Source organism: Pristis pectinata, chromosome 6 (genome assembly GCF_009764475.1).
Source record: "Pristis pectinata isolate sPriPec2 chromosome 6, sPriPec2.1.pri, whole genome shotgun sequence".
In the NCBI taxonomy this organism is placed as follows: Eukaryota; Metazoa; Chordata; class Chondrichthyes; order Rhinopristiformes; family Pristidae; genus Pristis; species Pristis pectinata.
In genome coordinates this window covers 71,311,303-71,887,189 of record NC_067410.1, presented here as the reverse complement: position 1 = coordinate 71,887,189, position 575,887 = coordinate 71,311,303, and the positions used below count along the sequence as shown (strand labels likewise).

General features: G+C 39.9%; 2 protein-coding genes across 2 annotated transcripts; one reads left to right on the top strand and one right to left on the bottom strand.

Annotated features, from left to right (window-relative positions):
* Positions 1-1,028: 1,028 nt before the first annotated feature.
* rbp1.1 (retinol binding protein 1, cellular, tandem duplicate 1) lies at positions 1,029-49,832 on the bottom strand. Its single transcript, XM_052017956.1, has 4 exons — positions 49,711-49,832; positions 16,061-16,239; positions 8,461-8,562; positions 1,029-2,522 (listed from the first exon to the last, which is right to left on the bottom strand). The coding sequence occupies exons 1-4, from the start codon at positions 49,715-49,717 to the stop codon at positions 2,469-2,471; spliced, it is 342 nt and encodes a 113-aa protein (XP_051873916.1). The 5' UTR covers positions 49,718-49,832; the 3' UTR covers positions 1,029-2,468.
* An 81,941-nt stretch (positions 49,833-131,773) lies between these two features.
* LOC127571531 (calsyntenin-2-like) lies at positions 131,774-554,630 on the top strand. Its single transcript, XM_052017987.1, is given in 19 exon segments — positions 131,774-132,228; positions 266,087-266,122; positions 346,480-346,602; positions 464,225-464,420; positions 466,084-466,132; positions 466,134-466,293; positions 468,057-468,206; positions 470,641-470,826; positions 477,440-477,697; positions 480,348-480,469; positions 504,710-504,872; positions 525,132-525,298; positions 525,700-525,848; positions 529,199-529,407; positions 533,242-533,412; positions 533,914-534,059; positions 534,254-534,386; positions 539,548-539,732; positions 543,239-554,630. Coding segments are annotated over 19 exon segments (2,886 nt in total). The 5' UTR covers positions 131,774-132,146; the 3' UTR covers positions 543,440-554,630.
* The last annotated feature ends 21,257 nt before the right edge of the window (positions 554,631-575,887 follow it).

Here is a 575,887-nt window from a genome sequence, read left to right as displayed (position 1 = left end):
ACCTTCCTATTTTTATGTTTAATTCTCCTTGCAATAAACAATAAAATTCTATTGGCTTTCCTAATTATTTGCTGTAACTGAAAGTGGCACTTTGCAATACCGTTTCAAAGGGAGGCTGCCTGTGTGGTACTCATATTACTATAAAATCTATTTTGCAGATTTCTGCATGTAAGATCATTGTTAATCTTCTAACTACAATATAGAGAAGGATATAGTTTTGCAAAATAGAAGGTAATATCTAGTTACTGGAAAAACTTTGGGTCATCAAAAGAAAAGAAACTGAGGCAGTTTCCAGTGCCTGTTACCTGTATCAATTTGGATTCAGTGGGGATGTGGGGAGTGTCGAACCAAAAAGAAAATATAGAGTCTCCCTTGGTTTGAATTACTTTGATCATTGCTGACCAAAGGTGAGAAATTTTGACATAGCGACATTGCCAGCAGTAGCAAGCTTCAGAATTGTTTTGCTGCATCTAACTTTGTAAATGGTTGGCTGAAGAAAGCCAAAGCCAGATTTCAACTAAGCAAAAATCACTGCAGTTTATATATAATTTCCATGGACCTTAACCCAAGGAATATGTAGTTCTGCCCTTAATCCCTGCATAAATTACAAATAAATAATTTGCCATAGTTTTGAACAGGGTTTTAAAGTAAGAGACCTCATTAAATTAAAATTGCACTAAGATTGCACTAAGACAATTGCTTGTCATATGGGAACTCTACAAACCTGTCATAATTGATCAGATCCATCAAAACACTTAATCAAGTCATTTAATATGGATTATTGCTTTCCAAAAGTGATTATCAAGTAGGAATAATAGATAAATGTGCATATCTTGTTTAAGCATGAAATGTCAATGCACTAAACCAGTACCGTCATTATACACAATTCCCACTTGAGACAGAATACTTCAATATGCAATTCCAATCAAGGAATAAAGTTATTCACACTTTCAGATTTTAATTGACTAGAACCAGGTTTATCATTTCTGCACATCAGATCAAGATTTAATTTTACTTCTCCTGTCAATAGTTGGGCCCCTGCAGTACAAAAAAATGCATTCCATTCAAAAGGTTCAATCTGGATTTTAGTGCTACTGCAAGATAGTTTCATTCAGATTTAATCTTCTACCAGTAGACTTCAATTTGCTTCAATGCATTACTGAACATTTTCACAGTGTTGTTTCAGGTTTACCAGCAATCTTGGAAAGCAAACAATTCCAAACAACTATTAATTCTTTCTTGGGTTGACATGATGTGATGTTGCTGCAAGTAAGATTTTCATGACACTTGTGCATACATGTACTTGTGCAAATGACAATAAACTCGACCTTGACTTTGACAAAATGAAGGCCAGGTATTGTTTCTGCCCTGGATTTACTTCTACTGGAATGCAACAATTTAGAATGTTCATTTGAAAAGACTAAAGCATGTATCACATTGAAAGTTTGTTACCAACATCTTTCCTGCAATGCTGGTGACATTTTGTTCTACCCTCAGTTCCTTCCATAGATGTGCATAATACAATACAATAACCTTGCTTTTCCCTCCGAGAGCACAATTAACATAATGTTTTGTGGTGGATTATAAGCATGAGTGGCATGAAGCATTTTCAACAGTGATCACAAAAGGCAAATATAATGAAGGACTCGGAAGAGCTATTTATATAAGGATGAAATTTTCCAATTCACTTGAAATCAAATGGATCAAGGTACTATCCCATTTATTAGTTGTCCATAAACAACTAATAATAATTCTGAACAAAGCTTCATTGAAATGAACTGTAACAGCATTCAATAAGTTCAACACTGAAGTGCTGAACTAACGCTATTGAAATATGCCGACCAATAACATACTTAATTACAAAGCATTTACCTTGTAAGGTTAAAGTCATAAAAACAGGGGAAAGTGCAGCTCTAAGGATAAAGTGCACCACGTTGGCACATGGGAGTGAAGATCATGTTTCCCAATAACGCAATTCTAATAAATGATTCCCTGACCTACATTTACTGGAGGGGAGTGAGGAAAACCCTACTGAGGTGTAGGAAGAAGTATTGAAAGAAAGATGTAAAGGAAGGATAGAAAAAAGTGATACAAATCCAGAAAAGAAGATAAAAGAAAGTAACAAAGGAACCCACAGCACAGAAAGAGAGCTGCAAGTACAAACATATTGAGCTGAATGCTGGTTGGTGAACCATTAGTTATAGAAAGACAAAATTAGATTCAAAATATATGAGGTGATAAGTCATCCATCACAGAGAAATACAACAGTAACAGTCACTACTAATAAAAAAATTCATTTAAATGATTTGTACTCAATGTCTCATTTCTTGTAACATTTGAAAAGGTGACCATGTTATTGTTTCCACTGATATCATCAATGGATTTAGCCTTCAGAATTTAGAAGCTGTTGAGGCTGTCTCTCGCTTTAGTCAACATCTCTCCTTTTACTTTGCCTCTGGTCATGTTCTTCATTCCACTTTCTTAAAGACTTGTTTACTTTTGACATCTTCAACCCGTAGCTCCTGGAAGGGAGGGAAAACAAAGCAGGAGAGAAAATAAAACAGTTAATGGAGACACAAGGGACCACAGATGTTGGAATCTGGAGCAACACACAAAATGCTGGAGGAACTCAGCAGGTCAGACAACATCTGTGGAGGGAAATGGACAGTCGACATTTCGGGTCAAGACTGAAAGTATCAGTTCAGATGAAGAGTCTCGACCCGAAACATCGACTGACCATTTCCCTCCACAGATGCTGCCTGACCTGTTGAGTTCCTCCAGCAATTTGTGTGTTGCTGCAGCTAAATTAATTAACTTCTTTGCAAATTTATAAAGCATATTTGGAAGATCTTTCTATTTAGAATATTACAAATGTTTTTTAATGACATTATTTTGGGCTGTTTCATAATTGCCCAAGAGAATAAATTCACTGCTCGATGTCTATAGAGCCATGGAGTCATAGAGCAATACAGCACGGATACAGGCCCTTCGGCCCAACGAGTCCATGCCGACCATGGTGCCCATCCATCTAGTCCCAATTTCCTGCTTTCGGCCCATATCCCTCTAAGCTCTGCCCCTGCATGCACCTATCCAAGTGCTTCTTAAATAATACCATTGTACCTGCCTCAATCATTTCCTCTTGCAGCTTGTTCCACATACTCACTGCCCTCTGCATGAAAAAGTTGCACCTCATGTCCCTTTCAAATCTTTCCCCTCTCACCCGAAATCTATGGCCCCTAGTTTTGGACTCCCCTACCCTGGGGAAAAGACTGCTACCATCCACCTTATCTATGCCCCTCATGAATATATAAATCTCTATCAGATCACCCCTCATTCTCCTACACTCCAAGGAATAAAGACCCAGCCTGGCCAACCTCTCAGGCCCTCTTGTCCTGGCAACATCCTCGTAAATCTTTTCTGCACTCTTTCCAGTTTAACCATGTCTTTCCTATAACAGGGTGACCAAATCTGTACACAGTACTCCAAGTGTGGCATCACCAACGACTTATACAACTGCAACATGATGTCCCGACTCCTATACTCAGTGCCTTGACTAATGAAGGCCAGCATGGTAAACGCCCTTTTTACCACCCTGTCTACCTGTGACGCCACTTTTAAGGAACTATGCACTTGTACTCTTTGGCCCCTCTGTTCCATTACACTCCCTAATCCCCTACCATTCATAGTACAAGTCCTACGTTGGTTTGCCTTTCCAAAGTGCATCAGCTCACACTTATCTGTATTGAAATCCATTTGCCATTCCTTGGCCTACTTCCCTAACTGATCAAGATCCCTCTGAAATCTACAATAACCTTCTTCACTATCAACAACACTTCCTAATTTCGTATCATCCGCAAACTTACTGATCAAGCCTTGTGCATTCGCATCCAAATCATTTATATAAATAACAAATAACAAGGGTCCCAACACCAACCCCTGTGTCACACCACTAGTCACTGACCTCCATTCTGAAAAACAACCTTCAACTACACCTTCTGCTTCCTACCTTTGAGCCAATTTGCCAATCCACCTGAATAGTTCTCCCTGGATTCCATGGGACCTAACCTTCTAGACCAGCCTACCATGCAGGACCTTGTCGAAGGCCTTGCTAAAGTCCAAATACTTGACACCCACTGCCCTAAACTCATCTACATTTTTGGTTACCTCTTCAAAAAACTCCAAAAGGTCTGTCAAGCACGGTTTTCCACACACAAAGCCACGATGACTCCTCCTAATCAGACTCTATCCAAACGCTGGTAGATCCTGTCCCTCAGAATTCTCTCTTGTAACTTCCCCACTACCGACATCAGGCTGACCAGCCTATGGTACCTTGGCTTGTCTTTGCTGCCTTTCTTAAACAATGGGACAACTTTAGCCACCTTCCAGTCTTTGGAAACTTCACTAGTGGCTAACAATGAAGTAAATATCTCCGCAAGGGCCTCCGCAATTTCTCCCCTAGCCTCCGACAAAGTCCGAGGATGCACTTGGTCAGGCCCTGGTAATACAAATGACCTCTAAAACATCTCCACTAGTATCCCTTATTGCTTGAGCATCCATGATTTTCTCCTGAGTAAACGCAGAGGAGAAGTATTCATTAAAAATCCCACCCAGCTCCTGCGGCTCAAGACCTAGGCAGCCCTGCTGATCTCTAAGGGGACCTACTCTCTCCCTAGCCACCCCTTTATTCTTAATATAGCTATGGAGCCTCTTGGGATTTTTCTTAACCTTTCCCACCAGATACCCTCTCTTTGCCCTCCTGATTTCCCTTTTCAGAGTATTCTTAATCTTTTTGTAGTCATCAAGGGATTCACTCATCCCCGACTTCCTAAATCCAATGCATGCTTCCTTCTTTTTCTTGACCAGAGTCTCGATATCTCTCATCAGCCAAGGTTCCCTCAATTTGCCGGGTTTGCCCTTCACTCTAACAGGAACACACTGCCCCTGGACTTTTGATATCACACTCTTATAACCCTCCCACTATATGAGGGAGTCTACATGAGGAGAATTCAGGATCCAGGATTTGTGCAGCATTGAAATCCATTGTTAGTAGCAAATGGAGTACTGAAAATGGAAACTACATGAGTTGGGGCTTGCACAAATGACATAATGAGATAACAATAGATTCTGATATTATTCAGACAGTTCAAGTGGGTCATAGCTTTGTTCCCAGCTCTCTGCTTAATAATTTAATTACAATAAGCCTCATTTCCCTTAGATGAGATGAGGAAAGAGAAAGAAAATATAGTGAGGCACTGTACTTGCTCCTAATCTGAATCCAGTTATTCTTGGATACTACATCTATAGATATTGTGGGGACAAAGGTTTAGTCTCAAATCATGTAAATAGTCTGCCAACAACCTTGAAACTAATTAACAACCCTTCGATACGTCATCAAAGTGATGTCAGGATTATTTGCTGGCATTAGGGAGAGCGGAGGAAAATAGAACATTGTAAAATGTATTTTGAAATATCAAATATCAAACATGAAGGTCAACAAAATGTTTATGGGTACAGATTGTAAAACTGGTATCTCTGGCTCCAGTTTTAACTTCAGACATGATTTGGATAAATGGACAATGAGGTGAATTGGATACCCATCTGCTCCTCCAGAAATAACATCTGACCTCATTCAGGATCCATTGGCTGAGCTTACTTCCAAAACAGGCGAAAAATGCTGAGAAATCACATTGGTCAGCAGGAAACCACTGACATCCTGCTGTCACATTTTAAGAGGAGACCCAGTCTTCCCTGTCCTCTTAAACAAAATATAAACACTCAACTTTTTTATATTAATTTTCAGCATCTGAACACTGCTGGCAAGGCCAGTATTTATTGTCCATCCCTAATTGCCTTTGAGAAGGTGAGGGTCTTGAACCAGTGCAGTCTTTCTGCTTGAAGTACTCCCAGAGTACTGCTGGGGGGATGGGGGTGGAATTGTCCAGGATTTAGACTCAGTGATAATGAAGGACTGAGTATGTGCCTTGGAGGAAACTACAAGGTGGTGGTGTTCCCATGCCCTTGTTGTCCTTGACCTACTTCGTGGCATTGGTTGCAGATTTGGGAGGTACTGTCAGAGCAAGTAGCTGCTGTGCATTTTGCAAATGGTGCACATGGCATCAACTGTGTAACGGTGGTGGAGGGAATGAATGCTTCAAGTGGTTGCTGAAGTGCCACTCAAGTAGGGTGCTTTGTCCTACTTTGTGTTGAGCTTCCTGAGAGCTGCTGGTCTGCACGCATCCATATCCGTGAAGAGATTTCCATCATGCTCCTGATTTGTGTTTGTAGGTGGTGGAAATGCTTTGGGGTGTCAGGAAGTGAGTACCTCACCCCAGCATACCCAGCCTCTCACCTGCTCTTGTCGCCATGGTATTTTTGTGGCTGGTCTAGATGAGTTTCTGTTCAATGGTAACCCACACAGGATACTGATGATGGCAGACTCAGCAATGGCAATGCCATTGAATATTGAGGGTAGGTGGTTAGATTCTCTTTTGTTGGAAGTGGCATGAAAATTACATGCATCTTATTAGCCCATGTTTGCATGGGTTGTAGAGGAATCATGAATAGAATTGAACATGGTATGATTAGTAAATATCTAAACATCCCCACTTCTGAGCTTATGATGAAAGGAAGGTCGTGGATGAAGCAGATGAAGATGGTTGAGCAGAAGACTCTGCCCCAAGGAAGTCCTGAGTGATGTCCCTGGCAGGGATGATTGATCTCTTACAACCACAACCATCTTTCCAGCCATTGGAGTGCTTTTCCCTTTGATGTCTATTGACCTATTTGTGTTCCTTCATCACTATTCCACCTGCCTATTACACCATCCTGTGTATTTTTTTGGTCTTGAAAGCTGCTGTGGTTTCTCCAGTCAGGCAAACATAATATTGTAGATGTGTCTTAATAAGAGACCTAACATACAGATGTAAAGAAGGAGCATTCCAGCTTTGGATAAGTGACCTTGCTCCTTACTAATAGCTGGTTAAAATTCAGAAGTGTGAATTGCTGGAGGTTTTCCCACTTGGAATTAATGGTCAATTTTAACCACTGATTTATCTAGTTTCTCACAAGTGGGCATAATTAAAACTGCCCTTCATGTTTTCTTTCAGGGTTCCATTAACCTCATGGTCTTTTAACTAAGTAATGTTTCAGATCACAATTTGATCAAAAAACACTTAACTGTCTGTTTACAAATATCACCAGTTTTACCATTGCCAGACCTAAGACTTTTCTCTTGGATTTACTAAGGATGAAGATAAAAATGCATATTTTCTACATCATGAACAGCAATTATGATTTATTAATGGGATTCTGTATCCAGCTTAAATTACTATCTTTGTTTGGCCAATTGAAATATTTTAAAAAATGGGTTTACATGTAACAGTGTTGACAGACAAGACACCCTTTCCCCTTTACTAAAGCCACTTTCGGGTTAGCAACCAAGAATGCAGGTTAATTCATGTAATAACTGTTACTCTCTAAACATAAAAGGGAAAATGATCTTTCCATGTGATTAAAGAGAAATAACACAGTACTTTAACTGAATAACACATTTTTGTCAGGTTCTTAATTAATTTTGCATGAAGCAAGATAACTGTAGGATTTCCTTCTGCAACCTGCAATAGCAGAAATTAGGCTCTGTTGGAAAAGCAGTAGGATGAGATTTGACTTCTAAATAAAACCTTATCAGATTCATACATCACTATTCCATGCAAATGGAAAGAGAATAAAAATTTATCTATAACTGATAACATTAGTTCAAATAAAGGTTAATCACAAACCAGCAATTGCTGTTTTGGGTGAACTGCTGTTGACTCGATTGATTACAAAATATTCTTGTAATCATTGGCATTGTGCTTCTTTGAATCATTTAATAGCTTAAGTCTTCAGTGACTGCATATAATTTGTATTTTCTTCTGCATTTTATGCAAGGAAGTAACTAAAACTCATTTCTGGATTCTAAAACACTTTATAACCCTCCCTGCCATCGAGGACATCTTCAAGAGGTGGTGCCTCAAGAAGGTGGCATCCATTATTAAGGACCCTCACCACCTGGGACACGCCCTCTTCATGTTACTACCATTGGGGAGGAGGTACAGGAGCCTGAAGACCCACACATATCGTTTCAGGTACAGCTTCTTCACCATTAGATTTCTGAACAGTCCATGAACCCATTTGCACTATTTATTTATTTTTGTAACTTATAGTAATTTTTATGTCTTTATGTCTTGCACTGTACAGCTGCTGCAAAACAACAAATTGCATGACATATGTCAGTGATAATAAACCTAATTCTGATATCTGCAAGAGGTTTACTGAGAATACTTTCACCTCAAAATATTTTAGCACAGCTCCAAATATTAATAAGGTTATTTTATATATTAAGTGTGCTAAACTTAAAATGGTAAAATTTCAATCACTCTGAAAATACAAATAGTCTACAAATATCAATAAATTGCATACCAGGTGTAGCTCATCACCCTCTATCCAGTGAGTCCAACCGCGGCCTTGTTTCTCTCCTTTTTGTACACACACAAGTCTATCTCCATCCCAATTCACCGTAGTCTAAGACAGCAAAAAAAAAACAAACACATGGAATAAAAATAAAACTCAAGGTAGGTTTCCTATTGAGAAGATTTAATGGCTGACCATAATGGAGTCATTTTTCTCACTATTAATTTATTCCAAGAACACATAATAGATTCTGCATGCATTTATATCACTAATTACAAAATCACGAACCACTCTCACATAATCTGCCAAAATACCCAATATTTTAATTCAGCTAATAATCAAGCAACATTTTCACAATGTTAAGACAGCAAAAGTGGAGCTCCAGTGAATGAATTAAACATGAGTTGCAAATTACATGGATTTGAAAAATTAATTAGGTACTTAAATACTCCCTCTGTTGCAAGCAGTCATTTGTAAATATTTTCTGTATTTTCTCAATTTTATCTGGAACTTCTTCATCTATATTCCAACAAAAAGGGGCTTTTTAAAAGATATTTAAAACAATCATTATCATGAAACGCAATATTCTGAAGATTGTATTGATAATAAATGATTACTAATATATTATTGAAGTCTGATTTTAACACAATTAACTCAGACGTTTGTTTATAATTGTAAGAAAATACATAGACAAAGGATTTGTACCCAACCATATGATCTTAGAACTTGGGACCAGCTTTATCATATAAGAGGCAGCCTATCAAAAAGTTTCAAAAAAGGGATATGGTTGATGCAATGAACAAAGGTAATATCTTTACAACCTGGTGGCTGCAGATATATCTGTCAGATGGTCTAACAAAAGGTCAACAACCTGAAATGTTAACTTGGTTTCTCACTTCACAGACACCGCCTAGATGCTGAATATTTTAGAAATGTTTAGTATTTCTGATATCCTTTGATGTTTTTTCCAGACTTTCAAGTCCTTTTTGAGTACTTGAAGTGTTCCGGAGGGAGGGAAGGGAAGCTCAGACTTCAAAAGAGTTAAAAATCTAAAATTAAATGGATTCTCTGGCAAGACACAAGGAGGACTAGAATAAGAATAGAAAATTAATGCAGGTGCAGTAAAGAGGTATTCTTCTATGATGGAGTCACAGTTCCTTGGGGGAACTTCTTCTGTGTACAGTATGTAACTGTAGAATACGTCTGACTTCAGCACAAATTCACTGAACCCGAGAGTTTTCAGCCTGATGTTGACTGACCTCTGGAAACAAAAAGAGTATAAAGTCATATGTGCTAGAAGTATAACTCATTAGTATTGTTTATGTGTTGAATTCATCTCCTAAAATTCATTATAATCAATGGAACGAAATTTCAGAAGCTTGGGTACAACATGTATACATTACCATACTGCACACTGATCACATATTGAGGGCAAATTACAGCCCCTGGTTGTTTCACTGCCCAACATTCTTCACCTTAATGAGAATCAGCATTACCACAGAATACAAATCAATTTTGAAATAAAGCTGAATTAAAGGTATTACACAGTACTTTCACCCATAGCAACTCCAACAGCAGTAACTGATATTAGTTGATAAGTTATAAAGCTAGTGAAATGATTCAGGCTTGATTCAGGCATGGTTCAGCCACACACCTACAGTTGCAACTGCAACCACTGGTTTAACAGGAGCTTGTATGAAAATCAAAAATACTGCAGATGCTGGAAGTGTGGAACAAAAGCAAAAAATGCTGGATATACTTAGCAGATCAGGCGACAAAAGAAACAGAGATGATGTTTCAGGTTGAAAACCCTTCGGCAGAATTACATTGTGCCTTTCACAATCTCACTGATTCAAATACTTGATAACAGTCACTTCTGGAGTCACTTTTGTAATATGGAGAAAGATTGCAACCAATTTTTGTATAGCAAGTTTCCCCAAACAGCAATGAAATAAATAATCAATTGAACTGCTGTAATTGTATCAGTTAAATGCAGACCAGGACATTGGCCTTTGAAAACTGCCAGTGGACCTTTTAAGTACACACATGTGAGAAGATTTGGTTTCAGATGCCAGTGATACTCCCTCGGATAGTACAGTACACAGACACATTCAGAACTACACAGAAGTGCCAGATGGTATTATATACTTAAGCTTTGGAATAGGGATTTCTACCCTTCAGCTTTAAACAACTTTATGCACAATTTTTCTGAAAGTTTCTGATAACAGCACACTACGAGAAACAGGGCATCTAAGACCTGAATGTGCAGGAAATAAAACTGGGTGGCTCCATAAATAAGGAAGAATTGGGAAAAAAAAACAACTGAAGTACTAAGAAGAGTGAACTGAAGGCATATATTCAATTACAAATTGGGTACTAAGAGAAAATAAAGAGACAGAAGTAGATTTTATATTGAGAAAATGAAAAAATTAAAAAACTAAATATGCAAATTTCTTTTTAAAATTTGACATTTCCAAAATTTCCTGGAACAAGCTACCAGAGGAAGTGGTTGAGGCAGGTACAATAGTATCATTTAAGAAGCATTCGGATAGGTACATGCAGGGGTGGGGCTCAGAGGGATATGGGTTGAACACAGGAAATTGGGATGAGCTAGGTGGTCACCATGGTCGGCATGGACTCGTTGGGCCGAAGGGCCTGTATCCGTGCTGCATTGCTCTATGACTCTATGAAAATTTGCAAACTGAATGACTGAAACTCAGTACTCAAATTCCAATGCCAAAGGTGTAGATTGGCATGCATTAACACCAATCATGGTGTTAAAAGAGTAGATAAAGATGCTATTACTAATCCTCAATCATTACATTGGATCTTGTACATATCTATCAAACAAATAAAATTGTCCCATAATTCCAAACATGTCTAGTGAAGTAGTTAGCAAAATGGCACTTGTTAACAGTGGAAAGCCACAAATGATGCAGACTTTTTTGGATATTGCCATTTAACTGGGCATCTGCCCTTGTCTGAAATGTCAGTACCATTTGCACATTATGACAAGTGCCAAAACTCAGAAGCATAAACAGAAACCAAAAGAAAAAGAAAAAATGCTGGAAACAGTTAACAGGTCATGCAGCATCCGTGGAAGGATGAACAGTTAATGTCTTGGGACCAGGAACCTTTGTCAAACCTTTATGAACTTCCCTCAATATGTAGAGAAACAAAGGACTGCAGATGCTGGAACCTGGATGAAAAACACTATGATGCTGGAGGAACTCAGCAGGCCAGGCAGCATCCGTGGAGAAAAGTAGGCGATCAACGTTTCGGGTCAGGACCCTTCTTCAGGACTGTAGGTAGGAAAAGGGGAAGCCCAATATATAGGAGGGAAAAACAGAGCAGTAATAGGCGGACAAAAGAGGGATGGTGAGGTGGGCACTAGGTGGCGATAGTTAGATGCAGGTAAGAGATAGTGATAGGCAGGTGCGGGGGATGAGGGGAGAGCAGATCCACCAGGGAATGTGTAAAAGGTAAGAAGAGAGAGGGGGAAAAAGGCTAGGAAAGGGAAGAAGAGAAGAAGCATGGTGGTGGGGGGGGGGGGGGGGGGGGGGTTTGTGGGGAACAGGAGTGGGGATTACCTAAAGTGGGAGAATACAATATTCATGCTGTTAGGCTGCAAGGTTCCAAGATGGAAAATGAGGTGCTGTTCCTCCAGTTTGCGCTTGGAATTCTCCTGGCAGTGGAGGAGGCCGAGGACTGTCATATGTGATAGTGTGGGAGGAGGAGTTGAAGAGACTGGCAACAGGAAGATGCAGGTCGCAGTTACGGACAGAGCGCAGGTGTTCTACAAAACGGTGATACAAAGGCTGGTGGGATGAAATGTAAGGACAAGGGGGACCCTATCCCTGTTGGGTCTGGGAGGGATGGGGGTGAGAGGGGAGGTGCAGGAAATGGCAGAGATACGGTTGCAAGCTCTGTCAACTAGATATGTAGGCTGGTGGAATGAAATGTTTTGCAGAACACCTGCGCTATGTCCATAACCACGACTGCATCTTCCCATTCCAGTCACTTTAACTCCTCCTCCCAACACTATCACTGATATGTCAGTCCTCGGCCTCTTCCACTGCCAGGAGAATTCCAAGCACAAACTGGAGGAACAGCACCTCATTTTCTGTCTTGGAAACCTGCAGCCTAATGGCATGAACATTGAATTCTCCCACTTTAGGTAATCCCCACCCCACTTCTCCACACACCCCCCTACCATGCTTCTTCTCTTCTTCCCTTTCCTAGCCTTTTTCCCCCTCTCTCTTCTTACCTTTGGCAATGTAATCCCCCGGTGGATCTACTCTCCCCTCCTCCCCCGCATCTGCCTATCACTATCTCTTACTTGCATCTACCTATCACCACCCTGTGCCCACCCTGCCTCCCCTCTTTTGTCCACCTATCACTGCTCTGTTTTCCCTCCTATATATTGGACTTCCCCTTTCCCTATCTTCAGTCCTGAAGAAGGGTCCTGACCCGAAACGTTGACCACCTGCTTTTCTCCATGGATGCTGCCTGGCCTGCTGAGTTCCTCCAGCATCATCGTGTTTTTCATCCCTCAATATGTAGCATGCTTTGATCATGACTTTCTAAATTTCAAGGAATAAAGCCCTAGATGATGCAATATCATACTTTGTCTCTTGGAGTCCAGGATCCATCATCCTGTTCTCTCTTCAATGTATCCTTTCTATGATATGACGCCTTCTATTCTAAAGTACTTTTAAAAAAGTAATGGATGTACTTTTCCATAATATTTTCATGATCTTGTAGCTTGTTCCTTCCCTTTATTTGGAAGGGTGCTGTTTTTAGTTTTTCATTAGTTAGAGAGTTATCTGATCTATCATTCATTTTTGTGGATGAACTCAATGTCTGTTCCCCCAATTAAAATCCACTTTCTACAGTTTTGCCCATTCATTTAATATATCTTTACAATGTCATGCTTCCATCGTCTTTCAGTGATGTCTCTCTTGTATCATTAGCAAACTTAGCACCTTATTTCATCATCTGAATTATTACCAGATGAGGTGATCCCTCAGCTCCGATTTGAAGACCTATCCATTTTACTACTTTCTACTTCCTACGCTCAGCTAATTTCGTAATAAGATCAATTGGCCCTTAAGTCCAAATGCTTTCAATTTACTTGAGCCTTTATTGACATCATTGAATTCCTTCTGGAAATCCATGAAAATAGTACCCATAAAAATACCTTCTTCATGATCTTAGTTACATCTCAAAAATTTCTATCCAAGCATGACTTACTCTTCATGAATCTATGCTGCATTTCTCTGATCAGATGATCAGATACCCTTAATTACAGACACTCTTATTTTTCAAACAGCAGATGCTAAGCTAACAGTTCTATAATTCCTGTGTTACCCTCTCTCATCTTTGTTAAATAGTAGAGGGACAAGCAATTTCCAATCTAAAGGCCTGATTACTGATTTGATACAATATTTAAGGATTTAGTTAAGACATCTGCAATGTTCAAACCTATTTCTTTAAAATCTTGGGATGAAAACTATTTGACCTTGGGGACTTGTCATCCTTTAGTGATTCTACTTTCTTCATTACTATTATTTGCTTTTATTATATAGTGATATATTATATTTACATAATATATCACTATATGTTATATATGTTACATATATTGCTTATATTATATAATACATAGTGAGGCCTCATCTTTGATTCCTGATTCAATATTAATTTCTCTTTCTTCTTCTATAAATAAAAATGCAAAGATACTCAACATGCCCCCTATTTGCTTATTTTCAATACAATATTATCATCATTTTTTTGCATTATATATGATTTTAATTTTAGTTTTAAGTAATCATCTTTGGTTGTTTATGTGCAAGTTAAAGTTCTGCTCCTCAGGGATCTAATTTGGTTCTGTACTACATAAAATTCTTTTGAGAACTCCCACTGATCTGTCAAATTACCCATCAACAATTTTTCCCAGTTTACAGCAGGTCATCTCTGTCTCATCTGGTTGAAGTCAGCTCTGCCTAAAACTTACGTTAGCTAATACTTTACCTTTTTGTCTTTTGAATGCAATATGGAATCTGATCATATTACTCTTTGATAAATGGGTTTGCTTCATTAACTTGTTAACAGTATTTGGCTCATTATTCACTGTTAAATCAAATATTGCCTGTCACTCGACCTGCTTTTACAGAAAATTATGCTGAACATGTGCCGACTCTCCAGCATTAGCTACTCAGCACATCCCAATCCATGTGAAGGTTTCAGTCCTCAACTATAACCATTCCAGCTTGCTATATGCACCTCTAATTTCTACATTAATACATCCTGCCACTTCAAATCTTCTGTCTTGATCCCATCAGGCAGAAGATACAGGAGCCTGAGGGCACATACCACCAGGCTCAAGGACAGCTTCTATCCCACTGTGATGAGACTATTGAACGGTTCCCTTACACGATGAGATGGACTCTTGACCTCACAATCTACCTTGTTATGACCTTGCACCTTATTGTCTACCTGCAACGCACTTCCCTGTAGCTGTGACACTTTATTCTGTATTCTGTTATTGCTTTTACCCTGTACTACCTTAATGCACTGTGTAATGAATTGATCTGTACGAACGGTATGCAAGACAAGTTTTTCACTGTACTTCAGTACAAGTGACAATAATAAACCAATACCAATACCAATAACAACTCTCACTACAGTCTTGAATTCTTTTCTATTTCTTACTTGTACCCATACAATCACCACTGTATGCTGACCCCTCAGTATATCTTCTTTTCTGTTGAAGTAAAAGGTATCTTTAATCACTAAACTACTCATCATTCCTCTATCAGTTTCCCTTTCCTTCTTGCACATCTTATGTTGTCTCCCAGTCCTGACCTACTTTTAGCAGTGTCTTGATAAAAGCCACAATGCCATACACACCAAGTTAAATATATGCTTGCAATTCATTTTTTAAAAAAAATATACACACATCCCTTTCTAATATTTTCCTCTCACATATTTATGATTTTTCCTTATTTAGTTCCCTTAAAGATTCCCCTCATTTAATGATGTACATGGGGATGGGATTGTGGGTGGGCAGCTTGCTCATGTAATAGTTCGTGCTGCTGTCTCACAGCTCCAAAGACCCAGGTTTGAATTTAACCTCAGCTTTTGTTGTTGCATGTTCTCTCCATGATTGCATGGGTTACTGTCAGATGCTCCAGTTCCCTCCTACATCCCAAGCAGGTGCAAGCAGGTTATTTTGCTGCTATATATAACCCCTTGGTGAAGATTGAAGGTATAAAGAATCAAAGGGGTGTTGATGGGTATGTGCAAGATAGAGCAAGGGATACAGGGAAATAAGGAGAAGGAATGGAATTAATGAGATTGTTCCCCTGGGAGACATCATGGATACAATGGGCCAAGAGGCCTCTCCTATGTCAAAAACATCTTTCAGTTTTCCCTTTTTCTCTAGAGATTCAAACAAAATGCCATTGTCTACATGCCACTAATTGGCCAGTGCTTAATTCTGGCAACTTTTCCAATATTCATTTACAATAGTTATGTGCAAATCCATCCTGATCAGAAGCTTAACAGGATCCTCTTAGACCATGTGATACAATGACTGCACAATGCTTACCATACATTTGCGATCGTCAATTCCAGATAAGTCCTCAGGAAACTCCTTGCCAATATCGAATTCCATGACATAATTACGGAGGCTGCTGATGGTTTTAATGACCATGTGGTCTCCCTTGTGAGTAATGTCTTTGTCTGCTTTCAGCAGGACTGCAATTTTCCTCAAAGCAATGTTTACATCTGTAGCAAAAGAAAACATTGTTTCTATTGAACCAGAACAAGATGCAACACCGAATTTCAACTCTGCCCATTCATAGTGCAAGATAAAAATGAATTCAACATTAAAAGATTAATTAATTCCCAATTATTATTCTCACATACAAATTATATTTTACCTGCAAAGTCAATTGTATTCGTTGACTTTACACCATATCTGGCCAGCAGTATAATAATGACATTGGGAGACTGAAATATACAGTATACTCAGATAAACATCGGGATCTAAGTTCCTGCATTGTTATAAATTTAAGCTTCTGCAATCCTTTGCTAGTTGTCATCCTTGAATTAATTAAAGGTTTGCAGTAACATTGTAATTTCACTACCTTGGCATGTTTTAAAACACTCTGCAAACAATGAAGTATTTTTAAGTGCTTTAAGAAAATTTTTAATAAATACAATCAAAAATTTCCTTTTAAAGTGTAAACCTCACTTAAGATGGCATCTCTATAAAAGTACACACATTATGAATAGGACAGCACATTATTGAAAAATTACAATGATATCAAATGGATCACATTATTAATTCCCAAATGATCAGTTGCGACCACCGAGTATAAAACTACAAAGTTCTGGCTTAAATCGTCCTACAAGTTTTACCTAGTGCTTTCAAGTACTCTTCAAAGTTCTCATTGGTCATCATTTTCCAGTATCCACTGAAATCTATTGACATTTCCAAGTCTTCAGAAACAGAGAGCAAGCTGAGTTGGACTTCACTTTGCAGGCTTGTCTTCTCTGAGTTTAAAAACTTGCAGCGACTGTTGTCCACTGACCTATATTAGCCTGTTTAACAATGAGAGCCGTTTGATCCGATTATTTGGAGAATGCTGCAATGAATGTTCAGGTCAAGCTAAGAAATCCCTTTAGCTGAAATCAATCGTATTTATTAAATAACTGCTTATTACGGTCTTCAATATATCAGAACAAGCTGAGTTCATGCTTTGATTACCTACCTCTACTCCCCTTGAAAGTAGAAGGTTTACAATGTTGTTTAATTAAGGATTCCAAATGGCCTGCAAAATCATAAAAGTGCGGTGCAACAACACCAAAACAAGATGAGAGCCGAGCTCAGATGTTTCTTTTGGGATGGCAGGCTTTTCCACCCTACTGTCAATAAGTCTAATTTGAATATATTTCATTTAATTTACATGTTAATTTCTGATGGTAATGTTCATAGAGAACAAAGGAGATTTGAACAATTTGTCCTATTTACTCACAGTTCTGATTGCAAAGTTAACAAACCTGAAATGAAGCCCAGATTGTAAATTAGCAAATTACAAAAAGTGTTGCCCAATTTGCATACTTTAATTTATGATTTTCTTTCTAAAGTATGCAAATTATGGCAATATTATGGAAACAGGTTTTGTTTTGTTTGACTTATGAAAAGCCTTCATCATTTTAAAACCTCTAATATATCTCTTGATATTGTCTTTCTGATGGAAAATATTGTCAATTTTTTTTCTCTTAATGTCTCAAGCCTCATTCATCATATCTTGGTAAATCTTTCTTGTATTCTTTACATATTGTTCCTATTTAGAAGCCCCACTATGAACAAAGCAACACAGAAATTAGAAGCAGTCGTTTGACCCCTTGAGGTTGTCCTGCCTTTGAAGATCATAGACAATCAGTAACAGTAACTCCATCTATCCATAATCCTCAAAATCATTAAATATCTATGAATTCCAGTTTTAGTATTTTCAACATAACATTTTCCATGAACATAGCATCACACACAATATACATATAGATATTCACATTTTGTTATTAGGCTTACAGATTGACAATGGGGGCAAAATTTAATCAGAACAATTGGGGATTTTGATTATTATGTCATTGTGAAAACCATTTTTAAAAATTTGCTCTCCAATGTCTTGATCTGTTTTGTCCATCTCATTTTCAGTCTTATCTGAGGTACCTTATTCAGATGGATTCGGAACAGGCCATCGGTGCAAAAGATCTTGACCTATCTGTTGAATGGAATTTCACAAGCAGTTGGTTTTGCTTAAGTTTCCATTCAAAACATTCACAGTCAAAATAAGCATTTCCAAAAGACATTTCCAAGAATGTCTGCACATTCTTGGAGACTTTCTTCCTTTCCATCAAAGTTTCTGTTCCACAGGATTGAGAGGCTCTATGGTCCTTCTCGTCATATCTACTTTGTTGTCAGCCTCAATGTCCAAAAGGCAAGTTACAGAACTCTTCTCCTCCCTGTTGACCTGGAAGGAGGGAAGTGTGGTATCTTATCCTGCAGCTATGCTTCTAGCTATTGTGCAATTACGCTACAGGGCCATGTTTGCATAGGACTCAGCCCAGAAAGTTCAATCATTGTGGGTAAGGCCATACATGCTTTTGTTATTGGATGACCTTCTCTGCAAAAGCAGTGATTTACACAGACAACCCTCCATCTTCTATGCTTTCAAAGTGGTTTTGGTCAATGAATATTCACTGTTAGCAGCAGGACAATGGGGAGCCCCATCTTACTATGCTCAACACAACATGAAAAACAATTATTGCAATTATCCAGACCAAAATTCCAGAGGTTGCAATCCTTAAAAGAGTCAAAGCTACCCCTGTCAATTTCTTGCAGGGAGTGAGTAGAGCAGAGATAACTGGAAACAATCAAGTCTGGACCCGCACAAATGGCAGCTGGAGAAGCAGGGATGAGGGCAAACTCTCCCTCATGTAGGAGTTGAAGGAAGAGAGAGAAAAGGGCTCTGAGCAGAGGGGTCTGGCCCACAAGAGTCTTCTAGGAACCGCATTCCTACATCTGCCTGTTCAAAGAGTAGGTGTCATCTCCTCCAGCCAGTGTATAGCCACACACAGCAGTAGAGGTGAAGGCATCATGTTTTATCCAAGAGATCATTTGAGGTGGCAGTGACTAATCTCATCATAGTTGGAACTTACAGCTGGATACACTGCTTCTCATTGAGCAGAAAGCAGCAGGTACCACAAACTTGCAGATCTGGCCTGACTGTTGACTTGACAAAAGATGTGTGAGTGATAGATTGCACCCTCATCATGCTCACAGCTTCAATGTTAGCCAGTGATCTTTAGTCAATTGAAAAAGGCATCATTCCCTTAACATGTAGACACTGTGCTAGCATCGTCGTGGTCAACGCTATGCATGTGGAACCTCTCATGACTCTTTCATTCTAAGACCTTTTGGTGTAGTTGCAATATTGCTGCTAACTACAAAATGCTGCTTTATAGGGGGACTTGGGTGTCCTTGCCCAGGCAGAATTAGCATAGAAACAAATTATTAAGAAGGCAAAAGGAATGTTTGCCCTTTTTAGAAGAACTAAATACGAAAGTGGTGAAAACAAATAAAACTATAGCTGCTGGAATATGAAACTAAAACAGAAAATGCTGGAAGAACCCAGCCAGACAAGTGGCATCTGTGGAAAGTGAAACCAGTTAATGCTTAGGGTCAGGAATCCTTCCTCGGAGCTCAAATGGGGAAGTCTTGGTACAATTGTACATGGCTTTGATGAAACCATACTTGGGCATCATTAACTGCTACAGTTTTAGTTTCTTATTTAGGGAGGGGTATACGTTGCCTTGAAGGTAGTTCAGAAAAGGTTCACTGAATTGGTTCCTGGAATATTGGTTGCGCTGTGTGAAAAGGTTGCTCAGTTGGGCCAATACTCTAAATATAAACTTCTGAGAGACTTGATAGAACAGATACTGAGAGATTGTTCTGTCTTGTGAAGGAATCTAGGACTTAGGGGTGCATGTTTAGAATAAAGACTGCCCATTCAGGAGAAATTTCTTCTCTCAGAGGGTTATGAATCTTTGGAATTCTCTGCCCCAGGGAGTTTGGAGGCTGAATAATTAAATATATTCAAGGCCACAATAGGCAGATTTTTGGATCGGGGATTCAACGTTTATGGAAAATAGGCAATAAAGTGAAACTGCAACCGAGATAGGACCAACCATGCTCTTATTGAATAGGAGACCAAGTTCAACAGATCATTTGTCCTGCTCCTGCTATTCTGATGTCATACTCTTTCTTTTTCAATCTTTTTATTAGTTTTCAAATTACTACAGATTAATATATCAATGTTTATACATGTAATACAGAGATCAGGAGAACAATCATGACATGGATAATCATAAAGAACAATAGAGTATAAAAAAATCTGTAGATCCAATGATCTGTTAGTGAATGAATATAATATAAAAGAAAAAGATTTATTATAAAATATAAAAAAAGAAAAAGAACCCAAAACAATAAGAAAAATTATAAACAATATATCAAACCAAACTAAGCTAAAGAAAAAGAAATAAAAATAACAGAAAAAAAACTGGACTAAAATGTCTCAATAGAAACAGAGCAATATTATGTCATCAACTCCGTTCCTCTAAATTGAAAGGTTATTATAAGGGGATCTATATCATGTGAAAATATTGAAATGGACTCCAAACTTCCTCAAATTTAAGTGAAGGATCAACAGTACCACTCCTAATTTTTTCCAAGTTTAAACATGATATAGTTTGAGAGAACCATTGTAAAGTAGTAGGGGGTATTGGATCCTTCCATTTAAGCAAAATGGATTGTTTGGCCATTAATGTAACAAAGGCAATTATACGGTTAGCGGAGGCAGATAAATGGCCAGATTCTGTCCTTGGTAAACCAAAAATTGCAGTGATAGGATGAGGTTGTAAATCAATCTTCAATACATTTGAAATAATGTTAAAAGTATCTTTCCAATATTTTTCCAAAAGAGGACAGAACCAAAACATATGTGTCAAAGAAGCCACATTCGATTTACATCTGTCACAATATTCTTATATTTTTACATTTCAATAATGCACAGGGTGGGGGGGGGGAGGTTTGTATGTGTGGAGAGGTGGAAGATTATTTCCTCAATTCAATGGTCCTGACTCATTTGAACACCTGGTAACATAGGGGAGCAGAATTACAATCACAACTATGGGGTCAGGAGGAGCAGGATGTTTTGGAATTCTTGGAATAACTTGGAACGATCAGGAAATACTCAAGCACACAATGGGTGGTAGATGTTTGGAAAGTCTTCCTCCAAGTGGCAATTGATAAGTCAGATTTTAATTTTAAGTTTGAGATGATAGGTTTGTGTGAGAAAGTGATTATAGAATGTGGGAAAAGATGAGCGGATGGGGTAAGCCATTGCTTAGCTATGAGCAAATTTAATATAATAGGCTTCAGGGGCTAATATCCTATCCTTGTTCCTGTTGCCAAACTGATATTGGCAAAATTGAAAATTTCACTTTTACAGTGAAATTGTTTTCAAGTTTTCTATATTTAAAATAATTTGAATGCAGTATTTTTATTAGACTACTAGTAACAGTAAGCATATGGCTCATAGTGAAACTCTACTGAATAATGTATGAATAAAAATATACTTTTTATAAGATCCCGACAGTATTTTGCTATCAAACAAAATGTTGCTTTGCAGAGGTAATATAATTTTTGACAACTTTATAAATCGACACAAAGTTGGATATAAAGGTACATAAATAATTGAAATATAAATCTGAAAAAAAGTACAGATGATTCTAATAAATTCTGCCAATCTGAAATTATTTGCTTAACTTGCGATAACATTAAACTACATACAAAATATAAATTACAAGGTCTTGTGCAACAGTCCAACTATCAACACTTTTTAAATAATGTAACAAAAATGACTCAACGGGTATTTAAAAGGAGTTTCATCAAACAAAAAAAATACATATGCAAATACTGAAATATTTGCATAAATGTTATATTGTTAATACATGCAGTTATAAAATATAATCAAAAGTATACTGATTTTTCTGGGTAAAAATAAACAGACATTTGATGATATTCAATTTGCCATAATCTAAGAAGTTAGGGAAAGGATTATTATTTTAAGTTGATCGGAATTTCACCAGTACTTTCCTTTATAACCCCAGAATGAGTAGGATTGTGAAGTTTCAGGAAGTTTCATTTTCTTATGGTGAGGAATATATTTGAACAACCTGCACCAGATTAGACTCCAGGGGTAAAGACAGCTTCTTATTCATTTCAGAGAGGGCAGTGTATATGCAGAAGAATAACAAGCCTTGTAATAGATAATATCAATCTTATTTTTTAAGTCTAGGTTTATTCAAAATGCTTTTGTGTTTTTGCTCTTTATAATTAAAAGTTTTAAAAAATAGTTTTCATACATTTCTGAATGTAACAAACATTTAGAAATGTTCTACATTTTCAATAGATCTGACAATCAGCGAAGCTGGTGTGGTGAGCTGGCTGTGAAAGCTCTTGCTTTCAGCTGTTCTCTGGGTGGGGTTTGTGCTGCCCTCCTCCCCATAATGCTATCACATCAAGGCTTAGTCACTGTGCATGTATTGTTCTTGACAGATGGCTGTAACTTCTCTACACAATGTTAAAAAGGATCTTGAGCAATCAAAAGCAAGCGTAGGTGGCTCACCACTAACCATAAATCCTTTAGCAGTTGGAAATTCTCTCTGAGTGCAGAGTACTTATAGTTGCACACAAATAGGAAGTTTAGTAGTGTAATTGACAGAAGACAACATATTTCTGAATCTCACCATCAAATCCTTATTGCAAGTAACTTTGTATTTTCCAGTCTCACCGATCCATAGCCTGTAGGAGTCTAGAATTTAGACTAGCATAGGATGGTTGCATCAACATTTGCTCTGCTGATATTCTTTCTCTTCATTTGTCTGCAGTCAGTATTGAGAAAAGACCCACTAATTGGACCCAATGGATCTTAATTGATTTTCCAGGTAAAAATAGAAAAGAAATTTGAATTAAAATGCAACATAGTTTCTTCAACACCTTCATGACATTTTTAAGCAGCTGCTTCTTATCATGAATTACAATGTGTTTGTTGACCTCACAAATTAAATTATTTTGTGATAATCATCTCTTTCATCATTTAGAATTTACTATCATGTTGCTCTGGGATTTTAGTAGCTGTAAGATTTAATTAATATTCTACCGCCTTTCTGCAGTACAAATATTGTGTTGTTCAATGTAGTCAATGACATTTTCTGGCAGCAGATGTTTCACACTATTTCCTCTGCACAAAGCACGGCGTATGTGAGTGGCACTTATATCATTCAGTACCCACTCCCTCACTGTGTGAATGTTGTGTTTATGTTTAAAGAGGATATTAGATTCATAAATAAATCTCTGTAGATCTACATCCCCGCGGCTAATACAAACCAGACCAAATTTCTCAATAATGTCTTCAATGTGTTCGTCCTTCCACAGATTAGGAATGTGAAACGTTTTCAAAACATCTGCTTCACAAAGTAATCTTAACCTTGGTACAACTACAGGGAGATAAACACAAAATTCAACCCATCGATGAATGTGTCAAATGTGTGAGATAAAAATCTTTATCTGGAAGCCAATCTGTTTAAGACTGATAAGCAGAATGTGCTTCAGCAGATTCAATTATAACACAATATACAATACAGCACTGTGAAGCAAATGAGAACAATGACTAACGTATGTGGTTAATATATTCACCAAGGCTTCCCGGGAGCTGACATATCACACTGTTCTCAATGTGTAAGAAATTATTCCATTCCCCAAGAGATCAGTTAACGAAGAGCTTGACAAGATTTTTCGAGCGGGTTATTTAGCTTATGGAGTGGGTCAAATCTACAGAAGTGTCTCCCCAGTCTACCTGTTCTCCTCAGCTGATTTTGGGCCTTTCCACTGAAAATATCAGGGTTAAACAGTGGGTCCACCCATATTTTGTCTGGCACATTGCAAATGAAGTGAATAAACCATTTAACCTATCTTCCATCAATTGAGCCAGAAAAGCAGTTAGCGTGTGGAATTTTTGACCACTGGCAGCATCTCACAGGACAACAGAAGGGCCACTTAAGTTTTAATAGGCCAGAAACCTTTAGAGGACCAATGACTGGATTCACTTGGGAACCTTTTACTTTCAATTCTACCTGAAGAATCTTTGCCAGGCAGCAGAGAAGCTGCTAGTCAAAGTACACTATAGCAGACCACTGCTCCCCCAGATGTCATCCAACAGAAATTGCACTGGCTCTGTAATCTGCTGGGGTTCATGGAGTTCCTGCAACTCTGAAGATTCCCACAGAAAATACGAGCTCATGCACGATTGAGCTAGACAGGTCAAAAGATGCCAGGATTAATTCATTCAGTGTTGGATAATTGAGTTAGATGAAGTAGTCCATTCAGCCAATTCAGCTTGTGCCATCATCCAAAGAGATCGTGGGTAACTTGTTATCTAACTCCACATACCTGCCTTGACCTATATCCCCTAATAGATTGGTTTATAGACACATCAGCAACAACCAGTGTATGTAGAAGACATTTATAGATGTGTGGAAGTGTTCTTCACTTTTGGAAGCTTGCAGAAATCACAGTGGAAGTCTTTAAACTTCTGAAAATTTAAATATACTGAAGTCCCAACCAAAGAATCACTTCATTCGAGAAAAGAATAAGACATTGAAGACCTCAAGCTTCTTTCTCAAAGTGTTAGAAATGACAGACTTTTGTATATAGAACTAAGATACTTGTATTAGTCTCTGCAATGTGTTCATTTGATTCAGCATTGATTAAAAAGACAGACACTATCTGGACTGTGGCTGGTGAGTCCATTTCCAAAATCCATTTTCTTCCTATACCTCTCACTGCCTTGGTGTAGCAGCCAGCATAATCAAAGACCACACCCACCCAGGTCATTCTCTCTTCTCTTCTCTCCCATCAGGCAGAAGATACAGGAGCCTGAGGGCACGTACCACCAGGCTCAAGGACAGCTTCTATCTCACAGTGACAAGACTGTTGAATGGTTCCCTTATACGATGAGATGGACTTGTTCAACCTTGCACCTTATTGTCTACCTGTAATGCACTTTCCTGTAGCTGTGACACTTTACTCTGTATTCTGTTATTGTTTTTACCCTGTACTACCTCAATGCACTGTGTGATGAATTCATCTGTACAAATGGTATGCAAAACAAATTTTTCGCTGTACCTCGGTACAAGTGACAATAATAAACGAATACCAATACCAAGGTAGATTTCTTCTTTAAATGTCAATCATTACTGATTGAACCCCATGTTCTACATCACTTATATCCTCAGCAAAAGCCTTTTAATTTCATCCATCAACTGCCTGATTCTCCCTCCACCCTGGAATATCGGAACCTTATCCTCCTGTGCTCCCACCAAGCATTTCCTTGTCCTCCCATAGCCCATGATCCTTTCCCCAACTCACTTCCTGACTGACGTCCATACTCCAAGCACAAGATTCAGGAACAATGGTCTTTTATACCACATGGGCCTCATGCATGGTAAGCTATCAGAGCCTGTTGTTCTGGAGTGCACCCCTTCACCATGTCCATGTCAAGAGTTGATGTGGGCCAGGCCTTGGTTTGGGTGCTCCTGCTCTAATCCTTCTTCCTTTGCCACTTTCAATATTCAAATTTTTAACCCCTTCCCCCCTTCCTCTCCCCCACTGTGCATTTTTGAATGATACTTCATCGTCAAAACCTTGAAACTCATTACAAAAATACTCACCAAGAAACAAATGCCACTAACCTAAGAGATGTCTAAAATTAATCCCTCTCTTTTTTTCCACTCCCTTAAAAAAGTAGCCAACCTTCCTTATTCTTCAAGGTTTAGCATTTATAAAAGCAGTGACTAAAAATTAATACCATTCCTCTTGCCTCCTGACTATCATTTTAAAGATCAAACTCATTCTACCAAAATACTTCCAGAAACAATTACTTTAAATGAATGCCAACCAGGAAAACAAACTTTTCATGGTTCAGCTGAGAGTAGAACATAAAATGGCAGAGAAAGTACTGCACAGAAAATGTTCTTCAGCCCAAGCAGCCCAAACTAGTATTTATATCCAATTCAAGTCTCACCCATATTTTCTTATTACATTTATCAATATAATCCCCCATTCCAGTCTGACCTTTTACTTATCCAGCCTCCTTTTAAATGTATCTATGCTATTTGCCACAAGCACCACCTGTACATCTGCAAAATGAAGCTATTCTCTTCACAAAGGAATTTTAAGGAAATGACATTCAAATGCACTGGACATGATTGGGCATAACTAGGCATGAGCAAGCATCTTTATTTGTCAGCATGCCATACTCTAGGAGGACCCTGAAGCAATATGGTGATCTTCACAACCTGCGTTTTAAGTATTGATGGCTTTCTGATAAAATTTTAACATGTAGCACACAGATACTATATGTTATGTGATGGATTAGGCATAAAGAGAGACTTAGAAATTTAATCAAAACCTTTCATAATGTCATATATATCTATTACATCACCATCTGCTATTTTTTTCTTTTCAAGAGAAAAGCATCCCAACCTGATTATCCGTTCCTAAAAAGTTATAACCTCACATTTCCTGTATCATCCAAGTAAATCTTCTTTACATCCTCTCCAACAGATTGAAGGAACTGAATCATATTGTTACTTAAGAACTGCTTGTGTAGAAAATTTCTAATAAGAGAACAGCTTGTGTAGAAATTTTCAATGAGAGAAATAATTACAGGATATTCTAATATAAAATCGATCTTTGAAATTTTCTTCTCTCTCTTAGGTTGCAGTCAAAATTGACTGTGTGAAGTTATGTGAGTCAAGGAAATGGAACTATCAAGCCATGCAGTGTAATGGTAATTAGCTCTTAACAACAGCCTCAAAATTGTAGAGCTAAAATAATAATTGTTTGCAAAACACTTTACCTTAACAATGTCTCAAACATTTTACAAACAAAATTATGGTTTGGATGCAATAGCTATTCATTATGCGGCATTCTGCACAAGCAATACACGTGCAAAATGAATAAGCAGCTCAAGAAGGAGAACAGTGCAGGGCCAAAGCTTATTCTTCTTCAGATAATGTTACAAAATCACGAATGTCCACTTGATCCAGTACATTAAGCACATTTCTCCTGGATTTAAGAACCCATCAAAAGGAGAGAGCACTTTACAGTATAGCACTGGAAAGGCAGCTAAACATATAAACATAGGCTCTAGTGTGATAAGTAAACACAGAAAATGCTGGAAACTGTTAGCAGGTCAGGCAGCATGTGACAAAGGGTCTTAGACGTGGAATGTTAAATCTGTTTCTCTTTCCACAGATTCTGCCTGACTTGCTGGGTGTTTAAATATCCCCTGATTTTATTTCAAACTTCCAGCATCTGCAGATGTTCCTGATTTTGGTGGGGGAGGGAGCTTGAGAGAGAGAAAAGAGGAGAATCCTACTTAATGATCAAGCAAGGTATTTCTCCGGAGGTAAGGAAAGAGAACTGGAGAGCAGGACACTCTACTTATCCCTTGAAAGCTACCCACAGAGCAACATTAATAAAATTCTGACAGCAAACACACATCTACTGCTTCAGACAGAAACTTACATTAAAGGTGCTTACTGTGCAGGAAAGGAGAAGTTATAGAAGATACCACTGGCACAAAAGGGGCACGTTTGAGACTTCAAACCTAGGAAGTCCTATAGTTAAGGTACAATTGTAAAATAAGTTGGAAAGGATGTATCAACAAACAATCTGCTGAAGGAGCACAGCAGGTCAAGCAGCAACTGTGGGAGGAAAGGAATTGTCGATGTTTCGGGTTGAAACCCTGCATCAGGATTGAGAGTAGAGAGACAAGATGGCCACAACTTCACCCTTGCTCCTCTCCCCTACCTGGCACAACCTTCTTGTCATCTTACACCCCTCCTCAGTCCACCAATCAGCTCGGACTCCTTTCTCACCACACTCCTTCTCCTCTTTCTTCTGGCCGTCTCTCCTCTCCATACTCAGTCCTGATGCAGGGTTTCAACCTAAAACATCAATAATTCCTTTCCTCCCATGTATGCTGCTTGACCCACTGAGCTCCTCGAGCAGATTGTTTGGTTCTCTGGATTTTCTGGAACATTTTACCATACAAGTAACATATAAATAAACTCTGAGGCAATATATAGTTTGAATGTGATGCTAGTTAAACAAAGAAAGGTTTGGGAAATTACATCATATCTCACATGCATAGTCCATCCCATGATACTTTACAGTCAAAGAACACTTTTCTAGTATAGCACTATTGTACTGTTGGAAATTCAATAGCTGATTTGGGCATAGCCTTCTCCCACAAACAGATGGAAGAATGAGCAGATAATCTGAGGATATGGTATTGGCTGAAGGATAAATATCAACCACAGGTCTCTCACTTTCCTAGGGCCTTTTATGTCCACCCAAGAGGGCAGACAGGGTCTTGGTTTGGAAGATATTACCTCTGACTCTTGCAATACACTACTGCATTGCACTGCAGTATCAGCCTAGGTTTGTGTGCTATGGCTCTGGAGTGGAATTTAACCATCCAATCTTCTGAGTCAGAAGGAAGAATGTGAGCAAAAGGTAACATGCAAGTGGATTTGATGAGTTAGCTTCAATTTATAAGGCTCTCATCTCTTTGCTAATCTCAATGTTTAGCAGTCAAGGTAAATGTGATTTTACCAAAGAGCAGTGCACATTTAAAGTCTTTGAATTGCTGAAGGTTAGATCGCTATTGAGGAAATCTACTCTGGTGGTTTTCTCATGGACCGTTCTAATAAGATATAATAACAAGCCCTGCACTGAATTTATTTAACTGCCCTGCAATATGATTAGTTCACTATTTGTCTTCATTGAAAATATATATGTAAGATAATTAAGTAGAAGTTATGGTTGCTACCTATGCTTCATCAAGTGGTAATTGGTGGTGTTATAGATAGCAAGGAGGGTTGTCTAAGGCTACAGCATGATATAAATTGCATTTATTTTAATGCAATAAGTCTGAGAGGTAAGGCAAAGGATCTCAGGGCATAGATTGGTACGTGGGACTGCGATATTACATCCATAACAGAAACATGGTTGAGGGAGGGGCAGGACTGTCAGCTCAATGTTCCAGCGTACAGATGCTACAGGCATTATAGAGGTGGAAGTAAGAGAGGAGGGGGAGTTGCATTTTTGTTCAGGGAGAACATCACAGCAGTACTTAGGAAGGATATTTTTGGCAGATTGTCCAATGAGGCCATGTGGGTGGAACTTAGAAATAAGAAGGGGATGATTACTTTGATGGGACTGTATTATAGGCCTCCTAATCATCTGCGGGAATTAGAGGAAGGAATATGTAGGGCGGTTGCAGATAGTTGTAAGAATAATAGGATTGTAGTAGGAGATGATTTCCACTTCCCTCATATTGACTGGGACTGCCATAGTGCAAAGGACTTGGATGGGGCAGAATTTGTAAAATGTGTCCTGGAAAGTTCTCTCAAACAATATGTAGATTGCCTTAGTAAAGAGGAGACAACAGTGGATGTCCTTTTGGGAAACAAGGCAAGGCAAGTGACTGGAGTGTCAGTTGAAAAGCACTTTGGGACCGATGACCATATTAATTTTAAAATAGTTACGGAAAAAGATAGGACTGGTCCGCAAAGTCCTAAATTAGGGCAAGGCAAATTTTGAAGGAACTTCCAAACGTTGATTGGGGGAGGCTGTAAGCAGGTAAAGGGACATCTAGCAAGTGGGAGGCTTTTACAAGTGAGAGTTCAGGGCCAATGTGTCCTTGCTAGAATAAAGGGCAAGGCTGGCAGGGTTAGGAAACCCTGGATGATGAGGGATATTGAGGTAGTGGTCAAGAAAGAAGCAGATGTCAGGTATATGCAACTGGGATCAAACAAATCCCTTGAAGAATATAAGCTTTGGCAGATAAGGTAAAGGAAAATCCTGAGAAACTCTGCAAGTATATTAAGAGCAAAAGGATCCTCTTAAGGATCAATGTGGTCATCATTGTGTGGAGTTGCAGGAGATGGATGAGTTGTTAAATAATTATATCTTCTCTGAATTTACCACGGGGAAGGTCATGAAGGCTCAGGAATTGGGGGAAATGAATAGTGATGTATTGGAATATATCCACATAACAAAAGAAGAGGTGCTGGTGGTCTTAAGGCATATTAAGGTGGATAAATCCCCTGAGCCTGATCGTATATCCTAGGACATTGTGGGAAACAAGGGAAGAAACTGCAGGGGCCCTGGCGAGGAATATTTGCATCTTTAGCCATGAGTGAGGTACCGGTAGACTGGAGAGTGAGTAATGCTGTGCCTTTATTTAAGGAGGGCTGTAAGGACAAGCCAGGGAACTACAGGCCAGTGAGCCTAACATCAGTGGTGGGAAAGTTACTGGAGGGGATCCTTCAGGGATAAGATATACCAGTATTTGGAAAGGAAGGAATGATTAGTGATAGTCAGCATGGCTTTGTGCATGGGAAATCATGTCTCACAAATTTGATTGAGGTTTTTTGAAGAGGGCAGGGCGGTTGACATTGCCTGTATGGACTTTCGCAAGAGCTTTGACAAGGTCCCACCTGATCAGAAGGTTAGATCACATGGGATCCAGAGTGAGCTAGCCAATTGGATACAAACTTGGCTTAGTGGAAGGAGTCAGAGGATGGTAGTGGAGGGCTGTTATTCAGATTGTGATCAGTGATATCAGGCAGGGATTGGCGCTGGGTCCACTGCTGCCATCTGTATTAACAATTTGGATGACAATGTTGTTATCATGGTTAGTAAGTTGATGGTGCAGTGGAAAGTGAAGAAAATGATCGGAGATTACAACAGGATCTAGGTGAATCGGAGAAGTGGGCCAAGGAATGTAACTCAGACAAGTACGAGGTGTTGCACTTTATTCAGTTAAACCAGGGCAGGACTTACACAGTAAATGATAGAAGCCATTGGTGAGACCACACTTGATGGAGACAAATACTCTTGCCACATTTAGGAAGCATTTAGATAAGAACTTGAATCACCAGGCCTAGAAGGTTATGGACCTAATATGGAAATATGGGAGTGGTATTGATAGGTGCATTGATCGGCGTGGAGGAGATGGACCAAAGATCCTATTTATGTACCGTATGACTCTGTGACTCTATTTCAACCTGCATATTATACAAGCTGCTAATGCTGAGAAATGTCATTTTCAGATTACATTGCATTTTCTGACTTCATGTGCAAAAACATCTTTCATTCTAATTTCACAATGTTGACTTATTGCGTCATGAGACCAGTCTTTGCCTATCCTTCATTTTATCCCAGATGTAGAAGTCCCCAATTAGCAAGGAGGCCTCAGAGACACTATTGAGATAATTTTAACTCATTGTAATAAATGGAAACTATTTATAGTGGTCAGCATCAAAAAGCAGAGCTGACTTGAATGACTGAGAGACCTGCTCTTGCCCCTATTTTCTCTAAAATTGAAAACATTTTAAAAGTAAAAGTAAAATAAAGTAAAATCAGTCAAGCACTGAGCTGCACTTTAAATACTTTCCATGGGGTTGCTGTCCTACACCTGCCCTGGTGTAAAGCAACTGGCTGGACACAAGGTGCACCTGTACTGTATCCTTGCACATCATTGCTCTACTGCTGGACTTGTTGACAAGCCTAGCAACAAAGTTGCCAGCATATGACCTCCAGCACCTCTTAGATATAGATGGACATTGGCAGGCACCAATGGCTGTTAGTTCCCTTTGGAACCATAGGCCATTCGTTAACACAACTTGGGCCTAGATAGTATAGTCACAAAACAAGTGAAGCTCACGTCAATGAAATGATGGATCTAGCTGCTGGCTCGGTCCCCTGTTCAGAAAATTTAATTTTCCTTTCCAAAACTGCAGACAGCTAAGACAGCTGACTGTTGAAATTGATTTGCTAATATTGTGCAGTAAATACAGAAAGTAATCTCTGGCAGATGCTGGCAATTCAACATGATCTTTTTCTCAGTTATGAATGAAGTAGAGAAAATAAGCATAGAAATCAAAGCACGAATGCAGAAATATGTGACCTGGAAAGTAATTTACTCCTCACACAGCCATGCTTTGCTCAGTAGATTAAACATATTCTCAAGACCCACATCTGTTGTGTGGCATGCCCTCAACCTAGTTCATCCTGATCAGTTCAAAATATGTTAATTAGATTCACAGACGTAGAGTAAGAATTGAAGAATCCATTCCTTGTTTCCTCCCACACAAAGCCTTATTTCCAGTGACATAATCTAACCTTCTAGAGTCACAACAAATCAAATTCTCTGCCCTAACACCCAACAGTTATGCGTTGCCATTTCTGGATTATACCAGTAAATCATCATTCTCTTGTCCTACTCCAATTTAGTTCAAAAGTTTTTTAAATGGATATTTCAACATATTTTTATAATTTTATGTTAATGCATTTGAATTACGTTTCTGAGCTTTCCTTAAGTAATAGGAAAGAAATCACTACAGACAGCTATAACTTGCACTCGAACTAAAGGCTAAGAATTCACATGCATATGGATTAAAAGACTTCAGACTTGTTAAAATTTGGAAGTACTAAACCTCTCAATTCCCACTCAAAAATAACACAAGTAAAAAGAGCAAATATACGAAGAAAAAGAGCAAAAGTATTAAACCTATCAAAAGCGTAACAAAATAAGAACCATGATAATTGGTTATAACCTAATTATATACATGATAACAAGCAACATGACAACTGAATCAAAGATAGTCAAACTCTAACAGTAAGGCAAAACTGGTATTTTATCAACATAATGAAATGAATGCATCATTGATTAGAGATAGAGTGTCAAGGACAGAAAAACAGAAAGGAAAGAAATATAAATGCATTACACTGGCCTGTCATGGAATGCTGTTAATCATAGTCAAACCATTGAAGCTCTGATAAGTGTGGTTGCTATGAGGTATTCTTAGGAATAAGAATGAAACAAAATGGGAGAAATTGATTCAGGCATAAATGAAATGAAAACTGTAATTATTTTCTGAGACAGATATTCAAATAAGAAATGGTCCAACAATCTGCCTTTTAATATTCAAGCTAAATACATCAAAACTACTGCAAAATTCAACCCAGCCAGAGCAGTACTTTTCTTTATGTCAATTACTCTTATGAACTAGGCATGAATTCTGCGGTAAGAATAATGGTAAGATTATCACTGTGCACCTTTATTGAGTAAATTGGAAAGCAACATCTGGCTTCTATGTGCGTCCAATTAATCAGAAATTAGGAAGTTAGATATCTTTGTTTGGATGGTTTCTGCTTAAAAATTCAATTGCAAAATTCTGGTTTTTTTCACCACTATATAACTGGTAATCATTTTATTTTTGGTAAATAGAATGCAATAATGACTATTTTTGGATCATTTTGTATCATTCTAGAAAATTTACCAGGTACTGCTAGATTCAAATCATCCTTATGCCTTGGCCCAATTTCCTGATCAGGATGCAGAGAAAGACATAATTTCCTGCACAATGCTCCTTTCTGTGAAGCACTGCAGGGGGAATTTGGACCATGCTGCCCAAGGTTTGACTATTTTTAGGCATTCCTTGGACAACTTGGCCTTCCATTGCAGCACAGAAATATCTGGCAGGAAAGTTAACAACTAACCTGCAAAATTATGGCATCCCAGCACAGCAAATGGACACCTCCTCCCCACCCTACCAATACACCACCAAATTCTAGCCCACCTCACCAATCACACAGATCCCAGGCCCCAAATCCCCAATCTCATGTTTTTATGTCCCAGACCTGACATTGCTACCGTCCATTGCTCATCTGGCCTGTGAGCTCCAGCCACCACAAGGAATACCAGCCCACCACATGGTGCTGAAGTGAGCATTGCCTGTTCAAGGATTTTGGCTTTGGGTGGTATTACAGTTTCCAATAAAGGGCTAGAGACCAAAACAATCATTGGTTCCCTGCTGATGGGCCCATTGAACACATCCTTTATGAACTTCCATTTGTAAGAACCATTAATGTTAATTGATTGAGGATGCAAGTTGCTGCCGTCCCTGTTATCACAGGTCCCAAATACAGAACATCACAGAGAGTGCTGGTCTGCTTTGACTGATGACTACCATTCAAAGATATTAGGTCAAATTTAGTTCAAAGAAGCACTCAGTTTTAAGACTGGCTTTTTCCCTGCAAGGAGAGTGCAGCAGTTACTTCTAATGACACTGTCATGAACACAAGCATCTGCGACAGGTAGACTAGTGAAAGCAATGGCTCACTCACCACCTGCTGAAATCCAGTCTGACAGCTTTGTCATTCAGGCTCAGGTAGCTTGGTCACTGCTAAGGTCATGCTCAATCAAAGATATTAAGTATGGCAGCATAACCATTAAGCTACTGGACCAGTCTGCAGAGGTTTAGATAATTAAGACATGAGTTTGAATCCCACCAATAGCAATAACATATCAACAATCTATTTTTATATTCTTCTCCCATTGACTTCAGTGATTTGATCATGGTCAATTATCTCCAATGCTCTGCTGATCCCTGCCCCTGTAATCACCTCCAGCTATACAACCCTCCCCAGGTTCTCTATTCCTTGCAGCACAGGCTTTTGTGCCCCACATTTCCTCATTTCACTAAAGACAGCCGTTCATTTGAACCTCTGTCCCCAAGCTCTAAAATTCCTCCATAATCATCTTCATCCCTCTCCATCCTCAAGGCATCCATTAAAATCCATTTTTCTGATCTAGCTGTTGGGCACATGCCTCCCATTTTGTACAGAGGCTTAATATCAATTCAGGTCTAAACTTGCTCCTGCGAAGCACTTTGGTGATAGCTTCGCGAAAATGTACCCAGGATTTATCCCATCATTAATAATCCAATTAGATACCAGAGTGCTTTTACAGTTTTTCTGGGGACTTGCATGCTTTGGCATTTGCCACAGGCAAATTTCCTTGGTTGCATCCTTATTTGCTAAGTGGCGAGTATTCGACTTATCACTTCTCCTTCTGCTGATGACTGAGCCCAAGGCACAACTTATTTTGCTCAACAACTTGTGGACAAGTACTGCTCACAAACCAAAAATAAATGCTTCCTTCAACAGCAGCTCTGTTTTAAAATGTTGTAATTTCATATGCTAATTGTGTGATAAATCTTGAGAAGTGTTGATTATCGTTTCAAATGAAAAGTAAAACATTTCCTTGAGCAGGAGTCTGTGCAGTCAATATGAAATACACTAAGCTCATGTACATATGGAACGCAAATTAACTGAAAGGTAAGTGATAGGCCACTAATTGTTGAGCGCACAGTGTAAAAATCCACTGTATGGTAAGCTCAGACTCAGTAAAACAGTAGACTGACTAAAACAGGAGAAAGATTAGTCTGTTTTAAATTATTTATTATTCATCATTATTTATTGAAAAATTTATTCCTCAGTGAAAAACCACTCTGTAAATGGGCTACATATGTCTTTGGGATTGGGTTTGAAGACAGGATCAGCACTGCTGGTTATTTGAGTAGACAAAGTAATTCAAAACACTTGGGAAGTAAGTAATATTTTAGCAGCTAGGATTATCATGAAATGGAAAAAGGAGAGATAGAAATGGAATTAATTTCAGATATTAGTAACTTTTATGTTTTAACTGAATTTCAGACTACCACAATGCATCTTACATTATTAACTAGACTGCATATGGTTAGAAAGGCACTAAAGTATAGATGAAAATTTAAAAATAGGCTGGAAAATTGAACAAGCAGTAAAACTAGAACATAGCTTAAATAATTAAAGTCCGAGCATAGTGTGGTTGTTTACTGAAGTTTGTCATCTGTGCTGGAAGGAACATTGGCCTGCTCTAGGAATTTATTCAAGTTATCTGAAGTTTCAGCGCAAGTGAAACCAAAAGACAAAAACTGCAAAACTTTTCTCCACGAAGTCCATTTCTTGGTACCACGAAGAACCAATTGCTGCACAATGGTGTACTTGTAAGTACAATTAGCATCATTCCACATTGGGAATGACAGAAAAGGTAACAGTAGTGCATGCCAGAAGCATGCAGACTTTCATGTCAACATTAGGCAACAATGATTTAACACCAAGGGTAGGTGCAACATGGACCTCAACATTGCAGTGCATGCCACCTGTTCCACTTCTACAAGGAGCCCATTGTTTAGCAGCAGCAAAGGGACCGCCACCATCACTCGCCAGCTTATTCATGATTGATTTACAGAGCTCCAGTTGGAGTAAAGTATAAGTTAGTCTTTTTCTGGCCATTGGCTGTTCTGGTGGTCCAAACTGGTGGATTTTTCAGAAAGAGTCCATGTGAGTATTGATCCTGACCTCAGGTACTGTCTGTGTAGAATTTGTATGTTCTCCCCGTGCTCACGTGAGTTTCCTCGAGGTGTTCCAGTTTTCTCCCACATCCCAAAGCCCTGCGGGTTGGTAGGTTAATTGGCTTCTGTAAATAGCTCCTAGTGTGTGTGGGTGAGTGGTAGAATCTGTGGGAAGTTGATCAGAACATGGGGAGAATGGCCTGCTTCTCTGCTTAGTGTCTCAACGACTTGAAGCTTCAATTGTGCCAGATTGATATGGAGAATGAGGAAAGTGCAAGCAGAGCTGGGTAATATCCCAGATAATTGAATAAAAGGGTGAGAAAAGTACTCAGCAGGGCTGCGATCCAGCATGGGGATTTAGAGAGCACTTATGTCTTCCATTCAACTCAGCATGGTGCCATGGATGAGGAGATGATACTTCACTATGGAAGTGCTGATGGGGTCATGCCAAATGCTGCTGTCACAGACGCTGCCGCAGACCTAGGCTTGAGCTGCATTGGCAATGACCGCAGAGGTCATAATCGCTGTCATGACAGTGCAAGAGCATCTATTGCATTTTGCTGGGTTGCAGCACACTGTTGCATGGAATGGCGTGGTTGGGGGTGGTGACAAATGCTTGGCACAGTGAAAATGAGAAATTCATCATTTTCTGCCTTGGATTATGCAGGTAGTTTGCTCGTCTTTTGTTGCACAGTGTTGTTGATTGCACTCACATTGTGCTCATTTGAACACACATCTTCAAACAGGTGCAAGGGCTTCCACTCCTGAATGTGGAGATGGTCAACAACATACCCACAATATTACAACGGTCACTGTCCAGTACCCTAGCAAAAGTAACAATGTTGTATCTTGCACCAATCCAAGGTGTCCTTCATCTTTGAGCCACCACACCAGGCCCAAGGGATGGTTACTGGCAGACAAAGGCTATACTCTGTCCTCCTGCTCTCCTCTCCAGTGAAAAATCCACATATAAAAGCAGCGTGTGGCTACAGCAAAAGCAACACCACCATTAGCATCCACATAGAGTAGACCACTGTCGTTCTTAAGCAAAACTTTCATTGCCCGGATTAGCGGTGCCTTGAAGGAGTGAATGTTTAATTTTCATGATCTCCTTTTGCAAGCTGACAAGAGTGGGGATTCAACTCAGGAACATCACAGCTGAAGATGGAGGGTAGAAAGGAACTGGAGGCAGTGGGTGAGGCGGGTTGCTAGGATTGGAGGAAGGGGAAGGAAGTATGACGAAGGAAACGAAGAAGCGAGGAGGCAACGTTGGGATCCTCTTTTTGGCCAGGCTGTCACTGACTGACAGATTGGACTGCAGTTTCAGGGATCAATCAGTTACCTTACCTTTCCTCTGCTGATGATCATTTTGATATCCATGCCCACAATGGAAGAATAAAAACCAAATCTACATTCTAATTCATGTGAAATGTCAACCATCTACTGGTGTGCCAGTTTTGTGCACGTCACTATCTATTCTACTCTTTCTTCTCAGATCTTCTCTGAACAAACGACATGGGAAAGTTTTTGACTGGGGGAGGGCTAATTATAATGGTATTAGGCAGGAACTTGCAAGCGTAAACTGGGAACAGATGTTCTCAGGGAAATGCACAGCAGAAATGTGGAGGCTGCTTAGGGGACACTTGCATGGGGTTCTGGATAGGTTTGTCCCACTGAAACAGGGAAAGAATGGTAGGGTAAAGGAACCATGGTTGAAAAGTGAGGTGGAACATTTCGTCAAGAGGAAGAAGGAAGCATACTTAAAGTTTAGGAAGCAAAAATCAGGCAGGGCTCTTGAGAATTATAAGGTAGCCAGGAAGGAGCTTAAGAAGGGACTTAGGAGAACTAGAAGGGGACATGAGAAAGCCTTGGCAAGTAGAATTAAGGAAAACTCCAAGGGGTTCTACACATATGTATAGAACAGAAGGATGACGAGAGTGAGGGTAGGTCCGCTCAGGGATAAAGGTGGAAACATGTGCCTGGAGGCAGAGGAGGTAGAGGAGGTCCTTAATGAACACTTTGATTCAGTGTTCACTAAGGAGAAGGACTTTTACAAATGTGAGGTCAGCGTATAACAGGCTAATGTGCTGCAGCATGTTAAGGTTAAGAAGGAGGCAGTGTTGGAGCTTCTGAAAAACATTTGGATAGATAAGTTCCCGGAGCCAGACAGGATATACCACAGGTTACTACAGGAGGAGGTGAGGGAAGCGATTGCTGGGGCGTTGGCGATGATATTTGCATCCTCCCTGGCCACAGGAGTGATATCAGAGGATTGGAGGATGGCAAATGTTGTTCTGTTGTTCAATAAAGGTAATAGGGATAATCCTGGGAATTATAGACCAGTGAGGCTTATGTCAGTGGTGGGCAAGCTATTGGAGAGGATTTTTAGGGACAGGATTTATTTGGAGAAGCATAGTCTTATTAAAGATAGTCAGCATGGCTTTGTGAGGGGCAGGACATGCCTCATGAGCCTAATTGAGTTTTTCAAGGAGGTTACAAAACAAATTGATGAAGGTAGAGTGGTGGATGTGGTGTATATGGACTTTAGTAAGGCATTTGGCAAGGTTCTCCATGGTAGGCTCATCCAGAAAGTCATGAGGCATGGGATCCATGGAGACTTGGTTGTGTGGATTTGGAATTGGCTTGCCCACAGAAGGCAGAGGGTGGTAGTTCATGGAAATTATCCTGCCTGGAAGTTGGTGACTAGTGGTGTTCCACAGGGATCTGTTCTGGGACCCCTGTTCTTCATGATTTTTATAAATGACTTGGATGAGGAAGTGAAGGGATGGGTTGGTAAGTTTTCAGATGACAAAAAAGTTGGAGGTGTTATGGATAGTGTAGAAGATTGTCATAAGTTACAATGGGATATAGATAGGATGCAGAGTTGGGCAGATAAGTGGCAGATGGAGTTCAATGTGGAAAAGTGTGAAGTGATACACTTTGGAAGAACAAACTTGAAAGCAGAGTACAAGGTAATGGCAGGATTCTTAGCAGTGTGGAAGAACAGAGGGATCTTGGGGTCCAAGTCCATAGATACCTCAGAGTTGCCACGCAAATTAATAGGATGGTTAAGAAGGTGCATGGTGTGCTGGTCTTCACTAGTTGGGGGATTGAGTTCAAGAGCCACGTTGCAGCTCTATAGAACTCTGGTTAGACCACACTTAGAGTATTCTGTTCAGGTCTGATCACGTTATTATAAGAAGGATGTGGAAGCTTTAGAGAGGTTGCAGAGGAGATTTGCCAGGATGCTGCCTAGATTAGAGAACATGTCTTATGAGGAAAGGTTGAACAAGCTAGGGCTTTTCTCTTTGGAACGACACAGAATGAGAGGCAACTTGATAGAGGTGTATAAGATTATGAGGGGCATAGATAGAGTGGACAGCCAGCACCTTTTCCCAAGGGCAGCAACGGCCAATACCAGAGGATATCATTTTAAGGTGAGAGGAGGAAAGTTCAGGGAAGATGTCAGAGGTACATTTTTTTACACAAAGAGTGGTGGGTGCCTGGAATGTATTGCTGGTGGTGGTGGTAGTGGCTAATACAACAGGGACACTTAAAAGTCTCTTAGATAGGCACATGCATTTAAGGTGAGAGGGGGTAGGCTCAGAACAGACATGAGGGGTACATTTTTTACTGAGAGAGTGGTGGATCCCTGGAATGCGTTGCCTGATAGGGTGGTGGAGGCAAATTCATTGGGGGCTTTTAAGAGGGGCTTGGATGGGCACATGAATGAGGGGAAAACAGAGGGATATGGGCATTCTGTTAGTAGGAGGGAATAGCTATGTCGGCACAACATTGTTCTGTACTGTACTGTTCTATGTTCTATGTTCTATCTGCTGCAGTGGTTGCAGCATGGCTTTTGGGAGCCAGCTGACTTTTCGTTGAGGAGATTACACCTAGTTCTGGAGAATTACCCAAGACAACACAGGGCTTAGAAGTGCAGTTTTGTCACAAACACTTGGGCTGTTTAGCTGAGATAAGATTATTAGTCACACGTACATCGAAACACACAGTGAAATACATCTTTTGTGTAGAACGTTCTGCGGGCAGCCCACAAGTGTCGCCATGCCTCCGGCATCAACATAGCATGCCCACAACTTCCTAATCCGCACGCCTTTGGAATGTGGGAGGAAACCGGAGCACCCGAGGAAACCTGCGCAGACACGGGGAAAATGTACAAACTCCTTACAGACAGCGGCTGGAATTGAACCCGGGTTGCTGACACTGTAATAATGTTACACTAACTGCTACACTACCGGACCTGCCTCTAAAATCATGTTCCTGCCCAGGATCAAGCTGGGGACTTGTTACGTGTGAGACAAACGTGATAACCGCTACACTACAGAAACCACACAACAGTGAGGACACTCCCACAGTGTTAGTGATAATTCTGAGAGAGGATAGCTAATTTGTCCTCCATGGAATCATTGCCATTCCCTTGGAGAGCACCTTAGCAATGCTACTAATCTTCATAGGCCAGATTGCTGGAGTGATGTTAATCTCTGAAAGCCATTTTGAACACTGGCATTCAGAAGCATGATGGACAGTAGTCAGAGTTTGTGCAGCTGTGGGGTGACCTTGCATCAAAGACTTGGGAGTACTAATATATACATTAGAATGTGGTAGGGCATAGACTGGGGCAAGTCCTGATTGATAGAGATTATTGATAGGTGAGTTTTAGGGTTGTGGGTGATAGAACAGTGTATGAGGTTAGTGGTGCAGTTGATATGAGATGGCATTTGAATAAATATTTAGTGACCGTGAACATTTGCAAGAGGTCATTGCACTTGTTGCAGCAATGCATCCACATCTTGGGATCTGGCTGTGTAAACTGATCTTAACTGCTACCTCCTCTCATAACTGTTTACCTGAAAGGTTTCCTGGTCCCTGAGAGTATAGGAACTCTTTCCTCCTCACCACATTGTCCACTAAGGGTTCCAGTTCTGCATCAGAAATCTGGATGGGCACCCTCAGCCATAATCAGCCACAAGTTCCCAAAGTTCCCAAGACCGTGCTAATGAATTCTAGCACAGACTTGAGCTAGGAAGTATCTCCTCAAGTGTAGCAGGCAGACATCATTCAGTGCTGTATAACTTCAGTTGCTGCCAGCCAGACATTAAAACTGACCCCATGCAAGAATCTGAGGCAACAGAGTTAGTATTGGCAGATTACTTAAATCAGAGTCACGACTAGTTAGGACAAATATTGTGTGCATCCTGCGCCAGATCAGACAGATATTGAGTAACCCTACATTGCAAACTTAGCATTCAGTTTCCAGTACTGTCCAATTTAACGGTACTCACTTATACTCATGTGGAAATAGTCCAGCAATCTGAAATGAATAAGAGGTGCTCACAAATTACTATCTCCAAGTTGCTGGAGAATTTGCAGCACTCCATTATTAGCATTGGAAAAATGACTGCTCATCCCTGTGAGGTTCATGAATATGTTATTGTTATTAATTAACTGTATATCTTTTCAATAAGGACATTAATGCTCCTGCAATGTCTCACATTCTCAGGTCTGGATAGGGAACAATTTTCACTTGGGAATCTCCTTCTCAGAAGTTGCAAATACATTCACTTTTCACAAAGATTTATGAAATTAAACATTTTTAATTTTACGTTTTCCCTTTTCCTTTAAAAATAATACTCATATTCCAATCTTCCTTCCTCATTTATTTCTATTTATGTTCTCTTGTTTTCCTTTCCCTAATCTTTAAATCTCCAAGTCTCTTTGCTCACCCAGATACCAGATGCCCTATTATCATTACCAGCTTGGACTTTTATCATCTTGTGCTTTGATACCTTTTTGATTTGAAAAAGAAGGGAAATGATCTAAATGATAAAGCAAGCTAAGGCAAACTTGGTCTCATGTTTGCTCGGAAAAAAGAATATCAATGTTCCATTTAAAAAGTATTATGTGTGGTTCTATTATGTTGAGTTATTTAAATAAGTTTTCTCAGAAATCTGTGGTACTTCCTGGCACTTGGATCTTATTTGTGTTTTCATCCATTTTAATCTCAAATACTGAACCAACCCTTCATAGTGTGAGTGAAGGGAACTGATTTAATGTTTGGCTGTCCTGGGCTCTGCAAAATGTTACTGATAATTGGGAACTTCTCCATATTTAACCACGTCCACCTTTCTTCATATTAATGGCCAAGAATTCACAAAGCGAATAGATGGACCATTCAGACAAGGTGCTCCTTAGTTTAACCCTTCAACTTTGCTTAGCCAGCTGATGTTATCTGGGATGGAATCTGAGAACAATAATCAGTATTACATAGTGTTAGACTCTTTAGACAAGAGGAGAGAAAAGTTGGCCAGATTTCTCACTCTCTTTCCCTGTCGAAAATGCTCTTGTTTGTTGGATGGGGGAGCAATGATCCTGGCTGCGATACCTCAGCAAGGGAATAGCCTCCAGATACTCATCAGCAACACCTGCAAACTATTAGTGGGTGTTCAAGTGAAATCTCCATGGGAGTTTAATGGCTGAAGATCCATAATTCAAAAAGGATCAATAGCTTTGAAAAGAGGAGTGGGTAAGATGAGAAAATCTGATAGGAATTTAAAAAGCACACAGAATTCACAAACGCTGAGAAAAGGCCTAGGGAAATCAAATATTCCCTCATGCATGCACTGGCTGAATCTCGTTGATGTTCCTATTTCACTGTTTTTGTGTTTTCCTGTGTTATTCCATTCATAATTTGTTGCTGGCGAAGCAACACATTGTAATGGTGCCTGCAAAAAAAGAAAGGGTTACAGCAGGGACCTCTGTTTATGATAATCCTATCAAAGATGCATAAGGAGATTTGTTCCTACTTTTAATTAATACCATAATCCTAGCAAAGAACACAAGGGATCACTTCAGATTTTAGTTAGTCTTTTCCTGGCTTCAGTACATGCTTACTGGTTAAATGGGAAATTTTACATGAAAGCGTCAACATATTTTCTCTCCTGTTTCTGGATGCAGACTGTTATCTTGATCTCTAAGTACAGTAAGCTGTTCAGAAGCAGGCATCCTTGTGAGAAACATTTTTTTATGCCGTATGACAATGCAAAAAAATCCACAAGACTTAACCTTGTTTATAGTCAGAGTGATCACTGGACGTTGGATGCACCTCGTTCTGCCTTTGATTTTAATTTTTTTTAAATTTTATTTACAGCGTGGTAACAGGCCCTTCCAGCCCAACGAGTCCGCGCCGCCCATTTTAAACCCAAATTAACCTATCCGTACGTCTTTGCAATGTGGGAGGAAACCGGAGCACCCGGAGGAAACCCACGCAGACACGGGAGAACGTACAAACTCCTTACAGACAGCGACGGGAATCGAACCCCGATCACTGGTGCCGTAATAGCGTTGCGCTAACCGCTACGCTACTGTGCCGCCCCTAATTTTTGAGGATATGTTTCATAGAACAGATAAGGGGGATGTGGTGTATTTAGATTTTAGGCTTTTACAAGGTTGCACGCTGCAGGATAGTCAATAAGGTTACAGTATCTGAATTGGGGGTAATATATTGGTAAGGACTGAGAATTAGTTAACAGACAGAAAGCAAAGAGTGGGAATAAATAGATACTTGTCAGGATGGAAGTCTGTGAAGAGTTGGGTTCTACAGGGATTGTGACCTTGGTTCCAGTTGTTCACAATCAATATCAACTAATTGTCATATTTCCAAGTTCACTGAGTGAGTGACAACATGGCGGATGGAATGTAATCAGGAAAATTGTGAGGTCATCCATTTCAGTGCATTAAACAGAAAAGCAGAGTCATTTCTAAGTCTTGGCATACTGCGAAATGTTGATGTTCAAGGGGACCTGAATGCCTTTGTACACAACACACAGTGAGTGCTGCAAACAGGGTAGCGGGCAAATGTTATGTTGACCTTTATCACAAGAGTTTCTTCTTATATTTATTTTTGGGATCTGGGTATCACCATCAAGACCAGGCAGTCCTGATGCAGGGTCTGGACCAAAACCTCAGCTATCCCTTTTCCTCTCCAGATGCTGCCTGGCCTCGCTGAGTTCCTCCAGCAACTTGTTTTTGCTCTAGATCCCAGCATATGCAGTCTCTTGTGTTGCCATCAAGACCAGCATTTATTGCCAAACAATGCAATAAATCACTTCACATGTGGATGGTAGATTGGGGAAAGCCATTGGGGTGCTGACAGTTGACAGATTACTTGTGGGATGTCCAGCCTCAAACTGCTCTCGTAGCCAGGCTATTACCCGATATAGGTAGTGCTGAAAGTGAGGATGGTGAGGAAATTGGTCAAAGCTGCATTGATGTCAAAGGCTCTCACCTCACCTTAGGAATTTAATCCTCTTGTTTACATTTGGGCTAACATTGTAATTAAGTCTGGACCTCAGCGGTCCTAGTGGAACCTAAATTGAGAATCAGTGAGCAGAAATCTTTAATGATGAATCGGTGCAACTTGATAGTAATGTTAATAACTCCTTTGTCATGTTACTTGGAGTAGATTGATAGGGAGGCAGTTGGCTTGCTCTTTGCTTGTCAGAAATAGTTGGGCAATTCCCCATGTTCAGGTGGATGCCAGACTTGGAGCCATACCTGGGCAATTTGGTTAGAGATGTGGCTAGTTCCCTGGCACTACCCCCAGGATGTTTTCATGAACTGCAGGCAATGGTTCATCTGGTGCATAGAACTATTTCCTGATATTGCATAAATTGAGCCTGAAGACCCACACTCAACATTTCAGGAACAGCTTCTTTCCCTCTGCCATCAGACTTCTGAGCAGTCCATGAACCCATGAACGCTACCTCATTATTCCTCTTTTGCACTATTTATTTATGTTTGGAACTTACAGTAATTTTTATGTCTTTATTTCTTGTACTGTACTGCTACCACAGAACAACAAGTTTCACGACATATGTCAGCGATAATAAACCTGATTCTGATTCTGACCATCACCTGCAAGTTCCCCTCCAAGTAGCACACTGTTCGAACTTGGAAATGCATCACAATTCCTTCATTGCTGCTGCATCTACATTCTAGAACTCCCTATCCAGCAGCACTGCAGGGAGGACCTTCACCAGAAGGACTGCAGTGGTTCAAGAAGGTGGCTCACCACCAGATGAACCATTGCCTGCAGTTCATGAAAACATCCTGGGGGTAGTGCCAGGGAACTAGCCACATCTCTAACCAAATTGCCCAGGTATGGCTCCAAGTCTGGCATCCACCTGAACATGGGGAATTGCCCAACTATTTCTGACAAGCAAAGAGCAAGCCAACTGCCTCCCTATCAATCTACTCCAAGTAACATGACAAAGGAGTTATTAACATTACTATCAAGTTGCACCGATTCATCATTAAAGATTTCTGCTCACTGATTCTCAATTTAGGTTCCACTAGGACCGCTGAGGTCCAGACTTAATTACAATGTTAGCCCAAATGTAAACAAGAGGATTAAATTCCTAAGGTGAGGTGAGAGCCTTTGACATCAATGCAGCTTTGACCAATTTCCTCACCATCCTCACTTTCAGCACTACCTATATCGGGTAATAGCCTGGCTACGAGAGCAGTTTGAGGCTGGACATCCCACAAGTAATCTGTCAACTGTCAGCACCCCAATGGCTTTCCCCAATCTACCATCCACATGTGAAGTGTAGGACGCAATACTCACCATTTGCCTAAATGAATGAAGGTGTAACGACATGAATCTCAACTGGGACTTATTCTGGCCAGAGGTCCGTGACTGGTGGTATTCCAGAGGGATCTGTACTGGGACTTCTGCTGTTTGTGATATATATAAATGATGTAAATATGGATGGGTAGGTTAGTAAGTTTGCAGATGATACAAAGGTTGGTGGCATTGTGGATAGTGTAGAAGATTGCCAAAGGATACAGATCAGTTGCAGATATGGGCAGAGAAATGGCAGATGGAGTTTAATCCGGCCCAGTGTGAAGTGTTGCACTTTGGGGGGAAAATGTAAAGGGACAGTACACTGTTCGTGGCAAGACCCTTGATGTACAAAGGGATCTTGGGTTCCCAAGTCCATAGCTCCTTGAAAGTGGCTGCACAGGTTGATAGGGTGGTAACAAAGGCATATGGCATTAGTCGAGGCATTGAGTTCAAGGGTCGGGAAGTTATGCTGCAGCTTTATAAACCTCTGGTTAGGCTGCATCTGGAGTATTGCATTCAGTTCCACTTGCCCCATTGCAGGAAGGATGTGGAGGTTTTGGAGAGGATGCAGAAGAGGTTTACCAGGATGCTACCTGGACTAAAGTACATGTGCTATGAGGAGAGGATGGACAAACTTGGGCTGTTTTCTCTGGAGTGCAGGAGGCTGATGGGAGATCTGATGGAAGTTTATAAGATTATGCGAGTCATAGACAGAGTAGACAGCCAGCATCTTTTTCCCAGGGTTGAAATGTCTAATACTAGAGGGCATGCATTGAAGGTGAGAGGGGGAAAATTCAAAGGAGATGTGCAGAGCAAGTTTTTTTTTACACAGAGAATGGTGGGTGCCTTCCAGGGGCGGTGGTGGAGGCAAATATGATAGTGTTTAAGAGGCTCTTTGACAGGTATGTGAATATGCAGAGAATGGAGAGATATGGAGATTGTGTAGGAAGTGTAAGATTGTGCAGGGATTAGTTTAGTCAGGTGTTTAATTACTTGCTAGGTCTTTAATTACCAATTGAATTAGTTCGGCACAACATTGTGGGCCAAAGGGCCTGTTCCTGTGCTGTACTGTATGTTCTAATTTTGGATGGGCAGTAAGAGTTGGCCTCTTCAGAAATGCCCACATCTTATTAACTAACAAAAAAACAATTTAAAACAAGGAACACCTAAAACAATCATTTTACACCCAAATGTGAATCTAGCAATACAGCAAGCTAGCAGAATAACATAAAGATACTGAAGATACAAATTTCATGGTGCAAAATTAAAGAGGTTATTATTAACGTTGAAGAGACAGATCACCATAAATTTTTAGCTTATTGAAGAAAGCCAGTGAAGAGATGTCACCCCAACAACCCTCACAAAATTGTCTTAAGCAGTGACTAAAACAATGTGCTTGAGGGAATGTCTTTGGATATTACTTATGTGGTCATCACAAAGATTCTAATGAGAAACCATGCATTAAAGTTTTTGCTGTTGGCATTAATGGCAGAATGTTAACTTGCTTAGATTGGCTGAGCAACAGGAAGAGAGTGGCCATATAACTCTAAATGACAGAATGTGAACTAATGGGATCAATGTGGGAACTGAACTCTTCATCATTTTGATGACATTGATAACAGGATAGAAAGCTGCTTGTCCAAGTACGCTGACAATGCATGGATAGGCAGTGTTGTAAACAGGACAGACGAAAACATAAAATTATAATGGAACTAATAAATTAAGCGGCAAATAGATTTTAATGTATGCAAATTGGCTATGAGGTTATCTTCTTTGGGCCTACTTTCTAAAAAAACTTGACTCTCTAGAAGTCCAAAGAGATCAGGAGTCCAGGTTCATGTAAAATGTAATGGGCAGGTATAGAAAAGGCAAATTAAATGCAGGCTTTTACATCTAGAGAACTAGGGTACAAAGGGATATACATTATGATGCAGCTAAATAAAACCTTGAGTAGACATCACTTTGAGCACTTTGTTTAGTTCTGACCCCACACCTTTAGGACTTTTTTTTTGGCCTTGGAGGAAGTCCAACACAGACTTATTAGAATAATAAAAATATGAAGAGAAACTACAACAATTAAGTTTGATTTCTCAGGAATGTCGGAAATTACAGGGCAGTTTTACTGGTGAGATGGAGGGAAACCATTTACCTGATAGGGAGAATACAGTAGTAGAAAACTTAACTGACTGTTACAGTCAGGTCTTGCACCAGTGAATTTAGGAAACACTTCAATACGAAAAGGGAGGTGCATGTCCCTACTTCTCTTCCAGTAACATCGGCTAATGCTTGGTCAATCACTAATTTTGACATCTGATATGGATAGCTTTCCTTTCACCAAAGATACCAAGTGACATGGTGCAAAGTACGTGCATGTAGAATTAGGTCACAAATCAGCCATAAAAACATGGAATGGCAGTCCATGATGGGCTCAATGACCTCCATCTGTGTTCCATTCATGTAAATCTGATCTGAAAAGTGTAAATCATGATCAATTCTTCAGTGTATGGTTAAGCTGTTTAACTATTAATAGCTCCAATCATTGACTCAGATGGATCTATGTAAGATACCAGTGATTGATAGATAAAAATTCCACATAATTTCCATTCAAAAATGAGATAATTAACAAGTAGCAGAAAATGGGGAAGAAAACTCTGAATGTCTTTAGAAAACTGATTCTGTTCTGGTTTCTAGTGGAAGTTTTAACACCTTTCTCTCTGAACATGGCTTTCTCTAGTTCTTTCACTCACTCCAAATGCTTGATGCCCTCTGGTGGTAATCACATCTGAATAACTTTGCAACATAACATATTAGTTACTATACTGAAACCTCAGCCAGTTGGGGATTTACTTTTTTGTGTTTGGTTCAGCAAGGGGGTGCCCTTATAGCTTTTATTTGTGATTGGCAAAATCACATACTTTGTTAAAACTTCACTCAAGAGATGCATCAACTTCCAGTTTCTACAAAATGTCAACTAAACCAACAGAGGTAATAAGAACAATAACAGACTGGTTCAGGCTTTACTTCCATTATTTCTGAAATGGCATACTTCATTTCCTTCACATAATTTTGAGCATCTTTTGTTTTATATACCCCATTTCTTATTTATTTTTACCAGTTTTAACCAAAAAAAATCAAGCCTACTTATTAACTTGACATTCCCTCAAATTACCTTTATTTCCATGTGAGAATGTTAGTGGAAACAAAACCAATTTACTGTCCTGTATTTCACTAATTACAACAAAAGCCTGGATTTTATGACCAGAGGCCCATTGCCCATATACTTGCCCACTGCAGTACCACTCATCCAAACGTAGTTCGGCACAACATTGTGGGCTGAAGGGCTTGTGCTATACTGTTCTATGTTTTACACTTCAACTGAATCTGGAAAGCCTATCTTGCTTAAGCAGACAGTCTCTCTACTCTTTGGCAAATACCTCAGTTGCAGCAGGGCCTGGGAAGACATAATGGAGTGACAGCCCAGAATAAACCACGTCCACAGAACACCTCAGGAAGCCTTTTAACAGCTGGCAAAGCCCAGCTTCAACTCTGACATTGAGAAACATTTAAGAATGATTACAAACAAATGAAATAAAAATTAAAAGTAAAAAAACAGTTCTTGAAAAATTAAAAGCATCAAATTATTCAGAAATAATTAAAATGGAACTTACTTTCCATCAATCCCCAATGGAATCAATGGCTTGCTGATCCTACACCAGGCCCAACCCAGCAGAGGATCAGAGCATAGATTTCACAGCGTCATTGCTGGGAATCACAGCAAGATCCAGCTCTGCTTCACAGGGAGTGCAGCATTGGAGTGCAGGTGGTACGTGAACTGCTGACAGTCAGCCAGAACATTTGGAACTTACTTTTGTGCAGGAATGATGAAACTTACTGGCACTTAAGCCAAGACATATTTGTCAGCAAAACCCAAACCAATATGTCATATTATCTTTCCAAAATGAACTTAGAACATATAACAGTACAGCACAGGAACAGGCCCTTTGGCCCACAATATCTGTGCCAAATACGATGCCAAATTAAACTAAATCTCTTCTGTCTGCACATTATCCATATCCCTCCATTCCCTGCATATTTATGTGTCTATCTAAAAGCCTCTTAAATGCCTCTATTGTATCTGTTTCCACTACTACCCCTGGCAACCAGTTCCAGGCACTTACCACTCTGGCAAAAAAAACTTGCCCTGCACATCTTCCTTGGACTCCCCTCCCCCTCACCTTAAATGCATGTCCTCAAGACTAACTTACCAACTCTCCTTCCATCCATCCAAAAGTCGTCTTATTTCCTTTAATAACATTTAGAATTTCTAGCTTAAAAAACAATTATTTCATGATTAATTTAGTTCATTGGGGAAAATGTCTTTTTATTTACCCTGTACCATCCTATTGAGAAGCAGAAAATATTTATGTGAAAAAACAACAGTAACATACATTTACATAGCACTTTCAACATAGTAAATCATTCCCAAGCCACCAAACTGGAAAAATATGCAACGTAATTGGCATCAACCCACATAAAGAGAAACCTGGGCAGGTGACCAAAGGATTGGCCCATGAGGGATTTAATGGAATGTCGTAAAGGAGGGGAGAGAAGCATAGGGAGAGAATTTCAGAGCTCAAGTCATGGACTCGACTCGTGGAGTGATTAAAATATTCAGGAGCATTATCAGATTATGTTTGATGCTGTCAGTATTCCAGTTTTCTGATGACGGATAGGGGATTACATTAATGATAACTCTAATGCTCTCTTTTGTTTGCAAACAGTGCCACCAGTTAAACAAAACGATCAGGCCTTTGGCTAATTATGGAAGCAACTTTATTTCTGTTCGCCTCTGAAGAATTCTTTTCTAAGTGGCTTGTTCTTTCGGTGCACTGCCAAAGTAAAGCATCCGAGGGATATCTCAAGGCTGCATATGATTGATTATTCACACCTTCAGTTGCACTGCTCCTGTCACTACTTTTCTGCATTTCACCATGTGCCATAGAGACTAGAATAAGCCTGCCCCAAAGCTTTCCTGCTTAGCACTAATTCAGAAATTCTTTGAACCCCTGAACCAATAAAACTTTAATTTGCATTTGGATCAAAAATTGGTTCTGCAGCTCCAGTTTTCTCATTCGAATGAAAAAGCAGCTCATACAATATAATCACTAGACACAAGCGATTGCATTTATCAGCTCGTTCAAAGGGCAGGATTCCAATCTAATGTCTGAACCAGCACCACAATGAGGAAAAAAAAAGTTTGCTAGGCTTATCAGTACATTGCCTAATAGTCAGAAATTCAACAAACAAATCGTTAAACATTTGAATTCTAGCTCCAGATGGAACACCACGTTTATCCTATGTGCAGGGTAGATTCATTGTGGTATCACAGTTGGAATTTAACTGTCAGTGTTAAAACAGTAGTGCAGCAATGCTGGAAATGTTCATTTACTGTAGGAAGAATGCTCTCTCTTGATTGTAGTTAGGTCTAGCTACATTACAACAGCCACAGTTCTGTTCTATTGTGGTACAGTTTTGATACAGAACCAAGAGCATTCCAATTACATGAGTGCTCATTACTGAACATAATTAATTGTCCCTTCTGAAAAAAGCATCAGCTCGGTCTTAAGGTCTCCTTGTGGAATGTTGTTTTTGCAATGAGTCGTGGCGGTCAATATTCTTCCAGAATTATAATTTTCTGCCATATTTAGATGGTGAGTTTCTCATGCTGCTAGACTGTGCAGAGGAAAAGAAAGGCTCTGAATTCATATAAAACCTTTCACAACCTTGGAACATTCAAACCACTTCACCAGCCCATGAATGAGGAATGCAGAGCAGAGCTTCGACTTCATCTTCCACTTGAAAAAACTGAAGATAAAATAAAAGGGTGATTTGAGTGAATTGTTTAAAGTCTCATTACAGGCTATGACCAGGGCTTCACACACCAGGAGAAGGGACACAACATACAAAGAATGAAAAATAAGGGATGAGCTTCAAAAATAAATCTGAATTTTCTCCCCTCCTATCATAGAAATTGGTGATCCTCAGTGCTAATATTTTCAAGGACAACAAGTACGCTGTCCAAATTGGCAGCTGAAGCCAACTGTTATATCTATACTAACAGAACAATGATCAAATTTATAATGCTGCATTTTATATTTCCTGATCACCAATTCCACCTTTCTCTCCCTAAACCATCTGTGGCTGAACCAGATCCTTCACAACCTTGGTATTATATGTTATATAGTGATGAGCTCCAACTTCATGTCTGCTCCATCACCAAGACCACCTCCTTCATGACATAACCCAAGCTCACACACCTTAGCATCACTGCTATTGAAAGCCTTAGCCATGACTTTGTCATCCCTTGGGTTATTCCACCAGTCACTCTCTTGCCTTCATACTTAATTTTTCTTTCTCATTAACTTGAGCTCACCCAAAGTTCTCCTTCCCATACTCTGTGTTTCTCACACCAAATCCCATTCATTCATCATTATTTTGCTTTCTGACCTACAGTGACTCCCTGTATAGCAACTCAAAAATTTTAAATTCTCCTTCTTGTTTTCAATTCCTTTCGTAGGGCTGTCCCCCAATTCTGTAACCAGCAATCCTCCATGATCTCTGTTCTCTTCCTATTCTGTTTTTTTAAACCCACCCACCCTGACTTTAATGAGTCTATTATAAGGGATTGTGTTTTCCTGATGAAGCATAAACCATTCCATAATTCCCTTCCCATACATGTCCTCTCTCTAAGTCTCTCACCTACTTTCAGACATTTTTTAAACCTTCCTCTTTGCCCAGATATCTGCTCATTTTTCCTAATAACTCTTGATGCATATAGTGTCAAACTAAATCACATTCCTGTGAAAAGACTTGGAACATTTTAGTACATAGAAAGCACTGTATATACTAGTGCAGGTCATTATACTGTCTAAGGCACAAATGCAAGGAAGTGAAGTTACGGGCATGTGAGAGAGAATAGGAAATAGGTAGGGGAATGGGACTGATAAGAATGCTTTGAGAGCTGCCATAGACTTAATGGGCCAAATGCCCTCCTTCTATTTTGTAAGAAAACATGAGGATATGAAGAAGTATGAGACTGAATTTCCACAAGCCATTAATTAGGTCAACACTTGGGGATTGCTTCCATTTCTGAGTGCAAAGGAAGGATATTGGAGTTTTGAAAAGATGTGATACAGAGAACCAGAGATAGATTTGAAGATAAGCTAAAATAATTGGACCTTTTTACACTGAAGCATGGGGGATTGAGGGGGGAGTCCAATAAACTCAGGGTCATCACTTTAAGAACAGAGCAAGTTGTTAGGCTAACTTCTTCCTCACAATTAGAACATATATTGCAATAACACCAGTGACTACTTGGAAAGTTTAAAACAGCATTGCATTAGTATTTGATAAAAACATCATAGTTCCAAGAGCTGTGTTGAGGATACATGGGTGGACAGAATTAGTATTAACAGATTGTAGTCATAGTCATTCAGCACAGAAACAGGCCTTTTGGCCCAGCATGTCCATGCCAACCATCGAGCACCCACATACGCAGATCCCATTTTTCCTCTTGCATCCTCATCAACTTTACACGTACATGAAAACACGCACACACACACACACACACACACACACACACAGATTCACAACACTGGGGAATGGTTTGCAGTAGCCAATTAACCGAACAACCAGCTCGTCTTTGGCACGTAGGAGGAATCCGGAGCACCCCGGGTAAACCCACTTGTTCACAGAGAGAATGTGCAAACTCCAGACAGGCAGCACCTTACAGCACCAGCAACCCAGGTTCAATTCCCACTGCTGTCTGTAAGGAGTTTGTATGTTCTCCCTGTGTCTGCGTGGGTTTCCTCCGAGTGCTCCGGTTTCCTCTCACATTCCAAAGATGTACAGGTTAGGTAGTTGTGGGCATGCTGTGTTGGTGCCAGAAGCATGGCAACACTTGTGGGCTGCCCCCGGAACACTCTACGCAAAGATGCATTTCACTGTGTGTTTCGATGTACATGTGACTAATAAAGAAATCTTATCTTATCTTACCCAAGGTCAGGATCAAACCCAGTTCTCTGGACTGGTGAGGTAGCAGCACTAACTGCTATGCCACTGTGCTGCCCACACTGTCACCTCTATGATTCTATGGTCTGAATGGATTCATAGTATGTGACACATTGCAAATACCAATGAAGACCTTGAAGAAACTAGTTTCTGGAACAGGTTACTCCATTGTTATTAAGTATTAATATTTCATATTTATTGTAACTTAAAGTTTAGATTTTGCATTATGTACAACAGAAAAACTCAGAAAGTTTCAAAATAGCTCCTGCTTAACCTTCAATCACTGCAACAGATATAGATATAGATATTTATTTATTAGTCACAAATACATCAAAACACACAGTGAAATGCAACTTTTTGCATTACTGAGAATGTGCTGGGGGCAGCCTGCAAGTGTTGCCACTGTTCCGGCGCCAACATAGCATGCCCACGGCTCCCAACCTGTACGTCTTTTTGGAATGTGGGAGGAAACCGGAGCACCCAAAGGAAACCTACCAGACACACTGGGAGAACATACAAACTCCTTTACACTGCAGTAACTATTACAAGTGTCAGCAATGTGTGCTTCAATCCAATACATACATTGCATTAGAGTGAGCACACTATTATATGTTCAGATCTATGTAAAATTGCTATTCAGATACTGCCAGGTGGTTTCTACTCAGTATCAGACTTACAGGTCTGAATATCAATATTGGGTTGATAAATTTCAGAGTCTTGTCACTTTCTTGAGTTTGTTTTTTCCATCATAAAAATTAAGCCTTCATGCTAAATTTTGGTGTTTCATTTATGAGGATATTTTGGATCCCTCCATACTATGGTACCCTGTGGCCTCCCTCCCATTTAAACTATATTTCACTGTTCTATTCTTTTAAAGTCGATGACCTCTTATTTCTTCATTGTGTATTTCATTTGCCAAACTTTTGCCCACTCACTTATCTACATATATCCCTTTGCAGTTCTCACAACTTGCTTTGTTACTAATCTTTGTATTGGGAGCAAATTTGGCTATAATACATTTGGTCCTTTCATCTAAATCATTCAGGTAGATTGTAAATACTTGCAGCCCCATCACTGATCCTTGTGGCATACCACAAGTTAAAGCTAGCCAACCTGAAAATGAGGCATTCATCCTGACCCTCTCCTGTTATTTAGCCAATTATTTTACCTTGCTAATGTGTTGCTGCATCTCGCCACCAGCATTACAAAAGCAAATATCCTGTTGTCCACTCCCTTGCCTGGATGAGTGCAATTTGAACAACACTTGGGAAGCTTGACACTATCCTGGACAAAGCAGAGAGCTTGATTGGCACTCCATCTGCTTCTCCAAACATTCATTGCCTCCAGTGCTGCTGGCCTGTGGCTGCAGTGTGTATCACCTACAAAATGCACTACAGTCACTCAGCCAGGCTACAGAGTTGCTCAAACCTGTGACCTTGTACAGTGGCAGCTGGCATATGGGGACAGCACACCTTGCTGTCACTTGCTGGCCTATGGGGACAGCACACCTTGCCAATACTTCATCATTGCTGGGTGTAAATACTCAAACTCCCTACCTAACAGCACTTGGGGAGTAAATTCACCTGAAGGAGAGCATCATTCAAGAAGGTAGCTCGCTACCTCCTTCTCAAGAGCAATTAGGGATGGGCAATAAATATTGGCTAAAGTCAGAAAGTGAATTTAAAAAATCATTTCCCGGCCTTGGTCCATACCTTGCAACCACACCACTAATGTCTATCAAATCATGCCCATTTATTTACATTTATATCTATATTATCAACTCATTATCTTGTTACAAGTGCAGCATGCATTCAGACAAGGAATTTTTTTAAAAACTATTTTTCTCCTGCTGTGACTTTACTGCGCTATCCCATCCTGATGCACTCTGGGTACCATTACCCATTTCCATATCCTGCACTAAAAGCAGTAAATGCTAGAAACACTCAGCAGGTCAGGGAGCATCTGTGAAAAAAAACAAAGATAAAGGATCTGATAAAGAGTCTTCAGCCTGATATATTAACCCTGTTTTTCATTCCAAAGATGTTGCCTGACCTGCTGAATGTTTCCAGCATTTTGTTTTATTTTAGATTTCTAGCATCTGCACTTTTTAATTTTTCTTTATCTTGCACTATCCTTTACCTTGAGGTTAAAAGAAATGTGTACTGTTACCAGCTTTGTTCACAATGAGAGCAGATTTTAAGAGATAGGATTTATGAGTATTTAGAGAATCATGGACTGATTAGGGGCAGCCAGCATGGCTTTGTGAAGGGAAGATCTTGCCTCACAAGCCTGATAGGGTTCTTTGAGGAGGTGACCAGGAAGATTGATGAGGATAGTGCAGTAGATGTGGTCTGCATGGATTTTAGTAAGGCGTTTGAGGAGGTTCCACGTGGTAGGCTTCTTCAGAAGGTCAGAGGGCAAGGGATCCAGGGAGGCTTAGCCATGTGAATTCAGAATTGGCTTGCCTGTAGAAAGCAGAGGGTTGTGGTGGAGGGAGTGCATTTGGATTGGAGGGCTGTGACTAGTGGTGTCCCACAGGGATTGGTTCTGGGATATTTATTAATGACTTAGATGAGGGGGTGGAAGGGTGGGTTAGAAAGTTTGCAGATGACACAAAGATCGGTGGTATTGTGGATAGTGTGGAGGGCTGTCGAAGCTTACAGAGAGATATCGATAGGATGCAGAGCTGGGCTGAGAAGTGGCAGATGGAGTTCAATCCGTAGAAGTATGAGGTGGTACACTTTGGAAGGACTAACTCCAAGGTGGAGTACAAGGTTAATGGCAGGATTCTGGGTAGTGTAAAGGAGCAGAGGGATCGGGGGGTTCATATCCACAGATCTCTGAAAGTTGCCTCACAGGCGGATAGGGTAGTTAAGAAAGCTTATGGGATGTTAGCTTTCATAAGTCGGGGGATCGAGTTTAAGAGCCGTGAAGTAATAATGCAGCTTTACGAAACTCTGGTTAGACCACCCTTAGAGTACTGTGTCAAATTCTGGTCGCCTCATTAGAGGAAGGATGTGGAGGCATTGGAAAGGGTACAGAGGAGATTTACCAGGATGCTGCCTGGATTAGAGAGTATGGATTATGAGGAGAGACTAAAAGAGCTAGGGCTTTACTCATTGGAGAGGAGGAGGATGAGAGGAGACATGATGGAGGTATACAGGAAGTCCCTGGATTACGAACAAGTTCCATTTTTGAGTCTGTTCGTAGATCGAATTTGTATGTAAGTTGGAACAGTTACGTACAGTTCACATCTAGCGTCAATTAGTCAAATGTTTGTCTTAGTATATAGTATATATTTTGCCTAAAACATCATAATCTGTCACTCGCTACCTGGTGGGAATGACAGCAGTCGATCTCCTGGTCGTTATCTCAGGTCCCGGATTGGTATTAATTGGTTCCATTTATTTCTCCGATTCTTTCCTTAGCATCACTCCTATTTGTTGTCTCACTGGATTTCTGGTCAAGGCAAGCATCGCAGTCTCTGCATGGCTGATAGTCGTTTTCAGCTTTGAGCGATTTGTGGCCATTTCTTGTGAGAAACTGAAAACGAAATATTGCACCGAGAGAACGACAGCTGCGGTTATAAGGACAGTAAGTGTGCTGGGCTGTTCAGAGAGTGTCCCCTGGCACTTTAAATATGAACCCAGATACATAATTGACAATATTACCTGGGTTTGTGCTGTTCGACGAAGTTTCTAAACGTCCTGTCCATGGATTGCATTCAACCTGTTTCACCTTGTTTTAACCCCCTGTGTGCCGTTCTTTCTGATTTTGATGTTCAATGTACTGACGGTCAGACGTATATTAGCGGCTAGTAGAGTCCGCACGGGTCAGCAATGGAGAGAATGACATGAACCCAGAGACTAAAAACCGAAGGAAATCCATCGTTTTACTCTTCAGCATATCCAGCAGTTTCATATGGTTGTGGGTGACCCACATTGAGTATAACATAGTCACTGAATTATAAAATAAGAGGGAAATATTTGTCCAAAAAGGGGGCGAGATGTTGTTAGACGGAAGGTTGTAGATTATGTGGATCTCCCCGTTAAGAATGAAGGAAACAGTTGAATGGATAGTTGAATAGAGACCGTAACTGAGGAGAGGTGTTCCCTCCGGAAAAGACTAGTGCCAGCAAAGTTCGTCATGACTTCATGCTTGCAGTTTGTTGTGATTCTGTAATTGGCAATAATGTGAAACGTTTGGCTCAGTGACACAATGAGATCAGAAGACATTGTTAAACGAGCATAAAGGAGAACAACGTTTCTTGTGGGTCCAATGTCATTTGTGGGGAAAGGTCAACTGCGTAATAAACCAGGGGTGCGGGGGGGGGCAGGTGGGGTGTGGAGAAGTTACCGCATGTCCTGAAAGTGACATGGAATTATTTCACGTAGAATACGAAGCTATGAAATACATAGTTCTCCCTAGGGCCGACGAACCGCTTAAAATGAGCAGTGTTTCGAGCGTCGCACAAAGTAGTCTGACCGTTTATTAATACGAACCATTGTGTGTAACTCGATTTTTTAAAATAATAGGCTTTACGGAGGTCAGTTCATAAGTACGGGCATTCGTAATCCGGGGACTTCCTGTACAAAATATTAAGAGGAATAGATAGAGCGGACAGCTGGCGCCTCTTTCCCAGGGCACCAGTGCTCAATACAAGAGGGGATGGCTTTAAGGTAATGGGTGGGAAGTTCAAGGGAGATGTCAGAGGGAGGTTTTTCACCCAGAGAGTGGTTGGTGCATGGGAATGCACTGCCTGGGGTGGTGGTGGAGGCTGATACATTGGTCAAGTTCAAGAGATTATTAGATAAGCATATGGAGGAATTTAAAATAGAGGGATATGTGGGAGGAAAGGGTTAGATAGTCTTAGGCGTGGTTTGAAGGTCGGCACAACATGGTGGGCCGAAGGGCCTGTATTGTGCTGTATTGTTGTATGGTTCTATGGTTCTATCATAATGCATACAAAGTAATCTGAAACAGCCAAAATATATACTGGAAAGTGGCAATTATTGTGAAGTTATTGATAAATTAAATTATGAAGAATAGCTGTCACTTTCTGAGATCACAGGCATCAATTTCCTGTACTCTTTTATTGTAGATTGATCAGTAACTCAACCTGCACAGTTCCAATATGAAAGAGGGCAGCAATGCCTTATGTCTGTTTCAGATGAAGTATGCATTTTACCTCAGCACCATAACAGTCTCCACCCACAATGTTCCTTCTGACCCTCCCAAGGATCTACTATTATCCAATCAGAAGTCTCCAGAGCATGCTAAACCATAGCAACATGATGGTTTGCTCCCACCAATCCTTTCTTCCCATATCTGTCATTTACTGGAGAAATTGTGCCCTTAATGACTTTGTAGAGTCCTATAAAAAAGTAAATACAGGAAATTGAATATGTGCCATGTATTGAATTTGTCCCCAAAATTCAGCATCAGTTAGCTTTTAGCTGATTAATTCTGTGAGTGTGCCTTATGGTGAGGCAAGTTTTCAGATTTTAATTTCATTCATCCCATCCATCTTTAGCGCAGTCTGAAAGAGTAAACATTATTTTCTGCCAATTTAGCATTTCTGAAGTTCTTCTGAAAAGAATTATTGAAAAAGACCATAACTTTGCGGTAAGCAAATCACAAATGGGACGCATGCACCAACTTAGCTTAGACATCCAAAATCCAGCTCTGAAATCATAACCTTTTTGAAAATTTTCCATTTGATAAGCAATTAATTAAAATCTGTACATTGTCCAAACAACTAGAAAATTTGGCTAGACACTGGTTCCCTGTTTCGTGCCAGACTAGCTATCAGTTTCACTGCTTTGAATAAGGTGGTGCAATAGTCTAGTTCCCACATTTGCAGTTGACCCAAATAATCCTTGCCCATGGTACCTGACCTCTGCCACGTCAGCAGTTTCCTTCTGTGTTTTCCCATCGCAATTATATCAAAATGGCCATCAGATACCATAGATAACATCGCAAAAAGGAAACATAACTTGTTGCCCAATTGGTGAGTTCAAAACCATGATTTTTTTTCCAAAATCTTTCTATACATTGTACAAAATGGAGGAAAATCCAAAATGCAGCACAACCTTGGTCTCAACTGTGCTGGATATTGGGCATGGGACCTGTAAGAGAATTACGTTATTTGTAATCTCTCGTACTATGCTTAAGCGTTTACGTGCAATATTCCTTTTCTTGACTAAGAGGAAAGGCAAATGATTCTGCATGTCTCCCTAAATTCAGCTGCACAGCATGGTTCAGGGAATTTGCTCATTTATTCTCCATAGCCTTCACTTCAGAATTTTATTGATAAATTGCAAGCACGCTCCTGCTTTCCAGCATCCATCCCCTATCAGTTTGCTCACACATCTCGAATGAGACCGTAGATCTGACATACAAGGAAGGTGTCTACAAACTGACATGCCAGCACAAACACAGCTTGTAGACAAGAACACCCCCGAAAAATCTATCCTAGTTAATGCTGTGTTTTCTCTTCTGTGTCAGAGCACCATTATAAAAATGTGCATCCATATGGGCGAATGTGCAAATGTATCTATTTAGTGTATCTAAACTAAACCTAGCTCATTCAAAACACAAATAAATCACACCTGTATTTGAACAAAATTCCCCCTATATTAGGACTGAAAAATGTCTGTTCCAAATCAATATCAATTATCATATTTGAGACTTGGAACATAATAATGTGTCAAAAAGGACAAATTTAAAAATTATACTTTAAAATTTATTCATCCCGCACTGTTGAGTGTTGCCATAAAATGTATATATCACAACATGATTGTTTTACCTTTTGGAGAGGAGCAGCATTGCATAATGACTCCATTTATTGAAATTGGACAACCAACCAAGTGTAAATTTGCCATTAACTGTAAAAACAAAACAATCAAAAAATCAGAAAAATATCAAAACAGCAAAAAAATCAACTATCACCCCACTAGCAATACATACTTAAAGCAAAATCAAATAATCAAATGGTGAAGTATGAGGGAAGAAGTCCATTAGCACTACAAGTTTCTCTTTTCCTCACATTTTGCTTTCAACATGATCCTGCAGGTAAAGCAGAATAGCCTGATGTTCAAGACATACCCCAACTGCTGCATTGCAGAAAAAAAGCCTCTGGATTGTCTCATGATGCTCTATAGAAGGAAAAAAGTGCTGGAAGCAAGAATAAAAGCAGAAAATGCTGGAAATTCACAGCGGTCTGCAGCTATAAAGGAAAAAAAATCAGTCAATATTTTGTATATAACATCATCTTCTTCTCCCCACCTTTTTATCCAATCCTACTGGAAAAAATCTTATCATTCAGTTTTGAGTTCTGACAAAGTGTTAGACCTAACTCATCTCTCTGTTTCTTATCTCTATAGATGTTCACTGACCCGCTGTGCATTTATTACACTTTTTGCTTTCATGAAATGTAGATGGCCAGTTCATAGAAAAGTCATTTTTATCCATCACTGAATTCACTGACCTAACTCATGTTGCAGTATATGAACCAGACAGCTCCCCACTGCTGATCACTTAGTTATGGATTGCACACTTAAGTAAAGTAATTTGTTAAAATTGGTTGGCAAGTGCTTAGGGCCGGAAATTATCAGTGAAATATAATACATGTACAACTTGTACCTCTGGCTTCACATCAGTTTATCTGCAAAATACCGTTTCACTGCCTTTATGTACCACAGCATTAGATAACAGTTTGTCAAGTGGCCTTGGCTTTGGCAACTGCAGACAGTTTGACCGTTATGTTGTAATGACGAATATTGCAGACTAGTAAGTTATGCTTGATGTTATATTTTGCCTTTACATTTATGATCATGCTCATGTTGTAATGCTGTACAATTGAAGCATTCAAAGGACAAACATTGCAAAAACTATTTTTCTCAGGAGGTTACAAGATGTAACCAGGAAGAGGCTGGCTACATTGAAGGATTCTCATGGGAAAAAAAGGAAGAGTTGATTAAAAAAACCTAACTATGGATGATTCGCAAGGACCTTAAAGATATACCCCAATTCTCCTTATTGCAAGTTTGCCCTGAAAGCAATACTCCATCACAAAACAAATTCAATACTCTTTTCCAGGCATCCTGTCACGAACAACCAAGGTTATCTGAAGTTTCTCATCTGCATTATCAATGCACAGACAAAAAATAGTGGCTTTGTGCTTCCTTGATTACGAAAATTGTGATAATATTGTTGTCATCAATGCGGACATCACAAAACAGAACATAGAACAGTACAGCACAGTACGGCCCCTTCGGCCCATGATGTTGTGTAGACCCACATAAACCTTATCCACATTCAACCTATCCCCCTCTCTACTTCACCTCCCATAACCCTCGATTCTTCTTTCATCCGTGTGTCTATCTATTAGTCTCTTAAATTACCCTATCGTCTTGGTCCCTATCACCAACCCCGGCAATGCATTCCAGGCACCCACTATTCTCTGTGTAAAAAAACTACCTCTGACATCTTCCCTAAAATTTCCTCCATCCACCTTAAATGTGTTACCTCCAGTATTGGCCATTGTCACCCTGGGGAAATGGTGTTAAGCTGTGCAATCTGTCCATGCCTCTCATCATCTTATACACCTCTATTGTCGCCTCTCATCCTGCATCACTCCAAAGAGAAGAGCCCTAACTCGCTCAACCTCTCCTCATAAGATGTGTCCTCCAATCCAGGCAACATCCTGGTAAATCTCCTCTGTACCCTCTCCAAAGCTTCCGCATTCTTCCTATAATGTGGCAACCAGAAATAAACACAATACTCCAAGTGTAGTCTAACCAGAGTCTTATAGAGTTACAACATTACCTCTCGGCTCTTGAATTCAATCTCTCTTCTTAATCACCCTATCAACTTGAGCGACAACTTAGAGGGATCTATGTACTTGGACCCCAAGATCTCTCTGTTCCTCCACACTGCTAAGAATCCTGCCATTAACCATGTACTCTTGCCTTCAAGTTCAATCTTCCAAAGTGTATCACTTCACACTCCCTGGTGAACACTGAAGCGAAGAATTCATTCAGGACCTCTCCTACCTCCTTCACCTCCAGACAGTTACTCCCCCTTTTCCCTGACTGGTCCTACTCTCACCCTAGTCATCCTCTTGTTCCTCACATACATGTAGAACACCTTAGGGCTTTACTTAACCCTACTTGCCAAGGCCTTCTCATGTCTCCTTCTAGCTCTCCTAAGTCCCTTCTTAAGCTCCTTCCTGGCTACCCTGTAACTTTTAAGAGCCCTATCTGATTTTTGCTTCCTAAACCTTAAATATGCTTCCTTCTTCCTCTTGACTAAACCTTACACCTCTCTTGTTAACCATGGTTCCTTCACCCTACCATCCTTTCCTTGTCTCAGTGGGACAAACCTATCTAGAACCCCATGCAAGTGGTCTCTAAACAACTTCCACATTTCTGTGGTGCATTTACCAGAGAATATCTGTTCCCAGTTTATGCTCCCAAGTTTCTGCCTAATACCATTGTAATTTGCCATCCCCCAATTAAGTACTTTACAATAATGTCTGCTCCAATCCTTGTCCATGGCTATGCTAAAGTTCAGCGAGCTGTGTCACTATCCCCAGAATGCTCACCTACTGAGAGGTCTGTCACCTGACCAGGTTCATTGCCTTGTACCAGATCCAGTATGGCCTCTCCTCTAGTTGGCATGTCCACATACTGTGTCAGGAATCCTTCCTGTACACACCTAACAAATTCTACCCCTTCCAAACCTTTTGCACTTAGGAGATGCCAATCAATATTAGTGAAATTGAAGTTACCCATGGTAACAACCTTGTTATTTTTGCAGCTTTCCAAAATCTGCTTACTTATCTGCTCCTCAGTGTCCCGGTGGCTATTTGGGGGCCTATAGAATACTCCCGAGAGAGTGATTGCTCCCTTCCTGTTTCTGATTTCCATCCACACTGACTCAATAGACAATCCTTCTATTATGTCCTCCCTTCCTACAGCTGTGATGCAATCTCTGATTAGCAATACCACCCCTCCACCACTTCACCTTCCTCCCTATCCCCTTTGAAACATCTAAACCCCAGAACGTCAAGCAGCCACTCTTGCCCTTGTGATAGCCAAGTCTCTGTAATGGCCACAACATCATAATTCCATTTACTGATCCATACTTTAAGTTCATTACCTTTATTCTTAACACTTCTCGCACTGAAGTAAACACATTTCAACCCATCTAACTGACTGCATTTATGCCCTATCCCCTGCCTATTCTTCCTCACATTCTCTTGTGCACATTGCATCTACTTCTACACCAACTGCTCCATCTTCTAACCTAACACTCTGATTCCCATCCCCCTGCCAACCTAGTTTAAACCCTCCCCAACAGCTCGAGCAAACCTGCCCACAAGGACATTGGTCCCTCTCGAGTTTAGGTGTAACTTGTCCCTTTTGTACAGGTCATATCTACTTCAGAAGAGATCCTAATGATCCACGAATCTGAACCCCTGCCCCCTGCCCCCTGCACCAACTCTTTAGCCACTCATTACTCTGCCGTATCTTCCTATTCTTTCCCTCCCTGGCATGTGGCACGCAGCAATCCAGAGGTTACTACCCTTGAGGTCCTACTTTTTAGCTTCCTTCTTAACTCACAATACTCGCTCTTCAGGACCTCATCCCTTATCTTACCTCTGTCGTTGGTGTCAATGTGTACCATGACTTCTGCAGGCCAGACGGCATCCATGGAGAAAATCAGGCAGTCATTATTTTGGGTCAGGACCCTTCTTCAGGACTGAAGATAGGAAAAGGGGAAGCCCAATATATAAGAAGGAAAAGCAGAGCAGTGATAGGTGGACAAAAGAGGGGAAGTTGGGTGGGCACAAGGTGGTGATAGGTAGATGCAAGTAAGAGATAGTGATAGGCAGGTGCGGGGGAGGAGGGGAGAGCAGATCCACCAGGGGATGGGTCGAGGGTAAGGAGGAAAAAAGAGAGATAGGCTAGGAAAGGGAAGAAAAGAAGAGGCATGGTTGGGGGTGGGTGTAGGGTGGTAGTGTGGGGATTACTTAAAGTGGGAGAATTCAACGTTCATGCCATTAGGCTGCAAGGTTCCAAGATGGAAAATAAGGTGTTGCATTTGGTCTGCACCACCTCCATCACCTCCATCCAGGGACTCAAACAGTCCTTTCAGGTGAAACAGAGATTCACCTGCACCTCCCTTAATATCATCTACTGCATTCGGAGCTCCAAATGTGGCCTCCTCTACATTGGTGAGACCAAACACAGACTAGGTGACTGTTTTGCAGAACACCTGCGCTCTGTCCATAACTGTGATCTGCATCTCCCCATTGTCAGTCACTTCAAATCCCCCTCCTACACTATCACTGATACGTCAGTTCTTGGCCTCCTCCACTGCCAGGAGAATTCTCACACTTTAAGTAATCCCCACCCGCACCCCCCCACACCCACCCCCAACTGTGCCTCTTCTTTTCTTCATTTCCTAGCCTACCTCTCTTTTTCTACCCCTCTTTTTTCCTCATTATCTTTGACCCATCCCCTGGTGGATCTGCTCTCCCCTCCCTCACACCTATGCCTATCACTATCTCTTACCTGCATCTACCTATCTTGTGCCCATCCCACCTCCCCTCTGTTGTCCACCTATCACTGCTCTGCTTTTCCCTCCTATATATTGGGCTTCCCCTTTGCCTATCTTCAATCCAGAAGAAGGGTCCTGAACCGAAACATTAACTGCCTGCTTTTCTCCACGGATGCTGCCTGGCCTGCTGAGTTCCTCCAGCATCATTGTGTTTTTCATCTAGATTCCAGCACCTGAAGTCCTTTATTTCTCCTATACCACGACTTCTGGCTGCTAACCCTCCCCCTTAAGAATGCTGTGCACTTGATCTGAGACTTCTCTGACCCTGGCACCTGGGAGGCAACATACCATCCGGGAGTCTCGTACTTGCCCACAGAGTCTCCTGTCTGTTACCCGAACCAACGAATCCCCTGTCACTATTGCACACCTCATCCGCCCCCTCCTCCTTCCTTTCTGAGCCACAGAGCCAGACTCCACGCCAGAGACCCAGCTGCTGTGGCTCTCCACCGATGATTCATTCCCCCCAACAGCATCCAAAATGATATGCTTGTTATCGAGGGAAACAGTCACTGGGGTATCCTGTACTGACTGCCTATTCTTTCCCTCCCCTAACGGTCACCCAGCTACCTACATCGTGCACCCTAAATGTAACTGCCTCCTGGTAACTCTTATCATCTCCTCAGCTTCCCAAATGATCCAGAGTTCATCCAGCTGCAGCTCCAGTTCCCTAACACGGTCTGTAATGCACTTCCTACAGGTGTGGTCATCAGGGACACTGGATGTCTCCCTGACTTCCCACATCCTACAGGAGGAGCAGACTTCTGCCCTGACTGCCATTCCCACTGTTCTATACAAAGAAAATTACAAATAATAAAGAAAGAGAACCTACCAGAAGCCTCCGCTCACCTACTCTGCCTTTTCACACTGCAGCCTCTTGAACCAAAGCCTCATCTCCCCACTCTTCTCTATTTCCATATAACTGTCCAAAGAACTGTAAGATGTTATCAGGTAGTGAACACTAAAATTACCTTTACAAATAAATCATAGTTCAGATTCTGAGAAATCAGTAGAATTTTCTTTAGCATCCAACCAGAACTCCTGGGGCCATAGTCACACCTTCAATGCATTGGGATAACCTAACAACATGAAAAGCACCATATAATTGCACCTTTTTTTCCAAAATCATGGCTGAAATCATTGATCATGAAACAGCAGTTGAAGTTCTTCTCTAGCTATAAATATTTGCATTCCCCAGTAGTTATTGAACTGCAGACATTACAACAATGATAATGATTCTGAAGATAGTGATGCTTTTTATTTTGCAGATCCTCATACAGTATAATAGAATATAATATTAAAGGTATAGTCAGAGGCCTGTATTCTGTGGGTGCAATAGTGGCAAAACATCTCCATCGTTACCATCATTAGACCAGAAACCAAATAGCAATTTGCAGAGTTTGCATGTGCTTAATTGGACATTAAAATCCAGAAGCTGCTATCGCAGGGCGCACCATTGAAGTCCTCACAAAAGGAAATCAATGAACATTTTGAGCTGTGTTTGTTGTAAACCTTCTAAATACAAGTGCTTTTGAATGAAGCACAAGTGAAATTTTTACAGTGTATTTAGCCATTGTTACAGCTGACCGTCTCGCTAGCCCTCAAAAGCTGATCTTATAGAGTCCAGAGAAACCTTGTACCCACCCCTCCTGCCTTCTTTTGTCCACCTATCCCTGTTCTGCTTTTCCCTCCTATATATTGGGCTCCCCTTTTCCTATCTTCAGTCCTGAAGAAAGGTCCTGACCTGAAACATTGACCACCTGCTTTTCTCCATGGATGCTGCCTGGCCTGCTGAGTTCCTCCAGCATCATCGTGTTTTTCATCTTATGGAGTCTATTTGCCTGAGGATAAATATTTCAAAGTTTCTGTTGAAAATAATTGAAACTAATTTTTATTTTCTTTTAGTCAATGACTTTTCAGTTTCAACCTTAATCTCTTGTGTGTGGCTCCATGTTATTAAAATTCCTGTTTAAATAATTAAAGGGCAGAGGTTTTCACTTCTTAGTTGTGGGAATTTTTCGGTATGACTAATGCTTAACCTGATTGACAACATCACTGTTGTTGGATGCTGACTCTAATGAATGGAAAATCTAGGGCAGAGATTGGCAAGTGCCATCATTTTGCCAGTGAGCGCAATGTCAGGGTCAAAAGCTTCCTGAATACTTCAATGAAAATAACTCTCGTTGAGTTTTTGTTTTCATTTTCCCCTGTTTTCGGGTCATTTCAGCGAAATTTGGACTTCGGAGCAGCTAAGTTTTTTTTTCTCTAATCGGGAATAGTGGGGCAGGACTGCGCAGGCATGTGACAGAAGTGGGTAGCGTGCAAGCAGTTTAAAAAGAAGACCGCCATAACCAGTGGGCAGTGTTCAGAGCGGGCAGCGGAGTGAGAGGGAGCAGAATGAATGGGCTTTGGCTCAATGGGCTTAGGCGTAAAGGGGTGAGGCAGGTGAGTAGCTGGTAAGTAAAGGTAAGGTTTAACTGTTATTGTTATAAATTTTAAGTAGATTAAAGCTAGGTAGGGAAAGAATAATTCAGATGGAGGACATGGTGATGTGCAGTAGCTGCTTGATGTGGGAGCTAGTGGACCCTACTGGGGTGCACAGTGACCACTTCTGCAGTAAGTGCTGGAGGCTGGAGGAACTTCGGCTCAGAATTGATGAGCTGGGGTCACAGCTTCAAACACTGCGAAGCATCAGGGAGGAAGAGAGTTATGTAGATGCTGTGCATCGGGAGACAGTCACCCACCACCCCCCCACCCCCCGCACCCCCCCCTCCTTTAAGCAGGTACTTCTAGGGTCCAGGAAGCAGATAGAAGGGTGACTATCAGGGGAGAGAAAAAGAAAGGGAACAGGCAGACAGTGCAGAGGACCCCGGAGGCTGTTCCCCTCAGTAACAGGTTTTCCGCTTTGGATGCTGTTGAGGGGGATGACCTGTAGGGATCAAGCAGCAGTAGCCAGGTCTCTGGCACTGGGACTGGTCCTGCTGCTCAGAAGCGAAGGGAGGAGAAGAAGAGGGCAATAGTGAGAGGGAACTCTATAGTCAGGGAAACACTCAGGAGGTTCCGTGGCAGTGAGCATGAATCCCAGATGGTATGTTGCCTCCCAGGTGCCAGGGTCCGTGATGTCTCTGATTGGGTCCACAGCATTCTTGAGTGGGAGGGAGAACAGCCAGAAGTCGTGGTACATGTTGGTACCAACGACATAGGTAGGAAGAGGGATGAGGTCCTGAAAAGTGAGTTTAGGGAGCTAGGCAGAAGGCTAAAGAACGGGACCTTAAGGTAGCAATCTCAGGATTGCTGCCAGTGCCACGTGATAGTGAAGGTAAGAATAGGAGGATAGGGCAGATGAATGTGTGGCTGAGGAGTTGGTGCAGGAGGGAAGGTTTTAGATTTTTGGATCATTGGGATCTCTTCTGGGGAAGGTGGGACCTGTACAGAGAGGACGGGTTACACCTGAACCCGAGGGGGACCAATATCCTTGCAGGCAGGTTTGCTAGGGTGGTTCGGGAGGGTTTAAACTAGTTTGCGAGGCGGATGGGGTAGGTCAGAGGAAGAAGTGGATGGGGAAAAGTCAGATCTAACATGTAGAGAGGCTTTGAGGAAGGAGAAGCAGAGTTTTAAATGCAAACTAGTTTAAACCCTCCCGAACCACCCTAGCAAACCTGCCTGCAAGGATATTGGTCCCCCTCAGGTTCAGATATAACCCGTCCTCTCTGTACAGGTCCCACCTTCCCCAGAAGAGATCCCAATGATCCAAAAATCTAAAACCTTCCCTCCTGCACCAACTCCTCAGCCACGCATTCATCTGTCGTATCCTCCTATTCTTACCTTATAGGGTATAAAAGTAGAAAGGTGGATAGGCTAAAGTGCATTTACTTAAATGTAAGAAGTATCAGGAATAAGGGTGATGAGCTGAGAGCTTGGATAAATACATGGGACTATGATATTGTGGCTCTTGCAGAGACTTGGCTGTCACCAGGGCAGGAATGGATATTGAATATTCCTAGATTTCAGTGTTTTAAAAGGAATAGGGAGGGGGGAGAAGAGGAGGAGGGGTGGCGTTACTGGTCAGGGACACTATTACAGCTGCAGAAAGGGTGGATAATGTAGAAGGATCCTCTCTAGAGTCAGTATGGGTGGAAGTTAGGAACAAGAAAGGAGCAGTTACTCTACTTTGAGTCTTCTGTAGGCCCCCAGGTAGCAGCAGGGATACTGAGGAGCAGATTGGGAGGCAGATTTCGGAAAGGTGCAAGAATAACAGCGTTGTTATCATGGGAGACTTCAACTTCCCAAATATTGATTGGCACCTGCTTAGTACCAAAGGTTTAGATGGGGCAGAGTTTATTAAGTGTGTCCAGGATGGATCCCTGTCACAGTATGTTGACAGGCCAACTAGAAGGAATGCCATATTAGATCTAGTATTAGGTAATGAACTGGGTCAGGTGACAGATCTCTCGGTGGGTGAGCATTTGGGGGACAGTGACCACCACTCCCTAAGCTTTGGCATTGTCATGGAAAAGGATAGGAGCAGAGAGGATGGGAAGATATTTAATTAGGGAAGGGAAAATTATGAAGCTATAAGGCTAGAACTTGCAAGAGTAAATTGGGATGACATTTTTGAAAGGAAATGTACTATGGGGATGTGGTCATTGTTCAGGGATCTCTTTCAGGATGTTAGGGATAAGTTTTTTCCGGTGAGGCAGAGTAAGAATGGCAGGGTGAAGAAACCATGGGTGACAAAGGAGGTGGAACAACTAGTTAGGAGGAAGAAGGCAGCATACATAAAGTGTAGGCAGCAAGGATCAGATAGGGCTCATGAGGAATATAGGGTAGCAAGGAAGGAACTTAAGAAGGGGCTGAGGAGAGCAAGAAGGGGACATGAAAAGGCCTTGGTGAGTAGGGTTAAGGAAAATCCCAAGGCTTTTCTCACATGTGAAGAGCAGAAGGATGACGAGAGTGAAGGTAGAACCAATTAGAGACAAAGGTGGGAAGATGTGCCTGGAAGTTGTGGAAGTGGGTGAGGTTCTCAATGAATACTTCTCTTCAGTATTCACCAAGGAGAGGGGCCTAGATGACGCTGAGGATAGTGTTGGTAAGGTTAATGTTCTGGACAATGTAGATGTCAAGAGAGAGGATGTGTTGGAGCTGTTAGAAAATATTAGGACAGATAAGTCCCCGGGGCCTGATGTAACATTCCCCAGGCTGCTCCGCGAGGTGAGGGAGGAGATTGCTGAACCATTGGCTAGGATTTTTGAGTCCCCGTTGTCCATGGGAATGGTACTGGAGGATTGGAAGGTGGCAAATGTTGTCCCCTTATTCAAAAAAGGTAATAGGGATAGTCCAGGGTGTTACAGCCAGTAAGCCTTACGTCTGTGATGGGCAAGCTGTTGGAAAGGTTTCTAAGAGATAGGATCTATGAGCATTTAGAGAATCATGGACTGATTAGGGACAGCCAGCATGGCTTTGTGAAGGGAAGGTCATGTCTCACAAGCCTGATAGGATTCTTTGAGGAGGTGACCAGGCAGATTGACGAGGGTAGTGCAACAGATGTGGTCTACATGGATTTTAGTAAGGCGTTTGACAAGGTTCCACATGATAGGCTTCTTCAGAAGGTCAGAGGGCACGGGATCCAGGGATGCTTGGCCGTGTGGATTCAGAAATGGCTTGCCTGTAAAAAGCAGAGGGTTGTGGTGGAGGGAGTGCATTCAGATTGGAGGGCTGTGACTAGCGGTGTCCCACAAGGATCGGTGCTGGGACCTCTACTTTTCGTAATATCTATTAATGACTTGGATGGGGGGGTAGAAAGGTGGGTTAGCAAGTTTGCCGATTACACAAAGGTCAGTGGTGTTGTGGATAGTGTAGAGGACTGTCAATTACAGGGGGATATTGATAGAATGCAGAGCTGGGCTGAGAAGTGGCAGATGGAGTTCAATCCGGAGAAGTGTGAGGTGGTACACTTTGGAAGGACAAACTCCAAGGTGAAGTACAAGGTTAATGGCAGGATTCTGGGTAGTGTGGAGGAGCAGAGGGGTCTGGGGATTCATATCCACAGATCACTGGAAGTTGCCTCACAGGTGGATAGGGTAGTTAAGAAAGCTTATGGGATGTTAGCTTTCATAAGTCGTGGGATCAAGTTTAAGAGCAGTGAGGTAATGATGCAGCTCTACAAAACTCTGGTTAGACCACACTTGGAGTACTGTGTCCAGTTCTGGTCGCCTCATTAGAGGAAGGATGTGGAAGCGTTGGAAAGGGTGCAGAGGAGATTTACCAGGATGCTGCCTGGTTTGGAGAGTATGGATTAAGAGAAGAGACTAAGGGAGCTAGGGCTTTACTCTTTGGAGAGAAGGAGGATGAGGGGAGACATGATGGAGGTATACAAAATATTAAGAGGAATAGATAGAGAAGACAGCCAGCGCCTCTTTCCCAGGGCACCAATGCTCAATACAAGAGGCATGGCTTTAAAGTAATGGGTGGGAAGTTGAAAGGAGATATCACAGGGAGGTTTTTTACCCAGAGAGTGGTTGGTGCATGGAGTGTGCTGCCTGGGGTGGTGGTGGAGGCTGCTACGTTGGTCAAGTTCAAGAGATTGTTAGATAAGCACATGGAGGAATTTAAAATAGGAGGATATGTGGGAGGAAAGGGTTAGATAGTCTTAGGTGTGGTTCGAAGGGCAGCACAACATGGTGGGCTGAAGGCCCTGTATTGTGCTGTATTATTCTATGGTTCTATGGTATAAATGAACTAATTGGGTAGAGATTGTATCAGGATGAGAAGTGGAAAAGTTTCAATGTTGCCATATTCTAAATTTCATATTATTTTATAACTGGACTTAAATATTTGGATATGAACTCATATCTCTGGATTGTTAGCTCATCCCACATTTAGTACCTTAACCAATGCAGAACTGCTGTGACACATGTAATACAATCGCCATCAGACTCCATCTTAGTGCTGTATATCACCCAGGCACTTCCTTACTTCTGTCATCTCATTCTCATCAGTCCCCATCCCAACTGACACCTCCCTTCATGCCTTCACCTTTTCAAATTCCAATTCTCCAAGACTGGCCTCACCGGCCCCTTGAAATTCCCCTGGAAAAAAAAACAACTCATCTGAGATGCCACTGTCAGATCTTATCTCATCTTCCCACTCTGCTCCCCCCCCCCCACCAATCACAACTGCTTTGAATATTGGTATTGATTTATTATTGTCACGTACCAAGGTACAGTGAAAAACTTGTCTTGCATACCATTCATACAGATCAATTCATTACGCAGTGCTGATACATTGAAGTAGTACAGAGTGCATTGGGGTAAAAACAATAACAGAATACAGAGTAAAGTGTCACAGCTACAGGGAAGTGCATTGCAGGTAGACAATACGGTGCAAGGTCAAACAAGGTAGATTATGAGGTCAAGAGTCTATCTCATCGTATAAGGGAACTGTTCAATAGTCTTAACACTGTGGGATAGAAGCTGTCCTTGAGCCTGGTGGTATGTGCCCTCAGGCTCCTGTATCTTCTGCCTGATGGGAGAGGAGAGAAGAGAGAATGACCCGGGTGGTGGGGTCTCTGATTATGCTGGCTGCTTCACCAAGGCAGCGAGAGGTATGGACCGAGTCCATGGAGAGGTGACTGGTTTCTGTAATGCGCTGGGCTGTGTCCAGAACTCTCTGAAGTTTCTTGCAGTCCTGGGCAGAGCAGTTGCCATACCAAGCCATGATGCATCCAGATAGGATGCTTTCTATGGTGCATTGATAAAAATAGTGAGTGTCAAAGGGGACATGCCAAATTTCTTTAGCCTCCTGAGTAAGTAGAGGCACTGGTGAGTTTTCTTGGCCATGGTGTCTACATAGTCGGACCAGGACAGGCTATTGGTGATGTTCACTCCTGGGAACTTGAAGCTCTCAACACTCTCAATCTCAGCACCCTTGACGTAGACAGGTGCATGTACACCGCCCTCTTTCTTGAAGTCAATGACCAGCTCTTTTGCTTTGACATTTAGGGAAAGGTTGTTGTCATGACACCATGTTATTAAGCTCTCTATCTCCTTCCTGTACTCCAACTCATCGTAATTTCAGATACGGCCTACTATGGTGGTATCATCTGCAAACTTGCAGATGGAGTTAGAGCAGAATCTGGCCACACAGTCATGAGTGTATAGGGAGTAGAGTAGAGGGCTGAGGATGCAGCCTCGTGGAGCACATTGTGGAAAGGCAATTTAACTTTTTAATGGAGCTTCACTGTTTGATGTCAATACTTCAGGCAACTTCAAGCAAAATCAACCAACACTACAAAAAGTAAATAAACTAGTCCAATCTGTCCTCCACAGAGTCTGAAATCTTTATTCCAAATTTATGATAAGAAGCATTACATGAGAAGCAAAGAACCATTTGCTGAGGGAAAATAGGTTGACATAATGGTATCAGTCTCCCACTTATAAATGATTCAGAAGTTGGTCAATGCACAAAATAGCACCATTCTTTAACATTATGGTGACATTTTCACTTTATGTCCAGCATGTACAACCCCACAACTTACAAATCTACGCTAAGTTACCAGTGCACAAAGGGTGCAGAATGAAAATGGATTTTAGCTGCATCCATGTCAAATGGTAACCATGGGAATCAGATGTATATTTATGCTGGTGGTGTGAATTAACAATGTTGCATTAAACATGTTGGAATGCCCCAAGGGGAATCACTTTCTTTTACAGAAAAATAATTTATCATATATTCTAGACACTGCTTCCATGGAACTCCAGGGTTCACTACTGTGAGGCATCTCCATTCCTTATTTTTTTCAGGAGGAAAAAAACAACTGCCTAAAGTTAGCATTAGCAATGACTAAAAAAAAATAGGGATTAGGAAATTTGGAAAGGCAATGATTCAAGTGCAGACAGAAGATAGTCAGGAATAGTTTAATCCATCTACTAGAAATATTAGCTCACCAGGAATCTGAAGAGTAGAAACATGAATAGACACTAGTGGTTGTGATTTAGAACTTTGTAGGCTTCAAGATAAATTTCCGAGGGATGACACTGATCAGTCCGTACTTCCCAAAAATAAACAATGTTACATTATTATGAAACACTATTTTGCAAATTGCTTTATGTTAATTCTCAAGATTTTCAGGTTTTATCTTCTCTTGAATTGGCTAAAATTAGCCTTTTCAAATAAAAATATTTTAAAAATGCCCATAAACAGAAAACCTGAGTAAGTTTAACAAAACATCAAAGCACTGGGAAGGACAAAAAGATAAATATCCATAGGGAATAAATACAATCACCTTACCAAAGTATAATGCTAATAGTTGACATATCATCAGCAAAATACACCTGGAAGATTATTCAGCTGTCCACTGAATGTCCAATGGCATTAAAAGAAAAAGACGCTTGTTTTACATCAAACAGATAAAGTGGTTGAGTGTACTATATCAGAATCATTACAACAAACACAGAACTGAGAGGTTATACTTATCAGGAAAGTTGGAGCACCTTTTCTCAATCACTGAGGGATAATTCAATAGAGATTTGTAAGATCATGAGAGGTTTAAAACAAGGTAGTAACATAGAATCGTACAACACAGATACAAAACCTTTCAACTCATCTTGTCCATGCCAACCACGACACCTATCCGTGCTAATCACCTGCAATAGACCCATATCCCTCTACACTTGTCCTATCCAAGTACCTATCCAAATGCCTTTTAAACATTGTAACTGCATCTGCCTCCGCCACCTCCTACAGCAGTTTATTCCAGATATTCATCATCCTCTGTGTAATAAACCTTCCCCTCAGATCTTCCTCATATATACATGTTGTTTCCATTTAAACACAGAATCAAGGTCCACAGATATAAAACTGTCACTGATAAATCCAATAGGGAGTTCACGTGAAACTCATTTACCTGGAGACTAACCAGAATGTAGAACTTTCTATCACAAGAAACAGTTCAACAAATAGCAAAGGTTCATTTATTGTAAAATTGGCTAAACACAATGAAAGTAAACATTGAAGATCTTAGAGAAAGGAAGGGAGCTCATGTGGACCTTAAACTTTAGCACAAATTAATTGGGTCAAATGTTTGTACTCAAGCATTGGATCTGATAGGGTTTAAACCCCTTCATCTTTCAAGGGATTAATTGGCAGCTGAACACCTTAAAGTTGGCAATTAGAACTGCGACATTATTCTTTTAAATAGTTTAAGTCTGAGAAAAAGTTGGCTGGTTTAGAAATGATGTTAGGAGGAATATTAATGGAAACATGACAAAACTGAAGGGGGGAAACGGAAGGCACTTAAGTGCAGTGTGTCTGAATATTTATCACATCTGATCACTGATAAAATTCCATTGATTTCCCACACATAAAATGTCAAAACTGATTATCATTTTTTGAGAAAACTCCCCACAATTTTCTGAGGAGTGGTGAGGGATGGATAGTAAATGTTTCCTTTGCTAGTCAGCTTAGACTTAATTCAATTGCTACCGACCATTTGCAATCATGGTTTTGGTCTTGAGCCTGAAACCACTATCATTTGACCACAGTGGTATAATTAATACTTTACATAACTCTGACAACAAGCTCCTATGAATTCCTATTCAGTTCAAAAGAATTTGTTAATTAAACTTCTTCAGCTGATAAGTTAGCATTGTCGTAAGTGCATGGAACTCAGTCTCATGACAGCTAATGAGATCTTTCCATGAAAATTGGCCTTGGGGATTAATACATATACCTGCTCAGTTTATGTACTTTCAGTCATTCGTAGGTTATTAATTGTTTCATTATTTCCTTTTAAGTTAAATTCATTGTAGGCCACCTGATCTGAAATTCAATGAGGACCAGTATTTTGAACTGGGCAGCCAAATGCCACAACATTACAGAGCAAAAAATAACTTCCAGTTACCATCATTTCTTGCCATCTATATATCATACATTGGTGGGATATTTACAGTTTATTAAGAGTTTTTGGTAGTATTTCATGATGTGAGACAATAGTCACAGATCAGGACAGCAAGCTGCCTTTCCTGAAGAACGTAAGTCAATAAATTGGATTACAAAAATTTAAAACTTGATTTTGTTCTTGGCTTCTACACACTAATGACCTGGTTTATTGAATTTTTTTTCCCCCACAACTGGTCATTATGGGATTCAAACCCACTGCCACTGACTGTGCAAATCCCAGACCCTAACTACTCACTGACATATCTAAATGTGTAGGGTAGTTTCAGGGTGTCCAAGACTGGAGCAGATCTTGGAAATGAAGCTGAAATCATGCCATTGCCCTTGTTTAAAGGTCCAGTGTGAGATGACGCCATTTCAAATAAAGGAAAGATGTGGATTTGCCACATAAAACAGCTCCACACCATGATTAATTAATTATCCCAGAGCAGCTGGAGTAGCCATGTTCCTTTGACATGGCAGCAACGGCACATTAATAGAGGAATGTGAAGAGACCTTCACTCTACATCCATCCTGTGCTGTCTTCAAACTGAGAAAGACTGATATTTTGCATACAAAATGCAGTGCAACATTACTCTCTTCAGTGCTGACATCTCTCATCCTGACAAATATAAACTTATAATAAGTCATGAAATAATCAGTCAATTGCCATCTACTCAACAGCCTCTGATTAAGGAGCACTCTCATTCTGTTTTTACAAATCCACATTCATTTTAAAAAGCACCATCACTTTCAATTGAATCTCCTTGGAATGACAGAAGATAGTTTCAATATTTCATTTTGCCTTGTGGCCATTTTAAAACTACATCTATTACAGTATCACTTAAAGCTGCAACAACAGTTACCTGTTTGATGAAGATGATCTCTGGCAAGCTCGAACATATGCATGTGCATATTTGTGATGGGGTTGAAGGAGCCACAGGTTAGCAATGCAACTGGAATTCTGTTAATCATTTTAGCAAACAAAGGTATAGTGGATCCCCCAACATCAAAATTAAACCTTAAAGGAAAGAAAATACAATAACTGAATTCTCTATAATGGCATTAACAGGATGTACTTAATCTCAATAGGTGCTCAAGAATTGGAATTGCGATTGGTTTGTTAGTGTCACTTGCACTGAGGTGCAGTGAAAAGTTGGTCTTGCATATTGTTCATACAGATCAATTCATTGCACAGTGCATTGAGGTAGTACAATATCAGAATGAGAACTAAGGTGTAACGGCTACAGAGAAAGTGCAGTGAAGGTAGACAATAAGGTGCAAGGTCATAACAAGGTAGATTGTGAAGTCAGGAGTTCATCTTGTCATACTAGGGAACCGTTCAAAGGTCTTATAGCAGTGGGATAGAAGCTGTCCTTGAGCCTGGTAGTATGTGCTTTCAGGCTTTGTATCTTCTGCCCAATGGGAAAGGGGAGAAGAGAGAATGTCTGGGGTGGGTGGGGTCTTTAATTATGCTGGCTGCTTTACTGAGGCATCAGGAAGTATAGACAGAGTCCATGGAGGGGAGGCTGATTTCCATGATGTGCTGAGCTGTGACCACATTCTCTGTAATTTCTTGCAGTCACGGGCAGAGCAGTTGCCATACCAAGCTGTGATACATCCAGATAGGATGCTTTCTATGGTGCATCGATAAAAATTGGTGAGGGTCAAAGAGGACATGCCAAATTTCTTTAGCCTCCTTTGGAAGTAGAGGTGTTGGTGAGCTTTCTTGGCCATGGTGTCTACATGGTCAGACCAGGACTTGCTATTGATGATGTTCACTCCTAGGAACTTGAAGCTCTCAACCCTCTCAACCTCAGCACCAATAATGTAGACATGAGCATGTGCATCGCCCCCCCCCCCCTTCCTGAAGTCAATGACCAGCTCTTTTGTTCTGTTGACATTGAAGGAAGGGTTGTTGTCATAACACCATGTTATTAAGCTCTCTATCTCCTTTCTGTACTCCGATTCATCGTTATTTGAGATACAGCCCACTACAACAGTATCATCTGCAAACTTGTAGATAGAGTTAGAGCAGAACCTGGTCATGCAGTCATGAGTGTATAGAGAGTAGAGAAGGGGGCTGAGGACGCAGCCTTGTGGAGCACCAGTATTGAGAATAATCATGGCGGAGGTGTCGTTGTGTATTCTCACTGATTGTGGTCTGTTGGTCAGAAAGTCAAGGATCCAGTTACAGAGTGAGGTGTTGAATCCCAAGTCTCAAAGTTTGGTGATGAGTTTGCTTGGAATTGTAGTATTGAAGATGGATCTGTAGTCAATAAACAATAATCTAACATAGATGTCTTTACTGTCCACATGCTCCAGAAATGAGTGTAGGGGCAGGGAGATGGCATCCGCCGTAGACCTGGTTCAGAATATGAAATGTGACATGGGGAGACCTGCAAAATGAGAAAAAAAATACAATATATTTAGGATAAAATTGAAAATATCCACAGATGGTGTGGTGGGAAAGTAAAACCAGGGAAAGCAGTTTAGGACGTAGTGCCTTATAATGATTGAGCCTGTAGTAGTGATGGGTATTGGAGATGCTATAGTTTTTTGTGTGCTTTTAAATTCTGCAGGAATCAAAGGCTTGATTTACAACTGAATAATTCAGGTTGTACACTGATGAACTATTCATTATTTTAAATTAGTCATCAAATCTTGTTTTAAGCATGCAATAGTGTGCTTTCCTTTCACCTTTCCACAGCCAAGATACCCAAGGTCATTATAGGCACCCTGCCTAAAGTCTTCCCATCTACCCCAACCTAGGATGTGATGCTCAATTTATGCAGCTCAAATAGAAATCTAAATGAAATATGCTCATGTTCAAAGTGAAAGACCCTCTGGCTCCCAGTCCTCTTGCATCTGAGCTACCAGGGTTAGTTACAAATAAAACAGAAAAGTAGCTGTAAAACCTTTGAGAATAGTTGTAATTTCTCAAGTTTCAATAAATATAAGCTTTGAAATAATCCTGTAGGAAAGCAAATGTACATTTAATGATTCCATTTGGAGGTTCATACTACAATGTTAGCTCAAATGTCAATCAGTTTAAAATAAATGGGTTTGTTAAATTATTGGAGCAAAGGATTTCAGAGGGGTGTTTGCAATTATCCTTTCATGGCCTTTCAAGGCCTTAATTTCTTTCTTATTGCCATTGTGTATGTCTGATACTGTAATAACAGTAAACTGAACTGGGAGCTCAACTGAATTAGGCAGCTTATTAAATGCAGTGCAGAACAGGACTCTCATCGGGGAGGCAAACTGGAAATCTAATCTCACCTACAGATCACATTCAATCACTTGTGTGTGGATGTCTGTATAGAGAAAAATTAACCTTGAAACAGCTTAACTATTTCCTTTGTTGTAGGTTAAGGATTCTTGCCTTGGACCAGAACTTGGATATGTCATTTGGGATGGCTTTGTTGGACAAGATGATCCACAGGGTCTTCTTGACATGGTCTGGGTGATCCAGTAGTAATTCCAGGTGACTATCTGAAGAAGGACAGTCAATTCTCCAAGTGTCACAATTAACATTGCTCCCTTAATCAAAACTATTAAACAGTAATTAACTGGTCATTCTCCTTGCTGTCACTGTCATCTTGCTGTATGAAAAATGTCTGATTGCACATCCCTAAAATAATTACTACACTTCAAATATGTGACCTGTCTTTCTGCCTCTCCTATTCCCAAAATTCCTTACCATGTCGAAGGCCATTCTGCCAATTGAGTTTATGCCAGCTCGGAGAAATCCCATTTCCCCACTAACGTTCCCTATGACTTATCCTCTCAAAGTCCCCATCAACTCCCCACAGAATCTACCACCTACCCATACACTAGGGACAATTTAAAGTGGCTAATTACCTTACAAATACACATGTCTTTGAGATGTAGGAGAAAACTGGATTATCCAGAGGAAACCTATGTGCTCACAGGGAGAACACATGCACACAGACAGCACAAGAGACCACGATTAAACTCAGGACACTGGCACTGTGACACAGCAGCTCTTCTGGTTGCAGCACTGTGCCACCTATGTAGTTGCTTGTGCAGCTTTTAGATCTTTTCCCAGAATATTAATGCTGGTACAATATTTGGTATTATTTTCAGAAAGTATTTTTATCCCATCTCAGTATTTCTATCCTCCTTTCTTGAAAAGATTTGCAATCCTTCTACAAGGATTGACCAGCAGATATAAGCATCAGCACTGAAAGCAAAGCTAGTATGCTGTTGGCCTTTATAAGGGGGCTAAAGTACAAAGAGAACTTGTGCTTACATTTATACAGAACTTTTATCCTAAAGGAGGATTAGGAGATTAATTGGCCACTATTAGTTGCTCCATGTATGTAGGTGAGTGGTAGAATGTGGAGAGTGTTGAGGGGAACATGGGGAGAATAAAATGGGATTAAAGTGGAATTAGTGCAGATGGTTGTTTGATGATCAGCATGGTCTCAATGGGCCAAAGAGCCTGTATCTGTGCTGTATGACTCTCTGACTATGACCATCTGAAGAAATATGCTCAGTTTCTGCACAATGAATCTACAAAAAGATACATTGGCCTTGTTGGGTATATAGGGTAAATTCCACTGCCCTACCCTCATCAATTGCCTTTGTCACCTCCTCAAAAAACTCAATCAAGTTTGTAAGATTATGATATTTATTTATTTATTACTCACATGTACATCGAAACACACAGTGAAATGTGTCTTTTTGTGTTACTGAGAAGGTGCTGAGGGCAGCCCGCGAGTGTCACCACTCTTTTGGCGCCAACATAGCATGTCCACAACTTCCTAACCTGTATGTCTTTGGAATGTGGGAGGAAGCCAGAGCACCCGGAGGAAACTCACGCAGACACGGGGAGAACGTACAAACTCCTTACAAACAGCAGCAGGAATTGAACCCGGGTCACTTGCGCTGTAATAGCATTACACTAACCACTACACTACCGTGCTGCCCAGCTGACCGTAAGAAAGCCATGCTGACTGGCCCCAATCAGGCCATGCCTTTCCAAATGTGAGTAAATCCTATCCCTAAACATCCTCTCCTACAGTTTCCCTACCACTGTGGTGAGGCTCACCAGCCTATAATTTCCTGAGTTATCCCTATTTCCCTTCTTGAACAAAGGAACAGCACTGGCTACTCTCCAGTCCTCTGGAACCTTGCCTGTTGCGAGTGAAGGCTTCGTCAAGAGCTTCGTCAAGGCCTCAGCAATCTCCTCTCTTGCCTCTTACAGTAATCTTGTACATATCCCATCAGGCCCTGGGGATTTATCCACCTTAATGCTCTTTAAGAGAGCCAGCACCATCTCCTTCTTGATCTCAAAATGTCTCACACTGCTCCCAAATCTGTTCTCAATTTACACTCCCAAGTTCCTGCCTAATATCATCGTAATTAGCCCCCCCCCAATTAAAAACTTTCCCAGCGTGAAATTTGTTGTTTTGTGGCAGGAGTACAGTGCAAGACATGAAGCCATAAAAATTACTATAAATTCAAAAATAAATAAATGGTGCTAAAGAGGAATAATGAGGCTTCATGGACCGTTCAGAAATCTGATGGTGGAGGGGAAGAAGTTGTTCCTGAAACATTGAGTGCGGGTCTTTAGGCTCCAGTACCTCCTCCCCGATGGTAGTAACGTGAAAAGGGCATGTCCCGGGTGGTGAGGGTCCTTAGTGATGGATGCCACAAAAAAAATCACACCTCAGTACTAATAAACAAGCTTCTAAACCTGGGCCTCTGTACCTCCCTCTGCAACTGGATCCTCGACTTACCTATCGGAAGACCACAGTCAGTGTGGATCCATAGTAACTTCTGCTCCTCGCTGCCAACCAACACAGACGCACCTCAAGGATACATGCTTAGCCCACTGCTCTACTCCCTCTACACTCATGACTATGTGGCTAGGCACAGCTCAAATGCCATCTATAAATTTGCTGATGACACCACTGTTGTTGGCAGAATCTCAGATGGCAATGAGGAGGCGTACAGGAGTGAGATAGATCGGCTGGTTGAGTGATGTCACAACAACAACCTCACCCTCAATGTCAGCAAGACCAAGGAATTGATCATGGACTTCAGGGAGGGGAAGTCGGGAGAACACATACCAGTCTTCATTGAGGGGTCAGTGGTGGAAAGGGTGAGCAGCTTCAAGCTCCTGGGTGTCAAAATTTCAGAGGATCTATCCTGGGCCCAACACATTGATGCAATCATGCAGAAGGCATGCCAGTGGCTCTACTTCATTAGGAGTTTGAGGAGATTTGGTATGTCACCAAAGACTCTTGTAAATTTCTACAGATGTATGGTGGAGAGCATTCTGACGGGTTGCATCACCGCCTAGTATGGAGGCTCCAATGCACAGGATCAAAAGAGGCTGCAGAGGGTTGTAGACTCAGCCAGCTCCATCACAGGCACAACCATCCCCACCATCGAGGACAACTTCAGGAGGTGGTGCCTCAAGAAGGTGGCATCCATCATTAAGGACCCTCACCACTCAGGATATGTCCACTTCACGTTACTACCATCAGGGAGGAGGTACAGAAGCCTAAAGACCCACACTCAATGCTGCAGGAACTACTTCTTCCCCTCCACCATCAGATTTCTGAATGGTCCATGAACCCATGAACACTACCTCGTTATTCCTCTTTTGCAATATTTATTTATTTTTATAACTTGTAGTAATTTTTATGTCTTTATGTCTTGCATGGTATTGCTGTCGCAAAACAACATATTTCACAACATATGTCAGTGATAATAAACCTGATTCTGATTGTGATATTGTCTACTCCTCCCTTTGTCCATGGCTATGCTAAAGGTCAAGAAGTTGTGGTCACAATCTCCGAAATGCTCACTCACCATGAGGTCTGTCACCTGACCAGGTTCATTCCCCTGCCCTCCCCCACCCCTTTCCCTCCCCATTCCCCTCCTCCTCTCCCCTTCCCTGCCCCCACCCCCTCCCCCTCCCCTTTCCCCTCTCCCCTTTACATCCTCTCCCCTTCCCTGCCCCCACCCCCTCCCCCTCCCCTTTCCCCTCTCCCCTTTACATCCTCTCCCCTTCCCCATTCCCCTTCCCCTCCCCTCCCCACCCCCTTTCCCTTTCCCCTCTTCCCCCCTTCTCTTCTCCCCTTCTCCTCCCCTCCCCTCTCTCCCTTCCCCTCCCCTCTCCTCCTTTCCCTCCCCTTCTCCTTCTTTCCCCTCCCCACCTCCTTCCCCCTCCATTCCCCTCCTCCTTCCCCTCCCCCCTACACCTCCTTCCTCTCCATCTCCCATCTTAGGAGCAGCTCCACTCTCAACCTGGTACAGAGTAGGAGGAGGGTCTCACTCCCCTGCACCTTTGGGGTCTCACAGATGGCAACATCAATTTCCTCAGCTGGCTCCAAGATAGAAAACAGTTTGGCAAATTACTTAATCCATTTGAAAATAGGTATGTCAGTGGTAAATGGGGATAGTTGGCAAAAATTATTTTATTTGTGTGAAACAGGTTTAAAAATAGATAAGTCAATGAGCAGTGTTGTCCCAGTCCTCACCTCCCCAAGTCCTCTTTCCAAGTTATTGTTTGCCACTGATGTGACTATTCTCTTGGAAAAAATGTTGAAATGTTGAGAATCGAGGTTCCATGGTCTTCTACCACAATTCCCACATGCAGCAATGCTGATCAGTGTGTGATGAAAATGTACATCTATGTTAAAAGTGTTACAATGTGGTCGGTAACAAGGTTTTAAGAAACACCATGTATTGTAAATAAAAACTGCAGATGCTGAACATCTAAAATTAAAACAGAAAATGCTGGAAATGCTCAGTAGGTCAGGCCATGTTCTTTGACACTTTAATATTGATGAATACTTATATACATTCCCAAAGTAATCATTACTGAAAGTCTAATTCTTCCTCTTTCCAGTTTCAGGTCTGCCTTGAATATTCTCTGTATGGCGTTCATCCCTGTAACTAGGTAATTGTCTTATAATTAGGGGCATACTCATGCTGCCCAATATGTAATTACAAAATAATGCAAGGGTTTACTAATGGCCCTTTAAATGAATCAGAGAATGGCTGCAAAATGGAAGGAGGCCATTTGGCCCATCAAGTCCATACCAGTTCTATGTAAAAGCAATTCAGCTATCCACTCCCCTGACCACACCTCATAGCCCAGTAAATTATAAATTGAAGTGACTAGCAATGGGGAGCTCAGATCACGGTTATGGACGGAGTGCAGGTGTTCTGCGAAACGGTCACCTAGCCTGCGTTTAGTCTCACCAATGTAGAAGAGGCCACACTTGGAGCACCGACTGGCAACGGGGAGATGCAGATCGTGGTTCTGGACGGAGCGCAAGTGTTCCCCGTTGTCAGTCACTTCAACTCCCCCTCCCACTCCATCACAGATATGTCAGTCCTCGGCCTCCTCCACTGCCAGGAGAATTCCAAGCGCAAACTGGAGGAACAGCACCTCATTTTCCATCTTTGAACCTTGCAGCCTAACGGCATGAACATTGAATTCTCCCACTTTAAGTAACCCCTACCCTTTCCACACCCACCATACCTTTTCTTTTCTTCCCTTTCCTAGCCTATCTCTCTTTTTTTACCCCCCCCCCGCCCTTTATTTCCTCCTTACCTTTGACCCATCCCTCGGTGGATCTGCTCTCCCCTCCTCCCCCGCACTTGCCTATTACTGTCTCTTACCTGCATCTACCTATCACCACCTTGTGCCCACCTCTCCTCTTTTGTCCACCTATCACTGCTCTGCTTTTCCCTCCTATATATTGGGCTTCGCCTTTTCCTATCTTCAGTCCTGAAGAGGGGTCCTGACCTGAAACGTTGACCGCCTGCTTTTCTCCACAGATGCTGCCCGGCCCGCTGAGTTCCTCCAGTATCATAGTGTTTTTCATCTAGACTCCAGCATCTGCAGTCCTTTGTTTCGCTAATGGGCATCCCATACCTTGAAAGAATTCCAGAGATGGAGGAAGTGCCATCAGCTGGAAGAGCTCAGGCTCTGGGCTTTGGAGCTTAAGAAGCAGCTGGTGTTACTGTGGTCCATCTGTGAGACCGAGTGATGTGTGGACAGGATGTTGTTGCTTTGCATTTCAAGAGAGTGCAGGCAGAGAAGGAGCATGTGACCAGACTGGCAAAGAAGAACTGGCAGGTAGTTCAGGAGACCTTTACGGGCACCTTGCTGTTTAACCAGTATTCAGTTATGGGTATTGATGAGGAAATGCAGCCAGAGTTGAGACCATAGCACTACAGTTGTCTCAGTTGTACGGGGGAAAGGAGAAAGGTCATGGAGAGCAATATTTATGGGAGATTCCATTGTTAGAGGAAGAGACCGGGGTTTCTGTGCTTGTATACTGCCTTCCTGGTGCCCCACGGTTAAGAGTATCACTAAGAAGCTGCTGAAAACTTTGGAGTAGGAGATGAGCCAGGGGATATTCTAAATACTAGAAGCAATGACAAAGATAGAAAAAGGGATCAGATCTTGCAGACTGATTTTAAAAAGTTAGAAAAGAGAATAAGAAGCAGGATCTTACCACATTACTCACTCTGTCATGCTACTGTGAGTGTATATATAATGAGGATAAAACAGATAATACATGGCTGCAGAAATGCCGCAGAATTCCTGGGACGTAGGGACCATCTCTGGGGCAGGTGGGAGCTGTGCAGTCTGGATGCATTGTACTCCAATAGAATTGGCATCTATATTCTGGTTGGGAGGTTTGCTAGTATTGTTGTGGGGGGGGGGGCGTAGTGGAGTTTGAACTAATTTGGTGGAGGGATAGGGAGAGGAAGATAGAACTGAAAAGGAGAGAGAGGCATGAAAAGAATTGGGAGAGATAAATAGCACCAGAATGTTTTTTAGATAGGACTCAGCTAAGAGAGAGCATAGGAAATCTATTAAAGGTTTACTGTAAATGTATTTAAATCCAAGAAACGTATTAAACATATTAAACTGAAGGTCCAATTAACTACCTGGGATTATTATGTTGTGGTAGTAACAGAGACCAGGCTAAAAAAATGGGCTGGAATGTGTTTTAAGCATTCTTGGACACAGATGCTCAGAAAAGAGAGGAAATGAGAGGGATGGTGGTAATGATTAAAAGGAATATTGCAGTGCTGAAACAAGGGGATTTCCTGAAAAGATCAAGGACAAAATCTGCTAGAATGGAGGAAAATAGAGGTGTTATTATACAACTGGGACTACTCTGTCAAGTGCTTAGTAGTGGGAAGGATATTGAGGAACAATTTTGCAGAGAAATTATGGAGATGTGCAAAAGGTCGTATCATGATAATGGGGGACTTCAACCATCCAAAAACTGACTTGGACAGCAATAACATGAAGGGCATAGAGGGATGAGAGTTTGTGGTGCGTTTAGGAGTGCATTTCTGGCATGACCAGGATGGTGGCATTGCTGGAAATGAGCCTGGGCAAGTGGTTCTGACAACAGGTCATGGACCCGAAACATTGGCTGTTTCTCTTTCCACAGATACTGCCTGACCTGTTGAGATTTTCCAGCTTTTTATTTTTATGTTTCAGGTTTCCAGCATCTGCAGTATTTTTTATATTTCAAAAGATATTATGGAACTGGTCCCCATCATATTTAGGTCCCTATAATATCCTGCGCTTGCTACAGGGTGGATGGCAAAAGCAGAAGTGAAATTACTTAGACACAGGCATCATTCAGCATCAATTTTTAGCTATTATAACACCATGATTCATTTTTCTTTTTGATGTGCAATAATTCCTCATTTCTACATTATATTTCAATTCCAATTATGCAGCCGGCTAACTGTTTAACCCATTCTTTAGTTTCTCAGTGGCCCATTTTTGATTTCACTGCACCTGTAGTTCGGTATAATTTGGACGTTTAAATTTCCATCACCTCCAGAATCTAAATTATGTATAAATTAAAAACAGTGGAGATTTTAACCCTGGGGCAGCCAACTGGGTATTTGCACCAAATCATGACATTGTTCCTCTAACCAGGGTGCCTGTTTTTCTATTCTTTACTCATTTTTTTATTCATACCATGGCCTTGAGTCCCTACAGTTTAATTAGTAATCATTCATGTGGAACTTTATTAAATGGCTTTTGAAAGTCTGAATGTTGACTGCTGTTAACTAGATTGTTGTACAGATAAGCCTCAGGTTTATTTTAATCAGTGCAATTTTAGTAAAACCAATTGATATGTGGAAACCTGTTTCTCCTCTGTCATTTTTTTTAAGTATACCAACCCAGCAGCCTACATCTAATCTGATGCCATTGTCCATTGACTCATTATTGTCAGTGCCCTTGCAATTCTCCTTCTTAATCTCTCACTAGACTCTGGAAGTAAAAACAACCACTTCCGGGAGTTTATTGGTATTAAACCCCATTTTGACTGCCAAGAATGTCCTTGAGTTTTATTATAGCCCTGAATTTAAAAATGGTGTTTTGGGGATCCTCATGCGCTTGCAACCTCCCCAGTGAGTACTTTGAAAATATTTAAAGCATATAATACCTTGTATTAATCCCCAGGTTCAAAATGGTTTTATTTTCAAGTCTCTCATGGCCTTTGATTGCATGTTCTTGCAAAGAATTATAGAATACCACTGCACAGACCTATCTTGCCTATGCTGGCTCTTTGCTTGAATAATTTGCTCTATCCCTAAATCTATGCAAATTCTTCACCACCACCTTCCCTTTTGAAAGTTACCATTGGAGGTCCTTCCACTACCTTCAAGTAGCACATTCCGAGCTGTGTAATAATTGTTTCCTCGCGTTTCCTCTGATTCCTTTGTGAATCATCTTGAATCTGTGGTTACACATCTTTCTACCACTGGAGACAGTTTCTATTTATTTATGCTATTAAAATCCTTCTTGATTTTGAATACCTCTCTCAAATCTTTTCTTAATCTACTCTGCTTTCAAAACATCAACCCAGCTTCTCCAGTCACTCCACGTAACTCATCTCAGGTACCATTCTAATAAGTCACTTCTTGCACTTTCCCAATAATGTCTCTAAATGTTTCCCACCACCGTTGTTCTGATATAAAACCACTATGTTTATCCCTCTCCCCTTTCTTTGAACTGGAGTGTAACATTTGCAATCCTCAGTCCTCCATAACTATGCCACTATCTGAGGATGATCCCAAGATTCCTTCCAGAACCTCCATAATTTCCACCTTTGCTTCTGCAGAGTACCTAGTTTGTAACTCATCTAGACTAGGTTACGTTTCCACATGACACGCTTTTCAGTACCACCTCTGTATTCATCCATTAAAATATCCATCCCATCCCGCTACAGTGTTCTTCTAGGCTTCTGATCACTACTATCCCCCCACTACCCACCAATCCTACAGCTACTGCTGTTGCAAATGCTGTGGAACCCAGATTGGTCTAAGAACATTGGCACTTCCCATCATCATAGAAGGGCATATTTTTGACACTGAAAGTATGCATTGCCTTTTGGATCGCTTTGAATTCACAAGGCTGTCAGTGCTACCCAATATTAAGATGATGACTTAACCATTGTTTACTATTATAACAGCATCCTCCAACATGTGGGCGTTAATCTATTAATAGGCTAAATTATGTTATCTGTGGCTGACAATTCCATATTCAGGAAGGGTCAAGCCATTTGCCCCACCAGTCCATGACAGCATTCATGCTCGACTCAAGCCTTCTTCTGTCTTTACTCAGCTAAATCTATCAGCCTAACCCTCTATTCCTTTCTCCACTATAAACTTGCCCAGATTTTGCTTAAGTGCATGTACACTCTTCACTTCAACTACTCCCTGTGACAGCAAATTCCAAATTCTTTGGGTAATCATTCCCAACTAGAGCTCATAGCAACCTTCTTATATTGATGACCTCAGGAAACATTCTCCCTATATTAAGTCCAAACTGTATCTTCCAAAAGAAGTTCAGCGCGCCCAGATAAGACCCAGATTTATGTGTACCTCTTATCAGCCCAGGAAGTGCAGAGGAACAATTTGTCACTCTTTTCTGCTGCTAGACACCAGGTAGAGTTTAGCAGCAGATCTTGGTCATGATGGGATTCCTCATCATTTTGCTATTAAATGTATTTCACTAATCCCATGACAATCAACCTGGGTTTGGGCATTTGTCATAATTATCTTCATTACTGTTATTTTGCCGGTGATAAATTGGGTGAGTCCATATTCTCGATGAGGATTCCTAGCCTAGATATTAGGATGGAAAAGGTCGTTGCCTTTTACCTACTTTATTTTAATATTTTGTTACTTCCTAGTGTTTTGTGATTTTAATTTCTTTACTTAGTTTTGAATTACTTAAAGCAATTTTAGTCATTTTTAAAAGTCACTGAACATCAGACATGTAAAAACTGTAAATAAAGACGACTCTTACTGGGCTTTCCTGCCATTGACTGTCAGGGTATTCCAGGCAGGACCTCAGCAATATGCTGCTTGAGGTCTATTCACAACTGAAGCTTTGCTGCCTATGCCTGGACATCTCTAGGTGTGGGGGATCTCTCAATTAACCCTCCACATCCAGTCCAGGTCAGGTAGTGGACCAAATAAAGTTCAATTTAGCCCAATATCTCTTTGTAATTTTATGCATCTACCTCACTGCTTTAGATGCTGCCTATCTTTATGCAAGGAGCAAACTTGGATATGTGGCTTTCCATTCCATCATTTTAACTATAAATAATTGAGGAAGTAATTAGATCTTTCCAAGACACTACTAGTCACATCCTGCCAGTTTGTCCATTATCCCTTCTCTTTATCTAGAACTCTCAACCAGGTAAATAACTGAATTCAGTTCTATGAGATTCAATAACTTATGATGGGTCTTATTGAATATCTCCTCAATCCACACAAACAGAATCCTTGTGTATTACACCCTACATAATTCAATCATATATCACTATGCCTTTTTAAACTGATACTGATTTTCTGTTATTAACCAAAACATTTCACATAGTTCTATCCTTAAATATTGACTCTGGTAATTTCCCAGAATAGGCATCAAGCTAACTGATCCATAAATCTCTGATTTTCATCTCTTACATTTCTTAAGTAGCCGTAAAACATTCACAATCTCTTAAGTAGCAGTAAAACATTCATAGTGGAATGAATTTCATAGACAGAGGATAATGTGTTGCCACCACTAAATAACCTGTTTAATAACACAAACTGGAAATTCATTTCTACACATTTATGTATTGCATGTACCAACTCTTACTTTGAGCCACTTGGCTTTTCCCTATTTATGTTAGGTTGAGTAGATTGAAATCTGTCCTTTAAATAAATTTCCTTTCCTCTTGCATTCTTTAAAATACTTTTGCTCTCTGCCTTGTGTTTATATCATGGTTGATATTTATCTCGAGAGTATTACATTGGATAACCTTCTAAAACAGCCACAGGGATCACAGCCTGCCCTATTGATTAAAATGCAGTAAAGTCACTAACTTTTAGTTGGCTTCTCATTTCAATGATTGCTGCAGACAATTATTGCTTTCTGTGCTGTTTATTTTCTGCACGCATCAGTGCACTAAATATTATGAGTGACTATATCTACTTAAAACTAACTGGACTTCTTAAAGGGCAGGTGTAATGTGGAGAGAAATTCTGTCGACCATAAAGTTCCAGAGACATTCTAGACACACATGCAGAAGACATGAAGAGACAGCAAGTAAAATTAATGTCAGGAATGTAGTACTAAGAACCTGGATAGAATGTGGCTATGGTTCTTCATGAATGGTCAAGGTCTTTATATCTCAAGTGCCACATCTTATGAATAAAGTCACCAATCTCAAACACTGCACAATTCTCTGCACACAAATCACGTACCTACCCAGAATCTCTGTTAATTGAGGTTATACCCAATATTCATGAACCTTGCTTCTTTACACTGTTGCACGACACACATCAACATCTCAAAACACAACAGGCATATCATCCAAATGTACTGCATGCACAGCACTTATTAGCACAATTACCACCTAAAGGAGAAGCAGGTACACAATAGGATGAAGCAGGAATTAATGGGAGGGGGGAAGAATAAGCCTGAATGCTTTTAACCTTAGATGCCTCAGCACCTGGCATAGGGGGAAGGACATTTCTGACATAAGTATGCAATTATGAAGAATTGTGACAAAAGCCAGGAGAAATGCTTCAGGATCAAACGTACAAATAGTTGTCACTGTCTTTAAATAACATTGGTTAGGAGTCTTCATGCACTTAATGTTGGCTGTGCAAGGTTAAGGGGAGGGGGGTACAGGGTGGAACATGTAGTTCACTCTTTTTGACCCTGCATTCCATTTTGTCTGTGATCATCTTTCTTTCTCCTATCTTCCCCCATGTATCTTGTTTCACTGATTTACGATTGCTATTTTAATGATCATCACAAGCCTTTTTACTTGATTGAGGACCTGAACCATCATTATTTTTCTGATAATGCTCCCTGTTATTAATATCATTTTGACAGCTGAATACCAGCTATTTAATAAGATCTATAATTTAATCACTGAACTCCTCATTTCACAAATGTTAGAAACACTGGTAATATTTGTATTTCTAGCCCTTGAGATTTGATGCAGTGTGATTTTTAAGGCAGGAATCCTAAATCACTGACTCGTACATGAACATCAAGCAATGTTTTCTCCCTGTCCTTCCTTCATTTACTTCATGGTATCTGCTTTAGCATCAGTTCAACATTCTTTGCTGGTCTTTCCAGCCTGTACATTATCCTGAGCAAGAATCCTCTGCAGCCATCATTTCCCTGTGACCTACATACTGTGAACAAGCTGTTCCCTCTGGCATTCCGGCTCATTTGTTTCTTTCAGAATCTTGTTTCTTTCTGTGGCATTAAACAGTGACTGGAATCAATTTGTTGCAAGGATCTCATGGATATTCTTTAAGCTTTCCTTATTAATCTATATTTCTGCAATATATAATATGTACTATCTGTACAATAACCCTTGTTTTCTCTCTACAAAGAGTTTAAACTATACCTGATTATGGTGCACCCGGCCTTCTTTCCCCAGTCACTCTCAAAGTCTACAGCTTATTGACCTATCATTGCTAATTTATCACATACGCAAACATCTCCCGCAAACTGATCCATATTCTCGGATTTAGTAAGTTCCTTTATTTAATGCCAAATGCATTATTTCAAACCATGTCCTTGGTGCTATGTTCCTGGCATTAATTTCACCTGCTGACTCTTTCATATGTGTCTAAAATGCCTCTGGAACTTCATAGTCTACAGAATATCTTTTCAATAAAGCATTTTATTTTAAATTGCATCTGCATAGCAAAGTTAAGATTATAAAACATACAGGTGAGGAAACTGAAAGGTGAAAGACTTCAGGAATGGCCTGGATTGGTGGATGGCTAACCCCTTGGAGGGGCTGCATGCAAATGAGCAATGGGGAAGGGCCAAGGATAGATACTTGGTGATGGGTAGGGTGGGCACCAGAGCTTACGGTGTGGGAGGAAGAAGAGGACCATTGCAGGAGAACCTCTTTCTACAACTAAGATTCCACCGCCAGACACATCTTCTCCCCTTTCAGCATTTCGAAAGGGACCGTTCCCTTCATGATTCCCTGGTCTGCTCTTCTGTCCCCACTAACCTCTCCCCATCTGACGGCACTTTCCTATGCAACTGCACGAGATGCAGCACCTGTCATTTCACCTCTTCCCTTCCCACCATCCAGGGACTCTAAACAATCTTTCCAGGTGAAACAGCAATTCACGCGCCCTTCTTCCAATCTTGGGTACTGCATTCAGTGTTCACAATGTGGTTTATTCTACACTGGAGAAACCGACCTCAAATTGGGCCACCGTTTTGAAAACCACCCATGTTCAGTCTGCAGGGGCCACTCTTCCTGCAGCTTACTGTTGCCTGCCACTTTAATTCTGCATCCCATTCCCGCTCTGACCGATCTGCCTGCTGCCTCCTGCGCTGTTATAATAAGGCCCAAGGCAAGCTGGAGGAACAGCACCTCATCTTCCTTCTGGGCATGTTACAGATTTCTGAACTCAATATGGAACTCTACAATTTCAGATAACTCACTTTCTCTCTCAGTATCAAAACTAGCTCTTTCTGCTGTATGTTATCCATATGTTATACTGGCTTAGTTCTTCTCTCTATTATCACAGCCTGATCTGCTGTGAATGTTCGACAGCCCTGCATTTCACAGTATTTTACACCTCATTGTCTGGATCATCACTCTGTGAATGATGCCATCAACTACAAGTTACTCCCACACCAATCCTGGTCTCACCCTTTCACAGATATTCCCTGTGTCCTATCCATCCCTCCCCCTACCTTCTCTGCAGCTATCTTGTTTTCCACTTCTGATGAAAGATATTTGACCAGAAATGTTGGAGGGTGGGAGGAACTGGAATGCTTCCCTCTAGATCCCCAAACCACCCAGTGACAGGCACCCATCCTCTGTGGGATCAATGCAGTCTTTATAATCATGACTTTCGACGCAAAGATCTCAGGCTCTCTCCCCACAGTATTCTGCTCCCCTTTTGTGTCCTGTCCTTCTCTGCAGCCTTCTGTATGTAACAGGGAGCCAATACAATCAATCAGGCTGGCTTTTGAGTTGGGAGCCTGTTTAAAGTAAAACAGGCACCTGGAGCTTGAACCCCATGATGTGTCTGGAAATCCTTCCCTAGCTTGGAAGTTCCAGTCCTGTAAATAGCAGGGCCAGTTTTCTCCAGTTAAAGATTTTCTATGGTATTATGTCATTGTCTGTGCTGCTTAGTTTTCTACTTTCCTGCCTCAACTAAATATTCAAACATGGAAAGGTGCATTTCAATCAAAAAGTTACCACCACATTTATAATAAATGTTACTCATGGAGCAAGATTGGCAGACTAGAAAAAATGTTTAGGTTGCAGAATGTCAATATCAGTTCATTCACTTATTAATCTCTCAAAGGAAGACTGTTGCATTTGATTGACTGCCTGTGTGCAGATCACTTTTTCCTGTATGCAACCAAAGAATTTTGATTTCACAGGTGATTGAATCAATAGCAGTTTAATGATTTCTGGTTTGAAGCAAATGTACAGATTCTCTCTGAAGAAACGAAGGGCCAGAAGTTGTAACATGCCTGAAATAACATATTAAATCAGTGCTGAGCAGGGGACCAGCTCCAGTTTTTTGCAAGTTCACTGACAGCAATATTCTATCTTGTGCAAGGTCTGAGGTGAAGTGTGCACTTGAACAAGGCTTGCATACCTAAACATCTGCAGCTCCTGCCATTAGAAAGATTGGAGCTGGCTCGGTGGTGAGAAGATGAAGAGAGAAAAGATTGAGGGGGAGACAGAGGATGAAGTTGAGAGATGGATGAGGAATGAAGTTGGGAGGTGGGGATGAGAAATTAAAGGGAGGGAGGGAGGGAGAATTAGGGGAAGCAGAGAGAGAGGATTCAAGGAGAGAGAAGGGGAGGATTCAGGGAGAGACAAAGAGGGAGTAATGAGAGAAAAAGTGACTGAGAGGAAAAGGAGTGGGAAGGGGAATATTGCGGAGAAAGAGGAGTGAAAGGATTGATGGGGAGGGAGAGGATTGAGGGGATAGATAGAGGGAAGGAGGATCAAGGGCTAGTGTGTGAGATGACCATGGTGGGGGCAGTATCAGGGATCAATCAGTGATGGAGAAGGTGGCCATTAGGGAACATTTGATTGAGGGTAGAATTAGGACTGAAGGAAGTCAGGAAGAGGGTCTGCTGAGAAGTGATCAAGGTGCCTGAGGAAGTCTGCAGTGAGGAAGTGGTGGAAGTAATCACTAAGGAAAACACTCAGAGAAGAAGTTGGATAACCAGGCTGCCAGCAGCAACTCAGGCAAGATCAAGCATCAGGCTTGAATGACATGAAGGCAGCTCTCAGATCTCTGGTTCAGGCCTGCTTCATGGTGGGAGGGCTGTGCTTTTTACACATCTCAACTGGATAGTAAGTTTTTGTGGATGATGTTATAACAAGCACTGGAAGGCACTTGCCATCCCTGTGTTCTCTCAGCAGACTCCACTGGTATCCTCATCAAGTCCATGGAGAGCCCCAGACAAAAACCCAGCATGCTCAGAACCAATAGGGATTTTGATAAAATTCTATCCAGTAGTGCACAAAAGAGTTGAGCAACATCTTAGAATTTCTAGGCCAGATAATTTGAATAACACTCCATCTTGAGTATTATTTCAGATTAAACAAATACAACAGGCCTGAATGGATGTGAATGTGAATTGTGCAAATATAACTGGGGATGAAATTTTGTACCAATGGACATCAGAGAACTGATACTCTTTGCAATGTTGTGTATAGTGTATGCAAGGAAGCTTGTACTTCCACAGCTCTTTGGTAATTTTCTAGTTAAATCCATCCCAATCTGCTGTTGTATTTCAGCTATCCTCAGGCAAAGTCTTTGATGTGTTTTTAGTTTCTGTGATTTAGCTGCACATATTTTATTGCTTCCTATTAATTTCCAAGGAAAGATGAAATAAAATGGAAATGAAACAAGCAGAAATAAAAGAAATGGATTATATATGGTATATATAAAAGAAGTATATATGGTGTTGATGATACAAGAGACTAAACTTGATAATACATTAACTTGTACTTTCATCAAGATCAAGGCACAATTTTAAAGAAACATGTAAACTCAACGAATTTCCATATGTAATTATAAGGTAAAGCAAGTTTCATGCACCAGAGGAATAAGTTAACAAAATAAGAAACATATCCAGGATTGGCAGAACAAACTGGTTCAAGCATCAAAAGGTGAGTCTTTTTATAGGGTTTTGTGGACTCTAAGTGTTACTACTCTCCTTCAGAGAGAAGGAATGTTGGGGAAGGAGAAGACCCAGAGTTATGAACACAGAACTAGGGATTTTTGGGTGAATCATCTAAACAGAGCTGGATTTACTACAGGGTGTATGGAAGGATCAGGATTTCTTGGAGTGTCTGTTCCAGGAAATGCTCACCAGCCGTTACGGAGAAATCAGGCAAATAATATGGATTTGACTGTTTGCTCAGATAGGAAGAGGCAAATGGGGTAGAAATTCTCCAAGAATTTGCTGAATAGAAACGTTATTTTGAAAGCTGTAGTGTACCTTGGTTAGATCACACTTCATACATTAATAGTAAATTCAATCCTGGCTATCATATTACAAAAGGGATGTAGAAGTGTTGGAGAGGGTGCAGAGAAAATTTGCAAGGAGTGCCAGAAATGTGAGATTGGGTCTCTAATTTTTCTTGAAGAAAGAAAACTAAGGTCTTTACAATTATGTTCTTGATGGAGTGCATGCAAAGAGAATGTTTCCACTTGTGGGGAAGAGCATTATTAGAACCACTGAGAAATCCAAAAGGGAATTCAGAAGATGAACCTTTATGCAAAGAATGGTGAGAATGTGAAATTTCTATCAAGGGAATTGGTGAAGCAAAGAGCATAGATACATTTTAAGGACAGATTGGAGGCAAATGAGAGAGAAAGGAATAGAGGATTATGCTGATAGAATTAAATGAGGAATGACAGTAGGAGGCAATGTAAATACTGGTGTTGACTAGTTAGTTTCTGCAAGTGCCAGTAAAGTAACACTCCATCAATCCTCTGTTCAATTGTTCAGAAATCCTGATGGTTCTGCATTTGCCTCACTGGATGCAGATTCCACACTCCTTTTAACACACTGGTGCCCTGGTTCCTGTGTTTTCTTTAAACTCACTGGGGCTCACATTCCCTTTGAGCTCAGTGGGTCTGCTGGAAAATTGCATAACAGCTAAAAAATGTTGACTATTAATTGGAATATATTCAATAGTCTGGAAAATGTGTCTGTCCAGCACCACTAAAAGTCCTGAGCATGCCAGTTTAACAGAGTTTTATTTTGTCCATAGAGAATTTTGATTTGATGGAAATAAAAGAGATCTTGCTCAAACAATGGATGGAATGGACAATATTTTTAGCTGCAATGTATTCAAGAAAGGAGAAAAAGAGACAGTATGATCAAGGATACTTTTATCTTGCTAAAAAGGGATGATGTAATGGAAGGTTAAAGGACACAATCTGTAGGTTGGGTGTGTAAGACATGGCTCATAGCCCACACTCCTCCATTCATCTACATCAGTGGAGAGGGCTGACCTTGTTGGATCTGCACACTCTGGAGTCATGTAGCAAGGTTACAATGGCAGCTAGGCCTCAGTTACTGTCGTGCAGAGATCCTCTCCAGTGGACTGCTTCTGAAAGCTTCTGACAGAAGTCAAAGCTGCAGATCTTTGTCTGTTATCAAAACTGACTAATGTTTTTGAGTACCTCTCATAATCAGGTCTGAGCTGGTGTTAGGAACAAAGCAGCAATCCTGGACTCTGCTCCACTTTTGCACTCTATTTCAAGTCCAGTATTGGAAAATAGTGATATATGCAGTACCATCTATCCCCTGGTAATCCTTCAAGTCTGAGACTCGGTTGGCAACCGCAGGTCATTGTGGGTGGGGAAACATTCAGAGTTACTTATTTGGAATAAAAATAATTGGCATACGGCAAAATGTAGATACTTGGACAAAAAGTAGTTTGACTAACTTGATTGAGCTCTTTGAAATAAAGGAGAAGATAACTCAGGATGAGGCAATGTGTATTGTGTGCATTGACATGCAAAATATGTTGCTAAAGTGCTATATAATAAATGTTGCAAAGTTGAACCTCAATCAGATTAAACCAGCAATTTCTTTATGGATACAAAAACCAAATGGCAGGCAAAAAGATTGGACCGAAGGGAAATGTGTAGAGGTTTCCCTCAAGGCTTAATGTTGGGATCATTGCTCCTTTTGATATTAATGAACTGGCCTTGAATTTGAAAATAACACAAAATTTGTAATTATAGGAAATATTGGGAAAGTTAGTGAAAACCTTTAGTAGGACATATGATCTTGTGAAATAGCAGATTATATCAGATGAAACTGTGAGTAAAACGAAGAGATTTATTTTCATAGGAAATCAGAAGCATTACAATAAATGATATTATTTTGAAAGATATTTTTCTTTCTTTCTATCTATCTATCCATCCATCCATCCATCCATCCATCCATTTTTATTAGTCACATGTACATCGAAACACACAGTGAATGCATCTTTTACGTAGAGTGTTTTGGGGCAGCCCGCAAGTGTCACCACAGTTCTGGCGCCAACATAGCATGCCCACAACTTCCTAACCCATTCGTCTTTGGAATGTGGGAGGAAACTGGAGCATCCAGAGGAAACCCATGCAGACACAGGGAGAACATACAAACTCCTTACAGACAGTGGCCAGAATTGAACCCGGGTCGTTGGCGCTGTAATAGCATTACGCTAACTGCTACACTATCATGCCTGCACACGAACAGAGATCAGCGGGTGCAATATACACTGTTTTGTGTGCCAAGCCATATTCAGAATATCAATGGATCCTTTGCCTTTATCAATAGAGGTAAAGAATACAGAAAGCATTCACATTACCTCTGCAATATAACTACAGTTTGGTGGCCAGTCCTGGATACCGTACATTGACAAGGCTTAGCATGGTAATACAGCACTTAGCATTGTCGCCTCATAGCTCTAAGGACTTCTGACCTTGGGACTTCTGTCAGTAAGGAGTTTGCATGTGACCATGTGGGTTTCTGCTGGGTGCTCTGATCTCCTCCCATATCCCAAAGATGCTGGTAAGTTAATTGGTGACTGTGAATTGCTCCTTGGTGTAGAAAACTGTCGAAAAGAAACAAAAGAGAAAGTAGGCGGGCAGGTGAGAAAGGACAAGATGCAGGCCCACAGGGGAATAAGAGGAGGGGAGAATTGGACTGATGGCATTGCTCTACTTGGAGCCAGCATGCACTTAATAGGCTGAATGGCCTTTTTCAGTATCATGATAAGTATGTGGAATGTGATACCTCAGGGCCTGAGCAAAGGTGCAGCAGAGGTTATCAGAAAAGTACCAACAATGAGAACCTTTATTAATGTGGAGAAACTACAGGAATTGGGGTTGTTCTTGAAGAAGGGAAGGGGTGCTTAAGATAGTGGAGTTCAAAATCTTGAAGTGGTTTGATAGAGTATTGAAGGTGCAAGTGTTACCCGTGGTAAAAGGTTTATTGAAGCAGTGATTGAACAGTTATTGAAACAGTGATCCAAAGTAATTGGTAAATGAATCAGAGCCATCATGAGGGAATAAATAATGCATCACATTGCTGTGATCTGGAATGTATAAAAGGGTGGTAGAAGCAGATTCAAGAATAACTAATTGAAAAAAACAAGGCTATGGAAAACAGCAGGAGAGTTGAACAATGGATATTCAAAGAACTAGAACCAGCATAATGGACCTAATGTCCTCCTCCTGCACTCAATCATACTTGAGCATACAATCAATACAAAAGTAATGGTATCTTCCAGTGAAGAGTAGATGAGGCAGCCAGTATCAGATATTATTGATGCCTACAGGTGAATAACATTTGCCTTGACTTAATTATGTAGATGTTATCTAGCTTAGGACATTATCTAAATGAGCAGCGATTCAAGCTGTTTAGATAGAATCACCTGCAGCAGAATCTCCATCCAAGCTTGTAGTTGACTTAATCATTCGATATACTTAACACCAGTTTAAGTCCTCAACCAACTGTTTACTTCACAAGAAACAGTTGTTATTTGTGTACTTCTGGCAGGAAACCACTGGATTCAGTGAGTTTCCTGTGCACCTGTGGCAGTCTGAAGCCACAGCCATTCAGCTGGGCCTCATTCCCATGATATTGGCCCACTTCCTGTTGAGAACAGGTAGAAAGGAGACAGGAAGTGGCTGCTGAAATCTGGAATATCAGGTGATTCTAAGGAAAATGTGGGAAAGGAGGTTCCCAGGGTGGCTCTTGTGGTAGAAAAGGAGGTGAAAGGAACAATGGGACAGAATTTTCCTTAAGGAGATTGAATGAACATACACTGCTCAATCGAAAGATAAAATCACTATCACGTTCAATATTGGACCTAAATGAACATTCATGACCATATAATCTTTTATATATTCATTTTTGGCAGCATTAGTTGCTTATCCCTAACTGCCCTTGAGAAAGTGGTGGTGCATTTCCTTATTGCAGCATTTATTGCAGTTCCTTTGGGTAGGGACTCCCACGGTACTTTTGTGCAGGAAGGTCAAGGATTTTGACCCAGGAACAACTGGCGATGCCTTTCTAAGTCAGAGTGATGTGTGACTTGGAGGGGAACCTGTAGGTGGTGATGTTGCCATGTGCCTGCTGCCTTTGTCCTGAACTGGTGGTAGAATTCATAGGTTTTGGAGATGATATTGGAATAGCTAGGGTGAGTTAATGCATTGCATGTTATAGATGGTATAGCGTCCAGCCACTGTGCCCCAGGATTGGAGAGAATGAACAGTTATCTTGATTGATGGGGTGCCTATCAAGCCAACTACTTTGTGCGGGATGGTGTCCAGCTTCTTGAGAGTTGGTGGTGCTGCATTCATCCTGGCAAGTGGAGAGTATTCCTTCACGCCTCAGATTTCAGCATTGTAAATGGTGGAGAGGCCTTGGTGTGTGAGAAGGTTAGTCACTTGTTACAGGATACCCAGCCTCTGACCTGTACTTGTCGCCACAGTATTTATGTGTCCGATCCAATTGAGTTTCTACTTGATGTTGACCCCCACAATATTGATGGTGTGGGACTTGACAACGGTAGTGCCATTAAATATCAGTGGTAGGTGGTTATATTCTCTCTTGCTGGAGATATCATTGCTTGGCAATTGTGTGGTACAAAGTTTCTTTCTACTTATCGGTATATGCCCGAATGTTATCTAGGTTAAGTACTTTATTTGCTGAGGAATTTTGAATAGAACATTGTGCAATTATAGGAAAAATTTCCCCACTCCCAATCTTATGATGGGAGGGAAGTCATTGCTGTTGCAGTTGAAGCTGGTTAGGCCTAGGACACTGCCCTGAAGAATGGTAGGCACGGTAGTGTAGTGGTTAGCGTAATGCTTTACAGCGCCAGCAACCCGGGTTCAATTCCTGCTGCTGTCAGTAAGGAGTTTGTACATTCTCCCTGTGTCTGCGTGGGTTTCCTCCAGGTGCTCCGGTTTCCTCCCACATTCCAAAGACGTACAGGTTAGGAAGTTGTGGGCATGCTATGTTGGTGCCGGAAGCGTGGTGACACTTGTGGGCTGCCCCCCAGAACACTACGCAAAAAATGCATTTCACTGTGTGTTTCGATGTACATGTGACTGATAAAGATCTTATTATTAAAAACACCTGCAGTGATCTCCTGAAGCTGGAATAATTGATTTCTGACTACTACAACCATTTTCCTTTGCACGAGCTATGACTCCGGTCACTGGAGTGTTTTCCCTTTGATGCCTATTGACATGAATTTATTGGGATTCTTTGATGCCACACTTGGTCAAATGCTACCTTAACATCAAGGGCAGTTACTCTCACCTCACCACTAGAATTCAGCACATTGGTCCACATTTTGACCAAGGCTGTGATGAGGTCTGGAGCCAAGTAGTCCTGTTAAAACCCAAACTGGGCAACAGTGAGTGGGTTACTGGTAAGTGCCACTTGATAGCACTGTCTAAGGCAGATTCCATCACTTAGCTGATGACTGAGAATAGACTGATTGAATTTTTCTTGCTGCTTGTAAATAGGACCAATGTGACAATTTCCCACGTTGTCAGATAGATGCCAATACTGAAACAACTTGAATAGAGGTGCAGCTAGTTTTGAACTATAGCTGGGATGTTGTCTAGTCCTGTAGCCTTTGCAGTATCCAGTGCTCTCAGCTATTTCTTGATATCATGTGGAGTGAATTGAAATGGCTGGAGACTGGCAGCTGCGATGGTGGGATCATCCATTCAGCAATTTGGGCTGAACATGGGTGTCAACATCATAGAGTCATAGACTTATAGAGTTATACAGCATGGAAACAGGTCCTTCAGCCCAACTTGTCCATGCCAATTAAGGTGTCTTCCTGAGTTAGTCCCATTTGCCTGCATTTGGCCCATATCCCTCCAAACCTTTCCTATCCCTGCACCTGTCCAAATGTCTTTTAAATGTTATAATTGTTCCCACCTTTACCACTTCCTCTGGCAGCTCGTTCCACCTACTCACCAACCTCTGTGTGAATGCTTCAGCCTTTTCTTTCACACTCACATGCAGGGACCTGCCCTAATTGAGGATAGGCATGTTCTTGGAGCCTCCTGCCATTAACTGTTTAAATGTTCATCGCCACTGACCACTAGTTGTGGTAGGACTGTAGAGGTTTGAACTAATCCGTTGGTTGTGAGATCACTTAGCTCACTCCTTTGCATGTTGTACTGCAGGCAGGCACGATAGTGTAGCAATTAGCGTAATGCTATTACAGCGCCAGCAACCCGGGTTCAATTCCAGCTGTTGTCTGTAAGGAGTTTGTACGTCCTCCCCATGTCTGTGTGGGTTTCTTCCAGGTGCTCCGGTCCTCCCACATTCCAAAGACATATGGGTTAGGAAGTTGTGGGCATGCTATGTTGGCGCCGGAAGCATGGTGACACTTGCGGGCTGCCCTACGCAAAAGATGCATTTCATTGTGTGTTTCGATGTACATGTGGCTAATAAAGATATCTTATCTTATCTCAATTTTAGGTTTGTCCAGTGCTTTGTCCCAGCAAGCTCTTCTCCAACCCTTATGGTGGAGGGAGGGATTTGCTGGTACACGTGGTTACACAATGCAGTGGTTTACATTGCTGCCGTTCCTGGTAGTCCACAGTCCTCACTGATGCCCAGTTTTCAGCTGCCATCTCTGTCCTGGGTCTGTCCCATTTAGTACATTTTCAGTGTCACACTTCACATTGGAGGGTGTCATCAGTGTGAAAACAAGACTTTGTCTCCACAAGGTCAGCATAGGCATGGTGGGCCAAAGGGCCTGTTTCTTTGCTGTATGACAAGGACTTTGCAGTGGTCACTTCTACCGAAGCTCTTGTGGACAAATGCATCTGTCACAGGTAGATTGGTGAGGATAAGGACAAGTAATTAAAATCAGAACAAAGAAGATTCAGGCACTTTTTGGCAAGTAACCAGGCATTGTAACCATCCACAGTCATAGTTTCTGTTGTGCAGGCATGGTTAAACCTCCTTCCTTCCACCAACCCACAATGACACCCCAACATAAGAACTGGACAACTTGAATTTGACCAAACCACATGTAGCTCTCATAGTTTGAGCCCAGCTTGAATAACAGTGGCTGTAGAACTTGGTCCCAGCCTAAACTCATGGAGTCATAGAGAGATACAACCCTTGGCCACCAAGTCCACGCCAACCATCAACAATTATTTACACTAAATCCCATTTTATATTCTTCCACATTCTCATCACCTTCCCCCAGATTCTACCAATAACCAAGCAATAGGGACAAGTTGCAGTAGCCTATTAATCTACCAACCCGCACGTCTTTGGGATGTGGGAGGAAACCAGAGCACTTGGAGGAAACCCACATAGTCATCGGGAGAAAGTAAAAACTGCATAGAGACAAACACCTGAGGTCAGGATTGAACCTGGGTTCTCTGGCACTGTGAAACAATGGCCCTACTAGCTGTACCACTGTGCTGTCTTGGTTTGAGCAAAAGCTTTCTGAGATTAAAAAAAACTTTTTTGCTGTTTAACCAAACAATTTTTTCAAGTGGGTAGAATGCTGTTCTGATTGTGGGTAATGTTATAGCTGAGACACATCAGAGCTTCAGCTTACTGGCATTGTTACCTGTGCAATGCCTCCCAAATACTTGATAACCCTGGGAAAAATAAATTGGGGGCTTTCCATACAAATGTGAATCCAACAGTTGTAGAAATGTAAGCAGGAACACCAGCATCTCCATCCACAGACTATTATCAATCAAAAGCAATAAAAATTTTCTTTGTTCAAGATCATCAGCAGAGGTATAGAGAACCAGGAAAGAACAGCTTGAATAAAGTCAAATGAACACTTAATTAAAATTAATGTGCCTCACACATACTTTTGTCTAGTCACCATATTACAACAGAAATATATATTTATTTTGCTGAGATAGGACTTTCAGTCTCAAGTAATAATTTGTGATTTAATGAAAGTTGACTCAAGACCTACTACTGAAATAAGAACAAAGCTGATTTTGAAAAATAACTGGAATTATAATAAGTATTAACAACCCAATTAATTTAAAAATATCACAAGCCTGATAATGAAACTGGATGTTTCATTTTAATAGAGGAAATAATGTAAAACACTGCTGGACCATATCTTATTTCCTGCACCTTTGGAGCATCTGCAATCACAGCATGAATATTTAGTTTAGCAGGCTAATTGCCCAAGGAGAAAATTTATCCTTGGAACTTAACCGTTATCCCATGGATAGGTGGTCAAGGACACATTAGGTCACCAAGATACAGCTGATGAAAAATTGGCTTCAGTACTATCCATTTTTGAGTGTTATATTTGCCTTAAGTGCTCCAAAATTTAGTCCAGAGCACACATGCATATTTCTGGGATAAAATGCACCAGATATTATATTGGTGAGGATGGTTTTAGGAAGGAGGAGTGGGAGCAGTGTAGATATTTGTCAGAAATATGCAGAGCATGGTAATGAGATCAATCAGCATACGTGGATGATTTAAGACAAATGCTGACTTTTTGTAGATCAGTATTCCACTATTGCCCTCACTTGAACTCGCATGGGAGAACTCACACTAAGCAGCAGAAAGGAATCACCCATCAATGATATTTCAAAGCAGTCAAGAATCGCTTTGGGGAGTTGCTGGTTGATTCCTTCTGTTGTTGGCACAATTTTATAAGTGCTTCCAGAGTTCTTTGAAGTCGCTAAAATCTACAGGGAGGCAATAATGAAAGGACTTTTTGCTGACTTTTAAGGCTTTGAAACAAGCCATTGCTGCCTGATATTAGGGCATAGGTAGCAACAGTTGGGAATACAGCACGAATGGAAGAACAGACAAAGGCTTCACAAAAAGGGTCAAGTTGTTGGAAATGACAAGTTGACAGTGAGAAAGAAACACAGCAGAAGACAACATCTGCCAAGGGATCTCAGGAAGCTATTGTCCTACTTCAATCTTAATAAGGAACAATGGACTAGATTATACTCAATGTGACCCACCCCCTGTGTTTGCCCCCTGTTCTAGCCCCATGCCCACATTACCTTTCATGTGGCCCTGAAGCTCCCAATGACCCCATGGCCACAGTTGCACAAGTTTTGTATGAACAGACAATGCATCCTGAGGTTCTACCTCCAGCACTTCCCTGGAGGTCTTTGACAGATTTACTTATCAGTGGCATTTAAATTGATTCAATTGAAAAAATAGAAAAGCTGGCAAAATAGATACATTAAAAACACACTAAATTACTGTAGCTTAATTAAGAATACAAATCTACAGAGAAATAAACAAAACTTTGCCAAAATTACATTTTTAATAAAGGTCAACAACACCATTTAAATGAATGTAGCCTCACTTGATGCAGTTGTATCTGGCCCCTCAGCTCTGAATATTCCAGAATGTCCCTGGACTCAACTGTGAGTCTTGGGACAGAGTGAGAAGTCAACTACACAATCTGGCCCAATGTATGAGATGCCTGCCTTCAGTAAGAAAGCATCCTCAATAATAACTGCTGTCTGCTGCACCCACAACAGCAACTTCAGAATAGGGCAAGGACTGTCAAGAAGATTGTGGCAATGAACCTCTATATACCTTGCTCAATCTAGGCTGGAAGGGAAAGATTTAAAGGGACCTTAGGGGTAAGTTTTCCACACAGAAGGTGGTGGGTATACGGAACAAGCTGTCAGAGGAAATGGTAGAAGCGGGTCCAATTATGTATGGAGCCAGAGGAAGTGGGCAAGGTACTAAACAAGAACTTTGTATCAGTATTTGCTAAGGAGAAGAACATGGAAGATAGTGAGATGAGGGAGGAGTATGCTGATATTCTAGGGCATGTTAAATTAAATTTTAAATTTTAAATTCTATTTACAGCGTGGTAACAGGCCCTTTCGGGCCATCGAGTCCACATCGCCCATTTTAAACCCAAATTAACCTACCCGTACATCTTTCAATGTGGGAGGAAACCGGAGCACCCGGAGGAAACCCACACAGACACGGAAGAACGTACAAACTCCTTACAGACAGTGACGGGAATCGAACCCCAATCGCTGGCGTTGTAATAGCACCGTGCTAACCTGATATCAAGGAGGAGGTATTGGGTCCCTTGAAGAAGGTGGAGATGTACAAGTCCCAGGACCCAGTGGAATCTATCCCAAGTTATTGAGAGAGGCAAGAGAGGAGATTGTTGGTGCCTTGACAAGAGACCGTTATATCCTCTTTAGCCACAGGCAAAGTCCCAGAGGACTGGACAATAGACAATGTTGTTCCTCTATTAATGAAGGGCAATAGGGATAAACCAGGAGATTATTGGCTGGTGAGCTTTACATAAATGATACAGAAATTATTGCAGAAGATTCTTAGGAATAAGATCTACTTGCATCTGGAAAAGCATAGACTTATTACAGATAGTCAACATGACTTTGTACAGGGGAGATCATGTCCTACAAACTTGATTGAGTTTCTTGAGAAGGTGACAAAGATGATGATGAGGGTAGGGCAGTGGATGTTGAGTGCATGGACTTTACTAAAACATAACAAGGTCCCTCATGGTAGGCTGATCCAGAAGATTAAGTTTCATGGGACCCTTGGAGACATTGTAGATTGGATTCAAAATTGCCTTGGGCGAAGTAAACAGAGGGTAGTGGTGGAGGGGTGTTCCATAAGGATCAGTGCTGGTACCTCAGCTGTTTGTGACATATATAAATGTTTTGGATGAAAATATTGGTGGGTGGATTAGTAAATTGGAAGATTGTGGAGTTGTGGCTACTGAGGAAGGTTGTCAAAGGATTCAACAGGATATTGACCAGTCGAAAATGTGGGCAGGGAAATGGCAAATGGAGTTTAATCTGAGGAAGAGTGAGGTGTTGCACTCTGGAAGGTCAAATGTAAGAGAAAAGTACACAGTAAATAGCAGGATGTTAGGAGCATTGATGTACAGAGGGATCTTGGGGTGCAAGTCCGTAGGCTCCCTGAATGTGGCAACACAAGTAGAAAGGGTTGTAAAGGAGGTGGATGGCATGCTTACCTCTACTTGTGGGGTGTCATGTTACAGCTGTATAGCACTTTGGGTTGGCCACATTTGGAGTACTGCATGCATTTCTGGTCACCATACCACAGGGAAGGATATGGAGGCTTTGCAGAGGGTGCAAAAGAGGTTCACTAGGGTACTGCCTGGATTGGAATATATAAGCTATAAGGAGAGGTTGAACAAACATGGATTGTTTTCTCTGGACCATGATGAGAGAATTACTGTTCTATATTCTACGTTCTATATTCTAATTACAACATTTAGAAGATATTTGGACAGGTACACGATAGGAAGCGTTTAGAGGGATAGGGCCAAATGCAGGCAAATGGGATTAACTCAGGTAGGCCACCTGACTCTATAACTCTATGACATATAACTCTATGACTTTATGAGTGGGAGCTATTTATAATATCATACAGCTCCTGCCTGCTGTTGTGCAAGATTTATAATGATCATAGAGCAGTACAGCACAGGAACAGGCCCTTCGGCCCATGATGTCTGTGCCGACCATGATGTCAATTTAAACTAATCCCATCTGCCTGCATATAGTCCATATCCCTCCATTCCCTGCCTGTCCTTGTGTCTGTCTAAATGCCTCTTAAATGTTGCTATTGTATCTGCTTCCACCACCTCCCCTGGCAGCACATTCCAGGCACCTAATGCTCTCTGTGTAAAATAAAACATAACTCATAAATCTTCTTTGAACTTTTTGCCTCTCACCTTAAACCTATGCCCTCTAGTATTTGGCATTTCCACCCTGGGGAACAAGACTCTATCTGCCCTACGGATGTCTCTCATAATTTTACACACATCTATCAGGTCGCCCCTCAGCTTTCGATGCTCCAGAGATAACAATCTTATTACTGAGTATCTTACTGGAACTTGCATTTCATTCTCCATAGCAAAACACTGTCAGGTGGTGAAAACATTTGACTTTACGCTGATTCAAGGTTTTCTCATGGTGCAAGGTACCATGTACTTCATTTTGTTGGCATTGCACATCAGCTCAGTCCAATGTAGGAACTGAAAGAATTTCCAATCCTTCAATATCCAGCTGGTGAATGAGCTGAGGCAGTGAATCATGTAGATCTGTGCCCAGTATGTAGGTTGCCATTATGATTTCTTCATTCTGCAGTATCTGTTATGTCAGCTTCATTTCAGCTCCCGGGGCAAACCTAAGGCTGGCTACCAGGTGACGAAAATTTTATTCCAGTAACTTAACCACCATGTTACTATACCCCAAGTTCTTCCAACAAGCATCTTCACTGACCAAACTAGCCAAATCCTGAAGGAGATACCCACTAGACTGGATCTTCAAAAGAAGAGAAATATAGCACTGCAGATGCTAGAATCTAGATGAAAAACACGATGATGCTGGAGGAACTCAGCAGGCCAGGCAGCATCCGTGGGGAAAAGCAGGCGGTCAACATTTTGGGTCAGGTCCTGAAGAAGGGTCCTGACCCGAAACATTGACCACCTGCTTTCCTCCACAGATGCTGCCTGGCCTGCTGAGTTCCTCCAGCATCATCGTGGATCTTCATAATACAGTGAGAGAGCTAACACATGGAAAGACCTAGTTGACCTCATCCTCACCAATTTATCTTTTGCAGTTTCTTTGGTCCAGGAACTTACTGGTATGTGTTCTCAAGAAGACAAAATCTTATTTTCATATTGATGACACCCTCATCATGTTGTGTAGTATGATTACTGTGCTAAATGGGATACAGTCAGAACAGACTTATCAACTCAAAACAGCTCCATTGGCAGCATCAGACTTATACATAAATATAACCTGTGTTGGCAGTTCACTCACTCCATTATTACCATTGAGCCAGAGGGTCAATCTCATAAGTGTAGAAGAACATGTCAACAAATGCACCAGGCATACATAAGAATGAGGTGTCAATGTGACAAAGATAAGCAGCATGCATTTGACAGAGTTAAGTGACCTGGCAACCAACAGATCAAATCAAAGATCGGCAGTCTAGTCCTGAATAGTGATGGACAGATATACAGTTAAAGGGAAGATATGTCTCAAAAACATCCCTATCCTCAGTGATGGTGGAGCTCAGCATATAAAAGGCAAAGACAAGGGTGAAGCAGTTATAATTATCTTCAGCTAGAAATACTGAGTGGATGATCTAGCTCAACCTCTTCCGAAAATCCCCTCTTTCACAGAAATCAATCTTCCAGTTCATTTGACTCACTGTGATTACAGAAATAATGGAGAGTACTAGATATAGCAAAAGCTATGGAAACTGACAACATCCTGGCTGTAGTGCTGAAAACTTGTGCAGCAGAACTAAGCCACACCTTCAACCAAGCTGTTGTAGTGCAGTTATAACTAGCATTGGCATCTACCCAACAATATGGAAGACTGCCCAGGTATCTACCATTCACAAGCAATACACATCCAATTGCCACCTGTCAGTGTACTCTCAATCATCAGCAAAATAATGACAGTGCTATCAATTATTCACTTATTCACCAATAATGTGCTCACTGGTGTACAGTTTGGATTTTGCCAGGGTCACATGACTTTCAACCTCATTACAGTCTTCATCCAAACATGAACCAAAGAGCTGAATTTTAGAGGTGAGGTAAGAAGTGGTGACGTATGCTGATGATTGCACAATATTTAATTGTTTAATCTGCAGATAATGAAAAAGTCTTGCATTCAGCAAAATCTGGTCAACAATCTGGCACAATCTAATAAGTGGTAAGTAATATTTGCATAACACAAGTGCCAATAAACAATTATATCCAATTCTCTTTGGTATTCCACAGCATTAAAATATGATTCCTTAATATCTTGAGGATTATCATTGACTAGAAACACAACTGCTGTAGCCACATAGACACTGTGGCTACAGAAATGAGTCAGAGCCTGGGTATCAACTCCTAACACCCAAAAACCTTTCCACCAAGTATAAGGAATAAATTAGGAGTGTGATGGAATAATCTCCATTTTCCTGGATGAGTGTCATTCCAACAATATTCAAGGCACTTGAGATCATCCTGGGAAAAGCAGTGCATTTGTTTGACACCCAATCTGCAATGATGCACATTTACTCCTTCCACCAGTGGTACAATGATGCTGCAGTGTGCACCATCCACAATTATGAATGGCAGTTACTTGTTCAGGCTACTCTGACAGCACTTCTCAAACTTGTGATCTCTGCTACCAACAAGCCAAAAGCAGCAGGCAAGTGGGAACATTTCCATTTGCAAGCTTCCCTCCAAGTCACCCACCATTTTGGCTTGAAATCTCTGCTGATTCTAAATTTTGGAACTCACTGCCCAACAGCACTGCAGAAGTGTTATCATTTCACAATCGGCAGCTTTCATAAAAGGTGGCCCTTTAAAAGGTACACTGCCCCTTTGTTAAAATCTTCTTTCTGATGGCTGGCACAGGCTCAATCTTAATTATAAATGTGCGATTGAATTTCAGTGGGGACGCTCCTTCTCAACAACAATTACGGTTGGGTAATACGTGCTGGCTTTACTGCTGCTAACACCTAATAAATGCATAACAAAATTGTTCAGTTTTGTTTCCAGCTCTCACACTGAAATATTATTGATTTTATAGTAATAAACTAATTTGCTCGTCAGGAAGGATTTTCCTCCTGCAAAATTATCCTTAAAATGCTCAATTAAAAAAGCAAACTCACAATTTTACATAATACTACATATATTTTATAAATGCAACACAATATTAACATTAACATTTGTGTTGTCTGTGAGATCTATCAAAGCAATATTGATTTTCTAACTTGATTGGAGTATCCGAAAGAGTGCAAATGATTCTGCATTAAGAGTAGAAAATAATGGAAACACTCAGCTGGTCAGGCAGCATCTGAGGAAATGGAAATAACTGTTTCAGATCAAAGACCCTTAATCAGAACTGGGAAAGAGAAAAATAAATTACTTTTGAATTGCAGAGGGGGTGGGGGTTGGAATGGGAAGGACAAGAGAATGTCTTCAATAGGGTGAGACAGAGGTTGCCATACCGATAAGCTGTTGAAGTCATGGGTTGATAAGTCAACAAGGATGGTTAGAGAGAGTGAACACAAATGAAGGAACACATAAAAGCTGTGAAACGCAGAGATGCAAGGATTGCCCAGCAGGTCAGGCTAGGCTAATAAAGAGAGAAATATTGAGTCAATAATCTAAATGGATGCCCTAGAGCAGAACTAGCCAGTTATTATAATGCTACATCCTAGTTTTTTTTGTATTTTGCGAAATGTAAAATACCATATTCCTATCTCTTTATGTTGCTATTGATATTGTGCCATTTGTTGGTACTGTTGCTCTTTAACATGTTGCTACTTCCACGCTATTCCCATATCTGCCTATGCTTGTATAGTCTTAAGAACATAGGCTCTTAGTTCTTATTTCACGTAATCAATACATTACTGAATAGTCAACTAAAACTATAACTTTTAACTGGTTTCAAAATCAATGCCTTCTTAATGAACCTCCATTCATTAGTATTTTGGATTACCTAACACATTTTTAACAATGCCCCCAGTTTCAAAAATAGAACATTGTTTTGCCAATTCAGGAACCACTGAAGAATTTAAAGGTTAGTGCTAATTGTTCAGCACTGCTTTTCTGTATTAACTTCCAGTTTTAAGCATATAATACTTAATTGATTTTATGACTTGAATTTGAAGTAATTTATATACAAAACAGAAGAGTTGCTTCAAATAATTGTAATTGGGTAATGACTCTAATAATTCTTGTTCAAGCCCTAAATTACTTAATGATGATAAAGGATCCTTTTAAAAAAAGGTTGGAAATTGGGAATAGCAAATTGTAATTGGCTGCAATTGCACATTTAGTAAATTTGAATAGACTTTGCAATCAGCGTACATCAAGTGAGAAAGAAACAACATATGTCTTCCCTCATGTTCATGGTATTCTTCAATGCCAAATATTTTGCAAAAAACTATATTTAAATTAATGTTTAGAGTGATCTCGTCAACTGCTTTAAGTGATCATCAGTTTGTTTAAATACTGACTTTTTATTTTAAGAACTTATATCCTGTTAGATTATGGTTCATAGAGAGTACAAACTATAACATATTTCTCAGAGTTTGTGGAGAAGGTTGAGATTTTACATTTTTATACATTATGTTGAAGGATGGTTGGTGATGAGGCTGTACAGAATGTCTTGGGGTCTGATGGGGTCATTTGCAAAGCCTTTATGTGTACCTTGCCCAGGTCCTCTTGTGCCACTGAATAGAGCTTGCACAATTAAGGCCTCTTCTTGGCAATGTTCTGCCCTCAATATAATTAATTTTCATTTGCTCTGCATCAGCAAATGAAAGAAATTGGATATATTGAGGGCAGATGATTGAGAGTGAGAAAGAGCCGGGGTGGAGAGAGGGTCAAGTGCCTCAGTGGCAAGCGTTAGTGTATTAGCATACATAGTTGTTGGTCTGAGATGGGAATTGGTGGTGGGGAGTGATGGGTTATAGTACGTTGGGGACTTATTGGGTTTGGAGATTGGAGGGGTGGGGGTATGTTGGGTGAGGATCATGAGACTGAGGAAAGAAGATTCAGATAAGAAAACTAGTTAAAGGAGACCTACATGAATGGGATTTGCAATGCACAGAATCTACTCATGAATGTCCCATTTAAAGTGCACAGAAAATCCTGTAAGTGGTGTCCAGAAATGCATTGTACATTATTAGGCACCCTTGTGCATGGCTGGAATCCTCTGTGCAAAAGACTGATGGAGGTCCTTGAATAAAAATCAGAAGCTTTGTGCAGCTTACTCAAAGTCCCTAACTTTTATTAGTGTTTTATTTTTCATTGAAATAATACTGCATTACGTGCAAAACAACATAGTTTCTAGGCCTTTGATAGGATGAAGTTTACTTCTCTCCTGAGGCAAAATATTTTGGGAGAGCCTTATTCCTAAGCAATGGTCCCCTGGTTATGGTTTCCTGTTTGCAACACCAATAACTTGGGAGACTTATCACATCTTGTATTTTCAGTTGGAGCCAACTACGTATTCTGAGCCATCTTCCTGACAGAGAGAGCTGGTAATATCTTGTCAAAGCCACAGAGTATGTGATAATGGGGCTGTGAATGGGCAGCATCTGAAACACATTGAGGTGGGAGGTTTGGAATATATTTATTTTTCACTGTTGGTAAGAAAAAAAAGTAGTAAAGTACTGGTACTGAATAATTAGTGAATACAAGTTTAGACAGAATCTTATCTTCCTATTGCTAAAGTGTACATATCCTTTAACTAATTTACTTAAGAGTTTGATCCAGTTATGCAATGCCTTTTTATTTGGTCTCCCAGTTTTCATCTCTGCTTCTTTACAGTTTTATAAATGTTGTTAGTTCTCTGCCAAAGATGATCATGAGATATTCAATCACAGAGGTTATAGCAGCAAGTAACAACCTTGGCCTCCATCACCAGCAGACTCTATGCCAGACCTGAGGAGATACAAGGAATATTGTCCCATTGTTTCAATCTAAGGTAACAGCTGTGAAAACCTCAGAAGTCTAGACATCTTAAAAAAAGTTTTAGGTCAGCCATTAGTTTGACATATTCTTAAATCTTTCTAAGATTTTCTTTAAATTACAAAAGCTTATTAATTTAGATGTTTTAAAGACTTTAGAGATGTTATAATATTTTAACATGTTTTAGCTTATTTAAGTTTTTATTTTTTAATGTGTATGAATGTCTTAGTAACATTTAGAAATATTCAGAAAATTTTAATAAGTTTTAAAACTTTGGTATTTCTGGCTAAGTCTGGGGGCATGTCTTAGACAAATGCAAAACTCATTTTGTAGAAATAAATAGTCTGAGCCACCTGACAAACTGTTCCTTACAACACTGAAGGGCCTTGAAATGAGAAACGTGGAGAATCCACTTGGTATTTCCATGGGTTTCCATGGGAGGATTGCAAATAGTAAAGACGTATTTGTTTTTCATAGGTGAATGCCATCAGTTCACTGTTGCCTGCAAAAGCTGCCCATTAATTTTCTGGTCATTATAATACATCATAACTTAAAATCAAAATGGTTCATGCCAGTGATTTTCAGAGGAAACATTATCCAACATGAACCCATCTGCAAAAACGAATCTGGTTAGTGACAAAACACTTGTAATAATATACCTTGTAATAATACTTTTCCAGTAGTTGAAGTCCAGTGAACTGTAATTGGTGAGTGTTTCATTCCTCCATCTGTGTCGAATCATAGTGTCATTATAGCACAGAGGGAAGCCATTTGGCCCATCATGACTGCTCCAGTTCTCTACCCAATGGCTCTTTCTCTGTTGCCTTATAGAACTTTCATAGAACATTACAGCACCGTACAGGCCCTTCGGCCCACAATGTTGTGCCGACATTTTATCCTGCCAAGATCTATCTAACCCTTCCCTCCCACATAGCCCCCTATTTCTCTATCATTCATGTGCCTATCTAAGTCTCTTCAATGTCCCTAATGTATCTGCCCCACATCACTCCTATAATGTGGTGACTAGAATTGAACACAATACTCCTGTTGAGGCCAAACCACATTTTTTATATAAAGATTCAGCGTAACTTCCCTTCTTTTGTACTTGATGCCTCTATTGATAAAGCCCACTATAGTGAATGTTTAACTGCTTCCTCATTTTACCTTGGAACTTTCAATGATTTATGTGTCAATACTCCCAGGCTCTTCTGCTCAAGCACTCCTGTTAGGACAGTTTTCTTTAATGCTATATTGTCTGTCCTCATTCTTCCTACCAAACTGCATTTCCTCACATTTCTCAACATTGAGCTTTATTTGTTGCTTATTCCACCAATTTGTACAAATAATCCATTAAGACAATAGTTCATGGAGGTTTTGATTAAGCTCTTTACAACAATTCTTTGGACCACGAGTGCATAAATCTGTGTGGACAGGTGTACTGAAACAATATCCGAATGAGAGAAAAACACCTTGGAATTGGAACTTGTTTATTATTGTCACATGTACTGAGGTACAGTGAAAAAATTGTCTTGCATACTGTTCATACAGATCAATTCGTAACACAGTGCATTGAGGTAGTACAAGGTAAAACAATAACAGAATGCAGAATAAAGTGCAGCAGCTACCCAGAAAGTGCAGTGCAGGTAAACATTAAGGTGCAAGGTCAAAATGAGGTAGAGTGTGAGGTCAAGAGTCTATCTTATCGTACTGGTGAACTGTACAATAGTCTTATAACAGTGGGATTGAAGCTGTCCTTGAGCCTGGTGGTATGTGCTTTCAGGCTTTTGTACCTTCTGCCTGATGGGAGAGGGGAGAAGAGAGAATATCCAGGGTGGGTGGGGTCTTTGATTATGTTGGCTGCTTTACAGAGGCAGCAAGAAGTATGGACAGAGTCAATGGAGGGGAGGCTGGTTTCCATGATGTGCTGAGCTGTGTCCACAAGTCACGGGCAGAGCAGTTGCCATACCAAGCTGTGGTGCATCCGGATAGGATGCTTTCTATGGTGCATTGATAAAAATTGGTAAGGTCCGACGGGGAAGCGCCAGATTTCTTTAGCCTCCTGAGGAAGTGGAGGTGCTGGTGAGCTTTCTTGGCCGTGGCGTCTACGTGGTTGGACCAGGACTGGCTCTTGGTAATACTCACTCCGAGGAACTTGAAGCTCTCAATCCTCTCGACCTTAGCACTGTTGATGTAGACAGGAGCATGTGCACTGCCCCATTTCCGGAAGCCAATGACCAGCTCTTCTGTTTTGCTGACATTGAAGGAAAAGTCGTTGTCATGACACTGTGTCACTAAGCTCTCCATCTCCTTCCTGTACTTTGACTCATCATTATTTGAGATATGGCATACTACGGTGGTATCATCTGCAAACTTGTAGATGGAGTTAGAGTTGAATCTGGCCACACAGTCATGAGTGTATAGGGAGTAGATTAGGGGGTTGAGGACGCAGCCTTGTGGGAGACCAGTGTTGAGAATAATCGTGGTGTAGGTGTTGCTGCTCATCTTTACTGATTACAGTCTGTTGGTCAAGAAATCAAGGATCCAGTTGCAAAGGGAGTTGTTGAGTCCCAGGTCTTAGACTTTCATGATGAGTTTGTTTGGAATTATAGCATTGAAGGCGGAGCTGTAGTCAATAAACAAGTGTAATGTAGGTGTCTTTACTGTCCAGATGCTCCAGAGATGAGTGTAGGGCCAAGGAGATGGCATCCACCATAGACCTGTTTCAGTGGTAGGCGAATTGCAGTGGGTTCAGATTGTCTAGGAGGCTGGAGTTAATGCGTGCCATGACCAGCCTCTTGAAGCACTTGAGGGTAGACGTCAGTTACCGGGCGGTTGTCATTAAGGCATGTTACCTCGTATTTCTTAGGTACCAGGATCTTTTTAAAGCAGATGGGAACCTCAGATTGAAGCAAGGAGAGGCTAAAAATGTCTGAAAATACCCCCGCCAGCTCTAAGATCTAAGGACACAGCTCGGGACACCATCCGGGCCAGATGCTTTCCGCAGGTTCACTCTCCAGAAGACTGATCTTGTATCCATCGGGGATGTATCTACAATTTTGGGAATGGAACTTTGGCTTTTCATAGCATTCCCAACTTAGTATTAAAAATATAAGGATTTGAATGCCATTGAGCAGGTGGAGACCAGAGTCCGGTTTCTGAGTTAGAGCATAAAATTGCAGATACTGGTAACCAGCTATTATTTGTTCTTCTATTGGGAATTTCAGTTCCAATTTGTTCCTCCGTTCCTAGCTGCAAGAAGGCTTTGGTCTGATTCAAGATGTTCTTTCTGTTCTCTCCACCACTCACACTTTCTGAAACTTAAACACACTTGTTTCCTCATTTTTCCAAGACTGACGAAAGGTCATTGACCTGAAACATTGACTCTGTTTCTCTCTCAGTGGATGCTGCCTGATCTGCTGAATTCCCCCAGTACTTTTTTTTGTTTTTGTTATGGTCTCTTAATTCTGTATTGAAATTCATCAGAGGACTCATGCCCAGGTGAAGTGACTGCTTATTCAATGGTACTATTCCCGTCTCTTAGAAAGGTCTTTAAGAAGCAGAACTGGCAGATGGAGGTAAAATCCAAATCAGCTGCGATTGAATTGAATGGTGGACTGAATGGCCTCCTTTTGTTCTTATGTTCCAAATACCTCCTGTGAAACCAGGCCAAATCATCAGCTCTGAAAATTAGGCTGACATCCAGTAGGGTACTCAGTTCATTGACTTCATATAGCATTTGATCCATCATAAAAATGGCTGTAGGCTCCTTATCCTCTTTTACAGAACCTCTTCAACTGAAAAAAAAGATTAAAAAAAACATAAAGAAGGCAATAAGAAACCATTCAGCTATTTGAATATAGTTCAAGGATCAATGATACATGTTACTTAGAAGGATCTTAAGGCAGAACATGTGGACGGATGGATGCAGTGATCCAATGATGAAGGGAGAGACCTAGAAATTTAACCAAACAAGTTTGTGCCTGAAATGGTCATTTTAACCTCCTCCCAACACTTATACTGGTGACAATCCCATGGAAAGTCATCTTTATTTTTTTAGTTGGTTATGATGATGATTTGGTACTTCTGATAATGTGGAATAAACTGACACAGGTAGGTAGTCATTCCAAAAAATTTTATAGATACCTTGCTTATTGGTAGATAAATGCATTTTAAACAATTTGGCAGGATATGATTTTAGTACATCTTAAGAAAATTTGTAGCCTGTGTTCACTTCTTCATTTTTCTCCTTTCACTTTCTGTAGTGATTTTGTCTCAGTGTTTTCTTTAAGTGGTTTAGGATCAATGCACAGGCGCAGCTATTCTTTTTCTTTCAACATGAACATGATTGTATCAGTGGAAGTATTTTCCAAGAAGTGGTGATGTTCCTCTTCAGTTTGAAATAGCATTTTTGTTGATACTGCTAAAGAAGCATCTTAGGATCAATTTGTAGATGAAATCACCTTCCAATTGTGTGTTTTGGTTAAACAAACTGGTTTTGTCTGCACTGTTCAGGAAAGATATAATGGATCTGGAAGGTTGCAAATTTACAAAAGCAATTCCTGGATTTAAATGGTTAACTTAGGAGGACAAGTTACATCAGCCTGCTTGACTGTTCTTGAATATGGATGATCAAAGGTGATGTGGTTGATGTGTATAAAATGGTAAATGGGATCAGTATTCTTCACACAGAGAAAGAATATCTTCTGATGGGGATATCAAGAAGGAGGGTAGAAAATCTTAATGTTTGAGATAGGGCAGCCATGAAGCAGAACAGGAAGAATTGCTACACACAAAAGCTTATTAGAGAAATAGAAGTTTCTTTTCCAGAAAAAAGTTGTGGAAGCAGGAACAATTGGAACTTACAAAACAAAAATTGATGGATTTTTCTTAGGGAAAGGTATCAAGGGAAATGGAGTGAAGGCAGATAAATGTGACTAAGTGTAGATCAGTCATGATCTAATTGAATGGCACAGCAAGCTCAGGGCCTCAATAGCTATCCTCAGTGTCTGAATCCCTTCAGATATTCAAGAGATTTCTTGACATTAAGGTACTTTGGACAGCTTAATTCTCTCACTGGATGAACACAGTTTAAACCCACCAACAAATCTGCCTTGAAATATTTTGCACTACCACTTATATAAGTCAGGTTTTTAAAATATATTTTTTATTCATTTTTTTAAGGGTGTGTCACAGGCATGGTTAGCATTTGCTGCCCAACCCTCATTATCCTTGAGAAAGTGATGGAGAGCTTAAAATATACCAATTTCCTTAATCTGTTTATGATGATGAAGCAGGGAGTAAAATTTAGGGATGGAAGCTCTGTTGAAGCCTAATGTGGGATTACATTGCCCAAGGACAATGATATCCTATAATTTCTACCTGAACATAGAACTAAAGACAAACAGCACCTGTGGCTGAAAAAGGATGTAGGAATAAGATTACTTTTGCATGCTGTGTACAGATAATTATCAACAAATTTATAAAGGTTTATGGTTATGTTACACATAATGCACCAAGAAAATATTTTCCATCTTATTTTACTTCATCTTAAGCTTCAGCTGCCCCTCAAAACCTACTTCTGCTGCCAAGGTGTCTCTTCACATAGCTCAGTGACAAATTTTACTTGATTGTGTTCCTATAACAAGGAGTGCTTTACGATGTTAAATGAAAAGTTAAATACAACATGTTTTTGTTGTTAAATTAAGGGGAACTTCTTTGAAAACAAAGGCACCAAATTGAGATACTGTGTCCAAAAGCAGCTGCTTATAGTAATTATGCTGGAGTTCCAGTGTCAATGTGAAGGGTCCTTGTCAGAATATGACAGGAGGCACAAGCACAACTTGGAGAAATTCACAGTTGTCTGCCTATCCTGTAAGTCGTCTCAGTTCCAAAAGAAATCTCAGCCTTGTTGCTAAATCTGTTCAGTTAACCCCCATTAAATCATGCATTAGCTCCCTAACCAAGAGAGAATTACCTGACTGAATTTAAAAATATTGCTGAATGGTTCCAGATCACACACATCCATGATCAAGAGAACTCAGCTAATAGAATTCCTATCTCTATCCTGATGTTTGTCTAATGACATGTGAATAGAAATACCATTCCTTACTTCACACAAGAGAAACCCCTAGGAACAGCGAAGGTCCAGTGAAAATTAATCTCCGTATTTCGAGCGTTTTGCTGATCCACTGCAAGACTCACAATGGGAATGCAACAAAACTTCCAAGAAGTTTAGTCCACTCAATTTCAAGACTTTCCATTTGATGTCTATAGCACACACTTCACAAAGAATGACAATAACCTACATTCTTATTACAGGTGCAGAATCAAATAAATTTCAAGGATAAAGGTTCTGGCAATTTATGCTTGTAATATTAAAGCAACTTAGGAGGTGTCAGTCCAACCAGAATAAAAGAGTTGGGAATTTTAAACAAAAGTCCAAATCCCTCTTTTCAGAATTTTCTCAAACCTTTATGCTGGTTGAACTTTCAACCCATCAGAATCACAAAACTGTCAGCTGCAAAATCCCAAGCTTCTGCTGACTGAGCTAGTTAGGAAAGTTCTTCATAATGTGAATTGCCACAATTTTTGAGATTTAATTATATCGAAAAGGGTGGGTGACCTCATTAAGACATACAAAATACTTACAGAACTTAACAGGATAGATTTGGGGAGTCTCTATGTTAGGGATAGCCCATTACGGATATAGATGAGGAGAAGTTTGTTCACTCAGAGCATGGTGCACTCTTGGAATTCTCTAATGTGCCATGGAGGCTTAACTTTTGAGTGTACTCAAAACAGAGGTTGATAGGATTCTTGATTTATTTCCCATTACCATGTCTAGTTGTGCTGGATTATTGAGGATTTTGAATTTGTGATTTTTAGTATAACTTGAAGTGTAGTGGGCTGGATTGTCCTGGATTTGGCTTTTTACCGAAACTTGACACCTTCAATACCCACCCACATGCAATAACCTATTCCAGCTACGGAGGGCCAATCGAACCTCTGTACCAGAGAGTTGTCCCGTGAAGATGAATACACTGTGAGTGGTGTAAAGGCCATAAACTCACTGCCGTCAAAAGCTTTTGAAATATTCATAATGCAAAAAAGAACTGCTTACATAGATTTAAATAATAAAAATGATCCAGATACTGATTTCAAATCCAACATGGTGGCTTTGAAGTTTAAATTCAGTTCATCTTTGGGGAAGATAGAAACCGTCTTGGTCAGTATGACCAGAAAATCTAGTGAACGAATTGTAAAAGTCTATCTGGGTCACTAATGTTCTACATCAATGGTGCTAAGGTCAAGAGGGTTGACAGCTTCAAGTTTCTGGGAGTGAACATCACCAACAACCTGTCCTGGACAAACCACGTGGATGCCATGGCCAAGAAAGCTCACCAGTGCCTCTACTTCCTCAGGAGGCTAAAGAAATTTGGTTTGTCCCCTTTGACTCTCACCAACTTTTACCGATGCACCATAGAAAGCATCCTATCAGGATGTATCACGGCTTGGTATGGCAACTGCTCTGCCCAAGACCGCAAGAAGCTGCAGAGAGTTGTGGACACAGCCTACCACATCACGGACGCCAGTCTCCCCTCCTTGAACTTTGTCTTTACCTCTCGTTGTCTTGGTGAAGCAGTTAGCATAATCAAAGACCCCACCCACCCGAGACATTCTCTCTTCTCTACTCTTCCATCGGGTAGAAGATAGAGGTGCCTGAGGGCACATACCACCAGACTTAAGGACAGCTTCTACCCCACTGTGATAAGACAATTGAATGGTTCCCTTATACAATGAGATGGACTATGACCTATGACCTCATGACTTCACGATCTACCTTGTTGTGGCCTTGCACCTTATTGCACTGCACTTTCTCTGTAGCTGTGACACTTTACTCTGTACTGTTATTTTTTTTACCTGTACTACATCAATGCACTCTGTACTAACTTGATGTAACTGCACTGTGTAATGAATTGACCTGTAAGATCAGTTTGTAAGACAAATTTTTCACTGTACCTCGGTACAAGTGACAATAATAAACCAATACCAATACCAATATCTTTTAAGGGGGGAAATCTGCCATCATTACCAAGTCAGGCCAATATGTGACTCTAGACTCTCCCTTTGCAGTTTAAAAAAAATGCCCCCTGAAATGGTTGTCACCACCACCTTCTCCATGGGGAATAAAATAAATGCTGTCCTTGTCAGTGATGCACAGACACTGAAAAATCAATAAAAATGAGTCATGCTAATCAAGGTGAGTGAAGTCATTGCCAGCGAGTTCTACACTTCTCCACTGTTCACTCCAGTTGTAACTATCAAAGTACCTCTGAACCCAGAAGTGGATAAACTAAAGTCAGCATCACAAAAGCAATTCCTTTATTTCTAAATTTTGATCAGTTTTGCAAAATTATAAGTAAGCTTCTGTTGTGACTCTTTTCTGACTGGAAATTTCATGTAGACTACGGGTGATTATTTTACCTAGTAGACATGAGTTAGATTCAAACCAGTCAAGTGGCACGTGCTATCCTGTTCCACCAACATTTTATCTTTTTCAAGAACAAACTATTCTTGAGACTGCACTGGTGGAACAAGGAACTCATGTTGTGGCCTTGTTACTGATGAAAGTGAGTTTCTTGTTGTCTTAGTGAGGAACATTGCTTAAGACATTGCACAATAACCTTAATTAATTTGCTGATTATTTTACAGTTTAAACACTCCTCTCTTCCATTATATTTCAAACTGAAATAGATGATGTACACAAAATTATCTGTATGTTACCGTAAATTATATTGTTAGATCAACTGCTATACTGAATGTTACTCAGGTTATTAATCTGGCAATCATGATATTTGCATTTATTTGCATGCAACTGAGTTTTATCACACTCCTTGCAAATTAAATAAAACATAACAAAAATATAATTATTCCTTGAATAATATAATTAGCTGGCTAAAATATGTAGTTTAAGTTACCAATAAAATATATACTCTGACAATATGTACACAAAAATTACATTTAATTTAATTTAATCTTTAACAACCAACTGAAAAGAAAATCTCAGCAATGTATCTCAAAACAGATCTGGAAAATATCTCATCAATTTTTAATGGGGTAAATTAAAATTAGGTCTCGTTTGGGCTATGGAGGGCCTTCTATGGGGGGTTTAGAAAAATTAGGAGTGTAGTGGACATCTTTATGCTAAACCTAATTTTTATGCAAAATTTCAGATTTCTGGGTTGTTTCTTTACTGAGCTATGTACGGAACACATGGACTCCTATTTTATATCTTTAGATTATGGATATATGTCAGAATAGGACTAGGCCACTTGGTTCTTCATATTGCTTCACTGTTTAATGAGATTATAGCTGACCTTCTGTTTCAACTCTCCTGACTACATTATCCCCATTCTTTGATTCACTTTCCTTTGTTTCTCTTATTATCCAAAATTCATCAGGCTTCACCTAGGTTACGCTCAATAACCTAATATTCACAACGCTCTGGGGGACAGAATTCCAAAGATTCACAATGCTTTGAGTGAAAGTACTTCTTATTTCAGTCCTGCAAGGCTAGCCTTTTTTTCTAAGCCCTAGTTCCAGATTTCGCAGTCTGTAGAATCATCTTCCTTGCAGGCATGCCTTGGAAATGTAACCCTAGTTGACTCAATGTTTCTTTGTAGGAGAATATCCTAATTCCCCAGAATCAGCCTAGTGCACCTTTAAGGCAAGTATATCCTTGTTTAAACTATACTCTAGAGGTGGTTTCACTTAGACTCAATCTAATTGCTAGTGGAACAGCTTTTGAAAAGTTAAATAAAGGATAAATTTGCTTCTCCATGTGAATCACCATAAAGCATTTAGCTTGGTTACAGGTTCATCAAAAATGTAATTGCATGGTATTGTCTGATGAGACAGTTAAAATTAGCTCAAGAATGCAACAACAGCTCTGAAAATATAACACTGGCATTAGCAAACTAGATACTTGCCACCAAGACCACTTCTTGCTTATTTGTAGCTCGCAAGTTAATTGCAGCTGTGTTCATACAATTTCAAAGATGTTGAGACACATAACACTGACTTATTGGCATTTGGCCAGATGTTCCCAGCCTTCCCTACAGGTGACCAGTTAATGTTCACTTTTTGTATTTGGTTCCTGATTCAAAATTAGTTTCAAAGTATTATAAATGCAGATGAAATCCACATGCATGATTACTGATGGATGACTGATGTCTTGCTCATTGATGTTTGTGGTCTCTATATAATCATTTATTAATGAAATGACATTTCAGAGAAGATAAATCTGATGTAGTATAAAAATTCACTGTTGTGACAATGAGAAGTTATTTGTCATTGTCAACAATTTGGGATTGTTACTCTGTTACATACAGATGGTGGAAACCTATTCAACATTTGCAACAGAAGCTAGCAGTCTGTAATCTGACAATTTTTAAAATATATTTTGACAAGCTCTTACAACACAACAACTGACAGGTAGACCAGTGTTTGAAGAAGACTTTAAAAAGTTCTATCAGATTCATACATATATCTATATTGATGTTATTGAGCAAGGATGTGTGAGAAGGTTCTGAAAAGGCCTTCAGTAGAGAAGCAAGCAATTTCCCAAGCAAAGCCTATAATTTCATGGGAAATTGTACAAGGAAAGAGAATGCAAAAGAATTAATGATCCAAAGAACTGCAACTTTTGATTAATGAATATAACTTAATCAAATGAGACAAGCAGAGATGGTAGGACAGATATTAATTTTGCCCTAACAAGCAAGAAAGGGTGCATGTTGGGTTTAAAGATGTGCATTCACTTGTGAGAAAATCTTTGGGAAAATAGATGAGCCTTAAAATTCCATTTTGAGACAACCTGCTACGCCAATGTCATTTTGCAAATTGATCCAGTCATGAGACAAAAAGGACTAAATTTTGCTCATAGTGTAAGGAAAATGAACAAGAAGAGACAAGTGCTTCACAATTACACTTGCCTAGAAATTGTACTTTACATCTTGGGTGCCCTAATAAATGTTAACAGTTGTATCAGTGTCAAATTGAGTCCCATCATATATGATGAAGTTAGCAGTAATCAATAATGATACAATGTTAGCATGATATTCACCCAGAAAGACGTGTTATGTTATGACCTGCTGATAATATAATTATAATCTCCTAATTTATCGCAGCTGCTGCCACTTTGCTGTGACGCAATGATTGAAAGGCATGAGCCAGTAGAGGCAGATCTATCATGGTAGCCATGCATCAACAACATACATTATGAGAGACAGAGATACTAGAGAGGTCATGGAGAGAGCACTGAAGTGCTGATGAATGAGGTACATGCTAATGGGGAGAGCCCACATACAATGGAGCAATACCAGAAAAAAAAATCATGACATCATTAGATACATTAAGGTGGCTTCTGCAGCATTTTTAAAAATTATTCTTCAGTGCTCACTAGCAGAAATACAGACACAGGCACTTATGTTCCCTCTTCTTTATCTTCTCCAAAAATTGTTAACTTGAGCATGGTATGGCCACTTTGGAGGGTGTGAGCATCTTTAGTGAGTTTTTGACCTTGTGAATTGTCCCAATGAGCCAGGTAACACACTAAATAGAATCTAGATGGAGCACATAGCAGGTTGTGCTCCATTTTTTTGTGACTTCCTGTTTATGTGTTGTACATTAACATTATTAGGTGCATGTCTGATACTAGGAAAAGGTCAGTGGAGGTAGTGTGTACCTTAACCAGGAGTATCCAGACCAATTTAATGATTAGTGCAATTCCATTTGGAAATGATTACAAACATGATTTATACGGGGTTATATGGATATTGAAATACATAACTCAAGAAAATCAATGCCATGCAATTCAATTTTGAGCAACCATGTCTAAAATAATAAAAATTTAGAAAAATGAAATGTTGCAGATCTTCCACTGATTGGTTAGCTACTAGTACTTATTAGTTGTCTGCCCTTAAACAAGACTTTTCTTCCAGCATGCTCCAGGGTGCAGGCATCCTCAGGGAGTTGGTTTTAGGTCGATCTGCAAAACCCAATATCCTGGGAAGACTGATCCTCCATTCTTGCTGCCTGTCAAACTCCTGATTTAACCTAAATCTTTATTAAAGTTTTTATCATTGACAAATGCTTATAAGCACTCAGGAAACAACAAAATTATTAACTTCTTAAAATTAAAACACTAAACAAACACTCTCAAACACTCACACAGAAAGAACCATTCATTACATTTAAACCAAGCAAATTAAACTTGGATGCAACTACCATTCTCTGGACAGCTGTTTCTTCCATTGTAAAATATTCCCAAAATGCAAAACTCCTAAAAGTGGGTTAGGTGAAAATGGTGCAGCATCAATCAGATGGCAATATTTCCATTGAGATTTACTTTGGAAAGCCATGGATAACAGAGAGCTGACAAAAATCACCTTTATTCCATTCATTTCTCATCGACAAGCTAAGTAAATAAGATGGTTTGGTATCATACCATCTGTGTTTGAAATAATAAACCTTACACAAGCTGTTCCACATATGCCCAAGATGAAAATCAGTGAGCAATTCTTTTGGTATGATTTTAGTATCCAATGGGTAGTTTTAAATTAACTTTTAAAAACAGTATTTTTAATATTACCAAAACTGTTTAAATAAATGAAATAGAAACCAAGAATTAAAAGCTTGTGAAGTTTAATCAGTTTGGAGGTAATTTATCTGTCCCTTGTTTTAAGATATTTACCCATTAGGTATTGTGGGAAAATGTTGTTGTCTTAGTTGTTTTATGAGGATGCTGCCTACACCTAAATCCTGAAGATCCAACAATCTACTGAAGGAATCGTGCAAATTCATGAATATGTGCTAGCCTTCTGAAATTCCAACTGGCTAAGAGAAAATATTTAGACATTATCTTCATGGAGACAGACATGTGGCTGCCAGCTGAATGAAAACTGTCACTTTCTAGTCTTATAGTGAATGATATCCTTCATAACGCACCCCACTACCCTTTAGAAAAAGTGCCTTCAGACCATTATTAATATAAACCTTCATTTGGTCACAGAATGTACATCCCTCAAGATCAGACTGACAAATAATATTGCTGCAGCCTGATTTAATGGGGTGACATTTTTAAATGTTCTTGGAGGCCATTTCTGATACATTTATGATTACTTGCTTTTCTCTTTAGTGCTTTATGATTAACAGTCATGGAATCAGATCATTCATTATCCCATTAAAGTTAAAGGAGCCCTGAGAACTTTTCCTATGGACTAATTCTACTTGAAAAATTTCCCCCCCTCTCTGCGAATATAGAGAGTATTTTATTATCATGGAAACATTACAGTATATGCAAAATAGTTTCTGCTGTGAAAAATGTTGCAGCAGGATCTTTGACATTTTTTAAGTATCTGGAATACCTGTGACTTGAACTTTCAGAAGATTAGCTCTAAGTATAGAAAAGGACAAAGTAAACATGGTTAACAGCTGATCTTAATTCCCTTCTCAACCCATTTCCCCTCCACGCTTGCTTCATTGTATTTTATCCAATGACAGCTTTTGCCTTTGTAATGCCTTGTCTTAATAATATTTTTAAACTGTTGGTAAATCCTGAGTAAGGCACCTCATGAGATTAATTATGACCTGGAGGAGTGTAGTTTCTGATGTTTACTGATGCAGTCCCACACAACCAGTTATTTACCCAAAGTCTTCATATAGTCTGTTGCTTCAGTAAATTTGCTAACACGTTTGATGCAATAAAGTATATAAGCTCATGTGTAATAATTTGTTGTTAAAGAATGATGATGATCAAGGCAAGCCAGAGGTAATTCAGTAACATATAAGCAGAAGCACTGTATCATGTTGCATACAATGTATGGTCCTGGATTTTGCTGTAAATGAGGTGTTTCTGAGAGATTATATAGTCAGAGGGGAGATCTGGGCTTTGTTCCATTAGCATGAGGCAGTGTGGCCCACAATTGGCAGCAGAATTGTTTTCCTTGATGACCTGTCACCTCATAATTAAGGCTTGAATTTTTCAAGTTCTATTTTTGCTTCAGTTCGAGGGAGTTTTTCCAGTTTTTATTTATGTTTAAAGTGCTTTTGGTTCTTGAAAAATTTTCACTCAAGATATGCATCATAGAGTTGCGCAGCATAGAAACAGGCCCTTCAGCTTACCATGTCTGATGCCAACCATCATGCCTATCTATACTGTCCACGTGTCTGTATTAATTCCATATCTCCTGTTTTGCTCATTCAAGTACCTGTCAAGATGCCTCTTAAATGTTGTTGTTGTTCCTGCTTCTACCAGCTCATTCCAAATACCAGCTACTCTCTCTGCAAAAATTTTACCCCTCAGATCTCCTTAAAGCCTCCTCCCTCTCACCTTAACCCTTTGCCCTCTAGTTTTAGATATGGAAAGACATGGGAAACAGACACTTGCTTTTGACCCTATCTATACCTCTCATTATTTTATATACCTTTATCATATCAGCTTTCAGCCTCCTTCTCTCCCCAGGGAAAAAAAAGACCTCGCCTCTCCTGATAATTCAAGCCCTTAAATCCAGGTAACATCCTTGTGAATCTTTTATGCAGCCCCTCTAGCTTAATCACGTCCCTCCTACAGTGTGGTGACCAGAACTGCACAAAATACTCCAAGTGCAGCCTAACCAATGTTTTGTATAACTGTAACATAATGCCCCAACTCTTGTACTCAGTGCCTTGGCCAATGAAGTCAAGCATGCCATACACCTTCCTCACCAACCCATCTACCCATGTTCCCATTTTCAGGGATTTATGTACTTGTATGCCAAGGTCTCTCTGTTCAACAACATTCCCCCGGCCCCTGCCTTTCAACTTTTAGTCTCTATACAGTACAGCTAAATCAAAACAAATAGCAACTACAGATTAGTTCAGGCTGCACCTTAATTATGTTTTCAAAAAAAAATTGTTGTTTTCCTTCATGTAATTGCAAACAGTTTTTTTTTGTTCCAGTCCATCTGTGCCTGCTCTTTACTGTTCTGGCTTTCTATATTAAAATCATACCACTGAAATTATGCATGACAAATATTTGTCAGCACAGAAGTTTATTGGTTGTAAAATGTATGATTTTCCAAGCAAATCTTATGTCCCTTTTTTAATTGGTTAGAACCAAAACATTCAACTCAACACAACTCGTATTCCTCATTCTTCTAATATTATCAAGCCAAGAAACCAAGCCTAGTTCAAGAGGCTTATAGAAGCCCATGTCAGGAGCAGCACAATGCCTCCTTAAAATGATGTGCCAACCTGCAAGATAGAACTACAGGCATGTCCAGCAGTCAGAGCTGAGGCATCCCACAGAAAATGCATCAGATCTAATCTCTGCTTATCCACCACATCCATTGTTGAGTGCTGGTGGACAATTAAATAGAAAACAGCGTTTTCAAAAGTGAAAACAAACCGAGTCAACTCAGTCCTGATGCAATATTTGTCTCCAAATGTTGATACTTCCTCCTTTTCTCCCCACCCCCCCACCCATGCTGCTCTGGCCATTGAGATCTTTCAGCAGATTGTTTGTTGCTAGTCAACCTAATCTCTCATCATACATCAATGCCATTCCAGAATCAGTCTGGTGAATGTTTGTCATACTCCTTTTATGACAAGTATAATTTATGTAAGGAGGCTTAAACTGTGAGACAATGTGGTCTCACCAAGGTCCTAAATAATTGTAGCAAGGCATCCTTGCTTATCTACTCAAATCCTCTTGCTGTGAAGGTCAACATACAATATCTTTTTAACTGCTTATTATACCCGATCGTTTGTTTTCAGTGACTGGTGTACAAGGACACCCAAGTATCTTTGTACATCAACACTTCCAAATCTAATGCCATGTAAATAACATACTGCCTCTCTGTTCATCCTAACTTTAGATTTATCCATGTTATTACTGCATCTACCATGTGTTTGCCCACCTGCTCAATCAAAGTATCCTTGAAGCCTCTATGCATCCTTGTCACAATTCATAATCTCATCTGAAAACTTTGAAATATTACATCTGGTTCCTTCACCCAATTGATTTATATTATGAACAGCCAAGGTCAAAGTACGAGCACTCAATAACTTCTACCTCACATCCCAACAAAGATCCATTTATTCCTACTCTTTGTTTCCTATCAATCAACCAATTTTCAATCCAAGCACACATTACCCACAAGGCTCTGTGCTTAAAATTTGCATTCTAACCTTTTATGTGGGTATTTATCAAATGTTTTCTGATAATCAACGTACACTACATCTACTGGTTCACCCTTATCTATTCTACTATCCTAAGAAAAAGAACTCCAGTAGTTTTGTCAAACATGATCTCCTTTCCAGACTTAAATTATAAAACTTACCCAGCCGATATGCAATGAGACCTGAACAACATTCAGGTTTGGCCTGGTTAGTGACAATTAACACTGGTATCACACAAGCAGAATAACCATTATCAACAAGAGTCTAAACACCATACGTTAACGTTTCCATTGGCTAAGTTCCCAACATCAACATCCTGATGAAAAGGAGTCTGAATGGCGTGACTGGTGTCACCACTGACCAGAAGTTTAATCAGATCAGACGTAAATACTTTAGCTGCAAGATCAAGTCAGACGCTGGATATTCTGCGGCAAAGTGATACATCACTTAACTCTCCAAAGCCAAGGGACAAGTCAGGAATGTGCATGAAAAACTATTACCTGCTTGTCTAAATGAATACAACTCCAATACCAAACAATTCCTCACCAGAGAGTTAAAAAAAACAATCTGTTTAATCACCTGCCTCTCTAATCATTCATTTCCTTCACCTGCGGGACAACACAACTACAATCTATAGCCCCGATACAATGAACTGCAGCAGTCAATCAAGGCTTTTTCAACAGAATATCCCAAACCACTACCAAGGGGAGCATGCACTTGGGAACGCCACCACTCGCGTGTTCCCCTCCTAATAATGCACCAACCTGACATACAAATACAACGTCGACCCTTCATTACTGCCAAAAATCTGGAACGCAGTAATCGACAAAATTATGTACCTCCAACTCACAGACTGCAACGGTTCAAGATGGTAGCTCACCTTCTTCCCAAAGATAATTGGGAATTAGCAATAAATGCTGACTTTGAAAGCCCCTGAATGAAAAAAAATAATCTAGAACCCATTGGGAATTTTAGTCAGTCCTAAACCTTCGTTGGTCAGGAGGTATTTTATTACTAGGTTGCATTCTTCTGAAGCCTTTGCAATGGTTTCGTGTAAATATAAATTGTTGTAGCCTAGTCTTTAAAAACGTCAACTTTCCTCTGTTTTGATTTCTTCACGTTATTAAGTAGAAATACTGCTCCCAAAAATATTGTAATTACATTCTCTCGGTTAGAACAGATTAATATCTAGCGTCGGAGATGCAGTGCAACAAATCTACGTCCCAGTGCTCTCCAACTTCAAACTTGAAATCTGTGCAGAAAAGAGTCTGCGTGATAAGGAGAAGAAGATTAGTTCAGGTTTGATTCTGAATTATTACAGAGTTCAAGGCGAAGGAAATAACATAGGGCACATTTGAATGAAGAAGGAATGCAGTAAATAAGGATACACCGACTGCCCTGTAACTGGGAGTGACAGGAGTTGGGAACTTGATGTTAACAATGAATATGTATGAATCTCCAGCTCTCCTCTCCGTGACGTCGCTGTGGTCCCGGGCTGCGCTGAGCTGTGCTTCGCTCTGCCTTTAATGCAGCGGGTACTGGCCGGTTTTTAACATTGGCCGGTGCTGAGTTCCTGGCGATAACGTTAAAACGGCGTCCGTTTTCATATCGATACGGTGCCAGATAAGGATCTCGGGGAAAAAGGAAAAAAAAAGTATCAACGCGTGGCCGTCATGCAGCTGAGAATATCGTGCGCCCAGAAAAGCTCGTTTATTTTAGTGATCGCCTGGCTTTGCAGCGTCCTTGCAACCAGAGGTGGGTTAACAGAACTCCCGGTCAGCGGGCACCGGTGGTGACCCTCGGTCGTACCGGTATAGCCAAGACAACTCGGCGCGACAGAATGCACCGTAACATTGCAAATATTGATTTGCACAGTTAGATTTTTCTTTAGAAACAATTGTGGTTTGTCGATAATAGTAGCGATAGTATCCGGGACGAGTGGTGGACATACTTCCGTGTAATTCTAGGATTTCCAAGTCCCCGCTGAGAAACTCTATGGGTGATATTTTATTGTAAGATTTGCCACCCGGAAACGTTCAAATTTACGTAATGCGCGTTATTGTATGTTACATTCTGACATGATGGACTAATCAGTCCCTTCCCGTGAACTCCTGCACAGACGGGGATTATGAATATAAGCACATTTCAGGTTGCTGCATTATCGACAAAGGGCGCTTGTCGGTTTCCCGGGACCAGATGAGCTGCCTCCCACCCCCAGTAACTTAAAATGCATAAACCGCCTCGCAAGCCCCTTCCTTCTTCCAAGAAGTAGAACAGCGGGTTATTTGGAGAGTCAATAGTTAAGGCGTTAGCCGCGATGAAAATCTGTGCAAAGATAACCCGTCAAGAGAAATTTTGAGCTTGTGTTAACTTATGAGATTGGTGATGCGCTGGAAACAAAATGAGGCAGTGGATCTTGCGCCCGTAATTCTGGATAATGAATCTTCCCCCTCGGATCTTGATTATTTTCTCAGGCTACTGAGATACCTGTGGGGCTAACCGAATGAGGGGAGATAGTTTCTTGTCACACGTGCTATCGTTACATTATTCCTCCCCATTTTCTCTTCCCCCAGCCCCATCACTATACCTGATAATAACAAAACAGTGAACGTTGTGTAGAGACTTGTAAGAATTTGTCAGAGTTTAGATCTGTGTACGCCAAGAATTGCCTGGCTAATACTTAAAGTGAAGTAATATGCGGGCATTTAAATGCTAAGGATAGCGTCCATGTGAAAATGAGAAATTGATAGGTTAATTGGCGCATTTCCCGCTCCACTCATCGCTAACTTTGGCCAGCAGTGTGCTACAGGTAGGCACGAATGTTCGCTTCAGCTGTGCAACTTAACCTGTAATAGGATGTGCAAAATGCTAACAATCTGTTGAGTGAGAAATAACAAGCGTAAATGGGAAATGTTGGGGAAATTAGTAAAATCGGGTGGGCAGATCTAGCGCCGCCACGACCCGTTTGTACTGAGCTGTGCACTTTCGTGTAGAAAATGCCAGAATAGGATTTTAAAGCGGCAAGGGTTGTCTTAAATTGCTGTAGACTCGTCAGCTTTCTATCTCCCCTTACAAAGGAAGGACTATAAGCCAGCTCGACTAACGGGTTTCGTCCATTGAGTCATTTAGATTTGGTATGAATTAACAAAATGTGGTACTTGGGTGTTCTGGACTGATTTCAGCGCCCTTCTGAGAGCTATGAGGACATTCTTGCGCCAGAACCGTGGCCATAGGTGCCGTGTTAGGGAGAATATTGGGAAACCAGGTTAGCTTTTGGAATTGGATCTATCAAAAATTCAACTCACTTACCCACAGTTTGATTTATTTTATATTCAAAGTTAGCCGTTTTTAAAAGGATAATTATCCCACAGACTTTGCCATGTGTGCGCGCACACCTGAGAGTGCCCTGATGCAATTTCTCCACAATTTGTTTAAAATATTTTAATTACTTCAAGGATTGTATTTGAACCTTGAGAAAGTTCTGCTTAATAACAGTAATTCTGTATTACATCGATTTGCATGAATATCTGATTGGCGTGGTGAGGTGGCAGATGTGAAGTTTAACAGACGAACAGCAGCAAGAGGATGAGTTGAACCAGCACACAATTAGGATTACAATGGGCAACGTCAAGATGACCACAAAACCAAGTCTTACGGTTGGGATAACAGCTGTAAAGTATCATGCTGCTTCAGTCAATTTAATGGGGCATGATTTATGTACAGCCTTTGAAAACTGCTGCACAGTCGAAAAATAGGTGCATAAATCCTACCTAAGAGAGCGCAGTCATACAATGCGGCTTTAATGGTCGAAATACAATGGACCATTCGGTTTTATGTTTCGAAGTTTTATTTTTACTTCGCTTTAAACGGGCCAGATTGGGGGCGTTATATTAAAAAAAAACTGCAGCTCGGCTGAATTTTTCCTTTAAGTTTCCCATTCTTTTGCTGAAGAACTGCAACGTGGTCGTAAATCAGAAACAAGGCAGAATTCATCGCACGGGCTATTAAGCTCCGATGGTAGAGAGAGAGAGAATCTGTGCAGAATCACCCTGGGTTACGGGACTCGACTCTCGCAGCAGTCAGTACTTGATGAGATGCAGGTATACTGCCATCTAAGATGCCATTCTTTTGGATTTAACAATGGGATATTTTGGCAAAAGTTTAAACATTCGCCAGCTTCGCTAAGATATCAGTCTCAGAGTTTATTGCAGCGAAGATTTCTGTATTGTATTTCGGGTTATAATTATCAATGACCTTCCACCGTGAGGTAGATGGCGCACGTCCTTTCTGGGGACTATGTCTTGAGCGAAAAAGGACGCGAAAAAGCTAACCTGAAATTCTAACACAAACTGTATAGTCTGAGCCAAATTAACTCGCAAGCTGATGAAAAATCTCTCAGTTGGATATCCCGAAAGCTACGGGGCAATGAACGTGAACGGCGGCCTGGGAAATAGTTTGTTTTATGTTGAATCCATGTGGATGATTAAAGACCCTGTGATATTTCGAATTCCACCCCCTACTCCGGCTTCTCCTGTCTCCCGCGGTGATCATTGCCGCCAGCTGCGTTGTAAATAACAGCCTTGGGCTTGTACGTTATTTTATCAAAGCGTCTAAGAGGAGGCTGTTCCACGTGGCTCACCCTTGTTTCAGGTTAAGGAGAACAGCATATGTGATCTTCTGTAATACTTTTCCCCATTGCAATAGGTCCAGAGGGGCCTCTCTGCTGTCTGCACGGGGAAACTCGTCACTCGGCCCTTCCTCATTCAGATGAAGGGTGTCGACCCGAAGGGTGTCGACTGTCCGTTTCCCTCCATAGATGCTGCCTGACCTGCTGAGGTCCTCCAGCATCTTGTGTGTTGCTCCTCCTCATCCACTGGCCAGGAAGCTGGTCTCCAGATCACAATATGCCTCCTGTCCATCCAGAGGACATGATCCCCACCAAGAGTCACCTCCAGGGACCTCAAAAGCCATTGACTCGAAAACAGAATGAACTTGGAAGATCCTTCTCAGATCTGACCTCCATCAAAATAAAAAGTCTCCAGCTTACTACATGCAAGCTCTGAGTTAAGCCAACAAGTCCATAGCAGACCAGTTCTCAGTGCCAACTGGTGTCAAGCAAGGCTCAATTGTTGTCCTAATCCTTCTCTCAATCTTTCACTTAATCCTTTAGCAATCTCCCCATTAGAGTAGAACTAATATACAGGAGAAATGGGAAACTGTTCAACCTATGTCACCCCCATGTTATACCTAAGCTATCAAGCTGCTGTTATGTAGATGAGGTTTGCATATGTACATGTTCAGAGGCTGAGCTCTGAGTTATTGTCCATTTATTCTATGAAGCATACTAGATGGGCCTTGTACTCAATGGCCCTCTACCAACCTTCACACAACTTACCTGCCACCCCCCTCCGCCCCCCCCCAAAAAAGTTACAATGAATCCCTGGAAAATTTTTCGGGATCCACCTTTCAACAAAGGCAGGCATGGATGATGAAATTCATATTGCCTCCAGTGCTCCAAATAAGCTTTTGGCTCTCTGAGCAAAAGTGTTTGACAATAAAGACCTCAATTCAGGCACAAAACTCATGATCCACTGGGCGGCAGTGACCCCCACCCTCCTGCATGCTTCTGAGACTTGGACTACCTACAGTGGGCACCTTCAACTGGAGGAGTATCACCAATGCCACCTCTGCAAAACACTCCAAAAATTTACTGGGAAGATGAACAATCCAATGTCAGTGTCCTCTTCCTAGGTCAATGACCTCAGCACTGAGGCCCTAATCAGCTTTGGACAGGCCATGTCATTTGTATGAAAAACACTGTGATGCTGGAGGAACTCAGCAGGCCAGGCAGCATCTGTGGAGAAAAGCAGATGGTCAATGTTACAGGTCAGGACTGAAGATAGGAAAAGGGGAAGCCCAATATATAGGAGGGAAAATCAGGGCAGTGATAAGTGGAAAAAAGAGGGGAGGTGGGGTGGGCACAAGGTGGTGATAGGTAGATGCAGAAAATGAAGTTCCCTCCTATATATTGGGCTTCCCCTTTTCCTACCTTCAGTCCTGAAGAAGGGTCCTGACCTGAAACGTTGACCGCCTGTTTTTCTCCAAGGATGCTGCCTGGCCTGCTGAGTTCCTCCAGCATCGTCATGTTTTTCATCTAGATTCCAGCATCTGCAGTCCTTTGTTTCTCATGTCATTTGCATGCCCAATATCAGTCTCCTGAAACAGACCCTATGTTCCAAATTCTGTCATGGAAAGAGATTACCAGTTTGCCAAGGAAAAGATTCAAGATTGTTCTTAAAGTCCTTTTGGAAAAAGTTGAACATTCCACCAATTGATGGAAATCCCTGGGCTAGGGTCCCTCAAAAGAGAGAGACTTGACTCCATTCATCAGGAACACACAGAGGCTTAGCATAAATAATGGAAGTAGTTTTAAGTACACATGCACCTGCTCCCTTGTGCATCTTTGCCATACTGGTGACAGAGATTGTAGGTCTTGCATTGGTCTCATTAGATTTGCCAGAACCCCCAAAACCAGAGTGGAGATAATTCATCCTCAAGTCCAAAGGACTGCCTCAGAGGAAGAATCCACGTTATGCAAAATGATAAGGCTGTTTTGATTTCATTATGCATTGACAAGTGACATTGCAAGCCATTGGGAATGTTTCAGTAAGTGAATGGCAATTGTCACCCAATCAATATTTTAATCAAACTTTTAACCATATCTTTGGATTTCAGAGTCTTATTAGGGAATGCTTCACTTATTTTTAGTTTCCTTGCCTCCAGGTTGTAATAATGTGATATACCAATTAGACTGTTTCAAAGTGCTTGATGCTAATCAGCTCTGAGGATAGCTCTCTGAGGTATCTACCAACAACAATAACTTGCTGAATAGCAGCAATAGATATTGAATACAAAATACTGCAGATGTTTGACATCTGAAATAATAACAGAAAATGCTGGAAAACTTGACAGGTCAGACATTATCGGTTTAAAAAATTAACAGGGTAATAATCCAGATCAAAGCTCATTCATTGGAATCAAGAAAATAATAGTAGGTAAACACATACTCCTACTGGAGCTTTGTAAATGGCTTATAGCACTGCTTTGCTTGTAAACCTGAGGCTAGATATAAGCCTAAATGTTTCAGTAATCTGGCTCTTGAAGTAATTCAGTTCAATTACCTTCACACCTCTCTGCCGAACAGCATTTGACCTGAAACGTGAATTGTTTCTTTTTCCACATATGTTGCCTGACCTGCTGAGTGTTTTGGCATTTAGGCAATAGTAAATTGTATTTACCTAGTGCACACAACAGCAAGCTGTCCCCAAGAGTTTGACCTGAGTGTGCACAAACAAAACTTGAGTCAGACAAGGAAAAATGAAGGTAGTTGACCATAAGCTTGATTAACGTATGTCTTGAAGACAGGTGGGTGGAGAGATTTTGGGAGGGAATTCAAGAACTCGGGATTAGCACCCAGAGGCACAACTGCCAGTTGAAAGTCAAGATGGTTACTAGGGTGGAATTAGAGAAGGACAAAATTAGAGGGTTGTAGAACTGGAGGAAAATACAACAATAAGCAGGGGTGAGGCTAGTGAGAGATTTGAAAATAAGGATGCAGAATCCTTAAGCCAATATAGATCAGCAAGCACCACATAAGAAATTCAAGTAAACTTAACATTTTTTGTTAGGTCTTATTATATTCTTCCAGAGCTGAATCATTTGGCTAAAATAAGCAAATGACTCTATTTCTATGAGTTAACAGAATTAAACAAAATATGCAACTAAGCGTGCAACAGAATTAATGTACTCTCCCAACTGCTTAGTAAAGGTAGTAATGAGTAAATGATAGAAAACGGGCCTGTGAAACCTGGAGAAAAGGACCGTAGCAGGCACACTTGTCCCATCCCAAAGTGGCCAAATTTAAATTCCTGAATTGGCCCTCCTGGTAAGCCATGTTTGATTTCTGCAGGTATGTGTAGAATGCCATAAATCAGGCACATCCAACTATCTTACCTTGGCTCTCTAGTTTTGTACTGTAGAGCCTCAGTCGGTTCATTTAAGGAATGGATAATTGAATTACTATCACCCGAGTTACATAATCACCCAAGGTCAAAATAAACCCAATAGACCTTAAATGGGCATTTCCATTACTTTCTATGCTGCTGATAGTAAGAGATCTTAGATGAATCACACAGCACAAACCATCAGTAATAACAGCTAAAGAACAGTCATTTCCAAACCTCCAAGACCAAGCGAGATAGACCAGCAATTGCTCTGAATTACTTTCAAGTGCAGGGCCAGATTATCAGGGCAATGTTGCGTTTGGGTCTTGGTTCACAAGCTGAACAACCCTAGGATAACCAACTCCTGTTGAAGTAGCTATTTAGCTACTATTATTTGATTCTTTTAGTGTGCTATTAGTAATGTCTCATGTTATCAATTGCTTAGACAAGTTGTAAATAAACTTGGCTTTTTATGTAAGATGGCTGTGGCTGTACAGTAAAATAATTATTGCAGAGATAAGCTTAATGAGTTTCTCTAACGTCATATGAACAATTCCCTCTGCATACCATGAGCTTTTGCATTCTTTTTGAAGATTTGACCTCATGAAAGAAGTCTACATTCATACAAAATTAATGGAAATCCTAGAGTCCACCAGGGCAGACATCTGGTTGTTGAAACTCAAGGCACAGTTCAGTTGCATATTTTTAATTTTGTTAAGGCATAGACATATAACCTTGTGCTCATTGTAGCTTAATTATTAAGCTTTGGAAGAATAATAATATATTGAGGAGACACTTGTAACACCAAACAGAAATATAGATTCCTCTCTGCTTTTTATCCCTCTTTCAGTACACTCGTTAAAACTGATGTTGTCCAGCAGGTGTTTGGTCACCTGCCCTTCTATTTTCTCATGTGGCACTGTATCATTTGTTCTTTGAGAATGCTCTTGTGAAACACTTTGTTTTGCTACGTAGAAGACTCTATGTAAATGAAAGATATTGTAAATATTTGAGAAGGATATTTTCTGAATTAGTAGTCATGTAGACTTATACAGGTATGAGATGATAATGTCCTTGAGAATATGCTCAGTAGAGTTAAAATTAATATATGATTGAATGAAGAGAAATAAAGGACTGCAGATGCTGGAATCTAGCCCATCTCAACGAATTCCAAGCCCAGCACGATGCCGAGCTCTTTATCTGCCACCTCTGCCTCCATGCCTCCTCCTTTGGTAAGAAGTTCTCTCCCTCTTCTAATGACCCTTTCTCCTGTCTCCAGCCCTCTTCTTCCACCTGGACTCCCCCACTGGGCCTGTTACCTTCCTTGGACCTATTCATAGCCACCTGTCAGCGTGACGTCATCTGTCTTGACTTTTCAGCTCCCCTCACCCACTCCAACCCCTTCTGAACGCTTTTCTCTCCACTCCCTCCACACCAACCTTGACCTTGTCATCAAACCAGCCAACAAAGGTGGTGCTGTGGTAGTCTGGCATACTGACCTCTACCTTGCAGAGGCCAGACACCAACTCTCGGACATTTACTCCTACCTACCCCTGAACCATGGCCCTACCAAGGTCCACCAGGACATTATCTCCAGCTCCTCCAACCATGCCTCTTCTTCCCTTTCCTAGCCTCTCTTTTTTTTTCTACCCCCGTTTTCATCTCTCTTTACCTTTGACCTATCCCCTCCTCCCCACACCTGCCTATCACTATCTCTTACTTGCATCTACCTATCACCACCTTGTAACCACCCCTCCTCCCTTCTTTTGTCCACCTATCACTGCTGTGCTTTTCCCTCCTATATATTGGGCGTCCCCTTTTCCTATCTTCAGTCCTGAAGGAGGGTCCTGCTTTTCTCTATGGATGCTGCCTGGCCTGCTGAGTTCCTCCAGATCATAGTGTTTTTCATCTATGATTGAATGAACTTTTATATTTACTGTGGCGGATAGGAAACAGTTTAAACATTTGAAATATTAATGCATTTGCACTCATTCTTCCCAGCTCCTCACTCCACAATTAAAATCTTATGTAGTAATTCATAACACATGTAGACAAGTATTCATTATTTTCATCTTGGGACTATCAATACACTTGTTTTAAAAGAAGCATTAGCTCCTCTAATTTATGAAGTTATATACAAGTTTGGGTGTTGCATATTTACCTGAAAGTTCTGAGTTTCAGATCTACGTGAAGAAAAAAGTATGAGGAATAGATTCAAACATGATTTTGAAGTAGACAAGGTGATTCAGCATTTACTTCTGAGAGTTGAATTAAGTAGATCCAATAGGTAAAATGAGTATTGCTAGATCATAATACTGATGCTTGGCGTCTTTAATAGAATGTGAGCTGTAATGTGATCCCAAGTGTTTAAAGTATACATCGGTCTTCCCTATCCTGGTATTCTTCTGCTGTAAACCTGCCAGATGGAGCCAGATGGGAAGCAGACATTTTATGATTATACTTATACTTCAGTGACAGCAGGAGTTGTGAGGAGAAGGTAATTCCCCTGTTAATCAGATCAGAAAACTGGATCTTCGCAATCTTACTAAAGGGTGAGTCATCTACAAAATATGTGTTTGCTTGGTTACCTCTGTTGACAACTCAAGAATGCCAAACAACCTTGATGCTTCCTCTCTCCCACCCACTGTTTTTTGCTGCAGTGCAGGTTTATATTAAATATTTACTATTCAATTATATTTATTACATCATAAAATAGTTTTAATTATGAGAACAAATTATAAAGACTATTAAGCAGAGTAAGGACCATCTGTTCACTAAGTACTTTGATATACTATAAAGCTCCCCTATGGAGGTCACGGAAATGTCATGGCCTGAAGTCCCTTTGCAGAGGCCACAAAAGCAGCAGGACTTCCAAGTTCAGCTACAAGGCTGTGTTCAGCTTGGTTTATTCAAATGATAACAGAAGGCCTTTTACCCCTTTGCAGAAAGATTGGAAAGACTTACCCAGATTGTTGTGATCTGGTGGTATCAGTGCATTTTTGGGCTCATCGTGCTATTTTTCCACCCTGTGCAAAAATTGTGTGCTCACTTACTTTTACAAATGACACTAGGTGATTGACAATCATTAACCCATACAAATTGCTGTTCTTTACCATGTCACTAACGAGCAGCCAATTAAAGGAAAACGAACCTGTGAACTAGTGCAGGTGATAGTCAAATGATTACTGCCAAAGATTACATGTGTGCATTGTGTGCGCCATTGTTATTTTTCTTACCAACCTTCCCCATTCTTTCCAACAACTGCAGGTAACATCCATCGCTGTTCACATAAATGAATCTCTCTTAATCTGTTGAATCCTCCAAGGCTGTGCTTTGCAGCTCGATACTCATCTCTGTCAAACCTCTGGGAAAAGCCATTCATCTTATCTCTTCATCATTTTCTCAAAGCATCAAAAAAGTTATTTTTTTTTAAATCAAGCTGTAAGGCCAGAAAGAAAATTCAGAGCACCTTATTGATGGTTCTTTATTTTTAGATATTTTTAAGTATATGATTTCCTGAATTTGATAATGACTAACTAAGCAGAACGGTATATATAAAAGACAACTTTTCAGAATAAAGGAGTTGGTTTGAACTGGCTGCCAAAGAGCTCATACTTTTGTTGGGCAAAGCAACCAGTTTAAGCTCCCACACTTGGGAAGGGCTGCCAAACACCTTGGTAACATTGATGGCATGTGTGTGTGTGTGTGTGTGTGTGTGTGTGTGTGTGTGTGTGTGTGTGTGTACAAGCAGGAATGGTGCTTTAGGTACAGTTGGCAAGGCTCAAAAAGGACTGGTATTAGTGGAAGGGCTATAACGTCCTGGATAATTTGGAAAATGTAAGACACAGTGAAGCCCAAACTAATAACCTGTGTCCCATCACTTATGAGCTACCCAAGTTGCCCCTCTTGATGTTCTTTTCATCCTGGATATGATGGATTTCAAATAGAGCAGGGTAGAAAAATGGAGTGACCAAAAATCAACAATTGTAAAGCTAGATTGGAGAAGTTTGGGTTGTTCCGTCTGGAGGAAATAAGGTTGCAAGATTATTTGAGGTATCATCAAAAGGGAATTCAATTGGCACTTGAGCGAGAATAATCTGCAGGTTATGGACTAAGAGCAGGGGAATGAGATTGACGGGATTGCTCTACTCAGAGTGAGCATGGCCTTGATGGATCAAACATCTACCCTCTATGCTATACCCTTGTGTCAAGGCAATCCCACCTGAGCACAGTAACATTGTGATGAAGGATTGCCAGAATGGTGACATTCCTGATTCACTCTGGACACTAGCTAGAAAATGGGGCATGAGAACCTTTTTCTGTTCAAGAACTTCCACTGTTGGTTTACATGTACAGTGGAGACTATAGGGTGACCATGATAAGCTTGCTTGAATTCAACTAGTGGGGTTTTGGCTTTGAGATGGGTGGAAGGGTGGTGTGGGTGGCATGGGGGGGAGGAGACTGGGAAATCTCATTGTCATAGGAGCAGTGGTTGTGGGTGTAATGGAACATCTGAAGTTGGCACTTCTAAGAAAACCTAGAAAGATTGTTTTGGAGACAAATGGTTCTAAAACATTAGTAAGCAAAGAAGCCATTTTACAGATTTCAACTACAGTCAGATTTGCCAGGCTGGCCTTTGTTGTTGAAAGAATAAAAAAGGATCTCGATTGTAGGATTCAAGTTGTTGAGTTTATTGTCATATTGCACAAGTAGGTGCAATGAAAAGCTTACTTGCAGCAGCAATATAGACACGCAGTATTAGAGGCACAACATTCAGAAGAAAAACATAAATGATGCAAGAAAAGAACGCAATCAGAACAAAAAAAACAAAGCTCCTCGTAGTGCAAAGTGGTCATAGTGCAACTATTCTGAGGTAGTGATTAGGGTTGTGTAGGTTGGTTCAAGATTCGAATGGTTGAAGGAAAGTAACTATGCTTGAACCTGGTGGTGTGGGAAACAATAATAGACATAATTATACTATTTGTACTTATTGTGCCACATCACTCACTACTGCACTTGTGCTCTGTGGAAAATATGTGTTGCATCTCTCAGCAGCATGTGGCCTGTACTCTGAAAAGAAACATGATGTAAGGCACAGATTTGAATCTTAGAGGCTAATTTAATAATAGTGGTGGAAACAACAAGATATAATCTAGTGGTAGTGGTCTGGGGAGTGAAATTCTCTACCACATGATTGATGTGCTAAATTTGACTCTTCAAATGAAAGGAACACTAACCTGTGGTGATTACATGTATGGAGAGTGTGAGATAGCTGTGATGATTGCCTGGTCGACAGTCATTCAATGGTTTTCTGAAAGACACAGTGATGAAGGGGAGGGCAGCTGCGTAGTTTTCTGGAAGGAAGAATAAAACTGGGTATTTTCAATGGCTGCAAAATAAGAGAGCCAGAGAATAAAAGTTCTGACAAGATCTTTGGAAAAATTCATCTCGCTTCTGGATCCATAGATAGGGGTTGCAAAGCCTGAGGCAGGAGCCAGGCAAGTCTGTTGAAAATTTCCTTGCAAGGCTTAGAAACACAGCTGGTAAATGCAAATTCAAGTAAATGGATGAAAGGTTAGGTGACTATCCTCTTCTGAGAGACGGGCAGAAAGCTTTGATTGGGAAGGAGGAGTTCATGATAGCACAGGCTCTAGATATAGCCAGAATACAGGAAGGCACAAGTAGACTGATTAAGACATGGACTACCTAACTACTCTCACAGCCAACCTCCAGGGAATGGAATCAGGTTTGATGCAGTTAGACAACAAAAACAAAAGAATGAAAACCTGACTGAAAGAAAACTATTCCGCATCTGCCAGTAATCACCAGTTCTGGATCCAGATCAAACTGCAGATTACTGTATGTGGCAAGCTCAATCAATTGGAGAAGATATTGAAATCAAAAGTGTAAATATGTAGAGGAAATGCTCAAAGGTGGAGTAAAAGGATGAATAAAAAGAAACAAATCGGAACCCTCCCCTGCTGAGCATTTGGAGACATGCTGGAGATTGGAACAATATATTTTCATGGGGTGACTAGATGTGACAGCTCCTAGAGAAATAAAGTTCTCAGCAAAACAAACCCACTATCGTCAATCTCAAGCTAATACTGGATAAGGGAGCACAAAGTAACAGCATACCACTCAGACTATCCCAAAAGATGTTTCCTGAAAAGAGATGAGTATTGATTTGCTAACTAAACCAGGAGATTGAAGGCAACATGCTAATTGAGGTGCCTCTAATAAGAAGCAGAACGGAGCTAATTCAAATGGACCCAGAATGTTCTGTTGAAACATTTGAATGCTTTGAGAATTTTAAATATCACTTTACTGTGGACCTCCAGGTAAAATCAGTGAATGCACCCACTGTATAAAGTACTAATGCCATTGAAGAGAAAGCTCCAAAAGGATGACATATAACAGATTGTTTGTACAATACATATTTTTTAACACCTATCTTTTGGTTTTGGGGTAAGCCAGTACATGTTTCAGTGAAAGTAAACAACATGTAGAATGTATGGGGAGCATAGACATAACAGGCAATGTCCACATTTATGGAATGGATGGCAGCCCACAACTGTCATCTCCATGAGTTGATGGACAAAAACCAGAAAGGTTGGGCTCAAGCTAAATGCTGGGAAATGCATTATTAAGGGGAAAGAACAGAGTTAAGCCAAGCCCAGAAATAGTCAAGGCTATTGATGAGATGGAAGCACCAAAGAACAAGAACCTACGGCAGACCTGAGAGAACTAATGAAAGAAGATGCCAAGTACCAGTAGACACCATGTTATGCTGTGAGTTTAAACAAACTTGAGGTGATGTGCACTGAGACAAGCCTACAGGTAGAAGTCTCTATTAAAGGCAGACAGCACCTAGATGGCATGCTGATACCTTTGCATCCAAAGCACTCACACCACCAGAAATAAGATTTGCCAACATTAAAAGGGAACTATGAGAAGTTCTGCACATATCACTACGGAAGGAAATTTTGTAGTAGAAAGTGATCACTAACCTCTGGAGCAAATCCAGAAGAAAAACCTACATAGCATACCAGCAAAACTGCAGATATTACTCTTGGAGCTTAGAGTTGTGATTACTCTGCAATACAAACCAGGAAACTAAATGGAGTTACCACTACCTTGTCTGTCACCACAGGAGATGTATGAGATGAGAGATCTTGATGTGAACATATTATCTAGTGAAAGTGAGTAAGAAGAGACTGACAAAGATGAGGAGATAGAGACGCTTTCTTAGCAAGTGACTCAACGCTGTGCCAAAAAGAAACAAACACAGCAGCAATATATTATTGGTTAATCATAGATTATAGACTGGAAGTCCAAGCTCCCATTCTATGATGACTTCTCAGTGGAAAATGGTTCTACTTGCTGCACCCAGAGTCATCATTCCCAAGGAGAATTGCTGCAGAAGAAACATGAAAGGCAATCTGAGAGCTGGATCAGTTGCATCTTGGGTTGACATCTACTGAGCAAGAATGTTGTCAATATGTTGTGTGTGTCAGAAGTACAGAAATACACAGCAGAAAGATGAGATGGTGGCTGCTGAACTACCATGGCATACAGCGGGTGCTGATTTGTATCTCATAGTTGCAGACTACTACTGCAAGCTCACATTCGTTGGATAGTTGAAAGATTTGAGAGCTGCAACAATTACAAAAGTAGTTTGAATTTTGCTTCCAGAACAAGGGACTCCCAAGAAACTTGTGTGTGAAAATGGAATGCAAATTGCTTCTCGAGAACTTGGACAGAGGGGAGAGGCAATATGGTTTCATAGACAGATGTGTCCAAACAGTTAAGAGGACTCTTATGTAATTAAGGGAGATGAAGGAGAATTCAAACTTTACATTATTTTCACTCTGGTCTATATTAAGACCATATCACCAGCTGAGCTATTGTACGGCAAAAATATAAGCCAGCTTTGCCAAACAAAATATAACCTCCACAAGACCAAGAAATAAGGCACTGACAATCTGGCCAACAAATAAATGAAAGTCCAACAACTATGCTAGATCATTACTAGAGTTGTTGGAAGGCCTATTAAGGTACATACAAGCTCCAGTTATGAAAACCAGGAACCAACTTACTGATCAAGTTGATAACCCAAATCATTGTGACCAATGGGAAGTCAGCAGATAAGAGAGAACAGAATCTATTCTGGCCTGTAATAGAACTGATAAAATAGAGGTGTCAGCAGCAGCACCATCAACATTGCTGCAAAAGGAGTGACAAGCAGTGCATCACCAACACAACACACCAATTCATCACACAGAGAAAGATGACTATATCCATTCATAGAATGCAGATGCAACATATTACTACCTAAGCAATAATAATGTTGACAAGTAATAATATATCTTACATTCAAAATACATATCCAAGTTAAGTTTTAAGGAAACAAGACAAAAAAATGAAAGTGATGTTATATTATTGGACAAGCATTGGACAAAGTCATCTGAAATTTGAGCATTAAGCTGCAACTCGCTCTGGGAACTCTGTATCAGAGTCATTGATTGTCAAGCTGGTGATCAGTAGATAAAAGACCTTATCAGTTTTAGCCTTAATTGGGTCATCTGGATTTGGTTGGGAGATCATATTGCTTTACACTGAGACTGACATCATTCTAACCAACAAGAATTCTGAGAATGTCCCAAATTTACACAGCATACTTTTTCGGATGTGAGCTCCTTCACTGAAGCTTGAATTACCTGAACATCCATTGAAGAGGTCCAGAAGCTTTGGTGTGACTTGGCCCACAGAAGGGTGGGCACTCTTCAACGTGGCCTGCTTTTCACTTGAATGTCAGCACCCATGTTATATACCTGCAGCCTAACCCACAGAAGCAGATAAATAGTATTTGGCTCTTAATTTTGCAAAAATAAAGTCAATTCTGAATTCAGTGAGAAGATGGTGAGGAAGTTAGCAGAAATCAGTATTTTATATAATTTCCCCAGGGATGATTCAATCCCTAATTGTGCAATAGCAGAATCATTCACCATTTCCACACCCAAAGTCTGATGGCTTTTGCTTTTTCCTTCTACTTCAGAGTATTATGATTTCGGTCTCAATTTTCTGATTTGGAATCTATCCTCATTCATAGGTCAGAATGTCAGAATCCCTTGGCTGCTCACTCAACTTGTGAAGTTCCCCTGTGGTGACCATGAAAACTGTGACCTAGAATTACTCTTCATACCTGAAACCTTATTTGCAAATGAGGAATAGCCAATTATGATACATAACAATAACTTGGCTGCTCATTCACTGAAGCATGCTGTTTTGTTCCTCTTGTAATTAAATATCCCTGAATAATAATCACAAATCATATTTCATCTGCTTCTCTGATTATTATTTAATGGGAATTATTATTTCATAATAAAATCAGGGCTATTGTAATAGCAAATTAAGTATCCATAAAGCTGAAGGTGCTCATACGTGAAGGAGATGATAGTATCCACTGAGAATAAGACAGCTATATTTATTTGTGAATGTATCTTCTGAAGTATGTGGCCTTTATAGCCCATTTGTGTTTCACTGGTGCTTTTCATGAATATAGTGTTACACTTTGGAGATGTTGGTGCTACTACCACTGTGACTTCCTATTCCCTAAAAAAAAATTACTTTTTAAATAACATGTTGTATTGTTTTCTCTCTGATAGATTAAATTATGGCCAGGAAATAGTTAAATTACAAAAATTGATTTGAACAGCACAAAGATACCTGAATGCACTTTCCTCTATTTTACATGGCTCAATTCACAATGATTTTTTTAAATGGGCAGTAGAATAATAACTTAAGACAGAATATGTCATCCATCACAATCTTGCCCTATCCCAAAGTGCCCTGCAGACAGTGAAGTATCTTTGAAGCCTAATGCAGGGCACCATGGCAGGCATCTTCAGTAAGCTTAATATCACAAGTAGCAACATAAAAATCACATGATCTGTTCTTGTACCATCTGACAGACAAGCTTTGCCTTGGACATGGAAAAATCCCCTGATGTCCTTTGACTAACATCGTGAGATCTTTTGAGCCCACAAAGGCAAATAAGGAGCAGGTGGTTCATCTGAAAGACAGCAATTCAGATAATGTGGCATTCTGTCATAACTGCATTCATATTAATGTAGATTATATGTTGGAGTCCTGTAATGGGGCTTGAACTCATTACATTCAGATTCAAGAGAGAGATTGAGGCAATGTGGCCAAAGCTTCAGGAGTTCTGATTGTACTTTCTGTTTACCATGCACATTAAAAAGCTTGCTCTTTTCATTCCTTCCTCTTGTTTTTCTTTGAATCTAAACATTTCAGCTTTCTTAACTTTTCCTTAATGTGTCTTGTTTAATATTCTTTGAATCTATGTTAATATCTATTACCAATGTTAATATTTATTTTTCTGCTTTGAAAATATGCACCATGTTCCAAAAATAAAAATGGAAAATGCTGGAAATACTCAGCAGGTGAAGAGTTAATATTTTGGGTTGATAAATTCATCAGAATAGTTTAAAGATTGTTTCCTGGTATGTTAACTCTGTTTCTGTCTTCCCAGATGCTGCCTTATCTATTGGGTGTTTCCAACGCTTTTCTATTTTTATTGCAGATTTTGATTGAATTCTTAATCCAAATAATTTCAGTGATTTTATTTTTTCACATTCTATTTGAAACATGAGATATTTTGCCATTCTTGTCATTAAGAACTATTGTAACTTAATCAAGTGAGGAACAAACTGTCTGAGTGAGTGAACTATTGGGCATGATTTGATAGTCCTGTAAATGTGTTTGAAATCTTTTATTTAATGGTCCTATCAGCACTGCACTTAAATTATCTTAAATAATGAGCAGAGTTCCACCACCAAAACTGACTTACTCTCAAAGAATGATATGTGTGGCAGTCTGAGTTCATGCCTCTTGTGTTCAATGATAAAAGGCGGAGAGAATTACTTGTGTGTAAAGATTATTTTCATTAAATGCAGAATGATTTTTTAAAAATTACAATCCTGAAACCTACAAATAATTGGAAAATATTTGAGTGAAAAATTGAAATAATTTTTAAAAAAAATTAGAAATACATCACCTCAAAAACCATTCTGGAAATTTAAATTGCTTTTGGAATCCCATTCCTCCTCTATTTTCTGCATTGTTCATTTATGTTAAGACCAAATGTGTTGGTACTGCAGTTAAACTCAGAGGCATATTCCAACCGACCAGATCTGACAACTGAATTGGTACCAATTTTGCTGCTACAAGTCAATGGTAGTATGATTTGTGTTCCTGCATTCAAAGCACTGTTTTTAATATTATATATCTTTTAATACATTTGTATTCCATTTTGTATGTTTCAGCATTTTCAACCTCCACCAAGACCCAGTCAACCTATTACTTTGTGGTTCCTTATCTACATTTGTTCCAACAATGCCTCAATTTTAACATGCATTATTCTCGTTTTTAAATCAATCCATGGTTCCCTATCACAGTAACCTTTTGCAGTCCTCCAAGAACATTATGGCCTCCTGAACATTCCCAGTTTCTTTCACTTCATCACAGTGCTTTAACTACTTAGAGAGTAAAGCCTGAAAATTCATCCCTAAACCACTTTGCCTCTCTTAATTTTCTCTATTGAATTGGACCTTAAAATCTACATCTTTGAATAAACTTAGGTTGTGTCCTAATATTTACTGAGGTGGCACAGCATCACTTAGTTTGGCAATGCTCATGTGCAAAGCCTTGAGCTATAATAGTACTTTCCAAGGTGCCACTGGTGGTAAGGTGAACCTTGAGGATGGGCAAATAATCAGTATTAGAACCAAAAGCATTTTTGGAATGAACAAGAAAACAAAATTTGCTGTTAACTGACTTTTTTTCAACTAGAAAATGTTGAGTAACTCTTTTTAAAATAGTGCTCAGAATGCATCTCTCAATACTACCTCTTAAAACATTTCACAGTTACCTGTAATACAGATTTAGATTCTGATTCAGATTAGTTTACACCAGGGTGCAATGAAACTTCTTGCTCACGTGATGCTCACAGAATAAACAGTGTACATGGTAATAATATACAGTAGTGAGCACAAGAACAATGACAGAATGGTGCAAAGAACTATAGTAGTGAAACTGAAGTAGTGCAAAAAATGCTAAAATGACAATAAGAGGAGTGGTAGAATTAAAGGTTGAAAAATATGGCAGCACCACTGGGAAAGGGATGTCTGTGTGGGTTTCCTCCGGGTGCTCCGGTTTCCTTTCACATTCCAAAGACCTACGGGTTAGGAAGTTATGGGCATGTTATGTTGGCGCCGGAAGCATGGCGACACCTACGGGCGGCCCCCAAAAATCACTATGCAAAAGATGTATTTCACTGTGTGTTTCGATGTACATGTGACTAATAAAGATCTTATCTTGAAAGAGGTGATTGGTTCAGAAGTCTAACAGCAGTGGGGAAGAAGCTGTTCTTGAGTCTGGTCATCTGGGCTTTTGAGCTCTTGTATCTTTCCGAGAAGAGAGAATATGGAATGGCCAGTGTGTATTAATGCAGAGTAGCCTATGTGCATGTACACACACACAGACACACACACTAATTAGGAGCACTGCAATATAAAATGTACCCCTGAAGAATAGGAGAGGTTCTGTGATAATTTTACAGTGGCAACACCTTGCCCTTGACCAATATTTAAAACTGCACCAAACCGATGGATAATTCAACATTCTTCCCTCTGTTGAGTATTACACCAAAACTAATTCAACTAATTGAGTACTCAATACAATTAATTCAATGTGCTTCTTTTGATTTAGATAATTAATCAGCTGGAATCCATACCTCTTAATTTTAAACCGATGTCAAATATGACCCCCTGATGTTTGCTCTTGACAACTGATGTGACTAGCCTGTGTTATTATTAAATTACAGCTGGTGTAAGTGAGTTTTACTAATTTAAAATCTCATTCAATCATTGCATTTTGTATTTTCTAACCATCTGGATGACAAACAAAGAGACAGAGCCATGTATAATATGGTTCAGTACCTGTTGAGTTTGTGGTCATTTGGTAGAGCATCTGTTCAGTATATTTACAAGTATTCCATTGCCACTAACTAGCTATATGACAAATACTTGTAATTTTTCTGAGTTAAATTAAACATAAATTTTGTCTTGCAAATATACCAATGACTCCATTTGAATCAAGGCCTGACACTGTAAATTAAGTAGCACTGAGGGCTAAAAGCTAAGAGGAAGGACTCCGGTGATACTGAAATGAAGTCACACACCTTTGTTCTTGATAATGTGCCCTTTGCAACCAAGATCTGCAGGACTTTGAGAGGGCAGAGAGCAGAAGGGGAGAGAGGGCCAGAGGCCAGGAGTAAAGGACAGGAGATGGTGTTCTGCAAGTGAGGTTGGAGTCGGGAGGTGAGGGAGTAATGGTGATTAAGTAAGTGGCTGGCGGCTGGTGGGGTAATGTGAAAATTGCGGTTTCCATCAGGGTCCTGAGCCTTAGATTTGGAGTGGGGGTAGGAAGTGAGATTGGGGGGGTTGATGCCTGGACAGCCAGGAGTGGATGGGTCAGTGCCTTGTGATGGGAGAGGCTTGAAAGTCTCATCTCAGAGTGGTTCTATTTCCAGTGCTGATTAGTGTCAAGTGTGCAAATGTGACTCTCACCCAAAACAGCCCATGGAATGAGATGAGATATGACCAGAAATGTTTGTAATTCCTTTTCTTTCTGGGATAAACTGATTTCTGTCATTTAACACTTTAATAAAAAAATGAACTCTCAGGCATTCAATACATACTTAACTAAGGAGGAAAGCCATCTTTGTTAATCCAAATTAGCAGCTTGGGTGGATATATAGGGAATCATTTCAAAGTTTGTGGATGACATAAATTTTGTGAATGCAGTAAGTGGTGGGGATGGTAACTGACTTCAGGAGAACATAGACCACAGGATTGAACAGACATGTCTAGAAGAGAACTTCAGTGGTATGAGAAACTATATGAGGAGTTTGAAGTTGTTCTTTTTAAAGCAGAGGGGATTTTGATAAAAGTGTTTCAGATCATGAAGGGGTTTGTTAGGGTAAAAAAAAGAAACAGAAGATGAGTAACCAGATGACACAGTTTTAAAAGGAGATGAGATTTATCGTACGTTTCTTTACCTGAAATTTTGGACAAAGTAGATTTTTAGAGATGCCTTCAGAGGGCAACTGGAAGGAAATCTTGCAGGGCCATGCGATAGAGCAAGGAAGTAATGATAACGATCAGTCTACTGAAGAGCATGCAGAGGCAAAATGGACATGTTGCATTCTTCTCTGCTACATCATTCGGTGGTTCCATGATAATGGTGAGGGCATTTGGAATTCTGTGAATATTTGCAAATGTTTGTTTGGGGATAATAAGCCCCAACTGGCATGCATACTTGGAGATAATAAGCCCTCATGATTATCAAATTCCCTCCATTTCATCTGCCTGTGAGTGATTATGAGCTTGAAATCTAATTAAAAGGGCTATATGATGTTCAAAAGCTGGCTAAGTTCACAAATTTAATTTGTATCTCATGATTCAATTGCTACATTGAAATTGCTACCAAATATGTTTGAGGTTATAACGTGTGTAGGTATTTTAAGTGAGTAATTCTGTTTATTTTTGGAACTTCTTGCTGACAACCATCCATCAGTGGAGGAAGTAATTATCACAAATTTCATGCCTTTGGTGGCTGATATCCATACTTAAGCTTTAACAAGAAGAAATATACTGCTGATGGCAGGCATGTTCAATGTTGTTCCACAATACAAGATTATTATACCACGTTAAGGTAAAGGCAGTCTTCAGTGGATGGAAATTGATTGCAATTTATTTTACAAATAAAGATGATCAAAATTGTTTTGGTGACTACTGAATGATATATACAGTATTTCATTGTCACAATAAAGGTGAGCATTTGAAGATGAGCTTTAATTTTTTGTATTTGAGAAAGGTACAATATACATGGGGAGGTTGCATAACGTTTGGAGAATAAATCTAAAAGGGACAGGGGAGAAAGGAGATCCACAGGTATAGATTCACAAATCATTAGTAGGAAGAAAAGCAGGGAGAGTTTGTTCAATATAATCAAACCTTAGTTTAATCACACTTAAAGGTGTGCAGCACAGTTATAGACTCTGGCCTAAGGAAGACAGAACTGCACACAGTACTCCAGCTGACCAATGTCTTATAAAGTTGGGGCACAACCTCCCTGCTCTTGTATTCAATGCTTCAGATAATGAAGGCAGGTATCCTATATGTCACCTTAGGCATGGAGGTTGGGGAACAAAGAAGCACTTATATGGTTGGTTCAATTGAGTTTCTGGTCAATGTTGACTCACTAAATGTTGATAATAGGATACTTGGTGATGGCAAAGTCATTAAGTATCAAGGGTAGCTGGAAGAAAATTCTGCCTTGTCAGAAATGGTCGTGGCCTGTCACTTTTGTGGCGCAAATGTTGTTTGCCACTTATCAATTCATGCCCAAATATTCTTTAGGTATTGCTGCATGAAGGCATGGACTGCTTCATTTTCCTATATATGTTTTGGATTTATTTTCATTTAAATTTAGAAATGGTGATACCCTTTCTTGGAGACACTAAAAGTAGCATTTGCAAATATAAATGAGTCACAAATAAACCCATTGGAAATTCATAAGAAACTTCTTTATCTAGACAATAATTAAAATCTGGAACCACTTCTTATAGAGTAGTTGAGGTGAAAAGCATGGATGTATTCAAAGGAACGTAAATAAATTCATGAGAAAGAAAAGAAAGCTATGCTTGATAAATTTGGGTAAACAATGGTGAGAGGAAGTAGATATTCAGGATGAACACCGTCACAAAACATGTTTCTATACTCCAGGTGATCCTGTGTAAATTATTGATGGTGCTTAAGTATCCAAAGGTGTTTAATTCTCTTCTCATCAACAAATAGTGAATGAGGAATGAACCATCCCATTCACCTTTGTTAATCTTTGTATGAAAAGATATGTTGCTCAAAATAAGTAATGTTGATAAGTGAAGCATTTCTCTGTGCTGTGCAGGCTGCATTGACAACATGCACAGCATGTGGTACAAACCAAGAAAAGTACTTTTTAGTTTGTCTAACAATATTCCTTAAACCTAAGTTTTCATGGAGCACATTATACCGGGGTAGTCAGATTGATTCATTGGCAAAGTGGCAAGGAGTCATTTGATGCAGGTGTCCAATCTCCTCCCCTTTGGACAGATTAGTAGCTCATCCAGTCAGGATAGAATTGACCTGTTTCATTCCAGAGACAAAGCATCTTTATCCTGATCAGATTTTTCAATTGTTAAACCATGTTCCTCTGAGATATTTTTGGTCGCTCTTCTCTACTTCCAGATGAACATTTCTAATTAAGCAGACTAACTGCATATTGAAAAGAGATGGATGAGTAGCAATTAAAAATTGAATAATGAGGATTACCTTTTAGCCTTCATACTTAATTACAATGATTGCACAATCTTCAGAACTACAAGGAGTAAATTAACGAACTTTCTAGATAGTTTTGTTTAATATTTCAACAGTCTAGATAGTAAAGAAAAAACTGTTAGCTAAAGGAATATGTTAATGACACTATGAATAATCCTGCTTGCTATTAACATTAGTGGATATCCCCTGAGATAAATGTATTTCAACACTGGCCTGTTGTGACAGAACAGAAAGATGCTGTCTCCTCGTTCATTTGAAGGAGATGGTTCAGAAAGGAGGGTGCTTTGCAAATAAATAATTTAACAAGGGTAAGCTTTTCCAGTCTGTTCTGCCTTTGAAAAAGATTGTGGGTGATTTTCACTTTTCCCACATACTGTATCTATATTCACTTAATGACCCAGAATCCGTTGACTTCAGCCTCGTATGTATGAAACAAGTGAGTACTCTGAGCTCACAAGTAGAGAATTTAAGGTACACAAACTTTTGAGTGAAGAAAAAAGAATCGCCTTGCCTCAGATGGAAATGGATGACCCCTTTATTTTGAGAGGTTAGTCATTTAGGACCCCCATTTCAAATAGAAAAACAAGAGTTTTGCTTGTGTATCCTGAATATTTGCTCCGTGATTTCATGAAAAGATATTTAGAAATGTTTAATATTTTGCTAATTAAATTGATACTTGTATTCTTAAATTGCTTGGGGTATTATGATATACTGTGTTGTACTGAAACTTTAAATGGTCAGAATAAGACCATATTGCCCCTTGAGGCTGCTTCATTGTTTAATACTATGGCTGGTCTGGTTGTTGGTTTCAACATCATTCTGTATGATTACTATAACCCTCAATTCCCCTGTTGTCCAAAAAATCTTATCAGTCTTGGCTTTGAATGTAATGATTCAGCCTTCACAGTTCTCTGGACTGGAGAATTCCAAAGATTCACAACTTTCTAAGAGAAAGAAGTCCTCCTCATCTCAATCTCTTAGTATTACAATGCCCTCCAGGGAAACATTCTGAGAGCATCTCACCTGTTAAGCCTCCTCAGAATTTTATGTGTGTCAATAAAATCATTTCTCATTCTTTTGAACTCCAGAGAGTAGAGGCCCAATTGACTCAAATCTTTCCTCATAAAACATCCCAGGAGTAAATCTGATCAACTTTCTGTGTTGTTTCCAAGGCAACTGTAAATTCCTTTAAGTGAAGGAACTAAGACTGTAACATTGCTGCAGGTGTGGTCTTTCCTTTGTAGTTGCAATTCTTCCCTACTTTTGTGTGCTATCCTTACAATAAAAACAGACATTCCATTTGCCTTTCTAATTACTTCCTGTACCTGCACAGCCACTTTCTGGTTTTGTGAAGCCATCCAGAACGCTTTGATCACCAACATTTAAATAATATTCTGCTAAGCAATTCCTCCTACCAAAGTGGATAACCTTATCTGTTATCATGTTAACTTTGGTTTATTATTGTCATGTGATCATTCCAAGATACAATGGAAAAGGTTTTGTTTGTGTGCCATCCAGGCAGATCATGCCGTGCACGAGTACATTGAGGTAGTAAAAAGAAAATAGAATGCAGAAGATAGTGTAACAGCCACAGAGAAAATGCAGTGCAGGTAGACAAATAAAATGCAAAGGCCACAAGATAGATTGAGAGATCAAGAATTCATCTTTAGTGTATGATGAAGTAACCTGCCTGTTTTCCTTTGCAGACTTCTTAGGACTTCCTCACAATTTACTTTCTGCCTATCTTTCTACTCTAATATCACATGGAGTAATAAACATATGTCCTCTTTATTCTTGAATTTAAACCAGATAGTTGAACCTCTGCAATGTATTCAGAAATTATGTGCATATATTTTTATCTTTATGTTTGGGCGAGTTTACCTAAGCAATTAACTGTACCAGAATGTACAGTATCTGCCTGCAAGGAGTATTTAAGTTTGGAATTATTTTGAATATGCTCATGATATCAAGTATACTGGGAGTCATGTTTGTCTCTTGTCATTTTTACAAGAACTGGATCATTTCATATATTTGGTTCAGTCATGGAAATTCTACCAAAATTAATTTCATTCTTAATATCACTGACTGTAGTCATAGCTGCATACATTAGTTGATTAAAATCCAGAATGACCTTGCTCACCAGTCAATATTGTTTTTAATCAGAAATGATCTTCCCTAGTCCATACCATGTGCTCTGTGTGTGTGTCTATCTGTGTGCACATATTTGCTACTGCGCATAAATCTGCAGGTTAAAAATAAGCATAGATTATGGATTTGTTTTTAAAAATGTCATTCACTAAGTCTTGCAAATTGAAATTGTAGATCTGTATCTATTTAATTCTCCTTGGTGTCTGATCTGAGTATGTATCATTTTATTTTAATCCAAACATTGTGACATTCAACTTGCCCTCTTATAAATTAGCAGTTTTACTTAAAGGCAGTGACACTGGACAAGAGATCATTTTAGGTCTATGTTTAAGATGAGAGAAAATACCAAGAATGCCTATTCTCTATGGTGCTCATCAACAAAGAAACATTCTATTGCATCTGCTAGAATTTAATCAAAACTCATGGAAATAACTGGGGATAGAATTTGAAGAAATGTAACAAAAGAATGGTAAGTGCAATGATGCAAGTTTTTTCATGTAATATTTTTAGATCACAAATCCACAAAGGTTGGCTTTCATTTTTCAGTAACCTAGCACTGGAATTTCTTTGAATATTAATAATTCTGTATTGATAGAAGCCTGTAATCTTTTGAATTGCTTATTAAGGAACACTATATGGTAGTGTCTCTCAATTTTTCACAGAGTATGGATGGCAGCAAAAATAATGTTTATTACTGATGGCATCACTCTTGCTTTTAGACTAATTTGATTGCATGATTTATGTTTGCGTGATCTGTTAGAGGGCCCTGATAAAAACAGCTCCAAGCTTGATGCACTGGAAGCAAAAAAAAAATCCCATTTTGCCAGAACTTCTCAATTTCTGTTGTTAGTAGCTTGTGGCGACTCACCGTCTAGTCGGGCGAACCGGCTCGGCAGTCGGGTCGCGCGGTGTCGGAGCGACGAGGCCCAAGATGGCGGCGGGCCTCGTCTTTCCGAGCGACGGGGAGAACCCGCGCGCGGGAAAGTCCTGATGACGTAGGACTTACGTCATTGCCGGTTTTTTGGGCGGGAGTTTTCTCCCTTAAAGGGCCCGCGCAAGGCGGGAAAATAAACCAGTTCTGTTTGGCAATCCTCCGAGTGAGTCTTGTTTTATTCCGCGGTAGCAACCGCTACAAGCTAATTATTTCTCATTAGAGAGTAGAAAGCAAATTTGTGACTCTGTAATGCTGTAAGTATATTATTAAGTGAATTTTTTTTGCTCCTTTAGAATATGTATTATTCTGCATTGTTATTTGGTAAACTATTTGTTAATCCATTTGCTTATCTGAATATTTAAAAAAAAATGTAGCTAATGACCATGGCTGAGTGATCCTCTCCCACCCCACTAACTTCTGGCTACTTACATGAAAATTGGTCAACTCAAATGTGACAGTGGTGTTGAGAGTTACATTGCAAAAAGTAACTAATATGAAACCAATTTGCCAGAAGATGATGCCAAATATTGAAATACAGCCATTTAATCTGTATCCTCTTGCTCTTGTTAACCTCTTGCTGTTGAACCAGTATTTCCTTTTGATACAGGAGTTATCAATGACAATATCTGGATCTGTAGCACCAGTTAGTAAAACTTCAATAATCTGGCACAGTCAAGACTTTAGTGCCAGACTGGCAGATGTTCTGAACTCTTGGATGTTACCCAACCCACCTTTGCCGTCATAGAGAGATATAGCACAGAAACAGGCCTGCATCAACCACTCATTTTTACATTAATCCCATGTTAACCTATTTTATATGATATCTTTATTAGTCACATGTGCGTTGAAACACATAGTGAAATGCACCTTTTGTGTCGAGTGTTCTGGGGGCAGCCAGCGAGTGTCGCCACGCTTCCGGTGCCAACATAGCATGCCCACAACTTCCTAACCTGTACATCTTTGGAATGTGGGAGGAAGCCGGAGCACCTGGAGGAAACACACGCAGACACGGGGAGAACGTACAAACTCCTTACAGACAGCAGCTGGAATTGAACCCGGGTTGCTGGCGCTGTAATAGCGTTATGCTAACCGCTACACTACCGTGCCTGCCCTTCCCATATGCACACATATTTTCCCCATATTGACATCAACTCCCCAGCAGATTTACCATTCACCTAGACATTAGGGGCGACTTACAGTGACTAATTAACCTACCAGCACACACATTTTTAGGATGTGGGAGGAAATTGGAGTACCCAAAGGAACTCCATGCAGTCACGAAGTATGCGTGAATGCCACACAGACAGCACTGAGGTCAGGATTAAACCCAGGCCACTGGACCTGTGAAGCAGCAGCAAAACCAGCTGCACCATTCTGCTACCCAAATTCACTTATTTTTTGAAGATGTTACAAAGTATTAATTTTCCTGTGAACCCGATGATTTGGTTTGTCTCCTTTGACTCTCACCAACTTTTACTGATGCACCATAGAAAGCATCCTACCTGGATGTATCACGGCTTGGTACAGCAACTGCTCTGCCCAGGACCGCAAGAAACTGCAGAGAGTTGTGGACACAGCCCAGCGCATCACAGACACCAGCCTCCCCTCCTTGGACTCTGTCTTTACCTCTCGCTGTCTTGGTGAAGCAGCCAGCATGGTCAAAGACCCCACCCACCCGGGACATTCTCTCTTCTCTCCTATCGGGTAGAAGATACAGGAGCCTGAAGGCACGTACCACCAGACTTAAGGACAGCTTCTACCCCACTGTGATAAGACTATTGACCTCACAATCTACCTTGTTGTGACTTTGCACCTTATTGCACTGCACTTTCTCTGTAGCTGTGACACTTTACTCTGTACTGTTACTGTTTTTTCCTGTACTACATCAATGCACTCTGTACTAACTCAGTGTATCTGCACTGTGTAATGAATTGACCTGTACGATCGGTTTGTAAGACAAGTTTTTCACAGTACCTTGGTACAAGTGACAATAATAAACCAATACCAATACAAATATCACCTGGTGAGCCAGATGCTAAACCATCAGGATTTCTGAATCATTGGACAGTAGATTATCAGAATTCTACTGTATCTGATTTTCTACAATTATTATTGATTTTGAATTTTGTGTTGTGATGACTACATACAAACTTGTGGTGTAACTCGCACCATCTGCCATATAGGAAAGGGTGATGGCATGTGTCACAGAATGTACTGATTGGGATGTTAATCAGTGCACAATGTTGTGTTAATGCCAGTGTTGGCAAATTGGACCATACCCTAAATTTTTCTGGAGAACCCAGTCACCAGTGGCAGGAAGCTTAGCCCATATCCTCCACCAACACCTTCTGCCTCACATCCACAACCTGGGATCAACTTCACTTGTGGGTTTATTGGCGAGTGATTTGTAGGAGAATCAGTTATAGAACATAGAACAGTACAGCACAGGAACAGGCCCACAATGTTGTGCTGATCCAATTACATTAGTAATAGAATGCCCAACTAAACTAATCTCTTCTACCTATACAATATCCATATCCCACCATTTCCCTCACATTCACGTGCCTATCTAAGAGCTTCTTTGAACACCCCTATCGTATTTGCCTCCGCCACCACCCCAGGCAGTGCATTCCAGGCACCCGCCAATCTCTGTGTAAAAAAAAACTTGCCCTGCACATCTCCTTTGAACTTGCCCCCCTATCACCTTAAATGCATGCCCTCTTGTTATTAGACATTTCAACCCTGGGGAAAAGATACTGGCTGCCTACTCTGTCTGTGCCTTTCGTAATCTTATAGACCTCCATCAGATCTCCCCCCAGCCTCTGCTGCTCCAGAGAGAACAACACAAGTTTGTCCAATCTATTCTTCATAGCACATGCCCTCTAATTCAGGCAGCATCTTGGTAAACTTCTTCCGTGCCCTCCCCAAGGCCTCAGCAGCGTTCCTATAATTGGGTGACTAGAACTGAATGTCGTATTCCAGATGGGCCTAACTGAAGTTTTATAAAGCTGCAGCATAACTTCCTGACCCTTGAACTCAATGCCTCAACGAATGAAGGCAAGCATGCCATATGCCTTCTTTACCGCCCTATCAACCTGTGTAGCCACTTTCAGGGAGCTATGAACTTGACCCCAAGATCCCTCTGCTCATCAACACTGTTAATGGTCTTGCCATTAACAGTGTACTGTCTCTTTACATTTGATCCCAAGGTGCAACACTTCACATTTGGCCAGGTTGAACTCCCATCTGCTATTTCTCCGCCCATATCTGCAACTGATCTATATCCTGCTGTATCCTTTGCCAGTCTTCTACGCTATCCACAACACCACCAATCTTTGCATCATCTGCAAACTTACTAACCCACCCATTTACATTTTCATCCAGGTCATTTATATACATCATAAACAGCAGAGGTCCCAGTAAAGATCACTGAGGAACATCACCAGTCACAGACTTCCAGCTAGAATAACTCCCATTGAACACTACCCTCTGTCTTCTATGGGCAAGCCGGTTACTGAATCCAAATGGCCAATTCACCGTGGATCCCAAGCATCTTAATCTTCTGGGTGAGCCTCCCATGAGGGGCCTTGTCAAATGCCTTATTAAAATCCATGTAGACAACATCCACAGCTCTACCTTTATCAATCCCTGTTATTAGACAATAGACGATAGGAGCAGAAGTAGACCATTCGGCCCTTCGAGTCTGCACCGCCATTTTGAGATCATGGCTGATCCTCAACAATCAATATCCTGTTCCTGCCTTGTCTCTGTATCCCTTGATTCCCCTATCTATAAGAAACCTATCTAGCTCCTTCTTGAAAGTGCCCAGAGAATTGGCCTCCACTGCCCTCTGAGGCAGTGCATTCCACAAATTCACAACCCTCTGGGAGAAGAAGTTTTTCCTCACCTCTATCCTAAATGGCCTCGCCCTTATTCTTAAATCATGTCCCCTGGTCCTGGACTTCCCCAACATCTGGAACATATTTTCTGTCTCTATCTTGTCCAATCCCTTAATAATCCTCTATGTTTCAATCAGATCCTCTCTCAATCTTCTCAATTCCAGCGTGTACAATCCCAGTCTCTCCAACCTCTCAGCATAAGACAGTCCCGACATCCCCAGAATTAACCTCGTAAACCTACGCTGCACGCCCTCTATAGCCAGGATATCCTTCCTTAACCCTGGAGACCAAAACTGTACACAATACTCCAGGAGTGGTCTCACCAGGGCCCTGTACAAATGCAAAAGAATCTCTTTGCTTTTGTACTCAATTCCTCGTCAAAAAAACTCAATCAAATTAGTAAGGCACAACTTGACCTGCACAAAGCCATGCTGACTGTCCCCAATTAGGCTATGGTTTTCCAAATGTTCATAAATCCTATCCCTAAGAATCCTCTCCAGTAACTTCCCTACCACTAGTGTGAGACTCGCTGGTCTATAGTTACCAGAATTATCCCTGTTTCCCTTCTTGAATAATAGCTACTCCAATCCTCCGGGACCTCGCCTGTGGCTAGAGAGGACACTAAGATATTGGTCAAGGCCCCAGCAATCTCATCTCTTGCCTCTCTCAATAACCTGGGGTATATCCCATCAGGCCCTGGGGACTTATCCACCTTAATGCTCTTTATGAGACCCAACACTACCTCCTCTTTTAGCTCGAAATGCCCTGGCATATTAGTATGTTCCACACTGATCCCCCTATCCTCCACGTCCTTCTCCTTGGTAAATACTGATGCCCACATCTTCCGCTTCTAAGCACATGTTCCCTCCTTCATCCTTGAGTGGTCTTACCCTCTCCCTAGTTATCCTCTTGCTCTTGATATATGTATAGAATGCCTTGGGATTCTTTTTAATCCTAATTGTCAAGGTCTTTTCATGGCCTCTCCTGGCTTTCCTAATTCCGTTCTTGAGTTCTTTTCTGGCTTCTTTATAATCCTCAAGTGCTCTGTGTGATCCTAGCTTCCTAAGCTCTACATACTTTTCCTTTTTCTTCTTGACTAAATTCACCAACTCTCTTTAACATCCAAAGTTCTCTTCCCCTGCCATCCTCGTCCTTCCTTCTTATAGGAACATACTTGTCCTGTACTCTGTGCAATTGGTCTTTCAGCACCTTCCACATGTCAGATGTGGACTTGCCCAAAAACAGCTATTCCCAATTAGTTTTCTCTAGTTCCTGCCTGATGTTCTCGTAATTTGCTCTGCTCCAATTTAATACTCTCCCACAGGGTCCATACTTCTCCTTCTCTATAGCTATCTTAAAACTTGATGAGTTGTGATTAGTGTTCCCTAACTGTTCTCCCACTGAAAGGTCCGTCACCTGGTCAAGCTCGTTACCCAACACCAGGTCCAGTACGGCCCCTCCTCTTGTTGGACGATCTACATACTGTGGCATGCAAAAGTTTGGGCACCCCGGTTAAAATTTCTGTTACTGTGAATAGCTAAGCGAGTAAAAGATGACCTGATTTCCAAAAGGCATAAAGTTAAAGATGACACATTTCTTTAATATTTTAAGCAAGATTACTTTTTTATTTCCATCTTTTACCTTTTCAAAACAACAAAAAAGGAAAAGAGCCCGAAGCAAAAGTTTGGGCACCCTGCATGTTCAGTACTTAGTAACACCCCCTTTGGCAAGTATCACAGTTTGTAAACGCTTTCTGTAGCAGCTAAGAGTCTTTCAATTCTTGTTTGGGGGATTTTTGTCCATTCTTCCTTGCAAAAGGCTTCTAGTTCTGTGAGATTCTTGGGCTGTCTTGCATGCACTGCTCTTTTGAGGTCTATCCACAGATTTTTGATGATGTTTAGGTCGGGGGACTGTGAGGGCCATGGAAAAACCTTCAGCTTCTGCCTCTTGAGGTAGTCCATTGTGGATTTTGAGATGTGTTTAGGATCGTTATCCTGTTGTAGAAGTCATCCTCTTTTCATATTCAGCTTTTTTTTACAGACGGTGTGATGTTTGCTTCCAGAATTTGCTGGTATTTAATTGAATTCATTCTTCCCTCTACTACCAGTGACATGTTCCCTGTGCCACTGGCTGCAACACAAGCCCAAAGCATGATCGATCCACTCCTGTGCTTAACAGTTGGAGAGGTGTTCTTTTCATGAAATTCTGCACCCTTTTTTCTCCAAACATACCTTTGCTCACTGCGGCCAAAAAGTTCTATTTTAACTTCATCAGTCCTCAGGACTTGCTTCCAAAATGCATCAGGCTTGTTTAGATGTTCCTTTGCAAACTTCTGATGCTGAATTTTGTGGTGAGGATGCAGGAAAGTTTAGAGAAAACAGGGTTCAGAATTTCATGAAAAGAACACCTCTTCAAATGTTAAGCACGGGGGTGGATTGATCATGTTTTGGGCTTGTGTTGCAGCCAGTGGCACGGGGAACATTTCACTGGTAGAGGGAAGGATGAATTCAATTAAATACCAGCAAATTCTGGAAGCAAACATCGCACCGTCTGTAAAAAAAAAAGCTGAGGATGAAAAGAGGATGGCTTCTACAACAGGATAACGATCCTAAACACATCTCAAAATCCACAATGGACTACCTCAAGTGGCACAAGCCGAAGGTTTTTCCATGGCCCTCACAGTCCCACAACCTAAACATCATCAAAAATCTCTGGATAGACCTCAAAAGAGCAGTGCATGCAAGACAGCCCAAGCATCTCACAGAACTAGAAACCTTTTGCAAGGAAGAATGGGCGAAAATCCCTCAAACAAGAACTGAAAGACTCTTAGCTGGCTACAGAAAGCGCTTACAAACTGTGATACTTGCCAAAGGGGGTGTTATTAAGTACTGACCATGCAGGGTGCCCAAACTTTTGCTTCGGGATCTTTTCCATTTTTGTTACTTTGAAGCCGTGAAAGATGGAAATAAAAAAGTAATCTTGCTTAACATATTAAAGAAAAGTGTCATCTTTAACTTTATGCCCTTTGGAAATCAGGTCATCTTTTACTCGCTTAGCTATTCACAATAACAGAAATTTTAATCAGGGGTGCCCAAACTTTTGCATGCCACTGTATTGATTTAAGAAACCCCCCTGGATGCACCTAACAAATAAGAAGCAATGGTTTGTGCTGTTGCAGCCTGAAGTCTAAGGAGACTGGTATGGCAAAAGTAGCAATCGTGCCCCAGCTTTAAGCTTGAGCCAGACTTGTTTGCTCTTGGACATGTAGAGCCACCTCTTGGTATGTAGAATGATAAGAAAAATGAGGAATGGCCACATGGGTGATCAATTAGAAGAGGGATGAATGGTGAGTAAAGGGCACCCAGCAAGAGGGCCAACCTACCAAGGGAGCAGTGTTGCTCAGTGAGCTGAGTAATACTTTCATTTTGCTTCTCTAAAAGGGTACTGACAGATATTTTCCATGGCTGCAGAGATAGTGTAGGGCCAGAACTGCTCTGGGAGTTGCTGAAAGGTCATGTGGCCATCAATTTCTATGCCTCTTTCCAGGGACAGTGGATATCAGCAGCAAATTATGAGGAAGACCACAGACGCTCTGTACCATAGGAGAGTGGAATTTATCATCTTTCTTGAGATAAAGTACAGTAGTCAGCAAGTGCATGTAGATTTGGCAGGATTTTGAGTTTCCTGATTGGTTCAGGGTGTCTTTGACTGCACCAATCACACTTGAATCCTGAGATCTTCGGAATCCTCAGTAGCTTTCAGTTGCAGGATGTACAGGTGGTCTGCACCCAGAGCTTCATTGTGATCATTGCCTGATACTCGGGTAGAGATCAAAGCTCTTCCCTTTGTATCAGTCTGCTGTACCCTCCAACTTTGAGTCAATGGATGGCTACTTGGATGGAAGAGCTGAATATCGATTCCAGTTCAAAACCCATCTAGAAGAAAAGAATGTGCCTACAGTGAGAGCCATGACATCACTGAGGCGACCGTCATGAAATGTTACTGATGCCTGGATCACTGCAGAGAAGCCTGGCAGTGTAAGACAAAGCAACACTCATTATGGTCATCGGCTGGGTGACCTGCAATTGTGTGGCTCAGTCTTTGCAGCAGCTGTGGTAGAGTAAGGAAGCAGGTAATGTCCTTTTTGGTTGTGCTTTCTGTGACTGACTGGTTGGATTGTGACTTTAGTGGTCACAGTCTCCGTTCCCCTAAACACCACATTTCCTGCCACAGTTTCCATGTGTTGCTGATAATCACAGTGTCTATGTGACCACAATGGAGAAATAAAAACCAGCACAAAATCATTCTTCCATATTGCCAGTCATCTGTGTGTCTCTGCAGTGCTTCCATGCTCTGATCCACCTGTAGCCACACCATGGCTGATAGGTTGTTGCTTATGTTCCATGAGGAGATGCTGATGGGCTTGGAAGATGGTTTGTGAAGCTCTATGCCCCAAATGGCCAATTTCGTGCTGTATTGTCTTGCCATGAATTGTCTGGGTACCTGGGTGACAGGCAACAACAGGGGTCCTGGCAGAATGGCAGTGATGGAAGCACAAATGATGATATCCTGAAAGAGGGCAGCATATCTATGCTCTTGGGTATTCAACCAATGTAGGAATGCTTGGGGGTTTTCCCACACTAATACTAGTAATCTATTGGAAGATAAATTTCTTGGATACTGTGATATATTCAAAACTCCTCTCAATACTGGTAGTGAGAACCATGATGACAGTGGTCTGAACTTGGACGGGAGTTATTAGATCATCCTCTGGAGCACTCGGGCTTTGGGCAACTTCTGATTATGCCGTGCTGCAAGTTAAAACATTGGCCAGCAGGTGCTGCTTGATGGTTTGGTCAACGTGTGTTGAAATGGAAGTGCTTTTCTCTTCCTTTGGCTCTTAGTTCTGCACAAATTTCTGTGTAAGGTTGGAGTGAATATTTCACTCATGCTTTCTGGCAATCCAACCGATACACCAATAATTTTGTTGGGCTCTCCCATTGCCTTTATTCAATAACATCTCCAATCAAGGTTCTCATTGACCTTAACGGCTGTACTTTAGCATCTGCTTGGCTTTCTGGGTCCTGTGGATAGAGGACCACCCGACTCTTGGCAGTCACTCTTGCCTGTTTTCAGCAAGATCTGAAGATAGGTGGAATGACTTTCAACACGAATTCTATCCATGAAACACACCTTCCCTTTTAGAGGTGAGTAGTGGCTTTAATCAGCATTGGGTACCTTGAACTGGTGCTTGCTGCTTATGAAGTTGTGGTGATTCACAAAACTACATGGTTGGTGCTAAAATTGGAGCAGGCTGCTTGAATTTTTTATGCCATCTGCCTTGGTCCAAAGGGACATGGTCTAATGACACATCATTGTACCAATATCATTGTTCTAGCTTTTGTGGAAGGATTTGGGACCACATAATACCCAGTACCAGCACCACCGTGGACAATGTGAATAAACAATAAATGCCCACATCTCAAAAAATAAATTTAAAATTATCATAGAAACATACAGTTGTATATGTCCATTTTACCACCATGCCAATGCCAGTTAAAGCAGAGCTAACCACCCTAATTTCACATCCTAGGACTTGGACTGTAACAGTTCAAATGTATATTCAAGTTTTTTTTTAAATACTATATTCTGCTGTCATAAGACTCTTGAATTGACTCTTGTGTATGTTGAAGATGAACTCCTGACCTCACAGTCTACCTTGTCATGGCTCTTGCACTTTATTTGTCTACCTGCACTGCACTTTCTCTGTAACTGTAATACTATATTCTGCATTCTATTACTGCTTTTCCCTTGTACTACCTCAATGTACTTATGTTTTTGAAATTATCTGTATGGATAGCTTGCAAAACTAATTTTTTTACTACATCTTGGTACTTGTGACAATAATAAACTAATAATCTTAATTATTATCTAATCTGAAACTAATTATAATAATCTTTTCTGCCTCAGTCACCCATTTCGGCATTGAGTTCCTGACTCTCACCACCCAGGGGGTTAAAAAAAAATCTGTTCATTTCCTTTCTAATCCTTTCAACCAATTAACTTAAATGAATGTTCCTTGATTATTGAAAGGGAAGAATCTTTCCTACAAAGTCTGTATAGGCTCCTCATAATCTTATATACCCAAGTGTAATTTCTCCATATCTCTTGTCTTCCAAAGAAAATAACCCCAACCCATCCAGTCTTTCTTCATATCTAACCTTGGCAGCATCTTTGTAACTCCCCTCTGTACATCTCAACTGCAATCACATCCTGCAATGCTGTGATCAGAACTGTAGATAGTTCTTAAATATAGTCCAGAATTTTGCATAATTCTAACAAATTCTCCCTGCTCTTGTATAATATGCTTTGATAAATGGAAGTATCTTGCATGCTTTCATAACCAGTTGATCTACAAAAATTGCTTCAAATAATTTTGACATTTTAAGCATTAAACATTTTCCTAATGTTATGTAAGCACTTTTTGTCTTGCTCCATAAACCCAGTAACTAAACTGTGAGAAGATAAAGTTTTGAGGTACATTTTCTGTGAAGTCAATGTTGCTCCTAGGTTATTAAGTTTCAAGAAAAATTTGGAGTGATGTATTTTTGTCCATGGAATGACGAAATTCACCATCTACACTGCCTTCCCCCATCTCCACCACAAACCCCCGACATCTCCCAATCTATTTTGTGCTACTTGAAATTGTATAAGGAGAGAACTTTATATTTCAGGAGTTTCAATTTATGTAAATTGGAAACATTCCAAACATTGGAATCTTTCAGATTACTTCAGATAAAAAGAATGAATTGAGGATATTGTTGATTTTAGGCAGAATTAGGTTAAATCTGCAACTGGCAGGTTCATTTTTATAACAGAAAAGCCTGATGTTTGTTACTATCCTTGTTATGGTAAGTATTTTAAATATTTGTTTCTTTCAGCTGGCAGAATATGAAGTGTGGATGTGCCACCCACCAACAAGCCACCTCCACCATTTATATTCAGTTGAATTGAAGCCATCTCTTTATTTTTAACTTTGCTTTAATAGTCTTCAGCGCCGTCTCCCTAGCGACAGAAGATTAGAAATTTTGGTTGTCAGCTTTCATGCTCCATTGCTGAACATGATGTGGTGCAGTTTTTAATGCATGTGTTCATCTATTTATTTTAAATGGGATAATATATGTGTGAGCATAAGGTAATCTTGTTCAGCAATTATGCATGAGATCCACCAGCTGAAAATTATGGTACAACTATAGGTTTCCTTCCATGGAGTTTCAACAGTTGTTTTTAGTATCTGGGATAAAATTAAATCATCTGTCTACAAAACATTTGGAGATAACAATTTTTTTTTTGCCAATTTTTGCTGCAGTACATTTTAAGTCTACTATCAAAATAATTACAGTCTCTAGACATGAGGCAGCTCTGTGGGACTTCCCTTTCATTCCAGCCATCTATCTCTCTTCCCTTTCTTCTAGCCTCCTACAACTTCCGCAGCAGCCTTTGCCCTTCAACCTTCCATCCTTCTCTCATCAACATTCTCTACCTTCCAACCTTTAGTTCCCCCACTCCCCAACCTTCTATACCTCTCTTGGCCTTCAGCCTCCCATCTTTACTTCCCTCCAACCTTCCCTTCCCTCTAATCTTCCCTTCCTTCCAGTCTTCTTGTCTTCCTACCTCCAACCGTCAGCTCCACCTTTACATAATTAGGGCGGAAATTACTTCAGGAGAGAGCAAAAGAAGTCCTTTACATGAAATGCATGTCAAGAAAGAGGTCTTTTGCGCAGGGGAGGACAAGTGGACCTGCCAGGCCCACCATTGGAAGCGCCTGCCAGGAGGCAGTTAGAGTTGTTCTCTCTAGGAGTGGGGAACTCTGCATGATGGAGCAATGTAGAATTTCATGATCTCGCAAGGTTTGCCTTATTGATCTGTATACACTTCTCTCTTGTACAGTAAAAGTACACTTATAAACACATGCACATGCATACACTCACAGATAGGCGCACATACACTCACAGATAGGCGCGCGCACACACGGTTAATCATACAAACCATCCGAACACCCCATCCTCTCCTTTACCACCTCCCATTCTGTTTACTCTAACATTAAAATTTTACTTCCTACATCTTCATACAAATGAGCCCACCAAGGTCAGGACAATGAAAAGTTTGGTCATTTCTTCCACTTAGTCAAGGACAGTAGCAAGTTGGAGGGAGGAACTACATGGGGGAGAGGAGGGAGGTCTCTTGTGAATTCAGCTGCTCACCAGTTTGGGGATGACCATCCTCCTCCAAGTGGGTAGAGGGCCACAATGGCCCAAACTCCTTCTCAGGCAGAGGTTGTCTCGCAATAATGCTCACCACAATGCTTACAAATAATGTTTCATTGTGACTTCTACACTCCCCTTTTATCAACAGTCGCCACTTTTATTACCATCTGTGCTGCTGTAACACCTCAAAGGTGTTTTGCTAACAGTTACAAGAGCGACTATCTTCTGTTTTGTTTCCTCATGCCATCTCTACAATTCACAATTTGCTGCTTGCCATGCATCAGAGAGTCACATCCTACTAGCAAATAAATATGCCCTCTTTCTTTTTGCTTAAGGTGAGGAGGAAGTGTAGTTCCAGCACCAGGCACTGACTGCAATGCTGACTTCCCATGAGTGCACGCAGTCATTGACTTCAATCATCGGCCTACATGGGCTCCATTTAAAAACCTGGACCTTTTCGTTGCTGCAGTTTCACCCAGAAATGATTGCTAACGCATCTGCTCTGGGTAAAATTGAAATTGGATTGCATGGCACTGGGAAAGGAAAATGCTACATGATCCAGTTTCTAGGCCAATCTCTTTTATTTCTCTGATCTCTCTCATAAACCTTCCCACTGTCACTCTGCTACTGAACCACCTTTTGTTTGCACTAAAAACATTTTAGGACATTCTGTTTCTTTTCATTGTGCTTAGTACTTGCCACTCCCTTCCTTTTACCTTGTACCTCCTTAAGTGCTGTGTCTTTGTAATATCTCCCAGTTTCAACAAAGGAATTACCCTAGGCACATTAATTCTTTTGATGTCTCTACATTAATTACTCTGAGTTTCCAGCACTTTACCTTCTACTTCGTGTTTAGAGCTTCCTGCTTTTTGCTTGTATTGTCTCCCGTGGTCAGCTTGCCCGGTGTGACTGGGGGCCTTGTGAGAGTGGTGGTCGGAACTTGCAGGTACAGAAGGTAACTTTGCATCTCCTTATTGCTGGTGAAACTGCTACCTGTGATGTTAAATCACAGTTGAGACTAAATAGGCTTTTTGGAAGTTTAATTTTCCCATTTTCTCTCTCTGCTGATTTTTCATGCTCAGTCAGCACTAGATCAGCAAGTGCAAGTTGAGCACCAGTTGAAATACCAAAACAAAAATCAATGATTACGGTTCACCACTTTGCTTCTGATGAAGAAATGGGCATGTTTGAAAGATTATCTGTAAAGCAATCACAAATCAATGTAGTTAACATGATTTACAAAAGCTGTGCTCCTTCTAGAGACTTTATCTTCTATAAATACTTCGCTAATTTTTCCAGTGGCAATACTTTTTACAATAGTTCTACCGAACACATTTACCATGCATCACTCAAGCGTGATACCAAAATTTGCTAACTATGTGATACTGCTTTCCAATTTAACCAAATGTCTGTGTGTTCAGCTGTTGTATTGGGCTGTGTCATATCTTTCAGTACCTGTTGTGTGATAAAATGATGCAAGTTCCATTTAGCTCTACTAGTACTTGCATGTGATTCTGCATAAAAACAATAGATTGGCAGAGACTTGACTTTAAACTGGTAAACAATTTACATTTTTTTTCCCAGTACATACACTAATTTGTGTAATCTGCTATGTTTTAGCAACAAAGTTGTAAAGAAAATCATTAGGTCAAATTTCTACCAATTTGTTAATTAGACTGTGTCAAAGCTCACAGTCTAGTTCAGACTGAGAAAATGATGGTTCATTAACTCATCACAGAATTATTAAGTTGAACTTGTTCCCCATTCATTTGGGGAATGTTTCTTGAAAGTTGCATCTCAAGAAGAAGTGGGAGGTAAATTGATATTTAGGGATTTAATGGTGGATTGTGGTATGAGGAAGAATTCAGAGCCACAGGCCTCCAATTTATCAAGAACATGAAGGACAAAGGAACTAAGGAACAGGCAGAAAGGTACTGATTGCAGTTGGAAAGGGAGATAGCCTTGTTATGGAAAGTGCACTGACCAAACTAGAGCCGCTCGGGGTTAGACAGGAATGTGAAGGGAATCTCTTAATTGGAATTGTGTGGCATTTTGTGCTTTGACACCAGATTTGCTTACAGGTATTATTCTCCATGTTTACTTATCATATTTAAATAAAAACAATTCGTATGTGCCCTTCCCTCTCAAACATATTTCAGCTCATCCACTGGAAGATTGGAGAAACCCATATGAGAGTATAATTGAAAGTCACTGCAACTAGTTCAGATCATTAGGGATGCATATTCTTGATAACACAATTGTATGATCAGATAATGACTGATGTCTGTAAGTACTATGCTCAGAGTTTTTGTGTGCCCATTGTAACCAAGAAGAATATTTAAGGCAAACCTGAAGTTAAACACGGTTCTTTAGCTTTGCCTGTGAGGAGAAATCCTTAATCTGCCAGTTGAATGTGAAATGTTCTGTGAATTATTGATGGTTTTGTTTATGCTTTCAGGTACTCGGCTAAAACCATTCAAACATGTTTAGTCAACTGGAGGAGGTGTGAAGAGATAGAAGGCATGTCTGTGATAGGATGCAAACCAGAGTTGTCCAGATAACAGTTTTGAAAACAGCAGTTAGAGGCAGGGGAAAAAGAATCAAATTGAAACAGAAAGATAAAAACTCCTCTCTGGTGAGAAGAAAAAGGGTCATTGGCTGAAATTTTTAAGTTCAGTATTCAATCTTAGGAGCTGAAATATGCTCAGACGGGATGAGGTGCTTACTTTGAGAATTGTTGGAGCAGTTTGGTACATCATATTTGGTGCCCACAGTGTGGTCTCCTCCACGTTGGAGAAAACAAATGTAGGTTTGGGTAGCCATTTTGTAGATCATCTCTGTTCAGTCTGCATTGACCCTGGGCTTTCAGTCACCTGTCGCTTTAGTTCTCTGTCCCACTCCCACTCTGTCCTCTCAATCTTGGTCCTCCTACAAAGCTATAGCTTGAGCAACAGCACCACATTTTCTGTCCAAGCATGTTGCCGCCTTCAAGATATTGTATTGAATTTAACAATTTCAAGTAATCAACCCTTTGTCTCTCTGCACAGATGTGGCTGGACCTCTCTGTTTTAATTTGTTTCTTTTCTGTCTCTAGCTGCTGGTTTTTAAGGTAACAGTCATCTGACAACATCAGTCCTCACTGTATCACAGACATTCGCTCTGTTCTTTCCTTGGCAATCCCCTCTTGAACTTAAGATAAGCTTGTTCAAATGAAGGGTCCTTGCCCTGCAATATTGTCCATCTCTGTTTCTCTCCCCACTGATACGACTTGACATTTTGAGTGCTTGCAGCATTTTCTGCTTTTGTTAAAGGCTTTCCACGTGGCATATTTAATTCACAAGTGAAGCTCAAATAAAAAGAAGCAGAACAGGAAATATAATTGGATTCATTTCTGATATGTTGTAGACTAACTCAATGTTCGCCCTTGTATTTTACAAATAAACCATAAAGCAATGCATCCTTTCATTTTGTATAGTGGCTGAAATAGCATTTTAGACAGCTTAGTATTTGCCTGACCATATTAAGACAGTCAAGATCATTCTCTTCCACATTGCTGGGAAACTTACAAATCTATACAAAAGCAATAGATTCAAGATGTGATTGAAGTTGACATGAATGCCCAGATGCATACATCTGATAACGGTTCAGGGTCAGAACATAATGGTTATTGCATTGCCTCTCTAGTCTTTCATAGCTTATTATTGTTTGTACATGAAGTACTACAGCTGCAAAATTTTGTTTCGGAGGATAATTTGCTACAAAATACCAGATGACACTTAAGAGAAATGTGTTGCTGGCCATAATCATCTTGGCCTGTTGAGATTCAGAGATTATTAAATGAATGGAGAGTACTCTTTGCCTCTTCATTGTATTGACAGCTGCTTGACTTGTGATGCTGATGATGCAAATAGGTATTGTGAGCTGAGTTAAGTTATTCTGCTGCAATAGGCCAACAGAGAACTATCAATTGATGCTGAGTACAACATTGTGTATAACCTTGCTTAAGAAAACATGACTGGCAGTATCATACTCACTGCAAGGTGCAAATTTAGCCACGACAGAACTTTAGCTAAGGTGACTGAGACTCAGATTTTCCAAAGTAATGATTTTTGACTTTCTGTTTTTATTCTTGGTGCTTGCAGTATGCATTTTATAATAAAGGAGAAAGAACACTGATAATGCACTGTCACAGGGCAGGATTTGGACCAACGAGTCCACTCAGAGTGAAGTTGTGATCGCTGCTGCAGAGATGAACAGCTGAGTTGCCCAATGTGCAAAAGCAAATAATGCCAATACCCAAGGTATATGTCAGGCAGCATAAAACTTCTCACAGGCAAGGAGAATAGATGAAGAATGGAAGTAAATATTCAAGGAGTAAAAGGAATCAGCCTTTCCAACTGGAAAGCATTTTGTGAGGTAACTGGTGTTCATTTTGCACCTTGTGCAGGGCTGCTTTAATTACATCAACATTTTGAGATTGGTTTTCAGAAAGGATGCCGGAATCTCCTTGATAATTCATCAGTTATTTTTTTGAAATGGAATTGTTTGGCATGAGAAGCTGACATTTCTTCTTCACAGCTTGGTAAACCATTTATTTATTTTTCACTCTTGCACTGATAGTTCTTTGCTTTCCTCATTCCTATGATATATTATTAATCCTTGTGAAGGAATAACCATTCAACTCCCAAGTAAAACAGTTATCCTCCAATCAACTCTATTTTTCTCCCCGCTGATCCTACTTGACCTGCAGAGCGCTTCAAGCATTTTCTGTTTTGTTTTGGATTTCCAATGTCTGCAGTTTTTGTTTTTCATCCTATATCCTCTAGTCGTACTTGTTAGTTGTAAGGGGTCTGTAGCAATTCTCCTTGGGATGCGTTCATTCTCAGTGGAGGCACCGAGAACTGTGTGTATCAATTACTTTAGGCTACTCTTGCATTCATTTTCTAACCAATGCATGTAAATCTGGGAAGAGCCTTTATGTTATCAGCTGCGCCAGATCTATGATTTACAAAAACATACAAAACCTCAGAAACATCAAAGAATATGATAACAGTATTAATCACTGTTATTATCATTGCAGAAGATAAGATCTGCAATTTTTTGAATACAAAACTAACCTTTTTCTTAATTTTCCTATCCATTTCAGAAATGTTCTCTCAATACAGACACTGTATCTACAAGGTCAACCTCTTCCAGTTTTTAATCCATTGCTTTTTCTATTTCACAAAGCCAGTCTGAACTGATTTGGGTTTAAAATCATGGATGATCTAGGTCAATAAAGAGCTTGGCTGAGCTCAAGAATGTGGAGCATTCATTACTTCAAACATGCCGTATTGACAGTTAAGCATGTGCATCCCACAAAGTCCAGTACCCTAGTTAATTTCGATTTTTGTTCGACTGGATTATCCCTCTTCCTTCATTATGCAATAACATGACAAGTTGGCTTAGTCACTTGATAGTAATTTTTTAAAAAAAGTTAATATCACTGTTGTTACAATCATAAGTGTGTGCTGGTTAATAATGAGTAACAGTCATTTGGATGCTGTTTGAAATAATGTTTTGATTTGCTCAGACATTGGCATTTTATAAAGTGATTTTATAAAGTCTTCTTACAGATTTGTTTCCTTGAATTCTGCACATAATTAAAATGTGCCCAATATTCATCATATATTAAGAATGAAACCATGTAAAAGCTGGAAGTTGTGGAGATGAGAAAGGGAAGAGGGTAATGTTGGGTCTTGGTGACAGTGTAGAACAGGCAGTAAAAGAATAGCAGTCTCTTCCAGTTTTTGCTTCCATCAAGTCAATAGAAAAAAAATTTAGGACATGTCTATCAGTGGCTTACAGCTATTATCTGATATGTACTATTGTCATAATTTGAGTCATACAGTGTAGAAACAGGCTCCACAGCCCACCATGTCCATTCCACCAATCAATCACCCATCTAAGCTAAACCCATTCCAGCACTTGGTCCATAACCTTCTGTGCCTTGGCAATTCTAGTACTTGTCCACTTACTTGTGAAGTATTCTCGGGCAGTGTTCTAGATTGCAATCTCTGGCTGAAAAAATCCTCCCTAACCCTCTTACTCTTCACCTTAAATCTGTGCCATTTGGTTTTAGATCTTTCTGTTATGGGGAGAAGTCTCTCACTATCCAGACCGTCTATGCCCCTCGTAATTTTGTAAACCTCCATCAGGTCCCCCTTCAGCCGCCTCCTCTCTCAAGGAAAACAAACCCAGCCTATTCACTCTCTCCTCATAACTGAAATGTTCCATCACAGGCAACATTGTGATAAATCTCCTTGCATCCTCTCCAGTGCAATCACATTCTTCCTATAGTGTAGTGACCAGATCCGCTTCAGCGGTGGCCTAACCAAAGTTTTATAATGTTGTACCATGACTTCTATGCTCTTATATTCTGTGCCCTGGCTAATGAAGGCCAGCATTCTGTATGCTGCCTTCACCATCTTAGCTGCCTTTGCTGCCATCTTTAGGGATCTGTGGACTTGTACACTGTGGTGCCTCCTGTTCTTCAGTGCTCTCTCGGGCTCTACCATTCATGACGTATGTTACACTTATTAGACCTCACAAGATGCATCTCCTAAAAACTTCTCCCCTTCACCCCATATTCCCTATTTTCTTTCTTGCAAACTTTAGTAAAGCTATTTCTTATGGTTATGTACTTTTGTTGCTTCGGTAAGCTGTAGTTTGACAAGTATAGAGCTTGTGACACACCAGAATGCTCAAATCAAAATTAACCAGTGTATTGAAGGACACAACAACTCATTTTCTTATAAGAGAATTTGAAATGCTGGGAATACTCAGCAGGTCAAACAGTATCTGTAGAAAGAGAAACAAACTTATTGTTTCAGGTTGGTGACATTACATCAAAACTTAAAAAAAAATAAGAAGTTAGCTGTGTTGTAGAGAGGTAGTGGGGTGGAAAGAACAAAAAGAATGTCTGCAAAAGAGTGGGGACCAAATTTGTCCAGGTGGTGGAAATATTGTTCTGCCTTCGAAGAGAAGGTGATAAAAATGTGTTAATCTTAGCTGGTCTGTCTGGAGCAGTGTAAACAGAGAGAGATGAATGAAGACAGTAGAGAGAAAAACAAATGCACGTTGGAACTGTACGATGCAGAGTACAGCAAATCTAACGTAAATTGCTGGAAATACTCCGTAGATCAAGTAGCATCCATGGAGAGAGAAACACTGAGTTAATATAGCACGCAATGTACCTAGATGGAAGATGAGGTGGTGTTCTTCGAGCTTAGCAAAGTAGGGGGCCAAAGACTACGAGGTCATAATTGGGCTGTCAAAGTCGAGTTTATTGTCATATGCACAAGTATGTGTATGCACAGGTGCAATGAAAAACTTGCTTGCAGCAGCATCACAGGCACATAGCATCATACAAACAGCATTCACAAGAAAAACGTACATTAACCATAGATTATACACAATTTTACAATAGTTCACAATTATACACAAAGCACAATTAGAACAAAAAAATCTCAATTTTAGAGCAAAGTAATCAAAGTGGTCACAGTGTTGCTAAACTGTAGTGGTCAGGGTTTTGCTGGTTGGTTCAAGAACCAAGTGGTTGAAGGAAAGTAACTGTTCTTAAACTGGTGGTGTGGAATCTCATGCTTCTGTACCTCCTGCCCGATGGTAGCTGTGAGGAGATGACATGGCCCGGATGGTGGGAATCCTTGACGATGGATGTTGCCTTCTTGAGGCAGCGCCTCTTGTAGATACTGCCGATGGTGGGGAGGGATGTGCCCGTGACGTATTAGGCAGAGTGCACTACTCTCTGCAGCTTCTAACGTTTCTGTGCATTCAAAATGCTGTACCAGACCATGATGCAACCAGTGCAATAGACTGGGACAGAGAAGCTCAGGGGTCAACCCCCGAGGACTGAAAGGAAGTGCTCTGCAAAGTGGTCACCCAATCTGTTTTTAGGTTCTCAAATGGATGGTGCACCAAATGCAGTACAGTAAATTGGGAGAAGTGCAAGTGAATTGCTGCTTCACCTGGAGGAACTGTGGCATTCCTGGGTGGTGGGAAGGGATGAGGGAAAAGGGCAGGTGTTGAATATGCTCCTGATGCATGGGCAAATGTTGTAAGAAAGAAGGTGATTGATGGAGATGGAGTAGTGAACTCAAAACTTGCAGAGGAACTATTCAGAATGCTGAGTGGCGAGTGGACGGGAAGATGTGTCAGGTGGTAGAATCTCATTGAAGATGACAGTATATATAGAGGATAATCCATTGCAGGTGGAGGCTGGAAGGAGCAGACAAAAGGAAGTCTATCCTGGCTCTCACTAGGAGGAAGGAGTGTGAGAACAGAAGAGCAGGAAACTAATCTCGTCATCAGAACAGATCCAATGGATGCAGAGAAAGTTGGGAGCATGGAATGGCATCCTGGCAGTAAGCAGGGTGGGAGAAGGTGTAGTCAAGATACAATTAGCAGTGGATATTGGTCACTCATCTTACCCCGAGATGAAGGTAGAGAAATCAAGAAAGGGAAGAGTCAGAAATGGATTGTGTGAAAGGGAAAGTTGAGTGGAAATTGGTGCAAAGGTAATGAATTTATCAAGTTCTGTACTAGTGAAGAGAACCACTGATACAGTTGTCAATGTATCTGATAATGACTTGAGGAAGGAGCTTGAGTAGTACTTAAACAAACAGTTTAGCAGAGACAGGAAAAGCTTTGGGCACATCTAGGTTCCCATAGCTACACCTTTGATTTGGAGAAAGTGATTGGGTTATTTAAAAAAAAAGTTGTTCAGTGTAAGAATGAGATCAGCCAGGTGAGTGAGACTGGTAGCGGAGGGGTGTGGTTGGGCTTGTTCAAGGAAGAAGCAAAAAGCCAGTGGTGTGGGATGGATGTGTCGAGTGATTGGATGTCCATAGTGCAGATAAGAAGCTTGGGATCAGGAAGCTGGAGACTGACAAAGTGGTGGATGAGATCATAGATGTTAATTTTTCTCAGGTTAACTGTGTTCCCTTCTCCATAGATTTTGCAACAGTGGGCCAAAGGATCTGTTTCCGTGTTGCATCTCTCTATGTCCCTGAGACCATTTCAGCCCGTTAAGTCTTTGCCAGCTCATGGAACAATCCCATTTCCCCTTTCCCTGCCCTCCAATTTTCACTGTAACCTTTTCTCCCTGTAATGCATCAACTTCTCCCAGATTGTGCCACTCACCTACACACTTGGGGTAATTTACAGTGGCCAATCAACCAACCAACCTGCACTTGTTTAGAATGTGGGCGGAAACTGGAGCACCAGGGAGAAAGCCATGTAGTTACAGGGAGAACGTGCAAACTCCACACAGTCTGCACCGGAGGTCAGGAATGAACCTGAACCACTGGAGCTGTTTTCTTCTAAATGCAATTTTATTTGTACAGGTACTTGTATTAAGTAGGTTCCCCTTTTCAATACCTAACAGTGGTGGAATTGGCAGGTTATTCTGCAACTGTAAAACAGCCCTTTGTGTAACCAAACAATGGGCATGAGTGAGTTATGATTTAAATTTTTGCAGGCATGAAGCCTAAATGTAACTAATCTAAATTCTCGTGAATGTTCGCATCCAGCTGGAAACTTCACTATATTGTTCAAATGAATCACAGAATGCTGTCTGCTGCTGTCACTAGTGAAGAATTTGCAGTCTTTGGATGAGCAGTTTTAATTTTTTGCTTTGAGAAATGTTACACAAAAATATATATGGCTGAAATGGAGAATCTCTTGTGCTGATCAGTGTCGAGATGCTTTCATTGAAGACCTTTTAAAATGAATATTTGAATACCTTTTTTAATCATGATTTATATGATTTGCAAGATGCTGTATAGCACAGCAAAAAATAACTGTTGGAATCTTGTTTTGAGATAATCTTATCTTTGCTCTCTATCCGCAAAGAAAGTGTTTTTCACACATTTTCAGGACATTCCATGATGCTTTGTTCTTACTTCTAATTGTGACCTACCGCTGTAAGCTCAGCTGACCCCTGAGGTCCTGGTGCACCCCCAGCTCTAAATGATGATTCCATTCCTTCAGATACTCACTTCCCTACACCAACCCCTCCCCCCCCCAAACATGAGGCCAATTGTGCAAAGAACAGAAAGCCTTTGAATGTGTAAGGCATGTTCAGTTGCACGCATGCCTTAGAACTAATGCACAATAGAATTTTGCTACAGTGAGTCCTTGCAAAAATGCCTACGTTGTGTACTATGCATTTAACATACTGTTTATGGCACTGAAGAATTTATAGTTCTCTGTAGCTCTGAATAATTAGTTTGTTGTTCCTTGTGGAATGAGAAAATGTTTCTAAGGCTATGCCTTACGAGCATGACAAAGATAGTCAGATGTAGGACATAGTTTGAATTTACAAATCAGGAGGTAGATGAAGGTGGGCCAGGGTCTGATTGAACACTGGAGAGTGGAGGTCCGACAGACCAGTCAAGATAAAACTGATTACAGTCAGCAAATAAAATGAAGCAGTGGTGGGTTTTTCTTTCAAAAGATCATTAAAATAGGATTTGAGGAGAGAAGTGAGATACATTGATTGGCTTTCTTTTAAAAAAGCCAAATATCAATAGGGATACAAAGTAAATGTCATGGCGGTTATTATGTTGGCCTTTAAAATGAGTCCAGAAAGAGTAGCTGTTTGGGCTAGGAAGACTACAGTTGAAGCCCTCCTTGAATAATGTTGCAATTAAAGTTCTGACTGACAAAAGTTAAGAGCAGAGATAAAGTTAGCTCAGAATATTTCAGAATGATTAGAGTAATGAGCATCACTGGCAGGACTTTCGCTAAAGCCACTAGCATGAAAAACATGATCAGTCCAAGTGGCATCAATCACGTTCTACGGAAGGGCTAGCTGAGGGCTAAAACACAGATAATTTCATTGGCAAGGGAAGAAGGCTCAGAATTGTGCATCATGGAAACATGGTGAAGGAAGACAGAATTTTCATTTATCTAACACCCTTGCATAATTTCGCAATGTACTAAAATGCTTTACAGCTAATAATTTTTTTTAATCATTGATCATTGTTATAATGTGGGGTAATCAGCTTGTCAGTTGGTCACAGAATGTGATTGACTGGTTAGAAGCATTCAGCAACGAAGGAGCCCACGTGGTCATTTATTTGTAGACTGGCTTTTTGGTACTGCTTTCCAATCAGTCCTATTACCCCTTTCTTGCTCTACAGCATGACAGTAATTTGTTTTCCTTCAGAAATTTATTCAATTCTCTTTGAAAGTCACTGCTGGGTTCACATCCACCAAATTTCCAGGCAGTAGATTCCAGATCAGAACTACTTGCTGATTGTGTATATGTTTAAGTTAGTGTCCTCTGCTTACTGACTCGCTGAAGCTGGAAGTAGTTTCTCCCGACTTACTGTTAACCTTTCTCTGCACCATGGAGGACAACCTCAGACCCTCATCACCCCTCCTTGCATCCTTCATCCGAAGTCACCTTCCAGTGATCATCTCCTGCACTTTCCAAGTCCTAGCCTCTCCTAAAGATAACTACTCGGAATTAAACACAATACTCAATTGGACCAGAACAGAGTTTTATAAAGGTTTAAAATAACTTCATTGCTTATGCATACTTTTCCCTCTGTTAAAAAGCTAAGGAGCTTGTATGTTACCTTCACAGTTTTCTCAATTTCTTTTGCCGTCTTTAAAGACTAGGGTACATAAGCCTTCAGGTCTCCCTATACCTGTAAGGCACTGTAAAATATCTAATTAAGTTTATACAGTCTCTCCTTGGACTTCTCAACTAATTGTGGTATACAGAAAGACATTTTAATAGGATATGTGCAGAATAGTAGATATTACTTAAAGCAGAAATCCTGAAAGATAATTAAAAAAACAAATTATGATTTTTAAAAAACCTATTAGTTATCCTCCAGATAGGTTCACTCTGTGTGACACACTCCAGATGGGCAGAGTATTGCCTGAACTTTTGACATGTACAAGGGTAACTGCATATTTACCATGGATTATCTGGGTTGTACTGTGCATGCTAATTGTTGAATTCGATCATGGATAATGAGCTCTGTAGGTTCTCATGATTTTTTTTTTGAGTTTTCTGAAATATTTTTGCACAATTTCCATTTACCAAGAACCTATACTGTGGGATCTGTTAAAATGGAGGAGTAAACTTTGGTAAACACTGTCCAAAGATCAGGCAGACCTATTGCTCCACCAATTTTTGCCCAGATGCTGAAGATGAAAATCTCAATCAAAGCTCTTGGCTTGCTCTTCCGCTGTTCTGAGATGGTTGTCTACCTGACATTGGGCTGTGATGGTTCTCGGTTGTGATCCTGGGTGCAGTCTTCTGCTGGAAGGCTAGATCCTAGCACATTGGTGTGGTGTAATCCAGTGTAGGGGCTTTTACAGCATAAGCAGAGAGCTGCACATGCACTTTGGCCTTGACAGCTGGTGAGATTCTCCAGCTATCAAGCAGTCGCTGAAGTTGAAGGTTTGTGAATATCTTTTGCTTTTGCATACGTTCAAATATTTGGGAACCATTAGAAATGAAATAAAAAATGTTATTTTTATTAGCTCATTATAAAACTCAGACATGTACTCAAAGGCAATTAAGAACTCCTTTTGTACCAGATTTCACTGATTTAATAGGACTACTGTACTTGCACTAGGAGACCTGGAAACTCTACAGAAATTCATGCTGCCCTGTTGGACTCCCATGGGGAATCTATCTGTGCATGTTCGGGCAGCTAACACGACAGGCAACAAGGCAGAATATGCAGGTGCTGCCTTAAGCCCACCCCAGAGGTGACATTGGGACTTCCACAGAGAAAAGCAGGTGAATTCTGATGGAGCATTGTTATCAGTGTTGAAGATCTGCCCTGTTGATCTCTGTCTTCTTTTGTTATTATTCCTCTCTAGTTCTGCATTCTTTGGTTTTGCATTTGCTGTCTTGTCTTTACTCCCTTTCCTGCTGGTTGTTTCCAATTCCTCCTTGTTTCTCTATCTGTCACAATTTTACTTAACTTTGTCTCTGAACAACAGCCAACTCAAAACAAAAAGAATTCTGCTTTCAGGCACTGTTAAGTATCTTTGAGAAAATTGAATAGGAAGAATATTTTAGTGAAGCATTTTCCGAGCCATTAGCTGTCACACGATACACCATTTCAAATGTACAATCATATGTTAGTCTTTGAAAATTTTCTTGATTACTTTCTGAATTCAAACCACCTTGCACATTTTTTAAAATGGTAAAATCTCACAATCCTTCAGTTTCCCATTTCCTTGTTTGCAGAAGTATGAGATTTTGGTCATCTTAATAACTACAGAAATTGCTGTTGATATGGAGCTACTTTTAAGTATGCAATAAATTTAGAATTCATTTCCTGCTTCAGCTTGTGGCAGTCATAGCTTTTGCTTAGCTCTTGTTAATAGAGTACACTGTCACAAAAAAAACATCAATTATTGACTCTTTGTCTATTTTGTCCCAATCTCTTCATTACTCAGCTATTTCTTTTTAAACTGCAATTACCTTTTCTTGGGATCTGTTACCATCTTCCTAAACAAAAATATTTTCAGGAATGTAGAGTTAGCACATTTTGTACTGTTTATCAGCTTCAGGGATTATGAGGTCCTTCTCCATGAGCAAGTTGCCACAGGAACCAGAGAAAGTCTCTGCATATAAAAGTAACCAGTGAAAGAAACCATGTCAAACTGCACTGAAGTCATTTCTTCCCTTTTCTTCCTTGGGGCTCTGCTTAATGGGAATTGATAGGGATCTGTTTAACAAAAACTCAGCATTTTTTCCAGTTTTCCGTGATAAAATGTACAGCAAAAGTGCTTTTGTAGCGGCTAGCTACACACTACCAAATCAAGACACAGAGTCACTGGTTTTGAAATCGAAGGTCTAATGCCAACCGGGGCACGGTGCACCTTTAATAGCTGAGCAATTCCCGCGCTACAGTTCCCACGCTGACGTCACGTGCATGTCACCCGACTTTCCCGCGCGCGGGCTTTCCCAGCCCAATGCTGGGGAAGAAGGAGGGCCCCGCGCCATCTTGGATCGGGGCCTCCGATGACGTCGCGATGTCGGGAGCCGGTTCGATGCCGGTGCGGTGAGTCGCTACATAACTCCCCCCAGGACCGGCAATACCGTCGCAAAAACCAGAATTAAAGAAACTATGACTTGGGTGGCCTTCCCCTGCGCCGCGCTCACTGTACCACCACGGGCTGGTCCGAGTCTAAATGAGCCGGCTTCAGCCGGTCAACTGTAAACACCTCCTCACGCCCCCCAATGTCCAGCACGAACGTAGATCCATTGTTCCTGATGACCCAGAATGGTCCTTTGTATGGCCGTTGCAGCGGTGATCGGGGCGCACCCCTCCTGATGAAGACAAACCTACAGTCTTGGAGGGAAGTTGGCATATGGGCTGGGACCTGTCTGTGCTGCGAGGTGGGAATCGGGACCAGGCTTCCAAGCCGCTCGCGCAGCCGGTCGAGCGCCGCAGTAGGTCCTTCCTCTGGCCCCCGAGGGGCTGGTAGGAACTCGCCCGGGACGACTAAGGGCGTTCCGTAGACCATCTCCGTGGACGAGGCATGCAGGTCCTCCTTTGGCGTGGTGCGTATCCCCAGCAGGACCCAGGGGAGTTCGTCTACCCAGTTGGGCCCCTTAAGGCGGGCCATGAGTGCTGACTTCAGGTGGCGATGGAACCTCTCCACCAGCCCATTGGATTGCGGGTGATAGGCGGTGGTGAGGTGGATCTGGGAACCCCACAAGTCGGCGACGGCAGACCACAGGCCAGAGATGAATTGAGCTCCCCTGTCGGAAATGATATGTGCCGGGACACCGAAACGGGCCACCCAAGTTGACAAAAGGGCCCGTGCGCAGGACTGGGCAGAGGTATCTGCGAGGGGAATGGCTTCAGGCCAGCGGGTAAAACGGTCGACGATTGTGAGGAGGTACCGCGCTCCTCGGGAGACTGGGAGGGGGCCGACCAAGTTGACATGGATATGGTCGAACCTCCAGCGGGTAGGCTGAAAATCCTGCAAGGGGGCCTTGACGTGCTGCTGTACTTTTGAGGTCTGGCAGTGAGTGCAGGACCGTGCCCATTCGGAACCCTGTTTACACAGGCCATGCCAGATGAACTTGTCTGACACCATCCGGACAGTAGTCCGGATGGATGGGTGTGCAAGGCCGTGGATGGCATCAAACACCTGTCTGCGCCAGGCAGCTGGCACGATGGGGTGGGGTCTACCTGTGGAGATATCGCAGAGCAGGGTGCGTTCACCGGGGCCTACCAGTAGGTCTTGCAGTTGTAGGCCTGAGACTGCGGTGCGATAGCTAGGCATCTCCATGTCTGTTCGCTGTGCCTCTGCTAAGGCGCCGAAGTCCACCCCCTGGGATAAAACTTGGATGGTGGGCCATGACAGTGCATCCGCAACCATGTTCCTTTTCCCCAACAGATGGTGGATGTCAGTGGTGAACTCCGAGATGTACGACAAGTGCCGCTGTTGCCACGCTGACCAGGGGTCTGAGACCTTGTGGAAGGCGAAGGTCAATGGCTAGTGGTCGGTGAAAGCTGTAAACGGCCTGCCCTCCAAGAAATAACGGAAGTGTCTGATGGCCAGGTACAATGCCAACAGCTCGCGGTCGAAGGCGCTATATTTGAGCTCTGGTGGTCGAAGGTGCCTGCTGAAAAATGCCAGCGGTTGCCAATGCCCTTCGATAAGCTGTTCTAGCATGCCTCCTACCGCTGTGCTGGAGGTGTCGACCTTGAGGGCAGTCAGGATGTCCATGCGAAGATGCACCAACGTGACCGCGTTCGCCAAGGCCTGCTTGGTTTCGACGAACGCGGTGTGAGCCTCTTCCGACCAGACAATGTCCTTGCTTCCGCCTGATAGGAGAGCAAACAACGGGCGCATGATGCGGGCCGTGGATGGTATGCACCGGTGATAAAAGTTTACCATACCGAGGAATTCTTGCAGGCCCTCGATGGAAGTGGGTCTGGCGAAATGGCAGATGGCGTCGACCTTTGCAGGCAGGGGCGAGACACCGTGTTTGTCGATCCAATGACCCAGGAAATCGATTGTCTCCAGCCCGAATTGGCATTTGGCTGGGTTGACGGTCAGGCCGAAATCCCTCAGGTGAGAAAAGAGTTGGCGGAGGTGCGTGAAATGTTCCTGGCGGCTGTTGCTGGCGATCAAGATGTCGTCGAGGTATATGAAGGCGAAGTCAAGGTCACTCCCGACTGCGTCCATGAGTCATTGGAAGGACTGAGTAGCGTTCTTGAGACCAAAGGGCATCCAGACGAATTCAAAGAGGCCGAAAGGTGTGATCAGCGCCGTCTTCGGAATGTCGGCAGAATGCACCGGGATCTGGTGATACCCACGGACAAGGTCGACTTGGAAAAAATGGACCGTCCATGTTGGTTGGCAGCAAAGTCCTGAATGTGCGGCACGGCGTACCGGTCCGGGGTAGTGATGTCGTTGAGGCATCAGTAATCGCCACAGGGCCGCCAGCCTCCGGCTGCCTTGGGGACCATGTGTAGAGGAGAGGCCCATGGGCTGTCCGACCTGCGGATGATCCCCAGCTCCTCCATTTTTCTGAATTCTTCCTTCGCGAGGCGGAGCTTGTCTGGGGGTAGCCGTCGGGTGCGGGCGTGGAGGGGAGGTCCCTGGGTGGGGATGTGGTGCTGGACGCCATGCTTGGGCAAGGTGGTGGAGAACTGGGGCGTTAATATGGACAGGAACCCTGCCAGGACCCTGGCAAACTCGTTGGTCGATGTGGTGACGGAGTCGAGGTTGGGGCCAGTAGCTTGGCCTCACCCAACGAGAACGTTTGGAAGGTCCTGGTGTGTACCAAATGCTTACCCTGCAGGTCAACCAGCAGACTGTTGGCTGAAAGGAAGTCAGCCCCAAGGAGTGGTTGCACGACGGCAGCCAGGATGAACCTCCAAGTAAGGGTGCAGGTGCCGAACCGGAGGTGTACCAACCGGGTGCCAAAGGTCCGAATGGCGCTGCCGTTGGCTCTGAGGGTGGGTCCTGGTGTACAGTTGCGAGTCTCACGGCCGCTGGGAGGCACGATGCTGACTTCAGCTCCAGTGTCCACTAGGAACCGATGTCCGGAACGCCTGTCCCACACATGCAAGAGGCTATCCGGGTGGCCAGCCGCTGTAGCTATCAGCGGCGGCTGGCCCTGGCGTTTCCTGGAAACCGGCATCTGCGGGCATCTGCAGGCGTCAGCACCCCACCGCCGGTGGTAGAAACACCATTGGTCGGTCGGTGCCTCAGACCTGGTGGCGGGTGGGGGGCGTTTGATCGCCGGGTCTGGCCTGCTGGGCCGCTGGGTACGTGGCGTGGCAACGTGCTCGACGGACGGCCCGCTCTCCTTTATCGCCCTCCAAAGGACATCCGCTCGGGTGGCCACCTTCCGGGGTTCACTGAAATCGGCATCCGCCAGGAGCAGGTGGATGTCGTCGGGTAACTGCTCCAGGAAGATCTGCTCAAACAGCAGGCAGGGTTTATGCCCGTCTGCCAGGGCCAACATCTCATTCATGAGCGCGGAGGGGGGCCTGTTGCCCAACCCATCGAGGTGGAGGAGGCGGGAGGCTCGCTCACGTTGGGAAAGGCCGAAGGTCTCGAGGAGGAGAGTCTTGAACTTATTGTACTTCTCCGGGGGCGCCTGGATGAAATCCTTGACCTGGGTGGTGGTGTCTTGGTCAAGGGCGCCCACCACGTAATAGTACTTGGTGTCGTCCCTGGTGATCTGGTGAACCTGGAACTGGGCCTCGGCCTGGTCAAACCAGACACTGGGCCGGAGGGTCCAGAAGGTGCGCAGTTTAAGGGCTACTGCCTGTACCTCTTGCTGTGCAGACATCGTGGGTCCAAAAACGTTTGGGCCTGTCAGGGTCACCAACGTAGCGGCTAGCTACACACTACCAAATCAAGATACAGAGTCGCTGGTTTAGAAATCGAAGGTCTAATGCTGACTGGGGCGCGGTGCGCCTTTAATAGCTGAGCAATTCCCGCGCTACAGTTCCTGTGCTGACGTCACGCACATGTCACCTGACCTTCCCGCGCGCAGGCTTTCCCAGCCCAATGCTGGGGAAGAAGGAGGGCCCTGCGACATCTTGGATCGGGGCCTCCGACGACGTCGCGATGTCGGGAGCCGGTTCAATGCCGGTGCGGTGAGTCGCTACACTTTCATAATTAATTTTCAGTAACTAGGTAATATTATTATGATTTGTGAAGAACACAGTGATAAGAGGAATGCAAGAATCTACTACAGAGAAGTTATGATATCCTTTGTAGTTTTATAATGACTTTGAAATGAGTTTGTTGTTTGAACAATCATTGTGCACGTGAAAACACTTATTATGTACTTAATTTACTGAATAATACTCATTATTTAATGAGTGCTGTGGGTGGGCTGAAGATCAGAGGTTTATAGTTTAATGCAAATAACATTAATCTGCCACAAATAACATCAGCCCAAGATAATGTTAAATGAGATTTTTTTATTTGTTTCTATTTTGTCGGCATTGTGAATGAGACTACATTTATTAACAATCACTGATTTTCCTAACTTATTGGTAATTGGTTTATTATTGTCACATGTACCAAGATACAGTGAAAAGCTTTGTTTGCATGCCATCCAGACAGGTCATTCCATACAAAAGTACATCGAAGTAGTACAAACGATTTTAAAAAAAGGATGCAGAAAATTGTGATACAGTTACAGAGAAAGTGCAGTGCAGATAGACAAATAAAGTGCAAGCACCATTACGAGGTAGATTGAGAGATAAATAGTTTGATTTTTTTTCTATATGAGGTCCATTCAAGAGTTCTGTAACAGTGGAATAGAAGCCGTTCTTGAGCCTGATGGTATGTGTTCTCAAGCTTTTGTATCTTCTCCCCCATGGGAGGGCGGAGAAGAGAGAATGACCAGTGTGGGAGGGGTCCTTGGTTACCTTGGCTCCTCTCCCAGGCAGCAGGAAGTGTAGAGAGAGTCAATGGATGGGAGCCTGTTTTTCGTGATAGACTGGGCTATGTTCACAACTCTCTGCGATTTCTTGTGGTATTTGGTACAGCAGTTGCCATTACCAAGTGGTGATGCACCCAGATAGGATGCCTTCTGTGGTGCATCTGTATAAATTGGTGACAGTCATCAGGGACATGTTGAATTTACTGTGGGCTTTCCTGTAAAACTGTTGCAGTTCTTGAGTTAATGGTGCTCTCTAAGGTACGAAATTCCAGAATTTTGGCCCAGCACTGATGGACAAAACAGTGGTATGCTTCCAGGTCAGGGCATTTCTAATATAGAGATGAGGCTGTAGTTAATGGTGTTCCTGCATATTGGTGTATTTATCTATCTTGCTCTAATAGGCTATAAGTTACCATTGGTAATTTACGTGAAGATTTAATCCATGTATATTGCATTGTTCCATTTTCTGTTTTAGGTGTAACATTGAATCAATGTATGGGAATGGATGAATGCCACTATTAAATTACTAGACAGTACATGCATTAGAAATATGCTGGTAATTGTTTATTAATGTTGTAGTATTAGTTTCCAGCCTTGTAAGGCAAACAGTGCTTCCTGGAACAGACTGAATCTTCAGTACACCATCTTATCTCGGGCTTCAGCTAATGCAGTAATCCATCAGCCAGGTCTGTAGCCTTTTCACCGGCAGCTCACTGTGAAGGGGCTTTGATTGAAGTTAATAACTGTATTAGTGCATGAAATTTCCATTTCTTTTGAAAGAAAATCTTTTGAAGAAAGTGCAAAGTCTAGAAGCACATGTATTTTTGCAGATACTTTAATGAATAATCCACAATGATAACATTGAATGAACTGGAAAATTGATAACTTAGAGAGTCAATAGCAGATGGCTTCTCTCATCTTTCCTTCCTCTTCATAATTTCCAACAATTTTTAAAAGATAGTTGTGAACACTACGTGGATAGGAAAGGCTTAGAAGGATATGGGCCAAACGCAGGCAAGTGGGACTGGCTTGGATGGACATCTTGGTCAGTATGGACCAGTTGGGCTGAAGGGCCTGTTTCCATTCTCTATGATAACCTTACTACTCAAACTTGTTGTTCCTTGAATAAGGGTACAGTAATATTGATACAACTGGTAATAGAAAGGAAACAGGGCAAGAGGTTAATTTTTTATTGCAGACTTTTCACTGCAATATTAAATGCAGTGCTGATAGGAATTATCCATAGTATGTTGTACTGTATAATCAACAACTGAACATCCAGTAACTTGGAAAGAAAATGCCACAAGAAAATAGAACTGGGAGTTCAAAGCTGTGATACAGGCTTATGGTTGACTAGGATAAACTTGAAGTATTTACAGGAAGACTGTCAGCTGTTGAGGAGATTAGATCATTGTGATTAAAACCAAGTGGGATGGTCTATTTCCTGAGTTTCCAGTTCTGGTACTGTCTCTGGTTTAGTACTTGATTTTCTTTTTCCCCCTCATTGAAAACAGATTGCAGTTATCTTAGGTGTAATAATAGTTTGAACTGTTCCTGTTTTCTGGTGTGTCAGTTCTTTTGAACAATAATAGCAGACTGGTATGGTCCATCTGAGATAAATATGACTGAGGAATAATCTGAAACAGACAGAGATTTATATTCATTGTGGTTTAGAGAAGAGTTTCCTTTAAAAGCTTGAACCTAGCAGATTTGTAAGTGAGATGTGCCAAATTTGCACTCTAGCACAGACTGAAGCTTTAAATGCCTCTTCCATTTAATTTGCTTTGAGTTTTATTGATATATTCAATTGGGAAGACTGAATTGTATTAACTTCAATTGAGCCTTGTGCTGTCATTGCAAACAGCTCTCCAGCATTGCTAAGATCTCTAGAATTTAATTTCTGTGCATTAGACACTTTGGGCGCTATGCATCAAAATAAGACTGCCATCAGCAAATTAAGTTTTAACTTGTTTTAAATTGTGTAAAGAAGGCATGGTAATTAACTTAGACAATAATTGCAGTGAGAGAGTTGAAATTATGTTATTGCCAGGAGTGATGAAGATATGTTGGTCACAATATAAATTTGAATCTGTTGTAAAAATCCACAGTTCAGATAAAAGCTAATATCCCTATTCAATTAACTTTCTTTCTTCAGGCCTTCATTTTGTGTTACTCAGTGGTAAAATTATTGTCTCCTGTTTAGATGTCTGAGTGCTTCTTCCAAAAATGTTGTTGATCTCTTTGCAAGGAAATACAGATGTCACCCAAGAGATTTCAGCGCAGCCAGCAAGGTGCTCAAGATGGGCGTTGGAGCAGGATTCCAACATTCATTTCATTTGTGAGCCCAACTGCAAATTTCTGTAGCAGTTTTGGGTGCTATTACAAGATTGTTGTACATTTATATAATGTAAAATGTCCTGGATTGAGACTGGGTCTGGATGTTCATGGGGGAGATGGGTGGAGGGGACGACGAGAGGAGGAGAAGGCCTGTGAATGCAGATGAGGGCCAGATTGGCAAGGAAGATAAGAGGTGATGGGTTTTGGAGGGTGCATATCTTCCACAATGATTAGGTTTAGGATTGGGGAATGGGATTTGGAGGTAGTGATCAGATTAGACAGTGGGGTTGCTGTGAGGTATATGTGGGATGACAATTAGGCCTTCATCACAGAATTGGTGGGTCAGCATGTCAGAGATTGGATGAAGTGAAGGGTAAAGGTTCAGCACTAATAGGACTTGAGGTTGGAAGAACTGAGCAGTCAGAGGGTTGTGACTATTCATTCCACGCCCAACCTCCACCCACTCTGCCTTCCTTCGCTTCTGTACTTGATTAAACCTGTTCCATCTAAAACATTCCAGTGTGGATGAAAGATTATCAAACTGAAATGTTAGCTTTATCTCTTCACAGCTGCTACCTGACCTGCTGAATATTTCCAGCATCTTCATTCCCTAACACTAATTCACTAACTTACTTTGATCCTATCTGTTTTATGCATTTGAATTTCAATAAATTTTATTCACATTTTTAATGCTGTCAATATGCAAGAAAATATTTCCACAACTTAAGAATTCTTGACAGTGACTGTTTTACACAGCAAGTTTCTTATTCGGGCTGCAGTGAGCAGAAATTGAAGTCCAGAATGCGTCACCACACAGACCCCAACAGCCAGCAGTATCCCATGGAACCACTGGCCAACTATCCACACAATATGGTCTGTTTTCTCTATGCAGATACTGACTGAGACTCCAGAATACTTCTGGTATTTTGCTTGGGTTTTACTTTTCCATTATGCAAAGTAATTTTTTTTTGATTGAGAGCTGTAGTCTGTTTTCACAACTAAACTCCAGAGTCCGTTAATTCCTGATATTTATTGGATGATGCTAAGAAAGTTCGTAAATGGTGAAGAGGAACCTCCCACACAGAGTGAGGAGGAATAAACCTCTTTCACTCAGGGTGAGCGCAACTTACCCTAGATGTCTGGTGCAATTTAGTTTAAAGATGTCAGCTTGAATCACGATGGTTGTCTGGGGGTGATATGAGGCATTGGAAGTTAAAGAGAGGAAGAAAAATAATTTGAAAGAGAGCAGAGGAAAAATATTACAGTGTTATTAACATGAAGATCAATGCATGCTCTCCTACTGAAAACAAAAACCTCGATCTGAAATCCAATAAAGATGTGAACTATTTAATACGTGCAGGATTAGAGAGGTGACTGGTTTCAGTTGGAGATGAGAGTTGACAGGAGGGTAAATTGCATTTTAATGAAAAGACTTTGTGCAATGAAAATGATAAATCCACCTATAATATGCAATATGCTGCTGAGAGGGCAACCTGAAGTCACCAGAGCCTGGCTGTGCTGTGTCTGTTGTATATTCCATTATGGCACAGCTGTTGTGTTTGGATAAACCACACATAGTTATCCATGGGCAAGTTAAAGCAGCAAAATTTGGGTCATAAAGCAATGGGATCTTAAAGGTATAAAACTCTTCATGGATATTAACCAAATGCTGGAGAAATTGCCAAATATATTTAATTATCAGGCTAATATGTCAAGAGGTTTGGTTGTGATGCTGCTGCTTGTAAGTGACTTTAGTGCTGCAGATATGATTGTAATATAAATTAGATAATGTTGCAGTATTGATGCAAAGTATGTTACTGGAAAGTAAATGAGCATGCATTTGTATCAGTAGTGTATGTTTTTGGGGCTTCATTTGCCTTTGAAATGGTATCTGGAGTGAGTGTGTACAGATTGTGTTGATGTCACGCTAGTGTGGATACTTGTGAATGTCCACTAGAAGTATGTAGGACAGGCATCCCATGATGTTAATCAGAATGCAGCGCTGATTTGAAGCCAGTGTTGTCATTACGGAGCTCAAACATTAAGATAAAGTCCCCTTTTTAGCCTTGTATAGCTGAACACAAACTAAGTATCAGAAATGATTCCTCTTCAGGAAACTTCACAGAAATCATCAGCACTTATAGGTTCGTTGCTGGTAGATTTCTTCTGGCTGTTGGCACAATCCTACAAGTGTTTACTATTTACTATAATTGCTTCAAACAGCTGAAGTTTTCAGGGAACAGTATGGCTGACGCTGAAGGACTTATTTGCTCACTTCAAGGCTTCTGCGCAAACAAGTTGCTCCTAGATGTGTGTGCATTTGTAGATGTTCCAGGCAACCTGGCTGGGAGAAAAAGGAGAGAGCATGTGGAGAAGGTCAGGTTGCTGGAATTGAGAAGAGAAGGCCATGTCCACACAGGGTGTCCTGGAATAATTTTCCCACTCAAACCTCCAGGAGGAGTAATGAGACATCTGCACTTCAAAAAGCACCATCAATGAACTTTGCACTTGCTGTAGCCAAAATGACAAAATCTGAGTTGGCTGGAGCAGGGGCTATGGTTGGTGGGTGAATGGTGGTGACGTCAAGCCTCCATTGCATGATGACAGTAACCATGAACCTTCCAGGCTGGAGCTGAAGATGTTTGCAACAGCCACCATCCCATGAGGGAGGTCACTGTTCAAAGAATCATAAAGTCATACAGCATGAAAGCAGGACCTTCGCCTCACTGAGTCCAGCAACTCTTGATTACTAATCTGACACTAATCTTATTTTTATTCTCTCCACATTCCCATCAATCTCCTCCAGATTCTACTGCTCACCTTCATACTAAGGGATGTGGGAGTAAACCCATATGGTCACAGGGAGAATGCTCAAACTCCACACAGGCAGTACCCGCAGACAGGATGGAGCCCAGGTTGGTGGAGCTGTGAGGCAGCAGCTCTATCAGCTGTGTCTCAGTGCCGCCCCAAAGAATTGATTACATTTGCCTTCACTTACCAGATCCAGAATCTGCAGCCCTTTATTGGCTCTACTTATCCCCTTCCACCCTCTGTCTCTACCTCCACCTCACCTCCCCCCACCTGGCTCCAAATGCCCATCATCACACTCCTTACCTGGTTCGACCTGTCATCTGCTAGCTCCCGCCTCATCCCTCCCTCTCCTATTTACACTGGCGATCTCCCCTCTCCACTCTCAGACCTGTTGCTGGGTCTTGGCCCGAAATGTCGACTATCCCTCTGCCACCACGGATGCCGCCTGACCTGCTGAGTTCCTCCAGCAGTTTATTTTTGCTTCTGATGACATTCGGCTTTTGTTGCTGGAGAACAGAAGGTGGAGAGACTGCATGGTTTTGAAAGGGTTGCCGTCTTCTCCAGCGTGCAGTTGGCTGCATATTCCTCGCTCTTCCTTATACCCAAGACACAAGGGATTCTACTTCAGGTTTTGTGCAACCACGGTAAGTATCTTGTCAGCAGTCATGCTGCTTTCACACCATGACAATCAGATGTACTCTCTATCCTGCTGTTATAAGACTATTGAACAGATCTATTGCATGAGAAGATGGACTCTTGACCTCACAATCTACCTTCTTCTGGCCTTGCACCTTTACTGTCTGCCTGCAGTGCACTTTCTCTGTAACTGTAACACTATATTCTGCATTCTGTTATTGCTTTTCCCTTGTACTACCTCGATGCACTGATGTGATGAAATGATCTGTAAGGATGGCATGCAAAACAGTTTTTTCACTGTACCTCGGTACATGTGACGATAGTAAACCAATAAACTATCTGACCCTGTCCCAGCCCATCAAGCCAAAAGCAAGGCCTATCCACTGACAACGTGGCTCTCAAATCTATTGGGGAACCGATACATGTTTCAGTAACAGTGGGCATGCAGTGCTCAAAATGTGAAAGAGCAGACCATTGGCAACCTCAAAACTCTATTCTGTTGCCTGGAAGGAGTCCTTCAGGACTTGGCAGAGTGTCCATCAAACTTCCTGTTGGTTACTTGTGTGTGTACAACTTCACAATCATTGGGTATTTATTATCCCTTGCTACCAGCCATATACTGAACTGAAGAAGAGGGAGGAAAGGAAGTGAAACTTGGCCAGTTCCTTTCCGTGGTCAAGTTGTTGACTGTGCTCTCAGTCAATACAACCCCTGTTTCCTATTACAGTTTCCAGCATATCCTGTAAGTGAGAGCTGAACAATGTGCTTGGAATGATGTGGTTGCCTTGGTTGAACAGCTGGCAGAAGCTGAGTTGTGGCTGTAATGCTTTTAACAATCCATGTGTGCAGTTGCATACATGAATGTATGGTGCAAGTCCTGACTGATAGAGGTGTAATGATATGTTGAGTGACAGAGTTATGCATTTGGTAGGAAATAGTATTTGAAATTACATTCGCTGACCCTGACCAATTGTGCAAGCTCTTTGAACTTCTTGCAATACAACATACAAGTCTTTGTGTTTTGTCTCCTGGCATTGACCACCAGAACTTTCCTCCTCTCACTGCCTCTGACAGAATATCTGGAGAGCACAGACACCTTGCGAATATTGGATACTTCTCGACGTCTCCACCTCCCTCATTCATGTAGTGCAGTGTCCAAAAACAGTGAACCTTGTGCGCTCCCATCTTGTGCCCCGAGTCCTTTGGCTGGACACAACCACCTTTGTGATGACTATTTTCCTTTAAGATTTGCAGTCCAGTTTTAAACAGTGCAGCTACCCTAATCTGATTCTAACTGCTCTTTAAATTGGTCTCCTTGCCCACTGGCATTTAAGTACCTGATCAATTCAGATAGCAATATGTGGATGCTGATATTTTTATAACAAGCAGATAATTGCCTGTGGTCATGCATTGCAATTTTTGCATTTCTTTTCTGAGATTATCAAATTTACCCCCTTCTATTTTAACTAATTGTTGCAAATGACACTGGGGCAAAGCAAAACTCCTTGCATTATCTTCAGAGTTGTAATGGAAAGTTGCAATGGATTTGACAGGATAAACAACTGACAGGAAATTTGTGGCAATTTTATATATTTTTAAGATATTCATGGTCCCTGGAGAGGTGAAATTCAACCTGTAGCATTTCTTTGGATGAAGCGTCTTTGTCAATGTTTCAATTCTGAACTATATAGTGGTCAGGTTTATGACATTTTTTTAATGCATACTTTCTATAATATCTTAAATTGAACCGTGTATGGGTTAACTATAATTTTAACAAGATTATTAGAAAGTCAAATGAAAAGCTGTCAGTGGAACCTAATGGAAGATTAAATCTGATTTGGACTGGTCATAAATTGAACGTGGGAAATTGTCATATAGCACATATCCCTGATTGAACATCAGTTGTCAGGCATTTATGGGCATTGTGCTAGTCTAAAAGAGCAATCTTCTACAGGGAAATAAATTGACCTTGTGAAAATGGATGGAAGCACTCAATTGACCTGTATGAAGGCATCCTTCAGCCTTTTTCCTGCAGTTATCAATTATATTGGAACATTGTGAGTGTATTGATGAGAATTTAATAGTGTGTTTGTTTATTGGTAAAGTTGTAAGAAAACCTGAATAGGGTACAGAAAAGATAAATAAGCAATGTTGGATGGGGTTGAGCCATGCAGGTGGTTGGCATTTTAACTTTGAGTCTGCTTAGCTAGCTAATTTCTTACAAGGTGCTGATGAGAGAAATTAACTCAATCTATTGTTTTTGGGAGAAGTATCTTTAACGCCCAGAAATTGGACAGGGTGGTGGCATGTTTTTCTGCATCATTCAATACAGTGCTGGTGTAAAAAAAATCCACCTCAAATGAAAATTGTGTACTTCGTGCAAGTTTCATGTAACTTGTGATTTTTTTTCCTCACTTTTCCCTTTCTTGGGTCCTCTGTGTTTAATGCTCTACCTAATGCATGATATGTAAATTGGCATCCAAAGGAGAACAATGCATGGCTTGATGTCAGTTACAAACATAAAAAACACACAGTCATACGAATTAAGAGTAGGCCACATGACCTCTCAAACTCACTCTGCCATTCAATTTTATTGGGACTGGTCTGATTATAATCCCAACTCTGTAATCCTGCCAGTACCCCAGCAACCTTTCACCCTATGCTTATCAAGAATCTATCTATCTCTGCTTAAAACAATTCAAAGACTTTGCCTCCACTTCCCTTTCAAGGAAGATAAGTTCCAAAGACTCTCAACCCTCCACAGAAGAAATTTTGCCTCTTATTTGTCTTAATTTTAAACAGTGGTCCCTCAATCTAAATTCTCCCACAACATCCTCTCCATATCTAAGATTTCTCTATTAGTCGCATGTACATCGAAACACACAGTGAAATGCATCTTTTTGCGTAGACTGCCCTGGGGGCAGCCTGCAAGTGTCACCTCACTTCCAGCGCCAACATAACATGCCCACAACTTCCTAACCTGTATGTCTTTGGAATGTGAGAGGAAACCGGAGCACCCAGAGGAAACCCACGCAGTCACAGGGAGAACGTACAAACTACTTACAGACAGCAGCGGGAATTGAATTCTGGTCACTGGCGTTGTAATAGTGTTACGCTAACCGCTACACTGCCATGCCTGCCACATTAAGACTCCTTGTACGTTCCAATCAAATGGCTTTTCACCAAGCCTGACCTGTCCAATCTCTCTCTCTCTTCTCGAGGCCATGTGCCCATTCCAGATTAAGTGATCTATTTGACCTGCAGATCGTGTGAATCTGTCATACAGAAGTAGGCCTTCACTGTATTTGTGAGGACCCCAAGGATTCGTATTAAAGATAATGAGACAAAGCCTTGGAGGCTGCTTTTGGCAATGCAGTTCAGGTTCTCGAAGTGAAATACTTGCCAAGCTCTCCCTTAGGCCAACTAGTTGAAATCTCGCCCACCCCTCACTGGCCCAATGCCCTCTAACAGTTTGCTACCTGCATTTCCCATCACCTGCTACCCACACACAGACACACACATCTCCTCTATCTCCTCCACCTTCATCAATTTACCACCTAGCTACAAACCTGCTGCCTGTCAATCTCCCCTCCATCCCAAGCCCTCCCAATTGCCAATGATATTGGCTGACCCTTGCTGCTCTGATGTTCCTTTCAGCCTCATGCCTTTCCTAGCAGGCCTTATATGAGCACACAGAAGAAAGTAATTTTCCTGTTTGGGCTACATAATTATGTCCAATGCCTCAGGCTTAGCATGTTGCTTTATTTTGCAGCAGACCCTCGACAGAATGTCTGTAAGCCAACTGGTAAACTTGTCCTTTAATTTACCTTCAGAAGCATCATTCAGTTCTTAGGCATTAGATTTGTGCACTTCTTGGATGAGTCCAAAAATGCTGTTATATTTTGTTTTCTTTTGTCCTCAGTCCAATAGGATGCTAACTCTCACTGTCCTACAGCAGAAGCCCCAAGAACAGCAACCACACAAGATACTGGCAGGCTTCCATTGCCAATGCACTAAATGGCAGCATGAATTATCCCCTTCCGTAAACAAAGACATTCTGATTATACATTACCCTCGCTCTTCTTTTGAGCTTAATTAGTCTATGCATGACAATTATTTCATCTTTATAAGATTAGTGCTTCTTTATCTCTTGAAGCAGTCCAAATGCAGCATGTTGAATATGTAACTGGCATCTGGATAATTCCCGCTTCTAGTTCTATAATAAACTTGCTGTACGTGACTGGATATGCTATTAGCAGACTTCTAAATTAAGGATCTTCTAAATTGACCTGCCCATTTTGTATGCATGACTTCACTTTTTTTTCCAAATTGTATTTAGCTCTTTTGCTTTTAGTAAACTTTTGTGCACGACATAGTGAGGAATATCTATCCTGGAAAAAGGATGAACAGATTTCCTTTTTTAGTACTCAATGCTAAGAGATAAACTCCCAAACTGAGCTGGTGAATAGACCACTGAGCTTTCTCCCTTCCCAAATAGTAAATTGCCCTTCACTGCCAATGATGTTCAGGCAGTTAGTTTCCCTGTCAGATTAAACCAGGGCTGATTATCAGAATGGTGTGGTTTCCTGAAGGTGACATCTAGCAAGGATCTGATGGAAACATCAGGAAAAATCTGACCTGATTGTCAATGTCAGCACTGGAGGTGGGCATGTGAGGACTGGTGGGTTATTGGAGAGTGAGGGTGAAGGATGCCTCTCTGAATTGAGGATGCGAGGAGCAACAGTGGAAAAGAGGGCAAGTTATTAAGCAAATGAAAATCAAAAGAGCTGCAGACGCTGGGTACCTGAAATAAAAACAGAAAATGCTGGAAGCTCTCAGCAGGTCAGGCAGCATCTATAGAAAGCAAAACAGTTAACATTTCAGGTCCAAGACCCTTCGTCAGAACTGGGAGAGGGAGGAAAAACAAGGTTTTTTCGGTTACCTTCTCTGCTGCTGAAAACAGCGGAGAACTCCTTCACAGTTCTGACGAAGAAGCTTGGACCTGAAACATTATCTGTTTCTCTTTCCATGATGTTGCATAAGCTGCTGAATGTTTTCATCACTCTTTGTTTTTCTCTTAAGCTTTAAGCAAATGTGGAGATACAAGTAAGATGCTCATCAATGTACCCTGCCATACTCATGACCTCTTGAAAATTAATATGGTATTAAAGCAATTAAATAACAACATGGAGACTCAACTAATAATCCAGTGAAACAGCTTCATCTATACATATTTGTTATCTCTCTTAGCCTCATTACTCTTCCCAGCAGATTTACCACCTCCTTTCTTCTGCTGATACAATCATAATGATAATTTAGATTAAAGTATATATTTCAACAAATCAATAGGCATTAAACAGAGCTATTTATAGCTACAAGTTCTGTTCTGTTCATGTAAGGAAGATTATGTGCTATTTCACAATGACATTCCATTATACCAAGGAACAAGCAGTGTAGTAATCTGCTGCTGAAATGCAATTATAACTTATTTCATAGTCAGCATTCTAATCGAGTTTACTTTTTATTAAATAAATAATTTTGTAGCCAGGATTTTCTGGTCGACAGCAAAGTGATAGCTGTCTCAATTGACCTTGATGAAAGAGCCCATGCAACAAAGATTTTTTTTCCTCACATGACATCCAATCAGGTGCCGGCAATGAAAGATTTGTATTGTACAACAAGTGATGTCAGCAAGCAGATTGAGCAGCCAATCAGGTTAAAGACTTTTGTCAGATAGCAAATCAGGAAGTAAAAGTACTAAATTAATTTCATGTTTTAATTATTGTACAGAAAGTGAAACATAAATTGGGGATATAAGCAGAAATATCATGAGCAAAACTGAAATAAAATAAAGACCATCATCTGAAAAATCAACAGAGTTTTAATTAGGGTTTAAAGGCCAAATATGTTACTCAGCAATTGCTATGAGTTGGTATGCAATTTAAAATTTCTTGCACTTCATTCAACATCTTTAAATGTTTAAATTGAAGATCTTGTCAAATCATTGTTTCTCTGTTGATTGCATTTGTGTATTTGACATTGGCTTAATAATTTAGCATGTACTATTCATGTGCCAGGCATCCCTAACATAAAAATGTCTTACACTTGACATTAAACAGCATGACCATTCCTGAGTCCCTCACTGTCAATATTGTGGGAGTCACTGCTGACTGAAAATTAACTGGATCCGTCACAGAAATACTGAAGCTGTAAGAGTAGTCAGAGGCTGAGTGTCCTGTCACTCATCATATGACTCTGCTGACATTCTGTACGATCCATATTCACACAAATTAGAAGTGTAATGAGATCCTCTTCACTTAGTTGACCAAGTACAGTTTCAACAGCACTTGGGAGGTTTGGTGCCATGCAGGGCCAAACAGTTGACTTACTTAGCACGCTATTTCCCACCCTGGGCATTCATTTTCTCTACTACTGGCCTAAATCACGAAGGTTTCTTCAGTTTGATCTCCTGAACCCATGACCTTTCGCACCTCGAAGGACAATAATAACGCATGCATAAGAACATTACCACCTGCTGGTTTCCCTCTGAGCCACAGAGTATCTGGGTTTAAATAAAGTTGCATCCTTCCACATCATTGGTGCTAAATCCTGAAATGCATTGCGTAACTGCTGATAATTTTACCCCATGGAATGCATAGAAGGCAGCTCCCCACCATGTACTAAAGGGCAATTTGAGCTACTCATTAAGTGCTGGGCTTTGTCAGCATTTCTGTTGACTGAAGGAAAAGGCAGTGCAGTCCATGGAGAAGCAGGCTATCACCAAGAGTAGGCACTGGTTTTTCATGTTTGCAGATGGCAGGAGTTGTTGTTAATATTATTGTGGTAGTGAAGGCTGAAAGTTTTGGCATCATTACAATTTCAAAGAGACTTGTGTTGACTCAAACATAGAAACCCTCCTTGTTTTTAAAACTTGTCATCGTGTGATCGTTTAATTGGTGTAGTTGAGACAACTCTTCAGATTGCCAGGTCTCTAAATTTTGACCTCCTTATTAAATCATAAACTTTCTTCCCCAAAACCCATTTGAAAGGAAGTGTAGCAAGTGTTGCATTCATCTAGTATTTTTAATAACCTCCAAAAAGTATTTTTGAAGAGTGAATTCTGTTGAAATGTACGAAACACAGCAGTCAGTTTTCATTTAACTCCCACATGCCCAATGTGATATTGGCCAGACAAACTGTTTTAGGAAGGCTGGCAGAAACACAACCATTGGTCAGAACACCTGAAAATATAACTCAGACCTTAGGATATTTTTATGTTCATTTTACAGAGCATGTCTGGGCTTGGCTTAATGTCTCATTGGGAAGTCTGGACCTTCAATCTCTCCTTTAGTTCATTGGAGATTTTGTTGCTTCAGTGTCTGGAGTTGGACTAGAACCCTCAATCTTCTAACTCTGGAGTAAGAACTACCAACCACACTATGGTACACATGCTGTTTATCTAAGATCGAAATAGCTGAATTTCTTTTATTTTAATATACTTGATCATTTGGCAATGATAGTGCAATAAAACCCAGCAAATTTTATGTAGGGTTTTTGAAATGGTTGCCATTTAAACTGGGGTGAGGCAAAACTCAGTGTTGTAAAACCTGCCACTCAGTTCTGACCTCAGATGTGTTGCTTTGAAGATGTGGTATGTTGGAGTATGTTTTCTCCAGAGTTATCTAGAGAATGAGCCATCAGTAGGCTGTCTCACTCATGTTTTTTAAACAACTAGATCAGAAAAACATAGCTAGATACTTAGAAAAAGTTATTTAAATTCTCATATCATTGAAAGGTAGTCTTTTTGCTGCTTGTTTATATATGTGGGAATTCTTCAAATAAAGGGAGCTGGCCTTTTTTTAAACAGAGCTGATAAAGGACTTCAAATGTGCACATGAACTGCAAAAGCAGAATGAAATTACTTTGAACCACTAAACATTTTTCAATAATATCCTAAACTTTATTGATCCCTTTCAAGTTTTGAATATTCAGGAAACTACATTAAAATTACACTGCTGTGTGTTTAACTGATAAAGTCCTGAAGCATAAGACATTAAGAGGTTTAAAATGGAAAGTGAGATTCTGTTGGGCTTTTGCTGTAAATCTCAATTTTGCATGCTCTTAAAAGAACAGGGTTGTAGCTTGAAGGTAATTGATAACTCAAGTGTTTGTAAATGCTCAGAATAGAAATGGAACTATCATTTGAGATAAAAATAGATTTTTCAGCTCTACCTTTAGCTTCCACGATAAATGTGTGTGCTTGAAAGATGCCTCTACAGAGAATTTGCTGTTATGTTGCAGTGCAGTTGGTCAGAAAACAAGCTTTTTTGCATTTCTAGTATGTAACTTTAGACTTTGAGAAATGAATGAGATACAGTTAGCTGCTGGTGGAAAGATAGCTGCAAGACTCATACTTTCATGAAGATTAGGGATAAATTAAACTGTGTCTGCAGAAAAGTGATTATTATATGCTCTATAAGTTCTGTTTTAGTATTTGTGAAGGAAACTCATTTTAAAAAGAGATCACACTTGGATTGTTTCTGAAATTTTTTTTTGCAATGATAGTGCATTTATCATGTTGCATAAAACGAGAAGGATTGGAACTTAGAGATGGGAAAGTAAAATGTCTGTGATAGAGATGTTAAAGCAAAACATTGACTGATCCTTGCATCACTTTTATGGAGGATCACTGTTTCGTGTCAGCAAAATTGCTAGCTGTTGGGAGGAATAGCTGGTGATTATTGACATTGATCTTTGGTTAGGGTAGGGGAAAACAGTTAAGCAGCTGAGGATGAAGACACTGGGCTGACCTGGTAGTTTGTGTGAAGTCTGAAAGGTTGAAAAATGTAATAGAAAATGCTGTGTTTAACTAGGATTTGTTATTTTTCAGTTTGGGCCAAGAATTTAATCGATGTAATTGCCTGTGGTTTATTATATTTATGTAATTACTTAAGTGAAAAACATCATCATTGAGCAACCATGTATTGGACTACAAAGTAGTTACATAAATAATATCAAAGGTTCACCTTTTGAACTTTATATTAATTTTAAGTGGCCTTGATATTAATTTTAAGTGAACACAGATCAAAGATTACTTTCATCATAGGCGAAGGCCTTTAATTAGATTATATGATGATAAAAAAATCTGAGGCAGTTACCACACATTATAGTCGGAAAAGTAGCCCCTTGTTTGCAAAAGCAATGGAAATACAACAGTCTGATTCAGGGAAAGGTGGCTGTTTCCCAATTAGCCATAGAGAAAAATCACTTTGGATGGGCATAATCAAAGGTTGTGATGATGTACTTCATTCAGCATTTGTATCATTGTTGTTTGCAGGTGCAGTAGCTTTACCTACTGTTTAATAGCCCGCATTCTTCTCATTGGTTATAGATGATCTGGAACTCGTATTTTCTTACGACATAGGTGGCCATCTATCTATGCCAGCTGCCAGAGTAATCCCATCAATGTTATTACCCCTCTTATTTCCCTGTAACACCTCTCTCTCACATGCGCATCAGTTTCCCTCTGTTTCTCCTAACACCCACCTGCAATATGAGTAATTTACAGTAGACGAGTAGCCTAACATCCTGCACATCTTTGGAAAGTGGGAGGAAATTGGAGGAAACCCACGGCGAGAATGTGCAAACCCCTCAGACAGCGCAGGTGGTCAAGGTTGAACCAGGGTTGCTGGAACTACCAGCTACACTACCATGCTGCTGCTTTCATATGGGGCACTGATGTGGGGCACAGAGGAATGTAGTCACAACAGTTTTGGCCATGAACTGAGGTTTGTGATGTAAAACTTTAGTTGAACTGAATGATACCATTGGACAATTGAATTTCAACACAAATGACTGATTTTCATAGAATTTGAAATAAATTCTCTCGTTAGCTCTGTGAAGTCTCTTTAAGCATTGAGTTTGGTTTCAGTTATGGTATAACTCAAATATTGTAGTAGGTAGCTGTAGTGACTGAATATGCACTTAGGGCCTGATGCTGCAGTGTGAGGCAAAATTGTATGTTAAGTTTTTAGATTTGTGGCCCAAAGCATCTTAAACCAATGATAAATTCTTCTAGAGGGTTAAATTGGAATTGGTCACATGTACTAAGTGAAAAACTTGTCTTGCACACTGTTTACACAGATCAATTCATTGCATAGTGCATCGAGATAGTACATGGTAAAACAATAACAGAATGCAGAATAAAGTGTAACAGTTACAGAGAAAGTGCAGTGCAGGTAGACGATAAGGTGCAAGGTCATAACGAGGTAGATTGTGAGGTCAAGGGTCCATCTTATCATACTAGAGAACTATTTAATAGTCTTATAATAATGGGATAGAAGCTGTCCTTGAGCCTGGTGGTACGTACTTTCAGGCTTTTGTATCTTCTGCCTGATGGGAGGGGGAAAAGAGAGAATGTCCCGGGTGGGTGGGGTCTTTGATTATGGTTGTTACTTTACTGAGGCAGTGAAAAGTATAGACGGAGTCCATGGAGGGGAGGCTGGTTTCCATGATGTGCTTGGCTGTGTCCACAACTCTACACTTTCTTATGGTCACGGGCAGAGCAGTTGTGATACCAAGCCATGATGCATCCAATCTACTGTAATAGTAGATAATACTACATATTGCCTACTATAATATTTGAGTTATACTATAAGTGAGACCATTCTCAATGCAAAAAGAGATTTCACTGAGCTAATCAGAGAATTTATTTCAAATTCTATGAAAATCGGTCGTTTGTTTTGAAAGTCAAATTTAGAGCTTGCGAGCATCTATCCATACATCAAGAATACTAAAATACCCATAATTAGGTTGACTGCTGTGAGAAATGGAAGCAAGAAGTGCAAAGATTCCCAGAAGGCATTTGATAAAGTGCAACGTCAAAAGTTATTGCGGAAAATCAAAGCTCATGGTGTCGGAAGTAACATTTTGGCATAGATAGAAAATTGACTGGTGAGCAAGAAACAGAGTAGGCACAAATGGGTCTTTTATATGGCAGGAAATCTGTAACAAGTGTTGTACCATAATGTGAGGTCCTCATCTCTATAAATGATGGATGAACTAAACATATGATTGCTCAATTTGTTCATGACACAAAGAAAGGTAGTCAAGTAAATATGAAGAGAACATAATTGTGTAGAGCGATATAGATGGGTGAAGTGAGTGGGCAAAGATCTGGCAAATGCGGAATAATAGAGATGATTAATGTAGTAAACTGGATCAGCAAATTTGTGGATGACACCAAGATTGGGTACACATTGGCAGCAGGGAAAGCTATCAAAGCTTGCAGTGTGATCTTGACCAGCTGGGAAAATGGGCTGAAAAATGGCAGTTGGAATTTAATGCAGACAAGTGTGAGGTGTTGCACTTTGGGAGGACAAACCAGGGTAAGACTTGCACAGTGAATGGTAGGGCACTGAGGTGTGCGGTAGAACAAAGAGACCTGAGAATACTGATCCATAGTTCCTTGAAAGAAGTATCACAGGTAGATAGGGTCATAAAGAGAGATTTTGGTACTTTGGCCTTCATAAATCAGGGCATTGAGTATAGGAGTTGGGATGTTATGTTGAAGTTGTTAAAAACGTTGGTGAGGCCAAATTTGGAGTATTGTGTGCAGTTCTGGTCACCTACCTACAGGAAAAATATCAATAAGTTTAAAAGAGTGCAGAGAACATTTACAAGGATGTTGCTGGGACTTGAGGACCTGAGTTACAGAAAGATTGAATTGGTTAGGACTTTATTCCCTGGAGTGCAAGAGAATGAAGGGAGATCTTATAGAGGTATACAGAATTAAGAGGGGTATAGGTAGGGTGAATGCATGCAGGCTTTTTCCCCTCAGGTTGGGTGAGACTAGAACTGGAGGTCATAGTCAAAGGTGAAATATTTAAGGGGAATCTGATCGAAAGAGGTTGCAGAGGGTTGTAGACTCTGCCAGCTCTATCACGGGCACAACCCTCCCCGCCATCGAGGATATCTTCAATAGGCAGTGCCTCAAGAAGGTGGCATCCATCATTAAGGACCCTCACCACCCGGGACACGCCCTCTTCACGTTACTACCATAGGGGAGGAGGTACAGGAGCCTGAAGACCCACGTTTTTTTCAACGTTTCCGGAACAGCTTCTTCCTCTCTGCCATCAGATTTCTGAACAATCCATGAACCCATGAATACTGCTTCATTATTCCTCTTTTGCACTATTTATTTAGTTTTGTAACTTATAGCAATTTTTTTGTCTTTATTTCTTGCACTGTACTGCTGCCATAAAACAACAAATTTCATGACATATGTCAGTGATAATAAACCTGATTCTGATTCACTCAGAGGGTGGTGTGAGCGTGGAACAGAAGTGGCAGATGCGGCTTCAGTTGTAACATTTTAAGAGAGGTTTAGATATGTACATGGAGGGGAGGGCTTTGGAGGGATATGGTCTGGATGCAGGTAGATGGCACTCGGCAGAAGATCAGGTCGGCATGGATTAGATGGGCCAAAGGGCCTGTTTCTGTGCTGTAGTACTCTATGACTCTAATATGGGAATGTGAAATTGTCCATTTTGGCAGGAAAATAAAATACAGTAGCATTTGAATGGTGAGAGTGCGGAGCTTTGAGATGCAGAGGAATTTGTGTGTTCTAGTGCATGATTTGTGAAAAAAGCAAGTAATTAGGAAAGCTAACAGAATGTTATTTATTGCAAAGGGAATTGAATACAAAAATTAGAAGGTTATGCTTCATTTATAGAGGGCATTGGTGAGAACATCTGGAGCACTGTGCACAATGTTGTCTCCTTATTTAAGGAAAGATGTTAATGTGTTGGAATCAGTTCAGATAAGGTTTATGAGACTAAAGCTTCCTTTATATTTCTTTCCCAAAGAGGTTATGGAGGTAAGTACATAATTTTGCTCCAGAAATCAAAAGGAAATGAGCTGTAGTAGATACCACAGCCCTTTCTTCTTCTTACAATAGTAGGCCATGGCAGAAACACATATGTTAATGGTATATTTTATTTTCTTTGATATTTTCAATTAACAGCACAGGGGATAACAGTCTATCCAATATTACTTTATTGAAAGTAATGAAAATGTAACTATTGTTTCAAGCAAACTTAGATTTGTTTTCATTTATACAATTGTTTCAAATGGGTGGTAATTGTTTTTTTTGATAAAGGATAAACTAAGACAAATATAAGTTGTTGTTTAATAAAAAAAAAGCTGAGCTATTCTATATCAACATGATTGTGAATTAGTATATGTTTGCCATTCTGAATATAAAAACCGGTTTCAAGACCAGATTTGTGGAATGGCTAAGGTAATTATGCTGCGTTTCTAAATACGGAGTCATTATGTGGTGAAATACATTTACCTATAAAGTTAGCATCCAATACCATTCTCCTGGACGGATTTAGATACCTTTTATTAGTCACATGTACATCGAAACACAGAGTGAAATACGTCTTTTGCGTAGAGTATTCTGGGGGCAACCCACAAGTGTCGCCACGTTTCCGGCGCCAACATAGCATGCCCACTACTTCCTAACCCTGATATTTTATGTCTTTGGAATGTGGGAGGAAACCAGAGCATCTGGAGGAAACCTACGCAGACACAGGGAGAACGTAAAAACTCCTCACAGACAGCGGTGGGAATTGAACCTGGGTTGCTGGCATTGTAATAGCGTTACATTAACTGTTACATTACTGTGCCTGCCCTGGTTTTGACAGGTGTCAATAGACACTGGCAGATGATGACATAGACAGTAAGTGGAAAAATTGATTTAACACTAAAGAAGCAAATTAACTTAATCAAAGGAGTCAAATAGTCCAGGTATTTTAATTATAACCGTAATTGAGTTTTAGAAATTATTTCGGGTATTACTTTACACAGCTGAAGCTACGTATTTGGCAGACTGCATTTTTAAATTATTTTTATCCTGCTGCTCTAGATACCACCTTGTTTATATGGCCGGCTGGTTTAACAGTAGCTGCAACAGCAAAAACATGCCAACTATGTTTCTGCAAACTGTTGGGTTTGTTTCTTGGAACATCAAAAGGCAAATCTCTTGTTTAATTATTTGGTCTTTTGCCAATATTGACATGGTGTGATGTAAATGGAGTGGGGCCAGTAAACTCAAATCCCCACTTAATGTTTAGGTAAAAAATTGGTAACCTGCTGCTAAATTTGATCCTCCTTTTCCTGAGCAGAATATGGGGCACTCACTCAACTGTCTGAATCTGCTAGATGCCACTATTTCCACCATGTACACATTATATGTTTGCCACTGATTTTATTGTTGAGCCAGACACTAAACATTTCCCAGTGAACTGTGTAAAGCTCCTAACACCAATGCCTGGATTCTCTAGATTATTATGGTATAGCTAATAATAGAGGTCGTGGAGTCATACGGCGCAGAAAGATGTGCTTCAACATGTCGAGTTCACACCAACCATACAACATAGTAATTCCATTTTATTACCACCATGTTCCCTTTAACTCCCCCTAGACTCTATCACTTGCCTACATACTAGGGGCAATTTACAGTGACCAGTGAATCAACCTGTAGTAGGTGCGTGGAGTGAGTTACCAGTGGTAGTAGTAGAAGCAGGCAGTTTAAAGTTTGAGGTTTTTAGATGGATAGATGTTTATTTAGTCTCATGTACATTGAAACACACGGTGAAATGTGTCTTTTTGCGTTACTGAGAAGGTGCTGAGGGCAGCCCGCGAGTGTCACCACTCTTCCAGTGTCAACATAGCGTGCCCACAAAGTCTAACCTGTACGTCTTTGGAATGTGGGAGGAAACCGGAGCACCCGCAGGAATTAGACACATGACTATGAAGGGAATAGAGGGATATAGATGTTGCACAGGAGGAGGACATTTAGTATAAATTGGCATCAGCCTGCCCAGTTCTGTGTTCTATGTTTTGTGTTCTACCTATCTGCATATCTTTTGGATGTGGGAGGAAACTGGAGCACCTGGAGAATGCAGTCACAGAGATGACATGAAAACTCCACACACACAGCACCGGAGGTCAGATTTGAACTCGGGTACGAGAGCTGTGAGGCAGCGGCTCTACCAACTATGCCACTGTGCCATCCAAATCTCTAAAAATGGAAATTGGGATTTGGTATTTTATTAAGCAACTGTGCTAGCAATAACCATTGTGGTCTCGCTCTCACCTCATTCAGTTTACTTGGATTTTTCTCTTTTCTAAATAGTCATCATTGTAGCTCTGGTAGCCTTCTGTTCCTTCACTCATCATAATAGCTCATTTAATGAAGATTAACTAAAATTGGCTAGAAAACTCCAGGGGCACAGTTAAGAAACTGCTGAAGTGCACCATATAATAGATTTTATTGTCGATAATTACATTGTAGATAATTATTAAGATTAAGCAGTTGTATCCTTACTAGTATATTGTTCTAGACTAGTATTTAATCAATAGCCCGACAGTATTCATTAGTTTAATTTGGAATTGATTTCTTCTACTTGACAACTTTCCATTATGTTATACTATCAGTTACTACAGTGCTACAGATTGCATTGAATTACAAAGAAAAATGACAATATTAGTAAAATATGAAGAAATTCTGAGAAATTTTCTCTCATTTAAGGTTGATGTGAGATGTTCTGTAATGATTCCCAGAACTCTGTAACCATGCAGGATGGTTTGCTTGCTAGAAAGCTGCCTTTCATTAGCTTACTGTCTCTGCGAAGGAGGGATGGGAAATTTATACTGAAAAGAGTCCAGATATTTACAGCTTTGGACTCTGCAATGGCAGAGGAGCAACAGTCTCGGGTGCAGCAACAGCTCTATGGTTTTGAACAGCATCTCTGAAGCTACTGTTAAAGGAAGCCAGAGCAGAAAGGAAACTCAGTCTATGAATATCCATGAGGAATTGGTATATGTAATTAGAAAGGATGCAGCAAGTGGACTTCCTTTTTGGTTGTTTTTCATTTTTCAAAATCTGGATATCATTGGCAAGACCAGCATTCAGTGGACATCACGAATACTCCTTGAGCTGAGTGGCCAACAATGTTCATGGGTCTTGAGTCACACATTGGCCTAGAAAGTCAAGGTCTATGGGTTTAGAGTCACACATAGTCACACATCATTGTAAAGGTGGAAGATTTCTCCCCAAAGAGCATTGGTGAACGAAATAGAACATAGAACAGTACAGCACAGGAACAGGCCCTTCAGCCCACAATGTCTGTGCCGACCACAGCGTCAATCTAAACTAATGCCATCTACCTGACCGAGGTCTATAATCCCTCTTTTCCTGCCGGATCAAATGTAGAATAGATGTTTCTTCCTGAGATCCTCCTCATCTAGCTAGTTTTTAATGGTAATCCGGTACCTTTGTGCTTTTCAATATTAATGTTTTTTTTAAAAATCAGTTCTTGAACCTTTTCCAGGTTTAATAACTGAATTTAAATTCTATGGATGCCAGAAAGGAACTTGAGTTCAGGTCTCTAGGTTCTTAGTCCAGTCCCTTAGGTTACCATGCCAACAAGTCAGCTGCTGCCCCATCATTGATAAGTCAAAGCAATGTTGTCAGTGCTGATTGCTTATCACAAGTGGAGTTTTCCTTCATCACACAAGTTCTCATACTCTTTCCTTGTTGGGACTTAAATGTCACAGGGCCACAGGAATGTGAAATTTGGGGCAGAAGCATGGGAAATCATATAGGAGAGGATGAGATTATATTAAACTGACAAGGTTGAAGTGAGAGCTAAACCCATTTGAGGTTTGCTGAGATGGTTTTACAAAGTATTGTCTCATATGCTCTGCAACCAATTTTATTAATCTTATTTCCACAGTTAGATAAGGGCCTAGTGGAGAGTATCTTGCAGGAGTATGTCAGCAACTCTGTGACTGCCAGATACATTCAAAGAAAGAGCCACTTCTCTTCCTAGATCCGTCATTCCTATCACTTCATTACCAACTCCGCCACAGCATCTCACCCATGAAAATCAACATTTCCACTTGCCAGGAATTTCTTAGAGACATGTGGCAAATGTCCGAGGGTGAAGGAACAGCAACAGCAGCTTTCATTTGTATAGCACCTTTAACATAGCAAAAAACTTCCCAACTACCACAGGGGCACTATCCAATTTAAAAAAAATCGATGCTGAGCTGCTTGAGATGAAAGAGTATTTGATCGAAAGCTTATGGGGAAGAGGTTTTGAATAGCATCTCAAAGGAGGAAGAGAGACTGAGATTTTATAAGGGGAATTGAAAGCTTAATTCTGCTAAGTAGTGGATCAGATAACTCCAAGGATGTTCAGGAGCCCAGAATTGGAGGTGGTTTTAAGGCTGAAGAAATTGCAGAGCTGGTGAGGAGTGAGATCGAATGTTTTGAAAGTAAGGGTGAGAACTTTAAAATGGTAGAGTTGATTAACAAGAAGCCAGTGAGGGTGAGATGGGTGGCTCAGCTTTCAATCTCTACAAGAAGGAAGGAAGCACAGGAGTGGCTTAGAATACTCAAGTCTAGCAGTGAGAAACATGTGAATGAAAGTTGCAGCTGCAGATGAGTCGAGGCATGGGTTTAGCAAACAATGCTGTGAGGGTGGAATTGCTGTTGGCTCAGAAGTCATAAAATAAGGATCTGGGAACAGGGACTGGAAAAGCAAGGTCACTTCATGGAGTGGGGGAAGATGGTGCTGTCTGCAGCATGGGAGTCTGGGATCTTAGTTTTTCAAGCTCCATTGTGTGTGTGTGTGTGTGTGTGTGTGTGTGTGTGTGTGTGTGTGTGTGTGTGTAAAAAAATAAAGAAAAATAATTATGGTCGTCATCGTCGTGGCTATCCCTCGAGGTCGAGGATGATGGTCTTTGTTCCATTGATCTATTTATGGGCTCTCAAGTGGCTTATGAGTCCAATCTTGGTTCTGAAAGTTCTTCCTCATTCAGGACAGGTAGTTCTAGATGGCAGATCGGGCTTTGGTTGTTGCTGCCTCTCTTTCCATCTTCTCTTTTTCTCTAATTCTGCACATCTGTTGGCTTCAAAAGTTGCTGTTCCTTCTTGGATGATGGTTTGCCAGAGTTTCCTGTCCTTGGCATTGGTTTCCCAATTGTTGATGTCAGTGTTACATTTCTTCATGTTGGCTTTTATGACGTCTTTGAATCTCTTCTGTTGTTCACCTCTTTTACATTTGCCTACTTTTAAGCTAGGAGTAGAAGATTTGTTTCGGCAGATGTTCGTCTTTCATCCGAACAACATGACTGCTCCATCTTAGTTGTTTCTTGATAACGTAGGCTTCAATGCTTGTTGTTTTTGCTTCATTTAGCACACTGACGTTGGGTCTTCTATCTTCCCAGCTGATATTTAAGATATTTCGAAGACAGCATTGATGGAACTTTTCAAGTGCCTTCAGGTGCCATCAATATGTTGTCCAAGTTTCTGATGCATACAGGAGCTTTGGGATCACCACTGCTTTGTACACTAACATCTTAGTGTCTGTTCGGATGTCACGATCATGAAAGACTCTTGTTCGGAGACATCCAAAAGTTGTTCCAGCACATTTAAGACGATGTTGGATCTCATCATTAAGGTCGACATTGGAGGAGAGGTGACTTCCAAGATATGGAAAGTGGTGCACATTTTCCAGGGTTGTTTCGCCAAGTTGAATTGATGGTTCTATCCGATTTGTCTCAGTTGGTGACGGTTGGTAGATGATCTGAGTCTTCTTGGAATTGATGGTAAGTTCAAGTTTTGTGTACGCACGGTTGAAGGCAGTCAGAATCTGTTGTAGGTGGTTTTCTGAGAGAGTTGCAACACAGTTGTCGTCTGCGTATTGGAATTTGATCAGGGAACTCGTGGATGTCTCGTTTTTGGACTTGAGACGGGCAAGATTGAAAAGTCTGCCATCTGTTCTGTAGACAATTTTGATTCCTGGGGGTAGATCATCCTTGATGATGTGGATGATTGTTGCAACGAAGATGGTGAACAAAGTTGGGGCAATCATGCATCCCTGTTTTACTCCTGATTTGACTTGAAAAGGCTCACAGTTACTTTAAGCAAAATACCAACACTTGAAGAAGTCAAGGAAGCCATCAAAACCTTGAAAAACAACAAGGCAGCTGGACTCGATGGGATACCAGCCGAGGTCTACAAAATTGGAGGTAACCTGCTTCATTACCAACTGCATCAACTTCTCATCAAGATCTGGATAAATGAAGACATACCAGTAGACTTTAGAGACTCAGCAATTGTTACCATCTACAAAAGGAAAGGCGTTCGATCCGAATGCAGAAACTATCGTGGAATTTCCCTGTTAGCAACAGCAGGAAAGATCCTCACCCGCATCATGAACAACTGGCTCAAGCCTTTAGCGGAGAAGATCCTTTCGGAGACACAAGCCGCCTTTAGACCATCACGTGGAGCAATTGACATGATTTTCACAATGCGACAACTACAAGAAAAATGTCGTGAACAACTTCAACCTTTGTACATGGCATTCATGGACCTCACCAAAGCCTTTGACTTGGTATCAAGGGAACTCCTATGGGATGTCCTATCCACCTATGGATGCCCTGAAAAGTACAATTATGGAGCATAGACTTAATGGGGAGACTGTTTCAATGCACATAACTGGATGGTTGAAGAGCCCACCACCCATGTCTGTAGCATGTTACACAAAGTATCTCACAATGCTTTGTTGATATGACACGAAACAAATAAGAGCTTCCCGGATCAATAAAAGCCACCAGGGCTTCTGGGAGTGCAAATAGCAGAACAATGCTGTCAGTTTGGAAGAGCTGATTTGAAATAATTGGCCAGTGATGTCATTATATGATAACATTTCTAGGCCTGGATCAGTAAGTTCTAAACAAAGGCTGCAATCATCACATTCAATCATGAGACTGCCAGTTCTGTTTGGTTTAAGGCTCCCTTTAAATCCTTGCAGGAGTGAATGCCAGGCATAGATACAGTATTCATGCCATTACAAATGTAATCTGCCAAATCCTAATTCCTATGGGGTATCAGCTACCATGCAGCAAGAGATCTTGGGTCTCTGAAGCCCAAGGGGACCTTACCAGTCTGCCAATTTGTCTCATTCAGGGTGCATCTCAACTCATTCACCTCTAATTTATAATGCAGAAATAAAGCTGTTCCCAGAAGGAAATGCATGGTCAGAGACTAAGCAATTCTTTGAGCAGAACTGATTAAAAATAGCAATAAAAAGTTGTCTCTTTTTTTTCAGTTTATAGATTGCCTTCCAGGAAAAGAAATGCAAAATGGTCACCTCCAATATGTAGCAGTCTCTTTTTCCACATTTTTAAGGATGTTATTAATAGCATATAGGTTTGAGGGTGGAAAAGCTGGGGAAATAGGTCAAAAGGATAGTTTGCACCCCATAGAAAGCCTGCCATTTTCAGCAAACCTTTAAGGGGCTTGCACTTATATAGGAGATAAATGCAGTTGTAATATTTTGGGAGAAATTTAAAACAGTAGCTTTAAAGGACTTAGTATTCTCCTCTTTTTGTCATAAATCTTCCCAAAACTGGTAGTAACACAAGAGAATTTATCTCAGTGAATCTAAATTTGGCATGGGATATTCTTATCTGGTCGGTCTTCAGTAATTGAGAGGATTGGACTGATCCATTACAAGCTTTATATATTTGACTAGTATCCATTTTTAACCGAGGCACTTTAAATGTCTCATTTGGAATTCAGACCAGCTGTAAAAGCAGAGTATTATTGTGATTTTAGCAATAATAGTTGTGATGAGCCAGGTTAAATTAATTTGTGGTGAATTTATAATTATTAACTTAAGGTAAAATCTTGCATAATCAAATTTGCACCATGGCAGAGTTTGATGAAGTCCCATTATATAAATTGCTTCAAATTCTTTCAGGACAGCTGTCCATGTTTGTTATCATGAGTGCTTGAAATTTTGTAACTATATCATCACGTAAATTCATAATTATAACTTTGCTGGTACATAACCAACTCTATTCTTACATCAGTACAAATGGAGATATGTTAAGTTACATTACATTGCTAAAGGAGTGAATGAGACTTCTATGGAACTGTCATATATGGTCCCATGTACACCCTACATTGTGATTGATTCTGTCTCTTGCACTGGCATAACTGTTTCTGGCCATTTGACAGGAGATAATGGGAAAAGACATCTTTTCAATTGAATGGTGATAAGTTGTTAAAATAGTAAATCAAGTTATGGGAATCCTGCTGACTGCAATTTAGGTGAAACTAGATTTAATCTCCTCAGTGTTAGAAGGACATTGTTATTTCACCATTGTGATCAGTAGATGACAAACCTTGGCACATTCCCAAGCCAGCTATGTAAAGAGCATGTTTTTGCTGTTAAAGCCATCAAGCCCAGTCCTGTTTTTAAAACCAGACTCCCAAAAGTTCAGCGCTTAGATCTGACAAGTGACAATTTTTCATCATAAATGAGAAAGTGAACACTGACAAATTGTTGGCCTATAATGTTTTTACTAATTTATTCATTTTTTTTAATTCAACCACTCCTTTTACGGACATCACTGGCAGGCCATCATCAATTACCTATGTTATTTGCCCTCGAAGGTGGAGGAGGCCACTTTTTGGAACCATTATAGTCCATCTGTTGGTGGTAATTCCACAATGCCATTTCACTGGGAGTTCCAGGATTTAGACCAAGTGACAATAAAGGAATGCCGATATATTTCCAAGTCAGTCCAGTGAAGGATCATATAAAAGCACGAACAGGAACCCTGGTTAGCCATATCCTCCCCTTCCCTATCTAATGCTAACTATAAGTTTACCTTAAAATAGAGCAAGGATTCCACATCTAGAAATTGAACATTACCTTTTGTTGGTGGGCTAAATGTAGTCTGTGTAAATGTGTCCATATTTTTTTTAAAAACTACCGGTTTTCAACCAGAATCATGTCATAACCAGGATCTGCACAATTCGAGACACTATCTCATCCAGTTTAATGCAGGTGGAAGGGTTTTTTGGGACCAATCATAGAAGAGCATCAGCCCTTAAAGATGGACTCCCCATATCAGCTAGACAGCAGTAACAGACATTATGGCTGCCATGGAGAAGAGAGACCAAAGGAGAGCGGGAAAACTCTGTTTTACTCAGAGGGTCATAGAAGTCCTCCTATTACTTCAAGTTGAGTTGGCAGTTATGAACCACCAGTATTGGTGGGTCTGGACTGTGTGTGTGCCAGTTCTTACTCCCTAAAGGACATTTATACGCTACATGGGATTTATGACAATCATATTTTCAGCCTTCATGGAAGAAGGCATTTCAGGCCATGGAATCTGTGCTGGCCAACAGTTCTGTTTCCTTTCTTATTTCCCTGTGGCCTATTCTCTCCCACATTCCTATCTACTCCACCCTGATTCTTCTACCACCCACCCACACAAGGGGCAAATTACAGATGCCAATTAACTTTTCAACCAGCATGTCTTTAGGATGTGGGAGGAAACCAGACCACATCTGGGAGACACAAGTCACAGGGAGAACTTGCAAACTCCACACAGACAGCAGCAGAGGTCAAGATCGAACATGGGTCACTCAGAGGTGTGAAGCAGTAGCAATACCCCTCAAATGGAGGCAATGTACTGTTCCGAATCAAGTAGGTTTGTGCCTTACCATTACCGAAACTAACATTTTATTCCAGATATATTGAATTACTTGATGTTAAATTTCCCAATTACTGTGATGGGATTCAAACTTGTATTTCTGGATCAGTGGTCCAGAACTTTGGCTTCTATCCAGTAAATTAACAACTGTACTATTGTACCATTGGGCTTTGTGACAAAATTTGCTTGTGAATTCTCCTGTACCATGTCTTTCAATATGTTATTTACATCAAGAGCGCTATATAAAACTCAGTTGTTAAATGTCCCCGAACTGAATATGGACCTTTGAAAGAACACTCCTTATTTTAAAAACATCGGAGTGAAAATATTACTCTTCTACATGGTGCCTTTGAGTACATCAATTCATTCACATTATTGTTCATGAAATTTAACTTTTTGTCAGTTTTGAGTAGGCAACCTATTTTGTGTAGAATAAAATTTGTTGGGTTTGTTTAACACTTTCCCCTGTCAACTCCTTTTGAAACTGGTAGTCGAAGTAGATTTGGGTTGAATGTGACTGCTCAAGTCATTTTGCTGCAATCTGACTAGACCAAAATGTGGCCTAAAATCCAATGGGGCTCTTCTGCAAACTCATAAATCTGGCAGGAACGGCGGCATGGTAGCGTAGCGGTTAGCATGACGCTATCACAGCGCCAGCGATCGGGGTTCGATTCCTGTCACTGTCTGTAAGGAGTTTGTACGTTCTCCTGTGTCTGCGTGGGTTTCCTCTGGGTGGTCCGGTTTCCGCCCACATTGCAAAGATGTACGGGTAGGTTAATTTGGGTGTAAAATGGGCGGCGCGGACTCATTGGGCCGGAAGGGCCTGTTACCACGCTGTAAGTAAAATCTAGAAAGTTGGACCTTCAGGGAATGTTGATTGGGCTACTGCATTGTTTGCAAAATTCAGATCCTAACTCTGCCGAAGCAGCTGTCAGAGTGAGTATTGTTTTTTATCTTCGTTCATTCTCATGATGTGGGTGACTATAGAATGACCTCGTTTATGGCTCATTCGTACTTGAAGGTGAAGATAGTCCTCCTCGAGCTACTGACTGGTCTGTAATTGAACCATGCATGAATTAAAGTATGATGATTATGTATTCTCACCAAACTGCAGCATGACTCTGCTTCCACAATAGTGCAATACAGGGACAGATGGGATTTGGCTCATTGTAATTTTTGGCATTATAACTGACCCTGGTCATAGACTGTGGCTGCCAGTGCCTTCTGGACATAGATAATCCAATTCTAGTTGCAATAACAGTAGGCTGAATCAAAGCAATTATTTTAAAATTATAGTCTGTAAGTTAATTGAACATAATTATCTGCATTTATCCTGGGTAATACTTTAAAGAGAACCTTTACTGAATTGGAGTATTTTAATTGCTGCATGTCATTTACAAAAAAATCCGTTCCCTGGTGCCAAAAGGAAATGCAAATTACATGCTGATATTCTTTGCTACTTGGAAGTAAGAGGGGTCTTCTCGGAATCATCAACTGTGCAGTTTACAATCCAACAAGCGGAAATATTTTTCTGCACTGATTTGCATTCATCTATGTCTCTTGGATTTTAGATTGCCTGCCACTTGTGATCCATACTTTTGATTGACTGACTTCTAGGCAAGTGAAATGGCTGAAGATATTATGCAGGCATGTTACCACATCAATGAGGGGCTATAGGAACCATTCTCCCTCGCCCATTGCATCACAATTTCTAACCATGTCAAAATATTACACAATAAACATTTTTTGAATAGAAAATGTGCAATGTTCCTGCATATATGTATTATATGTGGAGTTATTACAAATTTGAATTAAGAATGCAATTTTACTGTTCATTGGTTCAATACTACCAAATTAAAGAGGATTTATTAGACTGGAAATGAATTGGCCATTACATTGTCCACTAAACATAATCTTGTAATTGTCCTGTGAAATGAAATTGGGACCAGAAGGTGACCCCAGGAAAAATAGTTACCAGTTCCTTATCAGTCAGTAAATATTAATATGGAAGTACTTGTAAATTTTAAGAAAATGATATAACTGTTGAAAATGAATCTGCTGCACATTCTTTTTCTCAGGCTTGCATGTTTTGTAAACTGACTTCAACTATTAGTTGTTAAGAGCATGAGAGGACAGTAAATTGAGGATAGTAACAGAGCTGAAATCTGGTGCACAGAAAACATTATAACTGTTAAACAACACATAAGCAAGATTTGGTTCATATGCTTTTGTGTCTGCACTTAGTGTTCCATAAAGACCTTTGTCATCCCAGGGCTGTGACCAGACACTCTCTAACTGCAAATTCTTTCCCTTTTGTTAGCACATTGGATTTATTGTCAGTGTTGCCGTCATTACCATGGAAGGTGGATTAATATCTTTGACATTTTTTTAATTCTTAAGTAATCATTTAGTCCACCTTAAATCCTGCTTGGAAGGATGCTAACAATTATGAAAGTAGACTTCAAATAAATAATAGGTATTAATCAGTTGATGAAGCAGCTCATCTACATGCATTCCAGTCAGATATTACTGAAAAGATACATGTTTTCATATGTGCATGAATAAGGTTTTAACACTTTCAGCTGGTCTGTGCCCAAGGAGTATAAAATGGATGCTGGTTTCAGTTTAACTAGGCCGTGTAAGTGTACATTAATTGAGCCTTGTGAAAAAGAATTAAAACAGGCTCTTGTTGTGACAATAAGCTCTGGAATAGAATAAGGAAATTCTTTCTGTCCATGTACCTGCATAAATTACACAAACTTAGATGGCAGATGAATGCGTGGCTGAGTGACTGGTGCAGGGGACAGGGCTTCAAATTTCTGGATCATTGGGACCTTTCTTTGGGGGAGGCATGACCTATTCACTAAGGATAGGTTACACTTAAACTCCAAAGGGTCCAATATCCTGGTGGGAATGTTTAATTTAGGGGTTGGGGAGGGTTTAAACTAATCTGGCAGGGGGATGAAAACCAGGATGTTAGGTTACAAGATGTTAGGTTACAAGATGTTAGGTTAAGGGAGGAGGTTTATAGAAACAACTCCCAGACAGTGTGCAGTGAAGATGGCAAGAAGGACAGGCAGGTGAGAAGACAGGATAATTTGCTGAACAATAGAAGTACAACAAACCAGGATGTCAGGATACAGGATGTGAGGATAGAGGATGAGGTATATAGAAACGTCCATGATAGTGTGCAGTGAGGATGGTAAGAAGGACAGGCAGGTGAAAAGTCAGGATAATTTGCTGAAAAATAGAAGTACAGCAAAATCAGTAGCAGATACTGGACTAAATGCATGTAGCATTAGGAATAAAGTGGATGACCTAGTGGCACAACTACAGATTAGTAAATACAACATTGTGGCAATCACTGAGTCATGGCTTTATGACGGATGTGATTGGGAACTAAATGTCCAGGGGTACACAGTGTATAGGAAGGATAGGCGGGTAGGCAGAGGGGGTGGTGTGGCCATGATGGTTAGTAATGATATAAAATCAATAGAAAGGAAGGACATTGGGTCAGAAGAGGTGGAATCTTTATGTGTGGAGCTAAGAATTAGCAAGGGTAAAAGGACAATAATAGCAGTTATATATAGGCCCCCTAATAGCAGCCGTGATGTGGACTGTAAGTTGCAGTTAGAAATAGAAAAAGCATGTCAGAGTGACAACGTTAAGATAATTATGGGGGATTTTAACATGAAGGCAGACTGGGAAATCCAGCAAGACAGTAAATCTCAGGAGAGTGAGTTTGTGGAATGTCTACAGGATGGCTTTTTGAAGCAACTTGTTGATGAGCCCACCAGGGGTTCGGCTGTTTTGGATTGGGTGCTGTGTAACGATCTGGAGGTGATTAGGGAACTAAAGGTAAAGGAACCATTAGGAACTAGTGATCACAATATGATTGAGTTCAGTTTCAAATTTGAGAAGGAGAAGCTGATAACTGGTGTATCGATATTTCAGTGGAATAAAAGAAATTACAGTGGCGTGAGAGAGGAGCTGGCCCAAATTGATTGGAAAAGTAAGCTAGCTGGAGGGACGGCAGAACAGAAATGGATGGAATTCCTACAAGAAATAAGGAAAATGCAGGATAGATATATTCCAAGAAAAAAGGTTTTGAATGGAAAAAAGGCACAAATGTGGATAACGAGAGAGGTTAAGGCTAAAGTAAGAGCAAAAGGGAGGGCATACAAGGAAGCAAGAATTAGTGGGAAAACAGAAGACTGGGAAACTTTTAAAAACGTGCAGAAAGAAACTAAGAAGGTCATTAGGAAGGAAAAGATGAATTATGAAAGGAAGTTGGCAGATAACATTCGAAAGGATACTAAGAGTTTTTTTTAAATATATGAGGCGTAAAAGAGAGACACAGGTTGATATAGGACCAATCAATAATGGTGTGGGAGAGATTATAATGGATGATGAAGAGATGGCAGTGGAACTAAATGAGTATTTTGCATCAGTCTTCACTGTGGAGGACATCAGCAATATACCGGATAGTCAGGGGTCTCAAGGGATGGAACTGAGTTCAGTTAAGATTTCTAGAGAGAAGGTGCTAGGAAAGCTAAATGGACTAAAGACTGATAAGTCTCCTGGACCAGATGAGGTATATCCCTGGGTTCTGAAGGAGGTGGCTTTAGCGATTAGGACTGGGGGGTCGCAAATGTAGTTCCGCTGTATAAGAAAGGTGGCAGGCAGCATAAAGGAAATTACAGACCTATTAGTCTGATGTCGGTGGTGGGAAAGTTATTAGAATCGATCCTCAAGGATGAGGTTATGGAATACCTAGAGGTGCGAGGCAAGATAGGTCCAAGCAAACATGGTTTCGTGAAGGGAAGATCCTGCCTGACCAACCTATTGGAGTTTTTTTTGAGGAAATCTCAGGTAGGGTGGATAAGGGAGAGGCTGTAGATGTTGTGTATTTAGACTTTCAAAAGGCCTTCAACAAGGTGCCGCTCAAGAGGCTGATTAATAAGAAGAGAGCTCATGGAATTACAGGTAGGATATTAGAATGGGTGGAGCATTGGCTGGTAGGCAGAAAGCAAAGGGTGGGAATAAAAGGATCCTGTTCTGGTTGGCTACCGGTTACTAGTGGTGTTCCGCAGGGGTCAGTGTTGGGGCCACTTCTTTTTACTCTGTATGTTAACAATTTGGATGATAGAGTAAATGGTTTTGTGCTAACTTTGCAGATGAAACCAAGATAGGTGGAGGAGTAGGAAGTATTGAGGAGACAGGAAGGTTGCAGAGACACCTAGATAGTTTAGGAGAATGGGCAAGGAAATGGCAGATGAGATTCAATGTTGAGAAATGTGCAGTTGTACACTTTGGAAACAGAAATAAACGGGCAGATTATTATCTAGAAGGGGAGAAAATTCAAAGTACGGAAGTACAAAGGGACTTGGGGGTACTCATGCAGGATTCCCTAAAGGTTAACCACCAGGTCGGATCGGCAGTAAGAAAAGCAAATGCTATGTTGGCATTCATTTTGAGAGGTACAGTGTATAAAAGTAGGAAGGTGTTGATGAGGCTGTACGGGGCACTAGTGAGGCCTCATTTTGAATACTGTGTACAGTTTTGGGCCCCATATCTTAGGAAGGATGTGCTGATGTTGGAGAGGGTTCAGAGGAGATTTACGGGGATGATTCCCGGAATGAAAGGGCTTACATATGATGAGCGTTTGTCGGCTCTTGGACTGTACTCACTGGAGTACAGAAGAATGAGAGAGGACCTCATAGAAACATTTAAAATGATGAAAGGACTGGACAGAGTAGATGTGGCCAAGCTGTTTCTCTTGGTGGGTGAGTCCAGGACCAGAGGGCGCAATCTTAGAATTAGAGAGTACCAGTTTAAAACAGAGATGAGGAGGAATTTCTTTAGCCAGAGGGTAGTCAATTTATGGAATTCCTTGCCACGTACAGCAGTGGAGGCCTGACCATTGGATGCATTTAAGGAGGAGATAGATAGATATCTAATTCGTCAAGGTATCAAGGGATATGGGGATAAGGCCAGAAATTGGGGTTAGAATAGTTTTTTTTCCCCCTATTTCTCATTTTTTTTTCTTTTTCCTTTTCTTTGGAGCAGACTCGATGGGCCGAATGGCCTACTTCTGCTCCCTTGTCTTGTGATCTTGTGATCTAGAAGAACATTTAGTTTGCTCTTTGTGTTTCCACATAGAACTTAAATTACTGCTATGCACACAATGGCCAGCACATGGTCTTGAATGTCAAGTTCATGTGTGAAGCAAAGAGGATATTGTGTGATTGACAATGACTAGTGTTACAAATGGCAGCATTCAAAAGAGAAATAACAAGAGTTCATTGCCATCGTGTTCCTGTGATGGTAAAGGTCAGGGGTAACAAGTGTCAGAAATCTCGGATGTCGAGGGATATTGAAGGTTGGATAAAGAGCAAAAGGGAAGTGTATGACGGGTATAGAGAACTAATAATGGGGGAGGTCCGTCAAAAGTACAAAAAGTGTAGGGAGGCCCTTAAGAAGTAAATTAGGAAGGGTAAGAGGGTTCATGAGAAATCAATGTCATACAGGATTGAGGTAAATGTGAAAGAATTCTGTAAGTATATTAAGGGCAAAAGAATAACCAGGGAAAAGGTGGAGCCCATTGTGAACAACAGTGAATTGGAATTGGTCTATTATTGTTACTTGTACCGAGGTACAGTGAAAAACTTGTCTTGCATACCGTTCATACAGTCAATTCATTACACAGTGCATTGAGGTAATACAAGGCAAAACAATACAGAATGCAGAATAAAGTGTCACAGCTACAGAGAAAGTGCAGTGCAGGTAGACAATAAGGTGCAAGGTCATAATGAGGTAGATTGTGAGGTCAAGAGTCCATTTTATCGTACTAGGGAACCGTTTGATAGTCTTATAACAGTGAGATAGAAGCTGCCCTTGAGCCTGATGGTATGTACTTTCAGGCTTTTGTAACTTCTGTCTGATGGGAGAGGGGAGAAGAGAGAATGTCTGGGCTGGGTGGGATCTTTGATTATGCTGGCTGCTTTACTGAGGCAGCAAGAAGTATAGACAGAGTTCACAGAAATGAGGCTGGTTTCTGTGATGTGCTGAGCTGTGTCCACAACTCTCAGTAGTTTCTTGCAGTCCCGGCTTGGTGTTATACCAAGCTGTGATGCATCCAGATAGGATGCTTTCTGTGGTGCATTGATAAAAATTGGTGAGTGTCAAAAGGGATGTATCAAATTTCTTTAGCCTCTTGAGGAAGTAGAGGCACTGGTGAGCTTTCTTGGCTGTGGCATCTACATGGTTGGACCAGGACAGGTTATTGGTGATGTTCACTTCCAGGAACTTGAAGCTCTCAACCTCCACACTGTTGATGTAGACAGGAGCATGTGCACTGCTCCCCTTCCTGAAGTCAATGACTGGCTCTTTAGTTTTGCTGACATTGAGGGAAAGGTTGTTGTCATGAGCTTTCTATGTCCTTCCTGTACTCTGATTCATTGTTATTTGAGATATGGCCCACTATGGTAGTATCATCTGCAAACTTGTAGATAGAGTTAGAGCAGAATCTGGCCACTCAGTCATGATTATATAGAGAATAGAGTGAGGAGCTGAGGATGCAGCCTTGTGGGGAACCGGTGTTGAGAATAATCATGTGCTGCTGCCTATCCTCGCTGATTACAGTCTGTTGGTCTGGAAGTCAAGGATCCAGTTCCAGAGAGAGGTGTTGACTCCCAGGTCTCGAGGTTTGGTGATGAGTTTGCTTGGAATTATAATATTGAAGTCGGAGCTGTAGTCAATAAACAATAGTCAAACGTAGGTGTTTTTACTGCCCAGATGCTCCAGAGATGAGCATAGGGCCAGAGAGATGTGTCCACTATAGACCTGTTTCAGCGGTAGGTGAATTGCAGTGGGACAATTTGTGTGTGGAGTCGCAAAGCATAGGTGAGATCCTAAGTAAATTTTTTTTCATCGGTATTCACAAAGGAAACAGACTTTGTGGTTGGAGAAACAAACAAGATGCTGGAGGAACTCAGCGAGTCAGGCAGCATCTGTGGAGGGAAATGGACATCCAATGATTTGGATCGGGAGACTCATGCAAGGGTAGGTGAAAGTCTAGTGCAGGTCTCCAATACTGAAGAGGAAGTACTTAATACCTAGGTGGTTTTAAAAGTGTATTAAACCCCAGTACCAGATGGAATTTGTCCTGCTATGGGAGGCAAGGGAAAAGACTGCTGGGGTCTGGCTGAGATATTTAAATATTCGCTGCCCATAAGTGAGGTACCAGATGACTTGAGCACAGAAACTCCGGAACCCTTTTTCAAGAAAAGCAGCAGGGGAAATTCTGGTAACTGTGAACCTAACATCAGCAGTAGGGAAGATGATGGAAAAAAAACTCTGAGAGAATTAATGATTACTTGGAAAGGCAGGGACTAATCAGAGACAGCCAACACAGCTTTGTCAAGGGTAGATCCTGTCTGATCAACGTCACTGAAGGTAACAAAGTACATTGACGAGGGCAGGGCAGTAGATGTGATTTATATGGATTTTAGTAAAGCCTTTGATAAGGTCCACAAGGGAAATTAATTCAGAAGGTTAGGGCCCATGGGATCCATGGCAAGTTGGCAAACTGGGTCCAAAATTAGCTAGGCAATGGGAAACACGGGGTGATGGCAGAGGGTTGTTCTTGTAATTGGATGCCTGTAACTAGTGGTGTCCCACAGGGATTGGGGCTGGGATCTTTGCTGTTTAGAATACATATGAATGATTTAGATGTGGATGTGGGGAGGGAAGATCGGTATGTTTGCAGGTGCCACAAAGATTGGCAGGATTTTTGATAGCGTAGAAGGTCACCTACGGCTACAGAGAGATATTGCTGTGTTGGTTAAATGGCTGAAATATGGCAGATGGAACTTAATCCAGACAAATGTAAGGTGATGCATTTTGGGAGCACTAATAGGGCTAGAACATGCACCATGAATGGTAGGGTCTTAGGGAGGACTGAGGAACAGGGATCTTGGAGTACAATCAATAGATCTTTGAAGGTGGCAATGCAGACAGGTAACGTGTTTAGGAGGCTGACGGGATACTGGCCTTCATTAGTCAGGGCATTGAATGCAAACGTATGGAGTTTATGCTCCAACTTTATCAAAGCTTGGTCAGACCTTAGCTGGGGTACTGTGTGCAATTCTGGTCACCACGATATAGGAAGGATGTGATAGTGCTGGAGAGGGTGCAGAGGAGATTCACCAGGAGGTTAGCCAGTTGTGAGGAGAGATGGGAGAGGCTGGGTCTATTTTTCCTGGTGCAGAGGAGGTTAAGAGGTATATAAAATAATGGGTGGTATAGATAGGGTAGATTGCAGGAAACTTTTCTCCATATCAGGGGTAGATAAAACTAGAAGACCAAGATTTAGTGTAAGGGGGAAGATATTTAGGAGGGGATATGAGGGGATCACCTTTACCCAGAGAGTGTTAAGTACCTGGAATGCACTGCCTGAGAGTGGTTGAAAGCTGGGTCACTGATAGCACTTTAAGAAGTGCTTGGATGAACACTTGACTCACTTAGGCATCAAGGTCTATGGATCAAGTGCTGGGCAATGGGATTAATATGGAAGGGTGCTCACTGGTCAGTGTGGATAACTTGGGCAGACTGACCTCCTTCCATGCTGTGTGATCCTTTGGGACAGTTATTGTTGCTGTTGTTGTTTTCAAGCTGAGCTGATGGACACAACAGTGTGGGTTAGACTTTGGAATAAATGAACACTGTTGAAGATATTCAACTTAAGTGACTTCATGATGTCATTTTGCCATTCTGGGAAAATTTTTTTCCACGCAGGTTATAAATATAAAATGACACAATTGTGGGTAAGCAATAAGCTTTAATTTAGTCCTAAAGTACATATGACATCATGAGCAGTTCAAGTAGTTTACAGGTGTCATTGAAACACATAGATTAAATAACAGCTTCATATGCACAGATTATTCAGTTGCTTATAAACAAATTGTTATCATACTTCAATCAAATTTCCGTGGTGACCCAGACCCAATTCTGCTGCAAATCTAAGCACATCTACATATAATAATATTTCTCGAGTAACATTTATTTCAGAATAAAAGAAATGCATTTTAAGCTGGTTTAAAAGCAGTTGTCTATGGTCAGCTGAGCTACAGTATGAAATACCAGCTGTAAACTAAGTTGCCTAAAAATAGGATTTTTTTATGCATCTTATGATTTGACTCCAGTGAGAAATAAAAGGTTATGGAACATTGTGGTTAATGCAAATTGCAGAAAATCCTCCTTGTTTCTTCTGGGCTAATGCATAAAGGAGCTCAGATGTGTACACTGACATCCACAATGTGTACTGAGTGCTTAAAACCACTGGGACTTTCATCCATGTCTGTGTTGTCCACGGACAGCAAGCAACCAGCGCAGCTACAGTTGCTCACACTCCTGGTGGGACCTGCCTCATTGTTGCATGAAGAGGACTCACTTAAACCACATCAGCACTGTGCCCTTTAAATAATGTGCACATCTGCTCTGCTTTGGCCTATCACCCCAACTACCCTCTGCAAGTAGTAGAACCCCTAGCCAGTCCCTTGTCCAAATTCTCTGCCCACAACCTTCCAACCTGTTGAACTGTCATACCCCAACACAGACGAGCACCACACCCACATGACCTCTACCTCCAGCCCTTGCCTCCCACACACCATCCCACCCAACCAAAATCCTGGCTGAACCCTGTTTCGTTTTCCTGACCCAAGCCCTGCATTGATCCCTGCCCAATGACTCCCCACTTTCCAGTCTCTGATTCTCTGAAACCCAGCCTCAGCACCTCCTTAGGTCACTTGTTTGCCTCCTTCCCCACACAGTCTCACCCTGGCCTTACCCAAGTTTCTTTGGTGTGCTTCATAGCAGTAAAACGTGCAAAGCAAAGGTGTATTCAAGGGATTCTCTCTTCTCTCCTCTTCCATCGGGTAGCAGGTTCCTGAGGGCACGTACCACCAGACTTAAGGACAGCTTCTACCCCACTGTGATAAGACTATTGAACGGTTCCCTTATACGATGAGATGGACTATGACCTCACGATCTACCTTGTTGTGACCTTGCACCTTATTGCACTGCACTTTCTCTGTAGCTGTGACACTTTACTCTGTACTGTTACTGTTTTTACCTGTACTACCTCAATGGACTCGGTACTAACTCAATGTAACTGCACTGTGTAATGAATTGACCTGTACGATCAGTTTGTAAGACAAGCTTTTCACTGTACCTCGGTACAAGTGACAATAATAAACCAATACCAATGCCAATGCCAATGCCTTGTGCATCACTGTGTATCATCCAGTGGTGGGCCTCAAACAAAATACTCAAAGGCTTTGATAAAATTAATAAGTCTAAACTGGCAGCTTTCACTTCCTAGGCAACTGTGTTAATCTGCCTTTTCACTTATTTGGCTGAGACAGTCCATTATATAACAGTGGTTATGGTTTGCAGCAATGTGTGGCCAGTATCTGGTGTTATATTGAACCCTTTGACCTTGAAATTCTATTGGTTAGTGCAAAGTTTAAATGTGTTATGCAGTAGAAGTTGCAGGAAAACTGACTGCAAAGCATGATTAGGAATTTGGTGTCTGTTTCACAAAGTTCACATTTTCCTTCAGGGGGACTTGAGGTGCTAACATGTGGGGACAGCAGGATAGTTAGTGCATGTCTGGGCATTACTTGTATGATTTCCATTCAACAAAGATGGCATGGGACACCCATGTAGAATTAAACTTTCATGTTGGCTGTCCAAACCATGGGTTCCAGGAAAAATATTGGACTACCAAGCCAACAGTTGAGAATGCCTGGGCTTCACTGCTGCTGGTGCTCATGAGTCCAGTCTCAAAACTCACACTTCAGTAAGTTATTAGCGATTATACAGGCCCTTCACAATGCAGAGGCACCTCAGGCTTGCTTCCTTGAGATATACGGACATTAAAATTCCAAGTTTTAATTGAGAGTGGAGCTCAAATGGACCTGAAAGGGATACACCAGGTGCTGCTAAAGCAGACCTGAAAGAGTGATGGCAGGGTAAAAAAAAAACGGACCTGAAGGAGATACACCAAGGTGCTGCTTCAGCGGACCTGAAAGGGTGAACACTGAGCGGACCGCGTAGGGTGAACTAGGGGCAGCAATGGACACAGAGGAGAGGCAACTAAGCAAGGAATATGCAACAGCCATCATCCTGCAGGGTGGAGCAGGGTAATTGGAAGTGGAACCGGGCAAAGTGCGGAGATGCGACGTGACGAACCAGCGCAGCGGGTACGGGGGAAGGGGAGCATGAACAGGTTGTGAAGGCAGAGCGAACCACAGGGCACCGAGGTTGCGGGCGGTGGGGAGAAGCGCAGAGGCGGACATGAAAGGATCAAGGCAGGGTGGTGCTCAAGTGGACCTGGAAGGGATACACCAGGGTGGAGCTCATGTGGACCTGAAAGGGCGATGGTCTGGCGGACCGTGCAGGGTGAATCAGCAGCAGGATGGACAGTGCAAAGGGGCAACGAACCAAGTCATCAGCCGCAGGATGGTTAGAAATGGACCGGGAAAAAGAAAAAACAAAAGTGTTCAGCAAAACATCATGGGCTGAAGGGCCTTTTCCTATGCTGTACTGTTTAAAAAATGTGCAAATAGTTAAAAGCAATCTGTCCACACAGGTCCATGAGTCTGATAGTTGCACTTTAATTAAAGAACTTATCCTTCATTGCCTGAGGCTGCCCAGTTCGATGGTGGCCCTGACGACAGCAATCCCCTCCTCCTATCCTCAATGGTTGATCACGATCGCCCACCACTCCCTGTCCTCTAGTTCTAAACTGGCCTTGTAACGCGGAACAAGCAGAAGAGAAAGTTCTTTGACCACACCATTTGTTCTGTTGCACTAACTCTGTGAACTTCATTTAACGTGTCTTTCCAAACACTGTAGAATTTGGAGACTCATTAGTTTGCTGTTTACATTCTCATGGGCTACACACTCAGATATCATCTTGGTGAAATTATTGTAAAAATAGGAAATTAAATTTGGTAATTAAAATCGGAAATTTACTATTTGCACATATAAAAATGTGGGTGAATTATGCAAATCATGGCTTCCATCCGGATTAAGGATTTGTACACCAATCTGGATTGGAAGATTAGTCCATATGTCACCTCTCAGATCTGGAATGTCAACAATTAATTCCTTTGCAAGGAATAATTGAAAGAAATAGGGGAATACAGGAGAGCAGTTCCATTGGGGAATTGAAGACTGGAGCATGATGAATGTTGCCGGCTATGTGCTGATACTTTTAATGAGTTGGAATTCTAAATTGTGTCAAGTGTTTCTTCTGCTTCCCGTGTTCAGTGGAACCCTGACCCCCCACCTCTGCAAGATGGTTTCACTTGCTGTCGCTTCCTCCTGTTTAACAGGTTGCACCTCTTCTGCTGTTTATCTTGGTCTTTTCCGTTCTCTCTGTCCACTTCCCATCCTATTTCCAGAGGGCTCGTTCTTTCTGCATTTCTTTTCAGCTCATGACAATTTTAGTTTTACCCATACACTATTTTATTCTTGCTCCATTGCCATTTCTGCCAGCCACCCCAGGACTATTTGTTGGTCTGCCACTCACTCTGTTCCTTGCCCATAGCACTACAGAATGAAGAGCTGGAAATTTCATTGCTGGCAATGGATATCAGGATTACCTTCTCATTATTTTCTTCTTTCTATACTTTCTACTCTACTTTGTGATAGCAGTGGGCTACTCAACCCCTTCAGCCTACTCTACCATTCAATAAGATTATGGCTGATCTGATTTCATTGCTGTACTTTCTTAATGCTCTGTTATGTCGTTTCCATTCGATGTTCATTGTGTCATGTGTAGTGGGAGGAGGGAAGGAATGAATTTTCCAAGGAAGCAGAGATTGGGGTCATTGAGTAGTATATTTGGATGTACAGCCAAGATTTTTCCCACTATGTTGGATTTTGGGAATTCCAGTCCACTCTTAGGTTTTCCAGTGAGGTTGCTGGGGTTGGAAACAGGCAGCCAACTTAAAGCTGGCACCTGTTTTGGTCTGTCAGTAGTTACACATTGCCTGCCAGTCTTATCGGATGATGTGTCCACTCCTGAGTCTTGTACTGCTGATGGACCAGTTAAGTTCAAACCTTGGCCAGTTGTTTGTTGGGGAAGAATGAATGGAGATGAGCAGACTTGGATTTCCACAAGTGAACTCAGACGGCATCGTTTGAAAGGAAATGAAAACCTTTTGGTATGGGGATGGACAGAGCAGATGGCTCTGATATCCTGTTAGTACAGCTGTAATTTTGATTGAATAACACCAGCTGAATTGAAATTTATGATTCAGCCATGTGTCTTGTGAGAGCAGTTGAGGAAAAGGAAATAATTAAAGCAGTATTGCTGGATAAATTTGATTCATTTTTAAATTTAATTTGATAAATTTTGTATTCAGAGGCTCATGGTGACTGTAAGAATTGCTTTCAGAGATGTATTTCATTGAATTGTTTTCTGGTAGAATGTAATTAGAGTGAATACAAAGAATTAAACCCTGCAGTGAAGAAGAGCAATATTTATAAGCTTGACAAGGACAATTGATTTCACAGAGACAATCAACACACTGATTACAGCGCGCACGTGCTCTCTCTCTCTCTCTCTCTCTCTCTCTCTCTCTCTCTCTCTCTCTCTCTCTCTCTCTCTCTCCCTCTCTCTCTCTCCCTCTCTCCCTCTCTCCCTCTCTCCCTCTCTCTCCCTCTCTCTCTCCCTCTCCCTCTCCCTCTCCCTCTCCCTCTAGAATACACATGATAGTAAAAACTTGGTAATTGACAGTCAAAAGTCAAGCTGACGATGACATTAGTGGAAGAACTTGAATCCACAACTGCAGACAATACTGCCATGCCCTTGGGGATGTAACAGACGTATTGAGTCTTTCACATGAGAACTCCCACATTATTGTTCAAGTTTCTATTCATCTGGATTAACCACCAGTCATTTTTGTTGTATATTGCAGTGCCTTTGTTTCCCAGTCTTGACAGCACTATCTCAAGGAAATTAGTTGGCACTTCTAAAGCAAAATTATGAAAGAATGTAAAAATGTCTTCTATTGAATCCTTACAGTGGCAGTTGGAGGATTTATGTTAACCGGACTGAGCTCCTGCTAATGCAATGGATTAAATGCTTCCTCCACTGTGCACTATGTGGGAAAAAATCCACCTGTCAATCATTCAAACAAGTGAAGATGGGCTCACTGAATTTTGTAATCCTCTTTAAATCCAGTCTGTATTCCCTGAGGACAGATGGGATCTACACAGGCTGTGTGAAACAGAGAGTTACAAATAAATAATGCTTTCAAAATAAATCTACATATCACGTTAAACATTATAGGTTATACTATCTGACTCTACAGTGACTCATGGGTAATTATTGTTTACCTGTACGTTACTGTGCAAGTAAATCCAAAACAAATAATTGAAATATTGAGAGATAGCTGCCTTCAAATTACAAACCCATATGCAATGAAAATGCATATTTGATGAACAGCATATTCAGCCCTTTGTCACTTCCATCTATCACTTCCCAGCTTCTGGCACTATTTCCACTCTCCCCTCCTCACCAGGATCCATCTATTGCTTGCTAGCTCCACCCTTTCCCTCCACCTTTTTATACTGGCTATCACTCCTCAATCTTTCAATCCGGATGGAGGGTCAATACGATATGTCGACTGTCCCTTTCCCTCCATAGAATGTGCCTGACCCACTGAGTTCCTCCAGCATCTTGTGTGTTGCTCCAGGTTCCAGCATTTGCAGTGTCTTGTGTCTACAGTGAAATCTTGCAGATTATAACCAATATATATTTTAATATGCAATGGAGCAGTTTTTAAATGTGTCTATGTGACTTCTTGCCTTAATAGGAGAAAAGTAATGCTATCGGTACAAGATAAAACATTTTCAATTTATGTGGGGCAACAGAAATTTTTATATTAAATCTGCACGTGTAGAATTTGTATTCCATATACCTGTTGCTAATGCTTGGTATCAGTCCATCCCAATTTGAAATCTATTGAGTATTATGATGCTGAAGTTGTATTAAAAGGGATGCAACCACATCATAAACTCTGGGAGTTGCTGACAAACAGGAATCTATTAGGCTAAATGCATAGAAATTGATCTGAGTTGTTAAACTTGCATGACAGGGTCAGTGTGAACCACCCCAAGGACTTTAAATTAGGACGGACTCCCTTGTGCAAAATTCAGCTCTGCCCCTGAGATGTGAGTGCTAATAATTTCCTGTTGCAGAGTGTGCAAGGAGAATGCAGCGATTCAGGGGCAGGGTCCAGTCATGTGTTAGGTGGGTGAGAGAGGGGCAGCTGCAGAGAGACAGATTGGAGCCTGGGAGGCAGGAGAGTTGTGGAGGGGAGGAAGATTCTGCTGGGAAATCAGAACTTGAGGTTTTCTCTTTACAATATTTTTAATAAATCCATGAAAAAATAAAGTATATGTATCGAGAGAGAGTAAAAATACTACTGAATACGTTGTGTTAAATCATACTTTAGATCACAATACTCTAAATTAATAATCACATGTAATAGTTAGTTAATAAAGGAAAAAAATGAAATATTTTATTATAAAAAATAATCTACTCCCACTACCAAAAACCGAAGCTGTTTGATGGAAAAAAACAAGGAAGAACCCTTAAAATATAACAATGTCAGCCAATATCTGCATTTTAGTCACCAAATCAGAGATTTTGAAAATAATTCAAAAAGTCTAAGTTAGATTCAAAAACTGAACAACGAATCTTCTCTGGATTCAGGTGTGACATAACATCCCGTAACCATTGAGCATGAGTAGGCAGAGTAACTTCCTTCCATTTAAGCAATACAGCTCTCCTAGCCACAAGAGAAATAAAAGCCAAAATGTATAAATCAGAAGCCTTCAAAGTTATATCTTTTTCTCCAACGATCCCAAGTAATGCAGTCAAAGGATTAAGTTTAAAATTTATTTTGAAAAGTACAGAAAAAGTTTGAAAGAACTTGAGGTTTTAACCATGGACAGGTGGGTGGATAGAGATTGAAAATGGCAGTGGGGAGATACTGGGAGAGAGGGACCCCAAGGAGAGACAAAAGTCCAGACAGGCCAGGTTCCAAAATGGAAATAAACATTTTCTCAATGTGTGTGGGATTGAGAAAAGACGATGTTATGTGCCTGAACTTCTGGGCCATAATTCCTTGATAGTATGGGTAAACAAAGTGATTTTAAAAAGGACTTTCCAACTAGTAGCATAAGAGTAAAGAAAAAATATTATAAAAACATACCTGGATAGAATTAGACTTCTGTAATAGTATCTTCATGACAGCAAATGCAATACAACAGAATCAGTATTGATTCACAAGGATGAAAACCCAGATGGGAAGCTTACAGTTCTCTCTATCTCCTTCTCTCTGAGGTACTTACCACGAAAGTAAATTTTTCAACTTGTCAGACAATGCTGCCACCTGAATTTCCTTTCTCACTGATGTTAAAGAATGTGGGAATAAAACTTGTCTTACTGCGAGTTTCATCATTCCAAATTTAATGAACGCAGCAAAATGTTTTATAATCTATATTATGATCTTAATACATACAACTAAACCCAATAACTTATTTTGATTACATGAGGCATAAGATGTTATCAATTTCTTTTTCATGAGGTTTGAATACAACTTTTTTAAATAGTAGCTCCTTTTTAGTTGGGAACATTATTCAATCTTTCATGGGAATTGCAATTTGTGTAAAACATGCCATATATATAATTCTGTATATACTGCTGCTAGGTATGCAGATTTAAAATCTCTAAAGGGTATTACTACACAATTAATTCTGCAAACAAAAATAAGGCTAAGTGGTAACACCAGACAGAGAGTAAAGACATACCTTTGGCCAATAAAACCACGTTTGATGTCGTAAGTATTGCTATTAGGCAGTGAGGTGGACTTGACTGCACCACGTCTCTGGGTGAGTGGGTGCATATTTCTCAGGGTTGTGTTGGTTGTGGGGATGGAGAAGCCTGGGACAAGTATTGGTACACACCCTACCAACACCTTATTCAGAGTCATTGGCGCATCAGCTGCATGCATTCAACACTGAAAATAAGTCTCTGTACTCCTTCTCGGTTGAATTAGTAAAATGTTTTGTTGCTGGTTTCCAGAAGCCCTTTCCCATCCATCACAATTTTGTAAATAAACTAGTATCCAGTTTCTCAGGCTATAGCTGCTCACTCAGTGCACCACAGCCTGCCACTCCCCAACATCCCAGATTGAGACACACCCCTTCTCTCTCTTGCCCCACAGTGAATAAAACATCCTTTCCCATTTGGAAGTGTGAAGCTTCTGGAAGAATGCTCAGGTTATGTGAAGGTCTTTCATTATTCCAGTGCTCATCCTGTTGGATCTCCCGAGTGGACACACTTAAATCATTCAATGCATTTTCGTCTCCACTAAGACAGAAATCTGGTCAACCAGCTTGATGACCCTGGATCCTTTCCATCTACTTGTTGCATTTGGTGAAACAGCAAAGTGACCTGCTGGCAAAGTGACCTGCTGACAAAGTGAAGCCATGCTTGAAGTAGCCAGATCATTAAGTGTAATAAAGCCAAATTCAGTCTGTCTGCCCACATACATACCGAGGTCCTTTGGAGGCTGGCTGCTTTTATTTAGGTAAATTTAATATTTACAGTTGGCCTGAAAGTGATCATCTCTCTGCTTTGAAGTGAAAGTCAGAAGAAAGCATTATGAAATACCTGTTTTCATTTGTTTTTTTTCAAGAAGTTGTTTGGTTTTCAATTATATTAGGCCTGGTAGAACAATTCCCTCCCTCCCACCCACCCCTAACCCCCAGTCTCTCACCTACCCTCTCCGTTCCTTTTATTCAACACTGCAACCCTGAACAGATCCACCCACTCTACCAATCCTCCCATGATTGAAAATGACAGGTCACCAACACAAAATGGCAGGAATTATTGTCGGTCAGTAGTTTTAAGTTGAGAAACAAACAGAGTTGCATAAGGACTCAGCAAAGTAATGTCTGTGGATTAGATATGATCTGGAAGGGAAGGAAAGTCTGATCTTTGTTAACGTCTCTTCTCATTTCCCTCCTGGATGTTGGCCCTGGCTTGTTCAGCCTCCACCCCACCAGAGACGGAGGGGAGAATCAGGAGAAGGGAGGGGAGGACGATGCGTTTTTACTTGATCTTGCTTTCTTGAGATTCCATTATGTGTTAAATTATGTGAATGTTGGCTTTTGCCCAAAAAGGATATCAGAAGTACTAAAATGCTAAACTCGCTTTCAATCACCCCACCTTTGTAGTGAAGCCAGTGACCCTGGTTCTTCTCGCGTGCTCACTCATAGGCCTCCCATCACTCGGTGATTTGGGCACATGGAAAAATCTTGGTGGACCCTGGATCACTGTCACTTGGTGTCCCTGCCGACACTAAGGCCCACCCATATGATGGTATAATGTTGCGCAAAGCCCTGCTTATTTAGGGCACTGCTTCCTCTTAAAAGTAGTCAAAGCCTTCAAACAACCCCTCCAGGTATTAAGTTATATCAACAGTTAATTATTTGTATATTTGAAATTACACGACTAATAAATTATTTGTGGAGATAAACACTATATAACCAAAGATTTAATTTAACTAAGCCTAAATATATTCATTTCTTTTGACCACATATTCTATCCTATAAGCTAAAGTTAATTGCTAACCTCCAGTTACTGATAATGATCCAGATCCAGGTACTCACTTCACTGAGGAAGCTTGACACAGACGAATTTCACATCTCATGCTACAATTATTCCTATAACTATACATACCTATAAATACACCGTATAACATGCTTTTTAGACCAACTAGACTTGACTGCACTCACCTTGACACTGGATAATACTCGCACTGTGACTCTGCTTTTGGGAATATCACCTATCCCTTTACCTCCATGCGATTTCACCATTGTTCTCGGCTCCATGTCACTATAAAACCATTCAATCTCTTTGCACGCTACTTTTGTATGAACTGGCCCAAATTCTGGCTGACCTTCTCCCAGGAAGGTCGCATATTTCCAGCTTAGCATGCCTTTAGTTCAGACTTCAGAGTGCCCATCATAAAATTCCACCTGTAATGGAAACAGAAAATGTTGGATGTACACAGCAGGTCAGGCAGTATCTTTGGAGAGAGAAACAGTTAGGAAATGCCCTTTCATCAGAACTGAGAAAGGTTAGAGATCAAAATATTTTGAGTTACAGAGAAGGGGAAGAGATGGAAAGAACGACGGGAATGTCAGTGATAGGTTGGATTCACTCATTAGCCAGTGCTCACACCAAATGATCCAGAATGCCTCAATTAAGGTGCTCTGAAAAAGAGTCCAAAAACAGCCAACATGCTCACTGAAAATGAGGGAATCCCAAAGTAAGCAGACTAAGACAATGCTGATGAATGGTTTTCAGGCTGACCAACTATTTAAATTCTTTCCTGTGGTCTGTGGTTGCTTAACTCTCAAATCTCTGGCAGTGTTGGGTTCCTGGGCTCTTTGATGTTGCTGTTCACTGAACCAAGTAACAAGGATGGAGTTTTCAACAAAACATCCTTGATTTAAGGTAGTCAATACTCAACTGACAGTAGTAATGAGTTCAACATTCTTTCAAAAATCATGCCACATGGTGCATCATTCTTAGATGTCAATTAACATTCATATATAGACTTATGTGACATCCAAGTTTCAAGTTGGGGGCCTGGGACTGGACTCAACAAAGTGAAAGTTGATTGTCCAAGGAGTTGTTCTTTAGTTCGCTGCATTGTCTAGTTGTGCTCTGATTCAGGATTCGAGCAGATTTACACTGCAATTATAAAAGAAAAGTGATCTACACAAAGGAAATGGTTTTGATATAAATATATTCCATAAAAGTAATCTTAACTAAAAATGCTCAGTAGGAAATTATCTGCCTGTTTTGTATTTTACTTTCCATTAAGGTTGGATGGGTGTAGAAAAGGCAATTGATCCATTCCCATCAGTTTCTACAGGGTTGTTTGCATTCAAATTATCCAACTGTACCAGGAAGCTCTGCATTTTGCTAAGTGAATGTTGCCCAAGTGTCTGATAATGAAAGAAAGTTGGGTAAATCAGTAACTTAGTTCCTCTGTGGTCAGCAAAAGCTAGTGTCAGATTTTTTTACCCTACCTTATTTTTTTAGCTTAATCAATACATTCACAAATCTAATCCCTACATTTTCCTTTTATCCATACCAAATCAGATGGTGGTTTACAGAATTTACTCATGGTAATAACACTATTTATCAGTTAAGGACATTCACAGATGTTATTGATAATATTGAGCAACACTTTTTTTAATTATATCACTATTTTCTAGTGATGGTGTTTAGAAATAATACTGAAGTCTGTAGGTGGAAAACTGTGGTAATTTTACCTCTTAGGATATTTTCATTGAGCTTCAGTAATGCTTCTGGCGCAAGGCTGTTTTCTCCAGATTAAATAATACCAACAGAACTCTGCAGTAGTGTGCAGATGTCAGTGTTATCTAACCACCACCCCGCTCCTTCTGTGTTTCCTATCATCTTAACAGAACTGTTAACACTTCTCTGTTTATCAAGAATGGGACATAAAATGTGAGAGAACCCTAGAAGCAAATTGTAGGCTGCTAGAGAGGAAGATGGATGGAATTGGAGCCTGGAATTGAAATAGAATGGAAACTGCAGTAAATTGCATAAGAACTCAATTAAGTTCATATATCACAAGCTCAGGTTACACAAGTGCCCTGCTGCATATTCTGATCATGTCCATCGCATTCAGTGGTTTGAGATCATTTGCAGCATGACCAGTTTTACAATTCCAGGGGACCCAGCCAACTTGGTGCTTATTGTGGCTGCTCTCTGGACGGAAGGGTATATCAAAGTAAGCAGCCTAAGGTTACTCTGAAGGATGGTGCACTCATTCCATCCCCAGTACAAGTACAGTCCTGCCAAGTAACCAGAATATATCCATGCATATCTCCTGTAAGCATCTTCTAATCAAAATGTAGAATGCTTCACTGAGTTTACATGAAAATATTCTGAAAGGCAAATGTGCAATAGCCCTTTTTAAAATATCATAAAAAAAAGGCAATCCCTCAATTTAAGGGAGAATGGAAAGACATTTTGGCTTAGTTACTGTGCACAGAGATTAATGGAATTTTCTGGCAAGGAAAGTACTTTAGGTTTGGTCCCAGCAAATGAATGAATGCCTGGGGAGAGGGGGAGAAATCTGACAGAATGATCTGGAAAGTATTGTTAAATGTAGTATTTTCTGGATGTAACAATAGGCCAAATGGAAAGAACATTTCCATATATTCTCTTGCTCCTCGTGCCATAACATATGCAGAGGTGAACAATGCCTTTACATGAAGGTGTGCTTTTTGGGATTGTATTGATATTGTTCATCAAAAAGATTACCAGCACATTCATTTTTTTATGTTGTTTTACAAAATGCTGTTGCCTGATTGGAAATTAATACACTCTGTATTGATGCTACCGAGGATGTGGACTTAAATAGATGTTGCCTGTTTTTTCTTGTATAATCTGAAAGGGGCTAATTAAGCATGTATTGTAATCCTTGAAATCAAATGTTGCTGATCTGCTCTATTAAGTTGAAACTCCACTAAGGCTTTGGTAATATAATTCTGAAATAAATTGTGCTGTATTAAATTAAACAGTTGATGGGTTTGAAATTACAATAACAAATTTGTATTTTTATAGTCACACTAGCAGCCATATTGATTAACTATATCTAGGCAATCCTGTAAAGGGCATGGTGGGAAACAGTCCAGCTTGTTTACTTATTCCCTATGCTGTACTTAGTATCTGCATTGTAAATGTTTTTAATTAATGACCTCTCATTTATAAAACAGTATCCATCACCATCAAGAGCATCATTGCAATTATACATTATCTGAGTGATTTTTGTTTGCTGGTTTATTGTGCTATTCATGTAACAATGAAATAGAAGAATGGAACAGGAGAAAATGCTGTGTTGGGTTAGGGTTATGCTGAGGAAAATGCTGCTTTGGCAAATGCAAACACATTTAATGTGATGTTGTTGATTAAATTCACTCCATCGTATTTCCAAATGTGAAAAATAAGCTTTATAACATGTATGGCAAATGTAATTTTTTTATGTTACCTGGAATTAACTATAATGGGAAGATGTAGGATTGTGTAGAATTTGACTTTCAAAGGTTACAGCAGAAATGTAATTGTTCCATTAAAATGAATTAAGTTATAATTAACAACATAGAATGCTGGCCCTCAAATGATTGTAAATGTGTTGTTTTGAAAAGGTTTTGCTCAACATTGTTAATATTTCCCTCTACAAATTTTGTTACTCAGGTTAGTATTACACTGATATTTTAGGCACGTTACTGCCATCATGAATATAATAACCTGCTGTGACTCTGAATATTAAAAATGGCTGGTTTTGTTAGTGATCATATTAACATAATTATATGGTATCTGTAATTCTGCTTAATGAGCTGTTGGTAGACTGGAGTTAAAGTGATTGATTGCATATATAGTTGCACCACCAGAGTATGCTGAATATCATGCCCATAAATAAAAAGAAAAATTTGTTGATGGGACAAAACTTATCACGGATAAGGCACAAAAAAGACAAAAGTAGTTAATGTCATAAATAAGAGCAAAATACATACTGTTTAAAAAAATAATTCAGCCATGATGACAAGTTATTTTGAACACGGCTTCATTCTTGGTGCATCACTGGCCCTGGATACTTCCTGGGATGCTGTTTTGGGTGTGTGTTCCTCCTCTCTGTATTTTGCTTTTCAGCTCCAATTTTTTTCTTCCCCTGTCGCCATCACAAGTGGATTGTACTGGAGCCGGCTAGCTGCCTGTGATACTTGTTCCTTCCATATCTGGAAGCAGTAGTCCAGGCGGGCTGGTTAAGTCCAGGAGCTGACTATCTAGTTGATCTATCTAGGAGTTGAATCCTGCTTGACGGAGCAAGGTCCAAGAGGTCAGCAGGTGATAGGCAGGGTATCCTAAGGGCCTGCCCTAGAAATGCTTGTTGGTTGTCGATATTTAAAAAACAATCCAAATAGACAAATAATTCAAAGTTCACATTTTTTAAATATTTTAATAAAATATAATTAAAATATGCACAAAGAATTAAAAAGCAAAATAACTTGAACACTTGCTTGTGCTGTTGGACTCAATGGTCTGATGTGTGGTCAGACGTGCCAACACGTGCTTATTTCAGATTTCCACCAGGTTTGAGATGAGCTGAGCCACAAAAGACTGGTTTCCTGCAAAACTGCTGGCTGTTTGTCGTCTCCATTCAACCTAATGTACAAAATCTGACTGAAGGGCAACAGGGATTGCATCAGCAAATATATTTGTGAAATTCTATTCATAGTTTTGACCCAGTGCAATGTAATGCTTTAGCTCATCATTGCTTAAGTAGGTTATTTCTAAGGTAAAAACCTATGACTATATAATTCAAGGAGATAAAATATTAAGATGCTCCTGTGTCTTGCCATTGTTCCTCAATGAATATTTCTTCAAAAGAAAAGGTTGGTTGGTCATTATAGCCCTGTTGTTTGTAGGCACTTCCTCTGCACATAATCATAATGCACAATGATTTAAACTGGTTAAGATACACAGTTAGTATTGGAATAGGTTTATTATTGTCACATGTACTGAGATGCAGTGAAACACTTAGTTTTGCATTCCATCCATACAGATCATTTCAAACCATAAGCACATCGAGGTAGTTCAAGGGAAAAGCAATAACAGAATAAAACACATGCATGTAAAAGCACTTATTAAGTACTTAATTTAGTGAATAGTACTCATTATTTAGTGAGTGTCGTGGGTGGGTGGAAGATCAAAGGTTTATGGCTGATAGCATGATGAGCTTATCTTAGCTGTTTAATGCAAAACTGGTTTGTGAAGTTTTCTTCTCTGCCACAAAGAACATCAGTCCAAATGACGTTAAATAACCTTTCTTTTTATTTCTATTTTGTTGGCATTTTGAACGAGGCTGCATTTATTGACAATCAGTGGTTTTCCCTAACTTATTGGTAATTGGTTTATTGTTGTCACATGTACTGAGATACAGTGAAAAGCTTTTGTTTGCAAGCCATCCAGACTGATCATTCCATATATAAGTACATTGAGGTGGAACGAAAGGAAAGAAAACAAGATGCAGAATATAGTGTTACCGTTTCAGAGAAAGTGCAGTGCAGGCAGACAATAAGGTGCAAGGGCCTTGAGGAGGTAGATTGTGAAGTCAAGAGTTCATCTTTAACGTTCAAGAGGTTTGTTCAAGAGGTTTGTTCAAGAGTCCTATAACAGTGGGATAGAAACTGTCCTTGAGCCTGGTGGTGTGTGTTTTCAAGCTTTTGTATCTTCTGCCTGACAAGGAGAGGGGAGAAGAGAGGATGTTCGGGATGTGAGGAAACTTTGATTATGCTGGCTGCTTTTTCGAGAAAGCAAGAAGCGTAGACAGTCCATGGAGGGGAAGCTGGTTTTTGTGAGGGACTGAGCTGTGTCCACAACTCTTTGCAATTTCTTAGGCAGGGCAGTTGCCATGCCAAGCTGTGATGCATCCGGATAGGATGCTTTCTATGGTGCATCGATAAAAATTGATGAGGGTCAATGGGGATATGCTGAATTTCCTTAGCCTTCCGGTGTGCTTTCTGGGCCATGGCATCTACATGGTTGGACCAGGACGAGCTATTGATGATGTTTACACCTAGGACTGTGAAGCTCTCAACCATGTCCACCTCAGCACCATTGATACATACAGGGACATGTGCTCTGCCCTGCTTCCTGAAGTCAGTGACCAGCTCTTTTGTTTTGCTGACATTGAGGGAAAGGTTGATGTCATGACACCATGGCACTAGGTTCTATATCTTCTTTCTGTACTCCATCTCATTGTTATTAAAGATCCAGCCCACTATAGTGGTGTCATCTGTGAACATGTACATGGTTGCTTGATCTGTTCATTCTAGTCCCAGCGGAGCAATTTTCCACAAAGATTTAATAACCTAAATATTCAATGGCAATGTTGTTAAATACCCTGCCACAAGTCATAGCTGGTTGTGAACATTTGTGATGTGGCCTAAGTTTTAGCTTGATGGTATTAGCTGAAGAAGGGTACAAGAAGAACTGGCTGCTCATCTATGAATCCACCTTTTTGGGAAGATGTGGCTGTTTTGTTCCAAAGGCGGCAAATTGACGAATCCAGTGTTCTCTCAGTATTGCATTGCTAAATTTTCTGGGGAATTGGGATTACAGTTTATATAGATATGAAATCCATCTCCCATCCAGAGATCCAGTACTGAATCTAGTGATCTTGCTGTCTAGAACTAAGATTGCTTGCCTACTTATCAACTCATCCTAAATGATTCCTTGGGTGGAACTCAGACAAAAAAAAACTAGAATTAAAAATGCTACATTTGCAAATGCACACTTGACTGATCTACAAGGATGTCATGGTGTTTTTAACAAGCAGTCAGTCAACCATGATGATGTCAGCCCTTTAAATAGTTAACATGCTTTCTTTTGGGGTATTTTTGCAAAGCAATATCCAAAAAAAGAGTTGATGGTAGTTAACAAGATGTTGTGGAGTCTTGGATGACATGAACTGCTCATTTGGCACTTTAGTACATTTATAATACCAAATGAAATATTTATTGTGTAACTGTCTTGACAGTCACTTCCAACCATTAGTGTACAGTACGAGTAAATGCATGAGAGAATTTTGACAAGAAAATACGTTGGTAGCTTGGAGTTGCCTTTTAAATTTATTGTCAAATTTGCTGAAGTTCAGAACTGACTGAATGTTTCTACGGATTAATTCTAGTGAATCTGTTTAACTTTAACCCTTGCTCTTCTAAGAAACCAATATTATTTGTGCAACTTTTTGTTCCGTTATTGGAAGGGCCGCACTGAAGGCTAATTGAAAACAAGTTTGCTCAATAAATTAACACCATTATCTGCCTTCTTAATAATTCCAGAAACCTTGCATTTAGAAGTTTCAGTGGTGTAGTATTGGCTTTGGTCTATTTCAAGTTCAGATGAAAATTGTACAATTATTTCAAACTTTGTTGAATGCTGGAAATTGCACAAACGTTCACCTCCAAATAAAAGAAAATTATGAAGTAAAGGTTTAAAAAGAAACACTCAATGTTAGTCTACTACTACTCAAATTTAAACTAACAGGACATAGGACCCATAAAAATAGCTGACAAATTTGTTTGTGCTTTATTGATGACTGTGAAGTATCTGATTGCATTGTTGAACAGAAACAAGGTAGGAGGAGAAATGGCTGTCTGAGCAACTTCATCTAACCCATTACTGACAGTTAATTATTCTTTCTTTAATTATCTTGTTCCTTTGAATTACTGAACCATAATAGTGCAGATTTTTTCCAAAGGCAAGTTATTCATTTTTGACATTTTAACTTATTAAAGATGAAAATTGTTAGTGTAACGTTTTCACTTCAAGATGATTTATAAAGGCATATGTGGGGGATTTCCTTGCTGTCCATTCTTCAAATTGAGCAATGAATAATTGATTAGACATCTTTCATTTTGTTGATCTAATTTAGTTGTGTTGTAAAAGAACAATTACACACAAGAAGAGCAAACATCACTTCTCATTTTTCTTATAAAAAGATTGATCTGCATTTTTGTAGCCCCTTTCAGGATGAATCACAACGCTGCCCAACTAGTGGAACGCTTTTGAAGTGTTCTTGCTGTTATAGCTTAGGAAGTGCATCAAACACTTTGTACATAATAAGGTCCCAAAAAAAAGAAACATGATATAAATCAGGTAATTTGTTTCTGTGATGTTGACTGAGATAGAAAAATTTTGGACGGGTTGCACAAAGCAAAAATTCTATATTTTCCAGCTGCCAATTAGTAGAGGATATTTCCAGTAACCCAAAAAACAAAATCAAAGCCACAGGTACAATAAAATGTGCCTGGGGGAGTTTGCAAAAATGCCTTTGAAGAAAAAGATTAACCTATATTCAGAATCTGTGAAAAAGATCTGACTATCTTGAAAGCTGACCTAGGAGTGATGCAAGAATGATTGGAGGAATGCTGTCTGAGCAAAGTTCAAGGCCTTCACTCCTACCCACTCCTAACATTTCTTCTCAACCCCCAACCACCCCCCCCAATCATTTCAGTGTCTTTCCACTTAATTTGTTTTCAAACTTTTTGCATTCATATTAGACAGATCACAAAAATATTTTTAACAAACGAAGCTCATAGGCTTTTCAAACTGCATCACAAATAGAAGGAATCCACATAGTTAATACTGATGCAAATAGATAAATCAAGAGGCTTGAAATGAATGATTAAAAAGTCAGTGTGTCACTGATGGATCTAGAGAGTTGTGGCTGCGCAAACTATTTCACATCTTTGCTGATGACATGATTCCTAATGCATGTTAGAAGAAGAACAATCAAATCATATCAAATCAGCAAATTTGCATATTCCTCTAATGGCACCATAAATCCCTACTCACATGCATGATGCATTCATGTTCAAGGCCTTTTAATATTCCTCTCCACTTCCAACGTTCTTAATGTTAGCCCTCGGGTGGTGAAGATGCTCTTTTGAATTGAATGACTTCATTTTTGCATTTAAGGAAAGCTCCCAGTAATGCATTCTGACACTAGTCGTACAGACTCTGTTAGGTTAAAAACCTTATTATTTAGTTTAATATATTGTGGCGTTGTTTCCAGAAGCTTTTAGCAGTGCTCTCATTCAGTGGTAATGGGTTATGGCTCTGTATGTTGTCACAGGAACAGGAGCCAAACAAAAAATTGTGCATTGCCATTCCTATTTTTAATGTGACCATTGACTTCCAGTGGAATATGGATAAACAACTCAAAGGGACTAGAGGGAGTACTTCAAACCATTTTAAAATAGATTTCATCATCACACTAGGTTAAAGCCTAGGAGCTGAAAAAGTTCCTTTGATGATTTTCACCAGTTGATTATTATATGCTTTGGAAAAAAAATCACAGATGAATTGCAGAAACTTTCAGCACTGAAGGAAGCCATTTAGTCAATCGTGACCATACGAGTTCAATATCTTACCCCTGCACTTAGACGGTAGTTGTTGAAGTTCCTCGTCCATGACTACCTATAAAGAGGAATTGTAAAGATGTTTTTGGAATTATTTTCAAGCATCTTTTTGGGTACAGATTTGCTGAACTCAGCTTTGCTGAGGGGATAAAATTCTTCCTTTCTCAGCATTAGAGATTTAGCTAACAACTTTAAATCCAAGTCCCCAAATTATTTACCCACTCACCAGAGCAAATAGGTTTTCTCTTCCTTCTCAATCAAGACTTATTGATCGCTATCAGATCTTCTTTTAACCTTCTGCATTCCAAGGAGAACAGCTCCAACTGTTCCATCATCTCATCAGTAAGTCCCCCATCACTTGTAATATACTGGTCAACCTTATCAGGGCATGAAAACCCTATTTCATTCTTTTTCTTTCTTGAAGAGTAATGACTATGCTCAACAAGTGCTGGAAAGATGTAGTAATGGGCCATCAAAGAGTACTTGGGTCATTGGCCTCCTTCTCGAAGCTTCGGTTGTGTCCTGGGCTGTAACTGACCAGGCATTGTGCATTTTCAAAATTCAAATTTGTTCATAGGTCCAATCATAGCAATTTACTAGCACTGACAAATACTCAGGGTGTGGGGAAAGAGGAGTACTGGCACACATGCATGGTTTGGGGGAGAAGTTTGAGAGATCAGAGAGGGTTGGAGTCTGCTGCTCAGGGATGTGGGTGTTTGTGGATTTGGAGGTCAGCAGATTTAGGGATTAGATGATGTCATCCAATGTGCAATGTGTAGAAGTGCCTGGTTGAATTTATGAAGTGACTTGGAACAACCTAGAAACAGTTTTTAATCTAATGTTTGTGTGTAGGGTGGTAGGAGGTGTAGATTTTCAATTGCATTAAGATGAAAGAGTATTCTGTATATAATTATAAACCTAGGTAAATCTATATGCTTTTTTTTCCCATCTTCTAGCAATTTTCCCTGCCACCTTTAAGAATTTGTGTATTGGCAGTAAAGTCTATCTTTCTTACCTATAGTTTTCAAAGTTGTGCTATTCATAATAAATGAACTTCCAAAATTAGTCTCTCCAAAGTGTATCACCTTGCATGTTTCTGCATTGAATTCCTATTATCAATTTCTACCCACTAACGATCCTGCCTATGTCAACAGAACTCTATCACTATCCTCAGTATTAACTATTACATTGCAGAGTTTTGCATCATCAGCTGTTCCCTACAGTTGAGTCTTGGCTATTTTAAACAAATTGCAGAGAGAAATGTACCCAAACCTGACCTTGGGAAACAACACTGCAAGCAGCCTCCCAGTCTGAAAAAATAGCAATCTCTCATTGCCGTCAACAAGTTGGTTTTATTTTTATTTTCTGCAGGCTTCTTAACGAGCTTCTTATGGCATTTCATTGACTGCCTCCTGCAAGTTCAGACATACAACAACTGTATTACCAAGATCAATCTCTATTGCATCATTCATTCTGCTATAGTGTAACAATAATAACAGCTGGGGAGAGGGGTTAGAAATAGCTTCACATTGCTTTGTTTTGATGCTAAAACGGCATTGTGGGTTACCTGAATGTTACTTGTGAAAGTTGTATATAAGGAGTGAAAAATTGAACTGTGATGTTCACAAAGCAGCTTGCTGGGTTTCCCTGTGTAATGTCATGATTTCAATGCATCATTCCCTGCTGATGTGTTGCATGTGTTAGTAGATGTTACAACGCAATATAGATCTTTTTTGGGAGCTTTTAAAAAGACATCCCCTTCTTCTTCATAGGAAATCTCATGGGACCAAAGATGACGCTTCCACTCTGGTTTTGTGACCTATGAGGCCAATGTGGAGACCGTAGGCTCTTCCACAGTTGGGGCAGAAAATGCCTGATGAGGCAGTTGGGCAGACAGATGGGTAGTTTGTGAGGCGGTGTGCTTCTTTCACCTTGGGCTCCTGATGCATGGTCTTGGTATCAATGCCCTCAGAATGATCCTTCTTCACTTTTGAGTGGCCAGGGATTTGCAGGAGTCAGTTGGGAACATGGCATTTTTGTCAAGGAGGTTTTGAGAACATCCTTGAATCTTCTCTTCAGCTTGACTGGTAATCACTGTCTGTTTTGGGAATTTGGTGGTGGAAAGGTGACGTAGCGGTTAGCATAACATTATTACAGTGCCAGTGACCCAGGTTCAATTCCGGCCGCTGTCTGTAAGGAGTTTGTACGTTCTCCCTGTGCCTGCGTGGGTTTCCTCTGGGTGCTCCGGTTTCCTTCCACATTCCAAAGATGTACAGGTTAGGAAGTTGTGGGCATGCTATGTTGGCGCCAGAAATGTAGTGACACCTTGTGGGCTGTCCCCAGGACACTCTACGCAAAAGATGTATTTCACTGTGTGTTTTGATGTACTTGTGACTAATAAAGAAATCTAAAACCTAAAAATCTAAAATCTAAACAAGGCCTGTTCAACAGAGCCGGCTGAGTGTAATTGGGTTCTCTGTGCAAGGAGTCCCTGCCTTCTCCCCAATGTGCTCCCCAATCTTTTTCCAGCCTCTGTTGAAATTTCTTTTCAGCCCTCCTTCTGTCTCCTTGCCAATGCCCCAATCATTTCCCCCCATTCTCCATTTTCTCCAGCCCACTCCAATTTTCTTCTTAGCTCTCCACCTCCCTCTCCAATCCTTGGCCCCTTCCAACCCCCTATTCCATTCAACTCCATGATCCACTTCCTACTCCTCTTAGTCTTCTCCACAGAACAGCCATCCCATCCCACATTCACTATGCTGTCCTGCCCTCCCTCCATGACCTCCAGTTATGGTCGAAGATTGTGCACACCAGCTCCAATCTACCAAGCACAATGCTCTTCCTGCAGCCTCTGTTTAACATGCAGAACCAAATATTGAAGAAGTTCTAACCCCCAACTTCAAGATTTTGGCTGAAGTTATAGTTGCAACAATACTTTATTTGTAATAGACATACAGATAAGAGAAAATTGACATGAAAAGTGATTGATAACTGTATACTCATTTTACGCTCCATATCTGTTTTCCTCCTCCCAAGCTGATACTCATTAAATTTGAATATCATAATAACATTAAATTTTAGATTTAAGCTTGAATTTATACTGTATTACACCAGGGTATGGTTTAATTTTGTCCTTGCATTCTTTAATAAAACTTTTCAAGCTGAATTCTGATGCAAATGAATTTGTGTACATGCTGTTCTGGGTAAACTGAACCTATTCTTGTATTCAAAATATGGGGAAAAAAAGTCAGCAAATGATTATTTTTGACCCTAGTGTGCTAGTTACTTTCTTTATCCATCATTTAGTCTTCAAGTTACCTTCAAATTCCCAGCTGAGGCAGAAGTCAATTAATCCTTCTCCACATTTCCAATTATTGCTGTTGAACTAGCTGCTGGGAAATATTGGAGAGCAAACTCAAGTGACGTGCTCTGAGTGTGCACTTAACCTCTGCATACGACCTATAATTGATAGCACAACTGATACATTTACTTGTATGGATTTTCACAAAGAGAATTGGCTAAATTAGTAAATTTCCTAATTAAAGAACTTTAACCTGTAAATTACTGATCATTTCAGGGAAATTACAATCACTGGAATGATTACTGCTTTTAATTGGCTAAGAGACTATGATAACCTCTCCACAAATGTTATGGTATAATGTTATCCCAATATCAGGAATAGATTTTACAGTAATTGACCCTACATAAAACATAAAAGTAAATGCCCGACCCAATGAGCATTTTTGGTTTTTACTTCAGATTTCTGACATCTGCAGAATTTATCATAGATTTAAAATATCCAGTCAGCATTCAAAAATTAACATTAAAGCACAAAATCTGTTCCTGTGTTATTTTTCCCTCTTCTCTTGTATGTAATTTTAGTCAAACTTAGTTGCTGTTTTCTATTAACTAATTATATGAAATGGAGAGCCAATCTGAACCCATCAATTTTCTCTTGGATGTGTTATATTAAAATGACATCCCTATCTTTACTTATTTTAAGAGGCTCCATTCTAATTTAATTTTTCACTGACATCTCTGTGGGTACTAATAGTGTGGGGGTGTAAAACTTACTGCCTGAAGAAAAGGAGAATTGGCTGTCTAATTGCTGGTTTCAAACTTCAGTTGAAATTCAGAGTTAATGTGTGCCTCCAAGCTTTTATTGACTTGAAGCCAGCTCTAAAGGCTAATTTTGCAGCCTTTTGGATGACATACATGGAAAAATCATCAGGGCAGGTCAGACATCAGTCTCTGAGGCATTTTTTTCATGGACCCAGGGAGAGGATTCCATATTAAATGCACTCATTGGTGGCCCCTATGGAGCTCATGGCATGGAAAATTCTTCAGATATTCAGCTTTTCTTGCAAAAAGATAATTGTAGGGTAGATTGACAAAGGTGTTTGTTTAAAATAATTTCTTGAAATGCAAAACAACTAACTGAAAACTATTAAAATACATTTAAGAAAAGCTCTCAAGAGTGACCCTTGCTTTATTGGATATCTAGTAAGAGGTAGTTAATGTATTTTCTTCCTTATGAATGCTTTCAATGATACTTCAGATCTGATTCTAATTATATACCCTTACTGATAGCCTGATGGATAATCTAGGATTGTGTGTTAAATAACAGCTTTGGCTTGAACGTGTTAACTTACTCCACAAGGTCATCTTGCTAGGTGGAATCTAATTTCACGCACCAGAAGCCCATTAGTGAAGAAGCAATGGGCATTTAAGTTTAAAAAAATAAGCAAAAGTTATTATTCAGTCTCTAATAAGAAACATGGCAACATTTATAAGATAAGATGAATGACCCATGAGTACTAATGGGATGTGGATTGTGGCGTAGAATGTTGCAGTATAATTGCTCAGGTGTGAGGGAGCTGGATATAAAGCAAATGGTGATATTATTAGCATGCTTGAGAAACCAATCACAGCAATCCTTGTATACCTATGAAGTAAAAGGGCATTCAGATGTCAGAACAGTGATTGACTTTGCATTAATTCTTCCAGTGGCCTTCTGTAATACTACAATGAGCAAACCTCATGTTCGCAAAGAGACATCTGTTATGAGAAGGTTGAGCCAGGAACTGGTTTCATTTTTTCAGTCCACTTGTTTGTTTGCTCCAAAGGAGCTTATAAGATGTTGGAGAGAATGCAGGGGAGATTCACCAGGATGTTGCCTGGATTGGGGGGCTTTAGTTATGGATAGGCCGGGCTTGTTTCTCCTGGAGCGAAGGAGGCTGAGGGGGTGACCTGATAGAGGTATATAAACTTGTAAGAGGCATAGGTAGGGTGGATAGTCAGACTCATTTTCTCATGGTAAGGGTATCAAACGCAGAGGGTGTAGGATTAAAGGTGAGAAGGACACGTGAAGGGAATTTGAAGGGGAACATTACTATACCAATACCAATCTGTTCTTAAACATTGAGAGTGGTTGATATCTGGAACTTACTGCCAGAGATGGTGGAACAGATACAATCACTACGTTTAAGGGACATTTAAGACAGGAACTTGAATAGGCAAGGCATGGAAGATATGGACCTAATGCAGCCTAGTGGGATTATTGTAGATGGGCAAAAAGGTTAGCACCTTGGGCTGAAGGGCCTGTTTCAATGCTGCACAATTCTATAATGGATAAGAGATGGTAGTGATTGCTTCAGCTCAGTATATTTTTTGATGGTTTTAAAAAATACATGTCTTGTGCAATATTTAAAGATAATTTTGGAGGTGTTCAAATTGTGCAGAGTTCATGAAAAATTTATAAAAAGGCAGCAATTTGAATTTCTCACTAATCTGACTTTTTAAAAAAATGCTGCAGAGTGGTCCTATTCTGCTGGCATTTGCAACAATCTCAGCCAACCTTTCTAGCCTTTCAAATCAATATACACTGGATAAACAACATGTGTTAAATTTGACGTAAATTGCACCTAAACTATGGAAGGACAACACATTATTGCTGTTGGTACTAAATCGGGTGAATTTTTGATTGGGCTGGCTTGAACAATTCTGTTCTGGAATTTGTGAACTTAATCATCTTTCTGAAATTATATACAAGTCTGCAAATTAATGCATGAAGTTGTGTCAAATTGTTGTTAAGCTTCTTCATAATATTAAAGATGATAATTCCGCTTGGGTCAAAGTTAGGTTGACAGTCAGAATGCAAAGCAATCAGAATCTTAAGTGTTGCCATTTCAGTACTGTGAATGTTGCTCAGCATTTTACTTTGGATGCTTTTCCTGTTTACTCTGGAAATTTTCCTTTCTTGTGGTGATGTAAAAATTACTTTAAGATTAAAGTTACAGTACCTATATTTGAATAAGTTATCATTGGAGTCACTGAATAAGTGAATTATTATCATCATCTAATTCTTGGGTTTATTAGTCACACGCAATGAAATGAATCTTTTGCATAGTGTTCTGGGGGCAGCCCGCAAGTGTCGCCGCGCTCCCGGTGCCAACATAGCATGCCCACAACTTCCTAAGCTGTACGTCTTTTGGAATATGGGAGGAAACCAGAGCACCCGGAGGAAACCCACGCAGACACGGAGAGAACGTACAAACTCCTTACAGACAGAGCCGGAATTCAACCCGGGTCTCTGGCACTGCAAAGTGTTACGCTAACCGCTCCACTACCGTGCCTGACAAATTGGAGTGTTTACATTTTGGGCCCTCAGCATCAGTTCAAACTCTCACTATTCAGTTACACCACAGATCATGGATAAAGCTCTTTGCTGCACTGGAAAAATGTGCCTTGTCTTCAGGAGAGTCATCTGAACCCATCTCTATAAGGTTGGCCACCTGCTGTCCATATAATCAGCATTATTGCACATTGGCTCATAGCCATTAGATGTTATACTGAGCCTTCAAAATACTACAACTTGACTCCTAAAAAGATACTGTTGAACAAGCACCTAGTATCCCTAATTAATACTTTTTCAAAAGAGTTGTCGTACTGATCATTTGTTGCTGAGGAGTAACTTTCTGTGTATCTATGTGTGTGGACATACTAGCATGCTTTTGCTCAGGAGAGTTATGTGATATAATGATTTAACAGTCACTGGGTATCTGATTAACATACACAGAAAGGGTTGTACTCATGCACAAAGTGAAAAATCTCCGCCCAAGATTTTCCAGGGCACAATGGATAAAACATGTGACATAAAGCAAACCTGCAGTTTTGCAGCAAGAGGTAGTGTACGTTGGTTTGATGCCAGTGGCATACAACCAGTGGAGGAGAATATTTAGTCAATCCCCAATATATCAAAGCCTGAGCAGAGCTAAGGTTGTTCCTGGGATGGTGCAGTATTAGCAGAATCATAATCAGATTTATCATCACTGACTTAAATAACATGAAATTTGTTGTTATGTGCAATTTCTTCCAGATGTTGCAACAATGCTCACACTTTTGCATTATTTGTTGAAAGCAGATGTGAATTCGTTGTGAAGCAACAAAGTGCATGTGATAAATGTAAGAAAAGCCAAGTAATTGAAGATCTGCTTCAGTTTGATAGTACATGCGAATTAAAGTTGTGACATTCAAGTTATTTGTAAGTTCAGTGATATGCAGATGATAGATGATGGGGAACATTCTCTCACAAAAAGTGAGCACAAAGTTGCCCACAAATCAAGAGGTAAGCATTTGGAATGGTATTTTGAAACAATAAACAACTGCAGGTTTTTCAAGTTGGATTCTTTTACTCATGTCACGGATAATAAGTCAGTACCAGCAATATTAGGTCCTATACCAGTGATACCTAATAATCCTCAATGTAAAGGTGGGCAGTACTTCTGTTGCAGTACTGTGAATGTTCTGCTGCAGTTGCAGCTTTGCATGAGAACTCTGATGGAAGTGAAATAGTGATCCGTACGCTGAATGTCGTCAATGCAGACTTTACAGTAACTGCCTCTGAAGTCATAGAGAAGACTCAAGGCACCCAGTGTTGAAGAGTGTCCATGAACAGATATTGAAAGAATGGACAAGATTTGACTAGTGCACAGATGAAATAAAACTTCTGCAGTTATCTCACTGAGTTGCATTAGGGGTGCATCAAGTAGGTGCATAGGGTGGTACACATTTTGTGAAATTGGGAATACTAGCTTCCTAATGCAGGTCAATGATATGGGTGCATATATGTTCTGCAGATGAAATGACATCTATGTACACATCACCACTCACCTGAAGAGCTTGTTTTGACAACATCAACCCCCTCCCCCACAAACTTTTCCCCTTTTCTATCAATTCTATTCATAATTCTCACAGAAAGAAATGGTAATTAGAAGTACTCTCATCCTTTCAGATCACCTGGCTTCAAGTGGAGCAGAATGTAAAGCATCACGTTTTGCAGGAATATTTAAAACTCAGCATGAAACGTTGCTTGGCTGATTTCCTGCTGAAGTACAGAAAATTGCACACACAACCACGGTCTACACCTGCAGAAATCTTGATGAAAAGAACTCTGAGAATGTGCTTGAGCCTTGTTCAACTAAATTTATTTTTTGAGTGTTGAGCAGAAGCAATTGTGTTAAAAACACCACTGTGACGCTAAGCCAGAGGAATGCAATTTCAAGCAAAGTGAGTAAATTCATATTCTTAGTTCTTCCGGTATGGTCACACAGCGAGAGATGGAAACCATGTTAGGTGTTAGTGGAACCAAGAGATGCATCCTTGAAATTGGTGACAATATCCAAAGTGCTCATGTGATTAAATAGGCTCTGCTAGAGATGAACTAAGTCCAGAGGATGAACCAGGTGATCACGAAGTTGTCCAAGTTGGATCCAGAGCAGATTCTGGGAAGTCTAAAACCAATTACAAGCATGTCTGACAAAGATACAGAACCTTCTCAGAATTCAAGTCCAGAACCAAAGGTTAATTAACTTCAGCATTATAAAGAGATCAGGAAAACACTAAACACTGATGGATTAGTATAATTTAAGAGAGAAGGCCAGTTATAATTATGTAAATTGCATATGTATTGAATCAGAATCAGGTTTATTATCAGTGACATATGTCATGAAATTTGTTGTTTTGCAGCAGCTGTACAGTGCAAGACATAAAGACATAAAAATTACTATAAGTTACAAAAATCTGATGGCGGAGGGGAAGAAGCTGTTCCTGAAAAGTTGAGTGTGGGTCTTCAGGCTCTTGTACCTCCTCCTCGATGGTAGTAATGTGAAGAGGGCATGTCCCGGGTGTTGAGGGTCCTTAATGATGGATGCTGCCTTCTTAAGTCACCGCCTCTTGATGATGTCCTCGATGGTGGGGAGGGTTGTGCCCATGATGGAGCTGGCTGAGTCTACAACCCTCTGCAGTGTCTTTCGATCCTGCACATTGGAGCCTCCATACCAGGCGGTGATGCAACCAGTTAGAATGCTCTTTACCGTACATCTGTAGAAATTTTCAAGAGTCTTTGGTGACATACCAAATCTCCTCAAACTCTGTTAAAAATGTAAAAGAGGTTATCAACAAAATTGTTGATATTTTCAAATAAAACTGGAAGCAAAGTAGTGTACCTTTCTATTTATCTATGTGCGTGGACATATTGTGATGTTGTCAGAAAGAAGAGTGCTATGGTATGCCTGCTTTGTAATAGTGATTAGAACACTTGGACTTTTGCAGAAGCATAGACTTGACTAGTATAAAGGGTAAGTGTTATGCCTTGCAAATAAATCGTTATCTCTTTTGCTATGTAGACAGTAAAATTACCAACAGGTCATGAACTAACAACCAATTACTGAAATGCCCAGTGTGCCCACAAAGGTGAAAAATTCTGCTTCGTCAAAGCCTGAGTAGGTGACGTGTGATCATTAGAACTAAGAATGATGTTGGCATTTATTTATTCAGTAGATTGATGGATCTTTTTACTTGCATATGTTCTCTGTAGAATTCTGTGACTTGAAAGTGCAGACAAATTGCCTAGAGGCTCCTCTTTATGGATGTTAAAGTTCTTTTACAGTACTTGACATAACAAAGAGAGTTGGAACCAAGTAGATGTCTAAATACTCACACTCTATTAAGGTCACTGTATTCTGTCATCATGAGATGTCTTTTCCGATCTTTGCATGTTTTTCTGGCCTTATTATCTAGTTTATTGTAGAAGGTTTTCAACTGACATCCCCTATTGCCTATTTGTAACTGGGGTCCTTTTGAAAAATTGTATAAAAGCCTAGAAAGTTAGGAGCAAGCTAGATGCTATCAAATGAACTATTTCTGGCATCAGGTAACAAAGGCCAGGAGATGATCATGATGAGGCATTCAGACCATACACTCTGTGTCAGATGTTGCTCACCATTTGGCATCTGGTATGATTCCACAATCTCTATCCTGTTGTTGATTCATCACCAATGGACTTTGAAGCGAGAAGCATGATGTTTGGAGAATCATGGATTAAAATTGCAAGAGGTTTTACTTACTTATTATTATATGTCCAAGCAGAAATTTCTGAAGTATCTCTCAGAACATTGAGCTGGATCATGCTGTTGTTTGGCTAGACATGTCCACGATTAACTGTTGACTAGCTTAGTACACTCTGGGCTCCCACACATGGAACTACACAGTGAGCTGGAGGTTGGATGTGGATGCATGTCACACTGCCCCAGGATTCACCATTGAATCCCAGGGTGATCTGTGATGGCCTGATTTGAGAGACTGGATGTACTTTGTACCTGATCCCTCAGCTTTACGCCAGCCTTAAATAAAAGCAGAAAATACTGGAAAAACTCAAGACGCAGAAATTGGAACTGAGGGCGGAAACATGTTAGGGCATTTGGAGGTCAGGGATGAGGTAGTGTTAGGTCTGCTAAACAGTATTAAGGTGGATAAGTCCCCGGGACCCGATGAGATATTCCCCCAGGTTACTGAGGGAAGTGGGAGAAGAAATTGCTGGGGCCTTGACCAGTATCTTTATGTCCTCTTTGACCATGGGTGAGGTCCTGGAGGACTGGCAAGTGGCTAATATTGTTCCTTTATTTAAGAAAGGAACAAGGGAAAATCCGGGGAACTATAGACCGGTGAGTCTCATGTCAGTTGTAGGGAAATTGCTGGAGAAAATTCTTAGAGAAAGGATATATGAACATCTGGAATCCAATGGCTTCATTAGGGAAAGCCAGCATGGCTTTGTGCGGGACAAGTTGTGTCTTACTAACCTGGTTCAATTTTTTGACAAGGTGACGAGAGAGATTGGTGAAGGTAGAGCTTTGGATGTCATCTATATGGACTTCAATAAGGCATTTGACAAGGTCCCACATAATCGGTTAATCAAGAAAGTTCAGATGCATGGGGTCAGTGGACAATTAGCTGTGTGGATCCAGAACTGGCTTGCCCATAGAAGACAGAGGGTGGTGGTTGAAGGGACTTATTTGGGCTGGAGGCCTCTAAGCTGTGGTGTTCCTCAGGGATCTGTACTGGGACCTTTGCTGTTTGTGATGTACATAAATGACTTGGATGGGTATGTTGATGGATGGGTTGGTAAGTTTGCAGATGATACCAAGATAGGTGGAGTTGTGAATAATGTAGAAGACTGGCGATGGATACAGCATGATATAGATCAGTTGCAGGTGTGGACAGAGAAATGGCAGATGGAGTTTAACCCAGGTAAATGTGAGGTTTTTCACCTCGGTAGGACTAATGTCAAGAGGCAGTACACTCTTAAGGGCAAGAATCTTAACAGTGTTGAAGAGCAGAGAGATCTTGGGGTGCAAGTCCATGACTCATTGAAAGTGGCTACACAGGTAGATAAGGTGGTTAAGAAGGCTTATGGAATGCTTGCATCTACTAATCAAGGTATTGAGTATAGGAGTCAAGAAGTTATGATGCATCTCTATGGTTAGGCCGCATTTAGGGTATTGCATGCAATTCTGCTTACCTCACTACATGAAGGATATCGAGGTTTTAGGGAGAGTGCAGAGGAGGTTTACTAGGATGCTGCCTGGATTAGAGGGCATGTGTTATCAGGAGAGGCTGGACAAACTTGGGTTCTTTTCTCTAAAGTGGCGAAGGCTGAGGGGTGATCTGTTGGAAGTGTATAAAATGATGAGGGGCATAGATAGGGTGGACAAGCAATATCTTTTTCCCATTATTGTGTGATCCAATACCAGAGGGCATGCATTTAAGGTGAGAGGGGCTAGGTTCAGAACAGACGTGACGGGTAGATTTTTTTACTCAGAGAGTGGTGGATGCCTGGAATGCGTTGCCTGATAGGGTGGTGGAGGCAAATTCATTAGGGGCTTTTAAGAGGGGCTTGGATGAGCACATGAATGACAGGAAAATAGAGGGATATGGGCATTCTATAGGTAGGAGGGATTAGCTATGTCGGTTGATCAGACCTGGAAATAACAGTTTTTAAAGTTGCAGAGAGGAGGAAGGTTGGAAAGAAAAGGAAGGGTATGTCTGTGACAAGGTGAAGACCATGGAAACAGTACACAAGTGGTGTTGGTGCTCTCTTTGAGAGAGGGTGGTAAAGACCCGATAACTGCAGCTGATCCATCTGGAAGTGCAGTAAATTGGAGATGAATGAGTACAGAGGATAAATAATAGCGCTTGAAATGTGAGATGCAGAACATGACACGTTGCTGGAAATAAGAAATAGGAGAGAATGGTGAAATACCCAGCAGATTAGGGAGCATCTGTGGAAAGAGACTAACTAAATTAACATGACAGTTTGATGAATTTACAATGGAACTAGCCAGGCCCCATTCATTAATCTTTTTAATTGTCAATTTTTAACTGTTTTAGTTTATTTTTCAATATAGTTATCTTTTTATATTTCTCAATATAGTTATCTTTTAATTAATTCACAATAGCTTATTGTGCCTTTAAAGCAAAATTATTTTTAGTTTGAAGTTTGTAAAATTTTATTTTCTTCAATTTTGTATATCAGTTTCCTCTGTTTTTAAATGCCTTAGGCTTTCCAATAGATTGAGGGGGAAAAAAAATGTGAAGCAAGCCAGCGTGAGCTGTCTGAAGGGTGTTTGGTCCCTCAGGATGCAATACCAAAGGCCCTGATTACCACTCATGGCCTGTTTGGCACTTGTGAGATGATTGTAGAACTGCTCCTTAAGGTCACTCGGAACCATACAGCCACTGAGGATAACCGCAGCACAACAGCCAAACACGTGGTGTGTCAGGTCAAGCAGGATGCAAACCAAGACACAAGAGATGGCAGATGCTGGAATCTGGAACACCAAACAATCTGCTGGTGGAACTCAGTGGGTCAAGCAGCATTTGTGGGAGGAAAGGAACTGTTGATGTTTCAGGTTGAAATCCTGCATCAGCAGTGAACCAATATTTTTTGAAGCTTGAAGTTACTTCTGTCATTTGAACTAGTGAGTGATGCCTGTTCCACAACATTACACTCAACATCCTGACTCTGACATCATTTTGGCCACAGAGTCTTGTCAAAATAGCTGTTCCATAAGGAAACAACCAATCCGCCAGCTCAGACAGCAAGGAGAGTCTCTTCTTGAATGATGTGACAATTATTAATTCTTTTAAAAATGTAAAGCACATGATCATGAAGGAAATAGGTTTGCAGCAATATTGTTTAATCAACTTCTGCATGCAGCTTTTTGTATTTTCTTCCCAAGTAACCCTGTGTCAAAGCTTGTCTCAAATGAACAAAATGTCTATTTCAGCAGCTTTGAGTGGTCATCAAATAAGGATCTTGGCAACTGATTCATCTAACAGGTGGTCACATCCTACATCTCCTAATGCAAATTAGTCACAGTGGCCAATGATGGTACAGTGGTCCAGCTAGCAGAGCTGCTGCCTCACTGTGCCAGAGACCTGGGTTCAATCCTGACCTCAGGATGTGGAGTTTTCACATGCTCCCTGTGACCGCATAGGTTTCCCCTTGGCGCTCCAGTTGCCTGCCACATCCCAAAGACAAGTGGTTTGGTAGGTTAATTGGCCACCGTAAATTTTCCTTGAGTGTGCAGGTGCATGCTAGTATCTTGGGAGAAGCTGACAAGAATAAAAGAAAGGGATTAATGTAGGATTTGTGTAAATGGGTGGTTGATGGTTGGTGTGAACTCAGTGGGCCGTAGGTCCTGTTTCTGTATTGTAAGGCTCTATAACTCATAAGGCATTTGTCTCAGATATTAATGTTTCTTAAAGGGGAATATTAATAAATGAAAACAGATTACCACATGCAGATGGATGTTCATGAAAGCTAGGATCAAGTGCATGTGAAACATGAAATCTAGTGAGAGCCTCATATTCCCTGGACTGGTGAGGGTGAGCAGTGGGTATCACTGGAAGGGATGTTGTCATTTACTCAGGTTTCTTCAATGTCTACTTGTCCATTAGGCTACTTATTAGGGCAAACTCTGCTCCTTGCTTATTGCTAGCTAGGTATGGAAGCATTGTGGTAAAATTATGGGCTTCTGGTTGAAATACCATCATAGCAGTCGAGGAATTTAAAGTCACTCAATTAAAATAAATCTGGATTAAAAATCTAGTATCGGTAAATAGCAACTACAAAGCTGTTGGATTGTTATAAAAACTCACGCAGTTTATTAATTTACTTCACAGCAGGAAATCTGTTAGTCTGTACAGTGAGTCCAGGTACACATTAATTTTTAACTGCCTCCTCAATTTGTGGCAAGAGAGATGGACAATAAATTGTAACCTTGCCAATGATGTCCACATCCCATGAATTTAAAACATTTAAAACAAATATTTAACATAATTCTAACTGCCGGTTGTAAAAACTGGGCTGCTGTTAGTTTTAGATTTGCTAGGACATTGTGTCTGATGTTAACAGGGAGTGAAGGGGAAGAGCACTAACAGGGAGTAAGTGGGCGTGGTGCTCCTGGGGAGTAAGTGGGCGTGGTGCTCCTGGGGAGTAAGTGGGCCTGGTGCTCCTGGGGAGTAAGTGGGCCTGGTGCTCCTGGGGAGTAAGTGGGCCTGGTGTTACTGGGGAGTAAGTGGGCCTGATGCTACCAGGGAGTGGGTGGGAATGGCGTTAATGCGAATAGATTGGGAGAGAGGGTTTAATTAAGAGCTAAGAACTCTGCAAGATTGAAAAAAATCAGTGGATATAGCCAATGTAAAGTGGTGAGGGGGAGGGGTGAAGCAAGAGCTGGGAAGTGATGGGTGGATCCAAGTGAGGAAGGGTTGATGGATGGATGGAGTCTGGTGGGGAGGGAAGGATGGGGATAGTGACAGAGGATGGGAGGTGAATAAGTGGAGGCAACAAAGGACTGAAGATTATGGACACTGATAAGAAAGGAAGGGCTTGAGTGGATTGGGGGGGTTGGTGGTGGGAATGAAGCTGGGAACAGTCTCCTGCGTGATCGGATTGGTTCTGAAAGCAGGGTCGCTTCAGCACTCGAAGCAACAGTCGGTTAAGCTGATCTTTGAGAAAAGACTTATAAATGATGTTATTCATCTTACTATAAAAACACTAAGTCAAATATATTACTCAGGCCTTGGTGAAACAAGAACGGAACAGATATTGCATGATGAAATGTCACAAGAATGCAAGGTCATAAGTAATAGAAGCAGGAATGGGCCAGTGGGCCATTCACCCCCCCCCCCCCCCCCCCCAAAATGGATCTTTTGCGTAGTGTGTTCTGCACGCAGCCCACAAGTGCCGTCACACTTCTGGCGCCAACATAGCATGCCCACAACTTCCTAACCTGTACGTCTTTGGAATATGGGAGGAAACCCATGCAGACACAGGGAGAACGTATAAACTCTTTACAGACAGCGGCCGGAATTGAACCCAGGTTGCTGGTACTGTAATAGCGCTATGCTAACCACTACACTACTATGCCTGCCCTTTCAATCTCTCTTTAAAATACTCAGAGATTGAGCCTGCACAGTCCACAAGTAGAAAGTTGAAAAGATTCACCACCTTCAGAGTAAAGAAAGTTCTCCTCATCTTTACCCTGAACAGCTGGCTCCTTTTGAAACTGTGACTTCTGGTTCTGGACACGCCAGCCAGGAGAATATCAACCTCTCATCCACCATGTCAAGCATCATGTGATAGTAACACTTGATTAACTGTCATAACAATATATCTCACACAATATGTCAGCCAGGAGTTGGTGACCTACTCCAAAACAGCAACTGGTCCTCTCTCACTATGTAAGATTGGTTGTTTGATGCCACGTTAAAAAGCTCAATCTCCTCCCCACGTCTTCCAAGTCTACCTTGGGTTGTTGGTCTGAGTGGTGCTGAGAACTCTGAAAATTAAGGGCTTTGGTCAGAGGTGATCTTTACCTGGATGGTCAAAACCAGGTGTTACACACTGATCTGAACAAACCAAAAGGCAGAGGGCTGAATGTTTGGGACAATTCTTAAAGGACACATCACCCAAAACTCAGATCAACACCAGTGTTTGTACACTGTCTCTTAGGCAGACTCTTTGTGAAAATGTTCATAGATTTATGGAATTTGTACAAGGGAGAAGGTCTTCTGGCCCTAATACTGATACTATTACCTGTGACCCAACTCCCGACTCTTGAGTTCTTCTGCCAGGTTCAGAAGTTCATCGATTCTTCTGAGTGGTGAACTCTGCCATTCTCATGCCTTTCATTATTGGTTCTCTGGGCTCTAACTGATTGCCTTCTGTACAAATGTAGCTCTCAAAGTGACATCAAAGACCACAGTCTTTAAAGTCAGGTGATAATGCCCCAGATTGAGGTTATACACTGGGGGCTTAGCCTGGCAAGGGTAAACCTAGGAAGCATCAAATCATTCCAGTTGGTTGGGAACTTTATACTTACGATCTGATTTTCCTTTTCTTCATTGCTCTTTCATCCCTTGCTGCATTTACTTTTACTGGCTAGAGATGGCATTGAAATCTAACATCAGTTAATAAAATTTGATTTGGTGCTGTTTTGCAACTTGTCACTGCAACTTGTCACTGCAACTTGCAAGTGCACTAAAATTTAATGTAGCTCCATTTCAAATTACACTCTGGTTTTGCTGAGCTTTGCAAAGTCCATTCCATGATATTTTTTTCCAACGTGGCAGTAATAGATTAAATGATTTTGATGCCTGCCGCCCTCTGTTTTGAAGTGCCTCTGCTAACTTCTCAGATCTGTGCTGTGTATCTTACCATCTAACAAGCTAGCATTACTCCTGTGCTTGTGACAATCAGAACCAGCAGATCTTTTGAAGTAAGTTTCCTGCACGGCTTGGTACTTCAACTTACTGAAGGACAGCATGCTAATCAATAATTATTTCATATGTACACCACAACAGAACTCAGCCCCAGGCACACAATTATCTGGTTAGCCTTTTCTTGACTTTCAAGGTTCTGGGGCTATTGAAGGTCTATGACATTTTAATTTTAATGAAACATTTACAATGTAATTGGTTGCTGGACTATTATGTAATAAGAGGTATGTAATGAGTTTTGTTTTTCATTGCTAAGGTTCAACCATTTTGTGTTTTAGTTGACCTGTTGGATATCCTTTGTATTCTTGGCAACAAAAGTAGTTTAGTAGCTTTAACTTTATTAAGAACTTGGCAGTTTTCTTTAATTGTACCTTTCAAGTTTATTGATTGCATCGCATTGAAGTGAATATCATTAGGTTTGCCAGAGTCTGTTGTTCTGCCTCATACATGCAGGAAGTGAAAGTGGACTAAGTGAAACCAGGCATTACAGGAGCGCTTTTAAGTTTCAAAATACCTTCCATGGCACATGCACGCTCATGGAAGGAATTGAGAATTATACCAATTGATAAATATTAACATAAACACAATGAATACACCCCAGGACTCTGCAGAGTAAGTCATGCTAATTTGAATGCCAATGTTCCAACAAATGCCCTCTCTCAAACATGCACAGCTGGATAGACATTCAGCAGTTAGAAGAAATCCCCACTGGTACTATTTAAAGGGATCATCAACTGCGTACAGTTTTATTGCTGAAGGATTTCTTTCTGTTCTTTCTGCAACTTTAGAAAATATTGATGGTTTTCTATAGCTGGAAAAGTCTTTGGGGAATGCAAGCCTGGTGTAGAATTACTTCCTGTAGGCTTTAAGGACTCTGCACATAATGATTGCTAGCAGAATTTGGGTGCATCCCCCTTTGAACAGGAAGGAGATTTGGCAGATGTCATGCAAAGCAGCACAACCTGCTGGAAGCAGGATGAGGTCAATCGGACTATCAGCAGGCTATTATATTTGCCCAGAGTACTTGGGGAGAAACTTAGCTGTTTGATCTTGGCTACTTGAGTACAGAGCAATACGTGAGGATATCTGCACTTCCACAGCAATTATTGCCTGAAATCTGCCAACTACAATGCTAAACTCAGAGCATGCCAAAACTACATGCCAATGGCTGTCAGGAAGAGTATGGCAATGAACATTTGTGCCTTTGCCTGCAGAACTGGAGATATTTGCAAAATCTTTATTGCGTAAAGGAGATCCTGGAGGTTCCGTATTCAGGGAGTGCTAACTCCATTTAATTTGCTCTAGATAGAGACCATGCTCACATTGTAACATCAAAATTATGAATATCCCCAGCTGCAGAGTACCATTAAATGGGCTCATATCGATGGGCCGAATGGCCTGCTTCTGCTCCCTTGTCTTGTGATCTTGTGCCATCTTACTGATTTTTGTTCTGCACTATAGTAGAACTGAGAGAGATTACACTCCCTTGGTGCCCAGCTTGTGAATGACAACAAGCAGTTCATCTTGTACGTTATTGCCTGGTCTCCTGGCTACATTCAAGATATCTTCATTTTGCGGCAGTTTGCTGACCCAGCTTCATTTGAGTCAATAGAACTAATCAAATAATTGCTATCAGACAACAAAGTCTATGAGGTAATGACAAGGTCACAGCCCTGGTGAGCAAACCACAGATGTGGCCATACTCAGGGAGAGAAGGATGAGGACATGAAAGAAAAAGCCGCATTTTTGTATCATCTACCATTTCAAAATGGGAAGATAATATGAGTTGAATGCTAAGAAGCATATGAAGGTGAAGATTAGGTTAGATAATACTATCATCTTCAGGGTTTCCGACATCTTATAGCTTGTATTCTAACAATGGCCAACATTGCATTGGGACTAAAGCACGTGGACATGCTTGTCCTGTTCTGCTTTTGTGACTGTCTTTACCCTGCCATGTCTTGTTCTATAACTAAAGCGTAAATGTGTCGGTGAGCTTTGCGCCATGTGAATGGTTGACTTTTGCAGGCCTTTTTAAGTGGGATTGCAGAGCTTGTGAAATCCTGAGTAATAGCATCACTAATATTCACACAGTTTCAATATAAACAGGAAAAAACATGCAACCTGTTCCGCAAATATCTGTGAAAAATGCCATACAATCAAATGAGATGCCATCTGTTTGAGGTGATTAAACCTGTGAAAAAATCAGTTTACCTTGTTTCTTGAAAAACAATTTTTTGCTAATACAAAGTTCATTAAGTCAAAATCAATTCCTCAATATGACATTGTGCTTTTCTTTTCCCTATGCAGGGCACGGTGATGGGACTAACCACCGATACAAGAGAGGTACCTTACTTTAACTGGCTTTCAAATGTGCTGAAACCAATTACAATATGTCTGTGCAAACATTTACAACAGCATAATTATTTGATATTCCATGTTTCTGGTGGTTTATGTCTTGGAGCAATGCTAGGGGTGAACTTTAATTAGCTGGTTTTTAGAGTGGCATGTGTGCACTCCATTAATGTTCTGTTTAAATGTGTGCACAAAACCATGGCTTCACATTATGTGGATAGTCTTAGATGATTATTGGGGACCCCTACTTATCCCACATTGCTCATACCCCTGATTGTTTCCTTGTTGACTGGTAATACAGTCACAGGGTTTTGCTTGAATTTCTTGGAGCAGGATCTGGTGGTCATATTCTTTTTGCTTATGCATATTTATTGCATCTAGTATGGCTAATCACAGCAGGCTAGATTTCTCACCAATGACAATGAACTATATTATTTTAGTACTTCATTATACCCCAAGCCATGCCATTCAGGTGACCACTTAGTGAAATTGAGCCCACTGAAAGCAAGGGAATTAATAGGTTGTTATCAACTTTCTGGAATTTTTACCAGGCTTATTTCCAATCACCCAGTCTCCAAAAGCATCTCCTGCTCAATCACTATTGTAATAATCATGCTTTTCATAAAATGCTTTTTTTGAATGTTTGCTGGGACAAATCAAAATACCAGTAAATATAACTGACATTAAATTGCTGATTGGCTTCCCTATTTATTTCCATGCACAGTGAAATATTTTGGAAGACCTAATAACAATGTTTTTTTTTGCTTTTTGATTACAAAGAAAAATCGCTCTTTTTTGATGGATCTGTAAAGTGTATAAAATACTGGTTGAGAACATTAATTGTTGCTGTGAGATTGTCACCCATTTAAGGATAGAGTCATTTGACTAATAGCTCTCTGGGCTGCAACAATGAGTAAAGTTCTGGGGCAGTCTGTGAAGAGCCCTTGAATAAACTACACACACCTTGTATGAGCTCCTTGTGCCTTGCATTCAACTGTCTGCACACTTTTCAATGGATGTTGTTGGATGTTTGAAACCCATTAAGCACACATACTTTACAAGCTGTATTCAGATAATATATTAAAACTAAGATTGCAGGTAGTGTGCCCTTCTTTTGCCATGAACTTGAGAATATAATGCAAAATATGGTCAAGACAACTTTTAAAAATGTTATGAAATGTGTGACAATGATCCTCAATTTCTCAATTGTGTTTATACAAATTTTAAATGTTTGAACATTATAACTTGAATACACAAATCTTAATTTATGCTGTATATTTATTACCATCATAATTGAGGAGCCACTTGCATTTGTTGTATTCAAACTTGCTCTGAAAATTAGAAGTATCTAGACTGAAACATACTATTTGCTATTGATACATGTAAGGTTACAGTAACACTGCTGTGCTTAAACTGGTATATAACTTGACAAGAAGGACATTCTACTATTGTTCTGTTTCCTAGATTTAATGAAAAAAAAGAACTACTAAGGAATATACTCTCAATCTGTATGAGTGTAAGTGCAGAGCTGGACTTTTGTACATCTACCAACAGACAGGTTGACTTAGTCTGGCAAATTATGTAGTACTGGAGAGTTGCTGGTAATAATTTGAGTTCTTGCTTAAGAATTGCCTTTATGGTGGGATGAGAGGCAGTGAGGGAACACTGGGCAGGATACTAATATAGATTAGAGTTTTATCATGGAAGATTTAGCCAAATTGAATTGCTTTTAAATAACGCCCCATTACTGATGCTTATGTTATTGATACATTGATAATCAGGATCAAGTTTAACGCGTGTGCTTGGAAGTCCCACTCTGAAGCTTGAGAGTGTAATAGATAATATACCAGCTCAAACATAGCAAACTCAGTGTAATCTTACATGTGTTGATAGCAATAGAGAACAAGCTTCCAATGCAATAGTGAGGATGTGTTGCTCTGACTAACATTGCATCTTTTGGATGAGATGTTAAACCAAAGTTCTGTCTGTCCTTGCCAATGGATGTTAATTACTGCTCAAAACAAATTGAAAGGTATATGACAGAAGAGTATTGGAGCAGGAGTAGAATGAAACTTGAAATGCAAGGGGTGAACTTGGTGACTTGGCCCCTAAAGCCTGACCTGCCATTTAGTAAGTTTGTGGCTGTTCTGACTATCTTCTCAACTCTGTATTCCATTCTACCAAAAATAACTTTTCACCTCTTGCATTTCGTCTACCTCTGTCTTAAAAGTATCAAAGAACTCTGGTTCTACCACCCAGTGAGGCAGAGTTCCAAAGATTCACAACCCTCTGAGGGAAAAAAAATCACCTCACTACTGTCATAAATGGACAATCTCATACCCTTAAACAGCAACACTTATTTCTAGATTCTCTCACAAGGAGAAACATCCTCTCCACATTCACATTGTCAAGACCCCCTCTGAATTTTGTGTTTCAATTAAGCCTCATTTCACTCTTCTAAATCCCAGTGTATGCAAGCCTAGTCTGTCAGCCGTGTGTCGGTCTAGTGACACTTCTTTAAACTGCTTTCTCTGTATTAACATTCTTCCTTAAATAAGGCGATACTGTGCACTGTTCTACAGATGTGGTCTCATCAATGCCCTGTTTAACTGAAGAATGATCTCCCTACATTTATATTCAATTCTCCTGGAAATAAACAATAACATTCTGTTAGTTTCCCTAATTGCTTGCTGTACCTGTATGTTGGCCTTCTATGAATCATGTGCAGGGAAATGCAGATCCCACTGTATCACGGAGACCAGCAATCTCTCACTAGTTACATAATATGCTCTTTTTATTTTCCTTCTAAAGTAGAGAATTTCTCATTTTCCCACATGATACTCAATTTGTCAGATCATTGCCTACTCAATACATATCAATATCACCTTGTAGCCTCTTGATGTCCTCTTCATATCTTACCTTCCTATCTATTGTTGTGTCAATAGCAAATTTAGCAACCATACCTTTGGTGCTTTCATTAAGCTATTTATAGAAATTGTGATGATTTGAGGCCCATGTACCAATTCATTTGCTATACCACTTGTCAATCAAAAAAAGACTCATTTATCTGCTTCCAGTAACCAGCCAATCTTCTATCCACAGCAACATGTTATCTCCTGTACTATCAGCTTGCATTTACAATACATTTTGATATGTCATCTTATCAAAATGCCTTTACCCGTCCACTGGTTGTCCTGTATCCACAGCATATATTACTTCATCAAAGGAGTCCAATAAATTAGCCAAAAAGGATTTCCATTTCGCTAAACTATGTTGGCATAATTTTAAGGAAATTGCAGGAACTGAGAAACTTGGGAGCATAAATTCTTGAAGGTAGGACAAAGTGAGAAGAATATTAACAGACACACAGGATCCTTGGCTCTATCACAGAGGCATAGAGTACAAAGGCAAGGAAATTAAATCTTAATAAAACACCAGATAGTTCTCAACTGGAGTATTCAGCTCAATTCTAAGCACTTCTCTTTAGGAAGCACGTCAGTGCTTCAGGGAGGATTTAGCAGAGAATCATTGATATGGTGAGCAGGATGAAAGAGTTCACTTGCATGGCGAGAATAGAGAACATAAAGTTATTTGCTCTGTGGCAGAGAAGACAAAGGAGGAAGTTTTGATAATGATGATCAAAATCAGGAGGAGATGTGAAAGAGTAGGATAAGGAGAAACTGTTCATAGTGACAGAAGGATCAGTAACCAGCAGGCCTAGATTTAAGGTTTATCACTTGGTAGTTGGTGTAGAGTTTAATTGTTATATTGAAAACAGTACAACTTCCCCTTGCAGAGTGCTGAACATCTTTCATTGGTTATCTGCAATTTTATTTGTCAGGAATTATTTGCCTTTGGACCAACACCTTCCACAATGTTATGTAGAGTTTCATATGATTCAAATTACTTCTGGTACCAAGCTACCTTTGCTAAAAATAAATTCCATATTATAATTTTAGGTGTCTGAACCATTAGTCACATTCCAAATATTCTTAAAAATCCCTCTCCGTATTGCTAAATGCTTTTCACACTGCATTGCTTTTTCTTTTATTCAACTTCTCCTATTTGAATTTCAGGGAAGGAAGGGATACCTCAAATAAAGATAACAGGATCAAAAATTATCACATTCTGATGCTTTATTATTCTGTGTCAAGGTTATATAACCATTTTAAATGATTACCATTTAAAATGTGTTGTTGTATTCATAATTAATGTGTCAATACAATATTTCCTAAAACTGTTCCAAGTCCAAGGCGAGAACTTGAGAGTGTAGATTGGGATGACATTTTTGAAGGGAAAAGTACTATAGAGATGTGGTCGATGTTCAGGGAACACTTGCAGGATGTTAGGGATAAATTTGTCCCGGTGAGATAGAGAAAGAATGAGGCAGGGTGAAGGAACCATGGGTGACAAGAGAGGTGGAACAACTAGTTAGGAGGAAGAAGGCAGCTTACATAAGGTGTAAGCAGCAAGGATCAGACAGGGCTCGTGAGGAATATAGAGTAGCAAGGAGGGAACTTAAGAAGGGGCTGAGGAGAGCGAGACGGGGATATGAAAAGGCTTTGGCAAGTAGGGTTAAGGAGAATCCCCAGGCTTTTTACTCATAAGTGAAGAGCAGAAGGATGGCTAGAGTAAAAGTAGGTCCAATTAAAGACAAAGGTGGGAAGACGTGCCTGGAAGCTGTGGAAGTGGGTGAGGTTCTCAATGAATACTTCACTTCAGTATTCACCAAGGAGAAGGGTCTTGATGACGCTGAGGACAGTGCTGGTAAGGGTAATGTTCTAGAGTATGTAGATATCAAGAAAGAGGATGTGTTGGAGCTGTTAGAAAATATTAGGACAGATAAATCCCCAGGTCCTGACGGAATATTCCCCAGGCTACTTCGTGAGGCGAGGGAGGAGACTGCTGAACCGTTGGCTAGGATCTTGTCCACGGGGATGGTACGGGAGGATTGGAGGGTGGCGAATGTTGTCTGCTTATTCAAAAAAGGTAGTAGGGATAGTCCAGGCAATTACAGACCAGTGAGCCTTACGCCTGTGGTGGGTAAGCTGCTAGAAAGGATTCTGAGAGATAGGATCTATGATCATTTAGAGAATCATGGACTAATTAGGGACAGCCAGCATGGATTTGTGAAAGATAGATCTTGCCTCACTAGCCTGATAGGGTTCTTTGAGGAGGTGACCAGGAAGATTGATGAGGGTGGTGCAGTAGATGTGGTCTACATGGATTTTAGTAAGGCGTTTGACAAGGTTCTGCATGGTAGGCTTCTTCAGAAGGTCAGAGGCCAGGAGATCCAGGGAGGCTCGGCCGTGTGGATTCAGAATTGGCTTGCCTGTAGAAAGCAGAGGGTTGTGGTGGAAGGAGTGTATTTGGATTGGAGGGCTGTGACTAGTGGAGTCCCACAGGGATCAGTTCTGGGACCTCTACTTCTTGTGATATTTATTAATGACTTAGATGAGGGGGTGGTAGGGTGGGCTAGCAAGTTTGCAGATGACACAAAGATCAGTGGTGTTGTGGATAGTGTGGAGGGCTGTCAAAGTTTACAGAGGGATATTCATAGGATGCAGAGCTGAGCTGAGAAGTGGCAGATGGAGTTCAGTCCAGAGAAGTGTGAGGTGGTACACTTTGGAAGGACAAACTCCAAGGTGGAATACAAGGTAAATGGCAGGATTCTGGGCAGTGTAGAGGAGCAGAGGGATCTGGGGGTTCATATTCACAGATCACTGAAAGTTGCCACACAGGTGGATAGGGTAGTTAAGAAAGCTTATGGGATGTTAGCTTTCATAAGTCATGGGGTAGAGTTTAGGAGCCATGAAGTAATGGTGCAGCTTTACAAAACTCTGGTTAGACCACTCTTAGAGTACTGTGTCCAGTTCTGGTCGCCTCATTATAGGAAGGATGTAGAGGTGTTGGAAAGGGTGCAGAGGAGATTTACCAGGATGCTGCCTGGTTTAGAGAGTATGCATTATGAGGAGAGACTAAAGGAACTCGGGCTTTACTCATTGGAGAGAAGAACGATGAGGGAGGACATGATAGAGGTATACAAAATATTAAGAGGAATAGATAGAGTGGACAGCCAGCGCCTCTTTCCCAGGGCGCCAATGCTCAATACAAGAGGGCATGGCTTTAAGGTAATGGGTGGGAAGTTCAAGGGAGATGTCAGAGAATTTTCACCCAGAGAGTGGTTGGTGCATGGAATGCGCTGCCTGGGGTGGTGGCTGATACGTTGGGCAAGTTCAAGAGATTGTTAGATAAGCATATGGAGGAATTTAAGATAGAGGGATATATGGGAGGAAGGGGTTAGATAGTCTTAGGAGTGGTTTGAAGGTGGGCCAAAGGGCCTGTATTGTGCTGTATTGTTCTATGGTTCTATGGTACATGAATATTTTGTTTTCTCACTAAAATCAAACAAGGATCTCATTTATGATCTCTGTTACACATCAGCAGCTCTGCAGTTATAGAACAGTACAGCACAAGAACAAGGCTCTTTGGCCCATGATGCCAATCTAACTAATCCCATCTGCCTGCACGCGCACTGTATCCCTCTGTTCCTCTGTCGAAATAACTGATCAACAGTAAGGTCCTAACTGGAAAAATATACAATTTTTCATCTGATTGTTTGATTCATCTCTGCATTTGCTTTTCAGCTAAAATTAGTTAACATGTTATAAAGTACACGTCATTGACAAATGAACCTCAAATATTTGATGAATAGAAGGACTCGCTTATTCAGCATCATTAATCACTGTCAATATTCAGATTCCTTTCCAGCACCCCCTTGTGATAAGACATCAAAATCATAGAGGGAGGTTTACCCAATGTCCATCAGTCTCATGCCTCCATTCTTCTGATCTTGTGCAGTCATTCCATTCTAGTACAAGAAAATAGTACCACTTCACCCTTGCAAAGTGCTGGGACATCTTTCATTGGTCATGTGTATTCTTACGTGACATGTGTTTTTTTTCTGCCTTCTTAGCAATGCCTTGTACACTGTTGACTCTGAGGGTGAATCAAAAGATAGCAGGGGAAGTGTCTATGCTTGTCAAAAGGAGAATTAGTGTGTGAGCCACCTGGATGAGGGCAGCTCCAAAAATATCTCAAGAAATTGAATACTGTGACAAAACAGCTTCAATGATTGGCCTTCCATCCGCCATTGCTTCTCGACCCCCATGGGTGTACTATGATTGCTGGTGCACTATGTGCACATGCAGTCTTGCAACTTACCAAGCCTTCTTAGGTAGCAACTCCTAAATCCACCACCAAGAAAAACAAGTGTGGCAGTCACATGAGAACACCAGTACTTGCAAAGTTCCCTCCAAATCACACAACATCCTTCATCGTTGCTTGGTCAATTGTGGAACTTCCTACCTTACAGCACCATGCAAGTATCTCACTACACTGCAAAGTTTCAAGAAGGTGACTCAGAAGCACTTCAAGGGCGGATAGGGATGAATATTAAGTCAATGTTCTACATCACTGCTATACTGTACATGAATAGAAGAAAATGCATATTATTAAATTCAGATCCATTTCAAAAATTTTCAAATACCAAATATGAAAATGTTTATAATTTTCTTAACATGGCTAAAAATATTCCTTAATATTTACAATTTTACTTAAAACAAAATAACTGTCTGGGTGCAACACAAATTGCACAACAGAAGAATGTCCTGTAGGAGCATTTATTTACAGTTTAAATACCATTAATCATATTTACTTTGGAAAGTTTCGGATATTAGTAATCTACCAAGTGTGCAACTCACCTCAGTGACTTGAAAGGTAGGTTGTACCCAGATGTATTCAATATAAATTCCTAAAAGGTTTTGCCTTTTGGAAGGATGTCAAATTAGGACTTCACAGATTGGGGATCAAATTTAGAATTCTCCCGGTTGGTATCGGTTACTATTTCACCATAATCCACTCCACAAGTAATAATTAACTCATGGTTATTCAGTGATTGCTTTGTGGATCAAACCTTTTATTTTGTCTGCAATGAAAAATGTTTCTATGTTTTGTGGAAAATTATCCCAAAATGTAACTGCATAAAGAAAATGCATAAAGAACATGTATTTTAGTTAGCACAATTGCATCTAATGGTGAATGTTAATGCAGACATTTGGCATATCATATAGGATCAGTTCAGTTGGTTTTGCATGGTCTGTAACCACACAAGTCAAATGACAAAAATTCTGTAAAGAATAATTTTAACATAGAATCGTCAAAATTAGGAGCAGAAGTAGGCCATTCGATCCCTTGAGCCTGTTCTGCCATTCAATATGATCATGGCTGAGCATCCAGATTCTGAACACTGTTTCTGCTTTCTCCCTATATACCTTAATCCCTTTAGCCATCAGTATTATATCCACCTCCTTCTTGAAAATCTTTAGTGATTTGGCCTCAATTGCCTTTTGTGGTAGAGAATTCTACAGATTCACCAGTCTTTGGGTGAATTTTTATTTCTACCTATCTTTAGGCCATGACCCCAGGTTCTGGACTTTCCCACCTTTGGGAACATCTTTCCTTCATCTAATCTTCCCACTCCTGTTAGGATTTTAAAAGTTCTAATGAGATCCCTCTCAAACTCTGGTGAATATATGTCCAATCATTCCAACGCTTTTCATAGATCTGTCTTGCCATCCCAGGCATCAGGTTGGTGAACCTTTCTTGTGCTCCCTCAAAACACCACAGGGTACCCAAGGTATGGTCTCAACAAGAGCCTGGACAATTGCAGTAAGACATCCCTGTTCTCTACTCAATCCTTCTGGCAATGAAGGCCAATGTACCATTTCCTGTATTAACTACCTGTTATACCTGCATGCTTACTTTCATCGATCGGTGCATGAGGACACCCGGGTCTTGCTGCATTTTCCCTTTTCTTAATCTCTTGTCATTTATATAAAAATCTGCTTTCCTGTTTTTACAACCAAGGTGGATCATTTCTCATTTATCCACATTGTATTGCATCTGCCATGCATTTTCCCACTCATTCAACCTGTCCAAACCAATTTGGAGTCTCTCTGCATCTTTCTCACAGCTCACACTCCCATCCAGTGCTGCATCATCTGCAAACCTGGAGATACTATATTTAATTCCCTCATATAAATCATTAATATATATCCTGAAAAGCTGGAGTCCAGACACTGAAACCTGAAGTACCTCACTTGTCACTGTGTACCACTTGGGTAAAGAAACTGTTTATTCCTACTGCTTGTTTCTTATCTACCAACCAGTTCTCTGTCCATGAAGTACCTTTCCCCCAATCCCATGTGCTTTAATTTTTTACACTAATCTCTTGCGTGGAACTCTATTGAAAGCTTTCTGAAAGTCCAAACACACCACGTCCATTGTTTCTCCCCCATCCATTCTATAAATTATATCTTCAAAAAATTCCATCAGATGCTTAACAGATAAGGTAATGATGCTTTGACTTCCTAAATTTTGTGAGACTGTGTTTAAAAATAAAAGCTACTGCACAAATTAAACAACAATTAAACTAAGTACATAAGAAGTGAAAGACTTGGTGAGATAAGGGGCTGAGGAGAGTACAAAGAAACAGCTTCCATTTTGACAACAACTTTAGTATAAAGTGCTTCAGAAAAAGCTGACAACTCAATGAAAATGCTGTTTGACTGAGGATTTGTTGTGAATAATGGGCTTTAACAAAGGACACTGCCTCAAAGACATTTAATAACTTAAACCCCTTCTGTACACTGGATTTTAAGATATTTATCTGGTTTATAGATCAAATTCTGCAATCTGTTTATTTCTATGGAAACTGAATGTCAATACTTTCAAAGTGATGTAAAAATTAATTGTAATGGAGTGTGAACTTGTCGTGACTTAAGCTACCACTATATCCAAGATTTAATCTGTTTTATACACTAAAAGCTTAATAGCATTTTTGTTGTAGCAGACTTGGAAACATTTAAAGTGAGCCCAGATGATGCATTTTGTGAGGGTGGAGGAGGTGGTTCTGGAAATATGTTCCTCTAAATAACATCTGTCTATCGATTATTAACAGCTCTGCTAAATTTATAATTAATCACCACCTACCGTCTTGCTGCCAATCCCAAGCTGCTGTTTCTAGTTCCTTGCTCTTGCAACTATTATAACTCTTAGTTTCTATCTGTCTGCTATTCAGAGAGAATGATGACCTATCTGGTGCACTATTCTGCTCCACCTCATGTCTCAATGACTTTGCTGAAGGGTGTCTCTCCATTCTTACATAATAAATGCCATCCAGTTTTCCTACTTTATCTCGCAAACATCTGGTGTATCGATGATTCCATAATAGACCTTATACTTCCCTGTAATCCTATCAAAGGAAGTACTCATAATCCTCATTATCAATATGCAGAATAAATTATGAAAACTCAGCCAAGTCTTAAATACTGAGACCTTTGTTATTAAAAATGTAATCATGGGTTCCAATTACAAAGTGTATACCAACTAAGTAAGTCAAGAACTTGGAGATCTGTGAGGATAATGGATAAAAGGAACGAATGGAAGAACATAAGAAACACAAGCCTCCACAGTATTGTGAAGAAAATTACAAAGGTTCATTACTCTCTCGGTGAAGAAACATCTTCTCATCTCTTTTTTTTCTCAATAGCCAACCCCTTATTTTGAGACTGGCACCCTGGTTCTAGGTATCCCAGCCTGTGGATTCATGAACTCTACATTTACTCTATAAAACCTTGGAAAACTTTCAAATGTTTCAATGAGATCACCTCTCATTCTTTTTAAACTCTAGAGAGGACAGGCCTAGTTGCTTCCTCTCTCTCCATACAACAGTCTCGCTATCCCAGGAATCAACAGTGAGTCATCATTTCACTACCTTTTTTTGTACAAATATATCCTTCCTTAAGTAGGAAGATTGGACCTGCAGACAATAATCCTGATACAGTCTCACCAGTTTTCTTTACACTTGGAGCAAGATTTCTCAACTTTTATTCTCAAATGCTCTTGCAGTAAAGAGCAGCATATCATTTGCTTCCTGCTTGTTTGTTGTCCAGATGAAGGGTCTCGACCCAAAGCATCAACCATCCTTTTCTGTCTACCGATGCTGCCTGACCCACTGAGTTCCTCCAGCAGTTTGGTTTTTTTGCTCCAGATTCCAGTATCTGCAGTCTTGTGTGTCTCCTGCTTGTTGAACCTGTATGTTAACTTACAGTGATTTGTGTAGAAGGACGCATAGGTCTCCGTGAACACCAAAATCTTTCACCATTTGAAAAAATACATTCCCTTTCTATTATTTTCTGCAAAAGTGGACCACCTCATATTTTTCCATATTTTATTCCATCTACCATATGCTTTTTCATTCATGTAGTGTATCTATTTTTCCCTGAAGCCTTCCTGAATCCTCCACACAACCTACTCTACCATCTTGCTTTGTTTCTTCAGCAAACTTGGATATATTACACCTATTCCACTCATCCAAATCATTATTATACTTTGCGAATAGCTGGGGCACCAACGCTGATTCTTGTGGGATCCACTGGTCACAGTCTTCCAATCATGTTCATTCTTACACTTCTTTTGTCCTTACTAATCCTCAATGCATGTCAGTTTATTAATATCATGTCCTCTAATCATATTTATTAATCTGCTTTGTGACACTGTTGGAGACTTTCATCAAATCTAAATATACCAAATAAACTGGATCATTCTTATGCAAACCATTAGTTACAACCTCAGTTCCAGCAGATTTGTTAAAGCGGATTTCCCCTTCGTAAATCCATGTTGACTCTGACCAATCCTATTAGTCTCCAATTTACTTCGTTGGTAATAGATTCCAGTACTTTATCCACAATGGATGTCAGGTTTGCTGATTTGGTTGTTCCTAAATACTGGGGTTACAACTTCCACCTTCCGATCTGTGGGAAATGTTCCAGAACCTAGGGAATTTTGAAACAGGACATCCTCTTATCTTCATACCTTCCTCACTACAAACACTTGCATGTAAGTCATCAGTTCCTGGGACCTGATAAGATTTCAGTCCCATTAATTTCACCAACAATAGTTTTCTATTAATACTAATTTCCTTTTGCTCATTTACCGCAAACTATGGCCCTCCACTCTTTTTTTGGACAATATCTGTGCCGCCCATGAATATAGGCATAAAACATGTGTTTGCATTTTCTGCCATTTCCTTATCCCCCAATATATTTTCTCCTCCCACCATCTATAACAGAGCCACATTAACTTCAGCCAATCTTCTCCATTTTACCTATCAACAAAAGCTTTTATTGTCTACCTTTGTTTCTCAGCAGACTATATTCAGTAGCCTCATATTCCCTTTCCTTATCAATGCCTTGGTTCTCCTTTGTGAATTCTTATATTTTCCCAATCCTCAGGTTTACTGCATTATTTTGGCAACATTATAAATCTTTTCCTTTGATATAATACTATTTTTCACTTTGATAGCTGTAGCTGTATCATTTTGCTTTTTTTGCAGTAAAAGGACAAATGATATCTGTAAACTATATATTAATTCTTTTAAAATTAGTCATTAGTGGTTTACTCTCATACAGTACCCTTTAATTCAGTTTCCTAATCCATTACAGGCAGTTTATGCTTCATGCCTTCGTAGTTTGCTTTATTCATATAAAAGACCCTGGTTTCAGATTAAACAAAATTACTTTGTGTAGAATTCAATCATAATTATGACCACTGTATCACTGTTGACTGAAGGTCCCTTAACCACCAGATTATCAACTCAATACACAACCACCAAATGGAGAAAAAAATAATCTTCTTCTCTCATTTGTTTCCCAATGTACTGATCTAACAAACCATTTTGTAATTTAATCCTCCACAGTATCACTACTGATTTGATGTATACTGTCTATATGCAGATTAAAGTCCCCCATGAGCATTGTATTACCCTTATCATATGCATCTCTACTTTCCTATTTATACTATACTCTGCATTACCAATACTATTTGGGGGGACCTTTGTACAACTTCTGCCAATGGTTTCCATTCCTTAGCTCCTACATCCTGCGGCTGCAATACCCTACCTGCCTTGCCATACTTGTCTTAGTGAAGTTAACTTTGCTTAATCAATACAGTTAATTCAGTCACCATCCCCCTTTCATCTCTGAAGTCCTTTGCATAACAAAGTCTCCATGGACACTGCCATCAGAGGATGATGTGCTAAGAACACACTATCATAGAAACAACCCCCATCTGGACAACTATTGAGATTAAAAAAAGGTTAGGTGGAAATGTCACCAATCATCATTAGCTCAGCTTGTGGAAGAACAGTAATTTACTATATTCATTGAAGAAAATGTATTTAATCAATGGATTAATAGTAAAAAAATAAATGTTTGGCACCCATTAACTTCGTTATCCTTGGCCCCTGCCCATTCTTCATCTGTTTTCTGCATCTCCACATCATCAGTAGGAAACACAGCATCGGTTTCTAAGTGTATACCTATAACACTCATCAGAACCACACCATCTGACTCCTCCATTGTCCCTAGATTCTCAGATTTGTTGTCCAACATTTAATACATGATGAGCAGAAATTTCTTTCAGATAAATAGTGATTAAGCCATCATTTTTATCTCCCATCACAATACGTGCTTCTGACTGACCAATACCATCTCTCTCCCTGGGAACTTTCTGAAACTCAACAGACTGTGCCACATTCAATCCTGAGGTAAATTTTGGACCATACATTTGTGCCATCACTAAGATCTCTTACTTTCTCCACAATGCTGCGCAATTCTGAATCAGCATTAACTCTCAAACTACTCATACCTTTGTTCATGTCTTTGCTAGCTCTGGACATTCCAAAGGCATGCTGACTAGCCTCCCTAAGCTCTGCATAAACTTGAGGTCATTCAAAACTCTCCTGATTGGCAGTGTACCATTCACCCAAGTGATGCTTGCTATCTCGAAGTTAAAGACTGAAATCGATCCATTGATTAAGTGTATAGACTGGATAGATGGAAGAAAAATTCCTACTTCGATCCCATAGATTTATTCTGTCATTAGGATCATTAGAAAGCCATCAAATATTATTCCACTCTCTCTTCTGGATATCTTCCTCGGCATGTGTAGAACTAAGTGTTCTGAATTTGTCAGCAGTGGGAAATATTGAGATTTGAAGTTATTCTCTGTGATTGAGCAACTTGAACTAATTCAATAAATTTTCTTGCACTACAGAAATGACAAATGATTTGAAATATAGATTCACATTAATGTACAGAGCAATCACGTAATACACAGTGAGATCTTACAAAGACCACTGAGATAAAGGGCTGATGATGGCTGTTGATGGAGGAATGTTGGCCAGGACACTGGAAGACCCTGCCTGGGACCTTTGAACGGTGTCATTACTGCTCGGATGTCTGCATGAATTGGCAGGCTGATCGAAAGGCAGCAAATTGACACCTGATGGCATTACAGTCCATCAACGTTGAACTTGGGTGTCAATATGAATAACACACTGAAGCTGTAGTGAGAATGACACGGGGAAAAAAGAAAACCAGCACAAACACACAATAAAGGAAGCTGCTGTGGAGAATGATTTTTGACCAAATAGGTCACATTTTCAAGTGGCCACTGTCAGTCTCAGTGAGAGATCCTAGAGACTAGCTGTTACATGACTTTTTGGTACTGCCATTAGAAGAGGGCCTGAATTAGACCAGATGCATTTTAAAAGGGTATTATTTTGATAATTGGGATCCAAAAAACTGGCTCTTGCAAACAGGATAACTGACCAGAGCACAAAAAGAAATTCCAAAGTTTTGAATAGAAAATAAATTTTAGTCTTGCATTTATTTTTTGCTTGAATCTGGAAGCAAGCATACGGCAATAAATTAATACAATTTAGTTTCTAATCAGTTAGTTGGGTCAGACAAAATTCATGCTCTCTATCTTAGTAATGCTGCTAGACTGAAAAGACTTCCTTATCTCCTTTTTTCCCCACACATGCCTGTAAATAAGTCTGACTTATTCATGACTTCAGCCTTTCAGTACATCAGGGCATTAAAAAAAATCCTATCTGTCTGAAGACAGCCTTGCGGAATGCTCAGGAACTGGACATCAGCACTAGGCGTTTTCATCCTTCACAAATGAATTTAATAGAATTCCACCAGATCAGTTTCTCACTCAGAAGTGATCAGATCACAGCCTTGCCTCCCACATCCAGCGTTTTACAAAGCAATTCATACAACTAGATGTGTAAATGTGAATCTTTGAGCTAAGCAAAGCGAGGTATGACAAACCATTAACATCCTAGGGGGAAAAATTGCAGGGAGCATCACCATTGACCAGAAACTTAATTAGAACTCCACATAAACAGGTTAAAAAGCAGGTCAGAGGCTGGGTACTCTGTGATGAATGCTACATCTTCTGATTCCCCAGAGCCTTTCCAATACCCACTGCATTTCAGGAGAGTGATGGAATATTCTCTTCATGGGATGTGTTCAACTCCAAAAATAGATCATGAAGCTTAACATCATCTGAGGGAAAACAGCTGCTTAATCAGCACCTATCCAACACACAAAAGATTCATTCCCTCTAGCACAGGTGATGTCTGTTACTACTGGAGCTGTGCACCAATGTTTCTTTGGCAGCAATTCCCAGTAGGGGAAGGAGTAGACTGTTCAGCCCTTCATATTTGCTCTGCTGTTCAGGAAGATCATGGCCAATCTTTCCACCTTAACTTCATCTCCACACACTATCCTACTTTCCTTTAATTCCTTCAGTAACCGAAAATGTATTAATTCTTCTCCTCGAGCCACAGAGTAATACAGCATGGAAACGGGCCCTTCGGACCAACTTGTCCATGCTGACCATGGTGCCCTCCAATCTAGTTCTATTTGCCTGCATTTAGTCCATATCCCTCTAAAACTCCTCCTATCCATGTACTTATCCAAATTTCTTTTGAATGTTATTACTGTGCCTGTCTCATCCACTTTTTCTTGCCGCCCATTCCATATGTGCACTACCCTCTGCGTGAAGAAGTTGCCCCTTTGGAATAGAGCATACCAAACAATTGCAAACCTTTAAATGAAGAAATGTCTCCTCATCTCAGCCTGAAGTGGACAATCCTTTTGTTTCTGATCAGGTTGTATTTTCGACAGTCTGGGGGAACTGCAACAGCCTGGTCAACCCCTGAAGATTTTTATATGGTTTAATTACATCCCATTTTATTTTTCTTGAGTCTAGAGTAAAAAAATCTCCAGTCTATTCAGTCACTCTTCAGAGCAAGCCACTTATCCCAGAACTTGCTTGTTCAGTCTATGTATATCTTTTTCTAGCCTCATTGCATCCTCCTCAGAAGTTACTTTTCTAGTCAGTATTTTATCATCTATCTTGGATGCATTACACACATCCCTTCATCTAAATAATTGGCATAGAGTATAAATAGCCATGACCTGAGTACTGATTTTGACATATACCATTAAATACACTTTGCTAGCCCAAAAATGATCTGCTTATTCCTACTTGTTTTCTGTTCATTAAGCAATTATCGATTTTTTTCCAGCATAGTATCACCAATCCCATGGGCCCTACTCTTATAACATATGTGCACCTGATTTGATGTTTTTCAAAAATCTAAATGCACTACATCCACTAGTTCACATGTATCCATTCCACTAATAACAATCTTCATCCAACAAAGTTAATAATTTATTTTGCTTTGTGACAACATCCTTAAAGATTCTAACATTGTTCCCACAACTAATGTTGTGTTAATCTGCCTTTAGTTTCTCGTTTTCTCTCTCCCTCAAGAATCAAATCAAGGTAGTGAATAAACACAAAGCCTCTATCAACTAGAAGGACAAGGACATCATAAGATCATCATCAGCTCCAAGACTCATATTATTCCTGTTTGAAAAAGTGTTCCCATTTTTTCATTGGGACAAAATTCAAGGCCTCAGGATCAACAGCATTGTGGGATTATTCCATATCCCTGAGAGTAAATAGGGATAGGATAATGCTGGCCTTGCATCCCATGAAAGTGCTTTTGTGTATATGAAGTGATGGTCCCTATGTCTTTGGAGAAATGTAACATTATCTAGGCCTTTGTTGCCACTTCTGGTAACGCATCAGCCCTGCATAGGGAATGCATCATAATGTCGTTTCCAGGCAATTTACATTTAGCCCATTTGGAAGCTGCATGCTTGAAAAGAATATAGCTTAAAGGGGATAAGACTTTGGCAGCCGACTCATGGGAGTTTAGCTTTATTTATTCTGTGTATCTGAGAAGGAAAGATAGTGTGTAAAAGAAAGACTAATTCCACTGGTGGGTGGATCTGTAGCCAGGGGACACAGATTGAAGATAAGTCAAAACAGGCAGAAGGGAGAAACAGGGACTGTTTTTCAATATTAAATTATACTAAAAGAGCAGTAAATATTTTGTAGCATTTTTTTAGGAAAAAACATTACAAAGAAATATGGGGAAAAGTCAAGAGAGTGAGATTAATTACATAGTCTTTTCAAAGAGTTAACACAGGCAAAGTTGAATGGCTTCCAGCTCTGTAAAAATCAATATGTGTCTCATACAAGTTGGCTCCCTGAATTGATTTAACCTATTAAAAGTATAGCATCCCATTTCTTTTTTGTCCCAAAGCATGTTCTTAGTAAAGATGCTGAGAATTTCCCTGGGAGTTCTTGTGATCATCCTTTGCACATTCAGCAAAAGGTCTAACCACATCACTTTAAATTGTTTTTTCAGCCAATCTGCAAAACTGGTCAGAACTTAAACTCTTAAGGACATTCCTGTGTGTTATGAACCCATAATGTTTTGTGCCATAAAAGTATTCACATTGAGCCATAATTTGCTGTCAAAAATCAATAAGGCTAACAAGTTTTATTTTTGCAGCAGCCTCAAGTGAATGTCAGGTTCACAGTTAAACAAAATTTTCAAAAATTTTCTGTTCAATTTTTGCCTCCCACCCCAATGAAAAATTAATCTCCCTGTCTGCCTCACCATTTGAATTGAAAGACATGAAGATGCTTAATTTGCATACTAGGTACAGCCAAAACTCAAATCCCGCGAATTTCAATCTAGATACCCTTTTAATGATACAATAAGAAGTGTTAATTACTACCAGTCAACATCATTATCACATGAAAAAAAGATTGCAAGTATTTGTGCCTTATTTGTCTAGGTTTTAATTGTCTTTGGTGATTTAAAAAATATGATATTAACGCCCTTTAACTTGTTATCTTTCAATCTAGTTTCCTCTTTCTATCTTGATTGGCAATGATTTCATGCTCTCCAACTTTAATATTTTTTAGTCTCTGCTTAGTTCATTTCACAGTCATTCACTCTGATACATGATTACTTCCCCTATCAATTTGGTCCCTGATGCTTGGTTTTCCTAGGTGACTATATCAGTTCTTATTTCCAGCAAATTCAAAATAAAATCTAAAACCTAAATGTGAAAGGCAAATATCCAACTAGTGGCAAACGTTATTGGCTGCGCACTACAGCAAATTAAGGTCCAATCTATCCTTGAACCAAAATTGAGTTTGTGACAGTAAAGGCAGTCATTAGGAGATATTTGCAAAGAGTTTGATTTCCTCCTTCAGGGCTTGATTGGTTTCATTATTCTAGACTATTGTACTGAGGAATCAGACCTATGTAGATTATATTTGGTTATAGCATTGTCCAATTTTCCAAGGTTGAGTCAAGTTTTGCCTCAAAAAAAAATGTCACACTCTCCAGCAGAAGAAGTTGTTTTGCCAGAATTTAACCAATAACCTATTGCCAAGATCTAGATCTGTAACTGTGCATTTAATTATGTTGTTGAATGTCATAAACTGGCAAAGGTTGCAAATGAAAATAGGAGAGCCTCGGATAATAGTAGGGACTTTGAAGACAAATATAAGCAGGACTCAAAATATCCATTACTGGAAGAATGATTTCACTTGAATACTCCAGCTGATTATATGAAATCTGATGTTGCTGATGGTGTGCAGTCTGATTTTAATGTTTGCATCCACTAGTACCAGGTTGTTTTTTGTGGCTGTTTCTTTTAAACTTGCACTTCAAGGATACTTTGTGCAATTGATATCATCTTTGGTTTTGCTGACAAGAAATATCCTGCCTCTGACAGTGATGGCTGATGAATGACCCAGTATTTATTATTACTTCTGGCATCTCCAATTGGCAGGCAAGTGTTTGAGCACCATCCAATAAGATTATATTTTGGCTTGGCAGCATTGATCTCGTGTGATAGTTTCTTGATGCTTTAAAGCCCATGGATAGATAATAAGACCACAAAGATGTATTTAAACAGGATAAGATTTCTTTATCCATGAGTTGTGAGAGCAGAAATCTGTGGTTAAATGATAAGGAATAATACCAGTATTAATGGAGCAAGTGAAATATTAGTTCAATTATTGCCGTGTCACCATTAGTCACAATAAATAAGGATTCAAAGACTTATCAAAACAAATATTTACAAAAGTACACAGCAAATTTTTTAGCATCTTTTATACTGATCATAAATATTTAGGTATCTTTTAAAATAAATCTAAATTGGTAATGACTTCTGGGAAGCAATTAGTAATTGGAATTTATCAAAATGTTTATAATCAGGGGTAAAGATGAAGTGATTAATACATTACTTTAGGCAATTAAAATAAAAATGTCCGTAATTTGAACCAAAACAAAATGTGGATTATTATATTAAATCAAGTATTATTATGGTCTTTGGATACCAGGATATTCATTTACTCAAAGGGATGGTGTGAATTTTTAATTGTACAAATTTGCATCATTCAATTATGTGTGGATTTGTGCATTCTCAGAGAGCTACAGGGTCGTTCACCCTAGGAAGGGTTTGAATTTCACATTAAAATGGTAAATTGAACTTTCCAAAATTTTTCCTACTTCAAAAATGAAGGATTTTCAATCTTTAAAGAATAAGCGTTATCCCCTCCCAAAAAGCTGCCTAAAAAGTTATTAGTTCTCGGTTGTTACCAATCATTCACTTTTCCCCCTTGTGGACTTTGCAGAGGTGGTCTTTAATGATATTTCTTTACTAAGGAAGCTGAGACATTTGGCAATAGTTACAATTCTTAAAACGCAACATAGAATATACTCTCGGACAAAAGCAGAGATAAGATGATATCAGTACCATGAGTCCATCTTTAAATAGCAGAGTGGCAACTCAATTGGGCGCTGCCATATCACATAAAATAAACTGCTCTGTTCCAGGCTTGTCCCAGCATTAGGAAGAAACAGCAGATTAAAAAGAGTGATGAGTCTCTATATACATCAAAGCTGTTGTTGCAAAGCAAGCTTGCACTAAATTAAATTTTCAGTGCAAAGAGGGGAAAAATATACACGTTATGTTTATACCTGCATGTGCAGTGAATAAATGTAATGTCTCCATTGATCTGCATTGCTGAATATTCTGTGTTGCTTGTGAGAAAGGGGACCTGATTTTAACTCTGGTTGCCACTTTCAGAGAGCTACGAACTTGGACCCCAAGATCCCTCTGAACATCAATGATTCTAAGTGTCCTGCCATTTACTGTATACTTTCCTCTCACATTTGACCTCCCAAAGTGCAACACCTCACACTTGTCCAGATTAAACTCCATCTGCCATTTCACTGCCCATATTTCCAACTGATCTATATCCTGCCAAATCCTTTGACAACCTTCCTTATTATCCACAACTCCACCAATTTTTGTTTCAGCGGCAAACTTAATAATTAGCCCACCTACTTTTTTGCCCAAATCATTTATTTTATATAAAATATATCACAAACAACAGAGGACTCAGCACTGATACTTGTGGAACACCACTGGTCACACACCTCCAGTCATACCATTACCCTCTGTCTTCTATGGCCAAGCTAATTTTGAATCCGATCTACCAAATGTCCATGGATACCATGTGCCTTAATCTTCTGGATCAGCTTACCATGAGGGACCTTGTCGAAAGCTTTCGTAAAGTCTATGTAGACAACATCCATTGCCTACCCTCATCAATTATCTTCATCACCTCCTTAAAAAAACTCCCAAGTTTGTAAGATGTGGCTTGCTCTGCACAAAACCATGCTAACTGTCTCTAATAAGTGCATGCTTTTCCAGATGCGAGTAGATCCTGTCCCTAAGAATCTTCTCTAATGATTTCCTGCCAATGAGGTAAGGCTCACCAGCCTGTAATTTCCTAGTTTGTCTCTACTTCCCTTCTTAAACACAAGAATAACCTTGGCTATTGTCCAGTCCTCTGGAACCTTGCTAATGGCTAAAGATGATACAAAAATCTCTGTGCAAGGCCCCAGCAGTTTCCATTCTTACTCCTTTTAGTAACCTGGTATGGATAGGCCCAGGGGACTTGTGTATTTCCATGTTCTTCAAGAGTCCCAACATCTCCTCCTTCTTGAGATCAACATGCCTTAGAATGTCAGCATAGCCCTCTCCGATCTCGCTATCCTCCATAACCTTGTCTTCGGTGAATACTGATGTGAAGTACTCATTTAGTACCTCGCCCATTTCCTCTGGCTCCAGGCATAAATTCCCTCCTTTGTCCTTGAGTAGTGGTACCCTCTCCCTTGTTAGCATTTTGTTTCTAATGTATAAAATGCCTTGGGATTCTCTTGAATCATACTCGCCAAGAACATTGGTTTTAGCCCTACAAATTCTCTCTTTAAGTTCTCTCCTGCTTTCTTTATACTCCTCAAAGGCCCTGTCAGATTTCAGCTTCCTAAACCTTACATATGCTTCCTTTCCCTTTTTGACTAAATTTGCAACATCTCTTGTCATCCAAGATTCCTGAACCTTGCCATCCTTGTCTTCCTTCCTCACAGGAATATGTTGGTCCTGAATTCTGACCAGCTGGCCTTTTAATGACTCCCACATGTCGACTTATGCAATAATGGGTGGTCCCGATCTACTCTCCCCAGCTTCTGACTAATACAGTTGTAATTAGCCTTCCCCTAGTTTAGCACCTTCCATTGAGGTCCAATCCATAACTATCTGAAAAATTACAAAGTAATGATAACTATTCTGAAAATGCTTTCCCATTGAAACTCTGATCACCTGGCCAGGCTCATTTCCCAATACAAGGTCTAGTATGGCCCTTTCCCTGGTTGGATTATTACATTGTGTGTCAAGAAGCCCTCCTGGATGCACCTCATAAGTTCTGCCCCATCTAAGCCTCTGGCAATAAGGAAGTCACAGTCAATATTGGGGAAATGACAGTCACTCACTACAACTATGCTGTTGCTTTTGCATCTTTCTATAATCTACATACACTTCTTTTCCTCTATCTCCCACTGGCTATTGGGAGGCCTATAGTATAAGCCCATTGTAGTGATTGCACCTTTCTTATTCCTGACCTCTACCCATATTGTCTCACTGGATGAGCCTTCCAGGATGTCCCCTCTAAGTGCCACTTAGACATTCTCCCTGATCAGTATCACAACTCCCTCACTTCTTTTGCATGCCTCTCTATCATGTCTGAAACAACTGAATTCTGGAACATTGAGCTGCCAGTCCTGCCCTTCACTCAACCGAGTCTATATAATGGTATAACATCATAATTCCATGAAGTAATCCAGGCTCTAACTTCACCTGCCTTACCCATAATACTCATTGCATCGAAATATATACACCTCAGCCCATGTCCCACAGTCCCTGCTTGTCCTTCCTTTCAGCCTTACTTGACCTAACCTCTACTGTCCCCTCAACTTTAATGTTGGAATAGTGTTCTTCTGCCTCTCAGGAACACTTCACACTACTTTCACCATCTCCCTCACTGCATTCAGCAAACCCCTCCACGCTACTGTGTCCTTAAATTTCCCTTTTGATGCATATGTCTCTGTCTTGCAGACTAATTTCTTTCAACTCCTCACACCACACATCACGTGCCGACTCTCTTTCCACCACATTTTCCTTGTGTAGCATTATGTGCATTTCTTTTCCATTCAGCAGAACCACTCTGCTGCAGTTCTACATCTGACCACATAATAACATCCATAAACACACAGTCCCGCACAAACCACAACCCATGCAAGGTAAAGGAGCAAAGCGGTGGAGGAATTCTTGTAACGTTGCCCCATGATGAGCAAATTAGCGCAGTAGTCTAGGCAGAGCCCTGAGCATTGAAGGAGGCATGTGGTTGCATTCCAGAGCAGAGCATCCACATATTTCTTGTTGCCCTTTGTTCACCTCAACAAAGCGCATGACCAGTTCAACCTGTGTTCATGAGACAGCTATTTATAATGGATAATCCCTGCCTGCCATCTTCGCTTGTCTCTTTTCCCTTGATTTTTTTTTAACCGGCAAAAGGATCTATTCCTGGAAGCCCAAGGAGAGTAAATTCCTTCTGAGGCTGCAGTGATGTGCTGAAACATGCCTGGGCATGGATTCAGATATTGGCACTTTGCAGTGTCATAGAGAGGGTTCTGCACGTGGGATGGTGTCTTGCACGACTGGACAGGAATGAATAGAGTATTCCTGGAGTGTGCTTGGCATTGGTAAGGTGCCCTCTCAGCTCTGCTGAGGAAGATGTATCGACAGATTTCCGATCCCTACATGTACAGAGAAAGCTCCTGGCATCACATGAGGATCATATCATTTATCGGAGTGTTTGCTGGTTGGAAACCTTCCAGCCCGAACACACGTAAAAATACTTTGCCATTACTTTATGTCATGTGTGTTTCCCACTATATAGGGCTCTCACAATTTAATTTTTTTTAAATGAAGTTCCCAACCCCTTGGATGGCCATCCTTCTCCTGTTCAACAGCAAAGCAAAGGCGCAACAAATCAGGAATGTGATGTAAATTATTAACTGCTGTTTTTGACCACAGGTTTGTGTAGATGGGGATAGGGTTAACCTGCTGGCTAATGTATTTGGATATTGCTGAACTGGAAATACACGGGGACTGTTTAATACTCTTGCAAAGCTGATTTACTAGCAATTACAAAGTAAATCTGCCATCGTTCTCACAGATACCTGCACTGTACAATCTTAGCTCTAAAGCAATAGGATAAGCAAGCCTTTGGAGTTTGCATAGGTTGCCTTTCAAAAGTCACAATCTTCTGACACTATCTGGAATGAGAATATGTGCAAATTATCTATTAGTAGTACAGCTGGCTCTTTACGAGAGGATGACATCACTGCATTAATAGCATGATTGAAAATCACAAAGTGTTAAAGACAGCTGCAGGGTCCAGACAATCACAGCCAAAGGAATAGTAGGAAATTTGTTATCCCTCCAACAACAGTTCACTGGTTAGAATGATTTGTGAACGTCCTTGAGGGAAGTTAGTATTTCATTCAAATGGCAACTCCAAGGGTATTTGATTAATTTGTTAACAGCTCCCATAAAGGCCAGGGAAACACTGTACTCCATCAGCTAAAGGAGAGACCATGAACCACGTGAAACACACTGGTGTGGAAGTCACTTGATACCCTAACACACAGAGAAGCAGTTGCAATAGTATTAGTTTCCTGTTGTTTCTTTAAATACAGCACTATTGATAAAAATAAATTTCTCTCATACTTTTTTTTGTTGTAACTTATCCTGTGCCTATTTGAAGGCAGACTTTTGAATCAAATTAGCAATTGTAATTTCACATAAACAACAACTGGGTTCTTCAGCATTCCCTGATAGATTTAGTCGACAGCTGAGAGTGGATGATGGGACAGCAGGTGTTTAAAGTGCAACTTCCTTGGATAGCTGAGTTATCTGGAGTCAGCATTTTCAGGCTTTCTGCTGGGCACAGGTACAAGTTGCCTTGGTGGAAGAAGTACCTGCACTGCAAAAACCATTTTTGGATTTTTAGAGTGTAGGAGCTTGGTTGTGTTGTTGGGCTTGAGAACAAAGATTTAGAACTGACTTTCAAAAAACAGGTCATCTGTCTGGAAGAAATGTTGGAGGTCAGTGAAAGGGATGCAATGACTATTACAACCCCTTAAGTCAAAGTTAAAGTCAGACTCTTGGCAATAGTTCATCTAAAAATAAACTGGGTGGAACCAGGGTCACCTCTGAAGGGATCAAATTACACTTCTTGAATTATTTAAGATTTATTTTAAATGTAGAAAGACCAAGGGGCACAGAAATCAATACTGCATTGCATTAGGTTTAATATCAGGTCAGTAATCAGTTATGAAGGTTAATTTGGTCAGAGATGGCCTATTATTCTTGATTTGAACTACTGATGCCAATTATCACCTTGGCCTGTTAATTTAGACTACCTAGTTCCAGAAGTATGTAGTTCAAAGCAATGAAGGCAACACTGTGAGTGATTAATTGGAAAACTACTTCACAAATATATTATGAGAATCATGGAGTGTGTCCTGGAACAAATTATTTGTATTTGGATGGGAAGTTATTATTACTAAGCCAAGGTCTTTAGTATATCATAATGGAACAGCCATTAAAAGAGTAAAATTTAATTCAAGAGAAAATACTGGAAATACTCAGCAGATCAGGCAGCATATGTGGAAGGAGAAACAAAGTTAACATTTAGGGTCAAATTCAAGCATGAAATTTTAACCCTGTTCCCTTTTTCCACTGTTGACGCCTGACCTGCTGACCATTTCCAGAATTTTTTGTTTTTCTGTTTTACAGCCTTTGCAGTTCTTTTATTTTCATTAAAATTTAAATTAAATTGTTAATCAAAATGTGGGATATTCCATTATATTAACTTTCTAATCCAAGCCTAACAATTGGATTAGAAAAAATACATGTGCACCTTTCTTCAGCGTAAGTTGGGCATAACAAACATTTTCTGCATGTTTTGATATGTTTGCACCCATTTCCAGCTCAAGAGAAAATTGGACCTGGCAATTCCTGTCACGATGCACCTCAGAGTGGATCTCATTTCGTCACACTTGGACATCATCAACATTGACTTGCAGACAGAAATTGGAACAAACCTTTATTTTTTTTTTCCATTTGCAGTAAAACAAGAAGCAAACCACACAGCCTTAGGTATCATACATGATTTAAAGAGTTCCAGCTAGGACGTTGATTTTACTGGAAGAATTCAAGAGATAGAAGCAGAAGTAGGCCATTCAGCCCCTTGTGCCTGCTCCTCCATTCTGTAAGATCATGCCTGATCACTTACCTTGTGCTCTGCTTTCCTGCACTAACCCCACATCTCTTGATTCCCTTGATATCTAAAAATCAATAAATCTCTGTCTTGAATATACTGAATGACTGAACCTCTACAGTCCTCTTTGTTAGATAATTCCAAAGATTTACTACTACCTGTGAAATTTCTTCTCAACCCTGTCTAAATTTACAATGCTTTTTTTGTGTGAAAGTGACACCTGGTTCTTGACATCCCAGTCAGGCGAAACATCAACTTGAAATCTGCCCTGTCAGGCCCATTGAGAATTTTGTGTGTTTCACCAGAGAGCTTCCCATACTGATTTCCATGTGCTACACTTCTGCAGACAGGACTGATAAAGACAGCAGTGTCTGTGCACTTCAATGCAAGATGCAATAATCTGCGTCCACAGTAATTGCGCTTGCAGTGGCCAGTTGAAAATGTCATCACCAGACTGTACCTGTTAACCCCCCCTCTCTGTTTCCCGCCCTCCCTCTCCATTTATCCTCCTTCCTCTTGCCCTTTTCCCGCACAAGTTGCTATGGAGGGTGCACTTTAACAGCACTAGCCCACTTCCCAGCAGGCAGCATCTGAAAGAGACTGCAGCTGTGAGCTCAGCTTGCCACTGCCATCTGTGAAGGTGTGGATTGAGTTCCACTACTTATAAATGGGAGAAACAATGATCGTGCTTTCTGAAAGTTAAGATGTCACAATTTTGTGTATTTTTTGGACAAAATGCTGCATCATTTAGCACACTAAAAAATGTGTGAAATCCAATTTTTAGGCACTGCTTTCTGCAGCAGCATGTTTTTTCATGGTATTATCATTAATATTTAACATTTGTTTTGTCAAGTAGCCTGCAATGTACTAGGATGATAGATTTAGAGACACTTGGGTTTTGTTTTATGAACAGACCAGTCAGTGTCAGTCTGTTGTTCAATTAGAACAACATGCCTGGTCTGTACACTTCACCTTTCTGCCTCTTTTCCATTACTGATTACTACATGTCTTTCTGTTTCTTCTCAATTTTTGGTAATTAATGTAAAGAAAATCATAATGTTTGTGTCTCAAGGAGTTTGAGGTGTCAATTTAATCAACCATGAGAATCTATCAAGTGCTGGAGTCTGAGACATTCACTTCAATAAAGCAATGACAGTGAAAAAGAGAATGATTATCTAAATAATTGATGTTATATGTCTCTGAGCATATTTCTTCTGAGGATAAGTTGATAACAGGCACAGCTTCTTTGTCAATGGGAAATAATAGGAATAGAAAATCTTCTGGAAGAATAGTTCCTCACAATCAAGATTCTTTTCTGTACCATATAATGATGAAGGCAAGGAATGTCAAAATAAAAGTTCAGCTCATCTGAGACATAACTGTTTATTAACTCGACTGAAGCACTGGAAAAAGAATTTGTGCCAACTTCTGTTGCAGTTCACAGATTTTCTGCCCATTAACACTAATTGGGAAAATCCTAGCCCCATTTGTATCATGTTAGCATAAAATACAGAAAATGTGAAATTGATTCATAGAGAGATACAGCAGGGAAACAAACCCTTCAGCCCACCAAATTCATGCTGACCATCAACCACACATTTACTTATTAATCAAATGTTAATTCCTTGATATTAATTCTCCCCACATCTCATCATTTCCCCCAAATTCTAATAGACCACTCACATACACACTAGGGGCGATTTACATTGGCGAATTAACCTACCAATCTACATGTCTTTGGGATGTGGAAGAAACTGGAGCACCCAGACCAAATCCACATGGTCACAGAGAGAACGTGTAAACAGAGTTCAGGATTGAACCCGGGTTTCTGGCACTGAGAGGCAGCCTCTCGATTAGCTGTGTCAATGTGCCACCCTTTAAATTTCCCAAATAATATGTAATGTAGTTATTGTAAGTTTATGGTTTAAAAAATATCAAATGTAGGTTTAACACCAGAAGTATTAGAATGCTGTTGACAATGAGTGGATTGAAACGTGACTAGGCACTGACCCTTCTGCCTTTAGCCCTGTCAGAATTGCTCCAAATTACTGATATTTATGTCCTTCCAAGCTGTGTCACTTTTTGGCCATAGCACTCCTAATGACATCTGTTCCATGGTTAGTATTTTACTCAATCTGATTTTTAATGTCTTCATTCATCACAGCTCACCAGAATTAGTTAGTTTGTAACTTTTGTTTTGCACTCTGAAAAATTCCTAAGTTGACTGCTGGCCTTTTCTGTTTGCTGATCTCAACCAAAGTTGCCACGGAATATAGCAATAGATCTCAGTCTCCTCCTTTAGCGAGGTGAAAAGCGGATGGAGTTCTTGCCATCTGACAATCTTGGCTGGGAGAGCCTTAATTCAGATGCTTGGTGAAATAAGGATCAACCAGTTTCACTCTAAGTCCCCCTGTAATCTTGTAGATTTCTGTTGTATCTGAAGGATGGCTACTTCAGCAACTAACAGAGATGAAATTGTTCCTCAGAAAGGACTGTTTTGAGGGAGAAGGAAAATTTAATTAAGAGAGCTCAACACCAATGCAGAGCCCTGCTAAGCAGAGCTTAGAGTCTTACATTGGCACAGATATAGATTTCCATTCTAAGATTTAGTTGCATTTAAATGTGAGTGGGTCATGCAGAGGCAATTTCACTCCCACATTTCCCCACAGAAAGTGATTAGCATCTGGATGCACTGCCAGGAAATTTAGTGGAGGAAGATTCAGTCATGGTGTTCAAAAGGTGAACTGCAATAAGTACTGAAAGGAAGCCATTTGAATGTCTATGGGGAAGCTGGTGCAAGGTGGTGATGAGAGAGGGGACTATCCGGATTGCTCTTGCATAGAGCCAGCACAAACACAGTGCACTGAATGCCCTCCTCCTATTCTCAACTATCCTGTGATTACTAGGGTTTCCAGTGATCCAGGATTGTCCTGCAGATTCCAGGAGGTAAATTTTCACCTCTGGGACAATGCCGTGAGCAAACCAGGTGAAAAATCACAGGAGTATTTTAAAAAGCTTTTGTGGAGGTGGAATTGTGTGTTGAAGCCTCTTGGAACACAGCCCACTGGAGAGTTGAATGTCACATTAAATCACTTCACAACATCAAATGTCCAGCATGATTAAGGTACTGCACAAAATACTGATTTAAATTGTACTGACAGATTCGAGTATGACTAAATTAGTGATTTAAGATATTGAAGTGATGTTTTGCAGTCTTGATGAAGAAACAGATAAGGCAGTGGCAATTGACAATTTTGTTACATGAACCAATACTACTGACCTTCTAAAGAATATTCTTTCAGCCCTGACTTCAGTGTGTTTATCAGCTGATTTCTTTAAATTAATAATACAAAGGATGATATCTGTATACTGAGGATCTGTCAGTTAAGTGGTGTTTCTATGTTTTGTATTTAAAACTACCACTTGGATATTTTCAGTGTCATTAAACCCCTTTGGACTTCAGTTATAATATGAACCTAAGTCCTATGATATGAATATGGAAATGTAACAAGTAGAATATTGTGAAGGATTTGACATACATTTGTAACTAAACTATAATTGACCAATCAATTAATGCGTTCAAAAGTGAATTGAATAGGCCTTTGAAGAAAGAGCAGGAAGGCTGGGTTAGCAAGTTTGCAGATGATGCAAAGATCGGTGGTGCTGTGGGATAGTGTGGAGGGCTGTCGAAGCTTGCAGAGGGATATTGATAGAATGCAGAGCTGGGCTAGCAAGTGGCAGATGGAGTTCAATTCAGAGAAGTGTGAGGTGGTACACTTTGGAAGGACAAACTCCAAGGTGGAGTACAAGGTAAATGGCAGGATTCTGGGCAGTGTAGAGGAGCAGAGGGATCTGGGGGTTCATATCCACAGATCACTGAAAGTTGCCTCACAGGTAGATAGGGTAGTTAAGAAAGCTTATGGGATGTTAGCTTTCATAAGTCGGGGGATCGAGTTTAAGAGCTGCGAAGTGATGATGCAGCTTTACAAAGCTCTGGTTAGGCCACACTTAGAGTACTGTGTCCAGTTCTGGTCGCCTCATTATAGGAAGGATGTGGAGGCATTGGAAAGGGTGCAGAGGAGATTTACCAGGATGCTGCCTGGATTAGAGAGTATGGATTATGAGGAGAGACTAAAGGAGCTAGGGCTGTTCTCATTGGAGAGAAGGAGGATGAGGGGAGACATGATAGAGGTATACAAGATATTGAGAGGAATAGATAGAGTGGACAGCCAGCGCCTCTTTCCGAGGGCACCAATGCTCAAAACAAGAGGACATGGCTTTAAGGTAATGGGTGGGAAGTTCAAGGGAGACATCAGAGGGAGGTTTTTCACCCAGAGAGTGGTTGGTGCATGGAATGCGCTGCCTGGGGTGGTGGTGGAGGCTGATACATTGGACAAGTTCAAGAGATTGTTAGATAAGCATATGGAGGAATTTAAGATAGAGGGATATGTGGGAGGAAGGGGTTAGATAGTCTTAGGTGTGGTTTGAAGGGTGACACAACATGGTGGGCTGAAGGGCCTGTATTGTACTGTATTGTTCTATGGTTCTATGGTTCTAAGTATGAGTGACGGGATTGTTCTACTAGCAGCTGGCATTGACTCAAAGGCTGAATAACCACTTCTTCTGCTGTACATGGTAGTGTAGCGGTTAGCGTAATGCTATTACAGTGCCAGCGATCCGGGTTCAATTCCAGCCACTGTCTGTAAGGAGTTTGTACATTCTCCCTGTGTTTGTGTGGGTTTCCTCTGGTTGCTCCGGTTTCCTCCCACATTCCAAAGATGTATGGGTTAGGAAGCTGTGGGCATGCCTTGTTGGTGCCGGAAACGTTGTGATACTTGCGGGCTACCCCCAGAACACTCTGCGCAAAAGGTGCATTTCACTGTGTGTTTTGATTTACATGTGACTAATAAAGGTATCCTATCCTATCCTATCCTACAATTCTATGATTTTACAACCAATTAAAGATCAAAGATGAAGAATTCTTTTCTTTCTCCTCTATCTAAACTGAGTTCAGTAAATGTTAGGCTATTTTGAATAAAATGGTAATGATTTGAAAAATTCATTGAGAGTAAACATCGTATTAGAGAGGGCTCAACAGGCTGGATGCAGGGAGAATGTTTCTGGTTCATGACCAAGAATGAGCTTTCACAGTGTCAGGATATGAGGTAAGACATTTTAGACTGAAATGAGGAGAAGAGTCTTCACTCAGCAGGTGAACTGGTGGAATTCTCTCCCATAGGAAGACCAAGATATTGAATATATTTAAGAAGAAGATGGATAGATTTCCAGACACAAAGGACATCAAGGGTTTTAGGGAGAGAACTGGATCAAGTGTTGAGATAGATAATCGGATTGAATGACAGAGCAGGCTTGAAGGGTTGAATGACCTACTCCTCCTGTTTTTCTATGTTTCTGTTAGAAGTAACATGTTCCAGGTACACTTGGACTGTACGTACAGGCAAAATGATGATGCTTCCGTAAGTCAACAGTTGATTTTTAGCAGTAAATCCAGAACTTCCTTATCTGCTATATTGAAGGGGGTTTACCCCTACAACCCCCACTATGTCAGCTTCACTCCATGATAGTGAAGGAAAGCCAATAAACTAAACTAACAAAGTGTTTCATTAAATAAAAACTCAAACATAGAGGGGCAGAGCATTTTCTGTTGTGTGCATACTCCTTGGCACTGCATGTCATTTCAGTGCTCACAATGCAACAGTATATAGTCTGTAAAACTCCAATAATCTGCTATCCAATTATTCAGAAATTCTGATGGTTCTGCTGCAGACTCACTGGGTGATACTTCGGCATTCCCTTCCAACTCACTAGGACCCTTGTTCCCACACTCTCCTTACGATAGCCGCATTTAAGAGGGATTTAGGCAGGCACATAAACAGGCAGGGATTGGAGAGAGATAGACCATGTGTAGACATCATGGTTGGTGCAGACATCGTGGGCCGAAGGGCCTGTTCCTATGCTGCTCTGTTTTATGTTCTAAACTGACCAAGATCCTATTGCCTGGATTCCCTTTAAACCTATTGGGTTCATTTGAAAATTTATTGCAATACTGTGTAGCATCTTTTTAAAAAAAGTGATTGAAGGTGTGCAGTAACAGGAATAATGTCCAATGATCCAGAAAATCTGCTGGTCCAGCATCACCAAAGTCTAGAGTGTGCCGGACTATAGGGGTTTTATTGTCACATGATGCTCACATGATACAGTTAAATGAAGACATACCCATGATTACACAAGTCACAAATGTTGTACCCACAAGGTTGATGTGGATTTTTTTTGTGTTGCAGAGTCTTTCTATCAATACCCCATGCAACTCGATGGAAGTAATTTGAGTATAAATCATATCTTATGCTGCAAGGTTTGGCCCGGTAGTGTAGCGGTTAGCATGACGCTATTGCAGCACCAGCGACCCGGGTTCAATTCCTGCTGCTGCCTGTAAGGAGTTTGTACGTTCTCCCTGTGTGTCTGCGTGGGTTTCCCCTGGGTGCTCCGGTTTCCTCCCACATTCCAAAGACATACAGGTTAGGAAGTTGTGGGCATGGCTATGTTGGCGCCAGAAGCGTGGTGAAACATGCGGGCTGCCCCCAGCACATTCTCAGTAACGCAAAAAGACACATTTCACTGTGTTTTGATGTACATGTGACTAATAAATAAATATCTATCCATCTTATTAATGGAAATGCATGGTTTGGCATTAGTGAGCTAAGCAATGAGACAATATGATGTGAAAAGTGAAAATCATAAAAACTGCAGATGCTGGGAAATCTGCAATAAAAACGGGAAATGCTGGAACCATTCAGAAGGTTAGACAGTATCTGTGGAAAGGGAAGCAGTTAATGTTTCAAGTGTGAAAAGTATTGTTTTGTAAAACTGATGTAGACACAGCAGAGTGGACAGCTTACCAAACAATGGAGACTTTGTTGTGTATGGAATTGGAAAAATAATCAGGAGATAGGTTTATGTGAAGTATTTGAGCACCTTTTAAATTTAACATGGACAAAAAGTAAAACAAAAGTGGATGTGTTTATTATGCATGTTCTTGCATCAACTAGTTAATTAAAACTTAGAAATGTCTGAGGGGAGTGAAGGTGACTTGGGATATGGCAGATACAGAACAAAAGAAGTTATTATACAGCTGTCATAAAAATTAGGCAGAATTGACAGGACATAACTAAGGATAATCTCTAAAATAAATAATGGAAAAAGAACAGAATTTATGAGGGCTTAAAAATTTAGCTTTCTTACAAATGGAACAGTAAGAACTTGGTTTAATTATATAATTGACTTTGAAAAGCTGCTTGATAATGTAATCAGAAAGTGAGATCAGGGAATTAGGGAATATAAAGTGAATCACAAGGAAACTTGGGACAAAAGGGATAGCAGTATAGATATAAATAGCTGCAATATAAGCAGGAGAATAGTGACAAATGCAGTTCTATAAAACGTACTGTTTTTTTTAAACAGGTGACCTAACTAAAATTAAAACAACATTTGAGAGTTTTGCTGATGACACAAACCACAGGAAGGCAACTTGCTTAGGGAAGGTAATGTAACACTACTAAATAGGAAGGAGGCGGAGAAAAGTGGGGAACTGGAGACCAATTGGTTTTACATAAATTATGAGGAAAACCTTGGGATCCATTATTGAATTTAAGAAATCATGATAGCTTGGATGTTGCTGGGAAATTCTAGCAGTCCTGCACTGTACTGCTAGTAGTTCTCAGCATAAGTGTTGATCATTTTCTGTGGGGCTCCTGCCTGAACTTGCTGAGCTCATCTGGTCACTTCCCAACTGAACGCCACTGTTGGACTCCCCATCCAGTTGGAGAACTCAATATTTATGAGGTTCTACAGGATTCAGGCTGGGGAATCCAGTCTCAAAACTCGTGCTAAGTTAGACTTTGAGCAGCATCTACCACTCCATTTGTTTGAGTGGGAATTGAAGGTCTATGGTGAAGAAAATTAAGGAAATGGAAGCTTTTATTTAAAATTATTTGTATTTGTTTAAAGTTTTTAATAATTTAAAATGATTTATAAGTAGTTTTAATTTGTTTTACTTTATTGAAAAAAGTAGCTATTTATTTCATATTTAATAGTTTTTTAATGTTTCTGGAGGTTTGAACATCCTTGACGGCAAAGTTTAAAAAAATTTTTTTTAGCACATATACAGATGATGTATGACAGCACTGAGCACGTGTACCATCTGATATTGTAATTCATGTGAAATATCCTTCAACACCCCAAAAGTTACATTAAGCTGGGGTAGTGTGTATGTGGCAGTGGAGCTGTGGAATGGTCACTGAAATGCAAAGGCAGCAGAGGAGAATGTTTGCGTTGGTTGAGAAAAGGCTGTGCTGAGTTGGGTATAGGGAGTCAGATTTAGTGTCATGGAGGGATGGGGTTGGGTGTGGTTGTAGAGTTCAGGTTGGGACTTCAAGTGTTAGGTCAGAAAATTGGGGCAATGAGTGCCAGATATGTGAAGGGTTGGGCAAGAATGCTGAGGGTCAGGGACATGATCGGGTGATGGGGGTGTGTTTGAGATATAATTGGGCAGGGAGTTCGGTGGTAAGGGCTGAGATGATGGGGATGTGGATGGGTGGTGAAGGTGGAGGTTTTGGCAATGCATTCTGGCCAACGTGCAGTGACAGTGGTGGCAGAGGGTGTAGGGAGGGAATGATGTCAGAGAAGGGGTCAGGTGGGGCTGCTGTGGAGGATGGAGAGAAGCATTTGGGGGTGGCTGTCTATATTGGGAGAGCATGGAGTAAGGGTGGGAGGAACAGGAAAAAAAACATCTAAGCGGACTTGACAGAAGATTGATTCGTTGTGTTCAATACCCACGGACCAGGTCAGGTAGCCTCATTTAACCATGCAGAAGCAAGCCTTGCCTCTCATATTAAACTGTGAGAGGTATTCAATCAGGTGAATATTGCCAAGTGATGTTCACAAGCCAAGGCACAATGTTTGTTGTCACTGAACAGACGAATTGGAACAAATTTTACAAACTGCCCAACCCCTGAACAAAGCCTTTCAGTAACATTGTGGTGCATAATGCGTGAATCTTTGTGCCAAGCTAAATAGTTTGTAGGCCCCTCTTAATCATTGTTCAGCACTGAGTTAATTGATCTGATTAAGGAGAAACTGCAATTGTTTCTATGAAGCTAGGCCAGAGAGGGGAAGATATGCTCAGATGATCTGGTGTTTTATCACTGTAACTTTGTCCTGATGTACTGTTGTTATATTTTATGTGAATGCATCCACTTTAAGAACTCCATCTTTTCCTTTGAGAATACTGTGTGTGGGTTGGACTATGCACTGTGAATCAGGCAAAGTAATAAAGGAGCAACCATGCCTTCTTTCCACGGAGCAGCATGCTGTGTTTTTAATCACTGGTATTGGAGTTTGCATTACTCTCCTGTGATTGTTGAAGAAAAGTGCAAGTATGATGTTTGTTTCTCCTGTTCCCTGAACCATACAACCCATCTGATCCCATCCCTCACCCTCAAAATTCTGACCTGACCCTCAAAGGCCTGACTTTAACTCCCCTAAACTGGAATAGCTTGGATGTGATTCCACCCACACAACCCCACCCAGGGATACAGAGCCTACTCACACTTTTTCAGTTTTGAACATAAAGGGTAATCACTTGGTTGACATGTTAGTGGCAGGGGGAGGAGGTGGTGGCAGGGAAGTAAGTATATTTACTGACAATTATAGATCTATATTCTTGCACTGGTTGATGCTGTCAAGAGTGAAAGATGAATAAAGGCAAAAAAATTATGCAACTAAAGATACAGGAGTCATAATATTAAGTAGGGCTTGAATTATTATTTTTAATTTTTGATTCTGTTTGAGGTTTTCAACTTATTGCCCTTGTTTGGCAAAATTGGGTACTTTTGGTCTGTCTTAGAAAAGATTTTTTAACAAATGAAGCAACTTTTGGTCCCTGTAATAAATTGCAGCTGGATGATACTGGCCTCCAAACTCAAAGTCGTTCATTGCAGCACCACTTTTCACTACTCTGGGTCTCTTTACCCCCATCTGCCCAGTTACCCCAATCACACCACTGATTAGAAGATTCCATAATTAAATACATGTGATTGTTTATTAGTCTGGGCACAATATCTGCATTTTGAAAGCTGCATTCTTAAACTATAATGTATAATCAATATTGTAAAATATATTGCCAATAAAATGTTTTATTTCTGTAGTGTATATCTGTAAGTGTAAACTATAACAGTTCAGTATACCTTCTGGTATGGCTTTGATACATTGTTGTACCTGATACCATTGTTTAGTTGAGAATAACTTCTTTTAATAAAGGATGTTCATTGAAGGTAATAATTCTTCTCTTAAAATGCAAGCAGCAACACCAAGCAGCTCACAGACATGATGCGGCAGTGAGGATGTGGCAGTGTTGCTACTTCAAGGACTCTTGGGACAGTGATCTAGTGTAAAGAGAGGATAAAGGTTTCTAAGTGGGGCAGTGACAATGCCAGGCAGTAGATTTGGCAGCTTTATCCCTTATCTCTGGAGATATGAGTAGAGTTGGTCAATCACCATGTATATGGAATGAGTAGAAATGTTTCTTGAGGGCAAACGATATTGTGCAGGTCCCAGGTGAGGACAAAAACACAGAAACATGATAATACATGAGAAGAGGATAAACCAGAGACAACTATGATGTTGTGAATCTACAAATGCCAGGAACCATCGGGCTTAGGTTTATTAAAGAGATGGTGAAAACCTTGCAGCACATTTTAATCTGGCAAGATTATCAAGGGCTCCCAGTTTGGCATACATGCACATGAGGCTGGTGCAAATCATGGTCTTATTGACAGTAGAGAAGGCATGGTGGTCTGAATGGTTCATCCAGAATAGGGTAGCATGGTGATGCAGTTGCCTCAGAGCTCAGTGACTGGGATTCAATCATGACCTCAGGTACTGTCTGTGTTGAGTTTACATGTTCTCTTGTGACTACATGGCATTTCACTGGGTGCTCTGGTTTGCTTCCATAGCCTGAAGGCATACTAGTAGTTAATTAGCTATTATAAATATCCCTTTGTGTAGGCAAGTGGCAAAATCGATTCAAAGGAGAGTTGATGGGTATGTGAGAGAGAATAAGTTACAGGCCATGGGAAAAATCAGGAAAGGGAGAATGGGGCTGATGAGATTGTTCAGCTGTGAGCTAGCAAGGGCAGATGGGCCCAATGGTCAAATTCATCAAAATAAGCAAAAACTAAGAATTGTTGCTTGTACTTATGTTATGAAGAAAGCACTGTCAGACTAATGACTATCATGAAAAGATGTAATTTCCAGACCTTTTTCAATCCAGAGTTGTGAGATCACCTGGTGTGCGAATGAGAGAATTCAGGTGTAACTATTTATGTGGTGGACTTGGTACCTGAGGGAGCTTACGGAATAACCACCAATATGGAGAAGGCACTGAAAACCATGAGGCAGTTTTGGTCCTAGGATCCTATTCAAGGTGCAAGCAAGGACCAAGCACCCAGTGGGAAACTGCAGATCACCTGAGTGCAAGGGGCAGAAAGGCTGCAGGATAAATGGGTGCAAGTGGTAGGATTGGCATGGTTGCTATGAAGCCACCTAGCCTCAATGCCCACCCAAGATGCTGCATTGCTACTTTTGTCATAAGGCTGCAAATCCCTGAAGAAACTAACTGCCAGTGTATATGGTAGTCTCTGAACAGTTCAGATATAAGAGGGCAATGTGGGACAGCCCCACTGAGGCACCAGTCACATGGCAGATGTTGATGGCATAAAGATGGAAGCAAGGATGGTTAATTGTATCCATTGCACGCCTGAGGAAAGTGAGTGTAGCGGTTAGCGTAATACTATTACAGCACCAGCACACCCGGGTTCAATTCCAGCCACTGTCTGTAAGGAGTTTGTACGTTCTCCCCGTGTCTGCATGGGTTTCCTCCAAGTGCTCTGGTTTCCTCCCACATTCCAAAGACGTACAGGTTGGGAGTTGTGGGCACGCTATGTTGGCGCCGGATGCATGGCGACACTTGCGGGCTGCCCCCAGAACATTCTACACAAAAGGTGCATTTCACTGTGTGTTTTGATGTACATATAAGTAATAAAGATATCTTATTTAAAGCAATCGTTGACTAAGGAAATATCGATAAACATGCACATTGATACTGTGGCATGTCAGTCCATTGAAGACCAGGATGTGTATCTGAAATATATAAATCACGTTGTTAAAGTGAGGCAAAACGGTGTTAGGGGTGTATGCAAGAGGGATCTTTGGAATTATGGGGGAAGTAAATGATTAGATCACAGGTGGTCTAGTTGCCCAGAGTTCAGCATCATGGTTGCCATGGACAAGCTGGACCGAAAGGTCCCATTTCTGTGCTGTACTTTCCTAAGATTCTAAGACTAAAAGCCAGAGAGCCTTAAGATGTAACTGAAGTAGAGATTGTTGAAACTGGATTCATGGCATCCGTAATATGTCAATTCCTCAGTATAGCTGCAAGCCAGTACTTACAGATAAATAGATATGAGCCTCTGTGCTAAGTTTTACGTAATATGTATAGGTGACTCCAAGAAAATGGTAATGCAGAAAATATAATTGTCTACAAACCCTGAAATAGATTGTATTATGCTGAAGCAACAATTGCTTAACAGGATGTAGACCAAATTTGGATAAGATGTATCCAGAGATGTGATTGATTGGAATTAACAGTGCCTGATGTGAATTTATAGTTGGTTGAATTTACAACTGTGTAATTTAATGTATACTTTTTTTTCTGATAGCATGTGCTAGTCTGATTGTATCTTTAAGACTGAATATACCATGGGGTATAGATTTGACACATTGTTGCACCAGACACTGCCATTTGTTGGCAGTTTGCTGTCTCCAAGAAAGGATATTCTATTGATAACTCTGGTCCTGTTATGTGTTTATATAGGCAGCAACATAAAACAGCTTAAAGACACTTTATGTTTGTGTAAAAAAAAAATTTAAAATAAGATTAAAAAAACAAGATTTTAGGGATATCTTCTGAATTATTTAGTTAAAGCTAGGGGGAAAAGTAAGACTGTAAATGGAAGTCATGCAGTGCCCCTCACTAACATAGCAACACAGGAAGAATTTTGTTTCATTGCACATTGCAATACTGAAAAGTTGCCTGGTTACATCTTCTGCCATTTGTGTCAATAATGGGATGTCTTCAGGATACAAGATAAACACTAATGGAGGGAAATAATCATTGCAGCAGTTACCTGTTGGGAAAATTTTGACACAGAATTGCAGTACTGTGCTACCCTGAAGCTGAGGCAGTACCATATCAAATGACTGCAGTCACCTTCCCTTGCACTAATAAGGCTTTGCTTCAAGCTGCTCTTCGCTCCTGATTTTCCTTTAATTCCTCACACAAATCAAAAAAATATTTGTGTGCTGCTTGTTCACCCGTCAGGCCAAGAAATATTGGCTCGGGTGCTCTATGCATTTTTTTTGGTAAGATATTGCATGCTTTGTCTTGTCTCCCAAACCCTCAAACCACTTTTCAACCTTTGCGCCTGTGATTTGCAATTGAATCCATTTATATTGAGGAGCAGAGCCTTCAGTGTTGGGGTGGTAGAGAAATCTGTGCATGGCAGTAATTGGGAACAGGATTCACAAATGTGTTTTCTGCTTGCTTCATCCTCTGGTTGCTGACAAAAAGTCTGTATGGGGTGGTTATGGAAATATGGCTAAGCTATTAAAGTGAGCTGATGACTGACACTTTCCTTCCCCCTCCAAAAGAACAAACAAAATAATGGCCCATTTTATTGGTGACAACATTTGAATCCGTTACAACTGATGTTTCCAGAGCTGCCAACAGAAGCCACCTCTTGTGTTTGCCTTCAATTACTCCAGAGGAGCATTAATTACCTTGCAACTGCTGGGACCATAAAAATAGTTATATGTACTATTCAGCCCCCTCAGGCTAATTCTGCCATTCAAATAGACAATGGCTGATCTGTTGCATTTAGGTTAATGGTTAAGCTCAGACTCCTTGAAAAAATGTGACATCCTTATCAAACTCAAAGGAACTTCTTCCCAGTGACTGCTTGGAATAGAGAAGGAGCATCCATGAAGTCACAGAGGACCTTGATGATGCACCTAGAGGCTATGCACAGACAATGGAAGTGGGACATGGCACCCCAGACAAAACACCCACTTACTTTGCCCAGCACCACCTGACCACCTACATCTGTGAATGCAGATCCACATAGAACTTTTACTCTACATTAGAACCCAGGGGAATGCAGTGGAAGCAAATCATCCTTAACCCTGAGGGTCTTGTTAAGAAAAAGGAAAAGCTAAAGGCGACATATGTCACCTTTGGCATTCATTTTTGTTTTTGTTGTCCTGTGTTAAATTTTAACTAGGTTACAGAGCAATTTTTATTTATATCTCACAAACATCAAGATACCATTGTAAACAAATCCAGCTTCGAGAGGAGTGATTGGCAAAACCTCTTTTTCCATTTTTAAGCAAGAGTATTGCATGAAGTTGCAGAAAAATTGAAGCATATCCCAGGAGAGTGAGTTACAATGGACAAAATGACCTGCATTCCTGCTTAATCTTTTTTCCTTGTGACGCACTTTTGATAAAAATGAAAGCTCCAATTTTTTGTTAAACTTTAATATGATATGACAAGACTTGGAAAGTAAAATACTTGTATCCAATTTGGGAGGGACCCAGTCAATGCTGTCACTTCAGGTCGACTGTTATCCTATAACCGCTGTTCGGAAATATCTTGATGTTGACAGAATCATGTTCAATGAAGTGGTTTTTGTTTCCCCCCTCGTAGAACCATGGAGTTGTTAGGGAATGGAAGGATGATGTTTGGCCCATCAAGTTTGTACTAGCTCCAAGCAATGCAATCCTATTCACTGATCTTTATCCCTAGCCCTGTAAGTTATTTTATTTGAAGTACCTATCAAGTTCCCCTTTGAAGGCATTGATTTCTTCCACTTCCTGTTGTCTAATATGTAAAGAAGCTTCAGGTATGATTCTAATGCCTATGAAACCATACCTCAGTGATAATCTGTGATTTGAGGAATGGGGAGGGAAGGATAATGTTGCTTTGCATTCTCAGCAGCAGTGATCTGCCTAGAAATTCTAGTGCATCCTAGGAAAGATGCAGCAGTAAGGCACCATTGACCATTTGGTCATTGACTCTTCTCTAGAAACGTTACATGCACTCAAGCCCAAGGGCCCAAGTAAATGGACATTCCATATTTTCAGAAAGGAAAATGTGCTGCTCGGTCATTACTCCTTTTGGAGGTCAAGCTTGGATGGTGGTAGCAGGAAGAGGGGTGAAATCAGGAGGGGGAGGGGGTGGGCATGAGAACAGGAGGCTGGTTAGTTGATCATTGGAGGGAAATTGGAGAAAGCTGGGAACTGACAATTGGGAAATTGATATCAGGAAGTGCTCAGAAAAATTTTCAGAGTAATGTGAAGGCACAGTAGTTTAGCAGTAAGTGTAATGCTATTACAGCGCCAGCGACCCGGGGTTCAATTCTGGCCACTGTCTGTAAGTAGTTTGTACGTTCTCCCCGTGTCTGCATGAGTTTCCTCTGGGTGCTTCAGTTTCCTCCCACATTCCAAAGACGTACAGATTAGGAAGTTGTGGGCATGCTATGTTGGCGCCGGAAGCATGGCGACACCTGTGGGCTGCACCCAGAGCATTCTACACAAAGATGTACTTCACTGTGTGTTTCGATGTACGTATGACTAATAAAGATATCTATCTGGAAATAGTTGTGAATACATTTCACAAGAAGAAAATCCATTTTCTGTTGCATAAATGTATTGTGCAATCAAATCTCAAGGCAACCATCTCTTTTTAAAAAAAAGCCTTGGATTTGTGCACATGCATGGAAACTGTTGTCTGTCTTTTCTGAACAAAATACATACAGTGAAACATTGAAGATGCAGTAGCACAATTTTAAGATGCAGAAATGTTTGCTGGTGCAGCATTGCTGCTGAAACAACATACCTAAAGAGTAACATGTGTCAGGAGGTTTGGAGTTTAGATGTTGGGTCTGTTTGGAATTGATGTAGAAGTTGGCAGTACTTCCTTTCTCTAGGCCTCTGAACCAGAAGTTGTACCTTGCATCTTGTTTCAATTCTTACTTGGTTTCTGTATGGTTTAAATTGTTCAGAAAGCAGAATCAAGGTATTAGGTATTCCTGAGCTTTTTACTTTATTTCTACAATATGTAAACAAAGTTCTGCCTACCCTTAATTAACAAACAAAAATTACAGCATGTTCCAAGAGATTAACAGATTATATAGTTAATTTGTTCTGGTTCCCAGCTCTGTATTAGTTTACTTAGCTTATTACAGTTTAATTCATGGTCATTCTGTATATGATGTAAAGACTTTTAGAAAAGCAAGATAGTCCCATGCATATTTAACAAATAATGCAAACAATTATCACATATTCCCTTGTTATCCATTCATCAGATCTAGGCAGTGTGAGTAAGGTCAAAATTTAACTCCAATAATAAGAATAGAAAATGTTAGAAATACCCAGCAGGTCAGACAGCATCTATGGAGAGAGTAACAGAGTTAAAATTCCTGCTTAATGCCTGCATCAGAAGACTGATCAATTTTTTTCCTTCCCCTCATTGCTATGGATTAGTGGTGAGCCAGCATCGAAAACTACTGTATTTTTTTGAGTTTCACCTTACAGGAGTCAAGACTTGGAGCAAGAGGGGGAGAGTTTAAAAGAGGTAGGTCTCAGGGCTTGCTTGTGAGTTTCACCTTACAGGAATTTATAAAATGTAAGTTTGCTAATTTTTAGTTAATAGTTGATTGGCTAAGTAGTTAATTAACAGCAGCCAATTTTTTAAAAAAGTAGGGTCAAACAGAGTGGCCGTTTTGGAGCGGCCATTGTGACAGTGGGCCAGTAGAAGAGTGGAGAGTTGAGGCTTTGGCTCAAGAGGTGAAGAAGTTGAGTAAGTGGCCCAGGTGTTGGGAGTGAGAGCAGATCTTTAAAAAGGTTTTGGTGAGGAGGCACAGGTCAGAACATGTAAGGGTTTATTTTACTGTTGATCCTCAGAACTTGATTCAGTGTAGGCAGAATGGTAGTTAGGGCAGTGGAAATGCTCCTCCTGCAAGATGTGGGAAGACAGGGAACCTCATGGTCTCCCTGATGACTACATCTGTGGGAAGTGTAACCAGCTGCAGCTTCTGACAGATCAGTTCAAGGAACTGGAGCTAAAGTTGGATGTACTCAGCATCATTCGAGGAGCTGAGGGCTTCATAGATGAGACTTTTACTGAGGTGGTCACACCCAAGGTACAGGCTTCGGATAGATGGGTGACCACCAGGAAAAGTAAGAGCAGCAGGTAGACAGTGCAGGGTTCCCTTGTGTCCATTCCCCTCATTAACAGGTATACCTCTTTGGATACTGTTGAGGGGGATGTTCTTTCAGCAGCAGTAGTCAGGTCTCCAGCACTGTGACTGGCTCTGAGGCTCAGAAGGGAAGGGTACAATCAGACAGAGCGATGGTGATAGGAGAGCTGATAGTGAGTGGGACAGATAGGAGGTTCTCTGGCTGCAGAAGAGATGCCAGGATGGTGTGTTGCCTGCTGGGTGCCAAGGTCAAGGATGTCTCTGAGCGGCTGCAGAAAATTCTCGAGCAGGAGGGCAAACAGCCAGAAGTCATTTTACACATTGGTACAAATGGCATGGGTAGAATAAGGGATGAGGTTCTGCAGCATAAGTATAGAGAGTTATGTAAGTAGTTAAGAAGCAGAACTTTGAGGGTAGTGATCTCCGGATTACTCCCGGTGCCATGTATTAGTGAGATCAGAAATAGAAGGATAGGTCAGAGGAATTTGTGGCTAAGGAGCTGGTGCAGGGGGCAGGGATTCGGGTTCTTGGACCATTGGGATCTCTTCTGGGGTAGAGGTGACCTGTACAAGAGGGACAGGTTGCACCTGAACCAGAGAGGGACCAATATCCATGCAGGGAAATTTGCTAGTGCCTACACAAGAGGGTTTAAACTAGATTGGCAGGGGATGGGACTCTGAGCAGGAGCAAGTCATGGGATAAAGCAGTAGTCAGCAAGAGCAAGTTCGAATCAGGATAGCTAGGGGCACATTAAAAGAAGGGAAAGGAATACCCAGATAAACTGCATTTATTTCAATGCAGGAGGTTGAACGGGTAAGGTGGACAGACTCAGAGTGAGGATTGGCTCTGAGAACTGAGATGTTACAGCCATCACAGAAACATGGCTGAGAGAAGGGCAGGACTGGCAGCTCATTGTTCCAGGATACAGATGCTACAGGTGTGACAAGAGGTACAGGTAAGTGAGGAAGCGGTGTTGCTTTTTTGATGAGGACCTAACAGCAGTATTTCGAGATGACATTTTTGGGGGAATTGGTCAATCAGGCCATATAGGTGGAACCCAGAAACAAGAAGGGGAGAGTCACTTCAGTGGGGCAGTATTATAGACCCCCCAGTAGTCAGCAGGAACTTGAGGAGCAGGTGTGTAGAGAAATTGCTGATAGTTGTAAGAATAATAGGGTTGTATTAGTGGGAGATTTCAATTTCCCCGGTATTGACTGGACTACCCAGAGTGTTAAGGGCCTGGACGAGGTGGAATTTGTTAAATGTGGCCAGGAAAGTTTCCTATGTCAACATATGGAGTGGCCAGGGAGAAAGTAGGCCCCCTTGGCGATCAGCAGGGCCACCTATGTCTTGAGCCACAGGAGATGGGTGGAAGTTTAATGAATATTTCTTCTCTTTATTTACTCAGGAGAAAATAATGGTTGCTCAAGAGACAAAGGAAACTAGTGGAGATGTTTTGGAGGTCATTTGTATTACCAGGGAGAAGGTATTTGCAGCCTTACAGCACATTAAGGTGAATAAATCCTCAGGGCCTGACCGAGTGCATCCTTTGACGTTGTGGGAGGCTGGAGGAGAAATTGCAGAGGCCCTTGTGGAGATTCTTGCTTCATCGTTAGACACTGGTGAAGTTCCTGAAGACTGGGTGGCTAAAGTTGTCCCATTGTTTAAGAAAGGCAGCAAGGACAAACTAGGGAACCATAGGCCAGTCAGCCTGATGTCAGTAGTGGGGAAGTTACTGGAGAGAATTCTGAGGGACAGGATCTACCAGCATTTGGATAGAGTCTGATTAGGAGGAGTCAGCATGGCTTTGTGCGTGGAAAGTCGTGCTTGATGAACCTTTCAAGAGTTTTTCAAAGAGGAAACCAAAAAAAAGGAGATGAGGGTAGGGCAGTAGCTGTTGTCTATTTGGACTTTAACAAGGCCTTCGACAAGGTCCTGCATGATAGGCTGGTCTGGAAGTTAGGTCCCATGGAATCCGGGGAGAGCTAGTTAGGTGGATTGAAAATTGGCTCGGAGGTAGGAAGTAGAGGGTGGTGGTTGAAGTTTTTTTTGGAATGGAAGCTGGTGACTAGTGGTGTGCCGCAGAGGTGGGTGTTGGAAACCTTGTAATTCGTTATTTATATAAATGATTTGGATGCAAGTGCACAAGGCTTGATCAGTAAGTTTGCAGATGACATGAAGTTAGGAGGTGTTGTTGATAGTGAAGAAGGTTATTATAAATTACAGGGGGATCGTGAAGGGTTAGTGAAGTGGGCTGAGGAGTGGCAAATGATTTCAATACAGATAAATGTGAGGTAATGCATTTTGGAAAGTCAAGCCAGCCTAGGACTTGCATTATGAATGGTAGGGCACTAGAGAGTGTAATGGAACAGAGGGATCTAGGAGTACAAGTGCATAGTTCATTGAAAGCGGCATTACAGGTAGACAGGGTGGTGAAAATGGCATTTAGCACACTGGCCTTCATCAGTTAGGGCACTGAGTATAAGAGTTGGGATGTTATGTTGCAGTTGTATAAGTCGTTGGTGAGGCTGCATTTGGAGTACTGTGTACAGCTTTGGTCACCCTGTTATAGGAAAGATGAGGTTAAACTGGATAGAGTGCAGAAAAGATTTACAAGGATGCTCCCAGGACAAGAGGGCCTGAGTTATAGGGAGATGTTGGCCAAGCGAGGTCTTTATTCCTTGGAGCATTGGAGAATGAGGGTGATCTTGTAGCGGTTTCTAAAATCATGAGGGGCATAGATAAGGTGGATGGTAGCAGTCTTTTCCCAAGGGTAGGGGAGTCCAAAACTTGGGAGCATAGATTTAGGGTGAGAGGGGAAAGATTTAAAAGGGATCTGAGGCAACTTTTTCACGCAGAAGGTGGTGAGTATGTGGAACAAGCTGCCAGAGGAAGTGGTTGAGGCAGGTACAATAGTATCACTTAAGAAGCACTTGGATAGGTTCATGGAAGGGTGGGGCTTAGAGGGATATGGGCCAAACACAGGAAATTGGGACTAGCTGGTTGGCAGGGACTCGTTGGGCTGAAGGGCCTGTATCCGTGCTGTATTGCTCTATGGCTGTATGGCAAGGTGTTCGCACAATGATGTGAGGAGGGGTATTCTAGGAAGTTATCCCACGTACAGTGAATGAACAGTGGATATACTTCCAAGTCAAGGTGATGCATGGCCAGGAAGGGAATCTATAGGTGGTGGTTTTTCCGTGCACCTGATCATCTTGTACTAACTAAATGGCAGAGGTTGCAGGTTTGATGGGTGCTGTTGAAGAGTTCTTGATGGTCTACAGCAATGCAGCTTGTATTCTTCTGGAGATCTCAATCTGGAACAGCAAAAGCAAAATTGAAGTTCTATAAGATAGAAACTGAAACCCAGCCAGTGTTCTACATTCATGGGTAGAGTCCAGTAAAGTGGGATACTAAGTGCTTTGAATATGCTTTCTTGGCCATTTTTACATAAGAAGTGGTGTCTGCCAATAAACCCAAGTGTTATTTGGGTTTATTGGCAGGATGAGGTGCCTTAAATAACCATTTAAGAAGTAGATGCTCAGAAGAACAGTTGTGAAAAATTATACATTTCACTTCACTATGGCAACATCAGTTTTAGCACCTTCAATACTTCCTAGCAAATTGCACGAGACCAAGATAGAAGGCACCCATAGGAATATTAATCTGAGTATGTAATTTCACAATGACTTCTGTATGCTTAAGTGTTTGAATACAATATTAGTAAATATTCTTGCAGTTTCCTGCTTATGCCTTTCAAATTTTGTAATTTAATCTGTTGACTCCAATGGTAATTTGAAGTCCTACTGGATGTGCTGGCTAATTATTTGGTTATACTTTTCTTGTTTTGTTGTACAACTTTACTTTTTAATTCTAAACAAAAAAAGAAATTTTAATCTGCAGTGGCGAGAGATGTAGCCATCTTGAGCTTTTTGTTTTTCTGCAAAGAAAATGTATTTAATTTTTCATTTGCTTCATGTTATTGATTGTGGACTAGTTATCAACACTAAGATAGGATATCTTTATTAGTCACATGTACATTGAAACACACAGTGAAATGCATCTTCGTGTAGCGTGTTCTGGGGGCAGAATGCAAGTGTCGCCACACTTCCGGCTCCGACATTGCATGCCCACAACTTCCTAACCCATACATCTTTGGAATGTGGGAGGAAGCTGGAGCACCCAGAGGAAACCCAGGCATTCACGGGGAGAACGTACAAACTCTTTACAGACAGTGGCCGGAATTGAAACCAGGTCACTGGCTCTGTAATAGTGTTTCACTAACCACTATGCTACCCTAAGTCCTTTTAGGTCTGGTAAAAGAGCAGATTATTTAAGTCATTTATCTGCAAATCACCATATATTTCTGCTTCCAAGTTCCTGATAATGTTTTCTGAAAGCAATGCCATCAACGTGCAGTCAGTCGCAGGTTCTCTTTAGGTTACAACAGGGTTCTGTTCTATTCATAACCCAAACAGTTCACAAGTCGGAAAGCGGCCACTCAGCAGCATATTTAAATAAAAACATTGGCCAACCAAGGGCAATGTGTAATTAAACCGGGCTTTTAATTCAACCATTCAGATATTGCTGTGAACCAAGTTTCCACATGGCAGAAGATGCCTGCAGCCCCACAGAGCCTGCAAATCTATCCCGATGGTCTCTCAAACACATATAAAGGCTGTACATAAGTTGGGCATTTGTAATCTATGGAGGACCTGAACTCTGATTGTGGAAGTTTTTATAGGAGTTGGCCCGATAGGTATTCGTCTCAGATAACAAAATTACAGTATGCAGAAAGCCATTAGTGTTAATTAAACAAATGTTGGAATGTACTTGAGATAAAGAATAAAGTATGTTCTGTGCATTCATTGCTGTGTATTTTTTGTTTGCACCACTGTGAAGACTTGCAACAAAATGTAAATCCTACCAATAGCCTGTGTGTTAACAAATGTCATTTCAGGATTTTATCATATATAGTTATGCTTGAACATTTGGTCATCCTTTCCTAAGCTTCTATCAAAGCAGGATCCTCTGTTCTACTAGCACAGATATTCAAGATGCAGCCTTTGAACCTAAGGCAATGTGTGCAAGATCATAGGTTTGGTCTGTTAGTTGAAGTTTGTGGTATGCAGTTTAAATGATTAAGCTTGCATCTAAAAACAAACTGGTATTAACCAGTAGAGACTAGCTGGTTTAATTCATCAAATCTACGCAAACTGAATTATTCAAATCCATGATAGTCTTGATAGTTTGTGCTGTGGATTTTCATGTATTTTTTTGATATAACCAAATGTTTTTGATGTTTCTGATATTTAGTTGTTATGTTGTTTTCAGTGAACATATTGTTTCTATTGGTAAGTGACAGGTACTTATCCCTTGCAGAACTATTTATATACATGTGACAAAAAGAGTTGAACCCCTGAATCAAGTATTTATACACGTTACAAATCCTAAGGTTTACATGGGTTAGAAACAATTAACACTGAAGTTCAATACAATGACAATGGAGGGGAATGGAAATGCATATGGAGTTTAATTTATGATGGCCAAACCATGAATGAGTTTTGTTTTGTATATTGCCAATCATAAACATATAATTAAGAAACAGGAAGGAAACAAGCATAGATCTTTTGGGGATCTGGAATTGTAAATACAAAGAAGAGAAGCCATTACATACTCATACTTGCTTCTACTTTGCCTCACTGTCAGAGGTAGTTGCAAAAAAGCCAACAAACTACTGCTTTCCGTTTCTCTCTTGTTAGAGCTACAGCTTTTATTCCTGGTCTGCCATTGCAGATGGTGTTTCCTGTTACAATTGCACAGATAAGAATGGAACCAGGCAAGTGCCATATGTTGCAAAGAAGTCAAGGACTTTCAAGGTGTGGATCAAAAAGAGCTGCCACCTTCAGAGACCTGAGTTAAAATTGGGAAGTGTCCCTCTCCAATGTTCTATGTCTGGAACCAAGCCTAACTCCCAGTGACTTATATCAACAGGAAGCTGCTCTGTTAGAATAGGATCCGAGCCTTAAAATTCTTCATCCAGCTGCAGTATCTCGAGTCCAGTCTCCACTGGACGTTCATTCCTTCTCTGTTAGCCCCTGGATCCTTTGCTCATTGATCCTCTCAGTTTACCTCAGGATCTACTTCTGGTTCCTGATGCTGAGTCTGCATGGGCAAAATCCATCCCCACCCCAGTTTCCTGAAAAGGATTCCATCCTTACTTTGTATGATTTAGATCTGGTCAATCTTTTACACATTGTGTCAGACTGGCTGAAAATAAGGAAATGTCTTTTAGTTTTCATTTGGAATGGAGGACAAAATGATGGAAGAATTTTCTCAACTTTATGCAATTTGCTGCCTTCCCTGGAGAATGGTGCATTCAGCATAGACATGTCACTTCAGAATTGTCACCACATCAGGGCAGATTGGTTAACAACTCTCAGTTACTAAAATTTTTGTTTCTCTTCAGAAATGTACTATTTTTGAGCATCTCACTGAAATATTGTGGTTTCCTTCAGGGGAAAAAAACTCAAATTTTGTCTGAAAACACCTTTGGAAATAAGGTTTTTGTGCTAATTGTAGTGATACTTTTTTTTAAATTCACATGCTTGTCCCTGGTAATGCCTCCTTATTTGTGGACCTAGGATTGACCAAAGTATATTGTTCTACAACTGACAAATTTTTAGTATGGGTAATACACAGTATTTGTGAAATGCTGGTATTGGTAAGTGAGGTATGAACTGGACACAAAATTGTGAATAATAATGCCTAGAATTCTTATAACATGTTAATTTTCAAAAATAGAGTCCAAAATGTGTGTGTGTGAATTTCCTATTACCCTCTTGCAACATGTACTATTTTGAAATGTTGCTGCTGTTTAATAAAGAACTATTAACTGATCTGAAACCTTTTCTGCCTTGTGGCTCTTATTAGCATTGTCTTTCTAAACGTGCAATAACTGTTTAAGCTGGAGGCAATAGGAAGAATTTATTTCTTGTTCAGAATGTTACATGCAAGGACTTGCCTGCCCAAGGTTAAATGTATCCTTCCCTCTACGGTGATCAGGTTTCTCTTTGAATCTCCAGATAGCTGTTAACTTTACACATTCTCAGATCTCTATTTTAGAACTTCCTTATGAAAATTGATGGAAAATTGTATCCCTTTGTATCTTTTTAGGTATATTCATAATAGATAATTTGTGATTTTCAGATGTTGGAGTTCTAATTATTAAAGTATTAAAGTTTCGGACCTAATTGCTCTGTACTCAGAAAAGCAATAAGATTAAAAGCACAATTTTAGGCACAGGATATTAATTGGTTTTATCGAAGAGTTGAGAAGCAATAGATGTACCTGATGCTAAACACAACAGGCTTTAAACTTTGAAATTTGATCATTTTACATGGAATTAAAAATTAATAATGTGATGCCTGCTTTTTTAGTTGGTATCACACTTGCCTCTGAATCAGACAGTTATGAGTTCATGCTTCAATAACTTGAGTACAATGTCTGCCATGACGCTCCAGTGTAATATTGGTTTATTGTCAGAGAGACATCCTTTGAACAACCCACCACATCAAGGCTCTATCTGTGGAATTTCTCCCCGTAATTCTTGTCAACATATTCCTCTAACCCAACTTAATCGGAAACAGAAAATACTTGTAATACTCTTCAGATATAATGATACTGATGTAAGTTCATCGAGCTGAAATGTTTCCTCTTTCTCTCTTTCCACAGATGTTACCTTGCCTGTTCAGTATTTTCAGAATTTTCTGGTTCCATTTTAGATTTCCATCATCTGCAGTATTTTTTTAAATGAGAACCCAAATAACTGCATAGAACCTTATGTGCTGTGTGTGGGATCCGTTGTGAAGCATTGGTCCAACTTGTTTTAGTGGTTACAATTCAGAAGTAATTCAGTGAAACAGGTTGAAATGTCTTATAGAAACTTCCTTTTGTTTGAGAGTAATATATATTGAAACTCTTCTCACATGTGAAATAAGCTCAATAAAGATAAAGAAACTTGCAATTATACATCAAAATGAAAAATGCCAGATATACTCAGCAGGTCAGACAACGCTTATGGAAAGAGAAATAGAGTTAATATTTCAGGCAGAAGACCCTTCATCTGTACTGGGGAAGTTTCCTGGCTATACAAATTTATATAATGCCTTTCACAGCCTCAGAAGAAAAAGATATTTGCCAAGGATAACTTCCCTCTTTTTTTTCATTCCATAGGATCTCCTTTGTCAATCCCTGATAATAGATGGCTCTATTTAACATCTCAACACCTTCAAGGGTGCAGCATACCCTGAGTACCAGAATGGAGATGCAGCATTTTGCTCTCAGCTCTCTGATGTGGGATTTTATTCCATAACCTCCTAGCTTGGAGGTGAAATTGTTACCACTGAACTACCACAGAACAATTGTGATCCCTTTTTAATCATTATTTATCATTAAAAGACCCATGTTGTGTCAAGACATACATTAGCAAGAAACACTAGTAAGCATTTGTTCTAAACCAGTTAACGTTGACAAGAATGTAATTTTGGTATGGATTGTGGAGATCCAACCAAAGTTGTCCACATCTGATCAAATTGGTTGCTGAAATCACCAGAATTGGCCTCCATCTCTTGATTGTTTATATTTCCATTTGAAGAAAGGGATCTGGCAGAAAAAACAGCAAATATGCAAACTTCTCTGGAACCAGAATATAGAGAAGGCATAGAGTCATACAGGACAGAAACAGGCCCTTTGGCCCAACTCATCTACGCTGACCAAGATGCCCATCTAAGCTAGTCGCATTAGTCCAAGTTTGACCCATATCCCTCTAAACCTCTTCTATCCATGTACCTGTCCAAATGTATTTTAAATGTTATTGTATCTGCCTCGACCACTTCCTTTGATTGATTTCAGGAGTGGAGAGGAAATAATTTGAAGAATTAAATTATGGGTTAACGTGAATGCAAAGTACAGTGGATGCTGGAAATCTGAAATAAGAAAAGCAAACACTTGGAAGTATTCAACAAATCAGGCAGCTTCTGTGGAGTGAGTTAAAGTTTCAGGTCAATGACCTTTCATCAAACTGATGGGTTAAACTTCTGATTGTTTCTGGGGAGTTATGGCTTGATAGAAAATACCATAGAACCATAGAACAGCACAATACAGGCCCTTCGGCCCATAGTGCCATGCCAAACACGCCTAAGACTATCTAACCCCTTCCCCCCACATATCCCTCTATTTTAAATTCCTCCATATGCCTATCTAGTAATCTCTTGAATTTGACCAATGTACCTGCCTCCACCACCACCCCAGGCAGCACATTCCACACACCTACCACTCTCTGGGTAAAAAACCACCCTCTGATATCTCCCTTCAACTTCCCACCCATTACTTTAAAGCCATACCCTCTCATATTGAGCATTGGTACCCTGGGAAAGAGGCGCTGGCTGTTTATCTATTCCTCTTAATATTTTGTATACCTCTATTATGTCTCCCCTCATCCTCTGTCTCTCCAAAGAGTAAAACCCTAGCTCCCTTAGTCTCTCCTCATAATCCATACTCTCCAAACCAGGAAGCATCCTGGTAAATCTCCTCTGCACCCTTTCCAATGCTTCCACATCCTTCCTATAATGAGGCGACCAGAACTGGACACAGTACTCCAAGTGTGGTCCAACCAGTGTTTTGTAGAGCTGCATCATTACCTCACGGCTCTTAAACTCGATCCCATGACTTATGAAAGCTAACATCCCATAAGCTTTCTTAACTACCCTATCCACCTGTGAGGCAACTTTCAGTGATCTGTGGATATGAACCCCCAGATCCCTCTGCTCCTCCACACTACCCAGAATCCTGCCATTAACCTTGTACTCCGTCTTGGAATTTGTCCTTCCAAAGTGTACCACCTCACAATTCTCCGGATTGAACTCCATCTGCCACTTCTCAGCCCAGCTCTGCATCCTATCAGTATCCCTCTGCAATCTTCGACAATCCTCCACACTATCCACAACACTGACCTTTGTGTCATCTGCAAACTTGCTAACCCACCCTTCTACCCCCTCATCCAAGTCATTAATAAATATCATGAAAAGTAGAGGTCCCAGAACCGATCCTTGTGGGACACTACTAGTCACAGCCCTCCAATCTGAATGCACTCCCTCCACCACAACCCTCTACTTTATACAGGCAAGCCAATTCTGAATCCACACAGCCAAGCCTCCCTGGATCCCAAGCCCTCTGACCTGATGAAGCCTACCATGTGGAACCTTGTCAAAGGCCTTACTAAAATCCATGTAGACCACATCTACAGCACTACCCTCATCAATCTGCCTGGTCACGTCCTCAAAGAATCCTATCAGGCTTGTGAAACATGACCTTCCCTTCACAAAGCCATGCTGGCTGTCCCTAATCAGTCCATGATTCTCTAAATGCTCATAGATCCTATCTTTAAGAATCTTTTCCAACAGCTTGCCCACCACAAATGTAAGACTCACTGGTCTGTAATGCCCTGGACTACCCCTACTACCTTTTTTGAATAAGGGGTCAACATTTGCCACCCTCCAATCCTCCGGTACCATCCCCGTGGACAACGAGGACTCAAAGATCTTAGTCAACGGTTCAGCAATCTCCTCCCTCACCTCCATCAGGCCCCGGGGACTTATCTGTCCTAATATTTTCTAACAGCTCCAACACATCCTCTCTCTTGGAATCTACATGCTCCAGAACATTAACCTTACCTACACTGTCCTCAGCTTCATCTAGGCCCCTCTCCTTGGTGAATACTGAAGAGAAGTATTCATTGAGAACCGCACCCACTTCCACAGCTTCCAGGCACATCTTCCCACCTTTTTCTCTAATCAGTCCTACCTTTACTCTCGCCATCCTTCTGCTCTTCATATAAGTGAAAAAAGCCTTGGGATTTTCCTTAACCCTACTCGCCAAGGCCTTTTCATGTCCCCTTCTTGATCTCCTCAGCCCCTTCTTAAATTCCTTCCTTGCTACCCTATATTCCTCATGAGCCCTATCTGATCCTTGCTGCCTACACTTTATGTATACTGCCTTCTTCCTCCTAACTAGTTGTTCCACCTCTCTTGTCACCCATGGTTCCTTCACCCTGCCATTCTTTCTCTGCCTCACCGGGACAAATTTATCCCTAGCATCCTGCAAGAGATCCCTGAACAACAACCATATCCCCATAGAACACTTCCCTTCAAAAATGTCATCCTAATTTACTCTTGCAAGTTCTAGCCTTATAGCTTCATAATTTGCCCTTCCCCAATTAAATATCTTCCCGTCCTCTCTGCTCCTATCCTTTTCCATGACAATGCTAAAGGTTAGGGAGCGGTGGTCAGTGTCCCCCAATTGCTCACCCACTGAGAGATCTGTCACCTGACCCGGTTCATTACCTAATACTAGATCTAATATGGCATTCCCTCTAGTTGGCCTGTCAACATACTGTGACAGGAATCTGTCCTGGACACACTTAATAAACTCTGCCCTGTCTAAACCTTTGGTGCTAAGCAGGTGCCAATCAATATTTGGGAAGTTGAAGTCTCCCATGATAACAACCCTGTTAGTCTTGCACTTTTCCAAAATCTGCCTCCCAATCTGCTCCTCAGTATCCCTGCTGCTACCTGGGGGCCTATAGAATACTCAAAGTAGAGTAACTGCTCCTTTCTTGTTCCTAACTTCCACCCATACTGACTCTAGAGAGGATCCTTCTACATTATCCACCCTTCCTGCAGCTGTAATAGTGTCCCTGACTAGTAACGCCAACCCTCCTCCTCTTTTTTTTCTCCCCCTTCCCTATCCCTTTTAAAACACTGAAATCTAGGAATATTCAATATCCATTCCCGCCCTGTGACAGCCAAGTCTATGCAAGAGCCACAATATCATAGTCCCATGTACGTATCCAAGTTCTCAGTTCATCACCCTTATTCCTGATACTTCTTGCCTTTAAGTAAATGCACTTTAGCCTATCCACCTTTCTACTTTTGTACCCTGTACTCTGCTTCTCCTTTCTCAAAGCCTCTCTACATGTTAGATCTGACTTTTCCCCATCCACTTCTTCCTCTGACCTACCCCTCTGTTTCCCATCCGCCTCGCAAACTAGTTTAAACCCTCCCGAACCACCCTAGCAAACCTGCCTGCAAGGATATTGGTCCCCCTCAGGTTCGGGTGTAACCCATCCTCTCTGTACAGGTCCCACCTTCCCCAGAAGAGATCCCAATGATCCAAAAATCTAAAACCTTCCCTCTTGCACCAACTCCTCAGCCACGCATTCATCTGCCCTATCCTCCTATTCTTACCCTCACTATCACTTGGCACTGGCAGCAATCCTGAGATTGCTACCTTAAGGTCCTGTTCTTCAGCCTTCTGCCTAGCTCCCTAAACTCACTTTTCAGGACCTCATCCCTCTTCCTACCTATGTCATTGGTACCAACATGTACCACAACTTCTGGCTGTTCTCCTTCCCACTCAAGAATGCTGTGGACCCAATCAGAGACATCCTGGACCCTGGTACCTGGGAGGCAACATACCATCCGGGATTCATGCTCACTTCCACAGAACCTCCTGTCTGTTTCCCTATCGAGTCCCCTATCACTATTGCCCTCTTCTTCTCCTCCCTTCCCTTCTGAGCAGCAGGACCGGTCCCAGTGCCAGAGACCTGGCTACTGCCGCTTGATCCCTGCAGGTCATCCCCCTCAACAGCATCCAAAGCGGAAAACTATTACTGAGGGGAACAGCCTCTGGGGTCCTCTGCTCTGTCTGCCTGTTCCCTTTCTTTTTTTTCTCTCCCCTGACAGTCACCCTTCTATCTGCTTCCTGGACCCCAGAAGTACCTGCTCTAAGGGGGGGGGGGGGGGGGGTGACTGTCTCCCAATGCACAGCATCTACATAACTCTCTCTCTCTCTCTCCCTCCCTGATGCTTCGCAGTGTTTGAAGCTGAGACTCCAGCTCATCAGTTCTGAGCCAAAGTTCCTCCAGCACTTACTGCAGAAGTGATCAGCGTGCACCCCAAGCAGGGTCCACTAGCTCCCACGTCAAGCAGCTGCTGCACGTCACCATGTCCTCCATCTGAACTCTTCTTTCCCTACCTAGCTTTATTCTACTTAAAAGTTATAACAATAACAGTTAAACCTTACCTTCACCTACCAGCTACTCACCTGCCTCGCCCCTTTACACCTAAGCCCGTTGAGCCAAAGCCCACTCACTCTGCTCCCTCTCACTCCACTGCCTGCTCCATTGCCAATACATCGAGATTGGTCCTTGGGATATTTCATGGTAGGGATTAGTTGGTATTACTGTTGTGCAAGTGTTGTTTTCATTTGTGAAATATCAACATGAAGGAGCTGGGAAAAGATCAGCATAGCTTTTGGAATTAATGATGTTTATTCAACAATTTTTTAATCAGGCAGGCTTAAAGATTGATAATGTTGCATGAAAGGGATTGTGGTAACTTCTCTAGGGGAGCATCTATTTTTTACGAAAATAACATGAACCCAGATGACTCATAAATAATACATTTTTTTTTAAACAAGAAGGCATTCCAGTAACCTGAAGGCTGATGATTCTGGGTGATATATATCCCTGAGGGAGGCATTGTACAGATCTAGTCATGGTGCAGTTTGGCTAATGTGGAAGGAGGGAAAATCAAGGCTTTCTACAAGGACAATTGGTGACGCTCAGGCTCCTGGTCCTTGTTGTAAATAAAATATTACTGTTGATGTATTCAAGTATAATCTGAGCATGATTCTGATCACAGAATGGAAGTCCAAACAATCAATCTATTTTATGTTCACTTCATTGCACAGAATTCTTGATTCTAAGCTTAGCATTTAAAGGTCAGCCCAGTTTAAAATGCCCTGAAGTATTGGATGTTTAATGCCTGGCTCATTGAAAGTAGTTTGCCACCTTCATCTGGAATCTTGGAAGGATTTTAATTACTTTTTATGAAATACAGGATTGTGCTTCCCATGTATTCTGTTGTCTCTTTAGATTAAATTTCATAAATATCATGAAATAAATTGAAAGATTCAAACTGGGTTTTAAAATGGAATCAGTATATCTCCCAGCCTTCTGCTGGGTGTTAAGATACCAGGTTGCATTTGCAATGTTTGTAAATGCACCACCAAGGTAGAAAGGAAATGTGTGAATCCCAATAAGGTGCTGAGTTAAATTCTTGGTCTGAACTTCACAGCTGGGCTCAGGCTGGTACCGGGGGTGGGGGGGGGGAGGTGTTTAGAAGTTGACCACAAGCCCTAATTTAAGAAGGATTTTTATTTTTATTTGCTAATTGATACATCAGTAAATCGAAGACAGCACAGGAGAGATTATGCAATGTGGAATGGAGCTTCTGTAGCCTGGTTGATTTAGACAGTACAAATAGCATTTAGTTTGGAAGCAATAAATACTTGGAAATGGATGGTTAGTAGGGTACAGCTGGGATTGGTCTTGGAGCTGTTGTTTTCAATGTATATTAATGTGCAATACTCAATAAGGCTGACAATCATATCAAATTAGGAGTGGTTATCCATAGCTGAAACGAACAGGTCCTTTGCATGGAGATTAAAGCAGGTTGGGAGATGAGTGAAAATATGCAAGATGGTACTTAATCAGGAAAAACTGCAAGGTTCGAACGATGTGACGATAAGCAGACGATGTGAAATAATTGTGAACAGTGTAAGGCAAATAATACAAGAGAAGGATCTGTGATTTTTCTTTTGTTAGTGGAAACCGTCAGAACAATGCGGAAGGGCACCAAGAAAGAATATTGTGTTTAAAAAGCTTAAGCAATAGAAAACATTTATTAAAATGTGATATTTTACTAGTGCACTGATTGCCTCTGGTATCGCTAACACATTCTGTTAGCAGAGAGAATTGCTGCTAAAGACCATAAAATAGGTCTTTTGTCCACAAGCTACAGGGATTTTGAGTGTCCCATCCTCAATCAGATTAAAGTAACCTTAAAAGATGTTCTCCTAAATGTGCTTCTGAGAGGGAAGAAGTTGCTCTTACCGGGTTGTGCACTGACAACCTATAAGGGGGCAGGTTTTCAGAGGCAGGTAGAGATCAGGGTTGCCTTCATAAATTTATCTTGGGTATATAAAACTGCACGGCACAACAGCCTACTGCTGAAACCTCCTGAAATGATCCAGTCAGGTTAATTGGTATCCTTCTGAAGAAGGGTCACAGAGCCAAAACGTTGACTTGTTCTCTTTCCATGCTGCCTGACCTGCTGAGTTTTTCCAGCATTTTCTGTTTCTGTTTTGAATTTCCAGCAGCTGCAATTTTTTCGATTCTTATTATTAGTACCCCTCACTGGTCACAAGACCAGCCAAACATGAAAACTCAGCCATAGCCAACCACTGGGGTTAGTGCTTGTACTTGTAACGTTCGTCTCCTACTCAACAGCCTCGGATGACAGTAGTCCAGCTAGTAGAGCTGCTGTCTCACAGTGCCGACTACCCAGATACAATCCTGGCTTCAGGTGCGGTCTGTGTGGAGTTTGCATATTCTCCCTGTGGATGTGTGGGTTTCCCCTGGTGCTCTGGTTTCCTCCCACATCCCAAAGACATGAGGGTGGGTAGGTTAATTGGCCACTGTAAATTACTCCTAGTGTGTAGATGAGTGGTACAATCTGGGGGGAGTTGATGGGAATGAATAAAATGGGCTTAGTTTAAATGGATACCTGATAGTCGGTGTGGACTTGTTGGGCTGAAGGGCCTGTTCCATGCTGCATGGCTCTACAATCTATAACCTAAATGCCAGAAGTTCAACTATGCCAATGACATTACTGACAAAAGCAACAATGCTAGAGGTGCACTCGCTGATGACTTGTACCCACTGAAATGTTTCTGTAGACCAGCTGCCTCTAATGCATCCAAATCCAGTTAAGTTGCTATGCCACTGACCCACCTGAACAAGAATGCTGACTAAAAACATAAAGTTTCCTTGTGTTGAAGGCACTTTTCCCATGACACTCCCAAGAGTAATGAGGTGGCAATATACATTTGATTCTCATGTACAGCCTCGTCTAACTAAATGCACCATAAAGTAAAAGACCCCCAACCACAACCAATCAAAGAAAGGGGAAGGCCTTACCTTGACCCCTTGATTAGGTGCACCAGGGATGATTCAATAGCAGATTTCAGTGGTGGATTCCCCAGCAGTGACTGGGGATGGAAAAGCTCTTCAACCTGCATGGAACAGGTCATCAGCTCCCATTAAGGCCTATTTTCCTGATTTGAGGCTCGTGTTTTCTTGAGTGTGAATATATCCTTCGCTTTTGCAGTAAACATAAGTTGCAAGCTGACTGATATCAGTGCATACCTGCCTTGGTACATTGCGTGCAGAAGCCAGAAATGCAGCATCAAGTTGTGTACAGGAAGTGCAGTCATATTTGGCAATTGGTTTTGCACTTCAAGTTGATCATGTAGTATGATTTTATAAAAAGTGCTAAGTAATTGATTTTCCACACCAAGTGAAATGCATTATCTTCATCTGGGGTTCATTCTTTGATCTGTGTCCATGTAAGTTGGGACATCTTTTCAGCTAACCTGTAACTAAAGCTGGTTGCAGCTTTCAGCAGTGTGGTACATCAAACAGTAAAATTAATATTGAATGAGACCTTTCTTTTATAATAGCAAAGAACCTCTGATTCAGTGCAAAGGCCCTGGGCTGATTAAATTAAAAGGTTCTTTTGACAAACATTAAATTGACTTTCAGAAATTTTCAGTGCATGGAAACCAATTCTGCGAGCTATGCTGGAGCTAAATTAGTGTTTCTTTGAAAAAAAATACTCTGAAATCCCAGGTTTTTAATGAATGTACACTTAGTGTTTTGAGCTTTAAGGATACATGGTGGGCCGAAGGGCCTGTTTTGTGCTGTATGGTTCTATGATACTAAGAATTACAACCTTATGTTTGCTAACAATACCACAAGGTACATAAAAATAAAATAAAATCCAGAATATTTTGCTAGATTGAAGGAATTTAGGTGAGACTAGTATTCTATTTTGCTGCAGTTCCTTTTTTCTAGTTAAATAGCCTGCTATATGTTTGCATTTGAAGAATAACCTTTGAAGGTGGTACTGCAGGGCAAAGATCCCATGTTCGAGCATGATTGGTGGCTTCTGGATAGAATGGAGAAAGTAGTTAAAAGCAATTAACAGATTTCTGTGTGGTATAGCTTTCTGTAGACATTCTGCACGTCAGTAGTTTGTCCGGAGGGCTGACTTTGTGTAGTTTTAAAATAAAATTCAAAAATTTGAAAATTATTATGCATATCTATTCCTGACTCACTGCTTTTAAGAATGTGTTCTCTCAAATCCAGTTTCACACTTCTAAGACAAAACGTCAAAGGATTCCTCCAGTAATTACCTGATCCCTCAATTATTGAAACTGAATACAATTTTACTCACACAGAACTCGGAGAGAAACAGAATGTGGAAAGCATGTTCAACCTTGCTCTTTCTATTTTCTGAGCAAATAGAATACGGAAAGGTTGGATGCAAACAGATTTATAGCTTTTGTTTAGAAAGATTCTCTGTAAGAATTGTATCCCTTCAACTCTTAGGAATATAATTCATAAATGGCAATTGGAGAGTTCTCCAATTGCTTGGGTTGGAGCCATCTCTGCAGGCATGGAAGAGAGTGTGACAATCAGCACCATTACTTGATTACAAAGCTCTATGAAATATTAAAACTACAATATTACGAGGAATTTTTGTTAGAAGTATTGTCCTTTTGGGATTTCAGTATGCTGCTTTCTATTAAAAATGACTGTATGCTTGTGAGGTTTCTGGTTTGTAGCAATTTTAGTGTAAGTTTTTTTTTAAAGAAGGATTTGGCTTCTCGTTCGTTAAACTGAAAGTTTGTTCAAATTAGGCAGGGCTGGAAGGCAAATGCGGCCAGAGACGCAAACCTCGCCTCCTACCACAAAAGGTGCCCTCTGATAATATTATGTATGTGCTCTTGTATCCCTCCTATTACAGTCATATTCAAGTTCCTATGCATGCCCCTGTCTGTAAGGCAGATAAAAGGTCACTCACAGCAGTTTTTCGATTGAGTATCAGGGTTTGCACGAGCAGTATAATGAAGAGTCAAGTGACATTTAAGGAAAGGCTTCTGGAGGATTGTTGGATGAGCATTGTTTGATTAATGGAGGACTAACTTCCAGGCTGATTGTTTGTGAGACTGCTCTGGCTTCTGATTCAGCTTTCAAGGGCAGAATGCAGGCACTGATTGTGAACAGTAGGAATTGAAATGGGATTTCTCATCCTTGTCACTTCAAAGCAAGTAATGACAATCACAGCTACTGGGTGGTGCATGCTTGTTTATTCATGGTCTATTGCCAATGAAATGGTGATAGCTAGATTTTACAGCCAGTGATGAAGTAAAAGAACTCTGCTGGCCTCTAGAAAAGCTGCTTGCTGAGACCCAGTGATCACTGTGGCATGTTTTTTTGCCTTTTCCAATGCCATTTGCTGTTAAATTTCACTTCAAGGAGATCCCTGAGGAGAAAATTGATGGGGAAAGGGCCAAGAAGGTTTTCAAGAAGAAGATCAGTAGGTTCAATGGAAGTTCAGTGGTTTTGTGGAGATGAGCTGTGGAGAGTGGAGACTGATGCAGGGAGGCGAGGGCAGTCACTGGGGATGAGAAGGTAATGCATGAACTTGTCAGAAGAAAGATCGGTACTTTGGATGGCTTAGCATTGGCTCAGGATGTGCCTTTTTAATTAACTCAAAATAAGCCTCCACATTCCAGTAAAAGTCTGCTCCCACATTCAAGACTCATGCTGCTTGGGAATTATAGGCGATGTAGGTCAGGCAATGTACAAAAACTGACATAACTCTGTGTGCCCAGCAACCTCTGTCCACACACATTATATGACCAGAGGACCAATAATGGAATTTGAGGAAATCCTGCAAATGTGCACAAAATGCCTGAAGGTGTAAAGTGATTGGGCTTAGAAAAAGTTCATTTGAACAGTGTATAAAAACACTGCTGGAAGCAAAAGAATTTCTAGCCTTTTGTCTTAAAAAAATCTCTACCCATATCAACAGTCTGCATCCAATTCTATGCCTTCTCAATTTTGTTAGTAGTCACTGTGTTTTTAAACCAGAGGAATATTTTGCCCATTAGAATTGAATAGTACATGAAACTATCTTACCACCTTGCGACCTTTTTTTTCCCCCTGTAGATCTGGCTAATGTATACCAAGTCTTGCCTCCAAATTGCAAAGATCATTTAAGGTAGTTCCAAGACAGAATAGCTGTACAGCACAGAATAAACTCTAGATTGACAGCAAATGAGAACTTCATTTACAAGTCACAACAAATATTGGTTGGAGGAACAGAGAATCTAATGCTGATTGCACATTTTCTAAGACTGAAAGTGAGATACATTTCAAAATTGCAGAACTTTTAACTTGGTCCTATTTGTCAAGCAATAAGCAAAGATTTTAGAGTTTCTGTTTCAGTTTACATTCAATTATAAAAGGTATGCAAAATAAGATGCAATTTAATTTGTAAGGGCAGAGGGCAAATCCCAAAAGTAACATTAAAATTCTAGTTGCACAGATGGGATAAGCCAGCAAGGTTGGTGAACTCCATAAGTTATCATAAATCACTGGAAATGCTTTTTTGGAGCACTAAAACAAAATTATTTTCTGTTTCTGTTTTTCATCCTGTGATGTTTAAGCATCATTATTTTTCCAATGATCTAATGGAAACAGAGAAACAAAGGTAAAATTAACATGGTGAGGTTTACAAAATCAGAAGCTGCATCAAAATGGAATCTAATTCCTCTCAGAATCAGCTTTATTATCACTGACATATGATGTGAAATTTGTTTTGCGGCAGCAGTGCAGTGCAAAGACGTAAAAATCTATAAGTTACAAAAATAAATAAATAGTGCAAAAAAAAAGGAATAACAAGGTAGTGTTCATGGGTTCATGGACTATTTAGAAATCTGATGGCGGAGGGGAAGAAGCTGTTCCTGAAATGTTGAGTGTGGATCTTCAGGCTCCTGTACTTCCTCCTGGATGGTAGTAATGAGAAGAGAGTATGTCCTAGATGGTGAGGGTCCTTAGGGATGGATGACACCTTTTTGAGGCCACCTCTTGAAGACGTCCTCGATGGTGGGGAGGGTTGTGCCCATGATGGAGTTGGCTGAGTCTATAACCTACTGCAGCATCTTACGATCCTGTGCATTGGAGGCTCCAGGGATCCTGGTTCCATGCTGAGATGAAATTGCATAGTTGCTTTCATCTAGTCCACATCATAGTTGTTCATTCACTGCCTCGACTCGTACATGAATCCTGGTTATTTGATCATGGAGAGAGTCACAACTAAGTTTCATTCCAGCTTTCATGCATTTACATCACAAGTATGACTTACTTGATTGTGATCAGAGTGCAAGCTCTCAGTAATTTATTGTTTCTTTCTTCTGTAGTCCAAGAGAGCTATGACGTCCCTGAACAGCCTTGGTTATTAGCAGCTGATTTGTTCATTTGTAGACCTTGTTTGTCAAAAATAGGTTGTGAGTTTACTCTAATAGCGTACTTAAGACTATCGCAGCCTGGGCAGCGTACCACTCTGTTCTCTGTTGAAAGGTTGGCATTGAGTGAAAAGGTTATATCTGCTGGGTAGTGAAAAGCTACTGTTCATTTTGGAGTCTGTGTTGAAAGACTGGCAACTGTACTTAGAATAAATGCTGATGAATTAGTATGTCAAAGACTATTAGTTTATAGTGTTGAAGTAAATCAAGATCTGTTTTTATTACATGAGATTGTGGGACTTATTACATGATTGTGGGACTTATTACTTATTTTATTACATGAGATTGTGGGACTTGCAAGCAGTTTGCCAATTTCATTTCATAATCTGGTCCATTTAGAATTAAAACCACTGCTTTGTGGTGATGGAATAACCCAAATTGCATTTGGATTACTTGGGGTGCCATTATTTTGACCATTTTGTTAATTTCTTCTGTGAAAAGTGCTGACAGCAGTTTTGAATTCCTGGCATGCTGGAGAAGTAATTTGTACAATGAAGACATTTATACTGTGGAATGAGCAGGCTGCCAAAATTATGGAGCACTGGTAGTTAGTAATTTATTTCTTTTCCTGAGTTTCACTGACAGCATTTGAAGGAGAGAATAAAACCATCATGAAAATAGTGAAGGCCAGCATACTGTATCCAATGAGTGGTATTTTTTTTTAATAAGTGTTGAATTGTACACCTGTGGTTGAACAAGAGGAATAGTACAATTTTGAAAAACGATATTAAAGCATTGTGTGCTCTGATTGAAGCCTGGAAAATGCATGATATAATCTGAATACAGTAGGACTGAAATTTGAAAGCAGAGCTGTGAAAACAATAAACTCTGATGTGATATCAGTACACCAATATTGTTGCATGACATGTAGAAAGGCATAACAAAGGAATTAAGTGCAGTTCTAAGAGATATTGAGAAATAAAGTATAATGCAATTACCCACAGTGGGAAAACTGAATATTTTATTCATCCATTTTTCCACTTTCCAAATCCGACCATTAGTTCCTGCACTGATACTGTCAGATTCTCACAGTGCAAAGGTTTAATAACCGTGGACTTATCCAAGCTTCATTTAATGAACTAAAACATGATTAGATACAGACAAATGACTTGTGTTACTTGCAGTAATGATATTGGAAAAACTCCTTGTTCATGGTAATATGTTTTCACATTTAACGTTCTAAGTTATTGCCAGGTAACATGGACAAGTTGGGTCAAATAGCCACCTTTCATGCTGCTTCATAGCTATACTCCTGTCTTTCAGATGCTCTATTTGTTTTGCTTTGGTGCTTAGTAAATCATAACTAATTGGAATCATTTGAGAGCTGCACAATTCCTGTCAATTAGCAAACTGAGCTGCTTGAACTTGAGCACATGTTATACAACAGACAAAAGATTCAACAGAATGTCAAGGGTTAACAGATTTTTGTCTTTGTGAAGCCTTCCAATTATCATAGCTGAATGTTGCTGAATTCATATTATACCAAGATAGAAGCACAAAAGGTAATTAAAAAACCAGTGAGTGTACTTGTATGGAAGTAATTAGTAGTTATTTATCTTGAGATGGTTACTAGTTGGTACCATTTAAATGATGAAGTAGCATGAAAAGCAGAAATGAATTGAAATGAATGTAAGTCTTTAAAAGGCAGATTTTGGTTAATCCAAATTCATCTCGTTGTAATGCTTAGTACTGTTCATGAAGTTTTCAATTTATTGTTATTATGCATAAAGGAAATGGTGGCTGTTCTGTGACATGAAACAATGAGAAATACATACAAATTGATTCGACAAGCCAAGTGCTAAATGAAAAGTTCAAGAATCAATTTAAGTTTGTGGATTGCTTGCCAAGATACCACCATTCACGTTATTCTGAACTGAGAATGACTTACAGTTTTCATTGCTGCAAAATCACAAGGTCACTAAAGAGGAGAAACAGCTTCTTATATTCCTGGAATTGAACGGAAAAGGTCCTGAAAAAGGAGCACATTCAGGATTAGGCCTGACTCAGGGATAATTGGTGCCCCTTGAAATATGCACAATTTGCTAATTTACATATTTGCAGTAACCATGCTCTTGAGTGTGACGTGCCTTAGGAGAGGGTCAGTATTTGTGGGTGAGTCCTCACCAACAAACCCCCACAATCCTCTCACCTCAGAGACATCCATATTCACGTTAAGCAACTTTCTCCCCCCATCACTTCAACCCACCCCAGCAAACTTCTCCCCTCATCGCACTCTCCCCCACCCCAGTAACCCTCGCCACCTCAACCCTCCTCAGTAAACTCTCCCCTCATCACACCTCTTTTCCACCCCATAGCCACCCTCTCCCCTCATCTCGAGTACCCTCACCCCTCATCACCTCAACCCTCCTAAGGAACCCCGCTCTCTTCATCGTATCTCTCTTCCACCCCCTGCAATCCTCTACCCTCGTTGCCTCTAACACACCTCAAATCTCTTCCCTTATTGCAACACTGTCCCACTCCCAGCAGTCATCTCGCCTCATTGCGACTCTTTCCCCTCTCCCCCAATCCTGCTCCTGCTCCCCCCTCAGAATTTCTCTTTCCTTATCAAAACCCACTCTATCCCCAGCAACTTTCTCCTCAATGTGGTTGACTCGCTATCAGAGCTCCTGTCATTCACACCTCCCCAGCATTTCTATCCCAGTAGCAATCCCCTTCCCCCTCCCTCACCCCCCCAATCCCACCCCTTGCACTACTCGACTGACTCCCTTTGCCCAGTCACAATGGTAGGTTATGAAGAAAAGATTCTTGTTTGCATTTATGCATATTTAAATTATACCTGTTCCTTAAGACCGTGCCTTGGATGGAAATCAAAAAAAAATGCAAATGCTGGAAATCAAATAAAAGCAGAAAATGATCACTGAGCAGATGAAAGAGGAAGAGTAAAAATTTTAGGTCAAAGACCCTTCCTCAGAAATGCTAACTCTTTCCACAGATGCTGCCTGACCTGCTGAGAGTCTCCAGCAATTTTTATACACTATAGAAACAATGCTTTGGGGTATGAGTTCTCTATGTAACACCAATACACCTTTTTGGGTGTAGTATATTTTTGTGACCTGGCAGGCATATTTGTTGTTAGGTTTGAGTGTAGAATTATGATTGTTAGTACTTCAAAAGCAATTTATTGATCCTAATAAAGTTTCCTTAAATGTAAAATAAAAAAAGGAAAGACACAAAAGAAATATCTTTCCATGCTTTCATTACAGATAACCAGGAGTTTGGTTTGATTGCTGGAGAACAATAAATGTCTGACTAATTTTTCAAAATATTGCCAGAGATTCAATTGCAGTAAATGCAGCATGGTCTTAATAAAAAGGAGACCAGAAGCTTATTACCCAGTTAGTCTTCATTTAGTTGATAGTAAGCTATAGGAATCTGCACAATAAAAGAACAAAGCACTTTAAGCACTTCAAAGAACTTGTATTGAAAAGAGACAGTGAGAGTTTCCAAAAATGTGGTTGCACTTGACAAACCTTATAGAAATCTTGAAACATAACAGAAAAAAAGAGTCAAAGTAAATACAGTGAATGTCATTTATATGGATTTTCAAAATATATTTAGAATCATGATTAATGTGGAGCATGCTCACGTAGACTAAAATGTAAAGTCAAAAACAGTGTGTGATAATTAGACTGGGGAGTGCCACGCTTTAAAGGTTGTCTTTATGTAAATATAAACATGATTTGCAGATGGAAGAGCATTCAGAGAGCAACACTGAAGTATGTCATCACATTAAATTGTAGGCAACATCAAACTGTGAAAAATTTATAATCAAAGACTATGAAACTATGTAAACATGAAATTAGCCAATGTGTTAAGAAAGTCATACATATTGGAAGTAAGGTTAACAATGGAAAATAAATCTGTTTTTTGGTCAGATTTTAAATAAGCAGATGAGTGGAGATCTGCAGGTATTGCAGTCATTAAGTATGGCAGTCCAGGTAGCTCAAGCTGCAAGATGTAGATGTAATACTTGGTTTCTGCCTAGAGGCATAAAATACAAAGCCAAGAGCTTTATAATACAGCTACTGTTGGAATATTAAATTAAAATTTTGGATGAAAAAGCAGTGGAAGAATTGCAGCGATGATTAACTTGGAACTGCTGGCAAAAACAGAATGTTATAAAGACAGACTTGGAAGATATTTTTTCTCTTGCACGAGTGTGAGAAAGGGAGACTCAATAGAGTGCTGGAGGATTAAGATGGTTTTGCTGGTTACCTTTACTTTTTGTTGACCAGGGCATGAGCCAAAAATTTGATTTGATCACATATAATGGAATTAATGATTTGATAAGCATTTTTTATGAATGATGGTGGTCAGGATATGGGATTCTGTGCAATGATCAGTTGTACGATTCATAAATAGTTTTAAAAGGATTCATATTTGAAAATGTGAATAAGTGTATGTGTAAGAAAGTGGATTCTCTTTGTCAAGAAGTAAAACATGGTGCAAGTTTGATATGTTGAATGTAATAATATACAATGCAACATTTCCTTACAATTACTCATGGAAACAAATTCCACCTTTGCTGTAAGACATACCACCACATCCAGAACATCCAGCTTCTAGGTTGTACATCTTCTCATGTACACACTGCTGTAATAATGGTTTCAAGTCTTCTTACTCATTTACCTAGAAATTCACTCTCCATCGAAGCATTAATCTGCAAAAGAGCAGGATGTTGAATTCTGAATTGGAAATTCAGTTCATTGTGTTCAATAGAATGAATTTTGGAGGCAATGTGCTGATGCTGCCATCATTTAGTGTTTTTGACTAGGGAGGAACTTCTAGGAAGTTATCTCCAGGTGTGAGCTGAAGTTTTTTAAAAAAATTACTTTGTTGAGTTAACTGCAACTGCATTAGTCACTTATGTTTAATGAAACTTCAGTGAGAAAATGTTGCTTTACTATTTCTTGTTTTCCAATCTATTCTTGGGATATTGGAAAGGCATGAACAGTTGCAAGGAATTCTCAAAGCAGCATATGTATGCATAATCAATTGGTACTTCCCAACAATATTGTATCATTTTTTAAAATTAAAATTAGCATAAGTAAGATTTTGGCTCTTCGGCTTTGCAAAAGCTTATATCAGTTTGTCCTTGGAGGACAATTCCTATTTATTGTATCTGGCTAATCATTAGCTCTTTGCAAGCATGCATAACAATAAAGGTGAGGCAGCTGTACTACAATTAATTACATACCACATGGGAAGAGACTTTTTTTTACATCAGTGCACAGCTATATATTTAAGATAACTATCGCGAAATATAAGTAAAGAGAATTAGAGGGGAGGAATGCTTTCAAAGATCAAACACTATTCATGAAAATTCATTTCTACAATGTAATGAAGTGAAGCATATAAGAAAACCAAATGATATTTATAATGACTACTTCTGTTGTGCTTTTTTTTAACATTCAAGAAGTTATAAGATATTACTAATTTTAACTTGGATAAGGCGAAAATGTGCATGGTTCAGAAAAAGAGGGCAGAATTGTTACAACAGACATTTGACATTCCAGATCAGCACTTCCAGCTACTAATAAGCACGGAAGTAGCATAGTGAAATAGAAAAGCTTAGTTTGTTACAGTAATGTGCTGCTGGACAAGTAGGGTTTGCAGGAATACAGAATATAAACAGAAAATGCTGCAAATGCTGAGCTGCTACATTTCTCCAGCAATTCAGTGCTTATTACATTTTTCCAGCATCTCCTTCATTCTGCTTTTAGATCTCAGGAATTTACTTGGGGATGAGATTGGTGGTGTTTTACTTTGGTTTCTGAATCTTCATTGAAATGTTTTTACAACTACTTCCTGATTATAAGAAGTTTGAAATTTAATTTTATAATAAATTGCCATGTCTCTTTTAGGAAGTGCCAGTGGTTATGCTGTTCACCATCTGATGTAAATGAATGAACGTGTGCATTTATTGCTCCACTCATTTGCATCTGAAAGTTTCAAATAGATGCAACCACCAGTGCAAAACCCCAGTTTGCAAACTTAAATAATCCCCCATTTGAAACAGATGGGCTTGCTTCTCCCCTGTTTACATTACCATCTGAAAATTGCCCTAAACAAAACTTGTGTTTTAATTGTCAGTCAAAGTGTCCCTCGCCCCTTGAATTTTCAACCAGCAGTTGCCAACTTTTCAGGAAATGTGTAGGTGGCAGCTGAATATTCCTTCCATTACTTTTAAAAATATCTTCCTTTCCTTAGCTCCATCTTCTGACCTGAACAGCATTGTAACCTGTGTATGAAGAGGAAACACTTCACATAACTTTCTTGTTAGTTCACAAAGTGTCATCTGCTGGTAGCAACAACTTTAAAGTCACTTAACAGCTTTCCTATCTCTGCCATTTCCTCTTCATTTCAACAAAATAACTAATTATTTCTGGTTCAATACCACTTTTGGTGTCCCACAAATTTGAGTACACCTACATGCCCAATCACTCGTTGGCCAGATTTGCTTATCTGTGGAGAACATTACTGTGCCTTCGTTTCTTTAGCAAGGAAATGGGCAATCTAAAGTTCTTTCTTACTCATAACTCTACTTCCTTTATCCCTCTTCCAAGGCCATGTTTTGGATAGGTCATTGATTTCTTTCACAGTATAATTAACATACGTTATTTTTGACCATATTTGGAAGGGATTTGAGTGGTGGTGCTCAGGGGCATAGGGGGTTGATTAGATAAATCAAAGTGTTGCTATTATGTTAGATTTATGGAAAAATATAAAAAAATAGGAGCAGGAGTAAGCTGCTCATCTCAAGCTTGCCTCACCATTCAATATGATCATGTCTGATCTGCCCCAGGCCACCTTTTCCGTGCCATAGCCCTGATCTGTTAAAAATGTACCTAATTCTTCTTTAAATGATCCCCCAATAATCTAGCCTGCACAACTCTCCAGGGTAAAGAATTTCTGAGATTCACCACCCTCTGTGAGAAGTTCCAACACACCTGAGTTTTAAATGACCACCCCTTAATGTTGTAACTATGTTGCATTGTTTGAAATCCTCCCTCAAATGGAAACATCTTGCCATCTACCCTGTCATGCCCCCCCAGGATTTTGTATGTTTCAATAAGATCAGCCGTCGTTCACACAAAAGAATTTAGCAGCAAATGACCTTTATATCCTGCATTCAGGACCACATAAAATGTCTGACGATATAACTTGCACGTAAATATATTGTGACATTTGTATACTTAGTAGAATGGTCTTATTGATCTGGTTTCAGAAAGAAGTAACCATTATCAAGAAAGCAGTAATTGGTTTTGTCTATGGGGTGTCAGCTCTGAATGTGGAAAATGGGTTCTAATATTGTTATAAGATGGGTATAAGAATTGGAATAAGCATAGTTTTCATAAGTTTGGAATTGGAGCAATCCTCAAGGTGAAAGCACGTTGTTCCTCGTAATAAAAACAGAAAATCAAGGTCAAGCAGCATCTATGAAAAGGGAAATAAAATCTACGTTTCGGGTCGAAGACCTCTAGTCATCTCTGGAAAAGAGAAAATGCAAGTTAGTTTTCAGTTGTGGAGAGAGTGGGGAGGGATGAATAGGGCAAAAGGCTAGGATTACCATGATGATACGCTATTAATGAAACTATCTGGTTAATAGGTAAATGAGGGGATTTAGATTTAGAGAGGGAGAAGGCAAATAAAAGGATATACAAAAACTGTTAAATGCAAATTTTTGGAGGTGTCCGAAATGCCCAGCATATCAGTTGCTGTTAGAAATGCCCAACTCCTCCACAGGGCACTCTTTTTGTAGTTTTCACACCTGCGTGCAGAATCATCAGCTTAGATGAACTTCAATTTTTCTACATTATTTTTGCAATAGAAATGTCAAGATTCATTAACAGTTGTGCAACTGAGTTTTTAATGGCACACTAGTTACTGCCAGATGATCTGCCATGTTCTTCTAGTGGGGTGTCATTCCCACATTTACTGGATTCCATGACTTTTAATATATTTCTTATTCTTGCTTAATATATATTAGTTTTGAATTTAGTATCATCTGTATGTATGAGTTGTTATTTTTCCATCTGTAAAATAATTAAAAATGAACAATCAGTGCTTTATTTTTCCTTTTTTATTGCCTGTGAAAAGTTTTTCAATGTTCGGCTCATGATTTTATTGTCACTGGATGCCATAGGAGCACCATTGCATTGGAGTGAAGGAAATAGATTCTCTGGTGGCTACAATAATAACCTATGTAGTATTGAACAGCATCTCCACTTTCCTATACCTAAAACACACAGACCAGTTATTAAAGACCTTGAAACCAAAGCTGGTTATAATATTTTACTATTGAAAATTGAGTACCTCTATTAAAAACTTAATGGATTATTTTTATGTTAAGTTGCATTTAAATGTTGAAATTATTATTGTTCCATTCCTTAAGGATACCAGATAAAAATGAGGAATGGCAAGAACCGTGGCTGAATTTTTCTCGCCTTCCTAGTCTCGGGAGAGTGATGTTAAAAAGCACTTCTATGGCTGTCTCAGCTAACTGTTGATTGAATTGAGATCCTTCTGATCCATACTGCCCAGTAGCACACCATGGAGTGCAGTTACAGTGCAATCTATTATTGCAGGCTTTTCACACGCTGTGAATTGCAACTTCGCAAATTAAAGCGAGATCCTGAAACTGTCACTTCAGTTTTATTCACTGAGACTGATGTTGTTGTCCTTGGAGATACATGCAGGTGAACCACTTCACTATAGAATCACTCAAACAAAAGCCCATTAGTCCTTAAACTAGTGCAACCAGAATGTGGTGGAGCTTTTATCACATTGTCATTGAAAGGGAGCTGCAGACCATCAAGCCATGCTCTGTATGATAAGGAAAGGTTATCAAATGTGCATTCCATGTGCAGAATGTTGATTCTGACAACTGAATGAGACAGTCATCAAGATAAAAACAAAAATGACGTCAACTGAAATTTTAATATGGATTTATTTTGTGGAGAAAACCAGATTTTCGAGATAAAACATAAGAAACAACAAAGGATGTTTATGCATATGCCAATTTTATCTAGGTTAACTTAAAAGCTTAATGTAAATGCAAAAATTTAAAATGATCGCCATGAAGAATATGAGTTTTTAGTTGCATTGCTTGATAATATTACTCAGAGTCCTAGGAGAAAACCAACTCTGATATGAAGTCCATAAACTATCTCATGACTTTTGACCATATGTCTTGTAATTTTTTGATAAAAATTGATGAATTATTTTTAATTTATGTATCTATTCTTGTCTGTTTGCATATAGTGACTTGGCTGTCTGTCTGTGTAAGCAAGAGCATAGAGCTGAGCAGGATGCTTTCTTCAGAAAACATTCTAGCAATGGGTAAAAGCAAAGAGAAGCATGAAAATCCCCTTATTCATTCACTCTTGATCCTCTCTAAAATCAAGATGACGATTTCAGTAGTTGCAGCATTGCTTTCTCCAACTGGAAAGAAAAATTTCAGGGGGAAATTTCAAGAAAACTGGAAATTACCAACCTTTCAGCCTTACATCAGTGGTAGGGAAAATATTAAAGTCTATAGTTAAATATGGAATGAAAGAACACCTGGAAAAGAAGAGTAGGATCGAGCAGAGTCTTTTGATATACTCCTTAGTATTTGTAATCTTCTTGGCTTTCTGGAGTATTAAGCTTTTGGTGTCAGTTTAGTTTCCCTTTTGTGTCTTATCTTATCCTCAATGCACCTTGTTATCCACAGGGGTTCTAAATCTCACAGTGGAGACATCCATGCTGCTATGGTCTTGGGTCTGGTTACATTCCCCAGCAGAAACCCCTTCCCCATTCATACTTTGAATTGGATGCTGGTTAGAGAGTAAGATTCCCATGGGGGCAGGTCTCCTAAATTGCTTACCTGCTCTTTTTTTGCCAGTGTGACAGTCACCCATTCCCTGCATCGAACTTTGTGGTGACCACTGCTGAAACACACTATCCAATGAAAAAATCAACCTCGCTGATGGACAACAGTGATGTCAGCTATTAATGTTCCAAAGGCCACAGTTCAAGCTTTTCCAGCTGATGGTACTTTTGCATGTGATTGACCAGGATACAATAATAGGTATCCTGGAGATCTCACATGATACAGGATCTGTGGTACCTCTATCAGATTATGGATTCTGCTTGGTGAGTTAGAGTATAAAGACAAAGGCACTTGCCAGCCCCTTCACATGCTGATTACATCTGAGTACATTCCTCCTTGCCTTTCTATGATGTCACACCTCAATTTTCCAAGCTCCTTTTGCTCCCTTTGGCTCATTTTATGTCGCTCCATTATCATTGCTCTCATCTCTCACTGCCTCCTGCTTGCCCTCATAGGGCACTACTTGTTTTATCGGCTACTAGAACAGCCCCTCTTCCCTCACTGCACCAACTCACCAAATTCCCAAGCCACAGTTCCAAACCACAACTGTTTCCAGTCAGTGTAATGCAGTGATTCATGAATCCAGAAGATTAGCTCACCTGGGATCCACAAGTAAGTTAGGTACAAAATTGGCTTGGTCATATAAGACACAGGGAGGTGGTGAAGTGGTGTTTTCCTGACTGGAGGTCGATGACCAGTGATGTCCCTCAAGGATCAGTGCTGGGATCTCTGTTGTATGTAATATATATAAATGATTTGGATGAAGACGTTAGTTGTCTAGTTAGTAAGTTTGCAGATAACCCGAGTTGTGGAGAAGGCAGTCAAAGGATATAGCAAGGTATAGATCAGTTTCAAATTTGGAGTCAGAGTTTAATCCGGGCAAGTCTGAGGTGATGCACTTTGGGAGGTCAAATGCAAGAGGAAAATATGCAGTAAATGGCAGGACCTTTAGAAGCATTGTTGTACAGAGGGATCTGGTGGTGCAAGTTCATAGCTCCCTGAAAGTGGCAACACGAGTAGATTGGGTGACAAGCAAGGTGTATGGCATACCCGCCTTTATCAGTCAGGGCACTGAGTATAAAAGTTGGCAAGTCATGTGCAGCTGTATGAAATTTGGAGTATTGTGTGCAGTTCTGGTTGTCACACAATAGGAAGGATGTAGAGTCTTTGGAGAGGGTGTAGAAGAGGTTTGGCAGGGTGTTGCCTGGTTTGGAGTGTATTATCGACGAGAGGATGGACAAACTTGGATTGTTTTCTCTGGAGTGTCAAAGGCTGAAGAGCGACCTGATAGAAGTATTTAAAATTATGAGAGGCATTGATAGGGTAGATAGTCAGAGTCATTTTCCTAGGGTGGAAATGTCAAATACTAGAGGGCATAGGTTTAAAATGAGAGGGGGAAAGTTAAAAGGGTGTATGAGAGGCAAGCTTTTTACATGGAAGGTGTTAGGTTCCTGGAGTGTGCTACCACTCCTGAGGCATTTAGACTGGCATATGAACAGGCAGAGAATAGAGGTGTGCAGGCCATGTGCAAGTAGATGGAATTAGATAAGCATCACGGTTGGAGCAGACATGGTGGGCCAAAGGGCCTGTTCCTCTTCTAAGTTCTATGTCATTTGCAGCCACTCCATTTACTCCTTTGTTATTGCTGGAGAGTATTCATAATCCTCCAGTAATATTTTCCATGTCTGTATGAAACTAAATAGCTTCTCTTATCCAGTTGGACTTCAGGCTGGATCTTCAGAAGTGGAGTTCAGGCTCACCCTGCTTAGTGTTGGTTTAGTAATCCTAATGGCTTCAATGATAAAAAATAATGTTGAGCTTGTTTCATCAATCACAGCAACTGAATGCTCCAATTCCATTTAATGGCATTAAACAAACTTGGTGTTACTGTTACTGGTAGCATTGGCATTTCCAAGTAAACCTTTAGTAATTGTCTATTCAAATTCCACATTACATGGGGCCACAATACAATTAAAATGAGATATTTTTCATTATTTTTGTACTTGTGTCTTGTTAGCAAACTACTTTTGGTTTGAATGAATGGAATGCTTCATCTTAAAAGTTGGGTGATAAAATGTACCACTGGAGATATGAGCAATTACATGGAAGAAATGGTGTTTGCTTTTTGCCTCTCAATTTCATTACATTTCATTAAATTTTGTTATTTTGCAAGGGACTGAGAAAGGTCTGAGACATTTGCCATCATATATATGTTGGATTGGTATAACATGAGCAGTGGTTTTAATTAATTTTGTGGGTGGTTGTTTGGAACTATATTTCCCACTGATCACATCTACTTCAATGTATACTTCAACTATAGTCCGTTAGTGCTCTTAGAAGTCATTTCAAGAAAAATGATTTTGAATCTAAACAACAGGATTATTCCATACTTGACCAATCATGCATTTATCATTAGAACAATATCTTCAATCATGGACTAGTAGGTCTATTAATATTGTATGAGGGGCTGATGGCTCATAAAATTCAAATGAATGATTCTTGATTTAATTAATTGACAAAAAAAGTGAAATGTCACTGGATGAACCTTTATTAAGTGCTGTCAGCTATATGTTGTAATCTTTTACAGAAAGATGGCAATCTGATCCTTTGTGGGTCTGAGTAACAGTTTTACATTAAAAAAAACATTCTCTGAGCAGAATGAATCATATATATTCATTATTTCCCTAATGATATTAAAAACAGCAGTAAAATAAACATACAATATTCTTTTAACTCATTGAATTAACTTTTACATACACAGCAAGAGGAGTAACACAACAGGACTGGTTTTGGAAGTTATTGAAAAGCAAAGCATTGCAGGTCATAACAGAAATGCTGGAAATAAACTCAGCAAGTCAGGCAGTATCTGAGGTGAAAGTATCAGAGTTAATGTTTCAGACTGATGGCCTTACCTCAGAACTTGGAAAAGTTGTAAGTGAAAGTTGTAGAGAGGTGGGAGAATAAAGGGAATGTTTGACAGGGTGAAGACCAAGAGAGACTGAATAAAACAAATGATGCTGGTGCCCATTGAGAGAATGTGGTGAATGCTTGTTGATCAGTGCTGATCCACCAGGAAGAGATTTAAATGGGAAACAAATCAGAACAGAGGAGGGGGGGGGCGGGGGGTGGGTTGAATAAGGCAATGCTAGAACTGTGAGATACAAAATATTGCAATTGCCGGAAATATGAAGTAATTGAGAATGCTGGAAATAGTCAACAGTTCAGACAACATCTATGGAAAGGGAAAAATGGAGTTAACATGGTGGGTTCATGGCCCTTCATCAGAGTTGGCTATTCTGATCCAAACTGGAAGGGCTGGTATCTGAAATTGGTGAATTTCCTGTTAAGGGCAGCAATGTGCTTGCTTGGGATATTAGGTGCCATTCTCAAGCTTACATTAGACTTCATTTGAACAATGTAGGAAGCCAAAGACATGGAGTTCAGAGTGAGGGGAATGTCAAAAGGGTGAGAACATGTGACAAATGGAACAGATGCAATTGAGAGCCAATTGAGAGAGAGAAGACGTGATTAGGGAAGTAGGTTACATCTCAAAACCACTAGTGAAAAGGTATTATCATCAGAACAGATACAGTGGAACCAGAGAATATGGGGCAATGAAGTGGAGTCCTTACAGGAAGCAGGATGGGAGGAGGTGTAGTCAAGGTAGGTGTCGGAGTCTTTGGGCTTGGATGGATGTTGGTCACTGAAGTGGACCATGTGATAGTACGAGCATGATGGAGATTGGCAGCTAAGGTAAAGCTTTGGATTCTGTACATGTGCAGGAAGCAGTACTAGTACTGTCATAAATATATTGAGAAAAGACATGAAGGAGAGGAGACACAAGAGATTGCAGATGCTGGAATCTGGGACAAAACAGTAATTGCCGGGCAAAATCTGTTGAGGGAAATGGACATTGTTTCGATTTGAGACCCTCCATCTGGAGAGGACCTGAGTACAACTGATAAAAAAATTGTTTCACCCAAACTATGGGGGTTCCCATAACTGCACCTTGATTTGGGGGAAAAAGGGAGCAGGGTTAAATAAGTTGTTCAAGTGAGAATGTTTAGCCAGGTGAAGAAGGTGGTGGTGGACTGTTTGATCCTCTATTCAATTAAGAGGTAAGGAGCCATCAAGCCATCTTGGTGTGCTGTGCTGGTGTACAAAGATTTGACCTCCCCGGGAAAATAAGACATTTGGCACCAGGAACATAGAAACTGTCAAAATTAATGGACAAAGCCAGAGGTGTCACAGATGTAGCTGGAAAGAGGCTGGACAATGAGAGAAAGAACAAAGTCAAGGTAGCTTTGGATGTAAGCAAACAGTTCTCAAAGCTTGGCTTGAAAGTTGAAGAGTAACCATAGCAGTGTATTCAAGCATTTAGAAGAATGAAAGGTGATCTCATCAAAACTTGCAAAATACCAGGGTGAATGCAGGAACGATGTTTCACTTGGCTGGAGTGTCTGGAACCGGGAAGCACAATCTCAAAATAAGGAATTGGCCATTCAGGATTGAGATGGGAAGAAATGTCTTCATTCCAGAGGGTGGTAAGTCGTCAGAATATCCCATTCCAGAGGACCATGAAGCTCAATCACTATATTCAAGATGGAAATCATTATATTTTTAGATATTAAAGGTATCAAGGGATATGAAGTTAATGCAGGAAAATGGTGCTGAAGTAAAATGTCAGCCATGATTTTATTGAATGGTGGAGCAGGAACGAGAGGCCAAATAGTCTACTCTTGCTTCAGTTTCCTTCATAATATGTCTCTATTCTATAATTCTAATATGATATGAAAAGTATCAATTAATTCTTCCAGTTCAGGATATTATTAATAGCCAGTGCAAAAGATGACACTGCTATCATTGACATAGTGGTCCTGGGATTTAAGAATATTTCAAGTGGCATTATTGTTACAGCTGTCTAGCATTTGCTTTAGTTTGTTAAATGACCTCAAGGTACCAGAGTATTTATAAATTAATAAGGTGTGTGGAACCAAAGTTAAATATCAAACTTAAAATAGTAGTCTCATCCAATGACATCTGGATAATTATCACAATTTAATAATTGCAATATGTTCCATATAACTTGTCCTAAATTAAATGGAGGGGGGGGGAAGGTGTGGTGGGTACTGGGTGGGTGGGGAGGAGCTGTTAACAGTTTATGTTGTGTTAGGATGCAAAGAAATGCTTCAGATTGAATAGTCTGCATTTGCCATTAGTCCCAAGTGAGGCTTGGTTTTATTGTCAGCAGCTGAATGTTAACTTAAAGCGCTATACTATCTGTAATCCTACAGTTTGACTTTATTGGTTGAATTAGTTTGAGACTAGCATAGAGTGGTTCTGAAAACCTCAGTTTCTGAAGTATAGATTATGTGTACCCGATATGCAACAGTGTTGTATTTACCAGGAAATGAATATACTAAAAAATTGGGAATATGGCAAAAAATGTAAAATATCTGGAATTTGTTCATATTTTTAAGTTTGATTCTGATAAGCTCATCATAAAACTTTACAGAGCAATTATATTCCTTAGTGGAAATTGCCATACAGTCAGGGGAGAATGGTACCTTCAAGCAATGTACTGCTTGTATGAGTTCCAAGTTCACTAGTTACTGTTTGGCAGGGCACAGTTTGCTTATCCTAACTGATCAACTGGCTAAATAGAATTGTTCAACCTACCATATTTCTTCAGTTTGGATTACTTGTTAGATTTAAGGCATAACTAAATATATCTGGAGAATTTATCTTGGGGAAAATTGCAATTGAAATGAAGAATTTGAATTGATCAGAATGGTGGTTATTAAAACTTGAATAAGCCTAACTTCAGCCCTTGATCACACACTGAATGTTGTAAATCTGTGTCACAGCCAGTCTGACTAGCAGAGTCTTTTAATAGTTGGAAGGAATGTGAAATGCATAATCTAAATACAGTGATAACTGAGTACAATATACTGTGATTGAAAAGATTAAAAAACTAGATACTAGAAATCTGGAACAAAGACAGAAAATGTTAGATGTACTGCATTAGCTGTGGCAAAAGGTTATGGCTGGAAATGTTATCTCTGTTTCCTCCTCCACAGATATTGCTAGTCCTGCTGAGTATTTCTGATTTTTTTTCTTATACAATACATTCTGAGATGTTCCCAGACGCTGTGCCACTGCTGGGCATTGCTGATGATGCTGTGTTCAATATTCGGAACTATTACAAAGCAAGCAACTCAATGTAGGAATCTACCACTGAGAGATCAGAGGAAATTAAGTAGGATAAAAGAAGAAAAGGAGTGTTGTTTTGCTATTTTATAGTAATCCGTTCCTTGTATCCAGTCAACGTAATTGTTGGGTACTTGCGAGTATTAATTTTGTACTTTTTATTTGAGGCATTTTTTAAAAAATGTTGATATAAATAGATTCATAACTGACACCACTTTTTGGTTATGTCTTTTTTTCAGTAAACAAGCACAAACCGTGGATAGAAACATCCTATCATGGTGTGATAACAGAGAACAATGACACCGTTTTTCTGGACCCACCACTGGTTGCACTGGACAAGGATGCACCGGTGCGCTATGCTGGTGAGTTGATATGTCATTAGTCATCCTAGAGGCTGAAACTTGTGCAGCTCTTGTTATATTTCATTATGTCTGCAAGACTGTGAAACCAATGACTCCTTTCACTGTATAGATTCTCTATGACATCTAGCGATGGCAGAAGTTATTTTTGAGACAATTCCACCTTTGGTTTGAAATAAACAAATTGATTTGCAGATATTTTGGTAGCTGTTTTAAAATGAAGTAAAAAGTATCCACACAATCACAAAGAATTTTTTTTCAGTGTGATAGAAATCTGCTTGGGGAAATTCAACAGTTCTTGGAGTCAATTATGTATATCTGCAGTTGGAGCTTCACTGAAAGGCCTTTGGTTCAATGCCCTTGTGATACTGGCAATGATAACATTAGGGTAGTTATTACAAAAGACATGATGATTTATGCTAGTGCATTTAGAAAATAATTTGAATTACCATTGAAAGAGATGGCTGTCTGATTCTAACTTAACAGTAATATGATAATAAGGAGAATAATTACAATTGCTAATTGCATCAACAATAATTTACACCATTAGGAGGTTTACTGATACCTTGACTTCTGGGTCATTAGAATAGATTGGTCTTACAGAACCTTTTGATTCTCAATGACAGTACAGCCCTTTATCTTGGAACGTAATTAATGTAAAGTTCTGTTGATGTCTGCAGTTGCAAGTTTTCTCTCAGTTTTTAGGTTCATGCTGTGGCTTTTCATATTGGCTTAGTGAATGAGTGTTTTTGTATTGAACTCTGAATTGGTGACTGTAACTTGCTCGTATATTCAAACAGTATTGATGTCCACAGCTATTGTTAACACTTAATCATTGGTATATTTTAACATTTTTAGACAGGTTTTTAAGCAAGCAAATGTCTGCATCATTTCCTACTTACTAGCTTCACTTAATTAATGCTTACTTTTAACACCAAGAAAAAAAATGAGGGTACTTTAATTTATTTTGCATTGATAAGAAAACAGGTGGAATAATTTTATTTAATTCATTTTTGTTTCAGTAATTAGTTTTAAAGAAAACTAACCTAGAAGAAGTCCCTTTGCTGAGCTTATTTATGTAGAATTTTTTTTTTCTGTACATTGATACTTCAAGTGGCTTTTGCCATCAGTAAGCTAGCATGTAAACCATTTACTCTTTTAGTACTTGACAGACTGCTGTCTTTTTTTTAACTTGCCCTTTTCACTGCTTCCTGCTAGGACATGCTTTGCCCCACTCACTGTTATGCAAACATGACTTTCATTGCTTCCAGTATTGTCTGGAGGATTTGGTCGGTCCATCTGATATTGTCAACATGATACAAACTGACCATTTTGCTTAAGTCACGTAACCTTGCTGCATTTTCAGGAAAGAAAGCCCAAGTAACATAGAATGTAGAAGTCTGATGTTAAAGTTTTGGCACTTAAAAGAAATTGCGAAATATGCTGTTAAGCAGTTGTGTTGTTTATGCTCTTGATTATATGAGGGAAAATTTCATATAGATAATTCAAAGTGTTTTAACTTGCATTTCTTATTTACATAAAGAATCCTCATGTGCGGCACATAAAGTTAAGCATGTATTTAATTGCTGCATTAATATGAGCATTTTTATCACAGAATTAAATGCAGCATATAGCAAATCAAATGCATTTAAACAAATAATGAAGATGTAATAAAATTCAGTATTTATAATCACACCAACTTAGCTATAAATATGCTGGTAGTTACAATATATGAGCAAACCACTAAAAAGTTTTTTAAAAATGCAGTTGTTCGAATCTAGAATGAAAACAGAAAATGATGGAAATACAGCAGATCTGGCAGCATCTGTGGAAAGAGAAACAGGGTTAACATTTCAAGTCAAGAAGGCCTTGTCGAGTAGGATTAAGGAAAACCCCAAGGTGTTCTACATGCATGTGAAGAATAGGAGGATGACTAGAGTGAGGGTAGGACAGATCAGGGATAACAGAGGAAACGTATGCCTGGAGTCAGAAGAGGTAGGGGAGATCCTTAATGAATACTTTGTTTCAGTATTCACCAGTGAGAGAGACCTTGACGTTTGTGAGGATGGGGTACAACAGGCTGATATGCTAGGGCATGTCATCGTGAGGAAAGAGGATGTGCTAGAACTTTTGAAAAACATTAGGATAGATAAGTCACTGTGGCCGGATGGGATACATCCAAGGTTATTATGGGAAGCGAGGGAAGAGATCGCTGCACCCTTGGCGATGATCTTTGCATCTTCATTCGTCACAGGAGTAGTGTCAGATGATTGGAGGGTGGCAAATGTTGTTCCTTTGTTCAAGAAAGGGAGTAGGGATAACCCTGGGAATTACAGACCAGTGAGACTTACTTCAGTGGTGGGCAAATTACTGGAGAAGATTCTGAGAGACAGGATTTATGGGTATCTGGAGAAGCATGGGCTGATTAGGGACAGTCAACATAGCTTTGTGAGGGGCAGGGCGTGCCTCACAAGCCTGACTGAATTCTTTGAGGATGTGACAAAGCACATTGATGAAGGTAGAACAGTGGGTGTGGTGTACATGGATTTTAGTAAGGTACTTGATAAGGTTCCTCATGGAAGGCTTATACAGAAAGTCAGGAGGCATGGGATCCAGGGAAACCTGGCTGTGAGGATTCAGAATTGGCTCACCCATAGAAGACAGAGGGTGATGGTAGATGGAGCATATTCTGCCTGGAGGTTGGTGACCAGAGGTGTTCCACAGGGATCTGTTCTGGGACCCCTGCTCTTTGTGATTTTTATAAGTGACTTGGATGAGGATGTGGAAGGGTGGGTTAGTAAGTTTGTAGATGATCCGAAGGTTGGTGATGTTGTGGATAGTGTAGAAGGTTGCTGTAGGTTACAACAGGTCATTGATAGGATGCAGAGCTAGGCTGAGAAATGGCCGATGGAGTTCAACCCGGAAAAGTGTGAAGTGATACACTTTGGAAGATCGAATTTGAAGGCAGAATACAAGGTTAATGGCAGGACTTTTAGCAGTGTGGAGGAACAGAGGGATCTTGGGGTGCACGTCCATAGATCCCTCAAAGTTGCCGTGCAGGTTGATTGGGTTTTTAAGAAGGCGTATGGTGTGTTGGCCTTCACTAGTCGGGGTATTGAGTTCAAGAGCTGAGGTAATGTTGCAGCTCTATAAAACTCTGGTTAGGCCACACGGAGTATTGTGTTCAGTTCTGGTTGCCTCATTATAGGAAGGATGTAGAAGCTTTAGAGAGGGTGCAGAGGAGATTTACCAGGATGCTGCCTGGATTGGAGAGCATGTGTTATGAGGACAGGTTGAGTGAGCTGGGGCTTTTCTGTTTGGAGAGAAGGAAGATCAGAGGTGACTTGATAGAGGTGTACAGGATGATAAGAGGCATAGATCGAGTGGACGGTCAGAGACTTTTTCCCAAGGTGACAATGGCAAACACGAGGGGGCATAATTTTAAGGTGATTGGAGGAAGGTATAGGGGGGATGTCAGAGGTAAATTTTTTTACACAGAGAGTAGTGGGTGCATGGAACGCACTGCCTGCAGAGGTTATGGGGACAGATACATTAGGGACATTTAAGAGACGCTTAGATAGCCACATGAATGATAGAAAAATGGAGGGCTATATGGGATGGAAGGGTTAGATAGTTCTTAGAGCAGAATAAAATGTCAGCACAACATTGTGGGCCGAAGGGCCTGTACTGTGCTGTAGTGTTCTATGTTCAATAGCCTTTCATCAGAACTCAGAAAAGTTAGAAATCAAGCAAGTTTTAAGTTGCAGAGAAGGTGGAGAGGTGGAGATGGATCAGCTGTGATTAACAGCTGTGATGAAGCCTTCACTGCACACTCTTGTTCTCCACTCAATCACAGACATGCCTTTGTGTTCTCCACCTTTCCCTTTGCAGCTTAAAGCATGTTTGGTTTCTAAGTTTTCCTCATTCTGATGAAAGGTTATCAGCTTGACCTACTGAGTATGTCTAACATTTTCTGTTCATACTCTGCAGCTGTTTTCTGCATCCAATATTGAAACTACGAAATAGAAATAGAACAATGTCCTATAAAAGAAGTTAATTTTTGGCCCCTAGCTTTGGTCATTAGGAAATATCTGTAAGATTTCTTTTATTGATCATAATACCGTACTCACGTTTAATTGCATTAATTGAATTCAATGGGCCAAATTGTACTTGATGCAACCCACCACTGGTATCAACCTGTAATGGATAATTAGAGAGCATTTCACTGTTTTTTTTGATCCAGATCTTACTCAGTAAGGTGTAGTGAGGCTTCAATTCGCATCATCCTCAAGCAATTGTATTACTGAGATCATTGAATATAATGGGGAATCCCAGCAAGATTGAGCTTTGCCATTGGATTCCATATGAAGTCCAGCATTGTAGCTACAGATAAGGCTCAGTAACTCCAAGACTTGCATCAGCAATCGTGACCAAATGCTCGCAGTTCCCTTTCAGAAATGCTAATCACCACTAGTACGGTTTGAGGTAAATATGCAGAGTACAAACTGTGACCAATACACTTGCATACATTCAATGCCAGCCACCAATGATGAATTTCCAATCCCAAAGGCTTACACAAGAAGTGTTAGACAAGATCCCTGAAAAATAAGTTATCACATTCTGGAAATTAGCCAGGAGGGGGTAGGTAGTTGGTTGGGTGGAGTAGTTGTTGGTTGCAGAGAGAGAAACCGATTTGAAGAGTATAAACTCTTAGAAATGAATTGGGATGTCAGGCTCCTTTATATACAAAACTGGGTCATGACACTCTTTTTAAGACATGGCAGTGTGTTGCAGACGTTGAATTGGAACAGATAGCACCAAATCGGAAAGTAGTAATGGTTTCCAAATAAAAAAAATCATTTTATAGGACATTTGAACTGGAGCAGCAACTTTTATTGAAGATGGAAGAAAGAAATTTCTGGGAAAATTTTCCAAGAGTGCAGTTGTTGAATCTGGAGCAAATTGCTTTGCTTGAGAAGCGTTATATTTTCTTGAGTTGCACCTGAAGCTTTTGTGTATCAGTGCAATACCAAAATCTGCAAAGAGCCTGTGAAATGGAATGCTGCTTCTAAAATTGATTGTTTTTATAAAACATTGTTCTAAGAAATATTCCTTTATTTATTTAGAAGTGGCAATATCATAAATCCATTCATACAGCTGAAAGCCAGTTCATTACTAAAAAAAATCATTTTAATCAGAGTGTCAGTCTACCACCTGTGAATAGTTTGATTGTACATCACTGAAATTTATTTCTGAAGAACCTGCTAAACTATATTCTAGTTACTTTGGGGGAGAGAACAAGCTTTGTAGTAAAATAAATTGAAACCTTTTCAAAATGTACTTGCACTCAAAAGTTTCCGTTTAATTTTCAGGCGGTTCTTAAATGTCCAGAAGTTAGCCCAATAGCATAATTTCTTCAGGATGATTAAACTGAACTTGGGACATGGTGAGTTTTGTGAATGGGTCTGACTCTAACAGGCTGGCTAGATCCTGCTTATCTTTGACCAAAGGTTCTATACAGAAGTGCTGGCCATCTATTGCTTGTTCTTCAGCTCCTGCACCAACCTTGCAATTAGCTGCTTATCTTCATGCTGGGGTGACTGGTGTAAAGAATGGGGTTGTTGACCTTGAGTTGAAAGGTAAGTATAGTTATTTTGATGTTTTTAATTTCTCATACTTTTATAAGTTTTTTACTTGCATTCATTTTAGTAACTTTTTAAAAATGATTTAATTCCATGTGAACAGTTTTAAAATGGCCATGACTATTACAGACATTTAAAGTAAGTTCAAAGGCTTTTGACCACAATGAGTTAGCAAAAAGGCATTCGAGTGTTCCATGGGTAGAGCCACAGGATCCGCCACCTGGAACACCCTGTGGGCTGACTCACCTCGTTGGACAATCCCTGGATATAGAGCTCAGGTGTCTGGTTTGGCAGCAGGCTGGTACTATGGGCAGTGAATTTGCAAATTAGGGTAGATTCAAGACAATTTGGCTCCATACTCTTCAAAACAGTGTAAAAGATTTGGAGGTTCAAATTGTGCAATTTGTGCTTACAATTCTGTTTAATTCTGGTTGTGCTCCTTCTGTGGGAATTGCACTGAAATACCAGCACATCCAAATGGAAACATCTGTCATCAATTTTGCGCTTCCTTCATGATGTGTCATTGTAATTACTTGTGTCCATCTGACCTCCTATGTGAAAGCTGCACTCAATGGTGCTGACATCTTTTAAAACATTCATTCTAAAACACAAAAGCTCTTGCTTGGAGCAAAATCCATGTCCTGTGGTTGCAGATAGTGAAAGGACAAAATTTACCATTGAGAGGCCTCTCACAGTTCAGCCCAGCTAAAGCTTGACTTATAGTTGTTGCTGTTGGCAGGTCTCAGGGTCAGCCAGGTTTGGGCTTTAAGTCTGATATTTCTATCTTCGGAGCTGAGAACAGAGCAGAATTTCCTTTTGGTTTTATCACACCAGTCTACGTACACTTAACATATTCCTCTGAAATTACTTTGTTATTTTAGTGGAAAATAAGCATGTGTTTCTTTTTATATCTCTAAATTCAGAACTTAGCTAGTATCTCCACCAAAGCATTAAGCCTTCACACAGGTGTCACTCTCCATGTTTCTGCCAGCTTTCCCTCGTTTCTTGAGGATACCTCACCAAAGTAGCTGTGTTTAATCTCAAAATGCAGAAAGACCTTTCATTTATATCACACTTTGGATAATCTCAGAAAGTCCGAGAACAATTTACAGTTAATAAAATATGTTTTTGAAATGAAATCATGTTGTAATATGGGAAAAGCAGTCACCAGTTTGTGCACCTCATAATTCCACAAAGTGCAATTAAATGACCAAACAATCTACTTTCACAGTTCTCACGTCATAACATTGTTGGCACTTCAAATATATCTTGTTGGCTGATAACTGCTTTTTGGAAAGTCCTGAGGTCATGAAAGGCACAAGATAAATTCAAATGTTTTTTTCATTAATGTTGTTTGAGACAAAGAGTGATTTACAAAACCAGAAAAACTCCGTGCTTTGTTTGAAATATCACCAAGGAAATTTTTACATGTACCTAATGGTGAAGCTTAATGTGTCACCTGAAAGCTAGCACTTTTGACTGTCCAGCACTCCTCCAACACAATTTTCTGAAGGAGGTCAAGAACCCACAATCTGCTGGCTCAGGGCAAAAAGTTCCATCGCGAGGTCATGGTTTCTTTTATGAGTGCACTGAAGGTGGACTTTGCTGGCAAGGCCAGTATTTAATGTCCATCCATAATTACCCTGGGAAAGATGATGATGATTTGCCTTTTGAACAGCTGCGCTCAGTGTACTAATACCCTCCCACGCCCACCCCACTGTGTTATTTGATGGGAAGTTGTGGAAATCCTGACCCAATGGAGATGAAGGATTGATGAAGCAACTCCACATGAGAATGGTGTGTTTCTTGGAGGGAACCTGGAGTGCTTCCATGTGCCTGCAGCTCTTTCCCATCTAAGTGGTGGTGGTTGCAGTTTGTGGAGACACTGTTAAATAAGCCATAGTGAGTTGCAATAATTAATTTAGAAATGGTACAACATGCAACATCTTTGCCCCAGTGGTGGAGGGAATGAATGCTCAATACAGCGGTTAGGTTGTTTCAGCAAATGCTTCCTCCTGGTCTTATCTTCTCGGATGATGTTGAACTCATCCAGGTAAGTGGAGAACGTTCCATCACACTTTTGACTTGTGTCTTGTTGAAGGCTTTGGGGAATTAGCTAGTTGCTGTACACTATCTGCTCTCTTCCATGGGTGTCCTAGTTCAGTTCGTGGTCAATGGTAACCTGCAGGCTGTTCACGGTGAAGGCTTATGTTCTCATTCATAAAAAGTGGACATCGCAGGCAAATTCAGCCTTCACTGTGCATTTCAATTGCTCTTGAACTGACTGCCTTGCTAGGACATTTCAGTCATAAAGGTTTAAGCCTGCTGAATTGCCAGAACCTGTTTCCAAAAAATTAGTTCAGGCAACAGGATTGCCAGTCCAATTATATAACCATGATGCCAGTCTTCTAACACAGTAATGCGATTTAATATTAAGATGAAGTGATGCACCATCTTGTTGGAAGCAATTATTGCCTGTTGCATGAATATTACTTGCCTCAGGACAAGTCTGAATGTTGTCCAGGTCTTTCTGCATGCAGACAATGGCTATTTTGTTTTCTGAGGAATTTATAAGGATTGGATTGACCTTGGTGAACATTCTGCTTCTGACCTTGTGATGGAGGGGACACCATAAATAAAGCAGCTAAATACTGTGGGGCAAAGAGTGCAAGCCTGAGGAACTTGTGCAGTGTTCCTGTGTGGCTGAGACAGGCTGAGATTGGACTCCATAAAACAACAATTGTAGTTTGTATTGGTTATGATACCCATGGCTTGATATCCACAAGGACCGTGCGGTGATCACTCTTACCAACACTGTCAACTATGTAATCAGAGTCAATGTTCCCAAGACTACTACCTCCCATTGTGTACTTAATGTAGTGTTATTTATCGTGTCTATCCAGCCAGAGGGATAGTCCACAACCAGACCTGATGGAGAAGGTTTATTGGTTGAAAGTTATAAGCTATACGTGTAATTAGGAAAGACTTTGTAACAGCCCTCTCATTTTCTTCAGATATCCCCTGACGTTAGTGACAAGCGCTTTTCATGGACTGGGTGTGTCTTTGTATTTGTTGGATTCCTTGCCAATTCGTCCATCCAGTTTTATTTCTATGATAGTACTGGTGTCATTCAAATGTGTGAATTGCCAGGCTATATCAGTGGGCATTTAACTGTCAATCACATTCCTCTGGCTATAATTACAAAGCATGCCAGATTAGAAAAAGACATAGATTTCCTTTCCTAAAAGTCATTAGTTTTCATGACTTCCTTCCAGTTTCATAATCAACATCACTGATGTTAGCCATTTTGCTTCCAAATCTTTATTAAATTAGCAATCTAAATTCTCCAGCTTTTGAACATGTGTATCTGGATCATTAGTTTGGGTGCACCTACAAGTTCAGTAAAATAATCACTAGCTACAGTACCACTGTAACTACCTAAACACAGATAAGCAATGCAAAACAAATTATTTGATCATGGACATCACAAAAGCAAACTATAATCCTTTCTGTGCACATATATTTCACAGCAGGGCTTAATGGCAAGTGACCAGGAGCAGGGTCTGGCAGGTATTTGCCCCTGTCTTTTATCTGGAGACACAGAAGGCAATTAAAGTTCATTTGTCACTGTCCTCACTTAGCAAAAGGCAATGATTGATTTGAAACCTTAGCGATCTCTCTATGCTATATCACACCAAGTGATATTTACATTAAATAAATCATTCAGGGAATTGCAGCAGTATAATTTTTGTAATAAATTATTATCTTATTTCAACTAATAATAAATTTATACTGATAGACCTCTAAATTCTCCTTGGTTTTGTCTAAGAGAGCTGCCAGGTTGATTTTCAACTTATATTTTTCTTTTGTGCTATTTAGTAAGAATATGATATAATCATATGAATAGGAGTAATATTAGTATTAAAATTTATTTTTTCAGTAAGTGGATATTTCAATTTTGAATCAAAGAATATTTTTATTACTTTTGGTTACAAAACTATCTAAGATCCCCCATCATTTGCTATCAAGAAAATCACTTAGAGTAAAATTAATTTTAAGTACAGTGATAGGCTGGGTGAACTAGGGCTTTTCTCTTTGGAGAGAAGGAGGATGAGAGGTGACTTGATAGAGGTGTACAAGATGATAAGAGGCATAGATTGAGTGGACAGTCAGAGACTTTTTCCCAGAACGACAATGGCTAACACGAGGGGACATAATTTTAAGGTGATTGGAGGAAGGTATAAGGGGGATGTCAGAGGTAAGTTTTTTATACAGAGAGTGGTGGGTGCATGGAACATACTGCCAGCAGCGGTTGTGGGGGCAGATACATTTGGGACACTTAAGAGACTCTTAGACACGTGAATGATAGAGAAACGGGGAGCTATGTGGGAGGGAAGGGTTAGATAGATCTAAGAGCAGGATAAAATGTCGACACAACATTGTGGGCCGAAGTGCCTGTACTGTGCTGTTGTGTTCTATGTTCTAATGCTCACATTAGTACAATTGGGCATGAAGCATTGTAGAGAAAATATGAGGATTCATAATGACCATTTTAGATGCAACTGAATCATTCATTCATGCTTTAAAAATGTGAGTATAAATTCTGCACCTGAAATTAGTAAACTGACAGAAAGCATTAACTTGTCTTTATTTACTTACATGTGAACTGTACAATAATTGGCCTTGGAGCAATTTTTTTTCTTGTTGTTCAGTTACAACCAAAGTCTTTGTTCTTCAAAAATGCTACTTGGTTCAAGAGAGAATCAGGTCTATTATTTGCAGGGTTACTTGTTCAGACTACAGATGAGGTAAAAAAGTAATCACATCAGAATTTGATTAATGCAGAAAAAGTACTCTGGAGGGTATGAGTAAGGCAGAGCTAGAGATCCTTTCCTATAACAATAATTCATTACCCTCTCACTTGATGTTTTGTGTTGTTGAGCGAGGGAGGAAATATGAAGAAGAGAAGAAATATTCCTTCCCATAATATCATTTAAAATGTTCATTTTAAAAAAATCAAATTTCATCTCATTTCAGCATTAAACCAGTTGGTGTCCTTTTAAATTCCAAATGTTCTATGTTTACCCCTGTTGCATTGCTAGTTAATTATGTAATATTGTGATGTGAAATACATAATTCCTCAATGAAACCAAATTCTTTTCTGATTCCCAAGCAAACTGATAGCACAAAAGAAATTGTGGTTAAGTTTGTTGGTTCTCTTAAGTTAAATGCCACAAGTTGAACATTATTGAATCATCCAACTAGCTCAGCGGTTGAATGCACACCAGGACCCTACACACCAGGAAGGTCCCTGATTTGTAACTTGGACTTCTGTCATTCAGGGCCAATCCTGCTGTGACGACTGACTGACTAAACATCATTAGGAAAACAGTATGTCGTTATTATGTTAGCTTCTTACCTCAGGTTTCTGAAATGTTGTTAATACATCAAGCATGTAATACGCTCCTCTGACATAGCAGTAATTGCAGAAACCATTTTCATTTAAGTGCTGTAAAAAAATTTTCAAACAGACATGAAATGCAGCTTTTCAAAGGTCCTCTTGTGTTTGATCAGAGTGAGATCTGCCAAACTGAGTAAATGGATCTTTTTGACAAGTTAACCACCTTCTGAAGAAAGGTCTTGGGCAGTTTCCAAACACAATGTTTGGAGTGAATTAGAGAATTATGGTAGAACATAGCTGATTTAACAATGGGATAACAAAGGAACAAGAGAATTTTAATGAAAATTTGTAAGTAATGGGTCAAGCCCCCAGTAGAATTTTAAACAAGGTCACTACCATCCTCCCTCACCCCTCCTCCTCAGACCCCCACACCAAAGAAATATAGCTGAAAAAAGACATGCTTTGTATCTTTTCACAGTGTTCATAATTGTTTGAAATGTGCATTTGGTGAATGATCCTGATTTGTTGCTCATCCCGTGAACCATTACTATTTTATACCATTGTCTTGTTGGTATTTAAACATGTTCACTTTTTTAAAAACTAATTTCAGCATTGCGCCAGTTGGTGTACAAACCAAGAAAATTTCTTGAATTGATTTTTGTTGAATAAACACTAAAAAGATTTATTTTGATAAAAGGAATAGAAATTTAATTTTAAAAAATACTGCAGATGCTGCAATTCATAGAATCATAGAACAGTACAGCACAATACAGGCCCTTCGGCCCACAATGTTGTGCTGACCTTTAAATCTCGCCTAAGACTATATAACCCCTTCCTCCCACATATCCCTCTATTTTAAATTCCTCCATATGCTTATCTAGCAATCTCTTGAATTTGATCAATGTACCTGCCTCCACCACCACCCCAGGCAGCGCATTCCATGCCCCAACCACTCTCTGGGTAAAAAACCTTCCTCTGATATCTCCCTTGAACTTCCCACCCATTACTTTAAAGCCATGCCCTCTTGTATTGTGCATTGCGGCATTCATAACAATCATTACAACGTGAGATGCAGAGAGACTATAAGAGATTGATTCTGAATAGGAGCCAAAATGATGTTAAGATTCCTGTCGTTACAAGTGTTACCTCCAATGAATGCTCAGGTTCGTGTGTTTGTGTATTAGTTTATTTCATTTCCAATTCTGCAAAACCCATGGAGATCCAAGGGTGCTGTGTAAGGATCTGCATAACACTGATCCAGGATTATCTTCAGTTTTGTTGCAATGTTAAATTACTCCAATGCTCTTTCTGTCAAAGAGAACATTTTGTTTGTATTGTAGCAAAATACCTTGGCAATATTTGCTGCTTCAATTCACATGAGATTGTTCACTATTTGTGTGGAGAATCCTTAGAATTGTACAAACTGTCTATTGCCCTGCCTTGAGAGTAAAGTTAGAGCGTTGCAATGCAATTACATTTTGTGTGAAGTATGTAACTTCAGTGGATTTTGTACCATCATTTTTCCCTGGTAATGGTTTTATTCAGAAATAAAACTGCAAACTATGTGTTATAAGGAGTACCAAAAATTGAGGCTGTTTGGTGTGTTAAAGAATGTATACAGAAAATGATAAAGTTTTATTAGAAGTCCAAGTTTTCTTTTATACACGCATAGATGTTGGTGAGTAAGGGGATCTTGTGACTCATTCAGTAAAGCTATTAACGGTAACAATTTTAATCAACACATGAGTAGTAACATGGGAAACAGAACAGGCATCTTGGCCATCATCCATCTTGTGTGCTGGTCTGCCAACGCTTCATGCATTGTTTATCCTTTGCTTATATTCTGTTATCTTTTTTGAACATCCTTTCTTATTCCATTTCAGGAAAACTACAGTTTTAAAATGTCATTTATAAACAAGGCATTAAACCTTGATCCTTCAGGAAGCACAGTCACGGAGAATGGCTGGAAGGACTAGAAATAAGAGGATTCAAAATTGAGAGTGATTTCAAACACCAGTTGGCTCAGAAATCCACTTAACTTTGAATGAGAGGATTGATAGAGGTGGGAAGAGGAGGAAATTGATGTTTCAAAGCATACTTGGGTATTGGGTGATTTGAGGCAGAGATGGGAATGGTGGAGAGATGGAGACTGGGGAAATGGAAGCTTTGGTAGAAACAGGAAATTAACGGATTAGCAGCTATGGTAGAAATGAGGTTTAGTGGTCAGGAATTGGCCCAAAGAAAGGGAAAAAGTGGTTTGAGGGATGAATACAGGTACCAGGAGTTCCTGCAGGAGGAACAGCAACTACTGATGAGTAAGAGGTACTCAGGGAGGAACAGTTACTAAATGGGTCAGTGAACCCAGGGATCTTGCTGTGGGTACGAAAGGATATACTGAGGTTTGATTGAAAGAATTTTACAAGACACATGAGGAAGATAATCACTTTGCAATTGCTGCTGAAATCATCAAGCTGACTAATATATTAGATTTCTTTATCCTTATTAGTCACACATACATCAAAACACACAGTGAAATACATCTTTTTGTGTAGTGTTCTGGGGGCAGCCCGCAAGTGTTGCCACGCTTCCGGCGCCAACATAGCATGCCCATAACTTCCTAACCCATATGTCTTTGGAATGTGGGAGGAACCTAGAGCACCCAGAGGAAACCCACACAGACACGGGGAGATGAGGTCAATCATATTGAAGTCTGATATCAGGTGATTCCAGTTCTACAACTCAAATGGTCAACTGTTCTGGGATGTCACTGACTCCTTGTATTTTCTGCTGTGCCACTGGCAGCCTACTGTTTTCCTCCTGTCACACGATCTCAAATATTTTCTGCAACCAAAGATATATGAGTGAGTGGACATATGAATGGGTGAATGAGTCTGATGGCACCTGATGGATGAAGTATATCTGTTGAAAGTAGCTATAAGGAAATGACATCCAATTGTACCTGGCCCAGGATGGTCAGTACAGGCAGATGAATAGATGGGTAAAAGATGATTTTTGGGCCGGGTGACGTTTGAACCATGCTGCCACTGGATGCCAGAAACGGAATAATCGTTGTCCTTTGCCTTGATAATCACAAAAAGACTACTGTCTTGTCATTATAATTTGAACACCACCATGTAATTTTGTAGTGCCCCATTAATAAAAATAGTAAAAAAGAAGTACTTCATCCCCATAAGTTGTTGTCAATAATTCATTCATTTACCCGCAACATCACAGGCAAGGCTTACATTTATTATCCTTCATTACCAGATTCCAAAATTGACAGGCCATTTCACAATGCAGTTAAGAGTTAATTGCATTTGTGAAACACCCAGGCCAGGTAACTGAAAGATGTTGCATTTCCTTCCCTGAAGAACATTGTGAACCAAACAGATTTTATGACAATTTCATGGTCACCATTACTGATGTTAGATTTCTAAATTCCAAATTAGTTCAGTTGCTTGAATTCAAATTCCCCACCTGACTTGGTGGGAATCAAGCTTGTGTCTCAGGATCAATAGTCCAGACCTCTGCTAATCCAGTATCTTAACTGCTCTGCAACTATAGCCTGACTCTATTCTTTGAGTCTATTAAATATTCTGAATGTAATAAGAATACTAATAGATGAAGAAATATGGTGAGAACATTAATTAGTATATACTTTTTAAATTCTATATGCCTGGATGATGTATATTCTCTGTTTTTGCTTTAGCTCACTGACATTCTTCTTCTCCAAAATCACAGGGCTGGAAGTATGTTCATGTAGCTCCAAAAATGAAGTGGTGCTGCACTATTGAAAATCTGGAAAACCCAGGGTAAAGTGACTTTTCACATGTTATTGGGTGACTCGTGTCAACAAGCCCTCTCCTCATTTTTTCGTGGGGCTTTCTTCCCTTTAACACTTTTCTTTGGGTGTAAAACTCCCCCCATGTGATGTCAACAGTAGTACAACAAGCAAAAATGAATTTGTACTGAGATGTTTCATCATTGCTAGTCTAAGATATTGCAGTCCTTATTTACTCACAGAACAGAGGTTGTACTAACTGCATTTCCCCTGAAACCATGCTTTTTAAAGAGCCTGCACTCAAACTACCATCTTATTGAGATCTGTGAACCCTGATAACCTCAAATAAAATCCCATATGTTCTTTAGTTGCTTTTCCCATGATGATCAGGGTCATGGTCACTCTTGGCTTCCTGGCCTCAGGATCATTCCAGGCTCCCCACTGCTGATCTCTTCCACATCTCACAGTTTGATGCTCACTGCTCCTTTAGGGAGGTCACCCACCATACATACTCAAGGAGAGGAGACTCACAGGAACAGCACAGAAGTGGCACAGGCATTTTTCGGCATTGCTGTTTTCCCTAAAGTGCAGGCATTCAGAGAGTGCAATTGTGTCCATGCATACATCTGCTTGACAACTTTCTGGAATGCTTGCTAGTTCTAGAGGGTCTTCGTGCATAAAGAGCATACCTCTGACAAGCACTGAATCTCACGAGCCCATCCACATACCTCTTATCTCTTGGGAATGTGCTCCCGCCTCTTACCCCCCACTCCCCTCCCACCAATGCTTGCAGCATCTATTCATTCATTTGTAACAGTCCAATGAAGCTGAGAGAGAGTTGCCTGTGCAGTAAAATTCTTAAAATCTGCATCTGATTGTTTGGAAATCCTGATGGTCTGACATCTGACTTGCTCATTAGTCAGGAATGTGAGCCAGGGCATCCAGAGGGCAAGCAGGTAAATGGCCAGACCTGTGGTCTGGAATATGGAGAGTGGGGTGGGTGTGCTGCTGAACACCAAGGGTCAGGAATGTGGGTCAGTGTGCAGCCAGAGCCGGGTTCAGGAGTGCTTGTATATTTCCCTCTCTCTTTAAACTCACTGGGTTCACTGGAAAATTTGTTATACTCCTGAATAACCTGTTCAAAAAAGTGAAATAAAGGTGTATTTGGGTTGTAATAGGAGCAACATCCAATAGTCCAGAATGTCTGCTAGTCTGTCACAGCCAAACTCAGAAGGGCTTGAGATTATGGGAGTTTTATTGTATTGTGCAAAACTGCTTTAAGAGATGCCTACATAGATTATACTTGTATCACATTATAACAAATGCAAGAAATGTGCAAAACATCAACAGGAAGTGCCATGCCATGACAAATTCAGTTTTCAGATAGCAGAACACATGAGGACTTGACAAAGTTCGCTATTCTTTGAACCCTAGTACAATGTGCTTGTACCTTAGGACCAGTCTACGAGCTTTTCTGTTTTAGATAATGCCTCAGGTTATCCAGTTGATGCTTGAGCAGTAATGAAATTCAAAGACAGGGCAACACTTGATCCCTGGTTAGTGCTATTTTGCCCGATCTTGGTCAAAATTGAGTTAGGATGCCCTGGATTGCTTTCAGCATCAGGGGCGTGGGAGTGGAGGGTAATACAGATGAAACTGCTTGTGTTTAGATGTCAGGAAAAAATAGATTCTGGCTTAGTTGTGTTGCTTTTGATTGACAGCCTGCCAATAAATGTGTGATTGTCTTCAACCTGACACACTAACTGTGTTCCTCTTTCTTGCCTGACCTACTGTTTCCAGCATTTTTCTGTTTTTATTTCAGATTTTCAGTATCTACCATTTCTTTTATGATGTGCATGGTTTTTACTAGGAAAGTTGAGAAAGAAGGGGAGAGGAAAATATTGATGAAAAAATAAAGAAGATAGAAAAAATAATTTTCAGTGTGGCATGGTACTTAATCTGATTAGAATTCAGTTGAAGCTCCAAGTAAAAGTGTCATGCACAATACTGTAGTTTGACTGCATGACTCAATTTTCTTTCCTCTGCTATGGTTCCATTGGCACTGCCACTGCATCTTAATCAAATGTCTATTTTTTGTGTATGAATCAAGGTAAGAAGTGTGGCAAAGTACTTGACTGTAGACAGCATTACAACAGAATTCAATACTGCCTTCACCTGGAGTCTTCCCATTTACAGTTTCTGGAAAGAATAAATGGCCACCAATGTGGATTGGACTTTTAGCCTCACTGTGGCCACAATATGATACAGGCTGAAATTAGCTGATTTAGTATTGAGTGGTAATCAAATTAGTGGTTATCTTAGTCTGTATGGCTCAATAACACGCCAGGCTAAAGGATATGTCCATTTTGCCACAAAAGAAACTGATAATTCCTCAAAATTACTGCAAAATCAAATTCTTGTGGTTATGAAAGTTTTATTGCTACTGTTGGTTAATAGGAAACTTCAAACCCTTTCAGTTACATGTCAACATCAATCACTCCTACATCAGATGTAAATACCAAGTAAAGCTCTATCTACTTCCCTTTAACAACATGCCTTGTTTAAGGACAAAAGCAACTGATTGCTATAATGAGAATTTTCATTTCATTTGACAGTCTTTTCTGAGGTAGGCAGAAACCATTACAATATCAAGCCTACAGAATAAACTACTATTAAAATGAATATTGTCCATTGGCACATGTTAAGATTAGAGCAATTTTCTGAGGATGGTCAAGTTTGGATTTTTAATCCTATTATGAATTCGTGCAATTTGCAAAGCAGCGCAGAAAGCCACTAAAAACAAATGAGCCAGGAAACCAGTGCATATGCTAATATGACTAATGCATCATTTCTTCTAGGAATGCTATGAAAGTTCAATTTATAAAATGTTTATTATATATTCCCTCCATTTGTACAATAGCCTGTGACCACTTCAATTTAAAGACTTCTAAGATTAAGATTAAGATATCTTTATTAGTCACATGTACATCAAAACACAGTGAAATACATCTTTTTGGATTGAGTGTTCTGGGAGCAGCCCGCAAGTGTCGCCACGCTTCTGGCGCCAACGTAGCAGGCCCACAGCTCCTAACCTGTACGTCTTTGGGATGTGGGAGGAAGCCGGAGCACCTGGAGGAAACCCACGCAGACACTGGGAGAACATACAAACTCCTTGCAAACAGTGGCCGGATTTGAACCCAGGTCGCTGGCACTGTGAAGGATTATGCTAACCACTACACTATGGAATGTTGACATCCAAAAAGTAGAACTCAGAAAGCAGCAGAAAAGTTAATAATTGAGTTAAACTGGTGTAAGTGTGTAAACACAGAACTCCTCGATTTGCTCCATATAAGGCATTAATTGAAAGAGCTTTTAATTCCTTAAGGGAGTAATGATATAAATGTTAGTAATTCTGTAATTTTACATTTCTCAACATATGATGCCCTTGAATGGTGGGTGGCAATCCAACTTTTGACAAATTCATTTGAACAGCTGTTGTTTTCCACTCTCACATTCCCTTTCATCCTAATAGCTTCTGACCCTGCTGGTAATTTTTTGCAGGAACTTTTTGCTACTGCGAAGCAAACTCGAGGTATAGATGACTCAGAGGTTGAAAATGGAAGTTGTTAAATTTTTAAGAAGTGACAAGACCTGTGATTGCATTTCCTGAGGAAAAGTCAGAGCTTAAGGCAGAAGGAATGGAAAGGCTAATAAATATTTAAGAAATCCTACAGAGACCTTGAATTCTGTAGTTAGTCCTTTGCTGCAAAAATTTAGATGCCTGATATTAACAAATATTTGCAGCAATATTTTACTACATGGCCTTACATTCCCATTTGCTTGTAATTATCATTTATGCGTGTGTGATATACACGCTTATGTGTGCATGCGTGTGTTTGTGTGCACTTGATTTGTTTCCATGGACTAAAGCACAGGGTCTCAAAAACTATATGCTTGTTTTTTGATGACATTTGCAACAGCAGGAATGACATGAACTGCCTTACTCCCTGTGGTGCCCACCCACCTACACTAATTGATTGCAGTTTGGAGGACTGACCAAGCCTTTTAAAAAAAATGTTAAAAGGCTAAGATAAAGTCGAATAAAGAAAAAATGAACAGACCACTTTCTTCTCAAGGTTGACAATCCCATTCAAGAAAACGAGTCATGCAGTGATTGGCATAAAGTGAATAGGCCTTTTGTGAAGTGCATCTCACCCCATAGCTCAGTGTGCCAGTGGCAAGTCCAGTGGCAGAACAGGTCTTCTGTACTGGTTGCTGTCCTTCAGTTTACCTCTAACTTCCACATTTCAATGTGCAAGTGCTAGAATCAAGCTGATCCACTAAATTTTGTTTGATCTGCTGACCAGAAGTAGGAACTCTTTAATTCAATACCCATTTGAGGGCATTGAAAAGTACTGCTGAGAAATGTGGCAATGAATTGCAAGATCCCAAACTGGCAAGGTCAGCTGATATTGCCAATTTGACTTTAAATGGTAATGTTGCCCCAAGCTCCAATTCCACCCTTCAAAATACTGTGGCCTGTTTAGCTTTGACTGCTTCTTGCTGTCATTGTTATTTTTGTAATTAGAACCAACAGCAGTCATGATTTCTTGCTTGTATAGATAAGATTCATGAAGTGATGGAGCTGATGCCACTTAATTACATGACTGATTATGGAATAAGCTGCTTAATGTCATGGAAACTGAGAAATCAAATTATATTTCTATAAATAACAGCAGCACTGGAAAATTTCACAAAGAAAGCCACAATGTTGGGCAATTTGTTCATGTAATCTCAGTGATAATAAGCAAAACCATTTTGCATTATTTTCAGGAACTTTGTTTAACAAGCCCTAGCAAATTATTTGCACATTACTTCCTTTGAGGTTGGGTTTACTACCTATGGAGCATTTTGGCACATATAGTTTCAGGTTCCCTGCAGCCTCTCATTTCCTGAGATCCTGGCTTCATGTTAACTCCCTTGTCTAAATGTAAGGTTAAGCTGCAATTTTGGACACTTTATTATACTGTTACTGTTACTGGATTGGTAATCTATCAATTCACAATGTAATTTCAGAATTTGTGATAATGAGATTCAGCTTAAATCCCATCAACGTAAATTCTGAAATTAAAACAAATTCAGGCAGAATTTATAATCTGGCACCAGAAACAAAAGATTACCGTGATGACTGGTGAATTGTCATCAATGCCCGCATGTTCTCATGTACTTTCAGCCTAAATTGTCTCATTTGGTCATCGGAAGTGCCTCGTCAGTGGTTATTAGGGTTCACAATCTTCAGCTCGTGACTGTGTGATGTCACCAGCTACCGTTCAAGCCTCATCCAAAGCAATGCCACAGAGGGCCATGACCAATTGAGGAGGATTTGGCAGGAGTCTGGAGAGTCGGAAATCGGACTTGACCTACATGGGTGTCAGCACTTCAAGAGTCTTTGACCTTATGAGTGCTCTGGGGCAATGGAACTTAAAATCAGTGCAAGTCTATAATTGGGGTCATGTGCTGAAAAGGAGATTGGGGAATTGAGAAGATTGATGATGGCTTCAAGGAGGAGGAGAGATGGAAAGAGAGGTCTTAGGGAAAGGTGAAGAATGGGGATGTGAGAATGGGCTTCAGGGGAGAGAGGGGGCCATGGGGAGAGATGGAGAATGGGAATCAGAATGAGAGAATAGGGGCCCAGAGGAGATTATAGGGAAATGGAAAATGGGGGTCAAGGCAGAGAGATGAAGAATAAGGATCAAGGGAGAGATGGAGAATGGAGACTGGAGAGAGTGATGAAGAATGGGAATAAGAGGGTGTGATGGAGAAAGGAAACCAAAGGGAGAAATGAAAAGCATGTAATCAAGGAGAATTGGAGAATGGGGATCAGAGGGAAATGGGGATCAAGTGGCATGATAAAGGATTTGGCCTCAGAGGAGAATTGTTGAATGTGGATCCAGGAAGAGGTGCGATATAAGGGTTTGGGAGTATGGGCAGAGATGGAGGATAGAGGATCTGAGGTTATGAGAAAAACAGTGAATAATAGAAAAGAAATTGGGACTGATATAAGGATGGGGAAATCTCTTGGGGTGTGGGTGAGGCCAGACCAGGTTTCCCCACAGAACCATGGGCAGCAGCAGCTGGATAGTGAGTAGGAACAATGTTGAGAGAGGAGCCCTGGTAAAGGTCAGTGTGAAAGGGATAAACAGTGAAAGGTTTTTTGCATTGGTGGGTGAGTCAGATTCTAGAGAATGGAAATACATGGATTGGCTTGCAACAATTAAGAGGAAGTGATAGAGGAAAATTCTTAATCTGAAGACCAGGAAATAATGGAATACTGCACCAGAAATGATGATTGAAGCAGAGACAAATCCTTAATTTCAAAGGGCAATGACATGCACATTGAGGGATAAAAAGGAATATAATCTTTAATGGAAGGGGGATATTAATGATTATATTTAAAGTATAGGAGGGAGCACTTGTGGTAGCACTCTCACAGAAGATAGCCACGGATCAAATGGCCGCATCCTCACTATGTCAGAAGGTTGTGGGTTGATTCCAGAGACTTGAGGGCAAAAATCTAAGCTGACATTCTGGAGCAGTGGTGAGGGAAGGTTGTTGTGTTGGAGGTGCTTTTACTCCTGATGGTGAACTGAGGTTCTTGGATGATTTAAAGAGATGAGAAAATGCAGAGAACTGACTCGTATTTATCCCTTCAATTATTATTACTAAAACAGACGAACTGCTCATCACATTGTTGTTAGTGGATGCTGTGTTATCCACATTACAAAAGTAGCTGCATTTCAGGTATACTTCATGGGTGTAAAGCATACTGTGACATCCTGAAGGAGTGATGTTCGATATAAATACTAGATCTGTGAGTTTCTTAAAAATAAAACAAAATGTTGGTTCAAGTTGCGTTCAAGAATCCAACATGCTGACCCTTGTTTTGCAATACTGGTTAGATGTTAAATAAAGAGCAGGCTAACACAAACAATTCTGCTGCACTATTTGACAGAAGGACATGGAATTCTCTAGCTAACCCTTAATCAGAATCACCGTGCTAGCCTTAACTGGTTAATTATCTCATTCACTTCAGATTTAGCCATGCATAGAAAAAGAACAGTGACCACGCTTCAAAAGTAATTTCCTGGCTTTAATGCATCTTGAAGGCTTGTACAGTGAATATATTTGCAAGTTATATTTATTCCACTCAACTGTGGAAGTCATCAAGTCTGAGGCTGGCCTTGTCTTAAGTAACATGCAATTTACAGCCAGGTTTTGCATAGGATTTGGAGTTTTGGTTAACTAAATTTAGAGTAGAAGTTGCCCCATGCCATAAACGTGATGGTTTCTTTGTCAGTGGGAGTGGTATTGCTCACTGTTTAAAGAGAGGGTTCAGCAATATAAATTCAGTGATGCAATACACTATTTCCAGATACTGGAATAGACAGTAAGTTTATTTCCATTCCCCTGTATAATTTTTTTTGTAAATAATGGCAGTTCAGCAAAATAAACTGAGGCCGCTGGTCCTGCCCAAGTTAATGCTGGGCTTCAACTCTGCTTACACTGCATCCAATGTCCAGATCAGACCAAAGGTCCTTGCTGTTAGAGGGAACTATGTTTCATATTTGATATCATATGCCAGCCAATAGGGAAAGTAGCAGCTTGCAGATAGGACGTATCGTTCTCAGACTTGATAACACTCTCTGCTTGCAAGCTGAGATGTGTCCAGTTGTTTTAATCTGAGATTGGTTGCTGAATAATTTGCAGTAGAAAATGTAGTCTCATAAAGGCAGGGATGGTTTATAAATTACAGTTTGCAGTTTTGTTATCTGGGTGCTGTCCCATTGACTGAGGAAGATATTAGCAATCACTAGAATTGCCCAGAACGCTTATCAGGACAGGTAAACTGAGCCTGAGTGGTTCAGGCAATTGGCCACTTTCTGTTGAAAATGTTAACATTGCCACCAGCCTGGCATTTCCCAGTGAGTCTTAGCAAGTCCTTCTCATTAAGTGGGCTTCAATGTCTTTATGACGGCAGCTCCAGAAGATAAAAATGGGCTTGTGTATGAGATAGGCTTGAGTTTCACTTTTGTACTGAAATTGAGATGTTGATGTTCACCAGTTCCTCGTTGTCTTGTTGAAATAATGACAGGTAATTAATGTGTCCTAGCACTTGGTATAATTTATAGCAGATAAGCCATTACAGCTGATGTCAATATATTCTTCCAGCAAAAATACCAGATTTTCCTATTCATTTTCTACAATAGTTTATAGCATTTCACAAATGATTATGGAATTTCACTGTGACATATATGAAATCTAGATGCTACCTCTCAGTGATGGTAAAGTATTCACCCATCCTGCTCAGATTAAGGAAGAACAAATTAACAGTTTTTGGGGTGAGATTGAAATTGCATTGATATATTAACTGATTTGCATTTAAAAGCTGTTTAGGAATGCAAGTTGCCTTGACTAGTAGCATGCACGAAAGCAGGCTTTCTTAGAAATAAGTAATGAAATAGATTTTTTTCTCAGTAAGAAAGTGAATAGTGGGAGAAGAGAAGAATGTTTTTTTTTGGTTTGCCTCTAATGTACATTTATTACTTTTAGTTAATCCCAAGCAAGACAATGGTAAAAGCACAACAATTCTATAAACAAGCTGGGTAAAAGGAAGGGACATTCAGTCCTACACATGAATTATGCAGCAACTGTGCTGAAAGTATGCATGTGAGTTTGCAAAGGAGGCTGATCAGAGGTCCACATTGTGTCTGTTTTGATAAATTACAGTCACAATCAATTTGCTGCAAAACATAATCATTGAAAAAGGAAATGAAGACAATTTTTTAAGAACTTTATATTCCCTGATGCAGGTAACTTTTCAAGATTAAAAAAAACTTTAAAAATTAAAAATTGATCTCTCTTGTTTCATATTGCACTCCAATACTACAGGTTCTGATTTTGAGCATGTCTGATGTGCTTGCTCCATTGCCTTACATTTTCTTAACACAGTGATGCATTTTGGGAAGTCAAATAAGGGTAGGACATACACGATGAATGGTAGGGCCTTAGGGAGTATTGAGGAACAGAAGAATCTCGATGAACAAATCCAAGGATCCCTGAAGGTGGCAGCACAGGTAGATAAGTGGTGAAGGAGGCATAGAGTATAAGAGCAGAGAAGTTGGGGTACAACTTTTTAAAACATTGGTTAGGCCACAGCTGGCATACAATTTTAGTCACCATACTATAACAATGGGGTGTTTTCACTGGAGATGGTGCAGAGGAGATTGATATTGGTATTATTGTCACATGTACCGAGATACAGTGAAAAACTTAGCCACCCATACAGATCATTTCAGAAACAAAAGTACTTTGAGGTAGTACAAGGGAAAAGCAGGAACAGAATGCAGATTCACTGGGATAGAGCCTTTCAGTAATGTGGATAGATTATGTTTATTTTCCATGGAGTGGAGGTGGCTGAGGGGTCCCCTGATAGAGGGATGCAAAATTATGAGGGGCGTAAGAGTAGGTAGTAGGAAACTTCCCTAGAACAGAGGTATGTAAAACTAAAGGGCATTTGTTTAGGGTAAGGAATAAGAGGTTTAGAGGGAATATGAAGGAGAATCTTTTCACCTGGAGGGTGGTTGAAGAAGCACACTGCCTGAATGAGTGGTGAAGGCAGGTACTCTCATGATATTTAAAAAGTATCTAGGCAAGGACTTGAATCACCAAAGCATAGAATGCTATGGACAAAGTGGTGGTAAAAGGGATTAGTATGGATACATTCTTGATGGTTGGCATGGACATGCTGGGCCAAAGGGACTATTTCTCTGCTGTATGACTCTATGACTATGACTATTTTCAGCACTTGGAGTTTTTCATAATAAGGACATCGAATTAACATCACAGCTGTAAATTTGTTGTAGCTCTGTAATAAGTGTGCTACCTAAACCTAATGGAATACTCATTGGATTAATGTTAAATGTAGTTATAGCCAAAAGAATAAATCTATGTCCTCTTACAATCGCCTTCACCATCATTTGAAAGCTTCTTCTATTTAAAATAACTGAGTCTGATTAATTTTGCAAAAAAATATCTCAAAATTTGCATGTCCTTGAGATGGAGACTTACTTAACTGAGAAGTAACCTGGTATTATATTTCACAGATATGCCATCATTGGCTCCTGAATTGCACTGAGCTAGTTGATTTCAGCCAATGTGATTCTGGGATAAAACAGTTACCCTCGAAGGTTCTCATTCCTGATTGATATCGGATATGATTACAGGTCCAAGTGAGATTGTTTCCAACCAAACTAGCCAACACAATTGATTAATCCATCCATACAGTGAATGAGAAATTCACTATGAAGGGGCATTAGGTGTACAAGAACCTTATTCCTAAACAAATTAGCACCGGAGTCATATGAAATAGGGATCAAATTTGATGAGTCCTTCAGACTTTGGCATTGGACCCTATGATTTATATTTGGATTGCAAAGATGTAACCAAGCCCTCTTTGTTCATACCCAAGGTTGTATATCTATTAAAACCAGATTTCTTTCCCAATTGAATAAAATGCAGAGAGTGAACAAAAAATGTCAGCTCTGTGTTCTTCAACAGAAATCATTTTTACTGGATCTCCTTAAGTGGTTCAGCAAATGTATTTGCTGTACATCTATCCAAAGTTGCTCTACCTAGTGTGAAATTATGATCATGAGGCCTTTGGAAGAAACTGTAACCTGCCCTTGGCTAAGATTACAGTGACTCAAATTCTGGATAGTCACTTTAGATGAAAATTACCACTTTTAACGTCTTGTATGCCTTATTTTATGGTTACTTAAACCACTATAATCTACTGATATTTGCTTTAGCTTTGACATAATGATTTGTGTTAGGTGGAAGAGAATGCTGATGTTGGAAATTTTTACATGGAAATTTAAAAGATTGGGGTGAATCTTCCCCACCAGAGCCAGCATTAATGCTGGGAGTTACTCACCTATCCTTGCAGAAAGCCTGCTTTGATCTAAGTAAATAATGGCATCTTCCACCTGCCCCTTGCCCTTGTGTTGCTCCAATGAACTCCTTATGGAGTCCAGTGGGGCAATGAGACCTTCTGCTGATTTCCCAGCTCCTGGACTGGAAATCTGCCCATGAGTCTGTGCCAAGTTAAACCTGGGGCAATCATAACCCCCATTCAGAAGAAAGGGAGATGTCAGATTAAGGAGAAAGACAAATAGCTGTTTTTTTATTGCGCATTTGAAGACACAAGAACATAAGAGCAGAAGCAGGCCACCTGGCTCCTCAAGCCTGCCTGCCCATTCCGTTCAATGGCTGATCTGCCCCAGGCTGCTTCTCCTCTGTGTCAGTTCCCCATTGTGCTTAGTTCTGTCCTCTTTAAATCCTCACCTCCCTCCCCCCCTGCATCCCCCAATGATTTAGACTCCATAACCCTCCAGGGTAGAGAATTTGGAGTAGTTTAAGTGATTCTAATTGATTTTTGGGGTGTGGATGTGCTTTTTGGGTTATACATATGCAGAAAAAAGTAATAATTAATTTTTGAAAGCTACTTTTGTGTCCCAAGCGTCAGTGAAAGTTTGTGATTGTCGAAGATGTTCACTAATATTCAGTAGTGCTGACCACACTAACTACTTTGACTGCCCTCTGAGTCTTGGGTGGGGCCTCACCGTTTGTCAAGGAGTTCTATGAATGTTTCAGGGTTAATGGTATTTATTTAGCAGAAATACTGATTAACCTCATGGACAGCTTTAGCCTGTTATTTCAACATTACATTGGTTCCAGAGAAAGGTTAGCTCAAAGGAGGTTTGCATCAAAGCATCAAAAATATCAGGAATTAATTTCAATTTTCTAAGAATTACAATCAGCAGAACATCAAAGGAACACAGTTCTTCATGTGGAACAGGGTTTACCAGTGTAGGTAAAGTATTTTCATGATTACCTGGTATTTGCACCAGAGATTTAATCTGCTGGACTTTTATATGCAATATTGCATCTCTTAATGTGACTGTGGCAGTCTTTGAAACTTGCATTAATTTTCATTTTGAGCCTAAACTATAATATGATCTATTATTTAGAATCTATACCAACAATCATCTGAAAAGAAGAATGATGTTGTCCATAGGTGGACATTACATTGTCAGATTCGCTCTGTTTCACCACCTAATTTGCATTGTTAATCTGCCATTTGGTCCTTGTTGCTCATAAATAATGGCTGATAGGAACTCACTGCCTGAGAAGGTGGTAGTGGGAGATGCTCTTGCAATAAATAAGAAGCATCTGGGCAATCACTTTGATCATCAAGATATAATATGCCACGGACCATTTGCTGGGATTAGTATAGATTGGTACAGACATGGTGTACTGAAAGGCCTATTTCTGTGCTATAATTCCAAAGTATAGACAATTTTAGTCTATATGAAATGTAGCTTTAGTTTCTCATGATAGATTTGCTGCCAATTCCTCTACCTAATCAAGATTAGGAATGCCCATGTTACCTTTTTATGACCCGGACACATGAAGGCGCCGTACCCAAAGGTCACTGGGGCATGGATTTTCTCTCATTCCCATTCCATGGGTGCCAATATCCTCGAATATCTTGCCTGTGTGGTTATTTTTCTGCACTGATCTACCAGAAACTGCAGGCTTTCGCAAAAGATGCAACAGACAAGCCTGAACAAAAATCAGAAGCATTACTTGCAGAAGGAATTCAGGTTAAATTTTTTCTCTTCATAAATAAAAAAGACATTTATAGTGGAAATGACATAAAGAAGACATTTATAGTGGAAATGTCAGTCATATCATGAAACAAGAAATCCTATTTAATATTTGCATCAATTTGATTGCAAAAACTTTTAATAAGAGAACCTTTACTGACTAAGAGGGAATCTGCATAGATTTTAACCCATCTAATAGGAAGCTAAGTAAGCACAAGGGAGAAAGGAATAGGAGAGTTTGCTGATAGGGTTAGATAAAGAGAGTTGGGGAGAAATGTTGAACATAACTGCCAGCATGAACCAGTGGGCCAAATGGCTTATCCTTATGCTGTAGAGTCCAATTTCTAGGAATGTCAACCAGCTATCAAATGGCCTGTTTACAGTTCAGTGCTGTACTATTTGTTTTGTTTGTGGATGAGTTGCTGCAACCTGAATGATATCCATGGACTTGTATCCTGCCAGAAAGGTGAGGGGCAAAATTGCTGGGAAACATAAGGCACTATGATTTGACAAGTGAACCTGGCCGACAGCCACATTACCAGAAGCTTTGCTGTAGTTATGTGATTGAACTTTAAAGAATCAGTGACTGAGCAGCTAACACTGAAAACCCTTCAGTCAACAGTGCAGCTTTAAAGCTTAATTTGGAAGAGTTGGACAGGGGGTGAAGGAGAGGAAAGTGGGGTAGCAGCCACAAGGGTGAAACAAAGTTTAAAAAAGGCAGCAGCAAAATAGCCTCTGGGGTCCTGCACAGACTTCAATGGCAATTAAGCACATCAGATACTCACTAAGGCAAAGAGGTTTCCAGACTAATTTTAACCTGCAGTTCTTGCTGTTGGATGTCATCCTCTGCAACAGGTCGGCGATGCAGTAGGAGGTGCGTGCATGGTGTTGTTTTCACTCTTGTGCCTTGTCACTGTTGCTATGATTCATGCCTCTGCTCTTGGCCCAGCATGGCTTTACTGCCTAAATGGAAGGAAGAGGATAAGCAAGGCTTATTCATGATGTGGTCAACAGGCTGCTTTTGCCCATCTGCAAGGAGTTAAGGGGAGGCCCTGTGCAAAATTGAGGCTGCTTCCACTACACATCAATCAGGAGCCTTGTGCTAGCCTTTGAGCACCACAAGGGGATACAGCTCCATTCATTCACATTGCTGCCTGTACCAACTGCTGGTTATAATTGTGATCAGCTTTGAATTGCTTGGTTAAAAACTCAATACAAAAGCAGCATGCAGAGCAATTTTAAATTTATGTTTTGTTTTACTGCGGTGTGTGATTAACATGTTAAGAAAGAACACTGCGATTTGCATTTCCATTAATCGCACACGTTAATGGTGATTTAAATGACAGTATTAATAATTATGTTGAAAAACAGCCCAAATTAAACAAACATCACCCTAAATGGAGCAGCAAACAAGTCAAAAATGCGATGAAAAGGACATGTAATGTCAACAAACTCTGCAGGGCAAGGAGAGAAGGGTTCCACTGGGATCAATAGAAAAATTGCAGACACCTTAAATAGAAGATGGAACAGCAAATAAAGACTTGGAGTAAAACAATAAAAACTGCTGTGCCAAATCATTCAAATCTCCAAATAATAGCATTAATATTTTCTGTACTACAACAGCAAGCGACAGACAGGGAGGAGATAAAACCGATATAAAAAATGTGAAGCTATTTGTGTTTACAGATGAGCATGAAAAAGTGGATATTCTGACTTGTTCCATCATACATGGGAAGGCAGAAACAATATGCCCTCACCAAACAAACGTATCGTTAGACAAATCAAGTAGATGGATATGAATAGATCATCTACAATTATTTTATAGTCTTTAGTTACATGCAGCAGCTGAGCTGAACGTGATAGTGCTAGCCAGAAGGAACTGTGGTCCAGAAATAAAGGGTGGTAATATAGACTAACGTTTAGTCAATTTGTTGTTGTATCTTAGCAGTAAGTTTAATTTACTTGCAAAGCCCTTTATTCACTAAAAATAACAAAGGAAAACATGGACATATAATTTATGTAATCTGCTCAAAATACTTCAACAGTCAAAGTATTCCTTGACATACACAGCTCTCACAGATACAGCTTCATTGTCAACAACCACAACGTGCATTTGTATGGCACCCTGAAAGTAAAAACATTTCTCAAGGCCCTTTGCGGGCGTCATCAAAGTGCACTTGACATTGAGTTGAATAAGTAAGTATTAGGGTGGACGGCTGATTGCTTAAAGGGGGAAATAGATTTGGAAAGGTTGAACATTTTAAGGACACTTGAAGGCACTGTTGCCAATAACGGAAGAATTGAATTCAAGAAAAAGGCTAGAAGTGGAGAATGTTAGAATGAGAAGCTAGAATGTAAAAATCAAGGTTTTACTTATTAGGGAGCAGGTGTAGATCAGAAAGCATTGGATGCTGTCTGAATGGGATTCAGTGCAAATTAGAATGTGGGCAGCACAACTTTGGATGTCCTCAAGGTCATTGAGGGTAGAATGAAGGAGGGCATTGGAATAGTCAAGTCTGGAGCTAACTGGGACATGGGTGAGGGTTTTGGCAGCAGATGAGTTGAGGGGAGAGTCAGCACTGTATTGAGCTGGAAAAAGGCATTTTTAATGTTGTCAGAGCTATGTAGCTCATCTGTTAATTTTTAAAAAAATTTTATTTACAGCGAGGTAACAGGCCCTTCCGGCCCAACGAGTCCGCGCCACCCATTTTAAACCCCCAAATTAACATACCCGTACGTCTTTAGAATGTGGGAGGAAACCGGAGCACCCGGAGGAAACCCACGCAGACACAGGAGAACGCACAAACTCCTTACAGACAGCGACAGGAATCAAACCCCGATCGCTGGGGCTATAATAGTGTTGCGCTAACCGCTACGCTACCGTACCGTACCGTGCAGCTGTGTTCAACTTCAGGCTGGTTCTAGGGAGGGATGGTTTGTGATAAAGTCCAAAGTCTTCAGTCTTCCCAATATTTACTGAGAAGAAATTTCTGCCCATGCACTGCTGTTTTAAGATGAGTGGTCGATAATTTTGACGTGATGGAGGGTTCAGGAGATCTGGTGCTGAGGTATAGCTGGATGTCATCAGCGTATAATTGGAAACTGACTCTGAACTTCCATGTAATATTTCATGGCTATAAATGAGACTTTATCAGTCTCTTCCCAACTGCATTTTTTAAAACAAAAAGTCAACTGTCACAGAACCAGTTACAAGGTAAAAATGATATTTAATATAAATTATCTACTCTTAAGCAGGTTAGATTCAGCAATTACAGTGATCGTGCAGTGGATTATATTGCATTCATTTATCTCTGTTACTGCAGTACTTATGTTTTCTTTGATTATTAATAGTGCACTCACAGGACAAGGTGAAGATAAAACTGTTTTGCAGAAATGTTGATTTTGTGGAAGGTAAGTCAGTTGTCAGGGTCCTACCTGACAGCAAAAATGGAAGGGCCAAATTGCATATGTTGTTAACCATTTGAATGAAATACAGAACTGGATTCACTGGGTGACACATGCCATCATGTCTGTCATTATGCTCTAGTCACTCAGATCTTTCTCCAGGTCAAATGCAGTGAAGATTCTCAACCTGTGAAATTGGAAAGGTGAATGATATTTTACTTTGAAAATTTGTTTAAATGATTTTTTTATTGATTTAGTGGGGGTTTTAATGAATTTTTCATAACTTTAAAGTTACTGGAATTCTGAATCAAGAATAGTGGGTACTAGAAACACCAGCTATCTTAAGATATTGCAGAATGCTGGTAGAACATTTTTGATTTTGGATATTTAATATTTGCAGAACATTCAGAACCACAGGCGACCCCCCACATTATGGCAGTTCGGGTAATGGATATTTGCCCTTAGGGAATTCACAAATCATTCCCAAAACATCTGGGATACAAAATAATAATTTGCTTTTATGAAATTTGTGTGGGAAAAGAAGTAAGTAAATACACACAAAATTTATTTATTTTCAACTCATGTTTCTTGATGCATGCACAGATGACGTGGATTCACATTATGGAAAATCATTCTGTCGACTGTTTTCTTAGAATGCAAACCTTCCCCATAAAGCGGTGGTCACCTGTATGGTGAAGATCTGTTCCATAACATTGCTCTCTCCCATGATATCTTTGTTAAATCTGCAAGATTGAAGAGAGAACAACTTGAAACGAGCAATTATATGATTCAACAATGGTAAATTTTCTTCTGACACCAATCCATTGATGCTTCGGGAAATATAAACATGAGTTGCCTTTGGACTTTTCAGCTGAAATAAACTTTGCTCAAAAAGTTGCCAGAAGTCATTGATAATGGTGCAACAAGGGAAATTAGATACCTAAAATATATGATTAGTCTTTCTCCTTAAACAATGACATTAAAGAGCTGGAAAGTAAATACAGGAAGGATTGAAGTTAATAAACATGGATGAAATCAGTATTAAATTAGTCAGAGGAAATTAAAGAGAGAATAACAAAGGTTGCATTAAGAAGTGGGAAAAATAGAAAAGAAAACATTTTTGTAAATTGTCTTGGGAAATGTCAAAACCTGAAGTCATGAGCTTTGCAAGAGTGATTGTCTGTCAGTCATTAGGAGTTACCACAAAGGGATTCATATATTTGTGAGACATGAAGTGAATTTCTGTGATTTTTTTTTACTGCTTTAGTGAAGATAATTGTGGAACAATGCATCTCGGACAGCAGCTTTTGGGGACTGACACTTAAATGTGCAGCTGCTTTCCATGTGTGGGTTCTGTATTATTTATCCTTAATTAACGGCACGATTAGCCTCGTCATTACAGATTCTGGTCCATTATGGACTTCCATTAGATGACAATGCACAGTACAAATTGACTACTTTTTGTCAGCCAAAATACCCAAATATCAAAGTTAAAACTATGTACTTTGTGATTACTTTGGCTCACCTCCTATTATGAGTGTATTATGCACATAAATATTATATTGATTAAATGGCATGATATCATTAGCATTATCATGAGTCTGAATAAGAAAATAGCACAGAGAACTTTAAGTGAGAAGAAATATTTGAAATTGGCACTTGGACAATTTTGTGTTTCTTCTGAGATGTGTATAATTATTGCTGAATAATTAATTTACAGATCCAGTTTCAAAATGCTATTTCAAACTTAAATCCTTAAATCCCTTGTGGTTGAGTGTTGTGTCCTGAAATTCAGAACAATATTTTCACATATTTAGCTCAATGGTAGGTACAGTTACAGCATTAAATAGACTTTTGGAAAGGTACTTGTAAAGGAAAGGAGTAGATGGATACAGTCCTAATCTTGGCAAATGGGATTTGCATTGATAAGCATCATGGTCATCATAGATGACTTGAGCCAAAGGGTTTCTGTGCTGTACAATTCTGTGACTCTGTGACCCTCTGTGTTTCTCATTCCACAGTTGCTGACTGACCTGCTGAGTTTTTCCAGCATTTTCAGTTTATTTTTGCTTAGAGCACCCCGATAGCATGTGATAAGTGAGTCATCATTTTCTAAGCACGTTATAATTAACTTGACTCCTAAATTATGGCTCTTCAAGTTTCAGAATCGGTCAAATATTGGAATTTTTGTGGAGTCAGCTGATTCTCTTGTGAATATTTCCCTCATTTCCTCATTTCTCGTTCTTCTGCAATCTGTCCTCCAAAACAGCACCCTTGTGGCTATTCCTCTTATATAAACTTTGATAATGAGGGTCCGTAAGGTACTCAATAACAGGCACATTGTAACAGAGTTTAATCCTATCCTCGCCAAAGATTTATGCATGTGTATTTTCTAGTACAGGTCACTGGAGACCAATAATAAGTGAGGTTCCTGCAGAAGAGAGTATGTTTCCAGTTCTCCTTCAATTGCTTAGCTAATATATAAAACCTTGGACCTTCAGCACTGAACCTCAATTTCCTATGAAGGCATTTGAGAGCCAATAATAATATTTCAATTGTTATTCCTAGCTTGAGGTATATTTCTTTTGCTGTTAAGATAAAATTTACCATTGAGTAATAACTAGGAAGCTGACATTCACTTGCAGTGAATGTCCCACAGACTGAATGAGGCATGAAATTTGAACAATGAGGCTACCAGCCTAGATAATGAAATGAAATGCTCCAAAAACTGCACAGATAGAGATAACCCTACCATGTTGTATTCACCTAAATAGCAAATAACCGTCTGGTGAATTATGCATTTGTTTCCCCTCTTTGTGTGTTTACTTTTACCCATTCACAGGATGTGGGTGTTAGAGGTCAGGACCTCTTTTATTGTACATGCCTAATTGTACTTGAACTGAGTGGCTTCCTTGGTCATTTTAGAGGGCAGTTTTGACTGAATTACATTGCTATGGGGTTTTAGTCATGTATGAGTAAGGATGGAAAATTATCTTGCTTACTATGCTGAAAGACCTTTAGTGAACCAATTTATTTATTGAGGATAATCTGTAATATTTTTTTTAATTTTTGTGTCAGGTGTATAATATTCTGGATATTCATCCAAGTAGTTTTTTACTCTTGAGAATGTAACATCTTGCCAATTTGTAATGCAAGTAATGCTGCTACTTGTTAGTTAATGAATTGAAATCTGAGGCCAAGCTTTCTTTTAATGCCCCATATGTCTGATTTATCCTTTTGATTGTTAACCCTGTTAGTTTAATTTGAATTCAATCTAAGGCATGTATAATTGCACTAAAATTAATAACATAATTATCTCAGTCTAAAGAAGATAGTGAACATGGAACAAGATATGTTAATGGCAAACACCATCCTCAAAATTATCCAATTTCTGGCAACTAAAGCAGATATGAGAGAGTCTATTTTTCTTTCATACCTCCTGTCACAACTATATTCTAAATAATAGTGCAGGACAATATTAATTATATCTACTTTTTGATTATTCCACTGGCTCAAGAATTTAGATATTTGATGTCTAACTTCAGCTGCATTGTGTGTGGTTAATTAGTTCCAGTTTGGTGACCAATACTTGTCTGCACATTCGTACTGTAAGTTGTGCCAGCTGTCATAGTGGGCAAAGCATTACCAATGATGATGCTAATAACCCGAGAAATATCCAAAGAAAACAAACTGGTTGTTGCTTTAATCAAGTAAAAATCTGGTACTTTCTGTAATAAACATCATATAAATTTGTTGCATCGTGACCAAGGTTTCAAATTAAATATTCTGTGATACAACATATTTAAACGGGTCAACAAAACAGAAAAGGACATGGTGCAGCTCTGGTTAATGAAGAAAGAAATAAAGCGTTCACCAAAGGTATAGTCTTGGACTGGAACAGAATGTCACATTAGTTTGGGTCAAGATAAGTGGTAGTTATGAAGAAGGAGCCCACTGGTGAGAGTAACTTATAGCCCTATTGCAACACCTACACTATGAGAGAAGATATTAATCAAAGGTAATACAGTGGTCATGTGGACCTTTAATTCTCATGTACACTGGCAAAATCCAATTGACTGAAGTAATTTGGAGGATGAGTTCATGGGATGTATTCAGGACAGTTTCCTGAAACAATACATCACAAAACCAATGAGGGAATAGACTATTTTTGACCTTATCTTCTGTAATAAGATAGAGTTTATAAGTAATTTCATAGTAAGGATGCCCTGGGGAGAAATGATCATAAAATAATAGAATTTTATGTTCATTTCAATACGGCCACAGTGCAGTCTATGCAGGAGACTTGAAAATTAAAACCACTGAAAAGGTACAACATCCAAATTGACCAAGGTGTGTTAGAAAATTAGATTTTAAAAGTTGGCAGTAGCCAAGCAATGGCAAACATTTAAGTCAATATTTTGTAATTCTTAATGAATATACATTCCATTGAGAAGTAAAATTGCCCCATGAAAACTGATCTGATCCTGGTTTTATAGGAGGATAAGGGGAACATTCAACTGAAGAAAAGGCATATAATTTTTCAAAACTGAGCAGTTTTAGGAATCAGCAAGAGATGTCCAAAAGTTAGATGATGAGGAAGGGAAAGCAAGCAAGAAATATACAGATGAAAGATCTTTAGAAATTCAACAGCGCTTTAAAATGCAGAAAAGAATTTCAGCAATAAGTATAAGTCCTTAGAGGCAGAGGCAGGAGAAATTATAGTGTGGAACAAAAAAAACAACTGAGTCATTAGAAGGTTTTGTTTCTCGGTGCACTGTTCTTGTAGCATATTAGGGTCTATGTTAAATTCCAAATATTGGCACATACATGCTCTTGTTCTTTCTCTGTAACACTGACTCACTCTATCTCCAGACCATCCTAGCCCGCAGTTCCACTCCATCCTCCACCACACTGAGTGCTGAAATAGAAGACTGTTTTCCTTCCTTCCAGATGTCCAACTTCCCTGCAACTTAAAAGTAACTTGTTTTTAAGTTTTCCCATTTCTGATGAAGAGCCTTCAACCTAAGTCTGTTTCTCTTTCTGCAGATGCTGCCTGATCTGCCAAGTGTATCCAGTATCTTCTGTTTTTTATTTCAGATTTCCAGTGTTTGCAATTTTTATTTTTCAAAAGTAGTTTTGTATTGTCCTCATGGTAGGCACAGTGCCATATGCATGCAGCATTTGTGGATTTGATAAGATACCACACAAAACATTGTTACATAAAAAAAGGAATGAGAGAGGTTAATATATTAGCACAAAGAGAGTATTGGTAAAGGACTGAAACACAGTAATTTTCAAGCAATTTTTAACAAGAAGCCAGTGTTCTTGATATTCAGATATCTGAAGGATTGTTGCTGGGTACTCAGTATTCACAATCCCTGTTAATAATTTGGAACATATCCAAGACTGGAGATGAGACAAAGTCAAGTGGAAAAATTGAACTGTGGAGAATCTAGAGACAAATAGGTAAATTTCAGTTCAAGTGAGTGAACAGGAAGATGACAGAAGGGATATAATGTAGGAAAATATGATATTATTTACTTCAATAGGGAGAATAGAAAAAAGTATATTTTAACTTGTAAGAATTATTTATGAACAGCAGGACCTTGACGTGCTTGTTAACGAAAAGCAGGGTTAGCAAGAAGGAGTGTATGTAGTTAGTAAGGAAAATTGTAAGTGGCTTTTATTGTCAGGAGACTGGAGCAGAAAGAGTCTTGCTACAATTAACAGGACTTTGATGAGATCACCCCTGGAGTTATGTGTGCAGTTTTGGCTCCATACCTAGATATCTTGGAGGCAATGCAATGTAGATTCACAAGATTGATTTTTTGGATGAACAGGTTGTCCCATGAGGCAAGATTAAGATTGACCTATATTTAATGGAGTTTGGAAGAATGAGAGCTGGTCTCACTGAAGCATAAAGGATTCTGAAAAAGGCTGACAGTGCTGATGCTAAGTGCCTGCTTTCTCTGCTTGCTGTATCTAGAACTAGAGCACATAGTTTCAGGATAAGGAATCAGGCATTTAGGACTAATATGAGTAGAATATCCTTTACTCAAAAGATTTTAAATCTTAGTGTTTATCTACCCCAGCAGAACAAAGACGTTCAATTGTCAAGTATATTCAAGCCTGAGATCGATAGCTCTTTGGACACTGAAAGAATTAAGGAAGAAGGGGATCGATTGGAAAATAGACCTGAGGTACAGGATTGGCCATGATCTTATTGAATAATAATGCCAGTGTCCTCTGGCCAACAAAAGACAACTGCTTTTACTTTATGTTGTTTAAATTTGCTTAAGCAGCTGGCCTTTAGTGGAGGAGTCTGCAGGTGGCTGGGTCCAGGTCTCCCTCACCTCAGGCAGGGGCTCAGAGCTGTCCCTCTTGACAACTGGCTGCATTTCTATCTGTTACATTGCAATCAGCCTGTTACCCACTCTTCAGCTCTAGAGACAGGGGCTAAGCTGCAATAACTTGCCCTGCCTGACTTGGACCAGTGCTGGACTCCACTTGTGGTCAAGCTCCAGTAACATTCTAGAGTTGATCCCATCTTAAAGGGATTGACACCCAAGTTTGCTCTCTGCAGACTTTGTATTTATTTATGAAGAAACAGTCTGGCCCACTCTGACTCAAGTCCACAGGGTTATAAATTTTTTGAAACCCAATACATATAGTTGGGTCTCATTGTGCTGGGGTCAGTTAGCCAGGCTCGAAGTCACGTTGCAGTTCACACACACACATTTTTGGGAGCTATCCAATTTATCTTGCTCCATACCTTTGGCCTCTTGTTAATAACTTTTCTCCTTTCTAGTTTGAAGATAACACTTCACGTTGGAGTCCGCCTACATAAGGCGAACAGCCACTTGTAACTCATGTAAGTGGCTGTTCTTTATCTGTAAGACTGGATGCTTTTGTTGACCGAGTGGGTGACTATATGGAAGCATTACAGTCGAGTTTAATCCTTTCAGTCCTGTTAATCCTTATGTCCTTACACACTCACTGGATTGCACACTGCAGCAGGAACCTTGGCTGATACTTTTCTGTCTATGTACAGCTCTCTCTGGCCAGTTTAAGTGCCCCTAACATTTCTCCAGAAGGAAATAGAATTTGGGATGGAATAAGGGTTGTATGAGGCCACAGATGCTGCCTGTCCCACTGAATTCCTCCAGCATCTTGTTCATTGCTAGTCTGTCTGTCTTTCTACCACACTGGTATTTCTGCACTTTTGGAAGATTAAAATCTTGCTCTTGATTGAAGGGCTTATCAGGCAGATCTGTATTTGTCTCCCTACTCCCATGGAGCAAACCAATGGTATATCTGCTTGTCATTTTCATGTCCACTATCTTCTGAGTGTGTTGGCCGCCAGCTTGTTGCTGCATTAAATCCCCAGGCAAAAACTAGCTGCAACATTTCAGATAGTTGAACTGTATAAGTTTTATTTTGAAATTCTGCACTGACTTAAGTAAAAATTATGCACAACATGGCTGTTGGATTCATGTGCTTATAAGTGAAATATTTTTGTTATATTATTGCAAACTTTTTTATTGCTTCAGAATATAATCATGGTAATTAAGCTTGGAATTAACAAGAGCTCAAGAAAATTCAACCATAATATGGGCTACAAAAGAAAACATACCTCCTCAGGCACATTTTAATTTCACAGTTAGTGATTTTCTATATTAAAATGTTGTATAAAACAATACAGCTAAGTGTACAAAATGCCTTAAGGAACATATGGTGTTAGCTAGTCCTGGATACTCTTTCTGAAGTGTTTTCCTTTGAAAGAAAAATAACTAATTCTTCAAACATTGCAAATCTTAACATTGCTCGCAGACTTGTGTTTGACATTGCTGAACTCTTCATAGTAATCAAAGAGTAGAGTAACATTTACCATAATTTCTGAAAAGTGACTCTAACTTACCTATGAAAGAACTCGGCTCACTTAGAAATCTGTTCCTCCATTATATTACTGAGAGTTGGTTGTCAGTAACCTTACGGTGAATAGATTAAAAATGAATAGGACGTAAAGTGCAGAATAACACTGTCTAGCTTTAATGACGTACTGAATGTACCTCATCCTTGAGGGCAATTATCCTTGTGTTGTCAGTAGCTTGTGTATTTATCCATTCACTTCAATTTATGCCAGGCATTTCATATGAAAATTATACGTACCCTATTGCTTTCTCATTATCAATTAATGCAGCTTTTTTGCTGTAGGACTTTTTATGCTGTGTTGAAAACTCATTGAGTATTGGAGCTGGGGCAGTGCTTAGTGCAGACAGATAACATAAGATGATTTCCCCCCTGAATTTGTCTTCCTCTTATGATGTGGCATGAATAAATATGAATGAAGTAAATGTTGGTCTAATTAGCCAACGTATGGAAATAAGAGAGAGGTTAATGCTTTGGCTGTAACCTCTCAGCAGAATCGTTACCCCAGATCTATTGCCCTAATTTTTTTTTCCAGAATCTGATAAAGCAAAGTTTGGCTTCTGCAGATTTTCTTTCTATGTCTCTGCAACATAATTTGTATGCAGTGTAAAATAAGAAATTAAAGCCCAGTGAATTGAAATGGCTGCATGTGCAAAAGTTCCCAGCGGGAACACATGTAGTTATGACAGTTTTATAAAGTACTCTATATCTAGCTTAAATATCCAGAGTCCTATTCCTTTCCAGTCTGGTCATGGTGTCTCTGCACATTCATTCTATTGAAACATTATAAATTATTTTACCATTGCCATTTCAAATAAAAATACAGTAGACATGCATTTAATCAAAGGTGTTTTTGAGGATAGTAGACCATGATATAAAATACTAGAACTATGACGGTGAATAAACTGGCAAAGAACAACACAATATCTTCACTTTCTAATACAAATTTTCACTATTACTGCAAATTAGAAAACAAAAGATAATTTGAAATACATTTTGCACCTCGCTCAAAGGATCTTTGTATGTTTATCCAGCATGATTGTTTTCTTTTAAGTCTATGTATTATGGGCATCACTGGTAGTGGAATTGGTTTATCATTGTCATATGTACTGAGATAAAGTGAAAAGCTTTTGTTTTACATGCCATCCAGACAGACCATGCCATATATAATTACATTGAGGTAGTAAAAAGAAAACAGAACATAGAATACAGTGTTAATTACAGAGAAAATGCAGTGCTGGTAGACAAATAAAGTGCAAGGGTGACGATGAGATAGGTTGGAAGGTCAAGAGTTCATCTTTTAGCATGTGAGAGATCTGTTCAAAAGTCTTATAACAGTGAGATAGAAGCTGTCCATGAGTCTTTATTTTCTCAGGCTTTTATATCTTCTGCCTGATGAGAGAGAAGAAAAGAGAGAATGACTAGGTTGGGGGTGGTGGTGTGGAGTGGGGTGTCTTTGATTATGTTGGCTGCTTTCCTGAGGCAATGGGAAGTGTAGGCAGAGTCAATGGATGGGAGGCTGGTTTGCATGATGGACTGGGCTACACAGCTCTCTGCAATTTCTTGCAAGCTTGGGTAGAGCAGTTGCCATACTGAGTTATGATGCATCCAGATGGGATACTTTCTATAAAAATTGTTAAGTGTCATTGGGGGCATGGTGCCCTTAGCATGATTGTCCTGCAACGGATGGTGATACTGCTGTCAAACTTTCGAATCCATATTTGGTAGGTACTCCCACAGGACTTAGAGCAAAACACTGCAGATGCTGGAAATCTTAAACGAGAACAGAAAATGCTAGAAGCACACAACAGGTTAAGCAGCATCTGTGGAGAAAGAAACAGAATCGACATTTTAGGTCAAGAACATTTCATCAGAATTGGCAGATTAAGTGGAAGAGGGGGGTAGGAGTGAAGAGAACAGAAGGAATGTCTGTGATAGAGCGTAGACCAATGTCGTCAAAGTAACAGTCCATAAGAGCAACTCTGTGCTTCCAGTCATCCATTGCCTTAATTCTCCACCTCAGTCCCACTTTGATCCCTCTACCCTCAGTCTTCTACATTGCACTTGCGTCAAGTTGAGTTGATGGTCAGCATCTCATCTTCCTGAGTACATTGAAGCCCTCAGGACTTTACATCAAATTTAACAATTTCAGTAACCACTCATTTTGTCCTCCTCTCCACAGTGTGGTTATACTTTTCTGTTTCAATCTATTTCTTTATTTTCTGCCTCCTGCTGCTGTTGTATTTTTAAGTACTTGTTACCTGGACAATCCCTCTGTTCTCTCCGCCACTCACCATCCCGGCAACTTAAAACATGCTTGTTTCCTCTTTTTTCCATTTTAATGAAGTGTCTTTCACCTGAGATATCAACTCAGTTTCCCTCCACACTGATGCTGCCTGACCTGCTGAGCTGGTGAGATCTAAAATGTTGACCTGGTGGTAATAAAAAATTGTGAACAAATGCTTCAAATCATATATAACAAAAGTATCCCAAGGAGCTATCAAGCAAAAGAAATGACATGGATCTCTTAGGGCAGAAAGCAACATTTTGAGGAGCACTTGAAAGGGAGAATGAGAAGGAGAAATGTAGAGGGATTTTGGAAGGGAAGTGTAGATCTTAAGGCTGTTATTGGAACGTGCAGTTGCCTATTAGAGGGATGATTAAATCTTGACCTGTGCAAGAGGAGGAATTCAGATATCTGATTCAAATTAGTTTATTGTCGTATACACCAGGGTGAAAAGAAATTCCTTGCTCACGTGAATGGTGCAAATATAGTAGTGCAATCTGAAGTAATACAAAAAGAAATGCAAAAGTGACAATAACAGAAAACTCAGAGGTAGGATTGAGAGTCTGAGAATGTGGTAGCATCTCTGGGAAGGGGATATGAAAGAGGTGATTGATTCAGAAAACTAATAGCAGTTGGGAAGAAGCTATTCTTGAGCTTTCAAGCTCCTGTATCTTCTCCCAGAAGGTAGAAGAGAGAAAAAGGAATGGCCAGGATGGCAGGCATGCTTGGTAACACTTTTAGCTTTCCTGAAACAACACATCCTGAAGATGTACGAGATGGAATGAAGTGATGAGACTATGATGGACTGGCCAGTGTTTACCACTTGAAGGATTATGAGGATGGAGGAGATTAGAGTTAATGAGTGTTAAGAGCATGGAGGAATTTGAACAGAAGGATTTTAACATGGAGGTAATTGGTTTACTATTGTTACATGTACTGAGATACAGTGAAATGATTTGCTTTGCATGCCATCCAGACAGATCATTACAAACATAAGTACATCAAGGTAGTACAAAAAGGAAAAACAATAACAGCATAGTGTTACATTTACAGAGAAAGTGCAGTGCAGGTAAGCGGATATGGTGCAAGGACCACAACGAGGTAGATTCTGAGATCAAGAGTTCAAGGTGTTGTTTAATCAGGAACTAGTATAGTCCAGCAAGTAGATTGGTGAAGAGTGTTGGGTGAATGGATATGGGCAGAGGAGTTTTGGATGGACTTAAGCTTATGGGGCTAAGAATGAGAGAAGCTGGTCAGGAGTGTATTTGAATAGTCAAGTGTGAGCTTCACCTCATTGAACGAGAGTTGGTGTCATGAGTTGCCAGTCCTGCCAGAGTGAGCGAGGCATTAGGCCTATAAATATTATAATGGACTGATTCATCAGTTCAATGGGTGAGTGGAAGGTCAGGTATGTCGTTTATCTGTTTTAGTCCTTTCGGCATCTACCCTTGCACCTATGTCCAAGATTTGGGTATTATTACAACCAAACTATAAATGAAGGTGGGCATTGAAATCCTTCACTGAGAGTACCCCATGTTACCCACGGTGCTAAGTTTAGGTGATATTGAATATAGCAAGTAACGTGAGCAAAAGGAGGTACATTTATATCATGTTTATTTTTCCTGCTTCTCCTCCTAATGATGCTGACTCAAATTGTAATACAGCCCATAGTCAGCCTCTTGTAGACAAATTTAGTACAAAAGGTCTATTCCTACTGTATCATCAAAGCTAAAGAGATCTTGATTCAACTGGGTGGGGTTTGGGGGAGGGTTGTGGATGATAGTTTTCTTCTAATCTTGTATGATACTTCCTTTGTGATCGGGTGAGAGGTTGCTTCGATAAAGTGAGAATCAATATGGTGATCTCATTCCAAGTGACATTGAACTTTTGTGAAACTTTCTTGTCAGAGGCATCTAAAACATTCAGGTCTGTGCTTGTCACTGTATACCAGTAACTCAGAATATCCCAATTTAGCCAGCCTGACTATCCCAGGCTCAATAATGAGAAGCACAGCTAAACCTGCAGGCCTTTCAAGTCCAAACACGAGGTGCACTTAAGCCCGTCAAAGGCAACACATAGGCTTCCTCTCAGTCTGAGAATGTCAGCATCTATAGAGAAAAAATTATCATATAACATTTTTAAAATTATTTTTCCTATTTCCTTCCTTTTCCTCTCCTCATGACACTGACTTAAGTAGGAGTATGGTACCAAATCTATCTTCCATTGCCTCAAATGAGCAATCATTCTTCATCTGTACGTATAAAAATACTTAAAAGCAGACATTCTGATGCATATCAAGTCCGTCAGCAGGTTCGTTCCTGGGGGCAAGGAGTGATAGGAGATACATGATGACCGAGCTTAATTCTGCCCTTTGGCAGTGCACAAACACTCACCCACTTTTGTGAAGAGAGTTTGAATTCACAAATCTAGCCTTTTCCCCCCCTTTCTCACTGTACCTCCAAGTCCAGGAGCTCTGAGACCTGTGGAATTGCCATACTGCCTGCCTAGCTGAGATTAGCTGATCATAAGGATTTGAACCATGGTGCTGTATGATTTTAATGATTTTTGCATCAACACCACCATCTGTAGTGGGAAGTCCTGCAGTTTTTTCATCAGAAAATAATTTTCTTCTTGAAGTCGCAAGCACCTATCTGTAATTTTATCACAGTGTTCTCTGATGCTGTGGTCACAGTAATCTCTTTCTGGAAGGTATTCAGTGATAAAACAGATGGTGAAAATGGGCTCTGTGCCTGCATGTTATAAAAGATTACATTGCTAGGTGGTAATTGCTGTTCATAACTCTTTCTCTAGATTCAGTTAGAGTGGAAAATGCAATTATAGGAATCAGTTTTATTTACAGTACAGCCTAGCAATCTTTTCACTTCACACAAACTCAGCAGATGGCTTTAAATTTTTTAAAAAAGGTCTCTTTAGTTCTGGGTCTTTAGGGTTGTGCTGAAAGTTCCCATTGACATTAAGGATGCATTGCATTTCTGCTTTCAGCTCAAGTGACAATTTTATATGCTTCACGAGTAATTCTTCTTTGTTGTAGCTTGCAATCTGCCAATATCAGAAAGATAAGAATTCAATCAGAAGTTTAGTACAAATTAGTTTTGTATGAATACTCCCCATTATATTTTGGATGAATTCCTGCCATAGATAATATCTGTAACTGAGAGGATTGGTGATGGATAAAATATAATATGCTTGCTAAGTACCACACAGTGAAAAAGGTGAACAGCATCCATGGAATGGTGCTGTACCAGGTCACAATTAAATTGAGTTTAATCTTTTGTGAGATTGTGCATGAGAAGTAGTTCTGTTTGTGGCACTGAAATGATGTTACCTGTTTACATGTGGTAGAGCATTTGCCAGAAATGTGCCATGGAGTTGTTATGGGATTACCAGGGAGTAAGCCAATTAAGTTATGGGCACAGCTATGTTTATGGGCTAGTAATTTAAAAGCCTGGACAGATGATCCAGAGACAGGAATCCAGTTTTAGCCATGAATCTGGAAAGTATAAATTCAGGTAACTAAGCAAGTCTGTAATATAAAGTTAGCACCAATAATGATGATCATGATGTTACTGGAATGTTTTCAAAAACTAATATTTTTAGGGAAGGAAATGGGCCACCCTTGCCTGGATTTGATACTGCTGGTGGGGACGACCTACCAGGGACGAGTGGCAATGGTCCCATCTCTGGCACTGAGATGGGACCCTCAGCTCAGAAAGGAAGGAGGCAAAAGAAGAGAGCAGTAGTGATAGGGGATTCGATAGTTAGGGGGACAGATAGGAGGTTCTGTGGGAGAGATCGAGAATCCTGGATGGTCTGTTGCCTCCCTGGTGCCAGGGTCCACGATATCTCGGATCGAGTTCTCGATATTCTCAGAGGGAGGGTGAGCAGCCAGATGTCGTGGTCCACGTAGGGACCAATGACGTGGATAGGAAAAGGGAGGAGGTCCTGCAAAGAGAGTTTAGAGAATTAGGTGCAAAGTAGAAGGACAGGGCCTCCAAGGTTGCAATCTCAGGATTGCTACCTGTGCCACGAGCTAGTGAGGCTAGAAATAGGAGGATTATGCAGCTAGACACCTGGCTAAGGAAATGGTGCAGGAGGGAGGGCTTCATGTTTCTAGACAATTGGGCTTTGTTCCAGGGAAGGTGGGACCTGTTCCGACGGGACGGTTTGCACCTGAACTGGAGGGGGACAAACATTCTTGCTGGTAGGTTTGGTAGTGCTGCGCCGGGGGATTTAAACTAGATTTGCAGGGGGAGGGGAACCAGAGTGTTAGAACAGATAGTGAGGTGGAGGAGGAAAAAGGTCATGTGAGGACTGCAAGTATAAACAGAAATCAAAGGTTTGTACGTGATAGAAATGTTCTCAGGTGCATCTATTTCAATGCAAGGAGTAACATAGGTAAGGCAGATGAGTTTAGGGCATGGATTGACACGTGGGATTATGACATTATTGCTATTAGTGAGACTTGGATGCAGGAGGGGCAGGACTGGCAGCTTAATGTCCCAGGATTCCGTTGTCTCAGATGTGATAGAGGGGGAGGGATGAAAGGGGGAGGAGTGGCTTTACTTGTCAGGGAAAGTATCACAGCTGTGCGGAGACAGGACAGCCCGGAGGGCTCATCTACAGAGGCCATATGGGTAGAGCTGAGGAACAGGAAAGGTGTGGCCACACTAATAGGGTTGTATTATAGACCGCCCAATAGAATTGGAGGAACAAATCTGTAGTGAGATAGCAGACAGATGTAAGAAACAGAAAGTTGTGATAGTAGGGGATTTTAACTTTCCACATATTGGCTGGGACTCCCACACTGTGAAAGGGCTGGATAGCTTGGAATTTGTCAAATGTGTTCAGGAAAGTTTTCTAAATCAATATATAGAGGTACCAATGAGGGAGAATGCAATACTTGATCTTCTCTTAGGGAACCAGACAGGTCAGGTGACAGAAGTATGTGTAGGGGAGCATTTTGGGTCCAGTGACCATAATGTCATTAGTTTCAAGTTACTTATGGATAAGGACAGGTCTGGTCCTCGAGTTGAGGTTCTAAACTGGAGAAAGGCCAATTTTGTGGAAATGAGAAAGGATCTAGGAAGAGTGGATTGGGATGAGTTGTTTTCTGGCAAGGATGTGCTCAGTAAGTGGAAGGCCTTCAAAGGCGAAATTTTGAGAGTACAGAGTTTGCATGTTCCTGCCAGGATTAAAGGCAAAGTTAAAAAGCATAGGGAACCTTGGTTTTCAAGGGATATTGGCGATCTGCTTAAGAAAAACAGAGAGATGTATAGCAGGTATAGGCAACGAGGAACAAATGAGGTACTTGAAGAGTATAGAAAAAGTAAGAAAATACTAAAAAAGGAAATCAGGAAGGCAAAAAGAAGACATGAGGTTGCTTTAGCAGATAATGTGAAAGTAAATCCGAATGGCTTCTACAAGTATATGAAGAATAAAAGTAAGGGATAGTAAGGGATAGTAAGGGACAAAATTGGTCCCCTAGAAGATCAGAGTGGTCATCTATGTGTGGAGCCTCAGGAGATGGGGGAGATCTTAAACAATTTTTTTGCATCAGTATTTACACAGGAAACGGGCATAGTGGATATGGAAGGAAGCAAAACAAGCAATAGAGTCATGGAACATATAGAGATTAAAGAGGAGGAGGTGCTTACTGCCTTACAGTGAATAAAGGTAGATAAATCCCCTGGGCCAGATAAGATATTTCCTCGGACTTTGAGAGAGACTAGTGTAGAAATTGCAGGGGCCCTGGCAGATATATTTAAAATGTCCTTAGCCACGGGTGTGGTGCCGGAGGACTGGAGGGTAGCTCATGTTGTTCCATTGTTTAAAAAAGGATCTAAAAGTAAGCCAGGTAATTACAGCCTGACATCAGTAGTGGGTAAATTATTGGAAGGGGTTCTGAGAGATCGGATATACAAGTATTTGGACAACCAAGAGCTGATTAAGAATAGTCAGCATGGCTTTGTGCGTGGTAGATCGTGTTTAATGAATCTTGTAGAGTTTTTCGAGGAAGTTACCAAGAAAGTAGATGAAGAAAAGGCTGTGGATGTTGTCTACATGGACTTTAGTAAGGCCTTTGACAAGGTCCCACATGGGAGGTTAGTTCAGAAGGTTCAGGCACTAGGTATCCATGGAGAGGTTGTAAACCGGATTCGAAATTGGCTGTGTGGGAGAAGACAGAGAGTGGTAGTGGACGATTGTTTCTCAGACTGGAGGCCTGTAACTAGTGGTGTGCCTCAGGGATCTGTGCTGGGGCCATTGTTGTTTGTTGTCTATATCAATGATCTAGATGATAATGTAGTAAATTGGATCAGCAAGTTTGCTGATGACACTAAGATTGGAGGCATTGTGGACAGCGAGGAAGGCTTTCAAAGCTTGCAGAGGGATCTGAAACAAATGGAAGAATGGGCCAGAAAATGGCAGATGGAATTTAATGCAGAAAAGTGTGAGGTATTGCATTTTGGAAGGACAAATCAAGGTAGGACATACACAGTAAATGGTAGGGCACTAAGGAGTGCGGAGGAACAAAGGTTTCTGGGAGTTCAGATACATAGTTCCCTGAAAGTGGCATCGCGGGTAGACAGGGTTGTAAAAAAGGCTTTTGGCATCCTGGCATTCATAAATCAAAGTATTGAGTACAGGAGTTGGAATGTTACAGTGAGGTTGTATAAGACATTGATGAAGCCAAATTTGGAGTATTGCGTGCAGTTCTGGTCACCTAACTATAGGAAGGATATCAGTAAGATTGAAAGAGTGCAGAGGAGATTTACTAGAATGTAGCTGGGTCTTCAGGAGTTGAGTTACAGGGAAAGATTGAACAGGTTAGGACTTTATTCTTTGGAGCGCAGAAGAATGAGGGGAGATTTGATAGAGGTTTACAAAATTATGAGGGGTATAGACAGAGTTAATGCGAATAGGCTCTTTCCACCTAGATTAGGAGAGATAAGTACAAAAGGACATGGCTTTAGGGTGAAAGGGGAAAGTTTTAGGGGGAACTTCTTCACTCAAAGAGCGGTGGGAGTATGGAACGGGCTGCCATCTGATGTAGTAAATGCGGGCTCACTCTTGAGTTTTATGAATAAATTGGATAGATACATGGACGGGAGGGTTATGGACTGGGTGCAGGTAAATGGGACTAGCGGAATAAATTTTCGGCACAGACTAGAAGGGCCGAATGGCCTGTTTTTCTGTGCTGTAGTGTTCTGTGGTTCTATGGTTCTAAACTCTTTAACTTTAACAGTCCTTTAAAATGGTCAATTAAGCCTCAAGGATTTTAATAAATTGCAGCATGTTCCTGGTCTGGTAACTTGGTGTTCAGACTGTTGTCCACCACTTTAGACACCAGCTACTTTTGTCCGCAGTCCAATTAATCTTTGCAGACAACGGGGAGAGAAATGGCTACAACAAAGGCAACAGTTACTTCCATTCTTACATCAGAAAAGATAGTAACTTTAAATGTAAAACACAGTTAAAATCATCAGCCTAGGGTAATCTTTTCCATAAATGCCTTCATACTGAAATAAATAAAGGCCAGTATGGAACCATATTGAGTAAGTTTGCACTTCTCTCAACCACTTACATTCTGCCTGAAACTGTAAAGTCCTCAAAAGAAAAACCTTATCCCATGCTTTACATCTATTAAAAAAGTGCGCCCAGCAAAGTACACTTGCAGCTACCTGAACTTGAGACCACCTGAGCCACAGACTCCAACAAAGCACACAGGGCTATGATGTCAGGTACACAAGTCCAGCTGCATGTGTGTGTAGTTCTGGGAATGAGCAGTCATGGGAGGGTACTTAGGAGGCTAGGATGATGCTTGGGAGGACAGGCATTACATCCATAATTATTAGAACTCTGTTCCAACAATGTGGGAGCCCAATAAGTTTTACCAGTTCCTGGAAATCCGATCCAATCCAGAGATTACTTAGGATATTACCGAGAACTGGATGGGTGAAGATAGGTGACAAAGAGCCTGGTTTGTGAGGAAAGGCAGGAATGTAAAAGTCTTGGAGCCCAATCACCTGTTCAACACCTATCAAGCTAGTGGGCAACAGGGCACAATAATGAGATCAGGCTGTAGCCAGAGACAACTGTGGACTGTCGATAGCAATCAATACGGGGGGGGGGGGGGGTGGGAGATCAGTAACTGGAAGAGGCAGAAAGAGAAATGGGCACAGTATCAAGAGGCAAGGGCTGGGGAAGCCAAAATCTTCTGCAAATAGCCTATGGAGAACTTTCCTGCTCTACTAAGTTTACAAGGCATGTTGAAAGCACACATGACCGCAGGGAGCTTGCCTGGAATCCTAAGACTGTGGTAGAGATGATAACGTCATTGGTCTGTGACTTTGGTCTGGACCACATCTGCCTTTTGCAGAAGTCTTGTCCATCACCTAAATAGTGAACTTCAACATCTAAGGAAGTAGGAATTGCATTGAGTTACCTGATGTAAATATTTAACATTCCCATACCCAACTATTAGAGTGGAAGTCAAAATTGAGGTCAATGATCCAAATCTACAACATTTGAAATCAATCACTAGATCAGAAGGCACAGCCAGCCTCCATGGTTTATGCTCAAATAATCCCCAAAAATTGGCATTTGAGGGTAACTGCTTGTCTGTACTTTCCATACTTAAAACACCTTAACCTTACTGCTGTCCTGGCAAGATAATGCAAGGTAATGTATACTTGGACAGGAGCAATTCTGAAGGACAGATGCCTCACAATAGAACTCTCAGACTGCAATTAAAAGCCACTCTGACATGGCTGTGTCTGAGATCCACAAGCCTGAGCTGAAGATCTTGACGTAGATCATGACAACACCATCCTCTTGTTATTACTAAGTCTCTCGTCCTCTCAGCAAAGCAGATATATATCATTAGCAATGCAATCTCTTTTTGGGGGATGCTTTTCAGGTACCATTATAATATAATCTGTTTTCATAAGTTAAAAGGAATAGAAGCAGGAGGAGGCTATTTGACTGCTCACACTTGCTGTGCTATTGAAGAAGACCACAACTGATCTTTTACTGTATTGCCACTTTCTCTATACAAACCCCATATCTCTTGATTCCCTCAATAGCCAACAGACTTGGAGTTGATGCCCAGTGTAGATCGTCCATTGTGCCCCTGGATGGGCTGAATCCATACGCTTAGAAAGGAACTCTTCAGCGATTGCAAGGGGGCAGTTGAGGAGAACATTGGCAATGACTTTTCCAGTGGCAGACAGCGGAAGCCCCTCTATGGCTATCAAACTATGAATTGCCTTCTTTCTTGAAGGTGGTCATGATGACAGCATCTCCAAAGTCTTCTGACATATTGTCCTGTTCCAGGTTATGGAAGATGAGTTGGTGAATTTATGACTGATGTCCATCTCTGCCAAACTTTAGAACTTCAGCAGGGATACTGTCTGCTCTGGAGACCTCTTTGTTTCTCATTTGCAATATGGGCTTTATGACTCATTGTGATTTTGTGGTGGTAACGAGGCTGGATCACATAGCCTGATGTGGTATGGTGCAAGGACACTCATGTCAAGGACAGAATCATGTTTCAGGAGCTCTTTGACATGCACCTTCTAGCCAATGCTGACTTCCTCTCTGTCCTCCATTCTTAGCTGCTAGTGGAATGAACCCTTATCCTTTTTGCATCTCAAACTGTTGTCTGGCTTTGTATCATCAGAAAGTTCCTTTCCAACCTCAAGGAGATGTCCTTGACCCCTGTTACCAGACAAGCAACATCACCATTAATACTGATGCTCACAGCTCTGAAGAACAGTATCTATCCCACTAACTGTACTGCCCATGATCAATTTTACATTAATTTTCACTGCACCAATTTGAATGTCCCCTTTTACCCAGTGCTGTGGTCAGTCTAATCACATAAACTGTAAGAACTTTGTACCTGTTGGGCAGGTGTAAGGGCTGAGATTCTTCCAGCATTACGTTCTGGATCCCCAAAAAAGATACAAGAGAAAATGTTATCCATAGAAAGCACGTGGAAAGATTTCCATGGTTGATTTGAGTTCAGTAACATGGATAAAGCACCCAGAGAATGAAAGAGCAGATAGCTCGTTGGCGTGCAGCCTGACATCTTTTTTTTTACAGAATCTTGGCCTTAGATTGAAAAGCCTATTTTTTTTTAAAGACATTGCCTGTTGATTACAGAGGTTTTTCTGAAATCCTCAGCAACCACGGATAACGTCCTGCAGATTGTAGCCAGCATGGCATAGACTTACAGATTTTGCACACACATGCTGTAGATGTCTGCTTGGCCAGCACTCTGTTATCAAGTGTATGAGAACTCAGAGAGCATTTGGATTGGAGCTATCAGTGACAGACATTCTCTGGATAGTGAGAATCTGCTCAAAACATTTGTACTGATTTTGTAAGAGGCTCCAGTTTGTGAGAAATTATTTCTGTTTTCACTATTCTGAAGGATCAGAAGATGATGTCAAGGAGGACTTCGTTACTCCAAGGGTATACATCCAAAAAGATTACTGGACATAGTGCTGGGACACCAAGTAGTAGGAGATGAGGAGGAGAGGCCTGCAATGGTTATTTAATAGTTTATTGGGCTGTTTAATAATGAGGACTTCAACTAGGTGCTGATCTTGAATCAAAGCAAAAACTGGGCCATTCTAGTTTAAAACTGAGACACGAGGCTTGGCAATGTTTGATATAAATAGTTGTCAGATATAGCAGTTCATTGTGTTAAATGTGAGGTAATTAGAAAAACAAGCTTTCTAATACTGCTTTGGCAACATCCTTGCTAATAAGTGAAACAATGTGTGTTTTGTTTTTGTTTGTAGGATTCCACCAAGCAGTTTTTAGTTGGTGTATTAATACAGATAATGGTAGTTCCCATAGTGATGATAGAACAGGATCATTTTTCGTGAATCTTCCTTTATTTTTTTGTGCACATTACTTTCTTCTTAATTAGTTTTTATACTAATCAGACTTTGTTAAACTAGTGGAAGAAATATAACAAACAGCAATAATGTGCAGATTTCACCTGGTCACAGTTGAAGGACACATCTGGTGATCCTTCCAAAGATACCCTTCTGGCTGTGGCTTCTGAATGATTCCAGAGGTAAAGCTGCAAGTTAAAACCTTGGATAATAATCACATTGATTGTGTGTGCCCTCATTTCAGAAAAGAACCTCAACAGCATCTTTCAAACGCTCTTCATGACCTCTGAGTGAGATTGCCAGCTGAGCCAAGCTTTAGGTAGCTTTGTTCTTAAATTGCTTGAAGCTGCTCAAGTTCGTATTGAATAGGAACTTTACAGCTGATGGGAGAGGAAACAGAAGTCTTGGTTGGATTCATTTCTTCAACTCATATACCTGACCCCTCCATTATCAATATAGTTTTCTCATTTTGCCCTTTTTGATTAATCATAAAATGTCTTTAGGAATCACTGTACAGTGTGTGAGGTAACAATTATTGTTTTCACACATTTTTGTTATTTTCACTTGAACCTGCATTGTATTAAACTGGTAGGGACTTTGAAGATGATAGTAATTGTTATATAACAGCATATAATTTGTGTTATGTTTTAGCTTACTTTGCAGTGGAAGTATTTAACTGGTCTGAAGTAGAGTGAAAACACATCAGTCATTTTTTATAATAACCAGTCTGCCGAAATGCTGATCAAAACGTCATTTTTAAACAAAGTAGTGACGGATTTAACAAGGTTGAACTTTTGAGTAATTGATTAACATTTTCTATTTTCTTAATTATATTTCTGACATTCAAGCAATTTACTAATAAAACTTGTAAAGAGCACCCCACTGTCATAAATTTGCAAGTATTATCATTTTACTGACAATGTAAAATCTCATCCTCCTTGTTCCAACTAAACCATCAATTCTTGTTGGTGAATGTAAACTGAATTGTCACCATTATATTTTGTTTATGGGAATGGGGTGGGAGTGGAGGGGTGGTGTTGTTATTGAAGAGGAAATTAAAACATCAGTTTCCAGTGGTGAAGTACTCAGCGAGAAATTGAATTCTTGTGGCTGATAATATTCCACAACCATATTTTGTTAAAGTCATACATGTGTTTACAACAGTTGCACTGTAAACAGTGGATAAATTGTCAGGTAATTGGGCCATGGAATAATAGAATGGTCACACCATAGAAACAGGACATTGGGTCCTTTATGCACCACTGACTCACTACCATGGATAAAATCAGTCTTTCTTTATACCTTGCTCTACCCAATTCAAACTGTAAGAGAAAATATTCTGTACAAATGGTGATGCAAAACATTTAAGAAAATGCACAGCTTTGTAGTGAGCAGTTTACAATTTGAGTTGAGTTGCAGATCCTATGAATTTGGCTATGGATGATTGAATGTGGGACATGACAGTGGAATGTTTCATTATTCTTTGTCCTGTGCTCGTAATTGTATAACACAATGATTCTAACACATTTCATTAGTAAACTTTAGGGAATGATCCAATACTCCTCTAACCTATCAATATTGGTGGCATAGAGTGAACTAGAAAAATGTTACTCTGCACTACATGAGTAAATTTTGTCTTATACCTGAATGCTACATATGATCAGTTAACACATGTACAAAGAGCACTTCCAGAAATTCAACAGCAGTGGGGTGCTGGGCACATTTGAGTGATGTCAATCAGTATGCAAAGCATGATTGGTATTATTCTCATGATTTTCTGCTGTGACTATGTGGTATGTGAGTAGGAGCAGCACTTTGCTGGAGGGTCCATGCATTCTATGAAGAATCTGAATCCACCTGAGCCACTGTATTAAATGTTCCGCCAGGATGGGTTGTACATTGTGTAGTTAGGTTGCTGTATTCTACCTTCTCCAATAGCTTACAGTTCTCCCCCTGTTAGTCATCTCTGGCTTATGTTACATTGACTGGTGGAGGCAAGAGATATCTGTACCCATACCAACCTGCTATTCAGGAGCAAATTTGCCCCAACTTTCAAATGCCAGCTCCAGTTGGGCTGCCATTTCAACTATTTCCACCATAATGGGTGATTGCAGAGATAAAGTCATGCTTTGCACACACTGAGTAGTTTGTGCACAGAAGACCTGGAGATGGCAATTGTACGTTACACAAAGCTTTGCTTACCATGTATTTATCTGTTGATCAAATCACTTGATTATTATCTGTCTTTTATGGGAGCTTATTGTGTGCAATTGGCTGCTGGGTTTTCAACCAGACCACACTGACAACACACTTCAAGACATAAATCAAGGCCTGTAAATTAATGTAAGACTGTGATAGATGCCAAATTAATATGTTTTTTCTTTCAAATACATTTTGGTGCTGTATATATTCTGCTATTATTGTTCGCATTTATAAACTATGAGTTATAGGTCCTATTGAATCCCTTCAGTAGGTACATTGGACACAACTAATGATAAAAGCCTCTTTTCCGAGGAGTCACAAAATGGGCTTAGGAAGTCAGTAGTAAAATGGGCAGAATTGTCATCCCATTATTTTATCCAAAACACAAAAATGTGAATTTTGATTTGAAGCCACTTATTTTCTTCCACTGCTCAGATGTTCTCCCCAAAAGGGCCAACTCATGGTAAGTTAACTTCCAGATGCAGTCAATGATACCTCTTTCAAATTCAGCTCCTTCAGTGAGACCTTAAGTTGAGCACTTCAGTGATGGGTTCATCACATGAGAGCTCTCTGTTTTATAAATATACAAATATAAGTTGATGATTACCAGAATTGGGAGCCCTGAATTGTTTATACTAATGAGATCAAATATAACATACGTACATGCTACCATAATAATAACAGAAAATGCTATAAATACTCAGAAGGTCAGGCAGCATTTGTGGAAAGAGAGGAAGAGTTTGCATTTCAGGTTGAAGACTTCTTCAAAAGTCAGGGGTCAAAAGGAGGGAAAACAAGTTCATATAAAGCTGCAGGTAGGGTGGAAGAGCAATGCTTAGGACAAAAGGAATATATCTGTTAGGGTGAGGTCAGGGTTGCTTTGGGGATAAGTTGTAAAAAAAATTCATCTGATCTCATTCATCATCCACACTGCCAATCTGTCTCAGAACAGTTAACAGGCTCTTGTATTTACCAAAGGTGCAAAAAAAAGATTCTAAAGCTTTGATCAAAAGGATGAGTATGAGGGTTTTTTTTTAATGTGGTGAGAAATGATAAAAATTGGCATTTGGGATGTCCCAAATTAGGATCTGACCAACTGGTGACATGAGAGAGTAATTATTCTTGGACCAATGGAATTGGAAACCATTTGGGAGAGGTACAGTGATGAAGGGCATTGGGCAGATAGGTTAGGTGAGGCAAGACCACAGAGGAGTTCCTCAGCTGTAAATTGAAAGTGTATCCACAGGAGAGGAGGGGACTTATTGAAGATAGAATGATAAGTAATTAAATGTTGGTGTAGAAGTTGATCTCTACAACAGAGTCTTAGCAATGGGAGATCATGGAAGAGAGAGCATTAGAATAGCATAGACTGGTAAATAAACCTAGAGCCTTCCAGTCAGCAGCACAATGCAAACTACCTTTAAATTCTAGGCATGAAATGAAACTGATGCCAGAAAATGTATGAAATATTCAGCAGGTTAAGAAGCTTCGGGGAAGAGAGAGAGAAAAAATTGATGTGTCTGGTCATTATTGTATCATTGGAACTGAAATAGCTCTTCAGATGGATTGGAGGCTCACGCTATGAATTGAGTTTGAAATAACTTCTGTCCTCAAAAACAGTGCAAGATACCTAAAGTATGTGCACCTAATCCAAAATAGAATTAAGAGTCACAAAAAATCTTCTGGGGGAAGTCAGCAAGTCGAGCAGCATTTGTGGGAGGAAAGGACTAGTTGACACTTCAGGTCGAAACCCTGCAGCAGTACATCATTTCATTTCCACAGACACTGCTTGACCTGCTGAGCTCCTCCAGCAGATTGTTTGTTGTTCCAGTTTCCAGCATCTGCAGTCTTTTGCGTCTCTCCAGAATTAAGAGTAGTTTATTGTATTTATTTACTAAGGATTTATAGTTCATAGTATTTTAAGTGGAGATGCATTCTGCAAACTGCCATAACTTGAACTAATGTAGCACATTGAAAAGTTGCTGGTGTCTACATCTAAGATTTACATTAACAGTCGGTTTAAAATTAGGATTATGCTGTAGGCATAAAAAATTACATGCAGCTATAGTCCTCCAACACTGTCTATAAATTAGACTTTGAGATAGACTTAAAAACGAAATTGAGTGACCGAAATATTTCCCATGTATAGATTAAAGATGGTAAGATTTTATTGGATAGTGCAACAGTCTGATCCATTTGGATTGCCTATTCTGTTTCAGATTTTGTGATGAGCAGTAAATCCATCGTTTTGTTTTATTTTCCATTTGCCTTGTCTCTCTTGTATAGAAAAGTGTTGATTCATTTGTGCCCATGTAGAAATGTAACCACACAAGAACTTGATAAAGCCAACAGAGCCCCCAAAAGAACTGGCAGCTCAACAGATATGTCACATCAGCAAACAGACCAGAAAGACTTGCCATTTATGCCACACCCTGCACAAACACAAAATGTTCCACAGTTGTTCTCGGCCAATAAGATATTCTGGAGTCAGCGCAGGCTAGTTGGGCCAAAGGGCCTGCTTCCATGCTGTATGACTCTGTGACTCAAAGTGTCATCACAGTTGTAAAATAGAAAACCTACCAGCTAAAAGGAGTGAGATAGATTGGCTGATAATAAACCTGTTTCTCCTTTCTTCTTTCTTTCTTTCTTCTAATACCTATAAGCAGGTGGGTAGGTAATTAATCTGCTTTTCATGGCATTTATTGGCGGCCAAATAATAGCCATCCAAATCTCTTTACTCATCTTTGGATATTGCTCCAGGATTTTTAACATGCAGATGGAATAGAAGGTAGCACCTCTCTAACAGTACTCCATCAGTGTTGTATTACAGCAAAGCCAGAGCTTAGTTTCCTGACTGAGATCAGTTCAAATTTAGTCGGTTATGACATCTGAATCATGACATTAGTTTGTTCCAAGGCAGTTGTGGAAGAACCATTGCCGTCATTGTGCCATCACCTTAATGAAGATTTGTTTGGTCTTTCCTCTTAATTCCATAGTTGAATAATCACAGTTAGGAGGGAAGCTTAAATTAAATGCCCTTTTGCCTGCACTTCAGGTAGCGTAGCAGTTAGCGCGACACTATTACAGCGCCAGCGATCGGGGTTCAATTCCCGTCGCTGTCTGTAAGGAGTTTGTACATTCTCCCGTGTCTGCATGGGTTTCCTCCCACATTGCAAAGACGTATGGGTAGGTTAATTTGGGTTTAAAATGGGCAGCGCAGACTCATTGGCCCGGAAGGGCCTGTTACCACGCTGTAAATAAAATTTAAATTTAAACTTTACTCATGCATTTTAATGGTCGTCTTCTTTTTACAAATAATGGTATTCCTTTTACTTGTGAAACTGTGATTTGTTTAATTATATGATGGTCCTGTTGAGGCAGCCATCTTGTTAAATGCTTTTGAAGTAGATTATTATCTAGGACATGATTGAGAGCTGCAGTGATGCAGAAACCATTGCTCAGACGTTTTGCTTAGAAGCATTCATGGACCAAATCCAAGCTAATTGGTAAGTGCCTGCTCAGCAGACAATTACATTCTAAATGATCATTGTTTATTCTTAATTGCAAATATCCTCAATTAAGCAAGTAAGTCATTATCTAGCATTCAAATAATTTCTGGAATCAAACAAATTGGGTACTGATTTCTTACTGGCATAGATAGCATGGGCAACATTCTGCAATTCTCCTGTAAAAAGTTCTTTTGGGGAAAAAATTCTACTCTGTGCCCTCCTGAATGTGTCTCAGTGACTCAGTGGTTTGCACAAAAGAAATCAGTACCACAAAAAGGAAAGTACAAGTTAAATTACTGAAAAGAGGTGATACTCTCTCTAATCCTGCACCTATGCTGCAGGGATCAGTGCTGGGGCCATTGATGTTTGTCATGTAAGACTTTGTTGAGAATGTGGGTGGACTGATTGGAAAGTTTGCCGATGACAGAAAAATTGGTGAAGTAGTAGAAAGCAAAGTATGTTTTGAAAGGCTGCAGAGGGACGAGATCAGTTGGAAAGTTGGGTGGAGTAGTGTCAGATAGAATTTAATCCAGACAAGTGTGAGGAAATGCATTTTGGGAAGTCAAATACTAACAGGACATATACAGTAAATGGCAGGGACCCAGGAGTATTGATGTACGGAGGGACCTTGAGGTGCAAGTTCATTCTTCCTTGAAAATGGTGACATAGGTGGATAAGGTAGTGAAGGAGGCATTCAGCATGCTTGCCTTCATAGGCCGAGGCATTGAGTATAAGAGTTGGATGTCATGTTGCAGCTGTACGAAACATTGGTCAGACCCTGAAGTGTAGGAGACTAAGGGGTGACTTTATAGAGATGTATAAAATCACAAGTGTCAAAGATAAGTTGAATGGACACAGTCTTTTTCTCAGGGGCTAATACTAGAAGTCATAGATTTGTGAGAAGTAAAAGATCTGAAGGACATCTGGGGGCAATTTTTCCACATAGAAAATGGTGGGTATGGAGAACATGCTGCTAGAGGAACTGGTAGAAGCGGGTACAATTACAGCATTTAAAAGGCATTTGGACAGGTACTTCTATAGGAAAGGAGTAGAGGGATACAGGTAAATGGGATTAGCGCATATAGGTATCATGGTTGAATTGGGCCTACTGGCCCTTTTTTGTGCTGTATGACTCTATGACTCCATGACCTGTTTAATGTCAGCAATTTTATATCTCTCAGTTTTTCTCACCCAATCCCATACTTTGAGCATTGAATACTTTTACTCAGTCTCAAGTGAAACTCCCCTCCCTTTCCTTCCTGTTCTTTTATCAAGGTTCATGCTGGTATGTTTCTTCTAACTCATCTACTGTTTATACTGATACCATGCTTCCATTTTCTGCTTATTTCTATTTCTGTTTGCAGGTTTGGGACATGCAAATCCATGGTGATGTAGGAATACTTGTTCCCTAAAGCTATTGCAAGAATTCCAATTTAAAGATTTTCTTTTGTATTTGTTCATCTTTTGGAAGTGGGCATTGCTGGCAATGTCATCGTGTATTTCCCATCACCAATTGTCCTTGAGAAGTTTGTGGCGAGCTACCTTCTTATATTACTGCTTTATTTTCCTTCTTTTTCTGCATATAAGTCATGGAAGTTGCAGTAGAGCCAATATTTATTGCCTATCCTTGATTGCCCTGACCTGAGGAGGCAGTTATGAGTCAACCACATTGGTGGGTCTGATGGTACATTCATGGTACAATTGGGTAGCGACTTCCAGCATTTAGATGCAGCAATAAGGATGAAATGGCAACTTAGTCCCAAGTCAGGTTGGTGCACAACTTGAAGGGTAACTGCAGGTGATGGTGTTGCCATGTGTCTGGTTGAGCTCTTGGGTATAGGAGGTGCTGTCAGATTAATCTATGTAGTAACTGCAGCCAGTTTTCATCAGTGGGTGGAATGAATATTTAAGGTGCTGGAGGGAATCCCAATCAGATGGATTGTTTTGTCCCAGAGATGAAGCTGCACCTCTGCAGGCAATTGGAGAATACACCATCATGCTCTTGTCTTTGCATTCTGGATGGTGGGCAGACTTTGAGGTCATAGCCTCTGATCTGCTGTTGTACCCATAGTGTTTACAGGGCTGGTTTGGTTTCTGGTGACTCTCAGGATGTTGATGGTGGGAGATGCAGCAATAGTATTGCCATTGAATTTGAAGAGTAGGTAGTTTGATGCTTTCTGGTTAGAAGTGGTCATTGCCTGGCACTTTTGTGGCATGAGTGTCTTTGCCATTTAACAGCTTGTGCCTGAATATTGTCTAAGTCCTGCTGTGTGCAGATGTGGACTGATTCATTTGATGAGGCATTGTGAAAGGAATTAAGCATTGTGCAATGATCAGCAAACATCCCCAATTTTGACCTTGTGATAAAAGCTGAAGATGGTTGGGCCTGCGACATTTTCCCAGGGATCTCCTGAAGCAATGCCCTGGGACTGGAATGATTGACTTCCAATAGTTATAATCATCTTGCTTTGTGCAACACATGAATCCAACCACGAGTGTTTTCATCTCTGTGCCCACTGACTCCAGTTTTATTAGTGCTCCTTAGTGCCACACTCGGCCAATACTGTCTTGATGCAGTCATTTAAGAAGGTGGCTCTCCACAACTACTGTCTTGATGTCAAGGTAAGTAGCTCTCACCTCTGCTGTGGAATTGAACTCTCATGTTTGGACCAAAGGTTATGATGAGGTCTGGGGAAGGTGGTGCTCATGAAACCCCCGAATTGGCCATCAGTAAGCAGATTATTGACGAGGAAGTGACATTTGAAATCAATGTCAGTGACAACTTCCGTCATTTTCATTGAGAGTAGAAAATTGGAGGGTGTAATTCGACAGACTGTACATATTCTGCTTTATGTGATTTGGATATATCTGGACAATTTTCCACATTCTTGGGTAGATACTAATGTTATACCTGTACTGGAACACTTGGGTAGAGGTCTGAGTTTTGGAGCACAGACAGCCAGAGCATTGTTTGGTACCATCGCCTTTGCTAAATCCAAAGCCATTTCTTGACCTCACGTAGATAAATCAAATGTCTGAAGTCTAGCTTCTGTGCTGGTGGAATCTTCAGCAGGAAGCCAAAATGGATCATTAATTTGGCTCTTTTGGACTAACATGCTGCCACCCCCCCCCCCCCCCCCCACCACACCATTGTTGAAGACGGGGAGGAGCCTCTTGGAGGAGCCTCTTCCAGTTAGCTGCTTAATTGTCCACCACCATTCACAATGAGATGGGGCAAGACTCCAGAGCTGTGTTCTGTCATCCAGAGCTAAAGCAGCGTTGTCAGAGCTAGGATCAGCACCATTTTTGTCACTGAATTTGCTGACAGCAGGTTTACGTCTGGTTGCGCTGCTGCCTTGTCTCTGTCCTTATCTGTCTCGGTTAACTGGCAAGTGATGTAATTAGCACCTGGGCAGCAAAGATTTTTTCTCCACTTAGATTTGGTTCAAAGTTGAATTTTTTTTCTCTTCAGATCTAAGTTAAACTAATTTACATTATTATTTAATTCATTTAAATCATTTAAGTATAGACTGCAAATCAAACTATTCAGACTAAGGCAGTCCTTTTGAGCCCATGAGTGGCAGATAATCTGAAATATCAGATATGCTTGGCACTGAATGATTTATGGTCAAAATTTCTAAGTTTTTTTTGCAAATGAAATGTGTCCCATTAATTTTTTTGAAAAAGAAGGTGCTACCTGTTGAAAAATGAACATGTACATTAAATATTGTACATTATGTGTGGAAAATGTTACTACTCAGAATATAATTCTTAAATGAACAGAGAACAGTCTCTTATGAAAGATTATGCTCCTTTCATGCCCTCACAACTAGCCTGGTCTTTTTTGCTGTTCTCTGATATTTATGCACAGAGATCAATCATATTTTCTATCCCTGGAAATTCAATGCTTGTTACCAGAGTCCTGTTGGAAGGGAAAATTATTTCAGTACTGAATCTAGTGTCTGAAAAGAAAAAGCTTCTGAGGAAAACAGCCAGAAACTACTTTTCAAAAAGCTATAGTTAAGCTCTTTATTAGTGAGTAATGTCTAATAAAAACAGAATGGAATAACTGGATTGAAATGTTTTAAAGTGGAATAAACATAAGTAATGGAACTGGGTGTGTGAAGCATGTCGTACAAAATCTGAATGACAGACTGCTGTTTATGGAACTTCTCTCTGCTGACAGCAATTGAAAGTATATCCTACTTATCCAAAAGCATTTTTTCTTTAAGGACATATTTAAGGTTTCTGTGCTATTGTTGAGACATAATATTTGACCAGTACCTATCTAATTAAAAATGAATAGTGTTGACCACTAAATATCTGCAATACTTTACTACATTTAGATATCTTTAGTTCACTCTCTGGAACTCTTTTCGTCAACACCTTTGTCTTGCAGTTTGATCTCCACACCCACATCTAAATGTCTCCTTTGAAACACATATTTTGAACCGCAGATAGATCAGTTGTATTATTTTCTTTGTTGAATTATCCAAGTTATTTTTTTCCCATTGCTACTTCTGAGATCTTGACGTACAAAATTAACTATCACATTTCTTTGCATTGCACCAATAACAATATTTAATTAGTTGCCAAGTGCTTTGCGACACATTAAGGTTATTAAAGCATCCATTTAAATCCAGTTTCTTTTCCGATTACTTCCTTTCTATTTTCCTTAGAATTAATTCCTCTCCCTCCTCCTCTTTATTTTCCTCTTTCTATTTCCCTGTGCCAATAAGCTCATGATCTACCAGGCAACACTGACCTGCATCCTCCTGTATTCTGCTGAGATGGGCAAAATGGTTCATTTACAGCTGGCACCTCAAATGGTACAGCAGAGGTGTTTCCTAGGTTGACAGGAGTACCCATGACTGTAGTCTAGAAGGACATGAGGGGATCTTGTTGAAGTGTACAAAATTCTGACACAGCTAGATAGACCAGATGTGAGTAGGATGTTTTTTCTTGGTTGTGGGGGTGCGACAGGATTGGGGGCACCTAGAATGAGGGATTACAGTCTCCGAATATGAGGTAAATCAGTATAGACTGAGATGAGGAGAAATGAGTGGTGAACTGTGGAATTCTCTACCAGAGAAGGCACTGGAGGCCTTGTCACTGAATATATTTAAGAAGGAGATGGGTAGGTTCTTTAGACACAAAGAGGGAGAGAGGAGAGGGAAATTTTGTATTGAGATGATCAACTAGAATCTTACGGAACAGTGGAGTAGGTTTAAAGGGGCAAAATGGCCATTTTCTTCTCCTATTTTCTATGTTTCTTAATGCACTAAGGCTGCCTCCATTAAATCCCCTTGTGTCAGCATCCTCCTGTCTCAGGTCAATATCCCCAGCTTCATGGCTCCAGTTACACTTGGTTGGCTCTGATAAGTAGGCCTTGTTGTTCACAGGTCTAACATTAGGCTGCCAAACACAGGAACTCTACTCTGAGCTGGGTAACAGCAATGGGATTACCAAGGGTACAGAGGAAATGATTCACGGATATTCATAAAGACTCCTTTAAAAAATTGTAAGGTCTTCACTGACTTATGGAAATCTCCGGCTGATGACTACTCAAAATGGCAAAGGAGCATTCAGGATGGCACCAGGAACCTCGAGTCCCCTTGTCAGGACCACACAGAAGCCCAGTATGAATGGCAAAAGGTGAACATATAATCCCAAGTCAATCACCCACCCATCCAGCCCCTCAAGAACCCGCAGCCTCACCTCTTGGCGAAGTCTACAGGGCACACTTGACCAGATCACATCACGCAGCCACATCAGAATCCCCAGAACAGGAGTGGAAGCAAGTCACCCTCAGCTTTGAGGGGCCGCCTTAGAAGAAGTGAAGATACTACACTGTCAAGAGCATTATTGGCAGAGTGGCTGTCAGCCACTGAAAATATGCAGATTAGATAAATCGTGATTCAGTGCCATCAATGTAAAACTGAAGGACAACACTTCAGCCTTTGCCCTCTTATATCTGAACCTGTCCAGTTGCAGAATGGGTTCCTCTGGCTGTGCTGAAGTTCTACAAGTTGTGATGCTTCTAGAACTTCACAAAGGTACATCATCTACAAGAATGTTATGGCTAGTACTGTAGGACTTTGTCTTGACTTTAAGGTTTCTGTGCAAATTAATTGCTCCAGCAAAGGGGTAAAGTAGTAGATGTTCCCTTTGGAATGCATCACGACTGAGAGAATGACCAGAGGGAATGCAGACAAAAACATAGAGTTATACAACATGGAAAAAGGCCCTTCAGCCCAACTCGTCCATGCCAACCAAGATGCCTTTCAAACAAACCATGGAAGAGGGAGAGGGTGACAGGGTCGCTAGCAGGAGGCTATATCTATCCAGGGTGTTCAGAGAGCAACTCTCCCATCTGAACTAGCAGACCATCAACAAGTAACAGCATATGAGAAAAACATGCATCATAAATGGATCCTTAACAAAATTTGTCACCTTTTGCAGTAACGGCTGCAACCTATGAACAGGTAGGAGACTGCATTTCCAGTGAACTGTCATGGTCACTGTGGCCATGAAATTTTATGGATCTGGCTCTTTGCAGCAGGAGCGATATAGGCAACAGCTCCCAGCTGCTACTGTCTGCTCCCTGGTATGCTGGTATCAGTAGAAAGGCACGTTGCCTGGGCCACAGGCAATGGTGCTCAGTGACTCACCGCGTGTAGATCTTGTCTCTAAGCTAACCTCTAAATTATCTGCATTATCAGTATTTGAGCTGGTGGGTGTGAGGGTTAAAACAAGGGTTGTTGTTTTATTATCATTGCTCTTTTTTTCTGGCTACTTTTTGACAACCTGAAAGAGAAAAGCCAAGAATAGAGTGAAGGGGAATGGATGAGAGGAAGAGGTGCGAGCTTACAGTTTGCATTTGCAAACAGAAGTAATTGTGGGGTTAGAGAATAGTGTGATATTATGAGCTGTCATCTTCAAGCACTTCAGTCTGGCCATGACCTCAGCAGCAATTGCTTAAGTTAAGGCAAGAACTGTCTCCTCCACATCATGCATCTCTCCCTGTCCCCATTGGTTTGCAGCTGCTGCCTCTAATTATGCATCATTTTATTCTGCAAGAGAAAAGAAAGGGAGCCGGTGAATGTTGTGCATGTGTTTTAGTGATACGCCTGAATGAATAGCTGTGGTACTTGTGAAAGCTAACAGTAGGTGTGGCTGTAAAGCTTGGAGCAAAGCTAAGTGCATGAGGGTGAGCTGAACTTATGCATGTTAGACGTCCTCCAGGTTGATGACGATGATAGTGTCAAGGGGTGTGCAGTTGGTGGCAGAATTTCAAGATGCATTCACTGACCTTGGCCTCGCATGTCATTGAAATTCTGCACCCACAACCTAGATTGCTTGCCATGGCTATCAGCACTGATTGGCTTCATGTAGTTTGGAGTATGCTGGCATATTCTGCAAATTGAACCTCTCCACCTCCTCAGTCCTGACCTCCAATATGAATGTCAGAAAATTTTGGGGGCCACTCTCTTTTGCATGATACCGTTGCTCAAAGAATCACAACATAACCAATAGAAAAATAAAACTCTCAGCACCTGCAGCCTCATTGAAATTTCCTTTTAATAGGAGCAGTGTGGTTTGACTGTAAGCGGTGTTAGCTTTCGACAATATTGGGCTGTCACAGTGGGTGCTGCCTATAGGCAATCATCCTGCATGCAAACTGACATGTTGCCTACATTGAATGAAAGGAACAGGGGCTAATTCTGCGTCATGATGCTTGTCCCTGTCAGAGACAATAAATATTTATTCCCTTAATAGACTCACATCAGGAGGGAGAGGGGGGTGATAGGCGATTGCACTGTTAAGGCTATTCCTAACAACACCAATGTCCATTACTGTTATTTAGATTAATTATCTCCAATGGTATTGGTATTGGGTTTATTATTGTCATTTGTACCAAGGTACAGTGAAAGCTTGTCTTGCATACTGATCGTACAGGTCAATTCATTACACAGTTCAGTTACATTGAGTTAGTGCAGAGTGCATTGATGTAGTACAGGTAAAAACAATAACAGTACAGAGTAAAGTGTCACAGCTACAGAGAAAGTGCAGTGCAATATGGTGCAACGTCACAACAAGGTAGATTGTGAAGTCATAGTCCATCTCACTGTATACGGGAACCATTCAATAGTCTTATCACAGTGGGGTAGAAGCTGTCCTTAAGTCTGGTGGTACGTGCCCTCAGGCTCCTGTGTCTTCTACCTGATGGAAGAGGAGAGAAGAGAGAATGTCCAGGGTGGGTGGGGTCTTTGATTATGCTGGCTGCTTTGCCAAGACAGCAAGAGGTAAAGACAGAGTCCAAGGAGGGGAGGCTGGTGTCCGTGATGCGCTGGGCTGTGTCCACAACCCTCTGCAGTTTCTTGCAGTCCTGGGCAGAGCAGTTGCCGTACCAAGCCACGATACATCCAAATAGGGGGTACATCAACACGCAAAACACTAGTCACAGCCAATTTGATGCAACAATGTTCGTGGTAAAGGAAGAAATACACAATGAATACTTTATTAGTTTTCAAGATGTGATTTACAGTGTATCACAATATCTTGCATTTTTAATCCTGTTTGTAAAAGCAGTTATTACTTTCATAAATTTCCTTGATAATCAGAAGCTTTATGACTTTGTAAAACAACTGTTTGATTACCTCAGTCACAAGATGCATATGAAATTACTTTAACAGAATAATATATATTTTTGTTCAAATGGATGACAGGGTCTTTCATGAATATAAATTGAAATGGGAAAGTTTATTAATTAGAAGCATTTCTGCATGGCCCAAGACAATCTGGGTATTAACCCACCACCTTATTTTGGTTCAGTCAATATGTTTTGTTTCTAAAGTGAAAACTGGTTATCAAATTTCTTCTATTTATTTATGAAGATCTCAGTTACCAAGACTTTTGAACAGATTTTCATCATTAAAGCGAAGAATAAATCACATGACTCAATCCCAATTCTGCTTCTCTCACAAGCTTAAATCTTGTCAATGGGTTAAGACATGGGATTGGAATATCTTTGAAACTGGAATAGAACCATATGAAATTTAATTGAGTTTGAATTTTTCCATACTCTTATAGATGTCATGACAATATGAGATTAAGATAACTATGGAGCAGCTTAGTCAGAAACTGCTGACATTGTTACCTGGGAGACGACCTGGTGTCTCAGTGACATTTTCAGCAAGTCATTCAGCTACTAGGCAAGATACAACTTAATTTATCAAGCAGTTTGTATTAAGAAACCTGACAATCATGTCATTTGCTTGCAATTTTTATATGAATCAGTTATGGGGATTTGCCTTCCTGAATGCAGTGAAAATGTTAGTTTTTAAGTAAGAAACAAAATCTCAATTACAGTGGGCTAGAGCAAATTCAGTGAATTATTTTGAAGTTGCTCTTGCGTTAAGATAGCTTATGATAAACTAACTGAGGAAATGTTCCTTGATACAGCTTCCAAGCTAGTTATTTAAAGGATTATTTTTATTGGTTATCTACATAGATTCCCTGAGCTACAACAGTGAAAATAATTGCATCTGAAATCATACCTTAAATTAATGGGTTGGTGGACCTCAAACTGAGATTTTTTTTAATGAGAAAATAATTCCAAGTACTGATACTTGGCTCTGAGATAGCATCTTGTTTGATTTAAATTCAATGGAAGAGCAGGCTCTCATCCTGTTTGACAATTTTTACAGAATCCAAAAATTCAGAGAACCTTGCAGAATTGACATGTTTATCTGCGGGTCTCTTTAGGGCAAAGTAACTTGCAGAGCTATTCGCGTAACCCTCAACTTCACTATATTTGTGAGTGACAGTAACAAGGAAAAAAAATCAAAACATGGGAGACAGTTCCAAACACAGAAGGCAAGCTCCCTTTCCAATTGCTTCTGACTTTCCTACTAGTTTTACCCGCAAAACAACTTTATCCAATAACTTTGAATGATGCTGTCAATCAAACAAAAGTAGGTGTGTGATATAACAGAGAGTATATATTGTATCCAGTTTATCTCTCATGATGATAGAACTTTGACCTAAAAATGTAAATAAATTTGCAGCCTGCCACTATCACAAGTGTGTGTCTGATGGTGGCATTTGCCACTGTTGACCCTCCTGCCTCCTCTTGCTTTCAGGCTGATGTTCTAAACTACGGCCACTCTGCACTGGTCAATCAAAGGAACAAGTAACCAGCTGATGTATTAAATTGTTGCTGTTGTGCTTGAGATAAATTTCACTCTGCTACTTTAAATATTGTTAAAGGTCTCAATGTCTCAATAAGCTGAGGCTTGTTGGTTGTAATACCAGCTGTTTTGTACCAGTTTGTAATTTCTTTTATTGTTAGGTGCATGGGCAAACAAAGGGCAACTGAACTTAGGTGTCAAGAAGCAAAGATCAGCCAGGTATGCCAATTAGTCAAATGATTGTTAGGATCCTATAACGAGCCATAAAATAAAATCACAGAAATCCCTGATTTGGCACTTTTTCAAACTTCTATTAATCTTCCACTTCAAATTAAATAATGAGCTAGAATTTAGCAAGAGATTACAGCAATTCCATGTTGAAGTGCTGCCATTTCTCCCTGTAAGCACCACCAAATTCAAGATCCTCTTATGAATGTGGAAGCTCCGAAATTACAGGTGACTTACCTGGTGATTTCCCAGCTGTGCTTTGACAATGGACTCACCTCCATCTACGTTGAACCTTGCTGAATGTGTACTGGATTGGGCCTGCACAAGTAAAGCAATTCCATTCACATTGTTGGAGAGGACAATGATAAGTAATAGATAAATTTACATATTTTTAATAATTGAGTTTAATTAATTGTTTTTAAATGCTTTTGGTGCACTTAAATGCTATTTAAGTACTTCCTTTAGTTTTATAGTTTTTGAGCATTTTTGATTGTCAGAGATATTCCAAAACATTCATAATTTTTGACAGCCTGCTTAGCCAAGTGCAAAGCACAGCCAGCTCGGAACTTTTCCCACCTGCTTTGTGGATGGGACTTGTTCTGGTCCCTTCATGTAATGGTTGATTAGCATCCCATCCAGCACCCAAAATTTGCACTCCCTGCAATACTGGCACATCATGGCTGCATGGCATGCCATTGACAAAATGCACTGCCATCTTTGATTGCTATAGCTCAGGCTGAGGGAGATGATTGAGTGGGAGGAAAAAGCAATTATTCAAGGGTTCTAACCTTCATTGAGATTTGTGTACCCATTTTGGAAAATTTGGCCTGGGCGGAGAAGGTGCCCATTTGTATGTTGTAGAGTGAGAAGTGGGAGCTGGATAGTGTGGACCCAAAACCTGAAGACCCTCAGGACTGCATTTTATTTTAAATGCCAGAAACTGGGTGGGAAAAGGAGTCAAGAAAGATCACAATCAGAGGTCATTTGGGGCAGTCTCAGGAAATGAAATAGCTTGGCCATATCAGGAGATTTAGAGGATCAGGAGGGAGACAAAGATCAGGGAACATTTGGGATTTCAGTGGAAGACGGAGAGAATTGAGAGAAAGTGAAGATCAGTGGTTGGGGGTGAGGGATCTTTAACTGATCATTGCAATAACGAGAGACCATTGTTAATAGAAGCACGTGCTTGAGGAGCTAGGGCAGGGGAGGTGGGGGAGCTCTGCTACTCCACCTCACTCACAAGCAGTCTTGTGATAAGCACTCAGCTGCTCAAATCTCCTGGTGCTTGATGGGTTTTCCAAATTCTCGCAAATCTGTCCAGCAGAAAAAATTAAATCATACAGCTGATCTAAATATAATAGCCTGAATTCAGTGATAATGATGACAGTTAAACTATTACCATTTACTCTCATTTAACTGTAAAAGGAGTAAGGAAATTAAAATAATTTAGCTGGGAGTTTTAACATTCATGGACAGTTATGCACTCTGTTAGGAAAAATTAGCCCTGTTATTGGTAGAGAAGGAACCCACATGTGTAGATATGAGTGGAAATTGTTGTCATTGTTTCAGTGCTTCTCCACAGAGACTGATATTTGTAGCTATCTGGACCATGATCAACGGCAGTGGGGGACCTGTGGAATTCATTGTGTGCAGAGAATTGTGAATCTGGCCCTTCTGCAAAATTATGAACAAAGACTGTCCATTGAGATGTAAAATTCCAAAGGAGACGCAAAGCTTAAAGAGTACTTCCCCACTCCCCCTGCAGAATTCTCCCTGCTCCCCCCAACCACCATCTGCTCCCCCCAACCACCATCCCCTCCCCCCGCCCCCTCCCACTCCACCTTCCCCACATCCACTTCCATAGCATGACTTCCTGAAGTGACAGTTCGTATCAGATGGGGTTGTTTTGGGGCAGCTATGCTTCAAGCGGTTGGTGTATGATGGCTTTGCCTTCAAGTAGTGGGTGGATGATGGGAATGGCCATCACGTATATTCAACACCATGCGCAGTGCTGGAGGTAGACACTAGGAACAATAATTGCTGTAGTCGGTATTCCAGCTGCACAAAAGAAATTATTTACTTATAACTTTCCTTACTGGCAAACTCCCGAAAATAGTAGAGATCAGGTGAAGACCTCTAATTTAAGTTGGAACAGGCCTTCTGCCTTCAGGTAAAAGCCTGCTCTTGTACTCAAGGTGTATCCTATTTCTGAAGTGACTATTCCTGTTAATATTGGAGCAGCAGTGTAATTTGTGCGTTGCAGTGATTGATGTCACTGCTGTGTGCCCAGCATTCTCCAAGCCTAAGCATACCATAGTACAATTTACCACAGTATGCTATGTAGAAGTAGAAGTGATAATTACTTCTATCAATTAATTTTTGGTTCTAAAATTACCATCGAGTGCTACGCCATATAAAATCACTAGTCCCTTAACTATTTAACAGGAACCAGTGGACTAGGGCAGAATCTTACAATCTCAGATGTACAAGTCCTACTCCAACATCAGAGAACAGTTTTGTGCATCAGTGCACTTTGCATGAGAAATTAAACATAATTAAAAAGGGAAATGCAACATTTGAAAATGGTTTACAATTTTCATTGTTTATATGTGGCAGCATTGCAACTAGATAAACAACTAATATTTCCCTATTGTTAGGGTGTCTTTAACCTCTGAAGAAATTTAGCTATATTTATTAGAAACCAATATAACTGTCCTTTCTGACAACAGATGGAATTGAATCAGGAAGCAATATTAGTACGTCCCATAAACAATGAAATGTGTCTGCAGATTTCATATGTTTCATTTTCTCTTTTTTAATTTTATTTCTCATGCAAATTGAACTGAGGCACAAACTGTGGTCTGATGTTGGAAGAAGACCATTTAGAATATCCTTCCCTGCAACTCCAAATAGTGTTACTCTTTGGAGATTAGAGTACTTATAGGAATGAGGTAGATATACATTTAAAAAAAAGATCAAGAGGCATCACAAATTCATTCAAATACATCACATTGAACTAAACAAAATGAGCTGAGCTCTAAGGATTGGGACAAGACATGAAGTGCTGGTAAATAATGCACAAGTGGCATAAATCAATGTGCTGTTTTGATTTTCACAAATATTGTTTCATTCAGATCCTCTTTAGATGTTTCCGAATGGATTGGCATCTTGCCATTATTGGCAAAGCTTACTAGGTCATCAGCTGACAAGGTCATTGACTTGTCTACTTAAATCATCATCATCAAGCGGCAGTGAATTATGAAGCTGAGTCCCAACTATTTTCTATGGCTCAGTGAACATCTTTTTATAACTGACTGCAAAACTATTTTATCGCAGCAACTGAGGTTGTCTGGTTGAACCTTCTACATTATTTAACTGCTTAAGAAACAAATCCAAGGTGAATTTTGCAAAGTACACTAATCTTCATAAAAGTGTTGCAGAAGCTGCTTGTGTCAGACCAAAATACCATGATAGACAACAGACTGGCAGTTTTGAAATACAAAAGCAAAATACTGAAAATGTGGGGAAGCTAGAATAAAACAGTTAAAATGCTGGAAATACTCATCAGATGAGGCAGCATCTGTGGAGGTAGGCACAGAGCTAATGTTTCAGCTCCGATAAAATATCATCAATCTGAAATTTTAATTCTGTTTCTCTTCAAAGATGCTGCCTGACCTGATGAATATTTCCAATATTTTCTGTTTTTATTAATGGTAATTTTGTAGCTTCATTCATGTGGCAAAATAATCCTAGTAAAATTACACTGCCTGCTGGCTGATGAAAATGAAATAATTTAACAAGATAACACTGAGCTTCAACAAAATAACTTTAAACCTTTATGTTGCTGAGACAGAATAAATATTTGGGCATTTTTGTTTAATTTTGCAAAGTCAATGTTCATGCTAAACTTTAACTTTTAAAATTCTGTGTCTTGTTTGCATTTATTGATAAGAAAATTTGGGAAAGTGGTGCAGCATGCAAAAGAAAATGTGTAAGAAGCATGTTGTGGTGCCTGATGTCTTGGGCACAGCTAAATGTTGTTGTGGTGAGTCTACAAACGAAATAGTCATTTGCATGCCATCCAGAAACCCCATTACTATAAATCCCCTGGACCAACAGATTTCTAGGCCAAGATTCATACCTCAGAAAATCCAGACGTAGATTAAGTTTAGGCGAAGGCAAGAAACAACTAGGGAAAGAAACATTGGTTTGAGTAGTTGAGCGGTTCTCAAGCTATGGTTATGAGTGTAATTTGTGAAATTAGAGATGCATGTAACAAGGTTAATAAGATAGTCAAGGATGTCACTATTCTTATCTTAGACTGGGCAAAATAAATTTGTATAAATAATATAGAGCATGATACACTTGAAATAGTTTTTCACATCAATATATTGAGCAATCTACTCGGGCAGATGTTATTTTTTAATCTGTTCCAGCACAATGAAATAAGGCAAATTTATACTCTAAGAGTAAAGCAGTCTCTGGATAAGTGTGACGATAATATCATATAACTTTATATTTGAACATTGAGAAAACTTTGGCAAAACTTCCTAGAATTTAGAAGAATGAGAGCTCATACTTTATTAATTGTATTAGAGAGATTGTCAGGGCAGGATGTTTTCCTGGCTGGGTCACAATTTCAGAATAATAGGTTGGACATTTAGAAATGAAATAAGAAGAATATTCTTCCGTCAAAGGAATGTTAATCTCTGGAATTTTCCATCCCAGTGGCCTGTAAATGCGCAGTTGGTAAATGTATTCATGACAGAGATTGATAGACTTTTGGATGCTGAATCCATGAATGATGTTGATACTGCAGAAAGTACTGAGGTAGAAGATCAGCTCTGACATTGAATGACAGTGCATTTCTGAAGAGTTGAATAACCTACTCCTGCATTTAATTATTTTGCTTTTATATTAGAGCCAACAAATCTTCCTAGACATATCAAGGACAAAAAAATGTCAGTTTGGCACAAATAGTCCAGCACTCCAACTGTAATCCAAACTGTTGAAGTTCATTGACCTGAAACATTAACTGTGTTTCTCTCTCCACAACCTGATGAGCATTCCATCACTTTTTATTTTTGTTTTCAGTACTCCCAATGACCATTTTTAGCATACAGCCTCTCTTGGATATCCCAACTGGATTATTTTTTATAATTCCAGCTGACAGGGCACATTATAGGAAATAGTTACCATTTGGAGGGTAAAAATTATTCCCAGCATGTTTTAAATCCATTAAACCATTCACACCCCAAAGCTTTACTTTCCTGAGTTAAATCAAAGTAATATTCTAGATTACAGCGTAAGGAAGTGTATGGTCATGCACCTTGGTAGAAGGAATAAAGGCATAGACTTTTTTCTAAATGGGAAGCTATTTCAGAAATTGGAGGTACAATGGGACTTAGGAGTCCTAGTGCAGGATTCCCTAAAGGTTAACTTGCAGGTTAAGTTGGTAGTAAGGAAGGCAAATGCAATGTTAGCATTCATTTCGAGAGTCTAGAATATAAAAGCAGGGATGTAATACTGAGGCTTTATAAGGAAGGATGGGCTGGCATTTGAAGAGGGTCCAGAGGAGGTTTACAAGAATGATCCCAGGAATGATAGGGTTAATGTATGAGGAGCATTCGATGGCTCTGGGCCTGTACTCGCTGGAGTTTAGAAGGATGAGGGGGGATCTCACTGAAACCTACTGAATATTGAAAGGCCTGGATAGAGTGGACGTGGAGAGGATGTTTCCAGTAGTGGGAGAGTCTAGGACCAGAGGGCACAGCCTTGGAATAGAAGGACGTCCCTTTAGAACAGAAATGAGGAGGTATTTCTTTAGCCAGAGGGTGGTGAATCTGTGGAATTCATTGCTACAGAGGGCTGTGGAGGCCAAGTCATTGGGTATATTTTAAAGCAGGGGTTGATAGACTCTTGATTAGTGAAGGTGTCAAAGGTTACGGGGAGAAGGCAGGAGAATGGGGTTGAGAGGGAAAAATAAATCAGCCATGATCGAATGGTAGAGCAGACTCAATGGGCCGAATGGCCTAATTCTGCTCCTTTGTCTTCTGGTCTCATTTATTCTTTCAGTTATTTTCAAATCAAAGTCTTCACTCACACTTTCTTTTTCATTCTGGATGCTTTCTTTTAAAATTCTATTAGGCAAGTTGCACCTTGAAACGTCCAGTCACTTAATGGAATCAGTGTTGGTACAACTACAGAACAGGCAGCTCCATTAGTCAATATTAATTGGCAATGCATTATAGTTTACTCTAAATACATTCATGTAGAATTCCAAGACACAAATGGATCTGTTCTCTCAATGACACAACAACAGAAAGGGGTTTAATTTGTTCTGTGTGCTAAAGAACATCATATTGCCTTTCCATATAGTATGGTAATTGATTGGAACAAATCATTCCTCCATTATGGAGTCTGCTTAATGTTCACGTTAGAGCAATGAACAAAGATCAGGCAGCTCTACAATAGGCAAATGACCTGCACCAACAGGTTACTGCCCTGTCCAAACATATTTTCTCCATGGGACCGAACAACAATTCCAATGCCCTTACCACCACCTCCACCCCAACCCCTAGTCAAAGTCGAGTTTATATGCCAAGTACATGTATGCACAGGTGCAATGAAAAACGTATTTGCAGTAGCATCGGAGGCACAAAGCATCATATAAGCAGCATTCACAAGAAAAACATAAATTATACACAAATTATACACAATTTTTACACTTGTAATGATTGAAAGTATAAATGGTCATTTTTTCTAACTCTGTTCTCTTTTTCTCAAAGCCAACAACTTCTGAATAAACAGGGCCCTGGGCTTTCACATCATAATAAACAAACTCTGCTTCTGCTCCAAATTCTTCCCGTCTCTAAAAGCTCCGCCCACATTTGGACGCTGGAGCAGAAGTTACTGTTTGGTCACCAGTGCTTCAGAGTCACTGTAGCCACTCCACTCTTCTTCAAATATTTAGTTTCACTGATTTCAATAGAATCAAATATCAGGAGAAGATTATGATGATTGGTCGAAACCAGTACAAGGGCCAGAACTGTCTTCAATTCTGTCCATTTTTTTTTCTGTCCCTTTTGTGACAATAAAATGGATCTAATTACATTTACAAATAAATCTGTATTGGCATCATTACATTTTCCCTCCTTACTCTCTCTCTCTCTCTCTCTCTACAGATTTTGGCAAAATTTACCAAATTATCATCCATTAATGCTTGCTCTGAATTCTCCACTCCAAATTATCTTGTTGCTTGTGCAAACCTCTCCTCCTGATCTTGTAGTGTAGTCCAACAAACTCACTATTTCCTTCACTAAACCTCTAAACCTCTCAACTATTTCACCTCCTTTATTTCCTTAACAACCTCCTTAAAACTCTGAAAACATTTTCTCGTCCAGTTATCTCTTTCTTTAACTTGTTGTTTCCCCTGCACTAAAAGAGTGCCTTGAGATATTTTCTGTTCATCAAAGGCATATAAAAATACAAATTTGTTTTTGAGGTACTCGTTCAAAACCATTGAATAAATACATCACATTTAGTGCCTCCAGTGATTTAATGTAGATGATATGTGCAAGTATCTCTGGATTGTCAGAGTCTAATTCTAAAGAAAAAGTCAGAGCATCAGAAGTATTACAGTTATCACTGATCAATACAGCCAAAGGCCTGAAAGTTTCACATTGTTAATTCCAATGTATTGTTGAATTCATTTCTTGACAATAACTGGCGATTAAAATGGTTTCTCACAAAATTAGCAATGACTTGCTTCAGATTATTTTGACTTTTAAACTTGAATTTCCAAATTTTTAAATGTGTAACTATCATATTTCCAACAGCAGTTCATTTCACTGCAGGTACTTCATTTTCAAAAAAGTTCTCGATTGTGTGAAATGCTATTTAGTGCTTTCTGAATCTGTATTTTGGAACACAAGCATATCACACAAATTATTTTGCATCATTTTTTTGTTAGAAAGGAGACCATGAGCATTGGACTTTTATTTAAACATCTTGCCATCTTGTGCATGTTGTTCAGATCCTGAAGGCTGCGGTTCTATAGGGTCTCAAGTTATTTGCTGGATCAGTTCAGGACTGGAACAAGTAATATCATAAAGATGGAAAACTAGATCTTTCTATAATTTGAGACAACAGTTAAGAGTGATCAATTGACTCAAAAAAATCTTGATTACTGACATTAATGATAACGTGTAGATCAAACCTAGATTCAAACCCTTCAAGTCCAATGTGTTTTATGTTCTATATTTCACCAACATTAGTTGAAAGAAAGGAAATCAGAAAAACTTGGATAACATTATTTCTTGAGGTGCTTCTGGTTTCATCAAACGTAGCCGATGCTTATAAGAAATGTTGGTGAAATGTTCCATTATCCATTTTCATTTTTAAATAATATTATGCTGGTCTACATATATATTCTTCCAAGGATCAGATGCTACATTTCATAATAGCCTGGAATGGCACTTGTATGTATTTGAATGTAGATTTACTAACTGAGAAAGCAGGCTTGGGGGCTGACTTCCGTTTCTAATTTGTATGTTTGCATATTCATATATGACATCCTGATGGATATAAATATAAAAAGAAAAATGGGTCTCTCTATTTTGTTCTCTTCAAAACAGCGGAAAATTATTTCCAGTAGGGGTGAAGTGAAGTAGGTAGATTGGGCCACTTAAAAATCTAGAATTGTGGAATGCAATCCAATTTAATACAGATAGGCCTATCATCAGCGGATTGCATACCGGTCCTGAATCTTGCTCTTGAGAGGTAGGATACTTCTTTACTCATTCAAAAGTTTGTGCCCAATGGGGAAGCAAGGACAGCATGCTCTGTTGGGAAAGTTCTCACAAAGATCCTGTGACCTCTATGCTGAAATCATTCCTTTTTAAGTGTATGTTGCTGCTGGGATAAAGAAATGAGAAGGATCTCTGATGCTTAGCAGCTGCATGTCACCAAGCTTGCTGAGGAGCCGAGCACATTGAGGGGATTCCCCATACAACAACCCAGAAAGCAAAAAGTACAATCTTTAATTAAAATTTGAAACCTTATACTGAACACTAAACGAAGATGGAAATGGACAGTTATTAAGTACAAACATAAATATCATAAATAAACTGAAACATTAATTTTAAAATATCTCACATTTAGAAATATTCATGTTAAGGAATTGCAATGCACAGAGATGAAGTTAGTTTGCTAACTAGTAATTATAACTTTGGGTACTATTTAAAAACTCAACTATAAGTCATTTAACAAAGGAAGAGCTTTTCTAGTATATCTCATGGTGAGGCTATATCACATACAACTTAAACTCACATCAATTCACTCATTGCCATTTTAGCATATAATTTCAACAATAGAAAAAATTCTTAGACATGTTCATTTATAGTGGCTTAACCCAAATATGCTGAACTTCTATTGAAACCATTGATTAGTTCACTGGTAATGGTCAATTTTGACATTTTTTCTGTCTTTCATTTCTGACTCCTTCAAGAACTCCCTGAAGTACACTAATGTGTTTTTCTTTGAGTATTACCATTCTACAGTCTGTTAAATTAAATGAATGCAATTTAATTCTGCAATCTCTATAACCATCCCCTGGAGTACTGGACTCTCTTATTGTGATGGATAATCTGCTGTTTTGTAACCAACCCAACCCTTTCCTCTGTGGAAATATGCATTGGTTATTCTGTGGAAACTTTAATGCTTTTAAAGTAGCAACATATAGCATTGTATTCATTTTACTGCTGTGAGGATGCAAAACTTAATTTATACACAACACAAACTAAAGGAAAGAAAACTTTTATCAAGGAGAGGGAATATTCATGCATACAAATTTCACATAGGCAAGAAATATGATCATATTACACTTTATACTATGTTCAGTGTTTTTCTATGGTAGCTTTTATGTTTAGTTTGTTTTTTTGTTTGCTACATTGCTGTAATATGCAGTGCATCATATTCTTGAATCATAAATATTAAAGTAGCATATGTTAACTGAAATATATGCTTCATTTTTTCTTGGAGTAAGTTGACAATCATTTTAAAATTTATTACAACAAATGCCTAGTGTTTGTAGGTTACTTTTATTTATCAATATGTTGTATTGTACATGATTCTGCTTTGCTCTGATAAAGCTGAATGTATATGTAATAAAATGAAACAACCTGGATTACACACTAAACATCTTCCAACACCTGCCATGTTGTTATTTCCTCTTATAAAAATTCATAAGCTTGTAGCTGAGTAATTGGGCTAGGAAAAATATTGCTTGCCAATTTTTACAGTCCTACCACAGAATATAAAGTGGAACAAAATAATAAACAGCATTTGTGTAGCACCTTTCTTGGCCCTTAATTCCACAAGAACTATGTAGCCAATAAAATACTTTTAAGTGTTGTCACTATTGGAGGAAACAGCATGTTTGCACACTGCAAACTCCCAGGATGAGATATTGACCAGACCATTTTTTTTTGTGAAGACTATTGCCTCAAAATGTTAACTCAGATTTGCTTTAAGAGTTGATTTAAAATAGCAGAGTAACTGAAGGAACTCACTGATCTCAGTGGTACTGGAGTTTGTGAGGGACTGCATTGAAAAAAGTAGCGGATCACCTGATGTTTACTATTCACAGCAACCAGGGTATAACTGCAAACCAATATTCCTATTGTATATAATAATTAAATTTTCAGTAGATTATAATTATGCTACAGAGACTAGAACTTTGTTGTTTACAGCAAATAGTTTTCCAGTCAAACGAGTTGCTCGCAACTGACCCCCACAATTGTTGCCTTTTATGTGAAAGTTTATGTAATTTCTTCTGCCATCTTAATTTTTTTTAAATGGCAATTTCTGATGAATACAGGATTTAGTGGAGGATATAGGATAGTATTTCTACTTAATGCTGAGGCAATGGTTTTGGGGACATGTCTTATTCTTTGGATTTGAATTGCCCATTAGTACTATTCAATGTTTGGGAAGATCAATCCATTCACTCTGGGGAACTGGAGCTGCCTCAGCTATGATGTTGCCCAGCAAACTTGCTTAATGGGTCTATAAAGGCTATGAACTCACTGAAGAAGTGACAGACCAGATTCATCTTTATGATGCTTAATCACCCCGAAGCAGCAAGTTTGAAAGGCTGGTTCACCTTTTCAGGTCAGTAAGTTATGTTCAAAAGGAAGAAGGGAAATAAGTTTTTTTTTGCTGTAAATGGGAATGGTTCTGCAGAGAACAAGTGTGGACCTCTATCTTTCACTCAAAGCAAGTTTCTGCAGCCACAGATAGCATGAGAGCAGGTGTATTTGTTAGCTGTTCTACACTATGTTGAATTATGCAGCTGTTCCCCCAGAGCATTCTGATGAAAAGACAGCTCCCACCACATACAATGTTGATATTAATTTGTTTTTGCTGCAAATGTATGTAGTAACTTGTTCCTCTTCATAAGATCCCTCAGTATCAACCCTGCTTCCAAGCACCATTCTCATATGGTACAGAATTGCACAACCTCATGTAAACCTTATAGTATTTAGCTGTTGTTACTATCTGTTAAACAGCATATGCAAAATATGATACTAAAAGCATATGTTTTGTGTAAAAGAAAATTAGAAATATTGCTTACAGTTATCCCTTTATCAGAATTTGTGAATACTTTCTTGTAACATTTCCTCTTCTGCATCAAATATTGTCTTAAATTTTATAGCACTATATCCATGCTTCTGTGCTGCCATCAATCCTCTTAACTGTCCAGTAAATTTAACATGCTATAGCTTTTGCCATATTTATAAAGAGAGACAGCAAATAATGGAATTTAACTAATCTGAATTATGTGTCCGAGGTTGTGTCCTTGTGAGTTGCACTGGCGTATTCCATCAAACCCAAGTGCCACATTGAAATTTAAGTGCATGTGTTCAATAATTTGAATGTTTAGATTCACTGATACTGACAGATCTTTATTCATGAGGTACGTGTTTTAAAGTAAAAATGGCCTTTTCAAATATCAAAATTAAATCCACTGATTAGGACATGTAAGCAGCAATTAATCTGAGCCACATGGTTTCAGGGTCTGGTTTGCAATGACTCAAAAGCCAGAGCAGTTTAAATGTCTGCAAACTATATCTGTCCACTTATCTTTTTTTTAACAAAGTTGCTTTCTACATGTATGTATTTTCTGCCCTGCATATATTAGATAGTGCACACACAAAAAAAAGCTAAAATTAAGATGTGAAAAACTAAAGCCTATTATTTGAGATATGGGACAAACTTTCTACAAATAATAAAAAGTGGAGTTGCAGTTGTCTTTCTTATAAATATAGACATTGTTCTTGGCAGCAGCAACTTGCATTTACATAGTGTAGTAAAATTTCTCAAGGCACCTTTCCCAGTTTGAATGCAAGTATGATTTCAATGAGTTCAATCTGTTAAAACTTAACCTGTTTTTGCTTGCACTGCATTCACAGACAGCTGGCTCTTCGTATTCTGCTACTGAAATTTAGTTCTACTGAAACTAATGGAACTGAATTTCAATTGCAGAGTACACGAGGCAAGTCACTACCATACATGCACATTTACCACAAATAACTAAGGACAAATTTACTCTTCATGCAGTCGTAACAGTGTAGATTGGACTTCATTTCTTAAAAGGCAACTGTAGTCTGGTAATTATGCTCCATTGAAAAAGCAAGAAGTAAATAGGAAATTGAACATTGGTTGCTTGTTTGCACTATTGTAAATGAAATTCAATTGTATAGGCATGAAAACTATAAGAACATAAGTCACTACAAATCAAAAGACCAAATAATCTTGCTTTACCTATGTCAGCTTAATCAATTTTAAATGTGTGTTACTGAATAACAAAATTAGACATGTTGCAAATATTTTCAGCTGAGATGTTCTTGTGTGTAAATCATAGGAACTTTGGTCATAGTGTGACCTTAATCAAAGCATTACCTAAAAAGAAATGCAACTTTCATAAATCAATGTATAATGTGAATGTGTGGACATAATTAAGAGTAATGTTTGTGCAATGAAGGATAAATTTGGCTCGCGATACAACTCCATAATGCCTCTTTGATGGAATACATTCTGCTCATTTGGTTCTTATTCTTGGTTAGCAATTGCCACTAATAACTGGCTGGGGACATTGATTATTCACTTGAGTAAATAAAAATTAATTTAAAACTATTATTCTGTAGATTTGAATAACATTTGTTTCATTGCACATATTTGGCAAAGAACAGAGAAATCCAATTTCGATTAACACATGCTTTGAGCAATTTATTAGAAAAAACATTTTGTAAAATGCAAAATACCTTTTTCTGCCTCTCCCTTTTCCCTCCCCACAATTATCAAATCCCTTTGTATGCCTAACAAAAATCATGCTGTTACACTCAAGGTGTTAAGTAGCACTTCACCTGTGAGACCAAACTTCTGTACCAATATACTGCCAATGTCAAGTGTAGGCATAACAGATTAGTCTCATGATGTGATATACAAGCATTTTCAAGGGAGTTCACATGATAATGATCAAAAACAGCACACCCTCATAACGTTTTACTTTTGTTCTTTAGCACAAGCTCACTCGTGCTAATGGTTATACTAGTGTGGGATGAAACACCAGGGACAATTGGTGCATGGAAGTCATGTAGAAATTTGTCCAGAATCACATGTGCTTCTTTCTTTCTTTTTCAATCCTTTCATTAATTTTCAAATTAATACAGATTAATACATATAACATCGGTGATTATACACGTAATACAAAGAGATCGGGAGGACAATCGTGACGTACATAATCATAAAGAATTAAAAAATATATTCTAGGCCCCACGGACTCTTAGTAAGAGAATATATTACAAAAAAAATCAAAAAGGGAAAGAAAAGGATTTATTGTATAAAAAAAACCCAAATCGAAAAAAATTATATGTAATAAAACGAAACAAACTAAAAAAAATTTCAAAAGAAAAAAAAGCTGGACTGATATTTCTCGATGAACAAAGAGCATTATTATGTCGTCAACTCCGCTCCTCTAAGTTCAAAGATTATTGAAAAGGGATCTATATCATATGAAAATATTGAATGAATGGACTCCAAACTTCCCCAAGTTTAAGCAAAGAATCAACAGTGCCACTCCTAATTTTTTCTAAGTTTAAACATGATATAGTTTGAGAAAACCATTGAAAAGTAGTGGGAGGTATTGGATCCTTCCATTTAAACAAAATGGATCGCTTGGCCATTAATGTAACAAAGGCAATCATACAACAAGCAGCAGCAGATAAGTGGCCAGATTCCATCATTGATAGCCCAAAAATTGAAGTGATTGGGTGAGGTTGTAAATCAATATTCAATACAGTTGAAATAATGTTAAAAATGTCTTTCCAATATTTTTCCAAAAGAGGGCAGGACCAAAACATATGTGTCAGGGAAGCCACCTTCGTCTTACATCTGTCACATATAGGATTTATCTGGTGATAAAAACGGGCTAGCTTATCCTTAGACATATGAATCCTATGAACCACCTTAAATTGTATCAAAGAGTGTCTGGCACACATTGAAGATGTATTAACTAATTGAAGAATTTTCTTCCATGTCTCTGTGGGTAAAAGTATCTGGAGTTCTCTTTCCCATTCATTCTTAATTTTATCAAGTGTCTCTGGACATATTTTCATAATTAGATCATAAATTATTGCTATCAAGCCCTTCTGATAGGGATTAAAACCTAAAATTGTTTCCGTAATTTCAATTTTATATGGAGTCAGAAAAGAAGGCATAGTAACTTTTAAAAAATTTCTAATCTGTAAATATCACAAAAAGTGTGATCTAGGCAAATTGTATTTATTAGACAACTGTTCAAAAGATAAAAAACAGTTATCAATGAATAAATAACGGAAACATGTTATTCCCTTCATTTTCCATAAAGAAAAAGCTGTCGATTCTGGATGGTTGAAAGAAAAAATTAGATTGAATGGGGCTTGATAAGTTAAATTTATTCAGTCCAAAGAATTTACGGAATTGAAACCATATTCGATCTGTGTCGAATCCTGCACCTCCAAACAAATCCGCTGTCTTTATGAATTCCTTTTTAGTCGATTCTGGAATTTTAGATGTTTGGAGATTTCTACACCCATATGATAAAGAATTTTCATTTTTTTCTCATGTTTATCATAATTACTCGAGGATTGATTATTTTTTTACCAATGCCAGATTAGCTCCATTTATTATTGACTGTAAATATGATGCAATTGCCATTTCTGATCATGCGCCATTGAAATTATCAATTAAATTAGCAGATGTACCCTCTGGCGTCAGACAATGGTGATTCAATCCATCTCTATTGCAAGATTTAGACTTTGTCCAATTTATTAAAGAACAGATTTCATTTTTCTTTTTAACTAATTTTACTGAAGAAATTTCCAGTGGGATAATATGGGATACTTTTAAAGTATATATCCATGGTCAAATTATTTCGTATTCTGCTGGTTTGATAAAATGAACTAATAATGAAATACGTATATTAGCTGACAAGATTAAAGAAATCGATAAAAAAATATTCTGATGCTCCTAATTTGGAACTCTATAAAAAGAGAACAGAACTTCAATTACAACATAGTTTACTATTAGCATCTCCAATTGAAAATCAATTACTTAAAACCAGAAGTCAGTTTTATATACATGGTGACAAATCTGGTAGATTGCTGGCCAACCAACTGAAAGCTATTTCAACTAAACGTCAGATTATTAAAATTCGTAAATGAGATGGTAACTACACAGTGGACCATGAACAAATTAATAAATCTTTAAGAATTTTACACTTCTTTATACCAATCAGAATTCCCTGAGGATTCTACATTAATGCATGAATTTTTAAGGGATTTGAAAACTCTGAAATCATTAAATGAACGTTCAATATTAGATGCACCCATTTCAGAGGAAGAGATAAAGAAAGCAATTTTTTCAATGAATTTGGGTAAAACACCGATCCTGATGGATATGCAGTCGAATTTTTTAAATCCTTTTCTGATCTTCTTTCTCCCTGGTTAGGAAAAATTTTTAAAGATGCCCTATCAGTGGGTAAACTACCACAATCCTTTTATGAAGCTACTATCTCTTTAATTCTTAGAAAGGATAAAGATCCCACTGAATGTGCACTTATACACCTATTTCTTTATTAAATGTGGATTCCAAAATATTTTCCAAAATATTGGCTTCTAGATTGGAAGAGGTTCTTCCACGAATTATCTCTGATGACCAGACAGGATTTATCCAGAATCGTTATTTGCATTTTAATATTAGGAGGTTAATGAATATTATATATACCCCCTCATGCAAAATTCCAGAATGTGTTATCTCATTAGATGCTGAAAAGGCGTTTGATAGAGTTGAATGGGAATATTTATTTAATACACTTGAGAAATTTAATTTTAGTCCCAATTTTATATCTGCGATCAAATTGATTTATCACACACCTATGGCTTCAATACTTACTAATAATCAGAGATCCCCTCTGTTCAGGCTTTTTCGAGGTACTAGACATGGTTGCCCTCTAAGTCCTTTATTATTTGATATTGCTTTGGAACCCTTGGCAATTGCCCTTCAGGATTCTTCTAACATATTTGGTATCACTCGTGGACAGGAGATTCATAAGGTATCTCTATATGCAGATGACTTGTTACTTTATATTTCTAACCCGGAGGAATCCATCCCAGCAGTATTATCACTGCTTGCTCAGTTTAGTGTTTTTTCTGGTTATAGATTAAACTTTAATGTGTGAACTCTTTCCATTAAATATGCAAACCCCAATTTATAGGCAATTACCGTTTAGATTAGTAACTGACCATTTTATGTATTTGGGTGTTAAAATTACCAAGAAGCGTAAGGACCTGTTTAAAGTTAACTTGCTACCTTTAATTGATCACGTTAAACAATTATTTACAAAATGGTCCCCATTACCTCTATCATTGATAGGCCGAATTAATGCAGTTAAGATGAATATTTTACCAAAATTTCTATATCTATTTCAGGAGATTCCAATTTTCATCCCGAAATCTTTTTTTGACACTATCGATTCTAAAATTCTTTCATATATATGGCAGAATAAAAACCCACGGTTAAGTAAGAAATATTTACAAAAATTAAAAAAGGATGGTGGCATGGCTTTGCCTAACCTTAGATTATTTTACTGGACAATTAATATCAGATATTTAATTTTTTGGACACAAGATTTAGATGTAATTCAATGTCCCAAATGGGTGTACCTTGAGTATGAATCAGTGAAAGGATTTTCATTAGTTTCTATTTTATATTAGCTTCACTCCCTTTTGCACTTACTAAATTGAGTAAACATATGACTAACCCAATAGTTAAACATACAATACAAATCACATGTGCTAAATACACACAAAAAGTAATGGCTATGATTTGCCCTCCGCTACCAAAATTCAGTTTCATGAAAGTTAATAGACCACATTTTGGAATTGGAATATAGTATACAGCTCTACTTTGAATGCACATTTAATGATGGAGAATGAAAATCAACAATTTATTACTCCTTTTTATCCCTTTTTTATGTATGAACAATGTTGCATTGGAGGCTTGGTTAGATATGAGTAGAGAAGGAGGTGGTGGAGGACTTTGGCTGCCCAGTGATTAATACCAAGATACCATGAGTGTGTGGAATTGAACTTATCTATTGCATCATTTGGGAGGTTGGGGGTGGAGGTCTTAAGTGATTGGGGAGTTTGGAGGCTGGAGAAAGTATCAGGATTGCTACTGTGGTGGTTGGGCCTGAAGGATAGCAAGTAAAATAATGCACTTACTTTAGTGGGAGTCAAAGGCCAACTTGATGCTATGAAAGCATGGTTTTCTTGGGAGCAACCAGTCATGGTCACTCCTTGGAACAAGGCCATCTAATTTCCCTTAAAGTGCTCCCTGTACAGGAAAAAAAATCTAATTGTCACAGGCAATGGTACAATTCGCCAATAAGTATTTCCCAAAATGATGCAGAAGGACATCAAAATAGATGATGTGACATTTCACTTAAGGAAATATCAATTTTCAACAGATATTGCTGACATTAGTAGTCACATGACTGAACCTCTAGACCAATGTATCCATGCATACAGCAGAAGAAAAATTCCAACCACCAAATTGTTTTGTGTATCTTGGAGGAGCGCAGAGATGGCAGTCACCTTCCTCACTGTTCTCTTCAAACCATGCCACCAGTAGTTTGAATTTATTGCTCAACTCCAGTTAAATTTCATTTGTCTAATTACATTTTCAATATAGGTGTACAATCCCAACAAAATGAATAGGGGTTGAGCTGCACACAAAGGATATAGCTGGCATAAAGCTAAAGGGCCAGATATGAAATGTATCCGGCCTCTTAGCTTGGCACAAATGAGCTCCACCTCTGGGCAATGCTGAGCACTGCAACAGGACAGGAGATCAAATATGCCTCTTGTGTCCAAAGCATTCCAAATGTCTGCGGTGCAATACACAGATGTAGAATGAGGGATGTGCTGACCCATTTCATGCACTAGCTGGCATTTCTCCACAGAACCACTGAAAAGGACACAATCCAGACCAGAGTCTTACAAGGTAAGAAAAATAATAGAGGAAGAGAGAGAGAGGGAGAGAGAGAGAGAGCGAGAGAGAGAGCATGAGGAATAAAGAGGGTGTGATAAAAAGAATGATGAACAGGGATCAGTGCTGCTAAAGTTTCCAATTTGTCTCTCCATCAATAATAGATGTGCTCCATTCTACACCAATAATTAAGCTCCATGAATATTAAATGATTTGTTATCAGTTGTTTACAGGGACTTCACAGAAGAGTCAGAAAACAATCAGACAGGAGAATATACCCAGATACCATAGCTTGTAACCTTTTGCAGCATGGTTGTACTCAGTGATGCTTTAGCAGTTCACTTTGGATTGTAGTTCAAATTGTTTTCCTATTTCCTGAGCCTTATCCTATATTTACTAGCTGAATTCAATTGCTACAATTAACCTTAATTATTTGCTTGCATCTTTTTGTATACTGTGGCTTTCAATGATTTATTTACCTACCTTCTGGCAGATGTGGTAGATGATTTAGGTCTCTGACAATATCAGGAATCAGTAATCTGCTATCTCTTGTTATCATGTATATTTAACAGTTTAAAAAAAGCTTGATGTGTTTCAAGTGTTAATGTGAAAACCAACACTTACTAACTCTATGGCCTTGTTATATATTGAGCAGTGAAGGTTTGTGCTTTCCCATCAGTTTTTAGTTTGTCAGCTCAAGCAGAACACTACTTCCATATATAATATGAAATTTAATTGAGTTTATGCATGGTTTAAATAAACAGAAAATGTTGGGAAAAAGAATGCCAGAAATGAGGTACTAGAATGGCCCATTATTGGAAATATTTGAATTTGTTGCTGTAATTGTTTGTAATGTGCTAAGTCAGAATATGAGGGTATTTCCTCAAGCTTACATCAAAATTCAGTGGAATAGTGCAGTAGGCTAGAGACTGAGAGCACGACAGGGAATTTAAGCGATCAGCAACTGCAAATTCAGGGTCAATCTTGTGGACTGAGTGAAGATATTCTGCAAAGTGGTTACCCAATCTGCATTTGGTTCCTCCAATGTAGAGGAGAGGACATTATGATTCTCTACACAAGAAGCCTGAGGAGGTTCAGTCACTGAGTACGTTCAAGATAAAGATTGGTAGGTTTTTGGATGTTAACATTATCAAAGGACATGGGTTAGAATAGGAAAGTGGTGCTGAGGTAGAATACAGCCATGATCTTCTTGAATAGTGCAGCAAGTACATGGGACTACTTGACCGGAACAGTGAATGCAGTATACCAAACTGAAGGAAGTACAGGTAAATTGCTGCAGCACCTTGAAGGAGTGTTTCTGTCCCTGTGTGACAGGGAAGGGGGAAGTATAAGGTCGGGTGTTGAATCTCCTGTGATTCCATGGGAAGGTGTCATGAGAAACAAAATGGATGGAGATGGAATTGTACTCTGATCTCACCAGGATCTCTTGATAATGTTGCATCAGTAAAATATGCTCCCAAACATGTGATTTGTACATTAATTTAGAACAGTTACTCATAATCCTGCTGTTGGAACCTAAAACATTAATGTTTTCTCCACTGACTTTCCTTTTGCAAAACTTTACATTCACATTTTTAAGAGTTTGAATGGCAGCAAGCTAAAGCTTGTGCATCACTTTTATGAGCTATAAGCAAGCACACAAAATCAAAAATAATCATCTGCATTTGAATGTAGCTTTCTTTAAATACCCTGAATATCAGTGACATTTCAAAGTTGTTATTCAGAATTTGCACAATTAGTCATTTTACCATATAACGAGGACCCCCTCTATCTTACTGTCCACTCCAATGTGTCAAATGGGATAGTATGCAAAGAGATCTGTCAGCTCAGAACTGGGCATCCATGATGTCCAGTGGACCATCAGCAACAGAAAAGTACACCACCACAGTCTGTAACCCTATGGCCTGGTGCATCCCTTGCTCTACCATTAGAATCAAGCCAGAAGATCAACCCTGCTATAATGAGGAGCACAGAATGACAATGACTGAACTTCCACCAACCTCCAGGTTAGAGACTTCCAAAGTTTCATCACTCTGAAGAAATTCTCCTCATCTTAGTGCTAAATGACCTACCCCTTATTTCTGAAACTATGCCTCCTGGTCCTAGACTCCTCAGCCAGGAGGGATATCCTCGCTGTATCTAGCCTGTCAAGCCCTTGAATAACTTTGTAGGTTTCAATGATGTTTTCTCTGATTCTTCTGAAGTCTAAGGAACTACAATCCCATTCTTCTCAACCTCTCCTCACATGGAAAACCTGCCATTCTTGGAAACAGTTTAATGAATCTCCATTGCACCCCCTCAATAGCAGGTACATCCTTCCTTGGGTAAGGAGACCAAAATTGTATGCAAAACTCAATGTGTGGCCTCACCAAGATCCTATACAATTGCAGTAAAACTTCTTACTCCTGTATTCAAATCTTCTCATCATAAATGTTAACATACCATTTGGCTTCCTAAATACTTGCTACAACTTGCATGTTGGTCTTCAGTGACTTGTGTACAAATGCACCTAGATCCTTTTGAACATCAACACTACCCAAGTACTCACTATTTAATCAATACTCTGCTTTTCTGTTTTGTGCACTGATGTGAACAACCTCACATCTTTTAACATTTTATTTTATTCCATCTGCCATGCCCTCACCCACTCACTCAGTTCATCCATGTTTGTTTGAAGACTCTTCACATCCTCCTCCATATTCACAATTACACCTGGTTTAGTATCATCAGCAACCTTATTAAATATGGCATTTGGGCCCCTCAGTCAAATCATTGAAATGGATTGTGAATAACTGGAGCCTTAGGTCTACTGATCTCTGGTATCCCACTCATCACAACCTGTCAATCTGAGTTGGATCCAATTATTCCCCCTCTTTTTGTTTTCTGTCCAAAAACCAATTCTCAATCCATGTCAGTAAATTACTCCTGATTCCTTGTGCTCTAACTTTATTGACCAACCCCCTGTGTGGAAACTTCTCAAAAGCCTTGTGAAAATTCAACTACACTGATTTCACCTTATCTATTTTACTTGTCACGGCCCCAAAGCACTCCAGCAATCTATTCAAATGTGATTTTCCTTTCATAAATCCATGTTCCTCTTCTCAATCCTATTATTCTTTTCAAAATATCCTGTTATTGCATCTTCGTTATAGATTCCAACATTCAGATACATCCTTTCATCTTCAGCTTGCTGGCTGCATCAGTTTTTTGAATTGTACCTGTGGAAATGATACAAAATGTTACTTGTTAACTCCACAATAGGCATGCTGGAGACTTACACCCATAGTTTCCACATGGTGAGCTCTTTACAGCAATTAGCCCATTAAACAAAGTATTGCAGAAGTCTTTCTAGGAACAGGGGTTGTGTCTTTGAAGTCCACTGCCACGTTTCAATGTGGCTGTTTTCATAAGACGCCTGAAGCAGCTTTATACAGGTCTAATAAGAGCATCTAATACTCTATTATGCTGATGCGCCCATATAAAAATGTATTTAATTGAAGTTTTTGCGACCAGCAGCTAATACAAACAATCAGCGTCTATACTGATTACCATACTTTGCCAGTCGCTAAATTATGATTATCACTTGATAATTGGAAAACACTGCTGCTAGTCCACTGTTCAAACCTTTTTTAATTGTTTCACCTCGCTGGTATTTGAATTAATCATCCAGTCAAGCAGCGCTGTAAACTTGCACTTTTGGTTTAGATGATTTTCAAACCAAACAGACTGCCTCTTTGGTTATGTTCTCTTATGGTTTCAGAAATAATGAGCAGTGGAATGCAAAGCCATTCCAAGCCTGTTTGCCCTTTCTCTGTACTGTACTCCCAGTGAATCCTCATCAAATGTTATATATTGGTATTGGTACAAGAGCCTTTGCAGATCTACCATAAAAATTCTGCACCTGACAGATATTAAAAATGACCGTTCTTAAGGGTTGGAATTCAGGGAAGCATTTATCACGTTGCTGACATAATTCAAGTAACTCCATTAACTAAACAATAGGAAAAAGCTTATAATATGCCTTCGCATCATGTGGTTTTGAGTGCATAATGAATTGACATATGAAGGACAGTGTTGCACCAGTGACATCAATCGTCATTTAGTGCTCATTTGACAACACTGCTGCAATGTTGCACCTTAGAATTTTGAATAGGAAACAGTATGGATCACAGACACAGGCCCTAATAAGAGGAAGCAAGCTCACTTGAAAGGACAAACCTTGCCTGCTTTGTTCTTGGAGAAACCAGTGCAGAAGGCATCAATTCATTCAGCCCGTGCAATGATGAATCAGATTTCCAGGATTGATTCAGTTGAGACTTTCTATTCTTAGAGTCATAGAGGTGTACAGCATAGAGACGGGCTCCATTGGTTTGTATTATGGTCCCCCGATCACTCCCACTTCTGCTACTATCCTGCCAACGTCCCAAGCCATCCAGTATTTCCAGCAGCTGTTTTCATTGATAACTGCTCCTTCAAGACCTCTGTCCATCGATGAAAAATCATGCACAGAACTCCCATAATTATATGTGATTAATGTACTCTAATATGTTAAAGGTCTGTGAATGAGATTTCTTATGCAAACAATGACTTGTACTTTATGTTGCACAAAAAATATCTCCCTGGCAACCCTGGATGAAACCGGTGCAGTTTTTATGTGATAAGTATGACGTGTAACATCTGCATTATTTTGTTATTCTTTTAAGATATCTATACCAGAATGATAATGGGAAATCCAGGAGCAAGAATGAAATTTCCTTAGAGATGAACTCCCTTAGTTGAATCAAAAAGCATTCTCTGATTTGCTGCAACACAGCTGGAAACTTCAACTTGAGTGATTGATTGCTGAGTGATTTGCTTCTACAATCCCTTATTCCTGTAGCATTGAGGAAAGCAAAATGAAAACAAATTAATCCAGGCCTATTTGATTTCAAAGCTTAGTAAGTTGTGAGTTGTAAGTGTACCTTTAAGAACTGAGTGTGTCATGTGGTATGACTCTTGATGCATCATTGTACCAGACACTGCCATTAGTCAAGGGTTTGCTACCTTCAATAAAGAATGTTCTTTTGATAGCCATAGCTCTGTTGGTTTTGTCAGCAGCCAAACCTAAAAGATGTTATATTAGCATCAGTTTGGGATGTTGATGCTTGAGGGAGCAACAGAGCAATTGCGTCACGTGATGAAAGAAATAGAAAACAGTGTTCACTTAAGTAGGGCAGTGATGATGGTAAGCAGTGGACATGGCAGATACATTGGCAAACTCAATATACAACTGGACTCATCCATTTTCTCTTTATGTAGACAGTGGAATTATTTTTGAGGGTGAGTAGTATCTTCAGAGTCCCAGTGACTTCATCATATGGAAGTAAAGGAAAGTGAATGCTGTTGCTGGTGTTTGGACTGGGGATATATAAGGAATTAGTGAGTTTACCAGCAATGTCATTTACAAGGATGTAGTGAAAACTTCAAAGGATATTTCAATCTGACATTGAAAGAGATTTTTGATATCTATTTGTTTGACACTTGCAACTAGGAACCAAGGGTAACTGTTGTTGAAAGACAATGGCAAAAAAAGGTGCAGATTTTAGACCTAGTTAGATCAGGCATTATGGACCAATTTGTATATAGACCAGAAAATGACAGAATTCAGATAAAAACAGTGACTGTAATGCTGGACTTGCTTAAGTTTGCAGACTAGCTCCCAGTTTGGAATGGGTTTAAAAATATAAAATAGTTTTACTTAGTGCCCAATTCTCAGCTGTAAGCTGGGAACAAGCCAGCAAGAAAAGTACTTGTGGCTTCATCTTCTTTGCAGCTGAGCCACATGCATGCCGCAAGTGGGTTCAGCAGAAAATCAGTAGGTCACAAAAGATGAGAAGGTTGCAAGTCATGTGGGTGCACAGGGAGGAAGAACTTGTCATGGATGTTGTGGGAGTCACTCAGACTCAAAAAAACCGCTGAAGAAAACTCAGTGCCACATTTATCACAGGGTGGGTTGGGGTTCATGGAGTTCTAGTCCTTGACAAAAGCTAGAATCATAGTTGCTGTTTACCTAAGATGCAAGCGGGCAAGAATAGAGAACAGTGCCATTAGGATACCCTACACATGGTCAGATAATGAGGAGATGGAAACAGGAATGTTGAACAGTATCTATTACACACCTGAGGTGTAAAGGACAATATATTTTAAACCACCTTGTTGAGTGAGCAAGCGACTATTAGTCTATGCACTGATTCTGTGGTATTTTACATCTGGACATGCATCTGAAGTACCTTAGCTACTTTCCATTGAGGTGGAGTGAATCTTTTTTGGGCACACATGCAAGAGGGATCTTCTAAACATAGGAGAAGGGGGTCTGTTGTGCTGTCAATGAAGACAGCTGGGTCATTGTAACAAGCTGATAGTTTACGGGTCATCACAATGCACCAGTGATCATGGGCAGAGATTGGATTGAGTTACTTGGATCGAAAGATTTTGGTTTTGAAGGGATCATATCATTGGGCAGCGAGGAGATACAAGAGCCACTCACACTACAGGGTGCTCCTGGTCAGGTGGTCTTGGGAAGCACTAAGAAGTCTATAACTAGCCTACACAAACAAATAAGGTATGTAGGCTAAATTTACAGTGAAGTCACCATGTAAAATGACAGCTTGATGGCTGCTTTCTTTACAGCTTTCTTTACAGCTTACTAGGGCAGTGAGAGAAGGCACAAACTGGGATGAGAAAGCAGTGAATATAGGCAGCTCTCTCCCTGTGGATAGTTATGATGATCAAGCTGCAAATAGTAGTGCACTGGCATCAGTGGAGATGGATTTGATGACAGGACCATTTGACACAGAGTGTGAAGCTTTGGGAGAAAGGAGGGTTAAGCCATTAAAACATAAAGACTTTCTGAGTGGGGAAAACCCAACAGTTTTGCCAAACATGGAAATTTTGCATTACAAGGGCATTGAAAGAAGGTCTTGTGATTATAGACCCAAGGGTTGTGATGGCCTAGCATGATAGCGAGTAGGAATATGATGCCAACAGAAGTGGATTTTCAGTGTGAATGGGTAATATCAACAAAGAATATGTCTCCATAAACAAACCGATGACTGAAGACATTCTTCCTGTGGATTCGACGTTTAGGTGTTTGGCAGTAAGGGCTGGGCACATGTCTATTTCATCACAGGTCTACAGATGAAGCAGGTGTCACATCATGACGCAGTGAAATACTTAAGCAGAAGGCATCAGTTACAGACCAGCCTGTGGAGGCCACCAGGAGGTTGAGAAACAAAGCCACAAAGTGAAATAACAAGCAAGCCAGAGAATTAGACCAGACTGAGCTGCCCCAGGAGGAAAGGTATTTTGAGTCTGGGGCTAATGAAAGACTGTCCTCTAGTCTAAGTGAAAGGTGACAATTCAACAGTGATTTCACATTTTCAGAACAAGAGCAATAGTCACAAACTTCGGTGTGAAGCAGTGGAGCAATTTGTGATCTATTTGAGCACTATGAGAGAGAGCCAGTTCATAAGAGTCACAGGAAAATGTCTATCAATACAAGAGTTCACAAACAAGGTGAGAAGCTGAAGGCTCAGCACCATGTGCCACAGACAACACTGATGGCGAATGAGGCATTAAAGAATAAACCAAGTAATTCCAGGCCCATTAGTTCAGCTTCAGGGATGGGCAAATTATTGGAATCAATTCTGAGGGACAGTGTTAACCTTCATTTAGAAAGACACAAATTAGTCAGGGACAGTCAGCAAGGACGTAGTAAAGAAAGAACACATCTGACTGACATGAGTGAAATTTTTGAGGAGGTAACGAGGAGGGTTAATAAGGGAAGTGTGTTTAATGTATTCTACATGGAATTCAGCATTTGACAAAGTCCCACTGGCTGATCAAAAATTTAGAAGTGAATCGGAAGTGCCAATTAGATCTAAATTTTGGCTCAGTGACTAGAGATGTTACTGAGGATTTCCAAAGTTTTCAACATCTGCATCCTTGCCTTTGTTGCATGTAGTATTGATTTAAGTTTAAATGTAGGTGGCATAATAAAGAAATTTCAGAATCAGAATCAGATTTATCACTGACATATGTCACGAAATGTGTTGTTTTGTGGCAGCAGTACAGTGCAAGGCATAAAAATTACTATTTAAGTTACAAAAAAATATGCAAAACAAGAATAATGAGGTAGAATTCATGGACCATTCAGAAATCTGATGGCAGAGGGGAAGAAGCTGTTCCTGAAACGTTGAGCTTACAGATGATACTAAAGTCTATGATTGATAGGGAGGGGGAAAGCTTTTGACACCAGGAAGATGTAGATGATCTGATCTGGGGCAGAACAGTGGCAAAATGAAATTTAATCCAGAGAACTTTAAGATAATGCACTTAGGGAGATGCAACAAGGCAAGGAATTCACAATAAATGAGAGGAACAGAGGTTCCTTGTAGAGTATGAACAAATCTTTAAAGGTTGCATGATGGCTCATTAAGATAGTTAAATGGGATACTTTCCTTTCTTAGTCTGGAACAGAAGACAAGACCAGGAAAGCTCTGTTATAATTATATGCAATGCTTGTAAGGCCACAGCTTGCGTATTGTGTGCAGTTCTGGTCACGACATTACAGGAAACATCTGATTGCACAGCAGAGGAGATTTACCAGGATGTTGCCAGGACAGAAAACGTTTAGCTATGAAGAATGATTGGATAAACTGGAGTTCTATCTTTTGAAAGAGACTAAATTGAGCTGCATGAAATTATGAGGGGCCTAGATAGAATAAATGGGAAATGGAAAGGACTTATTTTCTGCAGTGGGAAAGTCAAAAACCAGGGGGTGCAGAATCAAAATAATTGGTGGAAAGATTAGAGGAAGATGAGGAATGTTTTCCCCCACATTGAGTGTGCTGGGGGTTAGCTGCCTGAAAGGGTGTAATAACAAATGTGGTTTAAACTTCACCGCATCTAAATGCACTTGTCTATGTACTTGAAGAGTTGTGACCTGCATGACCACGCATTAAGAGCAAGAAGATGGGATTAGCTTGGGTAGCTCTGGACATGATGGATGAATCGGACTCCTGTGTTGTAAATGTTCTGTAATGTTCTAACTGAGACTATATGAGTTCTGGGCAAGAGCTCAGCTTCTGCACCACTACTTTTATTTATAGAATTGCTGAATAGCCTGCTTCTAGTGCAGACTGAGTTGGATGTTTTAAGAGAGGCCTATATTGCAATACAGAGGCAGTTTCAAAGTTCTGAAGATCCTTTGTGATATGGATTTACTAACATCAGCCCATTACAATTCAGGCAGTGTGCAGTAAGACAAACTGACAACAGTCATAGCAGGTTGAAAAGCATGTAGATGATCCAGAAAGGGAAAGCCAGAGGAGATGATTTTGTCACCTTAAAAGGGACAAATGAAAGAGGAAAGTTCTTCTTCCAGAGTGGACTCCGTGTACACATAAGAAAACAACATGATATGCAAGCAAATGCAGAACAATGGGGAGAGATAAAAAGTAACCAAAGCAGACATTGTGGATTGAGTTCAGGGTGATATATAAAACACAGTATAATATTTTAATTGCTGTTGAAGGTGATAAGAATCATGAGTTTTTATGAATATTGTGGTGTTTAATATACAATTGACATCAAGGAAATGGTGGTTAAGAATGTTATGAAAACAATTCTGTTTATGCAACAGTTGTAGCACAGGATGCAATACCATTTGTGTATGAGGTCCATCTGGAGAAGTGATCCATTGGAATTAACAGTACCTGGGGCTGTCAAGAACAGCAACCAGCCTAGAATTCAGTGGCAAAGAGATTAAGTGGTTGAGCAAATTTTTAATTAGCTTTACTTGCAATGGTATTGATGCAGTTAACTCACGTATAGTTTTATTAAATAATGCCTTTGAGTTTATTACAATTTTTAAGGAGAAATAATGCTGAACACCTCTAAGAAGTGAATGTGAAGTAGGATTTTTGATGTATTGTTGTACTAGACCCTGCCGCTGGTTATAAATCGCTACCTTCAATAAAGGGTATTCTGTTGATAGCTCTATTCTGTTATTTTCCCTACCAAGCAAAAACTCTTAAGAAGTCAACAGATATAGCACAACATTGGCAGATTCAATAAGAATTGTTGAGATAAATCTTGTGACACACTATTGTGCAGGAATATTAGAAATGACAACATTTTATGTAAGCATAATTTAAGTAATCTGTAAGTAAAATCACTAAAAACCACAATGTAATGACCATTTATCAATATATAAAAAAAACATTCTGTGAAATGTCTCTAACTTGTGAATTGAATCTCTATTTGATCTGGAGTCCTATATTGTAAAAGTGAAGGTTTATTCATAGATAAAAATGAAAGTTACGTATGTCATGCACAATGGAATTGGTTGTTTATGTGAAAAGGATACAGATTTTATTTGAAAACTCAAAGACATATCAGACTGTGAGAAAGCCTTTCCCTAGCTCAGGTATCATTTATAATGCAATAAGGTTAATTGTTATTTGAAAAAAAAGCTATTTAAAAAATAATCGTATCTTATCAAATGCTATTAAAATAAGACAAAACCAATTTGGAATGGAACAAAGAACCTGGAATTGTTTCCTTCAATAGTTGACTAGTGATAATTTTCCACAATTTGCTTACGTAACTGTTGTCTCAGCATAATTAGAATTAAATCGAAGAATTGTTTAATTAAAAGGACAAGGCAAAGCTATTCAAAAGAACAAAGGAAATTCCAAAGGAAGTACCAAGCCTTCCCTAAGAAGGTCAGTTGGTATGTCAGTTTCAACTTGCCAAACCAGCATCATCATTAATTTTCAATCTGCAGTAGCTGTCAGGAATGAAAATTATTAATAATGAAAGACAAGTTCTCAGGACACTCAGAATGTGAGCTTGTCACAGCTGAACAACACCTGAATCCATGAACGACAAGCCTTCATCCCTTGTGCCTTTGCTGTACACTCTGGTAGATCTACCATTTTTTTTCCAATGAAGGGTCATTAATAAGTCTGCTGCTTTCTCTACAGATGCTGCCTGATCCACTGAGTATTTCCAACAGTTTTGGCTTTTAGTTTACTATTTAGGTATCTTTGTTGGGCACACACATTAACATCTACATCAAGCTTACACATTGTCACCACTAGGTAATGCCATTTTAAAGCTATTTGTTCAGATTGCTTTACTTGAGTGGCCTGGATCTCTTTATCTGATTAGTCAGCTTCTCCAGTTATCACAGTACTTGAAGCCTTTTGCTTCTAATCCTGTTGCATTACAAGGAAGAAGAATCTGGAATTGTCCTGGATTTCCTTAAATAAATCACCCTATTGGAGGAAATAAAAGAGCAAAATCCATGTGCTTCACCACAAGCAGAGGGAAGGAGTACTCATTCCTCTGCCCAATTACACCATTTAATGTTAGTCTGTGTTGAAACACGAGGAAAGAGTAAGATAAGAAATCTTTATTAGTCACACGTACGTCGAAACACACAGTGAAATGCATCTTTTATGTAGAGTGTTCTGGGGCAGCCCACAAGTGTCGCCATGCTTCCGGCACCAACATAGTACGCCTACAACTTCCTAACCCATATGTCTTTGGAATGTGGGAGGAAACTGGAGCACCCAGAGGAAACCCACACAGACACAGGGAGAATGTATAAGCTCCTTACGGACAGTAGCTGGAATTGAACCCGGGTTGCTGGCGCTGTAATAGCGTTACGCTAACCGCTACACTACAGTTTATGGCTTTTGTGAGATACTGACTGATTACAACAACAATAATAAATTGTTCATTTGAGTACTGTTTTATCCCATCACAAAGATTGGCCTCAAATAGGTAAAACTTGGCAATAGGGAGAATGGGATAGGTTGGAGTGGATGAGGGGAGAAGAGAAATCGAGGTGATTAATGATACATCTCAAAGGAGTGTAAGTAGCCAGACCGGAGGGGTCTTACTGGATCTGAGTACTGGAGATGGGAGAAAGGGTCAACAATATGGGGTAAGGACTCCTGGCAAAAGAAATGGGCATGGAGGTGGAGGCAATGGAAGGAGAGTTCAACATCAGGTTAGGCCCAGAATTCATTGAGTATCAGACGTAGGCGCTCAAAGCTGAGGCCTCTGCTGAGGACTGATCGCTCGGAGTCAGCGAGGGGGAGATTGAAGGGGATTTGTGGAGTACCTGCCCTCAGTCTGCAGGGGTGAGCATGTGCTTCCTGTTACATGCCACTCAGTCCCATTCTGGCCTGTCTGTCTGCAGCCTCCTCCTTGGCCATGGTGAGGTGCGATGTAAACTAGGAGAACAACACCTTATCTTCTGGCTAGGCACCTTTCAACATTCCAGTTGAACATTGAGTTTTCCGATTTCAGGTAAGCTGCTATCTTGTGGTTTTCCATTATCCTACTTGTGTGTCTTTCTCAGCCCATTTCTAAAACATTCCTAGTTAATGGTCAGTACTCATGCACCTTATTAGAAAAATCTGTCTTAACTAATCTCCATTTAGTCTTTTGCCTTGTATCTCATTTCTTCTCCCCCACCCCCAGCTCTGCTTTCCAAACTGATGCCCCTCCACTCAGTCTGAGGAAGTGTCCCTGACCCAACTTGTTAATTGGGTTTCTCTTTCACAGATACTGCTTGACTGGCTGAGTTCTTCTCGCATTTCTGTTTTTGCACCCAGATTAAAATGATGTGGGATCCAAGAATGCAGTTCTACCCTTATAAAAATGCTAAGATTTTCTATTTTTCTTCAGACTATTGCAATAATATGCAGCTGTCCATTAGCTCAGCTTTGCCTCAGTGGTAATAACAGGATGTGTGAGGTATACATCATCCTATTATTATTGAGTGAATTCAGGCAGGGCTTTACAAACACTGAGAACACTGGAACTCTGGAAATTGAACTGCCAAAAGGCATTGGATGGTGAGTCAATTGAAATTCATAACACTGAGATTGATAGATTCTTGTTCAGGGTGAATATCAAAGGACATAGACTAACTGGAGACAGGGCATAGATCAGCCATGATCAAATTATCTCGCAGAACATATGGGCAATGTCCCTTTGCCCATTTGGATGGACTTATTCAATCGCTCATCGTTTCTGGGAAATTTTGAAGAGCTGCCTGATTTTCTGCCTATCATTTTCAAGCATTCAACATCTTGGATTGATAAGGGAAAAAAATGTGAAAGGGCATCAAGGATGAAGTAATAATTGCATGACTCTTGATGGTTGTACTTTTTTTTTACTAAACCTAATGTTTAACTACAGTTAACTTTCTATTCATAAATATCTCAATTTATGACAAAGTATGTTTCTTTTAAAAGTTGTGTCTAATTCTGTATGCAGCTGAAAAATACTCATACAATCTTTGATAGTTTATTACTTTGTTCATTTTCAGCTGATTTTAACTTCCGCTTTGCAACAGAGCAGCCCAAGAAGCATTTATACATAATCCTACAAATGTTGTTTTCTCTTATCAAAGGAGGGTAGGAGATGTTGGAAGTAATTAGCAGCTCAGCTGTGAAGAGAATAGTGTGTTGCCAGTATCTTGTGTATGTTCTAGCCTTTCACCTGATCCAATAGACAGTCCTTGCTTTTCCCTCCCCATCTTGAAAATTCAACCTGTCTTTCAGATACTGACTAATTTGCTGTTCAATTCCAATGTTTTTTTAAAGTTTCATTAATTTTGGTTTTATAGATCATTGATGTTTTTTGGAAGATTTACCTAGGTGAAGCTGTTTTGGTCCTGAATATTTGGATTGGCTTAAGTGAAGGTAATGGGTACTGTGGTGTACATGTTGCTGTGCAGGCAATGAACCAAATGGCCTTTACACACATTTTGTGGGAAATTTTTATTCCTTCTTGTCTCATTTACTTTTGAAATGAGACATTAAACTGTGATAACCTCTACCTCGCTGAATCAAAGGAACTCTCAGTATTTATTATCACCATGTGTACTGTGTACTCTGTGAGCTTCACGTGAGCAAGGAATTTCATTGCACCCTGGTGTATATGACAATAATCTAATCTGAATCTGAATCCTGTCAAATGAATGTAAAAGAATGCATGACACTATTCAAGGAAGAGCAAAGGTTTATCCCCTACCAACACTACTCCAAACAGATTATCTACCTCACCTATCTCATTGTTGTTTTTGGAACATTGCTGTGTACAAATAGGTTGTCATATTTGCTTATGCAAGTGATGACATTTCACAACTACTTAACTGGCTGTGATGTCCTTTGGGACAACCTAGAATATGGAAGTTACCATTGGATGAATATTAATTCACGTTCTATTTCACCCTTTCATGGAAAGGGAGATTTTTCAGGCAGGACAATAATAAAATAAAATGTTCTGAGGCACTTCAGAAGAATGTTGTCAAACAACTCTGAGAATAAGCTACATTAGGGGATATTAGAGATAATGAACAAAAGCTTGGTCAATTAGGTGTATGTTAAGGATTGTTACAAAGGATGAAAGAACAGTAGAATTAGAGCAGATGAACAGTTTTTAGAGGAAATTCCAGAGCTTGAGGCACTGACAGATGCAGGTATGACTGCCAATGGCAACGAAATTAAATTAGCTGATGATCAAGGGGCCAGAAATGGGGGAGTAGATATAATTGAAGTTTATATGGCTGGAGGAAATATATGGGGAAAAATAGGTCATCAATAGATATGAAACCAAAGACAAATATTTTAAGGTCAAGGCATGGCTTTCTAAGCAAACAGTTTGGTTAGTGAACATCAGGGTGTTGGTTTACAGGATTTTCTAAGAATTGGGACATTGGTAACAAAGTTTTAGGTGACCTCAGGTTTACAGAGAATAGAATGAGGGAGGCCAGCCTTGAATGATTTGAATATGTCAAGTCCAGAGACAGTAAAGGCAGAAGGTAGTCTGAGGAAAAAGTAGCATAAGACTATATTAGAAAGATAGAAGTAGTTGGTCAAAATATGGCTTGGTGGACCAAAGGCCACCTCGAAGTTATATTTGATATAATTTCCGATTGTGTCAAGTTGCCAAGATTTTCACAAACTGTTTTAACAGCAGAATTCTAAATTGACATTAATAAGGTGAATATAGATAAATCATGAATCTTTGCTCCAAGTAACTAGACAAGTTAAAAAGAATTATAGACTGTTTTGTAACCAATTCATGCTGCACATGAACCCATTGAATGACCCAATAAGCATTAACTTCTTCCTGCAAATCTCAGTTCCACTGTTTAGTAGATTGAGCATGTATAACTAATCAGAACACATCTGATGTGAGTTTACTAATAATTGCTCTTAAACTCAATGGTTGATGCTCCTCATGTTGTAAATGACTCTCTGCAACAGGATAATTTTAAGGATTGCCATGAAGTACTGATCTGTTTTGCTTTGTGCTTCAAAATAATGCTAAACTGGATTGCCATCTTCTTTAGCTGTCAAAGTAGTCAGATTCCTGGGATGATAAAGTAAAGAAATCTTGGAAGGCAATTTGACATCTGATTTCATTGTGTTCCTTAATATTAAAGGATGTAAGATTCATGTTTTTATGAGAATCAGTGGACTGTTTATGTTCTTTTGGATCTAATATTCTACTAAGTGAGTAACAACCTCAGTAATTACATATTTCAAAACTGTACATACCCATGATAATACATGCATGTCTAGTGGGATTCATTGAGCATCATTCAGGAACTGTAATCCCTGGTGACTGGAGTTTTGTTTCCTTTCTTCCTCTTTCCCCCACATGTTCCCCTCCTAACCCAGGGTTCTCTGTTGATTTTCCTGCTGCCGTGCTATTTCAGCATAACTTTGAGATGGCATTTGACTCCCGAATCACTGGGTGTATCTAAAGCTTTTGAACCATAACCTGTAATTGGTTCAGAAATATTCTAGACTATTTTTAAAAAATCTTTTAAAGAATTACTAAAACCTAATAACTGATAAATGTGTCTGTTCTCAGTCCACTCCTCTTCTAATAGCCATTAAATTGCTGGTGAAGCAAAAGACTAAAAGATTGTGTGGGACAAACAGTTTGAAAGGTTTAAAATTATCTGATACTTGAAATCATTTCATGAGAATGAGAACTCCATAAATGACAGAAATACACAATTAATTGCAGCCAGAAGGTGCTGTCACCTGAGAAGATCCCAGTTGGCCAGGCCTACTCTTCAGGAATGTTGTGTGTGGGGGAAATGCTACAATTAGTTAGACTGGAAAGGATTGGGTAATTCCCCTGCCAATCAAGATTATGACCACATTTGCAGGAGGTTACTGAGATTGATTTTATGCCTCTAATTTATGTGTATCAATCCTTTGCTCACTGTATTTTTGTTCTGAAAAATTACCCTTTTAGTGGTGTAGTAAACTATCTGTAAATAGTTTCCTCTGTTCTCTAGGTAGGTTACTTAATGAATAAATGGACATTTTGCTGCAACTAATTGGGTGATGCAGTGTTTGCAATTTATGCTCTGATTTAGCAATGCCAATAATGTTTGTTGTTCTACAGTGTGCCAAAAGAGACCTGAGTTTTTTTCCCCCTTTTAAACCTCAATGTTTGTATATGAAAATTATTTTTAAAAAATCTAATGATGCTGTAAATAAGGGATAAAAGCAGACAATGCTGGAAGTATTCAACACATCAGACAGATTCTGTGGAAAGTGAAACAGTTAACATTTTGGGTCACGGATCTTTCATCAGAACCCAATGAGAACCCAGAATCCCAAAGCTTGTTTAGATTTTTGCTATATTTATGCATATTAGAAAGAAAGTCACAGTTGGATAACTTTAATTTAAATTGATGGGCAAAAGCTTGGGTGGTACAAAACTTCATTGGGTAGTTAAATCACATGGATTGTAAAACTAATGTTGGATTCAACCTTGTCCATTTGCTGATGGGCAGATTAGGTTAAAATTGACCTCCTGATCAAGCAGAAAAACAAGCCAACCATGCCACAAAAATGCTGGGACTTATTCCAAATGACCTGCACTGAGCTGACAGTAATGGTTTGTGACATTTTTCAGGATGTGCTTTTTACTGGTAAGGTCAGCATATGTTATCCATTCCTAATTCCTCTTTAGAAGGAAGTGATGAGACATCATACTGAATCACTGCAGATCTTCTGGTGAAGGTAGTCCCGTTATGCTATTGGGTAGAAAGTTCTAGCATTTAGAACAAGCAAAAATGAAGGAATGAGATATATTTCCATAATGTGTGACTTGGAGAAGAATCTGCAGGAGGTCCCATGTGATAATTTCTTTGTCCTTCTTGATGGGAGAGGTCTTGCATTTGGAGGAGCTATGGGAGTAGCCTGGGTGAGTCACTGGATTGCATTTTGTAATTGCTCACACTGCAGCCATAGTGCATGAGTGATAGGGTGAATGAATGTGAATGGATATCATTCAAGGGCTTTGTCTTGAATGATGTCATGCTTCTTCAGTGTTGTTAGTGCTGCATTATCCAGATAAGTGAAGAGTATTCCTCAAATCCTGACATATGCCTTGTCGATACTGGAAAGTCTTTGGGATGTAAGAGGTGAATCACTGGCCACAGAATACCCAGCCTCTGACCTGCTTTTGTAGCCACAGTATTTATGTAGCTGGTCCAATGAAGTATCTGGTCAATGTCACCCCCAGAATGTTGGAAGTTGGGAACTTGATGGTAAGAGTATGACCTTGAAGAGGATGATCAAGAATAGGCAATTAGACTTTCTCTTGCTGGAGGTGGTCTTTGCTTTGCATTCATATGTCATGAATATTATTTACCACTTATCATCCCATGCATCAATGTTACCTTGGGATTGATTGTTTCATTTTCTAAGGAGTTGCAGTGGAATTGAATATTATGACTTGCTGATGGAAGGAAAGTCATTTTTGAAGCAGCTGAAACTGTTTGACCTTAGGACTCTCCCCTGAATAACTCCTGCACTGGGATGATTGACCTCTGAAAACCACAACCATCTTAATCATACAAGGTACACCTCCAACTATTAGGGTATTTTTTCCCTTGATGCCCGTTTATTTAATTTTACCTGGACTTTTTGATGAGACTCTTGGTAAACAGCTGCCTTGATGTCAAAGACAGTCAATCTTACCTCATCTCTGGAATTCAGCTCTTTGGTCCATATTTGGAGGCTGACAAAACTGAAACTGCCAAGCTGGGCATCGATGAGCAGTTATTGAAGAGTAAGTGCTCCTTGAAAGCATCTTCCATTACTTAGCTGGTGACTGAGTGTTAACTGATTGGTCAGTAATACCAGAATCTATTTGATCTGTTTTTTGCAGACAGAACATTCCTGGCAGTTTGCATTCCATTTTGTTGGGTGCATGTAACTGTACGAGACCAGATTGCATAGAGATCAGGATAATTCTGGAGTGCAAGTCTTCAGTTTGACAGTCTGGTTGCTGTCTGGTCCCATGGCCTTTGCTATATTCAGAACTGCCAAACTTTTTTTGATATCACCTGGAGTGAATTGAATTGGATAAGGACTGACTTCTCTGATAACAGCAATTTTGGATAGAAGTTCAGTTGGATCATAATTTGTACATCTGCCTAAACATGGTCGACTGCTTGACTGCCACAAATCTTAACAGGGACCTTGCCAGCAATACAGAAGACATATGAAAATACCAATTTCAGTAAAGAAGAAAATGCCAAAGTAACGACAGCATTTATATTATGTCTGGATTGAAATAAATAATTTGTGAAATACTTACAAACTGGGAATTATTCTGCAACTTTTTGTTTAAGGACTGAGTGGCTGTTACCTTCTTTGTCCAACCTTGTGTTTAATTTCTCACCATTTTTCTTTCCTCTTGTCCTAAAGGCAACATTTCATAACAGTTGTGGATCTGCCCTTGTGCAGATGGCAGCAGCAATAGTCCCTGTTAACTTGCCCAAATTAACCATTATTTATGTGCATGTCTTCTATTGGCAGACTATTGGGCAAAGGAAGGTATTGCATTAAATCAACTCCACTCGTCCATAATTTTGTTGTGTGGTCACTTGATAGCATTCGGCATTGGGAAAACCTAATTGATTGAAATTGGTTTAAATTCTGCTGTAACTTGAACCTCTAATTCATCTAGTGAACGATTGCCGCTTTGTACTAGTATTGGTTTATTATTGTCACTTGTACCGAGGTACAGTGGAAAAACTTGTCTTGCATACCGATCATACAGCTTAATTCATTACACAGTGCAGTTTTAAACATTTTAAATATTGAAACATTTAAACATTTGTTTTAAAACATTGACTGGGATTTGTAATTCATTATTAAAGAAAATAATATTTATCTGTGTTTGTATATTCCTTTTTGTGTATGCTTTTTAATAGCAGTTGATCATAAATGTAAATGATTCAATTTTTTTTTACATTCACTCTTTTTCTCCACATATAAATGCTGGTTCTCTTTTGTGTTGTGTTTTACAAAGCTTGATTAAAAGCACAAAATCCTTTAATTTAAGTAACTGAAATAAAGGATAACTGAAGGATCTTTCTAAACATGATGGGCCCAAGGTTAATTCCATCTTTTCCAGGGGTTTGGGTGGACGTGACAGATAGCTAGCATTTTGCAAAACTTGAATATCTGGTATCCTGCCTAGCGCTCTTCTCACCAGCTACACCAATAAAACAGTTTTATATTCATTGACAGTGAAACCATGCTGTTTGCACACTAGCTGCTACATTTGTCTACATAAAGACATTTTACTCTACTTGATAAATTCATTTTATGTAAAGCTCCTTGGCACCTTACTGTGAGCAATGTGATGAGGTCCTATATAAATTCAATTTTCTTTACACAATAACTAATGGAAATATGATTTCAACAGCATTATGTTTCATTACTTTTTTACACATATGCATATATGTATATGTATATTTCATTTATCAGCTTCACACAAATAGTCACAGATGTTGGCTTCTAATTGACAGTCTTGGGATTTTATCAGACTGCACTGACGATACATTTCATTTAGTTTGAGACTGCTTTGATTATTATAAGTTAATGAGACTTCCAACTGTCTGATCCCTTTGCAGTCAGCTGGTGTAATGTGTTTCAAAGTGACTGTCTTTAAAAAGAAATTAAGTGCAGATGCATGACACCGACTCCAGTAAACTAAAGTAAATAAAGCAAATAACAAAATAGTCTAAGCCCTCAGGGGTTGACAGACGTTCCTGTCGTCTAATGTTCCTCAGATACCAGGTTGCTAAGGCACAGAGTGCAAGCAGAGAATTCAAATGAAAATGTTTATCTCCCAGAGGTACTCAGAAGCAAAGGTATGGTTGTATTGGTGTTAGACAAAAATATAACTCCAAGTTAGTCTAAGAAAAAGGACCCATTGCTATTAAAGCAACAATTGTTCAAGCAGCCAAGGTTTTAAATCTGCCTTCAACTTTTTCTCTATTATTCCTGTATCCTATACAGGTGTATGATATTACACTAAAACATTTGCACTGGTTACGACAGTGTAGTATGCCTTTTTGCCACTTAAGCATTAAGTGGATGCAAGTGTGCAAAGAACATATGATATAATCAAGACTGTTATAGGTTGTAACAGGGTTAGCATTATTTTTCAGTTAAATTATCCCATCTGCTGGTTGGCACTATTATGAAAGAGCAGTATTGTTAGATATTGTCACTGGTACCAGTGCAGTGGTAACCCATACTAACATGATTGCAGCAGTTCAGAAAAATTGGCAGTACGCTATAGTATGCTGAATATGATCCTCTGTTGAGTATGTTTTGTATAAAATTGCTGTAATCTTAAAATATGAGACAATTTAAAGTATGTATGAGAACATAGAAAGGCCAGGAATTGGGAAGCTCTTTATTATGATACCTATCCAGCTTATTCATTCTTTTTGATGAAATGTTGTCCAAAGTTTATCCAATCGGAGCTTGCATTGCATGTTGCTTTTTAGATATTTCTATGCTCTCAGCAATTGAACAATGCCATTTAAAAACCACAATCATTGGGAAAATCAGATCAGTTCACCCACCTATCCTTTGCTCTGACATAACTTTCATTCCTAATGTTTGTGGAAACTTGAAGGTACTTTTTCTTAAATAATGAGATTTCCTGCATAAAATATAATCTTTTGTTTTGCCCACTGAAAACGTTGAAAATGAACTATCATCTTCTCTTAGTAAACAACCTATTTTGGCTTGAAGTTTGTTGCAAATTTTGCAAGGAAATACCAGCAGTTATATGCAAAAGCGGGTGGTGAGGCATTCCGTTATGGTAATCCTCTGCCAACTTAAATGGGGAAACCACTTGAAGAACTTGTGTCAGGTTAGACCTAGTGGGGAACAACATCTCCATTCATTTGAAAGCAGAAGAATGGCTGCACAAGTTAAGTTTTGGTTTCTATATATGTTTTACTTTATTTAAATGTTTTCAGTGTTTCAGAATCTATTCAAGTGTTTTGCATTCATAATATTTTTTATTTTTTAATGTTTTAATAGTTTGAATATTTTTAACAGTTTTGTATGTCAGAAACATGCTGGCAGGTTTGACAGGCAACTCAGCTGCAGGCATTGACTCACTGTCAATGTTTCTTTCAGCACGTTACTGGGTGGAGATGATTTTGCGCCACCATTTAACAGGGATTTATGGGGAGAGGGCTAACCTGTAGTGTAGGTCTGCTGAGCTTGGAACTAGCTTTTTACTCACAGGCTGGTTTCAAAAGATCTGCGAAAGGTTCAGTGATCTTTCTTTGTAAGTCACCAATAGACAATAAGTGTCAGGACACATTGAAAATTCTGATTCATTCTTTATTTTATGGAGTGAAGGGAAGCATTCCTTCCAATTCCTCATTCAGTTCACCCATAACTACTGCTGCTTGCTGACCAACTTTAGTTCCCAGTAAGGCTTGATTTTAAAATTTCTCCAAAGCTCCCCACATTTTCTCCCATGTAATTTTCTCTTTCCTTACAACTATCTTAGGCATCTGCTCTACTCTCCTTCTGGCACCTTGACCGCTCTTAAGTGTAATTGTATTTCCAATGATGATCATGCCTTCAGTTGCCAAAGATATGGTGCTGGAATTACCTCCTGAAATCCCTCTATATTCATTGCTCTCCTCCTTAATGGCTATTTCTTTAACTGTTTTTTTTTGGTCATCTCCTTTAATGTGGATTGGTGTCAAATTGTGTTTGATAACATGTTGGGATATATTAGCATGGAGGAGCACTGATTCATCAGCTACAGGAGGATGGTAGGTGGTAGCGAGGAGGAGGTTTCTTTGCCAGTGTTTAATCCAATGTTATGAGACTTAATGGGGTCCCAACTTAATAAAGAGGACTCCCAGTGCTTCTCTACTCTGCCTGTATGACCACCATATCTCATGAGTCTGTCCTATTGGTGGGACAAGACCTTGAGATGGACTTTCCTAATGCAGAGTTTCAGCCCAAAATGTTGACAGTTCCTTTCTTCCCACAGATGCTGCTCAACCTGCTGAGTTCCTCTAGCAGATTGTTTGTTGCTTGTGATAGAGTTGTCTGGTACTTTATCTATTATTGGTATTGGTATTGGTTTATTATTGTCACTTGTACTGAGGTACAGTGAAAAGCTTGTCTTACAAACCGATCGTACAGGTTAATTCATTACACAGTGCAGTTACATTGAGTTAGTGCAGAGTGCATTGATATAGTACAGGTAAAAACAATAACAGTACAGAGTAAAGTGTCACAGCTACAGAGAAAGTGCAGTGCAATAAAGTGCAAGGTCACAATAAGGTAGATCGTGAGGTCATAGTCCATCTCATTGTACAAGGGAACCATTCAATAGTCTTATCACAGTGGGGAAGAAGCTGTCCTTAAGTCTGGTGGTACGTGCCTTCAGGCTCCTGTATCTTCTACCCGATAGAAGAGAGAATGTTCTGGGTGGGCGGAGTCTTTGATCATGCTGGCTGCTTCACCAAGACAGCAAGAGGTAAAGACAGAGTCCAGGGAGGGGAGGCTGGTGTCCGTAATGCGCTGGGCTGTGTCCACAACTCTCTGCTGTTTCTTGTAGTCCTGGGCAGAGCAGTTGCCGTACCAAGCCATGATACATCCAAATAGTGCATCGGTAAAAGTTGGTGAGAGTCAAAGGGGACAAACCAAATTTCTTTAGCCTCCTGAGGAAGTAGAGGCGCTGGTGAGCTTTCTTAGCTGTGGGTTCTACGTGATTTGACCAGGACAGACTGTTGGTGATGTTCACGCCCAGGATCTTGAAGCTCTCAACCCTCTCGACCTCAGCACCATTGATGTAGACAGGTGCATGTACACCACCCCCTTTCCTGAAGCCAATGACCAGCTCTTTTGTTTTGTTGACATTGAGGGCAAGGTTGTTGTCATTCAATAATAGTAACTATGTCAGGCTGTTGCTTGACTGGATTGTAGGACAGCTTTCCTAATTTAGAGACAAATATTCACCCCCCCCCCCACCAGCCCCTGCTTGACCTTGTCCTCACCAATCTACCATGGTAGATGCATCTAAGTATACTGCCCAAGACAGTATTGGTAGGAATAGCCACTGCATTATCTGTGTCGAGGAAAAGTCTTATCTTCACACCCATGACACCCTTCATTATGTTATGACGACTTTGCAAGGTAATTTTGCCATGTCTGAATTGAATGCTTTGATTGGTGGTCTCTGTGATCTCAACGGATTTTTAAGTTGACACAAAGAGTCTACTGAAGGTGTACGGTATGAGGAACTGGAGGTCAGAATCAAAAATATGAATAAGCTGCAAACTATGTTTCAGATTACTATGACTCAATCACTTTCAATTATTTCTGCAGTTACTCATCTGGTCTAGACCAACAACAGCTTCCAAGCACACAACCTGTAAACCATGAAGAGCAAAGGTAGCAGACACATGGGAACACCACCACCATCTGCAGGTTTCCCTCCATGTTGTACACCATCCTGGAACTCCCTCCCCAACACTATTGTGGAGTACCTTCATTAGAAGGACTGCAGCGGCTTACCACCACCTTCTTAAGGGGAATTTGGAATGGGTAGTAAACTCTAGCCTTGCTCACATCCAGAAAAATGAATGAATATTTTAAAAAGTAACACACACAAAATGCTTGAGGAACTCAGCAGGTCAGGCAGCATCTGTGAAGGGAAATGAATAGTCGACGTTTCGGGCCGAGACCCTTCATCAGGATCATATTTAAAAAAAAAATAAGTTTAAAGCCATCCTTCCTTGTGAAGATTCAAAATACAGTGCCAGAATGTGCTGCGACACTGTTCAGAACTCAATTAAAACAAACTTGATTCCATGAAAATCAAAATACTACAGATGCTGGAAATCAGAAATAAAAACACAAAATGCTAGAACCACTCAGCAGATCAGGCAGCATCTGTGGAAAGAGAAACAGAGTTAATGTTTCAGGCTAAAGATCCTTCATCAGAACGGGAAAGGAAACAAAATAAGGTGATTCCATAGCTAGGAAGGATTATTTGAACTGTTGGTATATACAGGTTGTTAGTGGTGCAGACTACTCTTTCTAACGCTAAATATTTTGCAGGTGTTTGGTTATTTGGGTCGATGCCACATATTGATGCATTAATCACCTGCCATATGTGACACATGGCTAATCCAGATGTAAGCTTTGCATTCATTTCTGGTGGTAAATAAAAACAGTAATAAACATAATCTTTGGCCTTCAATACTTATAATAGTGTAGCGATGCTATTTTAACTTTTCCCCCATTTGTTGTTTAGACAAAAAGCAAAATATGCAGGTGTTTTCTTGAATTGCATGACTTCTTCATTTCTGAGATTTCTGTGACAATGGTATGTGATGGACATGAAAACAGCAAACCTCAGCTGTAAAGTTGTATGAAAAACGGAGCTGTCATTGCAGTCAGCTTGACTAATCCTAATATTCTCTTCAGGCTGAGAGAACAAAAGGAGTCCAGCCCAGACAATAACAAGCATCTCCAAAAGGCGCATTGAGATAAATGGGATAAAGATCCAATCACATTTTTGGTGAAAAGCAAACACATCTGTGGTATCTCAAGCATATCCTGTGTGAGCAGTTTTAACAAACAATGCTGATAAGGTCAAACTACCACTCAGAATGACTGAACACAGGAGAAGTTCGGTGTACTAAGATGTATTTACAATGGTACTGAAATGAAAGTCATTGAGTCATAGTAATCTGACATATAGTTTGCAGCTTGTTAGGATTTTTGGTCTGATACATTTACAGCAGAATTCCAAACTTTAGTACATTCACTACCATTTACTTTTGTACCTGAACCTTGTTTAATTAAAATTAACGTATTTACAAAGCAATTGGATGTATATTGGAGGGTTGGGGATGGGGGGAATTTGGGGATTGTTTTGTCAAAATCAGAATTTTATAAAAATAGAGTCACAGAGTAATGCAGCACAGAAACAGGCCCTTCGGCCCAACTGCTCCATGCTGACCACAACATCCTCCCTGCTAGTCCCAGTTGCCAGTGTTCGGCCCATAACCCTCCAAGCCTCTCCCCTCCATGTGCCTATCCAAATGCCTCTTAAATGTTGCAATTGTAGCTGCCTCAACCACTTCTTCTGACAGCTCATTCCAGGTACTCACTACCCTCCATGTAAAGGAGTTACCTCTGTGGTCTCTTTTAAATCTCTCCCCTCTTATCTTGTATCTGTACCCTCTAGTAATGGACTCCCCAACCCTGGGGAAAAGACTACGTCCATCCACGTTATCCATACCCCTCATGATTTTATAAACTTCTATGAGGTCACCCCTCATTCTTCTTCACTCCAAGGAATAAAGATCCAGCATGGCCAACCTCTCCCTATAACTTAGGCCCTCTAGTCCAGGCAGCATCCTCGTAAATGTCTTCTGTACCCTCTCCAGCTTGACAATGTCCTTCCTATAACAGGGTGACCAAAACTGTACAGAATACTCCCAAATGCGGCCTCACCAACAATTTATATAACTGCAACATAATGTCCCTACTTCTAAACTTGATGCCCTGACTGATGAAGGCCAACATGCTAAAAGCCGCCTTCCCCACCCTGTCTATTTGCGCAGCTGCTTTTAGTGAACTATGCACTTCTACTCCCAGGTCCCTCTGTTTCACAAGAGTCTTCAGTGCCCTGCCATTCACTGTACAAGTCCTACCCTGGTTTGACTGTCCAAAATGCATCAACTCACACTTATCTAAGTTGAAATCCATTTGACATTCCTCAGCCCATCTCCCTAACTGATCAAGATCTCTTTGCAATTCACTATACCCTGCTTCATTATCAATAAGACCCCCTAATTTAGTATCATCAGCAAACGTGCTAATCGTGCCATGTACATTCATATCCAAATCATTTACATAAATAATTAATGATTTGGAAGAGGAGACCGAGTGTAGCATATCTAAGTTTACTGATGACACTAAATTGAGTAGAAAAGCAAATTGTGCACAGGATGCAGAATCTGCAGAGAGATATAGATAGGTTAAGTGAGTGGGCAAGGGTCTGGCAGATGGAGTACAATGTTGGTAAATGCGAGGTCATCCACTTGGGAAGGCAAAATAGAAGATCATATTCTTTAAATGGTGAAAGATTGCCGCATGCTGTTGTGCAGAGGGACTTGTGCATGAATCGCAAAAGGTTGGTTTGCAGGTGCAACGGGTTATCAAGAAGGCAAATGGATTGTTGGCCTTCTTTGCTAGAGGGATTGAATTTAAGACCAGGGAGGTTATGCTGCAACTGTACAGGGTACTGGTGAGGCCGCACCTGGAGTACTGTGTGCAGTTCTGGTCTCCTTACTTGAGGAAAAGATTTACTGGCTTTGGAGGCGGTGCAGAGGAGGTTCACTTGGTTGATTCTGGGGATGAGGGGTTTAGCCTATGAGGAGAAATTGAGTCACCTGGGACCATACTTGCTGGAATTCAGAAGAATGAGAGGGGATCTTATAGAAACATATAAAATTATGAAAGGGATAGATACGACAAGAGGCAGGAAGGTTATTTCCACTGGTAGGTGAGACTAGAACTAGGGGACATGGCCTCAAGATTCGGGGGAGTAGATTTAGGAAGGAGATATGGAGGAACTGCTTTTCCCAGAGCGTAGTGAATTTGTGGGAATCTATGGAAGCAGAGGAGGCTACCTCATTAAATATATTTAAGACACAGTTAGATTTCTGTATAGTAGGGGAATTAAGGGTTATGGGGAAAAGGCAGGTAGGTGGAGCTGAGTCAATGACCAGATCAGCCATGATCATAATGAATGGCGGAGCAGGCTTGACAGGCCAGTTGGCCTACCCCTGCCCCTATTTCTTATGTTCTTAATGAATAACAGAGGTCCCATCACTGGCCCCTGGGGCACCCCACTAGTCACAGACCTCCAATCGGAGAATCGACCTTCGACCGTCACCCTCTGCTTCCTATCATTGAGCCAATTCTGAATCCACCTTACTTGCTCCCCCTGAATCCCCTGTGACCTAACCTTCCAGATCAGTCTGCCATACAGGACCTTGTCAACGGCCTTACTAAAGTCCATATAAACAACATCCACTGCCCTACCTTCATCTATCTCTTTAGTTACCTCTTCAGAAAAACTCCAAAAAATTCATCAGACATGACCTCCCACGCACAAAACTATGCTGACTATTCCTGTTCAGGCCTTGACTATCCAAGTGATGGTAGATCTTGTCCCTCAGAATTCCTTCCAGTAACCTCCCTACAATGGAAGTCAGGCTCACTGGCCATTCCTTGCTACCCTTCTTGAACAATGGAACAACGTTAGCCACCTTTCAGTCTCCTGGGACTTTGCCAGTGGCTAATGACAAAGCAAATATCTCTACAATACAATAATTCCAAGCAAGCTTGTCACCAAACTCTTGAGACCTAGGGCTCAACACCTCCCTCTGTAACTGGATCCTTGACTTTCTAACAAACAGACCGCAATCAGTGAGGATAGGCAGCAATACCTCCAGCACGATTATTCTCAACACTGGTGCCCCACAAGGCTGCATCCTCAGCCCTCTGCTCTATTCCCTATACCCTCATGACTGTGTGGCCAGATTCTGCTCTAACTCCATCTACAAGTTTGCAGATGATACCACCGTTGTAGGCCGTATCTCAAACAGTGATGAGTTGGAGTACAGGAAGGAGATAGAGAGCTTAGTGGAATGGTGTCATGACAACAACCTTTCCCTCAATGTCAACAAAACAAAAGAGCTGGTCATTGACTTCAGGAAAGGGGGCGGTGTACATGCACCTGTCTACATCAATGGTGCTGAGGTCGAGAGGGTTGAGAGCTTCAAGTTCCTGGGAATGGACATCGCCAACAGCCTGTCCTGGTCAAATCACGTAGATGCCACGGCCAAGAAAGCTCACCAGCACCTCTGCTTCCTCAGGAGGCTAAAGAAATTTGGTTTGTCCCCTTTGACTCTCACCAACTTTTACCGATGCACCATAGAAAGCATCCTATCTGTATGTATCTCGGCTTGGTACAGCAACTGCTCTGCCCAGGACCGCAAGAAGCTGCAGAGAGTTGTGGACACAGCCCAGTGCATCACAGCCTCCCCTCCTTGGACTCCGTCTTTACCTTTCATTGTCTTGGTGAAGCAGCCAGCATAATCAAAGACCCCACCCACCTGGGACATTCTCTCTTGCCTCCTCTTCCATTGGGTAGAAGATACAGGAGCCTGAGGGCACTTACCACCAGACTTAAGGACAGCTTCTACCACCCTATGATAAGACTATTGAATGGTTCCCTTATACAATGAGATGGACTCTGACCTCACGATCTACCTATTGTGACCTTGCACCTTATTGCACTGCACTTTCTCTGTAGCTGTGACACTTTACTCTGTACTGTTATTGTTTTTACCTGTACTATATCAACGCATTCTGTACTAACTCAGTGTAACTGCACTGTGTAATGAATTGACCTGTACGATCGGTTTGTAAGACAAGCTTTTCACCGTACCTTAGTACGAGTGACAATAATAAACCAATACCAATACCAATACAAGGGCCTCTGCTATTTCTTTCCTGGCCTACCATAAGGTCTGGGAGTGCACTTGGTCTGGCCCTGAGGATTTGTCCACCTTAATGAGCTTGCTTCAAGGCTACAAATATCTCCTTCCTTGCAATATGCATATGATCCAAAACCTCATTACTTATTACCCTCATTTTTCTGCCATCCATGATATTCTCCTTCGTAAACACTGAGGCGAAATAAACATTAAAAATCTTGGCCATCTCCTCCTGCACCACACATTGATGGCCCTGATGTCTTTAAGAGGACCTAGTCTCTCCCTAGTCACCCTTCTACTGTTAATATAACTGAAGAACCTCTTGGGATGATTCTTAACCCTGCTTGCCAAATTCACCTCATACAGTCTTTTTGACCTCCTGATTTCCCTCTTAAGTCTGGTCTTAAACTTGTATTCCTCGACGAATTCATTGGTACCCAGCTGCCTAAACGCAATGTACGCTTCCTTCTTTTTCCTGACCAGAGCTTCGATATCTCTCTTCAGCCAAGGTTCCCTGAATTTGGTATGTCTACCCTTCACCCTCACAGGAACATGCTGCCCCTGGACTCTTGATATGACCCTTTTAAAAGCCTCTCACTTGCCAACTGTTCCTTTGCCTTCAAATAGAGTCACCCAGCCAACCCCAGCTAGATCCTGCCTAATGCCCTCAAAGTTGGCTATGCTCCAGTTCAGGACCTGTTCTTTTTTATCCATAACTATTTCAAAACTAATAGAATTGTGGTCACTGGACACAAAGCACTCCCCAGCTGCCACTTCAGTTACTTGGCCCACCTTATTTCCTAAGAGGAGGTCCAGTATTGCTCCTTCCCGAGTAGGTTCCTCAATATATTGTGTGCGGAAACTATCTTGGAGGCACCACACAAATTCCAATGCATCCAGGCCCTTTGCACTCTGGGTGGCTGGGTCAATACCGGGAAAAGTGCAATCTCCCACCAGCACTATTGTACTATTCTCACAACTCTGTGAAAGTTCTCAACACATCTGCTCCTGAAGTTCCCACTGACTATTGTTGGGTCCATAATATAGCCCTACCAAGGTGACCATCCGCTTCTTATTTCTAAGTTCTACCCAATTGGCCTCACTAGATGATCCCTCAAGAATATCCTCTCAAAGCACTGCTGTTACATCCTCTCTTACCAAAAAGGCAACACCTCATCAATTCTTACCTGTTCCTCTGTCACGCCTGAAGCATCGGTATCCCGGAACATTGAGCTGCCAGTCCTACCCTACTCTCAGGCATGTTTCTGTTATGGCCACAATATCCCAGTCCCCAGAGGCAATCCACACCCTCAGTTTGTCTGCCTTACCTGTTAAGCTACGTGCATTGAAATACATGCAATTTAAGGCAGTTGTCCTATCTGCCCTTTTACTGTAAACATGGCTATCTTGATTGCTAGGCTTGCACTCTTTGGTTGCTGCATGTATCCCCTGTCTTCTCACTGACTTCACTTTCTTGATTCCCACCCCCCTGCCAGTCTGGTTTAAACCCTCCCTGGTGACAAAAGCAAATTTCCCTGCTAGAATATTGGTCCCCCTCCAGTTCAAGTGCAAACCATTGGCAAAATGCCGTGTTCTTATGAAATGATCATTTGCAGTCATTAACATTTCATTAACAAACATGGGTAAACTCTCAATTAATTTTTACCTGTTTGAAAACAAATGACTAATATGGCCAAGTGGCATTGCTGTAAATCAGTCTTGAGGTGCTAATTTTCATTTCTGGCAAAAAGCACTCATTTTTTGTGCTTATACTGCACAGTTTACACACTGATGTATAATTTTTGTTCCAGGTGAGATCTGTGCTTTCAAGATCCACAGTCAGGATGTGCCCTTCGAAGCTGTGGTGTTAAACAAGACATCTGGGGAAGGTTTGCTGCAGGCAAAAAGTCCAATCGACTGTGAGCTTCAGAAAGAATACACATTCATCATTCAGGCATACGACTGTGGAGACAGGCCTAGTGGAACTTATTGGAAAAAATCACACAAGTGAGTAACTTGCCCCTGATATAGTTAGGCTCGGTTGTTACTTCTGAGAGTACACATTGAGACATGGAATATACTGTTAGGAAATTGACTGGAAATGTAGCCAATTTTCAGTTGAACTTTACAATCTTGCAGTGGACATATGTCCTTTTTCTTAATCCGTGAAATATCAATGCCAAATATTTTTGATCTCAAATGATATTCTGTAAACCTTAAGTGAAATTCAAGTTCAGTGGCTGTGCCAAATGGGCAATGTTAAATTAACAGCTCATTTTACACCCATTGGTTATAGAATAATGATCAGCACTGTTCAAGGACATCGATATAAAGTGATATGTGTCAACATTTAGTTTAGAAAGACATTGAATAGTTTACAGTAATTAAAATTTCAGACAAGAATATAGATTCACTTGCAGTCAGGAGCTTTAAGTCTATTGATAGAAAACAATTTGCATCCATAAAATATTAAATGGATAATTAATGCTCATTGTAAACAAAAATAAGACCTATTTTGCCTCTCTTTAATGTACATAGCAATATATTGGCTCTGGAGGAATCATTGAACCCACTAGTATGAGAGAGCTAATATGATGTGCATAGATGAGGCAGATTTATCACTGCAAAGGTAATATCTCAGCTGAGGCTTAGTTACCCATTCTCTCCACAGGTGATGAGTAGCCTGCTTAGTGGTTTCAACACTTTCGGTTTCATCCATTCCTTAACTGTGTCAAGCCAAGTCCAGCAGCTACTTCTAACAAGCACACCACATAACATAAAACAATGTTAAGATTGTGGCGACTCACCGTCTAGTTGGGCGAACCGGCTCGGCAGTCGGGTCGCGCGGCGTCGGAGCGACGAGGCCCAAGGTGGCGGCGGGCCTCGTCTTTCCGAGCGACGGGGAGAACCCGCGCGCGGGGAAGTCCTGATGACGTAGGACTTACGTCATTGCCGGTTGTTTTGGGCGGGAACATTCTCCCTTAAAGGGCCCGCGCAAGGCGGGAAAATAAACCAGTTCTGTTTGGCAATCCTCTGAGTAGAGTCTTGTTTTATTCCGTGGTAGCAACCGCTACAAGATCAATAATTACTTACAATTGTTCAACAAACAGATGTGGATAATTCTGTGAGCTTGTGGCATCATGAATTGATAGCTACCATAAAATTCTTTCATGATCTGGAATAAAGCTTGAAATGTTCATTCAATCTTCATTTGCCAGATTTCTCCATTCTGCTTAGAGTCTGCTGATTTCATTGATGGTGGTTAGTGGAGGTGCAAAGCAAATTGGAATACTTAACGTAAACAGTTGCAAAGAGAAATATTTGATCTGAAGAGGGAACATATCCTAACCCTGCTTCTTCTAAGAGCTTTGCTCCAAAATGTTTAATAATCTCACCAGAGCAGACCTTTGCCTCAATACTTATTGCCACAAATAGTATTTCCTGTTTGTTGAATTATCCTATCCCTTCAGATGTCATTTTCTTGTAATTGTCTAGAAACAAATGCTTAGTAAACATTTTGCATTGTCTCAATTGTCTTACTAAAGACTTTTGTCAAATATTCCTGTAGGTTTATTTTAACTATATAGATAATAGACGCATCATAATAATATTTTTGTTAGTCGATATATTGTCTATTTACAGAGCACTAAAGATTGCCATCTTTTTCCAGGGCAGTGGTAAACATTCAGGTGAATGATGTCAATGAATACGCACCAGTGGTTCAAAGAGACGGTGTATAAAGGTGTGATCACAGAAGGGAAGCTGTATGACAACATACTGCAGGTGGAAGCAGTGGATGAGGATTGCTCTCCTCAATACAGCCAGATTTGTAATTATGAAATTGTTACGCCTGATGTACCCTTTGCAATTGACAGGAACGGTGAGTTCCAACAGAATGAATTGGTTTAATTTTGCACCTCTTTTTTTTAATAATTTAAACAATATGTCTCTTATTTCATAAAACTTTCAAACTATGTCTTCTGTCCCATCTCAGCATCCCACAGCAAATGGGAAAAGGTCCAGAAATAATAAACAGGGGTAGAACTAGCAGTCACCTAGATATGTTGTGGTTGATTAGAGAAAGACAGCATGGATTTGCAAATCATGTCAAACTAATAGTAGTGTTTTTTGATGAAGTAATACAGAGGGTAATGAGGGAAATTGGTTGATCTAGGATGTATGAAATTCCAAAAGGTACCTGATATGATACCTCAGAATAAACTTGAGATCAGAATTGAAGGTCATGGAATAAATGAGGCTGTAGGAGCATTGATAGAAAGTTGGCAAAGCGACAGAGATTATTAGTGAAAGGTTCTTTCTTGGAAGGAAGAGAAAACGAACTCTGGAGGTTTGCTGCTAGGACCACTGTTGTTCTTAAAATGTTGTCAGTGTTTGAACATTTTGTACAGGGCTTGATTTCCAAAAAATGGGGAAGTCAAGACATCAGGTGGAAAGGGACTTTAAAAAAAAAAGCAGTGATGGGTGGGTGAACAAATGGCCATGGTGGAGGGAGGACTCTCATGGAGCAAACATCTTCCAGACTTAGGGAAAAGCATCACATCTTGGAAAAGTGGCTGTTTAAAAACAAATCTTGGTGGGGTTATGGGACATTGTAGTGGGGTGTGAACATACAGCATTAGAAAAAGGTCCTTGGCCCAATTGATCCACGCCAACCAAGATTCCCATCTGAGCTCGTCCCATTTTCCCTCATTTGGCCTGTATCCCTCTAAACCTTTCCTATCCATGTACCTGTCCAAGTGCCTTTTAACTGTTGTTAATGCACCCGCCTCAACCTCTTCCTCTGGCAGCTCATTTCATACACTGACGACCCTCTGGATGAAAAAGTTGCCCCTCGTGTTCCTATTAAATCTCTCTTCTCTCACCTTAAACCTGTGCCATCTAGTTCTTGATTCCACAACCCGGGGAAAAAAGACTGAGTGCACCCACGCTATCTATGCCCTTCATGATTGTATACATTTCTATAAGATCACCCCTCATTCACTTTGCTCCGATGAATAAAGTCCAAACCTGCTCAACCTCCCTCCATAACTCAGTCCCTCAAGTCCCGGCAACATCGTTGTAAGTCTCCTTTGTGCTCTTGGGCGGAACCCGCAGATGGTGGTGTGTCCATGTACCTGCTGTTGTCATCCATCTTGGTGCTAGAGTACAGGGGCTTGGGAAGTCCTGTCAGAATAGCCTAAGCAAGTAGCTGCAGTGCATTTGTAGATGATGCACACTGCAGCCACTCTGCACCAATGGTGGAATGATTGAATGTTAAGGGTGGGGTAAGTACCAATCAAGTGTGAGGGAACATAACACTTCCAATTAAATTCTAGAATCATGAAAAGTGAGACTAGGTCCCTCACAAATTAATTTAACACATCTGGTATGCAGTTTATTTGCAAATTTATGATGAATTGCTCAGCCAGTATTTTGTAAATACAATGCAGCAAGCACAACAAGGGAATTATTGGTTCACTAATTTTGGCATCTATTTCTTTCCTGAAGTAAAATGATATGTTTAGAATTTTTAATTTGTAGTGTAAGTAATGATTGTATTTGAAAAATTATGACGAACTGTTAATATTTTATGTGGAAGCATTTATTCTATTGTACAAACAATAATTCCATTCTTTTTACCAGGTAATATTAGGAACACTGAGAAATTGAGCTATGACAGTGAGCACCAATACAAGTTCATGGTAACAGCATATGATTGTGGTCAAAAGGAAGCATCAGAAGATGTATTAGTCCATATTGAAATTAAGCCAGTTTGCAAGCCTGGCTGGCAAGGTAAGGCTTTTAATGTATTTTGCCATTATTCACACTGCATTCAAATGACAGAAAAATACTTATGGACAGAAATGTGCCTCAAAATAAAGAGAAACCTATTTCTGCCAGAGCTCTTAATGATGTTTTGAAAGGCATGTCAACTGGGTCAACATTATTTTGGGCAATGAAATACTTATTACCATAATCCTCATTGAAATTGCCCACAACTATTAAGAAATAATAATCAGTATGCAAGAAACTGCAGTTGCTGGACACTTGAAATAAAAACAGAAAATGCTGCAAAATACACAGTCAGTCAGGCAGTGTTCGTGGAGGAAAAAAGAGAATTAACATCGATCTGCAATGACCTTTCATTAAAACCAGCAAAATATAGAAAGCATACATTTAAAGTTGTAGAGAAGGGGTGGGATAGAAAAGACAATGGAAATATCTGTGATAGGGTTGAGACCAACAGACACTAAATGACACGAATGGTGATGATGCTGGCTGAGAGGTGGTGGTGAATGCTTGTTAATTCCAATTATAATTTATGATTATAATGTTATAGAGCAGTCTGACACGATTTATTTTCCTTTGACTCATTATTATTTGGAGTGTGTCCAATCATACTCCCACTTGTGGAGGCAGTCAGCATGACTAGAATCCCAGAATGAATTATTTACTTATAGTATTTGTTTCCAATGTAATCAATTATTGACATTTTAAAGTATAATAAGGGGACATGCAAAATCTGGACTGTAAATCAATGTTTCCAGTTTTTAATTGTATTGCTCTCTATTGCGATTGAATGTTATATGGAATCTCCATCACATGCACATAAATTATTATATCCCTGGACAGAAGACTGGACACGAACCACTGGACAGAATAGTCCCTGAGGAAGTCCCTCCTGAGACTTTTAAACTACATAATTTTTCCTTTATTGTTGTATTATATTGTTGTATTGTATTTTCATATCTCCTGTGCATATATCATACATCATATATAATGCCAACATTTGAGGAAAATTGATTATCTGATCAATTTATCCCCCAAAGGTCCCCTTCATTATGGCAGACAGAGGTGACTATATTTTACATAGCTTTTAAGCTTTAAGGTGATAAAAGGATAAATGCATGAAGAAGAATTTGACATTACTGTTTAGAAACATTTCGTTAAAATCATTTGAATTTCTTCTCAGTGGGAAATTGGGCTTGTTTACATCCACCCAGTTTGAACATAAATAGTTTATGTACAGGTTATTGATCAATCAAAGGAACAGAGCCATATTAAAACATATGAACACGGAGTTTGAAATTCTCATATGCATGGTCCCAGAGGAAATCTTACCCAGAATACCTTTAATGCATTGTTGCAAAGGAAATGTTTGTCCATTAAAATGAACAAGATAATATTTTTTCAAGGGAAATTGGAACTAATCTTCATTGTTCATTGAAGTTTATAGAATTTGTCTTAAATTTTATGTGGAACTGTGTGAGTTGGAGCCATATTTTTCAGGATAGTTTTACAACTACAGTTTTAAAAATAATAATCGTTTGACTTAAGGCATTAATAATATTGCAACATTTCATTTTAATCCAGATACCAATGAGACTAGGATATGCACCATGAATGATAGGGTCTTAGGGAATATCGAGGAACAGGGGACTTCTGATAGATCCTTGAAGGTGGCAATGTGGATAGATAATGTGGTTAGGAAGGCGTATGGGATACTGGCCTTCATTTGTCAGGGCATTGAATACAGAAGCAAGGAGGTTATGCTCCAACTTTATAAAGCCTTGGTCAGACCTCAGATGGAGCACTGCATGCAGTTCTGGTCACCAAGATACAGGAAGGATGTGATTCTGCTGGAGAGGGTATAGGGAAGATTCACCAGGATACTCCCTAGGATGAAGCAGTCCAGTTATGAGGAGACTTTGGAGAAGCTAGTTCTGTTCTCCCTGGAGTTGAGGAGGTTAAGAGGGGACATAAGTGAGGTATATAAAATTATTAAGGTAAACTGAATGAAACTTTTCCCCATATTAGAGGTAGATAAAACTGGAGGACATAGGTTTAAGGTAAAGGGGAAGAAATTTAAAGGGGATATGAGGGGGACCACCTTCACCCAGAGAGTACCTGAAATACACTGCCTGAGAGAGTGGTTGAAGCTGGGTCACTGACATTATTTAAGAAGCGTCCAGATGAGCTATTGACTCGCTTTGACATAAAGGGCTATAGACCAAGTGTTAGGTGATGGGATTAATACAGAAGGGTGCCCACCAATCAGTGTGGATGAGTTTGGCTGAATGGCCTGTTTCCTTGTTGTATAATTCTATGATTTCATCTTACTATATTGTTTTTTTTTTAATTGTTTGGATTAATCTTCAACAAGGGCAGCATTCTTTTGGCTGATTTATTAAAATGGAAAAGGCTCAAGTTATCTTGTTTTTTACAGGTTGGAATAAGCGTGTCGAATATAAGTCTGGCTCTGGCAGTAAAGTATTGCTTCCCAGCATCCACCTGGAGACCTGTGGTGAGCCAGTATCTTCTGTGCAGACCGCCATAGAACTTCAGACCAGCCACATTGGAAAGGGATGTGATCGTGACACATACTCTGAGAAATCCTTACAAAAATTGTGTGGTATGTGACAAATTAACTACAGTGTTGTCCAGGAATGTCTCCAGTGCTTTCATGTTTTTCTTCCCCCATTCTTAAATTTGTCACATACTGCCCAACAGAACACCAGCTGAGCTCCATATTGTGGTATACAGTGCCACTGTGTGATATCAGTTTCCTGCTGTAAAAATGCCAGGCTCATGAGCACACATTTTCATGTTTCTTTAAAGTCCCTGGTTATCTTGAACTCAGGTCATTCACACTCAAAAGTACAGTCAACAAAGGGAGAACTGCACAACTAATGTCAGCCACATTCCTCTATTGTAGAAAGAAGCTTTGGGATTTATTTTTCTTACAGTTCTAATATGATTCTTAATATGTTTCATTCCCTCTGCTGTGATATTTATCTTTTTTTCTAACTGTGCAGGCCAGATGCAGGATTTAGGGGAAAATATAGATTTTCAATTCACTTTCTTTCATAAATTTCAGTCACATTCAATGTGTCAGAGCTGAAAATTGAATGCTTTTTTTCACTTTGTCATCTAGAGCCAGCATTAGTATTTTTCCAGGGCGAACTTAGTTAAAGATGCAAGCCCGAATTCCCACTGTTTGCTGCAACATGCCACCTTTGAAAGTGTGTCTCATATTGGACCATCATGAAAACTTTCATATCTCACCAACAATCCTTAATCACTCTCCGAAACAGTGTGCAAATTTATTCGGAACTGGCTGAATCATTGTCCCTTTGTTGTTCTCACCTGAAAAGCACAGAATTGAAGTGCTCCAATCATGATTTATTTTGGTCCCTTACAGATAGTACAGAGGGATTGGTCTGTCCAAAAAATGAAATGATAGACTTCCAATCAAATGCTCTAAACTCTGATTTCAAAAGGATTTTCAGGCATGCTTCATCAGCCAAATGGCATGGACCTGTTCAGAAATCTCCACTTTCCAACCTCTGTGTTGATTTACATTATTTTAGATCCTGTTTTGGTTCCAGTGCCTCGAAACAGCTCAACAGCTAAATGTAGAACAGCTTCAACTTGAATGTTAACTTCTTGTAACAATGCTTGAAAAATTCAACTCTTGTGAAGAAAGACCTCTTGGTTATTGTTGATTGTTTTGAACAAACTAAAATATTCCCTCTGCTGAAAATGTTGAGACCAGTTTTCATTTCGAAAATTGGGTGTTCACCATTAAAATGAAGGTGACCCTTGCCCAAGATTGCATGAATTTATCCAAGGTAGTATCTTCCTTCAGCTTTACCTGGTTTCCATCCTAGTGACTGGAGCCCCCAGCTGAAACGCATGGAAAGCTCGAACACAATTACAAATCTGAGTTAAGCTGTACAGTTAGGACCATGTTGTTGTTTTTTCTTGGGCAACCAATTCTCTCTAACTTTTTGCTTCTACCCACCAGCCACAGGTGATAGGATGCAAGGCAACCATTTCCACAGATAACAAAAAGAAGTCTGCATAGAGTTCTGGAAAAGAAAATAATACCTTAAGTTCCAGATTTTCAATCTCAAAGGCATTTAAAATTAATGTTGTTGTCTCTGTTGATTCTACAGTCATCTTACTTGCTCCTCTGAAGAACTTTCTTTCATTCCCTCCCCTGTATGGTTGCTGATGCAGGCATTTCATATTTGGCCAGTTCACCTTAAATCATGTCACAGGTCAACAAACTATCCACTGGGAGCACATGTCATGCAGGCAGCTTGCTAGCCACACCATGTCAAGGGCCTGGTATTAATCTAGCCCCACACGGTTGCTGAGTACACCCCACACTCCACCCAGACCTTTGTCTTTCAGTACCTGTATTGAAACCACTTGAAATGATTGCCTATCTTCTTTCAAAGGGATTATAGGAACCAAGGTTGTAACATATAAAATATTTGAGATGTAGCTTACTTTCAAACCTGCCTGGAGAAAAACATTAATTTTTCAGAACAGAAAAACAATTTAGAATCCCTGTAATTGCATAGGTGATAATCCCAGCAAAGCAGAGGTTATTACAATTTATGTTCAGGAATTTCAGTTGGTCTGCACCGGTTAATATTTAATTTAACAAATCAACCTTGGTGGTATGATAAATTACATCATTTTTCCAGCTTGAACCACAGCAAATATTTAACTTTCAAAACAGGTATTGAAAAGCAAAAAAACAACTGCAGATGCTGGAAATCTGAAATGAAAAAGGTGCTAGAGAACCTCCGCAGACTAGCCCATGCTGTGGTTAACCAGATAGGACTGAGAGCAATTGATTCATCCAGACAATCTTCGTCTCCAGCTTGTCACAGACATTCCCTTTGTTCTGTTGACACCTCCCTTCATTGCAACTTGAAGACATTTGTTTACTCATTTTTCTAATTCTGATGAAACATTGTTGACCTGAAGCATTAACTGTTTCTCTCTTCACAGATGCTGCCTGACCAGTTGAGTATCTCTAGCATTTTCTGTTGTTTTTGCAAAACAAATATATTTGCTTCATATTACCAATGTTCCTGTTTAAAAATGTGTCGATAATATATGTTGGTGTTGCATGCCATTACAATGTCAAGATTCGAACAACAGAACAATGATATAAAATAAGAGGGCTTTGTTATCATGGGAACTTAGCACTGAACCCACAAACAATGAAAGGAATAGAGTGCTGAGAACACAGGAGGAACAGTGATAACGTCTCTACAGTTTTTCCTGGGCTAATGGCGATCTTCTGGTATCTTATCAATACTGCCCTGCAGCATTTATCCCTCCAGCTAACAAGCTCTATCACACAAGTAGTAAGCAATCAGGCAGCTTTGCCATTGTGACCAATCTTAGTGGTGTCATTTATTGCCATTAATATCCTATGTGAGAAGGGATCCAATGACATGGAATGCAATCATTTAGGATTATCATGTCATCTATAAATTTGAATTGTCACAGAAGAGAATAAATCAGCATGTCCTTGTATAAATTGCAGTGGCGTTCTGCAGTAGAAAATGCCTCCTATGTCAGTGTTAGATATGTGTTTGAGACTCTTTGACACAAAGAGAACAGACGGCATAAGCATATTGTATCAGGTACACTTACACAAATGTCTTGGCTGTGTGCTACATTGGAATGCCAATGTGTGTTGCAGACACTCGCATTTTTAAGCATTCCAGGATTGTGAAAAGAGTTGACATTTTAAAAGCAAAGAAGTGCGGATGCCAGAAATTTAAAATAAAACTAGAAATAGACAGAAGCACTCAAATGGCCAGCCAGCATCTGTGGAGAGGGGAGCAGAGTTAACATTTCAGGTCAAAGATGTATCATCAGAACAGTGTTGATTAGGTCAACTGAAATACCGGAGCCCCAAAACTGGGTAGATTGGGGTCAGATAGGATGCAATGCTATAAGTCTAAAACCTGACACCATCATTCCCACGTCTGGATTTAACAGAAGAGATGAAGGGGTGGTGCTCACTGGCAGGAAGCAGAATTACATAATAGTGCAACAGGTTGTGTACCATAAAATTAATCAATATTTTAAACTTAACATTGGCCACTTGGCAGCTTAGGAATTGATGGATCCAAGAAGTAAGTACCTTTTGGTTTCCAGTTTACCTGCTTCACCAAAGCTGTCTCCTTCCCTATCCTTACTTACAGGCAGCTAAAACCAAGGGCCTAGAAATTCTTTTCCTTGTACAACATATTTGTGCATTGCAGAAAGGCATTTAATCATAAGCCCAGTAATACCTGCAAAGCTCTCATTAGCTTACTAAATTGGTGAAATGAAAATAGAAAATACTGTTCAGCAGATCAGGTAGCATCAATGGAAAGAGAAACAGAATTGATGTTTCAGGTCAGTGATCTTTCATCAGGACATTTACCAGTTCTGATGAAGGGTCGTTGACCTGAAACAACATAGAACAGTACAGCACAGAATAGGCCCTTTGACCCACAATGTCGTGCCGACATAGCTAATCCCTCCTACCTACAGCATATCCAGACCCCTCCATTTTCCTCTCATTCATGTGCCCATCCAAGCTTCTCTTAAAAGCCCCCAGTGAACTTGCCTCCACCACCCTATCAGGCAACACATTCCAGGCATTAATTCTGTTTCTTCCTCCAGTCATTCTGCCTGACCTGCTGGGTATCCCCACTAGTTTTTGATTTTTATGTCAGATTTCCAGCACCCGTACTGTTTTTGCTTTTCAATTGGTAATTTGGAACCAGACCCATCAAGCATATGAACCATTTACACTCAGAGGCATCTAGATGTTCACAAATGATGTCAGACAGCATGTGTTGTATATTTTAACCTGATTTGTGCAAAATTAACTTAGCCATGCATTGCTTGTAAACAGTGTGGCCTACTTGTACAGAAACTCACCTTCATTAAATAGTTGATGCCTGTTCTGTGCAGCAAAGTGGAGACTGAGATGACCAGGTCCATGGCCACTGTGCCTGGTGCATCAATCTCCCAGAAGATAGATAGATCTTTAACATTTATATTTACAGCTCACTCCTAGTCCTCTTTTTTTTTGGAGATGAACCTCCCTCCCCACAATCGATCCCATCATTGGTATTCACAGCCCTGTCTCTATGGCCAATTGCATCCCTATTGCCCTGATCCAAATCAAGAAATGTTGCACCCTGACACTGACTGAGAGGTTGACTTTTCTTAAATCCTTTGCTGTAACATTATGCAATACAAGGTGTCGATATAGAGGCCCAATCCAAAATGCATGCATTCTTACCCAAATTTCCAGGCCAATACTTTTAGAGGTCCTTCCACCCACCCACACATTCGATATTGATGCATATAAAACTTCCAAGTGTGATTACAGATCTTTGGGACAAAGGGTGAATGGTGTGCTGAGAGGGGTGGGGGTGGTAGTTAACATCATATGGAGAAAAATCAGGCTGTGTTCCATTGAAAGAAAAATATATATAACAAATAGTGAAAAAGCAATCTTGTTTCAATACAATGATAGCAAGAGTAAATGACTATAATCACAAGAAAATGCATAAGTATCAGTTGGCGCAAATGTTATTCAATCAAAGGTTAAGGTTTCAAGGCCCACTCAATGATATGAGCAAATCAGCATGACTCTTGAGTCCTGTGCAGATTAATAATTTGGATAAATGTGAAATATGAATGTTCTGAAGCCACACAATCATTGTGCACTAGATTTTATTTTTTTACAACATGAGGTGATTGTTGAGATTATGTTGGTGTGACTATTGCAAGTTTATAACTTTATGCATGAATAAACCACAACTTTCTCAGTGCATAATATATCAGTTCAGCTAATTATGATCCATGGTCCTGATTAAACATAAACATACCAGCCATCTTCCATACTACTTGTATGCATTGAACATACCATAAGAATTTATTTCACTTTCTATTGGACAAAGGTTTGGTTGCAAATCTATTCAATCAGTTCCAAAAATAAGACTGTGATTTAAATAACCACTGGATTCACTTAAAAAATAAGCAGCATAGTGCTACTTGTGTAACTATGTGAATTCTGTGATTTTAAAGGACTGCCATCAAATATTATACATTGGTAGTAACTTGCCAAATATTAAGAGCAAACAGGATTATATATATGGCAGGTGTGAAGACAAAAATACTGTAAATTCAAATTCTTTGCCTTTCAACAATTTTTTTTTCATAATTTGAAATTACACCTGCAAAATATAATGTATTAAATGTATCACATAAAATGCTGCAGTTTGATACCCTGCTGTTGAACTGATCAGTCACACATGGAGTGGCATCTTGGTGCTAAAACTATCCTCAACAAATGGATAGAGGAGATGAGCAAAGAAAGAAAGTCCTCTCACTCTCTACTGATTCCTGATGAAAACTCTCTTTATGGGAATGTTGCCATTGAAGCATATATATCATTAATTTAAATATATCTACCAAAGCTTGTGATCTCAGATAATGTAAGGAAAAGGGTTAACAGGGAGACAAGGAAAATCCGGTTCCTGTGTAATGCAGGAAAGTGGTCCTCATCAGGACAGTAAAAGCACTGTAATTTGTGAGATGAAGGGGTTAATAAACTATTACTTTTCTAGAAATGTTTGTATGCCTGTGATAGAAATGCATATCTTAAACCAACTTCAGGGCTACAAATAAGGTGAAATTTTAAGTATTACCTATTTAGCCTTTATCTTTTGTTATTATTTCTGTGATTCTGTGATTCTCATTGCAAAAATACTTTACCATCTTCACGTTACCTTGGTAATGTAAGGCTCTGGCAATCTAAAAATTCACGTGCACTAGCTATTTATTCCACTATTGTGCTCAGTAGTGTGAGCATTATAATCCTGTTGATGACAACATTTGGCATGGTTTCAATTGTGAATGTGACTTCAGCGCATCCGAATTCTAGATAAATTGTGCGCATACAAAAACATGACAAATCTGTAATAATTTTATGAACTCAAAACATTGCTCCATGCACTAATCTGCTGCTGCAATTTCATAATCACATCTCATATAATATTTTATGTCCATTAATCTACAAATTAAATCATGCAGCTTTCTGGAATCTCAGGTCAACTTTATAGTACTTAGATCCTTGAAGGTAAACTCATTAACTTCAAATTGGCCACTAAATGGCTAAGTCTCTTTTATTTCTCTTCAATCTCCAGGTGCTTCTTCAGAGAGCATTGACTTGCTCCCAGCACCCTATGGTTTATCAAACTGGACCTCTAGTCTTCTGATGGACAATGGCCATGACAGTGACTTGATCTTTAAATTTGATGGCAAACATGCTGCGAAGATTCCAGATGGAGTGATGTCAAAAAATCTCTCCGATCAATTTACCATCACAACGTGGATGAGGCATGGACCCAGTTCAGGAGTGAGAGCAGAGAAAGAAACCATTCTCTGCAATTCAGATAAAACAGGTAGAGTGTGTGTGATTCAAGCTAATTGTGTTGCCAGTTGTTGAATGTAGGACCTATGTCAATCTAATATTTCATTTATAGAGATGATATCAAGTCAGACTGATCCTGAACATCTAAAACCTATTTATTTGCCAATATAGATTGCCTGAAGTTTACGTTTTAAATCTGTATTGGAGAAATACAGCCATGCTTTCAGGATAAGTTCCACATGGTCCCTATTCAGATAGTTGTACAGGCATGCTGGATTTATACCTTTTCTTTCTACAGGTTAAAAATAAGCTCAATGTCCAAATTAAAAGCATAAAATATCAATGCCTAGCAGAACAAGGGGCACCTGAGATAACAGTATAGAATAATGCTTCTGGCATGACTCTGAATCTAAACTGGTGAATAAACTCCTGAAGCAGCACAAAAAAATCTTTCCCATGATAGCGTTTGGGTTTTTGCATGTAATATCTACTCCTTTTTTTGAGTGTATCATTAGAATGCCCCTTGCATTGACTCCTCCTGCTACCTTCCCATTTTTTTAAATGTATCTTGAGGTGCACAGGCTGATTGTACGTGAACACAATATATTACAGACTACGTATATCCTTAAGCTATTGTAAAGCTTCAGATTGTGAAAGGAATGTTTGTCAGTAGCCATCTACAGTGTAGGTAATTCAAGCTTATTGTAAATTGAATAGCACAATTCTATAGAGATGCTTGCAGCTCAGTCGTTGGCAGTAATTAGTTGCTTCAATGTTTAATTTTTACATAGCAGCAACTGTTAACATTGTGTGCTTAATGCAAATTACTATTGATACAGCGGCAACAAATTTGGTTCTCATCATCCTATGTAAAATCTCTGAGCCTGAAGAAAATGCCACAAAACTTTAATGGTTTTTGTCTGTCCAATTTTTTTTGAACCAGTTGACCCAAAATAAGCAGCCAACATTACAATACTCTGTCCTTACCTCCCCTTTCTGCCTTGTGATCTATCACAACCCAAACAAAGCAAAAATTTTACATGATGATCAAGTTATCTTGCACCTTTTCCTTTAATCATTTTAGTAAACAATCCACTGCCATGTATTTGATCAATTTTAATTATGTCTTTCATTCTCCTACATCCCACAGATAAGGAATTTCCTCTCACCCTGTAATGGTGATAATAATTAAAATGTTTACATTTCGTTACAGTTGATTCAATACCATGACATAGTGCTGATCCCAGAAAGTCCACATGTTGCACCTGCCAATCATTCGTACAAAATCAAGATACTGTAGTAAAAACAGAAAATGCAGGAGATATTGAGCAGGCTGGGCAGTATCTGATGAGAGAAAAAATAGTTTTACTATTTCAAGTTGATGGCCTTTCATTGGAACTGGTGGTAGATCTTGGAACTGAGGCATTGGGCTGGTCAATGTTTGATCTGCTTCACTCCTTGAGCTCCCTCCCCACACTATTCCCACAGCTACATTTACTTTTTGTGACCCGCTATGTCCCAGTGACCTCCAGCTTTGCTTCTGTGGCCATCCCATGATTTAAGATTTAAGATATCTTTATTAGTCACATGTGCATCGAAACACACAGTGAAATACATCTTTTTGCACAGTGTCCTGGGGGCAGCCCACAAGTGTCGCCACGATTCCAGCGCCAACATAGCATGCCCACAACTTCCTCACCCATACGTCTTTGGAATGTGGGAGAAAAACGGAGCACCCACATAGACACGGGGAGAACACACAAACTCCTTACAGACAGTGGCCTGATTTGAACCCAGGTCGCAGGCGCTGTAGAGTGTTATGCTAACCACTACACTACTGTGCCTGCCCACTACACTACCATGCCTGGAGTGATCCAGGAAAGTACACTGCTGGTGAAAGCTTTTTTAACTGTTTCTGAAAATCAGGAATATTAAAGACAATTGAAATAAATTTAGACAATTCAAAAAGAAAAAAAAAGTTGGATTAAACTGAAATATTACAAAATAAATAATTTAAAATGCACTTAAGTCACAAATTAATTTAAAAATATTAAATAAGTAAACAAACCACAACTGCACTTAAATCAAAAAAAATTCAGATGCTGGAAATCTGAACTAAAAACAGAAAATGCTGAAAACTCCAAACTCGTTCTTCCCCCTTTTTTCATTTCTGACAGAGTGTCTCTGGCCTGAAATATTAACTCTGTTTCTCTTTCCACAACCTGATCTGCTGAGTGTTTCTAGCACTTTTACTGTTTTTATTGCTTATCTGCACTTACCTTTTTACTTCAAGTCAATGTCCCCATTATGCACAGTCTGTTGAGAAGCTGGATATGAATTACATCTTTCTCCTCAGTTCAGTATGTTTGAGCCTTTTCTCTGGACCTGACAGTGGTAGTGCTGGTTCATGACTTCCACATTGCAGTGGATAGCCGTGGACATCAGGAACAAGCTGACCCTCACACTGCAGCCAGCTGGCAGTTCTCTGTGGAACTGCTGGCTCACGAACAGCACAGTTAACACCATTAACTCTGTTTCTCTCTCCACAGGGACTGACAGTCTTGCCGAGCATTTCCAAGATTTTCTGTTTTTGTTTCAATATCGATTGGTCAGTATTAGAGGTATGATAACAATTTTAGTAGTGCAGGATTCTTGTTAACCAATTCTACTTTTGCCTTCAGAAATGAATCGCCACCATTACGCACTGTATGTCCACAACTGCCGGCTGGTGTTCTTGCTTCGTAGAGATTTCGACCAAGTTGACACATTCCGTCCAGCTGAATTCCATTGGAAACTGGAGCAGGTGGGTAAGACTTTGACTCGGTCATTAGTGGAGCATAAATTAAGCTGAACTGGATGAAATTGTATTGTAGATTGAAATACTTTGATTGAAGAAGCCTTTGATTTGGCCATTGTTCACATGCAATGTTATTGGGAACTGTGTGTTTTTATGTGTGTGTGTCTGTCTCTCTGTCAGTGTATGTGTATTTGGCATATGTGCATGAATCTGTGTGTGTGGTGGGAGCATGTGTGTATACGTGGAGTATGTGTAATGTGTGCGTGCATAGGGAGTGTATGTATGTGAAGTTTTCTGTGTTTCTGGGGTATGGTGTGTGTGTGTGTGTTTGAGAGTCATTTGTGTATGTGATATAGGTGGTATGTATATGTGTGTGTATTGTATCTGTGTATATGCTGTGTGTGAGTGTGTGCGTGTTGGGTTTATTCTGTATGTGTGTTGTGAATAGGTGTGCATGTTATGCGTGTGTGCTGTATGTGTACATGCATGTTGTATGAGTTTCTGCATTATGTGTGTGTGTCTGTCGTATAGGTGTGTGTCTGCATGTGTATATATGTGCAGATATGTGTGTGCATGCATTGGTGTGTTTTGTGTGTATATGTGCATGCGTGTGTATGTGTGTGTGTGTGTGTGTGTTTTACACCTGTCAGCTAATTCCAAAATATTGATTTAATTTCCAGTTTGATGCACTTTTTTTTAGCAAGCTATTGCATGGATCAGTGATTGATGCTTTAAACTTCTTTTCTGAGATTGTTTTAGCAATAATTTTTATGTATTGTTTTCCTTAATTCTGGCCCAACACTGTGCATTGTTTCCCAGCTGGAAAGAGCCCTGGATGATCTTTTCCCCAGGTGGCTACCCATACCACTCATGATTTGAAAGCTCTAAGATGATTCAGGCATCCTGGAGTGAATCATCCTTCACTCATCCTACAATTAAATTGCATCATGTCTATCTGGTGCCAAACACATTATGATAGAAGAAGTGAAAGTCAAAGTCAAAATGGAGTTTATTGTCGTATGCACAGGTGCAATGAAAAGCTTACTTGCAGCAGCATCACAGGCACATAGCATAATATAATCAGCATTCACAAGAAAAACATAAGTAAACATAAATGATACACAATTTTTACAAGAAGAACACAACTTGAACAAAAAAAAACAAAGTCAGTCATCTATGTTTTTCTATTCCATCCTAAATTCTGACAGAATGTTGTTGCCTCCATAATTGTGCTTCCATCTGCTTCTTTTAACTGTAGATATTGTGCAGAATTATACAGCAGAGAAGTGCCCATTTAGCCAACTAGCCCAGTGCTTCTTGAAAGTGCTATATACACTTTGTCACAATCCCTGTTCTTTCCCCATACCCATCCAAAATTTTTCCTTTTCAAGTATTTATCTAAATCCATTTAGAAAGATGGCACATTATTTCACTGGTAATTATTTGATGACGATGTACAAAGATTGAAAATGGAAGTGCTTTATAAAAAGAGAAATGGAGATGTAAATAGAACACGAATATATTATGGCTCTCTTCATTTGAACACTGATTAAGATAATTTTGCAGCTACTGAAATAGCTACTATGTGCGTGCTTTTTGACTCATTTTCCATTTGAGTATGTGCTATGCCTTGGGCTGGTTTTGCACTGTGAACAGAATTGTTACTCTAAATTCATGAGCTTTTAAATAAAGCTAAGATCTTTATTTTATGATGACGTACAGTACTTCATCTGATGATCACTATTTTGAATCAGTATTTGTTTAGCTCTAGCAGCTCCATGATTTTATTTCAATGATAGCTAATCATAAAGACAGACTGGAGCTCCAGCAGACAATGGAGTCAGTTCCCACACTATTTGGCTGAAGTTCACATAAAATGAAAATCATCCTGTGTAATGTTTTATATAGCGTAATATAGCTTCCAATAACTAAGTTGTTACGTACCAGCAACAAAAGAAACACACCAAGTCATGTATAAGTGTTAGAAACTATTTTATTAATAACTACTTATGATAATAAGAAAAATAAAAATAAAAATGTTAGAATGCTAGAAGTAAAAATGTTAGATCTTAAACATTAACCCCAAAACTAAACCCGAAGTGTGTCTGTGGCAAATTCACAAACTCCAAGTCCAGGAATAGTTCTCAAAGTTCAGTTCAGCTAGCCATAAGGTGAAACATGAGCAAAGGCTTCTGCAAAACCGCCGTCGACTGAAGAGAAGATGTAGAGAGAAAATAGAGAGAGAAGTTACGAAATCCAAATGTTCCACGATGGAACCCATACGACACCTCAATCTCCGAAGGTCTCCATTGCTTTGTTCCGAGGTATCTGCCACCCCGAAAGGCATTCGAATCGTGGCCGTCCACAGAAATACCTGTTTCCTTCTACAGGTTAACGACAAAGTGGACTCCACTGGATTATTCCAAAAATCCATACATGGATTGTAGTGACAGACACAGTTATTGTTTTTCATCCATCGATACAGAGACCAGCAGGCGGGATGTCCCTCTCCCTCTCTCTCTTCTCTGACTGTCTGCTCCAAAATGTCAGCACGTCCTTACCTCCTATTGTTGTCGTAATCACGCCACACACACACACACACACACACACACACACACACACACACACACACACACACACACACACACACACACACACACACACACACACACACACACACACACACACACACTACTGTGCTATGTCTTATAGGGACATTCACCAAATAGTAACCTAATCCGTAACAAAGTGCAACAATCATAGGTGGGAGGAGTGAAGGAGAGAGGGCTGGTAGCCATTGTCTGGAGTCATTAATCTGGATTGTCCATCCAGAATTCTTAACAGGGCACTTCCCAGAGTGATGCACCCTTGCCTTCTCACATGATTCCCTAGTCAGTCAAGCATTGGATGGTATTTCAGATGTCAGATGTCATATACACCAAGGTGCAATGAAATTCCTCATTCGCACGAATTTCACAGAGTAAACTGTATACATGATAATATTCCTCATGCTGTGCTCCTTTTGTAATATTGCAGGGGAATTTAGGTCACTTTCACCCACAAGCCACCATCGTTGGGGCCTCCCTGGGCACCGAGGTTTTAAAACTATGGTATGGATTGGTACTCTTATCAGGTGTCCCATACCCATCACACGGAGCACTCCCCCACTTTCACCATCCCACAATCTCACTCCCAACCCCATACCCTGCAGAAAAGGGTTCTAACCCTCTAATTCCTCACTGTTGCCAGCACACCCACCATTTCTTCTTTTGTTCCAGGAACCCCCAACCTTTGATCAACAGCACTCTCTTCTGTTGCCCTCTCCCTACTCTGTCACCTCAGTGGCATGTTTTCAATTACAAAAACAGCAATGCCCATTAGTTTTGCTGAAAGCCTTGGATATCGAGTGATACTCAAGTCTGCAGTAGTGGGCTATCCTCTGCATTGGTTGCTTGCACAAGAATTTCTAGCTGTTGTTTTAAGTTTATCTTCATATTTTGGATGCAGATTTCCACAGCTCCATCGGGTGGATGCCCAAAATTTCATTATGCCCGTGAAGAAGATATGAAGATTTTGCCCGTGAAGAAGCCTGATTTAATATATGTTTGAGGGCTCCACCTGCTTTTAGCAGTTAAATCAAAGGCATGATGGCCTGGGTCTAGGGCAGAAACTTAATTGGAACAATTTTTTTTCACTGACTTTATTCTGGCAACCAACACATTTGATCTCAAGCAAGGAAAAAATGGCAATGACGTGAATATTGCCTTCAACTTCTCATTATTTGCCTTTAAAATGCTGAGCTAAGAATTCTATATTTCAGCTTTGTGTCACAGCGAACACAAATAGTGCAGATTATCCTGGCTCCAGGTTCCCTGTCATTTGTTGTGGGGTTGGATTCAGTGCACCAGGGCAGAATGAAGAAGAACTATACCATGTAAAATATCTGATTTTCTGGTCAAAAGCTGATTGGACAGTCTAATTACTAATTAGCTGTCCAATTAATACTAAACAGTCAGAAACGAATTAGCATTGCCAAACCCTTGTTACTTGCTGTCACAATGGTTCTGCCTTCTCTGACTGGGAGTGAGGACAGAGAAATTATTTATCAGAAACAAAAGCACCAACTTTGTTCATCCGAGAGTTGCAGCCAAAGGCAACATGGCTCCAAGCAAAAGCATTGTGAGGTAAGGGAAGATCCCATGGGATTATGACGTGTGCAGGGATATAATTGCACCCAGCTGCAATGATCCCCTCAGTTGATTAACCAGCTGGCACTCACTTGGACAGATTCTCACATGAAGCAGGCTCACTTGGTGAAGTCCCAGAGGGTGTTGACGGTCATGTGGCCATTTATCTTCCTGTCTTCTGGAGAGAAGGAAAATAAATTCTTGGTCATGGAAAGAGATTTAGTGCTCTGTAACAAAAGTTAACATGATAACCAAAGCCAATTTTTACTTTTCATTCTGAATTATCTGAAAAGATACTTTCAGATTGGCTTAATGCAATTCTATTTCTGTGGCTTCCTTTGATACAGTAGCAGTGATTTGCTCATCAGTTTGTTTCTTTTTTGCAAAATAGTTTGAGTGAACTGTTTTTACTTGGTAGTGAACTGGGTGTTGATGGACATGTTGGCCCACAGCCTTAGCTACTGTTACACTATGTCACACTTACATGTTACACACGCACTTACGCTGCTTCCCTTGGACCTTGCATACTGCAGAGTGAGCAAATTTACCAGTTGGGACAGTGGTGGAGGAGGGAGAAAGATAGAGAGCTGGCAACTGGAGCCCACTGGGGACAGCAGGAAGTCGTCAGAGGATCAGAGCCAGGGGAAGGGTTAACTCTTGGAGGATTGAAGCCTTGTTTGGGGAGGGGTTGGGCACTGAATGGCTAGGTTAGGCAATCAGAGTCATTGGAGGACCAGAATCTTGGGGTCATGCTAGCAGGGGGTTGGAGCCAGGAGAGATCAGGAAAAGAGGTTTTGAGGGGTGGGCAGATTAGGTGGATCAAGGAGGTGAATTTGTGGTGGGGTGGGGTGGGGTGGGGTTGCATGGAGAGTAGGGGTGATTCCAGAAGCATAGAAGAGAAGATGGTGACTTACTTTGGTGGAACTCTATACCAGCACTGTCTGATGGAAACCTAGTCGTCTGTAAAGGAGCATAGCTGCAGAGTGAGATCAGTTGATGCATTTCTGATGTTGGCTTCAAGCTGGAGATGCAAGGACTTCCAGAATGACCCAAAATGACCAAAAGAAAAATCATTATTGTGTTTCATTCCATCTAGAGTGCACTTTTAGAAATGTAGCACTGAAAAACCAAGTGGTTTATAATTGAATTTCTTTGCCATTTTAACATATAAATGTGGGTTCTGTTGGGATAGTCTCATAGAATAATGAAATGACACTAGTTATTTACACATAAGCAGGGATAAGGTAGCATAACAGTTAAATTATGGCAACTGGGGAATTTAACTTCAGTTAAGTAATGAAATAAGTCTAAAATACAAAAACAGGCATCAACAAAGTACATGTGAAACTATTGAATACTTGTAAAAACTCAGCTGGGTCACTGTTTGCCTTAAGGAAGAGAAACCATTATCCCTATTTAGCCTGGCCAGTGTGTTTCCCTATACCCTTATCAATGAGGTTAATTCTTATTTACCTTAAATTATGAGGAATTACAATAATTATCTGTGAAGACTATGTCTTGTGATTCTAAAAGTAATAGTAGTTAGCAGATTTCTATATCATGAGACCCACTTTTCTTCTCGGGAAGAATGACACCATTCAGTATACCCATTGGCAATGAACTTGGATATCTGCACAACGTGTATCAGGCTGCATTCTGATAAAGGATAAGACCAACCTCAGCCAGCATTTTCTCTCTCCACTGTAGTAATATTTAGCATTTAGTTACTGTGAACTGGTCCATCTATTGGGTGGGGGAAGGAGCACTGGAAGACTGAGTGTGAATGACAGCCATTGATGCATTAACAGATATCATTGATTAAAGCAAACACGCTTGCATGTTGAAAATCAGGAAACCACATTTTTCTTTTAAAAATATGGTGTTATAATGAACTTTTATATTAACTATTCTAGGAAGATGGTAACGTAATTTCTGAACTGCCTCCAAGTTCAATAAAGGATATAAATTATCTTTAGTGTGGCCTAAAATTGAAATGCATTGGATGCCCTGTGCAACATTTTCCTTTTGATCACAGTGTTAACAGATATTTCATGGAAAATACTTGCTCGTGAGCAAATTAAATTTATGCTTCAGCTCCCAAAAAACTCAATCTGCCAAACTTAATTAACTACAAATCAGTGCAATACTTGAAGGCAAATGAAACTTCCTTAGCTAAAGTTCTTAATTCTGTTCTGGACCATTTTTCTATTAAAATTGCTTTCATTTTTAATCTCATAGTTGGAACATTTTTCCAAATTTTCTTTTGAGTGCTTGATCCCTTCTTAAAAACAAATTTCTCCATTCAAATGGTGTTGAAGGTATAATTCTGTTGGATGAAGGAACCAGCAGTGATTAATTATTCAGATCTCTGATAATTGTTGGATTAACACAGCAATTGTGTTAAAATCAGAATCCCGAGTGTGATGTTACGGGATTTTTGCAGGACAATAAATGAATCAAACTCAGCCAGTCATAAGCTGTGCCCCCACTGGAGTTAGATCCAGAGTACAAAACTGTCTTGAATCCAAGACATAATTAGTCAGGTGCTGCTCAGAGGGCTCAGATGGAGAGATTAAATCGTGGAGCTGATCCAATAGGCAAGCACTGCACAAGTAAACAACTGCTGAATCTGACCAATGTAAGGCAAACAAGATTTGTAGCTGCTTCAGTATCTATCCTGAGGAAAAGCAAGCATTTTAATACCAATAAAAAAGCATGCATAATTAACATCCTAAAAGAAAATTTATTACCATGGCATAAAACAAATGAGTTTGAATTCACAGGAATTCAGTAGAAATCTAGGCTCGTATCCATGCAAAAATATCGTGTGCTAAATGCAATTAAAATAATTGCTGAGAATTGGAAGACTTGATTATAGAGTAAAGTTTATGCCGATAAAGAGGTGCCTTACCTCTTTTTTTTCTCTCTATGTAAGTTTTGCCATTTAATGATTATGTAAATGAGACATAGGAGAAACTAACTATCGGGAAATGTGTATAAATAATTTTGTGAATAATTAATTGAGGGCTTCAATTCATTGCAGTTTTGTGAGCTATGTCTTGGAAATAGCAAGATTTATTCTAATGCACTGAATTAAATTTGATTGAAGGTCATTAAATTTAGTGAAAATTGTATCTATGGCATGTCAATTATTTCTTCAAAGAAAGATCTCATTAGTTAAAAAAAACACAGAATGTAAAAGGACCTTGTGCTGATGAGCCAGTCTGTTGACGTAGCAATAATGCTGTCTTGTGAAGAGCCTGCATAATTTTAAACATAAATAGTAATACAACATGAGAAGATCACAAAAAAACTCCTATTTAAATTTAGTAAAATGTAACAATGGGTTAATTTGGTAGAGGAATTGTAACACTACTCTTACCATTAATGCCAGTTTTATTGCTTGTATTCAGGGTAAATTTTAAATATTAAAATGGCTGTAGTATAGAATAATATTTAACTCTAGTCAACAATATCAACACAATTTTACAAATAAAGCTTTAATAATTTTAGTACTGGAGGCTGCTTAAGTCAACAGCTTCTGAGGTTGATCTAATTCAATATATAGTATAGAAAGACTATTTTCCTGGAAAATATTGTATTGTTTATGACAAGATGTATGAAGAGTATTAATTATGTTATTGCAAGCAACAAGAACATTGTATTCATTTTTGTGGTGCTTTTAAAGAAGCAAAACATCTAAGCTGATTCATAGTACTGTTATCACATAAAATTTGATACCATGTGACAAGGAGGTATCAGGGCATATGTTCAAAGGCTTGAACAATGAGGTGGAGTTTAAGGAATGGAGAGGCAGAGCAGATTAGGCAAGAATTTCCCAAATTTAGAGCCTCAGCTGCTAAAGACCCAGTCACCAGGGTGAAGCAATTAATACTAGGAACTTAAAATGGGCAGTATTTGAGGAATGCAAAGACCTTGGAGGCTTGTATGATGAAGAAGGTTAGAGATTGGGAGGGTTGAGGCTTTAGATAGATTTGAAAACAGGGTTGAAAATCTTGTAATCAATGTTTCACTGGTCCAGAACCCAATATTGAATAGAACTGGGGGATGGGTGAATAGGACCTGGTTTGAGGTAGTGTACCAGCAGAAGAATATTGGATGAGTTCAGGCTTATAAAGCTTCATCCATCTCTTGGGTGGCTGGCCAGGAGAATACTGTGACAATTCTGAGCTGAAAATGGTATGAATCGGGACTTCTGCACCAGATGAGGTGAGGAAGGCATGGACATGGGCCTGAGCTACCACCTCATTTTCACAGACAAGAGTGAAAATGAGATGGTAGCTCCATCACATGGAGATGGTTTGGTTATTAACAGCTTGACAGCAGACAGCAATCAGGAGGAGGGATCAAGTCAGTTGCTCAAACGGACATTGTAAAGGGACTGAAGAGTGGTTTTCCCAACAGTTAACTGGAAAAATGTTCTGCTTATTCAGGAATGTATATTGGACAACAGTGTGACAAAACTAAGGTAATGAAGGGGTCAAAAGAGGTGGTGGTATGGCAGGGGTATATGCCATCATGACTACATATTAACTTGGTTGCTTACTTCTCAACATTTGCAAAAATAACTGACATAAAATTAAACCCATTCAGATGGGTAATATGATCCTGGACAATCTGATATGAAGACTTCAGATGGAAAACCTTCTACCCAATTGGGAAGCTGCCTAATGTCCTGACCATTATACAGTGTTAGCATTTCCTTATCATGCAATTGGTGTGACTAACTTCTGACTTGTTTCAACAGTCTGTACAGTTAAACATTGTCACTCTGAATAACTTATAATTCAGGGTGCTTCATCTAGCTGAGCAAGAGATATCCATTTTATTTCAGTGACTACTGTTCTGGCAGGGTTCTGATTATTGTCAAACGTCCAAAAGAATTGATGTCTATGGCTGAGCACAGTGTTGCCAAAAATGAAACCATGCATGACCATGTACTCTGCAGTGTGCATTTATAAGGTAACAGTTAAGCTCTATCAATATGCATTGTAACTAAATGAAGGAAAACCTAGACTAAGCATTTCCCCATGGAAAAAATAGTGACTGTTAAATTTAATTGGTCTGTTTTCCTCACAGAGATATCTTGTTTTGGATCAGTACTTGCACGTGAAATCTCTCTTATAACAAGGGTTACTATGATTGTTTGATAGTCCTCATGTGTCCCAGAGAGATTCCATTGACCTAATCAGAAATTGGTGCTTCAGCTCACCCTGGATGCACTTAAGGATGAGGAAACCTATTATTGGCTAGATACTGTTGGAGGGCTGTCTGCTTTTTAATGTGTGGCATTGGCTTTTCTTTATTTATAGCTCCAGCAGCTGTATTTCTTTTCAATCTTTTTATTGGTTTTCAAATTAATTCAGATTGATATATAGCATCAATATTTATACATGTAATACAGAGAGATCAGGATAACAATCATAGCATATATAATCATAAAGAACAATAAAATATAAAAAAAATCTGTAGATCCAACGACCTCTTAGTAAATGAATATAATATAAAAGAAAGGAAAGAAAAAGATTTATTATATAAATTTTAAATAAAACCCAAATCAATAAAAAAATTATAAACAATATAAACTAAACAAAAAAAAACTTTTTAAAAGAAAAACAAACAACAAAAAAAAAACTGGGCTAAAATTTCTCAGTAGAAACAGAGCAATATTATGTCATCAAGTCCGTTCCTCCAAGTTGGAAAGTTATTGAAAGGGGATCTACATCATGTGAAAATATTGAATAAATGGACTCCAAATATCTTCAAATTTAAGCGAGGGATCAACAGTACCACTCCTAATTTTTTCCAAGTTTAAACATGATATAGTTTGAGAGAGCAGCTATATTTAAATGTTGCTTGCACTCTGTGCTGAGGAACAGGGTAAGTGTCGATAAATCAGAGAATCGGTTGCACAGGGGTGTGCTTGTATAGGTATTTACCTTGTAACTAAGGGCCAAGTTTGTGATCAATTTTAGGCAAGGTGGGTCTTCTGGCCATTTTGAGGGAAAGGGACTTTGATGAGTGACCATTTGTTGAGATGGATGCAATTACCATTTTCACAAAATATAGAGATTAGCACCTTTTAGCTTCAATAATTGTCATGATATACATGAAGGAATTGGAAGATGGAGAAATCCCAGGGAAGTAGTGCATTTTTTTTTGAAGATTGCAATTTAACCAAAGGAGAAAAAAACAAGGAGAATATGCTGAGCATGCATAAAACACTTGTTGATCTACAAGCAGGATATTGATTCGCTGGACTACGCGGAAGATGTGAAGACCCTAAAAGAGGGTAAGATCAACAGGGAAGAACATGGCACAGATTCTTTGACTGGATTCTTTACTGTACTTGGGGAATTGATCTAACCTCGAGCTTCATTTTCGCATGCAGTCATTTGCCAGTGAACTGCAGCCAGCAATTTCAGAACTTTATACACATCTATGTGTAAATCCCAAAGTTAGTCACATTTATACATCCACAATGTTGTAGCTCGTAAAAATAGCTCATTATGTCCCACCTCAGTTTGTGCTGTAGGTACACTGTATAAATAAATGCTAACCAGAGCAATATATCTCATTTTTGTTCCATACATTATTTCAAGAAATGGTTTATGGAGAGTTTCAGCTCCATTTTAGATATTGTCTCTGATACAGCAATACCAGACATCCACACAAGCAATTTGCATGTCTTGCCATCAGAAGTGTGCTCATTCTGTTCAACATTTAATCCTACAATAGTAATACTAAAAGAAGTAACAGTGCACCGATCTGCATTGAATATGTTGTATTTCTCAATGTTGCCAAATTTGTTCAATTTCTTTTTATTCAATTATGCATTGTCTGCCTTTCCAGGAACAGTACATAAAATAGAATCAATGTGACATAGAAGGCCACTTGGCTCATAGAGTTCATACCAGCTCCTTGTAGAGCAATCCAATTGGTCTCATGGCTCTAAGCGTTCCTGTAGTCCTACAAATTACTTTCTCTCAAGTACCTATCCAATTTCTTTTTCTGTTTCTACCATCATTTGAGGCAGTGGGTTCTACATAATAGCCACGCTCTGTGGAAGAAAAGTTTCCCCACATGTTTTAAGTAATGCATCATGGCAGCACAGTGGCATAGCTAGTAGAACTGCTGCTTTACAGCTCCAGCAGTCTGGGTTCAATCCTAAGGTCCAGTGCTGTTTGTGTGGAGTTTACACATTCTCCCTTTGACTACATGGGTTTCCTCTGGGGTTCCATTTTCCTCCCACATTCCAAATACATGCAGGTTGTTAGATTAACTAAATTACCCCTAATGCGTAAGTGAGTGGTGAAATCTGGGGTAGTTGATGAGAATAAAATGTTATTTGTGTAAATAGTTGCTTGATGGTCAGCACAGACACAGTGGGCCAAAGGACCCATTTCCATGCTGTTTGACCCTATAAATCTGTGAAACATTCCCCTTGCATCCTTCCCTTTCACCTTAAATGTATCCTTCGTCCTCAAGCCACCTGTTAATGGGAACAGCTTCTCTTTATTTACTCCATTGAAACCTATCATGATCTTGTAAACCTCAGTCAGCTTTCCTGTCAATCTTCTTTGCTGAAAGGATAACAACCCAATCTTCTCCAGTCTAACTTTGTAGCTGAAATCCATCAACCCTGCAACAATTCTAGTAAATCTTTTCTCCTGCCTCTTTAGGACCTTCACATCCTTCCTGAAGTGTAATGAACAAATTGGGATACAATACCTTATTGTTGCCTAGCCAGTGTTTTGTAAAGGTTTAAATAACACCCCTGCTTTTATACTGTATGCATCTACTTATGGTTAGTACTTTCCTTTTTGCTAAATTTTACAAACTGTCACGTGCACACTCTCCAAATGTCAGCTTGAAATTGATGGAACTAATGTGAAGCTAAAGTGTAAAGATTGACTTTTGGAGTCTGGTACTACACGGGACTAGATTCTATCATTGGTTAACTGATGCAGAAATTTCAAATGTTTTAACTATTATCCTTCAGGGGAGAAAATGTGCCACTTTTGTTGTCCAGCCTGTACATTACTTCGTTTCAGTGGCCTCTTGAGTCATGAAAATGCTTAGCTTTGTAAACAACCCAGAAGGCCCATTACATTTCCTTAGAACATCGAGAAATAAATATGCCCTTGGTAGTTGCTCATATAGGTGAACACAGACTGAAGAAAGGGCATCTGTGTTAAATCAGATCTCAAAAGCCAATGAGTACTTTTGTGTTACTGCTTCTGATTGCTATTATTTAAGTTTAAATGTTTATTGTTGCCTGGAAGCTTGAGCTAACTTTAAGCTGTTCTCTACTTGCCTGGTTAATATTAAAATTATTGATGCAATAAACTCTTCCAGGTAAACTCAAAAGTAGTCAGCAGCATCTGCACATTAACTGCAGATAAGAATTGTCCAGGGCACAGTATGAACAGAAGAAGTCTGTCATATTGTAAGTCTGTGAATGATGGACAAGCAGAGGGGATGATTCTGTTGTCAGCCTTTCCCCTGTTACATAGTCCATTGCAATGTAAAGGTGAAACACGGAGAATCTACAAAACCAGCCCAAGTTGGACAGGTGTTTGAATGATGGGCAGCTGTGGGACTACATGACTGATTTTCTCTTTTGTTGGAGTAAGAGTGAAGTACAAGCTGATGGGCTCAGAGTTATTATTTTCACCACAAAAGCTTAAAGCACAGAGGTTTCCTGTGAGTACCCAAGATGGTTTAGTAGCTAATAGCATTGCCTGATGTGCTACAGCATCATATGAATAGTAAGGCCCCATCTTTGCTAATAGAGTGCTGTTGGACCAATGGTCAAATCACTGCCATTGGCATCAGTGCCTTTTTATTGCCATGTTTACAGGATGTGGAAATTGCTGGTGATGCTGGAATTGATTATCCATTCCTAATTGTCCCTGAACAGAGGAGTTACTTAAGAGTTATCCACAATGGATTCACATTTAGCCCCCATTGAGGAAGGATAGCATATTTTGTTCCGTGAACATGTGTTTTTACAATACAGTAGTTTCATGGTTACTGAAATCAGCTCTTGTAAGAAATATGCAGATTCTTTTAATTACTTGAATAATTTAAATGCCATGGTGAGATCTGAGTACATGACCGTGGATCAACATTTCAAAACTTTGGCTGGTAGTCCAGTAACTTAACCAGTAGCTTCTTAGCTAGAAATGAGGAGACTATCATCATTGCTCCTAGTCCTGATCTGTGCTGGTATCTGTTTGTATGTGCGCTGGGCAAAATAACAGAGAATTGGCTGTGATGTCTCAATACAGTTCAAAGAGCTTACCCCCAACTAATACCTAGCCTCCTGCAAGAATCTTGGGTACTTGCAAGTTCCCATGCAATGATAGCCTACAAAAGAGAAATAATGTGACTAAAGGAAGAATAACAAAAGAGCAACTTTGTTTTGTTTATTTAATCATACTCAAGGCTGGAAATATCTATATCAAAGAAGAAACCTGGTAAGCAAATAGTTAATTCATTGGAGATGTATACATTTGAAATTCATTCTCATAAAGTAACTAATCTTTCATCTAAATACCCAAAGGAAAGAGTAAAGATGAATTATGTCTTTGTTTTGAAAACATCCATTATAATTTTCTGAGTTCCAGGTCCTGGGAGCCACAATAATTTCAGATGTGTCATAAATATTAACCACTGTGGCAAATCTCACTATATCACCTTCTTTGGTTCTTGTTCACTTTGACGTTAGGCTAGCATTTTGAAAAGAAAATTGAATGTCATATGCTAACAGACAGAAGAGCTTTGTTCCCTCAGGGACAGAATAATGTAGGAAATAATTAGGGATTGTACCTTTCATTGTACAACTTTTTTTTTCCCTTGGTGACAACATAATTTTCTGAGAGGAGTACATTGTTATTTTTCTCTAGAAGATTTGTATCCAGAATATGCAAACAATTTATGCCCTATGCAAATTGAGGGGCTCACTGTGGGAGTTCTATAAGGTGTATAAATTGCAGAGTGCACAATTTTTCCTCTTGCCATTTCCCTTAATTTTTGAGAAATTTGTGATAGGCGTATAAAAGCATTTTCCACTTTAATGAGCAACACTGTGCAACATCTTAGTGAAGTATGATCCTGTGCTAGTAATATTCTGTCCTTTTATCATATCCCTGCACTTTCTGTCAGAGACAAAATAGCAAAACAGGTAGAAATTCATCCTCCATTGCATGTGCTAAATATGGAGTGTAGTAATGTATGTTTGCTGAACTCTGCTTCTGAAATTCTTTTCCATTGAATCAGTGGAACTTCTCACATTTGTATTAAATCATTCATGATATAAACTTCAAAAAGAAACAAACCATGTAATATTTATGCATACATTCTATTTTTGTGTAAACTGTTGCATTTATTTTCCAAGTACAATTTAAGATAGCTTCCGACAAAAACTGCATTTCCTAAAGAAGAATTTTTATCTCTTCATGTTCACGTTAACAGCCAAATAATAAATGATGAGGTGAGAGCCCGCTGGTCATAACGGTGACCTCTGTTCCTAAACCAACCCTCTAGTCTTCTTCAAGGCTATTTAATCCTGCAGTATACAGCAATTACCTTTTAATGTCCCAACTTCTTAGGCTCCTTTTGACCAACACTTTTCAGGTGTCTGCTCATCCTTGTACTACTTGCTGCACCACTTTTTTGATCTATGTTACCATCCATTACCCATTCATTTTAAATGTTCACAGCTAATCTTATCATGTCTGTTTCACTAAGTGCTATTGATGCTGTCTTGTCCTTGGCTCTAATGTCTTGTTTCTGCTCTTTGTTCTGTGTGCCTTGTGGCCATTGAGCAGTTATCAGCACTGCTCATTCACCTCAGTCATACTTCTAAAGGAAACAGATTCCATCATCATGTGTTCAACTGCCTCCCAGCCCACATGGAAATGAGACAGGACATATTTAATTTGCATGCATAATACAAATTATTTTCCAAATTATTTAATATACCTGATTTTCCCTGGAGCCATTAAGTATATTACTTGGTATGGAGAGCAATTGAAATAAATCAAGCTTCTTCTACAACTGTTTTGGTCAATAATTTGATATAATTTTTATTCTATTTTGTCTCATGACTGGAGCAAGTATAGCATCAAAATGCTTTCTCATGCTATTTGCTGATTATTTTCTCTTTATTTCAATTTCAATTAATTTATTCTTAAAGATAAAAGAGCAAGAAAAACTAACCATGTGATGTAAGGTTCAGACATATTGTATATTTCTGTTATCCTTCTGGAAAATTGTACTATATAAGAATAACTTTTGAACCTGGATATTAACAAATAATCTGGGTTCCTCTGGATGACAAAGCTAGGTATGCTGAGATATGTGGTCTACAAGATTAGTAGTTGATCTGCAGTGTTGACTGATCAAGCAAAGCTAGAAAGGTGCATTATTATAACTGCCCTTAATGCAATGGACTGTGATAAATGTGAATTACCCAGGTTGTCAAAACCTGATAGCTGTTCTGTGAACATTAACAGCAGATTCTTGGATATGGTTAACATTGGGGTAGGTTGTGGTGGCCCCATTATCATGATTATTATGTCATTCAGGGCAAAGTACCATGTGGGTCTGCTCTCTACTTCTGAATGTGCCTCACCGATGCAAGAGAAAAATTGACTGCATCTTTGAATAAGTAGAATTGCAACAGTGTAAGCAACCGCAGGTTGTCAGTAACATTGACGATGATATACTGCTCAGTCAGCAGCAAAACCGCTTGAGATCTCAAAAGCTCTCTGTTGGGAAGCTGTTGGACAAGTGCCCTGCCTACAGATGCCGTGTGGCTCTTGTTTGTTGTGGCTTGCACTCCATTTGCTTTCCAGACTTGAGCCTTCCTATTTTCAATATTTGTCAATCAGCAATCTCTTTTACTAGTGAGCTCCCTGGCTGCAAGTTCTGGCAAAGTTCTAATCATTTGTCGTTCTGTTAAATCATACTGTTCTACATGTTCTCCTGCCAAAAGCTCATTTGTTCAATGAACTTACAAAAGGCATTTGTTTAATATTTTGGTTATATTATTGCAAGAGTGAACAAGAGTCTATATATTGTTATGTGCAAATATATATTTGTATTTGTTGTACCACTCACTAGCACACTATATGCTGTGTTTAAAAAAAACACATGTTCTATAACTCAGCAGCACATGGCCATTATTCTGAAAATAAACACAATGAGAGCCACAGATTTGAAATCTGAGAAGTGAATCTTAAAATATAATTAAGAAACAAATCAGTGGGAAGAACAAGATGGGCTAGTGAATAAAATTCCCTACCACATGGAATGATGTGAATACTTATCAAAGACTTATCAAAAAAATAACAGCAGTAACACATGAAGATTGTGCACCTGGAGTGAATGAAAGATGGCTGGAATAACTCCATTGCTCCAGCCTTTGATGAACCAGGAGGCTGTCAACATTGTGGGGGAATTTGGAAAATGTAAGCAAAAATATAAACTGGCATTCAGCAGTTTGCTAAAAGGCATCAGTAACGAAGAAGAGTTCAGCTCCCTTATGAATGGGAGGTAAAGGATTGGATGTTTTCAGTGGTTGGGAAATAAGAGTCGGAGAATAAAAGTCCTGACAAGATCTTCAAAAAGTTCAGCATTCACCTTGATCTGAAATCAAATTCCTGGATCTCCAGATACAAGTTTCAAGACCTGAGGCAATTTCTTTACACTGTCTAGAAACACAGCTAGTAAGTGTAAATTCAAGGAAATGAAAGAAAAGATCATGGACCAACTCATTTGGGGGCTCAGCATACCCAGAAAAGCAGAAAGCTTTGCTGGTGAAGGAGGAGTTCACTATAGCACAGGCTCTAGAATCAACCAGAACACAGGAAGCCACAAATAGACTGATTAAGACATTGACTACTCAACTACTCTCACAGCCAACCTCCAAGGAACGGAATCGGGGTTGATGTAGTCAACAAAAACAAAGGAATGAAAACCTTACTGGAATAAAGCTGCATAGCATCTGCCAATAATTACAAGGTTCACAGAAAGAACTGTCCAGGATATGGATCAAGCTATAAATCACGTGGTAACTGCAACCATTGGGAGAATATATGCACCCTCAAAATGTAAACAGCAAGAGGAAGATGAGGGATCAAGGTATGAACATACGCTTCTGGAAATGTGGGAAAAAAACAAAAGTAAGTAAGATCAGAGTTATAAGAATTATACAAGAGGAATTACGGATGCGGTCTCTGCAAGTGATTCAGGTGTGGCCTGAGCAAATAAGGAAGCAATAAGATGTTTTAAAAGATGATCGCTTACTGGATAGTTGTGTTTTACTGGTTGTACTCAGGATCATCATACTGAAAAAGGTGCAACGAAAATCACTGAAGAAGATGCATGAAGGTCACATATATGGAGAACTGCTACCTACGAGCTTGAATGGCTATATAATGCTATATTTACTAAGGTATCGAGAGAATAGTGACAGTATGGATGGCAGAAGTGCAGAAGTACACAACAAAAGAGGTAGTGGCTACTGAAACACCACCTAGGCCATGGCATACCTTTAGAGTAAGTAGTCTACAACTATGAGACACATACAACAAAAACACTTGCCTTCATCAGTCAGGGTACTGAGTCATGAGAGACATAGGTAGGGTAGATAGAGTCTTTTTCCCAGGGTAGAAATGTCAAATACTGGAGGGAGTAGCTTTTAAGGTAAGAGGGGGAATGTTTAAAAGAGAAGTGCGAGGCACAGAAAGTGGTAAGTGCCTGCAACTTGCTGCTATGGGAAGTGGTGGAATAGTGATGTTTAAAAGACACTTAGGCAGGCACATGAACATGCAGCAAATGGAGGGATATGGATCATGTGCAGGCATGTGGGAATAGTTTAATAGTTGGCACAGACGTCATGGGCCAAAGGGCCTGTTCCTGTGCTGTACTGTTCTATGCTTTATGTTCTATGTGGCTTGTAATCTGAAAATAAACATGATGTGGGCCACAGATTTAAGTTTTAAAGTGTAATTAAGAAAAAAGAGCTCCAGGAATGCAAGACATAATCATTTTATTTGCTTGTAGATCATAATACCAAATAGACTGTTCAGTTGATTACCAAACAGCTTGAGCTTTGCCATTAAGGAGGTTGCAGCCAGTAACAGGACAGTAATCAGCATGTGGCTTCATTTCAATTAAAATATTTTAGAGAGAGTTTTACATTGTTGTAAAAGAGGAAATTTGGAAACCAGTATGTGCCTTGTACAGTTTAACAAGTAGCACAATGCAAAACGGGGTGGGTCTTCCTGAAGTAGGCCCATTCCCTGGAATTACTGCACTTGGCCCCACCAACCTACACTTTCCTGAGCTAGGTGAGGAGGGCGAATCCCACTGACCTTCTGCAGCTGCGGGTTGGGTCGCAAGATAGAGTGACGTCCAAGTGATGATAAGACCCAAGGTGGAGTTGTCCTGATGCCCTACCCTCTGAATGGACTGTCAGTCTTTAGCAGAAGCCAAAGCTGAGGCTGGAACTTCACCTACAGCTTCACCTGCTCTCAAAGCCATGAGGATTTCTTTTACAATCTTTATATCTTTCTGATATTTGAAAATGTAATTTTATTAAAACAAATGAAGGTAAATGAAACCTAAACCAATAAGAACAATAAAGGAAGGTAATTTAAAAACAAATCACATTCTCAGGCTAAGAACCACTTTTCCTTGGTGAAGAATGAGTTCTCCAATGGGATGAGAGAGGTATTTCCCCAGCAAGACTGGATACCACCATGTAGCTCCATCTGAAGTCCAGCGAGAGAGAGCAGAGATCAGGTGTGGCTCTGCCTATCATTATGTTCAGGCTTGTAGCAAATCTGCCAAAATCTGAGACTTCCATCCTTTGGAGTTGTCTAACGCTGCCAGTTCTCTTCAGAAGCCTTGGCTTCGCCCAGCAGGGTTTGACATGTTGTTTCATGCTGCTGCTGAGGTGCAGTTGAGTGTAACTGGAATAAAAGCAGAAATTTGGAATATTCAGCACACCAGCTTTCCACCTTTAGAAAGAAACTATGTGCATATTTCACTAACCTATCATTGGAAAAATGTGAGAGAGAAAAAAGAATGAGACATACAGGTTTTAAGCTGAAACTGAGTCTCAAGGGAAGGAAAGTGGGGAGGAAAAGTTAAACGCAATGTCTGTTATTAGGTGCAAGGCACAAGGTACAAACCAACAAAAAAAAATGCAAGGTAAAAGAGGATGGTAGTCAGAGAAGAAACAAACTACTGCGGTGTCTTTTTTTAGGTCACATGTTTTAATTGTTGGACAGTTGAAAATTAATCCACTTGGTTACAACATGTGCTCAATTCAAGGGCAACTTCTTATTCTCAAGCTGTGAGCAGTAATAAATTTGTTGTTACTGTCAACCTTCTTCAGTCTCCTCATCCACAATGGACAAGATTGTGCCCCAGTCCACTTATTTGCCTACCAGAGATGTCAAATGCTTGTTTACCTGCTAGTAGTTCTCCTCAGTGTGTTCACCTAACCATTGAACTTCATTGTTTATGGACCTTTAGGATTAAACCAAGTGCTTTCCAGACTCATGAATTAATTCCACTCCCCTCCATTGCTGACAGTGAGGTGTCAGTTTCATTTACCTGGGTAAAGTGCACAAACAGCTGTACAAATCCAGATTGTTGGAACTCATTCCACAGAATGCAGCAGAAAGGGCATTCCCTTGAGAAATATCAGTTGACTATTGCTTATGTAAATGAGCATTAGAAATTTTAAATATTCTATTCAACAAATTAAAAGGAAAGTCATCTGGATTTTCTTCGAGTGTAAGTAATGTTACACAGCAGTCAATTTTATTTTTCTCATGCAAATCTGACCAATTAAAGCTGAATATTCTCAGTTATTGGTCAAAAATAATAATCATAATCCTGGGCAAATGAAGTCTGCTGTTGTGACTTTGAATGAGCCACATGGAGACCATTAGATGTAAAAGGTCTTTATTCAGCACAAGCAGACACTCAGAAGGAGACCTGATGGAAGGCTGTCTCCAAGGTGAGTCTCTCAGTGGAACGCAGAGTACCATTGAGGTTTATACTCATAAGTATAAAGATAACAGCAGGTGATTGCATACAATTTCACTTGTTACAATTGCACAGCTTACATCAATATTTTGAGTGCAGACAAATGGTTCCATTGAATTTCATGTTTACCATGGGAGCATGTCTTTCACTGATGAAACGCCTCTAGAGGAATATTCAAACACCTTTGCTGGGACAAACTAATTCACATGGATGGTCTAAAAACTTCTGAGGACAGAGACCCCAGGCACTCAAAGTTAGTGTTATGGGAGATGAGTCTCTGAATACACAGACACCCAATTATTGATTGCTTAGCTGAAGATGTCTGATGCCTGGTTTGATGCAGGCCAATTAGCACAGCCCCATTTGTCTATATGTTTGGTCAATGCATATGAGAATGTCTTATGGTTGTGTCAGTTTTTAAACCATATCTCTTAAGTGGCCACCTACTGTGAGTCAGCAGTCAGCTCTCTTCAGACAGTGGTGCTTATTCGTACAGTGGTGCTTATTCATGCAGCTGTGCTTTTAATTTCAAAGGTGATTACTGCTTTCAGTGTACATTTTGAAATAGTTCATGAAGACTGGTTCTCATTTGTATTAATGGCTATTATATATTAAACTTCATACTTTGACTATGACTGCTTCTCCCTAATGTCTGTAATGATCTGTTACCATCATCACCAACTTTAAAATTCATTTTCCAAAGCAAATTAGCACTGCCACTAATCACCAGCAAGGCACTGAGCTTACTCATGCTATGGTATTAAGCTAAATGTTAGTCATGAATCAGAGCTGGCACCTAGATATTATGCACTAAGGAGACATAGGATTTTTATATTCCTCAGAAGTCCTTGGACTGAGAAATTAAGTAATTACAATAAAACGTATTTTACACAAATCTAGCAAAGAACTGCTATGTTTTAAAATAAGTTACTGATGGAATGAAAAATAGAGAGATTTTCTGAGGGCGATCAATTCTAGTCTTTGAACAATAATAAAATTCTGGTGACTACATCTGCTTTGAACAGACCCATTTACTTTCCTTTCTCAGTTCCTACACATAGGAGTTTCAAATTGAAAAGAAATCAAAATAAAATTAAATGCATTCATGAATTCAACTTTTAAATAGAGCTATCAATTCTTTCAGATTATATTTTTCAACAGATATTGGCTTATTAAACTTTTATCATGGTAATCAAATTTCAGTCAATTTTTTCCTGCATTTACCAAGAACAGGAAAGAATGTGCAATCTTTTAAATTATTCAAAATCCATAGTAGTGATAATGTGCAATCAGTGTCACAATATTTTAATATAATTTATTCTGCACAGCCGATAATGGTGTTATTAAGCACTGAAAGGAGGCTTGGTGTTGAATGATCTAGCATCAAAGTTGGATAACAGGATTATTGAATTACTTGAAAGGCAAAAACTGCATATGTTAGAAATCTGAAATGAAAACAGTGAATGCTGGAAAAAATCATCAGGTGAGGCAGCATCTGTGAGAGAGAAACAATAAACATTTCAGATCAATGACCTTAAAGCTGCAGAGAGGAGAAGGAAGGTAGGAAGAACAGTGATAGGGCAGAGACCAAAGTTGTCCAGATGATACAGCTGTTCTTGTGCAATCTTTGAGAGGGAAATTAATACCTGTTGATTTTAGCTCCTCTTTCTGGAGGAATGTAATTGAGAAGGATGAATGAGGGCAGTAGTGGGAAAAAAAAACATTTCTGAAACCTAGATACAGAAAGCAGAATTGCTGGAAATCTAAAATGAAAGGGAATGCTGGAAATACTCAGCAAATCAGGGAGCATCTGTGGAGAGAGAAAAAAACTGGATTTCATTTCCTCAGGCTATCTTCCCTCCATAACATCCAGCATCATAGCCCCCTAACCCTGCATAACTCGTCGCGTGATCCACAAGTGGGACTGTCCTGGAAGACCCATCGTTTCAGCCTGCTCTTCTCCCAACAAAGTTATTTCTTTCCACCTTCTCTCTCCTTATTCAGTCCCTTCCCACCAGCATCCCAGACTTCTCTGATACTTTCCATCACCTATTCCCAGACATCTTCATCCTTTGCATTTCTAGGATGGATTGATGACCCTTCACTTTTTTGAACTAGGCCCAATCGGTTACCCTCCACCACTGAACTCCAAGCTGAATTTGTTCTTGCATTGAACGAGTTTTTCTTTAACTCCACTCACTTTCCACAAGTCACTGATGTAACAACGGGAATTCACGTAGGCCCAAGCTATGATTGCCTCCTAGTGATATACGTGGAATAGTTCTGAAACAACTGTTTTTCCAGTATATTATTGATTGTGTTGCTGCTGCTTCCTGCACTTGTACATCATTTTTGCTGTCAGTTCCGACCTTGTTCCCATTTTTCATGTGATCCATATCTGACTCCTTCCTGACTCCCCTACCTCCATCTGAAAGGATAGTTTAGCAACCAGTACCTATTCTAAGCCCATCGACTTCCACAGCTATCGCATTTACACTTCCTTCCACCCTGCTGCCAAAAAGGATTCAATTCCATTCTCCCAGTTCCTCTGTCTTATCTGTTCTGATGATGACTTTCCTCATAACTGCTTATCTTCCTTTCCCTTTCCCCTCAACTATAGTTGAGGGAGCCCTCAATCACATCCCCTCTATTTCCCACACCTCTGCTCTTGCTATCTCCCAGTCAGAGCATGGATATGGTTTTCTTATCCTCGTGTTGCAACCACCAGCCTCCACGTTCCACAGATTATCAGGATCAGAATTAGAATCAGGTTTATTATTCACTGACTCATATGTCGTGAGATTTGTTGTTTTGTGGCAGCTAGTACAGTGAAAAGACATAACATTATTATAAATTACAAAATAAATAAATAGTGCAACCTCGATGAGATTCCACCACCAGATATGTCTCCCACCCCCACCCATTCCAGTATTCCAAAGGGACTATATCATTCACAACTCCCCAGTTTAATCACGTATCTCCACCAAATGGTTCCCTTCTCCCTGCATTTTCCCATTCAACCACAGAAAATGTAATACCTGCCTGTTCACCTCTTTCCTTCACGTTCTTAGGACTCAAACAATCCCTTCCAGGTGAAGCAGCCATTTCTTTGCACATCTTCCAATTTAGTGTGTTCATGATGTGGTGAAACCAACTGCAGGTTGGGCAACCACTTTGCAGAACATCTCCGTTCAGTTCACAAGGGTGATCCTGAGTTTCCAGTCACATGTTACTTTACTTCTCCATCCCACTCCCACATTTTGATTCCCTACACTATTTCCAATGATGCCCAACATAAACTTGAAGAACAACACTTCATCTTCCATCTAGGCATGTTGCAGCCACTGGGATTCAATATAGACTGCAAATGTTTCAGATAACCAGTATTTCCAGTTTATGTCAGAACTGGCCAGTTTTGACGTAACATCATTCAACTGTAACAGTTCGGTTTTTCTCCCTCCACAGATGCTACCTGATCCACTGAGTATTTCCAGCATTCTCTTCACTTTCAGATTTCCAGCAACTGGTTGCACCCTGCATCTCACAGTTTGAGCATTTTTTTCTCTTTCTATTGATCTTATTCATCTCCTTCTATTTGCACCCCTCCGGATCAACTATGATTGATAAGCATTGATAGCCCTCTCTTGGATGGCACTGAAAGCAAATGTGTCACTTCAACAAACTTGGTCTCCATCCTGTCACGTACATTCCCTTGGTTCTCTTTACCCTTTCGTCTTACTGCAACATAAAACACGCTTGATTCTCACTTTTTCAGTTCTGATGATGGATCATCGACCTGAAGTATTAACTGTTCCTCACTCCAAAGGTGCTGCCTGACCTGCTGATATCACCATTATTTTCTGTATTTACAATCATGTTACTTGTTGATCTTCTGCAAAACAAAAGTTCAAATGTACATCTGTGCTTTGACATGAAATAAAGCTGGAGGCTTTCTCCCTTTCAGATCTGTGACAAGGAATGGCATTATTACGTTATTAATGTTGAGTTTCCTGTGGTAACATTGTACGTGGATGGAGTGATTTATGACCCGTACCTGGTGACAGATGATTGGCCCATCCACCCGTCGCACATTGATATGCAGCTAACTGTTGGAGCCTGTTGGCAGGGTAAGATCTTCATTGGGGAAAGCAAGTAAAGGTTGGGTAGATGCTTTGATTTCAAAAGAGATTAAATATGGTCACATAGGCTGTACCAGCTTAATTCAACACATGTTTGGATATAAAAAAGTTGCGTTATAAAATGATTGAAATCTTTCATTTCTCAACTCCCTTTTAAGGTCTCTGTGGTTCATTGTGTAATATAATTCACTCTTCCTTTGTAACCATTTTCTTAAATGTATAATGATTACACAGAACATTGTGAAACAAAGGCTTGCAATCGTAACCATATATTGATAAAGTTTCGACAGTTTTGGTTGCTTGATTTTCACTGACTCAATTATTTACTAAATATGTTATGGTGTGCAAATAAAATGGTTGCTAATAAGATGTGGTATTCATCTGTGCCAAAAATTGCATAACAATGGTACAGGTTGGACCAGTTCCCAGCAACATCATCTGACATCCTGCTTAAGTGGTGAATGGTGACGCTTAATTTAGTTTATTCAAAAATAAAATATTGCAGATGCTGGAAATCTGAAGCAAAAATAAAAGGCTGTTAACAGATAACATCCATGAGGAGAAAACTGGTGACCAGTTCAGGTCAATAACCATTCTTCAGAACTTTCATCTGGAACCTATTACCCCATGATTGCAATTATGATTTAACCAGTTCTTCACTCTACCCTATTCAGGACTTTGACTATTTGCTGTCCCCCTGAATCTGCTTTTACTTGGTCTAAAAAGCTACTTAGCCTCAAAATTCAATCCCATGGTGCATGTTTTTAACCAAAGTGCCCCTGCACATCATGTCCTGAAGGAAACTGCTTCCTCAGAGAGCTTGAATAAGCTAACGTTGATCTGCTTTGTAGGGTTATTTTGCCACAAGTTTCTGTATTCTTTAGAAATGCTAGCCTTTTATCATTACTTTTTACAGATTGATGACAGATCTAAACCTGAAACATTTTTATCCTTCATAACATTTACTGCCTGACTTGATGAATGTTTCCAGTATTTAATTCTTAATTAAAATGCATTTAGATAAATTATAACACTCTTCATTCCATTCTCTTCGAGATGACTTAAACTTCACCAAGAAGCAATTATCAAATCTTTCTGGTATATCTATTTGAACACAGCACCAAATGGGGACATTTAGCAGGGTGTCAAAGAGTGAAGCAAAACACACAAAATGCTACAGGTCAGACAGCATCTTCTTGTGATTTTTAGTGGGAGCAAAATTATTGGCAAATATCATTGTTTTCCATTCTCTGCTAATAGCAACCATCACATTTAGCTGAAATCAAATAATTCTTCCATTCCTAGTGTATTTTAATTCTTTTGTGCATGAGAAATAAAGATGATTTGGAGGGAAGAGATTGTAATGACTTATAAAGTCTGATCAAATTTACAGTAAGTGGCATTAAAACTTTTTGAGGCTTCAGTTACTGATATATCTCTGTTAAAAATGTCAGATTGATCTGATGTTTGATATCCAGACATTATTATCTGACCATTGGTTTTATTTTTTTTCTGGTGAATTAACCAATGTTATATTTTAAATAGTCTGGACCATGATGAGGGTACTGACTAGTACTTTCAAATATCGTGAGAGTCCATCCATGTTTAATTTATGATTTTGCCTAAAATTGGCCGATTTTATATATCTTTGATTATAAAGTCATAGAGCAATACAGCACGGATACAGGCCCTTCGGCCCATGGAGTCCAGGCTGACCACAGTGCTCACCCAGCTAGTCCCAATTTCCTGTATTCGGCCCATATCTCTCTAAGCTCCCCCCCCCCCCCCCCCCCCACATGTGTGCAGTTTTGGGCCCTTTATCTTAGGAAGGATGTACTGATGTTGGAGACGGTTCAGAAAAGATTTACGAGGATGATTTCCGGAATGAAAGGGCTCACTTATGATGAGCGTTTGTCGGCTCTTCGACTGTGCTCAATGGAGTATAGAAGAATGAGAGGGGACCTCATTAGAAACATTTAGAATGTTGAAAGGACTGGACAGAGTAGATGTGGTTAAGCTGTTTCCCTTGGTGGTTGAGTCGAAGACTAGAGGGCACAATCTTAGAATTAGAGGGTACCGGTTTAAAACAGAAATGAGGAGAAATTTCTTTAGCCAGAGGGTAGTGAAATTATGGAATTCTTTGCCATGTACAGCTGTGGAGGCCCAATCATTGGGGGCGTTTAAGGAAGAGATTGATAGGTATCTAATTAGTCAAGGTATCAAGAGATATGGGGATAAGGCCGGAAATTGGGGCTAGATAGGAATAGTTTTAGTTTAGCTCATGGAGCAGACTCAATGGGCCAAATGGCCTACTTCTGCTCCCTTGTTTTGTGATCTTGTGAGGTACCTACCCAAGTGCTTCTTAAATGATCTTATTGTACCTAACTCAATCACTTCCTCGGGCAGCTCGTTCCATATACTCACCACCCTCTGTGTGAAAAAGTTGCCCCTCAAGGCCCTTTTAAATCTTTCCTCTCTCACCCAAAATCTCTGCCCCCCTAGTTTTGGACTCCCCTACCCTGAGGAAAAGACTGTTACCATCCACCTTATCTATGCCCCTCATAATTTTAAACATTTCTGTAAGATCACCCCTCTTTCTCCAATGGTCCAAGGAATAAAGACCTCACCTGGCCAACCTCTCCCTGCAACTCAGGCCATCTAGTCCTGGCAAAATCCTCAGAATCTTTTCTGCACTCTTTCCAGTTTAACCACATCCTTCCTATAACAGGATGACCAAAACTGTACACAGTACTCCAATTGCAGCCTCACCGATAACTTATACAACTGCAACGTGATGTCCCAACTCTTATACTCAGTGCCCTGACTGATGAAGGCCAGCGTGCTAAATGCCTTTTTCACTAGCCTGTGATGCCACTTTTAGCGAACTATGACTTGTTCCTCAGTTCCATTATTACTCCCTGGTACTCTACCAGTCATAGTGTAAGCCCTACACTGGTTTGACTTTCAAAATGCATAACCTTATATTTATCTGTATTGAAGTCCATTTGTCACTCCTCAACCCACTTCCCTAATTGATCAAGAAAACCCTGCAATCTACGATAACTTTCTTCACTATCAACACCACCTCCTAACTCTGTGTCATCCACAAACTTACAGATCAAGCCTTGTGCATTTGCATCCAAATCATTTATATAAATAACAAATAATAAGGGTCCCAACACTGATTCCTGCGGCACACCACTAGTCACTGGTCTCCATTCTGAGAAACAACCCTCAATCACCACCCTCTGCTTCCTACCTCCAACCCAATTTGGAATCCACCTAACTAGCTTTCCCTGGATTCCGTGGGACCTAACCTTCAAGGCCAGCCTACCACGCGGGTCCTTGAAGAAGGTCTTGCTAAAGTCCAAATAGACAACATCCACTGCCCTACCCTCATCTACCTTTTTGGTTACCTCTTCAAAAAAACTCTAAACGGTTCATCAAGCGTGACTTTCCACACACAAAGCCATGCTGACTCTTCCTAATCAGACTCTATCCAAATGCTGGTAGATTCTGTCCTTTAGAATTCCCTCCAGTAACTTCCCCACTACTGATGTCAGGCTGACTGGCCTGTAATTCCGTGGCTTGTCATTGCTACCCTCCTTAAACAACAGAACAATATTAGCCACCTTCCAGTCTTTGGGAACTTCACCAGTGGCTAATGATGAAGCAGATAGCTCCACAAGGACCGCCACAATTTCTTCTCTAGCCTCCCGCAAAGTCTAAGGATGCACTCAGTCAGGCCCTGGGATTTATCCACCTTAGTGCGCTGTAATGCTCCAAATACATCCTCCCTGGTAATACAAATATCCTCCAAAGCATCACCACTAGTTTCCCTTATTCCTGAGCAGCCATGATTTTCTCCTCAGTAAACACCAAGGAGAAGTATTCATTAAAAATCACACCCATCTCCTGTGGCTCAAGACATAGGTGACCCTGCTGATCTCTAAGGAGATCTACTCTCTCCCTGGCCACCCTTTTACTCTTAATATAACTATAGAACCTCTCGGGATTTTCCTTAACCCTACCCGCCAGATCCATCTTATATCCTCTCTTTGCCCTCCTGATTTCCCTCTTAGGAGTATTCTTAATCTTTTTATAGTCATCAAGGAATTCATTCATACCCAACCAGCTAAACCTAATATATGCTTCCTTCTTTTTCTTGACCAGAGCCTCAATATCTTTCATCAGCCAAGGTACCCTAAACTTGCCAAGTTTACCCTTCACCCTAACAGGAACATGCTGCTCTTGGACTCTTGATAACACACTCTTGAAAGCCTCCCATTTGCTATTCATTCCTTTCCCTTCGAACCGGCTCACCCAATTGATCTCTGCTGGATCCTGCCTAATTCCCCCCAAATTAGCCCTGGTCCAGTTTCGGACCCTAACTTGGATCTGTCCTATCCTTTTCCATCACTATCTTAAAACTAATAGAACTAAGGTCACTAAAGCAAAAGTGTTCCCTGACTGCCACTTCAGATACTTGCCCTGCCTCGTTCCCTAAGAGGAGGTCCAGTATTGCAACCTCCCGGGTAGGGCCCTCTATATATTGACATAGGAAACTTTCCTGGACACATTTAACAAATTCTACCTCGTCCAGGCCCTTAACACTCTGGGTATTCCAGTCAATACTGGGGAAATTGAATCTCCCACTAATACAACCCTATTATTCTTACAACTATGAGCAATTTCTCTGCACACCTGCTCTTTGGGTTCCCACTGACTATTGGGAGTTATATATACAGCTTATTATATATCTATTATATAAATATACAGCCCCACTAGGGTGACCCGCCCTTTGTTGTTTCTAAGTTCTACCCATATGGCCTCACTGGACGATCTCCCAAGAATTTCATCTCGAAGTACTGCTGTTATGTCCTCCCTTATTAAAAATACAGCTGGGAGGATTGTCATATGTTTTTATTCTGTTTTATTTGTTGGTCATATTTACTTGCATATCCTTTCACACCATTACTCTTGTGTTAAGGGTATTTAACAACATCTGAGACTTAACCCAGCAGCCACTGGAGTGACAGAATGCAGCCACAGTGTTCATTTTAGACATTCATTTTAAGGATCATTTAAATGAGCAGATTAGACTTTACAAATTATGTGTCAGCCTGTTTTGGAGCAAATTGATTGGACTTTTATTCCAAGTGCAAAGATTTCATGTTTTCTCATTTGCACCTTAACTAATTGGTTGAATGATTAATGTAAATGAAGGAAAGTGTTGCCATAGTAACAGATAGTTAATTAGCAATAGAGGTTATTTCTAATAGCTGTTGGACTGTAAAGACACAACTTCTGACAGGACCATCCAAGATTTGCTGAACTGGTAAGAAATTTTGGATGAAGGTACAGCTTTAGTTCTGGAAGAGGATATTACAAGCTTATTATGTTTATTCCACTGTGTACAACTAGATGCTGAAATTTGTAGTATAGTTTTGGGGCTATAATTAAATTAAGAGCTTTATGTTTAACCTCTGGGATTGTAAAAAAATATTCCAGATGGAGTGCATATACACTCTGGCTAACAACAAGCAAAAGTTCATTCCTGGGGTTAGTCTTGAAATGTTAAACCTGAGAACAATATCAGTGTCACCCCCCCCTCCCCCCCATTTAAAAAAAAGGGCCATTGGATAAAATGATACAAAAATACTGCAGACAAAGAAACCTTTAAAACCTTGTAACATATAACTAGGTTGAATTACAGCCATTAGAAATACCTACAAGGGCTAAAAGATGTAGACAGAGACATAGATTAGAATCATAGAGTCATACAGCACACAAACAGGCCCTTTGGCCCTCTGTAACCATGCAGATCATCAAGCAGCCATTTACATTAATTCCAGTATTATTCTTCTTACATTCCCAATAACTCCCTTTAGTTTCTACCACTACACTCACTAGGGACAATTTACAGCAGCCAATTAACCTACCAACATGCATATTTCTGGGATGTGGGAGGAGATCACGGCACCCATAGGAAACACGCAGTCGCAGGAAAAATGTGTGAACTCCCCACAGACAGCAAGATTAAACTCAGGTCACTGGAGCTGTGAGACAGTGGCTTACTACCTGGACCACTCTGCCAACCACACTCCACTCCTCATTGTTTGGGCATCAATTGTAGGTGGATGGCATGGCACCATTCTTGCTGTCACCTCTTTATCGGACACTTTTCTGGGTGCCTTTGGAATTAGGCTCTGTGTTCTTTGGTTAAGGAGGGATATCACCAAGATTCTCATTGTGCTTGTTTTGTTATGGATGAGGTCAAATTGGGGCCTTGGGTGAACCTTGGTTGGGAGGCTAACTCAGGCATGGCCATGTAGACTACCATTGGATAACAAACTGGAGGAATGGTATCCCTTTTGAAACTGTAACAAATAGGTGAGCGGGAAAATAGGTGAAGATATTCCCAGTGTAAAATGATCAGAAAACACCTACCTTCAGAAGAGTGAGATTAATTGAATGTACTTTAGGAAAGGCATTAACTTTGATCTCCATTCTTCCTCATGAACATAAACCAAGCAAACAATCACTGTGGCTCAATAGCTCATTCCTGGGATGATCTGATAATTAAACAAGACAGAATCCTAATTAACATTAAAAAATAGCAATAATGAACATAACAATTTAATAAAATTAACCAAATGATAAATATCAAATTCATAGAAGTTCATGTAAAATATATCAAACAAAAATGTGGAAATGTATCCAGATTCACCCTCTTTCTCAACCTGACTGGCTGATTTTCTAGGATAGGTATTGATTGTTGGCTAATTAAAGAAATGTCACACATGTGCAGGAATATTGAATTTACAAACAATTCAGTCGAGTCAATTACAACATGAAACTTCTTCAAATAATGAGCCTCACTGCAATTTATTGTGTTGCTCTATTACTGTCACAAATCACCAGTGCTATTAAGTGGTCTAAGTTGAGAATTTTTTCCATTAGATGCTATCGTATTTATTAGAAAAATTGGGTCACCTGTGGGGCATGAATTCCATAACCACTTAACTCTCTGATTCAATCAGTTTGCTGTCTGCAGACTTCTATTTGATTGCTGGTGTCTGCTATAGTGAGCCATCACTGCACAGTTAAAAATCCCTGCAAACAATGTTATTGAACAGAAATGACTTTTAGGGGTTGTTTTAAGCTATGGAATTGTATTTCAATCATACAGCCACAGAACTGGTTGAAATAAATATGTGCATTTTAGTATAAGCATTAACTGTATCAACTAATGTTTTATTCTCACAGTTTTACATTTAGCAAAACATTGGTTCTGCTCACTTTAATATCTGTCATAGTAAGATTTGACATTTGGTTAAACAAGAATTTTTCTGTTATAAACTGTTAGCAAAAAAAACATATAATTTGCAACTTCATGAATATTTGTGAATTCTTCCAATACAGTGAAGTGACATAGAGATTTATGCAGAGTCTATAATCTGTGTAACACACTCATCTTGACATAATATTATTTCAGTCAAACATTTCACAGTGCTCTGCAACTAGATGCCAAGCTAGGGAGAGAAAGAATAGAAAATAAATCTCTGAAGATCTATCGACAGAGTTGAGAATAATGAGTAATCGGAATCAGAGGAGTGTGGGTGCAACTAGGATAAGATTGATGATGCTAACATGTCAGGTGGATTGCAACTCTGCAATGATTTCTCATTGAGAACAAGGATCTGGAAATCTATATATTGCAGGAAAGGAGTCAAAGGAGCACAGCATGATCAGAAAAGATGGGAATGAAAGGCTTTTGCAAGAGAATGTTGAGGTGCGGATTTTTAGATTAACAGGTCATTGTTGAAGGGTGGAATAGGGAACGATTTGTGATATTAGTTCTACAGTTGATAAACCTATGAAAAACACAAGGAATTGATAATTCTCAATCACTTTGCTAGGAGAGGGCACAAGCCAGTTTTGAATGAGACACCAGTCCTGTGAAAGTCACAAACACTTGAGGTTCAATGTGTCCTCTATGATAGAAAAGGCCTTGCTAAAAGAACCACCTGCAAAGGAACTTAATTCCCGAGCTCCTGCCATTGCACAGAGTACAGATGGTGAGGGAAATATTTTAGGAGCAGATTAGAGGAGGAGTGGAGACGAGTGCAAGGCAGGGTTTGGGAAGACTTGGGAGAGCGAGGACTGAGGGTGGAAATGAGGAGAGCATCTAGTGGGCAAATTGGGGGGATAAACAGTGAGTATTGGGGCAGGGATCAGGGAAATCATCAGGGTGGTCCTAATGAGATCAGCAAGAAGGAGATGTGGGAGTCTGGGGACAATCATTCACAATGAAAAGGAAGAAACCTACCTAGAAAAAGATGGATGCTTCAGACTCCCTACAGTGCTCAAGGTTAAGGTCAGGCCCTTTGACTAAAGCAGAAGTAGGCCTCAGTGCTCTGGTTTATTGCTTGCTTCAGCGTTTGAGGTCTGCACTGATAGTGGGCCACATCAGATCATACAAGTGCTAGCAGTCAGCTATCTGATGTTACAGCACTTGCTCACCAGCGTATCATAAACAAAGAAACCAGACTGAAAATCCAGAGGAAGGTTTCTGGTACACAACGTGGATTTTTGATCAAATACTTAACATATAAATGTTGTACAACATAACAGAGCTTCTGGAAGAAGAACAGTTGGATCATGTGAAATTCAGATGGAACTGAAATCCATGGCTTTAGGAAATTGTGCAAGGAGAATGGAATATTAAATGGTATTGTAGTGTGAGGGAAGTTAGGAAGGGAAGGAGTTGTAAGTAGTCTTGTTTGACAGCTGTTGGATACTAATTTGACTGGACACAAAAGTAACAGGTGAAAGGCCACAGGTCAATGCTGAGGCCAAACGATAGCAAATGAGACCTGCTTGGATGGGCATCTTGATCGGCATGGACCATTTAGGCCAAAGGACCTGTTTTTTGTGCTGTCTAACTCTGAGGTCACTGGACTCAACTCCATCGCACCAATTATTTGGATGCTGTGAACGTTCATTCAGTTCTATGTGGTGTCTGAGGCACTCATGCATATCTGTGGCATGCCATTGACTGCAAATACATCGCTTTGTAGATACTGCCTGTCAACTGTGAGCAGCTAGTAGAGCCGCAGGCTTACAGTGCCAGAGACCTGGGCTCAATGCTGACCTCTGATGCTGTCTGCATGGAGTTCGGATGTTCTCCCTGTGATTGTGTGGGTTTCCTCCCATATCCCAAAAAAAGGTATGGATTGTTGGGTTAACTGGCCACAGTAAATTGCTCCTAATGTGTAGGTGAGTGGAAGAATCTGGGGGGAGTTGATCAGAATGTGGAGAAAATAAAATGGGATTAATGCAGGAATGTAAGTGGGTGGTTGATGGTCAGTGCAGACTCAATGGGCCATAGGAACTGTTTCCGTACTATATCTCTCTGATTTTGAGAGGTACTGGATCTGAAGGTAATTCCATTGCATCAATGTAAATTGCTGAACAATGCATAACACAGTATCTGTGCCTGGTCTCCTGAGAGCAGTCATGGCAATTTCTTTCTGTGACCGTCTGCTGTTCCAGAGATTTAAGCCACCATGACACACCTAAAGATTGGGCAGCAAGGAATATTGCCTGAAAACTATATAGTGTGTTTAGTGCATGAATTTCTCGGCACGTTTCTTCTGCAGATTTATTTAGCTTATTCTGAGCAGGTTTCATACTATTCCTAACTGCAAAAATTAACTTGAAGTTTTAGTCTCCAATTCAGATTTAATGGCTGCCTTACAGCCTTCCATTCATAACCTGATTGTCAATGTGTTTCTTGAACTCACTTCTTTCTGTTAATTCTGGTTCCAAGAAGCAGAATGTTTAAAACACTGACATTTCAATAGTCCTAAAAATAACATTTTCTACCACTTGTCCAAAAATATATTCTTTACTGACACCTAACATCACACTAATGTATAAAGAATTATTCTCCACTCATTGGGCCTCAATACTTAAAAATTGCTGGAAATACTTGGCATCCGTGGGGAGAGAAACAGGGGTCATGTTTCAGGTCAGTGACCTTTCGTATGATCATTGGTTTGGTCAAGTGAGATAAAATGACAAATGTCTTATGCCTGCTAATGGACCTGTGATAAAGCAGTAGATCATCTTGTACCCATTTGAAATGAGCTGTGAATTGTGACACCAGCAAAGCAGTCCAGCTGATTTCAAGACACATTCTTGAATCCTTCCTGCCTATTCCTGTAATTTAAATCTGTGCAAATTTTGTTTGGTTTTTAAAGGACAGCCCTTGCACAAAATTGAATTACAAAAACTTTTACCTGCTAGGAAACAAAAAATCAAAAATCATGAATCGTGGCAGTGCTTTTATTTGCCCTGGAAGTTCTCAGATTGTTATTACAACTGTGGAAAGATTAGTAGTTCCAACAGAGATGGGATTAATGAACCAATTTTAAACTGGATAACGAATTGGTTGCATACTTGGTCCAGCAGCAGCAATTAATAAAAGAATTTCAGCAAGAGATCCAGTCACTATTGAAGTCCCACAGGAATCTGTGTTGTGGCTGTCTTGGATAAAGATATTAAGTGAGCTAGTTTTCAAGCGAGCTGTTGGAAGTGACATGATTCTGGGTGCGAGAAATATAGAAAGCATAGAGTGTAGACTAATTATACTGTGCAGGTGTAATGGTCATTGAGATATGACAGATGCCCTTTACTATGGATAAATGCAGAATACTGACATTTGCAATTGCATATTTACAGGCACGTGGACACCATCCATGGTTACCAACTTGCAGAGAGAGAGAAACTCGTCAGCTCATCATGTCTGTACTGATTTTAATAGAGCTATCCAATTAATTACACTGCCTGCTCCTGCTCAGTACTTTTTCTCTTTCAAATATTTGTTCAGTTCAATTCTGAATGTTAATGTTGAATCTGCTTGCACCAAACTTTTAGGCAATGGATAAGTATGACCACCATCACAGTGAAGGTTTCATTGCATTCTTCCAAAAGGAATGATTTTCTAAGAACCTATTTTTCATTGCAAGTTATGGGTAATAGTCATGGGATTACTGATGCTGCAGACTGAGATTTCTTTGTTGCATTTGTTGCAAGAGGAGGAATTTTGCAAGGAAGTTTCATAGTGTATGTTTGCTGTCGAGGGCCTGAAAGACAAGCTGTGTTTTATTTCCTTACTTGTTCCTTTATTTCATACAACGCACTCTCTTATCTATGCAATTCCACATTGTAATACTAAAATATTCAAAATTCCCTAAATTTAGAAATACAGTATATCAGCTCTCTGACGATGTGAAACCCCTAAGGTTTGGCATCTGGTTCACCAGGTAATGTTTACCGTACTCCTTTTTCCCTCACTGTGGCCTCAGTTCCTGCATTCCCATTCCACTCACTGTGACCCCAATTTCTATGTTTCCTTTTAACTTACCCGAATCCCAGTTCCCACATTCCGTTTCCGCTCTCCAGGACCCCAGTTCCCACGTTCCTATTCAACTCATCCAGGTCCTGATTCCCGTGCTTCCTTAAGACTCTTCTGGGTCCCGGTTCCCACACACCCTTTCAACTCACCGGTGCCCCAGTTCCCCTGTTCCCTTTGAACTCACCAAGTCCCCAATTCCTCCACTCCCATAAAACTTACCTGGTTCACCGGACCAATTATTATAAAATTGTGTACTATCTTAACAAAATGAATTAAAATTATATTGGGATATTAATAGAAATAACATCCAATAGTCCAGTGTCCATCAAAGTCCTGAGCCTTCTGGAGCATTAAATTTGTACTGTATATATGGTTCACCATATTTTGAATTCTGATGCCACCTAGTGTTAGTAAGTAGCAATGTGTGGATATTGTTTCATGAGTTACAAGTACAGATATATTTGCAAATTAGGAGAAACATTTGTTTTTATATCATTAAAATGCATTTACTTTTTAAAACTTTGGTTATTTCAAAATAGCTTCTTTAATGATTACATAGCACTGAAAAAGATTTTTAAAAAATACACACAGGGTACAGGTGCATATCATAGTCTCGCTGTCCCAGGCTTTTGTTAGCTACACTGCCTCCAGGCAACCTTAATTGGTATTGGTGATTTTAAAGAAAATTACAGTAATATATTCACTCCCTCTTTCAACGTGCCATTCTTTTTTCATCAAAATAAACTTTATTCATAATAAAAGAAAATATATACAATAATAACTGTTCAAACCTTTACATTCGTGTACAGTTCAATTCTTAGTGTTACCTTTTTATATATAAAAAACACAGCACCGATGCCACACGTGTGGCTCCCTGGGGTGATACCCCAATCCCATATTTACAACATTTGAGCGGCTTCCTCGCCTGACCCCGCCCCTCCTTCTCCTGTGGCGGAGGAACCCTAAACTGTCATCCTTCCCCACTGAGCCCTCACGTTGGCTGCACCCAGCTTCAGTGCGTCCCTCAGCACGTACTCCGGCAGCCTGGAATGTGCCAGTCGGCAGCATTCCCCTACGGACATCTCGCAGTGCTGGGAGACCAACAATTTTCGGGCAGACCAAAGGGCGTCTTTCACCGAGTTGATGACCTTCCAGCAGCAGTTGATGTCCGTCTCTGTGTGTGTCCCCGGGAACAGCCTGTAGGTCAGAGAATCCTCTGTTACGCTGCTGCTTGGGATGAAACGTGACAAGGACCCCTGCATCTTTCGCCACACCCTCCTCGCAGACCCACAGCCCGCAAAGAGGTGGGCGACCGTCTCGTTCCTGGTGCAGTCCTCCCGGGGGCAGCGCGCGCTGGGGGTGATGCCCCAGCCATGCAGGACGGATCTTACTGGGAGGGCCCCTCTCACCGCCAGCCAAGCGAGGTCTTGGTGCTTGTTGGTGAGTTCTAGCGATGAGGCATTCTGCCAGATGGTCTGGACAGTCTGCTCAAGGAACCACCCCACGGTGTCCATCGAGTCCTTCTCCTGCAGTGTCTGCAGGATATTCCGTGCTGACCACTTCCTGATGGACTTATGGTCCAAGGGATTGGTCCAGAAGAACTTTTCCAAGAAGGACAGGTAGTGCGGCAACGTCCAGCTGACTGGGACGTTATGTGGCCACGGGGCCAGGCCCATCCTTCGCAACAGCCGGGACAGGTAGAACCTCGGTACGTAGTGACACTTGGTGCCCACGTACTTGGGTTCCACGCACAGCCTGATGCAGCCACAGACAAAGGTGGTCATCAGCATGTGGGCGACATTGGGGACACCTTTACCCCCATTGTCCAGGGACTTGTGCATGGTGACCTGTCGGACCCGCTCCATCCTGGATCCCCAGACAAACCGGAAAACGGCGCAGGTGATTTCCAAGTCGGAGGAGCGAGGAACAGGCCACACCTGCGCCAAGTACAGCAGCCCTGAGAGCACCTCACACCTGATGACCAGGTTCTTCCCAGTTATCGATAGGGAGCGCAGTTCCCACAGTCCCAGTTTCTGCTTCACCTTCCCAATCCGCTCACGCCAATTTTTGTTGCATGCCCCGGCCCCTCCGAACCAGATCCCCAGCACCTTCAGATAGTCAGGCCTGACGGTGAAGGGGATGTTGGATCGGTGGGGCCACTTGCCGAAGAAACCACTCTTGGCGCGGTTGACTCTGGCCCCTGATGCCGACTCAAACCGGTTGCAGATGCTGATCAATCTGCCGACTGACCTCGGGTCTGAGCAGAAGACGGCGACGTCGTCCATATACAGGGAGGTTTTCACCGGGGTGCCCCCGCTGCCTGGCAACGTCACCCCTCTGATGCTCTCGTCCTTCCTGATGGATTCGGCAAAGGGTTCTATACAGCACACAAACAAGACGGGAGAGAGGGCAGCCCTGCCTGACTCCAGACTTGATGGGGACGCTGTCAGTTTCTTAACTTTTGAAAATCCCACTCTCCCCCAACCCCCTGCTACTTCCTGTAGCCTCAATCCACCTCCCTTTTAAGATGTGTAGACCGACTTTAAGTAGTGGATGAAGTAACTGCCAGCCATATTGGCTGCAACCAATGAACAATGTGATTTAGTGCTGGCTGCACAGAGGATCCATCACAAAGTTTGCATGCTATCTCTGTCAGAAACAATGGTCTGTAGGTTAATCGCATATCACAATTCTCTTGCCTCCTCGCAGCATCTGTTTTTGACATTAAGAGGAATGCAACTGAAGTGATATTATAACATAGGCATAGAAAATGTGGAATTATATTTCATTCAAAAAGCACATAATCTGTGGCTGTCCTACAGACATGAGAACAGCAAAAAGTACTTTTGTTTTAAAATGGAACCAGAATGCACTACTAGGGAAAGTATCACATGGTCATGTGTTATCCACCTTTCCATGCTTTTCTAATTTTCTGCGTACAATAATTTTTAATGCAACCTTCTAAATGAGAGGTGCACTTTTATTAAACAAGCCAGTATTTGATTCAAGTTGATTCAGTCAATTAATTTTGCAATTAAAATTGTCTTAATATCTTCATATTAAATTGTAAAATTATTAGTGTTAATGTGAAATCAGAACATTTCTTACGACATTGTGTAAATATATTTTTGAATCTCCAGTTTTTTGTTTTTTTTTCTGTATGAGATGATTTTGAAATTTAGCTAATGAGTTTCTGGGTCAAAGAGTAATCTTAAGCATTTGTGTTTCAGGGCTGTTTGGATGATAATATGTTCAGTTCAAATATTGTCAGGGCACAAAGAAGAAACAAAAAGTCCCATGAATAATCATGATCTTATATAAATTATCCATAGGTATTGCTTGAGGTTACAAACCAGGAAAAGTCCAAGACATTTTCCTGTTCTGAAATCCTTTGAAAGTACAAGTAAAAGTTATTTCACTCCAATTTAATAAAATCTGCTGTATATGTTCTTGCTCTTTAGTTCAGTGGCTAAGATAATGGACAATAATTATGCCTTCATGCAATAAATCCAATTTACATTCCATTTAAATCAATGGATTAAAAAAGGAATGGGTTCCATAACAGGTAGATAATTCATCTACCTGGTCATTGCCCAACCACTGATGTTAGGTATAATTCCTGTAGAGATGCAGCTATTGTCGCAGTCAGAGAAACCAGTTGAATTTGAGTCATAGCCAGTCATTTTATCGGAAACATAATGAAATGAGAAACAAAACCAAAATTCTGTCTGTATATTCTGAGGATCAAGTTGATGTTAAAGATCAGGTTGTGTTATTTAAAAGAGAGCAAGGAACTCTCCCAGCAGGCATTTCTTCAATGACTGTTAAAATTAATGATTAACTGTTCATGCATCTATCTGTTTGTGGGCTTTTACCATAAGCATTTTCCTACTTAGCAATCACTGCACAGCAGATGGAATCATTCATTGTGAACCAATTCGTAACTTTCCGCAAGTGAGGAGATAAAATATCAGTACTTGTTTTCTCTGAAGGATTGGACTACATCTCTCTCTGATTTTGGTGAAAAATTGAAATAGATTCCTCTGTTGGAGCAACAGATTTATGAAACTAAATGGCCTTTTCCTTTTGTCTTAAGGCCAAGGTTTTGTGCTCAACTGGAAAGGACAGCATGAGCAGCTGATCTTAAAGAAAGCTGTCCATACAGACTTAAGGATCTCTGTGGTATGCACAGCTCTGTTTCTTCCCCTAACAGGCATTAGTTTAAGGACATCTTTAAATTCCAGTAGTTTTGATGTCAGTAGGCTAACAAAGCTGTTCTCGGATTGAAAAATTCTAATAGACAAGGAAGGGAAAAGCACCATAATTGTCTGTCTAATATATTCAGTGTAAGTGCAAAATACAGGGTGAAAAATACAAATATGACAAGGATAGAATCAAAAATGTTCGAAGTAATTATTTTAAAATAAAAAGGTTTAAAAAGTAATTATTTTATAATGAAATTTAATCTGAGTGAATCACAATACAAATGCCTCTTCCCACCCTGTCACTTGCTAGGATGCTATTCCCTTCTCTCAGTTCCTCCACTTCCACCGCATTTGTTCTCATGATGCGGCTTTCCATTCCAGGACATCCAAGATGTCCTCCTTCTTCTGAAAATGAGATTTCTTCCCCGCTGCTATCGAAGCAGCCCTTACCTGCATCTCTTCTTTTCCCACACATCTGCCCTCACGTCATTCCCCCCTCCCCCAAGACATAACAGGTATAGAGTTCCCCTTGTCCTCACCTACCACCCCACGAGCCTATGCATCCAACACATCATTCTCTACAACTTCCGCCACCTCCAGCGGGTTCCCACCACCAAGCACATCTTCCCCTCGCAAGGATCACTCTCTCTGTGACTCCCTTGTCTGCTCGGCCCTCCCCACCGATCCCCCTCCAGGAACTTATCCCTGCAGCTGCCGCTAAGTGTTACACTTGCCCCACACCACCTCCCTCGCCACCATTCAGGGCCCTAAACAGTCCTTCCAGGTGAGGCAGTCCACCTTTGAATCCATCGGTGTCTTTTACTGCGTCCGGTGCTCCCGGTGCGGCCTGCTCTACATCGGTAAGACCGAACGCAGATCGGGGGATTGCTTTATTGAGCACCTTCTCTCCGTCTGCCATACCAGCCAGGATCTCCCAGTGGCTAGCCATTTTAATTCCACTTCCAATTCCCACACCGACATGTCTGTCCAAGGCCTCCTCTACTGCCAAGTTGAGGCCAGATGCAGATTAGAGGAATGGCACCTCATATTCCGCCTTGTCAGCCTCCAACCTGACGGCATGAACATCGATTTCTCTCACTTCCAGTAATCACTCCCCTCGGTTCCCCCCCCCTTTGTTTTCCTTTATTCCACTGGCTCCGTCACCCCTTCTCTTTTCCTCCTCTGTCCTGTCGATCTGCCCATCACCCACACATTCCTCCCTCCGGTTGCCCCCCTTCCCTTTATTCCATGGTCCACCATCCTCTCCTATCAGATTTCATCTTCTTCAGCCCTTTGTCACTTCCACCTATTACCTTCCAACTTCTTACATAATTCCCACCCCCCACCCCCACCTGCCGATCATTGCCCTTTCACCTGGATCCACCTATCACCCGCCAGCTCTACCCCCACCCCTCCCCCCACCCTTTTATACCGGCTACCTCCCCTCTTTCTTTCCAGTCCAGATGAAGGGTCTCGACCTGAAACGTCGACTGTCCATTTCCCTCCATAGATGCTGCCTGACCCGCTGAGTTCCTCCAGTATTTTGTGTGTTGCTGCAGATTTCCAGCATCTGCAGTCTCTCTTGTGACACACACACAATTAGTATTCTTTCTCCTGACAATCTTTCAGGAAGAATTATGACTTAATGCTTGATAAAAGCTGACTTGTATTATCATGCAATAAAGATTCCATTCAGGATATTTTACAATGTGTCCAGTTTGTAAATACCTAAAGTGCTGTATTCTGCAGAATGTACTGGACTTGATGTGCTTCAGGTAATCCAGGTGTCCCAAGTATATAGGAGGGCAAGATTCACCGGTATATGACAGGCCCTAGGTTTTGAGCCAGCTTTGAGGTCTTGCTCTTCAAATATACTTTTCCTCAATAGATCAAAGGTTATGCTGGCATATTTAAGGCAATGCTAAATTACGTCATAGACATCTGCCTTCGCAAAAAGGTGGCTCACAGGATGTGGGAAATAGACAAGTTTTTCCAGGGTCTTGGCATGAACTCTTATTGTCAGAGGGTACAGTGGTACAGGGGTGGCAGGTTGGTGGAGAACCTTTGTCTTGCAGATGCTAAATGTGAGGCTCATCCCTTTTGCATGCTTCAGTGAAGGACACAATGATGACTTGAAGTTTAGCATTGGAAGGGTATCACCAATGTTGTTTCCCCAGAATTCTCCAAATTCATTGAAAGGATAAGCAAACCAATTTTAGCCAATGTCACCAGCATTGAGACCACATCATTTGCCTGCCCAACACTAGACTCCTGAAACAATCAGTCTATTCTGAGCTGTGTCATGGAAAGTGATTACCAAGTGGGCAGAGAAGAGAGTCAAGGATGTTTTCAAAGCCTCTTTGAAGAAGTACAGCTTTACCACTGGCTCCTGGCAGTCAAAGAAGCAGAATTTGGGATAATACAGAGAACTTCAAGCCATGCATTGGGAACATACAGAGACCCTGTGTAAATGCCAGAAGTTGTACACCATCTCACACCTCAGAACCTACAAAACTGGAGTTGGAGAAAGTTGCCCTTAATCCCAAGGGACTGCTGAAGGAGAAGGGGATGGGAAGGAAGAAGAGGAAGAGAATTGGCTAATCTAGTCTTCAGCAAGGGAGCTCCCTCACTGCTGCCCTGGTGATGGCCTGGGTTCTCCGTGAAGTGCTTTTACTGCACCTGACATTTTTGTTAAATCATTTATTTTCTTTGATTAAGGTTGCAGATGGCTACGAAACAACAAAGCCTATGAAGGAAAATTAAATCACTGACAGCAGTTTTGAGATTTCCACACTAAAATTCAGGAATGTCAGAATTACTGTCATTTACGTGACATGTCACATCAGTGAATACTGAGAGTTTTGCCACAATTAACAACCACAAAATCTGGCCTATATTTCCTAAAGCCTTGATAACACTTTTTTCTGTTTGTGGTGGTGAAAATAACTATTAAAGAATGTAAGACATTTGAGCCTTTAAAAATCAAAGTCTCCTGTAAATTATACATATTTGAAGCTACAATAAATTAACTTTAAGTATGCATAAGGCTACAATTGTTTTCATTTGGCTGAACTTGACAAATTATAATTTATGGTCAATGTTAAATGAACCTAAGTTAACACTGTTGTCTGATTCCTGCCATTGATTGACTTGGGATGAGTTTTAATTGGGCTACTGTCATAGATTTTAAAGCACAATAACTTTCTTTTATAGGGAAAGGCCAGGCAAACTGAACACAGCAAGGTCCCACAGACAATCTGTTTCTGATGGCATGTTTGAAGGATAAATATTGACCAGGGCACACTGTTGTTCATGTGAATAGCGCCAAGGGATCTTTTACAACGTTTAGGAGAATGGGTAGGGTCTTTATCTTGCATCACAGCTGAATAACAGCATCTTAAGAAGTGCACCTCTGTTATGACACTGCATTGAAGTGTCAGCCCAAATTAAATACACTGATCTCTGGAGTGTAGTTTCATGCAGTAGACAGCTTGTGCCGTGAGTGTTGATTTATTGTATATCTTCAAAGGAAACAGTACATCATTCAGAGGCCATACAAGTGGTAGGTACCATGTAATAAGCAGTGTGGTCTGGAGTATTTTGACCATCTAAATGGAGGCCATTTAGGAATATTCCAGATATTTTCCCTTTTTTTGATCTAGAGTTCTCATATTCTCACAAAAGTGGGTAAATGGATGTCTAATCATGATGCATAAGATATCACAATGAGGTATTGGGCAGTCTGGTAGACCAGCAATCTGTACTTGTGCGTTATTTTCTCACGTTCATATGCAATCCATTGCCACCTGACTAAGAGGTAAACATAACCCCAGAGCTACCAGGGTTTAGGAGATGGTGCAGAAAAATATGAAGACCAGTGAAGCCCACAGAAACAAGAATGAAATTAATTCTGAGTCACAGAGTTACAACAGCATTGGAAACAGGCCCTTTGGCCCACAACCCTTTTCATTGCTTCTACTTGTCTAAGTGTCATTTAAATGTCTTTCCAAAGAACTTGGATATAAAGAAGTGTCTAAGTGTTAAGGGGGGAGAGGACAAGTAAATCTTCAAATAGGTGAATTTTGATTATAGGGGTTAAATTCTCATGTTATTGCCATTATATATATTAAATGTACACTGCTATATTGTGTTTAAGTCAGGGAAGTTGCAGATTGATCAATTGATTATTTTCACAGTCATGAAAACAAACATCAGTGTCTGCTTTTCTGTTACATTGTCACTGATTTTGGTGTTCATATGACAGTTTTTAAACACTGCATTATTTGCTAATACAGTATTAATCATTTACCACAGGACTGTTTTAGTAGTATTAAAAAACATTGCAATTGTTCTAAATAAATCACCGACATTGTGCAAAGAACTCTCTAGCAAGAGATGCTCAATGTAATGGTCAACAATTTAAGCAGATGAAGTAAGGCGGCTTAAAAAAAAAGGGCATTTGAGACAAATATATTCAGTGTAAAACTTGAGCCAGTGGCAAGAAGTTCTTGTCCACAGGGAGGACAGTAGGGCATCGGTTATTAAGAAAGAAGATCGAGCTCTTGTTATACGTGCATTTTATCAACATTAATTTGTTTTAAAATTTTTTATCTTTAGGTGGGGAAATTTTAAAGCCTCAATTTGCCCAGTTTTTCCATGGTAGCCTCTCAGGTTTATCTATTCGTCCAGGCAAGATTGAGAGTCAGAAAGTTATCTCCTGTTTGCAGACCTGCAAAGAAGGTTTGGATATTAATTCCTTGGAGAGCCTTGGCAAAGAAATCAAGGTGAGGGATTACAGTGGCTCATATCTCTGCTGATAGAGATGTTTCTATTAATTTGCATCATTGATCAGTAAAGGTTAGTGTTTGTAGAATAAATTTGATTAAAAATAATTAATTTTAATTGATCAAAAATTAATTATATTAATTTGCATTTAAAATGTATTTTTGTCTAAACATTCCATATTGCAAAATATGTCTACTTCAGTAATTTGAGCATCAATTTATTTTGCAGTGCCAAATAGAGTCATTCCAAGTTCACAGAGACTCTATAGGTGAAACCAATGATATCATATTTCATATTTCGTTGCAAGTGGAAGTTTTACTTCATTGATATCTTTAATTTTGATCATGCTCGAGGACTGGCATTTACATAAGTTATAAATTAATTTTGTTCTTTTTGGTAGTTTCACTTTAATCCTGCCCAGTCAATCCTGGTCATGGAAGGGGATGACATTGACACCATAAATCGAGCAATGCAGTTGGTGGCATACATTAACTCAAGACAATTTCCAACTCCTGGCATTCGACGCTACACAATATCCACCCAAGTGCAGTAAGTTATTTGTGAGCTGTACTCAAGCTCAACTTAGTTTTACTCGTGATAATTCGACAAAGGGACATTTAGAATGCCAACTTTTCTTCCACATTAAAGTATAAATGTATTCTTCTATATTAGCAAATATGTCCTCATGTTAAGCCAACCCAAGAGCACATTATACTCAACTCAGTATTGTACATTGAGGTGAGATTAATAAATGATCTAAGTGCCCCCCAAAATAATAATATAAATGAATTTTACATTCATTTTGAAGGAGAGAAGAATTGGTCCAATTCTAGTATTTTAAACCTAAATAAGGGCACTTGTGAAAGCAGGGCCAACTAAAGTAAACTGGCAACTTAGGTTAAAGGATGAGACAATTGAGTTGCAATGTCAGACGTTTAAAGAGATCTTTCACAATGTGCAGAATAGATACCTGCCAACCAGAAGGAACAATCCCAAGCTAACGACCTATCTTCCTTAGCTATCAAATATGTTAAAGACAGTATCATACTTAAAGACAAAGTATATAATTGAGCAAATCAATGTGGTAGGACAGAAGATTATGCTTAGTGTAAAGAATAACAAATGGTAAAAAGATTACAAAAGAAAAAAAATTGAAGACTAAGAAAACTCAGTACTAGCTGGAAGTATGTAAACAATTAGAATTTCAAAAGGTATTTAAACAAAGTGAGCATTGGTCCTACAGAAAGTGTGTCTGAGGAATTAATATTAGAAAACAAAGAAATGGCAGATGAAGTAAAAACGTTTTTTTTAGTTTTTATCTTAAAGGTTACAAGTAGCATTCTAGAAATAGCTGTAAATCAGGAATTAGAAGGCAGGGGGAAATCTTGGAAAATTGCAATCACCAGGGAATGGTACAGAGAAAGTTTCTGAAGTCCTTAGGTACTGAGGAACTTCATTCTTGGGGCTTCAAAGGATTTGGCTTAAAATATCTCTGAAGAGATGTTTGATGCATTCATTTTAATTTTCCAAAATGCCCTAGATTTGGTGATCGTTCAATTAGATTGGAGAATGGTAAATGTAACTCCTTTATTTAAAAAGGGACGGAGACAGAAAACAAGTTATTACATGCCAGTCAGCTTAATGTTTCTCATAGGCAAAATGTCAACAGCTATTATTAAAGATGTTATAGAAGATCACTTAGAAAAATAAAAAGTAATTAGGCACAGTCAAGTTTTGTGAAAGGGAAATAATATTTGATCAACTTAGTGGAGTTCTTTGAAGAAGTTTTGTGTTATGGATAAAGGAGAACCGATGGATGTACTCGTTTTAGATTTCCAAGAGGCATTTGATTAAATGCTGCAACAAAGGTTATTGCACAAGGTAAAAGTTTATGGCATAAAAGATATCATTTTGGCCTGGATAGAAAATTGGCTAGCTAACAGGAAACAGTGTAAGCATGAATGGAACTTCTGCAAGTAAGATATGATGAGTGGTATTCCACAGGGATCACTTTTGGGGCTTCAAGTTTCACAGTTTATATAAATGACCTGAATGAAGGCACTGAAGATTTGGTTTCTAATTTTACTGATAATACAAAGATAGGTAGGAAAGTATGTTGTGAAAAGGGCTTAAAAAGACTACAATGCAAAATAGATAGTTAAATGAACAGAGAAAGGTCTGGCAAATGGAGTAAGATATATGGAAATTGTTCATTTTAGGAGCAAAAATAAGGAAAATAAAAGTATAATATATAATTGGTAAGAGCTTGCAGTGCTCTGAGATACAGATGAACTTGGATGTCCTAGTGTATGATTTGCAAAAAAAAGTATACAGATACAAGAAGTAATTAGGAAAGCTAACAAGATATTGTCCTTTATTCTTTATTGCCAGAGCAATTGAGGTTATGTTTAAGCAATACAGAGCATTGGTGAGATGTCATCTGGAGTACCATTGATACTATTGGCTTCTTACTTAAGGAAGGATGTTAATGTGTTGGAAGTAGGTTCTTGGGAAGACAGGAATGCAGAATCAAGGTCACAATCTGATGAGCCAGAGTAGGTTTGAAGGGCCAAGTAATCTACACCTTGATTTATATGTGACTTTCTAATTGAAGATTTACATTGGCCCTTAACATGGATATAAATTATTTTCTCACCACTAAAGTTAAACTAATTGGCTTGTAGTTACTTCATCCCTTTTTAAATTTTCAAACAACATTAACAGCTCTCCAAGCCTTGGGAAGCTCTCCTTAAAGCCAGAGAAGACTGAAAAATTGTATTCAAACCTTCTGTAATTTCCACCCTTGATCTTTTTTGCACCCTAAGATATCTTTTATCTGGGCCTCGTGATTTATTCATTTACAAGGATGATAAACCTCTTCATAGCTCCTCTTTTATTGTGTTATCTCTTCCAATATTTTGCATTCATTCACTTTAAATATTAACACTGGGATCCTACTCTGTTGTGAAGACAGTCACAAAATATTAAAAACCTGACCCACATCCTCTGTCTCCATCTACAAGTTACCTTTTTGTTGCAATAGGCCCATTCTTCTTAATTATCAGTTGTCCTTTATGCATTTATGAAACATCTTTGGATTTTATTTGCCAAAACCTTTCATATCCTTTTTCTTTCCGACTTTCTCTTTTAATATAAGGCTTACACTTCCTATACTTTTCCAGGATTAAGTGCTTACGGTATCTCAAAAAGCGTCCCATTTTTGTGGTATCCTACTTACACGAACATTGTCATCTGGAGGCAGTAGATTTGGTAGCTCCAATTTGTTTCTTTTTGGGAACACATTTACCCAGAGCACCCTTGAATCCCATTATGAAATGACTCTCATTTACTCCAACAGTGATTTACCTACAAGTAGCCTGTCCACGTTTGGTAAATCAGTTCAGTCTAGTAAAATTGGCTTTGAGTTTGAGACATTGCCACCTGCAATTAATTGTGGTCTATTGATATATGAAATCTATTCATAACAAACTCTGTGTTGAAAGTAATACTAACTAGAAAGGTAGCAACTTAAAATAACAAAAAAGCAAAGCACTGCTTTTCCCATTGCTAACCTAAACCAGTGCAATGTGACCATTTCATTGTTAAACTCATGCATGTAATCAGAAAGTGAGATCCAGGAAAATTATAAATCTTTGTCATGTTAATTTCTCAGGAAATGGAAAATTACAGAAACCAGTATATAAGAGGATTTTGAGGGAAAAAATTAGTTGGAAAAGGGTGATTCCAGCATAATAACCAGGATAATTGGAAAGAATTTGATCTCAAGATCCCCACTGCTGTCTGAAACATCTATTTATAAGTATAACTAACTTCTCCAGGGACTCGTGCTTTAGACTGTAAGATATCGAATGGTTTGCTGAGTTTTTTTTTCTCCGAAGGTGTTTCGGTGAGGACACTTGCATCAATGTCCCAGATATCGATGGCTATATTGTGGTCCTTCAACCTGTTGAACCAAAGATTACCATTAGCGGATTGGATCATTTTTCCAGACCAGCGTCAGAGTTCGAGAGCAGCAGAGGAGTAGTGCTGTTTCCTGGCCTAAGGATCATTAGCACTGTTAGAAGAGGGGGACGTGAAGACGGCAAAGGTTGGTTGAGTTCACAATTTAGGAACAAAAGTATGTCAAAGAAGGGAGGCAAAAAGCTCCAATAAGGTGGAAAAATCAGAGAAAAGAAGTAAAAGTCAAGTGAATCCCCCTGAAACACCTTTTATTAAGTCCTAATTTTAACAACCCTCAACTTAGAAACTTCAGTCATTTAATTCATAATTTTCTGATAATTAAGTTTCCTAGTTATATTTTAAACAAATCATTCTTGATAATGATATAGGTTGCAACAGACTCAACTTTACTGATACTTACAAAAACATATCAAGGTACTCCTCAGTGTCAAGGGCCCATATAAGGTGTGTAGTTTAATATGCTTTTGTTGCGCTTAAAAATTTGAACAATTAATATCTTAGCTTCGATATTAAGTCTGGCAGGAATTGGATTGGCCCATGTTAGGTGATGAATAGTCCTTGCATCAGTCGAGCAAGATCTGGAAGCTTTTAAGCCTAGCATCCCATCTGCATTACACGTACTTGGTTCCCCTCTTTAGCTTCCCCTCCCTATCTCTGTAACATCCTCCAACTCTCTAATCCTCCAAGACATCTCCTCTTCCAAATCTGACCTCCTGAACAATCCAGCATTTAATTGCTCCACGGTACATACGCCTTCAGCTGCCAAGCTGTTAGGCTCTGTAATACCCTCTGCAAACCTCTCCCCATCTAACTTTCTTTTCTACTTCAAATGGTCTTTAAACCTATCTCTTTAACCAAACTTTGGCCATCTACCCAAATGTTCTTTATGTTGCTTGGCATCATTTTCTTTTGTTCAATAAAGTGCCTTTGGATGGTTTTCTTAATGTATTAAAGGCACTATGTAAATAATAATACACTATTATTTCAGAAAAGCTTTCTTTAGATATGTGTGAAGATTTCTATTTTTTTCTTAGAAGAACTAGAAGTTGCCAATTTGTGGCCCAAACATGTATTGAAACAGCAATCCAAATTCTAAGATTAATGACTGTTGCTGCTATGGGAACTTGTATCCATTGGAAGATAAACTGGATTTCAATATCACTTTTTATTTGTGATACCTATGTGTCCTTTGTTTTCTCCCATTCTTCTCAGCTTCTAGTATTCTACTCTGACTTTCTTTACCCGAAGAATGCCAAGTTCTCAAAGGATCAGCACCCCCAACGAGAAGATTAAGAATTAGCTGAGACTAATCCTGGATTGAACTGAAAATTAAATGAAAGACTAAAGGAAGTAAAATCCTCCACATAGGCAAAGTATTGGGGAAAATAAATAACCTTGTCTCCTAACTTCAACACCATGATAATATGGGAAATGCATGTAAACGGACAGATAAAAGCACCAAAGAATGAATGTTAAAGCATTTGACTTGTGCTATCGGTATAATCGAGGGAGAGGAGGAATATTGTCATTAGCAAAGTGAGAGAGAGGGGGACATTGTTGATTTGACGATTGTCTGAGAGACTGTGGCAAATTGTTGGAAGAGTTTTCTCGGATATGGGACTAAAATTGTTTTATTGAACAAATGTATATAGGTAACAATTAAGAGGGTAAAAATAGCATCTGATAAAGACTTACAGTTCTCCCAGTGCAAAGGCCAATATTTAGCCCTCGTTCAATGGCACAAATCTGCTCTCCAATGTTCAGTGCCTTTGATTTCTGCCTGTGGAAACGGCATTGTGTAAGTCAGGAATGAGCCGGAAGTCAGTTGGCAGTACATCTGACCTCCTGCTCCTCTGCTGAACTTAACATAAAGTCCATTGCTGGTTCTGGATCTTACTGAGCTGAATGTCCAGTCCCTCCTCTTTACTATGATACCATTCATTTAATTCTTCCTGCTGACTTCCATTACACAAGTAAGTTCACGTAAGGGGTTTTTGCCTGTTTTTCTGTAGCACAATATCTTTGTTTCTAATTAGTGTATTTTTAAATAAATGTTTTTTTGTAAATTTCTTTGTAATTTAACAAAAACATTTACATCTAGTGGCAGGTTGGGCAATGCATGACATGGCCCATCATCTCATCAGCAAAGTAATCTTTGAGCTAGCTGGAGACGTGTTTCCTCCTGCAGTAATAACACTAAAAAAACTGCAACATTGACTGTTGAGTGCTTTGGGATGTCATGGTGTGAAAGGAGCAATATAAATATATCTTTTTTTCTTTTGGTAAGAGCTTTAATTATGCCCTCGATAGGCTGATAAGAAACTGAGAAGGTGTGAGCAAGTCAGCACAATGAGAGATACAGATGATATTGTGCACTTGAGGTACAAGATGAAAAGACCATAGCTTGGGTTATGAACAATGGCCATCATCAATATCTCTCTGGCAGGGAAATAGTACGATCTCTTCTACCCAAGAGGATATATTTCAGCTTAATGTGAAATTCCATCCAACCAGCTTGGGTAAGAACTGAAAAGAGTCATCCAATTGAATAAAAACAATTTTATGTGCAAGGAGAGATTTGTATTTCGGGGCTTTTATGGCTGGAAATTACCTTGTTGCTGCTTACACACATAGCATATGAAACATGGCATATGTGACCTTGGTGTTGCTCTTTTTAAGGTGATACCTTGATAAGGATTATATAATGTGACTAACTGGAGTTGCTGTAGAAAGTTCCTGTGTCTGCCTCTGTGGAAAAGTACAGAATAAGAAACTTGTCATCACATCGCAAGCTGTTTTATTTCATAAAGTATGTTGATGTTAGCTAGCGACTATTTTTCAGCATCTTAGTGAGAAGTACTGAGACAATGTACCATTCAATCAAAGGACTCCACGATGTGGCAAATGCAGACACCTGGGCCACTGGATTTCCAGTGAAATATCTTGTCTAAAGAATGTAGACTGTGGAAAGAAGAGTTCACAGTAAATATTGAACTGGATATGGCAGATAAAGCAGAACAGACAAACGTAAAATGTTACTGTGTCACATTGTTGCGAGGAGAGAGAACTGAATCAAACTAAGAAGCCATCAAATGAGACCAGAGGCTCACCCGTTAAATCTATCAATTTCTGTCCTGAATGAGCTAAGTTTTAGGGGAAATGGGGTTAGGGACAAAGGTGGCACTGAGGTAAACGATCAGCCATGATCTTAATGAACGATAGAGCAGGCGCAAGGAGCTGAATGTTCTCCTTGTGCTTCAATTTCTTATGATTTTAAGAAGCCAGATCCAGCTAAAGACAGTAAACAAAGTGCTAAGCCTGACAGCTGTTGTAGAACTTAACACTTTCTGGGATTCATCAACTATCTGAGCAAGTTCCTGCTGTGTCTGAGTATATTATGTGAGCCACAAACAGCTGACCAAGCAGTATATTCTGATAGCGTTAGTCAGATGTATGTGTCTAAGCTACATTTTTTTTGCTTTTATTTCAGATTTGCATTGTCTTTTTGCTTTTGAGTTATTTTGAATGTTTTCCTTCTAATTTTCATCATTAAAATAGGGATATAGCATGTGTAATATTGGTTGTTGCTATTTTAGGCATTGTATCATGTGACTAAATGTTGTAACAATGTTTACTGTCTGGCATTCCAAAGTCTGTCTGTCTGCCTCTGTGGAAAGGCCATAGAAAGAAATGATGTGCTGATATTGTAAGCTTTTTTTTATTTAACAAAGTACTTTGTTGCAGGTTTTCCGATCACTATGGCCATGAAAACTATTTTCTGACATCTTAGAGAGAAATACTGAGATAATAGGGTTCATCGGCCTTGACCCAACTCAATTAAGTGAAATGATTTATAATTTTTTTTGTCACAAACGTAAGATTTATATTCTAGTACAGATTTCAAATTTGATATGAGGTTCACGTATGTTCACCAGCAGTTTGTAAAAAATTCTTTTTGCAGCCCGTCATCCTAGTGGACCTGAAGGGATTGTTCACAACCTGGATTACTGTGATATTTTGATCACAGGGGATGAATTAAATTCAGAACAGGAATGTCTGGAACTAGAACCAATTGAGTTGCATGGGAAACATCTTGAATTCACAAATTCCACCGCAGGGATGTCAATTTACGGTAACTGCCATTTCTTTTATACTTATTTAATTGTAGTTCAAAATTGATTTATTTTCTTTATCAAGTTGACAAACATTTAATAGCATTTGTTGGCTTGACATACTGATTTTATTAAAATTATACTGGTAATGATATCGTCTGTTTTAGTTTCATCCCTTTATAGCAAATCACAATGTCCATATAATCAATGCAATAAGGCTTGCTGTATGTATAAAATTTATGTACAGGACATAGATTGTTGCAATAAATATGCAATTATTGTGCAGCTACAGGTTTTATTTTCTATGAACATGAAGATGAGCAAATTGTTCTCAAAATAGGTAGGGAAGTACAGCATGCAGAAATGAAATTTTTGCGCAAAGTACAATAGAATTTGTAACAGTGTTCAATTCTATGATTCCCCACCCACTCAAGGCTAGTTTTAGAAAATATAAGTTGGCACCTGTGTAAAATAGTGATTAACGAGGCTGTCTTCCACCTGTAACCTGTGCTTTTTATTAGGCGTGGACACCATGGCAAACTATGAACATGTTCTTCGCAAGCTCCGATATCGTCACTGGGAAACTGCATCCATTTTTGGTCGAAAGTTTAGACTTACATGCTCAGAGCTCAATGGACGTTACACGAGCAATGAATTCAACTTAGAGGTGGGAAAAAGACAGCTCTGGTATACATATTGAGACAGTTGATGTATTAAGGTCAGAAAGCAGAGCTGCTCAATACATGAGTGCTGTATGTAATTTACTTGGTAAGCAATAATGCACTAACACTGTCACTGCTCAGGACTGTGAGAATTGATTTGACAAGATGATTATTGACCACCTTGGTTTCCTTTGTCTAGGTGAACGTTCTGCACAACATTAATCTTATGGACCATGTTAATCATGTGGTTGTTCAGCCTCAGTTTCTCCAGTCAATCCATCATTCGCTGCCTGATCTCCCAGGTCACAACCTTAATACTGCTCATAACTCAGGTAATAGAACAGTTTCCTTGAAAAAAAAAGTCAAAGTGAATAACTTGGTTTAAAAAAATGGGGGTATTAATATTTATACAGACTAACGTATCAGGGCCACAAAATTCAGTCCTGTAGCACCCTTGTTTGAACACTCTCTCTCAGGTCCACGTTGACAGATTCACCACCCATTCTGTCACCAGACACTGACAGTTGACTTGTCATGCCACTACAATCTGTTTTTGATGCAAGACTGTTGTTGTCTTCTTTGATTTTACAGCAGCGTATGACATTGTCTGGCAATCTGATTTTTCGGCACAGAGTCCTGATTTCTGCCATGTTGCAGCACCCATTTAATCGAATTATGACTACGTAGTCCATGTTTCATCAGCTCATGTTACCCTTTCTTTCTGCACAAGTATCACTATAGATGTGGAAGGGAACTGGACAGGAACATCATGCAAATGCAGCTTTATTCACAGGGTCACCCTTCCCACCCCAAGGTCAGTCATTAAACGAGGGGCAAAAAGTGATGCTTACAGTTCTGACAATACCGTGTTGTACTCTTCCCTTTAGACACGATCCTCATAGTCCTGCAGCACAGCTTGTTAAAGTTCATAGGCTGGAGATCAAAATGACAAAATATTTAATGAAAATAAACCACTGAGTTAAAGGAAATAAAAACATATGCACTCTACAATGATAACCTGTGCTACCCGTACTAACAGTTTCCCCAAATCATTTTTCTTGGTCCACCATTTTCCCCTTATAGGTGTGGCAATGTGGAGAGAAGGCTGCTCCTTTAGAGAAGGCAGAAGATGACCCTGAAGGTCAGCTGCAAGCGGCACTGGGTTGGCTGGTCCAGCTGGTGATAGTACAAGTGGCTTCACTCCAGGCAGCATCAAAGAGAATTGTTGGGGAATAGATTCTTGATCCACAGAACCCACCAATCCTACCCCCAAATAATGCAAGAAAATTGCAGCCATAAGGATATGAATCTGCTGTAGATATCAATCATTTTGCGTGATGTGAAATACTCTGAACCTACTTAAGCAGCTCAACTATTAAAAAAGGATGGCATCCGATTCGATTGACAGTCAGTTAAAAGATGAGAACTAGCCAGTTTAGGTTAAGGATAATATTTGAAATTGCTGCCTGCACAAAAATGTTAACATTTCACTATTTATGAAAATAATCATATTTATCTCAAGTTCTGTAACAATGTAGTTTAATTCTTCGTCACCTAATCTAATTTCACTCTTCTCATCTCTTGTCCCTTCTTCACTCATCTCAAACAGAATCATTTCCTACACCCACAACCCCAGTTTAATCCAACTACTAACAACCCAAATTTGCTATCCTAACCCCCAATGTTGGCTTATAGTCCACAGAAACAGGCCCTTTGGCCCACCAAGTATCAACGTCCCCATTTACACTGATCCCAGATTTGTTATTCTTGTCAGGTTCCCACCAACTCAACCCTTGCTTCCCCCACCCCATCCAGAATCTAGCTCTCACCTACACAATAAAAGGGACTAACCTGTTTGTTTTTGGGTTGTGGCAAGAAACTGGAGCACCAGGAAGAAACCCACATAGTCACAGGGAGAACCTGAAAATTCTACACAGACAGCACCAAGATCTAACCTCGGTCCATTGGACTTTCAAGGCAGCAGCTCCACTAGCCGAACCACTGTTACCCTTGATCTTTTCAACAATTCACTCTGTCTTGTAGCCCTTGCATCAAAAAAAACAACAAAATTTGACCCTTCACATCTCTCTTCTCTCCAAATTCTTAGAATATATTTATCTAACTGCAGATCCATAGCCATCGTTCCCCCACTCCGTTTCTCCAACTGAATTTCCAAAGGCAATGAACGTTACCTATTACAATTAATGTGACCTTGACGCAGTCTCCCTCCACATCGTTCTGACTGTCCTAGTTGACCACAGCAATTTCCTCCCAAGTCTTTCTTCCTTTGTCTTGGCAGGTGAGACCACATCCAGCAGAAAAATCAAAAATAAAACTGCAGTGCAGGAAATCTATTACGGAAACACAAAATGCTGGAAATACTTCACAGGTCAGGCCTTCGACCCAAAACTTTAGCGGTTTCTCTTTCTGCAGATTCGGCTGACCTCCTGAGTATTTCCAGTGGTTTTCTGTTTTTATTTTACATTAGCGAGGGCATACTCACCTGATTCCAGTCTTATGTGTCCCCGTCATAGCCAGGGAATCACTGCAATAGCTTTTCTCTCTCCACAAACGTTAAGTCAGGACCTGTTGAGTGGATCAGCAGCAAGCTGGCAAGAAATTCAGGGCTATATCACATTTCATCGGTATTCCGATTCATCAGTCTCTGCCTCCCAGATTTCTCACCTTGTCCACTGTCTGAAATAAATCACACTACTTGTTAAACATTCAGCACTGGGTGAGCAGAAATATTCTGTTATTGTATGTTGGTTAAAAACTGAACACATTGCATTGGTGACCTTTACAAACTGGGTTCCCGAGTCATCGACTTTCTCTCCTTGGCGACTTTCAACCTTCAACCCTTTGTAATTACTGTACTCCTTCAATTCTAACCACTATAATATAACAGATTTTCATTGTTCGACCATTGGTGACCATGCCTGGGTAACCTAGGCAATAAGCTCTGTAATTCCCTCCTTTATCTCTACCTCACTTTCCTCTTTTATAGTATTCCTTAAAATTTACCCCTTTCACCCTGCAGCCCAAATATCTCTTTGTGTGTCTTGGTGTCAAATTTTGTCTGATAGCACTCCTGTGAAGTGCCTTGAGATGGCTAACGATAATAAGGCACTCTTTAAATACAAGTTGTCATTGTAATTGCTAGCTTAAAAAGGAGTAAAAAAAAGTTGAATATCTTTCCAAGATGTATTTTAAAAATCTATTTATTTATCCTACACAATTGCACAGCATGATAAGGTATTTCAAGTTAACAATTAGGTTGCCAATGGTCATGTACTGAAAACTGTCCTGCTGCCTGAGCCTATGGTAAAATCAGTTTTGGAAGTCTCAGCATCTACAGTACAGAGATGCTTGCAAATAGTGCTATGATAGTCATTTTCCGTGGTAAATGTAATGTATTGTTGCCAGTCACAAAAATGATTGCAAAAGTGCAGCTATAATTTGAGTCATATTTCATTTCACAATTCCAAAAGATTGTGTGCTGTAAATCAGAGAATTACAAATTGTACCACTTCCTTTCTTTGAATTGTGAATAGTTGTAATGTATGGTATCAACATTTTACTTTTATACTGTCTTTTATTAGGCTTGTAATTCAAGTTCCTTTAAGATCTTCCATCAGTGCATTCCAGAGGGCTAGTAATCATAGCTTATTTTCTGAAACCCCAGAAGACTTGTCATTATACATGTGTGAAACAAGCCTGACTGTTAGTTGCCTTTTAGACTTTCATATCCACAGAAATCATTACTGTCAAGCAGATAACTGGTGATAAGCATCCTCTCCCTATTTTAGCCTGGTTCCTACAGAGAGAAAAGCAATTGAAGTATTGAGTCCTTTTAGAATAGAGGGGAACTTTTCTCCAGCCTGTTTCTAAATCTTCACTGATTCTTTTTGGAAATGGTCAAAAGATACTTATTCACGGTTCTCATTTTGACCCCCCATCTTTGCCAGTGGTTACAAAGAGATAATTGTATCCTCCACCCATACACCCCCACCTCATCAAGAGATCATGCCATCAGACAATTTGAGCATGTGGAATATTCCTCCCTTTCCCCCTCTGTTAAACCTCTTATTTATTCTCTTTTAACCAACCCCTACCACAGCTCTTGCTTCTCACTGCACTTTTCTCCCTCACCCCTTCCTTTGTGTCCTTCCACATGACTTATAGTATGAGTTTCTCTATATGCTTATATTACAACAAGAATGAAACCTCTACGATGCAGCAATATTTAATCTTTTCAGATATCTAATTTGCCCATTCCCCCCCAACAAAATTATGTTATATGATATTGGTTTTCCTGCTATACATCGCACCCATTTAACAATTTTTTTAATTCATCATTTTCCATTGAATGAGTAAGATGTCCTATGTGTAGGTTTTACAGTAGAGCCTGCATTCTTATTTGATATCTAACCCAATTTTTAAAAAATTGTTTTCATGTAGCTCACAGAAAACTCTATAGCATTTTTCTTTGAGATTGCAATGCCTCAAAGCATTTCACAGTCAATTAAGTACATTTTTTTAAAGACTGGTCTCTGTTGTAGCATTGCTGCCATTTGGTATTCATGCTCAAGTGTCCTCTCCGTCACTTATTTGAGTGTACTCATGGTTTATTTGCCTGCTTATAATCTTGTTCCCATTCTTCCCTCATTCTTGCCTACACAATCACACTTATTCAATCTCTCATCCTTGCTCCTTCTTGTCCTTTCCAAAATAACACTTCTACAGATCAAATGGAAAACTTGCACAGAGCAAAAATTTAAACTTTGGGGTTTAACATATTTTTGCTGAGCCAGAAAATTTGGTAGATTAAATACTTTTAATAATGTAGAACTAATTATAATGGCTGGACTTTCCTGGAATCTGCTCCTGTTTGCTTTTGCATGGACCATGGTCAGACAGCCAGGGTTGAGCCCAAGTTGGGACTGCTGAAAATCACCACATATTTGGTAGACTGAACTGTTCCAATGGATGGCAAAAAAAACAAACACTACATTAACATGCTTGCTGTGTAAATTGCTTACCACCTAGGAAGGTAAAGTAGATTTTAGGATTTACTAATCCTAAATCCCTTAGGTTTACTACTTAATGGGATTTGCCCAGTATTAAATTTCAGGCAAAAAGAGAATTTATCCAAGTTAAAAGCAGATTTGGAATTGTATGGAATGTTGGTTGGAAAATTACCGATTGTCCAGGGTGCTGATGTTTTCTCATGTGTTAGCCTGGTGGTGCACATTTATATTTTATAGTTCCTTATGAACATTTGAATTATAGTCCAGATCTCCTTTATCTCATACTTATGAAATGTCACGTAATTATCAAAGCCAGATCCTATTAAAAAAGAGCAAACTTCTTCCTTCAACCTAAATGCAAGATATCAACTTTAAGATTACAGATTCCTCAAGTTCAAAAGTTTAAATTTCTGTTTTCTTTCCATTCCAGAGAATGTAACTAAGTGTTTTTTTTTAATTTTAGCTATTCCCAGTGCTGCAACTATCGTCATTGTTGTGTGTATTAGTTTCCTAGTCTTCATAATTGTTCTGGGGGTCTTCAGGATTCGAACAGCTTTCCAGCGCACTAATCGTGAAAATGAGAGTGGGAAAGAAAATGAAATGGATTGGGATGACTCTGCTCTCACCATTACTGTTAATCCAATGGAGGTGAGTAGCATGAAATGCTAGCTTAAAGATACTTACCTACAAATTTAATCACGTAGCACTTTCCTCTTTGGTGATGAGAAACTGAAAATTGAATCAACCCAGAGTAAATCAAGTTTGCAATAATTTCCAGGTGATATCACACACATAGGGAAATTCAACCAGGCCCATCCATTTATCAGCCACCTTTGTGGTCCCCAGTGCAATGTCCGCATCAGGAACCGGCATGATATCATTCTTCATGCGGTGCTCCTTTTAGAACATTGAGGGGCATTTGGACAATGTTGTCCTGCCACCTGCATTAATATTATTTTAGTACAGCCTTTGAAATTTCCATGCAAATATAACCAAAAGAATATGGAAGCAAACAAAAACAATAAAGAAATGCAGATGCTGGAAATCTTAAGTAAAAACGGAAAATGCTGGAAACACTCAGCAGACTAGGCAGCAACTGTGGATAGAGAAACAGAGTCAACACTAAGTCAAGTACCCTGCTGAGTGTTTCCGTTTTCTGTTTTTACTTCAAATATAGGAATTTTCTGTTTTTACTTCAAATATAGGAATAATGCAGCTTTAAGCACTTGGATACATGTTGGGCTCTGTTTAGCTGGTAGGCTGATGAAAGACAGTTTAATATCTGGCAATTATTCCTATAGCCTTCCAAACTTTCCTGTGAAAACTACAGAGAACTTGTGTAGTAGAAAACCAACTGAATCTAGAATAATTCAAAGTTACTCCAGAAACATAGTAGCTCCATAGCCAAAGAGGAAAAATACATTGTTATAATGACATTATTAATATAGCACTGCACAGTAATAAGTATTAATGAGGCCATAATAACTGCTTTAACCAACAGTACATTAGTGTAGCTGAAATAGTCTGAAAGGCAGTATATCCAAGTTATATTACTAAAAGCTGGGTGCGATAGTCCTACTTGAGAACAAGTGACAAACAAAAACTTAAGGTATTCCAATAATGTTTTAAAAATATCTGTTGACTGTCAGATATACTTGCCATGAAATGTATTGAGATGGCTAAAGCCTTTCATGAGCAGTGTAAAAATAAGTTGAAAGGCCAAGAGAAAATTTGAATACTGTTTTGATTAACCTATAGGAATCAAAAAAATAACGCTGGTTGTTTAACTTTCAGTAAGGTAGTTGTGACCAAGTGAAACCCAAGGGCTGGGTGTTGTGTCGTTTTACTGCCAAGCACAGTTCCAAATTCCTTCAGCTTGGAATGCTGTCCCTCACATCAAGCATAATTCCCGTTTTAAAAGAAAACCATCCCAGTCTTGCTGCAGGGGTATTGGGCACCTCCTGGATTAATGTGATATACCTCCACATCACAAGCCCACCTCCAAGCTGAAAATGGTCAGGTAGAGGAAGATGGATGAAGAACTGAGAGAACAATCCAACCCAGTTTTTTGAATGGTCATATGAATAATAGAGTAGAAATAAGTCTCTATTTGTGATCCAAACTGGATGATATTGGGTTGACTGTTTTTGCACATATCACCAGCATTCAGCTCTATTGCAGTGAATGTCTGCAAAATACTGATGATTTGGAATTATAATTTCATTGAGTCAAGCAACCAGTTCAGTGAAATACGTCTATGTACATATATCCTCATAGCTTATTAATGTTAAACATTTGCTGATGGTAATTTTTTTCAGTTATTTCTAACATGCTCTGATAGTCTTCAAATTAACCTTTTGTAATTAGAAAAGGTTGTATTGCCCCATTCTGTGCTACAATCAAATTGCATTGATATATATTTCATATAATTAAGGCACAGAAGCCAAAGTACTGTGTTAGCATGGAAATGAATTCATTGGATGGGAGTGGAGTAAATTATGTTAAATTGGGAATGAGCAAAATAATGCATTCTCTGAAGGTATGTATGCAGGCTGATCACATTAAAACTTATTTGAAATGATGTGTCTAGTACTTAGAATACAGATAGAACAAAGTATTAGCTAATAAAAAGTCCAGAATTTGCAGTCAGGATAACAATCAGCACTCACCACAATGGAGGAAATTTGAGACCAGATTTAGGAATATATGCAGATGCACAATTAAACGCAGTAATCCAAAAGCTGCTGGCACTGATTCTGTGTTGTTCCATATAATAGACAGAAGTCAGTGTATTAATAAGAGCTTAAAGTATATGCAAACCTTTTGAGTGATAAAAATTCTATAAGTGTAATGCTTTGTTGCATATGGTGTGATTAAAATTTTCAAAGATTGTTTGTACTTCAATATTTACCTTAATTGCATGCCCACGTTCTGATCTTAATTTCTCACTGTGTAAAATACAAAAAAAAGTTGCTTGAAAATTTCTGTTGTTTATTATTCCAGTTTGCTGTCTCTGATAATTATAATTGGCTGCTTAGCATTTTTGATTGACTGGATGTCCCTGAGCTGACAAGTAGCAGTGGTGTTATTGCAAAAGCTGAAATCCATTCTAGAGAGAGCAATAGACATTTGTGGATAGGTCCTTTCATGATCAGTGCATTGCTGCTTTATGCTGACCACAAAATCTAGGCCATTAAAGACTCCTTTGGGCATCGCTAGCAATCTCTAATTACCCTTAAGAAAGTGGTGGTGAACAGTTAAGTGACTTGCTAGAATATTTCAGGGAGCATGTAAGAATTGACCACATAACATGGGTATGGGACTGAAGAAACATCTATACAGTGTAAGGGTGGCAGATTCTCTTTCCTGAAGGGCAATAGAGAACCAGTTTTTTTTTGAGATTCCACCCACTGCCCCAGAATATTTTTGAAAATATTGACAACTAGTGAGCCCCACCCACAGTTTTGTCAGTTGTCGAAGTAATTTAACAGTCCTTAAATATCTGATAGAGAGATTTGTTAAAAACTACTAAAATTGAAACAAATAAAAAATATTTTAAAAGTGGTTAATGTTATAGTCAAAAACCTGAAACTAAATTGAAATATCTTTTAAAATGTAATTTACCTTCCCTTTTACCTCCTAATTCGTGGCCAACAGTCTGCATTGGAATCAAAGGGATCTCAGATCCCACGCTGAGTCTGACATGGTTCAGGATCTGAAAGGTTATTTTCCCCAGTGCAAATCCAAGGGAATTTCAGCAGAACGGGGCATTGTCACTGGAGTCCATGTGAAGTCTAGTGGCAGCACAAACTAACAATTTTGGCTTTCTGGATTTGTCTAAGTCCAGGACTTACGTTTGACAATTCCAACCTTGCTGTTCTTTAAACAGGCAAATACATGCAGTTATATTAGGAACTGCTAACATTAACCAGTAAGATCCAACCTAAAGAGTCCACCTTCAATTACACTTTAAGAATCATAACCAAACTGTAAATTTAACAATAGATCAGTGCAGTTGGTGAATGGATATTACATCATCTATATATGTAACCTGTTTGTGTGGAATTTGCAATGTTTCACTGATAGGACATAATTTATTTAATACTTTCACAAGCCTTACTAAAGTAAGTTTTCCCATTCATTATTTTGTTCAGAACTATGAAGACCTTGAGCACAGTGAGCAGGAGAGTGAGGAGGAGGAGGAGGAGGAGGAGGAGGAGGAGGAAGGTGAGGAGGATGACATTACGAGTGCCGATTCAGAAGAAAGCGAGGAAGAAGCTGAGCATGAGGAAGATCAGCAGAATGTTACCAGGAGGGAACAGCTAGAATGGGATGATTCAACACTTCCCTATTAAAAGGCCTCAAATCTCTCAAGTCTTCAGATGAGATTTTGATGTCCAGCAAAGTGGTATGATCAGAGTTTATTTAGAATACTGTTGATGGTAAGTAGGGTGTGAAGAACTTTCAGGTTGTTTACCAAATTATTAAGTGATTTGCAGTGACATATCTGGGTCCAAGAGTTGACATTAGTTATAATGCCTGTCTTTCTTTTGTTATATCTGGGTGTTCATTGTGTGGTTACCTGAATGTTCTACCTTTGCACCAAGAACTATTAACTTTGTGAAATCATGTACTGGTATCTGTAATTTGAAATTTTCTGAAGTACTTTATTTATTTGTAATAAAAAAGAAACTTTCTCTGGTGGGTCATGCCAAAATAGAGCAAAGGGAGAAAGTTAAAAATGAAAAGTCAGTTTTTATATTTCATGATGTAAATACCATATTTAAATTAAGCAAAAGAAAGCAGTTGCTCAGATGATGTCTGCACCAAGGCTTATCTGTTGGAAAAAAAGGTTAAGTTAAATAATGATTAATTTGCATAACTTTTGAGCCACAAAAGTTTTTCCTCTACTGAGTTGTCAATAAACTGTTGCTTGAGATAGCATATTTCCTTTTATTAGGTTTAGCAAGACATAATCTTCACAAAGAAAGTGCTGGACACACTTTTCTTTTATGGGAGGGATGAACATATTTAATCTAAGGCAAGTGATAAAGTTTGTTTGATATACTTGATAAGTTCAAGTAAAAGGTTTCCCAAACAGCTGCTTTTTCTTGTAACAGCATCTCTTAAACTGATGATTTACATGAAGTAATAGAGCTAAAGTGTTATAATGATTGATAATATGGTAGTTTCATTATTTCCCAAAATGCCAGCAAAGGTAAGTCCTAAACCAACTCTTTCCCCTTTGAAAATACAGTATAGTATCAAAACCCTCCTATAGCATGCAGACTGAGCCCAACGGGACCTGATTTGGTTGGTAAGATATTTAAAAAGTCATAAGTCCTTAGGCTTGAGTTGATTTATGATTGGCCATGGTCATGTCAGGTTCAGGCTGGGTTTAAAACTTTATATCTGAGCAGATCTGTGCTTTGTTCTCTTATGCCATCTCCAAATCCAGTTGTATAATTTAAGCATCCATTTTATTAATTAAGAACTGTGAGTCTGACTTTTGTATCTTTGTTGCCAGTCCACCAGATTTTATGGATCCTGTTGGGTTTCTTTGGTGGCTTTTACCCTCTTCATCCTGATGCATGATATTAAAGATTTGATTTCGACAGACTCCAGAGTCTCTGAGCTTTATACCACTGTAAAGCTAATAAGCAGAAAAATAACCAAAACATTGGGATAAAATATCAGGGGAGCTCAAGTGGCATTACAAAACAACTTGAGCTGCACTTTCATTTTTAACTTCATCTGTTCTTACTCTAGCCCTCTACATGTTGCTCAATGTATTAGCCTTTATCTCCCCCCATTTACATTGCAATACTCATTATTAAATTTAGGGAGTAATAGCATTTCCTTTATTACAATCTGATTTCTTCAACACCAGGATCATTAAATTCTATAAAAAATAAATGTATATAGAATTATAATTGTTTAATTACTGAAGCAAAAATTGAAGTATTAAACTGGAAAGTTATGTCGATGTAGATAACTGGAAATTAATGACAAATGCAGCATAAGCTATTTTTTCACATTTAGGTCATTAAGCTTGAAGAACATGTTTGCACATTCTATGAAACATGGTTGCAGTTTAGTCACAAAAATGCATTCAATGTGCATAATCATGGTTCACGATGGCTGTTTGTTGTTCATTAATATTACTGAAGGCCTCATCATTTGATTTCTTTTCCTAAGTCCCAGAACTTCTAAGTGTCATATTACTCTGAAAGAATAGTTCATTGGTTGTCAATAAACACATTGACATTAGCAGGTACAGCTGAAGTTAATGCTCAGTATAGAAGCTGAGGAGGAAAAGACTGTTGTTCATAAAATCCTCCACCACTACAAATTGCAGTAGAGATAAAAAATTTAATTTTGAAGTTGTGATTATTGATTAACTTACACTAAGGAACAGTTGTTAATCACAGAGGCAAATTTGGTCTTCATTGTTGTACTGCTAAACCAGTCTCAAATATTTTCTTATTACCTAGGAGGCCTTTTGGTCCAGAGTCGATGCTGGCTCTCAGAGCATTCCCATCAATCCCATTTCCCTATAACCTATTCCTTCTCACATATCCCATCAACTCCCATCTGATTCTCCTGCTGCCCACTTATGGTAATTTACATCAGCCAATTAACCTACCTACTGGGGCATCTTTGGCAATGTAGCGAGAGAGGGTCCAGGGGAGAGTAGGGGGAAACCCATACAGTCACAGGAAGAACATGCAAACAAACGTCACTGGAGCTTTACACTAACTGCAGCACCACAGTGCTACTGTTCCACTCATTAGCAGTCCCTCAGCATTGAGAATAACTTCCTACCATTCCAGTTGCCATGGCTTCCAAGGTGGCTGGAGACCCATATGGATCCACAGACTCTGCTACAGATGGCACGAGGTGCTTTACAAGGCAGCTCGGTGGGTAACGTGGTGTCGTGTGTTCTTTGCCGCATCTCTTGTAAAGACTCAAGGGGTGCTGTGCTTTCCAAAATGCCACTTTTCCAGTTTTAGTGTTCACAGGCTAAGGATTCCCATGAGTCAGCGAGGATGTTACCTTTGTTCAAGGAGAACATCCTTGAAGTGTTTATTTTCTGCCTTCTCTTTGAGTAATAGAGCTCAGAATAGAGTTTTTATTTTGGGACGTTGATGTCAGGCATGCGGATAACTAGAGGTGGTCGAGCTTGATCAAAGCTTTGAGGCTGGGGATGTTGGTCTGGGAGAGGACATTGATTCACCTCTCCTGCCAATGAATTTGGAGGATTTGTGGAGACAGCAGTGGAGGTTTTTTTTCCAGTGCCCACATTCTGAAGCATACAGGAGGGCAGAGAATCACTGCTGCTTGATAGGTCTCATGCTTGGTGATTGCCTTGAGGGTTCTGGTCTTCAGCACCACTTTCCTTGGTTAGCTAAAGGTTGCAGTCCCTTTCACCGCTGCCATTGCATTTCCTGAGATGTGGTTTCCATGACATGGAAAATGATCCACGTATTCTCGTGCCTCTTTGAGGATCTAGATTGTGCAAGAGGGCAGTGTTGTACGGTAAGGATGGGTTGGTAGAAGACTCGTGTCTTCCTGGTGTTTTTGCAGACTGATCTTCTTGGACCTCTACCTCTAAGGGCACACAGATATCTGCATATTTTAAGTCAGTAATTGAAGCTGGGGAGATCTTAGATTTGGAGTGGAGACAATAAAAGGTAAACTCAGCAGGTCAGGCTGCATCTATTGGAGGGAAATGGATAGTTGATGCTTCGGGTCAAGACCCTTCATTTGGACTGAAAGATAGAGGGAAGATAGCTAATATTGAGAGGTGGAGGGAAGGGGTGGAGCAAGAGCTGGCAGGTGATAGGTGGATCCAGTTGGGGGTGGGGGGGTGGTGGAGAGGAAGAGTGGGAATGGTGTCAGAAGCTGGGAGGTGATAGGTGAAGGTGACAAAGTGCTGAAGATGATGGAATCTGATAGAAGAGGATGGTGGAGCATGGAATAAAAGGGAGGGAGGTGGAGAAGGGACTCAGTCAGAGAAGTGTGTACTGATGAGCAGATAGAGAGAGTGGGGGAGGGAAGGGGAAATAGAGAGAGTGATGGGGCCAGATGGATCAGGAGGAGAGAGAAAAGGGGCAGAGGGGGAGCAGTTCCAGTAACTGCTCCCCCTGGCAGTCAGTGCTATAACTACAATTGGGCTTTTCAGCTTTCATGAAAATGGTCGTGATTAGTTTCTCCCCAAGACACTCTTTCAAACTTTCCTTTTCCCAGATGAGGGAGATGAAGTCATGAATTTATGCCAGAAATACTTCACTATGCTTTTATATTTCAGGGGAGATTTCAGCAGTTCCAAAGATTTGTTCTGTTGTTTTTTTCAATTGTTGAATGGCTTTTTTGGATTGAGATAGCATTCATATTGTACCAGGTACCCTCCTGTGGGATGGTGTCAAGGACATTCAAATCAAAGGCACAATCTCAGCAGTGGAGGTCTTTGAAGGGTTCGTTCTAAAGGGCACCTCCCACCTTGTTGTTCTTGATGATTTCCCTGCTGTTCTTGGCTTTCAGATATATGGGCCCTTAATTGGTGGGTTGCAGATGTTCTTGTTAGTGTTGAAGAATCCAAGCACATCATGGTTAATGGTTGCTGGCTGCCCCAGGAGCTTCTAATCTGCCATTAGTTCTTTAAGTCACAAGTATTTTATTGGAGCTTGGCCTTCAGATGCTTGCAGAGCTTTTTATTTCTGCTGTTGTGGGATGATGGGAATTTTATTGGATTTTCTTTGGTTTTTTACATGAGTTACTGCCAGCATGTCATGCCCTGGATTGTGTAGTTGCTTGCAGTAAAGCTTTTCCATTAAAGGAAGAGATTGGATAAACTGGGTTTGTCTGTCTTGGAGTGGAGGAGCTCAGGTAGAGATAAATGGAAATATGAGGGGCATAGATAAGTATCCTACTACCTAAACTAACTTTGGCAGAATTATCTTAAACAAGAGGACATAGGTTTGGAGGGGATCTGAGGAAGAATTTTTATTGGAATCTGGAAAGCACTGCCTGAGTGGGTGATGGGAGGCAAATACTCACTCACAATATTTAAGTAGTATTTGACAAGCACTTGAATTGGCAAGGCATAGAAAAGTACAGAGCAAGTGCTGGTAATAGTTGGGTACTCAAGTATCAGCATAGACACGGTGGGTTGAAGGTCCTGTTTTTGTTTAGTATTGGTCTGTGAGTATGTATGCCATTCTGACGATCTTAGTAAAAATAGACCTCTGCTGGCATGTATCAAGTAACTGATCGAGTTGAATCAAGTAATCTTACTTACAGACTGTAACTGATAAATGCTAAAGAGCAACATTTTGTAAACCATTTTGAGACATTAATCCACTGATAGTAATCCACTGCCCTAATTAGTACCAAGCATCTGCCAAATGATACATTTTACCAAATTATCAAAATAGTTGCATTGCCTTCATATTAATCCAGTTCCCCATTAATTTACTGTAATGAGTAAGCAGTGCCACCACAAAAAATAGCTTGAAATTAAACTATTGCAGTTATAACTAAATATGTATTCTAATCCTTGATAGCTATGTGTTCATCTGATACAGTAAAACTCCAATCATCCAGTACCCCTTTCAACCATGGTGGTGCCAGACTAGCAGATTTGCTGCGATTATTGGATGTTACTCCTATTAATATCCCCAACACACTTTAAATTCCTTTGTTTTACATTACCCAGTAGTGTAATAAACATTCCAGTGGCCCCAGCGTTGGAAGGGAACATGGGAAATGGGGCCTCCATGAGGTTCAACTTGAACCATACAAGTACTTCAGACCCTAGCATGTATTCCATACTCCTGGTGTTCCCAGCCCCGAGTCCAACTCCACCTGCACGCCCCACCCCCACTGCCAGTAATACATGGTGGACCTCATGAATATACAGATCTGCTTATAGTAAATCCAGGGTTAACGAGAACTTGGTGTACTAACAAGTGAGCCAGATGCTGAATCATGGGAGTTCTAAAGAATCAGATTGTCAGAGTTTTATGGTATCGTAATATTCTTTACACATTATCAATATTTGAATTAGCCTTTGTTTTTAAATAATTTATTACAAGTTTTCAATTAGCTCCATTAAAACAAAATCCAGTTTAACTTTAGATCAATAGAATTATGTGGGGCATATATAGGACAGATCATCAGAATCTTTTTCCCAGGGCAGTGAAGTCTGGAACTATAGGGCACAGATTTAAAGTGAAAGGGAAGAAATTTAAAAGGAGATTTGAGGGGTGGTTTTCACACAGATGGTGGTGAATATTGGAATGAGCTGCCAGAAGCAGATACAATTACAATGTTTAAAAGGTGTTTGGGCAGGAAAGGCAATAGAGGGATATGAGAATAATGTAGAAAGGTATCACAGTCAGCATGGACAAGGTGGGCCAAAAGGGCCCATTTCTGTGCTGTACAATTCAATGATTTTATGATTCAATGCAGATTTTAAAGTAGAGAAGTTAATGAGACAGTTATCAACTGATTACACACAAAAGGAGACTTTTTTGTAACTGTTAGGAGAAAATATCACTCGAAATATGTAATTATACCAATGAAAATTTTGTTCCTTGAAAAGCAAAAGTATAGAACATCAATTTAAGAGTCTTAAAGGGTTAAGATTAGAAATGATGAGCTACAAGTCATGTCAAGCTGATTGATAAGAAATTGGTTAGGAGGTAGAAGACAGACACAAGGGAAGATGGGCACGCACTCCAATTGGCAGGATAAAACTAGTGATGTTCCCCAACATTCAATGTTAGGGTATCAGCTTTTCAAAATAATTGTTAACAGCAGTTGCAGGAATAGAAACCAAGACTTTTGTCAATAGCTCAGTAAATAGAGTGTGTGTAGAAAGTTGCAAAAGAGCCATTAAAGGACTGAGAAAGTGTAGTAGATGGTATTTTGAGTAGGGGAAGTGTACTTCATTCACTTTGGACAAAAGAGAGAGAGTGACCAAAATATTTTCTAAATATTGAAAAGCAGTGGAGGAGAAAAGATACTTCAGAGTCCAAGAAATCACTGAAGGCTCAAAGGAAGGTACAAAAAAAATCTGAAAGAATTGAATATTGGCATTTATCACAAGAGCTGGGATACAAAGTGGAAGTCGTACAATTATACGAGTTTGTGCTTTGCATTATCTGGGAGAAATGTATTCAGTTCTGACAGCTGCACGCAGAAAGGAGTCACGAGTCACAAGGGATGCAGCACAAATTCACTACAAATGGTACCAGCAAAGGGGTCAAATTTCAAGGACAATTACATCAACTTTATGCGTTTCCTTGAGTACAAAAGATTAAAGGGTAATCTAAATGAGGTGTTTGTTAAAAGGAGACAATAAGGTTGATGGAGAGAAACACTAGCCTAGAAATTAATCACGTAACCCTGTTCACCTCAGCAGTACGCATTTGCAGCAAAACTTTGGACAGAATGAAATGTGATAACCACAACTTCTGGGTTTTTTTCCCCCCCTCACTCTGGAAATTAAACTAAACTCATCTTTGGATGTAAAGTTTCTGTACCTGATGCAGTTTTAAAATTTACCAGAGTAACCATCCCGACTATTTTTCACAGGCAGTTCCAGATTGGTATCTCTTTCAGATAATGCCCATGCTGGTGTATTGTAACTTGGGTAACCACCCTCCCAAACCCAGTGATCTATGCGACTGATCCCCCAGGCCCTGCTTACCTGTGCCACTTTGCTAGCTCCCCACGCATCTTTGTGTTCACAAGCATTTGCACACCACTAATGTAGTAAGACAGACATATCAAAAAATTGCGAGAAGGATGAGATGGAACTGAATAGCAGCACAAAAAAAATTTACAACAGCCCTATCTATGTGTTGAGGACAGCATCAGCTTCATAAGGCAGCATGGCACCTGGAGGCTCGGACTGTGTGGTGAATACAGTGGCTAACCCTGAGCATACTGTATATCAGCAAGTGTGGGCACTGGAGAGCATTACAGCAGTACTGCCTTGGTTGGGATGGGAAACTGTGTGGGTTGACAGGTTCCCAGGGTGAGTGCAGTGGGAAAGGACCAGAGCAAATCTCATAATAGAAGATTAAGTCAGATACAGCATAAGCAGATGGGCAACTTAAGGGATATGTAGATATTGAGACTAGAGTGCTCCCAATAAGCTTTAACAGTGCAGGAATTGCAGTACAAAAGGCACTGCAGTAATTTAATGAGTCAGAGTTATGGCCATTAATTTTAATGAGTGCCTGTACGGTGGAAAAACATTGCACACTCTGGCATGACATCATCCGGTTGGTGGAGAAAAGAGCACAGAAATGGCTTCTCAGATCCCATTGAATGTATTGGAAATCTTGGTGTATGATTAGATGTGTGAATCATTAAGTTCATACAGAGAACATATGGAAATGATTTTTTTCCCCAGAGCTAACAGTATAGTAATTAATGGTAATATTGAAAAAACACAGGCACAGAACAATGTTATTATAGAGCACAAGGTGGTCATTCTTTTTACTGAGGATTCATATCAAACACTTCATTTGCAAATCTTGTAACACCACAAACTGAGTTCAGTGAGACAGTTCAAAACCTAGTTGGATTACCTCAATCCCAAACCATCAAAAATTGGTGAGAATTACAAGGTTTGGAACTAGGAATCAGAAGCAGTCAGATAAGACTGTTAGTGAATATATTGGCATGTGGAAAGATTTCCAACTTTGATGATTGTCTAGAATGTGTGCTGCACGATGGATTTATTTGATGATTGAATCAAGGTTATTAAAAACAAAGAATCTCACATTTGGTCTTGTGTGCATAATTGGAAATGCATCAAGAAATGCTGAAAAAAAAATTGTCCATTGCAAAGTTCAAATATACTCATGGTCTATAGTCATAGAACTGTGGCAAAGCTAACAGATTCAAATCAGAGTCCAAAGAGTGTGGTGAGACAGGGACAAAATGTGGAAGGACCAAGTAGAGCAAGTTTTGAGTAAATTAGAAAAGAATGCATTTGCAGTGAAGATAATTCAGTGACAAACACTACCAACTGCAATTGTCCCTAAAGCAGGGGATTACAAAGTGATGTTGAACCGAACAGTTGATGATGAGCAGTACTCTATATGCTGAGTTGGTAGGAGCCAAACTAGACCTGCCAGATGCATATTTAGATGAACGCGGATAAGGAGAGTCAGAAGTATTTTACAACTAGCACTCATAAGCATCCTACACCAATTACCTTGTGATGTGAAATTATCAATGAAGGCTTATCATGCTACAGTTGACATGGTAATACAAGGTACAGATCATCATCTTTGCAATTAAGTACTAATAGCCATAAATACAGAGGAGAATCCCCAAACATTGGAAATTATCAGGCAACTACCTGAACACAATACAAGCCTCAAAAGGAGTTAATGTACTTCCATTCAAGCAGTAGTTTATCTTGGATTGAAAGTGCATGCAATAGATTGCAATCAAAAAAGCACCAACAAACATAAGGTTGCTCAAGGTTAACAAAGAGACATTAATGAACAAACTTCTAATTCAGCTATAGAACATGTTCCGTAGCAGGTTATACTGCTGCACAGAAGATTCATAATGTATTATTGAGCTTTTATCTTGAGGAGAGTGGAAATGTTTAACAGTTAAGGGCAAAATCAAAATTATGGTTCGAGTTGTGGAGGGGGTCACTTTAAACAATTTGCTAACATCTCTTTGTTAACACCAAGCAAATCTAGCATTGGGAAAGGGATGTTGGAGGAACAGCTGAACTGTGTGGTACAGGAGATTAAATCAGAAGTGTACACATAAATCCCAAAAGATGAATAAGTGAATATAGAATGCAGTTGAGTGTATTTCTGAAGTTGATCCAGTGGAGCCTGTGAAAGAAATGACACAGGTTCGACTGCAGTGATTCAAGAAATGAAACTTCTCTCAAGTCAAGAAGTTGATTCAACAACGACAATATATGCTTCTATGAGAAGATGAAAGATATCGTAAGAACCAGTGAAGAGGTTAAATCTGTAAATAATGTGACTATGTGAATCACTCCCAAACAGGAGAGCAAATTGTAGCTTATGTAAAAGGATGTTTGGGATATGGGATGACATGCAGCAGCAGGGGAGGGTAGGAGTTGGTGAGTGAATAAATGAGTTGCACACACTTTGTTATTTCACCATTCTACACAACTTCTTCTACAAGACTCACAGTTGGACCAGCATGAAACACTTACAGCACAACCATCATCCCTGCCCTTCCTCTCCAAACCCGATCCCAATAGTCTTGTGCCTCAGGTATTCATAAGGTTTCCAGCACTGATTCCCTCCCACTCCACCAAGTGTGCTGTGCAAAGCCCATGTAGCCTGCCTCTGATCTCTTGGCTTGTAGCTGTTAGTGAGGGAGTCAATGAAAGGAATAAACTTAAAATTAATGCTAGGTAAAGCTATATAGAGTTAATGACAAAGGATTTATTCACAAAAGGTAATGGAAATCTTGAATTCCCTCCCTCCCTAAAACATTGTTGGGACCATCTCAACTGACGGTTACAGAATGGAGACATATGTTTTTGTTTGATCATTGTATTAAAGGATAAGAAGTTAGGACATAATTAGATCAAGGCCATCTGAGTGGGGGAGCACATTCAAGGCGTCAAATAACCCATCCCTAAAATTCTGCTATGGATGTCATAGATTTAGGTTTGTATCCCAGAGTACCTGTCCACAATTTGCACAGCGTCTGTGCACCATTTGTCCCATGAACAACAGCTTCTGTTCCTCAGTGTAGTGCTCCAAGTCATCATAGGTTGATATGAAAGTGGGACACAAATGAACCATAGAGTATCACAATGGACTGAGCTGACAATTTTTACTCAGTATTCATTACATTTTAATGTAAAAGTAGTGATAGGATGTTGTGATGTAATAATTCATAATTAAAGTCTCATCTTCATGATGCTTAAGACTAACAATTTAATTATGGGTTTAAAACTGAATCAGTATTGTGCTAAAAGTAGGCAGAGATTGTTTTCACCATCTGTAGCCAGTAATAAAAAAACAATCAATCCCAATCTTTATATAGAAACAACTTTCCACAATCCTTTCATTTAATAAAAGTTTCAGATCACTAGCTCCAGTATATCTGTATGTGTCACTTTATGCACAAAAACTATTCCTGATGCAACTGCTTTAAAAATCAGACACAATGATAACATAGCCTCAAGTAAGCACAATCCTAAAACCAAACCCTGGACTGAGGGATAAGACTGTAAACAGATTTACTTTTCTTTTAACTTATCAAATGCCAATTGATTACGTCAGTACTTCACTAAAGCTGAATCAAATAATTGTTGCTTGTGTGTGGACTTTGTGTATATGCAGCAAAAAAAATTTATTGATACTGCTGTTATAACTTTCTAGTATTGTGCCTGTTGTCATTTTAAGTTTTATTTTTTAGCAGCTTGAGAATTGCCATCCTGTACAGCATAAAATGGATGCCTGTTATTGTACTGCTGCAGTTTTCTATGCTAAAATAAATTTGTGAAAAATATCTGGCTTGTCATCAACATTGCCTGCAAGTGTCAGTTCATAGATCTGACGATAAGTGTCTCAGAGAGTGCCAGATCTTAGTTTCCCCTTTTTTGTAAAATCCCTCTAGTGACTACACAATTTATCAAATGTAGAGCAAAGTGACTAACAATGCGAAAGAGGCTACAGTCATAGCACACGAGTAGTTCAAAAAAATGTAAAGTGCTAATAAGTTTGAAATAAAAGTATTCGCCCAGATTTGTTTTCTCTGCATCTTCTGTGCACAAGGTCATTGTGTGAATGGTGGTTTCTAGTGCATATTTACATGTTGATTAAAATGGAATGAGAATGGATGTTCAAATGCTGGCAGGGAAGAAGAAATTTTGAACAAAGAAAGGTACCATTCTATAATTATCCGACAACTTGTGTGTCCTTTTTTCGCAAGTGGAAATAGACTAGCTGACACTGAGAGTAACTACATTTTTAAATTCCCCCTCAACTATAGTGAGTTATTTTTATAGTCCATTTCACTCTCAATATATTGATCCCCGTGTTATAGCTGTTCGAGTCATGGAAATTCAGCTTCACAGAATTCACAATCACCGCCCAAAAATGTGAGATATGGAATAAAATTCACTCTCATGGAATTTATGTGAAAAAAAAAATCACAATATTTTTTTCAACTCACATTTTTTGATGTATGCATAGGTGATGCAGCTTCACGTTATGGAAAATTACACTATGGACCTTTTAATAGGAACACAACCCTCTTCACCTGTAAGATTAAAATAACACTAGCAACATTTGGAAATAGAGCTAATGTACTAATGAGGATTTAAGAGGCTATTGTGTTGTCAGTTCTGCGGAATAATTCTGTCACACAATTTGCAGTAAAGCATGTTGTTGAATTGTCTGGATTTAACATTGATAATGAAGAGATACACCATGAAAACAGGATATTCAGCCTACCAAGTCCACACTAACAATAAAATGTACATATTTTTTAAAAATACTACACTAAACCTATCCTTTCCACATTCCCATCAACTTCCCCCAAATTCTACCACACACCTACACATTAGAGGCAATTTACAATAGCAAGTTATCCTACCAACCCACACATCTTTGGGATGTGGGAGGAAACCAGAGAACCCAGATGAAACCCACAGGGTTATAGGGAGAATGTACAAACTCCCCACAGACAGCAATGAAGGTCAGGATCAAATTGGGATTCTTGGTGCTGTGAAGCAGCAGCCCTGCTAACTAAAGCATTATATCTCGGTGGCTGTAATCCAATTAACATTATTCAAAAATCTGCAATGCAAAAGTTCATTTGACTAACCTTCTTCAATTGAGTAGATAGGAACTTTATCCAGGAGCGGGAAAGTCTAGAACCAAGGACGCAACCTTAAAGTCAAAGAGGGAAGTAGGGCAATATATTCACACAAATGGATGAATGGAATATTCCCACCAAAAGTAATAGATGACAACCCATTGAATCAAAATCTGTGTGGAAGTGACACTGTGGCAGCAGCCTGGGATGGGGAAGGACTGTAAGGGAGAAGAGGGGGAAATGAAACCAAGGTGATGTTGGGGGGGGGGGGGGGGGGGGGGTGGGGAAAGAGGAGTCTCCAAGCAAGAATATAGAAGTTCTCAGAAAAACATTAAAATCCTACTTAAATTTCTCAACAAGTACAACTTACTGTAGTTCACATTGGTATTAACAACATGATTAAGTGAGGGATGAGGTCCTGACAACTTGAAATTAGTGAGCAAGGTAGCAGGTTGAAAAGTTGGACCTTTGAAGGTGGTAATCTCTGCATTACATCTGGTGCTCTGTGCTTGAGAGGAAAGAAATAGGAGGATAGGTCAGATGAACATGGAGCTGAAGAGGTGATGCAGGAGGGAGGTTTTTAGATTTCTGGATCACATAGACCATCTCTGGACCTGTAAAAGCTGGGTGGGTTACACTGAACAAGAACAGATCCAACATCCTTAAGGAAGCTTTCTAGTTGGGAAAGGATTTAAACTAATTTGACAGGGAATGCAACACCAAATGGGAATAAGATAAAAGGAGATAATCTTTCTATATTTGGCTGGTTAAGTCAGTATACTAGGAAGAGCATACACAGACTTGACATGGCACATGGTAGATGCTATACAGTGTTGCACTTCTATTTTAATACAAAGAATGACAGTAGGGCAGATGAGCTGATGGCATTAACACATGCAAATATGATATTATTAATAAGAAAGAGACATTTTTGAAAGATAGAAAGGACTAGCAACTCAAAATTCCAGGGTATAGAATCTTAGTGAAAAGTAGTAAAAGAGGTGGTGGCATTGTATTATTGATCCACGAGTCCATTAGCACATTGAGGGAGGATATCCTAGAAGGTTGTTCAAATGAGGTCCTATGAGATTAGAAATAAAAAAAGGGGGAGGGGGCAATCACTGTTTGAAGGGCTGTAGTACACTCCCTCCTGCACCCCCAGCAATCAGTGGGAGATTGAGCCGCAGATATGTTGGCAAATCACAGAAGTATAAACAATAATTGGGTAATTGTACGAGGGAATTTCAACTGCCCTGCTGATAACTGCGATTGCCTTAGTGTGAAAGGCTTAAAGAGTGCAGATTTTCTGTTTAAGAGTGCACCCAGGAGTCAGAACATAGATCGTCCTACTGGAGAAGGCATGTTACTGGATCTAATCTATGGGAATGTAGCTGGACAAGAAGAGTGAGTGGCAGCAAGAGTGCACTTCAGTGATAGTGACCACAATGCTAAGTCTTAAAGTTGTTACAGAGAACATAGAACAGTGCAGCCCTGTGCAGTGCAGTGAAGGACAAGGATAGACTGGAAATTGGGGTCCCAAATTCAGGGGAAAGCCAATTTCAATACAATAAGATAGGACTTGGCAAATGTAGACTGGGAGCAGATCCTTGCAGGAAGTCTGGATGAAACTAGTGAGAGTCATTCAAAAATGAAAGAGAGAGAGTTCAGGGCCAATGGGTTCCTGTAATGGTGAGGGGCAAAGCCAAATAACCAAGGATGCCAATGGAATACTGAGTCTTTGAAAAAAATGGAAGCTCATGAGAACTGAAAACAGGAGAGGTCCTACAGGAATATAGAAATGTTTAGGGGGTTAAGTTAAAACAGTAACTAGGAGGCAGAGAGGGAGCACAAGATGGCAGGCAAGACCAAGAAAAATACCAAGGAAATTTATAAAAATATTAGAAGAAATACCAAAGAGCAAGAAGGTAAGCAGGGAAAGAGTAGGGCCCATTAGAGACCAAAGTGGAAAACTGTGCCAGAAGCCAGAGGTGAGGTCTTAAATGATTACTTCTCATCTGTATTCTCAATGCAGAAGCATATTATAATTGGGGAATTCAGGGAGCAGGACAGTGGAATTGCAGAACAAAATACCATTGAAAAGGTGGAGGTATTTTGAGTATTATTTATCCTAGCAGGCTTGATGAGACATATTGTAGGCTACTATGGAAGGAGATTACTGGGGTTCTGTCAGAACATTGCCCCCTAGCAGTAGTTGTTGTTGGGGTCCCAACAGAAATTTTTAAATCTTCTCTGGCCATTGAGGAGGCACCAGATGATGGAGGACAGCAAATGTGGCACCTCTATTCACGAAGGGGAGCAGGAATAATCCAGGCACCTACAGGCCAGTGAGTCTAACATCAGTGAAACAATTGAGACAGAGACAAAGGGACATGACTAAGCTGCACTTGCAGAGGCAGGGATTGATCAGGGATAGTCAATGTGGCTTTATTAGGGAGACCTCCTGACTAATTTGATTGAATATTTCAAAGAAGTGACTGTGTGTTGATAAGGGTAATGTAATTGATTCAGTCTACATAGATTTTAGCAAGGCCTTTGACAATGTCCCACATGGGAAACTAGTCCAAAAATTAAGAGCCCCAGGGATTGAGGGCAAATTTAAGACAAAAGGTAGGAAATTTAGAAGGAACTTAAGGATGAACTGTCCCCACCTCCACAGACAGAGGCTCTCGACTCCGGAGCACCTAGACAACAGCAAAACGTACATCAGTCTACTGTTTATCAATTACAGCTCAGCGTTCAACACCATCATCCCCTTAGTACTAATAATCAAGCTTCAAAACCTGGGCCTCTGTACCTCCCTCTGCAACTGGATCCTTAACTTCCTTATAGGGAGACCACAGTCAGTGCAGATCAGCAATAACATCTTTTCCTCCTTGACCATCTACACAGGCACACCTGAAGGATGCGTGCTTAGCCCACTGCTCTACTCTCTCTACACTCACAACTGTGTGGCACAGCTCAACCATCATCTATAAATTCACCAATGACACCACTGTTGGTAGAAAATCAGATGGTGACGAGGAGGCGTACAGGAGTGAGATAGGTTGGCTGGTTGAGTGGTGTCACAACAACAACCTCGCAGTCAATGTCAGCAAGACCAAGGAATTGATTGTGGACTTCAGGAAGTGGAAGTCGGGAGAACACACACCAGTCCTCACTGAGGGGTCAGCAGTGGAAAAGGTGAGCAGCTTCAAGTTCCTGGGCATCAACATTTCGGAGGATCTATTCTGGGCCCCAAAACACTGATGCAATCATGAAGGCATGCCAGCTGCTCTACTTTGTTAGGAGTTTAAGGAGATTTGGTATGTCACCAAAGACTCTTACAAATTTCTGTAGATGTACAGTGGAGAGCATCCTGACTGGTTGCATTACAGCCAGGTATGGAGCCTACAATGCACAGGATCACAGGAGGGTTATAGACTCAGCCATCTCCAACACAGACACAACCCTCCCCACCATTGAGAACATCTTCAAGAGGCGCTGCCTTTTTATCATTATCCTTATCACCAAGGACCCTCACCATCTGGGACATGCCTTCTTCTCATTACTACCATCGGGGAGGTGGTACAGGAGCCTGAAGACCCAAACTCAATGATTCAGGAACAGCTTCTTCCCCTCTGCCATCAAATTTCTGAATGGCCCATGAACACTACCTTGTTATTCCTTTTTTATTTGCACTATTTATTTTGTAATTTATAGATTTTTATGCCTTTGCACTGTACTGCTGCTGCAAAACAACAAATTTCATGTCATATGTCAGTGATAATAAATCGGATTCTGATTCACACACACAAAACGCAGAGGTGATTGGAATCTGGAACACACTGCCTGAGTGGCTGGTGGTGTATTTAGAAGAGCACTTGAAGAAACCATGAGAACGTTATGGGCCAAATGCTGGAAAATGGGAGGGAAAGTGTGAAGCCTGATATCGACTGAGGCCAATGCTGCTCAATCAAATTGTCTTAGAATCACCAACTGCTCATGTTATGATTCTTTCCCCAAGAAAGATACTGGACCAAGTGATTATTTTCCTGCATATATATGTTCCAAGTATTGACCAAACTAGACTTTATTTCAGTTGCAGCTTTTAGTTTTCAATTATTCACTGAGTGCATATGCTGTATGTAGGTGGGTTGGTGGGTGGATGGATAGACAGATAAAAAGATAATAAATAAATCCAAACATTTTCCATTATTAATTTTGAACAAATGCACACTATTTTTAAATCATCAAATAGGAACAGTAAGAATAGAAGCAAGAGTTGGACAGTCAGCCTTTCAAGTCTGTTCTGCCATTCAACAAGATCACAACTGATCTTCCACCTCAACACCATTTTCCTGCCCTATCTCTAGATTCCTGTAACATCCCATAACATCTATTGAGTTCTGTTTTGAATGCAACCAATAGCTGAGCCTCTGTAGCCTTCTTGGGTAGAAATCCCAGGGATTCACCACCCTCTAAGTGAAGAAACCTCCTCTAACTTCAATCCAAAATGGCCTTATTCTGACACTCTACTGCCTATTTCTAGACTCCAGCCAGAAGAAACATCTTCCCCAAACCTAACCTGTCAAGCTCTCTCAGTACCGATATAATTGCCTTGTTTTACAATTGTGCAGAGCTGACAATTATAGTGAACTCATCTGTTAGGTATCCTACAGTAATTAATATAACAGAATCATAGCAATCTACACCACTGAAGGAGTTGCTTGCTGCAACATATCCACGTCAATTTATAAAAACTATCCAGCTTAATCCCACTTTGCAACTTGTAGGATACAGCACACCACGTGCGCATCTAGGCACTTATTGAACATGATGAGCATTTTTGCCTCACCACCCTTTCCAGATAGTGAGCTCTAGAGGCACTGAGCTGATAGAAAATATTCCTCAGCTCTGCTCCTACCCTTCTACCAATCATCTTACATTTATATATTTCCTGGATTCTGGCCTCTCTGCTAAAATGGATCCGTCCTAAGTATCCATTCTAAGCCTCTCATAATTTAATGTGCTCCACTTACACCTCCCTTATCCTCTTTCCAAAAAAAATTTTAAAAAAGTCGGTTTAGGTAGAACTACACATTTCAAAATTAAAGTTATTGAGTCATCTACTCTGCTGAGCATGAAAGATAGGATTTGCCATTTTGGATTGAGTGGCTTTGCCTTTTCTTTACAGCTTTCAGAAATAGTTAGTCTCACACCACAACAGTGCAATTGAGCTTTCAGAAATCGTTAGTCTCATTTCTGCTCAAACTATGCTGTCTCCAGCAATTTCACTGGCTGCAGCTTCATGGTCCATAAAGAGGAAGTCTCAGTATTAGTGCTTTAAATTCAGACACTAATACATATGATTATACGCAACATTTTATTTGCTCCCTATTTGTACTCGAACAGCTGGTGGTGAGGATAACAGTGGAAAAACTGCTTTGAAGGACTTCTTATGTCTGATGAGAGAGAAAACTGAACGAATGCATACATTTGAAAAGACAAGATCAATGTAATATGTCAGATAAATATTTGTGTTGAGTGAATCTAGTGTTTCACTAATTCTGTTTGGTACCATTTCCATTCATGTTTTGCAAAGTGACGACCACATCATTTACAGTCCAAACAAAAAATATTTTTGAAGAATGAACAGACAAACAGGAAAACAAAGGAAATTTTAAATTAATTGAAATCATTTTAAACAGAACTTTTGGAGACACTGTTACCCTAGATGTCTAAGCAATAGGGTTATGAAAATACTGTGCAGCAGATGGAGAGATAGGCACATGTAAAATGGTTAGGTATCTCTCAGACATGCTTCAGTGAAGGTGCTACAGTATATACACATTCACTGAACCAGACTGCCCTTTTGAAGGATGCAGACAAGCTGAACTAGCTAACAATTGAAACAGTGAAGGATTTTCAAAAAGGAAAAGGAAGCACATGGCAATTCCAATATGTCACAACTAGACTGGCAATGGGGTTTAAACTGCTACCACTGGAGTTTGAAGTAAAACTGACTCAATTGTGGATTATGGAATTGTGCCATTTCAGGAGAAGCTTTAAGTTTAAACTACCTTGATAAATTTTAACTAAATATTTGCTGGGTTTTTTTTTTACATCCCTACCCTCCTTTTGGACTCCCCAAAAATTGGCAGTAGAATTCTACAGTATTAAAACCCTTCATAGGTTAAGAAGCCACCATCAAGTCATTTTTTTAAGTCTCTTCTAGAGTGCACATTGCTTAGCATTTTCTAATCCTTGCATCCATTTAGATGAAGCACCTGCAGAATGTTGTCAAGCAAGCAGCTGTAAGTAGTCAAGAAAAGGTGGAGGAAATTAGCAGGGACTGCAATGTATTGAGCTGTAATTTGCCATTTAAATAACACTGAGGCTCATAGCATTCCCTGTTATTTACATTTCAAAGAAACAGTGATCTCAGACATGGCCCAAAGCATGGTTAAAAGCAAAACTGGTGACCTGGCAACCTCAGGACTTTGGTAGTTCTGGACCAGCAGATTTTCTGGACTATTGGATGTTACTTCTATTTGTACCCAAACACACATTGAAAAACACAGTAGTATAATGCATTTTCCAGTGAACCTAGTTTAAAGGGAGCAGGAAATGTACAAATACACTGGACCCTGGCTATGGCCACAAACCTACCTATGTTCCAGACCCTCGCTGTTCCACACTCTGGCCACAAACCTAGACCACAGACCAGACCCCACTTATAGTCTGGAACCCCTGCCCACATTCTGAACTAATGAGTGAGATAAATTTGGGCTCTAAGGATTTACGAATAATCAGATGCCGGATTATTGGAATTTTACTGCTTTAGTTTGTTGATACAAAGCTGGGTGGCAGAGTAAAGTGTGAGGAGATACAAAAAGGGTGAAGAGATGGAGGTTAAGCAATAGAACAAGAACCTTGTAGATAGAATATTTAGTGAGAAAATGTGGGATTATTCACTCTGGTAGGACAAATGTGAAAGCAATATTTTTAAATGATGAGAAACTAGGAAGTGCTGGTGTGTGTGTGTGTGTGTGTGTATGGATCATGGTGGACTGATAAATGAAATGCAAAAACATTCAGGTACAGTAAGGAATTACAAAGGAAAACAATACTTCAGCTTTTATTGCAAGGAATACATATGTTGGGAATTTTTGTTGTAATTAAAAAGGGCTTTAGAAGATCCTACCTTGAACAATGAATACAGTTTTGGTCTGAATACCCAAAGATAATGTTAGTCTTGGAGTCAGTGCAGCATGGATTGGCAAGGATAATTTTTTGGATAAGAGAGTTGCCTTATTAGGTGCTTTGAGTATGACAAGTCCATACTCATCGTGGTTTAAAAGAATGAGAGGTGATCATTGAGACAAGAAAGATTCTGAAAGGCCAAATGCCAAGAATTCGTTTCCTCAGACTGGAGAGCATAGAATTACAGAAGCAACACACAAAATGCTGGAGGAACTCAATGGGTCAGGCAGCATCTATGGAGGGAAGTGGACAGTCGGCGTTTCGTGTCAAGACCCTTCATCAGGACTGATCAACTGTCCATTTCCCTCCACAGATACTGCCTGATCCGCTGAGTTCCTCCAGCATTTTGTGTGTTGCTCCAGATTTCCAGCATCTACAGTCTCTCTTCTGTTTCTATAGAATTACAGGACATGGTTTCAAAGTAAACTGTAGGCCACTTTGGGACTGAGAGCTGGAGAAGTTTCCTTAATCAGATTTAAATGTTTTCAATTCTCTAACACCCAGCTAACCTATGCCAGGTTAGCAAACCCATCAATTTCATTAATTCATAAAATATTCTGATTGGGATAAACATCGTAGATGCCAGGAGATTGGTTCCTCAGGTTGGAGAATCTAGAGTTGGAGAGCACAGTCTCAAGGTAACACATTATCAAAGAATCAGAGTCACACAACATAGACGTAGGCCCTTCAACGCACCAAGTACCCATATATATGAATCCCATTCTTCAGCACTTGGCCCATAGCCTTGTATGCCTTGGCAATTCTGGTTCTCGTCCAGATGCTTTTTAAATGCTGTGACGATCTCTGCCTTCACCACCCCCTCAAGCAGTGTGTTCCAGATTCCAAACACCTTAGAGATAAAAAAAGCAATTCTCTCAGATCCCCTCTAATCCTTCTGCCCCTTACATTAAATCTATGACAACTGGTTTTAGACACATCTGCAATAGGGGAGAAATTCTCACCATCTGCCCTATCTAGGCCGCTCATAATTTTGAGTATCTCATTCAGGTCTCCCCCTCAGTCTCCTCCACTCCAAGGAAATCAAACCCAGCCCATTCAGTCTCTCCTTATAACTGAAACTCACCATCCCAGCCAACAACCCACTGAGTCTCCACACCCTCTCCAGTGCAATCATATCCATCCTACAATGTGGCAACTAGAACTGCACGTAGCACTCCAGCTGTGGTCTAACCAATTTTTATAAAGTTGTTTGACACCGTCCCTGTTCTCATATTCTATACCCCCGTTAATGAAGGCAAGTGTTTTGTATGCTTTAAGCACCATATCTACCCATGCTGCCACCTTCAGGGATCCTTAGACTTAAGGTTCTCCTGTTCCTCAATGAATGGTTGGGCCCTGGGGGAGTATTATGTATTTCCTGGCCTTATTAGTACCCCAAAATGCAACACCTATTTTTTTTTTGAAGAATTAAATTTCATCTGCCATTGATCTGCCCAGTTTACCAAATGATCAGTGTCATCTTGTAGCCTACCCTCCTTAATATCAACACCACTACCAATTTTCATGCCATCTGAAAATTTACCAATCATACTTACTCCATTCACATCCAGATCACATATCCGACAGTAAGCATTACCAGCTCCAATCCATGTGGTCCACCAGTGGTCACAGCTTCCAATCACAAAGACAACCCTCTACTTAAAACAGAAGTGATGAGGAACTCCCCTCAAAGGAAAAATATTTCCCTTTCCATTTTATTGAGCCATTTTTGCTTTATTACATTCTGATGTTTTTAAGCACTTTATTACATTTTTTAAATGTTTTGGAACGTTTTGTATGTTGAGTGCATGTCCATGTTTGTGAATATCAGAGGGGGAATGGGTCCTCACCATCAGCTGGGAGCCAGTTTCCCAGCCAAGCAATGCATCTACAGAGCTCTTCCAGGTAAGAGGGGGCTTCAAGGACAGGTGACTGACAAGCTCACATAATTCACCAAACAGTAGATGATCTAACCTAGAAAGACTTGTCAATTAAGTGAAAAGAGAATCTCCTCTCTTCTATTGTTGAAGACTGTTTCACATAAACTGCAGAGTGGAGTATCATTATCTGAAGATGTTTGAAAAAAAATTTCCTTTATCTTCTATTTTCTTTTATATTTAGAAGATTAAACTACTCTATTTTGTTCTATTTAAACAGCTGAGAGCAGATGATGGGTCATATTGTAACCCAGAGGGAAAATGGTCATTTCATTCCCTTCAGCACAATTAAGCAAATACATTTCACTGACTGTTGGGAGAATTTTTTTAAATCCGAAAATCATATTAAAGTCCCAGATTTTCTTAGTTAATTCATTTGTGTCACCAGAGTTTTAGAAAAAGCTGCACAGATGTAACAGCAGCTTCCAGTGACAAACCTAGAGAGGAATGTAACAATTTGTTTTTTTTTTCCTTATTCGACATTGGTTGCTCTAAGGAGAATGGATTGGAGTACATTGAAAACTGAGGTTTTCAGAGAGATGAAAGAGCTAAACTACATCTTAACGGCAAGGTATACAAGAGATTGGTTGGAACACTTTTTTTGATAAGAAGTGTTAAATCTAAAAGTATAACATGGGTTGAGAAAAGTGTTAAGTAGAAAATGATGAAAGGCCAAATGAGATAGATAAGGTGTTGAGATGCCTGAAGGTAACATCAAAAAGGCCCTTCTAGACCAATCACATTCAGGTCAAGGCCAATAGATTTCTCTTGCACTGGACTTGAACCAGTCACCTTAAAATAATGTAAAAAGGAATGAGAGATTGAAAACTCTGATTTTGAGGGAGTTAGCCATAAAAATAAATTGAATCCTTAGAGTATTTTCTGACAGCTAACAGCCTACAATAGGAGTGAGCCGAGTTGTGTGCAGAATTTCAAATTACACAAATAAAATATCATATGGAGGAAGCTTGACACTTTTAGATGCTTTGCTAACAGATTATTGATCCAGGTGTGCTTTTAAAAAGCACAGGTAGTTTCAGAGTAGATCCAGCACTGGATTGCTCTTCTGCAACCGAAGGCTGTAAATCTTCATTTTACTCTTATGATTTCATTATGGATTCATGGCCCATTTATTGTGCTCTGATCGAATGTACCTAGGGTACTTGGAGTTTTGTTTTAAACATTTATAGAACAATACAGCACCGGAACCAGCCCTTCAGCCCATGATATTGTGCCAAAAACCCTTTTCTTTCTTACTTTCTTCCATCATTTCTAATCACCCTGCGGCCGATTACTTGGTTAGTTGCCCCTTTCTGCTGTCCATCCTGCTGCTGGTTAAGTGTACACAGTCCGATGGGCCATCGCCTTTTCAGGCCAACTTGAACTTCACCGAGCTATCACCCTTTCGGGTCCACTTCTGTGCTTCTCCCTGCCGCTGGCTACCTCTGTGCCCTACGTGGTTCAGTCTCACTTCACTCTGCCTTCATGCCCAGAAGCACTCAGTTTTTTTTTGGATGATTTGCTCAGAGAGGAAACCTGCAAACCCATTATATTCTTGTAGTGAAAATGCTATGTGATGCATGTGCAAGGTGTGATCAGTCATGGGCCATTTTGTGTCTCCACTTTTAAATCAAACAAAGTGTGTGTGATCCACAGCATTTCCATGACAGCAGGGTTAGAATTTTTGCATAAATATATTAAAAAGTCTGTTCATCAAGAACTATTAACTTGTTAACATAGAATACAAATCAGGCTGGATAAAATTAGAGCTGTGCCGAGAATACCAAGTATTTAAACAAATTTGGATCACGTTGCTTTGTGTCCTGAGGTGCTTCGGAGCTCAAAGTCAGATCGGAGAAAGATTCGTTGGGAGATTAGATATGATGGCTGAAAGAACAGGGATGTAGGGATGAGAAAGTCACAGGTAAGATGGAGTGAGGCCATACAATTGAATCATAAAGTTGTTAGCACACAGGAGACCATTGGCCCAATCAGATGGGTGCCAGCTCTGTGTGGAGCTCTAATATCTGTCCTATTACTCCACTACTTCGCAAATTATTCTCTCTCAAATGTCTATTGCTTCTGAAAGAGCTAATTGATTTTGTTTCCACCACCCTGACAAGCGACAAGTTCCAGATCCTAACTACTCTCCAAATGAATAAAGTTCTTGCTCAATTCAACCTCGTATTTTTTGCCCAAAACGTTTAAATCAGTCTCTCCCATTCCTTGAAATATCCACCAATGGGGACAGCTTCCCTCCATTTACTCGACCTGAACCAGCTATTGATGTACTGAGAAACAAATGGCCCAGTGAAGTCGGAAAGCAAAGGTAGGACAAGTGATGGGATGAGCTGAAATTTATGCAGAGATGTTCAGGTGAGAATTATAAATTTCTTCCCTACATTGGAGGAAACAAACACGGATTGACTGAACACTTTGAAGCACCCGTGTTCAGTGTGCAAGGACAACCCTGAAATATTTGTTGCCTGCTACTTTAAGTGTCCATCGTACTCTGGCCTCCCTGTACTGTTACAAAGAGGCCCAATGCAAGCTCGAGGCCTCTTCTGTCTGGACACATTGTAGTCTTCCAGACTCAATATTGAATTCTACAGCATCCAGTAACTTGTTTTCTCTGTCTGTAACAGAACGAGTCGTTTCTACTCCAAGTCATCCATCTGTGATCTTGGCTGAGTTTTCTCCCTCTACTAGAACCAACTGACCTGCTGGGCATGTCCCACAGCACTGCATTTTGCACTCCCTTGTCTGTATTTTCACTCTAACTGCCACCATTAATCCATCAACTACTAAATTGGTTTATTATTATCACATGTACCGAGGAACAGTGGAAAACTTGTCTTGCATGCCGTCCATACAGATCAAGTCATTACAATAGTGCATTGAGGTAGTACAAGGTAAAACAATAACAGAGTGCAGAATAAAGTGTCACAACTACAGTGAAAGTGCAGTGCAGGTAGACAATAAGGTGCAAGGTCATAACGAGGTAGATTGAGAGGTCAAGAATCCATCTTATTGTACGAGGAAACTATTCAATAGTCTAACAACAGCAGGATAAAGCTGTCTTTAAACTGGTGTTTTTTTTTAAATCTTCTGCCCAATAGAGGGGGGAGAAGAGAGAATGTTGGGTGTGAGTGGGATCTTTGATTATGTTGGCTGCTTTACCAAGGCAGTGAGAAGTATAGACAGAGTCTATAGAGGGGAGGCTGGTTTCCATGATGTGCTGAGCTGTGTCCACAACTCTTGGCAGTTTCTTGCAGTCACGGGCAGAGCAGCTGCCGTACCAAGCCACGATGCATCTGGATAAGATGCTTTCTATGATGCATCAATAAAAATTGATGGAGGGTCAAAGGGGACATGCCAAGTTTCTTTAGCCTCCTGCGGAAGTAGAGGTGCTGATGAACCTTCATGGCTGTGGTGTCTACGTGGTTAGACCAGGACAGGCTATTGATGTTCACTCAGAGAAACTTGAAGCTCTCAACTTCAGCACTGTTGATGTCAGCAGGAGCATGTGGACTGCCCCCTTCCTGAAGTCAATCACCAACTCTTGTTTTGCTGACATTGAGGGAAAGGTTGTTATCATGACACCATATCAGTAGGCTCTATTTCCTTCCTGTACTCTGACATTATTTGAAATACAGCCGACCATAGTGGTATTACCTGCAAACATGTAGATAAAGCAGAATCTAGCCATGCAGTCACAAGTATACAAGTAGAGTAGAGGGCTGAGGATGCAGTCTTGTGGGTCACCAGTGTTGAGAATAATCGTGGTGGAGGTGTTGCTGCCTATCCTTACTGATTGCAGTCTGTTGCTCAGGAAGTCATGGAGTCAGTTGTAAAAGGGAGGTGTTGAGTCCCAGGTCTAGGAGTTTGGAGATGAGTTTGTTGGAATTATAATATTGGAGTCAGAGCTGTAGTCAATAAACAATAGTCTAATGTCGGTGTTTTTACTGTCCAGATGGTCCAGAGAGGAGTGTAGGGCTAGGGAGATGGTGTCCACCATAGACCTGTTTTGGCATTCCCACAGTGACTCTGGCCTCACCCTATTACAGATATTCCCTATGTCCTATTTATCCATCCCCCCCCACTTTCTCACTTTCCCATTTTAATGAGGGGTTTTCACCCCAGATGTTAAATGTATCCACACCAGTGAGTCTACTTCATTAGGAGTTTGAGAAGATTTGGTACATCACCAAAGACTCTTGGAAATTTCTACAGATGTATGGTGGTGAGCATTCTAACTGCAGCCTCCATACCAGGCTGTGATGCAACCAATGCACAAGATTGCAAGAGGCTGCAGGGGGTTGCAGACTCAGCCAGCTCTATCGTGGGCACAACCCTCCCTACAGTGAGGACATCAAGAGGCAGTGCCTCAAGGCAGCAATATCCATCAATAAGGACCCTCACCATCCGGGACATGCCCACTTCTCGTTACTACCATCAGGGAGGAGGTACAGGAGCCTGAAGACCTACACTCAACATTTTAGGAACAGCTTCTTCCCGTCCACCAGATTTCTGAATGTTCCATGAACACTACATCATTATTCCTCTTTAGCACTATTTATTTTGTAATTTAAAGTAATTTTGTGTCTTTGCCCTGTACTGCTGCTGCAAAACAACAAATTTCACGACATAAAAGGTCAGTGATAATAAAGCAGATTCTGATTCTTTCCATGGATTCTGCCCATATTGTTGAGTGTTTCCAGCATTTTCTGGTTTTATTTCAGAAACTGCAGATTTTTTAATAATGGAAATAAAAGTCTGGAGGTTATGTTAGACACAGAAGTATGCTTTCAGAGTAAAGGACAGAAAAGTGAAACCAAGCCATCAATCAAGCAGGATACTGATATTCAGTACCAAGCTGTATGAAATTCTGTAATGAATAGTTTAGAAATATTAATGAAATCATGTGTAATAGTGAAGGGTTAACATTAATTATCCTGACGATATGCCATGCACTTGGACTTGGTCATCAATAATTGCATATAAATGAGGAACAGCAAGAAACTAAAAATAAAGCTTTGGAGCCTATCAGAGATCCTGTAGGAAACCTACAGTCTATATTAAGACATTTTAGGAATAGACTTCGAAGGTCATTGTCAAAAGGTGGATCAAGATTGAGAGAAATATATAGAGGAAGATGACCTGGGTCACCTTGTTGACAGCTGCAGAGAGGTCAGGCAAGGCAAGAAGAGTGGGGTGAACCATAGTTACAGTTCACAATGTCTTTGGCCACTTACAAATCAACAGTGTTAGAGAATTCAGAAAAGAGTTTGGCACAAAGTATAGAAGATATTTTTATTTCTCTTAAGGTTCTCGAAAATAAGAGGGGGCCATGATAGGACAGTACGTCGAATTGACCCAAAGAGTAATTTTGTGAATGGGGATGGTCAGATCAGTTGGATGTGTCAGCATGCGAAGAACTAGGGAGACAGAGTTGCATGGTCAAGGTCTGGGTCAAAAGTCAGCCAAAGGAGCAAGTTGATGAGCTCAGAAAGGAAATGCAAATCTATGCCAGCCATAGGGCAGTAAGAAAGAATAAAGTTAGGGTGTGTGGTTAAAGGAAGCAAAGGCCTCTAATTTATAAATATTGCTGCCATAAAATTGACAAGATAGTGATTAATACAGATGTGGGAACAGGAAAAAATAAGTTTGCAGTGGAGAAGTTTGAACATTTTCCCATTTCCTTTTAAAAGGTAATCCTGATTTAGCCATGGAGATTTTGAGAGGTTTATTTCATTCACAGGATGTGGGCAATACTGACAAGGCCACTAGTTATTGCCCCCTTGCCTCTCCCCCCACGAACTTGTAAAGGTGCTGCTGGGCTTCAAAGAATAGTAGATATTGTAGGTATTAGACTTTTGGACAGATGGTGGCAAGGTGATAAAATGCAAGCAAACTAAATGAAGAGAAAGAATTACAGTAGTAAGGACACAAATCAAAATCAGCTAGGATCCAAAAATTAGAGCCTTTGCTTTCACGTCTGTTTTGGCAGGCAATATGGTAAACAGTGGCCTGTCCACAATGGACATCCCGATCTCCTAGTCGCATGCCATTTCATCTCCTCTTCCCATTCCCACACCGAACTGCCCATCCTCTGCATTTTGCATCAACAGTAAAAGCAATCAGTTAACTGTATTTTGTTTTTCAACTCTCATTACAAGGATCTGTATCCCTTGGCCCACACATTGCCTTCCATTCATGGTTAACTAATTCTCAGGGCTCAGTCAACTGAGCCCTATTGAATTATTATTAAGTATGTGATTTGTTCTGCTTAGATTCTCTTTGAAGGCTCAGGAACTACCAATAGTACTGCTGCCTCACAGAAGTATTAAATCAGAACATCAAGATGTCACAATTTGAAAACTCTGCCATCCAAGTCATACAATTAACACAAAAACTAATATTTGAAATAAATACAGAACAAAATTGTACTTCCACAGACTATATAACCCTGGTCAATAACGTACAACTTCTGAAGCTGATGATGGAAATGAGAACAGATTTAAAAAGTTTTAATTATTACTTCAGAGCATTTCCAAAAAACCTGTAAATGTAAAATAATAATTATGACATGGTGTTAGAACTTTGTAAAATCTGCAATAGAAAATACAAAATAATTAACAAATATGCTGAGGAATGTGTAAAATACGACTACAAATTAGGAGCAAGTATCTCAGTTGAAGTTAGAATGGAAGACCAGACAAAATTCGATCAATAATTCATATGAGGTACAAGCCTTAATTTACATTATTACAAAAACTATATCAGCACTGCTGGGAACATTGAAAATCATTCTACGAGTTATTAACTTGTGATAAATTTAATGTTCAATTCCTGACTTCCCACAAGGTGTCAGGAATATTATTTTGTTCCTTATTTAATAAAATAGGTAATTTCATTAGATTTTAATGATGTTGTACAGCAATGGACATGGTGTGCACATTTCCCTCAAGAGTTTGTGCACATTTTCCATTGGTATATTCATATAATCTAACTTGTCCTGGACATCTTAAAATATAGTTCAGTAAGATTTTCCTCCATCTTTCACTGGAGCATAAAAACAAAAAAAAGTTATTCAACCAAGCGAACTGATCCTGTTCTTAATCCTGCCACTGAATGTTCCCCACTCAAATTGCTCACCAAATGCAGATTTATAATCTTAATGCCAAGTTTTAAAAAAATGAAAACACTTAAAAAAACATTGAAGGTCAGGGAATTGTTAAATATTGCTCTAGTGATAATTTCCATTGGTACAAGACGTCATTCATTGTCAGTAATCAGCATCAGAAAGTGCCATCTATGACTTAAAAATAATTTCATTTTTTATTATCTATATTAATAAATGTAGCTTCATAAACACCCTCATATTTTGCAGCCAATGATCTAGATGAAAGGATATTTTATATACCAAAGTTTCTTGTACAAGGTTACACATTTATTCATGTTTTTAATTAGTGAATAATCCTTCCAGAAGGATGTACATGTTGTGAAGGAAAGCTCTATGCTGTTTTCTTCTGCAATGCTGGTTATAAATTACTGGTTACAAAATTGAATCAAAAACTGTGCAGCATAGTGTTTTGTGGTTTTCTTCACTATGACTGGAAGTCTATCCAAATACTTTCTTCAGAGTTTCATGACAAGGAAAAAATTAATAATAATATGCAAACTTAAACTGGGACAGTTGGCAATCTGTGTTGAGGAGCCTAATTTCAGCCAAAGCAGCAGTATGAATTATCCATGTACTTTGAATGAGGAACAAGGAAAAAAAAAATTAGGTTAATTCTCACACCTGAATGCATAGCACCCTGAACTACAGGAAGTCTCCAGACGTACCAGGACGTAATTGTCCATAACAACTTTCTAAGTAAATCAACCATTGCTGAGGCTATGGAAACAACTTTCGTGCAAATCATGCCAGTGTGACTGATAACTAGAGAATCAAACTTTATATTTGGTAAATGGATTAGGAAGGAACAATAAACTGGGTCTATAAAAGTAGTGAGAGAATTAGTTCAAAAATAAATCAATATTGTGGAATTAATATGGATAATTTTTCCACTGTTCTTACACTGAGAATAAATTGTTGAAATTAGTTTTCAACTCATTCTGCGAGTAGAAACCAGACAGGGAACAGTTAAAATAGGAGTGGACTTACTGGCTTCCCAATTCTGGTTTCAATCTGGCCAAACACTGTTTGTATATAGTTTAGGCTCTAGTGAACATTTATCAGAGGCCTGAGCCAGAGGGAAGCATTATCTTCCACACTAGAAATGGAGACCCAGAAAAGATACAAATTTTTATTTAAGTACTATTTTTGGAACATTATGCCTTGTCTGTACAAGCATCAGATGAAGCTTCATTTTAACTCCGCCAATTAATATTGCTATAACCACTTATCTCAGAAGCGTGGTAAGAGGACTGGACTGCAGGGGAGGCTGAAACAGCATGGTTTCAAGTCCCCCCTGCCCAGCATACTACTAACGTCCAGGCCACCAAGAATAAATTTGATGAACCAAGAGCTAGACTGACCTACAAAAGAGATCTGAGGAACTGCTGTGTGCTATGTCTCACCGAAACTTGGCCTACACCTGCTTCACACAACTGTGCCATACAACCAGAGGGCTTCTCAATTCACCAGATGAGCAAATTTAGAGGTGGAAAGGTTTACTTCCTGATCAACACCTTGTGGTGCTCAGATGTGACAGTCCTGGAGAGTTCCTGCTCACCGAAATATCTAACAGTGGATTGTCTCCTATACTACCTGCCACAGGAGTTCACTTCAGCTATCCTGAAGGCAGCCTATCACGGAAACCAGCCTCCCCTCCATGGACTCAGATTATGCTGGCCGCTTTATCGAGGCAGCAAAGTATAGACAAAGACCCCAGACATTCTCTCTTCTCCCCCGTCCCATCAGGGATAAGATACAAAAGCCTAAAAGCATGTACTACCAGGCTCAAGGACAGCTCTAGCTCACTGTTACAAGACTATTGAACAGTTCCCTAGTAAGATAAAATGGACTCTTGACCTCACAATCTACCTCGTTATGACCTTGTACCACATAGTGCAGTGCAGGTAGACATTCTCTGTAACTAACTTTATTCTGCATTCTGTTATTGCTTTACCTTGTACTATCTCAATGCACTGTTGTAATGAATTGATCTGTATGAATAGTATGCAAGACAAGTCTTTCACTGTACCTCAGTACACGTGCCAATAATAAACCAATTTAACTTACCAAATTTCTAGTTTAAAATCTTTCATGCCTTTCATATAGCAATGCAATAGGTCTAGCCAAGAGGACAAACGTCATTTTGAAACCCAACCATGAATTACATATAATTCTCAACTTCTCTGCAATGTTGGACACAATTAGCTAGTTACACCATTCATTAAGGTCTCCATTTCTGTTACATTCAGCTCCCTGCATATTTTTCAATCTTTCCAATTCCTTACAAAGCTCTGGTGACACCACATCTAGAGTACTGCATCCAATTCCAGTCACCATACTTCAGAGGTCACAAGGAGATAAAGCAGAATGGTTCCAGGACGTGTTTCCAATTTAATCTTGTAGCCAAGTTTGTTCCCCTCGGAGCAAAAAAAAGAGGTTGAGCAAAGATTTAATAGAAATGCAATAGGCTTGGATGAGGTAAAAAGAGAAAAAAGTTATTCCTGTTAGTTCATGGCACAAGGAAGTACAAATGTCAACATTTTGGACAAGAGCTCAGGGGGTTTTATGAGAAAGAACTTAAAAAGAAATTGACTAGTAACCCTTTTCTAAAAGGATGATGGAAGCAAAAGCAATCAATGATTTCATGAATGAAAATGGATATGTACTTGAGGGAAATGAACTTCCAGGGCTACAAGGATAGAGTGGGGAAAAAAGACTGACTAGATTGCTCTAAAAGAGAACTGGCACAAAATGATAGGCTATTTGGTTTCATACTGCACCTTAATTATGACATCTATGACTTAGCTTCCACCCCAACCCCAGCTGCTGGATCAAAAGTTATTGCAGAAATTAAAAGCTCAGTATGGGAGGTAGCATGTTGATTAATGACAAGATGTTGCTAAGCTCTGAGATACAGAAGGATTTGGGCATTACAATGCACAATTTGCAAAAGACTATGCAAGTAATTAGGAAAGCCAACAACATTGTTTACTTCTAGGGGAAGTGAATTCAAAAGCAGGGAGGTTATGCTTCATTATGCAAAATATTAGTGAAACTGCATCTGGACTACTGTGTGCACTGATTGGTCATCTTATTTAAGTAAGGATTTTAGTGCTTTGGAAGTAGCTCAGGGAAGGTTTACTAGACTGATTCCTGGAATAGGCATGTTGACAAGGAAAGGTTAGATGGGCTAAGCTCATGTCCACAGGACCTTTCAAAAAAAAAAGGTGGGAAATGACTTGATTGAAACATCTAAGATCAAGGGCCTCAATAAGTTTGATATGGAGAGGACTCTTCTCACGAGTCTCTACAACTAGGATCACTTTTAAAAATTGGGAGTTGTCCATTTAAAACGAAGATGAAGGAAAACTTTCAGAGGTTTGAAACTCTCTTCATAAGCATGATGGAAGCATGCTTTGAATATTTTTTAAAAGAGGTAGATAGATTCATGATAAGCAAGGAGAATGGAAGACTTTTTGGGGGTGGGTGTGAATGTGGAGCTAAAGTTACAGTCAGATCAATAGCAGAGTAGCTTTAAGCTGCTCTTGTTCCCAATAGGG

Bases quoted from the DNA above. Each gene is read 5' to 3' on its own strand.
- rbp1.1 (XM_052017956.1), bottom strand. The intron at 8,563-16,060 runs GTAAGCATTGTG...TTGCTGTCTTAG, and splicing joins TTGACGATCGCAAATGTATG to ACTACGGTGAATTGGGATGG. The intron at 2,523-8,460 runs GTATGCAATTTA...CCTCCCTTCCAG, and splicing joins AGGGTGATGAGCTACACCTG to GAGCTACGGGTTGAAGATGT.